The following is a 576,716-nucleotide window of genomic DNA, read 5'->3' on the forward strand; positions in this document are numbered from 1 at the left end:
TGGTGTCCTTTGGGTGATGTGCAGTGTTGTTTTTGCGCCAAACATACCTTTTAGAATTATGGGAGGGGTCAGCTGAGGTGGCTTGGGCATCTGTTCCGGATGCCTCCTGAACGCCTTCCCGGGAAGGTGATCCAGGCCCGTCCCACCGCCTCGGTGTCCCCCCGGAAGAGCTAGAGGAAGTGTCTAGGGAGAGGGAAGTCTGGGCATCTCTGCTTAGACTGCTGCCCCCGCGACCCGGCCCCGGATAAGCGGAAGAAAATGGATGAATGAATGAAAAGGTTTAACCTTGGTTTCATCAGACCATAACACATTTTCCCATGTGCTTTTGGGAGACTTGACGTTTTTGTTTTGCAAACTTCAGCCGGGCTTGGATGTTTTTCTTTGTAACAAAAGGCTTCTGTCTTGTGGCTGTAGGCCTCTTGGAAGCCTCCCTGACCAGTTCTCTTCTCGTCTTTTCATACATTTTGGAGGGATGTCCAGTTCTTGGTAATGTCTCTGTTGTGCCATATTTTCTCCACTTGATGATTGTTCCATGGTATATCTAATGCTTTGGAAATAATTTTGTACCTGTAATGAGATGCGGTGTGTTGCGGGAGCAAGGAATCAGGTGCAGGCAGAGGTAGTCGGTGTGGTTTCTTTTAATCAAACAAAAGTAACACCAAGCACAAACAAAACACTATGAAAGAAAACGGCTGACTAAAGCAGCAAAACAACTTTACAAATGGTTTCGAAAGACTTGTGTTTGCCGTTGTGCAACACACAACGGCAAACACGACAATAACAATGATCCACACTGTGGGGAGCAGAGGGGAAACATTTAAACACATACAAACGATATGAATTGGGACCTGGTGTGAATGATTGAAGACGTGATAGAACAAGTCCTGGATGTGTTCATATGTGTTGGGAAACTGAAGGTGCACGGAACAGTGGCGCTGCTGCTCACCTTACCGTGACGGTACCCTTCTCCTGACTGATATCTTTCAACAATGAGATCCCTCTGATGCTTAGGAAGCTTTTTGTGGACGATGGCTTTTGCTCTGAGATGCAACTAAGAAAATGTCAGGAAAATCCTACAAGAACAGATTAACTTTATTTGTGATTAATCAGAGTCATTTTAAATGATGGCTGGTGTGTAATGACTTCTATTCAACATGAGTTTGAATGTGATTGGTTAATTCCCAGTTATAAGAGGGTGTGCTCTCTTATGCAACCAGATTATGGTAAGGTTTCTATTTTTCATTTTTCCCCCTCGAAGATTTCAGTTTGTTTTTCAATTGAGTTGTTCACATTATAGGTCACATTAAAAGTGCAAAAAGTTCTGACATGATTTATCTTTCTCATTCTTTTACATTACAAAAACCTGGGATTTTAACAGGGGTGTGTAGACTTTTTATATGCACTGTATATAGTTCATATAATGTTTAGAGTTAAAATTTATTATTTATATTTAATTATGGTTTACTTTATTAGATGTATTGTTTACACATAATTTCCCTGTTTATAATATTTATTTTTAGACAGGTGTTCCTACCTTTGGATTTAATGGCTGATCATTGGGGAATCATGGTTAGTTTTAGGATGAAGGTAGCACATCATTTTTTACCTTTTCTCAACATACTACTTATGTGTTTTGCGTAATCCTAAAATTAGCAATCAATTGATGTTATTTTCTTCTTCTTTTTTTTAAGTATGTTTAAATTATGGTCATTATTAAATTTCTAATAAATCATCAATTTCACTGTATATCGGACAAGTTTGGAGTATTATTTAAAGAAAGAGAAGAGCGTCATTACCAGCTATGGCATCACACTTCGAAGCCAGAGGTAAAAGAACAAAAAGACCTCACAACTTGTCAAAAACCTATGGTAGAATGCCGGTGAAGGACTGATCAGCAATAGTTGGATTATACTGTATTACGTATTAATATGGACTAGAGCTGATTCAGAATTTAGGCTTGACATTTGGAGGGATCGCTATTTGGAATTTGATACACTGCCGATTTTGCAGGTTTTCCTGCTAACAAAGCATGTAAAGGTCTTACATTTTTATCAAAGGTACACTTCAACTGTGAGAGACAAAATCTAAAACAAAAATACAGAAAATCATATTGTATGATTTAAAAAAATAATAATTAGCATTTTATTGCATGACATAAGTATTTGATCACCTACCAACCAGTAAGAATTCCGGCTCTCACAGACTTGTTAGTTTTTCTTTAAGAAGCCCTTCTGTTCTCCACTCATTACCTGTATTAACTGCACCTGTTTGAACTCGTTACCTGTATAAAAGACACCTGTCCACACACTCAATCAAACAGACTCCAACCTCTCCACAATGGCCAAGACCAGAGAGCTGTGTAAGGACATCAGGGATAGATTTTGTAGACCTGCACAAGGTTGGGATGGGCTACAGGACAATAGGCAAGCAGCTTGGTGAGAAGCTCGGCAATTATTAGAAAATGGAAGCAGTTCAAGATGACGGTCAATCTCCCTCGGTCTGGGGTTCCATGCAAGATCTCACCTCGTGGGGCATCAATGATCATGTGGAAGGAGAGGAATCAGCCCAGAACTACACGGCAGGACTTGGTCAATGACCTGAAGAGTGCTGGGATCCCAGCCTGAAGAGTGCTGGGATCACATTCTCAAGAAAACCATTAGAGCACAAACAGTAAAGAGCCTTACAAGTAAATTATCTTCTGGTCGTACCAGTACTAAAATTCAAAGGTGCTTGTTCTACAATGGACAAAATTTACAAGTGGTGTTTGACTGTTGTGCTTCCTACCAAGGCACCTCCTTGAATGATCAACTACTGCAAGGGCCAGACCTGACGAAAAGCTTAATTTGTGTATTTACTAGATGTTGTAAGGAGCCTGTTGCTTTAATGGCTGACATTGAGGCCATGTTCTGTCAGGTGAAAGTTTCCATGGAAGATTCAGACTTGCTGCGTTTTCTCAGGTGGTCTAATGGAGATCTGGATAAGGATCTGGAAGAGTACAAAATGCTGGTACACATCTTTGGTGCAACGTCTTCACCAATGTTGCTCTCAGGCAGTGTGCAAAAGACAATGAGGGTGTATTTAAGCCAGCGACTGTAAACTTTTATGTGGATGATTGTTTGAAATCAGTATCGAATGTGGAGCATGCCTTAAACCTAACCCAAGAACTCAAAGCCCTCTGTTCTACAGGCTTTAGGCTGAATAAATGGATCAGCAATGACTGGGTGTTGCTTGCCTCAATTCCGGAGGAGGAGAGAGACAAGGAATTTAAGGAGCTAGATTTGGACAAGGATCTCTTGCCAAATGAACGAGCTCTTGGAGTGCAGTGGTGAACAGAAACTGACTCACTTCAGTTCCAGATAACCATCCAGGACCGACCACTCACCAGAAGTATTTTGTCTATGGTGAGTTTAGTTTATTACCCACTTGGACTCCTAGCATCGTACATTCTGTCTACGAAAAAAGTTTTGCAAGAATTATGCAGGCAAAGAATCAGATAGAATGAGGGTATTTCTGAATCATTTGCTCAAAGATGGTTGACTCGGTTGCAAGACTTGAAGCCACTAGCTGTCTTTGAGGTCAGGAGGTGCATTAAGCCTATGGGTTTTGGAGAGCTGTTGTCAGCCAAGCTACACCATTTTCTTCAGATGCCAGCGTGAATGGTTATGGTATTCTTACTTACTTATTACTTACCAACATTGGTAAGTAACATTGCACATTCATCATGAGTAAGGCCAGGGTGGCACCTATAAAACCGGTAACTATCACTCGGTTGGAACTCACAGCAGCATCGATAAGATGTTAAAAACTGAGTTCGAATTTTCTCTGGACAAATCAACATTTTGGGTTGACAGCACTTCACTGTTGAAATATCTTAGGAATGAAACATCCAGATTTCAAACCTTTGTTTCTAACAGAGTTAATACCATAAGAGAGGCATCTGATGTTTAAAAAGTATACACATGCCTGGTTAAAATGCCAGGTTCTTGTGATGTAAAATAATGACACAAAGACAAATCATGTTAGAACTTTTTCCACCTTTAATGTGACCTATAATGTGAATAATTCAATTGAAAAATAAATTGAAATCTTTGAGGACGAAAAAAATAAAATAAAAAACTTACAATAACCTGGTTGCATAAGTGTCTTTTTTTCAGTCTTTTTGGGTAGGAGTCTATCAGCATGGCACATTTTGACGTGGCAATATTTGGCCACTCTTCTTTGCAAAACTGCTCCAAATCTGTCAGATTGCGAGGACATCTCCTGTGCACAGCCCTCTTCAGATCACCCCACAGATGTTCATTTGGATTCAGGTCTGGGCTCTGGCTGGACCATTCCAAAACGTTAATCTTCTTCTGGTGAAGCCATGCTTTTTTGAACTTGGATGTGTGCTTTGGGTCATTGTCATGCTGGAAGGTGAACTTCCTCTTCATCTTCAACTTTCTAATGGACGCCTGAAGGTTTTATGCCAAAATTGCCTGGTATTTGGAACTGTTCATAATTCCTTCCACCCTGACTAAAGCCCAGGTGTCAGCTGAAGAAAAACAGCCCAAAAGCGTGATGCTGCCACCACCATTCTTCACTGTGGGTATGGTGTTCTTTGGGTGATATGCAGTGTTGTTTTTGCCAAAAATTCAACCTTGGTTTCATCAGACCATAACACATTTTCCCACATGCTTTTGGGGGACTTGATGTTTGTTTTTGCGAACTTCAGCCGAGCTAGGGTGTTTTTCTTTGTAAGAAAAGGCTTCTGTCTTGCCCCCATAGCCCATTCATATGAAGAATACGGGAGATTGTTGTCACATGTAGCACACAACCAGTACTTGCCAGAAATTCCTGTAGTTCCTTTAATGTTGCTGTAGGCCTCTTCGAAGCCTCCCTGACCAATTTCTTCTCGTCTTTTCATCAATTTTGGAGGGATGCCCAGTTCTTGGCAACGTCTCTGTTGTGACATATTTTCTTCACTTGAGGATGACTGTCTTCACTGTGTTCCATGGTAGATCTAATGCTTTGGAAATTATTTTGCACCCTTCTCCTGACTGATATCTTTCAACAACGAGATCTCTCTGATGCTTTGGAAGCTCTCTGCGGACCATGGCTTTTGCTCTGAGATGCAACTAAGAAGATGTCAGGAAAATCCTACTAGAATAGTTGAACTTTATTTGTGATTAATCAGAGTCCCTTTAAATGATGACAGGTGTGTAATGACTTCTATTTAACATGAGTATGAATGTGATTGGTTAATTCTGAACACAGCCACATCCCCAGTTATAAGAGGGTGTGCACACTTATGCAACCAGGTTATTGTAAGGTTTTTATTTTACATTTTTCCCCCACCAAGATTTCAGTTTGTTTTTCAATTGAATTTGTTAACATTAAAGGTCACATTAAAAGTGGAAAAAGTTCTGACATGATTTATTTTTGTCTCATTCTTTTACATCACAAAAGCCTGGCATTCTTACGGGGGGGTGTAGACTTTTTATATCCACTGTATGTTAATACCTTACTCAACGCTGCTGACTGTGCTTCCAGAGGGGCTACAGGTATAGCCCTTCCTGAAGAACAAGGAGTGGATTTTTGTACCAGCCAGAATCCAAACCTGACCACCTGGAGGTAATGGGAAAAGTTGGGGTTAAGCAACCACCTACTATGATTATTCCCTTATACAGAAATTGGGATAGTCTGTAAAGTCTACTTCACTTCTTTATTGCGGCTCAATTTGTCAGTGCAGCAATGTCTCCTGCAAACTCAATCCTCTGACAATGCCTGATGATTTCTTCCTCTGCTTTTGGCAGATCATCTGCTGAGAGGAACCTTTTTGTGATAACTGCCCTTACCTTCCTTCTTACATCATTGCCTCAGTGCATCTTTGATTTTGAGGATCCAAGCAATGGCTCTATTCAGACTATGCAACTGAGAATAGTGAGAGAACAGCACGTCCACTCTAATCACTCTTTACTGCTCTACGGACAGAGCATTACCCTGTTGGGTCTGAGTGTGAATTGAAGGAAGCTATTCAGGAGTTGGATGAGACAAAGCTACAGGGCACTATGGGTAGTAGAAGAATAACTTGGATGTTTAACCGCCCTGCAGGATCACACCATGGAGGTGTATGTGAGAGGCAAATATGAACAGTGCAGCACATCTTAAGCGCCTTATTAAGACAACAAACACTGGATGAAGAAGGCCTCCCGACTCTATTGTGTGAGGTGGAAGTCATTATAAATGATAGGCCTATCACCAAAGCATCCAGTGACACTCAGTATCTGGAACCAACCCGCACCATTTTCTACTCCGTCAAACCAAGCCAGATATACCTCCTGGGCTATTCAGTGGAAAGGACTGGTACAGTAGACGGAGGTGGCAACAGATCCAGTTTATGGTGGATGTATTCTGGAGGAGGTGGACTAAAGAGTACCTACCAGAATTGCAGGAGAGGCAAAAGTGGAATAGGCGAAGATGCAACTTTGTCCCAGGAGACGTGGTTCTCCTTGTAGATAACTCTGCTCTAAGGAACAGCTGGATAATGCGTTAAACACTGGCTCCTATTTTTGGTAATTCCCAGGAGGACAATTAGGGGCCGGAATGTAGGAGCCATATTGACTATATGCCCTAAGCACATTCAGAGACGCATTGTATTTTGTATTTCATATAATGTTTAGATTTATGCACTATTAATTAAGGGAGGAGACCCCGGGGAAGACCTAGGACACGCTGGAGGGACTATGTCTCCCGGCTGGCCTGGGAACGCCTCGGTGTCCCCCCGGAAGAGCTAGAGGAAGTGTCTAGGGAGAGGGAAGTCTGGGCATCTCTGCTTAGACTGCTGCCCCCGCGACCCGGCCCCGGATAAGCGGAAGAAGATGGATGGATGAATGAATAATTAAGAATTAAAAAGCATTATATTTGATTATGGTTTACTTTATTATATATATTATATATATTGTTTACACATAATTTGCCTGTTTGGCCACACCTTTATTTTTGGACAGGTATTCCTACCTTGGGATTTAATGGCTGATCATTGGGGAATCATAGTTGGTTTTAGGATGATGGTAGCACATAGTTTTTGACCTTTTCTCAACGTGTTTCGCCAAACCCTTAAATGAGCAATCAAATTGATTCATTTTTATTTATTTTTATTTTTAAGTATGTTTAAAATATGGTCATTATTTAATTTCTAAAATAATCATCGATTTCACTGTGTATTGGACATGTTTGGAGTATTATTGAAAGAAAGAGAAGAGCATCATTATCAGCAATGGCATAACACTCCGAAGCCAGAGGTAAAAGAACAATGCTATTTGTGGACTACAGCTCTGCATTCAACGCTATTGTGCCCACCAAGCTTGTTCCTAAGCTCAGGACCCTGGGACTTAATACCTCCCTCTGCAATTGGATCCTGAACTTCCTGACGGGCAGACCCCAGGTGGTGAGAATGGGCAACCTCACGTCTTCTGCACTGACCCTGAGCACTGGAACCCCACAGGGCTGCGTACACAATCCCCTCCTGTACTCTATGTTCATGCATGACTGCGTGGCCACACACAGCTCCAACTCCATCCTCAAATTTGCAAACAACACTACCATCCTGGGTCTCATCTCCAATAAGGATGGAACTGCAAGGCCCCTCAGAGGGTGGTGAAATCTGCGGAGCGCGTCATCGCCTGCAATCTCTCCTCAGTGAAAGGCATCTACCATTCACAATGCCTGAGGAAAGCACGGAACATCATCAAATGTCAGAGCCACCCAGGATACACACTACCAGAGCATCGGGGCACGCACTTCCAGTCTCACAGTTTTTCCCCTCAGGCCATAAGACTCCTCAACCAGCAACACTGATCAATCAATCAATCAAATTGATTTACAAAGCCCTTTTTACAACAGCAGTTGTCACAAAGTGCTTTTACAGAAAAACACCCGGCCTTAAACCCCAAGGAGCAAACAACAGTAGTGTTGAATTTCAGTGGCTAGGAAAAACTCCCTAAGAAGGCCGAAATTTTAGGAAGAAACCTAGAGAGGACTCAGACTCAGAGGGGTGACCAGTCCTCTTCTGGCTGTGCCGGGTGAGATATTAAAAGTCCAATTGGAATAATTAATAAATGTATCTGGGCTAAATCCAGAGTCTATTTAAAATTAGACTAGGTCAGAAGTATGACCAGAGAGACAAGGACAGGGACAGCAACGGGCCCCCCAAAACGGGAAAATTCTGAAAATGCATTCATCATATCAACAACGTTTATAGTGGAGAAGGAGAACTGAACCAATCCCCCAGCACAATAGTATAGCAGTGTAACACCTTGGAACTGAGAAGGGGGGGTCCGACGACACTGTGGCCCTACCCGGGGGAGGCCCCGGACAGGGCCCAACAGGCAGGAAATCAATCCACCCACATTACCAGGCGTCAAACAAAGGTACACCCACCAACAGCAACCCCCCTGAATGAGGGCCGAGTATTGCTAGCAGCGTACAGCCCAATTGCACAAGTGCGCAACAGAGAGTCAACAACAAGCCAGTGACTCTTCCCCCGAAAGGCATTGGAGGGAGGGCATCCCAGTGGCGACGAGAGCCCACCTGGCAAGACAGCAAGGGTGGACAGTATCAAGCCTACTGGTCACCTTCACGCCCCCGGGCCAGGCTACACCTAATTATAAACCGTGCTGTAGAGATGAGTTTTTAGTAGACACTTGAAAGTTTGCACTGAGTTTGCATTTCTTATCTTAATTGGCAGATCATTCCACAGTAGTGGAGCTCTATGAGAAAAGGCCCTGCCTCTGGCTGTTTGTTTAGAAATTCAAGGTACAATTAAAAGGCCTGCATCTTGCGATCTAAGGTTACGTGTAGGTATGTATGGCTGGATCATTTCAGCAAGGTAAGTAGGAGCAAGTCCATGTATTGATTTATAGGTTAACAGAAAAACCTTAAAATCAGCCCTAACCCTAACAGGCAGCCAGTGTAAGGATGCTAGGACAGGAGTAATGTGTTCAAAAAAAAATTCTAGTTAGGATTCTAGCAGCTGTGTGCAGCACTAATTAAAGTTTATTTATTGATTTGTCAGGGTAACCGGAAAGAAGAGCATTGCAGTAATCTAGTCTAGAAGTAACGAAAGCATGGATAAATTTTTCTGCATCAGTTTTTGACAGAAAGTTTCTGATTTTTGCAATGATCCATGATCATACTGATCAGGTACTTTTAATGGGTATTATATATATAATGGGTATTATATTCCTTATTAAGTACCATTAATAAGCATATTACACTCATATGTATCTATAATACTCAATACTTCGACCATACTGTTCATACTCCCCATCCTACTCTCCTAGTAATTTTTTTAATGTATATTACTGCCATACTTGCCATATCTAAATGTTCAATGATACTACCCAGATTGTTGCTTTTTTACAGTACACTTTTTAAACTGCTGCTAGTGTACAGTGTTATGTAGATTGTTTTATTTTATCATTATTTTCTATCTAGCTGTATTTTGCTTTTATACTCTTCTTAATTCTCACTACGTAGTTGTCGGGTGCCATGTCACAAGAATTTCATTGTGCAGGATGATGCTGTGTTGTTTGGTGCATTTGACAAATAAACCTTGAAAGGATATTCAAAACAGCAAAAAAGTTGTTCCCTTTAATCCAGAGAGTCTACACCTAATTGCAATCGGCAGCTGGTCGGTATACACTGTATGGACTGATTTTTCTTCTTAGTTTGTTTATAGAAAGTGTTTCACCTTTTGATGAGAGAGGTTTATGGTGACTTTTTCAAGAAAAAAAAGTTATTGCAGCAGAAGTCAAGTCGCCATCAAATCACATCGAAATTCTTTTCATCTTTAGATTCACCAATTCAGTGTTGTGTGTTTAAGTATAGCCTTTTCTCTAACCTAATCCCAAGGTATTTGCATCACCTTTGTTGTTGCTCGCTCTTTGGGTTTCAGACTGGGTATCTGTAAAAGTACTTTGTGACAACTGCTGATGTAAAAATGCATTTATAAAATACATTTAATTGACTGACTGTAGGAGGGCCCATATGAATGAATCAGCTTGGGCAAGACAGGAGACGGCGTGTGTACTACCTTCTCAGTATAAACATTTAAATGTCTGTTTCTGGTACTATCCTAACTTTTGCCCAATGAAAAGGCGAGTAGATTAGAGCCAGTATCATACAATGGAAAAAAGGACTTATGACAGTGGCTTTCCAATACAGTGAGATTACTGGTGTTAGTAATGAGATATGTAAGAGGCAGGTGAAAGGGGTTGCGAAAATGGAGGCAGCAACTCTAAAACATAGGGTTCTATATGATCCAGACCAGCAAATTTGTATTGGGTGAGTTAAAGCCACTCCTTTAGCACCTATTTTACCACTATTGTCAGCAAGGAGAAGCTTTACTTGGAGCAGAGGCAGCAGTGTTCTAAAGTAGAAACTTTACAGGGAGTACAGACAGCAGGGTTCTGAGGATAAAACTACAGGGGGTAAAGACAGCAGGGTTCTGAGGATAAAACTACAGGGGGTAAAGACAGCAGGGTTCTGAGGATAAAACTACAGGGGTAGAGACAGCAGGGTTCTGAGGATAAAACTACAGGGGTAGAGACAGCAGGGTTCTGAGGATAAAACTACAGGGGTAGAGACAGCAGGGTTCTGAGGATAAAACTACAGGGGGTAGAGACAGCAGGGTTCTGAGGATAAAACTACAGGGGTAGAGACAGCAGGTTTCTGAGGATAAAACTACAGGGGGTAAAGACAGCAAGGTTCTGAGGATAAAACTACAGGGGTAGAGACAGCAGGGTTCTGAGGATAAAACTACAGGGGTAGAGACAGCAGGGTTCTGAGGATAAAACTACAGGGGGTAAAGACAGCAGGGTTCTGAGGATAAAACTACAGGGGTAGAGACAGCAGGGTTCTGAGGATAAAACTACAGGGGTAGAGACAGCAGGGTTCTGAGGGAGAAACTCTACAGGTGGTAGAGGCAGCAGGTTTCTAAAAGAGAAACTCTCCAGGGGGTATAGGCAGCAGTGTTCTGAGGGAGAAACTCTGCAGGGGGTAGAAACAGCAGGTTTGTAAAGGAGAAACTCTAGAGGGGGTAGAGCCAGCAGAGTTCTGAGGGAGAAACTCTACAGAAGGTATAGGCAACAGGGTCTGAGGGAGAAAGCTTTGAAACGTTGTCTGGATCGTAAGTTTAGCCCAGCTTAATGGCTGGGGAACCTCGCTGTGTAGCGAGTTTCGAAGGGGCGAATGTAACAGAATTAACAATCTACTGTTAACTTACAGGTTTGAGCCTAGTGTGGGGCAGTGTGAACTGTCAGGGAGGAAGCTATACTGTTAGCAACAGCACGTTGGATGTCAGTTTCATGAGGGAGAACTCCACAGGGACTCAGCAGGGCAGTTAATAGTAGTAGGGAGGGCAGATGCAAAGTCATGGCAGATGCAATTTCTACCACCATCCTGATGAGATTTTACAAACCTACAGTGTGGAAAGCCGTTCCATGTGTGTTATTTCATAGTTTTGATGTCTTCACTATTATTCTAATGAGTGGAAAATCGTTTTTTAAAAGGTTGGTAGGTAACTCCAAACTTTTGACTGGTGCTGTATATTGTTTGGGCAAGCAAGGAGGTACTGTAGGCAGTCCCTCTATGTCCTGCCCTTAGTGCCAGGCCTATTGGCTTAGGTACTACGATCAATGTGTTTACATTAGGATCATGGTTATAAAGTTAAAGTTAAGGGTTAACAAATCTCTCTTGGAGGGTCGTACTCAGCAGGGTTAAGATATCTCTCTGGGAGGTCTGTACTCTCCAGGGTTAAGATATCTCTCTGGGAGGTTTGTACTCTCCAGGGTTAAGATATCTCTCTGGGAGGTCTGTACTCTCCAGGGTTAAGATATCTCTCTGGGAGGGTTCTACTCAGCAGGGTTAAGATATCTCTCTGGGAGGTCTGTACTCTCCAGGGTAAAGATATCTCTCTGTGATGGTTGTCCTCTAAAGGTTTAAGATATCTTTTGGGAGGACTGAACTCTCCAGGGTTAAGTTCTCTCTCTGGGAAGGTTGTACTCTCCAGGGTTAAGATATCTCGTTGGGAGGCCTGTAATCTCCAGGGATAAGATATCTCTCTGGGAGGTCTGTACTCTCCAGGGTTAAGATATCTCTCTGGGAGGTCTGCACTCTCCAGGGTTAAGATATCTCTCTGGGAGGTCTGTACACTCCAGGGTTAAGATATCTCTCTGGGAGGTCTGTACTCTCCAGGGTTAAGATATCTCTCTGGGAGGTCTGCACTCTCCAGGGTTAAGATATCTCTCTGGGAGGTCTGTACACTCCAGGGTTAAGATATCTCTCTGGGAGGTCTGCACTCTCCAGGGTTAAGATATCTCTCTGGGAGGTCTGCACTCTCCAGGGTTAAGATATCTCTCTGGGAGGATATCTTTTGGGAGGACTGAACTCTCCAGGGTTAAGTTCTCTCTCTGGGAAGGTTGTACTCTCCAGGGTTAAGATATCTCGTTGGGAGGCCTGTAATCTCCAGGGATAGGATATCTCTCTGTGAGGGCTGTACTCTCCAGGGATAAGATATCTCTCTGGGAGGGTATCTTTTAGGAGGACTGAACTCTCCAGGGTTAAGTTCTCTCTCTGGGAAGGTTGTACTCTCCAGGGTTAAGATATCTCTCTGGGAGGTCTGTACTCTCCAGGGTTAAGATATCTCTCTGGGAGGTCTGCACTCTCCAGGGTTAAGATATCTCTCTGGGAGGTCTGTACACTCCAGGGTTAAGATATCTCTCTGGGAGGTCTGTACTCTCCAGGGTTAAGATATCTCTCTGGGAGGTCTGTACTCTCCAGGGTTAAGATATCTCTCTGGGAGGGTTCTACTCAGCAGGGTTAAGATATCTCTCTGGGAGGTCTGTACTCTCCAGGGTAAAGATATCTCTCTGTGATGGTTGTCCTCTAAAGGTTTAAGATATCTTTTGGGAGGACTGAACTCTCCAGGGTTAAGTTCTCTCTCTGGGAAGGTTGTACTCTCCAGGGTTAAGATATCTCGTTGGGAGGCCTGTAATCTCCAGGGATAAGATATCTCTCTGGGAGGTCTGTACTCTCCAGGGTTAAGATATCTCTCTGGGAGGTCTGCACTCTCCAGGGTTAAGATATCTCTCTGGAAGGTCTGTACACTCCAGGGTTAAGATATCTCTCTGGGAGGTCTGTACTCTCCAGGGTTAAGATATCTCTCTGGGAGGTCTGTACACTCCAGGGTTAAGATATCTCTCTGGGAGGTCTGTACACTCCAGGGTTAAGATATCTCTCTGGGAGGTCTGCACTCTCCAGGGTTAAGATATCTCTCTGGGAGGATATCTTTTGGGAGGACTGAACTCTCCAGGGTTAAGTTCTCTCTCTGGGAAGGTTGTACTCTCCAGGGTTAAGATATCTCGTTGGGAGGCCTGTAATCTCCAGGGATAGGATATCTCTCTGTGAGGGCTGTACTCTCCAGGGATAAGATATCTCTCTGGGAGGTCTGTACTCTCCAGGGTTAAGATATCTCTCTGGGAGGTCTGCACTCTCCAGGGTTAAGATATCTCTCTGGGAGGTCTGTACACTCCAGGGTTAAGATATCTCTCTGGGAGGTCTGTACTCTCCAGGGTTAAGATATCTCTCTGGGAGGTCTGCACTCTCCAGGGTTAAGATATCTCTCTGGGAGGTCTGTACACTCCAGGGTTAAGATATCTCTCTGGGAGGTCTGCACTCTCCAGGGTTAAGATATCTCTCTGGGAGGGTATCTTTTAGGAGGACTGAACTCTCCAGGGTTAAGTTCTCTCTCTGGGAAGGTTGTACTCTCCAGGGTTAAGATATCTCTCTGGGAGGTCTGTACTCTCCAGGGTTAAGATATCTCTCTGGGAGGTCTGCACTCTCCAGGGTTAAGATATCTCTCTGGGAGGTCTGTACACTCCAGGGTTAAGATATCTCTCTGGGAGGTCTGCACTCTCCAGGGTTAAGATATCTCTCTGGGAGGGTATCTTTTGGGATGACTGAACTCTCCAGCACTTTTACCTCCATTGAGTTCACAGGTGCTCAAGCCACCACAAGGAGAAGCTCAAAGAGAGTGATGGGGCAAGGCAGAATTGTTCCATTATAATCCGCCAAACCCTTGAGCTAATCAGGCAAGCTGGACTTGAACCTTGATATCACTATGAAAGATAATGCATTAAGTTTAGGGATGAGAAAAGAGTATAAAAGATACCTTTAGGAACTCAAAACCTTATAGTTGTCTTATTATGGTTTCGAACTCCAAATCTTTGGAGTATAGCTTAGCCACTCATTCCCATTTCTGTTTACAACCTGCCAATCCATGTAATAGAGCTCACCACTGCCCATAAAGGATGTGGCAAAAATCACACTGTGTCTCAGATACACATATACTACGCTATTTCTTGTGTATAGTACAAAAGCTGTAGCTAGGAGAGACTGCGTAGAGGAATGAGGCTGAGTTTGAAAGAATGTTTGGAGATGAGAGGCTGTGTTGAGAGGAAAGTCGGTGTTGAGCAGAGTGTTGAAGTGAGGGGCTGCATGGAGAGAACAGACTGTTATGAGAGGCTGTGTCGAGACCGTATTGAGGTGAGGGACTGCTTTGTGCTGCAAATTATGGTATATGAAGCCTGCAGGGTGGTTGGCCCTATCCCTGGTTATTAAACAGAAGCATTCAACACTTTCCTCAGGGACCTCCTATTCCACGTACTTGATCTATTCCAGAGAAAGCTTAGGTCTTCAACACAATTGTGACGTCTGAGTGTTCCTTACAGGATTATAGTATAGAAAGTAATATCTAAAGACCAAGGATTGTAGAATAGAAAGTCATTCCTCATGACCAGGGATGTAGAATTGAAAGTAATATTTAAAGAGTGATCCCTGAACAACTAACCTAAAGAATAATGGACCAAGATGGTGGCGCGAGTACATCACAAGTCCCAGCATCTACCCAATTTTTGCAAACTAGCAGTAATTTACTTGATAGTTCTTTGTTGATTCACTCAGTTCTGCCTAGCACACTCTCTATACAGCTGACACGACCCCTGGACACTGGAGCACACTCTCTATACAGCTGACACGACCTGACACTGGAGCACTCTCTACAGCTGACACGACCCCTGGACACTGGAGCACACTCTCTATACAGTTGACAAGACCCCTGTACACTGGAGCACACTCTCTATAAAGGTGACACGACCCCTGGACACTGGAGCACACTCTATACAGCTGACATGACCCCTGGACACTGGAGCACACTCTCTATACAGCTGACATGACCCCTGGACACTGGAGCACACTCTCTATACAGCTGACATGACCCCTGGACACTGGAGCACACTCTCTATACAGCTGACATGACCCCTGGACACTGGAGCACACTCTCTATACAGCTGACACAACCCCTGGACACTGGAGCACACTCTCTATACAGCTGACACGACCCCTGGACACTGGAGCACACTCTCTATACAGCTGACACGACCCCTGGACACTGGAGCACACTCTCTATACAGCTGACACGACCCCTGGACACTGGAGCACACTCTCTATACAGCTGACATGACCCCTGGACACTGGAGCACACTCTCTATACAGCTGACACGACCCCTGGACACTGGAGCACACTCTCTATACAGCTGACACGACCCCTGGACACTGGAGCACAATGCACAGAAAGAGTTTTAGACAACTTTCAACTTCCACCGGAGATCGCGAAGAAGCCCCGGGAGATGGTACTTCACATCGCAGAGTGCTAGTGCCCAGAGGCTGCGTCGAGATCATAAACAAAGGCGTGGGAAGCATGGAGGCCATCAGGCCAGGCTAACGCTAGCCCCCCATTGGCCTTCACTATAGTCTTTTCCTATGGTCACGGGGGAACAAAATGAAATACGACGAAATACAACTGAGAATCATCTCACAGATATGGATAATGGTTTACATCATGATTTCCTCTTAACAACAACATAATTGAGCTGGAAGGGAGCGATGTCTACAGAGCTGGCCGAGGTCTTTACTGACATTTTCAACCTGTCACTGATCCAGGTGGTTGTTCCAACGTGCTTCAAGACCGCAACCATTGTGCCAGTGCCGATGCAGTCAACTGCATCAAGCCTGAATTACTTCCAACCTGTCGCACTCACCCCCACAATCAAAGTGCTTCAAAAGACTAGTTCTGGTACACCTTAAGTCCTGCCTCCCCCCAACTCTGGATCCCCACCAGTTTGCCTAACAGTTGAACAGGTCTACAGAGGACTCTCTCCACAGCGTTACACTCTGCCCTGACTCACCTGGACAAAAGCAAGACCACAGTGAGAATTCTATTCATAGACTTTAGCTCAGCATTCAACATGGTCATTCCCCTCTGGGCTGGTCAATAAACACGATGCCCTGGGGGATCAGCCCCTCTCTCTGTAACTGGACTTTGGACTTCCTAACAAACAGACCCCAGTCTGTCAGGTTAAACAACCTCATCCCCTCCACCCTGATCCTGAACAATGGTGTTCCACAAGGCTGCATGCTGAGCCCCCTCCTGTCCGATAAGGAAGTCTTCAGTTGTTACAGGTATGTGTCTACCTCAGGAACCTCACCACTGTTATCCCTGCATTTCAGCTGCACATGCCACTTTGCACCTTCAACTTGCCTGCTTTGCACATTTAGAATTGCCATCATACTTGCATTTTTCAGTTGTTACATTTACATGTCTACCTCAGGACTTCATCGCTGCTCTCTACACATGCTACTTTAGTCCTTCAACTTGCCTCGATTGCACATTATGAATGACATTTAGAATTGCCCTTTGTACCCACACAACTATTTATCCCACTAGTAACATACATTTTCTGCCCTCCTCTATTTTCCTTAACGGCACATTTAGTATTGCCATTTGTACAGCATATGCCTTCTTTGATGAATCCTACATGATCAAAATTATGAAACGTCTGTCAGATTGTGAGCATTACAAGGATTTAAGGAATAACAAATTATATTAATGCCAGATCATGTGTTGAATGAATGAAGGTAGTGTAAATAAAGTTTAAACTGCTGTAAAACATCTTTAATGGTTAATGCAGGCATTCTTGCAGACAACAATCTTTTTTCAACATCGCCACAGAACACAGAATGACTGAGTAATTCCATGTAAAAACGATGTCGCTTTCAGTAATTTACAAAATCCTCCAAATAGGCATTTATTTGTCACAGCACGTGACTGCATCTATGACACACTCAACAACCAATCAGACCATCATGTGACCCATCCATACAACACATCAGGACAAGGCTCAGATCAGCTTCTCATTCAGACACGATTCATCACTGCAAGATTCACCATTATTTGTTCAATTGATTAACAGAAACAGCTGAAGTCCTAAATGGTCAGAATGTGAAGCTGGACTGACCTCTGACCCTTATAACACCAAGGGGACAGACATTGATGCTCAGCATCCTATACAGCTCCAAGACCGCACCTGGACTGGACTCAATTCATTTAAATCCTTTACAGATACTTTTAGATAATTGCAGAAAGAAGAATACAAATTGTTAATGACAAATGTGAACCTGGACACTTCTCAACAATACAGGACCATGCATTAGTCGTTCCATTTCTCTTTTGTTAACCACAATATATTGAATATAAATATTTGCAAGTGGGTAGTAATATGGGAAGCTAAATCTCTGGAACTTGAATCTATAGGTTGCTCTTTGCATAAGTGTTCATCCAATGGGAGACTGGAGAAAGAGACTTTCCTATTGGTCCAATAGTTGTACTAGTTCAGGGGCAGAGAGTGTAGTAACAGCACCAAGCCTGGGTCTCTTAACGCCAGAACACAGAACAGCCCGTCTTCTGAAGATGCTTCAACTGTCATTTACATAGAAATGGTGCCATCAATATGGGGCATACTCTTCTTTTAAAAAGTGTAAATAATTGACCTTGCACTGAAAGTGTTCACGCTTTAATGTCTAGTCATAAAATGGGCTAAACATTACAAATATATAATATTTCCCATGAATCAAACCCTTAACACTTCCCTATAGAATTCCATATCAAAATGACTACATGACGGGAACTAGTGCAATCTGGAAGCAGCCCGGTCTGCATGGGCGAGGCCGCGCCTTCTGGGGGGCGCAACCGCTCCTTTTACGGGGCGAGGCCGCGCCTTCTGGGGGGGGCAAGGCAGGCACAGTCGAATAGAAGGAACAGACTACAACAGCTCCAGAGCAATGGCAGATAGAGTAAGGCCATTTGAAATGACAGAAAAATAGCAAACAAAACTTGAGGACCAAACCAAACGTTTCTTCAGTCGTTAAGCAGTTAGCCTCCCAGCCTTGTTCACACAGCCTGGCTCATTCTGTTGGTTTCTATGGGAGGGAACACAAAGTATGCTTGGTTTTTACGAAGGCAGAGGATGGGGGGGTCCAGTCAGATGATTTCTATGGAGGGAGAGGAAGGGGGGGTCCGGTCAGGTGGTTTCTATGACCGGAGAGGATGGGGGTGTCCGGTCAGGTGGTTTCTATGACGGGAGAGGATGGGGGGGGTCCGGTCAGGTGGTTTCTATGACAGGAGAGGATGGGGGGGGGTCCGGTCAGGTGGTTTCTATGATGGGAGAGGATGGGGGGGGTCCGGTCAGGTGGTTTCTATGATGGGAGAGGATGGGGGGGTCCGGTCAGATGATTTCTATGATGGGAGAGGATGGGGGGGTCCGGTCAGGTGGTTTCTATGATGGGAGAGGATGGGGGGGTCCGGTCAGGTGGTTTCTATGATGGGAGAGGATGGGGGGGTCCGGTCAGGTGGTTTCTATGATGGGAGAGGATGGGGGGGGTCCGGTCAGGTGGTTTCTATGATGGGAGAGGATGGGGGGGGTTCACTCCTCTTCATGTGTCTGTGTCCATGTGAGAGAGGAAGGGGGGGGGGCACTCTTCTTCATTGTTCTTTGTGTCTGTGTCCATGTGGCCTCGGCTCTCAGCTCCTAGAGTCTGGATGGGTGGGCTGCACCAGTCATGACTGTTTTAGGCGTTTGCGTGGCAAGCCAAAGGGTGGGCACTGTGCCGATGCCAGGGCCCGGAAGGCCTCGGCCACTAAGTGTGGATGGGACTGGATCATTGACTTCCAGCCGGCTGTTTCCATGATGTCCGTGGCATGACTGAAACAACCACACACAGGAAATTAACACACAGCAGACTGGAGACAAAAAAAAGACTGGATCTAGATAAAAAAAGGCTGCAATGATTCATCAAAAGCCCCATTCTTATTATTGTCTTATTCTGTTCAAATGACTAAACTAGTGAACTTCAGCCGATTCCCAGTAATACTGAGCTAAAGTAAATAGTTATAGTGATCGATAGTGAGCTGTTCAAGGTGTCTTCTACAACAGTAGCACTACATCACACAATGAAAGTGGTTTTACATTTAATATTCTAAAACTGTTCCATCATACACAACAAAACTGCTTTTCCATTTATTATTCTGAAGTGGTTCCATTCCCAAAGTTTTATCCTGATAGTCGATTAATAACATGATCCGAGATATGGAACCACTGGACAGCCCAAACCGGACCAGCGCTTTCCGACAATGGCCCCCCCTTGCTCTCTACCCCCACCACCCCTCAGCCTTGCTCTGTCTCTCTCCCCCCTCCCTCCCTCTCTCCCCCTATTTGGCTCTTTGGCTAAAACACTGAATTGTAATGCATCTCTTTGGGAGAGATAAGAGGTTGTTATTAATCTGGTGTCACATATATCAGCTAATTACATACTTGCTATTCCAGTTTTTCCCATCTTTACAGCCCAGCTGTCGGAGGACGCTGCACCTGTAGGAGATAAACACAGCAGCGTTGAGAGGATGCTGACACGGTTGGCAGCAGGGATTCATCACAGGGAATTTCGACAGATACTTGCCTGTTGATAAAATCTATGGCTTGTGCTTTGAGCTGCTCCGCGCTGTGCAAGTCAGCCAGGATGAGAGTATCAGCCACATTCTCCACTGAGAGGCTGTTGCACAGAGCCTCTTCACACATCACCTTTAAACGCTCCAATGCGTACTGGACAGAAGAGCAGAGGAAGAGGGCCGTTACACAGGAAGAGGGCCGTTACACAGGAAGAGGGCCGTTATACAGGAAGAGGGCCGTTACACAGGAAGAGGGCCGTTACACAGGAAGAGGGCCGTTACACAGGAAGAGGGCCGTTACACAGGAAGAGGGCCGTTACACAGGAAGAGGGCCGTCACACATTAGTGAGAGTAACATGTGTAATGCCAGCCTTACTTTGTCGGCAGCAGCAAGCAGATTGTCAGCCATCTTCTCCAGGTTGGGGGCTTTTCCTGTGTAGATGAAACCCATCATCTCCTTAAACACATCTGGGTCCACATCACTGATGTCCACACGGTTCTGGAGAGGAGACAATAAACCACATTGTCTACTATGAAGAGTTAGGCAGAACATGCTCCACAGGTCCCAAGTGTATTTATAAAATGAATCCATTAGAAACAAACCCATCAGAAGTTGCTAAAGTGTTTTACAGACACGCAGCCTATTACCACAAATCAGCCAAGCTTGTCAAGAAGCCGGGTGACCAGGAGAACCTCTTTCTATTAGACCCACCTTTTTACTTTCTTCCATCTCATGTTCAAACATGGCGTTAAAGACGGGGGATCTCGCTGTCCAAAGTGGAAACAGAATATTGGTTAAAGGGTCACATAGGGCAAAAAATAAATTGTTTAAAAGATCAATTCACATCTTGTTAGGGTCTACGGTTAAACACTAATGGTTAATTAGCTGTCATGACTACTGCCTAGTCTAAAGCAGTGAGTCAGGGAGTACAGGAACCTGTCTATCACTACTGCCTGGTCTAAAGCAGTGAGTCAGGGAGTACAGGAACCTGTCTATCACTACTGCCTGGTCTAAAGCAGTGAGTTAGGGAGTACAGGAACCTGTCTATCACTACTGCCTGGTCTAAAGCAGTGAGTCAGGGAGTACAGGAACCTGTCTATCACTACTGCCTGGTCTAAAGCAGTGAGTCAGGGAGTACAGGAACCTGTCTATCACTACTGCCTGGTCTAAAGCAGTGAGTCAGGTTTTTTCCACCTCAAACAAACCACCCAGTACGTTACTGTGGATTGAAGGGCGAGCAAGATCTGAATTTCTTTTTTTTAACTCTGTGGAGATGGTACTTCTGGCTTTGGCTAGTCCCTCCCCAACCTTTGTGAGGTTTTCTAAACATCATCTCGGTAGACTGACTGGGTAGTGGGTACAGCTGGCTAACTTTACAATACACAACACAATGCCTTGTCATCATGGATGTATTTTGGAAGTGATCTCACATGACGCTATTACTTGGTCTTACATGGCAGGACCAAGATGGCAAATAAGCTCATTATATTAACTGGTGCCTTTCTTCCTGCTAAACAAACAGTGTCTTGGGGAACTGATATACTGCTTACATGGGTACAGTATGTTTAAAAGCTACAGTAACTACTGAGATCTGCAACTAGCAGATACAGATAATGTAAAACACATAGCAATTTGGCTACTGTCATTAAAACTGCAACACTTGAGCCTAAACATGCTTGATGGGATCTGACTGGATGAATTATTCGGAAGTTATTCAGGCAGGTTCATTTAAATAGTAAGAGTAGAGTTTTTCTAAACTAACCACCAGATTTATTGGAAAGTTGAGAAAGCACAAATTCTGTGTCAAAATTGAAAAGTAATTGGAATAATGTATTTCACCTGGAAAACATGTTGTTTTTGCCAAATGTACAAGAGTGAACCCAGGTGTTTTGGACAGAGATGGGCAGTAGGGTGAAGGGAGGGTGGATGTCTGATGTACATGAGTGAACCCAGGTGTTTGGACAGAGATGGGCAGTAGGGTGAAGGGAGGGTGGATGTCTGATGTACATGAGTGAACCCAGGTGTTTTGGACAGAGATGGGCAGTAGGGTGAAGGGAGGGTGGATGTCTGATGTACATGAGTGAACCCAGGTGTTTTGGACAGAGATGGGCAGTAGGGTGAAGGGAGGGTGGATGTCTGATGTACATGAGTGAACCCAGGTGTTTGGACAGAGATGGGCAGTAGGGTGAAGGGAGGGTGGATGTCTGATGTACATGAGTGAACCCAGGTGTTTTGGACAGAGATGGGCAGTAGGGTAAATGGAGGGTGGATGTCTGATGTACATGAGTGAACCCAGATGTTTTGGACAGAGATGGGCAGTAGGGTGAAGGGAGGGTGGATGTCTGATGTACATGAGTGAACCCCAGGTGTTTTGGACAGAGATGGGCAGTAGGGTGAAGGGAGGGTGGATTTCTGATGTACATGAGTGAACCCAGGTGTTTTGGACAGAGATGGGCAGTAGGGTGAAGGGAGGGTGGATGTCTGCTTCTCACCTGCCAGAATAGATTTGTGTGCCTTGAACTCCTGCCCGCCCACATACAGGGAACAGTCAGTGAATCGAGAACACTCCCAGAGGTTCCCCAAGTCATCTGACAGCTGGCACTCTGGAACCTTCAACATGTTCATATTGGACTGGCCTGATATGTTTACAGAGTCCTGTACAACACTCACCTAGGATGACACACATGGACAAATCAATAAATGATCTGTAGTAAAACATAATTCAAGACCACAGATGTTATAAGTAGTAAAATATCATTAGTCCATAGATGTTATCAGCAGTAAAATATAATTAATGTCCATAGATGTTATCAGTAGTAAAACATAATTAATGTCCATAGATGTAGGGCAGCATGATCTCAACAAAATACTTCAATAATGTGACAAACATCACGTATAAGGCTGCTCGTATATTGCATGCATGATGTTCACGAGTGAAGTTGTTAGACATAGTGTTTGGCGTCATCGCCAGTGAAGACCACCGCTAGTTATCATGAGTCACATTGTGTATTAAATTTCTCTCAATAAAGGAGTCTGCTACATGACTAAAACACTTAAACTGTAGACAATGAAGACAGTAGCAGGCAACTCAATGTGATGAGTGAAGCCAATGACTGTTATAATCCAATATGTATTCAGACAGCTAAAGTAGCCAAGTGGGTTATTAGAATTTCGAGCCTGCAGCAGTCAGCGATGTTCTGTCAGAGTTGTTATAGCAGCATCATGTTAGTTTAGGAAAATAAGTGTTACTGCACACAGACAATGGCAATACTATACTTTCCATTTTGCATTCTTAGGATTTAAATCACTGACAGTTGATTTACATACTTGCTTGAGATTATATGTCCCATCAGCACCCATGACGTGTGTCTCATTTTGTTGTAGCCAAACACTGCTGACGTTGGTGATTTGGATAGTGCGTATGTCAATACTACAATTTCTATCATAAGATTAATTGTTCAGTCTTACAATGATGTTATAAGCAGTAAAAACATGATTGTGAAACCATTGTTCCTCTTGGGCAGGTGCTCGGTCATGGTACATTTAAAATTAATTACATAAAGTAGCTAGTTACATTACTTAGTTACTCGCTGTAGAAAGTAAGATTTTATGTTACTAAGTTACTTTAAGAGTAAGTCCTTTGATTCTATATTCATGTGTTGGTCACTTTTAATGGGTTACATAGTCAGGCAGTGTCAGTCACCAGCATATAATAACCTCAATCATTATAGAGCAAGAATGACCAATCCCATTATCATACATCAATTAGAAACAATATTTGCATTTAGTTCATTAATCAAGAATCTCTTAAAAATCTAGAAATGATTTTGTATTGCAAGGGCCTCCACATTTTCAGGCCAGGCCTATAAGTACAGACTTAAATACTGGTTAGATCCATTGCAGTGAAGAACGAAGAACTAAATAACAGCTGTAGTATTGTACACTGATAAACACACCTTCTCAAACAAGAAAACATAAGGCTCATTGCAATACAGCACATAATCCATCAATGTTTCAGGACTTTATTTGGAGGCGAATAATTACTAAATCTGTTTTGAAATGATTCTGAAAAATGTAGTTTAGAAACACAACATGTATTTAGATGTTAATTTACTATAAACTACATTTGGCAAAAGAAAATGTTTCTCTGCTTATTAAAACAATCACTATTAAACCACTATTAACACCTCCCATATACAAATACAGTGTTGGCTACATAATGTTTATTAACGGAATGAAAGTGTACCCTGGTGATTTCCTAAAGGGCAGCTGTGTGTTCATTCAGATAAAACATTAGTTTGCCTGGAGATAACGGAGGATGATTTAGGATTAACTTTGGTTGTCCAACAGAGGATGATTTCCGATCAAACTGTGGTTGTCTAACAGGCAAGACATCCCAGAAAAACATAACTGTGGTGATTGGTAATTGCGAGTGTAATGACGATCTAGTCGAAAAAGTTAACTGCTTCCCAAGCCAGAATCGTGAAGCTCACCCGAGCTGAGCCTTCCGCTGCATATATCGCTAGTCAAAGCTACATATTGTTTTGAAATGAATGGGACCTGGGTGAGTGGCTTCGGTAGGTGTATCATGACCTGGGAGAGCTGGTGCTGCCATCTTTGCCTCCTTTGTTGCCACTTCCTACTAGAGAAAAGTAATGCTACGTAAAGCTACATAGGTTGCACTGATGGAAATTAAGAAATTGAGTAACGTGTTGTTTTACTTGAAAAACTAACTAGTAAGGGACTAAAATAACTAACACATTACGTTACTTGTTACCTTTAAAAAGTCTGACTTGTCTACTATAACGCATTACCCCCGAACACTGTCTAAGTCCTATGATTACATCACAGTAATGTACCGCACTCAGCCAGAGTCTTACACATTATCAACCACAACATTACATAATGCCTGGAGTGCCTTCTTAGAACTTTGGATAATTACTTTTAATGACTATATGTTAAAGTTTCATCAGTTTCTTCTGGTAATGTCCTTTGTTGAGGCGTTCATCATTAGACTACAACAGGAAAATAAAGCACATTTGAATGAAATTTAAACAGCCAATTGTAACCGTATTAATTCATAAATTTTCCTGAAACACCTAATAAATAGAGAATATTCCAGATACAATTTAAATGTAATTTGTTTATGAAATTGCCAATTTTCCTGAAAATGTATGACTTTGCTGACAAGTAACACTGCTATTGTTTTTTTTAGCAGCATTAGGTTATTTACATATTCAATGGACAAAAGATTGTTTGAGACATTCCAATGTCAATTCTAATCAATTACTTGTTTTAAAACTGATCATTAAAACCAATCATTAGTGTTAGTAAGAAAGAATCACATATGCAATAGGTTTAAGGCTGGTTATCAGCTAATGTAAAACAGGCTTTGATAGAACACAACAATAGGCCGGGCCTTTCAGACCAACAGTATCTGCCAGAGCCGAACGCTGTTTTACGTCATTAGCATATGAATAGGCCCTATTAGCATAAGCATTCTCCTCCGCAGCATCACCTTCCAGCCAGAGCATCAGTTCATCTACTGTGTCTGTGTCAAACTATATAGAATAGTCCAAAAAATCTATTACAGAATTTTTTTAAATGGTTAATGAAAAATACAATAATGTTTTTGTATTGAAGGTCTTACCATATGGAAAAGAAAAAAAAAAGAATATATAGAATGATTATATCTAAGGAAACAGGCTAAAGTATTTTCATTAATTTATTAGGCCCTACAAACATACAAAATTAAAATGATAACCCCTCAATTATTCAAAACAAATCCATTTGAATTTAGTTTTCATTTTGATGATTTACAAGGTAAAATAAGAGACATTATCGACCATTTTGCGACAATCAAAGGATATTCGCATTCACAGAACTCTCCAATATTACAAACACCTGTTCCTCAACACATCACCCCAGACTTCCCATCCTTACACACAGCTGTTCCTCAACACATCACCCCCGACTTCCCATCCTTACACACAGCTGTTCCTCAACACATCACCCCAGACTTCCCATCCTTACACACAGCTGTTCCTCAACACATCACCCCAGACTTCCCATCCTTATACAGCTGTTCCTCAACACATCACCCCAGACTTCCCATCCTTACACACAGCTGTTCCTCAACACATCACCCCAGACTTCCCATCCTTATACAGCTGTTCCTCAACACATCACCCCAGACTTCCCATCCTTACACAGAGCTGTTCCTCAACACATCACCCCAGACTTCCCATCCTTACACAGCTGTTCCTCAACACATCACCCCAGACTTCCCATCCTTACACACAGCTGTTCCTCAACACATCACCCCAGACTTCCCATCCTTACACAGCTGTTCCTCAATACATCACCCCAGACTTCCCATCCTTACACAGCTGTTCCTCAACACATCACCCCAGACTTCTCATCCTTACACACAGCTGTTCCTCACCACTACAGCCTATAACTGCCCTTGTGTTTGTCAGGGTCTTTGTGGAGTATAGTCTGCTAGTTGTCCGTGTGTTCGTAGTTTTTCTCACCTAGTGCCCTTGTTCTTTTGTATCAGTTCTAGCCTTTTCAGCCTTCATTGACTGTATTACACTTATCAGCTTGGTAAACCCTTGTTTCACCGTTCATCCTGCGCCTGGTCTCCTTGCTTACCACATCGAGACATACAAAAAAAAATATTCGATCAGCAGAGTAAAAGGATGATTAAAGGATGACTTACAGTAATGAGTGGCAGTGGCATTTGTGGTCCCTGTTGGTTTGTTTCTTTTAGTTTTTTTGCGAGGAGGCTCAGGCATTGAAGATGGCGGCTCATTATCAGAATCAGATGAAGACCCGAAATTCGAGACATAGATTACGGGATCTATTTCTGATCCTTCATCTGACTCCATCTCATCTAAAATTTGCCAAATGTGTCGAATGGTTGCCATTGTGAACTAAATGTTGTACATTTTCTGAGTTGTGTCTGACTTGCTCAGAGTTCAGATTATATACAATTTCTACCCTCAGTAGCCTAAATGTAAATATAGAAAAGTAAATTGTCGATTGTATTGATGAAAAACAGTAAAGTGTAATACATTTGCTGAATTGATAATGTGATAATTGGTATTTCGTTTTGTGAATAATTATTTAGCCTAACACATATGTAGAATCTTAATCATCTGTAAAACAAACAGAAAATTCAAAGAGATGATAGAAAATCGTGTACACAGCCTTTCTCATTCTCTCCCAAGATAAACAGTAACGTGTACTACCTTTGTTGAATTGGTAGTTGGCCAGAATGTCTGGTATTTCGTTTCTTTAAATATTTAGATTTACATTTGATGAATTAGCCTATATCGTTTGTAATATGTTTAAATAACAGCCAAATTAAATTGTTGAATGGTCATATAAATCTTGTATTTGTATGTTCATTCAAATTCAACCAAGACAATCATTCATCTGGGAGTATCACACATTCATCCAGTGACGTCATGCATTCAGTGAGGGGTGATTAGTGCCTGGGTATCATTTGGTTAAGTGTCGTGGGCTGTTGTGGTGGATTAGGATGGAAAAGAGGGCATAAAAAAAACAAAAAATATTTATTAAAAAAACATTGATAAATGGTTTCTAAATAGTTTTCTGTTTGAGTTTAGAATTCCACCAACAGAACAATGTAATATACACCTATTTAGGAAAAGTAATGGAAGGAGGGTGTAGCTTTCAAAATGACAGTTTAATTTAAATTCTAAACACAAATGCCAATTCCCGTAGGCATTTGGCAGTCCCCGATCTCTGGACACGGAAACTGGCTCTAGGGACGTGGAATGTCACCTCGCTGGCGGGGAAGGAGCCTGAGTTAGTGCGTGAGGTTGAGAGGTTCCGATTAGAGGTAGTCGGGATCACCTCTACGCACGGCTTGGGCTCTGGAACCACACTCCTTGAGAGAGGATGGACTCTTCACCACTCTGGAGTTGCCCATGGTGAGAGGCGGCGGGCTGGTGTGGGTTTGCTCATAGCTCCCCAGCTCTGCCGCCATGTGTTGGAGTTTACCCCGGTGAACGAGAGGGTCGTTTCCCTGCGGCTACGGGTCGGGGATAGGTCTCACTGTTGTTTGTGCCTACGGGCCGAACGGCAGTGCAGAGTACCCGACCTTCTTGGAGTCTCTGGGAGGGGTGCTGGAAAGTGCTCCGACTGGGGACTCTATTGTTCTACTGGGGGACTTCAACGCCCACGTGGGCAACGACAGTGACACCTGGAGGGGCGTGATTGGGAGGAACGGCCCCCCTGATCTGAACCCGAGTGGTGTTCAGTTATTGGACTTCTGTGCTAGTCACAGTTTGTCCATAACGAACACCATGTTCAAGCATAAGGGTGTCCATCAGTGCACGTGGCACCAGGACACCCTAGGCCGCAGGTCGATGATCGACTTTGTTGTCGTCTCATCTGACCTGCGGCCGTATGTCTTGGACACTCGGGTGAAGAGAGGGGCGGAGCTGTCAACTGATCACCACCTGGTGGTGAGTTGGATCCGATGGCGGGGGAGGAAGCTGGACAGACTCGGCAGGCCCAAGCGTACTGTAAGGGTCTGCTGGGAACGTCTGGCCGAGTCTCCTGTCAGAGAGATCTTTAACTCCCACCTCCGACAGAGCTTCGACTGGATCCCGAGGGAGGTTGGAGATATTGAGTCCGAGTGGACCATGTTCTCCACCGCCATTGTCGAAGCGGCCGCTCGGAGCTGTGGCCGTAAGGTCTCCGGTGCCTGTCGAGGCGGCAATCCCCGAACCCGGTGGTGGACACCGGAAGTAAGGGATGCCGTCAAGCTGAAGAAGGAGTCCTATCAGGCCTGGTTGGCTTGTGGGACTCCTGAGGCAGCTGACGGGTACCGACAGGCAAGCGGGCTGCAGCCCGGGTGGTTGTGGAGGCAAAAAAAAAATCGGGCCTGGGAGGAGTTCGGTGAGGCCATGGAGAAGGACTATCGGCTGGCCTCGAAGAGATTCTGGCAAACCATCCGGCGCCTCAGGAGAGGGAAACAGTGCCCTACCAACGCTGTTTACAGTAGAGGTGGGCAGCTGTTGACCTCAACTGAGGATGTCGTCGGGCGGTGGAAGGAGTACTTCGAGGATCTCCTCAATCCCGCTGACATGTCTTCCATTGAGGAAGCAGAGGATGAGGGCTCAGAGGTGGACTCGTCCATCACCCGGGCTGAAGTCACAGAGGTGGTCAAGAAACTCCTCGGTGGCAAGGCACCGGGGGTGGATGAGATCCGCCCTGAGTACCTCAAGTCTCTGGATGTTGTGGGGCTGTCTTGGTTGACACGCCTGTGCAACATCGCGTGGCGGTCGGGGACAGTGCCTCTGGGATGGCAGACCGGGGTGGTGGTCCCTCTTTTTAAGAAGGGGGACCGGAGGGTGTGTTCCAACTATAGGGGGATCACACTTCTCAGCCTCCCCGGGAAAGTCTATGCCAGGGTTCTGGAGAGGAGAATACGGCCGATAGTAGAACCTCGGATTCAGGAGGAACAGTGTGGTTTTCGTCCGGGCCGTGGAACACTGGACCTGCTCTATACCCTCTACGGGGTGTTGGAGGGTTCATGGGAGTTTGCCCAACCAATCCACATGTGTTTTGTGGATTTGGAGAAGGCATTCGACTGTGTCCCTCGCGGCATCTTGTGGAGGGTGCTTGGGGAATATGGGGTCCTGGGTCCTTTGCTAAGGGCTGTCAGGTCCCTATACAACCGAAGCAGGAGCTTGGTCCGCATTGCCGGCAGTAAGTCAGACTTGTTCCCAGTGCATGTTGGACTCCGGCAGGGCTGCCCTTTGTCACCGGTTCTGTTTGTAATTTTTATGGACAGAATTTCTAGGCGCAGCCAGGGGCCGGAGGGTGTCAGGTTTGGGGACCACACGATTTCGTCTCTGCTCTTTGCAGATGATGTTGTCGTGTTGGCCCCTTCTAACCAGGACCTTCAGCATGCACTGGGACGGTTTGCAGCCGAGTGTGAAGCGGTGGGGATGAAAATCAGTACCTCCAAATCCGAGGCCATGGTCCTCAGTCGGAAAAGGGTGGCTTGCCCACTTCAGGTTGGTGGAGAGTGCCTGCCTCAAGTGGAGGAGTTTAAGTATCTAGGGGTCTTGTTCACGAGTGAGTGAGGGAAGGATGGAACGGGAGATTGACAGACGGATCGGTGCAGCTTCTGCAGTAATGCAGTCGATGTATCGGTCTGTCGTGGTGAAGAAAGAGCTGAGCCGCAAGGCGAAGCTCTCGATTTACCAGTCAATCTACGTTCCTACTCTCACCTATGGTCATGAGCTTTGGGTCATGACCGAAAGGACAAGATCCCGGATACAAGCGGCCGAAATGAGTTTTCTCCGCAGGGTGGCTGGGCGATCCCTTAGAGATAGGGTGAGAAGCTCGGTCACCCGGGAGGAGCTCAGAGTAGAGCCGCTGCTCCTCCACATCGAGAGGGGTCAGCTGAGGTGGCTTGGGCATCTTTTTCGGATGCCTCCGGAACGCCTTCCTGGGAAGGTGTTCCGGTCCCGTCCCACCGGGAGGAGACCCCGGGGAAGACCTAGGACACGCTGGAGGGACTATGTCTCCCGGCTGGCCTGGGAACGCCTCGGTGTCCCCCCGGAAGAGCTAGAGGAAGTGTCTGGGGAGAGGGAAGTCTGGGCATCCCTGCTTAGACTGCTGCCCCCGCGACCCGGCCCCGGATAAGCGGAAGAAGATGGATGGATGGCATTTGGCAGTCCTAGTGTTAAAGCTGCTTCATGACTTGACCAGCATAATGGAAGCCTGTGAAGACACTATCCTGTAGGCTGGCTGAAGCTGGGTGGAATCATCATCATAGAAACGAGAGGTAACAGCATCACAGCGCATATGTTTGTCTTGAGCAATTAACTGAAATGTTGCACTTTTTGATCTTTAACTGGGGCAAAATAGTTTCAAAGACGAAGGTGCTCTGTAAAAGTCTGTGGGCTAGTGCTCAGACTGTAAAGGAATACATGCATTTCTCCATCTGTATAAAACATTGAAATTAATTACCAATGTACCTCACAGAACAGAGTGAGCTAGTGTGACTGTGCAAGTGTGGTTACAATGATAGTGAGTTAATGTAGACTAATGTACCTCACAAAACAGAGTGAGCTTGTCATCAGGAAGTAGTCCATTGGCTTCATCAAGCAGGAAATCTCTTCTAATAAACTTTTTGAAGCCCCAGTCCTTCCCCTGGACAAACCTATAGGCTCTTTGGCTTTCTGCATGGAGAGGGGGGGAGAAACACTTAGTTTCTGAAGGGAGGGGGGGCAGTATCTGAAGGGAGGGGGGGCAGTTTCTGAAGGGGGGGGGGTGAACAGTTTCTGAAGGGAGAGGGGGGGGAACAGTTTCTGAAGGGAGAAGGGGGGGCTGTTTCTGAAGGGAGAAGGGGGGGCAGTCTCTGAAGGGAGAAGGGGGGGCAGTCTCTGAAGGGAGGAGGGGGCGCTCTCTGAAGGGAGGGGGGGGGCAGTCTCTGAAGGGAGGGGGGGGGGGGGGCAGTCTCTGAAGGGAGGGGGGGGGGGACAGTCTCTGAAGGGGGGGGGACAGTCTCTGAAGGGGGGGGGACAGTCTCTGAAGGGGGGGACAGTCTCTGAAGGGGGGGGGGACAGTCTCTGAAGGGGGGGGGACAGTCTCTGAAGGGAGGGGACAGTCTCTGAAGGGAGGGAGGGGACAGTCTCTGAAGGGAGGGAGGGGACAGTCTCTGAAGGGAGGGAGGGGACAGTCTCTGAAGGGAGGGAGGGGGCAGTCTCTGAAGGGGGGGGGGGGCAGTCTCTGAAGGGGGGGGGGGGCAGTCTCTGAAGGGAGGGGGGGGGACAGTCTCTGAAGGGAGGGGGGGGGACAGTCTCTGAAGGGAGGGGGGGGGACAGTCTCTGAAGGGAGGGGGGGGGGACAGTCTCTGAAGGGAGGGGGGGGGACAGTCTCTGAAGGGAGGGGGGGGGGGACAGTCTCTGAAGGGAGGGGACAGTCTCTGAAGGGAGGGGGGGGGGGCAGTCTCTGAAGGGAGGGGGGGGGGCAGTCTCTGAAGGGAGGGGGGGGAACAGTTTCTCAAGGGAGAGGGGGGGGAACAGTTTCTCAAGGGAGAGGGAACAGTTTCTCAAGGGAGAGGGGGGGGAACAGTTTCTCAAGGGGGGGGGGCAGTTTCTCAAGGGAGAGGGAACAGTTTCTCAAGGGAGAGGGAACAGTTTCTCAAGGGAGAGGGAACAGTTTCTCAAGGGAGAGGATGAAAACAAACAACTGTCTATATCTTCATGTTCATACAATAGAAATATCTAAATTGGGAGTTAATATGAGAAGTAGTTATGGACAATCAGAATAATTATTTTATTAGCAATAGAAGTTGTGGAGGATCTGGCTTGGAAACTTACCCATAGCTTTAGTCTCTTCTCTTTTAGCGTTCAATAAGGAAAACTTGAACTTCGCTCTGACTTCACTTTTTGGACAACTAACAAGAAGTAAATACAATGACAGATAATCTTTACTCTCATCATCCAGGCCTTTGGGGTTTACTCTCAGACACCTGGGCAGGAAACAGGAAACACAGAAATATAACTTCAGTTACAACGAGACAGAACTGAAGCTGGACTACCACACAAGTAGTCATTCACCAAGACGTTAATCTCTCCTGATTTAAATCAGTGATAATTTATTGAGGATTGGGTTGATACAGTAAATAGTGAGAGGAATAATTAACTTACCATTTCATCTTGTCATTAGGCCCTGAGGAGAATGTTGAACTCTTTAACACCTCCCCCATCTCCTCCCTGCAGAAACTGAAGTTGTTGATGGTCCACATGTAGGAAAACTTCACAACTTTTACCTGCAACAAATGTAAAGAATAAAAATGGTTATACTATATCCATTTTAAAAGTCACACTGCCATTGAGAAGCAAAAATCCAACACGTACCAATGATGCATGTCCACTGGTGCTTTACCCCGGTACCAGGACTTCACTGGTGATTTATGCTAATGTGGCTCTAGAGACTTTCCTGTTTCCACTATACATTTGGTACCAAGGACTTAAGGAGGGGTTCAGGTGGGGATGGAGGAGTAAACTATCAACGCAATTTGTTTTTCTGGTTATGAAAAATTAAGGAAAATATGTCTGGTAGTAAAAATAAAATAAAAATAACACCATGCTCAGTTTGTTTATAATACAGTGTTTGAACTTGAGTAATAAAACTAATTTCTTCCTAAAACTCCTGCAACTGGCACCTTCTCCACCTACACTGGTGACACTGCAACTGTATGCCAGTGTATTCATTATTTAGCATAATATGTATTTTGTCAAAACTATCTACCATTAACAGAAGGATTTGGGGTAATTCTGTATTGTTATAGGTTCTCAGCGCTATGTTTTTCTATTGAGTCAATGCTATCGTTCCAACTTCGATCCTTGCAACTCTTTCCGTTGTGAGTGTTTGCTTCCCGGTACTGTTGCTTTATTTTCTTTATTTTATCAGGGATCTGTATGTTACATTGGATGAAAACCATTTGTTTAGTCTTAGGCTTCTCATAATGATACACATCGCTATACGAATAGCACAACATGCAGCATTTTCAGAGCACGTAACGCGTCAACCCGCAAACTGCGCCCTAAATTCTAAAGTTCGGGACACCAAGTGAGAGCAGGCCTACTGGCACTGGCCCGTGTCAATGGAAACAGAACATAGTCTGGACTTTGGGGTAAAACACCAGTGTTTGGTACCTGTGGAAACGAGGCACAAACCATCAGTGGTGATAGAGCTAGTGACCTAATCTAACCCAGATTACTGTCATGCCAATGAAAAGATGATAGTGGGTACACACACACACCTGTGTGTAACACCAGCTCTCCGCCACAGGTCCAGCAGACATCTCCCCAGGTGGAGGAGGGGTGGGAACCCGTGACATCGCCAGCTTCCCCCTCAGCAGTGCTGATACCCCTTAACTTGACCACTTAACCTTTCCTACAGGAGAGCAGGGCAGTAGTTAGACTGTGGCTGGGCCATCAACACTCCATTCACCCATCTGATTACAATGTCAATGTTCCTCTGAGAGGTCACATCAGTCTCCTGAAGCTATGTTAAAGGTGAAGGAACAGGGTTTAAGGAGGGAAAGAAGTTAAATGTAGGGAGTGGGTGAGAGATGTAGATGGAAGGAGGGAGATAGAACTGGGAAATCAGAATCAGGTATATTCACCAACAAAGAAAAGTCTCCAACAACAGTAAAACCAAGACCAGCATGTTTTACTCTTATGACATGTTATTCCAAACCTTTACCATGTTATAAAATGTTAATGTACTGCAGCTATACGTCTAGCCTTCACTGTGTTATGACAGGTTACTGCAGCCATACGTCTAGCCTTCACTGTGTTATGACAGGTTACTGCAGCCATACGTCTAGCCTTCACTATGTTATGACAGGTTACCACAGCCATACGTCTAGCCTTCACTATGTTATGACAGGTTACTGCAGCCATACGTCTAGCATTCACTATGTTATGACAGGTTACTGCAGCCATACGTCTAGCATTCACTATGTTATGACAGGTTACTGCAGCCATACGTCTAGCCTTCACTGTGTTATGACGGGTTACTGCAGCCATATGTCTAGCCTTCACTATGTTATGACAGATTACTGCAGCCATACGTCTAGCCTTCACTATGTTATGACAGATTACTGCAGCCATATGTCTAGCCTTCACTGTGTTATGACGGGTTACTGCAGCCATATGTCCAGCCTTCACTATGTTATGACAGGATACTGCTAAATATGGTGGAAACACCCTGTAGCTCACATATACAGCAATCAGGTGCTTTTAGATTTGCAGGAAATAGTGCACAAGTGCTCACTTCAGGACATACATCTTCACAGACTCCTGAACAACTAGCTAGTTTTATTTAGTGCCCCGTCTACCAGCCTGGACATGTCTGGAGGACAAAACTAATTAATTAAGTTGCCTTGACACGTAATTGCCATCTGACAATTTTTCAAAGTTTCCTTCTCATCCGCCTGGAAATAAATTCTGAATAATGGCATACTACAAAAACAGAGTATTATTAATTAGATACGGATAGTGACATATAAAATGATGAACTGGGTAAGAAACTGCCATTTATCTAAAATAAGTTGGTAAGAAAGCAGACCTGTCTGGCTTGTACTCACCAGCAGACGTTGACAAGAAGGCTTATATTTCATGCTATTGATGGGAATCCCATGTACGCACCTCTCAGGAGGGGGTGATCAAATGAATAGGAATGGATGAGGTTTCTCCAGAACCTAGGTTATCACTGACAGCTTCATGGTCCAATCTGGAGGTCCCACTCTGAGGATAGAACAGATCACCCAATACTCAGGCACTTGTTGGGACCAAATCAACAATAATTTTGAAACAAAACCCTTTGTTGTCTGGACCTGAACTGAAGTGTTTCAGGTACTAGCAATGAACTGTATATAGCTACAAATAAAACAAAACGTACATATTACCCAACAGAGATAAAATCAGAACAAGAAAAATAATACCATGTATGTTAAGCACATCTCTTTGAAAAATGTGTGACTTACAGTCAAATGATTACAGGCCTAGTCTGTGATTTTCTTAAAGTTATCTAGCTCCTGTAAATTAGCTCTAAAAATGATAAATTTTTACCTGGATTATCATAATTAGCCTATTCAATAGTTTGACGGGTGTTATTCCATGGAACGTGAGTGTAAACAGTTAAGGCTATATATTTTAGGCAAACTTGGATAATGTCAACCGTCGTGGGTTAGCTAACTAATCGAGGAAAGTACCTATTCAGCTAACTAGTCGGATGTGTAATTCTTGTAAATCACAGATGATGGTGATTTAAGGAGATATTTTGTGGCCATCCAACGATTAATCTGACAAAATGCGTCCAGAAGATGTGTCATCCTTGATTTGGCTCATTCTCAGTCAGTGATGAGGTTGTTTTTGTTAGCTGGCTAGCCGGCTAAACTGTTACTAGCAGACTCATTGTTTTGAAGTTAACCAACTACTGTAACGCGTAGTTTTTAAATAATTAGACACTTCGTCAGTAAATAGACAGTAAGAAACAGAAACATTTAAGTGTTGATATGGCTGAACTGGTAACAAGTGTAGTTGTAAATAGCCGACTCGTCTAGCTTGTTGGCAGGCTTAGCTAGCTAACCTCTTACTAAGTTGTCCTTACAGTGAAAATAACTTCGAACTTGCAAATTATGAATAACTAACGTTGTTTCCAACGAAGCATGTTGACTAGTAAGCTAAATAACTAACAACACTATGCTGTCAGAACTCATGACTAACTTGTAAGTGGAAAGTGTAACATTCACTTAAATGCTATCTTTGCAGGCCTGGCTAGCCAAGTTAGCTATAGTAGCTATGCTAGCTAGCGTCGGCAGCCAAAATCACTGTTAATTGGTCAATATCAAACAGCTTACATTGCCGCTTCGGAACAAAGGCCCTTCACTAAGATTAAAAACTGGTATTTCCAACTGACATCGTACTGTACAATGTATATTTGTACAGTACGAGTTAAAACACATAATTAGTGGTAATTAGCTAGTTATCTGGCAACAAGTCCTCATTGCTGGTATTGTTTTAGAAATAAATTGTCGTCCAACAACATGCAGAAAACAAACCAGCTAGCTAACGTTAGCTACCATTACCTAGCTCAAAATGCTAGGGGAATTTGAAAAAATAAGACTTTCACTACGAACCTTTTATTTCCATGCTTCCACTAAATGCAACGAAGCTTATCTCAGCCGTTCATTTCACCATCAAGTATTTCGCTAAATAACAGAAACTGCGTTGTAAACATTCCCTGACTCTGCTACGTAGCTAAGATTTATATACGTTTTTCAGACTTTAGCATGCTAGGCTACTTTGCTAGCTAGTTGGAGCCTTGTGTAGTGGAGGCAGATCAGTTAGCAGCTTCTCCCCACAGACAACGCCTGCGCGGTAGCTGTAAATTACAAACTTCCTGGTCTCCTCGCCAGCTGATTTCGGTGCTATTTTTTCCCCCATGCTTAGACTCCGTTTGTGGTTGATAAATTCACAAACTTTCCCCAAATCACCCTCCTCCAAACACCCTCCTTCTTTTGTAGAAGAATCAGAAGCAGATTTACCCAGAATTTTCCTTGGTCTAATGGTGCTAATATGGTACATAACAACATATATAGACAGAATACCAAAAATCTACTTAAAGTGGAAAAACATTTATACAGAATACAGTACATGGTGAGCATATGTGATATGATCTTTAAGAGTATATATGAATTAAAAATGTATGCATGCATTTAACTAATCCATCTACAACTACTGGACTGACACTGCTTTCTTGTTACAGGCAGGTGTCTACCTCAGGAACTCTGCACATGCCACCTTGCACATTCAATTTGCCTGCACTGCACATTTAGAATTGCCATTGTACTTGCATTTTTTTTGCACAGTCAGAATTGCAATTGTACTTGCATTTTTTTGCACAGTCAGAATTGCCATTTGTACTTGCATTTGCCTCAATGCACATTAATTTCCCACTTGTACATACATATACTTAATACTTGTACATTTTCAGCCACTCTCCCTGCATTCATTGCTCATTTCGAATAGCCATTTGCACTGTCTTTGCCCTCATTGCACATTTATACATTCCACTTGTAACTTACACTATACCTAATACATGTACATTTCCTGCCCTCTTCTATTTGCACGTCTGGTTAGATGCTAACTGCATTTTGTTGTACTCTGCTCGTACTGTTCAATGACAATAAAGTTTAATCTAATCTATCTCATCTACAACCCTGTTTCCAAAAAAGTTGTGATGCTGCATACAATTAAAATACAAACAGAATGCAATGATATGCAAATCATTTACCTTTATATTTAATGGAAAGTAGTACAAAGACAAAATATCCAATGATGAAACTGAGAAATTGCATTGTTTTTGGAAAAGTACATGCCCATTTTGAATTTGATGCCAGCAACATGTTTCAAAAAAGTTGGGATTGGCATGTTTATCACTGTGTTTCATCAACTTTCCTTTTAACAAAAATAAGCATTTGGGAACTGAGACCAATTGCTGTATTTGAAATGTATTCCCATTCTTGCTTGATTTTGGATTTCAGCTGCTCAACAGCTCAGGGTTTCCTTTTTTGTTTCATAATGCGCCAAATATTTTCTGTGAGGCACAGGTCTGGACTGCAGGCAGGCCAGTTTTTGCACCAGACTCTTTTTCCTCAGAGCCATGCTGTTACAATTCATGCAGAATGTAGTTTGGCATTGTCTTGCTGAAATAAGCAAGGCCTTCCCTGAAGAAGATGTTGTCTCGATGGCAACCTCCAGTATGTTGCTCCAAATCCTGTAAATATTGGTCAGCATTAATGCTCCCTTCACCGAAGTGCATGTCACATGTGCACCCCCATAAGAATCCAGATGGTCCCTCTCCTCTTTAGTCCGGAGGATTCCCAAATATGAAATTTTGATTAGTCAGACCATAGGACTTGTCCAGTCCATTTTAAATGAGCTTGGGCCCATAGAAGGCAGTCTTTCTGGATTTTGTTTATACATGGTTTCTTCTTTGCATGGTACAGTTTTAAATTGTTTTTGTGGATGCAGCAACATACTATGTTGACAGACAATGGTTTTCAGAAGTGTTCCTGAGCCCTTGCGGGTATTTACAGTGGATATAAAAAGTCTACACACCCCTGTTAAAATGCCAGGTTTTTGTAATGTAAAAGAAAGAGACAAAGATAAACCATGTCAGAACTTTTTCAATCTTTAATGTGACCTATAACGTAAAAAATGTAATTGAAAAACTAACTGAAATCTTTGAGGGGGAAACATTTAAAACTCACAATAACCTGGTTGAATAAGTGTGCACACCCTTAAACGAATACTTTGTTGAAGCACCTTTTGATTTTATTACAGCATTCAGTCTTTTTGGGTAGGAGTCTATTATCATGGCACATCTTGACGTGGCAATATTTGCCCACTCTTCTTTGCAAATTGCAGTATGTGAGGACATCTCCTGTGCACAGCCCTCTTCTGATCACACCACAGATGTTCAATTGGATTCAGGTCCGGGCTCTGGCTGGGCCATTCCACAACTTTAATCTTCTTCTGGTGAAGCCATGCTTTTGTGGATTTGGATGTGTGCTTTGGGTCATTGTCGTGCTGAAAGGTGAACTTCATCTTCATCTTTCTAAGGTTTTGTGCCAAAATTGCCTGGTATTTGGGACTGTTCATAATTCCCTCAACCCTGACTAAAGCCCTGGTTCCAGCTGAAGAAAAACAGCCCCAAAGAATGATGCTGCCACCACCATGCTTCACTGTAAGTATGGTGTTCTTTGGGTGATGTGCAGTGTTGTTTTTGAGCCAAACATACGTTTTGGAATTCAACCTTGGTTTCATCAGACCATAATAACATTTTGCCACGTGCTTTTGGGGGACTTGATGTTAATTTTTGCAAACTTCAGCCGGGCTTGGATGTTTTTCTTTGTAAGAAAAGGCTTCTGTCTTGCCACCCTACCCCATCGCCCATTCATATGAAGAATACGGGAGATTGTTGTCACGTGTAACACACAGCCAGTACTTGCCAGAAATTCCTGGAGTTCCTTTAATGTTGCAGTAGGCCTCTAGGAAGCCTCCCTGTCCAGTTTCCTTCTCCCTTCTCCCTCTCTATCCAGTTTCCATACTTTCTCCACTTGACGATGACTCTCTTATACTGTGTTCCATGGTATATTTAATGCTTTGGAAATTATTTTGTGCCCTTCTCCTGACTGATGTCTTTCAACAATGAGATCCCTCTGATGCTTTGGAAGCTCTCTGCGGACCTTTTGCTCTGTGATTCAACTGAGAAAATGTCAGGAAAATGCAGCTGAACTCTATTTGTGATTAATCAGAGTCACTTTAAATTATGGCAGGTGTGTAATGAATTCTATTTAACATGAGTTTGAATGTGATCGGTTAATCCCAGGTATAAGAGGGTGTACACACTTATGCAACCAGGTTATTGTAAGTTTTTTTTAAATTCATTTTTCCCCCTCGAAGATTTCAGTTTGTTTTTCATTGAGTTGTTCACATTATAGGTCACATTGAAAGTGGAAAAATATCTGACATGACTTTGTCTCATTCTTTTGTATCACAAAAACATGGCATTTTAACAGGGGTGTGTAGACATTTTATATCCACTGTACATGACAGAATCGTATCTGTTTTTAATGCAGTGCTGTCTGAGGGCCCCAAGATCACAGCCATCCAATATTGCTTTTTGGCTTTGTCCCTTGCATACAGAGATTTCTACGGATTCTCTGAATCTTTTAATGATATTATGTACCATATATGATAAGATCCCCAAACTTGCAATTTTATGCTAAGAAACGTTATTCTTAAATTGTTGCACTATTTGCCCACGCACTATTTACCCCTCCATATCCTCACTTCGGACAGGGCCATCCTCTCTGGAATTATCTTTTAATACCCAATCATGTTACTGACCTATTGCCAATTGACATAATTTGTTGTGTGGTTAGTTTTTCAGTAATACAGGTGCTGGTCACATAATTAGAATATCATCAAAAAGTTTATTTATTTCAGTAATTCCATTCAAAAAGTGAAAATTTTATTATGAATACATTCATTCCACACAGACTGATGTATTTCAAGTGTTTATTTCTTTTAATTTTTATGATTATAACTGACAACTAATGAAAACCCCAAATTCAGTATCTCAGAAAATTTGGATATTGTGAAGGTTCAATATTGAAGACACCTGGTGCCACACTCTAATCAGCTAATTAACTCAAAACACCTGCAAAGGCCTTTAAATGTTCTCTCAGTCTAGTTCTGTAGGCTACACAATCATGGGGAAGACTATGACACCTTGCACAAGGAGGGCAAGACACAAAAGCTCATCGCTAAAGAGGCTGGCTGTTCACAGAGCTCTGTGTCCTAGCACATTAATAGAGAAGCGAAGGGAAGGAAAAAATGTGGTAGAAAAAAGTGTACAAGCAATAGGGATAACCACACCCTGGAGAGGATTGAACCCATTCAAAAATGTGGGGGAGATTCACAAAGAGTGGACTGCAGCTGGACTCAGTGCTTCAAGATCCACCACGCACAGACGTATGCAAGACATGGGTTTCAGCTGTCGCATTCCTTGTGTCAAGCCACTCTTGAACAAGACACAGCGTCAGAAGCGTCTCACCTGGGCTAAAGACAAAAAGGACTGGACTACTGCTGAGTTATGTTCTCTGATGAGTAAAGTACATTTTGCATTTCCTTTGGAAATCAAGTCTGGAGGAAGAGAGGAGAGGCACAGAATCCACGTTGCTTGAAGTCCAGTGTAAAGTTTCCATAGTCAGTGATGGTTTGGGGAGCCATGTCATCTGTTGGTGTTGGTCCACTGTGTTTTATGAGGTCCAAGGTCAACGCAGCCATCTACCAGAATGTTTTAGAGCACTTCATGCTTCCTGCTGCTGACCAACTTTATGGAGATGCAGATTTCATTTTCCAACAGGACTTGGCACCTGCACACAGTGCCAAAGCTACCAGTACCTGGTTTAAGGACCATGGTATCCCTGTTCTTAATTAGCCAGCAAACTCGCCTGACCTTAACCCTATAGAAAATCTATGGGGTGTTGTGAAGAGGAAGATGCGATACACCAGACCCAACAATGCAGAAGAGCTGAAGACCACTATCAGAGCAACCTGGGCTCTCATAACACCTGAGCAGTGCCACAGACTGCCATCGACTCCATGCCACGCCGCATTGCTGCAATAATTCAGGCAAAAGAAGCCCCAACTAAGTATTGAGTGCTGTACATGCTCATACCTTTTCATTTTCATAATTTTCAGTTGGCCAACATTTCTAAAAATATTTTTTTTGTATTGGTCTTAAGTAATATTCAAATTTTCTGAGATACTGAATTTGGGATTTTCATTAGTTGTCAGTAATAATCATCACAATTAAAATAAATAAACTTTTGAAATGTATCAGTCTGTGTGTAATGAACTAATATAATATACAAGTTTAACTTTTTGAATAGAATTACTGAAATAAATCAACTTTTATGACCAGTACCTGTACATAACTTTTCCAGTCTTTTGTTGCCACTGTCCCAACTTCTTTGAAAAGTTTTGCTGCCATCGGATTCAAAGTGGGTATATTTTTCAAGAAACAATAAAATGTCTCAATTTCAATATTATTTTCTATCGATTATTGAGTTTAAATGATTTGCACTTACAATTGCATTCTGTTTTTATTTACATTTTATGCAGTGTCTCAATTTTCTGGGAAAACCATAATGCATGCATCTATCTAGTTCTTGGGAGGGCAGTGGTGTTTTGGGAGTTATTGTTCAGCTGGTGAATTGTCAGTTAACAGGATGGAGGTGGGTTGGTGTGGTGAGCATAGTTTTGTTAGCTTCGATGGGACACAGCAGAGAAAAAACACTGTTCAGGTAGCATTTTTGAATGCTTGGCCTGTACTTCCTGCCTATCCTCTACTTCCTGCAGAGTTAGAGCAGGCCTGCTCAATCCTGTTCTTGGAGATCTATCATCTGGTAGGTTTTCTCTCCAATCATTTGAATCAGGAGTGCAACATTGGGGTTGGAGAGAAAACCTAAAGGGTGGTGGCTCTCCAGGAACATGATTGAGCAGCCCTGCTCTAGAGCCATGTAGGACCCCTGAAGGGCAGTGTTGTGATCTTATGATGTGTTTTGTAGAGTACATCCATAGCAGCAGAGAAAACCAAATCACACAGTGGGGAGGTTAGATGGGAGGAGTTAAGTATGGACTATGATTGATGGACTATGATTGTGAACTATGATTGATGGACTATGATTGTGGACTATGATTGTGGACTATGATTGATGGACTATGATTGTGAACTATGATTGATGGACTATGATTGTGGACTATGATTGTGGACTATGATTGATGGACTATGATTGTGGACTATGATTGTGGACTATGATTGATGGACTATGATTGTGGACTATGATTGATGGACTATGGACTGGGATATGTTTTCTCTTTTCAACCGCTGTAAGTGGTACATTATTAGAGGAAGAAGATTGATTTAGAAAATTAACCCAGAGGACAATGAGGTAGAGACTAAGGATGATTTGGTGCCGCAAAATAAATAATCCTCTGTTATTTAGGAATATTTCGGGTTCCAGAGAGAAGTCACAATGTAATGTAGCCTAATATATAAAAACATTAAGACGGTGGTTAGAACAACACACAGCATCACCACAAACCCATAAAAAACGCATGGCAAAGACGTCTCCCTACTGAAGCCAAGGAGGAGAGGCTTCATTTAGGGCAAAACATTAATCAGGCTTTAGCCAGGTTTCACACAGGCCAATTTGATCCAGTTTATGATCAGTGATGAATTAATTTACTGCGTTTTCCTTTGAAGCAAGACATCTAACATTAAGGAGTCCCATTTTGAGATGTGAGGTAATACAATAATTTTTATTAATGACTGAGGTGAAGCAAGGCTTTATCTCAATAAGGTTGCTATTGTTAGCACTACCTTGTTTAACTTTTCTCAGCCTGGATCGAGTCACAGTCTCAATAGGCAAAACTATGCTAATTACTCTGGCTATGCTATTGACAGACTCTACTATACTAGCAAGCTGGCAAACAGCCTGCAGCCTGACCTACACCCTATCTCAGGGTGAGGCTATGGGAGTGAGACTTCTGTCAATGTTCCTACTTCTGTCAATGTTCCAGCTAGGATGGAGTCCGTCACTCCTCAGCAGATCAGGCGTGGCCCTATTTCTGGGAGAGTCACAAAAGGACAGTCAGTTATCTACAAACACTACCTCCTGCGACGGGCAGAACTCCGTCGTTGGTGCCAACGTGAATAACAATATCTCTGTATTCCCTGTATTTGCCAGTTTTACACTTTAAAACCAACACCTGGTGGCACAGACATTGCTTTTTCCTTTTCTGCACTAACATAATCCTTGCCTGACATTTGCGTCTGAAGCCGAACCGTTTACTTTGCTATCTTTACCTAAAGACAATATCAATCAATCAATCACATTTATTTATAAAGCCCTTTTTACAACAGCTGTTGTCACAAAGTGCTTTACAGAGACACCCGGCCTTAAACCCCAAGGAGCAAACAACAGTAGTGCTTGTCTCTGGGTTGTGGCCGCTCCCGTGTGGACGTGTCTTCTCCACCTGGGGCTTGACCATGCCACTGCCAATCGTATATCCCAGGAGCTCAGCTTCATTAAGTAATACTCTCCCCATACTCTCCCTCTGAAAGTCCAACCTCATACTCTCCCTCTGAAAGTCCAACCTCATACTCTCCCTCTGAAAGTCCAACCTCATACTCTCCCTCTGAAAGTCCAACCCCATACTCTCACTCTGAACGTCCAACCTCATACTCTCCCTCTGAAGGTCCAACCCCATACTCTCACTTTGAACGTCCAACCTCATACTCTCACTCTGAAAGTCCAACCCCATACTCTCACTTTGAACGTCCAACCTCATACTCTCACTCTGAAAGTCCAACCTCATACTCTCACTCTGAAAGTCCAACCTCATACTCTCACTCTGAAGGTCCAACCTCATACTCTCACTCTGAAGGTCCAACCCCATACTCTCACTCTGAAAGTCCAACCCCATACTCTCCCTCTGAAAGTCCAACCCCATACTCTCACTCTGAAAGTCCAACCCCATACTCTCACTCTGAAAGTCCAACCCCATACTCTCACTCTGGAAGCCTTTCAAGTACTGGGGTTGTGGCCACTCCAGGGTGGACTGTCTTCTCCACCTGGGGCTTGACCATACTGCTGCCAATCATATATCCCAGGTGCATTAAGTAATACTAGTCCAACCCCAACTCACTCTGAAATTCCATCCCCATCTAACTCTGAACCCCCAACCCCATATACTCTCCTTCTGAAAGTCAAACCCCACACTTTCACTCTTAAAGTCCATTCAAGTATTTTCATGAAAGGATTTCGGCAACTAATAGTTTTAAAGTAGAAGTTGCTGTGTACATATTAATAATATCTCTGTAGTCTAAAATGGAAGTAAAAGAGGCTTGGACAATTTATTTTATAAAATATTATAATTATAGGCAATCTGTATTTCTGTTAAAAAAAAACTATTATAAAGTTGTGCTTTCATACTAACACCAAATACCAAGACAGTTACATGAAGGAACGCAATCAGATTGTGTTCCATTTAGGGTAATTTATGAACCGTAGAGAATAGCATCTCTATTAAATGTTTTGCATTCATCTCAAATGTTGTTTGTAGTAAAGCTTTTGTTATAAAGTCTTATAAATGTAATAATTATTAATAATTAATAATTGAATTGTCAGTTTTGTGCACCCTGAAGAAGTCCTGTGAGCCACAATGCATTGGTGCTTTTTCATTGCCATGATATCCTAATAAAGGCTTTTTTTATTATAATCGGAGAAGAGTGCCTTGGACATTTCTTAAGTATGGTCATATGGCTATGTCTACAGCTTCAAATGTCATCAAAGTTTTTGTTATGCTTGAAAATCTGTTTGTGGGCAATAAAAGTACAGTTCAATACTTTATCATCAGCATGAAAATGTATTTATTTTCTTATTTTTTTACAGTATTTCCAATATTAACATAATATAAACAAGAGAGGGTCCAGAATCTAATCTTGAGGGATGCCATCTTGAGCGCTAACTTTGTGATCTTTTTTTGGTTGTGTAAAATACATTTGATTGATTTTAATATTCCAGTTGGTGTTCTCAATGCAGTCTTGTAGCATAAGAGTCCGCTTTGTCTGTCAGCCATTTAATTGTCTAAAAACTAGATGGCGCATCTTTTAATTCCTGCTTGTATGCTGGGAAGAGGAATAGTGTCACATCATCCAATTGGCCAAATGTGGTGTCAATGATGGCTTAGTATGGATCCTTGAAATACACATCCAATGTATTTGTACCTCTAGCTGAGCATAATACGTGTTGGTAATATTTGGCAGTTTATTTTTCAGATTTGCTTGATTAAAATCTCCTGTGATGAAAAAACCTGAATCCGAGTAAGAGGATGGCAGCTGATAATCTTTCCACCTTGATATTAATAAACACAACTTTATTTTGTCACATAATAGTGCGGATGAAATTTTTGCATCTGAAACTGAAAATGGGTTGCCTAAAAGTCCACAAGAGTCTGAACCTTGGTACATCTGTATAAACAACTTCACTATTAACACAAAAATAACTGGAATGTTGTGTGCTACCCTACATGCCGCCCATCATTTATCAGGTTGGGGGGCAGTGTATAATTTGTGCAGCAATTACAGTAAATACCATGAAGTCGTTTTTTTTTTTTAACAAAATCAAGTTGAAATGTTCAGTGGGAATTCTTCTGAACACTTACGGAATCCCCAGCAGTACTTAGTTTGCACTTTAATTCTAATTTATCTCTCCCTACCTCCTACTGTCTCCCTTCCCCTCTTTCTGATGTCATGCTTGTGGTGAAAAGAAAGTAGACTTGTGTAAACCACAGAGAAAGAATGTGGTTTAATGACAATATAGGCCTGTGATAACTAAGTCCCATTCTCCTCTTTCTGGATGGATTGGTCTACTCTGTATTATCTTAAACGGCACATCTGCCCCAATCAGTTGGTATTCATGTAGTCTGGAGAACATTCTTGTATCTTTGGTGAGAAGAAACTCACAGTAAACAACAGGAACACAGTGTGTATGATAGATACATGTAATACGCTAAATACATGTAACATGCCTGATACATGTAATACGCTAGATACATGTTATATGATAGATACATGTAATATGAAAAATATATGTAATATGAAAGATACATGTAATATGATAGATACATGTAATACGCCTGATACTTGTAATGTGACAGATATACGTAATAAGACTGATAGATGTAATATGCCTGATACGTAATATGATAGATATATGTAATAGTAAACAACAGGAACACAGTGTGTATGATAGATACATGTAATATGCCTGATACATGTAATACAACTGATACATGTAATATGCCTGATGTATATGTACACCTTATATATGATGTCAGTTAATCTCACATTTAAGATCATGTGTCTGTACTTCAAATTGCAAAGTTATGAATATTAAAAATGTAATACAAAAATACAGATGTGAAAGATTCTGAGTCCATAATGAATATCCTAGACTGGAACAGAGAAGGATCAGTCACTGACAATAGAAACACGGATGCTTTCTATGAACAAAATCCTGCTAATTTATGAGTATCATCAAGCAACAGCCAATCCTGTGAACCAGCACAGACCAGGAGAATACAGCACTAATTGCAGTTACTGGCTATTCACTTGAGTGGACTAACAGTGTGTGCAGTGTTCAGATTCAGGCTTAGACATTGTTACAATTCAGCGGCACATAGTCTGAAATGGGAGCACAAATACTGCGCAATTTTAATTGAAGTTTCAAGGTTTGTGATATCAATTTGGGAATAACATTTTACTGATTTCATTTTTTATTTTTACAATGATCTGCATGCTGTAGTGGTCATAGTGTCTTCCCTTACAAATACTTTTGAAGCCATTGTTCACTGCAACTTCAATGCTATTGTATTAATGTATTGTCCCAGGAGTCATTTGATGAGAACCATGGCTTTATTGTGACATTATTCTGGCTCTCCTGGGTTCTTTCTGGGAACTCAAAGAAGCTGTTTGAAAATGAAGCCTGAGCAGTCTTGAGGTTAAAAACCAGACATATAACACTTGGATTTGGGACTGTAGAGATGTATTAGTTTGGTGATAACATACACTATATTACTCCAGTCAGGCAGCCAATGGGTTGAACGATGCAGAATGATACAGACAGAACTCATGAAAAGAGAGAATGAGGTATTGTGGCCCACTGACCCCTGAGGGACCTTATCCGAAAACTGATAGACAAGCTGACACAGACAGATGGGGAGACATTTCTGGCAAATGTCTGAGGAACTGGACCTCATAACATTTCACAAAGGGAATGAGGAAATAATTCAGTCTCCTATTCTATTTAATTAGATGCATGTTAATACAGAAGGAGAGGGAGAGTCCAGTGATGATCTAGTCTAGACACCAGTGGGGGGCTTTCATATGTCCTAGAGATGTTGCTGGTGCCTATTAAGTTAGCCTGATTGGCAATCTGAGCACTACATTTTGTAATGCTGATGCAGTGTCTCACCCATGATGCCCTGTGTCTCTGGGCTCCACTTAAGGTTCTGCTGCCATCCGTCCTAGTTTCTACTATTTCTGTTACCAACTGCACCCAGTTACACTTTGTAGGAACTACAAATGTTATAAGTTTTAGGTCTATCCTGATGACCTCTTCTGCCCCCTCAACTTTTCCTCCTCATTATTCCAGTCTTCTTGGACTTGTCTGCTGCAGGTTTACCAGACAAGCTTGTGACTGAGCTGTACAAAGTTCTACGTTCCACAGGCTCCTATGGAGGTCCTACAAGGACTTTGTGGTTCTGTTTGTAGTGTCTCTTATAGCAGGGAAAGATGGGAACAATCACAGGACAAGGTATAAAGGCCCTGGAGTGGATTTTATTAAAGAAAAGAGAAGTGTTTGGGAAGGAAATGAGGGAGTAATCAAGAAAAATGAAACTGTAGGTCGTTCTCCCAGTGGCAGTTTTGGGGATATGGACTCCCGGCAGCAGCTCAAACCTTCTTCCCTCTCACCCTCACCCTGCCCTCAGCTGCTGCCTCTTCAATGTCCAAAATGTCTCCCACTGCCGAGTCTACAACATCTAATCTAAATTCTAACTCTTTCCCCTACTGGCTCCCTGGGAGGCTCATTACACCTCCCTTGACAAGGTCCCGAAGAGATGCAGCTGGGGAGAAGTGGGGCTAGCCCTGCTGAACTTGACAGCCATTTTTGGGGGCACTGAGGTCATGCTGATGCAGCAGGTGGGTGCGTGTTTGCACCCCACTCAGTATATTGCGTCTGTATAGTGGTTATGTGGTGTTTCTGTAAAGTGCCTCTGTGTAGTTGTTATGTTGTGTCTCTGTAAAGTGCCTCTGTGTGGTGGGTATGTGGTGTATCTGTATAGTACCTCTGTGGAGTGGTTATGTGAAGTGTTACATGGTGTCTGTATAGTACCTCTGTGTAGTGGTTATGTAGTGTCTCTGTAAAGTGCCTCTGTGTAGTGGTTATGTGGTGTCTCTGTATAGTACCTCTGTGTAGTGGTTATGTGGGGTATCTGTATAGTACCTCTGTGGAGTGGTTATGTGGGGTATCTGTATAGTACCTCTGTGGAGTGGTTATGTGGGGTATCTGTAACGTGCCTCTGTGTAGTGGTTATGTGAAGTGTTACGTGGTATCTGTATAGTACCTCTGTGGAGTGGTTATGTGGGGTATCTGTATAGTACCTCTGTGGAGTGGTTATGTGGGGTATCTGTAACGTGCCTCTGTGTAGTGGTTATGTGAAGTGTTACGTGGTGTCTGTATAGTACTTCTGTGTAGTGGTTATGTAGTGTCTCTGTAAAGTGCCTCTGTGTAGTGGTTATGTGAAGTGTTATGTGCTGTCTGTATAGTACCTCTGTGGAGAGGTTATGTAGTGTCTCTGTAACGTGCCTCTGTGGAGTGGTTATGTAGTGTCTCTGTAACGTGCCTCTGTGTAGTGGTTATGTGAAGTGTTACGTGGTGTTTGTATAGTACCTCTGTGGAGAGGTTATATATTATTATTTTTTCATTCATCTTCTTCTGCTTCATCCGGGGCCGGGTCGCGGGGGCAGCAGTCTAAGCAGAGATGCCCAGACTTCCCTCTCCCCAGACACTTCCTCCAGCTCTTCCGGGGGGACACCGAGGCGTTCCCAGGCCAGCCGGGAGACATAGTCCCTCCAGCGTGTCCTAGGTCTTCCCCGGGGTCTCCTCCCGGTGGAACGGGACCGGAACACCTTCCCAGGAAGGCGTTCCGGAGGCATCCGAAACAGATGCCCAAGCCACCTCAGCTGACCCCTCTCGATGTGGAGGAGCAGCGGCTCTACTCCAAGCTCCTCCCGGGTGACCGAGCTTCTCACCCTATCTCTAAGGGATCGCCCAGCCACCCTGCGGAGAAAGCTCATTTCGGCCGCCTGTATCCAGGATCTTGTCCTTTCGGTCATGACCCAAAGCTCATGACCATAGGTGAGAGTAGGAACGTAGATTGACCGGTAAATCGAGAGCTTCGCCTTACGGCTCAGCTCTTTCTTCACCACGACAGACCGATACATCGACCGCATTACTGCAGAAGCTGCACCGATCCGTCTGTCAATCTCCCGTTCCATCCTTCCCTCACTCGTGAACAAGACCCCTAGATACTTAAACTCCTCCACTTGAGGCAAGCACTCTCCACCAACCTGAAGTGGGCAAGCCACCCTTTTCCGACTGAGGACCATGGCCTCGGATTTGGAGGTACTGATTCTCATCCCCACCGCTTCACACTCGGCTGCAAACATTCCCAGCGCATGCTGAAGGTCCTGGTTTGAAGGGGCCAACACGAAAACATCATCCGCAAAGAGCAAAGACGAAATCGTGTGGTCCCCAAACCTGACACCCTCCGGCCCCTGGCTGCGCCTAGAAATTCTGTCCATAAGAATTATGAACAGAACCGGTGACAAAGGGCAGCCCTGCCGGAGTCCAACATGCACTGGTTAATAAGTCTGACTTACTGCCGGCAATGCGGACCAAGCTCCTACTTCGGTCGTATAGGGACCTGACAGCCCTTAGCAAAGGACCCAGGACCCCATATTCCTGAAGCACCCTCCACAGGACGCCGCGAGGGACACAGTCGAATGCCTTCTCCAAATCCACAAAACACATGTGGACTGGTTGGGCAAACTCCTATGAACCCTCCAACACCCCGTAGAGGGTATAGAGCTGGTCCAGTGTTCCACGGCCCGGACGAAAACCACACTGTTCCTCCTGAATCCGAGGTTCTACTATCGGCCGTATTCTCCTCTCCAGAACCCTGGCATAGACTTTCCCGGGAAGGCTGAGAAGTGTGATCCCCCTATAGTTGGAACACTGCTCGATAAGGATGAAAATAGGTTATGCTAGCTAATGTTAGCTATGTAGACTAAGTTAGAGATAGCTAGCTACAGTAGCTACTGTCATGGTAGTTAGGTTAAAACACTTCACATGTAAACATGCAGTGAATGGGCTATTTTGAAAAGATTATCATATTAAATGAATGAACAAGTATGAGAATATTTATTTGTAGATTACCATTTTCATGGTTTGGCATTGTAATACGTAGTGTGTAAATATATTTAAACATTTTCATGGATAACATTAGTATAATATTTGTCTGTTAGAGAGTGGACAGGAAGGAGAGGAGGAAAACTAGATTGGAAGAAGACTGAAGGAGATAGAAGAATAAAAGTAAAGATATGATTACAGAGCCTGTTAATTTATTTTTCCTAACAATGTTTTTGAGATAAAATACAAAAATGAGGAAAGCAATGGGTATCTGTTAATCAAAGTATTTTATCTAATAGTGTACTAATCATTATTAAAGATTGGAGAGGAAGGAGAGTGAGAAGGAAGGAAAAATAAATGAAGGGAGTAAAGCGAGGACATTGTAGAAGAGTGAGGTGGAAAGGTAAAGAGAAGGAAAGAAAGAAAGAGAAGGAAGATGAGTGAAGAAAAGAGGAGAAACTATTTTGCTCCTGTTCTCATCTGCTCTTATTCTGTCCAAACTACCAGAATCACTGAATGGCTGTTTGGATCAGACAGTTCTGCCTTTTCTGTAGTGTTTCTGTAATATAGTTGTTTTGTCTGTCTATCACAGTGTGCCTGTTAGTCTAAATACATGAAACTGGAATTGCCACCCTTTTTTATTTCATAGATATTAAAATTGAATACTTTAATGATATATTGACCACCGAACTGGAAATGTCCCCAGTTTTCATTTCAGAAATCTGGTCACCTTAGCTCAGATTGATGTAGACTAGCCAAGTTACTGGAGAACAGCTCAAAGTGACGTGTGGAACCGCAGTTCCTCTTCCTCTCACGGTGCTCTTCTCAAAGTGTACTAACCACCGGTCGGAGTGTGGGTGTACTAACCGCCGGTCGGAATGTGGGTGTACTAACCACCGGTCGGAATGTGGGTGTACTAACCACCGGTCGGAGTGTGGGTGTACTAACCACCGGTCGGAGTGTGGGTGTACTAACCACCGGTCGGAGTGTGATGGCAGCAGTGCAAGCAGAAGATACACCTGTTGTCTTTTAGTCATTTGTTCAGTATATATTGGTTCTGTTTGTCACAGTTCAGCACGGATGATTGTTTCATGTAACCGAATGTGAGGTGCGTACTGCTGATATTGAAATACAGTGGGGCGAACAAGTATTTGATACGCTGCCAATTTTGCAAGTTTTCCCACTTACAAAGCATGTAGAAGTCTGTAATTTCTATCATAGGTACTCTTCAACTGTGAGTGACGGAATCCAGATCCAGAAAATCACATTGTATGATTTTTAAGTAATTAATTAGCATTTCATTGCATGACATAAGTATTTGATACATCAGAAAAGCAGAACTTAATATTTGGTACAGAAACATTTGTTTGCAATTACAGAGATCATACGTTTCCTGTAGTTCTTGACCAGGTTTGCACACACTGCAGCAGGGATTTTGGCCCACTCCTCCATACAGACCTTCTCCAGATCCTTTAGGTTTTGGGGCTGTCGCTGGGCAATACGGACTTTCAGCTCCCTTCAAAGATTTTCTATTGGGTTCAGGTCTGGAGACTAGCTAGGCCACTTCAGGACCTTGAGATGCTTCTTACGGAGCCAATCCTTAGTTGCCCTGGCTGTGTGTTTCGGGTCGTTGTCATGCTGGAAGACCCAGCCACGAACCATCTTCAATGCTCTTACTGAGGGAAAGAGGTTGTTGGCCAAGATCTCGCGATACATGGCCCCATCCATCCTCCCGTCAATACGGTGCAGTCGTCCTGTCCCCTTTGTAGAAAAGCATCGTCAAAGAATGATATTTCCACCTCCATGCTTCACGGTTGGGATGGTGTTCTTGGGGATGTACTCATCCTTCTTCTTCCTCCAAACACAGCGAGTAGAATTTCGACCAAAAAGCTCTATTTTTGTCTCATCAGACCACATGACCTTCTCCCATTCCTCCTCTGGATCATCCAGATGGTCATTGGCAAACTTCAGACGGGCCTGGACATGCGCTGGCTTGAGCAAGGGGACCTTGCATGCGCTGCAGGATTTTAATCCATGACGGCGTAGTGTCTTACTAATGGTTTTCTTAGAACAGGTGGGCTTCTTAAAAAAAATAAAACATGTCTGTGAGAGCCAGAATTCTTACTGGTTGGTAGGTGATCAAATACTTATGTCATGCATTAAAATGCAAATTCATTATTTAAAAAGCATACAATATGATTTTCTGGATTTTTTCTGTGTCTCTCACAGTTGAAGTGTACCTATGATAAAAATTACAGACCTCTACATGCTTTGTAAGTAGGAAAACTTGCAAAATTGGTAGTGTATCAAATACTTGTTCTCCCCATTGTAGAAAAAGTATTGAACCATCTTTGCTTGAGTTTTGTTTCTTTTTTGTTTGCTGGCTCATTTTTACGCACGCTTGGTACACGCACTGTCACAGCTCCAGCTCTGGCTAGTCTACATCACTCTGAGTTGTTTTCCAGTTGCTTGGCTAGTCTACATCACTCTGAGCTGTTTTCCAGTAGCTTGGCTAGTCTACATAACTCGGAGCTGTTTTCCAGTAGCTTGGCTAGTCTACATAACTCTGAGCTGTTTTCCAGTAGCTTGGCTAGTCTACATCACTCTGAGTTATTTTCCAGTAGCTTGGTTAGTCTACATAACTCTGTGTTGTTTTCCAGTAGCTTGGCTAGTCTACGTCACTCTGAGTTGTTTTCCAGTAGCTTGGCTAGTCTACGTCACTCTGTGTTGTTTTCCAGTAGCTTGGCTAGTGTAACAGGGTTGTAAATATATATTTACTTTTACAGTTTAAATTGTCACCAAATCCTGATGAATATTGTTTTTTGTATGTTTAAGATGTGCTTTATTGCTTATGTTTATGCCTGAATGTTGTATTCAGACCAAGGTGTTAATACCTGTACTGTCACTTGAGGTCGCAGTCCTTGTGCGGTCATTCAGGGGCTCCTCTCAGTTCGCGCAAGACTAGCTGAGAGGAGGAGCTTAGGACTTGTGTGCTGTGCGGAGGAGACTGCATGTTACAGAGCCTTAGGTGTTTTTCTGTTTATTTGTACAGCCAAATCCACCATTCTGCCTTCATTAAAAGAGTGACCAGCAGTTGGTCGTGGTCCGGGTCCTTCTTTCACTCAGCACATCATAGAACACAACGCAGAAAATACAGAGATTAATGGACGTGCATCCAGCCTAACATGAAACTGTTAACGACGAGGCATGCCCGTTACACTAGTCTACGTCACTCTGAGTTGTTTTCCAGTAGCTTGGCTAGTCTACGTCACTCTGAGTTGTTTTCCAGTAGCTTGGCTAGTCTACATCACTCAGAGCTGTTTTACAGTAGCTTGGCTAGTCTACATCACTCTGAGCTGTTTTCCAGTAGCTTGGCTAGTCTACATCACTCTGAGCTGTTTTCCAGTAGCTTGGCTAGTCTACATCACTCTGAGCTATTTTCCAGTAGCTTGGCTAGTCTACATCACTCTGAGCTGTTTTCCAGTAGCTTGGCTAGTCTACATAACTCTGAGTTGTTTTCCAGTAGCTTGGTTAGTCTCCATCTCTTCCAGCTTCCCCCGTCTTCCTTCTGCCTTCTCTTTTCTCTCCATCTCCTATCTCCCCATATGCCTACTGCTTCCCCTCTAAATCTCTTTCTCCTCCTACTTCCTTTCTGTCTCTTAATCTCCTCCTGCCTCCACATGTTTACCTCCTGCCCCATCTCTTTCTCCCCCAACTTCCCAGTTCCTCCTCCTGCTGCTGTCTCCTGACATCCCCAATTCCTCCTCTCTCTAAGATCTCCCTCTGTGACAGCAGAGTTTAGAGACAGTATTATGATGGTGTCTGAATTTCTGTTTTCACCCGAAGGGAAATAATTCCAAAGGCTCTTGCTCTGTGAGCCCTGTTTAGTTGCGTATATGAATCCTCACTTTTGAAGACGTGAGAATCTGCTTGGAATCTCTTTTCTTTATATAATGTTGCTTGTAGGAGATGGGACAAAGGTGCGGGGAGAACGGATTACTTTATATGAAATAACTAAAACAGCAAAATTAAAGCCAGACAAGAACAACATTACAAAAGGTACAAGATCCAAACAATGATGACAAGATACACTAGCGAAGGAGGAACTTAAATAGAGACAGTTAACAGGAACACAGATGAGGTCAATAACAACAAACAGATGTCAAACTATTTAAATAAGTCAGTAAACAGGAACACAGGTGAGGTCAATAACAACAAACAGTGTCAAACTATTTAAATAAGTCAGTAAACAGGAACACAGGTGAAGTCAATAACAACAAACAGGTGTCTGTAATTAAATAAGAACAATTAACAGGAACACAGGTGAGGTCAATAACTACAAACAGGTGTCTGTTATTAATTAGGGACAGTAATAAGGAACACAGGTGAGGTCAGTAACAACAAACAGGGGTCTGTAATTAAACAGGAACACAGGTGAGGTCATGATGAGTTGGTGGGGAATTAGATAAAAACGTGACAAAATACACAACTAGTAAATACTAAACAGACTTGTTGATCAAAAGAGCTCTGTAGCCTTTAACTGCAGTTGTTTTGTTTTGAAATAATGACATGGAGGTTTATAGACATATATTGTATTTAATTCCAAAGAGATATAGATTTAGAAAATGTTTTTTATTTATTTTATGCTTTGTTGATTAGTAATAACTCTATGATTTCCGTTTCAAAAGGCAGCAACTGTTAAAAACAAACACCATCCGAGATGACAATAAAACCTTTAATTAAAGACTGCTCATGTGATTTTATACATACATTTTATACATACATTTTAGTGTTGTGAAATAAATTAATGCATAATAATGGTGAAACTGATTATTCCATCAAAATCTGTAATCATCATATCCCTACGTGCAACATAACTGTTGTCAGATAAGGAATCTGTTGCATAATTCCTATTCATTCCATAACCTTCACCCCTGGAAAACAAAGAGTGAGGGTACCTGACCACAGAGCTCTCCACAATGATGCTAGCCTGTCGGTGGTCTTTCTGAGCTGGAGCCGTTTGCACATCCCTAGCTATTCCCCCAATTTAACCCCACCAAATTACCAGAATAAAAGAACCAACCATTGCTCCGGGCACAGACACCCTGGGTGAATGAAGAAGAACGGACCTGAAGTGGAGGCCCACAGGGTTGAAGGTGGAGACCCCCAGGTACATGAAGTGGAGGCCCCCAGGGTCATGAAGGTGGAATCCCCCTGGGTCATGAAATGGAGGCCCCAAGGGTCATAAAGATGGAAGCCCCAAGGGTTATGAAGTGGAAGCCCCCAGGGACATGAAGGAGGAAGCCTCCAGTGTTGAAGGTAGAAGCCCCAAGGGTTGAAGGTAGAAGCCTGGGTCCTTTGCTAAGGGCTGTCAGGTCCCTGTACAACCGAAGCAGGAGCTTGGTCCGCATTGCCGGCAGTAAGTCAGACTTGTTCCCAGTGCATGTTGGACTCCGGCAGGGCTGCCCTTTGTCACCGGTTCTGTTCGTAATTTTTATGGACAGAATTTCTAGGCGCAGCCAGGGGCCGGAGGGTGTCAGGTTTGGGGACCACACAATTTCGTCTCTGCTCTTTGCAGATGATGTTGTCGTGTTGGCCCCTTCTAACCAGGACCTTCAGCATGCGCTGGGACGGTTTGCAGCCGAGTGTGAAGCGGTGGGGATGAAAATCAGTACCTCCAAATCCGAGGCCATGGTCCTCAGTCGGAAAAGGGTGGCTTGCCCACTTCAGGTTGGTGGAGAGTGCCTGCCTCAAGTGGAGGAGTTTAAGTATCTAGGGGTCTTGTTCACGAGTGAGGGAAGGATGGAACGGGAGATTGACAGACGGATCGGTGCAGCTTCTGCAGTAATGCAGTAATGCAGTCTGTCGTGGTGAAGAAAGAGCTGAGCCGCAAGGCGAAGCTCTCGATTTACCAGTCAATCTACGTTCCTACTCTCACCTATGGTCATGAGCTTTGGGTCATGACCGAAAGGACAAGATCCCGGATACAGGCGGCCGAAATGAGCTTTCTCCGCAGGGTGGCCGGGCGATCCCTTAGAGATGTACTCGGTCACCCGGGAGGAGCTCAGAGTAGAGCCGCTGCTCCTCCACATCGAGAGGGGTCAGTTGAGGTGGCTTGGGCATCTTTTTCAGATGCCTCCAGAACGCCTTCCTGGGAAGGTGTTCCGGTCCCGTCCCACCGGGAGGAGACCCCGGGGAAGACCTAGGACACGCTGGAGGGACTATGTCTCCCGGCTGGCCTGGGAACGCCTCGGTGTCCCCCCGGAAGAGCTAGAGGAAGTGTCTGGGGAGAGGGAAGTCTGGGCATCCCTGCTTAGACTGCTGCCCCCGCGACCCGGCCCCGGATAAGCAGAAGAAGATGGTATGGTATGGTATAAAAGAGCATAAACAATAAAAATACCACTAATAAATCTTTTTAAACAAATATAAACAACAAAGCAATAGTATTCAGGGAGAAAAATCCATCAACTCTCAACTTCCTCTCATGACTTTGATATGAAGTATAATATAGCATTCAACTAATGGGGGTTGGAATTACTTCCAACTATAGTAAATTGGTTTTTGAACCTCACAGGCTGGTTTTGGACCATGGGCCATTGTTGCAGACTGCTGGTGTGTTGTATCCACAGAAACCAGGAAGCAGATATAGGAGCTGGCCAGACGGGATGCATTACTGTGGCGAGCAGTGAGCGATTGCTGATGTAGAGGAAGATAAGGAGTGGGTCCGTCTGAAAGGCTGAAAAACGAGGTTGGAGAGAGGCAGCAGCAGACAGGCCTGGAAGGTCATGCCGTCTGAAGAGAGCAAAACAACAGCAGAACAGACTCTAAAAAATCCTCACGTTCCTTTAAAACTACCCTTATCTTCCTAGTAAAAACACTTCTCTTTTCACGTGCCTATGACTGAGCATTTAAACTTAACCACACTGTTTAGTCCTACAGCTTCCTATGTTTTTATCCCATTTTTAATCTGTATATTTTTGTTGTATTTTTATGTTATTGTATTTTTATATATATCTTTTATTTTTCTTTGTAAAGCACAATGAATTGCTTCGATGTATGAATCATGCCATATAAACAAACTTGCCTGCTTGCATGCTAGTACACCCTACCATTCCCAGAAGACTCTCATTTAACTTGAAAACACCTTCATTTTTATTTAAAACAATGTCACATCCCATATAAACATCTTCATGTCTCTAAAACACAGCCGCCTTTCCAAAACAACCTCACCTCCCCACAACTCCCTCACGTCCTGAGAACGGCCTCACCTCCCCACAACTCCCTCACATCCTGAGAACGGCCTCACCTCCTCACAACTCCCTCACGTCCTGAGAACGGCCTCACCTCCCCACAACTCCCTCACGTCCTGAGAACGGCCTCACCTCCCCACAACTCCCTCACATCCTGAAAACGGCCTCACCTCCCCACAACTCCCTCAACGTCCTGAGAACGGCCTCAACTCCCCACAACTCCCTCAACGTCCTGAGAACAGCCTCACCTCCCCACAACTCCCTCAACGTCCTTAGAACGGCCTCACCTCCTCACAACTCCCTCAACGTCCTGAGAACGGCCTCACCTCCCCACAACTCCCTCAACGTCCTGAGAACGGCCTCATCTCCCAAGGTGTTTATTGAGAGTGGGAAAGACACAGGTATGGTAGGGAGATAACACGAGATAGGGTTTAACCTAAAAACATGCGTCATTGGACCACTTTTACTGTCATGTTTACATGAGAGAGAAGCTAAGCTGAAAATGAATGGGACATTTCCAGAGATTCTAAGGAGGCCAAACTCCCAACGTTGTATGGCACTATGACCAGAGGATGAACACTGATTAAGAACCATGACACACTGATACTATGAATCAGGCCATGGACGTGTGACACCAGTGAGAGGATTGATTTGTAGATATCCTAACAAGCTAATCCTCTGGACATCTCCACTATCTGTCTCTGCATAATGGTCACTTTAAGGACATGCTGCTTATCTTTGGCAGCAGAGGGGAAGCTTAAGAGTTAACATAGATTCATGGTCCACTATTAGCATCAGGGAAAACTATAGTTTCAGTTTTTATTTGCTTGTTGAATTTACAGGATACACAATGGTCTGGACCATTCAACCATACAGCGGTAGAACAGCACTACAACATACAACAATACAATATCACACCACCACCACAACATTCAAGACAACAACACCACAATTGTAAAAAAAATTAAACAATAGAGTCAATAAACTACACAGAAAGTTAATGTCATAATATAACAATACTAAAATAAAGTGTTCATTTTTTAACACTTTATTTTGAGAGTCCCAAAAGTGTGCTGTAGATGCTCTACAGATTGTCTACTGACTATCTGTAACATTTTAGCTATCTACTAACCCTAATCCGTATTCATATACTTACCCTAACCTTTATTCTATCCCTCACCTTAACCTTTACCCTAAACCTAATTCTAAACCAAGGAGTTGTTTATCAATAATTTAGTTTGAAAAAGTTTGTTAAAAGTTTGTTGATAGTATTACTATCTATGGAACATCTACAAATGAAAATTGGGACTCGCAAAATAAAGTGTAACTGTAAATAGTAACACAGTCTGAACATAATTGATGAGTTCAAAGGAGTCTGGTGGCAGCCATCAGTGAGTGCAGTTAGGCCAGTTTAAACTGTTTGCAGTCTAATGGCTTGCAATTAGAAGCCCTGAGCTTGTTGATATAGGATGTTGTGGTCCGCTACACACCCTGTCTAATGGAAATCATACAGGGATATATACTACAATTTATTTACAGGGTCTTGTTCTCCATTATAAATGTCAACTAATGCAGGGATGTATCCTATATTCTAAATATCCCCAAATACAGGGATGTGTCCTATATTCTAAATGTCCCCAAATACAGGGATGTGTCCTATATTCTAATTGCCCTTATGTACAGTGATGTGTCCTATATTCTAAATGTCCCCTAGTACAGGGATGTGTCCTATATACCAAATGTCCCCTAGTACAGGGATGTGTCCTATGTTCTAAATGTCCCCTAGTACAGGGATGTGTCCTATGTTCTAAATGTCTCCTAATACAGGGATGTGTCCTATATACCAAATGTCCCCTAGTACAGGGATGTATCCTATATAATAATTGTCCGCTAGTACAAGGATAGGTACTATATTGCAAATGTCACATATTTGAGGGAGTTTTCCTACATTCGAAAGATAAGCAGGTATGATTCTCCGTCTTCCTCTGTCACAGTCCAGGGTGGGCAGGTGCGTGACGGCCTTCCATAAATTACAGCCAGCATCATTTCCTGTTGATTAATGCAGATGCCTTCCACTTGGCTCTCAGAGGCTACCTGGAGTCTATTTAGGGTGAATTACTGATGCCATTTCACAGCTCACACTGGCCCTGTCCAATAAGGTATGGGCAGAGGCCCGGCACGAAGCAGGCTGGAGCCTCAAACCACTCCTCTGGCGGCAGGAACCACTAAAGCTTTTAATTACCTTCTGTGCAAATGGTCCTTCTGCTCTTGATCAAGTGTCAGAGACGTTGGGCATACCAGCCTACTAGGGGTTTTGTGTGTGTGTGATAGAGATAGAGACCAAAGTGAAAGAAAGATACAGAAAGAGAGAGCCCGAAGACAGTCTTAACGTATTATCAGCCCTCCAGTTGGACCTCCAAACTGTTTGTCACCATAGAAAGGGTGAAAGTAAATATATTTCTTACTTGTTTGAGAGCTCACATTACATTGATTACAAAAACTGTAAAAACAAAGTGCTTTGAAACTGAAAAATGTTGTACCAATATGTGTCCCATATAGTATGTAGTATGAGCGAATATGTGTCCCATGAAGTATGTTTTATGTGCCAATACGTTTCCCATATAGTATGTAGTATGTGCCAATACGTTTCCCATATAGTATGTAGTATGTGTCAATATGTGTCCCATATAGTATATTTCATGTGCCAATATGTGTCCAATATAGTATGTTTTATCTGCCAATATGTGTCTCATATAGTATGTTTTATGTGCAAATGTTTCCCATGTCGTATTTAGTATGTGTCAATATGTGTCCCATATAGTATGTAGTATGTGCCAATATGTGTCCCATATAGTGTTTTATGTGCCAATATGTTTCCCATATAGTATGTTTTATGTGCAAATGTTTCCCATGTAGTATTTAGTATGTGTCAATATGTGTCCCATATAGTATGTAGTATGTGTCAATATGTGTCCCATATAGTGTTTTATGTGCCAATATGTTTCCCATATAGTATGTTTTATTTGCCAATTTGTGTCCCATATAGTATTTTTTATGTGCCAATGTGTGTCCCATATAGTATGTTTTATGTGCCAATATGTGTCTCATATAGTATGTTTTATGTGCAAATGTTTCCCATGTAGTATTTAGTATGTGTCAATATGTGTCCCATATAGTATGTAGTATGTGCCAATATGTGTCCCATATAGTGTTTTATGTGCCAATATGTTTCCCATATAGTATGTTTTATTTGCCAATTTGTGTCCCATATAGTATTTTTTATGTGCCAATGTGTGTCCCATATAGTATGTTTTATGTGCCAATATGTGTCCCATATAGTATGTTTTATGTGTCAATATGTGTCCCATATAGAATGTTTTATGTGCCAATATGTGTCCCATATAGAATGTTTTATGTGCCAATATGTTTCCCATATAGTATGTTTTATGTGCCAAAATATGTCCCATATATCACTTTCAAAAATGGTATGTTTCATGTGCCAATGTGTCCTATATAGTATGTTTTATGTGCCAATATGTTTCCCATATAGTATGTAGAATGTGCCATTATGTGTCCCATATAGTATGTTTTATGTGCCAATGTTTCCCATATAGTATGTAGTATGTGCCAATATGTGTCCCATATAGTATGTGCCAATATGTGTCCCATATAGTGTTTTATGTGCCAATATATGACCCCATTATCACTTTCAAAAATTGTATGTTTTATGTGACAATGTGTCCCATACAATATGTTTTATGTGACAATGTGTCCCATATAGTATGTTTTATGTGTCAATATGTGTCCCATATAGAATGTTTTATGTGCCAATATGTGTCCCATATAGAATGTTTTATGTGCCAATATGTTTCCCATATAGTATGTTTTATGTGCCAAAATATGTCCCATATATCACTTTCAAAAATGGTATGTTTCATGTGCCAATGTGTCCTATATAGTATGTTTTATGTGCCAATATGTTTCCCATATAGTATGTAGAATGTGCCATTATGTGTCCCATATAGTATGTTTTATGTGCCAATGTTTCCCATATAGTATGTAGTATGTGCCAATATGTGTCCCATATAGTATGTGCCAATATGTGTCCCATATAGTGTTTTATGTGCCAATATATGACCCCATTATCACTTTCAAAAATTGTATGTTTTATGTGACAATGTGTCCCATACAATATGTTTTATGTGACAATGTGTCCCATACAATATGTTTTATGTGCCAATATGTGTCCCATATATCACTTTCAAAAATGTCATGGTTAACAGAGGATAGATAGTGATTCCACTTATAGTTTATAAAAGCGTGAGCACATGGTGACTGACAAGGCTGAAAGCCCATTTGTACATTTAAATTTAACTTACAATAAGTCCGTGGATCTCTTCCTGTATTTGTTATAGTCGTGTTCTGTATTTGTTACATTTCTGTGTTACAGTGGTGTCCAGTGTCTGTTACAGTTGTGTCCTTTGTCTGTTACAGTTGTGTCCTGTATTTGTTACAGTGGTGTCCTGTATTTTTTACATTTGTATCCAATGTATGTTACAGTTGTCTCCTGTGTTTGTTTCTGTGGTGTCTGTGTTTGTTACATTGGTTTCCTGTATTTGTAACAGTAGTTTCCTGTTTTTGTTACAGTAGTGTTTGATGACCCTGGGAGTGGGGAGTGTAAAAAATAACAGAGCTTCTTTAGTGGAAATAATTGGTTCTGTAGCCAGTGAGATGGGCCTTTACTAACCATGGTCAACCCTGACAATTCTATTCACTGGGAGGTAATTGCAGATTCAGATCTCTGAAAGAGAGGCTGACCGGCAGAGAGTGTCTGTGGTTGACTAGGAGTAAATGCCCGTTCTTTAATGATTGTCTCCTCTACTTCTCCTCTATAACACGTCAGATGTGTATCACTGCTTGGGTCCTGGGACCAGGGGAGGGAGAAAAAGAGGGGAAAGGCGAGGAGCAGAGGAGAAGGAGTGGAAAGAAGAGGAGAAGGGAGATGAGAGGTGAGGAGGAGAAGAGGGGGACTAATGGGAAGAGACCAGCCAGATTAGAACCGACAGGCAGTTAATTGACGGCAGCAGAATTCCCTGGAAAGAAGACTTGCGAAAAGTCACTTTGGAGGAACATAATTGAAGTGATTTGAGTCTGAAAAGGAATCAGTGGATAATCTCTCCTGATGTGGAGCTTTATGATACAGCAAGCCGCCGATTACCAGCCCACTAGCACAACACTTAGATTCCACAAACACGGACTGCCTGTTCTGGACAGCTCTGTGAAAGCCTTTTAGCTACTGGATAATGAACCAGGACATACGTAGGATTTCATATGCTATGATAATGTAGGCAAACAGCAAAACAAGTTATTCAGAGAAGACCTCAGCAATACATTAACTACTGTACATTGCCCACCACTAATATTGGCACCCTTGGTAAATCTGAGCAAAACAGATTAGATTTTTTTTTGGCATTCCTGAAGATTCTTAGGAGTAAAATCTGAGGTATATTCCAATACACATTTTACATTTTATGTTCACTTGAGTGATCAAGAACACTTACGTTGGACTTTCTGTGGTGAAATGTGAACAAAATAGAGCTTTTTGAAACAAACACCAGAGGAGAGTTTGGTGTCGACAGAAAGACAGGGTACAAGACAAGTACCTCATCCCCACTGAGATATATAGTGGTGGATCCTTGATGTTGTGGGACTGTTTTTCTTTCCAAAGGCTCTGGACAACTTGTTAGGATACATGATATGATGGACTCCAAGCATATAGCTGCAGATATTACATCAGAACCTGACTGCCTCTGTCAGGATGTTTCAACTGGGCAGTGTTTGAATGTTCCAGCAGGACAATGATCCAAAGCACACCTCAAAATCAACACAAAAATGGTTCACAGAATCAAGGTTTTGCCATGGCCATACCAGTCCCCTGACCTAAACCCCATAGAAAACTGTTTGTTTTTACTTTAATTAAAGGTTAGGTTTTCTATAATATCTTAATCTAACCTTTAATTAGATTAAGATATTACAGGGCCAAACAGGCAGAATGACTTCCTGCCTGTTAGGCCCTGTACGAAGCCTCCCCCAGATAGGGCCACAGTGTCACTGGACCCCCCGTCTCAGCCCCAAGGTTTTACGCTGCCATATTATTGTGCAGGGGATATGGTCAGTTCTCCTTCTCCATTGTAAATCCTTGTTAATCTAAGGAATGCACTCTCAAAATTGTCCTTGTCTCCTTCTTCTGTTCCTCAGTCAAAACTTTCCTTGAAAAAAAAAATGTGGAAAGGAAAGAAAAAGGTGCAGTGGTCTCTTAATTTTTTCTGGAGCTGTATATATTTGATGCACAGAAATCAGAGAACCCAGCTTTTGCCCCTGAAGGTCTTGGGATGCCATCTAAAACACAGATGATTCTATTCATAATGGATGGTTGAATTGATGAAGCATTTCATTGTTTCAGGAAACAATCAGACAGATTTCCCTCCATAATTGGCTGGACTACTTAATGACACAGAACTCATTAAAAACATCAAAGCACCTCTTTGTTCAACAGTCAATGCACTAGTTATTTTATATTTTAGCCATTTAACAGACACTCCAAAGCGACTTAAAGTAGCAATTAGGGTTGAGTGTCTTGCTCAACGGACAGATGCTCAACAGATTTGTCTGCTTTTTAGACTGAATATTGGTACCAGTGATCGGTTATTAGTCAAATGTGTATTACAGACTGTGAATCAGTTAGTCTAGCATGTTACAGTCTGGTGAAACAGTCAAGCGTGTTAAAGCCTGCCTGCCTGTCTTTCTGTTTGTATACAGCCTTGTGTCTGTCTTTAACTGCATTCTAGAATTCTAGAATCCATCAGGGCACAATGTCAGAAGTAACCAATCAGCTGCTCTTTCTGACTCTCCAGTCACTATTGGACATTCTGGACTGAACTCCTCGAAGTTCTATGCATTTTCAAATGACAAAGTAATGACATCATCTGTCTTGTGTCAGAGATATTGACGTAACATTCCAGGTTGTCGTGGAGATATCTCAAGCTGATGAATTATCAGGCTCCAGTGACTCTGGTTGATGGTTAACTTACAGCTCTACGATACTAGACTGATAGTTAGTATAGCACAGATCTTTTGTAATAGAAGTGACTGATGGTTAGTATAGCACAGATGTGCTGTAATAGAATCAACTACATGGAGAAAGATTTCTATTAAAATGTTGTAAACTTGTAAGTAGAGTCACAAATATATATATATAAATATATACAGGTGCTGGTCATGAAATTAGAATATCATCAAAAAGTTGATTTATTTCAGTAATACCATTCAAAAAGTGAAACTTGTATAATGTATACATTCATTCCACACAGACTGATATATTTTGAAGTGTTTATTTCTTTTAATTTTGATGATTATAACTGACAACTAATGAAAACCTCAAATTCAGTATCTCAGAAAATGTGAATATTGTGAAAAGGTTCAATATTGAAGACACCTGGTGCCACACTCTAATCAGCTAATTAACTCAAAACACCTGCAAAAACCTTTAAATGGTCTCTCAGTCTAGTTCTGTAGGCAACACAATCATGGGGAAGAAGTCCAGTGTAAAGTTTCCACAGTCAGTGATGGTTTGGGGTGCCATGTCATCACTGTGGTTTCTGAAGTCCAAGGTCAACGCAGCCTTCTACCAGGAAGTTTTTGAGCACTTCATGCTTCCTGCTGCTGACCAACTGTATGGAGATGCAGATTTGATTTTCCAACAGGACTTGGCACCTGCACACAATGCCAAAGCTACCAGTACCCGGCTTAAGGACCATGGTATCCCTGTTCTTAATTGGCCAGCAAACTCGCCTGACCTTAACCCTATAGAAAATATATGGGGTATAGTGAAGAGGACGATGCGATACACCAGACCCAACAATGCAGAAGAGTTGAAGACCACTACCAGAGCAACCTGGGCTCTCATAACACCTGAGCAGTGCCACAGACTGATCGACTCCATGCCACGCCGCATTGCTGCAGTAATTCAGGCAAAAGGAGCCCTCATACTTTTCATGTTCATACTTTTCAGTTGGCCAACATTTCTAAAAATATATTTTTTTAAGTAATATTCAAATTTTCAGAGATACTGAATTTGGGATTTTCATTAGTTGTCAGTTATAATCATCACAATTATAAGAAATAAACATTTGAAATATATCAGTCTGTGTGTAATGAACTAATATAATAAACAAGTTTCACTTTTTGAATGGAATTACTAAAATAAATCAACTTTTTGATGATATTCTATTTTTATGACCAGCACCTGTATATATATATATATGTATACAGCTCCAGAAAAAATTAAGAGACCACTGCACCTTTGTCTTTCCTTTCCAAAACAGTTGAAAATAAAAAAATTGTGTGAGGAACAGAAGCATTCAATTTGCAGTGGTCCCTTAATATTAATCCGTCTGTTCCTCTCTCAAAACCTTCCTTTTTTCTACTTTTTTGGAAATGAAAGAAAAGGGTGCAGTGGTCTCTTAATCTTTTCCAGAGCTGTATATATATATATAAATATAAGAACATGCCATTGTGGAAATAGTTATTGCTGATATTCCACAATGTGGAAAGCATTAGCCTGACCACCACTGCTCAGACACAGAGTTTGAATGAAACAGTTGTACACAGTCCCTTTTGAAACAAACAATGATCGGGTCAAGGAACACTGGTACCAATGCATTCAGGTACAGTATGTTGTCTATCCAATGTCCTGTTCTATAATGAGTTTGACAATTTGTTTCTCTACATGTAAACATGAGTTACAGTACTGATACTGTGTTGAATATCTCTCAGAAAGTCATGGAGTTGGAGGCTCATCAAAGCCCACGTGAATCCATTCATGTGGATGAGGCAGGGTTCAACCTGGACACGTCGGTGGGGAAGAAACATAATCGGGAACATGACAACATGATATTTTATGTGGATGAGAACGTGGCCAAATGCTGAAGATCACATGGATTAGAACAGGACTGTGGATTTATTATTTTTTGTTTCACCATGTGTATTTCACATTATTAGTACACATTTCGAAGCAAAAGCCACATAGGTTGGATTATACGTTGATCACTGGCTGCAATGCCCGGTTGCAAATAAAGCTTTTACTTCCGCAATTTTGTCACGTAGAACTGTACATTCTATAAAGTGAAGAGGACTCATTCACTTTCACATAGTTTGTTGCCAAAAACGCACACATTCGACCCTCAAGCCGAAGATATAAGATGGTTTAACATAAAAATGATCAGAATTGCAAAAAACTATTATTCGATAGATGGATTCCATATTCCATCTATCGTATGCAAGTAGAACTGAAACATGAAAAGTAATGCAGTTTTTGTAATGCCATCAACTGTTAGTATCTGGAAATACTAACAGTTGATGGGCATAGTCGTTGTACTATGATTGACTATCTGTTACTCTTGGGAAAGAAAACGTGATGGTGTTTTGACCCGAATTATTTGATTTTGAGGTTTGTCATGTTTAGATAGAGTTAGGGTGTGAAGAGAACGTTTTTTTGCATTTTGAAATGTAGAGTTGGTATTTAATGAACAAAATTTAGTTTTGAGCAGAACATGTACTATTTGGTTAATTGTGTGATGTAGGTGTGTTGCTGTGTTAAGAGTTTTGAAACTTAACATCTTAAGTATTGGTGAATGCTTGTTAGCAATTGAAAGAAACTGTAATAGAAGAGACTGATAGTTAGTATGGAGAGATACTCCATATAATAATAGAGCGGACTGATAGTTAGTATGGACAGATACTCCATATAATAATAGAGCGGACTGATAGTTAGTATGGACAGATACTCCATATAATAACAGAGGGGACTGATTGTTAGTATGGACAGATACTCCATATAATAACAGAGGGGACTGATTGTTAGTATGGACAGATACTCCATATAATAACAGAGGGGACTGATTGTTAGTATGGACAGATACTCCATATAATAATAGAGGGGACTGATGGTTAGTATGGACAGATACTCCATATAATAACAGAGGGGACTGATTGTTAGTATGGACAGATACTCCATATAATAACAGAGGGGACTGATGGTTAGTATGGACAGATACTCCATATAATAACAGAGGGGACTGATTGTTAGTATGGACAGATACTCCATATAATAACAGAGGGGACTGATGGTTAGTATGGACAGATACTCCATATAATAACAGAGGGGACTGATTGTTAGTATGGACAGATACTCCATATAATAATAGAGGGGACTGATGGTTAGTATGGACAGATACTCCATATAATAACAGAGGGGACTGATTGTTAGTATGGACAGATACTCCAGGGGACTGATGCTTTGTATAACACAGGTAAAGAGACTGATGTAAGAGAACAGACGCATTGTGCAGCAAGATATTTAAATATATGTATCTAAAATATTTGTGTTCATTTCCTCTTTCAAAGGTCAGAAATCAGCTTATATTCAATAAGTATTTAGTGACCTTGTCACCTGGTTTGTAAAATCTGTAGTAAAATGAATTAAAATGCAAGTCCACAGTAATGGAAAAGTGTTTTAATTTCCCCCTGACATTAAGATGTTATGCCTCTCAGGCATTTGGTGGCAGTTAGCGCTCCGCTGCACTCCTGTATTCAACCCCCACTACACCTCCTGTTCCTCCCCCATACTTCCCTCTACACCCTCTAAGCTTCCCCTCTATGTCCCCCCTCTTTCTCCATGTTTGGGTTAAACGCCTCCATCACAGGAAAGATCAAAGAGGCTGTTAAGCTGATCAAGTGGAGACATCAGAAATGAAAATGCCTTGTGTATTGGTTTATTATTGCTCCACCTTCTCTCTGTCGTATCCCCATTAGCACACTCTGGAAACTCACACAAGAGTAGCATTACATCTAACACACACTAAACCCACACTGGAGTAGCATTACATCTAACACACTCTGGAAACTCACACAAGAGTAGCATTACATCTAACACACTAAACCCACACTAGAGTAGCATTACATCTAACACACTCTGGAAACTCACACAAGAGTAGCATTACATCTAACACACTAAACCCACACTAGAGTAGCATTACATCTAACACACTCTGGAAACTCACACAAGAGTAGCATTACATCTAACACACTAAACCCACACTAGAGTAGCATTACATCTAACACACTCTGGAAACTCACACAAGAGTAGCATTACATCTAACACACTCTGGAAACTCACACAAGAGTAGCATTACATCTAACACACTAAACTCACACAAGAGTAGCATTACATCTAACACACTAAACTCACACAAGAGTAGCATTACATCTAACACACACTAAACTCACACAAGAGTAGCATTACATCTAACACACTAAACTCACACAAGAGTAGCATTACATCTAACACACACTAAACTCACACAAGAGTAGCATTACATCTAACACACTAAACTCACACAAGAGTAGCATTACATCTAACACACACTAAACTCACACAAGAGTAGCATTACATCTAACACACTAAACTCACACAAGAGTAGCATTACATCTAACACACACTAAACTCACACAAGAGTAGCATTACATCTAACACACTAAACTCACACAAGAGTAGCATTACATCTAACACACACTAAACTCACACAAGAGTAGCATTACATCTAACACACTAAACTCACACAAGAGTAACATTACATCTAACACACTAAACTCACACAAGAGTAGCTGTCAACGGTGTGTCAGGGTGTGTGAATAAAGGAGCCAAACGCAGGGAGGTAGTTAATCTTCTTTCTTACTTAAACGAAAAAATGGCACGCGTAACAACAAGAGCGCAAGAGCGCAAAAGCGTGCAATAGTCTTGCAATACAACACCAAACATGGAACAATACCACACAAAGACGCCCAGAAACAAGGGAACTAACATAGGCAACCTAATGAGGGAATGGACACCAGGTGTGTGCAATAACAAGACAGGACAGTGCCGTGGGAGGAGGAGTGGCTAGAAGGCCGGCGATGACGCGCACCGAACACCACGTCGGGAGGGGTGGCGCGCGTCCTCCATGCGCGTCCTCGTTACAGTAGCATTACATCTAACACACTAAACTCACACAAGAGTAGCATTACATCTAACACACTAAACTCAGACAAGAGTAGCATTACATCTAACACACACTAAACTCACACAAGAGTAGCATTACATCTAACACACTAAACTCAAACAAGAGTAGCATTACATGTAACACACATTGTAAACTCACAGAAGAGTAGCATTACATCTAACACACATTGTAAACTTACAGAAGACTAGCATTACATCTAACACACACACATTTAGACATTAAAGGGTCTACAAGTTAAACACACTTAACAATTACCCTCAGCAAATGGACTGTATATGTAAAAAAACTTTCTGGGATAATGATTTATTTAAAGTGGTTAAATAACCAACACACAAATGTTTGGGAGCAGGAGTATGACAGTAATGAAACACTACACTGAACAGCCAATTACTGTACATTCTAGATGTTTTAAAATTATATAAAACTAATATATAACATATAACACATCCTGTTTTATTCCATGCAAATAACTGGCAGATAAACAATAAACAGAACTGAACCTTCAGAATAATGTGAAATTCTATTTAGGAAACCATAATCTAACAGAGTCTACGAGAAACAGAAAGTTAATGAAGCCTAGAATGTAATAAAGAATAATTTCTAAGTACAATATATTTTGTACCTAGAAAAATAACCCAAGCCCTATTCTCTGCCACAAATAATGTACGATTCTGTTTCCAAAAACAACTACAAAATATAATTCCGTTTTTGCCGGACCGCATTAGGGGAGCCGGCCAAGAAAAGTGAGTGAGAGCGAGAGTGACTGATAGCGTAGTGGTTAGTGACATGGACCTCCAACCAATAAGTCCTGTGTTTGAGTCTCGTTGCACTCAAAGCAAATTATGCATTAGGATTTGTTCTGGATAAACAAATACTTTGCTGTCTACAACCTAAAGTAGCTGCGTTATAAGCCAAAACAAGAAACTTTTGCGACTATTTCTGATGGATTTTCGAAGTACCCATCCGTGCATGCTTTTTGGGTTAGGATAGACAAAAACTTTGCTGGCCACAACCTTCAGTAGCTATGTTATGGTTAGCCTAAAATAAAACTTTTTATATTGCAACTATTTCTGGTGGATTTTCGAAGTACGCATCCGTGCATTATTTTTGGGGTAATATAGGCTAGATCAAAACCCGTTGGGAAGTAAAAGAGCAGGGGTTTCCACAATTCTCTCATCTTTTTACTTGACAAAAAAGTCAGTTATCATCCCCTATATAGATAGTTATTGTATCAATGTAATTCACGAATGAACAAAAAACTTTGGCTGTGTAATGTTCATCTTCAGACTCGCTAGCAATAGCTCAATTCTTATGACTATTCCAAGTAGTAAGTTAGATACTAGTAAGCTTATCCTTGGCTAATAAGCTATTAAAACGGCCAGCAGCAAAAGTAATACATTTTATAGATACGATTTGTGGTGGAGGTTATCTTAATAAGGAACGTTAGTCAGTTCACAGTTTTTCTCCATGGCTTTGTCTCATTTTTCGAAACAGTCTTCACATTCTCTAAACTTTAAGTACAATCTTCACAACTGTTTCATGGGACATCACAAATCTATGGCATGTCTGCAAAATATAGTAACTCACCCAAAACATTTAACTTACTGACTTACTATAAAGTTTTTTGGTCAGTAAGTTGACCAATGCCACCAAAATGAAAAGTAATTTTGTCATCGTGTGAGCTGTACTGGTCAAAATGTCTATGTTTTTTTACCCTGGAAAAGTTTACATTGACTCCTTACTGTCTATACAAGAATGTCAGTTTTGACTAGCTGAATGATATTGTGTATCACACTGAGCTTTTTAGAAAACAATATCAACAGTAGGTAAAAGTCTACTGGGAAAAGTTGATACTGTACAATACTGTAGGACACAGAGAAAGGGTATGCATATTATTTTTGGAGCAATGTGTTACATGTAAACAGAAAATTCACATTTGTATGTGAATATTTACATAATTTTAGATACAAATATGTATTTTTACGTATTTCTTACATGTGAAGTTATATAGTGAGCTGAAAATTCACCACAAAATGACATCCATGAAAACAAAACTGCAACCTCATTGAAAAAACCTGCAGTAGTTCTGTAAAATACAATGAATTGCACCTCCTCATGTTATGTAACACTAGTTCCCATTATCTTGGTGAACATCGTGTCACGCTTTTTGGTCTGGAAAGTGATTTTCATCAACATCACATCTGATGTTTTCCTTGCGATGCACCGGGGGAAAAATCTCCTGGTGATTTCCATTTCATTATTATGTCACCTGGCAGATTATTTGCCAATTTAGCAGACATAACAAACATTTCATGTCATTGATATTTATGGAATATACATGTACAGTGGGGAGAACAAGTATTTGATACACTGCTGATTTTGCAGGTTTTCCTACTTACAAAGCATGTAGAGGTCTGTAATTTTTATCATAGGTACACTTCAACTGTGAGGGACGGAATAATTTTTTTTGTTGCATTTTATTGCATGACATAAGTATTTGATACATCAGAAAAGCAGAACTTAATATTTGGTACAGAAACCTTTGTTTGCAATTACAGAGATAATACGTTTCCTGTAGTTCTTGACCAGGTTTGCACACACTGCAGCAGGGATTTTGGCCCACTCCTCCATACAGACCTTCTCCAGATCCTTCAGGTTTCAGGGCTGTCGCTGAACAATACAGACTTTCAGCTCTCTCCAAAGATTTTCTATTGGGTTCAGGTCTGGAGACTGACTAGGCCACTCCAGGACCTTGAGATGCTTCTTACGGAGCCACTCCTTAGTTGCCCTGGCTGTGTGTTTTGGGTCGTTGTCATGCTGGAAGACCCAGCCATGACCCATCTTCAATGCTCTTACTGAAGGAAGGAGGGTGTTGGCCAAGATCTTGCGATACATGGCCCCACCCATCCTCCCCTCAGTACGGTGCAGTCGTCCTGTCCACTTTGCAGAAAAGCATCCCCAAAGAATGATTTTTCCACCTCCATGCTTCACGGTTGGGATGGTGTTCTTGGGGTTGTACTCATCCTTCTTCTTCTTACAAACACGGCGAGTGGAGTTTAGACCAAAAAGCTCTATTTTTGTCTCATCAGACCACATGACCTTCTCCCATTCCTCCTCTGGATCATCCAAATGGTCATTTGCAAACTTCAGACGGGCCTGGACATGAACAGGGGGACCTTGCGTGCGCTGCAGGATTTTAATCCATGACGGCGTAGTGTTTTCTTTGAGACTGTGGTCCCAGCTCTCATCAGGTCATTGACCAGGTCCTGCCGTGTAGTTCTGGGCTGATCCCTCACCTTCCTCATGATCATTGATGCCCCACGAGGTGAGATCTTGCATGGAGCCCCAGACCGAGGGAGACTGACCGTCATCTTGAACTTCTTCTATTTTCTAATAATTGCACCAACAGTTGTTGCCTTCTCACCAAGCTGCTTGCCTATTGTACTGTAGCCCTTCCCAACCTTGTGCAGGTCTACAATTTTATCCCTGATGTCCTTAAACAGCTCTCTGGTCTTGGCCATTGTGGAGAGGTTGGAGTCTGTTTGATTGAGTGTGTGGACAGGTGTCTTTTATACAGGTAATGAGTTCAAACAGGTGCAGTTTATACAGGTAATGCATGGAGAACAGGAGGGCTTCTTAAAGAAAAACTAACAGGTATGTGAGAGCCGGAATTTTTACTGGTTGGTAGGTGATCAAATACTTATGCCATGCAATAAAATGCAAATTAATAATAAAGAAATCATACGTGATTTTTGTTTTAGATTCCCTCTCTCACAGTTGAAATGTACCTATGATAAAAATGGCATACCTCTACATGCTTTGTAAGTAGAAAAACCTGCATAATCAGCAGTGTATCAAATACTTGTTCTACCCACTGTATATTGTTGTGTGAAGGCTGAAATACAATATTTGGAACATCTCAAAGTGGAATCAAACCAGGGTCAGAATATTAAAGAACAAGCATGTCACCACTACACCACAGGGTCCACAGGTGGTCCCTACAGCTCTCTATCCTCTCCAAATGTACATTTTAGCCCAGCCATTACAATTTTGATGAGAAAAACATTTGTAACGGAACTAAAGTGTACTGTTGTACAAAGATTATTATAGATGGCTAGCTAATAGCTATACAGCCTGCTTATAACTAAATCAATGACTCCAATCACTCCATGGCTGGTTCTTTCTTTGGAAAACAATAACAGTATAAAAGGGTCACGTAATACAATTATACTCGCAAATAAATTAAAAACATGGTATTTCAGATATGTATTGTTGTGTGAAGGCTGAAATGCACCTAGTGGATTTTTTTTTTTTGTTACAGAATTGGAAATGTCTGAGAAGGGAATTGAACTGGGCTCACTAGATTTAAGAACCAGGCTGTCCCCACTACACCACAGGGCCGGCAGGCAGTCTGAATATTCTATAATAGTTTATAATACGAAGTAGCACACAGATGCATATTTTGAAAATTCACCAGAAACATTTACAATAATATAACTTTTAAAGACAATGGTCTAGTCGTCATTCACCCCAATTGTCATCCAAATCCATTCAGCTGTTTCGGAGGAGATGTCATTTAAGTGTGTTTTTATCAACGGCAAAATTGTGAGAAACATTGGTGATGTTTATAGCGCCCCCAAGGTGGTATTTCTGCATGGGAGTTTTCCTGTCCATTCCTAGCAGACACATTTACGAGTATGTTTCGTTTCGTAGCTGTTTGATTTCCAGTTGGGTTTAATGGACGTCAAATTTCATTTGCTGATTTCGGCCGTATTGTTTGAGATATCAACTTTCCTTTTAAAGATAATGGTTCAAAGGTCCTTTACACCAAACGGCATGCAAATCCATTCAGCAGTCTCGGAGGAGATCTCGTTAACGTGTTTTTCACCAAATTCAAAATGAAGGAAAATCCAAGTGGCGAATTTAAAAGACCCCAGAGACTTTTTTGGTCAGCATGAGAAGGGGTATATCTGGAACTTGGTTGCATGTCTCTCAGACATTTGGTTCAAGAGATCTGAGCTTCACTTTTTCCATTTTCGACTGAGTGCTACAGCGTCACCATGAGGAGTATGGGTACCATGATGGCCAAGGTCCTTCGGAGCGTTATGAACCAGAGGGGACCGAGCTATGGACCTCTGAAAATGGCCCTGGAGAATAATAATAATAATAATAAAACATACAAACATAAAAGGGTTCCAGCAACTTTGTTGCTTGGCCCCCTAACAATAGGGTACCGTGCCTAAGGTGCTTGGTCCCCTAATAAAACCATGGTAGTGAAGTTTGTTACAAAAACAAAAACAATTACACACATATTTCTGAACAATGCATTACTGAGATAGAATTGTTAATTAAATGAAGAGTCTACCTAGTAGAACATCATCAATGCATTGAGTTTTAATATAGCAGCCTAATGTTCTGGAGCGAGGTTAATTTGGGTGGTCTGTACATCATTCTATCACCAATTAATGAGGGCGCTGATGAGGTGCTGATGGCCTCAATGATCATAACTGATGGAGATGAGGGGATAAGAACATATGTCAGGGCAAAATAACAGAAATAAACCAATTAATGTCCAAAGACAGACCCATTAGTTTAATGGAATAATCACAACAAGAATGAATGAACGTGTGTTAAATAGCATTTTAACATATTTAATATGCTTTCACAATCAAAATTATGGACATTTCTGGAATTAATTTGCAAGAACCACATTCTACATGGAGAAAGCCTAAACATGGAGAAACCTGAAAGAAAATATTTTTTGCTGTCAGATCTCACAATGAATTCTGGTGGTTGTATGATTATAACCCAAACAACGGAGAGACTTTGGGGTTACCCTCGAATCAGATATCTCTTTTGATGAACATATAAAATATAGATTTCAAGAGTGTCTTTTTTCCTCTTTGGAACATCCGAGACATTTTATTGAAAGATCGTGAAGAGAAGCTAATGAATTATTTTGTTAAGTCAAGATTATACTATTGCAGTGCTCTTTTTTCCAGTTACTCTGATAAGACAATAAATAAACTTCAATTAGTGCTAAATAAAGCTGCTGGAGTCTTAAAAAATATATATCACATTACTCCAGTAAAAGCCTCTCTACACTGGCTGATTTGAAGTGTCTACTGAAGACTCATCTCTTCAGTAAGATATTGTCTGGCCTAGTGGGTTTGAAGGTGAACGGAAAGGCACCGAATTTACAAACCATCCTCACTGTCTTTGCCAGGTGGGCTCTCATCTCCACTCTGATGTCTTCTCTCCAAGGCCATTCGAGGCTGGTCTTGGTCCACTTCGCCGTTCCCTCACACTAATGTGATGAGTGTGAACTCTGTGGGCTGTATTGAGCCCTCTCTCAGGGGGGTTGCGGTTGGCTGGTGTCCATTTGGTCTGATTCTTGACTAAGAGGGTGAAGTTACTTCCTGCCTGTGAGGGGTTGTCTTTGGATAGGGCCACAAGGTCTCCTGACCCCCGTCTCAGCCCCTAGTTGTCTCCTGACCCCCGTCTCAGCCCCTAGTTTTACGCTGCCATAATGTTGTGTCGGGGTCTAGATCTTCTAATGCAGGCATGGGATTTGTTCCAGCCATTGTTCCTTTGCATTTCACATACACAGTACCTCATTGACTGTTTTGAACCATATTTTTTTGTTAATGATAGAATGCACACAGTACATTAAAGTTATTATCGCTTTGTGATTTTAGCGATTCATATTATTATTTAGCATTTGTTTTTATACAAATTTTGCATCATTGCAACAACTCAACAGCAGTTTTGGGAGAGTTGAAAAACTAGTATGAAAACTGAGAGTATTAATACTGATGCATTTATCTGGCTGAGATGTTTAGCTTTTTATCGCAATGCTTGCTGAACTAGGAACTATTTGCCGGCTCATATACACTGAAGAGCTCATCCCATACCAGTAACCAGGATAAAGCATGCAGACGCCTGGCCTACCACATGGAGTTGCTAGGTAAATCTGTCCAACTTTCACTCAATCTTTGCTCCGGCACAGGGATGATTTGGCACACATAGCTGAAGAGCTGTAACCTATTGGAATAAACACCCCTAAAAGGTCAAAGTAAGAGAGAAAGGTTTCACAGTGGCAGCCCAATTCTGATCTTTCTGTTTGCCCGTCAGTCGGTCTCTCTGACTGCCCTTCACAGAGAGGGTAATGATCCAGGAAACAAGATGGATGACTAGCGACACTTAACAGAGCAGCTGTGGCACTGAGCTACAGTAGCAGACAGTCACCTGCATCATCAATAGACAGACTAATACTCTGTTCCCTGTAGTGGAACAGTGTCTGTACTCTCATATACACACTATTCGTTTCTTTAAGAAAAACAGTAAGAGATGTTCACAATACATTCAAATGTAGCAGGATAACACTGTTTGTTGCCTTGTGATGCTAATGGCATTCTGTGGAACAAAAGCTTTGGTACAATAACTTGTGTAATGATTATCAACACTGTGATAGTGCTTTGCTGATCACTGACCCCATCTTTTAGATGAACACTCAGCCCTGCCCTGAGAGAGACACTCAGCCCTGCCCTGGGGGAGAGAGACACTCAGCCCTGCCCTGGGGGAGAGAGACACTAAGCCCTGCCCTGGGGGAGAGAGACACTCAGCCCTGCCCTGGGGGAGAGAGACACTCAGCCCTGCCCTGGGGGAGAGAGACACTCAGCCCTGCCCTGAGAGACACCCGGCCTTGCCCTGAGAAAGACACTTAGCCCTGCCCTGAGAGACACTCAGCCTTACTCTGGGTGAAAGAGACACTCAGCCCTGCAATGGGGGAGAGATACTCAGCCCTCTGAAAGACACTCAGCCCTCTGAAAGACACTCAGCCCACTGAGAGACACTCAGCCCTGCCCCGAGAGACACTCAGCCCTGCTCTGGGAGAGAGAGACATGCAGCCCTACCCTGAGAGAGGGAGCGACACACAGCCCTGCCCTGAGTGCGACATACATTCTTGCCCTGAGAGACATGCAGCCCTGTCCTTGGAGAGATACTCAGCCCTGCCTTGGGAGAGACATGCAGCCCTGTCCTTGGAGAGATACTCAGTCCTGCCCTGGGATAGACATGCAGCCCTGTCCTTGGAGAGATACTCAGTCCTGCCCTGGGAGAGACATGCAGACCTGTCCTGGGAGAGATACTCAGTCCTTCCCTGGGATAGACATGCAGCCCTGTCCTTGGAGAGATACTCAGTCCTGCCCTGGGAGAGACATGCAGACCTGTCCTGGGAGAGATACTCAGTCCTGCCCTGGGAGAGACATGCAGACCTGTCCTTGGAGAGATACTCAGCCCTGCCTTGGGAGAGACATGCAGTCCTGTCCTTGGAGAGATACTCAGTATTGCCCTGGGATAGACATGCAGCCCTGTCCTTGGAGAGATACTCAGTCCTGCCCTGGGAGAGACATGCAGACCTGTCCTGGGAGAGATACTCAGTCCTGCCCTGGGAGAGACATGCAGCCCTGTCCTTGGAGAGATACTCAGTCCTGCCCTGGGAGAGACATGCAGACCTGTCCTGGGAGAGATACTCAGTCCTGCCCTGGGAGAGACATGCTGCCCTGCCTTTGGAGATATACTCAGCTCTGCCTTTGGAGAGACACGGAGCCCTGCCTTTGGAGAGACACTCAGCCCTGCCTTTGGAGAGACACTCAGCCCTGTCCTTGGAGAGATACGTAGCCCAGCCCTGGGAAAGACACTCAGCCCTGCCTTTGGAGAGACACGCAGCCCTGCCTTTGGAGAGACACTCAGCCTTGTCCTTGGAGAGATACGAAGCCCTGCCCTGGGAGAGACACTTAGCCCTGTCCTTGGAGAGACACGCAGCCCTGTCCTGGACAAAGGGAGCCTCTGATTTACGTGAGCCAGAGTACAGAGAGAATCAATGAAGCGCTGTAGATCTATCATCTGGCCTTGTATTACTGATGAGGTCATGATTCTGAGGGTCACAGCGGAATGTTCTACTTATAAAAGTGTTCTATCAGCTATTTATTATCCATCCCCTGACTGGTCATAACTCACAATGATAGGGAACATCATTTTACCCTCATTCCTATTATTATTTTTTTATCAAAGCCAGGGATGTTGCTTGTCGTGTTCTTATGTTCTTCTGCGTCTTACTATAACAGCACAGAGAACATACCCATGGGGTAAGTACAACAGCAATCAGAACATACCCATGTTCTTAGTATAACAGCACTCAGACCCATGGTCTTAGTATACCCATGGACCCATGGTCTTTGTATCATAGCATCAGAACATGCCCATGATCTTGGTTTACCCATGGACCCATGTTCTTAGTCTAACAGCACCCAGAACATACCCATGTTCTTAGTATAACAGCGCTCAAATCCTTCCCATGATCTTAGTATAACAGTACTCACAACATACCCATGGTCTTGGTTTACACATGGACCCATGTTCTTAGTCTAACAGCACTCAGAACATACCCATGTTCTTTGTATAACAGCAATCAGACCATACCCATGGTCTTAGTATACCCATGGACCCATGCTCTGAGTTTAACAGCACTCAGAACATACCCATGTTCTTAGTATAACAGCACTCAGAACATACCCATGTTCTTAGTATAACAGCACTCAAAACATACCCATATTCTTAGTTTAACAGCACTCAAAACATACCCATGTTCTTAATATAACAGCACTCAAAACATACCCATGTTCTTAGTATAACAGCACTCAAAACATACCCATGTTCTTAGTATAACAGCACTCAAAACATACCCATGTTCTTAGTATAACAGCACTCAAAACATACCCATGTTCTTAGTATAACATCACTCAAAACATACCCAGGTTTGTTGTATTTTAGTACCATGAACTTAAATCACAAACAGCACTAAGAACATACCAATAATTTTAGAATTACGGCACTGATAGTCTCACTAGGCCATAGCTGCAAATCTCGTCATGCCTCCTCGGAGATCTGGGATATTTTTATTTCAAAAACAGTGCTGCTAGAGCTAAGATTTATTTACATTTCATGAAACATCCCCCAACACATTAGTTGATGGTTAATGTGGTTAAACCCCAGTACACATATTTTCTAGAGGTCTGTTAGTCCGATATTCTTGTTTGGAACATAGCTGAAAGGAAACATGGCGGAAATTGAAAGTCTAATACAGTTTGGCATTCTATCATTGAAGATATTACTTCTCTCTTCTGCTTGAACGGGCATTTCCCCATAGCACTACTACATAATATACTAAGTACTAATGGTAGCAATGATACATTTGTGTCATAAAAACACAAAATCTCCTTAACACAGTCTAGTTTGAGCATATAGCAACTGTAATATAAGGAGTGTTTTTTACATGCCTTGTACTATAGCTTTGTGGTTATCCAAAAACACAAACACATTTACCAATAGAAATAACTTTTTCCAATATAAATTTCATTTGAACAGCAATTCATGCTTTCTTAACTTTCCATAAAATCCTGTCTTAAGTTCTTTTAATAATGCCAAAGTTTGTTCTACTACATTTTCATACAAGCTAGCCAAATTTCAAAAATAATTTAATTCAGGAAGACAGATCCCTAATAAGCAAGGTTATTCTTCAATGTTGTGGTTAACTTGCATTTTTAATTATGGGCATATCTAAAAAGAAAAGCTGTTTTAAATTAAGATTGCTAGCTACATATCTCAATAGATACTGTAGCTTCTAAACCTCATCCTAAAATTAGAATATCATCAAAAAGTAGATTTATTTCAGTAATTCCATTCAAAAAGTGAAACTTGTATAATGTATACATTCATTCCACACAGACTGGTATATTTCAAAATGTATTTCTTTTAATTTTGATAATTATAACTGACAACTAATGAAAACCCCAAATTCAGTATCTCAGAAAATTAGAATATTGTGAAAAGGTTCAATAATGAAGACACCTGGTGCCACACACTAATCAGCTAATTAACCCAAAACACCTGCAAAGGCCTTTAAATGGTCTCTCAGTCTAGTTCTGTAGGCAACACAATCATGGGGAAGACTGCTGACTTGACAGCTATCCAAAAGACGACCATTGACACAAGGAGGGCAAGACACAAAAGGTCATAGCTAAAGAGGCTGGCTGTTCACAGAGCTCTGTGTCCAAGCACATTAATAGAGAGGAGAAGGGAAGGAAAAGACGTGGTAGAAAAAAGTGTACAAGCAATAGGGATAACCGCACCCTGGAGAGGATTGTGAAACAAAACCCATTCAAAAATGTGGGGGAGATTCACAAAGAGTGGACTGCAGCTGGAGTCAGTGCTTCAAGAACCACTACGCACAGACGTATGCAAGACATGGGTTTCAGCTGTCGCATTCCTTGTGTCAAGCCACTCTTGAACAAAACACAGCGTCAGAAGCGTCTCACCTGGGCTAAAGACAAAAAGGACTGGACTGCTGCTGAGTTATGTTCTCTGATTAAAGTACATTTTGCATTTCCTTTGGAAATCAAGGTCCCAGAGTCTGGAGGAAGAGAGGAGAGGCACAGAATCCACGTTGCTTGTAGTACAGTGTAAAGTTTCCACAGTCAGTGATGGTTTGGGGTGCCATGTAATCGTCTGGTGTTGGTCCACTGTGTTTTCTGAAGTCCAAGGTCAACGCAGCCGTCTACCAGGAAGTTTTAGAGCACTTCATGCTTCCTGCTGCTGACCAACTTTATAGAGATGCAGATTTCATTTTGCAACAGGACTTGGCACCTGTAAACAGTGCCAAAGCTACCAGTACCCGGCTTAAGGACCATGGTATCCCTGTTCTTAATTGGCCAGCAAACTCGCCTGACCTTAACCCTATAGAAAATATATGGGGTATTGTGAAGAGGAAGATGCGATACGCCAGACCCAACAATGCAGAAGTGCTGAAGGCCACTATCAGAGCAACCTGGGCTCTCATAACACCTGAGCAGTGCCACAGACTGATCGACTCCAGACGTTTCTTGTAGTTGGCCACCATGTTTGCACACATCTCAGGATGGATTTTGCCCCACTCCTCTTTCCAGATCTTCTCCAAGTCATTAAGATTTCGAGGCTGACGTTTGACAACTCAAACCTTCAGCCTCCACCACAGATATTCTATGGGATTAACGTCTGGAGACTGGCTAGGCCACTCCAGGACCTTAATGTGCTTCTACTTGGGCCACTTCTTTGTTGCCTTGGCTGTGTGTTTTGGGTCATTGTCATGCTGGTTAAAGTACACAAGGATCTTGGAGGACAGACAGGTTTTCTTCAGCCTCTTCAAAAAGTACAGGCACTGCTGCACCTTTTTGACCTGGGTTGAGGTGTTGAGGGTCCAGGAGAGGTCCTCGGAGATGTGGACACCCAGAAATTTTAAGCTGGACACACACTCCACCTTTCAAGTTCATCTGTTTTGTTTCTTGTTCTTCTATTAGTTTGTTATTATTTTGTTTGTCTTGTTAGATTGACATCTTAAAGTTTTAGTTTCATCTGTTTCGTTTTCTCCATTAAAAAGTGGAAAATATTTTAGGAGCTCATCAAGCTGTGACCTTCCACTCTGCAGGTCACTATAGAACTCCTGTCTGTCCAACGGGGATGTCTGTCTGTCTTTGGGAGATGCCTGCCTGCCTGTCTGTCTTTGGGTGATGTCTGTCTGCCCTACAGAGATGACTCTCTGTCCTAGGGTGATGTCTGTGTGTCATGGAGAGATGTCTGTCTGACATCTTTGGGAGATGTCTGTATTTCCATAGACAGAAGTTACAGACATCTCTATTGACTGACATGATTGTGCCATTCGCAATAGAAAATGTTCATTGTGGCTGCCCTCTCGAGATTTGAAACCCGGGTCGCCCACGTTAAACGTTAACCACTACACCACAGAGCTGTACATTTGCCAGGTGTCAGTGTAGTCTCTTGACAATATAGAATTTTGTCACGCATTAACGGATATTTCGTTGAACACCATTAACCATTGTGTTAAACTGAATAACGTTTCTTATTGTCTTTACCTCCACCACAAATAGCCTCTATGAACTGTATGGCTTTTGCCATGTATGGCTTATAATGTAGATAAAGTATTTTTTTATTTAAAGCTTGTAGTGACTGATTTAACAACTCTTAGTGACAGAAAGCTGATCTGTTTAAAACAAAGGTTGAAATCAGGAGTTTAGCCTTTCCTTTTTCTTCTATTAGTTTGTTATTATTTTATTTGTTAGATTGACATTGTAAAGTTTTTCTTTCATCTTTCATTTTCTCCATCAAAAATATTTTAGGAGCTCATCAAGCTGTGACCTTCCAATCTGCAGGTCACTATAGAACTCCTGTCTGTCCTACACAGATGTCTGTCCTACGGATATTTCTGTCTGTCTGTCTTTGGGAGATGTCTGTCTTTCCTAGGGAGAAGTTTGTCTGTCTTTGGAAACTGTCTGTCTGTCTTTGGGAGATGTCTGTCTTTCTGTCTTTGGGAGATGTCTGTCTTTCCTAGGGAGATATTTGTCTGTCATTGGTAGATGTCTGCCTGCCTGTCTGTCTTTGAGAGATGTCTGTCTCTCAGTCTGTCTCTCTGCCGTTGGGAGATGTCTGTCTGTCTATCTTAGCGAGATGTCTGTCCTAAGGAGATGTCTGTCTGTCTTTGGGAGATGTATTTCCTAGGGAGATGTCTGTCTGTCTTTGGGAGATGTATTTCCTAGGGAGATGTCTGTCCCCAAGTATCATGTTCACATTAAGGTAACAGATGATTAGCATTTATCCAGGGACAGACTCTCCATCATTTAAATGATCTTATTAACATAGAGATGACTGTAGTCTGTGTCTCATGTCATTCCTAAACAGGTTAGTGACAGACAGGCAGACAAACAGTGAGCCAGGCAACTCCCTGGGACAGTGGCAGCAGACAGACAGATAGCCAACTCCCTGGGACAGTTGCAGACAGACAGATAGCCAACTCCCTGGGACAGTTGCAGACAGACAGATAGCCAACTCCCTGGGACAGTGGCAGCAGACAGACAGACAGCCAACTCCCTGGGACAGTTGCAGACAGACAGACAGCCAACTCCTGGGGACAGAGGCAGACAGACAGACATTTCCCTGGGACAGTGGCAGACAGACAGAGAGCCAACTCCCTGGGACAGTGGCAGCAGACAGACAGACAGCCAACTCCCTGGGACAGTGGCAGCAGACAGACAGACAGCCAACTCCCTGGGACAGTGGCAGCAGACAGACAGACAGCCAACTCCCTGGGACAGTGGCAGCAGACAGACAGACAGCCAACTCCCTGGGACAGTGGCAGCAGACAGACAGACAGCCAACTCCCTGGGACAGTGGCAGCAGACAGACAGACAGCCAACTCCCTGGGACAGTGGCAGCAGACAGACAGACAGCCAACTCCCTGGGACAGTGGAAGCAGACAGACAGACAGCCAACTCCCTGGGACAGTGGAAGCAGATAGATAGAGGGCTGGCCAGTGGGAGAGAACACCTGGCCTGCTTCTGTTATTCATTTGTTAAATGAGTTGGTATGAATTTATTTTGACAAACCAACAGTCGTTCTGGAGGTCAAGTAAATGTATTTACAGTCATATACATTTAAACCGATCTACTTTTTTTTATTCTTGAGTGTTTCCTAGATCATTATAGTTGGTTCCTTTAAGGCTTCTAGTTGATTCTTGAGAGCTTTCTAGATGGTGCCTAAATTATTCCTGCATGAATTCTCAATGGTTCTTTAATGATTCCTGGCTGGAGTGGGATTGTACTTATATATTTTCCGGTAGCACCTGAATGGTTTGTGGACGACTATTATGGGATGTCTGGAAAGGCGAGCCCTGTCCCTCCACACCCTCCTCTCATCGGTACTGACTGTGTGTCCTTGTGGACAGTGACGAGGAAGAGTGACAAACTCCTGGAGGAGACCAAGACCACCAGCATCTTTCAGCTGTTCTTTAGTTTTGATCATTGTACTAAATGCCTTCAGGCATGCCACCTCTCTCCATGGTCTGTGCCCTGCTGATGTAGATACAGCCATGGAAAAAATGAAGAGACCACTGCACCCAAGCGTCATGGACTGACCCTGATTATCATTTCTTAATGTGGTCTTGAGAAACACTCTAATCTGGCTACTCTGTCTGATGTAACCAGATACTATCTGGATAATAATCGGATGGTTGGTTTGCTGGAAAACACCCTGTCTCATATAACTCTTTTCATCCATGATTTGCTATATTGGTCATGTATTTACATACATATAAAAACATGCAAAAATACATACACATTTATGTTTTCTCTTTTCACTGTCCTGTCCTATGTTCTTCCAGTTCTTTTTTTTTTTTTTACCTCTTATTGCATTCTTCTCTTCTGACTGTCCTGTCCTCTATTCTTCCTGTTCTTTCTTCACCTCTCATTGCAGTCTTCTCTTCTCTTTGTCCTGTCCTCTCTTGTTGATGTTTTTTCTTCACCTCTCATTGCAGTCTTCTCTTCTCTCTGTCCTGTCCTCTCGTTCATGTTTTTTCTTCACCTCTCATTGCAGTCTTCTCTTCTCTCTGTCCTGTCCTCTCTTCTTTGTTCTTTCTTTACGTCTCATTGCTGTCTTCTCTTCTCACTGTCCTGTTCTCCTTGCAGTGTGCTCTTTTCTCCACTTTACACTTTCCTCATTGGAAGAGAAGAATGAAAATACAAGGAAAGAGGAGAGATAAGTGAGAAAGAGAGTGACATAGATAGATGCCGTGTGGAAGAGAAAAGGCCCCGTGCAATGAAGTGAGTGGATTGGGTTAAAACAGGAACAGTAATCAGGCACCTGGAGAAGATCAGCCTGTATGGTGTAATCAGGCACCTGGATTAGATCAGCCTGTATGGTGTAATCAGGCACCTGGATTAGATCAGCCTGTATGGTGTAATCAGGCACCTGGATTAGATCAGCCTGTATGGTGTAATCAGGCACCTGGAGTAGATCAGCCTGTATGGTGTAATCAGGCACCTGGATTAGATCAGCCTGTATGGTGTAATCAGGCACCTGGATTAGATCAGCCTGTATGGTGTAATCAGGCACATGGAGTAGATCAGCCTGTATGGTGTAATCAGGCACCTGGAGTAGATCAGCCTGTATGGTGTAATCAGGCACCTGGAGTAGATCAGCCTGTATGGTGTAATCAGGCACCTGGAGTAGATCAGCCTGTATGGTGTAATCAGGCACCTGGAGTAGATCAGCCTGAATGGTGTAATCAGGCACCTGGATTAGATCAGCCTGTATGGTGTAATCAGGCACCTGGATTTGATCAGCCTGTATGGTGTAATCAGGCACCTGGATTTGATCAGCCTGTATGGTGAAATCAGGCACCTGGATTAGATCAGCCTGTATGGTGTAATCAGGCACCTGGAGTAGATCAGCCTGTATGGTGTAATCAGGCACCTGGATTAGATCAGCCTGTATGGTGTAGTAGTCAGGATCGTTTTTCTGTGATCCTGCGTTCTCATTTACAGGCGAGTCACGCAGCGAGGAGACCCAGCAGAGTGTAACCTCTTAGAGGTCCACAGGGCCTGTCAGTGGGAAGAGAGAGAATGAAAATGAGAGGAGAGAGAGAGAGAAAGAGACAGAGAGAGAAAAAGGAGAGAAAGGAAGAAAGAAAAAAATACGGGAGGGATAGGTAGAGAGAGAAGAGAGGAATAGGAGTGGAGGGAGATGTAAAAAGAGAGGGGGACAGTGAGGGAGGGAAAGAAGGAGACAGAGAGTGACAGAGATGGATGGCAGGTAAAAGAGTCCAGACCTGTGTGATTAGTCTGTCTGCCAGTAGGGGGACTCTGTCTGTACTGAACATCAAATAGGAGATAATTCTTTAATTAACCTGAAGTGCATCTCTGGACGTGTCTGAGTTAAACAACTAACGTCTCTGCTGTCAGGAACTGCCACCTCTCTGCAAGTTAGTTTACAAAATGCCAATGCTTAGTTTCCAATCCAGGCAGAAGACTCTGCAGTGACTCTGGTGGATGGCCTCTTCTTTCCTGCTCTGAGAAATGTGACATGGGGGATATTATACCATGTTGATCAATGTGTCTGTGTTTATGTTTGTACAACATGGTTGCTTACTTGATCAGTACTAAAAATAGTAAGCTGTTTTCTTACATGATAATTAAGGAGAAATAATGGAGTAAATGTATTAGTCAATCAATTCAAATGTGGATTAATTATCCATCATGTATAATTTTTGTAAAATGTTATCATCCACTGTGGCCCCTGTTACCAGAACATTATCATTATGCATGCCTACTGTTAACAGAACATTATCATCCAGCATGCTTTTGTTAACATAACATTATCATCCAGTATGTCCTGTTAACAGAATCATTAAGTATGCCCCCTGTCACATAAATAAAAATGTCTGACCAGCTTCATCTATAAAGCTTGACCAGCTTCAGATAATGTCTGATCAGCTTTGTCTAAACATTGACCAGCTTCATCTCATGTATGACCAGCAACATCTAATATCTGACCAGCTTCATCAAATGTCAGACTGGCTTCAGATAATTTCTGACCAGCTACATTTCATGTCTAACATGCTTCAGATAGTGTTTGACCAGCGTCCTGTAATGTCTGACTGACTTCAGATAATGTCTGATGAGGTTCATTTAAAGTTTAACCAGCTTCATCTCATGTCTGACAAGTTTCATCTATAATGCCTGACCAGCTTCATCTAATGTCTGACCAGCTTCATCTATAAAGCTTGACCAGATTCAGATAATGTCTGATCAGCTTTGTCTAAAGTTTGACCAGCTTCATCTCATGTATGACCAGCAACATCTAATATCTGACCAGCTTTATCAAATGTCAGACTGGCTTCAAATAATTTCTGACCGGCTACATTTCATGTCTGACATGCTTCAGATAGTGTTTGACCAGCTTCATGTAATGTCTGACTGACTTCAGATAATGTCTGATGAGCTTTATCTAATGTATAACCAGCTTCATCTAATGTATGGCTAGCTTTATTTAATGTCTGACCAGCTTCATCTAATGTATGACCAGCTTCGTCTAATGTCTGACCAGCTTAATCTAATGCGTGACCAGCTACATCTAATATCTGACCAGATTCATGTCATGTCTGACTGATTTCAGATAATGTCTGACGAACTTCGTCTATAGTTTGACCAGCTTCATGTCATGTCTGACCAGCTTCATCCAATGCCTGACGAGCTTTATCTAATGTCTGACTGACTTCACCTAGTGTCTGACGAGTTTCATGTAATGTCTGACCAGCTTCCTCTAATGCCTGACCAGCTTCATGTATTGTCTGACTGACTTCAGATAATGTCTAACAAGTTTCGTCTATAGTTTGACTAGCTTCATCTCATGTCTGACTGACTTCAGATAACATCTAATGAGCTTCATCTAAAGTTTGACCAGCTTCATCTAATGTCTGACTGATTGAATCTATTGCCTGGCAGCTTCATGTAATGTCTGACCAGCTTCATGTAGTGTCTGACCAGCTTCATGTAATGTCTGACCAGCTTCATGTAATGTCTGACCAGCTTTATCTAATGCCTGACGAGCTTCATGTAATGTCTGACCAGCTTCATGTAATGTTTGACCAGCTTCATCTAATATGAGGGATGTACTACTAACTTTTCTCAGTTTCCTCCAGTTTTAAATTTAGAAGGAGATGAGGTCCTGGTCCACACCTGCGGATTACCTGGTTTGGGGGGCCCCGTTGCTGTCCCTGTCTTTGTCCACCTGGTCATACTTCTGACTTAGTCTAAAATCAAATAGACTCTGGATTTAGCCCAGAGAAATGTATTTATTATTCCAATTGGACTCTTAATATCTCACCCGGCACAGCCAGAAGAGGACTGGTCACCCCTCTGAGCCTGGGTCCTCTCTAGGTTTCTTCCTAAAATTCGACCTTCTTAGGGAGTTTTTCCTAGCCACTGAAATTCAACACTACTGTTGTTTGCTCCTTGGGGTTTAAGGCCGGGTGTCTCTGTAAAGCACTTTGAATGTTTTTACAACTGCTGTTGTAAAAAGGGCTTTATAAATACATTTGATTTAAATTTGATAATATCTGACCAGCTTTATCGAATTCCTGACGAGCTTCATGTAATGTCTGACCAGCTTCATGTAATATTTGACCAGCTTCATCTAATGCCTGACCAGCTTCATCTAATGTCTGACCAGCTTCATCTAATGCCTGACCAGCTTCATCTAATGTCTGACCAGCTTCATGTAATGTCTGACCAGCTTCATCTAATGCCTGACCAGCTTCAGCTAATGTCTGCCTTCATATTTACCAACATGTCTTCCTCAGGCCACAGCAGCAGCCTCTGCTCTCTAACATGGCTATCCCATCCTAAGATTTCCCTTAGCCTGAGGTTCAGCCCCCCTCATCTCAGATTTAAAATGTGTAATTCTGCTGCCATCTGGCTAGGGAGAAGGATTGCGAGGACTGTGATGCCAGCAGGACCAAGCTCTGCCACATCTTGGAACGGGCTATTGCTTTCTAAATGGCTTTGGGCTGTGTGTTCCCTCCTTACTGTATTGGTGAAATAGCATTAGCTTGTTTTCCATCCCCCCTTCTCTTCACAAAGTTTAAAAAGTAATCTTGACTCTCTTGCAGGCTGTTGTGATAAGGAATGTGAACTGGGTCAAGGACTGAGGAAGTCATCCAGTATAATTACAGTACTGTTCATTCTGCTGTGAGCTGCTGCTGGCCGACAGAGATACACATCCACTACGGGTTTAACAGTCATTGTTTCCCTTTCCTCATGAGTTGACTAATTTCCTGATATTTTGTTTCCATTCAGCAGAAGAATCTGTAATTAAGCTGTGCAGTTGTGTATGGAGCTGTCGGGGAAACCTAACTGTCCACTTACCCACCAAATAATATTTAAACACACAATAGCATCTTCAGCCCATCCACCAAAATAATACAGCTTTAACAAAACCACTGTATGATCAATAGCTTGAAAACAGAAAAGGTTCATAAATTGACACTAAATGCAATTTACACTTTTATTAAGAGCAGTATTAATTCACACAATACTTATGTACATGAAATAAAGTTTGCATTATGCTCTATGCTTATGATCGACTATTTCTTCCTACGTTAAATACTTTGTCGTCATAAAAGACTATTCAAATTCCAGAGACAGCATTGCCACCAGTATTAAAACCAGTATTACTACTAGAGATAACACCAGCATTAAAACCAGCATTAACACAAGTATTACCACTGGAGATAACACTAGTATTATAACCAGCATTAACACAAGTATTACCAGTAGAGAAAACACCAGTATTATAACCAGCATTAACACAAGTATTACCAGTAGAGAAAACACCAGTATTATAACCAGCATTAACACAAGTATTACCAGTAGAGAAAACACCAGTATTATAACCAGCATTAACACAAGTATTACCAGTAGAGAAAACACCAGTATTATAACCAGCATTAACACAAGTATTACCAGTAGAGAAAACACCAGTATTATAACCAGCATTAACACAAGTATTACCAGTAGAGAAAACACCAGTATTATAACCAGCATTAACAGAGAAAGCACCACTATTTGTATCAGTATAAAACCAGTATTTTCATGTTCTATCAATGGGAGCATGGTGGATGATTTTCAATATTATTAAAACTATTACTGCAATATTTAAATTTTCCTGTAGTGTTTTAGCTACAGAAAAACCTGCTGGACCCCACTATTCAGAAGATTACAGTCACCTCTTAGTGTTATGTCTGACCTTGTCTGAAATGGCACTGTATTCCTTAAAAGGTCCAGAATCTTTGGGGTGTACAGTACTATGTAGGGCGTAGTGTCACAATGTGAACATCACTACAAACCACTATTAAAGGGCCTTTTCATACAGGAATGGAGCGGTAGCGCTGAAATGGAACACAGTGACATTTTGAGTCCTGTCAGGCGCCTTTATGACCTGATATTAGTCTGTTCAGAAGAGGGATGGAGGGATGGAGGGATGGAGGGCTGGAGGTGTGGAGGGGTGGAGGATGTACTGCCCACGGCTCTTTCTGACACAAACTGATTTTCATATTGATGTTCAACGTAGAGTCTCTCTCTGCAGTCCACATATTGGCCCATGCATCAACTGACGGTGTGGCTGTCAGCCCACTGATAGGAGCGACTCAGACACACTGTTCCTCCTTAAGAAATAAACAAAGCTAGCTGCCCCTGGCCTGGAGTTAGGACTCCACACTGCTCCAGGCATCATGCATGTTATAACACACTGTTATTACCATTATCATTGTATGGACTTCCATAATACATCTTGTTCTGCACATGTGGTGATTATTACTTTTAACATTCAGATTTGTAATGGTAGATTAATACAGCGTTCTTGACTCATATTTGCCTTTATGTTGACCCTGACTTGGAATTAATTTTCTGTTTCTAACGAGGTCCTGGGTGACATTTGTAATGTTTCAATGTGATGTCTTCATTCAACACATTTTCCAGAATGTTCTCTTGGACAACATTTCTCACTATCACACAACCATGTTCACACACTTATAATATTCATTTAATTATACTTGATTGGTGAACATTTGATTCAGCATACAATAAGAGTCTGAGGGCTTTTCTGACATGTGTAGAGAGTAGATTTATTTTTTTCTGACATGTGTAGAGAGTAGAAGTGTGTTTCTGACATGTGTAGGGAGTAGAAGTGTGTTTCTGACATGTGTAGAGAGTAGAAGTGTGTTTCTGACATGTGTAGGGAGTAGAAGTGTGTTTCTGACATGTGTAGGGAATAGAAGTGTGTTTCTGACATGTGTAGAGAGTAGAAGTGTGTTTCTGACATGTGTAGGGAGTAGAAGTGTGTTTCTGACATGTGTAGGGAGTAGAAGTGTGTTTCTGACATGTGTAGAGAGTAGACGTGTGTTTCTGACATGTGTAGGGAGTAGAAGTGTGTTTCTGACGTGTGTAGAGTAGAAGTGTGTTTCTGTAATTCATTGGAAAGAGGAAAGCGCAGCCAGATAATTCCATGAGGCTGAGCGTTACGTGTGATCTACTGTTAGACTGGGGAGAGATTATCCCCGACTGTCCAGATGTGTCTTCCTTTGAGGGAGACGGGCTGACAGCTAAGAACAAGTCGTAAGAAGCCCTGCACAGAGAAGCAGACAGACAGGCACTGGAAAGAGAAGCAGACAGACAGGCCCAGCAAGAAGAAGCAGACAGACAGGCCCAGCATGGAGAAGAAGACAGAGTGGCCCTGCAAGGAGAAGCAGACAGACAGATAATGCAATGAGAAGCCGGCAGACAGGCCCAGCAAGGAGAAACAGGGTGACAGGCCCTTCAAGGAGAGGCAGACAGTCAGGGCCTGTCTGTCTGCTTCTCCTTGCAGGGCCTGTCTCTGCTCCACTATACAATGCCTGTCTTCCTGCCTCTTCCAACAAAGCATCTCTATTCCTCTCCCTGTGGGTCCTGTCTACAAACAGGAAGTGTATCCTAGAGCAGTTGTATCCCGAGGCAACAGAGGACAGTAGGGAGTCTGCAGTCACTCTGTCGTCTCTGTCTTTGACTTTACAAGATTTCAGGTTTAGGAGAATGTTTTGATGTTGTTTTGACATATCTATGTAAACTGACATTTAAAACACTTTTTTTAAATCTATTTCTTTAGTAATGCATTGGTGGTTTTAGACACTAGTACGATGACAACAGGAAAACGCTAACGGAAGTCCTCAACCCTCCATACAGCATGTCCATAATAACATGAAACATGAACAGGACCAGATCTGTATTTAATTATAAAAAGTGCTATTCCAAAAAACTAAATATTTGAACGTCCACAACAAACATATAAAGAGTTACGAATGAATATCGTACATTGATTGACATGATCTCACACAGCGGTACTATTTAAAAGGCTTTTATAAGGGCCAGGCTGTATGAGCAGAACTTTAACCGGACTTCAGTCGGGGACTCAACCTCAGTTATGCGTCCAGTTCTATGCGCTCCTTGAGCTATAGGTCTGAGCAGAACAGATACTGTGTTTCACTCTCAACAGATTGCACTTTATTGAACCAGAGCTTGTCAGCATTTTTGGAGAGCTGGTAAAGTATAATTGTGTGATCCTTTATAAAGCAGTGTGTGGATGACAGCAGCTTCATTACTCTGTGTTTTATTGGGCTGTGAAGACGGGACATTCTGCTGGTGATGAATATGGTCTCTCTGCTGGAAGTCAAGGTAAAACACACAGTGCCTCAGTTCAGCACCACATGTAACATGCATCATTTAAAATGAAATGTGTCCAGCTGGGGACCATAATGGCTTCTATTGGACACTCATCAATACCTTTATTGATCTTTAGAGCCAACATCGATGTATGTGAGAACCAAAAAGAGGATAAACACATGAATATTACACCACTGACCACATCAACAACAACAAAAACAACAGCAGAAAATAAAGAAATGCTAAACAGAGATATGCCTTCAACCTTGGTCTAATCTTCATTTTTGCAGGTAATGTACACTAAAGGAACAATTTGTTTTTATCTACTTTCCACTAGATAGATATTTAACATTTTTCTCTTTTTTTATTGGAACCACTGGATTTTTGTCATCCTTCATATTTGGGGAACTCTGCTTCTCAGTGATTTACAGGGAGATTACCTATGAGATGAACAGTGAGATGAACAGAGAGAGGAATAATCAGATTAATATTGGGATGAACAGAAAGATGAACAGTAAGATGATAAATAAGATGAACAGTGAGTTGAACGGTGGGACAAACAGGGTGATGAACAGTGTGATGACCAATGGGATGAACAGTGAGATGACCAATGGGATGAACAGTGAGATGACCAATGGGACGAACAGTGAGATGACCAATGGGACAAACAGTGAGATGACCAATGGGACGAACAGTGAGATGACCAATGGGATGAACTGTGAGATGACCAATGGGATGAACAGTGAGATGAACAGTGAGATGACCAATGGGACAAACAGTGAGATGAACAGTGAGATGACCAATGGGACAAACAGTGAGATGACCAATGGGACGAACAGTGAGATGACCAATGGGACGAACAGGGAGATGACCAATGGGATGAAGAGTGAGATGACCAATGGGACAAACAGTGAGATGACCAATGGGATGAACAGTGAGATGAACAGTGAGATGACCGATGGGACAAACAGTGAGATGAAAAGTGAGATGACCAATGGGATGAACTGTGAGATGACCAATGGGACGAACAGTGAGATGAACAGTAAGATGACCAATGGGACGAACAGTGTGATGACCAATGGGACAAACAGTGTGATGACCAATGGGACGAACAGTGTGATGACCAATGGGACGAACAGTGTGATGACCAATGGGACAAACAGTGTGATGACCAATGGGACGAACAGTGAGATGACCAATGGGACGAATAGTGTGATGACCAATGGGATGAACTGTGAGATGACCAATGGGACGAACAGTGAGATGACCAATGGGACAAACAGTGTGATGACCAATGGGACGAACAGTGTGATGACCAATGGGATGAACTGTGAGATGACCAATGGGATGAACTGTGAGATGACCAATGGGACGAACAGTGAGATGACCAATGGGACGAACAGTGTGATGACCAATGGGATGAACAGTGTGATGACCAATGGGATGAACAGTGTGATGACCAATGGGACGAACAGTGTGATGACCAATGGGATGAACAGTGTGATGACCAATGGGATGAACAGTGAGATGACCAATGGGATGAACAGTGAGAGGGAACAGTGAGACCCTCCAATCATAGTATCATATCATGGTATAGAATTTGCTGTATTTATGTGAACAGTGGGATAAACTGCAGAATAAAAGTGCAGATTAAATGCCACCACCTGTAATATCATGTCATGGTTAACAGCTTGTTTTATTTATGTTGTTCTCGGGCTTGAAAAATCCTCTTTATAATTTTTAGATGGGGTTGAGCTGTGAACGATAACACAACTCAGGCTATAACAGATCCTAGGCTATAACCAAAAGATTCTATTAAATAAAATAAAAATGAAAAGAACAAACATCACAACGACACAGACTATTAAACAACCCAGACTATAACAATCCCAGACAATAAAACAACATAATATAAAATAAGGTGTATAAAAAAGAACATCACAACAGAATCCCAGAACATTATAACACAACCACAGGCTATTGCCAAACGTAACAGAACACAAGGTATTACAGACACTCCATTAGTTGAGCTGTGAACTGCATGGTTCTTGAGAAAGAGTTGAATGCAGGGTTGTGATTAGATGTTAGTAAGGCAGAGGACTTCTGAGAATCGCCTCTTTAAATAGAGCATTACACGAGAAACGTAATTTCCTATGCACAATTGAGCTCATTCCCATAAGGGAGAAGCGATTTAAGATCCACAGAATTGATTGTTTAAACCGCATTTAAAAACAGTTAAGGCACCACTTGATAAATACAGTATAATGGAGTCAAAGGGGAAAAGCAAGGGAATTATTATATATGTAGGATATACAAGGTTTTGATTAAATAACCTTTAAAAAAGTATGTTGTTTATAAACCCTGAGGTAGTGGACAGACCACTGGTCTTTATATTTTTACGGAACCAATATGCAGAGATATTAGCAGCACAAACAACATCGACATACAACAGAGATACAGAGACATCACCAACAAATGCACACTTTGCCTTGGCCACAGTGAGGAAGTATGTTAGTTTCAAATTAAATCTGCTGCAATCTAATGAATCTTGCTATGGAATGGACACTTTATAACACTTTAAAATGTACAAGGTATACATACACACACTATTAATACTTTAATAAACATGAATTAAAAATCAAATGATGCATCTGTGCATGTGCATGTGTTATAAACATATTGATAGATGCATAGTTAACTCATGAAGTATACATAAAAGCAGGGGTGGGTAGTAATGGGCATTACAAGTAATGCAAATGAGTAAAAGAGTACAGATACAGAGGAACGAGTACCTTTCTAGTAACTTTCTGGGGGCTGTACTCTTTACTCTTACTTTTTTTTATAAATCGTACTCTTAACTCCGTTACATTTCATCTACTCTTTCGTAACAATTTTGCCCCCAGTCGTTTGTCGAAAAATATTGAGTGTTTTCTTTTCGTGATTTGATTTGAGTTTGGGTGTTCCCTCCCGCTCCTTTAAATCTGCATCGGAGTTCGAGCACAGACGGACACCAACACCGACATGGAAAGTTGTCAATTGGAGGACGTTGATGAGGGAAATTCCAATCCCTGGCCACAGTTGCACGACATGTTTCGATTTAAATATAAAATAGGCAACACAGTCATCATGACATTTTGTATTTTTATTCCCAAGGACGCAACCAATGCTTTCAAAAACTCATCATCAAAGCTCCGCAAGCACAAATGGGTAAGGTTAGCGAACCGGCTCGCGCTACTAGCCAGCAAAATCCTATTGTTATAGCAATGTATTTATTTTTTTCAACTTTTTTGTCATTGAACAAGTACAAGTACAATATAACGACATGTAATAAATCCTAATGATAATGTAATATTCTAGCTAACCCTACAATATATAATAACACTACAACTTGTTAGTGTATTTGTATTAGTGGTTCATTGGGTTTAACTTGAACTTTATTATTTAGTAATGCAACCAGGAGGCTTAGTTGCAATGCAGTCAGTAATTCCACCCAAGACCTGACTTACTAACAACAAATATTTGAATGACAAGATGTACTAAGCATTTCTACACAATAATATATATATATGTAACATGTATGATGGCCTTCATTTGCAAGAATCTTATTTGCAACATAGATTAATAATAGAAATACAGTATTATTTGCTTTGCAATTTATTTAGTTTTTCTATTCTGCATTGCTATGGGCTCTGGAAAACAAATGCCTATTCAAACATTAACAATGCAGTTAGTGTTTTTACTTTCTTAAATAATTTTTCTTTGTTGTCACTGGCGTTATAATGTCGTGAACAAAATATGTAACTAGTACTTAAGTACTTTTTGACCAATTACTCTTTTACTCTTACTTGAGTAGTTTTTTCAGGTGGTACTTCAACTTTTACTTTAGTACATTTTAGGACGAATAACAGTACTTTTACTTGAGTACAGATTTTCAACCCTAACCCTACACACCCCTGCATAAAAGATGCAACTTTAACGCCGGATTAACACCACCTATCGGCAGTGAGTTGAATATCGGTTCTACAACTCCATTAGGATCTATCATGACTAACTACGACCATACTGACCGGTCTGAAGCAGTGTCACCTCCAACAGTCGATGTTGGAGCGATGATCACAGAGTTTCGTTTCAAATGGTGTTAAAGTTGATGGCCCTTTCCATAAATACAGAACACAGAATAAACACAGTAATCAGCTAAACCAATCAAAAACTAATCTTGGCAGTCTATTGCGTTAGATGCATTGCCATATTTCAGAGACTCGTTGATAGCTATCTAGCGAACATGAAACCATAATCAAGCTAGCTAGTGCTATCTGGAACAATAATATGCACCCTTTGACCAATTTGCACAAGGCTAAATCTAGCTAAAAGGCTATTTAATTGCTTCTTCTGAGAAATATTCACTTATGCATTAGGTTTAGTCAAGCAACCCACAATGTGTACGGATTGGATTTGAACAGGACCCAAGTGCAGATAAGTGCAACAAAATACTTTTAATTAAGGAACGGGTGGCAAGTAAACACAAGAAAACGGCAGGCAGGCAAAACCATAGACTGGTAGCGGGGACAGGCATAAAAGAAGCATACAACACAATGACTGACAAAGGGCTAACAGAAGAGGGCAAACAATATAGGGATCTAACAAGAAATAAATGACAAACAGGTAAAAACAATTGGAACAAAAGGGACAGGGCACATTCTGAAAAAAAAGACAAAAACCAAACCAAACCAGCTACGTACAAAAACAGAAGCACAAAATGAAAAGGAACCAAACCAGGCGGTACGCAATGACAGGCTGGGGTTCCTGCCTCAGAGCTGAGTGTAAAATAACCCTAACCCCAGGGCAGCACCAGGGTCGCCGGGCAAGGTCGCCGGGCAGGGCCCGCGTGGCAGGGACACCGAGCGAAGCCAGCGAGGCAGGAACGCCGGGCGAACGCTGGGCTCCACCGGCTCAGGGTCTGGGACGCCGGACTCCACTGGCTCTGGCTTTGGGGCGCTGCCAGGCCTCTCCTCAGCTGGATTTTTGGGGAGGCCTCCGGGTGGAGGAACGACACGGCCAGCTGGCAACCCCCTGGTGGGAGGCTATGGCCCTCATAATGAGTGGAGCCAGGTCGTTAAAGTCACCTCTCCTGGTCCTCGAGTCGCCACCAAAGATCCGATGGGTCCAGTGTTTGGTCAGTCATTCTGTAAGAATTGGAATTGAGCAGGACCCATGCTGCATAGACCACCTTTAATAAACATGGATATTACCTAAATAACCATGGATTAAAGATTACATGATGCATTGAAGGAGCAGGATTTATTTGTGATTGTTTACTTTTTAAGTGCTCAGTTACATATGATTACAATTTACTACAATTCAAGGTTAAAAGAAATTATGAAAAGTCATACATATAACTTCAAACAAATGTGTTCAGTTACATAATTTTGCTACTACTGCAACCCTAACCCACTAACCCTAACCTAACCCAAACCACTAACCCTAACCCTAACCTAACCCAAACCACTAACCCTAACCTAACCCAAACCACTAACCCTAACCTAACCCAAACCACTAACCCTAACCTAACCCAAACCACTAACCCTAACCTAACCCAAACCACTAACCCTAACCTAACCCAAACCACTAACCCTAACCTAACCCAAACCACTAACCCTAACCTAACCCAAACCACTAACCCTAACCTAACCCAAACCACTAACCCTAACCTAACCCAAACCACTAACCCTAACCACTAACCCTAACCTAACCCAAACCACTAACCCTAACCTAACCCAAACCACTAACCCTAACCCTCTAACCCAAACCACTAACCCTAACCCTCTAACCCAAACCACTAACCCTCTAACCCTAACCTAACCCAAACCACTAACCCTAACCCCCTAACCCTCTAACCCTAACCCTCTAACCCTAACCCCCTAACCCTCTAACCCTAACCCTCTAACCTTAACCCCGTAACCCTAAACCAAACCACTAACCCTAACCCTCTAACCCTAACCTAACCCAAACCACTAACCCTCTAACCCAAACCACTAGCCCTAACCCTCTAACCTTAACCCCCTAACCCTAACCCAAACCACTAACCCAAACCCTCTAACCTTAACCCCCTAACCCTAACCCAAACCACTAACCCAAACCGCTAACCCTAACCACTAACCCAAACCACTAACCCTAACCACTAACCCAAACCACTAACCCTAACCTAACCCAAACCACAAACCCTAACCCTCTAACCCTAACCCTAACCCTCTAACCTTAATCCCCTAACCCTCTAACCCTAACCCTCTAACCTTAACCCACAGACATCAAAGGTGGGTGTTCCACTAAACACAACATGAGTTCGCGGTCAGAGAAAAGACAAACACCAAGTGATTGCAAGGACTATAAACACTGCAGTGTGATCCCACATTTGGAGATATAAACCTATTCTACCCGGAGTTTATTTATGGAGATATAAACATGTTCTACCCGGAGTTTCTTTATGGAGATATAAACCTGTTCTACCCAGAGTTTCTTTATGGAGATATAAACCTGTTCTACCCGGAGTTTCTTTATGGAGACATAAACCTGTTCTACCTGGAGTTTATTTATGGAGACATAAACCTGTTCTACCTGGAGTTTCTTTATGGAGACATAAACCTGTACTATCCAGTTTATTTATGGATATATAAACCTTTCTACCCAGAGTTTCTGTATGGAGATATAAAAATGTTCTACCCAGAGTATCTCAAAATGGAGAAAGCTATAACTCTAGAACACAATAGAACATGAATAAGAGGCCTATGATAAATATTATGATGATGAATGGACCGATGACTTTAGAGCTCATTTCCGTTTCTCTCTGTATCAAGACATGAACATCTGACTGTAGTTCCTACTTTAAATGATTAAATATAGTTCTGCTTTAGGAGGTTGTCTCAAATCCCAGTCACACAATTCTATCACTGTTTGAGATTCGTACCAAAAATGCCCCAAAATGATTTATGAAAATATATTACATTCTTTGTTATGGATATAGATATGATGTGGATCAATTAATAACATTAGTCACAGTTCATATTCCAGATTAAAAATGAGAGATACAGAAGATATATTAAGTATACTGGAGCACAATAACAGTTCATCACCATCAGCTGTTTCAGGTCCCCATATTCTTTCAAAGAATAATGAACCATCTGAAGTCCGAGACACAAAGATGTCTTTTTTGCTTTCTCTTTCTCCTGGACGAATGTGTTAGACTAGTACAGATATACCTATATCTTTTTAAATCATCCTTATCAAATGAACCATTTAGAAAATGCTATATGTGTTGTACAATATTCTATACATCATGTTTAACTTGATTCTTGTAGAACGCTTGCATTAACTACAGCCCCAGGAAAAAAGCAAGAGACCAAAGAAGTTGAAAAGGAAAGTTTTGAGTGTGGAACAGAAGCATTCAATTTGCAGTGGTCTCTTAATTTTAACTCCTCTGTTCCTCACTCAAAACCTTCCTTTTCGACTTTTGGAAAGGAAAGGCAAAGGTGCAGCGGACTCTTAATTATTTCCGGAGCTGTACATTTCCTGTCTTGAGTGATAACAAAGTACTAGGAACCCTTCTCTCTACCTCCACCAGCTACAACTATCTTCTACCTCCACCAGCTACAACTATCTTCTACCTCCACCAGCTACAACTATCTTCTATCTCCACCAACTACAACTATCTTCTATCTCCACCAACTACAACTATCTTCTACCTCCACCAGCTACAACTAGCTTCTACCTCCACCAGCTACAACTATCTTCTACCTCCACCAACTACTACTACCCTCTACCTCCACCAGCTACAACTATCTTCTACCTCCACCAGCTACAACTATCTTCTACCTCCACCAGCTACAACTATCTTCTACCTCCACCAACTACAACTACCATCTACCTCCACCAGCTACAACTCCCCTCTACCTCCACCAGCTACAACTCCCCTCTACCTCCACCAGCTATAACTACCCTCCATCTCTCCACCTCCCCCAGGTATGACAACCCTCCACCTCTCCACCTCCACTTTTTATAACAATCCACCACCTATCCACCTCCACCAGGTATAACCCTCCACCTCTCCACGTCCAATTGTCATAACAACCCTCCACCTCTCCACCTCCAGTTGTTATAACAACCATCCACCTCTCCACCCCCACCAGGTATAACAACCCTTCACTTCTCCAACTCCACCAGCTATAACAACCCTCCACCTCTCCACCTCCACCTGCTATAGCAACCCTCCACCTGCTATAACAACCCTCCACGCATCCACCTCCACCTGCTATTACAACCCTCCACCTGCTATAACAACCCTCCACCTCTCCACCTCCACCAGCTATAACAACCCTCCACCTCTCCACCTCCACCTGCTATAACAACCCTCCACCTGCTATAACAACCCTCAACGCATCCACCTCCACCTGCTATAACCACCCTCCACCTGCTATAACAACCATCCACTTCTCCAACTCCACCAGCTATAACAACCCTCCACCTCTCCACCTCCACCTGCTATAGTAACACTCCACCTGCTATAACAACCCTCAACGCATCCACCTCCACCTGCTATAACAACCCTCCACCTGCTATAACACCCTTCCACCTCTCCAACTCCACCAGCTATAACAACCCTCCACCTCTCCACCTCCACCTGCTATAGCAACCCTCCACCTGCTATAACAACCCTCCACGCATCCACCTCCACCTGCTATTACAACCCTCCACCTGCTATAACAACCCTCCACCTCTCCACCTCCACCAGCTATAACAACCCTCCACCTCTCCACCTCCACCTGCTATAACAACCCTCCACCTGCTATAACAACCCTCAACGCATCCACCTCCACCTGCTATAACCACCCTCCACCTGCTATAACAACCATCCACTTCTCCAACTCCACCAGCTATAACAACCCTCCACCTCTCCACCTCCACCTGCTATAGTAACACTCCACCTGCTATAACAACCCTCAACGCATCCACCTCCACCTGCTATAACAACCCTCCACCTGCTATAACACCCTTCCACCTCTCCAACTCCACCAGCTATAACAACCCTCCACCTCTCCACCTCCACCTGCTATAGCAACCCTCCACCTGCTATAACAACCCTCCACGCATCCACCTCCACCTGCTATAACAACCCTCCACCTGCTATAACAACCCTCCACGCATCCACCTCCACCTGCTATAACAACCCTCCACCTGCTATAACAACCCTCCACGCATCCACTTCCATCAGCTATGACAACCCTCCACCTGCTATAACAACCCTCCACGCATCCACTTCCATCAGCTATGACAACCCTCCACCTGCTATAACAACCCTCCACGCATCCACTTCCATCAGCTATGACAACCCTTCACCATCAATGCATTTTTAATCAATCAATCAAATGTATTTATAAAGCCCTTTTTACATCAGAAGTTGTCAAAAGTGCTTTTACAAAAACACCCGGTCTTAAAGCCCAAGGAGCAAACAACAGTAGTGTTAGTTTTGTTTTCATTCGCTGCTCAGTTATTCCTTAAACCTGCTGTAATAAAAACAATTGCACATGATTTCTTTTAAGCAGGCGGTGAATCATAACAACGTAATAACTCTTAAAAACCTGATCAGTGACAAATAGGCAACCTGAGCAATCCCACAAGTTGTTACATTAAATTATATACTTGCGTAGAGAAAACACCTGGATACTTCTCAAGAACATATCAACAACCTCCAGACCTGATGAGAGATACAGTGCAGAGTTTGGGATGTATCAGGGGACTACACATTGAATATTGATAGAAAGTACATAGGAGTTGGGTCTACAGACATTTTATTGTATTCAGAATGAAATGTGTCTAGCTGTGTCTATTTCAGGTGTCAGAACATTACCATGCCTCCTTGAGGTTTATTATCGGGTGACAAATGCTCTGTCACTTCCTGATAGTTTGCGCCCAGCAAGGACCCTGGGTAATGGACGTGAGCAGGTGCTGCTAGCCCGATGACATCACAGGGGACAACGCCAAGACAAGAATTATAATGAATTTTAATTAGTGGAGTATTAGAACTAATGAGCAGAAAGAGCAGCCAGAAGACATTTACTAGAGACTGGACGCCAGAAAGAGTGATGCTGTAAAACAGCAGCTACCTTGAACTGTTTAAATTGTAGATACTACAGTCCACAGGGTGGGTTAAGTTAGATTGTTGGTAACATTTTCAGTTAATGTTGATTCCCTGTGAATAAAGAAAATATGACACCAAACATTCAACCTTTGCCTCAAAAGTTTTAATGTGACCCAACAGTAAATCAACCGTGATATCCCAACAGTGAATACAAATTGTGTTTTATTTTATTTCATTTCCAAGTTGATGTAGAATATAAGACATTAAGTTGCATAAGAGATAGCAGAACCTCCATTGCCATCTCTTGGTGATAGTGATGTAAAAATGTAAAGGGACATGGCTGGTGTCTGGACATTTGGCTCCCTCTAGTGGCATGGAATGGTATAATCTTTCATAACAACAGAGAGCATGACAATTTCAAGAAAAATAATAACTAATTTAATTTAAAACAAATCTTAACAATATAGTTTGATGATATGCTGACCAGCTAAAAGATGAAACATAGTATAGCCTTTACAGAACATTTGTAAAATAGCTGTGGTAGAAATGTTCTTATTCTATAGTACATTAATATCATATTGCTTATTCTAAGTATAATCCAGTCATTTAGTAAGGCCATCGTGTGTTTCGACTCTGCTCACTTGTACAGGATGTGCCTACAACAGATAGCTCTAGTTTTGGTTAAACTTCTCAAGGGCTGTAAACATCTTGTTATCTTTCTAAGCCATAGACATGTAGACTAACCATGCAAAGGAGGGGGACACATTGGGCTGTACTGAATGTATATAGACCTGAGCTCCACCTTCAACAGAGAGCTTTTGACCTGACTCTGTTGAGTGTTGTTAACTGCTCCAGGTTTATAAATCTTGAATAAAGCTTTACTTGTGAAAAGAATCTACAGCCTCTGTGCCTTTCCCATTAGTGATTTCCACGACACAGACAATTAACAAGATTAAAATTACTTGAGGGCAGAAGGAGGGCAACAGGCACAGCACTTGCCTTTATATGGGACTTCCCATCCGACAACAGATATCTCAGGAATGAACCAACAGGCAGGTCAAGCTGTTGTCAAACAATATCCTGCCATCTATCTCTGTGCTGCATCTGTTCCGAAGCAGATCCAAGATCCCGGCCTGGAGTTCAGGGGTCAGAGACTGGTAGAAATGGTCCTGCTCTGTCATGAAGTCTAGAAGCAGTTCCCCCATATCATCTCCCTTAGTGAAACAGGCTGTAATGTCCAGGGTTCTTGGGATGAGGTGCTCATCATACTTCAGTCCCAGCTGGTCAAGGTGAACCTTGATGTCCCCTGCAGACTTGTAGTCAGAAATGGTTTTGGTGCATAGCTCATCCCTGTAAGTCTTCCACAGGGTGTCCCAACCACTGGTTTCTGGATATGGAATCAGAAAAAAAGAATAATACAGGATAATCTCACCACTATTTGTAGATATTGTAGAAGGGTTTTATTGATTAGTAACAGAGCTGACGTACTGTGTACTAACCTGCTTCATGAACTATGAGCAGTTTGCTGTTGTCCTTCAGAAGACTGTGGAAGAACTGGATGGTTCTTGGGTAGTCATTTACATAGTACAGCATCTATGGGAAGTATAATGTTCGCATTTCAAAGGTACATGTTAGTCATTAAGCAGACACTCCTATCTAAAGAAAATTCGTATTAGTGCAATTGTCTTAGGTGGAACCACTGAACTATGTAGTAACAATTATGTGCAACCTACTCGTTAAAATTGTTATCAGCAAAGTCAGCGTTAGAAGAAAGAATAGAAATGCAAGTATTATTTTACGAAAAGCATCAGTGGACTGTGCGGGGATGGGGGTAATAGAGACTGATTTAAGATACTCTTAAAAAATATATTAGGTACTCTTACATTTTTTTTGAAAACTGTGCTGTCTGAGCTGGTTCCACCATTAGGGTGCCTTGGTTATGTCCATAGCGTTTTGTCAAAAAGTTGTTGTCAATAGAGTTTTGTCCAATATGGTATTGTCAACAAGGTTTTGTCAATTGGGTGTTGACAATCAGGTTTTGTCAATAGGGTGTTGTCAACACAGTTTATTCAATAGAGTGTTGTCAATAGGGTGTCTTCATTTGGGTTTTGTCAATAGGGTGTTGTCAACACAGTTTATTCAATAGAGTGTTGTCAATAGGGTGTCTTCATTTGGGATTTGTCAATAGGGTTTTGCCAAAAGGGTTTTGTCAGCAGGGTGTTGTAAAAAGGGTGTTGTCAATAGGGGTTTGTCAATAGAGTGTTGTCAATTGGTTTTTGTCAATAGGGTGTTGTCATTGGGGTGTTGTCAATAGGGTGTTGTCGATTGGGTTTTGTCAATAGGGGTTTGTCAATAGGGTGTTGTACAAACTAAGGACTGCAGCCAACCGAACCTCAGCTTCATCCCCTATGCGCTCTAGTAGACAGTGCCGCTACATTCTACCCATGACCAGCAGGTTCAGGAACAGCTTCTTCCCACAGTGCTTTGCACTGTTCAACTCTCATCCCAAACTGTCACATATACAGCATGGCCCCACTTCCAGACTGTCCAGAGGCCCCCTCTCAAGTGACCATAACTCATTATATAGTGTTGTATGTGGGGTTACGAAATGTTGTGTGTAGGGTTATTTTGAGTTAACAGTGGGGTTGTTGCCAGTTGGACTATATAGTATTTTCAATGGGGTATTAAATAGTATCAGTGGGCTTGTATAGGGCTGTCAAGGCCATACACCAAAAACACCATACAGTGGGGAGAACAAGTATTTGATACACTGCCGATTTTGCAGGTTTTCCCACTTACAAAGCATGTAGAATTCAGTGATTTTTTTTAATGGTACTCTTCAACTGTGAGTGACTGAATCACATTGTATGATTTTTAAGTAATTCATTTGCTTTTTATTGTATGACATAAGTATTTGAAACATAAGAAAAGCAGAACTTAATATTTGGTACAGAAACGTTTGTTTGCAATTACAGAGATCATACGTTTCCTGTAGTTCTTGACCAGGTTTGCACACACTGCACCAGGGATTTTGGCCCACTCCTCCATACAGACCTTCTCCAGATCCTTCAGGTTTCAGGGCTGTCGCTGAACAATACAGACTTTCAGCTCCCTCCAAAGAGTTTCTATTGGGTTCAGGTCTGGAGACTGGCTAGGCCACTCCAGGACATTGAGATGCTTCTTACGGAGCCACTCCTTAGTTGCCCTGGCTGTGTGTCTGGGTCATTGTCATGCTGGAAGACCCAGCCACGACTCATCTTCAATGCTCTTACTGAGGGAAGGAGGTTGTTGGCCAAGATCTTGCGATACATTGCCCCATCCATTCTCCCCTCAATATGGTGCAGTCGTCCTGTCCCCTTTGCAGAAAAGCATCCCCAAAGAATGATGTTTCCACCTCCATGCTTCACGGTTGGGATGGTGTTCTTGGGGTTGTACTCATCCTCCTTCTTCCGCCAAACATGGCGAGTGGAGTTTTGGCCAAAAAGCTCTATTTTTGTCTCATCATACCACATGACCTTCTCCCATTCCTCCTCTGGATCATCCAGATGGTCATTGGCATGAACTTCTTCCGTTTTCCAATAATTGGGCCAACAGTTGTTGCCTTCTCACCAAGCTGCTTGCCTATTGTCCTGTAGCCCATCCCAACCTTGTGCAGGTCCACAATTTTATCCCTGATGTCCTTACACAGCTCTCTGGTCTTGGCCATTGTGGAGAGGTTGGAGTCTGTTTGATTGAGTGTGTGGACAGGTGTCTTTTATAAAGGTAACGAGTTCAAACAGGTGCAGTTAATACAGGTAATGAGTGGAGAAGAGGAGGGCTTCTTGAAGAAAAACTAACAGGTCTGTGAGAGCCGGAATTCTTACTGGTTGGTAGGTGATCAAATACTTATGTCATGCAATAAAATTCAAATTAATTATTTAAAAATCATACAATGTTATTTTCTGGATTTTAGTTTTAGATTCCTATGATAAAAATTACAGTTCTACATGCTTTGTAAGTAGGAAAACCTGCAAAATCGGCAGTGTATCAAATACTTGTTCTCCCCACTGTAGGTGTCTTTCACTTAATTATAAATTGGTGACCAACACAACTACAACAGTAAACAGTTACATCATTCCCATGGTATACTCTCTCACATATTGTCTCACACAACATTCAGCATTTTGGAATCTGCAATAGTAGCAATCCCAAAAAATCCAAGATGGCGGCATGTATGGTCTGATGTGTGTGTTTGTCCTCCTACCTATACTCATTTGATTGCCTTTATGCACATATATGGACATATATAAGGAGTACATTATTTTATTTTTTTGCAGATTCTATGATTGAGCTCTTTGGTTTTTTAGATGAAATAATTTTTATTGGATTATGGACTACTTTGCTGCAGAAAAGCTTCCATCTCCAGGCTCTACTTGGATCCTGAGGCCTTGTTAGCCTACAGGCCCTAGCAGTCTAGCTACCATCTCTAGGCTCCAGGCCCTAGCAGCCCAGCTACCATCTCCAGGCTCTGCCTGAATACTGATGCCCTCCTAGCCTCTCAAGACCCTTGCAGCCCAGCTTCCATCTTCAGGCTCTACTTGGATACTGAGGCTCTGTTAGCCTCTCCAGGCCTTAGCAGCCCAGCTACCATCTTTAGGCTCCAGGCCCTAGTAGCCTAGCTACCATCTTCCTTCTCTAACCCAGCTCCAGCCCAGCAATCATCTCTAGGCTCTAGGCCCTAGTAGCCCAGTTGCTATCTTCAGGCTTTATTTGGATCCAGAGGCTTTGTTAGCCTCTGCAGGCCCGAGCAGCCCAGCTACTATCTCTAGACTCTAGGCTCTAGCAGCCTAGCTACGTGGATACTGAGGCCCTGTCAGCTCCTCCTAACATCTTCTGCTAACATCTTCTGCTAACATGGCTCTTCTCCTAATGCTGCTTTGTTCATTGTTTGTGCAGAATCTAAGATCAAATGATTTATACTGGGTGAGTACATCTTGCAACATTTGTGGCTCTTTGGACATAGCAGACATTGGATATGGATTTAACTGCTCAGCCTTTGTGCATTTCCCTCAAATGCCAAAAGAGTTAGCAGAGGACATAAATTTAGCCTGGTTGCTACCCAGAGATATTCTTCAGCTTCAAAGTCTTTTGATTTTAAATGACTATTTTGCATTTGATGGCAGACATTACTGGGACTCTCATTTTAAAAACTCTACAGATTCTTCATATACTGATGGTAAACAGAGATGGTTAATATTTTTATTGCTGCTTTTATCCGGCAATGTACAGCCAAATCCAGGCCCTGAGTTGCAGTGTATTTCATTGCCATCTGATGTGAGATCCATGTCTGGTTTGAGTGTAATTCACCTTACTGTTCGCAGTTTGTTACCCAAAATGGATCTGCTTAGAATTTGGGTGAATTCAACAGATGCAGATATTGTTGTGCTATCTGAAACCTGGCTGACAAAATCAATCACTGACATGGATATTGGAATGGGTGGTTATAATGTGTTTCGTGCTGATAGACCAAGGAAGGGTGGTGGGGTTGCTATTTATGTTAAATCTAAATTAAATGTGAAGTTAGTCTATTCAGAATCAATTGGTAAGCAACTAGAATTTTTGGCAGTAAAGGTGGAGTTGGCCAAGGGCCTTTATGTTACTGTTGTTGGGTGTTATAGGCCTCCTTCTGCCCTGAGTACTGCATTGCAGACTCTTATTCAACTTTTATCCAAAATGGACTACTCTGAAATTATTTTAGTAGGTGATCTAAACTGGGATTGGCTGAAACCTTGTTCAGATGAATTTAAGTCATTTTGTGATTCTGTTAATTTTACACAGTTAATCAATTCTCCCACTCGTTTAAATCTTAAGTGCCATGAGAAATCCACCTTAATTGATTTAATTTTGACTAATGTCCCGCACAAATTTTCTGCTGTTGGTGTTTTTTGTAATGACCTAAGTGACCATTGTGTTGTTGCTGCTGTAAGGAATACCAAGATGCCTAAATGTAAACCTCGCGTAATATGTAAGAGGAATCTCAGAAAATTTAATGAACAGGGCTTTTGCCATGATTTGTTTAATTGTGATTGGAGTAGAATAGAGCTGATTCCCGATGTGGAGTCAGCCTGGATCTTTTTCCGGGATAGCTTTTTGCAAATAATAAATAGACACGCCCCACTACAGAGATTTAGAGTTAAGGGGCGGGACAATCCGTGGTTCTCTTCTGAGCTTGGAGATATTCTTCATGACCGCAATTTAGCTTGGGCTAAAGCAAGAAAAACGGGATCTTCGTCTGATTGGCTTATTTTTAGGCAGTTAAGAAATAAATGTTCTTCTTTTATTAAGAAAGCAAAATCTGACTTTTATCTGTCAGCCACTACTAACACCTTAAATGATCCCAGAAAATTTTGGAAGGCTATAAAATTACTTTCTCTAAACAAAGATAGTATTAATGTTCCTTCTTTTATTATGAAAGAGTCTGCAGTAGTTCATGACAAGCTGGAGATAGTGAACCATTTTAATGAGCATTTTATTCAGTCTGGTTCTTTGTTTGACACTGCTTGTCCTTATACTGTGACACCTTGTAGAGATGAACCAGTCTCTACAAGTGTCTTCAATCTCACTCCATTTTTAGTGGCTGATGTTCAAAAAGCCCTAAAAGGGCTGGCTCCTGAAAAACCTTTAGGACCTGATCTTATAGAGCCCTATTTCTTAAAAATAGCTGCAGACTGTGTAGCACAGCCTTTAACATACCTTTTTAATCTTACTTTAGAGAGCAATACTATTCCCAAAATATGGAAATCTGCATTTGTTTGTCCTTTATTGAAAGGGGGTGACCCGTCAAATTTAAATAATTACCGGCCAATTTCTAATTTGTCTGTTTTGGCCAAAACGCTTGAATCCCTGGTGAGTGATCAGATGAAAAACTTCTTGCATGTTCAGGACATTTTATCCCCAGTTCAGTCAGGTTTTAGGAAAAAACATAGTACCATCACAGCTGCAATGAAGGTGATAAATGATATCTCTGTTGCTCGTGACAAGAAGCAGCACTGTGCATCACTGTTTATTGATTTGTCAAAAGCCTTTGACACGGTCGATCATGATGTCTTAAAGATTAGGCTTCTTAATTCGGGGTTTTCAGAGAATACTGTCTCTTGGTTCTCAAACTATCTTACTGACAGAACCCAGTGCATTAAGTATGATGGTGTTCAGTCTGGTATTTTACCAATCCTTAAAGGGGTTCCACAAGGTTCTGTGTTAGGCCCTTTTTTATTTACTATTTATATAAATAACCTTAATCGGCATGTGTCTGATGCAAACTTTCATTTTTATGCAGATGACACAGTTATTTACTGTTGTGCACCCTCTCTTAAACAAGCCATTGCACATTTACAGAATGCCTTTACTGTGGTCCAAAACACGTTGCTACAGCTGAAACTTGTGCTCAATGCAGAAAAAAACAAATGTATGCTTTTCACGGGCCCCCGGAATAGACCGCTGAATTTTCCCTCAGTGACTACTCTTGACGGATGTGAAATACAGACTGTTTCAACTTATAAGTATCTTGGTATTGTGATTGATGATTGCCTATCATTTAAGCCTCATGTTCACTGTCTAGTGAGAAAGTTGAGGCTAAAATTGGGTTTTTATTTTCGAAATAAGCTGTGCTTTTCTTTTAATGTAAAAAAACGGCTAGTGGCATCCACTTTTTTATCTGTGTTGGACTATGGTGATATATTTTATATGCATTCATCTGTTAAATGCCTTCATATGATTGACGCATCCTATCATGCATCGCTGAGATTTATTACTAATTGTAAAGCTCGCACTCACCACTGTGAGCTGTACTCTCGTGTAGGGTGGCCTGCTCTGGCCACACGGAGGCTTTGTCATTGGTACACATTTATATATAAGGCTATTCTTGGTGTGCTTCCATCCTATTTATGTTCACTTCTTATGAAAAAAAGTGCTGGTCATTATTCTCTCCGTTCTCAGGCTGTTGTCTTGCTTTCTGTCCCACATGTAAGTACTGAGCTGGGTAAAAAGGCCTTTGTTTATTCTGCTCCCTTTACATGGAATTTGCTGCAGAATAACTTAAAACTCAGTAAATTGATTCCTTTGAGTGTTTTTAAGATAAGAATGAGGTGTTTTGAGTTGAACTCCCTCACATGTCAATGTTTTTAATTGTGATTTCCTTGTAAGTGCAAAATTGGCTTTCGAATTGTTTTTATTGGTTTGTTTGTCTTTATGTGTTTTGTTGTGTCTTTGTATGTATGTAATGATGTGATGTGGTTCAGCTGCCTATCTTGGCCAGGTCTCCCTTGCAAAAGAGATTTTTAATCTCAATGGGCTTTCCTGGTTAAATAAAGGATATATATATATTCAAGGTTTGAACATTGCAGTTTTTAATTAAAAAAACAATAGGTTTTTCTATTACTGATTGAGATAGAGAGCTGCCCCTGTAAGGTTTGAGCGTGACCATAATGTGGATGTGATGAGAGCTGCCCCCGTAAGGTTTGAGCGTGACCATAATGTGGATGTGATGAGAGCTGTCCCCTGTAAGGTTTGAGCGTGACCATAATGTGGATGTGATGAGAGCTGTCCCCTGTAAGGTTTGAGCGTGACCATATAGTGGATGTGATGAGAGCTGTCCCCTGTAAGGTTTGAGCGTGACCATAATGTGGATGTGATGAGAGCTGCCCCTGTAAGATTTGAGCGTGACCATAATGTGGATGTGATGAGAGCTGTCCCCTGTAAGGTTTGAGCGTGACCATATAGTGGATGTGATTAGAGCTGTCCCCTGTAAGGTTTGAGCGTGACCATAATGTGGATGTGATTAGAGCTGTCCCCTGTAAGGTTTGAGCGTGACCATAATGTGGATGTGATTAGAGCTGTCCCCTGTAAGGTTTGAGCGTGACCATATAGTGGATGTGATTAGAGCTGTCCCCTGTAAGGTTTGAGCGTGACCATATAGTGGATGTGATTAGAGCTGTCTCCTGTAAGGTTTGAGCGTGACCATATAGTGGATGTGATTAGAGCTGTCCCCTGTAAGGTTTGAGCGTGACCATATAGTGGATGTGATTAGAGCTGTCCCCTGTAAGGTTTGAGCGTGACCATATAGGGGATGTGAGCCTCCAGTACGACCTTGTGATAGGAAGCATTTATTTATTGAAAGTTGCACGCCCACCAGCATGAGGACACACATGCATACATACACACAAATGTTCCAACTACTGCTTCGTTTAAGAACATGATGGAGCCCTTTAGAGCCTTTTACCTGAATCATGTGTATGAAGTCAAATCTCTTCATGTTTCCTTTCTCTTTGACCTGCTTCTCATAGTCTTCACATGTCATAGTGTGCCATGAGAACGGTATCTTTTGAAGGCTTGGAGTCCTCCTCACCAATGCTATGAAACAGTTACAAGACAAACAGGCAAAACATCCAGTTTGAACATTTGATAATCAGTGATCAAATACAGTTTATGGCAGGGATGTCAAACCAGTTCCATGGAGGGCCGAGTGTCTGCAGGTTTTTGGTGTTTCCACTAAATTGGTTCCCAGTTCACACCTAAACAACCAGGTGAGGGTTAACCAATTAGTGACCTAATTAAGTACAATGTGAGAGCAGAAACCTGCAGACACTTGGCCCTCCGTGGAACCAGTTTGAGAATCTTGTACTCTATAGCTTGGTGCCATCAGGAATACTTTGTGAAACAGATGGAAGTCTTGTTGAAACTTCCTGGTACAAATAAAGTTTAAATAAATCAGTACCTTTGAAGTGGTCAGAGAGTTCAATGCTGGGTTCCACTATGTCTGCAGATAACGGGGTGGCTGGGAGTTTAGACTTCATTATAGACAGGATGTAGGCATCTATTTCCCCTGAAATAGACAATCATAATGTATCAACAATGCTATATGATTATAACCATTACCCATCCAATAGCCTAGCATAGGCTGAGATTCCCCTCCTCCCCAATTCTTTCAAAAAACAAAATGTCAGTTTCTTTTTTGCTGCTAACATACTTCAGAAAATTTTATATTTTGAGGCAAGTTGATGTAATGTTTTGTTATTTAGAAAAACATACTGATGTAGGAAATAATTAAAATAATGAATTCACTTGTTTAAAGAGAAATAAGTAGGCAGTAGGAGGATCTTGCTCCTTTATGGTTGATCATTTCTTTCTATATGTAGGCAATGGAACAATCTTGCTAATTTATGGTTGATCATTTGTTTCCATTATGTAGGCAATGGGGCAATATCTTTCCTTTATAGACCAAGATAGCGGCATGTGTACATCGCAAGGCTCAGCATTTACCCAGTTTTTGCAAATTAACAATAATCTACTTAATTGTTCTTAGCTAAGTTACTCAGTACAGCCTACCAGACACTCTATACAGCTGACAAGAACTCCTGGACATTGGAACTCCTGGACATTGGAGCACATTGCACTGAAACTCCACCCAGACAACCCCTCCCCCCATCCACAGCAGCCTTTTTGACCAGTACTTTTTGAGGAGGCTGAAGAAAGCCTGCCTGTCCTCCAAGATCCTTGTGAACATTTACCACTGCTGTATTGAGAGCATTCTGATAAACTCTGCCACAGTGTGGTTTAGCGGTTGCTCCGTGGCTGACCGGAAGGCCCTGCAACAGGTGGAGAAAACCGCCCAGCACATCACTGGTGCCCAGCTTTCTGCCATCGTAGACCTCCAGTGCAAGCAGTATCACTAACCATACCCCCCTGCCTCCCAGGGACCTTGTTGCACTACTCCCTTTGTACTACCAGACTCTGACACGTCTTGCGTAGTCTGAACGTTTTCAGTTGTTACATGTATGTGTCTACCTCAGGAACCTCACCGCTGCTATCCCTGCATTTCAGTTACATATGCACCTTGCACATTCAATTTGCCACTTTGCACATTAGAACTGCCATCATGCTTGTATTTTTACAGTTGTTACATATGTGTGTCTACCTTTGGAGACCTCATTGCTGCTATCTCTGCATCCCGGTTGCACATGCTACCTTACTCCTTCAATTTGCCTCGATTGCACATCTAGAATGACATTTAGAATTACCATCTGTAACCGCACAACTATTATAACAAACATTATACTTAATACTTAAATGTTCTGCCCTCCTCTATTTGCCCTAATTGCACATCTATACATTCCACTTGTAATATACGTAATACTTGTAAATACTTGTACATTTTCTGCCCTCTTATATTTGCACTTCTGGTTAGGTGCTAACTGCATTTCTTTGTACTGTACTTGTTCAATGACAATAAAGTTGAATCAAATCTAATCTTTATGGTCGATCATTTATTTCTATATGTAGGTAATGAGGCGATCTTCTTCTTCTCTCCAATGGGGTGATCTTCCTCTCTCCAATGGGGAGATCTTCTTCCTCTCTCCAATGGGGCGATCTTTCCCCTTTACAGTGGATAAATTGTTTCTAAAAATTTGTTTCTAGCAATCTAATAATTTAAAGACTGGTTGGCGCAGTTCCTCAATCCAAAATAGTATGCTAAATAGTAATAAGTACATTGATGTTTGTAAAACAGCACCACATATTTTGTACTTTAATATACTTACATCACATGACAGGAACCAGCATTTTTATAAGTATGTATTTGAAATGAATTAGGAGAATATGCGTTTTATGGCTTTATGAGTAAAAAAGTATATGTTGGTCCACATTTTACAAGCAAACAGTCTATCTCAATACAAAATTCCATATTTCCTTTCTGTCTATGTTGGCTGTAGCAGGGAAGTAAATATTTTTTTTAACTAGCCTACAGTCAAACAAAATTATTAAAACCATAGTGATAGCAACAATTTGAAGTTTAATATCCATAGTAAAGTGCCATTTAATCACTTACCTCCACCACTTCCAACACCTAGAATATCCACTTGGGATTTCCTCTGTGCAATTCTACCAAAAACAAAGAGAATGTTTTTAATGTATGACAGATTTTATGACAGTTTTAGTATTGGATCAGTCAGACAGAATTAATTGTACATTCATGATTACCTGTTGATCTCTCCAGGGAGAACCCGGTCAACAAACCCCTGGATTACCTTATGCTCTTCTGAGTGTTTCAGGTAGAACTGGAAACCCAGTAAATTTCGGCCCTCATACCCAGGTGGCTTTTCGCTCATTGCTGCAGACTGTAAAATCAAATCTTATTTTCAATGAATTATCAGATTAAGCAATTAAATAGAAAAAACTAGGAGAAACATTGATCACCTCGCTGTAATGCAGAGTGAAATGAGAGCCTTTGTCTAAATAGTTAGATCCCTTTATCTCACTCTCTTTCTTTCTCAACCTCTCCCTCCCCCAACAACCCCACCCACCCCCTCCCTCTCTCTGCCAACCTCTCCCTCCCCCTCCAACCCCCCCACCCCGTCCCTCTCTCAGATTTATTGACAGTATTAGTCTGTTCAGGGTCCATTCCCATTTAGTAAATTAGTAGATAAATGTCTTTCTATTTGAAGCTCAACAGGGATTTGTGTAAATTACAGATCCAGTGTTCAGATAGTTGGTTAATCTAAATACTACACATAAACTATAGTTGGTTAATCTAGACATTATACATAAACTGTAGTTATTTAATCTAGATACTGTACATATACTATAATTAGTTAATCTAGATACTATACATAAACTACAGTTGGTTAGTTTAGTTACTATACATAAAGTATAGTTGGTTAATCTAAATACTACACATAAACTATAGTTGGTTAATCTAGACATTATACATAAACTGTAGTTGGTTAATCTAGATACTATACATAAACTATAGTTGGTTAATCTAGATACTCTACATACTCTCTAGTTGGCATAGAGATTTACTATACATAAAATATAGTTGTTTAATCTAGATAATATACATAAACTATAGTTGGTATAGAGATCTGCTATACATACACTCTAGTTGGCATAGAGATTTACTATACATAAAATATAGTTGTTTAATCTAGATAATATACATAAACTATAGTTGGTATAGAGATCTGCTATACATACACTCTAGTTGGCATAGAAATTTACTATACATAAAATATAGTTGTTTAATCTAGATAATATACATAAACTATAGTTGGTATAGAGATCTGCTATACATACACCCTAGTTGGTATAGAGATTTACTATACATATACTCTAGTTGGTATAGAGATTTACTATAAATACTCTAGCTGGTATAGAGATTTACTATACATATACTCTAGCTGGTATAGAGATGTACTATACATATACTCTAGCAGGTATAGAGATTTACTATACATATACTCTAGCTGGTATAGCGAGTTACTATACTGTGTATAAACTATAGGTCGTCTAGCTAGTTACAGAATTTTGTATTACTTTACAGTTTACAGTGTAACAAGTAACATGGAAGAAATAAAGGGATGCAAAATGGCACCATTGACCTGTGGCTCAGACGATTATTGCCCAGGTGTACCATTAACCACTGTTCAAACTCAGACTTTGTACTCAGAATATAAATATATTCACTGTGAACCCCAAAAAATTTTTGACTGAAATATTTCAAGTAAGGTAATATATTTATTTATTTATTGCACAAAATCTACATACAAATGTTTATGCTTATCCATGAATTCATTCATAAACATGCGCATTCACACGCGCTGCATGAACGAAGAAAAGAAAACAACAACAAAAAGAAAGAACAGAAAGAAGAAAATATTATAATTCCTGTCACTTATTTGTGCACATCAATTTTTTTTTTTTAAGTGTGTTAGTCATCATTTTTCTTGTAACATTCCTGTATTGTTTTCTTATACAAATTCTTAAATGTACAAACACTTTTGCAACACATTAACTCATAGTCCAAGGTGTTCCACAGTTTAACTCCATAAATGGATAAACACATCTGTTTTTGTGTAGTTCATGCAAAGAGAGTTTTAAAATGATATTGCCTTCTATGGCCATCTTCCTCAGATACAAAAGTGAATAATTTTTGTAAAACCATAGGAAAAACTCTCTGCTTAACTTTCCACATAATAATCAAAATCTTCAAATCAACCAAATCTTTGAATTTTAGGAGTCCAGAATTTACAAATAAACTATTAGTGTGTTCTCTATAGCCTGTCTTGTTGATTATCCTTAATGCTTTTTTCTGTAACAAAACAGAGGTTTTGTGTTAGTAGGGTATGTATTACCCCATACTTCTGTGCAGTAACCAAAATATGGGAGTATTAAGGAATTGTACAACATATGCATCGTAGAATAATCTAAAACATCTTTAACTTTATATAAGACCCCAATACTTTTACAAACTTTACTTTTAATATAAGCTATATGATCTTTCCAATTCAATTTATTATCCAAAATATTTCTCATATATCCTGGGTTATAGATGCTGGGTTGTAGGGTAATATATCTGGGTTATAGGTACTGGGTTGTAAGATAATATATCCTGGGTTATAGGTACTGGGTTGTAGGGTAATATATCTGGGTTATAGGTACCGGGTTGTAGGGTAATATATCTGGGTTATGGGTACTGGGTTGTAGGGTAATATATCTGGGTTATAGGTACTGGGTTGTAGGGTAATATATCTGGGTTATAGGTACTGGGTTGTAGGGTAATATATCTGGGTTATAGGTACTGGGTTGTAGGGTAATATATCTGGGTTATAGGTACTGGGTTGTAGGGTAATATATATGGGTTATAGGTACTGGGTTGTAGGGTAATATATCTGGGTTATAGGTACTGGGTTGTAGGGTAATATATCTGGGTTATAGGTACTGGGTTGTAGGGTAATATATCTGGGTTATAGGTAGCGGGTTGTAGGGTAATATATCCTGGGATATAGGTACCGGGTTGTAGGGCAATATATCCTGGGTTGTAGGTACTAGGTTGTAAGGTAATATATCCTGGGTTATAGGTACTGGGTTGTAGAGTAATATATTCTGAGTTATAGGTTCTGAATGGTACTTAGTAAACTGCGCTGACCCAGAGACAGTATCCACATCTGCTGTAATAGTGGTGGACCTGAAGAGGGAGCCAACACAATGTTAATTTCAGATACCAGTTCTCCCATGGAAATTACACTCACCTAAAGGATTATTAGGAACACCTGTTCAATTTCTCATTAATGCAATTATTTAATCAACCAATCACATGGCAGTTGCTTCAATGCATTTAGGGGTGTGGTCCTGGTCAAGACAATCTCCTGAACTCCAAACTGAATGTCAGAATGGGAAAGAAAGGTGATTTAAGCAATTTTGAGCGTGGCATGGTTGTTGGTGCCAGACGGGCCGGTCTGAGTATTTCACAATCTGCTCAGTTACTGGGATTTTCACGCATTAACCATTTCTAGGGTTTACAAAGAATGGTGTGAAAAGGGAAAAACATCCAGTATGTGGCAGTCCTGTGGGCGAAAATGCCTTGTTGATGCTAGAGGTCAGAGGAGAATGGGCCGACTGATTCAAGCTGATAGAAGAGCAACTTTGACTGAAATAACCACTCGTTACAACCGAGGTATGCAGCAAAGCATTTGTGAAGCCACAACACGCACAACCTTGAGGCGGATAGGCTACAACAGCAGAAGACCCCACCGGGTACCACTCATCTCCACTACAAAATAGGAAAAAGAGGCTACAATTTGCACGAGCTCACCAAAATTGGACAGTTGAAGACTGGAAGAATGTTGCCTGGTCTGATGAGTCTCGATTTCTGTTGAGACATTCAGATGGTAGAGTCAAAATTTGGCGTAAACAGAATGAGAACATGGATCCATCATGCCTTGTTACCACTGTGCTGGCTGGTGGTGGTGGTGTAATGATGTGGGGGTTGGCACACTTTAGGCCCCTTAGTGCCAATTGGGCATCGTTTAAATGCCACGGCCTACCTGAGCATTGTTTCTGACCATGTCCATCCCTTTATGACCACTATGTACCCATCCTCTGATTGCTACTTCCAGCAGGATAATATACCATGTCACAAAGCTCGAATCATTTCAAATTGGTTTCTTGAACATGACAATGAGTTCACTGTACTGAAATGGCCCCCACAGTCACCAGATCTCAACCCAATAGAGCATCTTTGGGATGTGGTGGAACGGGAGCTTCGTGCCCTGGATGTGCATCCCACAAATCTCCATCAACTGCAAGATGCTATCCTATCAATATGGGCCAACATTTCTAAAGAATGCTTTCAGCACCTTGTTGAATCAATGCCACGTAGAATTAAGGCAGTTCTGAAGGCGAAAGGGGGTCAAACACAGTATTAGTATGGTGTTCCTCTGGAGATCTGCTTCTTGGATACAAACGTCTAATATATAAACCATTTTGTTAATAGATGGAAACAGACATTTTGGAATAGCCTATGCTTTATCAGTATGTAAGTCTTTTTTTACTTTAATTTTATCAGGTAAGTATGATAAGAGCACATTCTTATTTATAGAAACAACTTGGAGGAGATTAGTGTTCCTGAGCCTGCAGTTTCTTTCCCTCTACTGTGACCGTGCTGAACTCTGCCTTTCAGGGACCTTGTTACACTACTCCCTAGTACTACTGGACTCTGACACTGCCTTGCAAAGTCTGACACTGCCTTGCAAAGGACATTTTCAGTTATTACATGTCAACCTCGGGAATCTCATTGCTGCTATTCATTGCTGCTAATCTAATCTAATCTAATCTAATTAACTGTCTTGCTTAGGAACATAATGAAAATACAATAAAATGGGACTAGAACCAGTCTCCTTTAGTTTCCTGGCTCCACACACCCGACTGCCAGGGTACCCTGCTGCCCCGATAAACTGGCTCACATTAATAACAAGACATATTAATGTGTGGTCATTTATTGCACAACTTGTAGCTCAAACAAAATAAAATAAGAGTATCAGATTATATTGTGTATTGAACTAATTAAAAGGGTCCATTGCACATAATATTACAGAATCAAAGGCCAGACAGATACATTATTGTGGACAGTTAAAAATTGATGAGGAATTGCAAAAAACTGATTAGGTTATGGTTAACAATACATCCAACATTGCACAAACATCAGCTCTTCACAGAAACGGGGCTCTGTGAATATTTGAATGCTAAAAATACTTATCTTTGAAACCAATGATAATGCAGATATTTCACAATTTTTACTGTGGTAAAGCCTGAAGGCATATCTGAGGGGCTGTATCAAATAATTCCAGGCATGCAGAAGGATATGAAGTAGGCCAGAAGAAGCTGAACTGCCGGGACAAATTTACATACTCAACAGGATTGTCCAACTAAAGAGAAATACATCACATTTTTATTGGGTCACATTGGTGGGTCCTACAAAGTTCAAGGGTTCAAATGTTGGACCTGCAGAGTTCAAGGGTTCAAATGTTGCTTGGGGATTAGTGCAGGGGTCCCACAGAGGGTTTTAGATGGGTTAGTAAAATAATCTAGTTTCCTAGACACGTCACATTCTAGCACCTCTTTATGTCACCTTGGGCGCCTGCAAGCTCAATCCAGGTAGAACATCGGCGAGTGTATTACTTTCGACAATGAAGGATTCCAGTAAACTACCTGGTTGAGCAAGCAGTGTGAAAAGAACCAGAACAGCATTTCAGAAAACAAACTAAAACCAGACTTATATCTATTAGAAATGAAATAAGGAGTGCAACTGTAGGTTAACTAAAGACTCCAGAAGGCAAGACAGTTTAGATACAGAATGAAAACTATCTAGGTCATCAGTATCCCCACTCTTATGTGTCGGCGTCACATGGGCAGTATACCGACTTTAGAAACCACCCCCAAATGACAGTACAGTTGAAAATGAGTTGTAGAGCTCTGGAAATAAAGGGAGCGGAAACACCCAACAGACCTGGGTCTAGTTAATCTGCCCCAGTGGATTTCCTAATGTTTATACCAGCAAAGCATCTTCAATTTATTTGTCTGTGAACAGCCTCAGTCCAAAATGTTAGCAATTATCAACAAAGTGCTCCCAAAGGATGTCTTGATTGACAGTGAACTTGATGATTCAGGTGGTGTCAGAATTGACTAGGATATATATTGTTTGGAGAACTGAAATTGTTTCCTCCCCTGGTTTGCCTTCTTGGTGGTTGCTGTGATGTTGTCCTTCCATGGGAGGTGATGAGCCCTAGGAATTTGAATGTAGCAGCCAAACTAACAGCAGAGTCCTCCATCTCAAGGGAGGAGGTGGGGGAAATAAATGCCCACTTCCTATGTTTTCTCTGTGTTTAGTTTCAGGTTATCTCGTGTTGTGGAAATTCTGAAGCCTGATTCATTCTTACTGATTAAAGGACTGAGTCCCATTGTTTAGATAGGTAGAGGAGTGTGAGAGAGGGGATCTGGTATTTGTCTTAAGGGGGCATTCTTGACTGGTAACAGTAGATTATAGGGTTAATCGTAAATACCCGGGCTTAAATTTTGAACTCTGGAGGTACGTGCACATTACAGTCAGCGCTTAAAAGGAAACTGTTAACAGTACGGTGGTTGGACCACTGTGTTAAACACTGGTGTAGGGTGTATCTCGCGACTGGGCTTGAGGTACCGGGGTGACAGATGGCGGCTTGACGGCTGCTCCATTGTGTTCGCTCTGGATCCGTGTCTTCACCGCGCTTGGGTTTGCTGGGTTTAATTATGGGTAAATGCAGCGGTACATCTTTGACAGTCTTTCGTGTTTGCGCTGGACCGGCAAACATTGTTTCTGTCATTTATGGTGTTTGGACATGTGGAAAAATGTTTCTTTGAGTTTTATTGGGTTTCTCCGGCGCCTGGCATTTTTGTTCGGTGGTAGATGGACGTGGTAATGTATGGCAGTTGCTGAAGGCCTAATGTGAAGTTGTTTGGAAGGCGTAGGCTACGGTATGTAGGAAGTGGTGACTGATGGAAGCTTTGGGAAAGTTGTGTGGGGTGTATTGATCTGTGTTGTAGCCCTTTTTCATTCAGGTTGTCCCCTCTGACCGCCCCCACCCCCCGCTAGGACTTCTTGGAAGTTTGCGTGGTCCCAACATTTCCCTGCAATCGACGTAGCCAACCCCGTTGCGATTAGTGCTGGATCATAAGCAGTTGGACTGCGGCTGTTGGACTGTGGCAGTTGGACTGCAATATGGAGTATAGCGTGCTCCTGTATATAATGGTTTTGGATGTTGAGTGAATATGTCTGATTGTGGTCGACCTAGTGTGAATATGTTTGGTTGTGGTCGGCCTAGTAAATGCACTTGTCCATTTTGGTATTCCCTGTGCACGAGGAATCCGATTGGCTGCATTGAGTATTCCTTGAGAGAATATTTGATTTCGTAATGAGGGGTTAAAATAGTATTTTCTCTCTCCTTGTATTGAGCAGAATGGCCAAAGTCTTTTATTTTAACATGCTGCTTTCCATAAAGACTGGATTCGCAGCCAATATAGTTATAGCCTGCAAAAGAGGGTAAAATAGCTACAGCCTGTTCATTCCCCGAATGAATATACCTCTAATGTTTGACGTCCTATTTAAAATGTTCAATTGGGTTTGGTTAATTAATTATTTACTTTCGCTTACTTTGTTTTTACAATGATACCTGGGATAATGCTTGTGTTTTCAAACCTACGCCTGATGCTCGTTGCTGGTGTTTAAATTCTAGCCTGGTTAACTGACGAATGGGGTAGATTGATTGACTGTGTTTAGAGATCTAGGTTGGAGTATCCTGGGGATCACTCACTGATTGTTCCTTGATTTTGGTAACTTGTTTTCTGTCTGGATTGCCATTCTTAAGAGTTTCTTAATTTCCACCCTAATGTTGAGTTGTTGTATAGATAATGATAAGCACATTTTTACAAACTGCGAAAATATTAGATGGGTTGGACACAATCTAAAATCTCCAGTTAACAAAGGATGTCGGCTAAATTGATAGGATAGTCTGAGGACCATAAACAAACATTTGGCCTTTTTAATGGCTTACCATAAATGGGTGGAGCTCAGAGTAGCAACCTTTCCCATTACATCAGAGTAGCCTAATACTAAGGGTTAAATTCGAGTGTTCAGACTGTCCTCACCTGTGGTAATTTCCCCTAAATTAGTATGTTTAGTTTGGGATGATCAAACATTAAATGAAAGCGAAATAAATGTTCATCTCAATAGCTTTAATGTTTACATTTATGATTTCGAATCAAATTGTAGTAAGGGTGGAGACCTTAAGATATCCAACATTGTTAATTGCTTGAACAATCTTGATGTCTTTGCATGACATATACATGGAGCGGGCGATTTTTGACTGATCACCGCTATTTTGAATAACATAGATATTCATCTGAAGTTGAGATAATTCCCTAGACTTTAGGATGTAAATGGAGTCATGATGCTTGTTTTGTTTCACCTTGGTTTGGCCGTTGCCTGTGGAAAGGCTAATTTGGTTGTTGTTTCAATATACTTCCTTCATACAAGCGACCGTATGGAACATTAATTTTTTTACATTTTCTTTGTGTATGTTTCTATCATTTTCACATTTGAATTTGTTAGATGTTCGGTTTGCGACTTTTATTGACTGGCTGTTAGATTCTTCCCAACTGTCGATTTTCTTTTCATGTCCGTCCTGTAACGGTTCTGCTTTCACTTGGAGTCATTTTCCGTTGACTCTGTCGTGAAAGCAGGGGGGGATTGTATGAAATGAATATCTATGATGAAAAAGAGTTGAACTTAGAGTTCAAAGCGAATTAAATAGGTATTTAAAGAGTTACGTGAAGAATTTAGTTTTTCTGTTTCCAAATGTTATAGCAGAAAATTGGCATCTGTTAAAATCAACATCCCTTCACAGTGTTTGTCTAATTGGGTTTTTTGAGAAGTTTGTTTTATACAAAATCTAACATGGTTATGGTTGAGTAGAATACATCTTACCATTTTGAAATGGTTTAGCAAAAATAACTAATTTAATGGGATTGTTCAGTTTGTTTGATATTTGATTAGAAGTAATCATTTTAATCTCATGCATTATGGAATAAGTGGGTAAAACGTGCAGGGAGCACATTTTGTTATTCCTTACATGTTTACTAAATTTTTCCATGTTTTAATTGATACTGAGGAAGTAATTCTGCATCAGGTTATGTTTCTAGAAAACCAAGTTGAGAAGTCTTACATAGTCTAAATTGTATATAGAGGTACAGACCCCCTGGAGCGCTCAACTCACTGACGCAAAAATCAGTGTGTTGGGTGGGGGCGGGGGGACTGTTTGAGATAGGTTTTTAACTTTTAACTCTTTTAGAAGAGAAACAGACTTATTGGTGACATTATCAAAATTGGGTATTCTAATTAAATTTCTGTCCTAGTAGGCAATCATTGGAATGTTAATGTTTAACAGATGTTTCTGTGAGGTGTATGATGAGACAAAAATGTTTGTTTACTATTGTCTGGCCTCAAGATAACACTACTCTGTCCTATGAGATTGGACTTATCCTTAGGTTAAAAGAACACCCCCCACTCCAGGGAGAGCTCTGGAGAGATGGGGGGGTCATGATTTATGACAGGATTACAGAAGTGTCTTTTATGTGCTAGGATTATAGGGGACTTGGAGACATTCACACTGAGTTTCATCTTGTAGAGAAAGTAGGCTAAATAACAGTTATGTTAGCTGACCTTCAAGATGGTGTGAAATGTTTTGATTTGCAATAAGGTATTGGATCCTTTATGTGAAACTATGGTAAATTTGATTGTAGTTCCGATACAATACAATCAGATGTGAATTATATAGCAACTGTGATCTGGTTAGATGGTTAACTGAGAATTGTCCATGAACTACTCTTTGAGAGTGATAGTTTGCTAACATTGAAGTATCTGAACTGATGAGTAATTGGAACAGTAAAGGGAAATGTGAAATTGTGTTCTTCTGTTCTTTGTGTTGGTTGTTAAACCAACTATAGAAAAGAGTGGAATTGTTATTTTGCTACACTAGCAGAACAGAAGCACCAGAGATGTTAAATGTTTTAACGATACTGTTACTGATTACAACTGTTCTAATCTATTTGGACAAAAGAAGTAGAGAGATATTGGAAATATAGGATAGTGTGTGATTCTAATGTATCAGCGAGATGCAACAAGCTAATGTAATGGACATATTTGCGATGGTGTACTGTGCAGTGGCAACTAATCTTCTCAAGATTCACAGACAGGTACAGGACACTTGAAAGCGATTCGGCAATAGGGCACTTGTTGGAGCCCAGAGAGAGACTGAGTTTGTCTTAAAGGACAACTGTGAGGTGGGCTGAGATAAGATGGATCTCATATACACACGCACACACACACAGACTGTCCTGTCCTACAGGTACGAGTGGAGACTACTCTGGGGCGCCGCACGTCTACAGGATGCTGGGTTCCTGTGAGCTGGACTTATTCGAGTCCTGACGATTCTGCAATGAGATGGAGAAGGCAACCTCCAACCAAGAGGATGGAGGCAAAGGAAAGCTCCGGTTCTGGACAATGTTTATGGGGACGCGGAAAGATCTACTGCACGACATTAGGCTACGCTGATTGGGTCCATACCAGGTAACATCTCATCTGCTGTCCATGTAGCTGAGAGAGGAACCTGAGGTCGACGACACATGCTACAGGAAGGCTTCATTGTTTAAAGTTTAGGCACAGTGAATTGAAGTCACTGAGGGAAAAGTTAATTTTCTGGTGCTAGTAACCAGTCACTTTTTACCTGGCCTTTAGCTATAGAGCCTTGAGCTAAAACTGGTCATCTTGGCGTTCACAAAGGAGAACACACAGATTCTCCTGACCTGGCTGATAAAGCAGCTAGAATGAAGACAACTAGAGCTGTGTCTGCATTTGAGAAAGAAGGACAACACCTTGGAATATACATCTGACTTTTTACGTTCTGTTACACCGGCCTGCCAAAGAAATGGTTCATAACTGACTGTCTGATGTTTGGAGGAGCAGGACATTTGTGATGACTTTGGAAGTACATCTAATTGGCATGAGAGGACTTTGTAACAGTGATAAATTGAAGGATGTATTTAGTAATATGTGTTTACACACTCATGTGTTGATGCTGCATATCCCATACTGTCAATGTCACCTGAAATCATTTCCTTTGACCTATGATTTTAACATAAAAGGTTTTGCTGTACTATGTTATAATTCTGTATAATGAAAATATGTGATCTTGGAGTTACAACGAAGGTAATGATCTAGAAGAATGTAAAGGAGGATCCAGACATTTCAGATTTGTTCTGTTCTCTAATCATTAGGTTATCATTATTATGTTGTATAATAACGTTGTTAAAGAGTACTGTTTTGTTGCAGTCTACATCCTAATGAGTGAACAGTTTAAGGTTTGATACCAATGTTTGACATGTTATCAAGAGGATGGATTGTTGTGGAAATTCTGAAGCCTGATGCATTCTTACTGATTAAAGGACTAAGTCCCATTGTTTAGATAGGTAGAGGAGTGTGAGAGAGGGGATCTGGTATTTGTCTTAAGGGGGCATTCTTGACTGGTAACAGTAGATTATAGGGTTAATCGTAAATCTGACTATCTGTTGTTTGTCCAGGTGCTGTGAGTCTTCTAGAGTTGATGAGGTTACCCATGGGGCGGGGGGGGCAGCCCGCCCTTTGGGTAAATTCTCTTATGTGACAAGACAGATGGCTGCATCTTACCACACCCCTTTTATATGTGATTTATACAGTTGAATGAGCTATATTGAGTTAGAGACTCCTCGGATGATTATGTTTGTAAGCGTTTGACGAAATACTTTGTGCCAAGAGTATTTCGTCTCTGTACTTCCTTCTTAAAGAGTTCTGATTGATAAAATTACCATCACACTCGACCATGCAAAAGTAAATAGCTCGTCAACCTCTCCAAGATACAGACTCATCGCCGAGATGTCCGTTGATGCAGATTTGATTCTGCTCTGATTCATATCACCCTGCTCACTCAACCAGGAAATCTATACTGTAAAACACTTCTCCCTAACCTAGGGAAGCTTCTTCTCCCTAAAGTAGAATAGGACCCCCTCCTTCTCCCTAAGCTGAAGGACCTCTTTCTCCCAGACCTAGGAGACCTCCTAACCAAGGAGGCCTCCTACCTAACCAAAGCATTGCGTTTGATCACTAAAGAAGACTTCTAAAGAAGTCTTTCAAGGAAAGAAGTAGGACATATTACCTACCTCTGATGACAGTGATCTACCCTGTGGAAAGCTACTCACAGTTACAAAACTGGTGCTTTGGTCATTTCACTTCAATACAGTTAGCTAATTGGTATGTCACCCTGACATCCAGATAGAAATATTTCCAAGTTATAATTCACTCACACAAAATAAATGTAACACTCTTCAACATACTCCCAGGTTGTGTTGCCAGCAACAGCCTAAATCTAGTAGTTAGCCAGTTAGCTCATCTAGCAGGTGGAAAGTCCAGAGTGAAGATTAATTTACTTCAGCATGACCTATAACCTGTGTCCCAAAATACCTCCATGAAATTAATGTAGAGGAGAAACTTTACACTTGCCAGAATTCAACAATGCATTCGACAATGACTTTTCAAAGGCAAATATGAAAACTTGATGTCTATTAGTTACTTATTTCTTAATACTACATCAATGAAGCATGTATTTTATAAAATAAATTGTTTATTCATTCTGTGGCTTCTAATAAAACCTATATATTAAACATGAACATACCTTACCAAGCCCTTATAGACATTTTGTATGGCACACAGAATAAACATTGGCTTTCATAATTGCAGTTTCACAGGTTTTCATGAAATCACTGATATTCTATATCTCTACAGTATTTTAAGTGAGAGTTGAGGGTTGATCAACCTCTCCCGTCCCTCCACCTCCGACCACCAGCCCCTCAAGGGTGTTGTTAAAGATCACCCGTCCCTCCACCTCCTTGCTGCAGTCTGGATGTCTCAGTAGGTCCAGAACCCCAGCCTTCAACTCAGGAGGAGCTGAAGAGCTAAAGTCCACAACTTCAGTCAGGAAGTCCAGCAGCAGCTCTCCTTTCGCATCCCCTTCAATGAAACACTCGGTTATGTCCATTTGGGATGGCAGCTCAAAGCTCTGATAGCACACTGCTTTGGAGTCCAGATAGGTTTTAATGTCACCCGAGGTCACATATTGACTGATCTCTGTGTTACACAGCTCCATCCTGAATGTCCTCCACAGCTTCCCCCAGCCACTTTCACCTGAAGACATTACCAACAGTATATTGTGTACAGCATCCCACAGCCTCTTTCACACGAAGACATTCCATAAAGCCTTTGACCTTCAAATCTGTCGTACTGTGTCACCTCCCATAGTGACAGAATCTCAGAACTTGAAAGAACAGAACAGGCATGGAACCTCCGTCCTGATAATGTGACTGCTAAGCTCAGGGTTTCGCTCGTAATGGTTGCCTATTATTGTGAACTTCCATGGTAAGAGAACATTTATTTAAATGATTTAAAATAATTTAATTGCAAATGCACAAAATACCATCTCACTCAAATGCAATAGCTGTCCTACCATTTCAACAGAATTTTTCTCGCTGTCAGTTAACCTTTAAAAGCGAGCCCTGCCCACAGAAAACAGAAAAAACACAAAGCATAAAATTTAGTAATATACAGTCAGGTCCAGAAATAATAGGACACTGACACAGGTTTTGTTATCTTGGCTGTTTACCAAAATATATTGAAGTTAGAATAAAACAATTAATATTAAAGTGCAGTCTCTCAGCTTTAATTAGAGGGTGTTCACATCCAAATTGGAGGAAGGGTTTAGGAATTACAGCTCTTTTAATATGTAGCCCCTCTTTTTGACTCAAAAGCTGTTTCATGGACAGGTGTGGCCTATTCCTTCATTATTTCTTCATCAATTAAATAGGTAAATGGTCTGGAGTTGAATCCTGGTGTGGCATTCGCATTTGGAAGCTGTTGTTGCAAACCCACAACATGCAGTCAAATGATCTCCCAATGCAAGTGAAACAGGCCATCCCCTTAGGCAAAAAATTATAATTCCATCAGAGAGAAAAATGTAATAAAATAATGCACCAGAGAGGTCTGCTACACAAAAAGGCCTGGACGTCCACAGAAGACAACAGTGGTGGATGATCGCAGGATCCTTTCTATGGTGAAAAAACCTTCACAACATCTAGCCAAGTGAATAACACTCTCCAGGAGGTAGGCATATCATATTCCAAGTCTACCATGAAGAGAAGACTTCACCAGAGCAAATACAGAGGCTTCACCACAAGATGCATTCCATTCATAAGCCTCAAAAAATGAAAGGCCAGATTAACCTTTGCCAAAAAATATCTAGCCCAGTTCTGGAAGTTCTTTGGACAGATGAAACTAAGATCAACCAGTAGCAGAATGATGGGGGGGGGGGGGGGGGGGGGGGGGGGGGGGGGGGGGGGGGGGTATGGAGAAGGCTTTAAATGGCTCATGATCTGAAGCATACTACATAATCTGTAAAAACACGGTGGAGGCAGTGTGATGGTATGGGCATGCATCAAATGTATTTATAAAGCCATTTTTACATCAGCAGCTGTCACAAAGTGCTTTTACAAAATACCAAGTCTGAAACCCCAAGGATCAAACAACAGCAGGGTTGAATTTCAGTGGCTAGGAAAAACTCCCTAAGAATGCCAAAATGTAGGAAGAAACCTAGAGAGGACCCAGGCTCATAGGGGTGACCAGTCCTCTTCTGGCTGTGCCAGATGAACATATTAAGATTTCAATTGTAATAATTAATAAATGCGTGTGAGTCTAGAGTCTATTTAAACAGAAGCATGACCAGATGGACATGGAAAGGGACAACACGGGGGAGATGGGAGTTGTCAGCACAGTGGTAGCTCAAATAGTCAGGCATCGTCTCGATCTGCAACACAACCAGGAGGACTCTGGACAGGGACAGCAACGGGTCCCCCAAGCCAGGTACTCCACAGATGTGGGCCAGGACCTCAAGTTCAAAACGGGAGGAGACTGGGAAATATCTGAAAATGCATTCCTCATATCAACAAGGATTTATAGTGGAGAAGGAGAACTTAGTGGAGAAGGAGAACTGACCCTACTCCCCCAGCACAATAAAACAGCAGACCTTTGGACTGAGACACGGGGGTTCAGCGACACTTTGGCCCTATCTGGGGGAGGCCCTGGACAGGGCCCAACAGGCAGGAAATCAATCCACCCACATTGCCAAGCATCAACTGAAGGGACACCCACCAACTGCAACCACCCTGAATGAGAGCCGAGTATTGCCAGCAGAGTACAGCCCAATTGCACAACAGAGAGACAACAACAAGCCAGTGACTCTGCCCCAAGAGGCATTGGAGGGAGAGCATCCCAGTGGCGATAAGAGCCCACCTGGCAAGACAGCAAGGGTGGACCAGATCAAGAATGTATTTCACTTGCTGAAGACAAAACTTAAGGCAGAAAGACCCACGAACCAACAACAACTGAAGACCGTGCAGTAAAGGCCTGACAGCGTTGGGTGATGTCCATGCATTCCAAACTTCAAGCAGTCATTGCCTGCAAAGGATTCTCAACAAAGTATTAAAAAAAAAATATTACAAATAAGGGGCTCACAATAAACGTTTCATACAATGTATCTGTTCAACCACTTGAATTAAAGCGGGAAGACTGCACTTCAATTGTATCTCGGTTGTTTCATTTCAAATCCATTGAGGTCGCGTACAGAGCAAAAATTATGAAAATTGTGTTGGTGTCCAAATATTTCAGTACCTAATTGCATATAAATATAAATTACAATTATGTGGAATTACTTATTTCCAGTAATAACAGATTAATTTGTTCAAATATATAATAAGACAAAACTTACAGCATACTAGAAATACAGTATCTCACAAAAGTGAGTACACCTCACATTTTGGCTAATATTTGAATATTTGATATCTTTTAATGTTACAACACTGAAGAAATGACACTTGTACAATGTAAAGTAGTGAGTGTACAGCTTGTATAACATTGAAAATCTGCTGTCCCCCTCAAAATAACACAACACACAGCCATTGATGTCTAAACAGCTGGCAACAAGTGAGTACACCCCTAAGAGAAAATGTCCAAATTGGGCCCAATTAGCCATTTTCCCTCCCTGGTTAGTTAGTTAAGTTTTATTATCAGATAAATGAGAACGTAAGAATTGATTCAATAAAGCAGTAATAAAACATTTTCATAAAAGTAGTGTCCAAATAAAAATAAAAAGTTTCCGATAAAAATACATACGTTGATGTGCCTTCTTACAAACAGCATCTACCTGGGACTCAAAGCGCAACTTACTGTCAATGACCGTCCCCAGGTATTTATAGTTCTCTACCTGACCCACAGCCTGGCTGTTAATAAGCTGGAGAAAGAGACACAGGTGACCTGCCAAAGTTGATGTACATTTCTTTGCTTTTTTAAACATAAATGTAAACAAAACTAGTTTCCCACCACTCAACAAAATCTGATAAAACAGGACCATACCAGTCTTTCTGACTTAGAAGTGAAACAATAACAGAATCGTTTGCAAACTTAACAACGTGACATCCTGGAAAGTTGCTATGACAGTCATTAGTGTAGAGGACAAATAAAAGTGGTGAGAGTACACAGCCCTGCGGAGATCCAGGTCGATGACAAAAGAACCGATTGGATCCCATTCACCCTAACTCGCTGAGACCGCTCTGTTAAAAAGTCCAACAGCCAACTGATCAAGCCTGGATCAATGTTAACATTTTATTTCAGTTTATCAGCTAAAACTAGGCTGAATACAGTTAAATGTGGAAGAAAAATGCCCCTTCAAGGTGTTTAAAAACCAGATTTAAAAATGTTCCCATAGCATCATCCACACCTCGACCTGGTCTATAAGCAAACTGTAAAGGGTCCAGACTGTCCTGCACAGAGTCCATTAAATAGCTTTGGGGCTTTAATTTTAGCGACTGGAACAATTATAGAGTCCATCCAGAGACGAGGGACCATATGCAACTGCAGTGATAGTTGAAAGATGTATGTGAAAATGTCCGCCAGCTGTACTGAACAGTTTTTAAGAAGTCGTCCTCCAATATGATCAGGACCAGGGCTTTTCCGCTCTTTGACTGATCTAAAAGCTTTAATGACAGCACATTCATCAATGTGAACATTAGTGGTAGTACAAGCAGTATCCTTAAAGACAGACACCTCTTTGCTAAAATTATGGTTATCATAACGACAAAAAAAACCTTAAATTCATTTGAAAGTCATTTATCCCATTAAGGGAGACTACACTCTTCTTTGTTGGCATACCCATCATATACATCACACCTTCCCACGCAGGGCGTGCATTACCTACACGCATGTCATGTGACTTGTACGTTTTACAAGGTCACAGGTATGAATGGGGAGCAGGTGTGTTAAATTTGGTGTCATCACTCTCACACTCCCTCATACTGGTCAATGGAAGTTCAACATGGCACCTCATGGCAAAGAACTCTCTGAGGATCTGAAAAAAAAGGATTGTTGCTCTACATAAAAATGGCCCAGGCTATAAGAAGATTGCCAAGACCCTGAAACTGAGCAGCAGCACGGTGGCCAAGACCATACAGCGGTTTAACAGGACAGGTTCCACTCAATTGAGTGCATGTGCTCAGTGTCATATCCAGAGGTTGTCTTTTTGAAATAGACATATGAGTGCTGCCAGCATTGCTGCAGAGGTTGAAGGGGTGGGGGATCAGCCTGTCAGTGCTCAGACCATACGCTGCACACTGCATCAAATTGGTCTGCATGGCTGTCGTCCTTGAAGGAAGCCTCTTATAAAGATGATGCACAAGAAAGCCTGCAAACAGTTGGCTTAAGACAAGCAGACTAAGGACATGGATTACTGGAACCATGTCCTGTGGTCTGATGAGACCAAGATAAACTTATTTGGTTCAGATGGTGTCAAGCGTGTGTGGTGGCAACCAGGTGAGGAGTACAAAAACAAGTGCGTCTTGCCTACAGTGGAAGAGAACTCCAATGGCTACCTGTGAAGCTCTGTTGAACTCCATGCCCAAGAGGGTTAAGGCAGTGCTGGAAAATATTGACACCAATTTAGACATTTTCACTTAGTTGTGTACTCACTTTTGTGGCCAGCAATTTAGACATTAATGGCTGTGTGTTGTGTTATTTTGAGGGGACAGCAAATGTACACTGTTATACAAGCTGTACACTCACTATTTTACATTGTAGCAAAGTGTCATTACTTCAATGTTGTCACCTGAAAAGAAATAATGAAATGTTTACAAAAATGTGAGGGGTGTACTCACTTTTGTGAGGTACTGTATATTTAAAAAAACATCAACTAATGATTAAGTAGTGAAGTTAATCACTTACTACAGTTACAATAGATAGTAGGGTTGTTAACCATATTCAAAGTATACATTTACCTCAAAGTAAGACAGTAAACAAAAGTAGAATTACAATTCACTGGGTCTCATTGAGTGTGATTGGAACTGACTGGATCTGACACTGGTACTGGTAAGCCAGTATAACAGAGCTGTTGAATCAGGGTTCTTATTTAAACTGTATATCCAGTGTTTGCAGACATGGAAAGCATCGGACTCACCTGACACCAGAATGATCAGTAGTTTTCCGTTCTTGTCAAGCAGACTCTGGTAGAATGACACTGTAGCACCTGGATCCTTTACATAATACAACACCTGGATGGAAAACACAAACACCTTTGATTGCCATAGATACCATTTACCCTAACCAGCCTCTACACAGTCATAGAGGGTGGCTGTAACCATTCTCTACACAGTCAGAAAAGGGGGTATCATTGAACCTGTATCATGTGAATGAAGTCCATCTTCTCCTTACAGTTGTTCTGATTCCATTGCTTCTGAAACTCAGTGGCTGTCATCTTATTCCAGGTGAATTTAATGAAGTCTAAGTTTGCATTCTGTGACACCAAAACTAAGTAAGATAAAGACACAGCATAAGACCACAGAATGTCAGAGATGCTACGTCCGTGCATTCTTTCAAATCCTACCTAAAAACAAATTTTTATGACATGGCTTTTACAAATATTTCATTGTGATGTTATATTTTGTTTGTTCTTTTTACTACCTACTAACTTTTCATGTTTTATTTATATTGTTAGTAGAGAACAGTGCTGAACATACTGGTACACACTGAACTTTACTGAACATACTGAACACAGAACAATAATCCTAGTTTGTTGTGAAAACTACTTGCCAATAAAACTCTTTCTGAACTATGCTGAACAACACTGAAATATGCTGAACGACACTGAAATATGCTGAATTAGACTGAACAAATTAAACTAATAGCACTGAACTATACTGAACACACTGAACTATCATGAACATATTGGAACACACTTAATTTTTCTGTGTGTTCAGTATATTCAGTAAAGTAATCTTTTTTTTTTTTGTGAAACTTGCCAATTACACTTTATAAACTATACTGAACACACTGGAACACATGTTACTGAACATAAAGAACACACTGGACGATACTGAACACACCCTTGTACATGTGCAGCTGCTGGGCACTGGGCTCCACCACCTGGTTGTGGATGGTTACAGCAGGATGCTTCAGATGCAGTTCAGTCAACATCTGCAGGTCAATCTCCCCTAAGGACAGAACAGGTGATTTAGGAAAAACCAGAAACATGCAGATCCCAGCTGTCCTGACAGCAGGAAAGAACAGGTGATTTAAGAAAAAACTGAAACATGCAGATCCCAGCTGTCCTGACAGCAGGACAGAAGAGCTGAGTGAATCCTGCAGGTGCACGTATCTCTGCCCTTGAGGAGAGGACTGGTATTGCAACATTATTTTCTGTTTGCTATGCATACACTACTATTCAAAAGATTGGGGACACTTAGAAATCCACAATACATTAGTGTGTCTAGTTTGAGAAACAGATGCCTCACAGGTCTTCAACTGGCAGCTTAATTAAATAGCACAAACACCAGTCCCTACATCAAGAGGTGAAGAGGTGACTCTGGGATGCTGGCCTTCTAGGCAGAGTTACAAAAAAAGGTAAATCTCAGACTGGCCAAATGAAAAGATGCTCGTGAGACTCAGACCAAATGAAAAGATGCTTGAGGAGTGCTTGATGCCATCTGTCAAGCATGGTGGAGGCAATGTAATGGTCTGGGGGTGCTTTGTGGTAGTAAAGTGGGATATTTGTAGATGGTAAAAGGGATCTTGAAGAAGGAAGGCTAACACTCCATTCTGAAACACCTTCCATACCCTGTGGACGGCATTGTCCGGTTGTAGTACGGCTTGATTGGAGCCAATTTCCTCCTACAACTGGATAATGACCCACAGCAAAGCTTCAAACTGTGCAAAAACTATTTAGGAAAGAAGTTGTCAGCTGGTATTTGGTCTATAATGGCCAGCACACCGAATCTAAACCCTATTGAGTTGTTGTGGGAGCAGTTTGATCATATGGTAGGTAGGAAGTGCCCATCAAGCTAATCCAACTTGTGGGAGAGGCTTCAGGAAGCATGGGGAGAAATCTCTTCAGATTACCTCAACAAATTGACAACTAGAAGGCCAAAGGCCTGCAAGGCTGAAATTGCAGCAAATAGAGATTTATTTGATGAAATCAAAGTTTGAAGGACAATTATTATTCCAATTAAAAATAATTTCTAAACTTGTCAAAGACTATATTTCCTATTCAAACTCATTTCATGCATGTTTTACATGGAAAACAAGGACATTTTGTACAGAAGTGTACGGCCGGATTTTAACTCTCATTTGAGGGCATCAATATTTCTTGTTTTGGACAAGTATGTCTTTTTAATAATCTTTTTACATTTTATGCTATCACAATTGACATCATGTTATCTCAGCATACATTATTTCATCAAGTTGTCTTAACGGTGTCCTTGCACACATCCATATTCTGTCAGAACGGCCAGCATTAAAGAAAAGTTTGATATGTGCAAAATGAACACTGGTCAAAGATCAACATTGAGTTGAAGTCTATTATTTCACAAGTGTAATAAAAGTGTGGCACTGAAAGATTGAATGACTACAAAGGAAGAGATTAGTGTCTTGATAACAAGACTAAACCTTACTGTCTTGATAAGACTAAAGCAAACAGGTTTATTTATATAGCACAATTCATACATCGAAGCAGACACAATAACATACTCAAATGAAAACATCAAAACAACATCATAGAAAATAGAATAATAAAAAACGGGATAAAAACATAAAGAAAGCTATAAGGCTAAACAGTGTGGTCAAGTTTAAGTGCTCAGTCAGGCACATGAAAAGAGACGTGTTTTTAACCTGATTTGTAGTGGTTAGGGTTAATAATAAACAGAGTTTACTGGAACATTCGGGATAAGCGAAGACTTTAACCATGACAGAGGAAATTTCGAGACCTTTAGAGATAAACAGATCTAGAATGTGTCCTTGAGTGTGTGTACACTCTTCCACATGTTGAGTGAGATCAAAAGTAGTGCAAAAGGTTATTTGGCATTATTGTCTGTAGTATTATCCATGTGTATGTTAAAATCCCAAGTTATAATCAACTGGTATAACAGAGAGTAGTTCAGCAAAATCATCAATAAAACTTGCAGAATATCGTGGAGGTCTGTAAATGGTTAAAAACAAAATTCTGGGGGTACCATTCAATGTAAAACAGAGGTATTCAAAATAAATACAATGACCTAGTGTATTTTCTTTACACTGGAATGTATCTTTGAATAAGGAAGCCACTCCTCCTCCTTTCCTACCATTTCGACACACATTCAAATAACCAAATTTTTCAGGTGCTGTCTTGTTAAGAATATTAGCACTACAATCTTCTGTTACAAAATCTAGGTTGCAGGATATTATATTGTCATTTACGAAGAATGATTTGTTGGCGAGAGATCTGATATTAAGTAAAGCCAGCTTAGTAGATATAATAGGGGTTCCTGGACTAGTAGGTTGACGTGTTACAGTTAACAAATTAGACAAGTTTACTTTATGGGTTGCATGCACATGATTCCTTCTATTTCTAATCAACACAGGAATAGAGATACTGGGCCCTAGCAAAACAGTCAGCATTGCTATTTTCACAATAAAACTTCCTAGAGACACTCAGCAAGCATCTTTTAACCCAAGTGAGGTAGTACAACGCTTCATTTGCTACAACACAGGATGAGTGACTTGTGACATTTGTAAAATAAAGGGAAGCATGATAAACACATTCCAGTCTCAGTAACATAGACATCTGTATGCATATAAAGACACCATAATCATTTACACAGAGAAAGGTGTCTTGAGAATTTTTCAGTTTAAAACTTAATATTAAAATATAAACCCCCTTTTGATAAAAATTTTGTCCATACTTTGAAGAACAGCTTGTCATCTAACCACACCTATTGTATGATAAAGGGTCTGCCTAAGTGCCTCCAGGGAAGAAAATGCCCCCTTTTCCTGTCAGAGAGAGAACTCTGGTAAAGGTCATGAAAGCTTTCTTTGTCATCAACAACTGGTCATAACGGGAGGCCGGCTGTTTAATCAACCATTTCTTAGCAGATTTCTATTTCAAAGAGCTTCTTTTTACTAATTTGTATCAAGTGTTTTAATAATGTCACTGTGTTACAGGGCCCATTTGTATCAGTTATCCCAGTTTGTGATTAATTTACACCAACAATTCATATAAGATCAAACGACATCATGAAAGGAAACTGAGGAAATCTGCTGTTAGGAGGCTGGTAAACAAATCTGGTCCCATGCCATCCCCACATCAGGGCTATGAGAGATCTATACATCTCTGGTCGCTACATCTAGAGCTAACAGAACATTGCAGCTCTGTTTGTAGAAAATGTTGATTCTTTCTGAGGCAGGCCTGAGCGTTTTCTAAAATGTTTATGGCTTTTTTTAGTCTTTCAATACACATGATTAAAGAACACATTATATGATATATACACGTTTACAAGCCATTACTGTAAAAAAATAAATTCTAAAATGTATCAACTTGCCTGAATAAAGAAACAGCATACTATACAGTACATATAATTGAGATTTTACAAAGTAGTCCTACAGACACGCTCCCAATCAATCCTAGAATGACGTTTAATAGACCTGAGGTCAATAATGTACCTCTGGACTAACTGGCCTCACAACCTCAGGCTGTCCCAGTCTCCATTGCACCTGGTTGTTCTGCTGATCTAGTTCCAAGACACCTGCGGGCACCCCCATGGGTATCAAACCCACACACACACACCTACAAGCCACCCCCCCGTGGGCATCAGTCCCACACACCTACAGGATCCCCCCTGTGGGCATCAAACCCACACACCTACAGGATCCCCCCGTGGGCATCAAACCCACACACCTACTGTTCCAAATGCCATGCTCTACCAAATGAGCTACATGGGGCTTCAATAATGATCGTTCACCTATTCTGATCATTTCCACCCTGCACAACCAGAAGAGGACTAGCCACCCTTTGGAGTCCAACTTAAATGTGTGTTTCAAAATCTACATGTTTTCGTTTTGGGGTTTTATGGTGGGATCGAAGATCAATACACAAGAACAAAAAATAATTTCACAACTACCCAATAACAGTTAGTAATTGTCATAATGTTAATTTCTGTTATTAACACAGTTTGTAATATGTTGTACAGTTTCATTCTCACCTGCTCCACTTCCAACTCCCATCACATTAAGATAGTCTTTCCCCCTTCCAATGCTGCGGAAGAGACAGTCAGGATTTGTAACTTTGCTAGTATGTCAGACATGATATGGTGTCTCATAAGGATTACATAGTATGTGGAAACTTAACTACAGTACCTAGCATATCAGAATGGTTACACTGTGTGTCAGAACTGTTACATGGCTAATATCTGAACAAAACACTGATGTGGCCTAAAAAAGGTAATGTAGTTTTTAAACTTCACCCAGCACAAACCAGAAACTGCCTCCCTTCCTAAGTTCTGACCATGCTATGGTTTTATTCTGGTCATCCATTTCTTGTGGTTGCTTTCTCTTTGGTGTTTAAGTCTGGGTATCTGTATAGGCATTTTGTTACAACTCATGTTGAAAAAAGGGCATTATAAAATAAATTTCATTGATTATGTCTGATCTGTTATGGTACTGGACTATTACTGTAAAAACTCTTCCCTTGCGAGTACATCAGACTGGTTATATAGTATGTCTCAAAAATGTATTAATATTATCAGAACTGTTACCTATCATGGTAGCAACTCAAAACTGTTACCTGGTACCTAGTATCTCACAAAGGTGGCCTTGCTGGCATGTCACAAAGGTGGCCTTGCTGGCATGTCACAAAGGTGGCCTTGCTGGCATGTCACAAAGGTGGCCTTGCTGGCATGTCACAAAGGTGGCCTTGCTGGCATGTCACAAAGGTGGCCTTGCTGGCATGTCACAAAGGTGGCCTTGCTGGCATGTCACAAAGGTGGCCTTGCTGGCATGTCACAAAGGTGGCCTTGCTGGCATGTCACAAAGGTGGCCTTGCTGGCATGTCACAAAGGTGGCCTTGCTGGCATGTCACAAAGGTGGCCTTGCTGGCATGTCACAAAGGTGGCCTTGCTGGCATGTCACAAAGGTGGCCTTGCTGGCATGTCACAAAGGTGGCCTTGCAAGAATATCAGAAAGGTTGTGTTGTTAGTATGTCAGAACTATTACCTTGCTAGTATGTCAGGCAGGGCGATGTGGATGAAGTCCTGCATGCATTGGTGTTCAGATGAGCGCTCTAGGAACAACTGGAAGGACTTCAGGTATCTATTATCATCCTCCGTCAGACTTCTCATAGAACAGGACATGGCTAAATGGTCTGTCACAACAAACACAACGTATTGTCCTTTCACACATCAGAATGACACATAACTTCATGTCAACACGAACGCAATGCTAGTGAAGGAACATGGAGCGCCTATTCGTCATTCATGCTCTGTTACAGGTCTCATTCTGCATTCCCATACAGTTTTGCACTAAAGATTAGCCTTTGCGGGATGTAAAGGCAACCAATACAGTCCACAAAATATGTTTGCAATTTACTTCTGTCATTAATCGTTTTAATTTAGCGTGTTTTACAACTCATTGGTTGTTCTAACAACCAATATGACAATGTATACACTGCCTACTGTAAGTAACTATGGGAAAATGTCTGCTAAATGACTTGAATCTAAATCATATCCAATGTCGAATACTCACTTTATTTTCAAGAAAGCAACAAAATCCAGTGTGCACAATATGCGAAGACGGTGGCACCGCGACAGACCAGTGACTGGGTGGACACAGACCCACCCACTGCACTTCCCCCTTTGAGAAAATTGAGCAGAAGAATTCTTTAAAGCTGCAGTGTCCCAATTTCCATGATCATATGCACAAACAACAGTTAAAGAACCAATGCCATAGACTATGCTGTATACCAGAGGTAATCAACACTTACCTGCTGAGGTCCTCCTAGTTTTCTGTTCTACCTCTTCATTAATTGCACCTGCTTGGTGTCCCAGGTCTACATATGTTCATGATTAGAGGGTTGCAACTTACTCTGAGGTCAAGAGTTGAGTTTGTGTGCTCTATACTATACTAGTACCTTGAGTATGTAAATATCAGAATTTTTGTACAGCTTCTACCCACAAGCCTAAAGACTGTTGAACAAAGCTGTTGCCATTGCTGAATAATAGTTATTAAGGCTCTTCCTTTATAACTATTAAAACAGAAGAGATCATCACAAGGTCTGACCTGCCATCCCTGCAAGATCTCTACACAGAGAGGAGTAGGAGGAGGAGCAAACGGATCATTACAGATCCCAGTCACCCATGACACAGACTGTTTACCAAGCTGCCGTCAGGCAGAAGGTACAGGAGTATTTAGTCCAGAAATAACAGGCTACAGGACAGCTTCTTTCCACAGGCTGTAAGGCTGCTCAACTCAGGAACCCCTCTTCCCTTCCATCCATAGTCCATGCACACCTGTCACTTTATACCATGCACACCTGCCACTTTTACATTGCACTACGGTTGTATAGTTGTATAGTTATTATTTTTGATGTGTGTTTTTGTATAGTGTTATTACTGATTGATTATGATATATAAATTTTTTTAATTATAATTACTGTTACTTTTTAACTTTTAGCTGCACTGTCAGGAGTAGGAAAACCAAGCATTTCATTGTCGTAACTTGTCATTGCAAATGACAATGGGTGGTTAGCACATCAGATAATAGGTAAGCACAGTGAGTATGCAGTATGCTTGAATTCAGTTACACATTGACATATTTACAGTTACAGTGTATGCAATGCTATCTATATGCAGGGACAAAAGCAGAGATTTTAGTGCAGTTTAGTACATAGCTATTTAGTTAGCAATTATGTTTGGCAGCATCTTGATGTAGTGAATATAGTGGGACAGATGGTCATTAGCACAGAGAAATAAACTGTTCCCTGGGTGGATTATATTAGCCTGCACTGCCCACCAGCCCTTAGCAGGCCAGAGAATCGTTGTTTCAACCAGTGGGTGACCAGGTTGGGATGGGTCAGCGATGATCTGTCTGATGTCATTGGACAAATACAGAGGCAATCCAGATGGTGATGGGAGAGAGGATAGACTTCATGACACAGAGTCAGATCAGGATTTTCACTGTCATTTCTCAGCTGCAAAAAGTGATATATATTTCTTGGTGATGTCTGTTTTTAGTAACAATCTGATCACAGATAAAGACAATTGGATCATATCCGGACATAGCGAATTCCTCATATCTGTTAGCATATTCCTTTGTCCAAGTACTCCGCACACCCTTAGCGTCTGGGTCGGTATGTTTGGCAAAGAGAATGAGGAATGTAAATTGTCCTGAATCCTTCCTTTTTGGTAACCATCAAATCCATTAAAAGGGAACATTTTCAAAATGATATTGATAGGAAGGAGAATCCATAACAACATCTCTCTAAAATGAGTTCTGTTCTTGGTTTGTGCACAATATCTTAGTCTGTTCATTGTTTCATAGCTTGATATAACTTATTAGTATCCTCTGTAACTGATAAGTTACAGGAAGTCTAAAGGCCCCACCCTAGTTCACATTGAGGGTGGAGTGTGTCCAGCTCCACATTCCTGGGTTTCCACCTCTCCCGGGACCTCTCCTGGACCCTCAACACCTCAGCCCTGGTCAAAAAGGTGCAGCAGTGCCTGTACTTTTTGAGGAGGCTGAAGATGGGCCACCTGTCCTCCAAGATCCTTGTGAGCTTTTACCACTACATTCTGACTAACTGTGCCACAGTGTGGTTACAGGTCACAGGCGGTACATTCCTGCACCAGCAGGCTCAGGAACAGTTTCTTTCCATCTACTGTAACCCTGCTGAACTCTGTGACCAAGATAACTCTGTGAACTCTATGACCCATCACTTACCATACCCCACCCTGCCCCTCAAGGACCTTGTTACACTTATCCCTTTGTACAATTCCGACACTGCCTTGCAAAGTCTGATAATGGAAGTTTTCAGTTGTTACAGGTACATATCTACCTATGGAACCTCACTGCTGCTATCCCTGCATTTCAGTTACACATTCACCTTGCACATTCAATTTGCCATTTTGCACATTAGAATTGCCATCGTACTTGCATTTTTACAGATGTTACACACACATGTTTACTTTGGGGACCTTATTGCTGCGATCTCTGCATCCTGGTTGCACATGCTACCTTATCAATCATCAAATATATTTATAAAACTATTTTTGCATCAGCAGTTGTCACAAAGTGCTTTTACAAAACACCCAGACTGAAACCCCAAGAAGCAACAACAATGTTGAAACACAGTGGTTAAGAAAAACTCCCTAAGAGGGGCCAAAATGTAGGAAGAAACCTAGAGAGGAACCAGCTTCAGTGGGGTAACAAGTCCTCTTCTGGCTGTGCCAGGGGAACATTTTAAGAAAACAAGTTGTAATTATTAGTAAAGCATTTGAGTTGTGTCCAGAGAATATAAATCTTAAGCCAGGTCAGAAGCATGACCAGATGGACAAGGACTGAGACAACCGGATGGACGGGGGGGTTATCAGACTGGCAGCTGGAATCGTCAGGTATTGTCTTGATCTGCAACACAGCCAGGAGGACTTTGGACACGGGCAGCAATTCGTTTTTAGAACCAGGTACTCGGAAGGTGTGGCCCAGACCACATGTCCTCCTATGTTTGAACGAAGCAGGAGACAAGAACATTTAGAGAGGATTTCAAGGTTTTACAGTGGAGAAGGAGAACTGACCCTACTCCCTCAACACAATAATATAGTAGCTTAAAACCTTGGGGCTGAGACAGTGGGGTACAGTGACACTGTGGCCCTATCTTGCCAAGCATCAACCAAAGGGACCCCCACCAACCACAACCACCCTGAATGAGGGCGGAGTATTGCCAGCAGAGTTCAGCCCAATTACACAAATGCACAATGGAGAGACATTGGAATTGGAGGGAGGGCATCCCAGTGGTGATGAGAGCCCACCTGGCATGACAGCATGGGTGGACACTATCAAGCCTTTCTGGTCACCTTCATACCCTTGGGCCAGACCGCACTTAATCATAAACCGTGCTGAAGAGCTGAATCTTTAGTAGACACTTGAAAGTTTGCACTGAGTCTGCATTTTCTAACCTTAATTGGCAGATCATTCCACAGTAGTGCAGCTCTATGAGAGAAAGCCGTGCCTCCAGCTGTTTGTATAGAAATCTTGCGATCTTAGGTTACGTTTAGGTATGTATGGCTGAAACACTTAAGCGAAGTAAGTAGGAGCAAGTCCATGTATTGCTTTAAAGGTTAACAATTAAACCTTAAAATCAGCCCTAGCCTTAACAGATAGCCAGTGTAAAGAGGCTAGTTCTGGAGTAATGTGTTCTAATTTTTTAGTTCTAGTTAGGATTTTAGCAGCTGTATTCAGCATTTATTGATGTTTATTGATTCATCAGGGTAACCGGAGAGAAGAGCATAACAGTAATCTAATCTATCAATCAATCAATCAATCAAATTTATTTATAAAGCCCTTTTTACAACAGCAGTTGTCACAAAGTGCTTTACAGAGACACCCGGCCTTAAACCCCAAGGAGCAAACAACAGTAGTGTTGAATTTCAGTGGCTAGGAAAAACTCCCTAAGGTCGAATTTTAGGAAGAAACCTAGACCTTTTTTTTTTTGAAAGGAACAGGAGGTTCGATGTTGGCCTATAATTGTTTATTATATCTGGATCCAGATTAGATTTTTTCAGAAAAGGCTTTATTTCCAAAAATGTTAATGAGTATGGTACACATCTGGAGGATAGGGAGCAATTAATCACGTTCAACATTGGCTGACCTAGCACAGGAAGTAGCTCCTTAAGTAGGTTTGTTGGAATCGGGACTAGTTTACAATTTGTGGGTTTAGAACACATTACTAATTTAGTGAATGTGTTGAGCGATATAGGGTAAAAAAAATTCAAGTGTCCCAACTGACAGCATATCAGAGAAGTTCTGGGTATTCTCAGGACAAATTAGATTTTGAGGACTATATGTCACGGCTTCGGGGTTTGGATGGACAAGGAGGAGCAGGAGAAGGCGTGGTGGAAGGATCTTTTTAATGGTATCCTCACGAACCAATACAAGATATGTATATACAGTTGACGAAGCGTCGTACAGCTCTTTCAGTAGTCAGAGACAATCACACACAAAGACAGGGGGAGCAGAGGGAACATATATACCGGGGGGAAACAGCGATGATGAGGAACAGGTGCATTAAACGAGACACAGGTGAAATGTATAATGAGACGGTGGTGTCAGAAAGCCGGTGACGTCGACCGCTGGGGCCCGCCCGCTGCAGGGGGAGGTGAACCAGCAGAGGTCGCAGTTGTCACAGTACCCCCCCTCTGACGCGCGGCCCCAGCCGCGCGACGACACCGGCCTCGGGGCCGACCCGGGGGGCGCGGAGCAGGGCAATCCGGCCGACGCTGTTGGAAGTCGCGGATAAGGACGGGAGCCAGGACGTCCTTCACCGGAACCCAGCTCCGCTCCTCCGGGCCGTACCCCTCCCACTCCACGAGGTACTGGAGGCCCCCCGCCCGGCGCCTCGAGTCGATGATGGAGCGGACAGAGTACGCCGGGGCCCCCTCGATGTCCAGAGGGGGAGGGGGAACCTCCCGCACCTCACACCCCTGAAGGGGACCATCCACCACCGGCCTGAGGAGAGACACATGGAACGAGGGGTTAATACGGTAGTCGGGGGGAAGGCGTAACCGATATGTTACCTCGTTGACTCTCCTCAGGACTTTAAAGGGCCCCACAAACCGCGGGGCCAGCTTCCGGCAGGGCAGGCGGAGGGGCAGGTCCCTGGACGAGAGCCAGACCCGGTCGCCCGGCCGATACACCGGGGCCTCCCCGCGGTGGCGGTCCGCAGAGGTCTTTTGACGGCGGACAGCGAGCCGGAGGCGGGATTGTACTGCCTCCCATGTGCCCGCTGCCCGCCGGAACCAGTCGTCCACCGCAGGGGTACCGGTCTGGCTCGGCGTCCAGGGCGCCAGGACCGGCTGGTAGCCCAGGACGCACTGGAAAGGCGTCACGCCCGTGGAGGAGTGGTGCAGAGAATTCAGTGCATATTCTGCCCACGGCAGAAACTCTGCCCACTCCCCCGGCCGGTCCTGGCAGTAGGACCGGAGGAACCTACCCACTTCTTGGTTTACCCGTTCCACCTGCCCGTTGGACTGGGGATGGTAGCCCGAGGTCAGGCTGACCGAGATCCCCAGGTGCTGCATAAATGCTTTCCACACCCTAGACGTGAATTGGGGACCCCGGTCAGACACGATGTCCTCGGGCACCCCATAGTGCCGGAAGACGTGTGTAAACAGGGCCTCCGCGGTCTGTAGGGCAGTAGGAAGGCCGGGCAGAGGCAAGAGGCGGCAGGACTTCGAGAACCGATCCACAACGACCAGGATGGTGGTATGGCCCTGGGAAGGGGGGAGATCCGTCAAAAAATCAACAGAAATGTGGGACCATGGTCGTTGTGGAATGGGCAAGGGGTGCAACTTGCCCACAGGTAGGTGCCGGGGTGCCTTACTCTGGGCGCACACCGAGCAGGAAGAGACGTATACCCTCACGTCCTTGGCTAAAGTGGGCCACCAGTACTTACCGGCCAGGGCGCGCACTGTTGGCCCGATGCCAGGATGACCGGAGGAGGGAGATGTATGCGCCCAGTAGATGAGGCGGTCGCGGACAGACGCCGGCACATACGTACGGCCCTCAGGGCATGTGGGCGGAGAGGGCTCGTCGCGCTGCGCTTCGGCGATGTCCGCGTCCAGTTCCCATACCACCGGTGCCACGATGCATGACTCCGGGAGCACGGGAGCATCATCCACTGGCCTCTCCTCCGTGTCATGCTGGCGGGACAGCGCGTCGGCCCCGACGTTCTTACTCCCCGGCCTGTAGGTGAGAGTAAACACAAACCGGGTGAAGAACATAGCCCACCTTGCCTGGCGAGGGGTCAGCCTCCTCGCTGCCCGCATGTACTCCAGGTTCCGGTGGTCAGTCCAGACGAGGAAAGGGTGTTTAGCCCCCTCTAACCAGTGCCTCCACGCCGACAGAGCTCGAACCACGGCCAGCAGCTCACGATCACCTATGTCGTAGTTCCGCTCCGCCGCACTGAGCTTCTGTGAGAAGAAGGCACAGGGACGGAGCGTGTTACGACACCCCGTCCGTTGGGAGAGGATGGCACCGAGCCCACAATCGGACGCGTCCACCTCCACAATGAACTGGAGCGACGGGTCGGGATGGGCCAGGACCGGAGCGGTGGTGAAACGGTGTTTCAGTTCCACAAACGCCCGCTCCGCGTCCACGGTCCACCGCAACCGGGTCGCCCCCCCCTTCAGAAGGGAGGTGATCGGAGCCGCGACCTGGCTAAAGCCCCGGATAAACCTCCTGTAGTAATTAGAGAAGCCTAAGAAACGTTGCACGTCCTTAACCGTGGTTGGGGTCGGCCAATTACGCACGGCGTCAATGTGAGGCTCCTCCATAGCCACACCTGTGCTGGAAAAGCGATATCCCAGGAAGGACACAGACGACTGGAAAAACAGACACTTCTCGGCTTTCACGTACAGGTCATGCTCCAGCAGTCGAGCCAGCACTCTGCGCACTAACGAGACATGTTTGGCGCGGGTAGCAGTGAATATCAAGATGTCATCAATATACACTACCACTCCTTCGCACAACAAGTCCCGGAATACGTCGTTGACGAAGGACTGGAAGACTGAAGGAGCATTCATCAACCCGTACGGCATCACTAAATACTCGTAATGGCCAGATGTGGTACTAAAAGCGGTTTTCCACTCGTCTCCTTCCCGGATACGCACCAGGTTATAGGCACTCCTGAGGTCTAATTTAGTGAAAAAGCGGGCCCCGTGCATCCTCTCCACCTCCGCAGAGATCAAAGGGAGAGGGTAGCGGAACGGAATGGTGATCTTGTTCAGCGCCCGGTAATCGATGCACGGGCGCAAACCACCGTCCTTCTTTTTCACGAAAAAGAAACTCGAGGAGACCTGTGACTTGGAGGGCCTAATGTAGCCCTGTTCCAACGCTTCCGTAACGTAGGCGTTCATAGTCTCCGTTTCGGTGCGGGACAGTGGATACACGTGACCCTTCGGGAGTGCGGCTCCGTCAACGAGGTCTATCGCACAATCCCCCAGCCGGTGCGGTGGCAACACAGCAGCCTTGGCTTTGGAGAAAACTGTAGCCAAGTCCCTGTATTCAGGGGGAATGGGCACGGCGGGCGCACTGTCTGGACTCTCCACCGAGGTCGAGCCAACGGAAACACCCAAACACCTACCCTGGCACTTCCGCGACCACCCCGACAGACGTCGACTAGACCAGGAGATGACGGGGTCGTGTAGGGATAACCAGGGGAAACCTAAAACGACTGGGAACGTGGGTGAGTCGATTATGTGAAAAGATATGGTTTCACTGTGTCGGTTGTCGGTAACCAGGAGGAGGGGAATAGTGCAACTCGTGACCAGACCTGACCCTAGTGGCCGGCTGTCTAGAGCTCTCACGGGCAGGGGGGTGTCGAGGGCCTGAAGGGGTATGCGTGACCGCAGGGCAAAAGACCTATCCATGAAATTTCCGGCTGCGCCTGAGTCTACCAGCGCCTTATACCGGGAAAGCAGCGGAAAGCCGGGGAACCTAACAGGGACAGTGCACATAGAGAGGGAAGAGGTTAGTGGCGAATGTGCATGTGCTACCTGGGGTGATGCGGAAGTGCCCTGCCTGTCACCTCTTGACTCGGGGAGGGAGGTGCGGTGCGGCGTGGTTGTACGGCCTCGTTTCCTCTTGGAGGCACTCCGCACCTCTCCTCCCCTACACCTGCCCGACAGCGCAGCCGCCCCCAGGTCCATGGGGACGGCGGCGTCTGGTTGGCAGGGTGGAACGGGCGGGCCTCTTCCGGGACGTCCTCGGGCAGCTAGCAGGTTGTCGAGACGGATGGACATGTCCGCCAGTTGGTCAAAGGAGAGGGACACGTCTCGACAAGCCAGCTCCCTCCGGACGTCCTCGCGAAGGCTACACCGGTAGTGGTCGATCTGAGCCCGCTCGTTCCACCCCGATCCCGCTGCCAGGGTCCGGAACTCCAGAGCGAACTCCTGCGCCGATCTCGTCTCCTGCCGTAAGTGGAACAGTCGTTCACCCGCCTCTCTCCCTTCGTGAGGATGGTCAAACACGACTCGGAAGCGGCGGGTGAACTCGGCGTAGCTGCCCTGGGTGGGCTGCTCGATGTTCCAAACGGCGGTGGCCCACTCCAGGGCTTTCCCAGACAGGCAGGAGACGAGTGAAGAGATCTTCTGGGCTTCGGTCGGCGCAGGATGCATCGCCTGGAGCGCGATGTCCAGTTGTAGCAGGAAACCCTGGCAGCGGTCCGCCGCCCCGTCGTAGGCCCTGGGCAGCGGAATGGGCATCGCTCCCATGCTGGGCGATGCGGCTTGGGGAGGTGGAGAGACGGCCGGTGCTGCGGGGTTCCACTGGCTCAGCTCTAGGCGCTGCACCGCTTTCAACACAGTGTCCATCGCGGCGCCTAGGCTGGCCAGCAAGGTTGAGTGTACTTTTACCACCTCCGCAACACCGGCCTCGCCTGTGGCTCCTTGTTGCTCCATATCCTTGTTGTCGTCTTGGTGTGTGATTCTGTCACGGCTTCGGGGTTTGGATGGACAAGGAGGAGCAGGAGAAGGCGTGGTGGAAGGATCTTTTTAATGGTATCCTCACGAACCAATACAAGATATGTATATACAGTTGACGAAGCGTCGTACAGCTCTTTCAGTAGTCAGAGACAATCACACACAAAGACAGGGGGAGCAGAGGGAACATATATACCGGGGGGAAACAGCGATGATGAGGAACAGGTGCATTAAACGAGACACAGGTGAAATGTATAATGAGACGGTGGTGTCAGAAAGCCGGTGACGTCGACCGCTGGGGCCCGCCCGCTGCAGGGGGAGGTGAACCAGCAGAGGTCGCAGTTGTCACACTATACCTGTTTAAGGAGGAGTCAGTTATTTGTTTTCTAATGGTGATGATCTTTTAATCAAAGAAGTTCATGTTGTCATAAATGCTGAATGAAGACCCACTTCACTTGTTGAGCATTGCTTCTTTGTTAACATTGCAACTGTATCAAAGATACATTTTGGATTGCTTTTGTTCACCTTAATCAGGTTGGAGAAATAAGCTGATCAAACAGATGTGAGAGCATGCCCAGACATTGTCAGGAGGGGATACAGGTACATGGGGGCCATACACACTACTGAGAGACATTATGAGTTGCCATGATGAAATTCAAGTTGGGACAGCCCTCAATCGGTTGGTGATTGTGGATTCTATTGACCGTTGTTAAGTAATTTTGTTCTCAATGAATTACACAATGCACAGTAAAGACTTTGTATATATAGCTCTGGAAAAAATTAAGAGACCACTGCACCTTTTTCTCTCCTTTCCAAAAAAGTTGAAAAGGAAAGTTTTGAGTTAGGAACAGAAGTGCTAAATTTGCAGTGGTCTTTTAATTTGAACCCTACTGTTCCTCAGAGATGATCATGTACTTCAAGAAGCAGCAGAGGGGGGGTCATGCCCCCATACACATTGAGTGAGCTGAAGTGGAGGGTTTCTCAGTAGATTCATCGAAGATGACCTCACTTGGTCCAGACAAGCAAACTCGGCAGTGAAAACTGCCCAAAAAACAACTATACTTCCTGAGGAGACTCAAGAAGTTTGGTATGTCTGCAAAAACTCACCAACTTCTGCACCATTGAAATCATCCTCTCAGGCTGCATTACTGCCTGGTACGGCGGCTGTTCCACTGCAGATTGCAAGTCCCTCCAGAGGGTCAGTGGAGCGCACCACTGGCTGCCAAATCTCTCCTCCGTGCAAGGCATCGACCATACACTATGCCTGAGGAAAGCACAGAACATCAACAAAAACTACAGCCACCCAGACATGATCTGTTCACACTGCTGCCGTCTAGTAGATGCTACCGGAGCATCGGTGCACGCACTTCCAGACTCACAAACAGTTTTTTCACTTAGGCCATAAGACTCCTCAACCAGCAACACTGGTCCATGATCACACTGATCACACATGAACATTCCAAATGCTCTGATATCCTTTCAGTTACTTTTAATGGGCATTAGAATAATCCTTTATATGTAACATTAATAAGCATATTACACTCATATGTATCTGTAATACTCAATGCTTCTAACATACTGTCCATACTCCCCATCCTACTCTTTAAAAATTGATACTAGTTAAAAATATTGCCATGAGTGAGTGCCTGCCTGCCTGACTGAAACAGTTGAGGTAGATATTAGGATTTGTTCAGGATATACAAACACTTCATTGGCTACACGATTCTCTGGTCTTTTCACTTGACGAAAAAGTCTATATGGCAGTTGTTCTTTGTTGCCTCCAATTGGGGATCCTATTTAAGGTGCCTTTTCGTATAGTTTGTTGTCAGTTATTATATGTTGGAACCGTTATGTTTTGTTTTATGTTAGGGATTCTTTATATGTTTACTCGTCGTTTGTTTAACACAGCTAGTCCCTGTCTGGGCACGTTTTCTCTTTTGACTGGGTTTACTGTTGCCCATTGTTAATATGTGCCAGCTGAGGCATTTCCTTATGCTTGTTGTTTTCATTGAATAAACACAAGCAAGCAACTCCCTGTGCCTGACTACTACTTCCAGAAGACAGAACATGACACTCTACCAATTGCTGCTATTTCACACTAATGTGTATTACTGCCATACTTGCCATATCTAAATGTATTTTAAACTGCTGCTAGTCTACAGTGTTATGTATATTGTTTCTTTATTTTATTCTTTTCTGTCTAGCTACATTTTTGCTTATATACACTTCTTAACTCTCACTACATAGTTGTCGGGTGCCATTTCACAATAATTTAATTGTGCAGGATGATGTTGTGTGGTTGCCAAATAAATCTTGAAAATTGAAACTTTTATTGATGGCATGTGACTTGCTCCATTTTAATATTAACAGTTTCTTGTCAGTATTAACAATTTATAGAACCTTGCCTATGGTTCGCTCCATTGTAGCATTACCATGAGTTGAGAACTCTACATAATGTTTTCAATTATAATTTAAACCTTTCTATTATTCTGTTATTGCTTGTGCCTCTCACAGCATAGCATTTAAATTAGAAGGCAATTTAATAATAATAATAATAAATAAAGCTGCAAGCAGCAATTAAGGGGACCAAGTAATGACAAAAGGAAACTTTGAAGATCCTTGGAATGTATATGTTACTGTAACTGTAATGAACACCGAGACCTGGGGGGTGTGGTTCCAATTGCGGAGACGCAACTGTCGGTTTATTTCAGTACAGAGGAGTAGGCGGTTGACAAAACCGTAGAGTCGGGCCGGTAGGTTCGGTAACCAGGAAGTCAGTCCACGAAGGCAAAGGCACAGGCAGGAAGCGACGAAGCGGAGAAACCAAAAGCAGGCAGGCAGGTCAGGACACCGAGCGATCCGTCCGCGAAGGTGACAGTACCGACAAGGGTAGACGATAGAGGAATCCAGGGACAGGCAGGCAGGTCGGGATACCGGGTAATCAGTCCGTAAGGGCAACTGCACAGGCAGGTTTCAACAGGAGGAGAAACAAGGGAACAGACAGACGGGTAAGGATGCAGGTCTCTAAATCACACTGGAGGACGGGGACGGGAAGAGAGGGAATAGCAGGCTGGGAGTCAAACAGGTGAATGCTACGAGCGATAACGGCTTGGCACTACAAGTCCACTACAAACAATACCTCACGCGGGAGTGAAGACAGAGGACAGGTTAAATAGGGGAGGAAACTGGACACAGGTGTTTAGAATTCTGGAGATTGCGATCTGGATTGCTGGCTGCGTTCAAGTGTATCTGGGAGTGGGAGCGTAACGGTGGTAGGTGAGGAGTGTGGCGGGGAGGAGTTAGACCTTGACTGGTGCGAGGACCTCACAGGACCCCCCACCCTACGGCCGGGAACGCCGCGGCGGACGACCCCGCGGACGGGGAGCAGGACGATCCGGGCAGGCGGCGTGGAACTGCGCTGTGAGATCAGAGTCCAGTATGTCGTGCGCAGGTATCCAGGCCCTCTCCTCCGGACCATATCCTTCCCAATCCACAAGGTACTGCAGGCGACCGCCCCGACGACGGGAATCCAGTATTTCCCGCACGACGTATGCCGGCTCCCCATCGATGTCCAAAGGAGGTGGCGCAGGGTGTTGGGTAACCGGTGGGTGCAGGGGGCTATAATGAACAGGCTTGAGGAGGGACACGTGAAAAGTGGGGGAGATCCTGTACTGGCGGGGCAATTGGAGACGGTAAGTTACGGGGTTAATGCGATGTGTGATTTTGAAGGGACCTATATATCTGGGAGCAAGCTTACGGCATGGGAGGCGCAGACGGACGTTCCGGGTTGATAACCAAACCCGCTGACCTGGATGGTAGAGGGGAGACGGGCGCCGGCGGCGATCTGCGTGAGCCTTCTGTGCGCTGGAAGCCTGCTGGAGATGCCGGTGAGCTGTTTCCCAAACGCGCGCGCTGCGTCGGAACCAATCGTCCATGGCAGGAACTGGACCAGGTTCTGTATCCCACGGGAAGAGAGGGGGTTGATAACCAAAGACGCACTGAAAGGGGGTGAGCCGAAGGGAGGAGTGAATAAGAGAGTTCTGTGCGTATTCCACCCATGATAGATATCGGCTCCAGTCGTGTGGCTGCTTCTGGCACTGCTGCCTTAGATACTTCCCTATGTCTTGGTTGAGTCTCTCAGTCTGTCCATTGGTTTCCGGATGGTAGCCTGAGGATAGACTTACTGCCACCCCTAGTCGGTCGCAGAATGCTCGCCATACGCGGGAGATGAACTGGGGTCCTCGGTCGGATACAATGGCCTCAGGGATCCCGAACTGCCGGAACACCTGTTGGAAAACAATGTCTGCCAGCTCGGTGGCATTGGGCAGGTTAGGCAAGGGTATCAGACGGCACATTTTTGAAAAACGGTCTACTACGGTCAGTATAGTGGTGTACCCGTTGGATTCCGGTAGGTCGGTTACAAAGTCCATGGCGATGTGGGACCAGGGGCGATGAGGCGTAGGCAGAGGCTGGAGCAGCCCCTCGGGTAAATGACGGGGACTTTTGGATTGTGCGCAGATGGGGCACGATAGCACGTAATCACGCACATCATCAGAGAGAGAGGCCCACCAGTACCTATTGCCTAGAAGCTTCGTGGTGCGGGTGATGCCCGGATGGCCAGATCCCAACGACGTGTGACACCACTGCAATAACTGGGGCCTAACGGCCGACGGAACGTAAACCTTCCCCGGTGGGCAGCTAGGAGGAGCAGGGTCTGTAAGTAGTGCCTCTTGGATGGTGTCTTGAATATCCCATCTTATAGGTCCTACGAGGCAGGTGGGGGGTAGGATTGTCTCGTGCGTCGGGGTGCAGCTCGGTGGCTCGAACACACGAGAAAGGGAGTCTGCCTTGGCATTCTTTTTTCCTGGCACATAGGAGACGGAAAAACGAAAACGATTGAAAAACAGAGACCACCGAGCCTGACGGGGATTCAGACGCTTGGCTGTCTGTAAATACTCCAGGTTGCGGTGATCCGTCAGGACCAGGAAGGGGTGGAGGGCTCCCTCCAACCAGTGTCTCCACTCTTCCAGGGCTAGTTTTATGGCGAGGAGTTCACGATTCCCAACGTCGTAATTCCTCTGAGCGGGTGTGAGTCTCTTAGAATAAAAGGCGCAGGGGTGCAATTTGGGTGGTGTGCCCACACGCTGCGATAGGATCGCCCCTACTCCTGTTTCTGAAGCGTCCACTTCCACCACGAATGGTAGCGTGGGATCGGGCTGGCGGAGTATGGGAGCTGAGGTGAATAAGTTCTTCAGTCCGTCGAACGCGGCCTTGGCCGCGTCGGTCCAATGCAACGTTCTGGTCTTCTGACCGGTCAGGGTGGACAACGGGGCAGCGGTGGTGCTGAAGTTTCTAATAAAACGTCGGTAGTAGTTCGCAAAACCCAGAAACCGCTGCAACTCCTTGACGGTTCTTGGCTGCGGCCACTGACGGACCGCGGACACCTTACTCTCGTCCATTCGGACGCAGCCCGGTGATAGCACCGATCCCAGGAACGCCACCGTGGAGATGTGGAACAAGCTCTTCTCCAGTTTCACATACAGGTGGTGTTGCTGTAACCGTTGCAAGACCTGTTGGACGTGGCCGATGTGGTCTGTTAGGTTTTTTGAGTATATGAGGATGTCATCGATGTATACGATTACAAACCGGTCAATCATATCCCAGAATATGTCATTCATAAAAGTCTGGAAGACGGCAGGTGCGTTGGTGAGGCCGAAAGGCATGACACGATACTCATAGTGGCCGCGTTGAGTGATGAAGGCAGTTTTCCACTCATCCCCTTTTCGTATGCGCACCAGATGATAAGCGCTCCGCAGGTCCAGCTTGGTAAACACGGTAGCCTGGCCGACTTGTTCCAATGCGGCGGAGATGAGTGGCAAAGGATAGCGATTCTTGATGGTTATCGAGTTGAGCCCTCGATAATCTATACAGGGGCGTAAGCCGCCGTCCTTTTTTCCGATGAAGAAAAAGCTGGACGCAGCAGGGGACGTCGACGGGTGGATGGCTCCTTGACGCAGGGACTCGTCTATGTAAGTGTTCATGGCCTTAGTTTCAGGCAGGGACAATGGATACACACGACCTCTGGGGAGTGGGGCTCCTTGAATCAGGTCTATGGCGCAGTCCCACGGGCGGTGTGGTGGCAACTCGGCTGCTTTCTCCTCACTGAATACCTGCTTATACTGGAGGTACTCGGAGGGGAGCTCCGGCGTAGGTGATGACGTGGAGCTCTCCACCGAGGTGGCCCTGCAGGGGACGCTCAAACATCGAGACCTGCAGTTCGCGCTCCAGGCCGTCAGTTCTCCCTTACTCCAGGAAATGTCTGGATCGTGAAGGCACAGCCAGGGGTGTCCCAGCACCACCGGCTCATGGGGAGACGACACCACCAATAACTGAATACGTTCAGAGTGCAACGCGCCCACCTGCATGGTAATCAGTCCGTAAGGGCAACTGCACAGGCAGGTTTCAACAGGAGGAGAAACAAGGGAACAGACAGACGGGTAAGGATGCAGGTCTCTAAATCACACTGGAGGACGGGGACGGGAAGAGAGGGAATGGCAGGCTGGGAGTCAAACAGGTGAATGCTACGAGCGATAACGGCTTGGCAAGTCCACTACAAACAATACCTCACGCGGGAGTGAAGACAGAGGACAGGTTAAATAGGGGAGGAAACTGGACACAGGTGTTTAGAATTCTGGAGATTGCGATCTGGATTGCTGGCTGCGTTCAAGTGTATCTGGGAGTGGGAGCGTAACGGTGGTAGGTGAGGAGTGTGGCGGGGAGGAGTTAGACCTTGACTGGTGCGAGGACCTCACAGTAACTAAGCAATTGTCTTTACATTTGCAACTTCAATTAAAGCTGCAAGCAGCATTTAGTGGGTTTCAGCATTTAGTTAGCATGAAAATTATGCAATATGGTATGTAGGGTAAAAATAAACTGCACACATGTACAAACATTAACCCAATACTGGATGTTTTTCCTGTCCAATGGTGACCCCAAGTAGTTTTTTACATACCGGTCTGGTTTATACAACACTTGAAGATCTTCATACATAGATAACAAATGTCAAACTACAAGATTGGTCATTTGCTGCCCTTTGTGTAGTGTTTTAAGTGTTTTTCAAAATAACTAACATGGCTGAAAATCCATGATGGCAATATTTGGGCCTCAGTGGCAAAACATTTCATAGTGAGGAGATAGTGAGGACACCTATCGACTGAATCCCAAGACCAGGTCACAAGGGATGGGTGTGGAGAATTTTCAACTTCACAGCCTTGTGCTACCATGAGGCCACTGCACCAGAAGTTGTGTTTCTTGACGCTTTACTATATTAATTTGGGTACCTTTACACCATTTTAACAGTTTTTTGCCAGAAGAATAACAGTGCACTGGAACAAACATAATAGGATTTGGGCATACTGTTGAAACCCTGACAGACATTGTCAATTGACTGTTTGCAAAATAGCTTAGATTATTATAACAAAACATTCTCAGCATCAGTGTAATAAAAGATAGTAGATGAATGTCAGAGTCACAGAAAACTTATATAGTGAAATGCTTAATTTTTCTAAGCTACGCATTGAAAAGGGAAATTACCATTTGAAAGGTTAAGTTAAAAAGAATATTAAAACTAGCCAAGCTAGATAATGTAGGTAATAAATTAGATACGTTACTTCTGTACATTAATAACAATCACACTATTACCAGAATTGAGTAGTTTATTGCTAATTTAGCATGTTTCTAATAAAGGAATCAATTTCCATTTTTGTTTTACTCCACTTTGAAGATTGTAAATAAAAACAACAAGGTGTTTACATACAAATCAAATGCATTAATATAAAAAATATGTTGTATAACGAGGACGCGCGCCACCCCTCCCAACATGGTGTTCGGCGAGCGTCATCGCCAGCCTTCTAGCCACGCCGCTCCTCCTCCCACGGCACTGTCATGTCTTGTTATTGCACACACCTGGTGTCCATTCCCTCATTATGTTGCCTACATTAGTTCCTGTGTTTCTGGGTGTCTTTGTGTGGTATTGTTCTATGTCTTACATTACTGGAGATAGGCACGTTTGTTTTTGTGCTTGTGCGCAGTTTTATAGCGTGCCTTTGATTTTGTATATTGAAAATACAAGTTACGTTTATCGCCTCCCTGCATTTGACTCGAGTTTCTCTTCTACACACTCCACTACACCTGCATCGTGACATATGTACAAGTATACATTTTAGCCACTGTCACGGCCGTGGGGTGAGAAGGACACAGGCGCAGAGTAGAGTTGGTGAAGATAATCCATGTTTAATGCAAAATAAAGAAAGACTCCAACAAAACAAAAGGCAGCAACCAGTGACGTGGGTATTCCTTACACAGGATAAACAAAACCAAAATGAACCACGCCTTGGGGCCTACAAACTAAACTTAAATAGGGTCCCCAATTGGAGGCAATAACTAACACCTGCCTCCAATTGGGGAAACCAAAAAAAGGAGTAGAGGTGGCTTAAGGCCACCACCTGTCCTGTCCTGGCTATGCCCCGAGCCCAGCGCAGAGATGGCTAGGGGCACAGACAGGACGTGACAGTACCCTCCCCCAAAAGCGCGGGCTCCCGACTGCAAGACCGGGACGACCACACCCGGACCGGCGGAGGCTCAGCGCCTGGAGCCGCCGGCACAGGCCGGGGAGGCGGAGCCGCAGGGACAGGCCCGGGAGGCAGAGGGCCAGGAGACGGGAGAGCCGGCGGAGGGACTGGAGCCGGCAGGAGAGCCGGCGGCGGGTCGACAGCCGGCAGAGGAGCAGGAGCCGGGGGAGCCGGCAGAGGGTCGACAACCGGCGGAGGAGCAGGAGCCGGGGGAGCCGGCGGAGGGTCGACAGCCGGCGGAGGAGCAGGAGCCGGGGGAGCCGGCGGAGGGTCGACAGCCGGCGGAGGAGCAGGAGCCGGGGGAGCCGGCGGAGGAGTAGGAGACGGGGAAACCGGCAGAGGGTCAGGAGCCGGTGGAAGAGCCGGCGGAGGAGCAGAAGACGGGGGAGCCGGCGGGGGAATAGGAGCCGGTGGAGGAGCAGGAGCCGGGGGAGCCGGCGGAGGGTCCGGAAGCCGGCGGAAGAGCCGGCGGAGGAGTAGGAGCCGGGGGAGCCGGCGGAGGAATAGGAGCCGGCAGAGGAATAGGAGACGGGGGAGCCGGCGGAGGAATCGGAGCCGGCGGCAGGTCGGCAGCCGGCGGAGGAGCAGGAGCCGGGGGAGCCGGCGGAGGGTTGACGGCCGGCGGGGGAGCAGGAGCCGGCGGAGGAGCAGGAGACGGGGAAACCGGCGGAGGGTCAGGAGCTGGCGGAGGAGTAGGAGCCGGCGGAGGAGCAGGAGACGGGGGAGCCGGCGGAGGAATAGGAGCCGGCGGAGGAGCAGGAGCCGGGGGAGCCGGTGTAGGGTCACCAGCCGGCGGAGGAGCGGGAGCCGGCGGAGGGTCAGAACCCTGTGGGAGAGCCGGCGAAGGAGCCGGAGACGGGGAAGCCGGCGGAGGGTCAGGGAGAGCCGGCGGAGGGTCAGGGAGAGCCGGCGGAGGGTCAGGGAGAGCCGGCAGAGGGCCAGGGAGAGCCGGCAGAGGGCCAGGGAGAGCCGGGACAGACGAGGGCGCCGCTGAGGCCGGGACAGGCGAGGGCCTGTCCAGGGGTCCTTTACACTGATTGTCAACCAAATCTGTTCAGCGGTTTTGGAGGAGATGTCGTTTAAATGTGTTTTTGTTAACAGCAAAATCATGAGAAACATTGGTGATGTTTATAGCGCCCCCAAGAGATATTTCTGTATGGGACTTTATGTGTCCATTCCTGACAGACACATTTACGAGTATGTTTCATTTCATAGCTGTTTGATGTTCCATTTGGGATTAATGGACTTCTAAATTCCAATTTCTAAAGACCCGCCCAGCTCAATTTCATTCCATACTATTTGAGATATCAACTTTTCTTTTCAAGATAATGGTTCAAAGGACCTTCACAACAAACAGCATGCATTTCCGTTTAGGTATGCCACAACATCACTGGAGATAAGTACATTTAGTGGGTTGGGGAAGAGATTTTTCTTTGTAAAAACTCAACACTCATTCTGAGCCAGCTAGGTGTTTGTGTTTCAGGGGCTGCTGATGAATGGGTAGACCCACTTGCTGCAGCAGTCCTTCACAGAAGCAACATTGACTTGTTCAGGAAAACTCAATGTGTCAAAGAGGATGGCTTTCTCCCTGAGTGTGGGTTCACGTTGTCTCTATAGCTGCTCCCTGAGGTACACTGCCAACTCCTGTATGGGGTATGGAGTTGTACACTGAGTAGAGGCCATGCACCAAAGGGATCACCTCTAATATGGAGAAACTGTGCTTGGACTGACTCAATGTGACTCCAGAGGAGCGAGGACAGTGATCAGGCCCGAAGCCAAGTCCCATTCACCTGGGTAGTTGACAGTCCCCCCACCCTCACACATGTTGATTTCCTGGGTCATGAAACCACTTTATTTTGCTCTACCAGCCAGTGAAGTGTGTAAAAATTTATATAAAATTATAAATAAAGTGATGTGGTTGTGCCAAAGTAGATTGAGCTGGAGCAGTAGGTCACGAGGCCTGTGGTTAGACCTGTGGTTGATCAGTGGATGAATCCAGAGATGGTGCAGGCTTTAAAAAGCAGTTCTGTTATTTCATCATCCATCGCCAGGGACTGGGTAACCACAAGATGGAGGGGGATACATTTTATATGACTTGGATGCATTTTCTGACAGACTATATCCACTGTCTGCCACAGCCTTCACCGTGTTGGGTGCATTATCTGACAGACTATATCCACTGTCTGCCACAGCCTTCACCGTGATGGGTACATTATCTGACAGACTATATCCACCGTCTGCCACAGCCTTCACCGTGATGGGTACATTATCTGAGACTATATCCATCGTCTGCCACAGCCTTCACCGTGTTGGGTGCATTATCTGACAGACTATATCCACTGTCTGCCACAGCCTTCACCGTGATGGGTGCATTATCTGACAGACTATATCCACTGTCTGCCACAGCTTTCGCCATGTTGGGTGCATTATCTGACAGACTATATCCACTGTCTGCCACAGCCTTCACCGTGTTGGGTGCATTATCTGACAGACTATATCCACTGTCTGCCACAGCCTTCACCGTGATGGGTACATTATCTGACAGACTATATCCACTGTCTGCCACAGCCTTCACCGTGATGGGTACATTATCTGACAGACTATATCCCCTGTCTGCCACAACCTTCACCGTGTTGGGTGCATTATCTGACAGACTATATCCACCGTCTGCCACAGCCTTCACTGTGATGGGTGGATTATCTGACACCACTGCCAGATCCCTCCCAGTCTCTACTTTCCACTGAGTTATTTTGTAATTGAAGGACTCCAGGATGTTATTTGCTGTGTGAACAAAATCAAGAAAACTCAGCAGGGCTGAGCAAGGACTCAGAGGGAGTTTTTTCAGAAGCATTTCCACACCAGTGGCCAAGTATGCATGGCTGTTATATTTGCTTGTCCACAGATCAGTGGGGCAATGGATCAATGTTTTGATCAGCATCTTGTATTGCAGTTAGCACATAGTTCCTCACCATTTGGTGTATTTCAGGACCTTTGAGGGCATGGTGTGTGAGGGCATGGTGTACTTGGTCCCAATCTAATTAAGCTCTTTAAGCCATTCTTATCAATCACAGAGTAGGGCTCAAGGTAATATCATAAGTCCAATGAGCTCTGTGATTTTATAAGCTCTTGGACGACCTTTTAGGATGTTTTTTTTGTCTGCAGTGATGCTAAAATCGATGGTTGGGCACCAGAGCACAGTGACACAGGGCTGGTGGTGATGGGGTTACAGTGACACAGGGATAGTGTTGATGGGGTTACAGTGACACAAGGCTGGTGGTGATGGGGTTACAGTGACACAGGGCTGGTGGTGATGGGGTTACAGTGACACAGAGCTGGTGGTGATGGGGTTACAGTGACACAGAGCTGGTGGTGATAGGATTACAGTGACACAGGGCTGGTGGTGATGGGGTTACAGTGACACAGGGCTGGTGGTGATGGGATTACAGTGACACAGGGCTGGTGGTGATGGGGTGACAGTGACACAGGGCTGGTGGTGATGGGGTTACAGTGACACAGGGCTGGTGGTGATAGGATTACAGTGACACAGGGCTGGTGGTGATGGGGTTACAGTGACACAGGGCTGGTGGTGATAGGATTACAGTGACACAGGGCTGGTGGTGATGGGGTTACAGTGACACAGGGATAGTGTTGATGGGGTTACAGTGACACAAGGCTGGTGGTGATAGGGGTTACAGTGACACAAGGCTGGTGGTGATAGGGGTACAGTGACACAGGGCTGGTGGTGATGGGGGTACAGTGACACAGGGCTGGTGGTGATGGGGGTACAGTGACACAGGGCTGGTGGTGATAAGGTTACAGTGACACAGGGATAGTGGTGATGGGGTTACAGTGACACAAGGCTGGTGGTGATAGGGGTACAGTGACACAGGGCTGGTGGTGATGGGGGTACAGTGACACAGGGCTGGTGGTGATGGGGGTACAGTGACACAGGGCTGGTGGTGATAAGGTTACAGTGACACAGGGCTGGTGGTGATGGGGTTACAGTGACACAGGGCTGGTGGTGTTAGGGTTACAGTGACACAGGGCTGGTATCTTACTGATTTTATAACGAGACGTAACTACAACTTCACTACCGGTCTTTTGCTGCTTCTGGTGGCCTTTTGGTGTAATTACATGAAAAAAGAATGACATGAAATATGGTTTGATATAAAGAGTGGAGGACCCAAATATTTTTGGGCAACCCATATTTTTTACATTGTATTATAAATTGTACTCATTACTTTCAGCATTAAACACTGTAATATGACTGTAAAGGCATGAGGGTATCAGGAAAAGCCATTGAAACTAAACTTCATTATGGTTTCAAAAAAATATTATCAAACCATATCGCAGAAATGTCCCCAGTAGAACATTGTTTTTGCCTCTCCAAAACGTGATATTTCAGAAGTCTGTTTTTATGTGTTTATAATGTAGCTGAGAGTGTACTGATTACATAGATATACAATACTCCATGATTGCTGTTGCAGAAATGAATTTAGGACTCAAGTCATAACATCTGGCCGAAAATCACCCGAAACCATTATGGATTTTTTAAACCCAGTCAGGGACAAAGAAAACAAGCTCAATGGAGTTTTCTATTGACTTGATTTTTTTAGTTCTAGACTAGGCCTAATATTTCATACCCCTGGTAATTAACACACCTAGTATTTAACACTTTGTTTATTCAACACCCTGAATACTTAACACCCCAACTATTTAACAAACCAAGTATTTGACACACCGAATATTTGACACACCCAGTATTTATCACTCCTAGTATTTAACACCCCAAGTATTAAACACTCCTAGTATTAAAAACATCTGGTATGTAAAACCCCTTGTATTTCACAACCCAGTATTTACCAGACCTGGGGAGAACAAGTATTTGATACACTGCCGATTTTGCAGGTTTTCCTACTTACAAAGCATGTAGAAGTCTGTAATTTTTATCATAGGTACTCTTCAACAGTGAGTGACTGAATCTAAAAAATCCTGAAAATAAGTAATTAATTTGCTTTTTATTACATGACATAAGTATTTGATACATCAGAAAAGCAGAACTTAATATTTGGTACAGAAATCTTTCTTTGCAATTACAGAGATCATACCTTTCTTGTAGGTCTTGACCAGGTTTGCACACACTGCAACAGGGATTTTGGCCAACTCGTCCATACAGACCTTCTCCAGATCCTTCAGGTTTCGGGGCTGTCGCTGAACAATACAGACTTTCAGCTCCCTCCAAAGATTTTCTATTGGGTTCAGGTCTGGAGACTGGCTAGGCCACTCCAGGACCTTGAGATGCTTCTTACGGAGCCACTCCTTAGTTGCCCTGGCTGTGTGTTTCGGGTCGTTGTCATGCTGGAAGACCCAGCCACGATCCATCTTCAATGCTCTTACTGAGGGAAGGAGGTTGTTGGCCAAGATCTCGCGATACATGGCCCCATCCATCCTCCCGTCAATACGGTGCAGTCGTCCTGTCCCCTTTGCAGAAAAGCATCCCCAAAGAATGATATTTCCACCTCCATGCTTCACGGTTGGGATGGTGTTCTTGGGGTTGTACTCATCCTTCTTCCTCCAAACAAGGCGAGTGGAGTTTAGACCAAAAAGCTCTATTTTTGTCTCATCAGACCACATGACCTTCTCCCATTCCTCCTCTGGATCATCCAGATGGTCATTGGCAAACTTCAAACGGGCCTGGACATGAGCAGGGGGACCTTGTGTGCGCTGCAGGATTTTAATCCATGACGGCGTAGTGTGTTACTAATGGTTTTCTTTGAGACTGTGGTCCCAGTTCTCTTCAGGTCATTGACCAGGTCCTGCTGTGTAGTTCTGGGCTGATCCCTCACCTTCCTCCTGATAATTGATAATTGAGATCTTGCATGGAGCCCCAGACCGAGGGAGATTGACCATCATCTTGAACTTCTTCCATTTTCTAATAATTGCGCCAACAGTTATTGCCTTCTCACCAAGCTGCTTGCCTATTGTCCTGTAGCCCATCCCAACCTTGTGCAGGTCTACAATTTTATCCTTTTATCTTTACACAGCTCTCTGGTCTTGGCCATTGTGGAGAGGTTGTAGTCTGTTTGATTGAGTGTGTGGACAGGTGTCTTTTATAGAGGTAACGAGTTCAAACAGGTGCAGTTAATACAGGTAATGAGTGGAGAACAGGAAGGCTTCTAAAAGAAAAACTAACAGGTCTGTGAGAGCCGGAATTCTTACTGGTTGGTAGGTGATCAAATACTTATGTTTACTTATTTTTGGTACACTTCACAGTTGAAGTGTTGAAGTGTACCTATGATAAAAATTACACACCTCTACATGCTTTGTAAGTAGGAAATTGGCAGTGTATCAAATACTTGTTCTCCCCACTGTAACACCATTTAGAAAACTCAACTATTGGAAAGGCAAAATAATATTTTTCGGAAAACATTTCTGCCATTCAGCAAAATGATTTTTTTGAAAGCATTATAAAGTTTTGTGTCAATGGTATTCCCTCATATTTTCATGCCTTTACTATCAGGTAAAGGTAAAAAATATAGGCACCCCAAAAAAATTCGGTTCTTCTACCTAGAATTAAAACACATTAAAATAAAAAAGAATGATTTTATATCACTTATTTTGGGGTATAATGTCGCAGAACGGCCACCAGATGGCAGCACTAGATCAATAGTTACGTTTGGACTTACATAGTTTATAAACTCAGAAAAAATGACCAACTTCTTCCCACAAACTCAAGAACACCCCCATACTATGTTGACAAAAAATTTTTTTTATATCATATTTATTTATACAAATGATGTATTATGGTTCAAAACATCATATATAGTGATGTACACCCTTGTACAAATCTATTCGTGTCTACACATTAGCCTTTCTAAGATGCATGGTCAATGTCGTTGCCTGGTGAAAAGTTTTCTTCCTGCAGGCTGTGGTTCCCATAGCAACCCGAACTATACACAGACAACCCAAATTATACACGGAACGCTTCACGAAAGTGGCTACAAATAATATACCATTGAAACCGGACGATTATGGCGATTCTATTTTCATAAATATTTATGCAAATGAGCACTGTCCGTGATTCTGCGGATTTCGACCTGGGAGCAAACAAATTATGTAACACCCCTTGCATTTATTACCCATTGTATTTAACACACATATCATTTAACCCCTCAAGTATTTAACACAATTAATATTAAACACCCCTAGTCTTTAACACCCCTAGCATTTAACATCTCTAGTATTTAACCCCTATAGTCTTTAATACACCTAGTATTTAATCCCCCTAGTATTTAATCCCCCTAGTATTTAACACACCTAGTATTTAACATCTCTAGTATTTAACCCCTATAGTCTTTAATACACCTAGTATTTAATCCCCCTAGTATTTAACACACCTAGTATTTCATGCCCCTTGTATTTAATACATAATATTCAACACACCTAGTCCACTGAGGGTATTTAACACACCTAGTCCACTGAGGGTATTTAACACACCTAGTCCACTGAGGGTATTTAACACACCTAGTCCACTGAGGGTATTTAACACACCTAGTCCACTGAGGGTATTTAACATACCTAGTCCACTGAGGGTATTTAACACACCTAGTCCACTGAGGGTATTTAACACACCTAGTCCACTGAGGGTATTTAACACACCTAGTCCACTGAGGGTATTTAACACACCTAGTCCACTGAGGGTATTTAACACACCTAGTCCACTGAGGGTATTTAACACACCTAGTCCACTGAGGGTATTTAACACACCTAGTCCACTGAGGGTATTTAACATACCTAGTCCACTGAGGGTATTTAACATACCTAGTCCACTGAGGGTATTTAACACACCTAGTCCACTGAGGGTATTTAACACACCTAGTCCACTGAGGGTATTTAACACACCTAGTCCACTGAGGGTATTTAACACACCTAGTCCACTGAGGGTATTTAACACACCTAGTCCACTGAGGGTATTTAACACACCTAGTCCACTGAGGGTATTTAACACACCTAGTCCACTGAGGGTATTTAACACACCTAGTCCACTGAGGGTATTTAACACACCTAGTCCACTGAGGGTATTTAACACACCTAGTCCACTGAGGGTATTTAACACACCTAGTCCACTGAGGGTATTTAACACACCTAGTCCACTGAGGGTATTTAACACACCTAGTCCACTGAGGGTATTTAACCCACCTAGTCCACTGAGGGTATTTAACACACCTAGTCCACTGAGGGTATTTAACACACCTAGTCCACTGAGGGTATTTAACACACCTAGTCCACTGAGGGTATTTAACATACCTAGTCCACTGAGGGTATTTAACACACCTAGTCCACTGAGGGTATTTAACATACCTAGTCCACTGAGGGTATTTAACACACCTAGTCCACTGAGGGTATTTAACACACCTAGTCCACTGAGGGTATTTAACACACCTAGTCCACTGAGGGTATTTAACATACCTAGTCCACTGAGGGTATTTAACATACCTAGTCCACTGAGGGTATTTAACACACCTAGTCCACTGAGGGTATTTAACACACCTAGTCCACTGAGGGTATTTAACACACCTAGTCCACTGAGGGTATTTAACACACCTAGTCCACTGAGGGTATTTAACACACCTAGTCCACTGAGGGTATTTAACACACCTAGTCCACTGAGGGTATTTAACACACCTAGTCCACTGAGGGTATTTAACACACCTAGTCCACTGAGGGTATTTAACACACCTAGTCCACTGAGGGTATTTAACATACCTAGTCCACTGAGGGTATTTAACACACCTAGTCCACTGAGGGTATTTAACACACCTAGTCCACTGAGGGTATTTAACACACCTAGTCCACTGAGGGTATTTAACACACCTAGTCCACTGAGGGTATTTAACACACCTAGTCCACTGAGGGTATTTAACACACCTAGTCCACTGAGGGTATTTAACACACCTAGTCCACTGAGGGTATTTAACACACCTAGTCCACTGAGGGTATTTAACACACCTAGTCCACTGAGGGTATTTAACACACCTAGTCCACTGAGGGTATTTAACACACCTAGTCCACTGAGGGTATTTAACATACCTAGTCCACTGAGGGTATTTAACATACCTAGTCCACTGAGGGTATTTAACACACCTAGTCCACTGAGGGTATTTAACACACCTAGTCCACTGAGGGTATTTAACACACCTAGTCCACTGAGGGTATTTAACACACCTAGTCCACTGAGGGTATTTAACACACCTAGTCCACTGAGGGTATTTAACACACCTAGTCCACTGAGGGTATTTAACCCACCTAGTCCACTGAGGGTATTTAACACACCTAGTCCACTGAGGGTATTTAACACACCTAGTCCACTGAGGGTATTTAACACACCTAGTCCACTGAGGGTATTTAACCCACCTTGTCCCCTCAGGAGAGTCTTTAAAACATAGTCCATTGAATCTTTTTCCAAAAAAACAAAATGTGTTAAGATGCTCTTTTTTTTGCAACGTAAACAGTTACCTAAATGTGTGCTTATGCTGGGCAGGAACAAATTAATGTATACTATTGATCCCTAAGCAATCTGTCTCATTCTCTGAAAATTAATATGCAAATATTAATAATGCATTTTCTTTATTCTCAAGTCAGTCAATGCCAGTGAAAGGTAATAAAATTTGTCAATTAAAACCGACAAATCATGATTAAACTGATATGTACTGTAGACCTCCCAGCTGTTCAGAATGGGCTGATGTCTGAGAGGGACCGAACCATATTGAACTAGATTAATTGCTTGTGACAAGAAGCTGCGTCCAGTGAAAAGAGGCTGTGTCCAACGCTGCTCATCTGGGTGGCCATGACAGTGCCATTCTCATTCGAATCACCCTTAAATACAAGTGACAGTCTTAACAAAATGAATTAGATTGAACAAAAGATTTAAAGTCCATTTCCCATGAATATAATGTGATTAACTGAGAGGCTGTCTGGCAATCTAAGCGATGCTTATCCATCTGTTTCCATCTGCATGGCTAATCACCTTCAATCAATCATTACTGTTCCAATCCAATGCAGACATAAAGAATCTCCGTAAATCACATCAAGACAAACAAGAGGAATCTCTCAAACATCCTGGATATTACTGGAACTAGGTTCGTTGCAGAACAGTCAGATTTTACATATTGTGATTGAACATCTTATCAGTTACTTACAGTATTCAGTGAAAACTATGTCTTTACATACCTTTATGCACTAATCCCACATGGGAATTGAACCCCCAGCTTTAGATCTGCTGAGCGACATGTACGACCACACACACTCAGCTCTGCTCACAAGTAAAGAATAGGTTCATTATGTGCACAATTATTATCACAATTTATTATTATTATAATCATCATGTCACAGGAATGTCAGGAATTCATTATACAGGAATAACAGGTACTGTAAATAGAGGTGTTAAATTCTTCTCTACAGGATAATACTACAGTGTTGAGAGGCATTGTAAACCCAAGCAGTTCTGTTGTGAGGGCCAAGTAAAAACTGTAGGGCTGGGGTGACATTATACATTTTCAGCTCAATCTACGGGCTCACAAGCAGCTCAAAGTGCATTTTTCCAAATTAGGGGAATAGCCCATAGACTGGCAGCCTTAATCATCACTTACAGTATATAAAAACACACAGCATGGGAATCAAACCAAATCAATGCAAGGCCACTGAAAGACAAACCAGGACTTCTGTCGAAACTGATCAAACATGCATAAGTGCTCCAGGTTGTGTAGACTCACTGCTGGATGCCTTGTTAGCAAAAAACACAAAAGTCTCAACACCCATTATAGATTTATAACTGTTGAAAGAGACATTCAAAGTTAAAATAGTTCACAAATGCATGTGATGTTCATTCTCCATTCAAGACAACAGAGGCAAATAGAACCACACAGGTCAATGTCATAGTCAAGATGAGAGCTGGTACCACTGGTTCGAATCTGGTACCAAAACATCACCAGTTATCTGGAACCACAGGTTCTAATCTGGTACCTAAACTATAAGCAGTTATGTGGTACCACAGGTTCAAATCTGGTACCTAAACTATCAGTAGTTATCTGGTACCACAGGTTCTAATCTGGTACCTAAACTATCAGCAGTTATGTGGTACCACAGGTTCAAATCTGGTACCTAGACTATCAGCAGTTATTTGGTACCACAGGTTCTAATCTGGTACCTAAACTATCAGCAGTTATGTGGTACCACAGGTTCTAATCTGGTACCTAAACTATCAGCAGTTATGTGGTACCACAGGTTCTAATCTGGTACCTAAACTATCAGCAGTTATGTGGTACCACAGGTTCTCAGCTGGTACAAACAGTATCTGCATTGTCACATTTTGTGCTTTAGTCATACTTGCAGCTGCCCAAATGGGGCGGGTTGTATAAACGAAATACTAAAGGAATTTAATAACATTAAATGAATGGTTAAAAAAAATTACAAATGTAACCATTCATTAAATCGTTAAATACTATAATTTTTATTTAACTAAAGCCAAAAATGTTATCCGTACTCTTCATATTCCGCATTCTCACAACACATTCCACATTCTCACGTCACATTCCACATTCTCACGTCCTATTCCATATTCTCACGTCACATTTCACATTCTCACGTGACATTTCACATTCTCACATTACATTCCACATTCTCACGTCCTATTCCACATTCTCACGTCACATTCCACATTCTCATGTCACGTTCCACATTCTCACGTCACATTCCACATTCTCATGTCCTATTGCACATTCTCATGTCACATTCTCACGTTACATTCCACATTCTCAAGTAATTTTCCACATTCCCACGTCATATTCCACATTATCACATCATATTCCACATTATCACATCATATTCCACATTCTAATGACATATTCCACATCCTCAAGTGATATTCCACATTCTCACTTCACATTCCAAATTCTCACTTCACACTATATAGTTTCACGTCATATTCCACATTCACTCGTCATATTCCACATTCTCCTGTCATATTCCACATCCTCACATCATATTCCACATTCTCACGTTATATTTCACATCCTCATGTCACTTTCCACAGTCTCACGTCATATTCCATACTCACGTCATATTACACATTCTCACCTCATATTCCACATCCTCACATCATACTCCATGTTCTCATGTCATATTCCACATTCTCACGTCATATTCCATACTCACGTCATATTACACATTCTCACCTCATATTCCACATCCTCACATCATACTCCATGTTCTCATGTCATATTCCACATTCTCACGTCATATTCCATTCTCCCATCATATTTCACATTCTCACATCATATTCCACATTCTCACAACCTATTCCACATTATCATATCATATTCCACATTCTCACAACCTATTCCACATTATCACATCATATTCCATTCTCGTCATGTTCTGTCATACGCCAAACAGTAGGGGTACACTTTACCACAAACGATTACTTTCCAAATATCACACAATGTCTCAGTAAAACAATTTAGTAGAAAAGGGAAAACAATTATTAATGAGTTTGGGCACTATCAAGAAGGTTGAACCTCTCTCTGTCTTCTGAAAGTGATATGATAATTACCATACTGTCTATGCAATTATGTAATCATATGAATTTCTACTGTTTCAGCATTGTGTTGGTGTTAGACCAGCGCTCTGTCTCTTCTTCATTATGACAGAACTCTAGCGGTGTGGAATTGGTTTACTATTACAAATCAGAAAGTACACATCCTAAATATTACATCTTCAAATAAATGACTATTTCACAGCTGAAACTTGCAGTACAATGAAAACACTAAAAAAAACTATGGATCAGCACTAATATAGTGCATAGATAAGAGCTTCTGTTTCTCGCTTCAAAAAATTCACTGTGTTCCGTTCATCCCCACAGCAACCTAAAATCATCCGAATGTCACAGGCTGATGAAAGCTTTTCAGGTACAATGTCACATTTTATCAGTCCACATTCCATCACCTCTTTGAGTGCCATGATTCCGGTCTGTTCTCACATATAGATGCAGTATCTTAATTTTATTATCCTGTTGTTGAAGTACAGTAATTTTCCTGCATAGCAGGTAATGCAGACTTGCAGAGTATTCACGTTGAAAAACTTTGTTCAAAACTTTGCTCTTTTAATTAAAACCTTTTTTAATCAACCCCCACAGAAAATATCATGTAATTATAACACTCACAGCAATTTCCATTTCCTGTGGCTGCAGGATTATTTTCCTGCTATATGAATTAAGGTACAGCATATCAAGTTTCATTTTCAGATGCTGATGCTGATATGACCATGAGGAACACCCACCTGAAGTCTGCCTGGAGTACCTTAACCCTCACCCTGGTTTACTCTCACCCTAGTTTACCCTCACCCTGGTTTAACCTAACCCTGGTTGAACCTAACCCTCACCCTGGTTTAACCTAACCCTCACCCTGGTTTACCCTAACCCTGGTTTAACCTAACCCTAATGCTGGTTTACCCTAACCCTGGTTTAACCTAACCCTAATGCTGGTTTACCCTAACCCTGGTTTACTCTCACCCTAGTTTACCCTCACCCTGGTTTACTCTAACCCTAACCCTGGATTACCCTAACCCTAACACTGGGTTACACAAACCCTATCCCTCGGCATGCTTTTCTAACCGTGTCCCTCTGCCTTGTTTATTCTAACCGTGTCCCTCTGCCTTGTTTATTCTAACCGTGTCCCTCTGCCTTGTTTATTCTAACCGTGTCCCTCTGCCTTGTTTATTCTAACCGTGTCCCTCTGCCTTGTTTATTCTAACCGTGTCCCTCTGCCTTGTTTATTCTAACTGTGTCCCTCTGCCTTGTTTATTCTAACTGTGTCCCTCTGCCTTGTTTATTCTAACCGTGTCCCTCTGCCTTGTTTATTCTAACCGTGTCCTTCTGTCTGGTATACCACTGTGGTGCTACTCTGATAAGCAGAAGTTCTGGTTATTAGGGGAAATGGAAAGAGAGAGCCTGTGGACTAACTTCCACTTTTGGACGTTACCAAGGCGACACTCAATCTTAAATAATGCAGAAGAGAAACTCTCCTAAAGTTTGATTAATTCTTGTCAAGATAATGTCAGAGATCAATTTTCAGGTCCTACCCCTTTTGACTGATTGAGCCTTTAACTGGTTGACCCAAATCATTAACTAGCTGACCCTTTAACGGGTTGACCCTAAACCTTTTACTAGTTAACCCTACCCTTTAACTGGTTCCCCTAACCCTTTAACTGGTTGACCCAAATCATTAACTAGCTGACCCTTTAACCGGTTGACCCTAAACCTTTTTCTTGTTAACCCTACCCTTTAACTGAGTGACCCTTTAACTGGTTGAGGTATACCAAGAGACCATGTTGATGTAAGAGGGTTGGATACTGTTGAGGTACAAAGTTACATGCTCTTGTCCCCCGTCACCATAGTTACATGCCCATATCCCCCAGTAACTATGGTTACAAGTCCATGTCCTGTCATTGGCCAGGGTCATGGTGGTTACATGTCCATGTCCCCGGTCACCATGGTTACGTGTCCAAATCCCCAGTCATCAAGGTTACATGTCCATGTCTCCGTCATAAGCCAAAGTTAGAGGTTTCTGAGGTGGACAGGGGCTGCTGGTTGGTTTCGGAGCTTTGCTATAAAACAAATAACACACATTTTGTTACACATAATTGAATTAAATACTGCTACAGAATTAAAGTTGTAAAAACCCATACATTTCCTATGACAACAGTAACAAGCTACAAATAAATAATGTGATGTGAAAAAATTTCTACTACCAAAGTAAAGAGCTGTCATATACCTTCCAGTAAGGCTGCTGTAGAGAGTATCTAAATGGTGTAGCTGAGAACATTTAAGCAGAGAGAGTATCTGAAGGAAATCCCACTGCTCTAAAACCCGTCACAATAAATGCGTCTGTAAGGGGTTTTTCATTATCTAGGTTAGTGGGAATAAAAATGAATTATTTGGGAGGATTCAGTAGGAAATGTATCATAATGTACATACCAGAGCAGGAATGATAATGCAATGATGAACACTATGAGAAGGAATCCAGCCGCAGTCACCCCATAGGCCCACAGCTGGACTCTTCCATCTGGCCAATCAGGGAGAAGCAGGCTTAATGAATACCTTCCCCAACAGTCCACTGCCAAACGCATCATCAGTAACACAGGCTATTTTAATATGTAGAAAGGCTTGCAACATTAGCTCCTGTACGTTTCTAGAAGGCCAGAAAGCTCCTAAAGTTATTATCTATCAGAAACTGCCCAATGTTCAAATCTGAATACTTCTAGTTGTTTCAACATTATTTAACTGTTATCAAAACAGGTAATGTAGTTGAACATTTATTATCCTTTTTACTTCCCGAGATATTACATTTCAAAACAAAAAACAGAACCCATAAATAATATAAATAAATAATCACAAATGAACAAAGCAACACCATATTTGACAGAATAAACAACAAACATCAAATGACAATCCCTATAGTGAGAATTTTGTTAATATCTGGGTTTAATCTATTAAATGTGTCTAATAGTTTCAGATTAAATCGAAATAAATTGAATAGCTTCAGATTAGCCTAAATTCAGCAGCTATTGGGGATGTTATGGTGACCCTATGCTATGCAACATTCAGTCGACATGGTTTTTTATGTAGTTGTTGTAATGCATCACTGATTTAATTTGGTGTTAACCTAGTTTAAAATACCTGGTCCAATTGGCTGCAGGCTCCAATCACTGAAGAAGTCTTGTATATGAGAAGGTCCAGGTTTCAAGAGGCCAGAGTTGGTCTTAACATCTGCCTTCTTGTTGTGGATCCCAGGGGTCCTGGTGCAGTAGTCCAGGAAACCATGTGTGGTCATCACCTCAATGTAGCCTTTTTCACACCCACACACACCACTCTGTAGGAAACACACAACTGTTATACACACACACCACTCTGTAGGGAACACACAACTGCTACACACACACCACTCTGTAGGGAACACACAACTGCTACACACACACCACTCTGTAGGAAACACACAACTGTTATACACACACCACTCTGTAGGGAATACACAACTGTTATACACACACGCCACTCTGTAGGGAACACACAACTGCTACACACACACCACTCTGTAGGGAATACACAACTGTTATACACACACCACTCTGTAGGAAATACACAACTGTTATACACACACACCACTCTGTAGGGAACACACAACTGTTATACACACACACCACTCTGTAGGGAACACACAACTGTTATACACACACCACTCTGTAGGGAATACACAACTGTTATACACACACCACTCTGTAGGGAATACACAACTGTTATACACACCACTCTGTAAGGAACACACAACTGTTATACACACACACGCCACTCTGTAGGGAACACACAACTGTTATACACACACACACCACTCTGTAGGGAACACACAACTGTTATACACACACACCACTCTGTAGGAAATACACAACTGTGATACACACACCACTCTGTAGGAAATACACAACTGTTATACACACACACCACTCTGTAGGGAACACACAACTGTGATACACACACCACTCTGTAGGGAACACACAACTGTTATACACACACACCACTCGATAGGGAACACACAACTGTTATACACACACACCACTCTGTAGGGAATACACAACTGTTATACACACACACCACTCTGTAGGGAATACACAACTGTTATACACACACACCACTCGGTAGGGAATACACAACTGTTATACACACACACACTCTGTAGGGAATACACAACTGTTATACACACACCACTCTGTAGGGAACACACAACTGCTACACACACACCACTCTGTAGGGAACACACAACTGTGATACACACACACCACTCTGTAGGGAACACACAACTGTGATACACACACACCACTCTGTAGGGAACACACAACTGCAACACACACACCCACTCTGTAGGGAACACACAACTGTTATACACACACACCACTCTGTAGGGAACACACAACTGTTATACACACACACCACTCTGTAGGGAACACACAACTGTTATACACACACCACTCTGTAGGGAACACACAACTGCTACACACACACCACTCTGTAGGGAACACACAACTGTTATACACACACCACTCTGTAGGAAATACACAACTGTTATACACACACACCACTCTGTAGGGAACACACAACTGCTACACACACACACACTCTGTAGGGAACACACAACTGTTATACACACACCACTCTGTAGGGAATACACAACAGTTATACACACACACTACTCTGTAGGGAACCCACAACTGCTATACACACACCACTCTGTAGGGAACCCACAACTGTTATACACACACACCACTCTGCAAGGAATACACAACTGTTATATACACACACACCATTCTTCAGGGAATACACAACAGTTATACACACACACTACTCTGTAGGGAACCCACAACTGCTATACACACACCACTCTGTAGGGAACACACAACTGTTATACACACACACACCAATCTGTGGAGAACAAAGAACAGTTATACACACCACTCTGTCGGGAACACAGAACAGTTATACACACACACACACACACCACTCTGTAGAGAATACAGAACAGTTACACACACACACACCACTCTGTGGAGAATACAGAACAGTTACACACACACCACTCTGTGGAGAATACAGAACAGTTACACACACACCACTCTGTGGAGAATACAGAACAGTTACACACACACCACTCTGTGGAGAATACAGAACAGTTACACACACACCACTCTGTGGAGAATACAGAACAGTTACACACACACACCACTCTGTGGAGAATACAGAACAGTTACACACACACCACTCTGTGGAGAATACAGAACACTTACACACACACCACTCTGTGGAGAATACAGAACAGTTACACACACACCACTCTGTGGAGAATACAGAACAGTTACACACACACCACTCTGTGGAGAATACAGAACAGTTACACACACACCACTCTGTGGAGAATACAGAACAGTTACACACACACCACTCTGTGGAGAATACAGAACAGTTACACACACACCACTCTGTGGAGAATACAGAACAGTTACACACACACCACTCTGTGGAGAATACAGAACACTTACACACACACCACTCTGTGGAGAATACAGAACACTTACACACACACCACTCTGTGGAGAATACAGAACAGTTACACACACACCACTCTGTGGAGAATACAGAACAGTTACACACACACCACTCTGTGGAGAATACAGAACAGTTACACACACACCACTCTGTGGAGAATACAGAACAGTTACACACACACCACTCTGTGGAGAATACAGAACAGTTACACACACACCACTCTGTGGAGAATACAGAACAGTTACACACACACCACTCTGTGGAGAATACAGAACAGTTACACACACACCACTCTGTGGAGAATACAGAACAGTTACACACACACCACTCTGTGGAGAATACAGAACACTTACACACACACCACTCTGTGGAGAATACAGAACAGTTACACACACACCACTCTGTGGAGAATACAGAACAGTTACACACACACCACTCTGTGGAGAATACAGAACAGTTATAAACACACCACTCTGTGGAGAATACAGAACAGTTATAAACACACCACTCTGTGGAGAATACAGAACAGTTATAAACACACCACTCTGTGGAGAATACAGAACAGTTATAAACACACCACTCTGTGGAGAATACAGAACAGTTATAAACACACCACTCTGTGGAGAATACAGAACAGTTATAAACACATATCACTGCAGCAGTGCAGATCAATGGCTGTGGTCAGAACTTCCGAGAGATAAACAGCACACAGTGGGTGTGTGTGTGTGTGATGTCTGTCCACCTGTCAGGATTATCAAAAGACTTGCTAAATTATTCCATTTTAACTGTAGTATCACAGAAGAAACTGTAAGGGGCAGTAGAGATCCAACCAGGATATTTGTAGTGCAACACCAAATTTTTCATTATATAGGGAGATTTCTCAGTAAAAAGGTCATCAATCAGATTTTGAACTGCCTTATAGGCCCCAAGGCTTCTAACTAAGGTTACCATAAGTGCTGGGCAAGGTAGTAGAAAACACTGTTGCATAACTCTAAGACCTCTGTATGTCTAGTACTAGCCAGTCTTCTAAGCATATCCCATAACTACTGTTCTTCTGTGAATTTTTGAGAAGAGTTAGGAGCTAACCCATTTTGGAGTCAGTGAATCCCAGTCAAGCAAATACTACAAAGAACAATGATGTGCAGTGACATCAGTAATACAAAGGAGCGCTGCCTGGTCAAATGCAGATGCTTCAATAGTCATGCATAATCACCACGAGCCAGTAACAACATACTAACATGCATGTATTATACATCACCACAAACCAGTATCAACATAATAACATGCATGTGTAATACATCACTACAAACCAGTATCAACATACTAACATGCATGTGTAATACATCACTACAAACCAGTATCAACATACTAACATGCATGTATTATACATCACCACAAACCAGTATCAACATAATAACATGCATGTATAATACATCACTACAAACCAGTATCAACATACTAACATGCATGTGTAATACATCACTACAAACCAGTATCAACATACTAACATGCATGTATTATACATCACCACAAACCAGTATCAACATAATAACATGCATGTATTATACATCACCACAAACCAGTATCAACATAATAACATGCATGTATAATACATCACTACAAACCAGTATCAACATAACATGCATGTATAGTACATCACCACAAACCAGTAACAACACAATAACATGCATGTATAGTACATCACCATAAACCAGTAACAGCATCCTAATATGCATGTATAGTACATCACCACAAACAAGTAACAACACAATAACATGCATGTATAGTACATCACCATAAACCAGTAACAGCATACTAATATGCATGTATAGTACATCACCACAAACCATTATCAACAAAATAACATGCATGTATAGTACAACACCATAAACCACAATCAACATAATAGTGGCTTCTACTATTTAATTTCTATGGCTAAATGATTTGTTTCTATATTTTAACTGCTAACTTTGTAGAAACTGGACAGTGCTTGACCCAATGCTTGTGCAAGAGACAAAGCATTACAGTGCAGCACTGTGTCTTTGGCTTAAAAATGAAAATGACAGAGGAAACCATCCATATACAGAGGAAACCACATAGGAACTATGATTACTGCTGTTGTAAATGTGTGTTAGAGCTCTGGAGATGAAGGAAGCAGCACCAGCCTGCAGCTCTGGGTCTTAGGTGTGGGTGTCCTAATGACGATAGCTAGCAAAGCATCATTTACCCATTTTTCTGCAACCTGGCTCAGTAAAAAATGTTAGATCCTAAATCATTCTAAATATCTGTTAGCAATTCTAAGTATCATGATTAAAATGTAAATATCCCCTTTAGCTTGTGTAGTTTTTGGGAACTGGTGGTAAAACATACAGACTGTGGTAAATATCTTATTGCTATAAAACACAGTTCATGACTGTGCCTCAGGCATCTTCCCTGGGAGCAGTGATGAGGAGATTGGAACGGTGTGTGTGAGTCTTACTGGGGTTCAGTGGTGAGATTGGAACATGTGTGTGAGTCTTACTGGGGTTTAGTGGTGAGATTGGAACGGTGTGTGTGAGTCTTACTGGGGTTCAGTGGTGAGATTGGAACGGTGTGTGTGAGTCTTACTGGGGTTTAGTGGTGAGATTGGAACGGTGTGTGTGAGTCTTACTGGGGTTTAGTGGTGAGATTGGAACGGTGTGTGAGAGTCTTACTGGGGTTCAGTGGTGAGATTGGAATATGTGTGTGAGTCTTACTGGGGTTTAGTGGTGAGATTGGAACATGTGTGTGAGTCTTACTGGGGTACAGTGGTGAGATTGGAACATGTGTGTGAGTCTTACTGGGGTTCAGTGGTGAGATTGGAACATGTGTGTGAGTCTTACTGGGGTTCCGTGTTGAGATTGGAACATGTGTGTGAGTCTTACTGGGGTTCAGTGGTGAGATTGGAACGGTGTGTGTGAGTCTTACTGGGGTACAGTGGGAGAAGGGCTTGGAACAGGGAGGATGGCAGTGTCTGACGGTCGTAGGTCGATTCTGTAGGAAGCATCCCCCTGAAGGAAGAGAGATAGCAGAAAAGGTATTGCTGCTGTTTACTCATTGATAATCAAATGAATGTAGTGTCTCCGCTGATGAATTGTCGAGGCAGCCTATCACTGCCTCTGATCAATCTAGGAACATTGTAATTCTGGGATGTCAGAATATCTGAGAGAAATGTCTATGGCTGCTCTCTCTTCCCCCCACCTCTCTCTCTGTCTGCAGCAGCAGATCACTGTGGGGGACAGAGAAAGCTTTTCTACCAGACTGATAATATCACATACTAGTTAACAGTTAACCAGCTAGTAACATCAATACTCCATATCGGTCAAACCCTTTTATAATATCTTTGTAGTGCAACAGACTACTATATATATCTCTGTACAGATTAAATCTACTAGATATCTCTGTACAGATTTAATCTACTAGATATCTCTGTACAGATTTAATCTACTTGATATCTCTGTACAGATTTAATCTACTAGATATCTCTGTACAGATAAAATCTACTAGATGTCTCTGTACAGATTTAACCTACTAGATATCTCTGAATAGATTGAATTTACTAAATATCTCTGAATAGATTGAATTTACTAAATATCTCTGTACATATTTAATCTACTAGATATCTCTGCACAGATTGAATCTACTAGATATCTCTGTACAGGATTGAAACTACTATATATCCCTGTAAAGTATAAATCTACTAGATATCTCTGTACAGATTAAATCTACTAGATATCTCTGTACAGATTTAATCCAGTATATATCTCTGTACAGATTTAGTCTAGTATATCTCTGTACAAATTGAATCTGGTATATCTCTGTACAGTTTTAATCTGCTAAATAGCTCTATACTGCTATAGGCTACTAGCTCTGTAATACCAAAGACTTGCATATAGCTCCAGACTACTATTCAGGCGTCTGATCATATATCCAGCAATATACAGGAGATACGTTATAGCTGCTAATCATATAACCATGTGTTGCTACCTCAGGCTGCTGTTCATATAGGCTGCTCCATATCCTCTAATAAAAAGCTGTTTTATTACATTCCTATGGATTGAGAGTGAGGTCCCAGTGTAATTTGGTGTTTTATTGATGAACTGGGCTTTGGGAGGAAAGAGATCAATGCTTTAGAGCTGAACATCACTAAATCTAATATCAGGGTGGTCCTGTAAATTAAACCAAAACATTACCGGACAATTATTCAGTCCCTGAGTGTGTTTTTGCGTGTGTTTGACTGTGTGTGTGTATATATGGGTTTGTTCATGTTAGTGTATGTGTTGGTGCGCATTTGTTCATGTGTTCTCATGTGTATGTGTTTGTATGTGTATGTGTGTGTACGTGTTTGTATATGTATGTATGTGTACGCGTTTGTGCATGTATGTGTTTGTGTGTGTATGTGTGTTTGTATGCGTTTGTGCAGGTATGTGTTTGTGTGTATATGTGTATGTGTTAGTGCGTGAATGTGTTTGTTTGTGCGTGTATGTGTATGGCAGGTGAAAAGGGACTTTAATAAGCTATTGAAGCGACCTAATGTGCACACCACCGCGTATGCGACCGTGTATACGTCTATACGCGTATGCAACCGTGTATACGTGTATACGTGTATACGTGTATGCACCCATGTATACGCGTTCCTATACCCGTATATACACGACGCGTTCACTCGACTGTCATAGACGACCTACCCAGACGACTGAACACACGTGTATACGCGTGTAGTTATTATCCCGTAAAGTAGAGGGCGCAGAAACCCGGGGATCTCTCGTCTGTACGAACAGGAAGTTGTTAAACACCTCAGAAGAAATGAGGCATAGGTTCGTTTTTCTAAAGGTGAGTTAAGGTAGTCATTCATCTAGCGAAAACCACCAGGCATGTGGAGGTGCTTGGTTATGCAATATAGCTAGTTACCAGTGAGTTTTGTTGCCTCGGTTAGCTAGCGACATTGTAATTATTTTTTCACTCTCAAACATTTCATCAATGTGGCCGTAAACCATCGGACGTTGGCCGTTAGCTATAGCCTGTACGTCCTCCCTTCCCAAACCGTCCATTGCTCAATCAAGCATGTTGTTGCTTAATGTTGTGTAGCCCTATAACCGCAACATCTTTTTTAGGCAAAATTTTTGGTTGACCATTTTTTTGTATTATTGTCTTAGCTATGCTGTTTTCTCTGTATATGTTTTAACACAAGCAAGACTGGGTGGCTAGTTAAAACCACAGACAACGAATTCAAATCGCAGACATTAACGTTTTTTATTAGTATATTTACGATTTTGCATCTCTCTTACAGGTTTCCCATGAGGAATATATTTTATTTTTTAAGTTTTCTGTAAACAGGTCTTCTCTCTCTTACATTTTTCTTCACTGAAAACTGATAGGCCTACCTGTAATGTGTAGCCTATATACCTTATTTTTCAGTATTGTAGATATCATTTAAATGTACATTCTAAATATGGAAATAAATGCTTTAACGACTACTGCTTATTATTCAATAAATGTACTATATACATATTCTAATATTTCAGTTTTGCCTTGTCTTTAGAATTTACATTTTTTAGAATATTTAAGAATACTATATAGCTAAGTCAAATTCACTCAAAATAGTCTAAATTATTTGTGCTCTTTTTGTGCCGATAAAGGTTTGTTTTTGCGACTGCCTTTCTTATGGATAATGACAGAGCTATTTTGGAAAGAGAGTAAAGCCAGTGCGCTATCCAGTAGAAATGTCGGTTATGTACCAAAAACTGTCGAAGCACAAACAGAAGCAGCTGGGCAAAATGCTTCAATAACCAATTACACACTGTCGAAAAACATGGAGCAAAGAACAAGTTAACTCACTGACACATTTTCACTGACGGGTTTTTTATGAATCAGCGGTCTATTTCCTTGTTCAAAGATAAATAGGCTAGAATGAGTGCATATTATGCATGTAATAATATATGCATAATATGACCATACAGTAAAAAATATGTTTAATTTCAATAAGTGCTCCCTAAAGTCCAAGTTGACTCTCAAAAAGATCTATCCTTTCTATGGAGCACCCGCGGTCACACAGTTCACCGGTCCCAAAGCAGTTGTTTAATCTCTTGTTCCATGCTCGTTAATTGCAAACTAGCTAGCACTGGTTTTTCTACTCGCCTCTTATTGTTTTGTTAAGTTTAGCTATGTAGAAAGTAACGTGATCACAAACACACACATTCAAACACTCCAAACGTGCAATACTGATATGCTATGTACATTAAATATTCGTACTGCATGCACATGAAAACAATGAGCATGATAAAACGATGATCCCATCAATTTTTGCAATCAATTTAAAGGCAATAGAAGTTAATTTCGTTTCTCATTTTTATTTTAGAAAAAAAAACGGATTCAAAGTATGGCAGCTGCCCTACCTTGCCATACACAATTGACGTCTAGGCATGCACTGTACATTAATATTAAACATCTGTCATAGGGGCTACCAAGATTAATTTTTTGAAGAATAAAATATGTTTTTGAAAACACTGTAACGCCAATTGTATCATATTTACTACATGAGTTTCCGAGACCTCTACGTACAAGCAATCATTTGTGAAAAGGTTCCCTGGTGGAATGTGTTTAAAAATGTAAGCCATGTATTTACTGCTGTGATTGAAAATGTTTGCAAAATCTGTGTATAAGCCGCAGTTTATAAACGGCGGTATTTGGCAAATCTCTGTCCTACCATAAAAAACACACATATTACAAAATATATTTTAAAACATTAAATAATAAAATAAGATTTTCTTTACAAATAGCGATCGATTGTATTCATTGTCGCTAATTGGCTAGCCAGGTAATATTCATTATATAAATAAATGTTTTAAGGACTTCTGGTTATTATTGAATAAATGTACTATATACAAAAAACTTAGCATATAGAAATATATTTAAATAAATATTCTTACCAAGCTATGTTTTATGCCATTCCTAAACGAATGTCCAGTTTGTGTTTATGGCTATCTCAAATCGATTGAATAGACTAACAGTATGATAAGATACTCTGTCAAACATTACTCAGAATTGCTTAGGTATTGGTTTCAAAATCTAGCCTAACTTTGTGCTAGAATAATCACGGCTCCACAAATAGTAATTCCATAACCATTCGGTAACTATTAACACCCTCCCTATTCTTTTATTTTCCATTCAATTCTAACTGTTAAATATGCATTGACTCTGGTATGGACAAAAATGATTTGAACAATAAATGAAATAAAAATATATGCTAGCCTATATAACAAACTTTTGAAATATATTTCCTTCAAATAAAATCATGTTTTAGTTTAGCTTATATCACATCTCCTGCTCGACCAAATTCAGCAACATATTTTACTGTCAGAATTTGTCTAAATAGAACGGGAAACTACTTTTAGCCATCAAGTAGCTATTTGATCTAGAGTTCTTGTAGCAAGCGAATCGCTGAGCGATTTCTGACAAGACATCAGTCATCACATGCATATATTTCTCTGCCCTTGTCAACACAGGGTTGTTCCTTTGAAGTATATTAAAACAGAAAAAAACTGATTCGAATTCAATTATTTAAAACACAGATTTTCCTTAACTGTTGGCTACACTGAATAAAATACTGTATAAAAAACGCACTAAACTTGCAAAAAGCACCTTCCGGTGTATGGTTCAGCCTTCTTTAGAATAAAAATCCACGAGAGACCAGCGCCCTCTACACGATTAGTGAATAAGTACATACACGTATACACGTGCGTTCAGTCGTTTATGTCAGTCGACTGAAGCAGTCATCTGAGCGCGTATACTGACGCTACGTCTATAGGTGACTGAACAGTGCGACTGTGTTGGACGACTGAACGTGTTTACCACCGCGTATGCGACCGCGTGGTAAACACGTTCAGAAACGTCTATACGCGTATACAACGTATACAACCGTGTATACATGTATACGTCTATGTATACGTGTATATAGCGTCAGTATTCGCTCAGACGACCGCTTCTATGTGCGTGTAAGTGTGTGTGTGTGTGCACGTGTGCATACGTGTGTGTTTGTGCGTGTATGTGTGTGTGTATGCGTGTGTGTATGTGAGTGTTTGTGCGTGTAAGTGTGTGTGTATGTGTGCGTATGTACGTGTGTATTCGTATGTGCATGTGTTAGTGCGTGTATCTGTTTGTTTGTGCGTTTATGTGTGTTTGTATGTGTGTATGTGTTTGTGATAGTGTATTTGACTGTGTATACCTGTAACATTGACTCCGTCAGATCGCTGACACCACACCACTCTTTCATTGCCATTCCATCCGCTGGTCCTCCATTCGTAAGTGTGGCATGTCCCGCCTGCATAGACACAGCAAGACCATTACTGGACTGGTCAACCAGGCAAGACGGAGGGCTCCCTGGGTATTAGCACGCTAGACTATAGCCAGCATATTAAAACAACACACAGGAGCAGAACGAATGTACTAGTTATCCATTAAGTGGCCCTAATGCTATCTAATGCAATCTATACGATACTGTCCGGTACTGTTTGATACTGTACTGGTAGTGTCTGATACTGTACTGGTACTGTACTGGTACTGTCTGATACTGTACTGGTACTGTCTGATGTTGTCTGGTACTGTCTGATAATGTCTGGTAATGTCTGACACTGTATTGGTATTGTCCGATACTGTACTGGTATTGTCTGATACTGTACTGTTATTGTCTGATACTGTACTAGTACTGTCTAACACTATAAAATACTGTCTGGTACTGTCTGATACTGTACTGTTACTGTCTGATACTGTCTAATACTGTCTTATACTGTACTGGTACTGTCTGATACTGTACTGGTACCGTCTGATACTGTACTGGTATTGTCTGAAACTATCCAATACTGTCTGGTACTGTCCTATACTCTCTGGTACTGTCTGGTACTGTCCTGTACTGTATGATACTGTCCAATACGGTCTGGAACTATCTAATACAGTAATATACTATCTGATCCAGTCTGGTACTGTCTGGTACAGTCTGGCACTGTCCAATACAGTCTGGAAGTGTCTAACAGAGTCAGATACTGTCTGATCCAGGCTGGTACTGCCTGATACTGTACTGGTACTGTCTTACACTATATGATACTGTCTGGTACAGTCTGGCACTGTCCAATACAGTGTGATATGGTTTGGTACAGTCTGGTATGATCTGGTAAGGTCTGGTACAGTCTGGTGCACTCTGGTAAGGTATGGTATAGTCTGGTGCAGTCTGGTAAGGTCTGGTACGTTCTGCAACGGTCTGATACCGTCTGGTAAGTTCTAGTACAGTCTTGTAAGGTCTAGTAAGATCTGGTACAGTCTGGTAAGGTCTGGTACCATCTGGTATATTCTGTTACGGTCTGCAATGGTCTGCTACAGTCTGCAATGGTCTGATACAGTCTGGTATGGTCTGGTACAGTCTTGTACAGTTCTCTGGGTTCTAAACCTAACCCACCTTTACAGGGTCGTGTCTCAAACCCCTGCTGAGGGCAGTTCTCCTGGTTCTCCAGCACCTGAACCACCACAGCTCTGGAACGTGTCTGCCGGCCAATTGTCTCAAAGCTTCGCCTCTCCAGACAGGTCAGCTGACAGGAGCTCCATGACGACCACTCTGTCATGTGGCAATCTCCTAAAGATAAAGGATTCCCATTACATATCAACACTTCAATCTCCTGAAGACAAAGGATCCCCATTACACATCAACACTTCAATCTCCTGCAGACAAAGGATCCCCATTAGATATCAACACTTTCAATCTCGTGAAGACAAAGGACCCCCATTACACATCAACACTTCAATCCCCTGCAGACAAAGGATCCCCATTAGACATCAATACTTCAATCTCCTGAAGACAAAGGACCCCTATTACACATCAACACTTCAATCTCCTGAAGACAAAAGACCCCCATTACACATCAACACTAGTTACTAGTTACACAGTAAAGTTGACTATGACATTATTGCAAACTATTTGGACCTCATAACCTGTGTTTTGGACTTCAATTCAATAGATAGTTTTACATCAATTTACACACATTAACAAAACAATTCCCTATGCACCCCCCCCCCCCCCCCAAAACATCAGTGAGCCACCACCATGCTTCACAGTGAAGATGGTATTCTGTTCACTATAGGCCTTGTTGACCCCTCTCCAAACATAGTGCTTATGGTTGTGACCATATAGCTCTATTTTGGTATTGTTTCTCCAAATTACAGTGTGCCAGAGGCTGTGAGGCGTTTCAAGGTGTGGTCGAGCATATTGTACCCAGGCTTTTTTGTGGCATTGGTGCAGTAAAGGCTTCTTTCTGGCAACTCAACAATACAGCTCATTTGTGTTCAAGTATCATCGTATTGTGCTCCTTGACACAACCACAGTGTCTTTTTCAAGAGCAGCCTTTATTTCTCCTGAGGTTACCTGTGGGTTTTTCTTTGTATTCCGAAACAATTCTTCTAGGAGTTTTAGCTGAAATCTTTCTTGGTCCACCTGAAAGTGCCATTACCTTATTACGCAGAACTTGGGACAGTTATTTTCTGCTCCCCATGGCTCAGTATCTAGCCTGCTCAGTGCATCCACGTGAGAGCTAATAAACACATTGACTATTTATACACAGACACTAATTAAAATTTAAAAGCCACAGGTGTGGGAAATTCACCTTTAATTGCCATTTTCACCTGTGTTTGTCACCTTCTGTGTCTGTAACACGGCCAAACATTCAAGGGTATGTAAACTTTTGATCAGGGCCATTTGGGTGATTTCTGTTATCATTACGATTTAAAAAGGAGCCAAACAAGTATGTGATAATAAATGGCTTCATATGATCACTATCCTTAAATAAAAACACAGTTTTGTTGCATGATCAGTCATATTTTCTAAATCAATGCCAACATTTCACAATTTCTGCCAGTGTATGCAAACTTATGAGCACAACTGTATTTCTTCATCACATAAGCAGGTAAAAGGTCTGGAATTGATTCCAGGTGTGGCATTCACCTTTGAAAACGTACGACAAAGTATGAAAAATTAACATATTATTTATGATTGTGTTCATTTGTCCAATAACATTTGAGTCCATGAAGTAAGGGAACTGTGTATGAAAATGGTTGCAGTTCCTAAATGTTTCTTACAATATTTTCGTTGAAAGTCTGCACTTCAATTGCATATCAGTTGTTTCATTTCAAATCCACTGTGGTGGCTTATAGAGCCAAAATTATGAACATTGTGTCAGTGTCCAAATATTTCCGGACCTAACTGTACATAAGAGTGTAAACTAGCAGCAGTCAGTAGAATTATTGAATGTTAATGATACATGTGAGTTAGGGGTGTAACGATTCATTTTAACCACGATTCGATTCGTATCACGATTCGTGGTTGTCGATACGATTCAAGGCCGATAATGGTTCATTTAGAACGATACGATCCGAAACGATTCAGTGACTGGAAATCGATTCAGTATCTTTTCAGCCAAAAATTCAACCCGTTTGACTGAAATAAATACCTGGATACTGGACAGTGCAGGTGAAGTTTCCTAGATTCCTGTTGTTTCTTGTAAGGGAATCTGGTATCAATTAATTATGGATATAAACAAACAAGTAAACAACAATTAATGGCAAATGCATTCACATTTTATTTGAATAAAGTGCAACCAACACTTTAGGTTGAATTAACAGGAAGTTAAAATGTTCTGCTCTCATTTTCAATATTCAATAAAAGTACAGTAAGTGCAACCAACATTTCAACAGTAGGTGTACCTGCTACTTTTCAACATAAAAATACTACTATATTACTATCAAAAATAAAGTGCAACCAACATCTCTTCAGGTTGAATTAACAGTAGGTTTACCTGCTACTTTTGCTGTTGTTTTTCAACATAAAAATACTACTATATTAATATCAAAAATAAAGTGCAACCAACATTTCTTCAGGTTGAATTAACAGTAGGTTTACCTGCTACTTTTGCTGTTGTTTTTCAACATAGAAATAATACAAATACAGTATTAATATCAAAAAGGAAGTGCAACCAACACTTTCCACACACCGCAATGGAACGCAATGGTGGCTTGATAATTTCTCCCTCGTCGGCTTTTCCTCTGCCATCTGCCTCGCTATGTTTTGTTGTCTTTGCGCTGCTCCTTGCCCGGGGCGATGACGTCACGGATAGGCAGACTGAATCGAGTAACGTTTATCGCCTTTATCATTAAAAGTGCTAAGAAAAAACATTCCTATAAAGTCTGACGTGCTTAAATCCAATGGGTTATTTTCTAGTATCGATACAATCGATTGATTACATTTTAAAACGATGTTAGATCGATATATGTCGTCCGGAAGGCCAACTTGCTGAGCACAGATCTATGTAGTTGGATCATAGGAATATAAATCGATACATCGATGTAGTAGATGGATCGTTACACCCCTAATATGAGTGTAATAAGCTTATGAATGGTGGCATAGAACACTACAACTACGTTGTGAGAATTTAAGAAGAAAATTGGATACACAGCACAAATATAGCGAGAAGATAAAGCAATAAAAACTACAACACTCTACATAGCAGCAGTTTAAAAAGAGTACTGTAAACTAGTAGCAATATTGGTAGTAGTCTTGAGTAGTATAGATATGGCAAGTATGACAGTAATATACTTTTTTTTTTAACTAGCATACATTTTTGAAAGAGTATGATGGGGAGTATGAACAGTATGGTAGAAGTATTGAATATTATAGATACATATGAATGTAATATGTTTATGAATGGTACATGCAACTGAATATTCTAATGCCCATTAAAAGTACTTGAAAAGACATCAGAGCATCTGGAATGTTCATGTGTGATCAGTATGATCATGGATCAGTGTGGCTGGGTGAGGAGCCTTAAGGCCTGAGGGAAAAAAATAACTGTAAGTCTGGAAGTCACGATGCTCCGGTAGCATCTACTAAATGGCAGCAGTGTGAACAGACCAAAGCCTGGGTGGCTGTGATCTTTGATGATGTTCCATGCTTTCCTCAGGCATAGGGTATGGTAGATGCATTGCACGGGAGATGGCAGCCGATGATGTGCTAAGCAGACTTTACCACACTCGGGAAGGCCTTGCGGTCTACAGAGGAGCATCTGCCGTCCCTGGCAGTAATGCTGCCTGAGAGGTTGCTTTCTATGGTGCAACTAGAGAAATTGGTGAGAGTTTTTACAGACATGCCAAATTTCTTGAGTCCCCCCAGGAAGTATAGTAGTTTTTGGGCAGTTTTCACAGCTGAGTTTGCTTGTCTGGACCAAGTGAGGTCATCTTTGATGAAAACAGGGAAATTGGAATTTGGAGATTCTCTCCACTTCAGCTCCATCGAGGTGTATGGGGGCATGACCCCCCCTCTGCCGCTTCCTGAAGTCCGCAATCATCTCTTTAGTCTTGCATACCTTGAGAGAGGTTGTTGTTCTGGCACCATGTAGCCTGGATCTTTACCTCCTCTCTGTATTCGGTCTCATCATTGTTGGAGATGAGACCCAGGATGGTTGTGTTGTCTGCAGACTTAAAGATGATGTTGGAGCTGTGTGTGGTTTCCTGCAGTTATGGGTGAACAGTGAATACAGGAGAGGACTGAGTAAGCAGCCCTGAGGGGCTCCAGTGCTCAGGGTCAGTGTAGCGGAGGTGAGGTTGCCCATTCTCACCACCTGAGGTCTGATCAGGATCCATTTGTAAAGGGACGTGTTAAGGCCCAGGGTCCTGAGCTTGGGAACGAGCAATTGTGGGTTCGATTTCTGGCTCAATATGGCCAGAAACAAATTACATTCTTCTGAAACTTCTTCTGACACATCAGTCTATTCTTAGAGAAAGGCTATTCCATGCGAGACATTACCAAGAAACTGAAGATCTCGTACAATGCTGTGTACTACTCCCTGCACAAAACAGAACAAACTGTCTCTAAGCACAATAGAAAGAGGAGTGAGAGGCACTGGTGTACAACTCAGCAAGCAGACAAATACAGAGTGCCTAGAAACAGACACCTCACGGGTCCTCAGCTGGCAGTTTCATTAAATAGTACACCCAAAACACCAGTCACAATGTCAACTGTGCAAGGGCAACTCTGGAATGCAGGCATTCTAGGCAGTTACCAGAAAAAGCCCTATCTCAGACTGTTCTATAAAAAGCAAAGATTAAGATGGACAAATTAATAAAGACATTGGACTGAGGAAGATCGGAAAAAGTGTTATGGAGAGGCGAATCAAGGGTTTGAGTGTTTCGGATCAAAAGGAACAACATTTGTGAGACATAGACCAAATTAAAATATGCTGGACGGGTATTTGACACCATCTATCAAGCATGGTGAAGGCAATGTGATCTGGGTGTGCTTTGGTGGTGGTAAAGTGGAAGTTTTGTACAGGGTAAAAGGTAGCTTAAAGAAGGAAGACTATCACTCCCATTCTGCGTACTCTGTGGATGGCTCTTGATTGGAGACAATTTCCTCCTACAATAGGACAATGACCCAATGAAGAGCTCCAAACTATGCAAGAACTATTTAGGGAAGAAGCAGTCACAGAAGTGTTCACTCCATACATGCACTCTTGCAAAAGCATGCACACACAAATGTTACAGATATATTTTTTTCGAAATACAGTGCCTTGCGAAAGTATTCGGCCCCCTTGTACTTTTCGACCTTTTGCCACATTTCAGGCTTCAAACATAAAGATATAAAACTGTAATTTTTTGTGAAGAATCAACAACAAGTGGGACACAATCATGAAGTGGAACGAAATGTATTGGATATTTCAAACCTTTTTAACAAATAAAAAACTGAAAAATTGGGCGTGCATAATTATTCAGCCACCTTAAGTTAATACTTTGTAGCGCCACCTTTTGCTGCGATTACAGCTGTAAGGCGCTTGGGGTATGTCTCTATCAGTTTTGTACATCGAGAGACTGAAATCTTTGCCCATTCCTCCTTTCAAAACAGGTCGAGCTCAGTGAGGTTGGATGGAGAGCGTTTGTGAACAGCAGTTTTCAGTTCTTTCCACAGATTCTCGATTGGATTCAGGTCTGGACTTTGACTTGGCCATTCTAACACCTGGATATGTTTATTTGTGAACCATTCCATTGTAGATTTTGCTTTATGTTTTGGATCATTGTCTTGTTGCAAGACAAATCGCCGTCCCAGTCTCAGGTCTTTTGCAGACTCCATCAGGTTTTCTTCCAGAATGGTCCTATATTTGGCTCAATCCATCTTCCCATCAATTTTAACCATCTTCCCTGTCCCTGCTGAAGAAAAGCAGGCCCAAACTATGATGCTGCCACCACCATGTTTGACAGTGGGGATGGTGTGTTCAGGGTGATGAGCTGTGTTGCTTTTACGCCAAACATAACGTTTTGCATTGTTGCCAAAAAGTTCAATTTTTGTTTCATCTGACCAGAGCACCTTCTTCCACATGTTTGGTGTGTCTCCCAGGTGGCTTGTGGCAAACTTTAAACAACACTTTTTATGGATATCTTTAAGAAATGGCTTTCTTCTTACCACTCTTCCATAAAGGCCAGATTTGTGCAGTATACGACTGATTGTTGTCCTATGGACAGAGTCTCGCCCAATTTTGCACGCCCAATTTTTCAGTTTTTTATTTGTTAAAAAGGTTTGAAATATCCTATGCATTTCCTTCCACTTCATAATTGCGTCCCACTTGTTGTTGATTCTTCACAAAAAATTACAGTTTTATATCTTTATGTTTGAGGCCTGAAATGTAGCAAAAGGTCAAAAAGTTCAAGGGGGCCAAATACTTTCACAAGGCACTGTATAATGACCACTGTTTGTTTATTTGAAGGAAGTTGTGTGACATCCAGTTATTCTCACACATACAAGCACTCATTCCTGTTACTCAGTGCACACTCCTGTTACCCAATGCTCATTCCTGTTATTTAATTGTTTTTTATTAAAAAAGTACTTACTTATTTAGCAATTATGTTTGGTCCATCATTTAAACAATTGCATGATAAATCACATGATAGATTTTCATAAATATTCAGGTCTTCCTTAAAAATACATGTAACCTTTTATTTCTGTAAAATACCCCCTTATTTGAAGGAAAAACAAAAACTATTTGGCATGACTCTTAACTGATATGTAAAAACTGATATTGTTTTTCCGAATATATTATTTTATATTAGTATTTTGTATGTTTCGGAGTTAGAGTTACACACATCAACTACTTAGTATCACTGCACATTGATTACCTTGAAGTTGCGGACACCGACAACATTCTGCTCCTGCACTCTGACTACTTAATAACAATGCAGACTGACTACCTCGTACCCCTGCACTCTGACTACTTAATATCAATGCACACCGACTACCTCGTACCCCTGCACTCTGACTACTTAATATCAATGCACACCGACTACCTCGTACCCCTGCACTCTGACTACTTAATATCAATGCACACCGACTACCTCGTACTCCTGCACTCTGACTACTTAATATCAATGCACACTGACTACCTCGTACCCCTGCACTCTGACTACTTAATATCAATGCACACCGACTACCTCGTACCCCTGCACTCTGACTACTTAATATCAATGCACACCGACTACCTCGTACTCCTGCACTCTGACTACTTAATATCAATGCACACCGACTACCTCGTACCCCTGCACTCTGACTACTTAATATCAATGCACACCGACTACCTCGTACCCCTGCACTCTGACTACTTAGTTTCAATGCACACCGACAAACCCTACCTGTACAGGAGAAACCACAGAGGAACCCAAACCCTTCCTGGGCAGGATAAACCACAGAGGAACCCAAACCCTACCTGGACAGGAAAAAAACACAGAGGAACCCAAACCCTATCTGGACAGGAAGAACCCAAAATGTACCTGGACAGGATAAACCACAGAGGAACCCAAACCCTATCTGGACAGGAAGAACCCAAAATGTACCTGGACAGGATAAACCACAGAGGAACCCAAACCCTACCTGGACAGGATAAACCACAGAGGAACCCAAACCCTATTTGGATAGGAGAAACCACAGAGGAAACCAAACACTACCTGGATAGGAGAAACCACAGAGGAACACAAACTGTACCTGGATAGGAGAAACCACAGAGGAACCCAAACTGTACCTGGACTGGATAAACCACAGAGGAACCCAAACTGTACCTGGACAGGGTACTGAACATGGCAGCACCAGCTCCTGCTCACTCATCTTCCTCAGCTTATCTCCACAATGCCGGTCCTCCACAGGTCCAGGAAAATAGGAAGGTTGGGCTGAATAGGTATGAGTGGGATTAGCTGCCAAGGACGGCCGTGGTCTGGTTAAGGAGGACTCTTGTTGGGGCCAGTCCCCCCAGTGGACAATACAGGTCAGGTTTCTCTGTCGGACCCCTTCACCACAGTCTGCTCCCTGCACAAAACAGAATATTCATCATTAGAAACTGCAGTAGGATTACTCACAAAACAACACCTCAGAGATACCATAGTCAGGCAGAGAGATTAACTATAATTAACTATCATTTTGATGCTTTTTTCTATATTTCAAATACAGACAGTAGACAAATTAAAGGAAAAACCTGACTAAATGAGTGGAGGAACATAACGAATGCAGATGCTTCCATACAGATGTACTGATACAATTAAGCAACTAACATTCTATCATGGTCTGTGTCTTCTATGAAAATGCTGAATTAGGCTCAGCTGACCTCGATTTCAGATCAAGATGTCAAGAGGAAACAATCTAAGTGACTTTGAGGGTTCAGATGGCAGGAGCTTCAGTTCAATTGACCAGTGTTTCAGCAGGAACAGTGACTAAAGATCAATCGAAGATTCGATGAACGAGGTGCATGTGCATTACTGCAATACATACGGAAACAAAAAAGCGACTCTTTCCCAGGAGATGGAAAAAGTCAAATATAAGGGACAATTGAAACTGAAAAACCATAATATGATTTTATGCTATTATTATTATTATTTTATATGAAGTTGGCAATAATGTGTTCATATTCAAGTCTATAGGGATTTCATATAGTACGCTGTGACCTAGGTAAATGAGTAATTAACAGACCATAGGGTTCTCTGTTTATTTGTTGAAGAGATCTTAGCTTGACCAGAGAATGACCTGGCATCTGTTCTGTGTTCAATGTGTTAGCAATCTGAGTAGGGGGCGTGGTGTTGTGGAAATTCTTGAACTGATGTATACTTGGTCCTATACTTGTAAAATGGGTTACGAATTAAAGGTACTGAATCCTCATGTTTGGATGAAAAAAGGAATTTAGGAGAGAGGGATCTGGTATTTTCCTAGGGGGCATCATTGACTGGAATCAGCAGATTATAGGGTTACTCATAAATCTATATAACCCATCAGTGTCTATCTGTTGTTTGTCCAGACTCTGTGAGTCCTCCTCAAGAGTTGAGAAGGTTAACCATGTGGGGGAGGACAGCCTGTCCCTTTGTGTGAAGCCCAGGATATGTGATGGAACAAGGGGAATGTGTTTTATTAACATAAGACAGATGGGCAGCATCTTGCCACACCCCTTTTTCAACTGTAAGTACTGATGACTGTTCATGTATTAAGTTAGAGACTCCTCGGATGATTATGTTTGTAAGCATTTGACACGTCTCTCTATTTGCAAAGAAACTATTAAATTGTGCAAGAGGATTTTGTCTCTGTACTTCCTCCTTTAAGAGTTCTGATCGATGAAATTACCATCACAGTGGCCAGTGAAGAAGGTACAAAGACGCCTGTGGTACCAAGATTCTTTGATTACTCGGAATGCGGTCATACTAGGTGATCTGTCGTATCTAGATTCTTTGATTACTCTGAGTGCGGTCATACTAGGTCATCTGTCGTATCTAGATTCTTTGTTTACTCGGAGTGCGGTCATACTAGGTGATCTGTCGTATCTAGATTCTTTGATTACTCGGAATGCGGTCATACTAGGTGATCTGTCATATCTAGATTCTTTGATTACTCGGAGTGCGGTCATAATAGGTGATCTGTCGTATCTAGATTCTTTGATTACTCGGAATGCAGTCATACTAGGTGATCTGTCGTATCTAGATTCTTTATTTACTCGGAGTGCGGTCATAATAGGTGAACTGTCGTATCTAGATTCTTTGATTACTCGGAATGCGGTCATACTAGGTGATCTGTCGTATCTAGATTCTTTGATTACTCAGAGTGCGGTCATATTAGGTGACTGTATTTAGATCATCCCATGCACATGTAAACATTTTAAAAACCTTTTTAGAACTTTGGACTAATAGACCAATATAATTTTTGTTACACAATACTGGACAAGATTAGACAGTCAGCAGTAAATCTGTCGAGATTTACACCGACATTAAGATGCAACGTATAAATCCCTCATTATAAAGACACATGCATATTTTGAGAATTCAGTGGCTATTCTGAGTGATCATCTCTATCCTATCTTTATCCTTTATCCTGTTTATATCCTGATGGGAGTGGTCTCTTCCAGGATTCCACAGGGCATGAGGTCACTGAATGGTTTGATGGGTATGAAAATTATGTCTGAATCATATGTTATGGCCTTCACAGTCACCAGATATCAACTCAATTAAACACCCATGGGAGATTTTGGACCAAGGTGTTAGACAGCGCTCTCCACCCCATCATCAAAACACTGAATGAGGGTGTTCCTTCAGTGAATGAATGGTGTTCCATCCAGTTCCCCCAGTACAATTCCACAGACTCACAGAATCTATGCCAAGACTAATTGAAGCATTTTGGGGCGGCTCTTGGTAGCCCAACATTATACTATAGATTTTTTCTTTAATGTGTCACCTGCCCATATAAGGGCTTCTGTAATCCGTCTGTTGCAGGCAAAAAACATTATTGGCTGCCGGCCAAATTGTCTGGAAGAAAAAAATCACATTTTGAAGTTACCAAAACTTCCAAACTGCTTCTAAAGTCCTTATAAGTGACTTCAGTGAAGTGTAACTTGGCAAAACTGGCTGAGATTGTCTTAATAACCCTAATTTGTGCCCACAGAGAGAGGATTATCTCTCCAAACCTGACTAAAAATGACCTAAAGACTGTCTCTTCGGGAGGAAAATGTAACCAGCCCAAAGAGCCCAAACAACCCTACGCAATTTAAACAAAGTACGTGCCATGAAAACCAAGCACAAATTGCCTCCCACGCATTTTATAATAACAGCTGCATTAAATATCTGCTCGCAAGACGTTGGAGGCGAACCAGAAAACATAACCCTAACCCTAGTGTCCTAGACGCCCCTGGTCTGGTGACGCCCCTGATTTGGTGACGCCCCTTGTTTTCAAACATATGGGGTTCAGGTCCAGGAAGCCCGGGTCTGGTGACGCCCTGGGTCTGGTGACGCCCCTGGTCTGGTGACGCCCCTGGTCTGGTGACGCCCCTGGTTTGGTGACGCCCCTGGTCTGGTGACGCCCCTGGTGTTGAGCCAATATTAGCATTGATTTTTAATTGCAAAATGACAAGATCACCAGATCCGGACTAAATTAATTCCATTGGCCTACCAAAATACCTCTTGTGTCTGTTTAGTTATTTATCAGGTTGTTTTAAAATGTTTAAAGAGCCTGTATTTATTACTATACAGTTGGGTCCGGAAATATATGGACACAGACACAAGTTTTGTTATTTTGGCTGTTTACCAAAATAAATTCAAGTTACAGTTAAATAATGAATATGGGCTTAAAGTGCAGTCTCTCACCTTTAATTTGATGTCATTCCCATCCAAATTGGAGGAAGGCTTTAGGAATTATAGCTTTAATATGTAGTCCCCTCTTTTTCAAGGGAAAAAAGTAATTGGACAATTGACTCAAAAGCTGTTTGTACAGGTGTGGCCTATTCCTTCGTTATTTCTTCATCAATTAAACAGGTAAAAGGTTTGGAGTTAATTCCAGGTGTGGCATTCACATATGAAAGCTGTTGCTATGAACCCAAAACATGCGGTCAAAGAAGCTCTCAATGCAAGTGAAACAAACCATTCTTAGGCTGCAAAAAAAACTGGGTCACTAGTGTTTATTGATGATGTGACAGAAGACAGTGTATAAGGATATATTGTCTGCTAGATTCAGCCAAATTCAGTCAAGTTGATTGGACAGCGCTTCTCTTTACAGATGGACAATGACCCAAAACATACTGCGAAAGCAACCCAGGAGTTTTTAAGCCAAAGAAGTGGCATATTCTGCAATGGTTGAGTCAATCTCCTAATCTCAACCCGATCAAGCATGCATTTAACTCGCTGAAGACAAAACTTAAGGCAGAAAGACCCACAAACAAACAATTGAAGACAGCTGCAAAGCCCTGGCAAAGCATCACAAAAGAGGAAATCTAACGTTTGGTGTCCATGCATTCCAGACTTTAAGCAGTCATTACCTGCAAAAGATTCTTGACAAAGTTAAAAGTGAAAATTGTATTTATGATTGTGTTTATTTGTACAATAACATTTCAGCCCCTGAAATAAAGGGACTGCGTTTGAAAATGGTTGCAATTCATAAATGTTTTATACAATATTTGTGTTCAACCCCTTGAATTAATGCTGAATGTCTACACTTCAACTGCAGCTCGGTTGTTTCATTTCAAATCCACTGTGGTGGTGTACAGAGCAAAACTTGTGAAAATTGTGGACCAAACCATAGGTGTATTTCTCTATTGAAACATTATTTACCAGCGAAGACACAATGAGAAATGCTTTTCTCCAATAAAACATGTTATGTTATGAATATTGTTTTCTAATTTATAGTACTATATTAACATATTGGCTAACATTTGAAAATAATTACATATAATAGCATTTCTATTAGTTCAAAGTGAATGTGTCTGATACATTTCTCTGATGTCCAGGAAAATAAAATGCTGCTAGTCACATTTCTGAATTGAACACTTCTTAATTGAAGCCCTGGTCTGTGTGTATATATACAAGTTATTATATACATGTTATCTTCATATAGAATGATCTCATGAAGTGCATTTCATATAAAGACGTTTAAATGAAAGTAAACTTGAATGTGACTTTCACAATTAAGTTGGAAGCAGAAAGGAAGAGGCAGGCCGTCAGAGTAAGAGGGTGAGATCAGAGACTCCAGGGAAAAAGAGGACCTCCAGTCATTCAATTAAAAGCAGATTCAGGTGAGACCAAGAATAAAGACAGATGAAACCAAGAATAAAGACAGGAGAACAGATGAGATTCACAAGAACGTCTTTGCTGTACTTCAGTGTTGGCAGAATGGATCCAAAATACTGATTCATTACCAGTCTCCTCACGTTCCAACGACTCCTTCAGACAGACAGAATCTACATATAGATCCCTGCTCTCTGTTTCTCCTTTCCCTAGCCCATCAGTCAGTGAGTATACAAAGGGTAACTTTTAAGTTATCTGGGTATCCTAAAATGTGATCTGGGATTTGGGCAATAATCAAAACAATTTGAGCTGTTAAACAATTCAAATAATTTATAGCGATTATAATCTTTTGTAGACAACTGTGATTAATCGCAATTTTAGAATGTGTTAAATTTTTGCCCTTGATACACACTGTTGTGTTTAAAAAGCAGTGCATTATGGTAAAGACACACTGTTGTGTTTAAAAAGCAGTGCATTATGTTAAAGACACACTGTTGTGTTTCAAAAGCAGTGCATTATGTTAAAGACACAATGTTGTGTTTAAAAAACAGTGTATTATGATAGACACACTGTTTTGTTTCAAAAGCAGTGCATTATGGTAAATACAGACCTTTTTGTTTAAAAAGCAGTGCATTATGTTAAAGACACACTGTTGTGTTTCAAAAGCAGTGCATTATGTTAAAGACACAATGTTGTGTTTAAAAAACAGTGTATTATGATAGACACACTGTTTTGTTTCAAAAGCAGTGCATTATGGTAAATACAGACCTTTTTGTTTAAAAAGCAGTGCATTATGGTAAAGACACACTGTTTTGTTTAAAAAGAAGTGCATTATGATAAAGACAGACTGTTTTTTTTTGCAAACTATGGACAGTGCTTGACTTGGAATTAAATAGAGTTGTGCTCATAAACTTGCATACCATGGCAGAAATTGTGAAATATTGGCATTGATTTAGAAAATATGTCTTTTATTTAAGGATAGTGATAATTTGAAGCCATTTATTACCAGGCCGCGTAAGCGGAGCCGGCCTAGAATAGCGAATGTCTCTTACTGACTGACTGACTGAGTGCCTGACTGACTGACTACCCCTTGTTAAATAGCGTAGTGTTCGACTCCCATCACAGTCAAAACACTGAGGATTTGTTCAGGACAGACAAACACTTCGCTAGCTACACGATTCTCTCATCTATTCACTTGACGAAAAACTCAGTTATTGTCACCTATATGGATACTGTATCAATGATATTCACCAATGGCAAATTAGCTGTTGATTGTCGAATTATGCATTAGGATTTTTTTCAGGATAAACAACCACTTCGGTGGCTACACTGTAACGAGGACGCGCGTGGAGGACGCGCGCCACCCCTCCCGACGTGGTGTTCGGCGCACGTCATCGCCGGCCTTCTAGCCACGCCGCTCCTCCTCCCACGGCACTGTCCTGTCTTGTTATTGCACACACCTGGTGTCCATTCCCTCATTAGATCGCATATATAAGTTCCTGTGTTTCTGGCTGTCTTTGTGTGGTATTGTTCTATGTTTGGTGTTTGTAAATGCAAAGCTGTTGCACGCTTTTGCGCTCTTGTTGTGTTACGCGTGCCATATTTTGCTATTAAGAAAGAAAGAAGAGTAAACTACCTCCCTGCGTTTGGCTCCCTTATTCACGCACCTCGACACACCTGTGACAGAATACCACACCTCCAGAATGGAGCCAGCGGGGAGCAACCTTATCCACCAGCATGGGAGCATGATCGCGTCCCTGGGGGAGGCCGTGACAGAGATGGTCCAAGCTATGCGGCGGTTGGAGGCGAGGCTGCCATCTGAGCAGCAACCCCCGACACACAACCCGGCTGGAGTGCCCCTGCCATCGTCTCCACCGTCGTAGAGGAGGACCATTCAACTGAGCCTTCCTCAGGGATTCAGCGGAGACGCTGCCCAGTGCTCTGGGTTTTTGCTCCAGTTGGAGCTATATTTCGCCTCCTTCAGCCCTCACCCGGGGGATTGGGAGAAGGTCTTGGCTCTTGTCTCCTGCCTGAGGGGCAAGGCGTTGGACTGGGCCAACTCCGTTTGGTCCGCTAACGGGCCGGAGTTGGCCCATTACGGGGCGTTCGTCGGCCTCTTCCGGGCCGTGTTCGATCACCCGCCCGACGGCAGGGAGGTCGGCGAGCGTCTCGTGCACCTGAGGCAGGGGACAAGGAGCGTACAGGCCTTCGCCCTGGAGTTCAGGACCCTGGCGGCGGGGTCGGGCTGGAACGACAGGGCACTTATTGACCATTTCCAGTGCCACTTACAGCCTGACGTCCGTAGGGAGCTGGCATGCCGGGACGCCATGTTGACATTCGACCAGCTTGTCGACATGGCGATCCGGCTGGAAAATCTGCTAGCCACCCGCGGACGCACCGGGAATGATCAGCCCCCTCCGGTACACCCCGTCGCCAGACCTGAACCCATGGAAGTAGGAGGCGCCGCACGAAGGGAGACGGTGCGGTCTAGGGAGTGTTCCTTTTGTGGGAGGAAGGGACACTCTGCCTCCCACTGTTTCCAGCGAGAAAGGGTCGAGCGGAGGAAGCCTGACACCCCTACACTGAGTCAGGTGAGTAGACCACACACACTGTCAGGGCTCTCTGCGAAGCACATGACACTTTTGGTGGCCTTCCCTGATTTTCCTACTAACTCTCAGTGTAAGGCACTCGTAGACTCTGGTGCCATTGTCTCAACCTAGGTCCATTACGGGCTTAGACAGCAAACCACTAGGCACTGGTCTCGTTGAGCACGTCACGGTGCCCATCACGATGACCGTACAGCACGCCCATACTGAACAAATTTAATTCCATGTTATCCACTCACCTGCTTTCCCTGTGGTGCTGGGTCTTCCCTGGTTGTCGGGACACAACCCGACTATTTCCTGGTCGCAGAGAGTATTGACGGGGTGGTCTCAGGGGTGTCAGGAGAGGTGTCTAGGTGTTTCCGTAGGTGCGACCTCGGTGGAAAGTCCAGACAGTGTCTCCGCAGTGCGCATACCCCCGGAATATGCCGATTTAGCGCTGGTTTTTTCTAAGGCCATGGCAAGTCGTTTGCCACCACATCGGCCCGGGGATTGTGCTATAAATCTCAAGGGGGACGCTGTGCCGCCTGATTGTCATGTGTCTCCCCTGTCGCAGGCTGAAACGGCAGCGATGGAGATCTACGTGGCCGAATCCCTGCGGCAGGGGCAGATCCGCCGTTCCACCTCGCCCGCCTCCTTGAGTTTCTTTTTCGTGAAGAAGAAGGATGGGGGTTTGCGTCCATGCATTAACTACAGGGCGCTGAATAAACTGATGGTCCGTTATTCATATCCCATCCCCCTTATTTCCCAGTACATTGAGTCAATGCATGGGGCACGCTTCTTCACGAAACTGGACCTCAGGAGCGCGTACAACTTGGTGAGAATCCGAGAGGGAGACGAGTGGTTGACGGCCTTCAGCACCACCACGGGGCACTACGAATACCTGGTGATGCCGTATGGGTTGATGAATGCCCCGGCAGTGTTTCAGTCCTTTGTGAACGATGTGTTTAGGGACATGCTGGGGGGCGGAGTTGTGGTTTACATCGACGACATCCTTGTGTATTCCGCTACGCGTGCTGAGCATGTGTCTCTCGTTCGCAGGGTGCTGAGGCGGCTGTTGGAGCATGGCCTGTACGCTAAAGCAGAGAAGTGCGCATTCTTCCAGCGATGCCGTCTCCTTCCTCGGGTTTCGAATTTACGCCGATGGGGTGGAAATGGAAGTTGATCGTGTGTCAGCCGTGCGTAATTGGCCCGTTCCTACCACGGTTAAGGCGGTACAGCGGTTCATTGGGTTTGCCAATTTCTACCGTAGGTTTATACGGGGCTTCGGCAAGGTAGCAGCTCCTATCACTTCCTTATTGAAGGGTGGGCCGAGCCAGATCACCTGGACGGCCGAGGCATTTCGCACCCTTAAGAGAATGTTCACCTCTGCCCCGGTTTTGGTTCACCCTGACCCGTCACTGCTGTTCATAGTGGAGGTGGATGCCTCGGAGGTTCGGGATAGGTGCTGTATTATCCCAACTGTCGGGTACCACTCCTAAGCATCGCCCCTGCGCTTTTTACTCGCGAAAGCTCAGTGAGGCAGAGCGCAACTATGGCGTCGGTGATAGGGAGCTGTTGGCTGTGTTTAGTGCCTTGACTGTTTGGAGAGATTGGCTCAAAGGAGCGAAACACCCGTTTGTAGTCTGGACTGACCACCGAAACCTGGAGTATATCCGGGCGGCGAGGAGACTGAACCCTCGTCAGGCCAAGTGGGCGTTGTTTTTTGCCTGGTTTGATTTCACGCTGTCATACGTGCCGGGTACGAAAAACACCAAGGCAGACGCACTGTCTCGGTTGTGCGACGCGGGTGTGAGGCGGGTAGATGAGACACTGAATCTGCCCGCCTCGTGCATTGTGGCGTTAGGGTTAGGACCTGGGGAGGTTCCTGTGGTCCTATTGCCAGGACCGGCCGGGGGAGTGGTCGGAGTTCCTGCCCTGGGCAGAGTATGCCCAGAATTCGCTCTGCCACTCCTCCACTTCCTTGACCCCTTTCCAGTGCGTCCTGGGGTACCAGTCGGTCTTGGCACCCTGGCAGAGCCAGCCCGAGACCGGGGCTCCGGCGGTGTACAACTGGTTCCGGCGCGCCGAGGACACCTGGTCCGTAGCTCATCGGCAGCGCCAGAAGTCCGCTGCCAACCGCCGGCGCAGCGACGCCCCGGTCTACACAGTGGGCGACCGGGTCTGGCTCTCGACCCGGAACCTCCCTCTCCGCCTGCCCTGCCGGAAGCTGGGCCCACGGTTTGTGGGGCCGTTCAAAGTCCTGAGGAGAGTGAACGAGGTAACCTATAAGTTACAACTTCCCCCTGATTACAGGATTAATGCCTCGTTCCATGTGTCTCTCCTCAGGCCGGTGGTGGCTGGTCCCCTCCAGCAACCTGAGGTGCGGGAGGTCCCTCCGCCCCCTCTGGACATTGAGGGGGGCCCGGCGTATTCGGTCCGTTCTGTCCTCGACTCGAGGCGACAGGGGGCGCCTCGAGTCGGTATGTAGATTTACATGTAGATTTATGTAGATTTACATACCAGCCAATAGAAAGACAGACATTTCTCAAATGTACCTTAGTTCAAAATTTCCATAACAGTGGCAAGACTAAGAAAAACATCCAAGCCCGGCTGAAGTTTGCAAAAACAAACATTTAGTCCCCCAAAAGCACGTGGGAAAATGTGTTATGGTCTGATGAAACCACGGGTTGAACTTTTTGGCCATAATTCCAAAAGGTATGTTTGGCACAAAACAACACTGCACATCACCCAAAGAACACCATACCCACAGTGAAGCATGGTGGTGGCAGCATCATGCTTTGGGGCTGTTTTTTTTCAGCTGGAACCAGGGTCTTAGCCAGGGTGGAGGGAATTATGAACAGTTCCAAATACCAGGCAATGTTGGCACAAAACCTTCAGGCGTCCGTTGGAAATCAGCACGACAACGACCCAAAGCACACATCCAAATCCACAAAAGCATGGCTTCAGAAGAAGATGAACGTTTTGGAATGGCCCAGCCAGAGCCCAGACCTGAATCCAATTGAACATCTGTGGGGTGATCTGAAGAGGGCTGATCAGATCTGACAGATTTGGAGCAGTTTTGCAAAGAAGAGTGGCCAAATATTGCTACATCAAAATGTGCCAGATTTGGAGCAGTTTTGCAAAGAAGAGTGGCCAAATATTGCTACGTCAAAATGTGCCATGCTAATAGACTCTTACCCAAAAAGTGAGTGCTGTAATAAAATCAAAAGATGCTTCAACAAAGTATTAGTTTAAGGGTGTGCACACTTATGCAACCAGGTTACTGTGAGTTTTAAATTTAAAATGTTTCCCCCTCAAAGATTTCAGTTTGTTTTTTAATTGAATTGTTCACTTTATAGGTCACATTAAAGGTGGAAAAAGTTCTGACATTATTTATCTTTGTCTCATTCTTTTACATCACAAAAACCTGCCATTTTCACAGGGGTGTGTAGACTTTTTATATCCAGTGTACATGTTTAGGGTTGGGGTCTAGTACCTCGACGTGGCAGAGTGACCAGTCTCCCAGTAGCCAGCTGTAGCAGGGTCGAATGGGACAGGACCGAGTGTGGAGCAGCTGAGATGGACATGGACGTCCCTCCTTGTGGGCCGACTGCAGAATGCTGCGAGAACGCAACATTTGACCTTCAGGGTACAAAGACATAAAAAAGGAGAGATGAGACAGGGATGAGACAAGGGCTGGGAAGCATGAGACATGGAAAGGGGAAAGAGACAAAAAGAGTTGAGGCAGAGACATTGAGGAATGAAACAGGGAAAACACTGAGACAGACAGAAAGGGATGAGAGAGAGACATAAAGAGGGATGAGACAGGGACCAACAGCCATAGGGCAGAGAGGGATAAGACAAAGACAGTGGAAAAAGACAGAAATAGAGAGACGTGACATATTGAAAAAAGACACAAAAAGGGATGAGAAAGAGACAAAAAGGATGAAACAGAAACAAAGAAGCATGAGACAGGGATACAGGGATGAGATAGAACCATAGAGGAATAAAACAGAAAAAGATGGATGAGACAGAAGGATGAGACAGGGACAGAGGGATGAGACGGACAGAGGGATAAGAGAGAAACACAACTGAGACAGAAAAGGATTGATTAGACAGAGACATCTGAATGAGTGGGGAAGTGGGGAACTGTCAGGCCCTTCTACACCTTCAAAGAAAGCACATAGACAAATAAATATTATTTAATTATTTTGTATAATTTCTCATATTTTATTTAATCTGTATTTGCATTAAAAATATATTATTTATTTAATTATTTTTAATGTCATCTTGTCAATTATTTAAATAAAATCTGTAATTCAATTTCTTCAGTTTGGGTTGGAACCAAACAGAAGGGCTAATACAAAAAAGGGAATAATATCCAATCAGATTGTATACAAACTTTGATGGCTGTATACAAATCACCCAGCTAGTATTGGCAAGGGCTAAGCCTTCAGGCTCTGGGCAGAAGGACTCTGTTATTCAACTGTATTTGAGCAGCATGTTGTAATGACAGTAAAATCAACCAATCACAATTTGCAATCTGTGGGACTGTTTAGGAGGGGGCAAATAATTTGATTAGGACTTCTAGAAAGCTCACATTCACACCACTAACAGAGAGAATATCATGCAGTATCCTTGTTTGCATTGTGAGCAGACTGCCATTATCAACTATTTTATGTTGTCTAATTTGTTGTCTAACTATGCCTCACCCCTCTCTGGACCTTAGGGTTAGGCTTAACCCCTAAACCTAACCCTTTCCAGATCTTAGCGTTAGGCTTAACCTCTAAACCCTCTCCAGATGTTAGGTAATTCACATTAAACACATTACAGTCAGTGCAATTCACATTAAACATAAGGGTTTGGGTAATTCACATTAAACATATTAGGGTTTGGGTAATTCACATTTAACATATTAGGGTTTGGGTAATTCACATTAAACATATTAGGGTTTGGGTAATTCACATTAAACATATTAGGGTTTGGGTAATTCACATTTAACATAAGGGTTTGGGTAATTCACATTAAACATATTAGGGTTTGGGTAATTCACATTAAACATATTAGGGTTTGGGTAATTCACATTAAACATATTAGGGTTTGGGTAATTCACATTAAACATATTAGGGTTTGGGTAATTCACATTAAACATATTAGGGTTTGGGTAATTCACATTAAACATATTAGGGTTTGGGTAATTCACATTAAACATATTAGGGTTTGGGTAATTCACATTAAACATATTAGGGTTTGGGTAATTCACATTAAACATATTAGGGTTTGGGTAATTCACATTTAACATAAGGGTTTGGGTAATTCACATTAAACATATTAGGGTTTGGGTAATTCACATTAAACATATTAGGGTTTGGGTAATTCACATTAAACATATTAGGGTTTGGGTAATTCACATTAAACATATTAGGGTTTGGGTAATTCACATTAAACATATTAGGGTTTGGGTAATTCACATTAAACATATTAGGGTTTGGGTAATTCACATTAAACATATTAGGGTTTGGGTAATTCACATTAAACATATTAGGGTTTGGGTAATTCACATTAAACATATTAGGGTTTGGGTAATTCACATTTAACATAGTATGGTTTGGGTAATTCACATTTAACATAAGGGTTTGGGTAATTCACATTAAACATATTAGGGTTTGGGTAATTCACATTAAACATATTAGGGTTTGGGTAATTCACATTAAACATATTAGGGTTTGGGTAATTCACATTAAACATATTCTTCTCTGCTAATTGTAGTTAATCAAACAGATACAGCCTAATGTTTGCTGTTGAAATATCACTAATAAGCCCCAATGTCTCCTATACTCGTTCAGCTCTGACATTCATTTAGAAAATCAGGTTGAGCAGAAAGAGAAATCGTAAGAATGAACAGATCCATCCACAGCTTTGATTTGACAGAATACTTTTTCTGCATGAACCTACAGGGAGAGGGAAGACAGTGAGAAGAGACAAGACTGAACAGAGAAAGAAGAAAGAGAAAAATACTTCCTGTTACAGTTGGAGGTTGTGTTGTGTCACTGGGGACAACAGGCCTCCTGGGGACTCTGACTGACAGACTTAAATCTCAGTTCTATTCCGCCATCACTAAAACATCCCTCAGCTAACAGACTCCCTACAGACTCCCAGCACTCTATACATGCTGACTAAACTACATCTTAGTAACATCTGACACGAGAGACAGCACTTTCGCATTTCTTTATGTCTGCCAGATTCGTCTTAGACGATAGACTGATTTAATTTGTGTGATTGGAGTCCATACCCCCTTCACATGGTTGTTGCCAAAATACTGAAAAAAAATGAAATCAGATAGTGATAGAGTTTTGTGATGCAACGATTCTAACCCTAACCCAAAAAGATTAATTAATTAATTCAGTAGAACATAGTACTGGCCCCAAATGATTAATTAATTCAGTAGAACATGAATGGCCCAGAGTAATGATAGACAATGCAGACCAGTAGAGTGAATCTAGTGTGGTCAATGTCTAATTTGCATGACATTTTGGCCAGTGGTATAAGCTGCTGCTGATACCTCAGCACAGGTACAGCTGCAGCAATTGTTCAAATCCAGCTCCCCAAAAATATCCTCCCCCACTTTCCTGTCCTATAAAGTATAAAAAAATTCTTATCTGCGATATATTAACGATCTGCAAATATTAACGATTAACTACACCAGATTCACAATGCTGGTTCACTATGTCTGTCATTCTTAGTTTGCCCACAAAGTAGTAGGCTGTTTCACTTTGAGAAGGTCAAAACATTTTTCTTCTGACACCTAGCCTATGTGACAAAAGCAATGTAATCAGCATTTATTTGTATATTTGTTATTTTATCTCAAGAAAACATCTGGGATTAGTTATAACAGAACTCAAGCATTGGTATAATTAGCCCACATAGACACTTTGTTAGCGATGGACCCGCACACTAAACAACGTTAAATATACAAATAAAGGGAGGAGAGCGGCTTCAACCCTACGTTTGCTGATAAGACAATTACGTACATCATAGCTTACTAATGGGCAGTGGTGTCGGACTGAGGATAAAAAAAGGGGTACTAAGTATATAGGGCCCTAACATGTAGAGGGGCCCTTGAAAATATTTGCATCTTGAATAAAGAGGGGAGGGGCCCACAGAGACCGCCTATGTACAGAATTCTTTAGCAACACTAAAATGCAATTGTAGCAGCAGGCTTATCAACCAACCCTGCCTGGGTCTTTACTGACAGCAGAATCATCCAATTGAACGCTTAGCATTTTGTGCCGTTGTGAGTGACATTACAATGTCTGGTTTTCTGTGACGTTCTCCAATCACAGAAAAATACATTCTTTATATCCGTGACAATATCTTTTTTTCCCAAGAACCCTGCACACCCCTAGGAAATATTTCCCCTTTAAAAAGGTTTATAGGGCTCAATTGTTAATATATCCCTTAAATATGGGTCACAGGACTAAGTCATTAATATATCCCTGTAAAAAGGGTAGTAGGACTGAGTCGTTAATGTATCTCTTTAATATGGGTCAAAGTGCTCATTCTAATATTTCACTTTAATATAGGGACTCTGGACTGAATCATTAATATATCCCTTTAATAAGGATCACAGGACTGAGTCATTAATATATCCCTTTACTAAGGGTCACAGGACTGAGTCATTAATATATGCCTTTAATAAGGATCACAGGACTGAATCATTAATATATCCCTTTAATAAGGATCACAGGACTGAGTCATTAATATATCCCTTTAATAAGGATCACAGGACTGAATCATTAATATATCCCTTTAATAAGGATCACAGGACTGAGTCATTAATATATCCCTTTACTAAGGGTCACAGGACTGAGTTGTAAATACATCCCTTTAATAGGGGTCACAGGACAGAGTCGTTAACCCTTGTGTGGTGTTAATATTTCTGCTATTCAGACAGTATTCGTGGGTCTGGTGGACCCGCTACATTTTTGGGTTTTTAATTCAACACAATCCAACAATTTTATGTTAAAATACTCACCAGATGTTTACTTCATCCCAATTACAAGCAATATAAACAGCATATATTGTATATATATATGGTGAGTTCACATTTATGAATTAAAGTGCTCCTGGTTTTTTGTTAGTTTTTTAATAAAACTTAATAAAAAAATTAAATCATTTATAATCAAGATTTACAAATGAAGCAAGGTTTTTCATAACTAATGATTTTATTTATTTGTACTTTTCATTCAGTTTTAATTCAACCCATTCAGGTCAGTTTACACAACACAAGCTGAACACATACAGTAACCATGTCAGTCTAGACAACACATCAGCCCCACTGAACACATACAGTAACCATGTCAGTCTAGACAACACATCAGCCCCACTGAACACATACAGTAACCATGTCAGTCTATACAACACATGAGGGGCAGAGTTTTACTGTGTGTGTGTTGCATATGTACTTCTTGCACTTGTTTATTGTGTGTTTCTGTCCATCTTGGATCCACACACTGCATCACTTCTTTTTGTTGCTGCTGGCCGCAACCTAGAATAATGAAAAGATCAGGAATTTTATGAACATCTCTCTCTCTCGCAAGGCATGAGTGCTAGACATGTACTGCAACAGCATCACACACTTACTTCAGGGTCTGCAGATGGTGGTTCTGTAGGTCGGGTGGATGCGGCACCAGCATTCTCCTCCTGAATCCTCCTCATGATGGCTGCAGATGGTGGTTCTGTAGGTCGGGTGGATGCGGCACCAGCATTCTCCTCCTGAATCCTCCTCATGATGGCTGCAGAGGCTGGGGTTCTTGGAACATGTTGTCTTCTCAGGATTTGAGGTATCACCAGAGCCTTTCCCAGTTCCTAGAGAAAGAGGCGTCTCCTCTGGAGCTTCCCTCTGTTCCACCCTGAGTTCAGTGCCATCCAGATGACAAAGATGTCCAATATGTCAAAGAATATCACCAGTGGCCAGTGTAGGGTCCTCCTTTTGCAGCTGTAGGCAGTCACCAGCTTGTCCACCCCTCCTTTTGTGGAATTATAATCCATGAAGATCTCTGGTTTTTGATGCTCCTGCCCACAGATTCTCCCATCCCTGTGCAGTGTACTCATGAGTACCACAATCTCCCATCCATGTGCAGTGTACTCATGAGTACCACAATCTCCCATCCCTGTGCAGTGTACTCATTAGTACCAGATTCTTGCCTTTCTTTGGCACATAAGATACCAGGGACCTGTCAGCCGTGTAGACAATCTTGGAAGACTTGATAGGCCTGTTCTTTGTAGTCAGCAGTTGGGGTGGGAGCTCAGACTTGTTTTCCTGTATCGTTCCCACCATGGTCAGTTGGGGTGGGAGCTCAGACTTGTTTTCCTGTATTGTTCCCACCATGGTCAGTTGGGGTGGGAGCTCAGACTTGTTTTCCCGTATCGTTCCCACCATGGTCAGTTGGGGTGGGAGCTCAGACTTGTTTTCCTGTATCGTTCCCACCATGGTCAGTTGGGGTGGGAGCTCAGACTTGTTTTCCTGTATCGTTCCCACCATGGTCAGTTGGGGTGGGAGCTCAGACTTGTTTTCCTGTATCGTTCCCACCATGGTCAGTTGGGGTGGGAGCTCAGACTTGTTTTCCTGTATCGTTCCCACCATGGTCAGCTTTCTCTTTAGGAGCTCCTGTCCCAGCTTGTGCGAGGTAAAAATTTTTTGCATGTTATGTTGTGTCCATTGAGTAATGTCCAGGATAACTCATTCATTGATTTTTTTTCTCAGGGGCACCTCCATTAGGTTTCCCTGTATAGACTTGTAAGTTCCAAGCATATGAGGAAGTGGCATCACAGGTAGCCCAGATCTTTATACAATATTTTGCAGGTTTAGATGGTATATACTGCCTAAAGGGGCAAGGGCCCCTAAATTGCATCAGCTGTGTCAATGGTGACATTAGGCCCAGGGTTCTAAAACAGGGGGGAGGCGGTGCAACCACTTGTCCCACACTGTCCTGATGGCAGCTAGCTTGTCTCTCTGCCGTTGAGCTGGTCTATCGTCTTGATTATCAAAGCGGATAATCCTGGAAATTACGTGGAAGTTTGCCAGAGACATTGTTGCATGGAAAGGTTATCTGCCAGTTTCTGCTTCCCACAGGGATTCTGTAGATTCCTCTTTGTACCTGAAAACGCCAGCAAGGATAAGAAACCCAAAGTAGGCATGTAAATGGGTTTGGTCCATCTCCTTCCACCACTCTCCAAAAACATGCCTTCCTTCTAGTGCAATCCAGAATAATTTTCTGGATGGAATCTGGGATGAAAAGCTCAAAAGAAGAATTGAAGCCCTGCTTGTTCTGGTCCTGGGGCTGGCAGCTGGCGGGCTGGTCCTGGGACTGGCTGCTGACAGGCTTGTCCAGGGGCTCATCTTCCTTTTGGAACTTGCTGATGCTCAATCTCATCCTCATCCTAACATTCTGAAGCCTCTTCCTCAAAAGTTTCTATTTTTTCCTAGACAGAATATACAGCTGAAAATAAAATATATTTTGCAAAAACAAAATCACTAATATGAACACATAATTTTAACATTGAAAGAGTTTATGAATGTATCATTTTGTAAATAATACATATTTCTGTCGAATTGTATTAATTATTTTATTCCTGGATTCGTTATGACTATTTGCAACGGGATTGGTATCACACAACACCTGTCGCTCTTTAAAAACCTTTTATAGAGGTTAGAGTGATTGTCATTTAAATGCTTAGCGACGTTCCTAGTGTTGCCTCCCTTCGCTGAACATGATTTGAAGCACTGCGTGCACCGATAGGTGCTTCTAAGTATTGGGGGTCGCCTTTTCCATTGGCTAGGAAACCAAAGTAGTGCCATATCTCACTCCGAGCTCCTTGTTAATCAACAAGTTTTGAAGTCGCAAGTTCTCCACCTGTAGCCCCTTGGCTCCGGCTCAAACACACCTGCTGCACGTAGCACGGGCGTGACGTCACACGCAGGTCCACTTTTCTTAAACACACAGTACAGATTTCAACTGCCTGTTTCGGCGCATAAAAATAGTTATTTTTCTTAATGCCAGTATAGTACCATTCCTAAAAACCCAGTACCTCGGTACGGTACCAGTGTACCGTGCAACACTAGTTTCGCTCCTAAAATAATGTAGATTTACATTTTCAATTTACATTCGATGAATTAGCCTACACAATAAGACAAATCTCCTATTGAAAAGTGGTAACGTGTGATAGTAGCCTATATCATTTGTATTATATTTCAATAATAGCCTGATTAAGTTCTCATTCATCAGAGTATCGCACATTCATCCATTGACGTCAAGCATTCAGTGAGGGGTGATTAGCGCCTGGGTACCATTTGGGTGGCATGGGCTGTTGGCCGATTAAGTCGGAAAACAGGGTAGAAAAAAACAGGTAAATTGTCTCTAAATCGTTTTCTGTTCGTCAGTTTAGAATTCCGACAACAGAACAATGTAGACAACATGCCTATTTAGGAAAAGTAATGGAAGGAGGAGGGTGTACATACCTACACGCAACCTTAGATCACAAGATGCAGGCCTTTTAATTGTACCTAGAATTTGTAAACAAATAGCCGGAGGCAGAGCCTTTTCTCACAGAGCTCCACTACTGTAGAATGATCTGCCAATTAAGGTTAGAAATACAAACTCAGTGCAAACTTTCAAGTGTCTACTAAAAACTAATCTCTACTGCAGGGTTTTTAATTAGGTGTAGCCTGGCCCGGGCGTGTGAAGGTGACCAGTAGGCTTGATACTGTCCACCTTTGCTGTCTTGCCAGGTGGGCTCTCGTCGCCACTGGGATGCCCTCCCTCCAATGCCTTTCGGGGGAGGAGTCACTGGCTTGTTGTTGACACTCTGTTGCGCACTTGTGCAATTGGGCTGTACGCTGCTGGCAATACTCGGCCCTCATTCAGGGGGGTTGCGGTTGGTGGGTGTCCCTTTGGTTGATGCCTGGCAATGTGGGTGGATTGATTTCCTGCCTGTTGGTGCCCTGTCCGGGGCCTCCCCCGTGTAGGGCCACAGTGTCGTCGGACCGCCCGTCTCAGTTCCAAGATGTTATGCTGCTATATTATTGTGCTGAGGAATGCACTTTTAAATTTTTTTCAGTCTCCTCCAGTTTTACATTTTAGGAGGAGATGAGGTCCTGGTCCACACCTGCGGAGTACCTGGTTTGGGGGGCCCGTTGCTGTTCCTGTCCTTGTCCACCTGGTCATACTTCTGACCTAGTCTAAAATCAAATAGACTCTGGATTTAGCCCAGAGAAATGTATTTATTATTCCAATTGGATTCTTAATATCTCACCCAGCACAGCCAGAAGAGGACTGGTCACCCCTCTCTAGGACTGGGTCCTCTCTAGGTTTCTTCCTAAAATTTGGCCTTCTTAGGGAGTTTTTCCTAGCCACTGAAATTCAACACTACTGTTGTTTGCTCCTTGGGGTTTAAGGCCGGGTGTCTCTGTAAAGCACTTTGTGACAACTGCTGTTGTAAAAAGGGCTTTATAAATACATTTGATTGATTGATTGTAGCTTTCAAAATGGCAGGTTTTTTTTTACAAACTCAAATGCCAATTGGCGTAGGCATTTGGTGGTTCTAGTGTTAATAGGATCTTCCCATGTACAAGCATCTGGAGAAATGTCCAACAAGATCATGTATACAGAAATAATAAAGGGGCATATCATTCTGCCATCTATGCCAACCTGGGGAACTCAGACCATGGGTTACTTAATATAGTTCTTGTATGACACAAATGGTATGTATGAACATTTCTTGTATAAACACAACATAGATTAGAAAAATTGACTGACAAGGCCATTGGGGAGCTAACAGATTGTCACCACAGATCGGGATGTATTCCAGAACAACACTGCCAACTAACACAACTATACTGTCAGGTTCACATCCTATATCAACAAATGGGAAGACATTTACATGACATTAAAAACGTTCATATCACAGAGAAACTACAAGCCAACAACTCCCTTGACCTCAGACAACCAACCACAAGCCAACATCTCCCTTGACCTCAGACAACCAACCACAAGCCAACAACTCCCTTGACCTCAGACAACCAACCACAAGCCAACATCTCCCTTGACCTCAGACAACCAACCACAAGCCAACATCTCCCATCAGTCCAACTTCTGCCTCCGATAGACCTGTACTGAAGAGATGAATAACAGGCACGACTAACGTAACCGGCCAGTTGTGGAGTAAGACAGATATATACAGCAGATATAGTTGGCAGGCAACAACTAATTAAAAGGATGAAGACTGTTAACTGTGTCTACTTAACTGAATAACAGGCGACTCTCACTGGGAATCAACAAGTCTAGCAAACCTCAGAGAGCATTTTCATCCAGGTTCAATAACAATCTGTCAAATATTTAATCACAATAAAGTTTACTCCAAGAAACCCAGAAATTTTTAACAGCTAATTGCAATGTTGATATCATACAGGAGCAGGTCAAATATTTTATTCCAGGGATAGGTTAAATATTGTATTTAACTCGCTAAATCATTTAAATATGTTAAATCACAATTTCATTAACCCGTAATCTTGAAGGATGCTTCCCAACATTCCATTCATAATTAAAGGATCTACGTGCTGCATAGTAATTAAGGCAATCCATCCATAACAGCAGAACATTCTCCATGTGTCTGTTTCGTTGTGGATTACTCATAGCTCATACATATTTTGATGCAATAATGTATTCATGTATACAGTGCAACAGATGTATGCATGTCTTATGGGCATCTTATGACTTATGGGCATCGGACAGAATGGCCTAACATGTGGCCAGTGCAAGGGTCTGAGGCCATTAAAGCCATCCTCAGTAAGTCTCTTCTAACGTAGCTACGTCAGATTGTTTATTTATTATTTTCATATTGGATGACAAAATAAATCAATGGATTGGGTTTGTGTCAGTGGGAGGTTAACTTTGTTCTCATGACTACCTGTAAACCATATCTCACTCCTCTTTAGTAAGAGTCCAAGACCTGCTGCACCTACATCTAGAGCAGGTGTTATCGCAAATCAGTCTGTAAATAAACACATAGAATCTGCTATGCTTTCGATCAGTTGTTTACAGAAGTGACTGACACAGCAGTCTAAAGGGTTACATGAAAGTAGTTTTAGGTGATGGTTCTAATAGCCTAAAGATGGTGCCACAACACTGTGTCGTCCACCCACAGTGTTGAACAAATGACACTACACTGTGTCGTCCAACCACAGTGTTGAATAAATGACACTACACTGTGTCGTCCAACCACAGTGTTGAACAAATGACACTACACTGTGTCGTCCAACCACAGTGTTGAACAAATGTGTTTCACTGTGTCGTCCACCCACAATGTTGAACAAATGACACTACACTGTGTCATCCACCCACAGTGTTGAACAAATGACACTACACTGTGTCGTCCAACTACAGTGTTGAATAAATGACACTACATTGTGTCATCCAACCACAGTGTTGAACAAATGACACTACACTGTTTGTTAATGCATTTGTAAATCATTAATAAAGTAAGGGTTATCATTATTAACTGTTTGTTTATGTCTTTGTTCATCATTCATTCAGATTAAAGACTGCATTCCCTAATGGTAGTTCATCTACACTTATCGGAAAGTATTGCAAATGTCTACACTGTATTTCTGATCAATATGATGTTACTTTACTGGACAAAGAAATTGCTTTACTTTTGAAAAAAAAGTGCATTTCTAAGTGACCCCAAACAAGGACATTTTCTAAGTGATCCCCAAAATTGTATGTTTGCAAGGTGTACAGTTTACTGCTAGTTTAGGGTTTACTGCTAACTTAGGGTAACAACCTGTCCATTATAAACGTCATCACTCTGTTTAGCCAATAAATCACCTGAACAAAATTAACAAATGTTCATGTAAAAAGTTAAATCAGCTCCAAAATCTATACTACTGTTATCATTTTGTACATAGTAAGACTGGGCTCTAATGTCTCTGGGTAGCACCACCTTGTGTAGGATGAGTGTGTATGGTTACCTTGGTGACCACAGGTGTGGGAGCACTCTGACCAGGTGGACCAATCAGAGAGCACACAGTTGACTGGACACTCCACATCACAGCCTTCTGACAGCCTCCATGTGTTCACCTGACCAAACTGGAGAAGGACAATGGAGACAGTTAGGCGGTACTAGCGAGACTACAGTATGACAGAATGAAGAAGTGGGCTGGGATACAGTAGGAGAAACAGGAGTAGGGTTGTGATACAGTAGGAGAAACAGGAAGGGAGATGTGATGAAGTAGAAGAAACAGGAAGGGGGGTGTGATATAGTAGGAGAAACAGGAAGGGGGGTGTGATATAGTAGGAGAAACAGGAAGGGGGGTGTGATATAGTAGGAGAAACAGGAAGGAAGATGTGATGAAGTAGGAGAAACAGGAAGGGAGATGTGATGAAGTAGGAGAAACAGGAAGGGAGATGTGATGAAGTAGGAGAAACAGGAAGGGAGATGTGATGAAGTAGGAGAAACAGGAAGGGGGTCATAATCTAGTAGGAGACATTTACTTTGTTTTAAATGACTTAGTAAATTTCAATGCAATCTGCGAATGTTAGTGTGGGAACTCTGTCAAATAATTAGATGAACAGCAGTATCCAGGAGAGGTTAGGTTACCTGCTCACACACGCTGAGCTCCACCACCTTTCCATCACTCCGAACACAATCTAGGAGACGAGACCTGGTTCCTGGACCACACACAGCCATCTCGCTCAGCTGGCATGAGCTCCAATCTAGAAAAAAAAACAAAGATCACACGGACACAAAGAAATAAACAAAATATATATACCCATGGACATAAAGGAACAAACAAACACACGACAAACATCCTAATTTCTAACAGTATTTTAGTATAGTTAATGGAGGTATTGAGAGTAAAAATTGTTTATTGATTTAAGGACTGACTGTCCGGTTCTGGGGTAGCTAATGTTGCTAATGACAGGTCTATCTGAGACATTTTATTGGTGGGTAGCAGTAGGTCTACATGAGACATTGTATTGGTAGGGAGCAGTAGGTCTACATGAGACATTGTATTGGTAGGGAGCAGTAGGTCTACATGAGACAATGTATTGGTCGGGAGCAGTAGGTCTACATGATACATTGTATTGGTGGGTAGCAGTAGGTCTACATGAGACATTGTATTGGTAGGGAGCAGTAGGTCTACCTGAGACATTGTATTGGTAGGGAGCAGTAGGTCTACCTGAGACATTGTAGTGGTAGGGAGCAGAAGGCCTACCTGAGACATTGTAGTGGTAGATGAAACACGTTGAGTTGAGGACACAAGCCTCTGTCTGGATGTCTTCAGGACAAGTTCCCTCTGGGGACGGGAGACGCAAGACATGTCTTCTCCTTCTTCTTGACTCAGTTGGGTCACATGACTACAGAGAAACAGGAGGTTGAGATATTTCTATGGAGGACTAAGACATTGGAGAGCTATGATAATGAGGACACTAACTATGGAGGACAGTGATAATGGAGGGTTATAATAGTCATAGTGGACAATGGTAATTTAGAACAGTGATAATGGAGGGTTATAATAGTCGTAGTGGACAACGGTAATTTAGAACAGTGATAATGGAGGGTTATAATAGTCGTAGTGGACAACGGTAATTTAGAACAGTGATAATGGAGGGTTATAATAGTCGTAGTGGACAACGGTAATTTAGAACAGTGATAATGGAGGGTTATAATAGTCGTAGTGGACAACGGTAATTTAGAACAGTGATAATGGAGGGTTAAAATAGTCGTAGTGGACAACAGTAATTTAGAACAGTGATAATGGAGGGTTATAATAGTCGTAGTGGACAACGGTAATTTAGAACAGTGATAATGGAGGGTTATAATAGTCGTAGTGGACAACGGTAATTTAGAACAGAGGGTGATGGAGGATTATAATAGTCGTAGTGGACAACGGTAATTTAGAACAGTGATAATGGAGGGTTATAATAGTCGTAGTGGACAACGGTAATTTAGAACAGTGATAATGGAGGGTTATAATAGTCATAGTGGACAACGGTAATTTAGAACAGAGGGTGATGGAGGGTGATAATTGTAGTGGAGGACTGTGATAGTTGTGGACAATGGTAATTTAAAACTGTGATAATGGAGGGTGATAATAGTCATAGTGGAGGAATGTGATAGCAGTGGACAGCGGTAATTTAGAACAGTGTTAATGAAGGGTTATAATAGTCATGGGGGACAACGGCAATTTAGAACAGTGAAAATGGAGTGTTATAATAGTCATAGTGGACAATGGCAATTTAGAACAGTGATAATGGAGGGTGATAATAGTCGTAATGGAGGAGTATGGTAGCAGTGAACAATGGAAATTTTGAACAGTGATAATGAAGGGTTATAATAGTCATAGTGGACAATGGCAATTTAGAACAGTGATAATGGAGGGTGATAATAGTCGTAATGGAGGAGTATGGTAGCAGTGGACAATGGCAATTTAGAACAGTGAAAATGGAGTGTTATATTAGTCGATGTGGAAAACAATGATAGTATTGGACACTGCTCATTGAGCTCTATGATAATTAAGAAAAATAATAGCAGTTGACTCTAGTAACTGAAAACAGTAATAACCTGGTTAGCTGTGTTACATAGGATTTGTAAGATGCATTTTGATACAGTACAGGAGTACAGGAGATACAGTACAATTTTTTTTTTCTATAACTGTGTGCCAATGTACAAAGTGCATATTATTTGTGTGTTTTGTGTAAAATGTCTGTAAAGTGTGTGTAATATAACTAGCAGTTAGCTGGTGGTTAGTTAGTGTGTAAAATAACCAGCAGGACTGACGATAAGAACATACAACAGAGGATATTAAAACAAGAAGAGAGATTCAAGCAAAATGAAATTAACATATTCTACCAGCTCTGTTGGTGGTGCCACTGACAAGATATTTCTGTTTCACATTATAAAATCACGACCAGCAGCACACTGAGCATTTGTCATCTGAGAGTAAACTAACTGTTTGTTTTACAGGAAATTGCAACATGACTAAGTCTCATGGATATTCCTATTCTCAGCAGGGTGTTGTTTTACGACAGGAAATTCCTATTCTCAGCAGGGTGTTGTTTTACGACAGGAAATTCCTATTCTCAGCAGGGTGTTGTTTTACGACAGGAAATTCCTATTCTCAGCAGGGTGTTGTTTTACGACAGGAAATTCCTATTCTCAGCAGGGTGTTGTTTTACGACAGGAAATTCCTATTCTCAGCAGGGTGTTGTTTTACGACAGGAAATTCCTATTCTCAGCAGGGTGTTGTTTTACGACAGGAAATTCCTATTCTCAGCAGGGTGTTGTTTTACGACAGGAAATCCCTGTTTTCAGCAGGGTGTTGTTTTACGACAGGAAATCCCTGTTCTCAGCAGGGTGCCTTGCCATGCTGTCAGGGCTGCGGGGAATAAGACAAAACATACTCGAAAAATTAAGAGATATGTTGCACTAATTTAGCATTGTGATGTCTCTCGGTCTCTCTCGCTGTCTTTGTATCTAGTATCAAGGTTCAGTATCAGAGTTTAATACCAGGCTTCTGTATCAGAGTTTAGAATCAGGGATCATTAGAGTTACAGTTTTATATCAGGGTTCAGTATGAGAGTTCAGTATCTGGGTTTATTATCTGTGTTGAGCATTAGGGACCAGTTTTAGGGTTAATTAGCTGGGCTAATTTGTGTTAGGAAGAATTCTCACCAGAGGACACGAACTCCAGGAACCCCATTGTGACATCACACAGTCGCCCGGGCAGGGCAGGATGCAGGTCTGCGTTCTGACAGGCATTGGATCCTCCTGGTTACATAGGCTGTCATCCAGACTATTGACCTGACCCACAGTACCATTCCGACCTACAGTAACAACCTGACCATCACTGCTCACCTCCAGACTCTCATTGGTCTCCTGACCACTGGTGCTGCGCCGCGCACACCTGCCGGATAAACAATAGCACAGGTCAGTCAGACAGGGTGTCAGGCAGACAGGATTTCAGGCAGACAGGCTTTCAGGCGGTCAGCTGATCAGGCAGACAGGCTTTCAGTCAGACAGCTGGTCAGCTGATCAGGCAGACAGGCTTTCAGGCAGACAGGCTTTCAGTCAGACAGCTGGTCAGCTGATCAGGCAGACAGGTTTTCAGTCAGACAGCTAGTCAGCTGATCAGGCAGACAGGCTTTCAGTCAGACAGGCTGTCAGTCAGACAGCTGGTCAGCTGATCAGGCAGACAGGCTTTCAGTCAGACAGGCTGTCAGTCAGACAGCTGGTCAGCTGATCAGGCAGACAGGCTTTCAGTCAGACAGCTGGTCTGCTGATCTGTCAGACAGGCTTTCAGTCAGACAGGCTGTCAGTCAGACAGCTGGTCAGCTGATCAGTCAGACAGACAGCCAGTCAGTCTGTTTTCCATTTCATCCTATAGGTCCGGGACTAGATACATAGATCCCAGAGGTCCGGGACAAGATACATAGATCCCAGAGGTCCGGGACTAGATACATAGATCCCAGAGGTCCGGGACTAGATACATAGATCCCAGAGGTCCGGGACTAGATACATAGATCCCAGAGGTCCGGGACTAGATACATAGATCCCAGAGGTCCGGGACTAGATACATAGATCCCAGAGGTCCGGGACAAGATACATAGATCCCAGAAGTCCGGGACAAGATACATAGATCCCAGAGGTCCGGGACTAGATACATAGATCCCAGAGGTCCGGGACTAGATACATAGATCCCAGAGGTCCGGGACTAGATACATAGATCCCAGAGGTCCGGGACTAGATACATAGATCCCAGAGGTCCGGGACTAGATACATAGATCCCAGAGGTCCGGGACTAGATACATAGATCCCAGAGGTCCGGGACTAGATACATAGATCCCAGAGGTCCGGGACTATATATTGCAGGACTCACCTGACTGTGCGGCTCTGCAGCCCCTCCCCACAGGCAGATGCCTCAGTCACAGTGTTGATAGTACAGGTTGACCAGGCCTCTACCACCCACTCAAACTGCCTGCAGGCAGATTGACATGGAATCGCCTCATACACCTAAAGGAAAGACACAGACAGCTGTTCAGAAAAACAGAGACAGACAGGCAGATATATGGACAGAGAGACAGCTGTTCAGAGAGACACAGAGAACTGTTTAAAGAAAAAGACAGCCAGAAAGGTAGACAAAAAGCAGTTTACAGAGACAGGCAAGCAAACATATAGACAGACAGCAGTTCAAAGAGAAACATACAGGAAGACAAACAGAAAGACAGCGTTTAGAGTGTGACAGACAGGCACAAACTGACAAACTGACAAACCAACTCACAGACACCGAAAGAAAGGCAGACAGAAAGACATTATGGTAGATAAAAGGACACAACCACATAGAAAAATACTGCAGATGTCCATTAGTATCTGTGGCAGTAGGACTGTATGAGGCTGATCTCTGGAGACATGTAGGACTGTATGAGACTGATCTCTGGAGACATGTAGGACTGTATAGAACTGATCTCTGGAGACATGTAGGACTGTATAGAACTGATCTCTGGAGACATGTAGGACTGTATAGAACTGATCTCTGGAGACATGTAGGACTGTATGAGACTCATCTCTGGAGACATGTAGGACTGTATAGAACTGATCTCTGGAGACATGTAGGACTGTATAGAACTGATCTCTGGAGACATGTAGGACTGTATAGAACTGATCTCTGGAGACATGTATGACTGTATAGAACTGATCTCTGGAGACATGTAGGACTGTATGAGACTGATCTCTGGAGACATGTAGGACTGTATGAGGCTGATCTCTGGAGACATGTAGGACTGTATGAGACTGATCTCTGGAGACATGTAGGACTGTATGAGACTTATCTCTGGAGACATGTAGGACTGTATGAGACTGATCTCTGGAGACATGTAGGACTGTATAGAACTGATCTCTGGAGACATGTAGGACTGTATAGAACTGATCTCTGGAGACATGTAGGACTGTATAGAACTGATCTCTGGAGACATGTAGGACTGTATAGAACTGATCTCTGGAGACATGTAGGACTATGTGACTGATCTTTGGGGACAAATAGGACTTTACGGAACTGATCTCTGCAGACATTTATCATTTATCACTGTCCAAACATAATAAACCCTATGGTCATCTGACAATCCAAACATAAAAAACCCTATGGTCATCTGACAATCCAAACATAAAAAACCCTATGGTCATCTGACAATCCAGACATTAAAAACCCTATGGTCATCTGACAATCCAGACATTAAAAACCCTATGGCCATCTGACAATCCAAACATAAAAAACCCTATGGCCATCAGACAATCCAGACATTAAAAACCCTATGGCCATCTGACAATCCAGACATAAAAAACCCTATGGCCATCTGACAATCCAAACATAAAAAACCCTATGGTCATCTGACAATCCAAACTTAAAAAACCCTATGGCCATCTGACAATCCAAACATAAAAAACCCTATGGTCATCTGACAATCCAAACATAAAAAACCCTATGGTCATCTGACAATCCAGACATTAAAAACCCTATGGTCATCTGACAATCCAGACATTAAAAACCCTATGGCCATCTGACAATCCAAACATAAAAAACCCTATGGCCATCAGACAATCCAGACATTAAAAACCCTATGGCCATCAGACATTGTCCAACATTATCTAGGGTGTAAAACACATCAGCTAAAATTCAGGATCACTTAGAAAATTCCTGGTCCATTAAAATAACATCAGATTGATCAGAAATACAGAGAATATATTGATACATTTGTCAACGACTACTGTAGCTGGAAATTAATTAATGGAATATTTACATAACTGTACAGATGCCCATTATCAGCAACCATACCTCCTGTGTTCCAATGGCACTTTGTGTTTGCTAATTTAAGTTAATTGTTTTAAAAAAGTTATGTGATCATTAGAAAACCCCTTTCGCAATTGTGTTACTACAGCTGAAAACTGTTGTTCTGATTAAAAGAGCAATACAACTAGACTTCTTTAGACTAGTTGAGTGAGTATCTGGAGCATCAGCAATTGTGGGTTTCGATTACAGGCTCAAAATGACCAAAGAATTTTCTTCTGAAACTCGTCAGTGGAATATTGTTCTGAGAAATAAAGCCTAATCCATGTGAGAAATTGCCAAGAAACTGAAGATCTCGCACAACGTTGTGTACAACTCCTTTCACAGAACAGCTCAAACTGTCTCTAACCAGAATAGAAAGAGGAGTGGGAGGCCCCGATGCACAACTGAGAGAGGACAAATACATTAGAGTCTAGTTTGAGAAACAGACCCCTCACAGGTCATCAACTAGCAGCACCATTAAATAATCCCTGCAAAACATCAGTCAACATTGAAAAGGCGACTCCTGCCTAGGGGCGATCAAGTCGCTGCCTGATGATTCCCTGCTGCCACTTCCCGAACCCCACCTTGTCTCTGTCCTTGTCTAACTGGTTATGGAGGTGACTTGGATTCAGTTTAAGGATTCTGGTCACAGCCCACAGGCATTTAATGACCTGCTGGTCTTCCGATTATATAACCTTCACTCGGCACCGCCAGAAGAGGAACGAGCAGCCACCCCTCAGAGTCTGATTCCTCTCTAGGTTTCTTCGTAGGTAATATTTGCAGTGGCTGGAAAGTATATCCTTGCTTGCTGTTGTGGATTTCAGTCTGGGTGTCTGAAAAAGCACTTTGTGACAACTGCTGATAAAAAGGGTTTTATAAACTGCATTTGAGTGATTTGATTGATCAAGATATGCTTCGCAACTGAGTATTTAATTCTTGTTATGATATCTTTGGTTTTTCAGGAGCAGTAAGATCTTTCAGCAATCTTTTGAGTTACTTGCTATCTTCGGGTGGTTTTATAGATGGCAGACAACAAAACAACGTTGCTGGTCCCTGAAAACAGACACAGCAGACATTAGCCTCTCTTCCATGTCACAGGCCAACACTTATGGTGTTGCAGTGCAATAAAAGATGCATTTTGGAAATTCTGTGTAGGTGCCATGTTGTCTCAACACAATGGGAGATCTCGCAACAATGAGCCCTAATTTCACTCCTATGATCCCAATCCCAGATGTACAAGGTGAGATTGCAAAGTAGCCCTACCCATTCAGATAAACCAGGTTTTTTTTGCTTCAGTGCTGTACATGCTGTTTGTTACAGGTAACGTTCATTGTCAATTGCCAGTGTGTAACTATGTTATATATTGTAACATTATTACTAGATTGTAATATATTGTTTTACTTTGAGATATGGATTACTACGGTATTCCTTCTTCATCTTCTCCCCACCGTTTCACTTAGCTTAAGACTTCTCCCCTTTCCTTAGTAAAAGTTGGTCTCAGCAGCTTTGTGAATAGGTTAGGGTTAGGGTTAGGGTAACAGACAAAACAGAGCTGTCATCCTCCTGAAGACCAGGTTATGGACAAGAATTAACAGACAGAATGGGAGCTCACATCCTCCTGAGGATCTGTATCAACAGGCCACAATCATAGTTTCTCCCAGATCTGGTGACAAGCCAGGGTCATCTCTGAGATGCATTCTAAAGGTTTACTATCAGCCAGATAATGGGTTCCCCTGATCCTGAAAAAATGTCAAGCTGGAGCACAAGGCAAAGCAAACACAGATTGAGTTTCTGAACAAAACGCTACTTCATATCAAAAGTTTTCAGTACCTAGCAGTGTTTAATATCACTGCCCATCTGGACCTCTCGAATCAGATGAATGAAAGTTCTTCTAAATATAAGACCAGACTGACACATTGATTTTATTCATGATGTCCAACACTTTCTCAATGGCAGTCGCACATGGCTGGACAGCTGAGAGGACACGTCCCTCTATGGAAAAATATTTTCCTTTTTAACTGACAAAGGTACATGATTTAACAGTCTGATAGACAGTTAGTACATTTTACACATGCATGTGACCACTAACCAAAATGTGTGTATTTTAATTAGGTTTCATATTCAATGCCAAGAATATTTGGCAACGGCTCAATGGCCCTGGTCATTGTTTACTAGGGGGACTACAGGATCATATGGCAATAGTGGCATGCAGCGTGGCCAATCAGGACCAAACTAAAGAACCAATCTGATTACAGCACACAACTAAGGCACCAGTCAGATAGCAGCACAAACTTAAAGCGCTAATTAAAGAGCAGCACATCATAAAGCACCAATCAGATTGCAGCACACTACAGTAGAGCAGAAAGACAGAATTAACACTGACCTGAGCCTTTGTTGATTTCCACATTAGCAGTGTGACAAGCAACAGGGGAGAGAAGAACAGTGATGTACCCATTAGTTTGGATTTTGTTTCCAGACACAATAAACATCTAGACTTTGTGTCGTTCTGTGGTTGATTAGTTGCTTATACAATGTGTAACAGGGAGAGACACAGAAAACAGGCAAAGTACCAAGGGTCTGGGCCCTGGAAGGCATTTTATAAACAAAAATGGCATAGGGAAGAGTAAAAGAAAAAACATAGGGCAAGATACAGCATCACAGTCTCGCCTTGTTTCTGTTCTGTCCAGAGCTGCTTTTCTTGGCCCCTTTTATCCTCCTACTACAGGAGCTTGATTGGGGGCATATGGGCTTCGTCAAGGGGTGGCAGTAGAACTGCAGCCCAGGGAAGCAGCTGTTATTTCATCCCTGGGCCAGGTGGTTCTGCCCTGGGTCTGGCCTGATGTTGAGACAGGAGAGTGGTACAAATGGTATTGTTCAATTTTGTTTCAGACTGGCTTGAGGAGCATTCTAGATCATGAAATGATTTCGCAGTAATGTGTTGATTAAATCTAGTTTTGAAATTAGCAGAACATTTTAAACAGTATTATTGAATGCCATGTTTATGATTGCAAACTAGGATGGTTTGATAAAAGGAATGGACTATAAAACGAGGGTCTTTAAGCATTCTCCACACTGTGCATTATTTTACAGCGACGCATGGACTTTGTGCATGATCCCTTACTGCTCACAGCCGGTGTGGTTTATTAGAGACTGAACATGATTAATATCCCCTGCCTCACAAGGTGCTGGAGGTTTTGTCTTGTTCAATGATTCATGGGAAAGAACTATTGCAGTTGGCTGCAACATCTGTGCTGCTGACACACAGGCAGAGTCTGGTGGCTGCCTGAGAACACTATCTATCCACAGGACCTATGCACGGATGTAAAACAACAGAAATCAACAAATCGTTGTATTTATGGAGTTATGTGACTGAGGCCAGTTATTTTGGACATGAGAAAAATACCACTGTCTTTTTTCTAAACAATTATTTCAATACTGTTGAATGAAGGTAAGCACACACACACACACACACACACACACACTTGTCTTTCTATTCTTGTGGGGCCATGAGACCTTACCCAGCCTTACCCAGATATCCATTAAGCCCATTCCCTAAACTTAACCAGAATAACCTAACCAGCCCTGAACCAGAACCTAAACCGTTAATGACTAAACCTAAAGGTTTTCCCAAGTCCTAACCATGAAATCAAGCAGGGACATGCTAAAAACCTTATGGAGACTCATTTTGCATGTTATACTATCTTTGCGGGGACATGCACACAAACTGGACACACACATAACTACTCTAAAGTAGAGTTATAAATTAAAAGAGGGATGGGATGGTAGCCAAGCCCCCCAGCCTTCTAGTCTCCTAGCCCCTCAGCCTTCGTCTCCCAGCCTTCTAGTCTCCTAGCCCCTCAGCCTTTGTCGCCCAGCCTTCTAGCCTCCCAGCCTTACAGCCTCCCAACCATAAAGTCTCCCAGCCCCCCAGCCTTACAGTCTCCCAGAGGAGTGATAGAGGAGATACATATCTCCATGATGATTAGGGTGTTGACTGGACTTTATATATGAGACAAATATCATTATTATGAAGGTGTTTACAGCCCTATTACAGTTGACTCTGCAATTAGCTGACTGGGCTTCATATGTCACCCTGATGGCTAAATGAGTCTGGACAACCCTGTCTGTCAGAAGAAGACACGCAGAATAACATTAACACAAAAACAAGTACTGTCCTCGGGAAAACACAAAAATGGGGACTGTCCCTGCAAAAACATTAATACATTAACAAGGACTGCCCCTGTAAAAACATTTACACATAAACAAGCACAGTCCTTGTAAAAAAATTTATACATAAATGCAAACTGCCCTTGTAAAAACAGTAATACATAAACAAGGACTGTCCTTGTAGAAACATTAATACATTAACAGGGACTGTCCCTGTAAAAACAGTAATGAATAAACAAGGACTGTCCCTGCACAAACAATAATACACAAACAAGGACTGTCCTTGTAAAAACCGTAATACATAAACAAGGACTGTCCCTGCAAAAAGAGTAATATATAAACAAGGACTGTCCCTGCAAAAAGAGTAATATATAAACAAGGACTGTCCCTGTAAAAACAGTAATACACAAACAAGGACTGTCCCTGTAAAAACAGTAATACACAAACAAGGACTGTCCCTGTAAAAACAGTAATACACAAACAAGGACTGTCTTGTAAAAACAGTAATACATAAACAAGGACTGTCCTTGTAGAAACATTAATACATAAACAGGGACTGTCCCTGTAAAAACATTCACACATAAACAAGGACTGTCCCTGTAAAAACATTCACACATAAACAAGCACAGTCCTTGTAAAACAATTAATATATAAATGCCAACTGCCCTTGTAAAAACAGTAACACATAAACAAGGACTGTCCTTGTAGAAACAGTAATACACAAACAAGGACTGTCCTTGGAAAAAGCGGACTTCTGGTCATGTTACATCAAGGCATTTCAAAGTCTGCCCGCACATCTCATCTTGATGCATTAGACACACACAGATTCACAGCACTGTTGCATCATAGCCTTTGATGAATAATTTAAGTAATCCTTAGAGTAAGACTTTTAAGGTGCTTTTGGTTTTGATTTAGAGTGCAATTTATACTCTTTTTACACTGGCATCCTAATTCAGATAATGGACAGTTGTTCTGCTTTTACACTGACATCCTAATTCAGATATTGAACTGTTGTTCTGCTTTTACACTGGCATCTGGACTGTTCCGTTTTTTACAGTAGGGATGTCACGAGAACCGATACTTCGATACCAAGTCAATGGCAACATTTTGAAAACATGGTGGTACTGATTTTTGTACAGTACTGTAGATTATCGTAGGTACCGGGGATCCTAAACATGACAGATGACTTATTGTTTTGTATTTGTTTTTTACCGTGGTATCAAAGAGGGTATAGAGAATCGTGGAATTTCACTGGTATTGGTATCGACTTCTACATATCTGATATCGTGACATCCCTATTGTACAGTGGCATCCAAAGTCAATCCTTTTTTTCACATCAGATTTTTTTATATTAATGTCACCGTGATTAAGGGGTTCTGGGGGGGTACAGTGACTGAGGGGGTCTGGGGGGAAACCGTGATTGAGGGGGTCTTGGGACTACATTGACTGAGGTGGTCTCGGGGGTACCATGACTGAGGGGGTCTAGTGGGGGCACAGAGACTGAGGGGATCTAATGGGGTATTGTGATTGAGGGGGTCTCGGGGGGTACCGTGACTGAGGGGGTACCGTGGGGTACCGTGATTGAGGGGGTCTAGTCAAGGGTGTTTTCGTGAAGCAATTCAATTTCAAAGCATTGTTGACCTATTTTCTAACAAAAGGATTCCACCGTGGCCAAATGACAATAGATAATGTTTTATTCATAGTCCATCTCTATCCATTGTGTTACTGTAATTATCTGACAGGTGATGGCCGACCTTTAGACAGAAATAAATGCTTTGAACCGCCTGGACTAATGGGGAGCTGAAAGATGGAGAGAATCCAAAAAAACAACCAGTTTCATGTGCCAGTTTTTCAGATACTCACAGCCAGCCTTCCAGTCAGCCTCACAGCCAGCCTGACAGCCAGCCTTCCAGTCAGCCACTGGGGTAATGGTAATGACACCTGGGCAATGGTAATGACACCTGGGCAATGTTAATGACACCTGGGCAATGGTAATGAAACCAGGGCAATGGTAATGACACCAGGGCAATGGTTTTGACCCACTGGTAATAGTAATGTACATGTGGTAATAGTAATGGCATTGGGGCATTCAGGGCTGGCAACTATTCACTGTACTGATATCATCCCGAAATGCAATTTCAACATCCCAAACTGAACTTGACCTGTTACAAAAGTCCAATACCAGATTTTTAAAAACATTTTCAAATACCAACATGGGTTTGTCATTTGCAACACATTTTAAGTGATTTGTTTATTTCTGACCCAGACAGTTGACATTTGAAAAATGTGTTTAGCTATTAATTCTTTATTTTATTAATTGAATCTTAAACTACATAATATTCCATGGAGAGGATGTTGGTATATTCTATTCCACCACTAGCTGACCTGTTAAACAACATAACACCACCATATACTAAAAAGCATGTGTTCCCCAGACTTCACTTTCTCTGCTTCACCCACACATTCATCCTATAGTAACTGACATTGTCAACCAGCAAACTAGGTAGTTACCTGATCATGGCTCAAACCTGGCTACCATACACTTGGTCGGCAAATAAACCAATGTGTGTAGCTAGCTAGCGAAGTAAGTTCACATTTGCGAGCTATGCTCAGATTAAGGTTGGTCATTTAGATACAGATCAAAATTGTTAATGTCGTATGCCATTTAAAAAGGCAATGTTGCACATTTATATTACAGTGTGCTTTCCTTTCAGACCAGGTAGATCTTGTAAACATGTTCTCGAGACAATTCAAATGCCACAGCAACTCCCGGAACATGCAACCTCAGTCTGCGGACAACATTTTCATTCTAATATTCTTAAATTCCCAACGTTATAATGATTTTCTTTTTTATAATGATTCTGCATTTACATAACCTAAATAATTACATAACGATGACTAGCCACCCTTCCATGAACTGCCACCTTAACGTGGTGGAGGGGTTTGAGTACCCGAGTGACCCTAGGAGCTATGTTGTCTGGGGCTATATGCCCCTGGTAGGGTCTCCCAAGGCAACGGGTCAGACTAAGAGCGGTTCAAAACCCTTTAATGATGAATTACATTTCGAGCACCGTGACGTCGCCCGGTATATGCACGTTAAGGTGGCAGTTCATGGAGCCAGGCCCGGGGTCGGGGCTCGTATGCGAGCACCTGGTGGCCGGGGCTTTCCCCATGGGGCCCGGCTGGGCTCAGCCCGAACCAGCGACGTGGGGCAGCCTTCCCGTGGGCTCACCACCCACAGGAGGGACCATAAGGGGTCGGCGCGAAGAAGATCGGGCGGCAGTCGATCTAGACAGCCCGATCCCTGGACACGGAAAGTAGCTCTAGGGACGTGGAACGTCACCTCGCTGGCGGGGAAGGAGCCTGAGATTGTGCGTGAGGTTGAGAGGTTCTTACTAGAGATAGTCGGGATCACCTCTACGCACGGCTTGGGCTCTGGAACCACACTCCTTGAGAGAGGATGGACTCTTCACCACTCTGGAGTTGCCCATGGTGAGAGGCGGCGGGCTGGTGTGGGTTTGCTTATAGCTCCCCAGCTCTGCCACCATGTGTTGGAGTTTACCCCGGTGAACGAGAGGGTCGTTTCCCTGCGCCTACGGGTCGGGGATAGGTCTCTCACTGTTGTTTGTGCCTACGGCCCGAACGGCTGTGCAGAGTACCCAACCTTCTTGGAGTCTCTGGGAGGGGTGCCGGAAAGTGCTCAGACTGGGGACTCTATCGTTCTACGTGGGACTTCAACGCCCACGTGGGCAACGACAGTGACACCTGGAGGGGCGTGATTGGGAGGAACGGCCCCCCTGATCTGAACCCGAGCGGTGTTCAGTTATTGGACTTCTGTGCTAGTCACAGTTTGTCCATAACGAAAACCATGTTCAAGCATAAGGGTGTCCATCAGTGCACGTGACACCAGGACACCCTAGGCCGTAGGTCGATGATCGACTTTGTTGTCGTTTCATCTGACCTGCGGCCGTATGTCTTGGACACTCGAGTGAAGAGAGGGGCGGAGCTGTCAACTGATCACCACCTGGTGGTGAGTTGGATCCGATGGCGGGGGAGGAAGCTGGACAGACTCGGCAGACCCAAGTGTACTGTAAGGGTCTGCTGGGAACGTCTGGCCGAGTCTCCTGTCAGAGAGATCTTTAACCCCCACCTCCGGCAGAGTTTCGACTGGATCCCGAGGGAGGCTGGAATGGACCATGTTCTCCACCGCCATTGTCGAAGTGACCGCTCGGAGCTGTGGCCGTAAGGTCTCCGGTGCCTTTCGTGGCGGCATCCCGAACCCGTTGGTGGACACCGGAAGTAAGGGATGCCATCAAGCTGAAGAAGGAGTCCTACAATTTAACATTGTGTAAGAATTGGCTAGGTCCTTAGAATAGAGCGAGTGGAGATTCTCCACAAAACACAGTCAGTGAGAGTACACTACAGTCAGTGAGAGTACACTACAGTCAGTGAGAGTACACTACAGTCAGTGAGAGTGGGAAAGACGAGGGCTCGGTACGGCGCTGAGAAGGAGAGACGAGGGCTCGGTATGGTGGTGAGAAGGAGAGACGAGGGCTCGGTACGGTGGTGAGAAGGAGAGACGAGGGCTCGGTACGGTGGTGAGAAGGAGAGACGAGGTCTCGGTACGGTGCTGAGGGCAATTCACTAAAGAAGAGAGGGTTTAGCACATATTAAAACATTAACCTTACTATCGCCGTTCCACATCTACGTTAAACAATTTTGACAGAAAACATCAAGCAGAACGTTTTGTTCACCTGGACCTTGAAAGGCCTACCACAACTCAACTCAGTGCTGAATAATCTGAGGTCTAATGACTCTGTGCTCATGGAAACAGCATATAAGAACATGGAGAAATAAGGCTCGGGCTGCCGCTTCCTCCTACGGCCTCCTCTCCTACGTCCCGTCCTCTCCGCCTCCTGCGTCTCCTGTAGGAGTCCCTTAAACACCTCCTCTTCCTGCAGAGTGAGGGGCTTGACCACTCCCCATTGGTCTATGCCCCATAACACCCCCCCAAAATGTTCTTGGGGCAACTTCCAGTCTTGCTCCCCCAGGGGTCCTTCTTCCACACTCCCATAGTCCACCTCCTCATCGTCCGAGGAGAGGGTGTCAGAACCCCAATCGCCCTTCTAGGAATACTCCCCTCTCTTCGGATGAATTGGAGGGGAGTAGCCAGAATAAGCGCAGAGACGGTGAGCTTCCTCCTCCGGCATCTCTGGCTTCTCCCACGGCCACAGGGAGTTATCCCTGTGACCATGGCGGTTTTTCCTCGCACGCCTGTGGGTTCCTTTTTGGTCAATCATTCTGTAACGATGGTGGCAGTAATGGAGGAACCAGGCACAAGCGAATACACTCGATGCAGTCATGTTTAAGAGAAAAACAAACACCAAGCACACAAAAACAAACTCAAGAAAAACAAAGGAACTGACACCTTAAACAGCAAATTAAACACTTACCGGTTACAAGCAGACAGCAACAACAATGATCGACAAATGTGGGGAGCAGAGGGGAAACAATTAAACACATACTAATGAGATGATTGGGACCTGGTGTGAATAGTTGCAGACATGTGACATGAAGACAAGTCCGGGATGTGTTTGTGGAGTGATGGGAACTGGAGGTGTACGGGACGGTGGCACTGATCCTCACCGCACCATGACAAACCAGGAGCTTTTAGAAATGTGTGCCAATTTATTAAAAAAATACACTGAAATATCACATAAGTATTCATACCTCTCCAAATTTAGCATGGATGCATTATGTGTCCTTTGAGATCTATACTCTAGTCTCTAGAACTTGAATTAAGTAAATATGTATAAATGCATACAGAGATAATGGTGGACAATAGAGGTGCTAGATTTAGTGAATATTAGGTACATTTTAACAATGAAAAGTGTTTCAATCTGACGTGGAGCGGGAACAGGGAAAATAAGCATTACTAAATAAATATAGCATTACTAAAGGCCAGTACAACAGGGACACATAAAGTCATGTTAGTGGCCACTTAGCCATCTGTCTCCCCAGTGGGAGATGTAACACCAGGCTGTTTCATCTGCATACTGACCTCTAAATCACAGTGTCCTTTAAAGCCCACTGAATGGAACCCAGTGTTCCTGATATAATTATCCTCTTTAAGGCATGACCCATGGGACATCATGTGTCACACAGCACATCCTATTGGAAGGATAAAACCTGACAATGTAGTGTCACGCCAACTCATCTGGCCTTGCCAGGGTCTTTCTGGCTGTACACCTCTAAGAGATTACAGTTAACCAGATAGCAGGCTCTATCTGTTACCCGGTAAAATTGACATCCCAGATTCACACTCTGAGCAAGTAGCAAATGTTGTCAGGTAAAATGGACACCCCAGTTCCCCACTTTGAGCTAGTAGTAAATGTTGTCAGGTAAAATGGATACCCCAGATCTCCACTCTGAACTAGTAGTAAATGTTGTCAGGTAAAATGGACACCCCAGATCCCCACTCTGAGCTAGTAGTAAATGTTTTCAGGTAAAATGGATACCCCAGATCTCCACTCTGAGCTAGTAGTAAATGTTGTCAGGTAAAATGGACACCCCAGTTCCCCACTTTGAGCTAGTAGTAAATGTTGTCAGGTAAAATAGACACCCCGGATCCCAATCTGAGGACACACAGTTTCTCAATAACCACCAATGGGTGATGTCATGGTCCACTGGTTATGCTGTTGTTTAACACTAGAACCACCAATTGTCTACGCCATTTGGTGTTTCAGTTTGTAATTAAAATCGAACTGCCATTTTTAAAGCTATACCCTCCTCCATCCATGACTTTTCCTAAAAGGGGCGTATATTACATTGTTCCGTTGTCAGAATTGTAAACTCACAAACTATTTTGAGACTATTTACCTGTTTATTACCCTGTTTTCCGACTTAATCAGCCAAAAGCACATGCCACTTGGTGTTGGTACCCAGGCAGCCGCTCACTGATCACCCCTCACTGAATGAATGACATCAATGGATGAATGGGCAATACGCCCAGATGAATGATCAGAGCCTTGGTTGAATTTGAATGAACATACAAATGAAATACAAACAATAGCCTTGACAATTCAACAAACGTATTACATGTTACTGTTTTTCACTAAGAGAGAAACAATAAATCAAACAACCTATCTTCAGTCTATGAATTTGCGTTGATTATTTCACAGAAGATTCAGGTTCTTTTGTAATTCACCAAATGTATTACTCAAAATAATTATTAGCGAAATGCAATACAAATGAATGTCTTGACCAAGGATGTTACTAGAAAATCATGGATGGGGGGGGATAAGCCTCGTTTTGGCGGGTCTGGGCATACTCCCCAAAACAAATTTTCATCATGTATTTTTAGAGTAACAAGTGTAAAATCTATCAAAATAAGATTATTTTTGGTCATGGTTGGCTAAAAGTATACCTGTCTCATAGTTTGTGTTCGACACTTATCTAATATTACTTATATTCTATCCAAGTAAAGAAATTACAGTCCACTCTTTCCTCATCCATCCGACACCAACAAAAGGCACAAAAACGGCTGTACTATGTAGACAAAATACTTTTGTCAACTATAGTTTAGTAAATAAATATGTACATACAGTACATATTCTGTCCTAAGTGAGATTCCTCAGAATCATTCTGAATAAACAGATTTAGTCATTAGCCTAATCATCGCGGAATTAAGTCTTAAAAAAAGAAACATTTAACAACCGGATCTCCCTTCCTCTGAACAGAATATGTTGCAATATGTTAACTTCTAACCCAAACAAACATGAATCTGTGAAACAAGCACAGTTTTTTAAAAGAATACATAAGGACAGAGGGCACCAGGAGGGCATTTTCCACCACAGAGGAATCCCATGAGGGCACATTGACTTGCATGTAGGATCACACAGAGGCCAACAAATTCTCATATAGGGCAGCCTACATGGCACTGCATCACATTACTTACGTGGCACTGCATCACATTTTCTCCACTGGAAGGGCACACACTAGGACACAATCACATTTCCTCACACATAGGGGCACCCATGAGGACACTGCATCACAATCTTTCCACTAGAAGGGCACACATTAATGCACTGCATCACATTTTCTCCACTGGAATGGCACCCAGAGGGCACTTAATCACATTTCCTCACATATAGGGGCACCTATGTATACACAGCATCACATGTTCTCCTCTGGAAGGGCACCCACAGAGCACATACATTTTTTTTTGCATATAGGGCCACCTTGGAGGACAATTTACCACATTTCCTCACACATAGGGGCACCCATAAGAACACTGCATCACACTTTTTCCACTGGAAGGGCACACATTAGTGCACTGCATCACATTTTCTATACTGGAATGATACCCAGAGAGCACTTCATCATGTTTTCTCCACTGGAATGGCACCCTGAGGACACAATCACATTTCCTCACACATAGGGGCACCTATGTGTACACAGCATCATATTTTCTCCACTGAATATAGGGGCACCTTGGAGGAAACTTTACCACATTTCCTGACACATAGGGGCACCCTAGAGGGGACTGCATCATAATTTATCCATTGGAAGGGCGGCCATTAGGGCACTTCATTATGTTTCCTTGCACGTTGGGGCACCATAGAGGGCACTTTTTCACGTTTTCATGTCACGTTTCCATGCCCCTACCATAGGGGCATCCAAGAGGGCACTTTTGCGGCATTTTTTTTTTTACATGGAGCACCATGGGGGGAAATACCCCCCCTCCCCCGAGGTTCAGGTCTTATTTAGATGGCCGGAGTAATTTTGTCACCATTGACAATCAAGAATCTGATATGGTGGCTATGATGTGGAATTCCCCAGGGATCAATTTTTGGACCGCTTCTGTTCAATCTCTATATGATACCTCTGGGCTAAATTATACAGAACAACAACATTAACTACCATAGCTATGCAGAAGATACTCAAACATATATGGCTCTCAAACCATATGACAGCTCAAATGCTTTTATCTGTAGTAGGGTTGACTACTGTAATGGCCTCTTAACTGGACTCCCCAAAAAGACTGCAAAACAGCTGTAGCTCATTCAGAATGCTGCTGCAAGAATGTTAACCAGGACCAAGAGACCAGAGCACATCACTTCGGTTCTTAAATCTTTGCACTGGCTTCCAGTCAGTTACAGAATAGATTTCAAAGTGGTGCGTTTAGTCTATAAATCACAGAATGATTTAGGCCCTGAATACATTTCTGATATGTTTGAAGAGTATATACCGAGTAGGTCTCTTAGATCCATGGACTCGGGTCAGCTAGTAGAGCCCAGAGTCCAAACTAAACATGGAGAAGCTGGGTTTAGCACTTATGGTGTACATAACTGGAAACTAGACATGTCCCAATTGTATCATATAAAATTTGAAATTCTCTTTTCACATGCCTATGACTGAGTGCTAAAACTGAACTGTCATCATGGCATCTACTACAGAATCTACCAATTATGTTTTTATTTTTTGTTTTCATTCTATTTCTATTTTCTTATTCTATGTTTTATTATTAAAGTGGTTAGAGTCTCCCTTGTCTTATTTTTAAGGTGGTTAGAGTCTCCCTTGTTTTACTATTAAGGTGGTTAGAGTCTCCTTTGTTTTATTATCAGGTGGTTAGAGTCTCCCTTGTTTTATTATCAGGTGGTTAGAGTACCCCTTGTTTCATTATTAAGATGGTTAGAGTCTCCCTTGTTTTATTATTAAGTGGTTAGAGTCTCCCTTGTTTTATTTCAGGTGGTTAGAGTCTCCCTTGTTTTATTATTAGGTGGTTAGAGTCTCCCTTGTTTTATTTCAGGTGGTTAGAGTCTCCCTTGTTTTATTATCAGGTGGTTAGAGTCCCCCTTGTTTTATTATTAAGATGGTTAGAGTCTCCCTTGTTTTGTTATTAGGTGGTTAGAGTCTCCCTTGTTTTGTTATTAGGTGGTTAGAGTCCCCCTTGTTTTATTATTAAGGTGGTTAGAGTCTCCCTTGTTTTATTATTAAGGTGGTTAGAGTCCCCCTTGTTTTATTATTAAGGTGGTTAGAGTCTCCCTTGTTTTATTATTAAGGTGGTTAGAGTCCCCCTTGTTTTATTATCAGGTGGTTAGAGTCTCCCTTGTTTTATTATTAAGGTGTTAGAGTCTCCCTTGTTTTATTATTAGGTGGTTAGAGTTTCCCTTGTTTTATTTCAGGTGGTTAGAGTCTCCCTTGTTTTTTTATTAGGTGGTTAGAGTCTCCCTTGTTTTATTTCAGGTGGTTAGAGTCTCCCTAGATGTATTGGTTTTATTCTAGTATTTTTATGTACGAGCTTCTATGTACGAACTTTGCTATATAAATAAACTTGGTGCTTGCTAGTTGGGCCCTAATTCAAAAGGTCCAGTAGAAACAGGACTGGCCAGCAAGCTAGCTAGGCTATGCCACTAGTACACACTGTCCCTTGGTCTTGCCTGTTGATGCCTGCACACCACACCAACCTCACTGACAAGCCCCAGCTTATTTGGTCATTGATTCAGCTTAAGGGGACCAGTGAACCACCTGGCTCACTTGTACAGGAAATTCGAACTGTAGTCACATGTTCAAACGTCACTGGCAGCAAAGTGTTAAATGCAATCAACCAGACTACATTTCTGTATTGGACCTCATTGTTCAGGCTCCTTATGAGGTGCACAGTTATTACCAAAGAAAAAAATGTATCTGTCTGGCTTTGATTTTAGCATTGGAGTGTAGAATATTTATTTCACATGCTTTCCTTGTGACAAAACATACTCTACAACAAGTATAAATATATGCAAGTTATGATTTATAGCACAAGAAAAATCTACCTTCACTGTTTTCAAAGTATTTCATAAATTTAGTGTAATATCTGTAATACTGCAACAACGCATAGCAATGGTATTAAAATTGTGTGCGCTGACTTTACAGTAGCTGACTGGAGTTGAGTGTTAAAAAATTCACTCCCAGCTGAGCAAGATCATTTCTGGGGTACTATTAACATTGGTGGTTTTCAATACACTATTCCCCCTACTAATATTGGCACACTTGGCAAAAATGACCAAACAGGCTGTAGAAAAATGACTTTGCTGTTTGTCCTCTTGGTCTTTCATTCAAAATATTCAAAACTTTAATTGAACCTATAATTTAACTTTAAAAAAAAAGTGAAATACATTTTATAAATCTCTCCAAAACAAACTTGCCATAATAATGGAAAGGGTGCGAATAATATAATGGACTCCATAAGTAACAGATATTAAATCAGAACCTGACTTTCTTTGCCAGGAAGCTTGAACTGGGCCATGTTTGGATCTTTTAGCAGGACCAAAATATATCATGTACCAAATGTTCATCCCAGTCCGTGACTTGAACCCCATAGACAACCTGTGGGATGAGCTGAAGAGGGGAGTCCAGTGTGTACCTCAGAATCTGAAGTTTCTGGACAGATATCTTAGGGAGAAATTGTTTCAGATCCCTTTCCATGTGTTCTCCAACTTCATTATGCATTATAGGAGATGGTTCAAAGCTGTTATCTTGGCAGAGGGAGGTGGCACCAATGAAGGGTGCTAACACTCTTGTCACATACTGGAGTCAAATAAAATAGAAAATCAATTGTTTTAAATTTATTAAAGGTAGAAATGTTGAATGAAAGATCAAGAGGATAAACACTTTGCTCGTATATACTGATTGTGCCAAACTTATTGGAGGGCTAGGTAAGAATGGCTGCTAGCGAAAAGTGCCTGTAGAATTCCCATGTTTATCTCCCGACCTTACAGGGAAAACTGAAAATATTTCATCTTTGATGTTAGGCTTAGAATCAGATCAGAAGAATCTTTGGTAATCAATATACTTGTTACTTGAAATACATCTATTCTTTAGGAAACATTTCACAGCTTACCCCTAGCTGTTGTGTTTTATGGTACAACTGGGGTGGAGGAATTGGTTGCTAAAAAATCTGACTGGCTGGTAGATTTTTAATCTATCTATCTATCACAGTGGCTGGTGAACCAAAAAGTTATTATTAGGCTCTGATCATCACTTGCCCTTGCTTGGGCAACTGCACCTGCAAGTACAGTCAGCTGGTAAAACTAAAAACATCATTCAAGGGCTTAAGGTTTAGTGCTGAGAAGCTGTTTACAGTGAGTGCAGCCATTGTTTCAGTGTTACAGGTCTCAGGCAAAGCTAGCTAGCTGGCAAATTCTTCTGCTATTTTTCAACAAGGGGATGGCAAGACTCTGCTGTACTGCAACTCCATGAATTCTCATATCTCAATACTTCTGTAATTTGCATATTTCTTTTAAGAAAATAAAAGAAGAAAAATTGGCTGGAATGGGCTACAGTATAAGAAATTAGTCCTTAATAAACTGAAATGTTTTATGCCAAGACAAGATTTTGGAGATTATAAAGAAAAGTGAAATGAGCTTGACAAGATCCGCACAAGGAATTGTCTATGCTTATTAAGGTTTCTGTGATGACAAACTAGAGAGGTCAGTGAAGCTGCTCTCTCTATCACCACATGATTACCACAGGCCAGGAGTAATTGTGTCCTGTTATGATACAATAATGACATAATAATGACAGAGTGGTTTTCATCAGCATCTGGGCTGAGAACCATCAACAGCAGAGAAGTGCTTTGAGTACAAATTAGGAGAATGATGAAGACTGCTTTGTTAGCATAGAAATTGAAGTAGTCAGTATTTAATGGAGATTGGATTCAACATGTCCACCTTTAACAAACACCTCAATGTATGGAAAAGACCTCTCGCACTTTACTTGACTGACTCTTCACATACTGTGTGTAGTTCTGCAGTAATGTAATTATGTACTGCAGTAATGTTGGGCAGTTGTGTAGCAATGCTGAGCAGGAGTGATGTTGTTCTGTGCTAATGTAGTTCAGTGATAAAGTAGTTACGTAGTAATGTTTAGTGGTACTGTACTGGTACTGTAGGTCTGTACTGAAGTAACTGTGGCTACTGAATGTAAATGCTGGTCTTCGAATGGTGAGCCTGCGGCTATTGTATGTAATAATGTAGGTCTTCAAATGGTGGGCCTGTGGCTACTGTATGTAATAATGTAGGTCTTCAAATGATGGGCCTGTGGCTACTGCATGTAATAATGTAGGTATTCAAATGGTGGGCCTGTGGCTACTGATTGTATTAATGTACGACTCACCTGATTTTTTAGGTCCAGTTTGGGACAGGGTCGGCCTCCATTGAAAGATTTCTCTCTGAGCCACTTGGACCTGATCTTCAGTCCTCCGCCACAGGGAGTACTACAGGGGGACCAAGGGGACCAATCGCTGAGCTTACAGTCCAGTGGACATGGCACATGGCATGCCTCTTCCACATATCCTGGAGACAAACAGGTTTTTGAGTCAGTCAGAGCTGTTGCCTGGAATTAAACGCTCACACCCACACATAAAAAGGGGGCTTGAAAAGCTAATTTTTATGGGCCAATCTAGGTGCCCTAGTAGTCAGTATAAATGTTTTGGGTAATTACCATGACTACAACACAATAATAGCCAGGCATTTTATTGATATTGCAATGCCATACGGGCACATTTGAGCCACGGGTTATATTATATTCAAGCTTTGTGGGTGGAGGACTGTTACACATGCAGGTACCCTGTATGTGCGTTTGTGTTTTTACCCTCCTGCTGTTTCCCCAGGTGTGCTTTATGTTCCTGATTGTGCTCGTTGGTGTTTCCCACATGGCTGTCATGAGTGCATCGCCTGACTGCTGAGGTGGACCAATCAGTGGACACCCCTCTTAATTGCACCACCCGTTCCTTTTTCCATTACCCAATCGCATCACACATCCCTGGTAAACATGGGCGTACACCTTATCCTACAACACATTCATAATCCAGTAAACATGGCCTGCACTTCATCCAACAACATCTTGATGATGCAGAACGAAATATAATAGCTAAATAGCAACAATTTCTTAACCTTCTAATCTCGATTCAAATCCCAAGTGACAATGGTCAAGTCTCGTGTAAATCCTGAATTCCACAGCTCAACTTCAAGTCACAAGAACCTGAATTTGTGTTTCAAGTCTACAAGTCAATGATTAAGAATATTGTGTTACTTGACAGAGATGATTAAATATTTTTTTTTTGTAATTTAAGATTTCTGACTATTTCTAGTTTCACATTTGATTAATTGAATGTCTGCTGGCTTGCCATATCTCATTAAAAAGGTGAGGTTCTCCTGATTAAAATTATGCCACACTTTTCTTTTCTTTTTTATATACATTTTAAGATATCTGTCTATAAAGACTGGCATGCCCATCCATAGGAAATAAATGGAAAGAGCTCAGAGATCTAAAGATCAAAAAAATTTCTTGACTATTGTGAAAAGACATGAAAGCCCGCTGGCTTGTCATCTCATATAAAAGTGGAGGTCCCCCTGATTAAAATAGTGTTGGTCTTGAAAAATATATACAGATGTCATAAGTTTACATACCCTGGCAGAAATTGTGAATTTTTTATTTATGTGATCATATGAAGCCCTTTATTATCACATAGTTGTTTGGCTCCATTATAAATCATAATGATAACAAAAAATGGCCTTGATCAAAAGTTTACATACCCTTGAATGTTTTGCCTTGTTACAGACACACAAGGTGACACACACAGGTAAAAATGGCAATTAAAGGTGAATTTCCAAACACCTGTGGCTTTATAAATTGCAATTAGTGTCTGTGTATAAATAGTTAATTAGTGAATAATATCACTGAGCCACTCTGGGGAGATCTCATTCGTGTGGTTTATGCAACATGGCCAAAGACTTTGCATGACCTGGAGGCGTTCTGCCAAGATGAATGGGCAGTTAAAACACCTGCAAGAATTTGGGGCCTCATAGACAATTATTACAAAAGACTGCACACTGCCATTGATGCTAAAGGGGTTTTATACACAGAATTAAGAACTAAGGGTATGCAGACATTTGAACAGGGTTCAGTAAATGTTTTCTTTGTTGCCATGTTTTGTTTTTTGATTGTGCCATTCTGTTTTGACCTACAGCTGAATGTGAATCCCATAAGAAATAAAAGACATGTGTTTTGCCTGCTCACGAATGTTTTCTTCACAAATGGTACATAGAGTGGATATAAAAAGTCTACACACCCCTGTTAAAATGGCAGGTTGTTGTGATGTAAAAGAATGAGACTAAGATAAATCATTTCAGAACATTTTCCACTTTTAATGTGACCTACAATGTGAACAATTCAATTGGGCGTGGGAAGTAAAAACCTTACAATAACCTGGTTGCATACGTGTGCACATCCTCTTATCACTGGGGATGTGGCTGTGTTCAGAATTAACCAATCACATTAAAACTCATGTTAAAAAATAAGTAATTACACACCTCCCATCATTTAAAGTGACTGATTAATCACAAATAAAGTTCAGCTGTTCTAGTAGGATTTTCCTGACATTTTCTTAGTTGCATCTCAGAGCAAAAGCCATGGTCCGCAGAGAGCTTCCAAAGCATCAGAGAGATCTCATTGTTGAAAGATATCAGTCAGGAGAAGGGTACAAAATAATTTCCCAAGTATTAGATATATCATGGAACTCAGTGAAGACAGTGATCATTAAGTGGAGGAAATATGGGACAACAGAGACATTACCAAGAACTGGACGTCCCTCCAAAATTGATGAAAACACAAGAAGAGAACTGGTCAGGGAGGCTTCCAAGAGGCCTACAGCAACTTTAAAGGAACTGCAGGAATTTCTGGCAAATACTGGCTGTGTGCTACATGTGACAAAAATCTCCCGTATTCTTCATACATCAAATCCCACAAAAGCACATGGAAAATGTATTATCATGTGATGAACCAAGGTTGAACTTTTTGGCCATAATTCCAAAAGGTATGTTTGGTGCAAAAACAACACTGCACATCACCCAAAGAACACTATACCCACAGTGAAGCATGGTGGAGGCATCATCATGCTTTGGGGCTGTTTTTCTTCAGCTGGAACCGGGGCCTTAGTCAAGGGTGGAGGGAATTGTGAACAGTTCCAAATACCAGGCAATTTTGGCACAAAACCTTGAGGCGTCCGTAAGAAAGCTGAAGATGAATTTCACCTTTCAGCATGACAACCACCCAAAGCACACATCCAAATCCACAAAAGCATGGCATCACCAGAAGAAAATTAATGTTTTGGAATGGCCCAGCCAGAGCCCAGACCTGAATCCAATTGAACATATGTGGTGTGATCTGATGAGGACTGTGCACAGGAGATGTCCTCACAATCTGACAGATTTGGAGCGCTTTTGCAAAGAAGAGTGGATAAATATTGCCACGTCAAGATGTGCCTTGCTAATAGACTCCTACCCAAAAAGACTGAGTGCTGTAATAAAATCAAAAGGTACTTCAACAAGGTATTAGTTTAAGGGTGCGCACACTTATGCACTGTCCTGACATGATTTATCTTTGTCTCATTCCTTTACATCACAAGAACCTGGCATTTTAACAGGGGTGTGTAGACTTTTTATATCCACTGTATATTACCAATTCTCTAAGGGTATCAATCAATGAATCAAATAGATTTATAAAGCCATTTTAACATCAGCAGTTGTCACAAAGTGCATTTACAAAACACCCAGCCTAAAACCCCAAGGAGCAAACAACATGTATGCAAAGTTTTGAGCACAACTGCACATAAAGTAAAATGTTTTGGATTGAGGTACAGAGTATTATTAAGAAATAAAATGATATTACAGAGCTACATCGATGGTGGAGATGTACTGTTATGTTTTCAAGATGACAACATCACTGGGGGAGATGTACTGTTATGTTTTCAAGATGACAACATCACTGGGGTAGATGTACTGTTGCGTCTTCAAGATGACAACATCACTGGGGGAGATGTACTATTGCGTTTTCAAGAAGACAATATCACTGGGGGAGATGTATTGTTATGTTTTCAAGATGACAACATCACTGGGGGAGATGTACTATTGCGTTTTCAAGAAGACAATATCACTGGGGGAGATGTATTGTTATGTTTTCAAGATGACAACATCACTGGGGGAGATGTACTGTTGTGTTTTCAAGAAGACAATATCACTGGGGGAGATGTACTGTTATGTTTTCAAGATGACAACATCACAGGGGGAGATACTTTTTTTTGACTCTATTACTAATTGCACTGTGATTAATTCATATCCACAAAAAGAACCACTTTGAAAATGAAAACAAAAAAGCAATGAAAACATGTATTATTTTGTATAATATAATATTATATTTTAGATTCCACGGGAATGTACAAAGTTATAATGACTGTGACTATCCCTTTTGTTGTGACCAATCGGTAATATGAGGGGAGAGAGGATGCTGGGGAAATCTAAACAAGTCTCTCAAGTCACACAGCTAAGTCCAAGTTAAGTTAAAAGTCAAAGATGGTTAAGTCGAAGTCGGGATGCAAGTGTTTTCTCTTTTTACCAAGTCAAGTCTCAAGTTGCGAAATTATCTGACTCGTGATTTCATCGCTGCTTAACAACATAGTATATAAATTAGCTACCTTGTCAACTACACTTTTAAAATGAATTGGATGAAAAAATAAATTGTTAGATACAGATTCCATCTGGTACTTCATTCCAAATGCCATTTTTAAGAAACTTGGACGTTTCAGTTTTCTATAAAAATGCAATTACTTGCCCAACAGATTAACCATTAAACTTTTATGCTTTCACTAACAAGCTCTGTTATCCTGGAAACTATGCTTCCTGCACAACATTTCTCCCCACAGATCTATATTGTGGAACAACAGAGGTATAGTTTTTCTTTATTCTTTCCAAACAGGCATGACAAATATATAAATTTTCTTCTAGATATTCTGGATCCGATGGGCAATGTTCTAACTTATGAACAGTTCATGTCTCTGCATTGTTTTGCAATTCCTTTTAAAAGACTATAACTGTCTGATTAAAGCTATGCCAAACGATCTACTCCGGTTAATGAAATCCCACACAGCTTTGGAACTAACAGAACTTACTTTCCTGACCTCGCCTTACAAGGCGTTTCATTACTTGAGAAATCATGTAATAACAAATATATTAGATAGGTTTTCCACTCAAAAAATAAGATCTCTCCAAGATGAAAAATCTGAGATTTATTGGGCTAAAGCCTGGATGACACCTAATAGGTTCTGTCTCCCAAATATATTAAAAAGGGTACACTTTACTATATTACAAAATATATGCCTGTAATGCATTGTTTTCTAAGTATTCTGATATTCAAAATGTTTGTACATTCTGTGATAATAACAATGAAACTCGTACCTGTTTTTTGACTGTTATTACTTTATTCAATTCAGGAAAAATCTTGGTGACTTAATTATTTACATAATTAAGCAGCCCTACGCTTTTGCTATAAAAGGTATCATCTGCTAATACACCAATAAAATCAAATACTTAACTCTGTTCTATATATTTCCTCATCATTATTGCCATTATTTTGTAACAAATAGAAATTCCAAAAGAAAATTCCCAAACATATTGTAATCCTAGCTGATCATAAAGTTTTTATAAAATCCTTAAGACTTGTAAATAACAAGAAAAATGTAACCATATTATTTATATATTTTTTTTGAATATTCTAATTTGAACCAAGTTTCTAGTCTTCCTTACAAAAAAGGTATATATATATATATATATATATATAAAACATTATAATTACATATGCTATACATTTTATCATCATTATTGCCAAATGTTCTATCAACAAACAGAAATTTCTAAAGAAAATTCCCAAACATATTGTATTCCTAGGTGATCATAAAGTTTTTATAAAATACTTTTCCTTTCCTTAAGCTATTTTACCCCCTTGTTAAATAGCATAGTGGTTAAATAGCATAGTAGGTCCCGCGTTCAAATCTAATCACAGTCAAAGCAAATTATGCATTAGGATTTGTTCTGGATAGATAAAATGTTGCTGGCTACAACCTTAAGTAGCTGCATTATAGTAAGCCTAAAATAAAACTGTTCATGGTTATGTTGCCACTATTTTTGGTGGATCCGTGCATTAGGATCTGTTCTGGATAGATAAAATGTTGCCGCTACAACATTCAGTAGCTGCATTATAGTAAGCCTAAAATAAAACTTCGACTATTTCTGGTGGATTTTCAAAATACGCATCCGTGTATGATTTTTGGGGTAATATAGGCTATATAAAAAACCCTTGGGCAGTGAAAGAGTAGAGGTTTCCACGATTCTCCCATCTTTTCACTTGATGAAAAGGTCAGTTATCTATACCCATATGTTTATGCGCCTTGAAATAGCTTTGGCTGTGTTAAGTTCAAATAGTAAGTTAGATACTAGTAAGCCTATTACTGGCTTATAAGCTGTTAAAACAGCCAGCTGTAAAAGCCATACATTTCAGAGATGCTATTTGTGGTGGAGGTAAACTTAATAAGAAAAGTTAGTCATTTTAATACAATGCTTAATGATGTCTAGCGAAATATTCAAACTTGTTGTGATTTTAATGTGCGACAAAATGATTTAATGTCGAGATGCAATACGACACTGGGTAAACATATAGCACCGTGGTGTAGTGCCACTCATGTGGGAGAGCCGGGTTTGAATCCATTGAAGGCAACAACATGTACCCCTTTTAATTGTGGGTAGGCTGAACTAGGCCTGTCTGGTTCCTTTTCTGATTAAATTGTGTTTTTATATTTCTTTTATTATTCTTTTTATGTATTTCAAAAAAAAATATTTTAAAGCACTTTGTGTAATTGTACTAGAAAAGTGCTATACAAATAAAGTTATTATTGTTATTTTGATTCAAGTTTCTAGACTTCCTTACAAAATGTATTATATATATATTTTTGTAATGATTTTATTTTATTTATTTATCCTTATTCACAATGATATGACTCTCTATAAACTAATCTACGATTGTTCTGTATTACATTGACATTTTCATGTTTACTCTGTTTCCATTTATACCGCACATCTTACTGTTTAATGTTTTATTAACAATAAAAAATATATATAATAAATGAACTAGCTACCTTGAAGAAGGGAATGGGAATTATGTTCTTTCCCTTCTACCTACAACCGAAGTACTGCATTTTGAAACAACAGGTATGCAGTACAACTGTCCGGGCATCATTACATAAGTACTGATGAGTGTCTCATGTTTCTCATCCTGTTTGTGGTCATGTGTTAGGTGTCTCTGGTTCTAATCCTTGTGTTAGGCATCTCCGGTTCTCATCCTGCTCATAGCCTTGCGGTAGGTGTCTCTGGTTCTCATCCTGCTTGTGGTTTTGTGTTGGGCATCTCTGGTTCTCATCTTGCTTGTGGCCTTGTGTTAGGTGTCTCTGGTTCTCATCTTGCTTGATGACGTAGCCTTGCCGGCTGGATAATCTGTTAAATACGCTAAAATAGGCACTTTTGAGGTGACGCTTTTATGAGAATGTCTTTATAAAGACAGGGATAACTCAAAATAGGGACGGTTACTTCCTCTGAAATGGGCCTTTAAATATTCCAATACAGACAGCGTCTGAGTCAGAGCAAACTATCACACATAACGTCAGGGGAAACTCCCAGGACCTGACCTGAGACCTGTGTCTCATTTACATTCAAAACATGAGAGATCCCTCATTGACACAGAGAAAGAGAATTAGATATAAAAAAAACTGCTGTCACAGAGAGTGAGAGAAAGTAATACAATGATTAATGATAAAATTCAGACCACAAATTTAGTCATTCTTAAACTCTTCAATATTATAAGCTCTGCTATCTTCCCCAATATTTGCAACCAAGGTCAAATCAACCCAATCCACAAAAGCAGAGGCAAATGTGACGCCAGGGGAATCTGTGTGAACAGCAACCTTGGGAAAATCCGTTGCAGTATGTTCAACAGCAGGCAACAGCATTTCCACAGCAAAAACAATATCCTGAGCAAATGTCAAAATGTCTTCTTACCAAAACACTGTACAACAGTCAATGTGTACAGTCTCCACACCTTAACTGTCAAACAGAGAAAAATTCAAGAAGTTTTCACATTTTACTAATTTACAAAAAGCCTTTGACTGAATTTGGAATTAGGTTGAGGAGTAAACATTTACAGAAAGTGGAAAGTAGTTCAAACTGGCAGCAAACACATACATGTTCAACCTGGCCTCACCCTCTGGACTCTACACTATTAGCAGGTGATCTGATTTTCCGGTTTCCAACCAGGGTGGGACTACAACTCCTAGATCTCCTTTCTCCAACCAGGCGGGGCCCACAGCAGCATCTAGATCTCACATCTCCAACCATGGGGGGCCTGCAGCATCACTTAAATCTCCTGTCTCCAACCAGGGGGATCTACAGCAAGACCTAGAAATTCTGCAAACATTCTGTTAGACCTGGGCCCTTTTCAGTGAATGGACACACATTACCTTGACACTATTGCCCTGGAGCTAACCCATAACCACCTCCATAGGCCTAAACATCCACACCACAGGTAACTTAACAAGGCTGTGAATTACCTCAGAGGTAAGTCAAGAAGGGCTTTGAAAGGAACATAAAATCTGACAGCCAAAATACTTCCTCTACAGAAATCATCGTCCTCTTTTGGTTGTGACATGTCGGTTGCAACAACCAACAATTCACAAAATGGGATAAACACGTTCTTGATACTGCATGCAGATTTCTGAAGTATTTTCAGGGTACAACACAAAACCCCAAATAATGCTTACTGCAATAATACGGAATTAGGAAATGTTTTTGCTATTATGTCAAATGGTCCAAAAAAGTAAAAAAATAAAAGGTACTGTTAAATGTCACACAAATTTAAAGGTAAGACACCTCATACATTTCATAAAGTATATATATATATATATATATATCCACAAAGAGAGGAAGTATGAAAAACACCCTCAGATGGCTGATATTGGAATTATTTAAACATAAACAGACCCCACAATCAATCAATCAAATATATTTATGAAGCCCTTTTTACATTAACAGTTGTCACAAAGTGCTTTTACAAAACAAAACAGAGCACCAGAGGAGCCTCACAGTCACACCAAACCAAATAATGAGAAAACAAAAAGAGAACCATTTTACACGCTGGAATGAATGAATCTACCTTGCTTAAGCAAAGATACCTGACCTCTGTGAATCACCCACAATTAAGAAAAAAAAGTGACTATTTCTGACTATGTACTCATACTGCATGTACCATGCTATTGCTGCTGAGAGAACCCATAAGTAGACTTGTGTCAAGAGAAGAACCCACACGTAAACAATATTTACTTCATAAACTTCTGCTTTAAGGTATTAGCAAAAAGGCTATTAACTATATAAATATTGTTAATCACCTTGATCTTACACTCAAACTATAAAAGGATAGATAATTATAATTGTGTCACATTATTGTCACTACATAGGGGTACTATGTAGAATCCAGTCTCTAAGCAATAACACCTCGTCTTCCCTTAACGAATGAGATTGGTTTAGTACTAGCTAGTCCAGGGTTGGAAAGGTAGTACCGACCGGTATAGTACCAGCTAGTCCAGGGTTGGAAAGGAACTACTGACCGGTTTAGTTCCAGCTAGTCCAGGGTCAGAAGGATAGTACTGACCGGTATAGTACCAGCTGGTCCAGGTTTGGAAAGGTACTACTGACCGGTATAGTACCAGCTAGTCCAGGGTTTGAAGGATAGTACTGACCGGTATAGTACCAGCTAGTCCAGGGTTGGAAAGGTTGTACTGACCGGTATAGTACCAGCTAGTCCAGGGTTGGAAAGGTACTACTGACCGGTATAGTACCAGCTAGTCCAGGGTTGGAAAGGTAGTACTGACCGGTATAGTACCAGCTAATCCAGGGTTTGAAGGTAGTACTGACCGGTATAGTACCAGCTAGTCCAGGGTGGTTTAGGATGGGGAAAATATTTTTTCAAACATTAACTTAAAACATTAACTGTGGATGTCTACTGGTCATTTGTGTTTGTTTGTATGCTCATAGTTCAGTAACAAATATTGTCCCTTTAATCCTCTGTGCAACCTGTCCTTAACAAGAATATAGCACTTAGTTTTATTCTATTATGTTTGATGAGGTGGGAGAACACATAAGTCACCTGAGATCTTTCATCAAAGTAGAAATGTCAGAAATGAATCCTACAGATTCCTTTGACCTCTTCTTCCAATGACCTTCCCAGGTCCATGGAGGACACTATATCTGTTAGGCAATGTGTAATCACCTTCGTAGTAGGGTGGTTGGATGCTCACCCTTTAAAAGGTTACTGGGGGACAGCTGGGAAAATGTGTGCAAGTGAATATAACCTTTCTTATAAATGTTTATACTTCAATAATCTAACATCATATTGTTTGTTTAAATATACATGATAACAAGTGACCATACTTAGTAAAGGTAGCTAACCTTCCCGAGATGAGCCTAACATTAAAACAGCATGTGTTCCTGGGCTACCCAGACTGTTTAGAAATCCAGGATTCGGGGATGCAAAGTCTGGTGGCTTAGACTTCCTAATATGCATGTAATTATCAGTAGCCCTATGAACTTGAGTATGAAAATTAACGCGGAATGACGTTGTAATCTATATTTTAATGTAATACAATCTATTCCAATCACGCAAAAGCACTTTGTGACAACTGGTGTTGAAAAAAAGGGCTTTATAAATAAATTTTATTGATTGATTGACGTAGTAGTTACAATACAAAACTTTAAATATCAGCAATAATCAATGTCCTCCCAAAACGTATACAAGTTTACTAAGCATATCGTAAGCATCGAAAACACCCTATAGCACGAACGTGTGCTTAGAGCACCCATTTACATTAAACTCCTAACTAATTTAAACGACACAACGTGTCCTAAATTTCTACCCTGTTAAGGGAGAACTAACTCAAATCACTGTTTGAGGTATGGATATTTATCCAAATAGCAGGCATGTCCTAAACACACCCGCTAATAATGATTACATTACTTTAACTTGGCTAACATAATGAACATGAAGGACAGGAACTGTGTTCCAGATCTTTAGAGAAGCAAATGTTACCCAGGACAATGATTAACATCACCTAGGATCGTTTGGAGACTTTGTGTGGCCAGACGCTCCTCTTCATCAAATACACTCTTCCTCAACAGATATTTCTCATCACACTACACAGGAGCAACACTTGCATGAAAAATACTCAGACCACGCTCATACCCACGGTATCACACATACCCACGGTATCACTCATACCCACGGTATCACACATACCCACGGTATCACACATACCCACGGTATCACTCATACCCACGGTATCACTCATACCCACGGTATCACTCATACCCACGGTTTCACTCATACCCGCGGTAACGCTCATACCCACGGTATCACTCATACCCGCAGTAAAACTCATACCCACGGTATCACTCATACCCACGGTATCACTCATTCCCACGGTATCACTCTTACCTGCAGTAAAGCTCATACCCACGGTATCACTCATACCTGCAGTATCACTCATACCCACGGTATCACTCATACCTGCAGTATCACTCATACCTGCAGTATCACTCATACCCACGGTATCACTCATACCTGCAGTATCACTCATACCTGCAGTATCACTCATACCCACGGTATCACTCATACCCGCAGTATCACTCATACCCACGGTATCACTCATACCCACGGTAACACTCATACCCACGGTATCACTCATACCCACGGTATCACTCATACCTGCAGTATCACTCATACCCACGGTATCACTCATACCCACGGTATCACTCATACCCACGGTATCACTCATACCTGCAGTATCACTCATACCCACGGTATCACTCATACCTGCAGTAACGCTCATACCCACGGTATCACTCATACCCACGGTATCACTCATACCCACGGTATCACTCATACCCACGGTATCACTCATACCCATGGTATCACTCATACCTGCAGTTACGCTCATACCCACGGTATCACACATACCCACGGTATCACTCATACCTGCAGTTTCACTCATACCCACGGTATCACTCATACCTGCAGTATCACTCATACCCACGGTATCACTCATACCCACGGTATCACTCATACCTGCAGTAACGCTCATATGCAGGCCTTTTAATTGTACCTAGAATTTCTAAACAAACAGCTGGCGGCAGGCCCTTTTCTTATAGAGCTCCACTACTGTGGAATGCCAATTAAGGTTAGAAATGCAAACTCAGTGCAAACAAGTGTCCACTAAAAACTAATCTCTACAGCACGGTTTATAATTAGGTGCAGCCTGGCCCGGGGGTGTGAAGGTGACCAGTAGGCTTGATACTGTCCACCCTTGCTGTCTTGCCAGGTGGGCTCTCGTCACCACTGAGATGCCCTCCCTCCAATGCCTTTCAGGGGAAGAGTCACTGGCTTGTTGTTGACACCCTTGTGCTGGGGGATATGAGGAATGCACTTGTAACTTTTCTCAGTCTCCTCCAGTTTAAAATTTTAGGAGGAGATGAGGTTCTGGTCCACACCTGCGGAGTACCTGGTTTGGGGGGCCCGTTGCTGTCCCTGTCCTTGTCCACCTGGTCATACTTCTGACCTAGTCTAAAATCAAATAGCCTCTGGATTTAGCCCAGAGAAATGTATTAATTATTCCAATTGGACTCTTAATATCTCACCCGGCACAGCCAGAAGAGGACTGGTCACCCCTCTGAGCCTGGGTCCTCTCTAGGTTTCTTCCTAAAATTTGGCCTTCTTAGGGAGTTTTTCCTAGCCACTGAAATTCAACACTACTGTTGTTTGCTCCTTGGGGTTTAAGGCTGGGTGTCTCTGTAAAGCACTTTGTGACAACTGCTGTTGTAAAAAGGGCTTTATAAATAAATTTGATTGATACTCATACTCACGGTAATACTCATACCCATGGTAATATTCATACCCATGGTAATATTCATACCCACGGTAATGCTCATACCCGTCGTAACACTCATACCCAGGGTAACACTCATACCTAGGGTAACACTCATACCTAGGGTAACACTCATACCCACGGTAATACTCATACCCACGGTAATTCTCATACCCACGGTAATACTCATACCCACGGTAATACTCATACCCAGGGTAATTCTCATACCCACGGTAACACTCATACCCAGGGTAACACTCTAACCCACGGTAATACTCATACCCACGGTAATTCTCATACCTATGGTAATACTCATTCCAATGGTAACACTCCAACCCACGGTAAAACTCACAGTTGCAACACTATGTGACATCTGACAGTGATGATGGACAATATGTTAGAAATCGCTGGCTGGTTGTCAACTAATGGTGTCCATTGAGCCCGCAGCATAGTTAGGGATTTGAAAGAATAAAGACATATTTTCAAGTCAAAGGTGATAGAAACCCTCTGGTTGCCTACCTGACTCAGAACAGAGGGAGGGACTGACCGGACGACCTTGCCAGTCCAGGCAGGTCACAGCTCTATAGCGTCGTCCATGACCACACTCTCTTTGGTCCAGGTGTCCAGACTGCCTCACGCCCAGAGGGAAGCCCGGTGTAATGGATTCAGGCAGGATGCAGGAGGACCAGTTACCAAACGGCTGGGACAGGAAGTCATTGCACGAACATGCCTCTGTCTCCAGTAGGGGGTATAGCTCCGCCCTTAGACAGTGATCCCTCTTCTTACTGCGACCTGAAAGGAGGACAGACAGACAGATCAGCAGGGTCTACAATCTCTTCCCTTTCCTTCTCCACCTGGAAACCACTTCATACGTATTTTATTATAACTACATCTAATGTCTCCATATTTCAAATATTCTAACTAAATGTACTGTCTCTAATGAGGGGAGAAGTAAATGTGTTTCCACTATGAAGACTGTATTTAAGTGGCTATTAGCTCTTCTCAGCTCACTTCCCCTCATCACTGTTATAATTAGTCCTGTCTATTACATCTGATGAGTATCATTAGGTTACAAGTATAGGAACCTTTTAGCAGAGAACAATCTGTTCAGCTGTCACATTGCTATCGGAGGAATCCTTATACTCTGACTTGTCAGAATCTTTTCAACCTTCTAATCCTAACCCAACCGTACCCCATGTAATTCTGAATAACTGATCATGACTTGATTTACACAGAGTATGTCTGTCCAGATACTATGCATGTGGTGAGGTCAGAGGTATATATGGCTGAACAGGAGAGGATGAGTAGATTGAGTCTCTGAGGAGATTTTTCTGCCTGGGTGAACACCCCCTGGGGCTTGTACAGAAGGCTACACTCAGCCTTGTTTCAAGGTACATGGCAGTCTGTTGATATCCCTTTGGTGGTCTTCTAGCACTCTACTTGGCCAACTGCATGTAGCAATTTCCTGCCTGGTTGGCTCTGTCTGGGCGTATCTTTCGACAGGGGTCGTTTCCCTCAACACATCTCAGTCTACAGTATTTAGGCTGCTACAGTCTATGTGCTGACGGGCTCAGTTCAGTCTGTCCTGTTTTCTCTGTTGTCCTGTTGGATCTTACAGGCCTTTTCAATCAATGAGAGTTTACAATTGAGCGTCCTATTTTACATGACGATTAAGTTATCATGAGCATGTACTGACAGATAAGCCAAAAGATGGTTTTGAGCTGGAATTGAAGATACTTTTGAGAGCCAAACTAACAGCCTATTTTAAAGAGCCACAAGAATAGCCTCAACATAAATGCCCATCCCTACTCTCACATGCAACATCATGTAGATGTGTCAAGAGCTGAGAAACTCATCAATAAACAGATGTATGTTCTATTACCCTTCAGGCCATTTTGTTGAATAAACAGAAGTACAGTGGGGAGAACAAGTATTTGATACACTGATGATTTTTCAGGTTTTCCTACTTACAAAGCACATAGAGGTTTGTCATTTCTATCATACACTCACCTAAAGGATTATTAGGAACACCATACTAATACTGTGTTTGACCCCCTTTCGCCTTCAGAACTGCCTTAATTCGACGTGGAATTGATTAAACAAGGTGCTGAAAGCATTCTTTAGAAATGTTGGCCCATATTGATAGGATAGCATCTTGCAGTTGATGGAGATTTGTGGGATGCACATCCAGGGCATGAAGCTCCCATTCCACCACATCCCAAAGATGCTCTATTGGGTTAAGATCTGGTGACTGTGGGGGCCATTTCAGTACAGTGAACTCATTGTCATGTTCAAGAAACCAGTTTGAAATGATTCGAGCTTTGTGACAAGGTACATTATCCTGCTGGAAGTAGCCATCAGAGGATGGGTACATGGTGGTCATAAAGGGATGGACATGCTCAGAAACAATGCTCAGGTAGGCTGTGGCATTTAAACGATACCCAATTGGCACTAAGGGGCCTAAAGTGTGCCAAGAAAACATCCCCCACACCATTACACCACCACCACCAGCCTGCACAGTGGTAACAAGGCATGATGGATCCATGTTCTCCTGTTTACGCCAAATTCTGACTCTACCATCTGAATGTTTCAACAGAAATCGAGACTCATCAGACCAGGCAACATTCTTCCAGTCTTCAACTGTCCAATTTTGGAGAGCTCGTGCAAATTGTAGCCTCTTTCCTATTTGTAGTGATGAGTGGTACCCGGTGTGGTCTTCTGCTGTTGTAGCCCATCCGCCTCAAGGTTGTACGTGATGTGGCTTCACAAATGCTTTGCTGCATTCCTCGGTTGTAACGAGTGGTTATTTCAGTCAAAGTTGCTCTTCTATCAGCTTAAATCAGTCGGCCCATTCTCCTCTGACCTCTAGCATTAACAAGGCATTTTCGCCCACAGGACTGCCGCATACTGGATGTTTTTCCCATTTCACACCATTCTTTGTAAACCCTAGAAATGGTTGTGCTTAAAAATCCCAGTAACTGAGCAGATTGTGAAATACTCAGACCGGCCCATCTGGCACCAACCTCCATGCCACGCTCAAAATTGCTAAAATCACCTTTCTTTCCCATTCTGACATTCAGTTTGGAGTTCCGGAGATTGTCTTGACCAGGACCACACCCCTAAATGCATTGAAGCAACTGCCATGTGATTGGTTGATTAGATAATTGCATTAATGAGAAATTGAACAGGTGTTCCTAATAATCGTTAAGGTGAGTGTATGTACACTTCAACTGTGAGAGACGGAAACTAAAACAAAAATCCAGAAAATGACATTGTATAATTTTTAAATAATTAATTAGCATTTTATTGCATGACATAAGTATTTGATCACCTACCAACCAGTAAGAATTCCAGCTCTCACAGACCTGTTAGTTTTTCTTTAAGAAGCCTTCCTGTTCCCCACTCATTACCTGTTTTAACTGCACCTGTTTGAACTTGTGACCTGTATAAAAGACACCTGTCCACACACTCAATCAAACAGACTCCAACCTCTCCACAAAGCTGTGTAAGGGCATCAGGGATAAAATTGTAGACCTGCACAAGGCTGGGATGGGCTACAGGACAATAGGCAAGCAGCTTGATGAGAAGACAACAACTGTTGGGGCAATTATTAGAAAATGGAAGAAGTTCAAGATGACGGTCAATCTCCCTCGGTCTGGGGTTCCATGCAAGATCTCACCTCGTGGGGCATCAATGATCATGAGGAAGGTGAGGGATCAGCCCAGAACTACATGGCAGGTCCTGGTCAATGACCTGAAGAGAGCTGGGACCACAGTCTTAAAGTAAACCATTAGTAACACACTACACCGTCATGGATTAAAATTCTGCAGCGCACGCAAGGTAGCTTTTTGGTCTAAACTCCACTCGCCGTGTTTGGAGGAAGAAGGATGAGTACAACCCCAAGAACACCATCCCAGCCGTGAAGCATGAAGCATGGAACACGGCTTGAAACATCATTCTTTTGGGATGCTTTTCTGCAAAAGGGACAGGACGACTGCACCGTATTGAGGGGAGGATGGATGCGGCCATGTATCTTGGCCAACAACCTCCTTCCCTCAGTAAGAGCATTGAAGATGGGTTGTGGCTGGGTCTTCCAGCATGACAACGACCCGAAACACACAGCCAGGGCAACTAAGGAGTGGTTCCGTAAGAAGCATCTCAAGGTCCTGTAGTGGCCTAGCCAGTCTCCAGACCTGAACCCAATAGAAAATCTTTGGAGGGAGCTGAAAGTCTGTATTGCCCAGCGACAGCCCCGAAACCTGAAGGATCTGGAGAAGGTCTGTATGGAGGGGTGGGCCAAAATCCCTGCAGCAGTGAGTGCAAACCTGGTCAAGAACTACAGGAAATGTTTGACCTCTTTAATTGCAAACAAAGGTTTCTGTACCAAATATTAAGTTCTGCTTTTCTGATGTATTAAATACTTATGTCAGGCAATAAAATGGAAATGAATTACTTAAAAATCATACAATGTTATTTTCTGGATTGCCATGCTTACAAACGAGGAATTTGGGATAGTTAATGAATTATGCTTACTATAATAACCCAAACTGCTCATGTAATATTTATTGCCAAAGTTTATAACCTTATAACCTTATTATCAAATTTTATCCATGAATAGTCAAAAATAAGGTCAACAAAAAGAATGGGCATGTTCATGATGGAATTTAAAAAAATGAACATGAAACGAACCTTCTTTTACAAACTAATCAACAGATGGAAAGCTTCACAGAACACTGTAGAACTTTTGAAGATACTCAGTATAAGCTATGACGTTTTCAAATGCTGACATTAGCCAAAATGAATGTTGGAATTCCGAACCACTGCTGAGTCAACTCATCCGATGCAAGTATCTTAATGATATGGAACAGCGAACACGCTGTTATAATCATGTTGACATTGATTAAGCGCAGAAATGTTCTAAATTCTACACCTGATATGTAGAGATTTGCATCCTGCTAATCTGACATCTGTATACATTTTTTTTTTTAAATTGCTTTGTATTACTGATACTAATAACATAAATAATAATATGAATAGATATTTAGAATATTAAATTGTTCTGTTAATACTACTAATAATAGGAATATACTGTACATTTTGAGAATGCCGCTGTTGATTCAGTTATATGGGTCACAATGGCTTGTAATTTTGAAAAGTGGGTCGCTTGAGAAAAGTATCAACTAATCCCTGTTTTTCTGTGTTACTGGAATCAACCAATCACCTCTTTCTGCACAATGCTTTTTTCAACCCTCTCCCCTCTGTAATATCTGCTGAGTATTGTTTTCCATCATAATTTGACAGTAATTTCCATATTCAAACACGACCTGCTGTGAACAATTTGGGAAGCAGATTAAAAAGCTGTGATTCAGAGTGTGTCTGAGGGAGTGTTAGGCATTCCAGCAGGCGCTCTGTCTCCAAGGTAGAGCATAATGCAGAGCCTTTAGGGACCCTCACTGACGGGGATGGGGGCTGTATTTAGGGTGAGACATCTACACAAATTGTAGTTACGGGAGATCAGCAAAGAAGGGAGATGGGGAGGGACGTGTAGGGCCATCATTGTTTTAGTAAATAAAAACACAAAACAAGTGAGATAAAGAAAAACAAATAAACACAGTGGAAGCTCAGAAAAAAATTTGAACATAGTGGTGAGCGGCTGCTGGTGGTTTGTTGGGCGTGGGGCAAGGACGGTATCTGACTTAGCAGTCTGTTGGATAGAAAACCCATAGCAAACACCATGTTAACCTCCCCTCGCTTTTCACCCCACCACAATTGACAATAAATCATTCATAACAAATGTTTAATGTCTTATGTCCACTCCGCAAGTTGACGTTAGAGACCCATTTGACAGTGAAGAAGAACGGGAAGAAGTGAGAGACCCAAACGACAGGCAGACGTATCAAATATTTATGTCATGCAATAAAATGCTAATTAATTATTTAAAAATCATACAATGTGATTTTCTGGATTTTTGTTTTAGATTCCGTCTCTCACAGTTGAAGTGTACCTATGATAAAAATTACAAACCTCTATGTGCTTTGTAAGTAGGAAAACCTGCAAAATCGGCAGTGCATCAAATACTTGTTCTCCCCACTGTAGGTCTTCTCACAACTCCACCATGAAGAAGTGGAAAGCATCGCACCATGACTGCTGACAGACACCACTATGTTGATGGCCAAGACCAGACAAACTGGCCTGGCAGAGAATATCGCACCATGACTGCAGACAGACACCACTAAGTTGACGGCCATGACCAGACAAACTGGCCTGGCAGAGAGCATCGCACCATGACTGCTGTCAGGGAAATTTAAACTGATGCATTCTTACTGATTAAAGGACTGAGTCCCATTGTTTAGATAAGTAGAGGAATGTGGGAGAGGGGGATCTGGTATTTGTCTAAGGGGGCATTCTTGATTGGTATCAGCAGATTGTAGGGCTAATCGTAAATCTGCCTATCTGTAGATTGTCCAGATGCTTTAAGTCCTCCTCAAGGGTTGAGAAGGTTACTCAGGTGGGGGAGGACAACATGTGACTTGTGTGAAGCCTATGATATATGATTGAACAAAGGGAATGTGTTGTATTGACATAAGACAGATGGGCAGCATCTTACCACACCCATTTTCTTCACTTATATACTGACGATTGTCCTGTACTAATTTAGAGATTATTAATTGTTACTTTGTAACCTGTGTATTCTCTCCTTGCAAGAATAAACTGTTTATTGCGCATTTGAGTTTTCCTCTGTTTTACCCCTATTTCGTAAATCGTTTTGACTTGTCACACTGCTGACAGTCACCACTACGTTGACGGCCATGACCAGACAAACTGGCCCGGCGGAGAGCATCGCACCATGACCAGACACACTGGCCCGGCGGAAAGCATGAAAAATTAGAAAAAATAACAAGATACAGATTTAGGTTTAACATGTGATTATTAACATGATTATTATTTGGTGAAGATCTTATATAAGTAGCTTAAATGTCAGCTGCTCTTCCCTTTTAGCCATAGCTCCTAGTCATCCAATACCCAGGGTTAATAGCCCATGTCCTCATCCGTCCACTAAAGATGTCCACTATCCTATCTTTCACTATCCAGACCCCATATCCCACAACCTCATTATCCAATATCATCCACTATTTGGGCCCAGTAGCACATGTCCTCCTCTTCCATTATCATACACTATCCAGGTCAAGTAGCCCATGTCCTCATCACCCACTACCATCCAATATCCAGGCCCAGTGCATAATATAATACACAAGATTTTTTGAATTTGACAATTTATTAAAAGTGAATTATTATACATAATAAACAAATAGGCTAAACAGAAAATGGAAAAAAAGCTTTTAAAGTATCTCTTTAATTCCAATCAAACCCTTTATCAACATCTCAGATATATTAGAAAAATTGCATGGTTCAAGTTTCATATCAGCAAACTAAAAGTCTTTACAGACAATATGAAGAGACGATTGAGCCACACATTTCAAGTAAAACTGGTAAACAATCCCAAAAAACCATTGACCAATGTCAATGAGGAGAAGACATTTTTAGTCTTCAGGCTTCATGCCTCATTCATTCATTCATCTTCTTCCTCTTCATCCGGGGCCGGGTCGCGGGGGCAGCAGTCTAAGCAGAGATGCCCAGACTTCCCTCTCCCCAGACACTTCCTCCAGCTCTTCCGGGGGGACACCGAGGCGTTCCCAGGCCAGCCGGGAGACATAGTCCCTCCAGCGTGTCCTAGGTCTTCCCCGGGGTCTCCTCCCGGTGGGACGGGACCGGAACGCCTTCCCAGGAAGGCGTTCCGGATGCATCCGAAACAGATGCCCAAGCCACCTCAGCTGACCCCTCTCGATGTGGAGGAGCAGCGGCTCTACTCTGAGCTCCTCCCGGGTGACCGAGCTTCTCACCCTATCTCTAAGGGATCGCCCAGCCACCCTGTGGAGAAAGCTCATTTCGGCCGCCTGTATCCGGGATCTTGTCCTTTCGGTCATGACCCAAAGTTCATGACCATAGGTGAGAGTAGGAACGTAGATTGACCGGTAAATCGAGAGCTTCACCTTGCGGCTCAGCTCTTTCTTCACCTCGACAGACCGATACATCGACCGCATTACTGCAGAAGCTGCACCGATCCGTCTGTCAATCTCCCGTTCCATCCTTCCCTCACTCGTGAACAAGACCCGTAGATACTTAAACTCCTCCACTTGAGGCAAGCACTCTCCACCAACCTGAAGTGGGCAAGCCACCCTTTTCCGACTGAGGACCATGGCCTCGGATTTGGAGGTACTGATTCTCATCCCCACCGCTTCACACTCGGCTGCAAACCGTCCCAGCGCATGCTGAAGGTCCTGGTTTGAAGGGGCCAACACGACAACATCATCCGCAAAGAGCAAAGACGAAATCGTGTGGTCCCCAAACCTGACACCCTCCGGCCCCTGGCTGCGCCTAGAAATTCTGTCCATAAAGATTATGAACAGAACCGGCGACAAAGGGCAGCCCTGTCGGAGTCCAAGTCTGACTTACTGCCGGCAATGCGGACCAAGCTCCTGCTTCGGTCGTATAGGGACCAGACAGCCCTTAGCAAAGGACCCAGGACCCCATATTCCCGAAGCACCCTCCACAGGACGCCGCGAGGGACACAGTCGAATGCCTTCTCCAAATCCACAAAACACATGTGGACTGGTTGGGCAAACTCCCATGAACCCTCCAACACCCCGTAGAGGGTATAGAGCTGGTCCAGTGTTCCACGGCCCAGACGAAAACCACACTGTTCCTCCTGAATCTGAGGTTCTACTATTGGCCGTATTCTCCTCTCCAGAACCCTGGCATAGACTTTCCCGGGGAGGCTGAGAAGTGTGATCCCCCTATAGTTGGAACACACCCTCCGGTCCCCCTTCTTAAAAAGAGGGACCACCACCCCGGTCTGCCATCCCAAAGGCACTGTCCCCGACCGCCACGCGATGTTGCACAGGCGTGTCAACCAATACAGCCCCACAACATCCAGAGACTTGAGGTACTCAGGGCGGATCTCATCCACCCCCAGTGCCTTGCCACCGAGGAGTTTCTTGACCACCTCAGTGACTTCAGCCCGGGTGATGGACGAGTCCACCTCTGAGCCTCTGCTTCTTCAATGGAAGACGTGACGGCGGGATTGAGGAGATCCTCGAAGTACTCCTTCCACCGCCCGACGACATCCCCAGTTGAGGTCAACAGCTGCCCACCTCTACTGTAAACAGCGTTGGTAGGGCACTGTTTCCCTCTCCTGAGGTGCCGGACGGTTTGCCAGAATCTCTTCGAGGCCAGCCGATAGTCCTTCTCCATGGCCTCACAGAACTCCTCCCAGGCCCGAGTTTTGGCCTCCACAACCACCCGGGCTGCAGTCCGCTATCGGATCCAACTCACCACCAGGTGGTGATCAGTTGACAGCTCCGCCCCTCTCTTCACCCGAGTGTCCAAGACATACGGCCGCAGGTCAGATGAAACGACAAAGTCGATCATCGACCTGCGGCCTAGGGTGTCCTGGTGCCATGTGCACTGATGGACACCCTTATGCTTGAACATGGTGTTCGTTATGGACAAACTGTGACTAGCACAGAAGTCCAATAACTGAACACCGCTCAGGTTCAGATCAGGGGGGCCGTTCCTCCCAATCACACCCCTCCAGGTGTCACTGTCGTTGCCCACTGTTTCATTATCAGTATCCACATACAATGCAAAATGCAATGGTCGTTCAAGTGCATTTCCCATAAACAAGTCACTTACATGTTTGGCAGATATCATTAGTTTGCTTCCCTGCACATCTGCCAACTGGACATAATCTTTCACCTTACATATAATTGCTAATTATTTTTTATTTATTTTTTATGCAGTCTATTATTTCTATGCTCAGTCCACAGCTCTTATTTGTTTTTACTTCCCTTATTACTTTTGTATTGATTGTTGCACCAACGACCAGAGCAAATTAATTGTTTCTTATGAAACTAACTTGGCAATGAAACCCTTTCTGATTCTGATTTCTGATTCGCCTATGTGCATTGATGCCAGCCAGGTCTAATAAGTGGTAAAACATTACTTCAGGCCATTTCGAATCCCTCCCTTTACAGAATACAACCCTGCTGCCATCTGGTCCAGAACATCAATTCCACACTTAGCTGTTGTAGTGGGCAAACTGTCTGATGCATAGTGTTCAAAATGCATACATTTCACTTTGGTTTTGCTTGGTAAATTGTAAGTGTAGCGTTCCCAGCCTTCAGAACTGTTGTTGAATATTTTTCAGACTGAGTCTGTGTACAGGGTGGCATCGCTCCTCTGATTTTATTCATTGTACCAACAATCGTAATTTTATTTGCCCAAATATCACATGCAAGTGGCAGGGATGTGACAAAATTGTCTGTGGTTCCTTTCCACAAGATGCATAACGACATTGTCAAATAAACGCTGCCCAGCCGGCCGGCTATTGTCTTTTCCCAGATAGGGAAGTGCATTCAACATATATTTTGTTTCCACCTCAGCGGCAATTCAGAACTTTATCCCATATTTGTCTGGTCTATTAGACACATACTATGTGAATTGATAGCTGTTCATCAACTGTTATGTTCGCACTGGGCTTGTAAGAAGCAGCACTGTTTTTGACAAATGTATCGAAGATACAGAGGGCGAAAACAACTGTCCACAGACAGAGATGACCGTCAACTCATTCGAATGTCACTCAACAACCATAGGATGACATCAAAGTGACCTACAAAAAGAATGGCAAACAGCAGCTGGGGTGAAGTGGACAGCGAGGATGGTTCGAAACAGGCTCCTAGGGGCTGAAGTAATGCAAAGCTAGAAAAAAGCCCTTCATCAACGAGAAGCAAAGAAGAGCCAGAATGAAGTTTGCAAAAGACCATAAGGACTAGACCGTATAGGAATTGAGTATGGTCATCTTCTCTGATGAGTCACATTTTCAGCTTTGCCCAATACCTGGTCGTCTAATGGTTAGACGGAGACCTGGAGAGGCCTACAAGCCACAGTGTCTCACACCCACTGTGAAATTTGGTGGAGGATCAGTGATGATCTGAGGTTGCTTCAGCAAGGCTGGAATTGGGCAGATTTGTCTTTGTGAAGGATGCATGAATCAAGCCAAGTACAAGGTTATCCTGGAAGAACACCTGCTTCCTTCTGCTCTGACAATGTTCAACCAACTCAGCAGGACAATGCTCCATACCACACAGTCAGGTCAATCAAGGTGTGGATGGAGGACCACCAGATCAAGACCCTGTCATGGCCAGCCAAATCTCCAGACCTGAACCTCATTGAAAACCTGAATTTGATCAAGAGGAAGATGGATGGTCACTTTAATTCTTATGCCAGGAGTGGAATAAAGTCACCCAACAGCAACGTGACAGACTGGTGTAGAGCATGCCAAGACGCATGAAAGCTGTGATAAAAAAATCAGGGTTATTCCACCTAATATGGATTTCTGAACTCTTCCTAAGTTAAAACATTAGTATTTTGTTGTTGAAAAATTGATATGAATTTGTTTTCTTTGAATTATTTGAGGTCTGAAAACAATGCATATTTTTTGGTTATTTTGATCAGTTGTTATTTTCTACAAATAAATACACTAAATGACAATATCTTTATTTGGAATTTGGGAGTAATGTTGTCAGTAGTTCATAGAATAAAACAAAACTGTTCATTTTACTCAAACACATACCTATGAATAGTAAAACCAGAGGAACTGATCATTTTGCAGTGCTCTCTTAATTTGTTGCAGAGCATTATTATCAATTAAGGTTTTATCAAACGATGCAGATCAGTAGCCTACATTTCCCTACCCATAGCCTAAGCTGAGGTATAGATCAAACTCGATTGATAAAACCATTGAAAAACCAGGCAGCACAGTCTTTCAGAGACTTATAATTTTTGCCTAACAGCGTTACAGTTCCTTTTTAAATAGCCCTAACAAGCCTTACTGTAAGGCATAGGCTGTATTGATGAACATAGTCATATGTTATAAATTGCCATATAATGTCCTACATTTAATCAGCAATAAAACAGAAATGCTATGATCCAACTAAATTATTTTATTTAAATAAGTCAGGCGAATTTACTCTTCACAATCTTTGCAGGCTGTGCATAATAGGCTACACCTAAGGCTGTCGTAATTATTAATATAATTATAAATAATCATAATTATTTGAGCCAGATGGAAATTATTTTCTTCAATTTAAATTATTCTTGCACAATATTTTGATATTGAATAAGAGATTTTAGGCCGATGTTTGAAACAACTGAGGAAACAGTATGCCCATTTCCATAGGATACCCATGCGTGTAGAAGCATGTTTCACATACTTTGCAGAAAGTTATAGGTTAAGATAATTTACTGAAACTCATTTGCTTGTTAATTTATGTTTAAACCTAGTTTAGAATTGTTTTGCAATGCACCGTAATGTAGCTCGCAACATTATTATTAGACAAACATGTTTCAGTTGTCCCATCAACTCTGATCATCAAAAGAAAAACTGCCTAAAATTTTGTAGGTCCCTCTTTTGCCGCCAAAACAATCTTCACCTGTCAAGGCATGGACTCCACTAGACCTCTGAAGGTGTGCTGTGGTGTCTGGCACCAAGATTTTAGTAGCAGGTCCTTTAAGTCATGCAAGTTGCGAGGTGGGGCCTCCATGAATTGGACTTGGCTGTCCAGCACATCCCACAGATGCTCGATTGGATTGAGATCTGGGGAATTAAGTCAACTCATTCCTCAAACCATTCCTGAACCATTTTTGCTTTGAGACAGGGCGCATTATTCTGCTGAAAGATGCCAATGCCATCAGGGGATACCGTTGCAATGAAAGGGTACTCATGGTCTGCAACAATGAACAGGTAGGTGGTACGTGTCAAAGTAACATCCACATGAATGGCAGGACCCAAGGTTTCCCAGCAGAACATTGCCTTTTTCCCATAGTGCCATCCTGGTGCCGTGTGTTCTCCAGGTATGTGATGCACACGCACACGGCCATCCACGTGATGTAAAAGAAACGTGAGTCCTTCGTTCATTGCTCCGGGGTCAGTTCTGATGCTCACATCGGCAGTGGACAGTGGTCAGCATGGACACCCTGACTGGTCTGCGGCTACGCAGCCCCATACACAATAAACTGTGATGCACAGTGTGTTCTGACACCTTTCTATCAGTACCAGCATTAACTTTTTAAGGAGATTATCAGTGTTATTCACTTCATCTGTCAGTGGTCATAATGTTATGGCTGATCGATGTGTCTATTGTATAGGTCACACAAAATCAGGCTATTTAACATGCTTTTAATCTATTTATTTATTTATTTGGCATATCTCACACAAGGCATTTTGCCCTTTATTATTTTCATCTGCCAGACAACTAGTGACAGCGGCTAAAAGCCTGCATTTGGCGGCGAACGTAAACCCAGGCCTGGATAGCTTACGTTGGCACCCTAAGATTTGGCCCTGACAATTAGTCTTACCGCGATATTAGAAAATATTTTATAACGTTTATTTTAGTTTCAAATGGTTTTTTTTAGACCTAACTCTATCGTAAATAAATACACAATGGGGTGAACAATGTAATCTTTTAGACCATCTATATGCATTTGCAAGGTTATTATTTGCTTCACGATTTTCAGCTGTGGTTTGGTCCCTAACCTGACTGTACAAATGTGCCTCTTGGTCAAATGTCCTTCTTTTCCGGTACAAATAGTGTTATTGGCATTGGATACATGCGCAAGATGCGCCATCTACTGGTCATTATGTGTCAGCAACCCCCTCCCATTAAAAACACATAAGGGTCAAAATGACCCGTGACGGCGCTTCTAGTAGGTGTGATAGGTTTGGTGCTTCTAGTTTTAAAGGTGGACTATGCAACTATTGGCAGTGTGTTGTATATCGGTTCTATAACTATATTTATCGGTCTGTAATTAGGATTTGACATTGTCATTACTAACTACGAGTATACTGACTGATCTGAAGCAGTGTCACTTCCAACCGTTGATGCTGGAACAATGAACACAGACTGACAGAGGGTGCTTTAGACAGAGGGTGCTTTAGACAGAGGGTGCTTTAGACAGAGTGCTTTGGATAGGGGGTGCTTTGGATAGGGGGTGCTTTGGACAGGGGGTGCTTTAGACAGAGTGTGCTTTAGAAAGAGGGTGCTTTAGACAGAGAACGATTTAGACAGAGGGTGCTTTAGACAGAGAAAGCCTTAGACAGAGGGTGCTTTAGACAGAGAACGCTTTAGACAGAACGCTTTAGACAGAAAGCTTTAGACAGAACGCTTTAGACAGAACGCTTTAGACAGAGGGTGCTTTACAGAGAGAACGCTGTAGACAGAGAATGATTTAGACAGAGAACGATTTAGACAGAGGGTGCTTTAGACAGAGGGTGCTTTAGACAGAGGGTGCTTTAGACAGAGTGCTTTGGATAGGGGGTGCTTTGGATAGGGGGTGCTTTAGACAGAGGGTGCTTTAGACAGAGAACGCTTTAGACAGAGGATGCTTTAGACAGAGAACGCTTTAGACAGAGGGTGCTTTAGACAGAGAACGATTTAGACAGAAGGTACTTTAGACAGAGGGTGCTTTAGACAGAATGCTTTAGACAGAACGCTTTAGAAAGAGGGTGCTTTAGAGAGAGAACGCTTTAGTCAGAGGGTGCTTTAGACAGAGGGTGCTTTAGACAGAGGGTGCTTTAGACAGAAAACGCTTTAGACAGAACGCTTTAGACAGAGGGTGCTTTAGAGAGAGAACGCTTTAGACAGAGAATGCTTTAAACAGAGAAAGCCTTAGACAGAGGGTGCTTTAGACAGAGAACGCTTTAGACAGAAAGCTTTAGACAGAACGCTTTAGACAGAGGGTGCTTTACAGAGAGAATGCTTTAGACAGAGAACGATTTAGACAGAGAACGATTTAGACAGAGGGTGCTTTAGACAGAGGGTGCTTTAGACAGAAGGTGCTTTAGACAGAGTGCTTTGGATAGGGGGTGCTTTGGACAGGGGGTGCTTTGGACAGGGGGTGCTTTAGACAGAGGGTGCTTTAGACAGAGAACGCTTTAGACAGAGGGTGCTTTAGACAGCGAACGATTTAGACAGAAGGTGCTTTAGACAGAGGGTGCTTTAGACAGAGAACGCTTTAGACAGAGAACGCTTTAGATAGAACACTTTAGACAGAGGGTGCTTTACAGAGAGAACGCTTTAGACAGAGAATGCTTTAGACAGAGAACGATTTAGACAGAGGGTGCTTTAGACAGAGGGTGCTTTAGACAGAGGGCGCTTTACAAAGTGCTATCACTGGCCTGTGAGTGACACTGTGCATTACCTGTCAGGGATCTTTTTCTGCTTCTAAATGTTCCACAGCCGGAGCACTCCGAGAACTTAGACCACGTGGTGAAGGTGCAGTCATCCTTACAGGGGATCCTACAAGGTCTAGTCCTGGGGGGCATGGCGCCCCCCCACTGAAGACACAAATCCATGTCCACCTGCTCCTCATCCTCCCCAATGCAGCTTACACCTTGAGGAAGGTAAAGAAAAGGTTACCTGGAGGTACATAAAGGGTCACCTGTAGGGAGTGACATAAAGGTCACCTGTAGGGAGGGACATCAAGGGTCACCTGTAGGGAAGGACATCAAGGGTAACATGTAGGGAGGGACATCAAGGGTCATCTGTAGGGAGGGACATAAAGGGTCACCTGTAGGGAGGGACATAAAGATCACCTGTAGGGAGGGACATAAAGGGTCACCTGTAGGGAGGGACATAACGGGTCACCTGTAGTGAGGGACATAAAGGGTCACCTGTAGGGAGGGACATGAAGGGTCACCTTTAGGAAGGGACATCAAGGGTCACCTGTAGGGAGGGACATAAAAGGTCACCTGTAGGGAGGGACATAAAGATCACCTGTAGGGAGGGACATAAAGGGTCACCTGTAGGGAGGGACATAAAGGGTCACCTGTAGGGAGGGACATGAAGGGTCACCTTTAGGAAGGGACATCAAGGGTCACCTGTAGGGAGGGACATAAAGGGTCACCTGTAGGGAGGGACATGAAGGGTCACCTTTAGGAAGGGACATAAAGGGTCACCTGTAGGGAGGGACATAAAGGTTCACCTGTAGGGAGGGACATGAAGGGTCAGCTTAAGGAAGGTACATTAAGATCACCTGTAGGGAGGGACATAAAGGGTCACCTGTAGGGAGGGACATGAAGGGTCAGCTTTAAGAAGGGACATAAAGATCACCTGTAGGGAGGGACATAAAGGGTCACCTGTAGGAAGGGACATAAAGGGTCATCTGTAGGGAGGAACATAAAGGGTCACCTTTAGGAAGGGACATAAAGGGTCACCTGTAGGGAGGGACATAAAGGGTCACCTGTAGGGAGGGACATAAAGGGTCATCTGTAGGGAGGAACATAAAGGGTCACCCATAGGGAGGGTTGTGTAGGTTACTTATTAAATGTAATCTGTTACAGTTACCTGATAGCTTTTTAATCTGTAATCTGATTACTTTTTACTTTGCACCTGGGCCTCCCACTCCTCTTTCTATCCTGGTTAGAAACAGTTTGCGCTGCTCAGTTAAGGCTGTAGTACACAGCATTGTACGAGATCTTCTGTTCATTGACAATTTCTCGCATAGAGTGGTGATAGCTGATAATGCACCTCTGTACAGCTATGTAGATATTCCATTGAAAAGCAGCCGTTTCCAGATATAATAGTAATTTACAACATTAACAATGCCTACACTGTATTTCTGATCAATTTGGTGTTATTTTAATGGGCAAAAGTGTTGCTTTTCTTTCAAAAGCAAGGACATTTCTAAGTGATCCCAAACTTTTGATTAGTAGTATAAACAAAGTTTGATTGATTAATTCTCGATTCCAATAGTATTTACACATTACATTTGCTAGCATGAGGAAGAATGGACAATTTTACTGCAACCAGATTTGATGGGACTGTGAGTTTCAACAAAAAACAGCTGAGGTTAACTGAACATACAATGTTGATGTCTGTAACCGGCTATGACAGCAATGTTCAAAAGTAGAATCTGCAACTTTTACAGTGTAGATAAATACAAAATAATAAAATGTTCTAAAAGCAGGGTAGATATTTGACACTTTTTGTCAGAGAAAAGGAAGCTGCTCTGAAACAACCCTGATGACTCACAGTGATAAACAGTGGAATATGAGGTGAGCAGGAATCATTTCCTGCAATAATACACATGATGTTCTTCGTCTAAAACACAGGAGAGGATAATCTGTTTAGAACAATATCCCATCCCTCATCAGGAGATATTTTACTATTCCCATTACACCTGTGTTTGTTCTAGAAAAAGATAGCACTCAGACCGGCGAGGACAGGAACCATCTCCTTAACGTCTCCGTTGACATTTTCCTGCTCATAATGATGCAGTATTGAGGGAGAGAGAATGTCATGCAGATAGAGAGCCAGAGAGAAAGAAAGAAAAAGAGAAAAACAGGGGAAAAAACTATTTATTATTGGATGCTGTTTGTTTAGCTGCCAGTTGTAACCATTTGAATCAAATCTTCTTGTGTTTCATGGACACGACTTTCCCTGAGGGAGCCTGGTTCCGTTATCTCACCAGGTGACCCACTGATTTTCAAGAGCCATTGATCTACAAAAATGCCTTAAACACGTATTATTGATTCTCATTTGACTTTATAATCCTGCCCTCTGACAGAAACCAGTGGTTTCTACTCTGGCCCTGTGAGACTGTGTGAGGATAGTCGACAGACAGATGTAAAGAAGGATCAACAGAAGCAAAAAAGGACAGAGAGATGGAAAGGCAGATGGACAGAAAGACAAACAGATGGAAAGAACAGACATACTGTGCAGTGCTGTTCAAATTGCTATTCTTTAACATGTCTCAGTGTTACCAGCTATAGTCATAAAATTGCCAATTTTGACACCCACTGGCCAGTTAAATTCTCCATGACTCTGGGGGAATTCATTCTTTTAGTCTGATTTTAGAGATAAACATAATACCTTATCCATGTCAATGCTGATACAGAATGATAGTCAATGATTAGGAAAACATCAAACCCTCACTAAGTGAATGACATAATGGAAAATATCAAGTTCAGCACAAGGCTTTATCCTCCAATAAATCTCATGTTGAAACTTAAATATGACAACCTAGTATATTCTAACCATAAAACAACTGAACAGATCTATCACAAATCTTGTCTAACATCAATTCTAGTATAAAAATCCTTTCCTCTAGGAATGACCAGTGCTCATTTTGTCTGAATATAGGTACTCTTTTGGGAATGTGTAATATTGATGTAACATTTGTCTTTAATCGCCTATTGTGCCAAATCCCTCCCTCTACCCATTGAGACTCTCCCCCTGCCCCATCCCTCTACTTATTGAGACTCTCCCCCTGCCCCATCCCTCTACCCATTGAGACTCTCCCCCTGCCCCATCCCTCTACTTATTGAGACTCTCCCCCTGCCCCATCCCTCTACCCATTGAGACTCTCCCCCTGCCCCATCCCTCTACTTATTGAGACTCTCCCCCTGCCCCATCCCCCTACTTATTGAGACTCTCCACCTGCCCCATCCCCCTACTTATTGAGACTCTCCCCCTGACCCCTCCCCCTACTTATTGAGACTCTCCCCCTGCCCCATCCCCCTACTTATTGAGACTCTCCACCTGCCCCATCCCCCTACTTATTGAGACTCTCCCCCTGACCCCTCCCCCTACTTATTGAGACTCACCCCCTGCCCCTCTCCCCCTACATATTGAGACTCTCCCCCTGCCCCTCTCCCCCTACATATTGAGACTCTCCCCCTGCCCCCTCCCTCTACCTATTGAGACACTCCCGCTGCCGCTATCTATTGAGACTCTCCCCCTGCCCCCTTGCAGTGTTCCTTCCTATTCGTGGATAGTCCAGGCAGTGTGTACCCTGCGCTGTGCAGAACTTGTAGATAGACGAAGTAGGCTACTTGCTCTCCTTTGAATTTACGTATTGATTCTGAAGAACATTTTTCACTTCCATACAAGTGAAGTCAATTCTTCCTCTAGCTTCCAAATTACGCCCTCGTAGGCTAATCATAAAAGATGGACATGGCTTCAAGCCGTACAAGCAAACCCTTAACTGAGTCAGATGCAGATGTGGGGTATGTTGTAGGCTACAATGAAAAAACTTAACTGACCAATAAAAGAGGCTAACCAACCACCTCAGACTCCCCCTCTGCCACATAGTTCAGTCCGATGCTTCAGCCCATCTGAGCTGGAAATAAGAACATGATCCAGTTTTGCCTCCGAAGGCAATAATACAATTTGAATTTTTCAGTCGATAAACCAAAGTCCACAAACACGTCCTCAATTGTTTTGACAGAAAAATGATTGTAAATAGAAAATTCACTAAAAACTTTCCTTTTCAACTTTTTTGGAAAGTAAAGAAAAAGGTGCAGTGGACTACAATTTGAATATTACACAAAAAAAAAAAACTGGTGGAGTCATGTACATGTCTTGGTCAAAGAAAACACAGATTACACATTATTGTTTGCAAGCTATCCTATAAGAAATGTTGAACCTCTTCCCTTTCTCCCTTTCTTGTTGTATTTTGGATGCAAATAATACATTAATACATAAATATAAATACATGGCATAAAAAGTGCATTTTCTATCTACAAGCAGTACCCTAAAATGAAAAACCGTGACACTCCAAATTGAGCTCAGATGTATACGGAGTCCTTTTACTGTCCTTAAAATTCAGTCGATTTGACATGATTTAGAAAGGCTAAATAAATTGTAATTTCTGGGAAAAGGTATTCACAGCATTGTATATGAAGACAGTAGACTAATATTAACTTAGTCATACTCAGTTTTTACCAGCCAAAACACAAAATAATTAGACAACTGCTTCGTTCACTAAGCTAACTTATCTGATTATGCGCAGCAATTTTTCTGCGCATGCTGATTACACTCAACTTTTGGGTTAAAAAACTATATTTCTTAAGACAAAAAATACAAAAAATAAAACATGCAACGAGTCATAACTCTTTAGCGCATTTATCCTTTTTAAATTTTTTTATTAAAAAGTAATCCAAGTAGCATCTGTAATCCGATTACAATATTTTTGCTTGTAATGTAACAGATTAAAGTGTACTGTGTACTGTGTGTGTTACTCTATTGAGTCTACTGAGATTATTCATTGGTGTGTAGCTCTATTTGTTAGATCGTAGGATAACTTTTTGTGATGGAAAGTGCTGCTGAGGAGTTTCAACAAACACTACAAATACGTAACTCCTCAGTTTTCAATTTAGAAGATGTCACTTGCTTGAAGGTCAAACGGCTGGAGAATTACAGACCTTTTTGTGACACTTCTTGAAATGTTTTTCCGGAACTTTTGGGGCACTATGCGATGCGATGCATGACTTCCTTATATAGGCAAATTCACATCTGAAAAATACATAACGTTATACTGAATAACTTAATGGGATTATCTCAAGTTGTCTCACCCAAGAGACATATATAGTATATAAGGGTGATTGTGAATGTATGAATGTCACTTTCATGTTCATTTTTTGCATGCAAAGTTTTTCCTTGCTTGACTAGTAAAACAAAAAACATTACTTAAGAGAAAACTATTAAGAACATGCAAATACTTTTAGCATTCAGCAATATGCTGTTCTTCAAATAAGTACAATCAACAAAGAGCCTCCCCTCCTCTACAGTTCCCTCATATAGTCTAGATACAAATGCAATCATTGTTGTTTTGCAGAATGAACATGTCAGTCGTTCTACTCGCTTCCTTGCCACCACATTCAGCAATATCTATATAGACAGCAGTGTCTATATGCATCACATCTCAAATAAAATTAAGTGTGGAAGGCTGTTCACACAGTAGTCTTGGTGTTTTATCTTAATCTGGGTGCCAAGTGTTCCTTAGATACATTTCAGGAACATAGTTTATTTACTTCATATTTATATGTTCATTCCATCCTTTACAACAATGGTGTATTAAAAGTATATTCAACTATTAGTTTAGCAATAATTTATTAGTGTGTGTAGCGTGTGGTGGTGGGGGCAGCTTTTGTGAACACAAAAGCTACTCTAAGATGGCTTCAATAACGTGACTCCTACTCCCTGACCTCAATAACATGACTCCTACTCCCTTACCCCTACAACATGACTCCTACTCCCTGATCTCTATAACATGACTCCTACTCCCTGACCTCAATAACATGACTCCTACTCCCTTACCCCTACAACATGACTCCTGCTCCCTGATCTCTATAACATGACTCCTACTCCCTGACCTCAATAACATGACTCCTACTCCCTTACCTCTACAACATGACTCCTACTCCCTTACCTCAACACGACTCTTACTCCATAACCTCGACAAAATGATTCCTACTTCCTTATCTCAACAACATGACTCCTACTCCCTTACCTCAACAACATGACTCCTCCTCCATGACCTTCAACAACACGACTCTTACTCCATAACCTCGACAAAATGATTCCTACTTCCTTATCTCAACAACATGACTCCTCCTCCATGACCTTCAACAACACGACTCTTACTCCATAACCTCGACAAAATGATTCCTACTTCCTTATCTCAACAACATGACTCCTACTCCCTTACCTCAACAACATGACTCCTCCTCCATGACCTTCAACAACATGACTCCTAATCCCTGACCTCAACATGATTCCTACTTCCTTATCTCAACAACATGACTCCTACTCCCTTACCTCAACAACATGACTCCTCCTCCATGACCTTCAACAACATGACTCCTAATCCCTGACCTCAACATGATTCCTACTTCCTTATCTCAACAACATGACTCCTACTCCCTTACCTCAACAACATGACTCCTCCTCCATGACCTTCAACAACATGACTCCTAATCCCTGACCTCAACATGACTCCTACTCCCTGATCTCTACAACATGACTCCTACTCCCTTACCTCAACAACATGAGTCTTACTCACTTACCTCAACAACATGACTCCTAATCCCTGACCTCAACAACATGACTCCTCCTCCCTGACCTCAACAACATGATTCCTGCTCCATGACCTCTACAATCACCCAATCTGTCTGCTGGAAAATCATTCAAAGTGACTACTTTATGAAGCTGGCTGATAGAGAATGTTAATTGTGTGCAAAGCTGTCGTTAAGGCAAAGGGTGGCTACTTTGAAGAATCTAAAATATAAATGTATTTTAATTTAAAGAAAATGTTGGTTACAACATGATTACATATGTCATTTAATGGCTTTGATTTCTTCATTATTTTTCAAGAATATGCAAAATAGTAAAATAAAAAATGTACCCTTGAATGAATAGGTGTGTCCATACTTTTGACTGGTACTGAATATACTAGTTATGAGCCCGTGGTTACATATATCAGGAAAGCAACTGCTCCTCAGTATAAGTTAGAAAAGTTATAATAAGGTATCCTGCAGCTTTGCAGTACTCACTCTCCCCCTCTGTCCATTCCCCGTGCCCCCATGTTGGGATGCCTGACAGTGGTGACATCCGGATGTGCATCGATGAGCTGTCCAACTCTAACCCCAACTCTCCATTTATAGCACCTTCATGTCCTCTTACTGTTCCTTGGCTCAGTGCTCTAACTCCCTCTCATCTCTGTCTGCCTTCCTCTCCATCTTTCTATTATTCCTAACCCTCCTGTTCTCTCCTTTTACTTCCGCCTTTATCTATGTCTCTCTTTCTGCTTCCCTCTCTCCATCTCTCTCTGCTTCCTTCCCTCCTCAGTAGCTCATCCTTTTATATGATCTGCTCTCCAAATCATGTTATTTCTACCTTGGCTGGAGATTTAAAAGAAGACAGACCAGGATTTTGACAGCCTGTCTGAGGACAGGGAGACTGCATTCAGCCTGACTTTCTGAACTAAATAAAAAATAATCCTCACTGACCTCAATAACATGAGCCCTACTTATTGACCTCAGGAACATGACCCCTACTCCCTGACCTCAATAACATGACCCCTACTCCCTGACCTCAATAAAATGAACCCTACACCCTGACCTCAATAACATGACCCCTACTCCCTGACCTCAATAACATGAACTCTACACCCTGACCTCAATAACATGACCCCTACTCCCTGACCTCAATAACATGACCCCTACTCCCTGACCTCAATAACATGAACCCTACACCCTGACCTCAATTACATGACTCCTCCCTGATCTCAACAAAATGACCCCTATTCCATGACCTCAGTAACATGACTCCTACTCCCTGATCTCAATAACCTGACTCCACCATGATCTCAACAGCATGACTCCTACTCACTGATCTCAACAATGTGACTCCTATTTCCTGATCTCAACAACATGACTCCTCCCTGACCTCAATACCAATTGTTCAGATCAAACCATCTACAAAACAACTAGATTGTAAAATACAGGTTTCAAAAAAAAGGTTTTGTGTATTTTAGTTTTTTATTTCACAGGGTAAAAAGTGTTCCTAGATGTCAATGGCATTTCTCATTGCTTGTAATGTGATCCTGTAACGTGACCCACATTGTATTATCGTGTTGAAAAACTCTGTCCTTCCTGGTATTTAGATAACCCAGATCAGTCCCAATATTGCTGCTTCATTGTGTCTAATTGGCACCCTGTACCTGTGTGTCTGGGCTGTTATTTATTCAGAGATTATGCTGATGGAGCAGGCATGCTCACAGCAAAGCATTCTGGTTTACTAATCTCTCTCTCTGTCTCTCTCTCTTTCTCTCTGTTTGTCTCTCTCTGCCACTATCCTTTCTATAACTCTCTGCCTCTCTCCCTCTGCCTCTCTCCCTCTGCCTCTCTCCCTCTGCCTCTCTCCCTCTGCCTCTTCCACTCTGTCCTTCTCCATCTCTCTTATTTTCTCTCTGCCTCTCTATGTGTCTCCCCGCCTCTCTCGCACTTCCTCTGCCTCTCTCTATCTGCCTCTCTCTATCTGCCTCTCTCTATCTGCCTCTCTCTATCTGCCTCTCTCTATCTGCCTCTCTCTATCTGCCTCTCTCTGCCCTTCTACCTTTCTATCCCCATTTCACTCTGCCTCAGTCCAATTCTCTCTTTCCCTGCCTCTCTGTGACAGACAGATTGTAAAACTACTACAACTGCTGTTACACTTCACAGTACTTCTCTTCATAATCAGATTTAAGCAGAGTGTGGAGGGGGAGTCTCCCCAGGGTAAATACTGGGCCATATGTTATGCACATACAGCAGCATGTTACTGTTCTAAAAACTGCTGTGTATGTAAGGTACCAGTCAAACATTTGGACACACCTACTCCTTTAAGGGCATTTCTTTCCAGACTGACCAGCTCTCCACAATCACCCAAAGTAACCCAGTTGAGATGGTTTGGGATGAGTTGAGTGAAAGAAAAGTAGGAACATTTAAGTAAAGGAAAAGTAGCTAACAACAGCATAGCATGTGGGATCTTCTTCAAGACTGTTGAAAAAACATTCTTGGTGACTACTTTATGGTTTACTGGTTGAGAGAATTTCAAGAGTGTACAAAGCTCTCATGAAGGCAAAGGGTGGCTGCTTTGAAAAATTGTAAATATTGTTTTAACATAACAAAATAAACATATTTAGTTAAAAACTTTTTTGGTTACTACATTATTCCATGTACTATTTCATATTTGTTATGTCTTCAGTATCATTCTACAATGTGGAAAATAGTAAAATGAAAGAAATGCACTTTGAGTTAGTATGTCTAAACCTTTGACTGGTACTGCATGTTCGTCTGTCAAAAAATAAATATTATTGAGTGCAGCATGGTGACTACAGTATAACTACATGTGATCTAACTAAGTAACTATAGTATGACTTCATGTTGACAATAGCGTGACTCCATGTTGACAATAGCGTGACTCCATGTTGACAATAGCGTGCATGCTTCTCTCTCCGGGGACTTTTGTAGTGAGAAACCATTTTATGTGGCAGATCAACATATTAGCCCACGTTTCTGAATTGGAAATGCGATAAAATATGGAATATCAGCCAGGAGACCTGCTGTGTCTTGTCTCTCTTTCTCTCTCTGTTTTTCTATTTTCTCCCTCTCTTCCTCTTTCTTTCTCACTGACAATGTTTCCACAGTCATTATTTTTAATGACTGCATATTTACATTTATCATGAATTCTGACCAATAACTACGTTTTGTAAATGTCACAGGTATTTGACATAGCAATATTCTAATGATATTTAAATAGCACCTGTACTAAAGGTCAGTGAAGGTCAGTGTAAAGCTGGTAAAGCTACAAAAAACTCCATGTAATTACAGTACATATTCATGAATTAGTTATGAATGAGAAATGAAAATGATTTCCTGCCTGCTTGGCCCTGTTGGGTTATCTTCGTATGGGCCAGTGTCTCCAGACCGTCACGATGCATTTCTTTACGTGATGGGAGACTAGGATCACTATGAATTGTATGGGCCAGTGTCTCCAGACCCTCACCTTGGATTTCTTTATGTGAAGGAGGAACTGGGCCATTGGATCACCAGGTCTGATGACTTGACCCTGTCCTGCCCACAGCCCACCTGGTTGTCCCTGTCCTGCTCACAGCCCATCTGGTTGTCCCTGTCCTGCCCACAGCCCATCTGGTTGTACCTGTCCTGCCCACAGCCCATCTGGTTGTCCCTGTCCAAGGCCTTCCTGGTTGAGTTACAGATCTAGTTGCTGGCTGATGATCCCTGCTGTCACTGCCCACAGCCCATCTGGTTGTTCTTCTCCACCTGGGTGTACAGGTGACCAGGATTCTGCCTAAAGAATCTGGACAAAGCCCACAGCCCGGGTCACAGCCTTCCCATATTTACTGACCCGCTGGTCATCTGAACAAGATTTTGTTGTAGCGTAATAGTTTTAACCCGGCACAGGCAGTAGAGGACAGGTAAGCCCTCACAGGCAGTAGAGGACTGGTCAGCCCTCACAGTCAGTAGAGGACTGGTCAGCCCTCACAGTCAGTAGAGGACTGGTCAGCCCTCACAGTCAGTAGAGGACTGGTCAGCCCTCACAGTCAGTAGAGGACTGGTCAGCCCTCACAGTCAGTAGAGGACTGGTCAGCCCTCACAGTCAGTAGAGGACTGGTCAGCCCTCACAGTCAGTAGAGGACTGGTCAGCCCTCACAGTCAGTAGAGGACTGGTCAGCCCTCACAGTCAGTAGAGGACTGGTCAGCCCTCACAGTCAGTAGAGGACTGGCCAGCCCTCACAGTCAGTAGAGGACTGGTCAGCCCTCACAGTCAGTAGAGGACTGGTCAGCCCTCACAGTCAGTAGAGGACTGGTCAGCCCTCACAGTCAGTAGAGGACTGGTCAGCCCTCACAGTCAGTAGAGGACTGGTCAGCCCTCACAGTCAGTAGAGGACTGGTCAGCCCTCACAGTCAGTAGAGGACTGGTCAGCCCTCACAGTCAGTAGAGGACTGGTCAGCCCTCACAGTCAGTAGAGGACTGGTCAGCCCTCACAGTCAGTAGAGGACTGGTCAGCCCTCACAGTCAGTAGAGGACTGGTCAGCCCTCACAGTCAGTAGAGGACTGGTCAGCCCTCACAGTCAGTAGAGGACTGGTCAGCCCTCACAGTCAGTAGAGGACTGGTCAGCCCTCACAGTCAGTAGAGGACTGGTCAGCCCTCACAGTCAGTAGAGGACTGGTCAGCCCTCACAGTCAGTAGAGGACTGGTCAGCCCTCACAGTCCGGTTCCTCCCTACTGCAGGCAAACACGGAATTAGTGTCAACTGCTAAAGAAAAATGGTCTCTATTTAACACATTAGATTGACTGATTTAAAGTCATAGAATATCCTATTTTGAAGAACACTTTCATTTAGTATCCTAGATAGATAAGGGATTACATGCAAAGTTGCATTACAAAGAGAAACACAGTCACAATTGAATATACTTCACAAACAACATGTGCATCTTTTCATGAGGCATAAGCTGGATATGACAGTATAGTTCAGGGTTTGTGATTCAGGCTTCTCAACTTTGGAACTGCCCAATTAAAACTGTGTCTCTTTAATGAAGTGGAGGAATAGCAGTCAGACGGTTCCTCTGCAAACATCCTTGAGTACATATCAGCAGAGAGAATTACAATATTTAATGCAACACAATAAATATACAGATGGCAATATGCAGCAATCTAATTTGAAGGTTGGTATATATAATATGCACCATATAGATGTTTTATCCAATGTACTATCTAATATGCACCATATAAATGTTTTATCCAATGTACTATAAAGATGGCTTATCTAACATGTAATATATAGATAATACATGCTTTTATTTAATCTCGCATAAACTACTGTAATGCTTTGTTTATATGCCGTAACAATAAGTCCCTAGGTAAACTCCAAGTTGTACAGAACTCAGCTCTCAGACTTCTTATAAGGTCTAAATCAAAGTCTCATATAACCCCAGTGTTGGCAGCTCTACATTGGTTACCGGTGAAGTTAAGAGTAGATTTAAAAACTCTACTTATCAATTTTAAGGCACTACATGGTCTGGCACCTGATTACATTAGTGACATGCTAAACCCATACTGCAGCGTTAGGCATCTCAGAACAGCTGAAACAGGACTTCTGGCTGTTCCAGCATCTAGACTGAAAACTAAAGGGGAACCGGGCCTTTGCTGTATGGGCCCCTACAGCCTACCACAGAATGTCAGAGACGCTATGTCAAAGCATTCTTTTAAATCTTACCAAAACATTAATATTTATAAGAAAGCTTTCACTAATGTTTTATCATTGTGACTTTTTATTTTGTTAATTAATTTTAACTTTATTTTTTTTTTTAAATAATATATACACTGATCAGCTATAACATAACGACCACCTGCCTAATATTGTGTAAGTCCCCCTTTTCCTGCCAAAACAGCCCCATTACCCCTCGAGGCGTGGACTCCACTAGACCTCTGAAGGTGTGCTGTGGTATCTGGCACCAAGATGTTAGCAGCAGATCCTTTAAGCCCTCAGAGTTTCGAGATGGGGCCTCCATGGATTGGACCTGTTAATCCAGCGCATCCCACAGATGCTCAATTGAATTGAGATCTGGGGAATTGGAATGGCAAGACCCAAGATTTCCCAGCAGAACATTGCCTAAAGCATCACACTGCCTTCGCTGGCTTTCCTTCTTCCCATAATGCATCCTGGTGCCATGTTTTCTCCAGGTAACCTACGTTCACACACCCCACCATCCATGTGATGTAAAAGAAAATGTGATTGTGTCTGTGTATATATAGCTCTGGAATAAATTAAGAGACCACTGCAAAATTATCACTTTCTCTGGTTTTACTATTAATAGGTTTGTGTTTGAGTAAAATGAACAGTTTTATTTGATTCTATAAACTACTAACAACATTACACCCAAAATCCAAATAGAAATATAATTTTTTGGTTGAAAAAAGATGCATTGTTTTCAGACCTCAAATAATACAAATAAAAACAAATTCATATTAATTTTTCAACATCAAAATAATAATGTTTTAACTTAACTTAGAAATAAATATCTGGTGGAATAACACAGATTTTTTATCACAGCTTTCATGCATCTTGGCATGCTCTCTACCAGTCTGCCACATTGCTGTTGGTTGACTTTATGCCACTCCTGGCACAAAAATTCAAGTAGCTCGGCTTTGATTGATGGCTTGATCATCACAGATCCTCCACCAAATTTCACAGTGGGTGTGAGACACTGTGGCTTGTAGGCCTCTCCAGGTATCAGTCTAACCATTAGACGACCAAGTGTCGGGGCCAAGCTGAAAATTTGACTCGTCAGAGAAGATGACCTTACTCCATTCCTCTACGGTCTAGTCCTTATGGTCTTTTGCAACCTTCAGCCTGGCTCTTCTTTGCTTCTCATTGATGAAGGTTTTTTTTCTAGCTTTGAATGACTTCAGCCCCTAGAAGCCTGTTTCGAACCGTCCTCGCCGTGCAGCTCACCCCAGCTTCTGTTTGCCATTCTTTTTGTAGGTCACTTGATGCCGCTGAGTGACATTCAAATGAGTTGACAGTCATCTCGGTCAGTGGACAGTCGTTTTCGTCCTCTGCCAGTCTGTAGCTTTGTTGCCCCAATGTCTGTTGCTTGACCTTGTTCTTATGAACTGCCATCTTTTACATTTTCAGGATGGAAGCAACCTGACACTCACTGTAACCCTCTGCCAGGAAAGCCAGAATTTAACCCTTCTTTTCCTCACTCAAAGCTTTTCTTTTCAACTCTTTTGTCATGCTGAAGTTGTTTTTCTATTCAAATTATCTTTGAGGTACTACTTGCACAGTTTTTGCCATCCAGCTGGTCCTATTGCAAGAGAATAGTGATAGTGATACTGATTAAAGAAGCAATCAAACTGGCCATCTTTCGACTAGAGCATCAGCAATTGTGGGTTTGATTACAGGATCAAAATGACCAGAAACAAATAACTTTCTTCTGAAATTTGTCAGTCTATTCTTGAAATTACAGATATTCCATGCAAGAAATTGCCAAGAAACTGAAGATCTCGTACAATGCTGTGTACTACTCCCTTCACAAGACAGGGCAAACTGGCTCAAACCAGAATAGAAAAGGAGTGGGAGGCCCCAGTGCACAACTGAGCATATGGACAAATACATTAGAGTAAAGTTTGAGAAACAGATACCTCACAGGTCCTCAACTGGCAGCTTCATTAAATAGTACTCAGAAAACACCAGTCTCAACGTCAACAGTAAAGGGGCGACACTAGGATGCTGGCCTTCTAGGCAGCGTTGCAAAGAAAAAGGCATATCTCAGACCGGCCAATAAAAGTTTAAAAACACAGGACAGAGTACATCTGGAAAAGTGTTCTAGACAGAGAAATCTAAGTTTGAGTTGTTGAGATCACAAAGAACAACATTAGTGTGCGCTGACCAAATAGAAAGATGCTGGAAGGGTACTTGACACCATCTGTCAAGCATGGTGGAGGCAATGTGATGATCTGGGGGTGCTTTGGTGTTAGTAAAGTGGGAGATCTTTTACAGGGCAAAAGTTAGCTTAAAGAAGGTAGGCTATCACTCCATTTTGCAACACCATACCATACCCTGTGGATGGTGCTTGATTGGAGCCAATTTGCTCCTACAACAGGACAATCACCCAAAGCACAGGTCCAAACTATGCAAGAACAATTTATGGAACAAGCAGTCAGCTGGTATTCTGTTTATAATGGAGTGGTCAGCACAGTCACCAGATCTCAATCCTATTGAGCTGTTGTGGGAGTAGCTTGACAGTTCCCATCAAGACAATCCAACTTGTAGGAGGTGTTTCAGGAAACATAGGGTGAAATTCTCTTCAGATTACCAAACAATCTCTTCAGATTAAACAAATTAACAACTAGAATGTCCAAGTTTGAAGGACACAATTATTATTTCAATAAAAAATCATTGATTCTAACCTTGTCTATATTTTGCTATATTTCTATATTTGTTTTCATGGAAAACAAGGACCTTTACATGTTGCTCCAAGGTTTCATTTAACGGTAGTGTATAAAGTACATATATACAGTGGGGAGAACAAGTATTTGATACACTGACGATTTCGCAGGTTTTCCTACTTACAAAGCATGTAGATGTCTGAAATCTTTTATCATAGGTACATTTCAACTGTGAGAGACGGAATCTAAAACAAAAATCCCCATTTGCATTTTATTGCATGGCATAAGTATTTGATCACCTACCAACCAGTAAGATTTCCAGCTCTCACAGACCTGTTAGTTTTTCTTCAAGAAGCCCTCCTGTTCTCCACTCATTACCTGTATTAACTGCACCTGTTTGAACTTGTTACCTGTATAAAGACACCTGTCCACACACTCAATTAAACAGACTCCAACCTCTCCACAATGGCCAAGACCAGATAGCTGTATAAGGTCAAATTGTAGACCTGCACAAGGCTGGGATATGCTACAGGACAATAGGCAAGCAGCTTGGTGAGAAGGCAACAACTGTTGGCACAATTACTAGAAAATGGAAGTAGTTCAAGATGATGGTCAATTTTCCTCGGTCTGGGGCTCCATGCAAGATCTCACCTCGTGGGGCATCAATGATCATGAGAAAGGTGAGGGATCAGCCCAGAACTACATGGCAGGACCTGGTCAATGACCTGAAGAGAGCTGGGACCACAGACGCAAACAAAACCATTAGTAACACACTACGCCGTCATGGATTAAAATCCCCCAGCTCAAGCCAGAGCATGTCCAGGCCCATCTGAAGTTTGCCAATGACCATCTGGATGATCCTGAGGAGGAATGGGAGAAGGTCATGTGGTCTGATGAAACAAAAATTTAGCTTTTTGGTCCAAACGCCACTCGCCTTGTATGGAGGAAGAAGAAGGATGAGTACAACCCCAAGAACACCATCCCAACCGTGAATCATGGAGGTGGAAACATCATTCTTTGGGGATGCTTTTCTGCAAAGTGGACAGGACGACTGCACCGTATTGAGGGGAGGATGGATGGGGCCATGTATCACGAGATCTTGGCCAACAACCTCCTTCCCTCAGTAAGAGCATTGAAGATGGGTTGTGGCTGGGTCTTCCAGCATAACAACGACCTTAAACACACAGCCAGGGCAACTAAGGAGTGGCTCCGTAAGAAGCATCTCAAGGTCCTGGAGTGGCCTAGCCAGTCTCCAGACCTGAACCCAATAGAAAATCTTTGGAGGGATCTCAATGTCCGTATTGTCCAGCGACAGCCCCGAAACCTGAAGGATCTGGAGGTCTTTATGGAGGAGTGGGCCAAAATCCCTGCTGCAGTGTGTGCAAACCTGGTCAAGAACTACAGGAAACGTATGATCCCTGTAATTGCAAACAAAGGTTTCTGTACCAAATATTAAGTTCAGCTGTTCTGATGTATCAAATACTTATGTCATGCAATAAAATGAAAATTAATTACTTAAAAATCATACAATGTGATTTTCTGGATTTTTTATTCTGTCACTCACAATTGAAGAATACTTATGATACAAATTACAGATTTCTACATGCTTTGTAAGTGGGAAAACCTGCAAAATTGGCAGTGTATCAAATACTTGTTCTCTCCATGGGGTTGTATAGAAGATATAGTGTTTGCGCGGATTTCATGGTTTGCTGTCAATGATCTGGCAACCTTGCATACAGGACCTTACCGGTCCGAGATGAGTAACATCGGAAAAACAAGTGGAACCTAGTTTTCATTTACACCCAAGCATGTCAAAATATTTAAATAAAACTTCATAATTTCTAAACTACATCCAATCCGCATAATATTTGTTGACGTTTCAGATAACGTCTAGTAAAATTACAGATTTCTTTCAATAGAGTTTGACAGACACACAAAGATGACTGGTGAAAAGACGATTAGATAAGGGTATTTAGGCTACTGTCCCCAACAATATTTTATATGCAATATACAGTGTATAAATATACATATAACAAATTTAAGTCACTAACAATATAAATACATGAACATGAAGATGCTGGATGAGCGCAAGCAGCACAGCCAAGTAGCCTAAAGCTTTGATGCGTTTTTAATGCAAGTCAAATTAACAGGAATATAGTATAACAACGAAAATAGACAACAATAATATTGACTGTGATTAATTATAAAGCTTGATTAGTGATTTCATTTTTTTTATGTGATTCCAAGATCTTCTAATAAACATAGTTTTGATGCTCAATGACAAAATGTTTTCAGGTGGCTTAGACATAATGAAGAGGGAATGATATGCTCTGTATGCTAGAAGCATTGTGGGCCAATGTGAATGATAAATGAGGGCCAATGTGTTTGGGGGCTTAGGAAAATAGCCAAGCAGAAACTACAGACTGGACACACTTAAATTCAATAAAATGTCTACTAGTCCTGGACAGGCAGAGGAGAACAATCGATTTAAAATGTAACATGTTAATATGTAAAGAATAGATGTATTGCATGTTTTCTGGTTGCTATTGTATTAGGGAGGACATTGTAGTGTGCATTAACTGCTCAAGTGGACATGGACAGCAGGGGGGATTTAACATTGTCTTTTGTGGCCAGTTATTATATAGGTATATAGGTTATTATATAGGTAGGAGTGGAGCACTCAGCTGGCTCCACTCCTATCTATCCAACATATCCCACTTCATCTCTCTCCATAACCACACCTCTGCCACAGCCACAGTCACTCAAGGTGTTCCCCAAGGCTCTGTACTCGGCCCACTCCTCTTCATCATCTACATCCTCCCTCTTGGTCAGATACTCCGCCACTTTAACCTGGACTTCCACTGCTATGCCGATGACACCCAAATCTACCTCAGCACCAAATCCCCCCACAATCCTCCCCTCTCCCACATCAACTCCTGTCTGTCAGCTATTAAAACCTGGATGCAACACAACTTCCTCAAACTCAACAGCGACAAAACAGAATTTCTCCTCATAGGCTCCAAATCCACACTCAGCAAAACCAATAACCCCACTCTCCCCATCTCCCCAGGCCTGCAACCTTGGCGTTATCTTTGATTTTACCCTCTCCCTTGGGTCTCTGTCAAGTCATTAAAACCTCCTTTCACCTCCACAACATCGCCAAAATCAGACCCTCTCTCACACCCCCCGCTGCTGAAAGACTCATTCACGCCTTCATCTCCTCCCGACTGGACTACTGCAACTCACTTCTCCTCGGCATCAGCTCTACCAACATCAACCGACTCCAACTGGTCCAAAACGCAGCCACCTGACTCATCACCCGCTCCAAATCCTGGGACCACATCACTCCAGTCCTAAAACAACTCCACTGGCTTCCTATCTCCCACCGAATCACCTACAAAATCCTGGTCGTCACCTACAAAGCCCGATTTTTGTTTCTTATTAATTTTACCTCCACCACAAATAACATCTATGAAATGTATGGCTTTTGCCAGAGGCCATTTTATCAGCTTATTAGCCAGTAATAGGCTTACTAGTATCTAACTTACTAATTGAACTTAACACAGCCAAATCCGCCCTGAGTACCTCAAGTCTCTGGATGTTGTGGGGCTGTCTTGGTTGACACGCCTGTGCAACATCGCGTGGCAGTCGGGGACAGTGCCTCTGGGATGGCAGACCGGGGTGGTGGTCCCTCTTTTAAAGAAGGGGACAGGAGGGTGTGTTCCAACTATAGGGGGATCACACTTCTCAGCCTCCCCGGAAAAGTCTATGCCAGGGTTCTGGAGAGGAGAATACGGCCGATAGTAGAACCTCGGATTCAGGAGGAACAGTGTGGTTTTCGTCCAGGCCGTGGAACACTGGACCAGCTCTATACCCTCTACAGGGTGATGGAGGGTTCATGGGAGTTTGCCCAACCAATCCACATGTGTTTTGTGGATTTGGAGAAGGCATTCGACTGTGTCCCTCGTGGCATCCTGTGGAGGGTGCTTCGGGAATATGGGGTCCTGGGTCCTTTGCTAAAGGCTGTCAGGTCCCTGTACGACCAAAGCAGGAGCTTGGTCCGCATTGCAGGCAGTAAGTCAGACTTGTTCCCTGTGCATGTTGGACTCCGGCAGGGCTGCCCTTTGTCGCCAGTTCTGTTCGTAATTTTTATGGATAGAATTTCTAGGCGCAGCCAGGGGCCGGAGGGTGTCAAGTTTGGGGACCACATGAGTTCGTCTCTGCTCTTTGCGGATGATGTTGTCATGTTGGCCCCTTCAAGCCAGGACCTTCAGCATGCACTTGGACTGTTTGCAGCCGAGTGTGAAGCGGTGGGGATGAGAATCAGTACTTCCAAATCCGAGGCCATGGTCCTCAGTCGGAAAAGGGTGGTTTGCCCACTTCAGGTTGGTGGAGAGTGCCTGCCTCAAGTGGAGGAGTTTAAGTATCTAGGGGTCTTGTTCACGAGTGAGGGAAGGATGGAACGGGAGATTGACAGACGGATCGGTGCAGCTTCTGCAGTAATGCGGTCGATGTATCGGTCTGTCGCGGTGAAGAAAGAGCTGAGCCGCAAGGCGAAGCTCTCGATTTACCGGTCAATCTACGTTCCTACTCTCACCTATGGTCATGAACTTTGGGTCATGACCGAAAGGACAAGATCCCGGATACAGGCGGCCGAAATGAGCTTTCTCCGCAGGGTGGCTGGGCGATCCCTTAGAGATAGGGTGAGAAGCTCGGTCACCCGGGGGGAGCTCAGAGTAGAGCCGCTGCTCCTCCACATCAAGAGGGGTCAGCTGAGGTGGCTTGGGCATCTGTTTCGGATGCCTCCGGAACGCCTTCCTGGGAAGGTTTTCCGGTCCCGTCCCACCGGGAGGAGACCCCGGGGAAGACCTAGGACACGCTGGAGGAACAATGTCTCCCGGCTGGCCTGGGAACGCCTCGGTGTCCCCCCGGAAGAGCTGGAGGAAGTGTCTGGGGAGAGGGAAGTCTGGGCATCCCTGCTTAGACTGCTGCCCCCGTGACCCGGCCCCGAATAAGTGGAAGATGATGGATGGATGGACAGCCAAAGCTATTTCATGGCACTAAAGCGTTCATTGTTCATTTATTCCTGCCCCAAAAAGCATGCACAGATGCATACTTCGAAAATCTGAAAATAGTCGCAACATAACAACAAAACTTTTTATTTTAGGCTTACTATAACGCAGCTACTGAATGTTGTAGCCAGCAACATTTTTATTTAAAAGGAACATATCCTAATGCATTAATTGCTTTGAATGTGACGAGTTTGAACTTGGGACATACTAGTTGCATGTCTGTGTCTCTCACCACTACACTGTTTAACAAGGGACACTTGCTCAAATCAGTCATTCAGTAAGAGACACTCCCTCTTCTTGGCTGGTCCGTATACGTGGTCCGAGTAATACTGACTCATTCAGTATTACTGTTCAATTGAACGACTGGCAGCGGAGGTCCACCCAACCACGGAACACACTGTTAGTTTTACATTCATAAATAAAAAATAGATCAAGACAATAGCATTATAAAGACACATTATAATTGGACACATGGTAGGCCAAACAATATAATGTAATAGTTGATTTTTTTATTGTAATGCTAAACAAAGATGAAATCGTACAATGAGCCTTTGCCTAAGTAAAAAAGACTTGTGAACGACTGACGTTCAGTTCTATCTTTCAATTGAACGGTTATTTTGTTCATTTAAACAGCTGCCAACCGACCACGGAATACGCTGTTATTTTTACGTTCGCAGAGAAAAACCGATCAAGACAGTGCCATTATAAAGACATGATTGTAACAGGTAAGTATCTAGGCATTACTGACTCAAATGAACAAAATGACTCAAAAGATACACATTTTTTGCTGAACGACCCAAGATCCGAGTCAGTAGAAAAAGCCGAACATCCCATCATTAGTATTGCCCAGATTTATAACACAAACCCTCTCCAAAGCTAATAAGCAAAAGCAAAGTAACAACAATAACATCAAATATCTGTTTTTTAAATTAGAAAGGTTCTCAACATTAACTTACTTAAGCTCTAACAATTACTCAATGCGCTCCACCTTATAATATTATTTATATTATATAGTATTTTATAAGGTAATACTATTTAAATAGTAATTTGGTTAATTTAAATTTTACACCAAGTAGTTTATACTACTTTTCTCTTACCTCACTCACTAGCTTTAATACTATAACAACAACTATAACGTTGTTGCTCTGCTCTGATGCTCGTGCGATAGTAAACTGCGAAAATGGTAAGTAAAATTAAAAGCAAAATATGCTGTTGCTGCACCGCTCTCAGCTGCTCTGAGTACTAAAAGAAAACATTGGGTACAAACATTTACCCGCCACTGTGGTGGATAGCCTTCTGAGATTTAATCACCAAACATAAAATGTACCCGCATTTGGCCCATGGTGTGTGTTAAATTCGGACTCTGGCTGTCAAACATTAACAAAAAAAAGCCAACCCTTTGTGCTGAAATGCTAAAGCAAACGAAAAAACTGGTCGTCACTGCCATTGCGGTCGTTAAGGCTGGGCTTTCGGGGCTAATGAGCCCCGGGTCTTTTTGGAATAGCCGCGGATCTTTTGACACAATTCCAAAATAAAATGACAATGTCTGGTTGTTTTTGAGCTGACATTAAGGCAGATGGAATGAGTATAAAACATTTTCTCTAAGAGAGCAGACGTTTTTATAGGGCACGTTTTGGTTCAATTTCACAGGGTTGTTATTTGCTAAACAGTATCACACTTGCTTCAGCAACGAAGCACACCTGTTTTGGCAGTATGACTCGCGATGGAAGCAAATCGATGTTGCGTGTAGCAGAGAATAACAATAAAAATATTAAAGCTGCAAGCAGCATTTATCGGGGTTCAAGCTGTTAAGGCCTTTAAGCACCCAAACATCAAAAGACATTACGTTTTATTTAGCAAGCATTTAACCACTGAAATAATAAATGGAAAAGTCCATTCACAGCCAATACAGGCATTGTGGCATTGGAAATGTACGTTTTTCAAAGCTTTTTGACAGTTATAGTTGCACCTATTGTCTGATCTCCACAAAACTCTGCATGCTTCTTCACTATGTTATGACACATATGCTCATCTATTTTTGTGAAGTTTGGGGTTTTTCTATGGGATTTATTGGCTTTTGAGTGTATTTTGTCCTGCCACTTGAATAAATTATCCTGTTACAGCCAGGCAAATGGAAAAAATCGACCAAATTGGTTCCGAAAGGCCAAAAGTCCAGGTACTAGTTCGCGAAAGTAGGTTTTTAACATATTCGCGAATATTAAATGAACAGTTTGATTGACAGTAGTGGTTCTTGAGGCAAAGTTTTTCAGCATGAGGAGATCTATCAAGTGATATGCATTTTTTGACGAAATTTGTAACAACACGTGATTAGAGAGCCTTAAAACGCGTTAGCGCCAACTAGTGGCCGATTTCTTTCAAAATTCTTACAGACCTCTAGGACCTTGTGCCAAACATGCCCACCAAGTTTCGTTCTGATCAGAGTATGTCAACCTGGTTTAATAGGTGCTCAAATCTCATTGGCCAATGGCGGCCATGTTTTTTGAGATACGCCAATATCCTCTTAGGCATACATGGCCCTTGGGCAAAGACACTGCACACCAAATTTCAAGTAATTTGGACAAACGGTCAGGTGTCTATACGTTTTTCGTATTATTTTTCGTATTATAGCGCCACCATGTGGCCAATCGACGCAGTTTTTTTTACTGTGACCTCAGACTGACTTCTAACACATGTATACCAAGGTTGGTGAAGTTTACTTAACTACTTCTTGAGTTATAGCCTTTTTAGTAAAATAGGCTCCTCCCACAACTTTAATTTTGCGCCCCCTAGCGACCATGAATCGAAATTTAAACTTTTTTTTGATAATTATTGATTTTCAGACTCCATAGAACATTTCTACACTGGTTTGGTTCCAATCGTGCGAAAATCCAGGGACTAGTTTGCAAAAGTAGGTTTTTGACAAAATTCAAAATGGCGGAAAATCTATCATGGCGGAAATGAAATCGGAGATATACGTTTTGTTCGTCTTGAGCCAAGGATTACAGGGATATAAGACACTTGAGTCTACGACATACGGTCTAGGAGTTATGACCACTTTCGCGCTTTAGGTCGCTATAGCGCCACCTATGGGCCAATCGGGCTCATATTTTGATAACCTCTCCTCGATTTTTGTACTACCATATGCCAAAGTTTCAAAGCTCCAGCTCTTACGGTTTGGGCTGCACGATGCGTTTTACGGCAGAAGAATAATAATAAAAACTGTACAATAACAATAGGGTTTCAGCACTTCGTGCTTGAACCCCTAAAAATCTGTACAATAACAATAGGGTTTCAGCACTTCGTGCTTGAACCCCTAATTATACCCTGTGCTTTAGTTCGCTTGATATTCGCTACACTAACGTGTGGTGCTAACACAAGCAGAAGCAGAAGACAGACTCATCCAGAATTCCACATGGTTCCCACCATACTGTCTAATGTATTTATGTGTCCCTGGGGCATTCACGTTGGTGAATAGGAATGTCACTATTCGTAGTTACTCACCCATTGAAATAAACCTAACTTTCTCTACAGGTTTTGACAGGTGTTGCCAGGCAAACAACACTGTATACCTTTACACGCTAGTAGATAAATCAGGCACAACTACTAGAGCAAAATCCTGTTTGAATTCCCACAAACGAGCAACTGTTGGTGAAGCTAGTGTTGCTGGATGAGCCTACCAGCAGCTATAGATCACCCACTTACATTGATTGACATATCCCTTGGGATCATGAAATACGCATGGAAATACGGCATTAAATGTTGAAATAGGTCATTAAATGAGATATGTCATTAAATGTTGAAATGCGGCATTAAATTCTGATATACAGCTGGAAATTATGAAAAAGGTCACAGTATTATGAAAAAGGCCATGATATTATGAAATACTTCTCAATAATGAAAATAAATATTGGGAAATACAGTGTATTATAATGAAATATCATACCATTATTTTTAAAAGCAGCATTATAAAAAAGATGGCATATTAATGTGCCACTTAAAATTATAAATGTATTTAATTAATTACTTAATTATATATATATTTAATTATTTCATTTTGACCCCTTTGGTCCCCCATATTTTGGAGAGGGTTCAACATAGGATTCTTCAAATAAATCCCTGTATATGGTTCTAACTAGAACACTAAATTAATGGTTCTACAAAGAACCATTTTATAATCTAAAGATGCATCAAACTGCATAAACTGCTTTCAGATCAGGAGCATGCACTGTACCCACTTGAACCAATTTTAAATCATCCAGTTTTTCAAATCACGTAGGCTAGGTTCTCTGTTTCACAAAAAAAAGGTAACCTACATTGTATATATATAAAAAAATACAATTCTATAAAATGTGGAATTATACAAATTTCTCCAAAAAAGTTGGGACGCGTTAAATGCAAATAAAAACAGAATGCAATGATGTGCAAATCACTTATTCCTATATTTAAATATAAGTAGTACAAACACAACATGTCAGGCAGGCCAGTTTAGCAACCAGACTCTCACTATAGAGCCATGCGCTGAACAAAATGTAGTCTGGATGGCACCATATGTTGCTCCAAAACCTATATATATTGTTCTCTTTAGGGGAAGCGGCATCCATGATTCCCAAAAATTATTTCAAATTTTGATCTGTCTGACCACAGAACAGTTTTCCACTTCGCCTCAGTCCATCTAAAATGAGCTTGGGCACAAAAAAGTCAGTGGCGGTTCTGGATCTTGTTTAGATATGGTTTCTTCTTTGCATGGTAGAGTTTTTACTTGCATTTGTGGATGCAGCAATGTACTGTGTTCACAGACAATGGTTTTCGGAAGTGTTCCCGAGCCCATGCAGTGACATCCACTACAGAATTGTATCTGTTTTTAATGAAGTGCTGTCTGAGGGCCCAAAGATCACAGCCAACCAGTATTGTTTTTGGCCTGGTCCCTTGTATATAGAGATTTCTCTGGATTCTCTGAACCTTTAATCATATTATGTATCGTAGATGATGAGATCCCCAAAATCTTTTCAATTTTACGTTAAGAAACATTTTTCTAAATTGTTGCACTATTTGCCCACACAGTCTTTCACAGAGTCTTTCACCCCTCCCCATCCTCACTTCTGACAGACCCATCCTCTATGGGATGATCTTTTAATACCAAATCATGTTACTGATATGTTCCCAATTGATCTAAGTAGTTGTGTCATAACAGGTTTCACTTTTTAGCATTACACAACTTTTCTAGTCTTTTGTTGCCTCTGTCCCAAGTTTTTTTAAACATGTTGCAAGCATCAAATTCAAAGTGGGCATATATTTTCCAAGAAACAATAACATTTCTCAGTTTCAACATTTGATATGCTGTCTTTGTACTAGTTTCTGAATATAGGGTTTACATGATTCGCACATTATTGCATTCTGTTTTTCTTTACGTTTTACGCAGGGTCACAACTTTTTGGGAAACCGGGTTGCATTATATTAGTGATATTATATACTATAAATATATTTTTTTAATTAAAAGTATATACATTTTTATTCAAAAAACAAAATCAACTTTATATCTGGAAATCTAGAACCATGAAAGGTGTTCACGTTTTGCGATTGATCTCTGTTATTGATGGGTCCCAACCAGATATAGCAAAAGAAGCGGTCTGAATATTGGGAGTGGCATGTTAACATGTAATAGCATGTTAGCTATTTGTCACAGAAGAAGCATCAGTACTGTGATAGGCCTATCATGCAAACCATATAGGCCTATCATCTAGCTATATATGGCCTTATGTTGGTCATTAGTCACAAAGAGGATGTCCTGCTCCTGAAATCTACTGCTGCCATCCTAGTCATGAAAAACCTATTCATGCATAATCTTTATAAGAAGACTGGTGTTACAGAATGGTTTGTTATGTTTTGTAATAACAATAATGGTTTATCTATTTGGACATATGTAAAATTGTTTGTAATACTATTTGAAAGTATATCTGTCTCCATCTAGCCATGTGAAACATAAAATATATCTAAATGGTAAGAAAGGAGGTATCTGTTGGTGACATTGAACTCCAGTATTCAGAGTCCTAGCATAATGAACAATATAATTACATGGAACAGCGTCTATAAATCTTTGTCGCTGCTGTGGGACACCCTACTTGGAGTCAAAGGATTCAAAAAAAGCTTCAGTGTCTGGGTTAATACATCACGTATGTATGACAGATATTCGGCACAGCTTGGGTGTGTCAATTCAAAATAGAAGCTTTGTTCTCAAATCACTTTGTGTGTGTGTTAACCAATCAATTAAAAAGGGTTAGTCTGAGTGGACTGACGCTATTTCATATGATTCCATTGTATATGATTTGTTTGGTCTTAATAATACCTATTATTTGCCAACTAGTTATTCTCTGTACCAGTTGATGCTGCTGATTACACTCCAGCTTTGCACTGACTGCTGTTCTGACGGGTGTGGGGAATGAGAATCCAGTAGATGACCTAAAGTATTTAGGAAATTACTGTTCCCGGGAGTTGATCAGCGGGTAGAGACTCAGGAAATGGTAAATGCACCATGGATTCATAAAGAACTGAAACTCTGCACGGATTAAGTAAAGGGAGTGGCTAAAACATCTATTGGCATATTTGATGGGCAAACTGACCAAATGTCACTGATTAAACATGAAACCAAGAATGATTTACTAGTCAAGATATGTTCAGCTAATTGTCAGCCTCTTACAAGTCTGGCAGCTCATAAAGAAATGGGCGTCCATCTTTTTATGGTGCAATAATTTGTGCAATTATGTGTCCCATCTAGATCTAAGGCACCAACTACACCAGGTTGTCCAGCTATGGCCATGAAGTAGGCTTTGTTTCTTTGTAGTTGGCAAATGAAGAACCCAAATGTTTTGTCAGACGATATGGGGTCTGGAGAGCACATTTATTGTTTGATGTAATATTTTACTGACAGATGACTGAGATGTAGTAGTTTGTCTTTGCAGCATAGCTGCATTTTCCCTATGGCAAAGTAGAGTAGAGTCGTCAAAAACCTTGATCTCCGGTGTTATTGGGATGTTTCGGTTTGTTGGTGAAGTGACAGCATCGCAGACTTAATACCCTCGCGATTAAGGCAATACCTTGTTAAAAGCTTAGTATCAATAAATGTTTCTAAAATGTCGACCTGATTACAAGGCAGATTGCCGGCAACAGCCCTTTTAGGATAGTTTGTGACTTGGTTTTAGTGACTTAGGAGTCCTCTTGACTACCCATAACTATTCACAGATTTAGGAGCTGGTTTTAGCGTTAAACGCTTTATGAAATTACATTTTCTTTTAAGAATTACTCCTTTAACAGCAATTTAGGAGTTACTTTTAACCCTAAGATGTTTTGTGAATACGGCCCCAGATGTTTACTTCCTGTATCAGTTGTTACTTTTTAGTTTCGTCATGTAATGAGGTTAAAGTAGTAAAATAAAAGAGGGGACTTTTTTCGTGACATTTTGAGAACTTTTAATTTTAAGCTTCATTCAGGTCAGAAGAGGCTAAGCAAAGGATTGTTTCAATTCATTTGCTACGGAATCATGCTAGCAGTCCAGGTCTGCCAGCTATCTTAGAATGTTTTGCAGGCGTGGTAGAATTTTTAAGTGTTCTATGGTCAAGCTTAATAGAATTGTCTATATTGGTTACAAAATAAGCAATGCATAACATACTTCAAAAAAAGTAAATTGATAACTAGACAAATGAGCAGTTCAAACAAGCCCTACCATTGGCTGGCTGTCATTTTCCAGTAGGCTTAAATGTATAGGTCTAGATTTAGGGTTGGAAAGCAGGAAGGTATGGACAGTGGGGAAAGTAAGGATGGCAGAGACAGTAGGGATGGCAGGGAAGGCATGGAAAGTAGGGATGGCAGGGACAGTGGGGACAGTGGGGATGGCAGGGACAGTGGGAACAGTAAGGATGGCAGGGACAGTAGGGATTGCAGGGACGGCATGGACAGTAGGGATGGCAGGGACAGTGGGGATATTAGGGATGACAGGGACAGTGGGGAGAGTAGGGATGGCAGGGACAGTGGGGATGGCAGCGACAGTGGGGACATTAGGGATGGCAGGGACAGTGGGAACAGTAAGGATGGCAGGGACAGTAGGGATTGCAGGGACGGCATGGACAGTAGGGATGGCAGGGACAGTGGGGAGAGTAGGGATGGCAGGGACGGCATGGACAGTAGGGATGGCAGGGACAGTGGGGATATTAGGGATGACAGGGACAGTGGGGAGAGTAGGGATGGCAGGGACAGTGGGGAGAATAGGGATGGCAGGGACAGTGGAGACAGTAGGGATGGAAGGGACAGTGGAGACAGTAAGGATGGCAGGGACAGTGGAGACAGTAAGGATGGCAGGGACAGTGGGAACAGTAAGGATGGCAGGGACAGTAGGGATTGCAGGGAAGGCATGGACAGTAGGGATTGCAGGGAAGGCATGGACAGTAGGGATGGCAGGGACAGTGGGGATATTAGGGATGACAGGGACAGTGGGGACAGTAGGGATGGCAGGGACAGTAGGGATTGCAGGGACGGCATGGACAGTAGGGATGGCAGCGACAGTGGGGACATTAGGGATGGCAGGGACAGTGGGGAGAGTAGGGATGGCAGGGACGGCATGGACAGTAGGGATGGCAGGGACAGTGGGGAGAGTAGGGATGGCAGGGACAGTGGGGACATTAGGGATGGCAGCGACAGTGGGGACATTAGGGATGGCAGGGACAGTGGGGAGAGTAGGGATGGCAGGGACAGTGGGGAGAGTAGGGATGGCAGGGACAGTAGGGATGGCAGGGACAGTGGAGACAGTAGGGATGGCAGGGACAGTGGAGACAGTAGGGAGAGAGGGGACAGTAGGGAGAGAGGGGACAGTGGGGACAGTAGGGATGGCAGGGACAGTGGAGATATTAGGGATGACAGGGACAGTGGGAACAGTAAGGATGGCAGGGACAGTAGGGATTGCAGGGACAGTGGAGATATTAGGGATGACAGGGACAGTGGGAACAGTAAGGATGGCAGGGACAGTAGGGATTGCAGGGACGGCATGGACAGTAGGGATATTAGGGATGACAGGGACAGTAGGGACAGTAGGGATGGCAGGGACGGCATGGACAGTAGGGACGGCAGCGACAGTGGGGACATTAGGGATGGCAGGGACAGTGGGGAGAGTAGGGATGGCAGGGACGGCATGGACAGTAGGGATGGCAGGGACAGTGGGGAGAGTAGGGATGGCAGGGACAGTGGGGACATTAGGGATGGCAGCGACAGTGGGGAGAGTAGGGATGGCAGGGACGGCATGGACAGTAGGGATGGCAGGGACAGTGGGGAGAGTAGGGATGGCAGGGACAGTGGGGACATTAGGGATGGCAGCGACAGTGGGGACATTAGGGATGGCAGGGACAGTGGGGAGAGTAGGGATGGCAGGGACAGTGGGGAGAGTAGGGATGGCAGGGACAGTGGGGAGAGTAGGGATGGCAGGGACAGTAGGGATGGCAGGGACAGTGGAGACAGTAGGGATGGCAGGGACAGTGGAGACAGTAGGGAGAGAGGGGACAGTGGGGACAGTAGGGAGAGAGGGGACAGTGGGGACAGTAGGGATGGCAGGGACAGTGTAGACAGAAAAGATGGAAGGGAAAGTGGAGACAGTAAGGATGGCAGGGACAGTGGAGACAGTAAGGATGGAAGGGACAGTGGAGACAATAGGGAGAGAGGGGACAGTGGGGACAGCAGGGACAGTGGGGACAATAGGGATGGCAGGGACAGAGGAGACAGTAAGGATGGCAGGGACAGTGGAGACAGTAAGAATGGCAGGGACAGTGGGGATGGCAGGGACAGTGGAGACAGTAAGAATGGCAGGGACAGTGGAGACAGTAAGAATGGCAGGGACAGTGGAGACAGTAAGGATGTCAGGGACAGTAGAGACAATAGGGAGAGAGGGGAGAGTAGGGACAGCAGGGACAGTGGGGACAGTAAGGATGGCAGGGACAGTGGGGACAATAGGGATGGCAGGGACAGTGGAGACAGTAAGGATGGCAGGGACAGAGGAGACAGTAAGGATGGCAGGGACAGTGGGGACAGTAAGGATGGCAGGGACAGTGGGGACAGTAAGGATGGCAGGGACAGTGGGGATGGCAGGGACAGTGGAGACAGTGAGGATGGCAGGGACAGTGGGGACAATAGGGATGGCAGGGACAGTGGAGACAGTAAGGATGGCAGGGACAGTGGAGACAGTACGGAGAGAGGGGATAGTTGGGATGTGTCCCTAACAATAATTCTGATCAGTCTACACATTTACCAATTTTCCAGAAAAAGTTAATGCTTAAAATCCCTGTTGCTCCTCCTGATTAGGTATGCGGGAGGGAGCTGATCTTAATTGGTACCCAGCTGCTACCAGTTTTGCATGTTATTGAGCAAGCCGAGCTGCTGATGCAACATAGCATTGAGTCATAATGATAAACCCTGAAATCATATTATGATTTACACTCCTGGTTAGTATTGTTCAAAATGTACAGTTTTGCTAACAATAGCAACCCATTGCTAACTCTGTAAAACCTCATATCCTTGCGTGGTCACTGTGAGAATGGTTTGATAATATCATCACACCAACAGGCTAATATTAGCTTAGCCTTATCTAATTTCTTACTTCAATATGTATTTGACACAAGGATTGACACAAGGACATTCTTTACAAAATCCAAAATGTAGTAGTAGAATAATAATAATAATTTATTTAATTTGTAATGGCTTTTGATTATAGAGGAATAATCTCAAAGTGCATGAAAAAGAAAATAAAACAATAATATTAAGTAAAAGAACTATCAAATAAAAATGTAATAATATATATGTACAGAATATATACATTAAACTATAATGATAATAAAATAAACTAAAATAATAATACTTATTATTACATAATAATGTGCAGTGTATACAAATCAGCCATAACATTATGACCACCTGCCTAATATTGTGTTGGTCGACCTTTTGCCGCCAAAACAGCCCTGACCTGTCGAGGCATGGACTATCCACTAGACCTCTGAAAGTGTGCTGTGGTATCAAGACGTTAGCAGCAGATCCTTCAAGTTGCGAGGTGGGGCCTCCATGGATTGGTGTCTCCAGAGCGCTTAAAAAAGAAGCAGATATGGGTGGTTGGGAAGGAGCCTGAGGGGATCAGGGTTACAGGATAGAATGTTCTTTCTAATTAGGGTTACAGGATAGAATGTTCTCTCTAATTAGGGTTACAGGATAGAATGTTCTCTCTAATTAGGGTTACAGGATAGAATGTTCTTTCTAATTAGGGTTACAGGATAGAATGTTCTTTCTAATTAGGGTTACAGGATAGAATGTTCTCTCTAATTAGGGTTACAGGATAGAATGTTCTTTCTAATTAGGGTTACAGGATAGAATGTTCTCTCTAATTAGGGTTACAGGATAGAATGTTCTCTCTAATTAGGGTTACAGGATAGAATGTTCTTTCTAATTAGGGTTACAGGATAGAATGTTCTCTCTAATTAGGGTTACAGGATAGAATGTTCTTTCTAATTAGGGTTACAGGATAGAATGTTCTTTCTAATTAGGGTTACAGGATAGAATGTTCTCTCTAATTAGGGTTACAGGATAGAATGTTCTCTCTAATTAGGGTTACAGGATAGAATGTTCTTTCTAATTAGGGTTACAGGATAGAATGTTCTCTCTAATTAGGGTTACAGGATAGAATGTTCTCTCTAATTAGGGTTACAGGATAGAATGTTCTCTCTAATTAGGGTTACAGGATAGAATGTTCTTTCTAATTAGGGTTACAGGATAGAATGTTCTTTCTAATTAGGGTTACAGGATAGAATGTTCTCTCTAATTAGGGTTACAGGATAGAATGTTCTTTCTAATTAGGGTTACAGGATAGAATGTTCTTTCTAATGAGGGTTACAGGATTGAATGTTCTCTCTAATTAGGGTTACAGGATAGAATGTTCTTTCTAATTAGGGTTACAGGATAGAATGTTCTTTCTAATTAGGGTTACAGGATAGAATGTTCTCTCTAATTAGGGTTACAGGATAGAATGTTCTTTCTAATTAGGGTTACAGGATAGAATGTTCTTTCTAATGAGGGTTACAGGATTGAATGTTCTCTCTAATTAGGGTTACAGAACAGAATGTCCCCTCTAATGTTGTTGATTTTATTCTTGAAGAATTCAGCAAATGTATTGTACTGTTCAGTGGTTGCATTGGGAGGGCCAGAGTCTGTAGGTTGGAGGCAATGGGATCGTTAGGCCTGGGCGATTGAGGCTATAGCCCCGGATCTTTTATGAATAGCCACAGATCTCAAATTTACCAAATAAATGATAATAAAAAAATTGCCACTGACCTATGCATCTATAATTCCAATCGTGCATCATGACAATGCATACGTTTAGGCTGCTAGCATGTGCATCGAAATTTTCTTCTTACATGTACATTCAAAACCCTGTTGTTTTTGTCCTGGGGAGGGGGTGTGGGGTGCTAAGCCCCAATTGTATTTTGGATTATCTTTGCCATTCCCAATTAAAGAAGAGTAGAAATTAGAGCGGGCTGCTTTTAAAGCTTTAAAATAACAATTCTGGTGGTCTTTATAAGCCAGCAATGTTCCACCAATGTTCTATATTGTGGCCGTGTGTCTTCATGTTGCGCAGCTCCTCAGTTAACCATGGGGAAGACTGTTGGAATGATACTTGACAGGATTTTAGTGGCAAGAATATTTAAGGTGTTACTCAATGTGTTGTTATACAGGTCAACCCTCGCATCAGCGGTGGACAAGTCACTGTCAGATAACAGGGCAGGCGGTACTGACCCCTGGAAGACAGACGTGTCAAGAGACTCAATGTTTCTGAATGTAACAGTCCCCTTAGGGCCGAGCTGAAGTGAAGGACTGATTACAGACAATGTCACAACATGTACATCCAGGTCTGATGACAGGACTTCTCTATTGATGCTGAGGTCAAGTGTATGTCCATGATTGTGTGTGGGGACGTTGACATGCTGTATCAGGTTAAGACAGTCCATCAGATTCAGGAAGTCACTGCCAAAGGAACATTATGTTGAATCAATGTACATGGGCCTTTTCCAGATAGTTATATCCAGATGAACATATTTTATTTAGTGTGTAGGAATCACCATTTCTGTGCCACATATTTGTCATGCAAAAAAGTCCTAGGTCATTATCCTTGATAAACTCATGTAATAATAGAGTTTTGTTTGTTCGAGACTGCACATTAAACAGTGCCAGTCATAAAAGGGACTGATTTAGAGATGGAACCTGGACATGTTTAACTTGCTCAAGACCGTCATATTCCACATTGCGTAAAGCTGCTAGAGTTGAACAAGAAACCAGGCAAGCCTAGTTCAGCCAGCCCGCAATAGAACGTTTTGACCACTCAAGATTCGAACCCAGGTCGGCCACGTGAAAGGCTGTGTCATTAACCAGTACATCACCACTTCTAACTTTCTCAGTCTCCTCCAGTTTTACATTTTAGGAGGAGATGAGGTCCTGGTCCACACCTGCGGAGTACCTGGTTTGGGGGGCCTGTTGCTGTCCCTGTCCTTGTCCATCTGGTCATACTTTTGACCTAGTCTAGAATAAAATAGACTCTGGATTTAGACCAGAGAAATTTATTTATTATTCCAATTGGACTCTTAATATCTCACACGGCACAGCCAGAAGAGGACTAGTCACCCCTCTGAGCCTGGTTCCTCTCTAGGCTTCTTACAAAATATCAGTCTTCTTAGGGAGTTTTTCCTAGCCACTGAAATTCAACACTACTGTTGTTTGCTCCTTGGGGTTTAAGGCCGGGTGTCTCTGTAAAGCACTTTGTGACAACTGCTGTTGTAAAAAGGGCTTTATAAATACATTTGATTGATTGATCACAGAGCTGTACATTCGACAAGTCAGTATAGCTTCGTGTCTACCCTGAACAAATCCTCTTTTGCCACTGGCCGTTTTAACAGATAATTGGCCATTTGGGAATGATATTGATACAGTTAAAATTACTAATGTTTCTTACTAAGTTTACCTCCACCAAAAAGTGTCTATGAACTGTATGGCATTGTCCACTGACCGTTTTAACAGCGTATTAGCCAGTAAGAGGCTTTAACAGTATCTACTAACTTACTGGAATAGTCATAAGAATTGAGCAATTGCCATCAAGTCTGCCAAAGCTATTTCATTTCATGGCATAAGAACGTATTTTCTTCTTTCATGGCATAACAACGTACTTTTTACTTTCTTTTGTGACATTGATACAATAACTATCAATAAAGGTGATGATAACTAACTGCTTCATCAAGTGAAAAGACGAGAGAATCATGGAATCTACCAGAAATAGTCGCAATACTGTATAACCGTAAACCATTTTATTGCGTCTCTCAATAGATTCCAACATAGGTCATCCACGTGAGAGCCACTACGCCACAGTATTACACATTTCATCACTTGCTGGGCACCATTGAGCATTGTGTTAAACTGACTAGCGTTTTATATTATGTTTACAGTCTATAAACTCTATGGCTTTTGCCACTAGCCGTTTTAACAGCTTATTAGCCAGTAATAAGCTTACTAGTATCTTCTAACTTCCTAGGAATAATCAAGAATTGATCCAATTTCTAGCGAGAATGAACATTTCCATTTCAGAAAAAGTCGCAATATAACTGTACACAGTTTTAGTTAAGGCTTACTATAATGTAGATACTGGATTCTTTAGCCTGCAAAGTTTTCGTCTATACAGAACAATTCATAATGCATACTTTGCTTTGCCTGCCGAACACGGGACCTACAGTTTATGGGTCCGCTTCTCTAACCATTAGGCTATTTAACAAGGGGGTACTCAGTCAGTCAGTCAGAGACATTCGCTCTTCTTGGCTGGCTCCACTAACGCGGTCCGGCACAAACAGGGCAATATTAAAGAACATTGTAGACAGTTTTGTTTCTTGAATTATTTTCCTATGACTTTGTCTTCCTCAATGTTTGGACCTTTTCTGAAGGATTACAAGTAACAGAAGTCCTTTTTTAAGCTCTATACTAACCAATTGTTTAATTCTCTTAAAACTATGAAGAAATGATCTTGAGTAAATCTGAATGTCGTTCATTTCAGTCCTTTATAGATCTTCAGATTATTATACAACATTTATGATTGTTTTCTTACAAATATTTTTGAAAATATATCAGCTAGCTCTACTGAGTTGATTGCAGAAAAGTACAATAAAAAAATATGTTTTAGATATAGCTGATCAGTACTTGATTAGCAACTCATAAATGTAAAGTTATTCAAGAGCACATAAAAATAAATCAATGAAAAGCTATTAAAATAGCAGGGCAATCAGCTTAGCCTCATAAAGGCGCCATGGCAAACAGAAATAGAAGATATATATGTAGCTTTTCATTGTTAGCTAGCCAGAAGAGGTGGAAGAACAGGGCCAAAGATGAAGTCTATAATGGTGTAGCTGGCGATTATAACAGTAAGTGTTGGATTCAGTTTAACAGCCAATCAGTGTAGCTAGTAAGCTGATGTTAACTTTTTTATAGTTACATGACTCAAAAACAAGAATGTTATTATTACTACACACTGAATAAACCTAAATCTGTTTGAAACATCTGCCCTATACTATACAGTACATTGTGTATGTGAGCGTGTGTGCATGTCTAGGTAAAATAGCATCTGGTGTTGCTTTTTGCTAGAGATGTGAACTTGAGTCACATAATTTTGTGACTTGATACTTGACTTGGTAAAAAGAGAAAACACTTGCAACTTGACTTTGACTTGAGCATCTATGACTTGTGACTTAACTTGGAATTGAGCTGTATGACTTGAGAGACTTGTTTAGATTTTCTCAGCTCTTCCTCTTCTCCTTTCTCATCTCTGTCTGCTCACGTTGCCCGATGCTCACTAACGTTCAATGTCCTGCACACACATCCATTGGGTGGGGTTGGGTGGACAACACAACAATACTTGAATACTTACCTTTTTTCCATGTCAGTCAAACTAGGCCTAGTGTTCAGCTGTCAACATTATGTGGTCAATTCGGATGCGATTAAGAACTCGCTATCATGGTATCTGTTTGGGTTAAGAAAATAACTATATTTGGATTTGAGGATTACACCGTGGTGAGGTGGAAAATAACAGCAGTACGCAAAACATACAAAACAAAAATTACTGACGGGATAGACAGAAAGTTTAACTTTGTGAGCCACTTGAAATTCCACAAAGACAGGTAAGAATGACATTACGGCTGTGCTGTGTCTAGCGAGTTAGCGAACGTGACTTAATGTCAGAAGGAGATATTGTTAAAATAACATTAGTGAAATGGGGAGAAGGGAAACTAAATTCTGTTCAAGGAATTTCCTGGTTAGTTTTGCAACAGCCTGATTCTTATACAGTACGTTTCTCAATTCTCAATGAGATTCCCTTTGCCTCTCCTCATTTCTTTAGCTAAGTATTTCTGGTAACATCCTCAAATTTACTAGCATGCAATGGCTCTGCCTAGCATTTTTTTTCAAAGTAGTCAGCAGTTCTATGTTAAAACATGCATATATACTGTATAATTGAAGACAACCTACTTAATAATATTAGGTTCCTCTAAGCTCATTCAAGAATTCAACAACAAAAAAAGATTTGATCATCTCTGTCATAAAACAGTTTTCTTAACTGTTAACTAGAAGAAAATTAGGGACTTCATCTGAGCTGTGGAACCTGGGACTTACTTGAGACTTGCCCATTATTACTTAATATTATTGCCCATTATTATTATTACTTAATTGAGGTTCAGACGTGAATCTTACAAAAATGTGACTCGGTCCCATGTCTGCTTTTAGGGTTATTTATATTGCACAATTCATACATCGAAGCAATTCATTGTGCTTTACAAATAAAAATTACAAAAAATAAAATATACAATAGCAAAAACAAATACTCAAATGAAAACATCTAAACAAATGAAAACATCATAATAATACAAAAATACAATAAGTAAACATATAGAGATTAAAAATGGGATAAAAACATAGGAAGCTATAAGGCTAAACAGTGTGGTTCAGTTTAAGTGCTCAGTCATAGGCACGTGAAAAGAAAAGTGTTTTTAACCTGGATTTAAAAATGTATACGTTTAGGGCAAGTCTAAGATCTTCTGGTAGTTTATTCCAGTTGTGTACAGCATAAGTGCTAAACGCAGCTACTCCATGTTTAGTTTGGTCTCGCTAGTTGACCTGTGTTCATGGATCTAAGAGCCCTGCTCTGTTTATATTCTGCAAACATATCAGAAATGTATTCGGGTCCTAAACCTTTCAGAGATTTATAAACTAAAAGCACCACTTTGAAATCTATTCTGTAACTGACTGGAAGCCAATGCAAAGATTTAAGAACTAGAGTGCTCTGTTCTTTTGGTCCTGTTTAACATTCTAGCAGCAGCATTCTGAATGAGCTGCAGTTGTTTTACAGTCTTTTTTGGGAGCCCAGTTAAGAAGCCATTACAGTAGTCAACCCTACTAGAGATTAAAGCATGGATGAGCTTATCTTGGTCTTTTGGGGACACCAAGATTTTGATTCTGGCTATATTTTTTAGATGATAGAATGCAGAGACCTAATAGAACCAGAACTGTTATTTTATCAGAATCAGTATTGAGCCGTATATCATTTAAAACTTTAATCAGGGCAGAAATGTGTCTAAGAGACCGCTTAAGGTCACAAAATTACTGAGTTGATTGAAGACAACCTTCTCAATGATCTTGGCTATAAATGGGAGATTTGATACAGGTCTATAGTTGTTCATTATAGATACATCCAGTGTTCTAATTTTCAATAGGGGCATAATGGCAGCTGTTTTTAGAGACGTTGGGAAAATGCCTGATTGCAGAGAGCTATTAACTATTTGCTGTAGGTCCATTGTTATAGAGTTAAAATTGTTTTAAAAATATCTGATGGCGGTGTGTCGAGACAGCAAGTGGAAGCTTTAAGATGTCGAACTGTTTCTTCTAGGGATTTTTGATCAATTGTATTAAAATGCGACATAATGACCAAGTTATGTCTTGGTGGTCGTGGTGACGGTACAGAGTCCTTGTTAGACTGTGTAGTTCTGATAGTCTGTCTAATACTTATAATATTTTCACAAAAGAAACATGCAAATTCATTGCATTTCACAGTGGACATGATTTCTGATGCTATCTGCTTTATTGGGTTTGTAAGCTTGTCGACCATGTCAAATAGAGTGCAGGTATTGTTGATATTCTTGTTGATCATTCCTGATAAATGTTGCTGTTTGGCCCTGCGTAACTCATTGTTGAAGCTACCAAGGCTTTGTTTATAGATGTCATAGCGAATTTAAAGTTTAGTTTTCCTCCACTTACGTTCTGCTTTCCTACATTCTCTTTCCAGAGTGTTTACCATCATGGTGGTTCTCCATGGGGTTTTCTGTTTGCTCATAGTTTTCTTTACCTTTACCAGTGAAACATGATCCATGACATTCAATATTTTGGCATTAAAACTGACTCAGCACTTATTGTTGGAGAGATAGCTATGGCTTCCATAAACTGAGCATCGGTACTCTCATTAATGTACCTTTTCTTAACAGAAACAGAGTTTACTGGAACATTCGGGATAAGTTATTCAAAAAGAAAAATGATCAGACAGGATGAAGTCTTTAACCATGACAGAGGAAATATCTAGACCTTTAGAGACCAGATCTAGAATGTGGTCTTGAGTGTGTGTACGCTCTTTCACATGTTAAGTGAGATCAAGTAGTGTCAAGTAGTGCAAAAGGTTGTTTGACATTATTGTCTGTACTATTATCTATGTGGATGTTAAAATCTCCTTTAATAATAAACAATTTATAATCAACTGGTATAACAGAGTGTAGTCCAGCAAAATCATCAATAAAATTTGCTGAATATCGTGGAGGTCTGTAAATGGTTAAAAACTAAATGTTGAGGGTACCCTTCAATGTAAAACAGAGGTATTCAAAATAAATACAATTACCTAGTGTATTTTCTTTACACTGGAATGTATCTTTGAATAGGGCAGCCACTCCTCCTCCTTTCCTACCATTTCGACACACATTCAAATAACCACATTTTTCAGGTGCTGTCTTGTTAAGAATAGTAGCACTACAATCTTCTGTTAGTCACGTTTCAGTGAGAAACATACAATCTAGGTTGTAAGATTTTATAATGTCATTTACCAAGAATGATTTGTTGGCGAGGATCTGATATTAAGTAAAGCCAGCTTATTAGATATAATAGGGGTTCCTGGACTAGTAGGTTGACGTGTTGCAGTTAACAGATTAGACAAGTTTACCTTCTATTGCGAATCAACACAGGAATAGAGATACTGGGTCCTAGCTTGTACTCAAAACATTCGACATTGCTATTTTCACAATAGCAGGGATCTGAAGCACATCAGAGTATATTCTGTGCTCTGTGGAAATGAAGGACATGGTTGTTGACAATGTGGCAGTTGTCTAAGCAATCGTTTTACATGGGGGGGAGGAGTGGGACATAGGGAAAGATGAGCTCTGCTCTCTTTGGTTAGAACTAGCTTCCTGATTGGTGAGTGTGTTGGAGGGGGGAGGGTGAGTGTGGTAGAGGGGGAGAGGGGGAGTGTGGTAGAGGGAGGGTGGGAGTTGTTGTGTCTCTGTTTGGGACAAGGACAACTTCTGGAAGCATTGGGTGATTTTAGTTAGAGGGTCAGGAGAGGGGGGGTGGATACTCTGTCTATGAGTACTGGCCTTCATGCTTATCTTGTTTGGAAATGGCATTCCAAGAGAGTGATGTATGTTGGCACAAAGCAGCCGGCATTCCATGATGTTTGGATGAACCCTATCATGTCTAAAGCGGTCTTTACAGTTCCAAAAAATATTGAAATTGTAAATAAACCTTATCCCGTGGTTGAGGCATGCCGATGTCAGCCACGTATTGAGCCCAAGGAGTCTGCTAAAAGATTCACTTCCTTTCCCCAAGGTTGGAATGGGGCCTGAGATGAAAACATGTTGTTCTCCAGTAGCATAGAAAAATCCTTTTACAGGATCTCAGAGCCAGTTTTCCTTTGTAGAATGTCAAAAGACCCAGCGTGGATAATAATCTGTATGTTGCTTGAAAGTGTAAAGAGAATAACTGGCAACATTTCTGTTATCTCTCTGACCAATGTGTCAACCATTGTTAGGTTTTCAGTCTTTGCCATTCTGATATGCTTGGTTATGCTGTCCCCAATCAAGGTAGTATCTGGCTTATCAGATGAGGAGTTAGCAAAGTTTCTTCTTTCCCTCAGTGGTTTTAGGGCTATTTCTTGGATTTGGATGCTAGTGTTGTGGTTAGCTTCCCTAGGTTCATTTACACACATTTCTAGTCAGTGGATCGTACCTGTTTTGCAGTGAGTTCAGGTGGTTGGATTGAGGGTTGATGCTCTCTTATTTGATTTCTTGCTGAATTTGCCTCTGCGGCGCACAACATCAGACCAAGTCTCTGCTGGAGTTGATGCCTTCGGTCTAACCCTGGTGCTGTGCCAGTAAGATTTGTCATTGGGGAAGGCTGGTTTGAAAGCCTCTGTGGTTAATCCAGTGGCATTAGCACATGTCCAGGGGAGAGTGTCAGCCAGATCTGTGACAGAGTGGTCTAGATTTGAAGTAATCCCTTGCATACCAATCTGTGTCTGTCCGTTAGCATTTGGTAGCTCAACCCCTAAAGTAGCTGCTACAGAGTCAATGAATTGTTCACTCTCATGTATTTCATGCTGTGTTATAGTCTCATTCAGACTTTCGCTCTAAAATTGCTGTGATCTGTTTACCAGTTTTGATTGCGTTCTATCAAGTATAGGCTCATCTTTAGAGCTCTCTAGCCTTAGGTTAGCCTGTTGTGCTATATTAGCCTTAGCATTTGTTGGTTCACCTACCGGACAGGACCCACAGTCCAACCAGAGATGCGCTCTGGTGACTAAATCTTCCAAGCAGTGGATCTGTTCCTCCAACAGCTGTCTTAGCACATCCATAATAAAAAAATCACTCAAAAATACAAAATAACTATGCTGAGGTCCTCTTTAAAAAATTACATCACATTTTTTTAAAAGTGACTAAAACAAATTTTAAAGAAGATTAAAAGAAAATTAAAAAGTAAGAAAAGAAAGGCTGGCTAAAGGCAGATAGAAGGAGAGTTGCTTTGTGCGACTAACAGGCATGAAAGCAGGAAGCATGGAGGGTATTGATGTTGATTGGATTGTCCCCACCAATTCAAATCAAACCTATGCCCTTGCATACATTTGTTGAATACTCAATACGTATTCAATCAAAGATATCCCTGAAATCTTCATAGACAGATCAGGTTGAAAAGTGAAGCTGACCTCGTGCCTCCAGTCCATCACCACAGGGTTCTGTTGGTCCAGCCTTCCCCTGACGTATTGAGTCAGGCACTAAGCTACAAAGCTGCCATCTGTGGGTCTGCCACCTAGATGGACAATAGATACAGACAAACACTCAGGTAAACAGACAGAAAAGGAAATGGACATTCAGTACATATTTGGAAAGTCATTCATATAGATGTATAAATAAATATATTAGAAAACAGAAAGCCAGCTGTTTTCAGGATTGAGCTGGGGCCTAGAAAATGTTACCTGTAGCTTACTGGGACAGTAATGTGGTTACCTGTAGCTTACTGGGACAGTGACGTGGTTACCTGTAGCTTATTGGGACAGTGACATGGTTATCTGTAGCTAGCTGGGACAGTGATGTGGTTACCTGTAGTTAGCCGGGACAGTAATATGGCTACCTGTAGTTAGCTGGGACAGTAATGTGGTTACAAGTAGCTAGCTGGGAAAGTAATGTTGTTACCTGTAGTTAGCTGGGACAGTGATGTGGTTATCTATAGTTAGCTGGGACAGTGATGTGGTTACATGTAGCTCGCTGGGACAGTGATGTGGTTACATGTAGCTCGCTGGGACAGTGATGTGGTTACCTGTAGCTCGCTGGGACAGTGATGTGGCTACCTGTAGCTAACTGGGAAAGGGATTTGGTTACCTGCAGATGTTTAAATATGTACCTGTAGCTTGGGCATTGGGGCAGGGCTTCACAGTCTCTCTCCTCATACAGTGTGTCTGGACATTCCTGGCCTCCATTAGCTGATCTATGGATGATGGTCCTGTAGCGAGACTGTGTGGGAATCGTGGAGTTGGCTGAAAGGGAGATCCCACCAGTTACATACCATTGCAGTTAAATACACTACAAGCAAACAGTTCCGTTTTAAGGGTTAACAAAAGTGGTTTTACACCCTTGTCTCAGAGACACAAAGAGATGGCCAGTTTTAGTTTTGCGGTAGTTTTGTTTTAGTTACGCCATAGCATCATTTGTGCACTGCTACTCAACATCACCATCATTTGTGCAGTGCTATGGCTACTCAACATCACCATCGTTTGTGCAGTGCTATGGCTACTCAACATCACCATCGTTTGTGCAGTGCTATGGCTACTCAACATCACCATCGTTTGTGCAGTGCTATGGCTACTCAACATCACCATCGTTGTGCAGTGCTATGGGTAAAGCTCTACAATTCTTGACCCTTTGCGTCTCCAGGACCAAGACTGAAAAGCTAAATTATTTGAGTTAATGTGATTCACTCTTTTGTGATTCACATCTCCATTCACTGTCTGTAGTCTGATGTGCAAACATCCAGACTGACAGATGGATTTAATGTCTTTCCAGCTGTAAGGTCCATTAAACAACACTAATTACTATTCATAACTGTTCATAATAGGACAATTAACAGAGTGACATCATCCTCACCAGACTCAATGGGGTAAAACATATTGACACTTTCTCCAAAAGAATTAAATACTTTTGATTTCATAACTGCTTTCAAAGATTTCAGTCAGATTCATTTAACGTACAGTTTACTTTAATAACTTATTATGGACAAATGTAAAAAGAATCAGCTTCATTTATGGAAAATGCAATAATCACAAACCATTTGATTATGAAACTGCAAATTGTAATTTCCTTACTTAAATAAGCCCAAATGTAATTAATAACTATTTTCCCTACTGTTGAAATCCCCTGCTGGAGAGGAACATCAGACTGTTAGGAGGTTAGGGTGCCTTCAGACTCCACTACTCTGCAGCCCTACCTGGCAGACAGCTACCAGGACAGGTGGTCCATTCACTGAAGGGCGTCACTTTGCAGTCTCTCCTGCAGGGTAGCAGGCAGGGCCGGACACCATCTGGTCTGGCAGAGTCTAAACACCTAGATCAGGGTACAAGACAGGGGAGTGAAAGGGAGAAAGAATAGACATGGGTGAGACGGGGAGAGTGGGAAGAGGAAACATTTGAAACAGGGGAGACAGAGGGGAGAGAGAGGAGAGAGCAAAAGGAAGGGGCGTGGGCAGGGAAGAAAAAGGAAAACAGAATAGAGGGAGGAAGAGAGGTCCTAAATATATTTCCCCAGAACAATGGAATCTAGTAGAACAGATGTACAATGACCCACACACACACATACAGACACACACCCAGAGACACACACAAAGACAGACACAGACACACAAACACTAAGACATACACACATAGTAGACAGTTAAGGTTAACCCTAACCCCATAGGAGACAGTTAGGGTTAGCCCTAACCCATAGGAGACAGTTAGGGTTAGCCCTAACCCATAGGAGACAGTTAGGGTTAGCCCTAACCCATAGGAGACAGTTAGGGTTAGCCCTAACCCCTAGGAGACAGTTAGGGTTAGCCCTAACCCCTAGGAGACAGTTAGGGTTAGCCCTAACCCATAGGAGACAGTTAGGGTTAGCCCTAACCCATAGGAGACAGTTAGGGTTAGCCCTAACCCATAGGAGACAGTTAGGGTTAGCCCTAACCCATAGGAGACAGTTAGAGTTAGCCATAACCCCATAGAGGGAGGTAAACACATTTATTGGGATCATGAATATTACACTATTTATTGGTTCAGCGGTTTCACAGGTGTGTAGTTAAAAAGTGATTATATTTCCATCACCATAGAGACTATGTCCTTGTAGAGGACAAAACAAAAAGAACAGAAGCCTGTATCAATCGAAATAAGAGAACAGAAGCCTGTATCAACCAGAATTCTGAGAACAGATGCCTGTATCACCCAGAATACAGAGAACAGAAACCATGTATTAAACAGAATACAGAGAACAGAAGCCTGTGTCAACCAGAATATAGAGTGCAGAGGCCTGTATCAACCAGAACACAGAGAACAGAGTTTTGTATCACCCAGAATATGGAGAACCAAAGCCTTAATTAATCAGAATATAGAGAACAGAAGCCTGAATCAATCAGAATATAGAGCACAGAAACCTGTATCACCCAGAATACAGAGAACAGGAACCTGTATCAATCAGAAGAACAGAGAACAGAGGCCTAACGCACATCCACAATCATACCTTAGACTTAGTTCAGTCACAAGAAATAGATATTGTAGATCTAATCATTTTCCCCATTATCCTGGAATATCCAATCACTGTCTTATTACATTTATCGAACCTGCCATTCCTCTCAAAAATCTTAGAAAAATTTACTGAATGCCTTCCTGAAGACAAATAAAATGTATGAAATGCTCCAGTCCAGTTTCAGACCCCATAATAGTACTGAGACTGCACTCGTGAAGGTAACGAATGACCTTCTAATGGCCTCAGACAAAGGTTCCGCATCCGTCCTGTTGCTTCTTGATCTCAGTGCTGCTTTTGACATTATTAATCCCTCCCTTCTCTTAGAGAGACTGGAAACCCATATTGGGCTACGTGGACATGTTCTAGACTGGTTTAAATCTTATTCATCTGAAAGATGTCAGTTCGTATGTGTGGATGGCATGTCCTCTGACAAATCAAAGGTATGTTATGGTGTTCTTCAAGGCTCGGATTTGGGCCCATTATTATTTTCACAATATTTTCTCTGGGTGATGTCATCCGGAATCACAATGTCAATTTTCACTGTTATGCTGATGACACACAGTTCTACATTTCAAAGAAACATGGAGATGCCCCAAAATGTGCTACTTTGGAAGCATGCGTTTCAGATATTAGGATATAAGTGGATGACAGTGAACTTCTTGCTTTTAAACTCAAGAAAAACAGAAATGCTTGTTTTTAGGACCCTGTTGGCAGATCTTACATTGAACCTCGACGGTTGTATTGTTGTATCCTAAAAGACTGTGAGAAACCTCAGCATTACCCTCAACCCTGACCTTTCCCTTGATGAACATATGAAATATATCTCAAGAGCTGCTTTTTTCCATCTTCGGAACGTTACAAAAATCCGAATTTTCTATCAAAAACGGATGCAGAAAAACGAATCCATGATTTTCTATCAAAAACGGATGCAGATAAACAAATCCATGATTTTGTTAATTCTAGATAAGATTACTGCAATGCTCTTCTCTCCGGTTACCCTGATAAATCAATAAACTTTACACTAGCTGCCTGTCAGGGTTACGGCTAATTTTAAGGTTTTATTGTTAACCTATAAAGCAATACATGGACTTGCTCCCACATACCTCGCTGAAATGATCCAGCCACGTAACCTAAGTATGTATGTACCGAACACGCCAAAGTTGATTAAAGTTTATAACCCAGTGGGGTGAAACAGTAAGAAGAGTGTACCCTTTTTGTGATTAAGTAACCAACTTTAACATGGTGGCAGCGGAAGAGGACTCGGTCTAAGTACATGCAAGTTTTCTCCGATCAGACGAGAGTTAACTGATGCTAGTTTGAGCCGCTAGTGTACGATTGCCGCGTGATTCCATGGAGGGACTTAAGCCGTCACCAACGCTGTGTTTGGACTCCAGCTTCCTTTCTAAAACATGGAAGAATTGGATAAATGAGTTTGCTCTTTATGTGGATCTGGCAATGGCGGAAGCTGACGATAAACAGAAGGTAAAACTGTTCAGCTATCTGGTCGGCGAAAGTGGCAGGGAACTTTTGGATACCCTGATGGGCGACACAGCTAAGGATGCATGGAAGATAGAGGACATAATCATAAAGTTTGATGATAACTGCAACCCCAGCGTGAACAAGATTGTCGAACGCTATCATTTCTTCACGAGAAATCAGGGCGCCAGTGAAAATATAGACAGTTATGTCACTGAACTGAGACTGCTGGCCAAAACATGCAACTTTGGGACTTTGAGGGACTCGCTCATTCGTGATAGGATTGTGTGTGGTGGTAACAACACGATCATGAGGGAAAGACTGCTGCAGGAGAAAAACTTGACAAGAAAAGCTCTCCAAGGAGAACGTTAAAACCATCACCGGTCGATGGTTGAAGAGGTGCATGCTGTTCAAGGAGCACAGTACTAGTGGAAAGGTAACAACATAGTGGAGTGTAAATTCTGCGGAAGATCACATGAAAAAATAAACAGAAATGTCCGGCATTCGGAAAGAAATACGCAAAATGTGGCAGAGAGAATCACTTTGCAGCCAAATGTAAAGCTAAACCAGACCAAAGGAGGAAGAAAAATGTGAGTACAATAGCAACAGAATATGTGAGTGATGAATATGAAGATATAACATGTATCACTGTGACAGACACTAAGATAGTGTATGCAGTGGAGACAGACTCAGGCAAAGATGCAGATCCAGAGAGAGTACAGGATGTGAAAGACAACGACACTCAGCTTCTCTATGCTGCCATGCTACTAGGCAAAGACATGGTCAAATTCCAAATAGACTGTGTTGCTAGTTGCAACGTCATCCCCATTAACCTGCTGAATCCAGACACCAAGCTGGAACACACTAAAAGTATACTAGTTATGTACAATAAAAGCAAGCTGAGGCCAATGGGGAAATGTAACACTAAAATGAGAATTCCAAGAAATCACAAGCAATATCGCTTAGAGTTCCAAGTGGTAGATACAGATGGTTCAGTGCCTCTGCTGGGCAGGAAAGCCAGTGAGGCAATGAAACTGATTAAAGTACACCATGAGAATATCATGACAATAGACAGTATAGTCACAGAAGGAAAACCTGCAACAGGGCAGTGGACAATGTAACAAATCAAGACAAGTTATGAGATGGCTGTCTTGGAGGAAAATACAAAATGGAGGTGGACAGCACAGTGAAGCCGGGGCAGCTGCCAAAGAGACGGGTTCCAGTGGCCCTGATGAAACCTCTGAAGGCAGAGCTCAGAGACCTGCAACACAGAGGGATAATCACTCCTGTAGAATGCAGCACAGACTGGATCAGTGCTATGGTTGTAGTACAGAAACAGAATGGCAAGCCAAGAGTCTGTATTGACCCCAAACCCTTGAACAAAGCACTAAAGCATAGTCACTTCCCACTTCCAACCATCGAGGACATCTTACCAGACTTGTCAAAAGCTAAAGTGTTCACAGTTTGTGATGTCAAGAGTGGATTCTGGCATGTACAGCTGGAGGAGGAGTCCAGCTATTTGACGACATCTGCCACTCCATTCGGATGGTACAGATGGCTGAGGATGCCGATGGGGATAAGTCCGGCCCCTGAAATATTCCTCAACCTGAGGCATTCCTCAACCTGAAAGAGACAATAGCGAATGCTCCAGTATTGAAATATTATAACCCTGATGAGGAGCTGACAGTACAGAGTGACGCTTCAGACACAGGTTTGGGTGCAGCACTGATGCAACTGGGGATGCCAGTCGCTTTCGCAAGCAGGGCACTGATACAAACTGAGGGGCGCTATACCATAGTACGAAAACCCCTACTGAGTGCACCCAAAAGGCTGCAGGGCATGATGCTGCACATACAAAAATATGACTTGGACGTTGTTTATGTGCCTGAAAGAGACATGTTACTGGCCGAAACTCTCAGCAGAGCTTCCTGAGAGTACACCTGTGGAAGCTGATCTAGAGACAGTCAACATGTTGCAACACTTACCGATCTCCTCAGACAGACTACATGACATAAGGTCTGCCACAGAACAAGACAATACATTGCAGCTTCTCATTAAAACAATGAGCCAGAGATGGCCCAAGGACAAGTAACAGGTACCGAGTGAAATCAGGCCTTACTTCTCAATACAAGGAGAACTAAGCCACCAAGATGGAGTAGTCTTCAGGGGTGAGCGTGCCGTCATTCCTGACACACTGAGATCAGACATCACTAGCCGATTACACTCATCACATCTGGGTGTTGAAGGATGCTTATGTAGAGCTAGAGAGTGTGTCTACTGGCTGGGCATGAACGACCAGATCAAGAAGTATATAGCCAAGTGTGATATCTGCAGATCAATGAACAATAAACCACAAAAAGAAACACTGATGTCACATGATGTTCCGAGCAGGCCATGGACAAAGGTGGGCACAGATCTGTTTGTGTTTGACAACAAGGACTCTCTCATCACGGTGGATTATTTTTCAAACTTTTGGGAAATAGACTACCTGGCAGATACCAAATCTACCACAGTGATAAACTGAAAGTTAATTTTGTCCGCCAAGGCATTCCGGATTCAGTGAACTTAGACAATGGCCCGCAATACGCGTCCCAGGACTTCAAAAAATTCAGCAAACACTGGGGATTTCAGCATGTGACCTCATCACCCGGCTACCCACAGAGCAATGGCAAAGCCGAATCAGATGTCAAGACGGCAAAAATACTTATTTTCAAAGCTAAAGCGGCTGGACAGGATCCTTATCTTGCACTTCTGGACCACCGCAACACACCGTCACAGGGCCTGGATAGTAGTCCAGCACAGCGACTACTCAGTCGCCGTGCCAAAACACTGCTGCCAATGAAAGCAACCTTGCTAATGCCAGAAGTTGTTCAGGTCAGCCAGAATCTGAAGAACAGGCAGCAATGTCAGAGTACATACTACAACAGATCAGCTAGAGACTTGGACATACTTGCCCGGGTAAATGTGTGAGGATACAACCACTCCCACCCCACACTCTCTGGAGATTAGGCAGGGTGCTGAAACCAGTTGATGGGAGGTCCTATGAGGTTCAGTTGCACTCTGGAAGTGTCATTAGGAGAAATCGCAGACACCTCAGGCGTGCACCTGGTGTGACCTTCAGTGACCCTCTTGATATCGAGATCAGCGTCCCCAGGCTGTGGGATATGACCGTGCAGAGACTATTCCTGTCCCTCACAGTGTCGCAGCAGAACATGCACCCAGAGACACTGGTAACAGAGACACTGGTGACAGAGACACCCCTGTCACGACCAGAGCTGGTCGCACAGTGGTGCAGCCACAGCGATATAAGGACTGTGTGGTATCGTGCAGATAAATAAATTGATATGCTAATGTGTACATGCACCTGGCATTTGAAAAGTAAACAAGCACAAAAGTTATGGTTTACATATGTTGATATTGATTTTATCATTTGCACATTTCAAGTTCGTAGTGAATGGTTGAGTGCTATCAAACTGTGAAATAGGTGATGTATACAGTGTTTTCAGTTTTATTAGTTTCTAAATTCTGCAGTTGCTGAGAGTAGATTTGGATTGATGAACATATTGTGGCAAGCCCGGGGGTGTGGGCTTCCACGTCACCAGCACAATAACACAAGCCGGCACTAGGAGTACAGTTGAACACAGTTGGAAAGTTTATTAAGGGCAATTCACAGCGTAAGAGGGGATTTTGCCACTACTTCACCATCCACTGCTTCATGGTCCACCCTCCGTTCTCATCGTCTTCTATCCACAGGAAGTCCACCAACAGGTCCTCATCCAAAGCAGTTCGGTACACAGGGGGTTAGTCAGCCAGTCCAGGTCACACCAAGTAGTCACACAGTTCTATATTCTCGTCACTTCTCCCCACACGCTGTCCCACCTTCTTCTATCCTCTCTCTCCTTCTAAAACCAGCTGCTTCCCTTTTACCCTCCAATGCCTAATTACCCAATTAATCCCAGCCTGTCCGGGTTGGAAGAGGAAGTCCGTATAAGGCTCAGGGGTGGAGCCAACGATACCTTCCTTCAATTACCACTCCCCTCACCTCTCCTTGTAATCCGCCACAATATGGAATTGTTGATGATTAAGCAATAAGCATTGTTAGGCTTAGACTTTTGTTTGTTGGCTAAAGTCAACTTTTGAGATAACAGCTCTAACTCTCAAAAGAGAAAGGATGTAACAATAGGAACTATAGTTAGGAACCAATGTTTAGTTCCGTGGGCCTCACGGACATGTAGGGTTAAGTGACACCGCCTGTGTAACCAGACCGTGCAGTATGTACCGCACACGCCAACGTTGATTAAAGTTTATAACCCAGTGGGGTGGACACTTGGTCTTACAAACTCGATCTCATCTCAAAGAAACTTCCAGTTGTCCACTATAGACATCGCAGTCCAATTTACACAACACAGTACTGTAAGCCCATTGGCTGATTACTGTACCGATAAACAGATGCTCTTTTGTAATCTAAACATAACAAGCACACATTCATACACGTTGGCACTGGTCTATGATTAAGTGCAGTCTGGCCCAGGGATGTGAAGTTGAATGGAAAGGCTTGATACTGTCACACTTGCGGTCTTGCCAAGTGGGCTCACATCGCCACTGGGATGCCTTCTCTCCAAAGCCATTTGGAGCGGAGTCACTGGCTGGTTGTTGTCTCTCCACCCATTGGATGAACCCTGCGGGCAATTCTCAGCCCTCATTTTAAAGTGGTTGCGGTTGATTGGTGTCCCTTGGTTGATGCTTGGCAATGTGGGTGGATTGCTATGGGTGGATTACTGTTGCGCCCTGCCCGGGGCCTCCCCTGGATAGGGCCACAGTGTCACTGTTCCCCCCCCCATGCTGCTATATTATTGTATTAGAGAAGTAGTGTCAGTTCTCCTTCTACACTGTAAATCCATGTAAACCTAAGGAATGTACTCTTTAATGTTCCCTGTCTTCTGCTCCATTTAAACCTAGGAGGACATGAGGTCTTGGCCTGGAGTACCAGGCTTGAAACACTCACTGCTGCCCATGTCCAAAATCCTGCAGGTTGTGTTGCGGTTCAAGACGATACCTGATGATTCCAGCTGCCATCTCTGCTGAACAACCCCCATCCCCGTCTACAGTCCCTGACAAAAGTCTTGTCGCTTGTGTACAAATTGACCTGAAGTGCAGCTGAAATATATTTCTAATCAAGTCTTTACAAGAAAAGGCTCATTTTAATCCCAACATGTTTCAGTGCAAAACAAAACTGTCTCAATGGGCTTGGTAAAGCCCATTGAGTCAATTTTTGCAAAGACATAAGTGTTGTCGCCTTGTCATATGAGCTTCACCTGTGACTAATAATGGATCAATTAGGTCTCAGGTGTGTATAAAAACAACCCCAGTACACTAGACCTTCACATCAACTGCAACTAGACCTCTGCAAACATGCCTAAGAGTCACCCTGAGACCAAAGTTTTGATTATCAAGAGGCTGAAGATCAGATCCACTGCTGATGTGGCAGACACCTTCAATGTGTCTCAGCGTCAAGTACAGAGGATAAAAAAAAACATTTGAAGACACTGGAGACGTTTTTGACAAGCCCAGGTCAGGCAGACCCCGCAAGACAACTGCTCGAGAGGACCGTTTGTTGGCTTGAAAATCCAAGGCCAGCCCCTTTTCCACTGCAGCAGAGCTCCACGAGACCTGGTCACCTGAAGTCCCTGTGTCAACCAGAACAGTTTGTCGGATTCTGTCTTGAAATGGCCTCCATGGTCGAATCAGTGCCCAGAAGCCAGCACTAAACAAAAGACAGAATCCAGGATTGGCCAGCCCAGTCACCAGACATGAACATCATTGAGCATATGTAGGGTAGGATGAAAGAGGAAGCATGGAAGACGAAACCAAAGAATATTGATGAACTCTGGGAGGCATGCAAGACTGCTTTCTTTGCTATTCCTGATGACTTCATCAATAAATTGTATGAATCCTTGCCATACCGCAGTCCTTCAAGCTCATGGAAGTCATACAAGATATTACATTTGGATCTCACAGCACCACTACTTAATTTGCTGATATATTTTTGTATTTGCAGTAAATTTGTTCAATTTCTGTATAGGCGACAAAACTTTTGTCTTGCCAAAATCTGACCTTTGTCTTGATTAAATGATAAATATTTTTTCAGTGAAACTAATTTATTTCAGTGCATTAAACATCATTTGGGAGGGTTTTAGCTTTTCATATGAGCTATTTCTAACACCAATTGATTAATTAAAAGTCAGGTTAATAGCAGATGTTTCTACAAAATAGATAAGCAACAAGACTTTTGTCAGGGACTGTATGTCCATTTGGTCATGCTTCTGACCTGGATTAGGTTTTATAGCCTCTGGACACAGCCCACATGCCTTTATTACAACTTCTACTCTTAAAATTTTGACCCAGCACAGCCAGAAGAGAACTGGTCACCCTTCCGAGCCTGGTTCCTGTCTAGGTTTCTTCCTAAATGTAGGCCCCTTTTAGGGAGTTTTTCTTAGCCACTGTGCTTCAACACTGTTGAACAACATTGTTGCTTGCTCCTTGAGGTTTCAGGCTGGGTGATTTGTAAAAGCCCTTTGTAACATCTGCTGATAAATGTGATTGAATTTGATTGATATAAGAGATTCTGGCATACATTTCTCCTCAACAATTGCTGCCTTACCATTAAAGGTGGTAATGGGAGCACAGTAGACACCAGACGGGAGACAGGGACCATAGGCCCACTGGCATTGTATTAACAGCAACTCAAACCTCCAGAGCCAGGGGACGCAAGCCGAGCCTGGACCGTGACACCACAAGGTCAGATTGAACATTGATATAGCACATTCTAGATTTTTCCATCACACTTGAGATGTATTTTTGTATATTAAAATGTCATTTAAGGTTGTTGCTGTAATTTAAAATGTGTTCTTTGTCAATAAAATGAGGTGCATACATAATTATATAATTATAATGTCCAGTGTGTCAACATTCCATTCAAACAGTACCAGCAATCCATAACTGTCTGAAAGCAGGTGATTTTGGGGCTTAAACAAGTTATTATTTTTGCCAGTGCATAGCTCTTAGCTTCAGGCTACCTTAGCTCCAGGCAATGAATGGACTTTGACAAAATGATCATATGTTCAAACAATCATCTGTTAACTATAGGCAAAGGATTCATACTGCTGTTCTAAAGCCTTGGGCTAAACTTGACCTGACATATCGGAAGCATTGCACAGTAAATGTACACATTCATGCTGTTTAATAATGTTATCTAAACTCCTGGAACATCTTCAACAATTGCTTGGTCCATTGAAACATTAGGATTGGTTTTGTCAACAAAGATTAAGCGTACTCCTGGACATAAAAATAAATAAATAAATAAATAAATAAATAAATAAAAATCGACCAAGCATACTCTTGGACTAAAAAAATAAAATCAACCTGTAACTCAATGGTGATTCTTTAGCCCCAGGACTGAGCCTAATCTGTGTCTGTGAAAGGTGCCATACCCCCACAACATTGAGAATCTACAACTATAACATCCTTGCAAGTCATAGTTTTTTTTAAATAACGGTCTAGTAATGCAGACCACTAATTTCTACCTATCTTTCTAACCATTGTAGACATTTGAAAGAACAACAAGGAGGGATTATTCAAACAAATTTACCAAAACATACCACCTTGTTCTCCCTATGGATTAATGCTCAGAGTAGAAAAACATGATTTTGTTTGACTGACTCAACATTCTACAAAGATCCAGAGAGTGACTGAGTTAGAAGGGAGAGTATCGGTCCTCTGTGTAACGCTTGTAGTTGTGGTGTGGTGTTGGCAAGGGAACCAGGCAGTTATCTTGTTCATGGGTTTTAATGAAAACAAACAACAAACCCAACACGAACGGAAAACTATACTGAATGAAAGGACTGAATTAAAATAAAGTGCGTGACAACACGACTTAACAACTAACATTCAAACAGTAGCTCAAACAACACTCACCAGCATACAAACAGAGGCAACAGCAACAATGATCCACAGTGTGGGTAGCAGAGGGGAAACATTTAAACACATACAACGATACAAATTGGGACCTGGTGTGAAAGATTGGAGACATGTGACAGTCCGGGATGTGTTCGTGTGATATGGGAACTTGAGAATATATGGCACGGTGGTGCTGCTGCTCACCATGACACTCTGGCAGAAAAGGGAGGATGACAAACTTCTGGATTCTATGGTCGATAGTGTTACCACATCCAGAATTGGGGAGGATGATATTACCTGCCCATGGCCTGGTAAACCTACCTCCAGTGGTGCACCAACCTCCAATTCCAGTGGACCCCTGGAGGATTCCTGGCCCAGGTTGGGAACAAAACCCAAGCACCATGTCTGCTTAACTCCAGCTCTGCCCTTGGGTTACAAGTTTTCCGGGAGGTGAGAAACCATCATGGTCTCAGAGGTGCTACAACTGGATAGCAGATTCCAGGTCCTGGAAGACCTGGACGTGCTCATTACCCCCAGCAAGATGTAGAATTCGCAAAAATGCTCCCTGTTCTTTGCTAGGCCTGGCAGTGGTTGCTGCTACACCTCGACAATATGCCAGGAGGCAGATAACAAGGGAGAGACCCTAGCACTCAAGTCAACCCACAAATCCAGGGTTCAAAATGTAGCTGTTAGGCAAGCTAAGACTTTCTGTTATCTGGGTACCCAGATCCTGGATCTAAATACACGGCTTCCGAGTCTACTGAACAAGCATTCCACCACCGCAGCTGTTGTGGTTCACGTTGGATCTAATGATATAAAGCTGCAGTTGTTGGAGACATTCAAATAAGATTTTATATCCAGACCTTTTCCATCTCCGCGTTTTAACTATTTTAATTTCACCCGGATTAGGCAGTTACATAGCTGGCTCAAAGGATACTGTTGCACATTTAGGAATCCGTTTGTGGATCATAAAATTTTTTTCCTTGATTGGCAAAATGTATTCTTATGGGACAAGCTACACCCAAACAGGTATGGCTCCAGCATTCTTTCCTCCAATCTGTCTCTCACTCTGTCTTTGTGTAGAATCTATGATGCTTGCTGCTTTGGAATATTGGAGGCTAATCCTCAGGACTTATGGCTCCCACATAAGGATCACTGTTTACAAAAGGTCACATTTCATATTACTAGTCATGGCAGAAAGACTGGGCCAGCCTCCCATTAGATGTAACCTCAGGCCTAGGGGTGTAAGTTAAGCATAAGCTTACTACAGTTCCCATACAATTTCCTGACCTATGAATCTGTTAGCAAAACTCCTGTTTTGAACACCCCCTTGATTTTAGATATCGCAAGGGGCTTGGTTTCTTTCACCTAAATATTATGATCTTATCGCCTAAAATAGATTTTGTAAAAATGCTGATAGATCAGAATAACAGTGATATCCTCATTTGTTCGGAAACCTGGATACTGGAAAAAACAATGGACTTGTTGGTTATAATGTCTTCAGATTAGATACAATGAGCAAGGGAGGAGGGGTTGTGATTTATCTTTCTGTTTCCTTGTTGAAATCCTGCTCAGTTTCAAAATAATTTGTGATTTTTAGCTTGAAGCCTTAAATTAGGGAACGACTGTAATATTAGATCAGCTAACAGATCTTTTATCATCTTTTATGTCATCTGAAGTGGTCATATTAGGCGATTTGAAAATCGATTGGATAATGTGTGACTCAGATCATATGAAGGAGTTGTGTGTTGGTTTAAACCTGACCCAACTCATCACAAAGCCAACATGGCCTAATCTAAAGGAGTTTTCTAAATCCATTGACTGTTTTACCAAATGTACCAGATAACTACAGTGGGGAGAACAAGTATTTGATACACTGCCGATTTGGCAGGTTTTCCCACTTACAAAGCATGTAGAGGTCTGTAATTTTTATCATAGGTACAATTCAAATGTGAGAGACGGAATCTAAAACCAAAATCCAGAAAATCTGACCTGAAGAGAGCTGGGACCACAGTCTCAAAGAAAACCATTAGTAACACACCACGCCGTCATGGATTAAAATCCTTCAGCGCAGGCAAGGTCCCCCTGCTCAAGTCAGCGCATGTCCAGGCCCATCTGAAGTTTGCCAGTGACCATCTGGAATTTTTAAGTTTAAAATTTTAGGAGGAGATGAGGTCCTGGTCCACACCTGCGGAGTACCTGGTTTGGGGGGCTAAAATCAAATAGACTCTGGATTTAGCCCAGAGAAATGTATTTATTATTCTAATTGGACTCTTAATATCTCACCCGGCACAACCAGAAGAGGACTGGTCACCCCTCTGAGCCTGGGTCCTCTCTAGGTTTCTTCCTAAAATTCGGCCTTCTTAGGGAGTTTTTCCTAGCCAAGAAATTCAACACTACTGTTGTTTGCTCCTTGACAACTGCTGTTGTAAAAAGGGCTTTATAAATACATTTGATTGATTGATTGGATGATCCAGAGGAGGAATGGGAGAAGGTCATGTGGTCTGATGAGACAAAAATAGAGCTTTTTGGTCTAAACTCCCCTCGCCGTGTTTGGAGGAGGATGAAGGATGAGTACAACCCCAAGAACACCATCCCAACCGTGAAGCATGGAGGTGGAAACATCATTCTTTGGGGATGCTTTTCTGAAAAGGGGACAGGACGACTGCACCTTATTGAGGGGAGGATGGGTGGGGCCATGTATCGCTTGATCTTGGCCAACAACCTCCTTCCCTCTCAGTAAGAGCATTAAAGATGGGTCGTGGCTGGGTCTTCCAGCATGACAACTACCCGAAACACACAGCCAGGGCAACGAAGGAGTGGCTCCTTAAGAAGCATCTCAAAGTCCTGGAGTGGCCGAACTAGTCTCCAGACCTGAAGCCAATAGAAAATCTTTGGAGGGAGCTGAAAGTCTGTACTGCTCAGCGACAGTCCCGAAACCTGAAGGATCTGGAGAAGGTCTGTATGGAGGAGTGAGCCAAAATTCCTGCTGCAGTGTGTGCAAATCTGGTCAAAAACTACAGGAAACGTATGATCTCTGTAATTGCAAACAAAGGTTTCTGTACCAAATATTAAGTTCTGTTTTCTGATGTATCAAATACAAATACATGCAATAAAATGCAAATTAATTACTTAAAAATCATACAATGCGATTTTCTGGATTTTTGTTTTACATTCCGTCACTCACAGTTGAAGAGTACCTATGATAAAAATGACAGACTTCTACATGCTTTGTAAGTGGGAAAACATGCAAAATCGGCAGTGTATCAAATACTTGTTCTCCCCACTGTATCTGTTAAAACATGTTCAGTTTCATGTTATTTTTCAGACTTTTTGGTAACATGACATCTGTTAAAATATGTTAAGTATCATGGAATCTGTTAGAAACTGCATTAAATGCAGACCATTAAAGGTGTGTTGTAGAAAACCTGTGTGCTCTATGTTAGGTGGTCCCCAGGGATGTTGTGTTAAATCAGCCTCCAGCAGTATGGATCTGTGTCTGGACTGGTTCAACATATCAGCAAATAGAACCCATCTACCTTGCCTATCACAGGAAACACATCATCCTTGCTTATCACAGAGAAACCATCCACCAAGCCTATCACAGAGAACCCATCCACCTTGTCTATCACAGAGAACCCATCTACCTGGGTGCGTTCTGCAGGCTGACAGTCCTACACTCTAAATGACAGCTTTCAATAAAATGTCCTCTACAGGCACAGGATAAATATTGTAATGAAATAGACCCTTCTATGAAGCACTTTACGGCCTAGTCAATAATACATCAGACAGAGCAGGACAAACTAGTTCAATTATTTATTCATCTGGCTTCCTGATGTGTGACAATATATCCCACTATGCCATTAAAAAGAGAATGTTCCCTTTCCAAAATCCATTACTCTATTTAAGTGAAAGGGAGAGATAACTACAGCAGACAAAAGGTGGCACATAGCCCAGTGGTTAGAGAATTGGGTCAGCATCCAAAAGGTCACTAGACTTAATCCTAGAGCCAACAAAGTAAAAAAAAAATCTGGTTTTGTGCCATTGAGCTAGACTAACCTTTCATGCTGATCACATTTGCACTGGCTATGTTAGGTAAAAAATAAAATATTTCTGGTAAATCTTATTGAGAACCAATTCTCATTTTCAACGATGACCTAGCCAAAAGCACTCAAAATCTATATGAAACAGGAAATTTGCTTTCAAACTTCAACATTTTCTCTCAGCCTCAAAGGGGTTCCATAATATTTGGTAGCCCATCAAAACATTTGAAAACCTCTAGACTACAGCTTGGCATTAACAGATCTCTCCAGGGTGAGAAAGACCTATGGTTTTATAAAGTAGATTGTGTTTCTTGGATTTATGATCGCATTCACAGTTCACTTTAATATAGGTAGAAGCTGTCAATAACATGCATTTTATGAAGCCCTTTTCCACAGCATTTGTCACAAAGTGCTTATACAGATACCTAGACTACAACTTCAAAGAGAAAGAAACAAAAATAAATGGATCCACAGGGGCTAGTGAAATCTCCCTAGAGGGGTCTGAACCTAGAAAGAAATTACCCAAAGGGGCTTGACTCTGAGGGGGGGCCAGTCCTCTTTTGGTTGTGCCGGATGAAGATTGTAAGAGTACATTACTTTTGAAGGCCTCATTGTTTATCACTATATTTTATTTATATTTACCTTTAGAATCTATAACCTGTAATGGGCAGTGCCTTTTGCTGATAACTACCTTTTGCTGATAACTACCTTTTGCTGATAACCTGTCCAACGTTCATCTTGATGCAGGTCACTTTACGGTTCTGGACTCCCACAGCACAGGTGACAGTTCCGTTCTCCAGGAAGGTTCTATTTAGACTCATACTGGAGTTCTCTATGCAGGGTCCCCATGAGGTGGCCTCCCAGTGGAAAACAACACAGGGGTGGTTGTTACACTCTCTCCACTCTTTCAGAGCAGAAGACGCTGGACAATCTTTACCACCTGGGGAGCACAGGTACATAATGACCAACACAGGTTAATAGCAATCAACACATACAATGATCAAAACAGGTAGATAATGATAAACAAAGAACACAGGTAGATAGTGACCAACACAGATGAGGAATACAGACAATGACCAAAACAATTATAAAAAGTTGAAAAGGAAAGTTTTGAGTGAGGAACAGAAGCGTTCAATTTGCAGGGGTCTCTTAATTTTAACCCTTCTGTTCCTCACACAAAACCTTCCTTATCAACTTTTTTGGAAAGGAAAGAAAAAGGTGTGGTGGTCTACATTTTACACCAAATGTTAGCTAGCTATTGTGGAGTTAGTAAACATGAATCCTGAATTCTACCGCCAGCTGCAGCAATGGTATTGTTAAGAAAATGGCAGGCAGACTGATTTTCAATAATTACCACACTAACACTAACTGACCAGATAATGACCAGATAAATAATTTCTCAGATCGCCTAAGATGTTTGCCCTGTTTAGTTATAATTAATTGTCTTGAGTTTTCGCTCTAAAACATAGATCAATAACAGGCACCATACGGGCCCACCTTTTGCAAGGGTGAGCCTGCAAAGTAATATTATTACATTCCCCAGGATGAACCAGCATCGTAACAGTATTACCTTCTCCAGGGAGACCCAGTAAAGTAACCTTTTTACTATCTCCAGGGAGAGCCAGCAAAGTAACATTATAACCTTCTCCAGGGAAACCCAGCAAAGTAACATTATTACTTTCTCCAGGGAGAACCAGCCAAGTAACATTATTACTATATTACTATACATTATTATTATTATGTTCCTGTCCTTGTCCACCTGGTCATACTTCTGACCTAGTCTAAAATCAAATATACTCTGGATTTAGCCAAGAGAAATTTATTTATTATTCCAATTGGACTCTTAATATCTCACCCGGCACAGCCAGAAGAGGACTGGTCACCCCTCTGAGCCTGGGTCCTCTCTAGGTTTCTTCCTAAAATTCGACCTTCTTAGGGAGTTTTTCCTAGCCACTGAAATTCAACACTACTGTTGTTTGCTCCTTGGGGTTTAAGGCCGGGTGTCTCTGTAAAGCACTTTGTGACAACTGCTGTTGTAAAAAGCGCTTTATAAATACATTTTGATTGATTGATTTGATTACCTTCTCCAGGGAGAGCCAGCCAAGTAACATTATTACCTTATCCAGGGAGAGCCAGCCAAGTAACATTATTACTTGCTTCAGGGGAGACCCAGCAAAGTAAAAGTTTTACTATCTCCAGGGAGAGCCAGCAAAGTAACATTATTACCTTCTCCAGGGGGACCCAGCAAAGTAACATTATTACCCTCTCCAGGGAGAGCCAGAAAAGTAGAGGGAGACCCAGCAAAGTAACATTATTATCTTCTCCAGGGAGAACCAGCCAAGTAACATTATTACCTTCTCCAGGGGGACCCAGCAAAGTAACATTATTACCTTCTCCAGGGAGAGCCAGCCAAGTAACATTATTACCTTCTCCAGGGAGAGCCAGCCAAGTAACATTATTACTTTCTTCAGGGGAGACCCAGCAAAGTAAAAGTTTTACTATCTCCAGGGAGAGCCAGCAAAGTAACATTATTACCTTCTCCAGGGGGACCAAGCAAAGTAACATTATTACCCTCTCCAGGAAGAGCCAGAAAAGTAGAGGGAGACCCAGCAAAGTAACATTATTACCTTCTCCAGGGAGACCCAACAAAGTAACATTATTACCTTCTCCAGGGAGAGCCAGCATGGTGCGGGAACGTCTCTGTCTGCCCTCAGAATTTTTGCTGGAACAGGAGGTGGAGCAGGAGGACCAGGAGGACCAGGAGCTAATAACACAGTCTCCAGGACAAGACACCTCACAGGGAACCGTAGGGGAGGGAGCGGGATCTGGACACTGGCCATTGGACACATCCACACCTGGACCGCAGTTAATAACAATGTTAAATAGAGCTGATTTACATCACCAAAATATTCTGTCTCATAGATTACATGTACAGATGATCCTAGAGACTGTGTGTGTATATATATACATATATATATACACACACACAAATATATATACATATATATACACACAGTGGGGAGAACGGTGATAATGGTTTGGATCTTTGATTTCTTACATCTCTAATATATAAAATAGGGCAGGGGTCACTAATACACCGCTTGACACGTACAGTGGGGAGAACAAGTATTTGATACACTGCCGATTTTGCAGGTTTTCCCCTTACAAAGCATGTAGAGGTCTGTAATTTTTATCATAGGTACTCTTCAACTGTAAGAACTGTAACAGAAATCTAGAAAATAACATTGTATGATTTTTAAGTAATTAAATAGCATTTTATTGCATGACATAAGTATTTGATACATCAGAAAAGCAGAACTTAATATTTGGTACAGAAACCTTTCTATGCAATTACAGAGATCATATGTTTCCTGTAATTCTTGATCAGGTTTGCACACACTGCAGCAGGGATTTTGGCCCACTCCTCCATACAGACCTTCTCCAGATCCTTCAGGTTTCGGGGCTGTCGCTGTGCACTACGGACTTTCAGCTGCCTCCAAAGATTTTCTATGATGGGTTCAGGTCTGGAGACTGGCTAGGCCACTCCAGGACCTTGAGATGCTTCTTACGGAGCCACTCCTTAGTTGCCCTGGCTGTGTGTTTCGGGTCGTTGTCATGCTGGAAGACCCAGCCACGACCCATCTTCAATGTTCTTACTGAGGGAAGGAGGTTGTTGGCCAAGATCAAGCGATACATGGCCCCATCCATCCTCCCCTCAATAAGGTGCAGTCGTCCTGTCCCCTTTGCAGAAAAGCATCCCCAAAGAATGATGTTTCCACCTCCATGCTTCACGGTTGGGATGGTGTTCTTGGGGTTGTACTCATCCTTCTTCCTCCAAACACGGCGAGTGGAGTTTAGACCAAAAAGCTCTATTTTTGTCTCATCATACCACATGACCTTCTCCCATTCCTCCTCTGGATTATCCAAATGGTCATTGGCAAACTTCAGACGGGCTTGGACATGCGCTGGCTTGAGCAGGGCGACCTTGTGTGCGCTGCAGGATTTTTATCCATGAGGGCGTAGTGTGTTACTAATGGTTTACTTTAAGACTGTGGTCCCAGCTCTCTTCAGGTCATTGACCAGGTCCTGCCGTGTAGTTCTTGGCTGATCCCTCACCTTCCTCATGATCACTGATGCCCCACGAGGTGAGATCTTGCATGGAGCCCCAGACCGAGGGAGATTGACCGTCATCTTGAACTTCTTCCATTTTCTAATAATTGCGCCAACAGTTGTTGTCTTCTCACCAAGTCGCTTGCCTATTGTCCTGTAGCCAATCCCAGCCTTGTGCGGGTCTACAATTTTATCCTTTTATCTTTACACAGCTCTCTGGTCTTGGCCATTGTGGAGAGGTTGGAGTCTGTTTGATTGAGTGTGTGGACAGGTGTCTTTTATACAGGTAATGAGTTTAAACAGGTGCATCAAATATTTAGGTCATGCAATAAAATGCAAATTAATTATTTAAAAATCATAGTGTGATTTTCAGTTTTTTTTATATTCCGTCTCTCAGTTGAAGTGTACCTATGATAAAAATTACAGAACTCTACATGCTTTGTAGGAAAAGCTGCAAAATCGGCAGTGTATCAAATACTTGTTCTCCCCACTATATATAATGTTTATATAAAATGTGTATGTGTATGTATAAAATATAGTATTTAACAATTATTATATTGGACCTCATTAGAAAGTTGTTTGAATTAACTGTACTTCCAAAATGAATTGTTATTGACAGCAACCCTCTATCAGAATTACGACGATAAGGTCTTAACATTACTAGCAACGTGAAACCTGCGATAGGAGTGTCCCTTCCTGACAGATTTGTTTCCATCATGTCAGACTGCTGTAGGCATCAGATTCACACAGACTGGTCTCTGCTGTCTTTCAAGGTTGCATCATTATCTCTGCTGAACTCTGCCACTCAATCTGAAATGTCTCGCTACACAAAAACATCCTCTGGGCATGAGGACAGGGAGGACAAGCAGAAGAGGACAGGGGAAGAAGAGGACAGGGAGGACAAGCACAAGAGAACAGGGGAAGAAGAGGACAGGGAGGACAAGCAGAAGAGGACAGGGGAAGAAGAGGACAAGCAGAAGAGGACAGTGGGAGAAGAGGACAGGGAGGACAAGCAGAAGAGGACAGTGGGAGAAGAGGACAGGGAGGACAAGCAGAAGAGGACAGGGGAAGAAGAGGACAGGGAGGACAAGCAGAAGAGGGCAGGGGCAGAAGAGGACAGGGAGGACAAGCAGAAGAGGACAGGGGAAGAAGAGGACAGGGAGGACAAGCAGAAGAGGGCAGGGGCAGAAGAGGACAGGGAGGACAAGCAGAAGAGGACAGGGGAAGAACAGGACAGGGAGGACAAGCAGAAGAGGGCAGGGGCAGAAGAGGACAGGGAGGACAAGCAGAAGAGGGCAGGGGCAGAAGAGGACAGGGAGGACAAGCAGAAGAGGACAGGGGAAGAACAGGACAGGGAGGACATGCAGAAGAGGACATGGGAAGAGGAGGACAGAGAGAACACTAGTGTTTCTAGCCTTCAGAGTCTAAGGGCCTTGGTAAGCTGTCGGAAACCCCCAGGATACCACGTCCCAGGCCTTCATGACTTGGGAGGAATGGGAGGTGTGGACTAGCTGTACTGGGCCTGGAGCACCAGTTAACAAACTGATAACCACACTGAGCATCATTCATTCTTCCTCCAGCTTTGACAGAAGACCGTTTAACAGAAGTGTAACTTCATCCAATACAAATAAAGGAAAATGGACAATTTAAAGCTGCAATTTCTCACAACAAGCAGCATGGAATCTGGAACAGAGAAAGCCCTGATTACCTAGGAACAGCGCAGGCAGGAATACACCTACATGTATTTACATCAGATGTGTCCATACAGAAGTAATTCTTGGGTTCAGTACAGTGCTCCATTTGTATGATTACACTTGCTGTAAATTCCCCATTGTAGGGTACATAGTGAGTTGAAATGGAAACTTTCCAGTGTTTCATATAATGGTTTTGGACTGTAAGCCATTTAATAAGCAGTGTGGGACTTCAATCTTCCTGCTTAATGCAGATTTTCCATTTAACTGAGCTAAAGTGGTGAATGTAAAAATGTTTGATAGATGTACAAATGCCCACTGAGAACAGTTGAAAACTGTAGATTTCCGTACCCAACCTGCATACAAAAGAAGGGACAAAAACAGCCTTCAGCATGTCCTTACCCTCTGTGATAATAGTAAAATAGTTTTCTTCCTTTGTTCAAGAAAAACAGCATAAAAAAGTTTCAAGTCTTTACCTTATCTTCAAAACATAATACAGCAGTATATATCAGCTACTAGCATTGTAACCTTCAGCATATTGTATCTAACCCAATATATTTTTGTTCTTCATGTCTTGCACCCACCATAATACACTTATAGACACTGGCTCATAATGTGATCTGCATATATCTGTAATGAACCTGGAGGTGCATAGAGTGTATGTAGGTCATTTCCTTGGATGACTGAATGCCTAACGGGGGCATCTCTACAGCTTTCACTGGAAGCTATGAAACAGACCCCGAAGGGAAGCTGGTCTATGCAAGCATGGCGTGAACAGGACGACAACCAACTTTAATAAAAGCGAGTATATGCAAATGTATGCACATTCTCCACTGCAGGTATAAACAGCAAGTGTTGCTAATGACCAATGGAAGATCGTTATACCTGTCAGCACCTTCTGGATGGCTGTTTAAAGTTGTGCTTAAAAGTTTGCATACCCTTGGAGAAATAATATATGCAGCATTTGTAAAGAAAACATGAGTGAGCAGGCAAAACACATGTCATTAGTTTCTTATGGGATTCACATTCAACTGTAAGTCATAACGGAATGGCACAATCATAAAACAAAACATGGCAACAAAGAAACCAGGCAAGCCTAGTTCGGCCCGCCCGATATAGAGAGTGTTGCCATCTCGAGATTCTAACCCAGGTCACCCACATCATTAACCACTACACCACAGAGCTGTACATTTGCTGGGTGTCAGCATAGCCTCTTGTGTCTATCCTGAAAAGATCCTCTTTTGCCACTGGTCGTTTTAATAATTAATTGGCCATTTATGAATTAAACTGATAGTTAAACTGACTAATGTTTCTTACTAAGTTTACCTCCACCACAAATAGCGTCTATGTATGGTGTTTGCCACTGGCTGTTTTAACAGCGTATTAGCAAGTAATAAGCTTTACCGGTATCTACTAACTTAGTCATAAGAATTGAGCAATTGCTAGCGAGTCTGCCAAAGCTATTTTCTTTCATGGCAAAACAACATACTTTTTTCTTCAATCAATCAATCAAATGAATTTATAAAGCCCTTTTTACAACAGAAGTTGTCACAAAGTGCTTTTACAGAGACACCCGGTCTTAAACCCCAAGGAGCAAACAACAGTAGTATCGAATTTCAGTTGCTAGGAAAAAATCCCTAAGAAGGCCAAATTTTAGGAAGAAACCTAGAGAGGACCCAGGCTCAGAGTGATGACCAGTCCTCTTCTGGCTGTGCCGGGTGAGTCCAATTGGAATAATTAATAAATGTATCTGGGCTAAATCCAGAGTCTATTTAAATTTAGACTAGGTCAGAAGTATGACCAGATGGACAAGGACAGCGACGGGCCACCCAAACCAGGTACTCCGCAGCTGTGGACCAGTACCTCATGTCCTCCTAAAGTTTAAAACGGGAGGAAACTGAGAAAATTCAGAAAATGCATTCCTCATATCAACAACGATTTATAGTGGAGAAGGAGAACTGACCCAATCCCCCAGCACAATAGTATAGCAGCAGACCTTGGAACAGCGTAAGACCTTTCTTTCATTCGTGAATGTCATTTTATACAATAACTATCAATAAAGGCAACGATAACTAACTTTTCCATCAAGCGAAAAGATGAGAATCGTGGAATCTACCAGAAATAATTAACAAATGTTGTTCCTCTCAATAGATTTGAACGTAAGTATTTTATATGAGAGACACTGTCGTTAACCACTACACCACGGCATTACAAGTTGATTGAGGATTGTGTTAAATAGGCTTACTAGTATCTACTAACTTCCTAGGAATAATCATAAGAATTGAGCAATTGCTAGCGAGAACTATTCCATGCCAGAAACAGCCGCAATATAACTGGATACAGTTTTAGTTAAGGCTTAAGATATCGTAACTACGTTGTTAAGGCAGCAAATGTGTTTGTCTATCCTGACCCAAAACCATGCACAGATTCGTACTTCGAAAATCCACAAGAAAAAGGTCACAATATACGCATCGCCTGCGAGGAGATACAAACTTATAGTTCCAAGTCCGGTTCTCTAACCACTACACTATTTAACAAAGGGTAGTCAATTGCTCAGTCAGTCAGTCACTCAGTCAGTAAGAGACATTCGCTCTTCTTAGCCAGCTCCGTTTACGTGGTCCGGATTTTTTTTTACTGACCCTGTTCAAAAAAGTCTGCATACCCTGAGTTCTTAATACTGTGATTTGCCCCCTTAAGCGTGCAGTCTTCTGTAATATTAGTCTATGAGACCCCAAATTCTTGCAGGAGGAATTGAACAGTACTGACTGGCATTTGCAAGGCTTTGGATATCTTCTTATATCCTTTTCCATCTTTATAAAGTTCCCTTACCTTGTTACGCAGGTCTTTTGACAGTTCTTTTTTGCTCCTCATGGCTCAGTATCTAGCCTTCTCAGTGCATCCACGTGAGAGCTAAAAAACTAATTGACTATTTATACACAGACACTAATTGCAATTTAAAAACCCACAGAAATTCACCTTGTATTGCCATGTTCACCTGTGTGTGTCACCTTGTGTATCTGTAACAAGGCCAAACATTCAAGGGTATATATACTTTTAATCAGGGCCATTTGGGTGAATTCTGTCATCATTATGATTTAAAAAGGAGCCAAATAACTATGTGATAATACATGGCTTTGTATGATCACTATTCTAAAATAAAACAGTTGGTCATATTTTCAAAATCAATGGCAAAATTACACAATTTCTGCCAGGGTATGAGCACAACTTTATACCAGGAACTAGCTGCTGCGGCATGTAGCATGCTTGCTTGTTTGCTATAGCCCACATGAGGGCAATTCTATCAACATATATTAGCAAAGGGAGAGATTGTAATTTAACATGATGAAACACAAAAAGAAATAGGGGAGGGTTTACAGTAAATCTGAAGTAAGTCCAAGGGAGGGTCATTTATTTCTATAATTGATAACATTTCAGTAATCTATCGGTCAGACTTGGAATTTACGCATTGACTGCCACTGATACTATATAAGAGTGGGGATACTATTTATCTTGATAATTATCGTCCTGCATCTAGTAGACTATTACCTTAATAAAGTAATACTCTCTCTACGCTAAACAGTCTTGACTTCAGGACTGTTTAATCCAGGAGTCTTTAGTAAACATACAGTTGTGCTCCTTATTATCAGAAAATTGCATTTAGAAAAGGTATATGTCTGGTTTTAAATCAGGGCATATTAGTAGTAAATGTAGGTTATAATGTGTTAGAATGGTGATTTATGTGACAGGTGGGGTGGACCTGTATGATGTGTGTTTGGGCGGGACCTCTGGAGTGACATATGCATGTCTGGTGACTTTGTAATTTATGATTACTTTGATGTTTTACAATGCCCAATGAGCAAACCAGACTAGTGTTATAACCGGTGGGTTATGTTTGATGATTAACAAATGGGCCTTAAGGTTCCGGAACGTTAAATTCCCAGGCAATAAATAAGTGTTATGTGAAAATATTTGAAGTCAGATTTCACCAGGACCTCAGATGATCACATGAGAACATTCCTGAAGCACAAGAAGGAAGCTAGCAGCTTCCCGCCATCTGTGGTTGACGAGGCTAAAGACCAGTATATCTGTGAATATCATACAAAGGAGGGTGTGCAGCTTGACAAGGAAAACATTGTTGTAAACAGTGCTTGGCGATCTTTGGCTAAATTGGCAATGAATAGTCATTGGGGTATGAAGGGTGAGCGGACTAACCTTATGAACACAATGCAAATTACAGATCTGGAGGAGTTTAGCCAGTACCTTTTTTCCAGTGAAATAGAAGTTGGTTATTTCTCTTTCATCTCAGACACAGTTACGATGGTACAGTGGCGTTACACAAAACAGACACCAATCAAACCATGTAAAGGCAAACATTTTATTGCAGCGTTCACAACCGCTTATGCTAGACTTGAGTTGTATTCACTCCTGGAGAAGTTGTATAGACGTGTACTCTACACAGACACTGATTCAGTGATCTTTGTCACATGCCATGGGGATTGGGTGCCCCCACTGGGGCCATTCTTGGGTGACTTGACCAATGAGTTACCGGATGGTGACAGCATCGCTCAATTTGTTAGTGGCGGGCCAAAGACATACGGTCACAAAACCGTTAAAGGTCTGACTTGTCTCAAAGCAAAAGGCATTACGCTCAACAGCTACAACACAATCATTGTTAACTTGGAGACGCTAACACGACTGGTTGACAACTTTGTATGGGGCGAGGGTGGTGATGATGATCACGTCCTTGCTAATGCAGACACAATTGCTAGAGATAAAAGAACATTCACATTGAAAAACCGAGTAGTGTCTAAGCATTTCAGAGTTGTGTACAACAAGCGTGTACTGCTCCCTGATTACAGCACAAGGCCTTACGGGTACTAAACCGCATTCTAGGATGGATAGCGGTTTTGACCCGCGAATTCAACACCCGTTCAGCTGTGTCATTAGTGGCCCCAGTAACTCGGGTAAAACATTTTTGTGAAGATGTTGTTTGATAATGCTGACGTTGTTTTCTCCAAAGAAATTCAAAATATCGTCTGGGTTTATGCATGTTGGCAACCGCTGTATGATGAAATGTTGAAGGTGAGGGATATTACTTTTATAGAAGGTCTACCAACATCGCTGTGTGATGACAGTCTGCTACCGATTCAGAAAAATAACCTTTTAATTATTGAAAAATGAAAAGAGCATATGGAGAGTTTTCACACAATATTCACACCACCGTAACCTGAGTGCAATTTACCTTGTCCAAAACATGTTTGTTAAAGGCAAATCTAGTAGAACTATTAACTTGAACACAAACTACCTCATCTTGTTTAAAAAACCCCAGCGACAATCAGCAGATTAGTATTTTAGGCAGACAGATATACTCGGGTCTTTCTCAATTCTTCATGGTGAGTTTTAAAGATGCAACACATCCGCCTTTTGGTTATTTACTTGTTGACTTTAAAGCTACAACACCAGAAGACTACCGCCTGAGAACAGGGTTATTTTCAGGGGATTGGCCTGTCGCGTACATCCCTAAGAAAATGTGATAGTCTAAAAGCATTCGTAGAAATGTACCACTTTTTAAGATGATATTTAAGGCACCGGCAAGTCAACGAAAAGTTATTTTAGAATCAGCCTCCACCGACCTCATTCTATCACTCTGTGAAATAGCGCTTAATCTAAGGTGCGGAAATATACCCTTAACAGAATCGCAGCTCCGAAAAGTAAAGAGACAAAAAGCCAAAATTACATACGTTTAGAAAGAACACTTCAGTCGCAAGGAAAATAAAAACCATTAACCAATCTGGAGGTTTTCTACTGCCATTACTAAGCGTTGCAGTTCCATTCTTAACCAGTCTAATTGCATCGAGACAGGGTTAAACATGGATCATGCTCAGACATTTTTTCTGGTGCCACAACATCAGTTAGAAAAACTGCGAGAAAATGATTTGGACTCATCGATTTGCAATATACTGTTGAAGCCTGATATGGATTTACATGAGAAAGCTAAAAGATACAGTTGAGAGACGCATGATTTTGCTTTTCTATTTCTTCAACAACCATGACACAAATTAAACGATTCACAAGATTGAGCATGTTGTATGCAATTAAACATTTGCTTATCATGCTTACTCTGGTACATTTTAGCCACAAACTTTGAGACTAGGGCATCATTTTCTTGTAAATCATCAACATAAAAAGACAGAGCATCTTTATAACTCAGACCTTTTGCCATTAGATAAAGAACACACACTATTGTCCACACATGGTTGAAACCATGTCCTGTACTTGTTTTGAACTGTATTCCACATTCTCACAGGTTTGCAGAAAGGCATTGATTGACTTGGGAAAATATGCAAAATCCGGGGGGTTTCCAAAACTGTCATAAAACCTTCTAATGCCTTCCAAAACCTTCTCAGAACTGGTTAAGAAGTTTCAGCTTAAAATTAGTTTCTTTTATAGAAACACATTAGGCCTGTAATGTCAACAAAAAAATGGTTGTGCAAGACCCTTTCATGTGTGTTGGATTATGGTGATGTGATATTTACATCCATTCACTTCAGTATCAAAACCTTCAGATTCAGTCTATCATGAAGCTCTGTTGTTTATTGTTGGGAGACACTAGTGAATGTTTGTATATAGGGCTGTCTTGAAGAAAGTTCCTTGTTAGTTCATAAGGCAAGAAGACGAACTTGCTGTTAGTTATGGCCTACTCATGTCCAACTTGATGTAGTTTTTTTTTATTTTATCCACTCAAAGTCTGTTGTAAAGTTCGTAAAAACAATACAATATATTTATTCCCTATGCATGTTTAAATCCTCAGAAAGTCCTTGATGGATAACGAAATTAAACATACTGTAGCAGGACAAGATGAGAAAATCGTGACTCCACGGCTAGACTAGCTTCTACAATTGGCACAATACCAACATGCACATGGCTTGTTGATCAAAACTGATGAGTTGATTCTCAGTGAAATTGTCATACTCTTCACACCTTCTAAACTTTCTTTCATCGTTTGAGCCATCACATGCTAAATGATCCATTCAATTATCAAAATCTGTCAGACATCATGTATATTCCATAAATGTATATGATATTAAATGTTTGAGATCTGCAATATTTGCAAAAATGTACTACAGAATTGTAGAGTATTCACTTTTCCCAGTAAACCTTTACCACTGTTGAAACCGGTATCTAAAAAGCTCAGTGTGATACACACCAGCATTCAGCTAGACAAAAAAGTAGAACAAAATTGAAATTTACATATAACAAATATTTCCAGGGTTGACTGCCATGGTGAAAAAACATCTAAACATTTGATCAGTATGGCTCACACGATGTGAAAAAACATTTATTTTGTTGGCACTGGCCAATTGACTGACACAATCACTAGGTTTGGAAGCATGAATTAAAGGTTTTGGGTGAGTTACTACATTTTGCAGACATGCCATAGAATTTTGATGTCCCATGAAAAAGTTGTGACAATTGTACTTAGAGTTTAGAGAACGTGAAGACTGTTTCTTAAAATGAGCCAAAATGATTGAGAAAAACTGTAATAGACTCTGGACACATGCCTCATTAATCATTACAACTTGTACTCTTAAAATGCTCACCCGGCACAGCCAGAAGAGGACTGGTCACCCCTCTGAGCCTGGTTCCTCTCTAGGCTTCTTACAAAATGTCAGTCTTCTTAGGGAGTTTTTCCTAGCCACTGAAATTCAACACTACTGATGTTTGCTCCTTGGGGTTTATGGCCGGGTGTTTCTGTAAAGCACTTTGTGACAACTGCTGTTGTAAAAAGGGCTTTATACATAAATTTGATTGATTGATCTTGTGTCCTACCACCCCATCCTCAGATATGGCTACACACAGGAATATATTTCCCCCATGATGCTCAGGCACATGAACAGGTGCTCATTGGCTAATGATATTTTGTCGACACTGTCAAGTTTTGGCTCGGTAGAAGCCTGCTTTATCAACAAAGATGTACTTGTGATGGTTCACAGCCAGTCAGTTTGTAGGTTTGACCCTGTTCAAGGGCTCTCTGATTTATTACTTTGCTTTGCTTTCTATCCTGCTTCATGATGAAAGACATTGCCAGGGTTCACATGGTTTATATGGTTATATGGTTACCAGTTGTGGTACTATTGTGGATGGCAATCATGTCCTGTTTATGACAGTATTGTATTGTACAGTCATAAACAGCCTTATGGTGGTGATTCTGTACTTTTTAATCTGAACATAACAGACAAACAATGTGAAATACGTACAGAATATTCACCAAATGGTTGAGTGATGGTCAATAAGGAACAATGAGCACAGTGATAGTAAAAGGTATAGTACCAAAGCGTCTGAAAAAACTACAAACAGAAATCCAAGAAAGGAACAAAATAACAAAACAGCAGACAGGATCTAACTTAGGCAGGCTACCAGACTGAAAGCCTACACATAAGAAACATGGGAAGGTAGCAAACAGGCTACAGCAGTTAACTTGTAGACTACGACCATAAACACACAACAGATTAACAATTGCTTCCACAAGGACTGAAGGGAATACACTGACATATAAAAGGTAGGACTAAATAGGTGCAGGTGCAAACACTCAGGACTAACATGTGTGACTAATAACGAACCCGGACACAAGTCATATTCAAGACACAAAGATAGACCGACTAGGAAACAAAAGGTGGGACTAGGAACATAGAGGTGGCTAGTAGTGAACAACAACCAACAGGCAGGACTAGGAAACATAAGGTGGGACCAGAAACATAGAGGTGGCTAGTAGTGAACCAAAACCAACCGGCAGGACTAGGAAACAGAAGGTGGGACCAGGAACATAGAGGTGGCTAGGGGTGAACACAAATTTATAGACAGGACTAGTAAGAGAACCTCACAGTCAAGGAGTGACTGATATTGGGGGGGTGGACACATTTTACTACAGTGTGAATGTTAATGTATTCACCAAAATGTCTATTTAATATGTAGTTCTATATGTTTGTCCACTTCTAGAATCCACTTCTAGTTCGATTCTCTTTGTCCATGACTATGTTAGATAAAGACATGCTCTGGTTAAAAAAGGCATTATTACATTATTGACCAATGAAGTGTGAATAGGACGACCAAGTGCGACCAACAGTTTCGCTCAGAGGTAGTCTGGTTGAAAATACTAGGGGTGATTTTTGTTTACACAATGCTGGCTTGCAATGCGCATTATGTCTGGAAAGGTTGTAGCAAATAGACAGTTACTCCAAACAATGTTGTCATTCAGTGTGAAAATTCCAGTTTGACTTTAAGCAAGTAGTAATTTCTGAACATGCAATAGTCCTAACAACTTTTCAGTAGGATAAGGGCATTTCAGATAGCTGATAATGTAACCAGAGTGCATCTTTTAAAATGACTAATACTACAATGATGTTGGTAATATCTCAGTCAGGCATGTTAGTCCAGCTTTAAGTTTTCCAATCTGCTCCTATAGACCGCCTTGTATTAATACTTCTCACTATCTTACCTGTTGGTTTGTGGCCTCTCTCTTCCACGCTCTGCCTACTTTTCTGACCAATGTTATTGTTATGACTGTGTCTCTCTTGAATGACGTAAACACATACAGTACAATCCTAAATTCAGCTTCTGTCCTTTTATCAGAGATCCTATTCAATGACTCTGATTGATTTACATGATGACAGATCAACAGTATATCTTGGCATTGCACTTATCAATGATTTACCTGTTGACTTGTGGTCCCTTTCCCTCCCTCCTTGCTCCTTTGTTCAAGTCTATCACTTTGCTGCCATGATCATACACAACATAAACCAAATTCTTAAAATATTGAACACACTTTAACTTTATCTAGATGATCCAAAACATCTAAACTGAAGAAAAAATAATCACCAGCTGGTGTGTGGAGATTTTTACCAAGAACCCTAGCTACTTACACTCAATTCTTGACTGGTTGTGGCTCATCCATTACTTAGCTAGCTACTTGCAGAGCCTATGGTGAAGACTGAGATTGTGCAAAACATTTTAGCAGGAATTATTCCTTTCAAACTATTCACTATCAATTTTTCACGCTGCCAAAGGAACTACTCCATGTAATCCAGCAAGCCAGCTACTGTAACGTTTGTTGGATTAAATTTGAAAATTATTGAAAGATTAAGATAGCTAGCTAACTACATCTTAACTATTTTAAGCTTATATTTTTAACGTTTGTTTCGTTCTATAGCTATGAAAATGTATTGATGTTTATACAGGTTGTACTTACTGTGAAAACAAAACTTACAGCTACAGTAATCCACTTAGCCAGCCTACACACACTGCTCGTCATGAAAGAATGAATGGGAATGTTGGATTTGGTCACGACGGGAATGTGACAAGTTCCAAAGCGTCATTTGTTCAAAATAGAAGTATTATGCAAAACAACATTATTGAAGGGGACACTTTAACCCATTTCTAATATTAGGGGGGACATGTCCCCCCCGGCTCCTACACCTTTGCTCACAGTTGTACACAGGGCATATCCTGTTTAGTAAACTAGAGGTAGTACACAGGGCATATCCTGTTTACTAAACTAGAGGTAGTACACAGGGCATATCTTGTATACTAAACAAAATATAGTACACAGGACATATCCTGTTTACTAAACTAGATATACTACAGAGGAGAAATCATATTTGCTAAACTAGATAAACAATAACAAATGCTATTCAATATGGTTGATGTCAATTTTTCAGTGCATTTTAATATTGCCTATATCTATTAATGTAATGTCATTTAAGCTGAGAGACTGTCATAGCGAGACAGTTTAAATCAGACCGAGAAGTAGATATTGAGTCTTGGTACCTAGACAGAGCAGATTGTCCTGCTACCACAAAGGTCATTGAGCAGATTAATGTCAGTTCCATTGATTGGACCGTCTGAAAATGGACATGTTGACAGCAGCTAAACTAAGAGGTATAAAGTTATTCTGCTTTGTTTATATTGACCCATTGCATCATGAGCTGTAGTTTACTTTGAACAAGTAGAATTAATAAAGGTATAAAAAACATTGTATTGTACTCTATACATACTAGTGGTTTAGCATTATCATTTCTGCACGTCATACACAGTGGCTCAAGCTATTACAATGTAGCTTCCTTGCAAAGCAGCAAGCCAGTCCAGCTATACATGACAAGCATGCCTGAGGTAAACAGCCACCTGCAGAAAACACATGCTTGATCATCTAGTGCAGTGATTTCCATAGAGGGCTGGAGGGCAGATAACCTGATCTGCATTCTGAGCCTAGTGAGTCAATATGGAGCTGGTAGCCTGGTAGCTGTTACACTACTTCATCTAAATACAGTATCACCACAGAGAACAGTGGTGCTGTAAGGATTAGAATGGGAAATGATTTAGTACTAATGCTCAGTTGGTGAAGCCATGTGTAGCTCATTTGACACTTGTTGCTCAGGGTTGTGGGTTAGATTACTACAGGGGGTGTGATGGCAATTTCTAAATTCCAAATAGTTCTATGAAAATGGTAGGTAAGACAGGAGAAATCAATTGCGCAATAAACGGTTTTAATCTTGCTTGCAAGGAGAAAGTATACACATTCCTGTACCTATCTTAACAGTGGGACTCACTCCTTTATACAATCAGAATACATTGTATAAGAAATTTCCACAACAGGGGCCAATATGAAAAAACTATTGAAACGCATACACTCACTACTGTAATATCTGACAGATGCCTATGAATACTTGAGACAGTGGTTTATTTAAATGTATTGTCTGAAAGGTGTCTGCAAATAATTGATACTACATTGACAGATCTATTTCGGGAACCTCATTGCTGTTATCCCTGCATTTCAGTTGCAAATGCCACCATGTACCTTCAGTTTGCCTTCTTTGCACATTTAGAACTGTAATTTGTACTTGCATTTGCCTTTATTGCACATCTATACATGTCACCTGTACATACATTACACTTAATACTTGTACATTTTCTGCTCTCTTTTATCTGCACTTCTAGTTAAATGCTAACTGCATTTCGTTGCACTGTATTTATACTGTTCAATGACAATGAAGTTGAATCTAATCTAATCTAATCTTGAGATAGTGGTTGCCAGTCAAGAATAAAGTAATGCCTTGTCCAGCTACTGTGTTGCTGCCTCAGTTCAAGTCTTCACTTGGAAGACTATCTGAATGGATTGATTGTACAAAAAGGGAACACAATCACTACATTATAACACCAAGTCAATGAAACTTCAGGGATATCAATCTGTCCAGTTAGGAAGCATAAGCGATTGTGAATCAATGTCACTTGTTTTGGTTCAAATGAAAGTGACAACAGGTGTACTGGAGAGGAAACAGCAAGACAACCCCCAAAAATGGAATGTTTTGCTGGTGGTGGCCACAGACAGTCTCTCTCTGCTTATCCTTCATGACTGATTCTTCTCTAGTTTAGGGTTTTGCTGGTGTCCTTGTCACTACTGGCCCATTCAGGTTACACAGGTAGTCCAGCTCCTCCAGGATTGTACATCCATACATGCTGTTACAAGAAGGTTTGCGGTGTCTCCCAGTACAGTCTCAAGAGCATATAAGAGATAGCAGTAGATGAGTCGTTACACAAGGAGAGCTGCACAGGGCTGCAGAAGGGCATCAATCCAGTAGCAGGATCGGCATCTGCTCCTTTGTGCAAGGAGGAACAGAGGAGCACTGCCAGAGCCCTACAAAATGACCTCCAGCAGGCTACTGGTGTGCATGTTTCTGACCAAACTGAGGGTAGCATGAAGGCCCAACATCCTCTTGTAGGACCTGGGTTCACAGCCCAGCACCGTGCAACACCAGAATTGGCAGGTCTGCCATTGGCACCCACTGTTCTCTTTACAGATGAGAGCAGGTTCACACTGAGCACATGTAACAGGACGGGAGGAGTGAGGCCGATCTTGGATTTGCGCAATCTGTATTCCGCAATCGGACTCAACAGCCACACACAAACTTGGCTGGACTCGAACCGGACCCAGTACACTGCACACACTTGTTATAACATTTACTATGAGCTCTTTTCAAGATTGCATTTGTTATTTTACAATGTGTCAAAACATATTCAAAGCACAACTCTAAATTCAATCTATAAATAAAATTCACTTACATCAAACAGGTGTCTCACAAAATAATTTTGAATAATGCCAATATGCAGAACTTTAGTTTTTCAACAATAGGTGTCTGCTTACCTTGTCCTTGACCGGTCTTGGATTTGTGAGGCACACTGTCCAACGCCAGTGATGGTCAATCGTACGGAAAATATTCCAGCGGGATCCTTTTACCAAATCACATCGGGGTCACCAATTGTTAGAGCGTGATTCAAATTTGGTGTTAAGGATCAAATATATCTTAGGCTAATTTACTAAGTCTTTAATAAGTATAACAAGTGCAATCTTCATGTACATGGGTTCACCACAACACCACACAGGGTCAGTAGAGAACTAATTATTGTTTACAAAGGTCATCTTATATACATTCTGACAGTGGTAGTTCCTGCTCACTGCCGGCCTATCAGAAAGGCTGAACAAGTCTAAACTGCGTTCAGCCCCAATCTCTGACGCACAGGGTTGGTCCCAGCCTCTAGGCGCGTTCCATCAGTCCGGCGTGTCCGACAAGTCTGTTTACTTGAAGATTATCTATTCTTACACCCTTGTACCTTGTTATCTTAACTCAGGCCTGAGCAGTTCCCCATACTCATGGCTAATATTAAAAAGAACATAACACTCTTAATGGGTTCGTTCGACAGTTTAATACCATCCACGCAAGCTTAACCACAGCTTGCCTGTTTTTTTTCCACTACTTGCAATATAGTTTCAGCTTAAGCACAAATTAATGTAAGGCACATGTTATGGGTACAATGCTTCAATACACAACTCTCAATGGTAAAAAGTATACTAACATCTAATAGTAAAAAGTAAATTCCCACAAAACCGAGCAGGGCTCTTAGATCCATGAACACAGGTCAGCTAGTAGAGCCCAGAGTCCAAACTGAATATGGAGAAGCTGCGTTTAGCATTTATGCTGTACAAAACTGGAATAAACTACCAGAAGATCTTAGACGTGCCCCAAACGTATCCATTTTTAAATCCAGGTTAAAAACCCTTTTCTTTTCACGTGCCTATGACTGAGCACTTAAACTGAACCACACTGTTTAGCCTTATAGCTTCCCACTTTTAATCTTTATATGTTTTATTATTATGATGTATTCATTTGCTTTGATATTTTCATTTGAGTATTTAGGGGTTCAAGCACAAAGTGCTGAAACCCTATTGTTATTGTACAGATTTTTTAGGGGTTCAAGCACGAAGTGCTGAAACCCTATTGTTATTGTACAGATTTTTATTAGGGGTTCAAGCACGAAGTGCTGAAACCCTATTGTTATTGTACAGATTTTTATTATTATTATTCTGCCGTAAAACGCATCGTGCAGCCCAAACCGTAAGAGCTGGAGCTTTGAAACTTTGGCATATGGTAGTACCAAAATCGAGGAGAGGTTATCAAAATATGAGCCCGATTGGCCCATAGGTGGCGCTATAGTGACCTAAAGCGCGAAAGTGGTCATAACTCCTAGACCGTATGTCGTAGACTCAAGTGTCTTATATCCCTGTAATCCTTGGCTCAAGACGAACAAAACGTATATCTCCGATTTCATTTCCGCCATGATAGATTTTCCGCCATTTAGAATTTTGTTGCAAACTAGTCCCTGGATTTTTGCCCGATCGGAACCAAACCAGTGTAGAAATGTTCTATGGAGTCTGAAAATCAATAATTATCAAAAAAAAGTTTAAATTTCGATTCATGGTCGCTAGGGGGCGCAAAATTAAAGTTATGGGAGGAGCCTATTTTACTAAAAAGGCTATAACTCAAGAAGTAGTTAAGCAAACTTCACCAACCTTGGTATACATGTGTTAGAAGTCAGTCTGAGGTCACAGTAAAAAAAACTGCGTCGATTGGCCACATGGTGGCGCTATAATACGAAAAATAATACAAAAAACGTATAGACACCTGACCGTTTGTCCAAATTACTTGAAATTTGGTATGCAGTGTCTTTGCCCAAGGGGCCATGTATGCCTAAGAGGATATTGGCGTATCTCAAAAAACATGGCCGCCATTGGCCAATGAGATTTGAGCACCTATTAAACCAGGTTGACATACTCTGATCAGAACGAAACTTGGTGGGCATGTTTGGCACAAGGTCCTAGAGGTCTGTAAGAATTTTGAAAGAAATCGGCCACTAGTTGGCGCTAACGAGTTTTAAGGCTCTCTAATCACGTGTTGTTAAAAATTTCGTCAAAAAATGCATATCACTTGATAGATCTCCTCATGCTGAAAAACTTTGCCTCAAGAACCACTACTGTCAATCAAACTGTTCATTTAATATTCGCGAATATGTTAAAAACCTACTTTCGCGAACTAGTAACTGGACTTTCGGCCTTTCGGAACCAATTCGGTCTACGATGATTCTCTGGACTCTCTAGATCGATTTTTTCCATTTGCCTGGCTGTAACAGGATAATTTATTCAAGTGGCAGGACAAAATACACTCAAAAGCCAATAAATCCCATAGAAAAACCCCAAACTTCACAAAAATAGATGAGCATATGTGTCATAACATAGTGAAGAAGCATGCAGAGTTTTGTGGAGATCAGACAATAGGTGCAACTATAACTGTCAAAAAGCTTTGAAAAACGTACATTTCCAATGCCACAATGCCTGTATTGGCTGTGAATGGACTTTTCCATTTTTTATTTCAGTGGTTAAATGCTTGCTAAATAAAACGTAATGTCTTTTGATGTTTGGGTGCTTAAAGGCCTTAACAGCTTGAACCCCGATAAATGCTGCTTGCAGCTTTAATTGTTTTTGTTATTGTACTTTCATATATTTTTTTTTGTAAAACTGCTTCGATGTATGAATTGTGCTATTTAAATAAACTTGCTTGCTATATAAATGTGCTATGCAACAGTAATGTAATGTCTGAAAGGTGCTTATAGATTCCACAACAGATAGTGTTGCACTTGTTACCTGTTACTGATCACTGACATAACAGATAGTGTTGGACTCTTTACCTGTTATTATTCAAAATATCTTTGAACTCTCTGATTTTAAGAGGCATAGGTTTAAGCTGATTCACTGAAAAAGATGTCCTTGATTATTTGCTAGCTATAGATACTAAGAAGACCATATAGTCTGATACACTAGATCTTGGCTTGATGGTAAGAATTGCATAAAAAATAAATAAAAGTATAAGCTATTTTCTAGGTCACAGAACCTAGTTTTGGATTACCCTAAAATTACTATCTTAAACAGTTATTTTATGGAACATGTTGCATTCTTACAAATACCTTGGGCTTTGGTTAGAAGAAAATCTGTCTGTTGAAACATTGCTGAGTTGGTGAAGAAGCTGAAGATTTAAATTGCCAGTTCATGCCTGTCACAACAGGGCAGAAAATATATTGTGTAAGCAACTGTAATGTCCCTGGTGACATTACAGTTGCTCATGCCTCAGATTCTGTACTGAAATTCTCTGACTGAATTCAATCATTTAGCCTTGTGTTTTTATCATTGGTGCATATTTTTTACACACATCACTGTATTTATTATATTTCAGTTGGGAGTCCCTGACCCTGTCTCTTACATGATTAAGTGATCATTTATAAGACAGTTTAAATGTCCTATAAATATTATTTTAACTGTCAATTGTGACAGTTTTTTTTTCTTACATTTTGTATTTTTCTATTTTTGTAATACATGGCTCAGCTTTGAAAGAGTCATTGATCCCAGTTTATTTCTCTATAAAATAAATGAATAAATAATGTCTACTCCATGAGATGTACTGTTTATGTCCTTATTATTGAACTGCCATTTCTGTAAATGTGGTGCTAACTGGTGTGGGCCACCATGAGGCCTTGTGGTTAGAGCATTGGACCAGGAAACAAAAGCTTGTTTTTCCAAAGTGATTTGGATAAGACCATGTGGTAAATGTAAACATAACCCAGCCAACTGATGGTCATCTCACAAAATGATCCCATATAGCTACAGTATCTTTGCTCGAGCCAAGATTCATGGTTGAACATCTCAAGAATAAATAATGTAAATAATAAACAACTACATACTTCCCCTATTTCCAAGTGAATAGTTTTAAAAACATGGTATTAATAAATGCCATAGCAGTGCACATTTCATTCTAGTAAGTGTAACATTGTCTGGTGTTATAAAGCACTCATTGGAAAACACTGAAATATATATATACTTATCTGAAGATTACATTACCTCCATACTCAAACACAGATTGGCCAAATCAACATCTACTGTACATGAACTGCATATTATAGATTTATTTCTGTACTTCATAAGTTTCAGGGTTTTTCTTAGCCACTGTACTTGTTTGCTCCTTGGGGTTTCAGGCTGTGTTTTGAAAAGCACTTTGTGACAACTGCTGATGAATGGGCTTCATTAAATACATTTGATTGATTGATTGACTGTAGTTATTTGGGGGAAATGTACCGAATTTGGTATCTTCCAATCTGCCACTTTGAAAAAAAATATGATGACATCTGCACCAGATTCACTCATCCTATCGAGTCTCCTTTCCACTCATACATTAATCTTGGTTCTCATCTCGCCAGATTAAGTCATGTAACTACTGATGTCCTGTGGCTCATCATCATGCCCCCCCATCATCTCTAGAACATGACCCCCCCGTCTCCCTCCATCCGGTTCTCCAGTTCATCTCTAGATCACAGAGACGCCCCGGGAGATGATATTCACATCGCTGACTGGTGGTGCCTGGAGGAGATTTTCGAGAACATTAACACTAGAAGCACCAGGAGGGGTCAATTTGACACAGAGGTACCAAAAAAAATTTGCAGCACTCAGTAAGCTTACAGGAAGCTCCTTTTAGAAATACTTTATCCTCCAGCATTTTTGTATGTAAAAATAATCACTGGAAAAGTGAATTTAAAGCTATTCTGCTCGAATTTCTGCCAGACTTGCTATCCACCATTTCAATTTAATTTTTGAAAGCTGTGGTTCTCTTTCTCTGTCACCAGGTGGCACATAAAAGATGGCGCAACTTTTTGGTAATACTGATTAGTCTGAATGCGCGTGTGCGTGCATGTCAAGTTTTACGTTAGCTGGAAAATACAGCCAGTAATCAGGTGTAGTTGTCTGGCAGATGAAAACATCAAAGGCCAACATCTCTGGTGGGAACTATGCCAAATAAATACATTTGTATGTTAAATAGCCTAATATTGTGTGACCTTCAGTTTGGTCGGGACATATTTGGACACGGACAATTCTCATAATTTTGCGCTGTACACCACCACAATGGATTTTAAATGAAGCAACAGAGAGGCAATTGAGGTCCAGACGTTCAGCTTTAATTCAAGGGGTTTGTCACGTCCTGGCTGTGCCCCTAGCCATCTCTGCGCTGGGCTCGGGGCATAGCCAGGACAGGACAGGAGGTGGCCTTTAGCCACCTCTAATCCTTTTTTTGGTTTCCCCAATTGGAGGCAGGTGTTAGTTATTGCCTCCAACTGGGGACCCTATTTAAGTTCAGTTTGTAGGCCCAGAGGTGTGGTTCATTTTGGTTTTGTTTATCCTGTGTAAGGAATACCCACGTCACTGGTTGCTGCATTTTTTTGTTGGAGTCCTTCTTTTATTAAACATGGATTATCTTCACTACCTATACTCTGCGCCTGTATCCTTCTCATCCCACGACCGTGACAGGGTTAAAAAAAATATGAAATGTTTAGGAATTACAACCATTTTCATACACCGTCCCCTTATTTCAGGGGCTCAAACATAATTGGACAAATTAATGCAATCATAAATAAAATAAAAATGTTTTTATACTTTGTCAAGAATCCTTTGCAGGCAATGACTGCTTGATGTCTGGAACACATGGATATCACCAAACGCTGGGTTTCCTCCTTTGTGATGCTTTGTCAGGCCTTTACTGCAGCGGTCTTCAGTTGTTGTTTGTTCATGGATCTTTTTGCCTTCAATTTTGTCTTCAGCTAGTGAAATGTATGCTTGATCGGGTTGACATCAGGTGATTGACTCTGCCATTTCAGAATATTCCACTTCTTTTCAATAAAAAAAACGCCTGGGTTGCTTTGGTCATTGCCCATCTGTAAAGTGAAGCGCCGTCAAATCAACTTAATGTTTCAGTGGCTAATTTGTCGCACAACTCTGATCGACAAAAGAAAAACACCCAAGCATGCGTATAAAATATTTTGTGTTTAAGCCGAATTTCTCGTTTCCAAATTGGATAATGGCCATTAAAACGTATGGATATAATTATATGTTGTCTCATTTCATATTAAATGAAGAAACACGTTTTGCTTAGACACAGGACCAAACAATCAGTAATGTCTTACTGTGAGTGAGCTTGGCAACATGTCACACAATATTAGGCTATTCAATATACTTTTAATCAATGTATTTATTTGGCATATTTCCTACTGTACATTTTGGCTATTTTCATTTGCAGGACAACTACACTTGATACCAGCTAAAAGCCACCATTTGCCAGCTAATGTAAACCCTGGCCAAGATGGCTTATGTTGGCACCCAGACTTTTGGCGCTTGGTATTAGGCTTACAGAGGTATTCAAAAATATTTTAGGTTTAGCCATACATTTTACTTTCAAATAACCTTTTAGATCTAACTCTACTGTTGATAAATACACAATGGTGTGAATGGCTTGGTGCTTCTAGTGTTAAAAACAAAATACCCAACAACGTAGTTGAGCTGGAAGGGCGCGATGTCTACAGAGTTGATTGGATGGTAGAGGACTCAGGCAAGACCAGAGGTGGTGGACTGTAAATTTCTGTAAACAAAACATGGTGTACAAACACTACCCGGAGTCACTGCTCAACCAATCTGGAGTACCATTGATTAGGTGCAGGCCTTTTTACTTGCCTCAGCACATCACTGGTGCCCAACACTCAGCCATTGTAGACCCACCATGAGGCAGACGGTACAGATCTCTTCGTTTCCACACCCGCAGGCTCAGGAACAGCTTCTTCCCATCCTCTGTAACCCTGCTGAACTTTGTTCATCACTAACCATACCCACCTCTCAAGGACCTTGTTGCAATATTCCCTTTGTAATACTGGACTCTGACACTGCCTTGCAAAGTCTGATAATGGAAGTCTTCAGTTGTTACAAGTACAAGTCTACCTCAGGAACCTCATAGCTGCTATCCCTGCATTTCAGTTGCACCTTGCACCTTCAATTTTCCTTCACTGCACATTTAGAATTGCCATCATGCTTGCATTTTTCAGTTGTTACATATACATGTCTACCTCGGGGACCTCATTGCTGCCATCTCTGCAAATGTAACCAAATTCCTTCAACTTGCCTCGATTGCACATCCAGAATGCCATTTGTACCTTAAAACTATTTATCACACTTGCAACATTCACCATACTTAGTACTTGTAAAGGTTTTGCCCTCCTCTATTGGCCTTAATTGCACATTTAGTAATGCCATTTGTAAAGCATTTGCCTTTTCACATCCTATAAATACATTTGATATACACATTTACTTAATACTTTCTGCCCTCTTCTATTTGCCCTTGTGGATGGATGCTAACTGCATTTCATTGTACTGTACTAGTACTTGTTCAATGACAATCAAGTTGAATCTAATCAAATCTCTGGAGATCTGCCATTCATTTCCCTCATCAACACATCCCTAACCACATAAATACCCTCTGACTTCATACCCTCTGAGTCCACTGTTGTCTAGAAATGCAGACTCACCTATTTGTTTCATTTGAGATCTGATGGATTATCTAACAGTACACCTTGTGAATAATGGGTCAAAAGCAGTTCCAGAAGATGACAAGAAGAACATTTTCATGTAGTTAATATTTTCTGGTATGAGATTGGTGAAGCTTTGTGAGAAGATAGTTGTACTTTGATGTTAGCAGTAGTGGTGAATATATTCTAGTGTGTAATTGGTGAAGGTGGTGGTTATATATATTCTAGTGTGTAATTGGTTATGCAGTTCCAACAGCCAAGAGATCGGGACTCTGTAAATAGATGGCTGCCCTGGGGGCCGCTAGATCATAAATGATGGATATACAGTATCTGCAGGAGCTCTTTACTCTCTGTTACACCGCTGCTTGCAGCTGTGTGCCACTTAATGTTGATTTGTGTCATGACTCCCACACACCGTTTAACTCTTTCCACTGTCACCACAAACCCAACTACGACTAGCCTCTCAGGTAACTATAGTCACACACTATCTACAACTACACTCATATAATTATATTTACACACCAACTACAACTACTGTCTCACAAATACAATCACACACCAACTACAACTACTGTCTCACATACAGTGGGGAGAACAAGTATTTGATACACTGCCGATTTTGCAGGTTTTCCTAATTTACAAAGCATGTAGAGGTCTGTAATTTTTATCATAGGTATACTTCAACTGTTAGAGATGGAAATCCAGAAAATCACATTGTATGATTTTTAAATAATTAATTTGCATTTTATTTCATGACATAAGTATTTGATCACCTACCAACCAGTAAGAATTCCAGCTCTCACAGACCTGTTAGTTTTTCTTCAAGAAGCCCTCCTGTTCTCCACTCATTACCTGTATTAACTGCACCTGTTTGAACTCGTTACCTGTATAAAAGACACCTGTTCACACACCCAATCAAACAGACTCCAACCTCTCCACAATGGCCAAGACCAGAGAGCTGTGTAAGGACATCAGGGATAAAACTGTAGACCTGCACAAGGCTGGGATGGGCTACAGGACAATAGGCAAGCAGCTTGGTGAGAAGGCAACTGTTGACGCAATTATTCGAAAATTGACAGGACGACTGCACCGTATTGAGGGGAGGATGGATGGGGCCATGTATCGCGAGATCTTGGCCAACAACCTCCTTCCCTCAGTAAGAACAATGAAGATGGGTCGTGGCTGGGTCTTCCAGCATGACAACAACCTGAAACACACAGCCAGGGCAACTAAGGAGTGGCTCCGTAAGAAGCATCTCAAGGTCCTGGAGTGGCATAGCCAGTCTTCAGACCTGAACACAATAGAAAATCTTTGGAGGGAGCTGAAAGTCTGTATTGCCCAGCGACAGCCCCAAAACCTGAAGGATCTGGAGAAGGTCTGTATGGAGGAGTGGGCCAAAATCCCTGCTGCAGTGTGTGCAAACCTGGTCAAGAACTATAGGAAATGTATGATCTCATTAATTGCAAGCAAAGGTTTCTGTACTAAATATTGAGTTCTGCTTTTCTGATGTATCAAATACTTATGTCATGCAATAAAATGCAAATTAATTACTTAAAAATCATACAATGTGATTTTCTGGATTTTTGTTTTAGATTCCGTCACTCACAGTTGAAGAATACCTATGATAAAAATTACAGACTTTGTAAGTGGGAAAACCTGCAAAATCGGCAATGTATCAAATACTTGTTCTCCCCACTGTAACTATAATCACACACAAACTACAACCACCCTCTCACATAATTATAATCACACACCAACTACAACTACGGTCTCACATAACTATAATTACACACCAACTACGACTACTGTCTCACAAAACTATAATCACACACCAACTACAACTACCATTTCACTATAATACACCAACTACAACTACCTTCTCGCATAACTATCACCAACTACGATTCGTTTTTTAGATGTATAGCTTGAGCCTTGCACAATCACATTTATTTTATAAAGCCCTGTCACAAAGATATTTTTAAAGAGCTGTCACAGTCATTTTAGAGATACCCAGCCTAAAACCCAAAAGAGCAGACGAACAACAGGACATTGGGGATAAGAGTTGAAAAGGACGAACACCAGGTTTAAAGTATCACAGACTTATGTCTGTAGGACACTGATTTGTGGGTTCCTGCAGTGCAATCACACAGTATGTTTAATCATATCCATTGCCATAAGACACATTATTTATTGCTTGGAGTATTGGCTTGCCATATTATTCAATACAAGACATCAGAGCATCCCTACCAGAGAGACATGGTGTGTGCAGTTAAAGCATCCTGTAGAAGAGCCCCAAAGCCTGGCTCAAGAGACTCTTACCCCTAGAAAAGCCCTAATGCCTGGCTAAAGGGGCTCTTACAGGTTAAAAGGTTCAACTTGTGGTTCCATATGGTTTCTTGTTTTCACATTGTTCAAAACAAATAAATAAAAATTGTTTATGTGGAACAAATTTTTTCCAGACAGATTCTTATTTGCTCTTATGTGATTTGCACGGAGCTGACGACATAAGGAATTGTTTTAAGATGGACATTCTATGAAGGAATTCTGAGGGGTGGCGAGTCCTATTCTGGCTGCACAAATACATTGCACTGCAAATCCACAAATATCCTTCTATTCCAGTGACTATGAGTCTACAGAATGTAGTTCTGAGTGTGTAGCTCTAACTGTTAAACTAAGCCAGCCCCATGCAATGCCATAAGTATTGAGACAGTCAAAATTTCTCTTTTTGCTGTAAACTCAAAGCACATCAAACACCACATTGCTGTTGGTTTCAACACTTTTACCAACTAAGAATACCACAACCTATGTGAGCATTAGTGTTGGAAAATCTGGCTCATGGGCAGTTCCAATTGATCCGGGTTTCTTTTTGCATACATTTAAGAGCTGTAAATGTGTATTCTCAGTTCTAACCTTTGCTTTCGCCTTTGGAATCTGTATTGTCAGTAGACATAGAGCAAAAGAAATGAAAAGCAAGAGATTTTGATGCTAAAGAAAGAGGAACTCAATTTAAACCATACAGTAGCACCACCAAATAAACAGTTTTGTATGTCCTGAAAATGAAACTACTGGTGTCACGGGTGGCAACAACCATGTCGGCCAAGGAAAACCACAGCAGTTGATGATGAAAAAAATTACCAGAGCTGTGAAAATGAAAAAAATAAGGGCCAGCAAAATCACCTGTCAAAATGCTGGGGTGAAAATGTCACAATAAGGTTGTTCGCAGAAGAAGAGCTACAGAGTCTATGCTACAAGATACAAGAATTTGATCCGGACCAGAAACAGAAAGGACAGATTAGAATTCAACCAATAGAACAGAAAAGGGACATTTTTATCAAACTAATGGAAAGCAGATGATCAAAAGAATCCCAATTACATTTAACAGAAGCTCTCACAGAGAAAGATGAAGAGTAATTGCATGTATTTTAGATTTAGGTAAAACAACGACACAATTTAGTACTATGTGCATTCTAATCAATGAATGCAAAGGTCAGCGCTGGAAAGACCATATAAATAATAAACATAACACATAAAAAGCTAACAAATACAACAGACAGTGAATGAGTGTTACAGCGGCATCATTCAGTGGAGGGTTAGAGTTGGGGGGGGCCAGACAGTGTAGCGGTGGAGGGTTAGAGTTGGGGGGGGCAGACAGTGTAGCGGTGGAGGGTTAGACGGGGGCAGACAGTGTAGCGGTGGAGGGTTAGACGGGGGCAGACAGTGTAGCGGTGGAGGGTTGGAGTTGGGGGGGGGGCAGACAGTGTAGCGGTGGAGGGTTAGACGGGGGCAGACAGTGTAGTGGTGGAGGGTTAGACGGGGGCAGACAGTGTAGTGGTGGAGGGTTAGACGGGGGCAGACAGTGTAGTGGTGGAGGGTTAGACGGGGGCAGACAGTGTAGTGGTGGAGGGTTAGACGGGGGCAGACAGTGTAGTGGTGGAGGGTTAGACGGGGGCAGACAGTGTAGCGGTGGAGGGTTAGACGGGGGCAGACAGTGTAGCGGTGGAGGGTTAGACGGGGGCAGACAGTGTAGCGGTGGAGGGTTGGAGTTGGGGGGGGGGGCAGACAGTGTAGTGGTGGAGGGTTAGAGTTGGGGGGGGCAGACAGTGTAGTGGTGGAGGGTTAGAGTTGGGGGGGGCAGACAGTGTAGCGGTGGAGGGTTAGACGGGGGCAGACAGTGTAGCGGTGGAGGGTTAGACGGGGGCAGACAGTGTAGCGGTGGAGGGTTAGACGGGGGCAGACAGTGTAGCGGTGGAGGGTTAGACGGGGGCAGACAGTGTAGCGGTGGAGGGTTAGACGGGGGCAGACAGTGTAGTGGTGGAGGGTTAGACGGGGGCAGACAGTGTAGCGGTGGAGGGTTAGACGGGGGCAGACAGTGTAGCGGTGGAGGGTTGGAGTTGGGGGGGGCAGACAGTGTAGTGGTGGAGGGTTAGAGTTGGGGGGGCAGACAGTGTAGTGGTGGAGGGTTAGAGTTGGGGGGGGCAGACAGTGTAGCGGTGGAGGGTTAGACGGGGGCAGACAGTGTAGTGGTGGAGGGTTAGACGGGGGCAGACAGTGTAGTGGTGGAGGGTTAGACGGGGGCAGACAGTGTAGTGGTGGAGGGTTAGACGGGGGCAGACAGTGTAGTGGTGGAGGGTTAGAGTTGGGGGGGGCAGACAGTGTAGCGGTGGAGGGTTAGACGGGGGCAGACAGTGTAGTGGTGGAGGGTTAGAGTTGGGGGGGGCAGACAGTGTAGTGGTGGAGGGTTAGACGGGGGCAGACAGTGTAGCGGTGGAGGGTTGGAGTTGGGGGGGGCAGACAGTGTAGCGGTGGAGGGTTAGACGGGGGCAGACAGTGTAGCGGTGGAGGGTTAGACGGGGGCAGACAGTGTAGTGGTGGAGGGTTAGACGGGGGCAGACAGTGTAGTGGTGGAGGGTTAGACGGGGGCAGACAGTGTAGTGGTGGAGGGTTAGACGGGGGCAGACTGTGTAGTGGTGAGATTGGTTGACAGACAGCATATAGTAAAGATTAGACGGAGTGCATTGCCTACTTCGTAAGTGTTGACAGGGAACGGGTGAGGTCAAAAGAGGAAAGGAATGGAAAAATAGAAGGGGAAAGAAATCATTCAAAGGCCTAAGTTGGAAAGTTGAAGTCATCCATAAATATGCTGTGCTGTGAATTTTTTTTCCGCCCCTTCCTGATTTCCTCTATTATTGCATATTTATCACACTGAATGGTGGCAGATCTTACACATTGTAAGACAAAGCAAACCCAAGTAACACAAACCTCATGTTACAACAATCATAAAACTTGTTTTGAGGGTAGTGGTGATTGTCCTATTTTTAACAATCATACTGCAACTGGTTTTGTGTGTAGTTGGGGTTGTCCTATTTGGATGTTCCAGATATATTGACACATGTACACAAGGTGTGAACATAATCTAAAAGACAACAACTCTAGAGAATTGGTGCTTCCTGCTCTGGCCAAATCCTTCCCTGAAGGTGATGTGGCATAGTCAAATTTGCTATTTTTTGTTGATTTGTTTTTAGGCAGATGGGTATCCACTTACTTACTAACCAAAACAATGACTTCTCATCAAAACTGATAGAATTAATATTTTTTCATAAGTGATTTGACTAACAAAGAAGAATCGAGAGAGTGGGAACTCTGCATATTCTAACTAATCAGCAGATATCCTGGTGAAACCCGTTTCAAATATCAGCAGTTTTATTGGGACTAAAAAGACAAATAAGTGAGTTCTATTGATTTCTCTTGCAAAAACAGACAGTGGCTGTAGATATTTATTGTTTTGGCTAGGTAAGACATTATTGAGAGCTGTAGACAGTGTTGACGTATATGAATGTATGATTTTCTATGTTTAGATAACAAAAGACCATCTGTTTATCTATACCCAGGATGTCACGTTCATTCAAAGCACAACAGTAATTGGCCAATGGGCTTACAGGACTGGGATGTGTATTCTGTTTGGTTGTCTATAAAGCTGAGGTACGACCGTTTCTTTGGGATTGAGTGAGATGAGCTCAAGTTTGTAAGACTGAGTATCGAGTCTGTAACATCATGAACAAAACACTATGTAATGCTGCAATAAATAATTGAATTACTCCCTCCCTTGATGACCAGGAATGGCATCATTATTTCAGCCAATATTTGAAACGGCAATCTTAACAACAGCTGTTTTTACATAAAGGTTAACTGACGTTGAAATGGAAAATTATTTTACACTTGCTTATTGAAAACAGTGCATGTGGGAATTAACTATTATCAATTTCTCTCTTTAGGTACGGCTACTGTTTTTAATATAGTAAAGTTACTACTTGCTAACTATTATTGCAATTTTTTTCTGGACTGTGTTAGTGGAGCCGGCCAAGAAGAGCGAATGTCTCTGACTGACTAACTGACTGCCCCTTGTTAAATAGCGTAGTGGTTAGAGAAGCAGACCTGTAAACTATACTGTAGGCCCCGCGTTCTTATCTCCTCGCAGTCAAAGCGAAATATGCATTATGAATTATTCCGTATAGACGAAAACTTCACTGGCTATAACCTTCAGTATCTACATTATAGTAAGCCTGAAATAAAACTGTTTATGGTTATATTGGGACTGTTTCTGGTGAATTTTTGAAGTATGTGTCCTTGCATGTGTTTTGGGTCAGGATAGACAAAAACGTAGCTGTCTAAAACATTAAGTAGTTACATTATAATAAGCCATAACTAAAACTGTATATTGCGACTGTTTCTGGCATGGAAAAGTTCATCTTCAGTCTCGCTAGCAATTGCTCAATTCTTATGACTATTCATAGGAAGTTAGTAGATTCTAGTAAGCTCATTACTGGCTAATAAGCTGTTAAAACGGCCTGTGGCAAAAACCATACTGTTCATAGATGCTATTTGTGGTGGAAGTAAACTTAATAAGAAATGTCAGTTTACCACAATCCTCAATGGTGTCTAGAGACTAAAACGTGTAATGCCGTGGTGTAGTGGTTAAAGACAGTGTCTCTCATATGGAAGACATAAATTTGAATTTAGTGAGAATAACAACATTTATACATTTTATTTGCGGGACACAATAAAACTGTTTACGGTTATATTGGGACTATTGCTTGTGGATTTTCGAAGTATACACCCGCGCATGCTTTTTGGGTCAGGATAGACAAAACCTTAGCTGGCTACAACATTCATTAGCTACGTTGATGTAAGCCTAAACTAAAACTGTTCATGGTTATCAAATTTATTTATAAAGCACTTTTTACATTAGCAGATGTCACAAAGTGCTTTTACAAAACACCTGGCCTTAAACCCCAAGGAGCAAACATCATTAGTGTTGAACAGGTTATACAGTATTGCAACTATTTCTGATAGAATTGTGGAATCTTTCTTTTCACCTAATGAAAAAGTTAGTTATCGTCATCTTTATTGATAGTTATTGTAACAATATCATTCATGCCATTAAATGAAATAGCTTTGGCAGTGTAAAGTTCAGACTTGCCAGCAATTGCTCAATTCTTATGACTATTCCAGTAAGTAAGTAGATACCGGGAAAGCCTATTACTGGTTAATACGCTGTTAATGGCCAGTGGCAAATGCCCTACATGGTAAGAAACGTTAGTTAGTTTAACTGTATCATTGTCATTCTCGAATTGCCGATTAGCTGTTAAAACGGCCAGTAGCAATAGAGGATTTCTTCAGGATAGACAAACACTTCGCTGTCTACACGATTCTCTCGTCTTTTCATTTGACAGAAAAGTCTGTTATCGTCACCTATATTGATACAGTAGATATTGTATCAATGTAAATCACGAATGGCTGTAACAGTTGATGAAGTAGGACACAAGCACAGGGAAAACAGAGGACATTTAACTATAGAACTTGAACTATAACCAAAGGAAACACTACAAATGAGAGGACAGAACAACTGAAACATAAGGCAAACGCCAAATAAAGACTGACAAGATACAATGGGTAAGGAGGAACAATGATTAGGAAAACAGGTGAGGGCAATAAACAACAAAACGAGTGACCATGATCCAAGCAAGGGAGAGAGGGCGCTGGGTCTCATTGGCCCGGCAAACCAGCCATGCCAGGATGTGGCATCAAGTACTCCTGACTGCTGTGTGCAATTTGGGGCGGGGATCAATGTGGGCAGAGTCATACGTTTGAACCCGCCCATCGTTTTTTTTTCCATCTAAGGTTTGACAGTAACACACACGTTTGTGCATGGCACATGTTGAATACAAACATAGTTCATTTTTGATGATAGTAAGAAATATTACATTGTGATACCGGCCAGAGTATGTGACCTCTGGAGCGAAGGTTACGCTCTGCTATACCGCTCCATGTCTTTCCCATGGCTCTGCTCTAAACCGCTATTCACTCACAGGAAAAATAACTACCACTCCAAATTCGCTCCATTCATTTTGTTTAGTCATTATTCAAACAAAATCAGTAAATTCTGTGATTATGTAGAGTGAGGAGAACAAGTATTTGATACACTGCCGATTTTGCAGGTTTTCCTACTTACAAAGCATTGTAGAGGTCTGTACTTTTTATCATAATACCAGAAAATCCAGAAATTCACATTGTATGATTTTTTTATAATTAATTTGCATTTTATTGCATGACATAAGTATTTGATCACCTAGCAACCAGTAAAAATTCTCTCACAGACCTGTTAGTTTTTCTTTAAGAAGCCCTCCTGTTCTCCACTTATTACCTGTAATAACTGCACCTGTTTGAACTCATTACCTGTATAAAATAATAATAATAATAATAATAATAATAATAATAATAATAATAATAATAATAATAATAATAATACATTTATTTTGTATAGCGCCTTTAAAAGTAGCTTTCTCAAAGCGCTTTACAGACAAGCATAGCAGAAACAGTACAATTTAAATACAAGGATAAACACAGAGGAATTTAAATCAAGTAAAAGCAATCCTGAAATAAAATGTTTTAAGAAGAGATTTAAAAGTCGCTAGTGTATTTGCTTCTCTGATGTCAGCCGGGAGGGAATTCCAAAGCTTAGGAGCATAGACAGAGAAAGCGCGATCACCCCTAGTATGAAGCCGTGTCTTAGGAACGACTAAGAGACCGCTTCGTGAGGAACGCAGGTTCCGACAAGGTGTGTAAGGCATTAATAAATCAGTCAAGTACTGAGGTGCCAGGTGGTGCAAAGATTTATAAGCCAACATAAGGATTTTAAAATCAATGCGGTATCTAACAGGTAGCCAGTGCAGGTACTCCAAGACAGGGGTTATATGGTCCCTAGTCCTGGCCCCAGACAGTACTCTAGCAGCTGAATTTTGAAGATATTGTAGTTTATCCAGTGTTGATTTTGATACCCCAGCTAGAAGACCATTACAGTAATCTATGCGTGAAAAAACAAAAGAGTTTATCAACATCTCAGCAACTGGGAAGGACAGCATAGGACGTAGTCGAGCTATATTTCTGAGATGATAAAACGATGTCTTAACTGTATTCTTCACAAATGGCTCAAATGACAAAGTGGCATCAAATATGACACCAAGATTTTTTTGTTTGCTCTTAAACTCCAAGGCACCACCATCAACAGACAGAGTAGGAGACCCAACCTTTCGCAGTTGATGAGGAGAACCAAGGAGCATAACTTCTGTTTTTGAGCCGTTTAGAGACAGAAAATTATTGGACATCCAAGTCTTTATCTCAGTAATACAGTTAGAAAGATGTACAACATTCGCTTGCTGACCGGGTCTGGTGTGGATATAAATCTGTGTATCATCAGCATAAAAGTGGTAATTAAGGTTGAGAGATTGTAGTAGTTGACCGAGTGGATAGATATACATATTAAACAGCAGGGGACCCAAAACCGACCCTTGCGGAACACCAGTGTGGACAGAACCAGTTTTGGACCTAAAACCACCCATAAAAACAAATTGACTGCGGTCTTTAAAATAGGACGTGAACCAGTCAAGAATGCTCTCTGACAAACCAAATACATGTTCGAGACGATTGAGTAATAAAGTATGGTCAATAGTGTCGAAGGCTGAACTAAGATCCAAAAGGATAAGAATGGACGTGGAGCCGGAGTCAGAAGCAATAAGTAAATCGTTAGTGACTTTCACCAGCGCAGTCTCAGTGCTGTGTAATTTTCGAAAACCAGATTGATGAGGCTCAAATAATTTATATTTCAATTAAGTGTTTGTTTAATTGAAGTGCGACCACACCTTCCAAGATTTTAGCCAAAAATGAGAGATTCGAGATTGGGCGGTAGTTTGACAGATTTTTCACATCAGAGTTTTGCTTTTTTAAAACGGGAGTAACCGCAGCAGTTTTTAGTGTTGCTGGCACCTCCCCAAGTGACAAAGAGTCATTTATTATAGCGAGAACTGAGGGACATAAGGGACCAAAGCAGGATTTAAACAGACTGCTAGGCATAGGATCAAGTATGCAAGTGGTAGCTTTCATACTAGAAACCTGCTTGCAGAGCATCTCAGGTTGTAATAAAGTAAATTTGGAGAAAGGAGTGCCAGAGAAACTCAGAGTACTAACTGCAAGATCAGCAGGGTGCAAAGTGTGAATATTTGTGCGAATATTGTAAATTTTTTCGCTGAAAGATTTCAGAAACTCGTTACACAACCAGTCAGATGAAGTCAGAGAACGGACATTATCTACTTTAAGTAGACTGTTAATTGTGCGAAAGAGATGTCTAGGATTATTTTGATTGTTATCAATAATATCTGAGAAATAAGCAGATCTTGCAGTTTCAATGGCTCCTCTGTAGTTTGACAAACAGTCTTTCCAAGCTTGGTGAAACACATTTAAACCATGGTGACGCCATTTCCGCTCTAGTTTCCGACACGCAGCTTTCTGTATACGCAAATCATCATTATACCATGGGGCTGGCTGTACGAATGAAACAGTACGTGTTTTTATGGGTGCAAAAATGTCCAAACTGGTTGTAAGAACATTATTAAATCCAGAGATGGTGTCTTCAAGAGATGCGGAAGACATAGCATCTAAAGAAGAGACAATCGAGTTTGCGAAGGTGGCATGATCAATTGATTGCCATTTACGGAAAGAAATAGAACGCAAAGTATCTCTACTAGAGTTAAATATCTCAATATTAAAAAAGATAGCTAGATGGTCAGAAAGCCCAGCATCAACAACGGAGAGATTGGAGAGAAAAGAGTCGTTTGCAATAATTAAATCTAGTGTATGTCCTTTACAGTGAGTAGGGACATTTACAAACTGAGAAAAATTAAAACAGTCCAAAAGTGATAGAAAATCCTTGGCCAAGACACAAGCTTTCTGATCTACATGTATGTTAAAATCACCCAGAATAAAAATTCTCTTAAATCTGACGGACAATATGGAAAGAAGATCAGCAAACTCAGACAAGAAGTCCTTATTTGTTTTAGGAGGTCGATAGATAGTGACGACAGCAGAATGGAGAGCAGAGTGAGAATCAGATACATTTAAAACAAGACATTCAAATGTTTTAAAAGAAGGTACAGACACAGGGTGGATCTTGTATTGTAGTTTGTAGACAACTATGATACCCCCACCTCTACCTGTAGTCCGCGAGACGTCAAGGAGACCAAAGCCCGTTGGAGTCAGCTGATTAAAAAGAAGACCATCGTCCTGTTTGTGCCAAGTTTCCGTAAGGAAAAACAAGTCTAGCTTCTTGTCCATGATAAAATCCGATAGCAGAAAGGCTTTGTTGTTCACAGAGCGCACGTTAAGCAACGCTGCTTTTAATGGGCTTGCAGACACCGCATCATCACACGGTTGTCGCTGATACGGCAGAGCTGATAAGTTAGTAAAATCAGGCCCATGGGAAGACAGTCTTTTAATCCTTCATCGGCAGTTCAAAACTGGAATGGAAGAAGACGAGGAAGAGATGTAGCTTCGTCCTGTGCTACGATGAATATACCGCTTTGGTCTCAGTAATCCAGCCCTGTCACAATGGTCGTGGATGTCCCCAAACAGATAGTAATTCCGCTTCAGGGATAAGAGCTGGCGAGAGGTGTATTGTAAGGCCATATTCATTGAAGCCTCGTCAGCACCAGCACCCAAATAGTCCTATCTGTGAGTCCACAAAGCCAGAAGATGACCACCAGGCAAGCACCCAGAGAAGCAATCTCCCGGCGTACATGAAGAAAGCACGCTGCATCACAATGTCAGTTCGGAGAGCGGAGAGGCAGCCAGTGTGCGCCAGCGTACCCGCAGGAGTTTAGCAATTGAAAAAAAATAGCTCCACCCCCATCAATCCCAGGATGCACCAGTCGGGAAAAAGACATTTTTCATTACCTGTCCACACACTCAAACAGACTCCAACCTCTCCACAATGGCCAAGACCAGAGAGCTGTATAAGGACATCAGGGATAAAATTGTAGACCTGCACAAGGCTGGGATGGGCTACAGGACAAGCAGTTTGGTGAGAAGGCAACAACTGTTGGTGCAATTATTAGAAAATGGAAGAAGTTCAAGATGGTCAATCTCCCTCGGTCTGGAGCTCAATGCAAGATCTTACCTCGTGGGGCATCATGAGGAAGGTGAGGGATCAGCCCAGAACTACACGGCAGGACCTGGTCAATGACCTGAAGAGAGCTGGGACCACAGTCTCAAAAAAAAAAAACATTAGTAACACACTACACCATCATGGATTAAAATCCTGCAGCGCCTGCAAGGTCCCCCCTGCTCAAGCCAGAGCATGTCCAGGCCCATCTGAAGTTTGCCAATGACCATCTGGATGATCCAGAGGAGGAATGGGAGAAGGTCATGTGGTCTGATGAGACAAAAATAGAGCTTTTTGGTCTAAAATCCACTCGCCGTGTTTGGAGGAAGATGAAGGATGAGTACAACGCCAAGAACACCATCCCAACCGTGAAGCATGGAGGTGGAAACATCTTTCTTTGGGGATGCTTTTCTGCAAAGGGGACAGGACAACTACAACATATTGAGGGGAGGATAGATGGGGCCATGTATCACGAGATCTTGGCCAACAACCTCCTTCCCTCAGTAAGAACAATGAAGATGGGTCGTGGCTGGGTCTTCCAGCATGACAACGACCCGAAACACACAGCCAGGGAAACTAAGGAGTGGCTCCGTAAGAAGCATCTCAAGGTCCTGGAGTGGCATAGCCAGTCTCCAGACCTGAACACAATAGAACATCTTTGGAGGGAGCTGAAAGTCTGTATTGCCCAGCGACAGCCCCAAAACCTGAAGGATCTGGAGAAGGTCTGTATGGAGGAGTGGGCCAAAATCCCTGCTGCAGTGTGTGCAAACCTGGTCAAGAACTACAGGAAATGTATGATCTCTAATTGCAAACAAAGGTTTCTGTACTAAAGTTCTGTTTTTCTGATGTATCAAATACTAATGTCATGCAATAAAATTAAAATTAATTACTTAAAAATCATACAATGTGAGTTTCTGGATTTTTGTTTTAGATTCCGTCACTCACAGTTGAAGAATACCTATGATAAAAATTACAGACTTCTACATGCTTTGTAAGTGAGAAAACCTGCAAAATCGGCAATGTATCAAATACTTGTTCTCCCCACTGTAACTATAATCACACACAAACTACAACCACCCTCTCAAATAATTATAATCACACAACTACAGTCTCACATAACTACAATCACACACCAACTACGACTACGGTCTCACAAAACTTTAATCATACACCAACTACAGGGCCAAAATCCCTGCTGCAGTGTGTGCAAACCTGGGCAAGAACTACAGGAAACATATGATCTCTGTAATTGCAAACAAAGGTTTCTGTACCAAATATTAAGTTCTGCTTTTCTGATGTATCATATACTTATGTCATGCGATAAAATGCAAATTAATTACTTACTTCTGGATTTTTGTTTTAGATTCCGTCACTCACAGTTGAAGAGTACCTATGATAAAAATTACAGACTTCTACATGCTTCTACACACTGTATGTCAAGTATTCAATTTTATATAACCAAGCCGTACAGAATTTTTATGAAGTATAGCTGTTTTTTTAACAACATGAAAGGATGAGAATACAGTATAAATAATCATAATCTCAAATTGTCTACAGATCTGTCTATCAGTCTTTTAGCCAAAAAAGTATACATCCAAACAAGTACCACTATATGATTCATTTTATTATAAATTTTATATGACAACAAAATAGCAAAGCATTTCCATTACACTATCGGCTGGCAAGAACATCTGCATTTTTAAACAACATTACACCTATAGAATGTATAAAATAAAATACAATTTACTTGCTTTGAATTAAATTGAAACGTAAAAGCCGTATGAGCACACAGCCAAAAAGGAACAAAAATATATATTCCATCAGTGGGCTACATGTCAAGAAATTGCTAATTGCATTCTTTCAAATATTAAGCGCTCAGCATTTAACTAGCATATACATTGTGTATATTGGCTGTAAAAACTAAACTCTAAAACTGACTTGAAATTAAATAGAAATGTTTAGCTAAATGTCTGTCTATAGTAACTTGGAAAACACTTTTAGAAAGACGAGTTTGGCCAGAGTCTGTGGGTTCTGGATGATTTATTGGCTCATGATACATTTCTTTTCATTACTATACTTCTCTACCATTGCAACCACTGCACTTTTGTCCAACGAGGACCGTTGCAGCTGTGTAAAGTATGAGCAGTCGCGTTTGTCTCTAAACTGGCTACATACCTGATCATCCCTTATCACCCACTCGGTTTTAAAACTACGATCCAAGACAGCTGCTGCATGGGACAAGATGCTTATCTTAAAAGAACTGCATGTAATGTGTGGAAACAGTCTCTTATAGTGTAGTTTTTCAATAATATTGTAGCTTATTAAACAGATAATACAACTAGTACCACATTAAATGTGTTATATACAGCTCCGAAAAAATTAAGAGACCACTGCACTATTTCTTTCCTTTCCAAAACAGTCGAAAAGGAAGGTTTGAGTGAGGAACAGAAGGGTTCCTCACGCTTCTGTTCCTCACTCAATTTTCTTTTCTTTTTTTCCGGAGCTGTATATACAGTGGATATAAAAAGTCTACACACCCATGTTAAAATGCCAGGTTCTTGTGATGTAAAAGAATGAGACAAAGATAAGTAATGTCAGAACTTTTTCCACCTTTAATGTGACCTATAACATGAACAATTCAATTGAAAAACCAACTGAAATCTTTGAGGGGGAAAAATACAAAATAAAAAAGTGTACACCCTGTAATTCCGAATTCACTGGGCTAGATTGTTATCTTTTAGATTAGATTCTTAAGGCCATAGAGAGCAAGACTTCTGGTAAACACTACAGTATTTCCCCTTAGATTGTATATTCCTTAAGATGTCCCCTTGAGTGGCAATGGATTGAGATTGAATAGTGAACTGGAGGAAATTCCCTTTTCTGGCAGCATCAGAAGAGGTTTATAATTAGCCTCCTTACACGGGCTAGCAAAGTTTGTCTCGGGCAAGCAGAGTTAAAGGTCCCATGACATGCTACTTTTTGTAGGCTTTAATATAGGCCATAGTGGTCCCTAGTACTGTATCTGAAATCTTTTTTCAAAAATTCAGCCTTGCTGCAGAATTATAGCCACTACAATAGTCACAGAATGAGCTTCCTTCAAACGGCCCGTATTGGTGTCTGTGACTTTAAATTTTAATGAGGATGAAAAAGGCGGGGCAAGGTGGTGGGTGGGCGGGGCATGGTGGTGGGTGGGCGTGGCCTTTACCATCTTGCGGCAAAGGTAACGTGCATGTTTACCGGTATGTCTGGATCATATTGCAATGGCACAAAGACACATTGAAGCATTTCAGTTTGACCAAGAATCCGATCCAGATGGAGAAGCAACGGATGAAGAAGTTGCAACTCAGCGCCTCCAGAAGGATGTTTCCGAATGGTTAGTTAAAAATATTATGTCTATATGATACTTTGTTAGGATGTCTGATTATCATGTAAGTTAAAGCTAAAGCTAATCTGCTTTTGCCTTTTCATGTTTCTCTGATTTGTGATGATTTTAAAGCTGTGTTAGCATCTATATCAGTAAATATTCTAGTTTAGAGAAGAGGGTTTTTTTAAATGTAAAAATTCTCCCTTCATATCATGAAGTCACGTTACACAAGATATATAAAGCCTATATATTTATGTGCGCGCAGGAGTAAATAATTTTGTTGTGTAACATTATGTACATAGTCGGTGAAATGTTTGCCACAGACATGCAAAACTTTGGGAAGCTGTGTCGGTGCTTTTCCGGAGAAAATGAAATCATTCCACTGGTTCTTCTGTGGCATGTACGAAGGAAGTAAAAAACGGCTTCGTTGCTCATCTCTACATCCTATTACTGAGCAATTATTGTGTTTCCTTCGCTCAAAAGCGATGATGCCCCTCCTCGTCGCGTAGACAAATTGAAGTCGCGCTCACACACATGTGTGCCTCACACCTGGCTCTATTTAAATTATTTCGCTGGGCGGGCAAAGCAGAAAAAGGGGAGTTACCATGGGAGTTAACAATTTCTCCTTGCGACGTCACAAAGAGACGGGTCCAGATCAACCTGTTTGATTCTCCGTTTTCTCCAAGTCAGAGAAAGATAGAAAATGCTCAATTTACACCGAATGGAATTTTTAGAAAATTTGGGACCATATATAGGCTAGGTGAACTCATATTAATGTTAAAAAACCTCACAAAATGAAAATTTCATGTCAGGGGACCTTTAAACTGTTGCATTATATGCCAGCGCAGTATTTCACAGAGTGGTGAAACCCTCCCCATCTCTACTTCTGAAAGGTTCTTTTTATTCCCAGTCATGTTACTGACCTGTTTCCAATCAACCTAATTAGTTGTGTGATGTTTCCCTTCAAACACTTTTTTTAGCATTACACAAAATGTCCAGTCTTTTTTCGCCTCTGTTCCAGCTTTTTAGAAATGTGTTGCTGGTATCAAATTCAAAGTGGGCATATATTTTTAAAGAAACAATAACATTTCTCAGTTTCAAAATATTATGTCATCTTTGTACTATTTTCTATTGAATATAGGGTCCCCTAACCCTTCTCCCTTCCACACCTCCTCCCCTCCACCCCTCCTCCCTTCCACACCTCCTCCCTTCCACACCTCCTCCCCTCCACCCCTCCTCCCCTCCACCCCTCCTCCCTTCCACACGTCCTCCCTTCCACACGTCCTCCCCTCCACCCCTCCTCCACTGCTCCGCACCTCCACACCTCCACCCCTCCCCTCCTCCCTTCCTCCCTTCCACCCCTTCTCCCTTCCACACGTCCACCCCTCCACCCCTTCTCCCCTCCACCCCTTCTCCCTTCCACACGTCCTCCCCTCCACATCTCCTCCCCTCTACTGCTCCGCACCTCCCCCCATATGCAGGTGGATCACAGCCTTCCTGTCCAACAGGAGGCAGCACGTGCGGCTGAGGAAGTACTTGTCTGACCCCCTGACCATCAGCACCGGCTCCCCTCAAGGCGGTGTCATGTCAATCCTATTATTCTCCCTGAACACCAACAGCTGCACCTCCAGTCATCACTCTGTCAAGCTTTGCGGAAGACACCACTCAGACTTATTTCTGATGGAGATGAGTCAGCCTACAGGTGGGATTAACCATTTGGTGTCCGGGTGGAGTCAGAGCAACTTGGAAATCAACACCCTAAAGACAGTGGAGATGATAGTGGACTTCAGGAGAAGCCCAGCTGCCCTTCCCCCCCATCGCCATGTATGGCTCCCAGTCAACTCTGTGGAGTCCTTTCGCTCTCTGGGCACCACCATCGCCCAGAACCTCAAGGTGGAGCTGAACATCACCTCTCTTACAAAGAAAGCACAGCAGAGGATGTACTTCCTGCAGGAGCTGAAAAAGTTCAACCCGCCAAAACTATGATGGTGCATTTCTACAATGCCATCATAGAGTCAACCTGACTCCACCCTCCATCACGGTCTGGGACGCTGCAGCCACAGCCAAAGACAAGGGCAGGCTGCAACACATCATCCACTCTGCAGAGAGGGTGATTGGCTGCAACCTGCTGTCTCTACATGACCTACACACCTCCAGGATGCGGAGGCAAGTGGCAAAGATCGGGGCTGATCCCTCTCACCCCAGAAATGGCTATTCAGTGCTCTCCTCACTGGCAGATGGCTAATGTCTATCAGGACCATAACCACCTGCCACAAGAACAGTTTCTTAAGCCTCATGAACATTCTCCAGGAACCAAATTGACTATAGCCCGCACCCGATATGTACATACTACCTATAACCCCCCCCCCCCCCCCCCATGTCTCTCTAACACCCCGTTTCCTGCCTCTTTAACAGCTCTCTTTTAAAATGATGTCCCTCCAACACCTCTGTAAGGGCAGTTGATTTAACTCCCTGTCCCTCTCTCAGAACGGGTAAAGTCTGATATACGAGTATGTCAGATGAAGCAGTCCCTGGCTGAGAAACAAACAACCCAACTAGTAGAGCCAGTCCTTTAGTGGCAATGGAAGGTAGCTGTAATGAGACTGCAGACTGGCTTTTTATTCACCAGTTTAAATGACACAGATCAGCACATATCCCCTTAGACTCCTTAGCCGTGATGCCATTATCATGTTCTCTCTCCGTCTCTTTACCCCAGTCCTTGTCCTTCTCTCCTCTCTTTACCCCAGTCCTTGTCCTTCCCTCCGTCTCTTTACCCCAGTCCTTGTCCTTCCCTCCGTCTCTTTACCCCAGTCCTTGTCCTTCTCTCCGTCTCTTTACCCCAGTCCTTGTCCTTCTCTCCGTCTCTTTACCCCAGTCCTTGTCCTTCTCTCCGTCTCTTTACCCCAGTCCTTGTCCTTCTCTCCGTCTCTTTACCCCAGTCCTTGTCCTTCTCTCCGTCTCTTTACCCCAGTCCTTGTCCTTCTCTCCGTCTCTTTACCCCAGTCCTTGTCCTTCTCTCCGTCTCTTTACCCCAGTCCTTGTCCTTCTCTCCGTCTCTTTACCCCCGTCCTTGTCCTTCTCTCCGTCTCTTTACCCCCGTCCTTGTCCTTCTCTCCTCTCTTTACCCCCGTCCTTGTCCTTCTCTCCTCTCTTTACCCCCGTCCTTGTCCTTCTCTCCTCTCTTTACCCCCGTCCTTGTCCTTCTCTCCTCTCTTTACCCCAGTCCTTGTCCTTCTCTCCTCTCTTTACCCCAGTCCTTGTCCTTCTCTCCTCTCTTTACCCCAGTCCTTGTCCTTCTCTCCTCTCTTTACCCCAGTCCTTGTCCTTCTCTCCTCTCTTTACCCCAGTCCTTGTCCTTCTCTCCTCTCTTTACCCCAGTCCTTGTCCTTCTCTCCTCTCTTTACCCCCGTCCTTGTCCTTCTCTCCTCTCTTTACCCCAGTCCTTGTCCTTCTCTCCTCTCTTTACCCCAGTCCTTGTCCTTCTCTCCTCTCTTTACCCCAGTCCTTGTCCTTCTCTCCTCTCTTTACCCCAGTCCTTGTCCTTCTCTCCTCTCTTTACCCCAGTCCTTGTCCTTCTCTCCTCTCTTTACCCCAGTCCTTGTCCTTCTCTCCTCTCTATCTCACTTTCTCCATCCCAAGTGATTGAATTGTACATTAGAATTTTGTAGAATATACAGAGACATTCAGGAACCACAGACAAACTGGGAATTTGGCAGAAATGTTGCTAAAGCTTTCCTCTCCTGAGCTCAATTATCTGTGACACCATACCATCTTTGCTGAGAGTCTGAGACACTGAATCCATCACAGTGAAATGGCATCAAACGTGCCATTATACCTCTTAGCCTGAAGTGGATCCATTCAGAACTCAATAACAATGTGTCTGAAACATTCAGAATCCAATTAGATAGCTGGTTACATCGGTATAATTAAAATAATCAAAAGGGTAATTTCCTAGTAATGCCTGCAGTGCCATTATCGGGTTTTCATAGCCACATTAGCTGATATTTAAATATTAAATTAAATGGATTATCTAACTGACATGTTAAATGAGGCCTTTATTCATTTCCTGTACCTGCAAAGATCAGCCGTCCTCTAACTGTCTAATGTAGTTTAGATTTCCTTTTGTTATACTAAAGCTAATCCTTTATCAAAATCCTATTCGTACCCCAAGTATGCCATTTATAGACACATTTTAGTACTAAACCTCTGAAAAAAGTCCAGAAAACAGCCACTGTTGTGAATAACACAACAGTGCTTTTTCTGACACATTCAGGCAAGTTGTGACATGTCTGAATCCTTTAGGATCTTCCAATGAACATCTCTGGAACATCACTTTTTCGCTCATCAACACACACATAATATATTGTGACAGAATAATAAAACATGCTTAAAGAGATGCAATTATTTTCACAGAGTGTAGAGATGAGCAATTATAAACTGTCTGCTTCAGAACCCCAAAGATGGCAGTCTGCTAGAACTGGAGTACTTCAGAACCCCAAAGATGGTAGTCTGCTAGAACTGTCTGCTTCAGAACACCAAAGATGGCAGTCTGGTATAACGGTCTGCTTCAGAACCCCAAAGATGGTAGTCTGCTAGAACTGTCTGCTTCAGAACACCAAAGATGGCAGTCTGGTATAACGGTCTGCTTCAGAACCCCAAAGATGGTAGTCTGGTAGAACTGTCTGCTTCAGAACCCATACACCAGCACAACCCTCATGAATAATGCAATACTTTTCAGGGATGCAATGTGATGGTTGACCACAGTGAATATCTTACAGAATTACATGGTTTAAAGTAAATCTAGATGTCATGAATGTACTAACATATCACACTGGCATAAATCTAATTAAACATTTAGAAAGAAAAAGGTGGAGATGGAGATGTGAACAGCTAGAGAGGAGAGGCTGAGAGGAGGTAATGATCTATACTGGAGAGTTGGACAGGGAAAGAGCTAGAGAGGAGAGGAGGTGAAGAGCTAGAGGAAAGGTGGAGAGGAGGTGAAGAGCTAGAGAGCGTAACATATGGAGATGAGGAGCAGAATGTATAATAGGAGTAACTACCTTGATCATTGACACAAACCCGTCTCTGAGCCACGCTGCCAGGACCACAGGTTCCTGAGCTAGGGATGCACCTGCCCCCCGTCTCCACCCGCCACATGTAACAGATGGGATCCTCACAGGGAATGGACTCCAACAGGTGGGGACATGACTCTGGAACGCCAAGTGGCTCCCACAACACCTGTCTTCTCCTCTGTCTGAAACCTGCAGGTGGAGATTCAAATATCTCAGACTCACACAGGACAATAAACTTAGCTTCAACCAGCATACAAAGGACATATCTATAAACTCAAAAGGACTGTCCTCTGGGTGCAGGTACCGGTCCCTGAGGTACAGAAGGGCTTGCTTTGGCAAAAGCCTGGTTCCCGCAGCCATAACAGCCCTCAACAAGGCGTTGCGCTGAGGGAAGAGTCTTGCTATCACCTGTCCTGTCTGTTGTCATTGTGTGCTGTTCATGTTGTATTCCATGTATTCCTGGCTGTCATTTGTTGGGTAATGAGGGTAATGTGTGGAGTATAATATTGATTGTGATGTACAGTGCCGTGAAAAATAATTTCCCTCTGAAGACAATAGAGTGTCTGGAATGCCATTTGAGTATACATTTTTCTTAACCTTTAATGCGTTAAATTAGAAACCGATTACTGTAGATAGCTAGCTAATAGCTATAAAGTACCAATCATGAGAACAATGACTGTCATCTAGTTAATGAACATTTTCATAATGATTTCGTTTATGTTCAACTGTTCTATTAAACCAGTTGAACAAAAAAAAGAGAAGAGGGACAGAAATAAAAATACTAATTGTATGAATACAGTGTAGAGTGGTGTAACAATGGATACAACTCTGGGAACATCAATTGGTGGGAAAAATCTCCATCCAGCCATCATCTTCCGCTTATCCGGGGCCGGGTCACGGGGGCAGCAGTCTAAGCAGGGATGCCCAGACTTCCCTCTCCCCAGACACTTCCTCCAGCTCTTCCGGGGGGACACCGAGGCGTTCCCAGGCCAGCCGGGAGACATAGTCCCTCCAGCGTGTCCTAGGTCTTCCCCGGGGTCTCCTCCCGGTGGGACGGGACCGAAACTGATGCCAAGCCACCTCAGCCGACCCCTCTTCATGTGGAGGAGCAGCGGCTCTACTCGGAGCTCCTCCCGGGTGACCGAGCTTCTCACCCTAAGGGATCGCCCAGCCACCCTGCGGAGAAAGCTCATTTCGGCCGCCTGTATCTGGGATCTTGTCCTTTCGGTCATGACTCTGCTCTTTCTTCACCACGAAAGACCGATACATCGACCGCATTACTGCAGAAGCTGCACCGATCCGTCTGTCTGTTCCATCCTTCCCTCACTCGTGAACAAGACCCCTAGATACTTAAACTCCTCCACTTGAGGCAGGGACTCTCCACCAACCTGAAGTGGGCAAGCCACCCTTTTCCGACTGAGGACCATGGCCTCGGATTTGGAGGTACTGATTTTCATCCCCACCGTTTCACACTCTGCTGCAAACCGTCCCAGTGCATGCTGAAGGTCCTGGTTTGAAGGGGCCAACACGACAACATCATCCGCAAAGAGCAGAGACGAAATAGTGTGGTCCCCAAACCTGACACCCTCCGGCCCCTGGCTGCGCCTAGAAATTCTGTCCATAAAAATTACAAACAGAACAAAGGGCAGCCCTGCCGGAGTCCAACATGCACAGGGAACAAGTCTGACTTACTGCCGGCAATGCGGACCAAGCTCCTGCTTCGGTCGTACAGGGACCTGACAGCCCCTAGCAAAGGACCCAGGACCCCATATTCCCGAAGCACTATCCACAGGATGCCGCGAGGGACACAGTCGAATGCCTTCTCCAAATCCACAAAACACATGTGGATTGGTTGGGCAAACTCCCATGAACCCTCAATCACCCTGTAGAGGGTATAGAGCTGGTCCAGTGTTCCACGGCCTGGACGAAAACCACACTGTTCCTCCTGAATCCGAGGTTCTACTATCAGCCGTATTCTCCTCTCCAGAACCCTGGCATAAACTTTCCCGGGGAGGCTGAGAAGTGTGATCCCCCTATAGTTGGAACACACCCTCCGGTCCCCCTTCTTAAAAAGAGGGACCACCATCCCGGTCTGTCACGCAATGTTGCACAGGCGTGTCAACCAAGACAGCCCCACAACATCCAGAGACTTGAGGTACTCAGGGCGGATCTCATCCACCCCCGGTGCCTTGCCACCGAGGAGTTTCTTGACCACCTCTGAGCCCTCATCCTCTGCTTCCTCAATGGAAGACATGACGGCGGGATTGGGGAGATCCTCGAGGTACTCCTTCCACCGCCCGACGACATCCCCAGTTGAGGTCAACAGCTGCTTACCTCTACTGTAAACAGCGTTGGTAGGGCACTGTTTCCCTCTCCTGAGGCGCCGGATGGTTTGCCAGAATCTCTTCGAGGCCAGCCGATAGTCCTTCTCCATGGCCTCACAGAACTCCTCCCAGGCCTGAGTTTTTGCCTCCACAACCACCCAGGCTGCAGTCCGCTTGGCCTGTCGGTACCAGTCAGCTGCCTCAGGAGTCCCACAAGCCAACCAGGCCTGATAGGACTCCTTCAGCTTGACGGCATCCCTTACTTCCGGTGTCCACCACCGGGTTCGGGGATTGCCGCCTCGACAGGCACCGGAGACCTTACAGCCACAGCTCAGAGCAGCCGCTTCGACAATGGCGGTGGAGAACATGGTCCACTCGGACTCAATATCTCCAGCCTCCCTCAGGATCCAGTCGAAGCTCTGCCGGAGGTGGGAGTTAAAGCTCTCTCGGACAGGAGACTCGGCCAGACGTTCCCAGCAGACCCTTACAGTACGCTTGGGCCTGCCGAGTCTGTCCAGCTTCCTCCCCCGCCATCGGATCCAACTCACCACCAGGTAAAAATATCTATTTTACTTATATATGTCACTTAACATAATATATTTTTGTTGTTAGTTTTTTTGCGTCATTAACTTATTCCTTCACAGAGAAATATGTTTTGTTCCCATTCTAACCTGCTCTTCCTAGCTTACTACTATAGAGTTGTGCTCAACAGTTTGCATACCCTTGGAGAATTGGTACGATATGAACCATTTGTAAAGAAAACATGATTGAGCAGGTAAAACATGTCTTTTATTTCTTATGGGATTCACATTCAACTGTAGGTCATAACAGAATGGCACAATTATAAAAGAAATTTTTTTTTTTTTACTGACCCCTGTTCCAAAGTCTGCATACCCTTAGTTCTTAATTCTGTGTATTTCCCCCTTTAGCATCAATGACAGCGTGCAGTCTTTTGTAATAGTAGTCTATGGGGCCCCAAATTCTTGCAGGTGGTATAGCTGCCCATTCGTCTTAGTAAAATGCCTCCAGGTCATGCAAAGTCTTTGGTCATCTCACATGAACCGCAGGTTTTAGATCTCCCCAGAGTGGCTCGATGATCAGGAGACTGTGAGACTGTGATGGCCACTCCAGAACCTTCACCTTTTCTGCTGTATCCACTGGAGGGTCATCTTGGCCTTGTGCTTAGGGTCATTGTCATGCTGGAGAGTCCAAGAACGTCCTATGCACAGGTTTCGTGCAGAAGAATGCAAATTGACAGTATTTTCTGATAACATGCTGCATTCATCTTGCCATCAATTTTCACAAGATTCCCCATGCCTTTAAGGGCTCACACACTCCCAAACATCAGTGAGCCACCACCATGTTTCACAGTGGGGATGGTATTCAGTTCAATATAGGCCTTGTTCACCTCTCTCCGAACATAGCACTTATGGTTGTGACCATTTCTCCAAATTACTGTGTGCCAGAAGTTGTGAGGCGTGTCAAGTTGTTGACAGATATTATAACCAGGCTTTTTTGTGTTATTGGTGCAGTAAAGGCTTCTTTCTGGCAACTCAACCATACAGCTCTTTTTTGTTCAAGTATAGTCGTATTGTGCTCCTTGACACAACCACAGCGTCTTTTTCCAGAGCAACCTGTTTTTCTCCTGAGGTTACCTTTGGGTTTTTCTTTGTATCCTGAACAATTCTTCTGGCAGTTTTTGCTGAAAATCTTTCTTGGTCTATAAATCTGGCTTGGTATCAAGAGATCCCTGAATTTTCCACTTCTTCATTAAGTGACTGAACAGTACTGATTGGCATTTGCAAGGCTTTGGATCTCTTTTTATATCCTTTTCCATCTTTATAAAGTTCCATTCACTTGTTACACCGGCCTTTTGACAGTTCTTTCTGCTCCCAATGGCTCAGTATAGCCTCTTGAATGTGAATGAAGAAATTGAGATTTCCGCCTATACTGCCATTGCCCATTATAACTGCAATATACACTCACCTAAAGGATTATTAGGAACACCTGTTCAATTTCTCATTAATGCAATTATCTGATCAACCAATCACATGGCAGTTGTTTAGTGCCAATTGGGCATCGTTTAAATGCCACGGCCTACCTGAGCATTGTTTCTGACCATATCCATCCCTTTATGACCACCATATACCCATCCTCTGATGGCTACTTCCAGCAGAATAATGCACCATGTCATAAAGCTCGAATCATTTCAAATTGGTTTCTTGAACATGACAATGAGTTCACTGTACTGAAATGGCCCCCACAGTCACCAGATCTCAACCCAATAGAGCAGGGGTGTCAAACCGGTTCCACGGAGGGCCGAGTGTCTGCAGGTCTTTGGGTTTTCCTTTAAATTGGTTCCCAGGTCAGACCTGAACAACCAGGTGGGGGTAGAAATTAACCAATTAGTGAACTAATTAATCAATCAGGTACAAGGTGAGAGCGAAAACCTGCAGACACTCGGCCCTCCGTGGAACCGGTTTGACACCTGTGCAATAGAGCATCTTTGGGATGTGGTGGAACGGGAGCTTCGTGCCCTGGATGTGCATCCCACAAATCTCCATCAACTGCAAGATGCTATCCTATCAATATGGGCCAACATTTCTAAAGAATGCTTTCAGCACCTTGTTGAATCAATGCCACGTAGAATTAAGGCAGTTCTGAAGGCGAAAGGGGGTCAAACATAGTATTAGTATGGTGTTCCTAATAATCCTTTAGGTGAGTGTATGTTGTCAGTACATGCTCATTGAAGGTATTCTGTATAAAATACACATGGGAGATTGAGGAATTAATCAGAGCATAGATTGGAAGAAAGAAAAATTATGCACAAGCTAAAACACACACAAACAAAATATGTTTTTACTTTCTCTTCTTTCATGGACAGGCTAAAATTCTAATATTGATATTTTCAGCTATACACACATCCTATGATTACCCAAACATGTCAACATTATCAGTGGTGTCCAGAGCCGTATTCAAGTGGCCATCCACGTCAAATCTGTAAATTACATCATTCCACTGTTTGATTTACATCTGTAATGTTTTAATACTATTTGTTTAGTTTAGAAAAAACATTTTCTACAATAAAACCACAAACATTCGTATCCCATTGAGTTTCCATGGGATCTTCGACCTATTGCGCCCTGCCTTGAAAATCTGCATACCACGGAAGGGAGAATATAATTGGCTACTAGACTTGTCTCTCCAACCTATTTCTAGGCTAAGGAAGTGCTAACAGAAATGCTAACAGGAACAATTCACCAATATACCACATCCAAAGTGTAAATACGCATCCCCAATTCCCCGGACAATCTATGTCTTTTCAGTCATACATGATCGGATAATGTAGCCAATAGGCTGGTTAAGGTCCTAAGAACCTAACAATTCATTTGGTACCAAACTTGATGCTTTAGCTTATGCACAAATCAAACCAGAGCTTACCTTGTAAAAGGAAAGTGTTCGACGAAAACAGATTTTCCAATAAAGATGTCAACTCTAGGATGTCTGGATCGATAAAGGTAAGTCCCAGGCATCCAAAGTATATGTCCTTATGATCGATGGAGTGTCTGGCTTCATTGTAAATCAAACTTTCGACTCTGTTCGTTGGTATGATCTTTTGGTTACTCCAGGAAGTGGTGCTGGGAGGAGCACAAATCCCCGTAAAAGTCTGTATGCCCATAAAAGGTAGTAAGACCAAGGCCAGTGATGTTGTACTAGACCGGAAAGGGGAGATTCGCCACTTTCAGAAACTACCGCAGCTTTTATGATAGGTGGAACCGTTCTAATGTTCTAAGCAATTGAATGAATCCCTTGATTAAAATACCCCAGATCTGGGGTACTTACATTCAAGAGCCTAGCTTGCTCAGTGCATCCACGTGAGAGCTAACAAACTCCTTGACTATTTATACACACACACTAAATTTGATTTAAAAAGCCACAGGTGTGGGAAATTCACCTTAAATTGCCATTTTAACCTGTGTGTGTCACTTTGATTGTCTGTAACAAGGCCAAACATTCAAGGCTATGTAAACTTTTAAACAGGACCATTTGGGTTTAAAAAGGAGCCAAACAACTATGTGATAATAAATGGCTTCATATGATCACTATCCTTAAATAAAAGGGACTGTTTATTTTGCATGATCAGTCATATTTTCAAAATCAATGCCTACATTTCACAATTTCTGCCAGGGTATGCAAACTTATGAGCACAACTGTACATGTTCTTGTACTTGTAAATTTTTTTGCACTCCTCTACTTGTACTTCTGGTTAGATGCTAACTGCATTACATTGTAATGTACTTGTACTGTTCAATGACAATAAAGTTGAATCCGATCTAATCTAAATATCTAGTCTCCAACCTAAACCACCTGGACTAGCTGGTACTATTCTGGTCTCATTTGGTGAGTGAAGGTCAGAGGAAGTTGTGTTATTGTTTTCTCACACAGACATATAGGTGGATGAGAGAGTTAGTGGCAGGTTCCACACCACAAATACATATAGAGATTAGGGTTGGCCCATGACATTAACCTTAAGGACTCCTATACTGTAGATGCCACCAGATGTGCAGACAGCAGACTCATATTTGATGCATTACACACAGTCAGACCTGAATTGTTTTCAGACAGTTTAGACAGCCTTTGGTCAATGAGTATCATATTATATGGTTAAGTGCCTTTAAGGCAAAGGCGCACTGAGGCAATTGTATACTTGCGACCACTTGAGGCTCATCATACCACCGATTGCTAAATCACCTCATCCTGTGTTTTGATGACCACCCATGCTTAGCATCTATGCTTGGGGTTTCGGGTTGTTGAATTGCACTGAGTTTTTTAGTTGAACCAATTGCATTGTGGGATCGTTGACGTGCTGTACGCTGCCTGCTGTATGCTGCCTACCTGCCAAACTTTTTTTGAATTTACTCTATACAAACTAATTGGTCAAATTCTACTTTAAGAGTTTATAAACGCCATATTTTTCATCTGTTGACCTCTTACCCAGCTTTGCTCCACCGGGACTCTTTTTGGACATAATTAACAGAACTACTCACCCCTGAAAACCCACGCTAAGTATCATTATTATGCCTTATCACTGTAATTGTTGTAGCTACAACACGGAGGAGAACTATCGTCTTAAAGATAGCAGAGTTAGAGGCTCGGCTTCTGACGCAAATTTCAGGCAATGATTGTGTTAGTGTAGAAATAGAAAAAACTTTGTCTGTGCCACCAGGAAGAAACGACAGTGTTGTTAGCCCCCCAGCACAGCTCCTGCAGCCGGGCAAGAACTTTCTCTTGGTCACTGAGAAGAAATGCCGTCTACCAGTTAAACCTGAGTCGTTGCCAAATCCAACTGAGCTTTCAACAGGTTTTCCCCACTGGAGTTGGAGTCAAGGTCTGAGCAGTCTTTGGAGGGGAATGATCGTCATGCATGTTCTACCGGTGGCCTTTAGTCAAAACTTAAGTCATCGGCGATTCCATTACCCGCAGTATTACACTAAAGGTTCAGCCGGCAATCGTACACTGTTTACTGGGGGGCAGAGCCATCGACGTAGCGGCAAATCTGGGGTTGGTGCTAGCGAAGTCTAAAACTGGCAAGTATAGAGAGTACAGAGATATTGTTATTCATGTTGGCACCAACGATGTTAGGATGAAACAGTTAGGATGTTCGGTTCTTTAAGAATCTCCCCACCGAACGGGGCATCAGGAGAGGACACGTTGTTATGACTCGTTGTGGTTTTTTATTTAAACTGATTGATTTTCCACAAACAGCTAATTAGTCCACAAATAGCAGGTTATAAACCTGTAGAAATACAAAGGCTATAGTATAAACAACAATATTAGCCACATACATAATATACCATACATTCTGAACATACTAATATGAATAGAATATAAATTTCAATATAGTCAGTATTTAGTATTATAATATACTTAGTGTTTAAAACTGAATGACTAAACAAAGCACATTGCTCTAAACACAGAAATGCACATCAATGTAAAACACATCAAATGTACAGCAATGTCAATGTTACACATTAAACTAATATCCCAAAACCACAAAGGTGTATATTGGTCTAAAGTGAATACAGAGTGTAGTTTGAAATAGCGATGCTATGTATAGCAATCCATTACCAAAGTAAAGCGATTGACTACATTACCCATTCAGCACCGCAACCAGGAAGTAGCTCATGTGACAGTGAAACGCTCCAATTTCAAACATTTACTAGAATATAGTCACGGATATATCGAGCCGACAGCGTTGAACATCAGACCTCAAATAAGGTTTTATCAGCGTGACCAACGTAACAGTTATCAAGCACATACATAGCCGCAGCACATACATAGCCGCAGAACATACATAGCCGCAGCACAGCAGTAGCGCAACAGACAAACAAACTTAAACCGCAGCTCAATGTAGAGAAACAACAGCTTACCGGTGGCGCAAAGACAACATGTCAAAACTAATACTCGCTCCCGCTTATAGCCAACACACTGATTTTACTGGTCCACGTTTCAACTCTTGACTGGCCCGTGCTCTAATCAGGTAAGTGAACCTCCCACCTAGGTACCTGCGTTACATTGCTGTTGAACACCCGTGACGTAGTAAACGCTACACAGAGGTTACGAAGCAGAACATAGCATCAGCGTGTAAACTAGCTAGCAAGATGTGTCGGCATAATTGTCTCTGGCCCCCTCCCAGCTAGGGGTGGTGACGAGCTCTACAGCAGACTAGCGCAACTCAATCGCTGAGTTCTGCCCGTCGCAGGAGATAGAGTTTGTAGATAACTGGCTCTCTTTTAGGGACTCTCCCAGAAATAGGGCCAGGCCTGATCTGCTGAGGAGCGACGGACTCCATCCTAGCTGGAGTGGTGCTCTTCTTTTATCAAGGAACCATGAGATAGGGTGCCGGTCAGCCTAACCTTGTTAACCAGCCTGCTAGCATAGTGGAGTCTGTCGATAGCATAGCCAGAGTAGTTCTTGTCTAACCTTGTAGTCATGGCAGATAGTATTCAAATTTTTGGCGATTTCCATATTCATAAAGCCTTTGAAGCCATAATTGACTCAGTGGGTTTTATGCAACATGTCTCAGGTCCAACACATTGCCACAATCACACCTTAGATTTAGTCCTGTCACGAGAAATAGATATTGTAGATCTAATAATTTCACCCCACAATCCTGGATTATCGGATCACTGTCTTATTACATTTACCGTTAAAACAAGAAATCTGCTCGCTCCGCAAACAATGAGTTTCAAAAGCTGTATTATAAATTTTCGGACTACCAATAAATTCCTTGATATAGTTCGCTCATTAACGACTCGATCTGTAAACGATCAAATCGAGGATCTAAACTCAACACTGCGGTAGATACGGTTGCACCACTAAAAACTAAAGAAATACGCAACAAGAATCTTGCTCCCTGGTACACAGACAATACTACAGCAATTAAGCAAACCTGCAGACATTTTTTGCAAAAGTGGCGCTCCACCAATTTGGAAGTATTCAGACTAGCCTGGATAGGCAGTAGACTACAATACCGAAAATCACTCACATCTGCTCGATCAACTTATTTCTCCAACCTGATTGAGGTGAACAAAAACAATCCAAAGTTTCTCTTTGATACAGTTGCAAAGTTAACAAAAAAGCTAAGCTCAACAAGTGAAGTGGGTCTTCACTTTAGTTGTAATGAATTCATTAACTACTTTGATGAAAAGATCATCACCATTAGAAAACAAATAACTGACTCCTCCTTAAATAGTTATGGTAATCTGGATCACGACATATTATACAAATATAGGCCAATATCGAACCTCCCGTTCTTCTCAAAAATCTTAGAAACATTTGTTTCCCAACAACTGAATGCATTCCTGAAGACAAATAACATTGATGAAATTCTCCAGTCCGTTTTCAGATCCCATCATAGTACTGAGACTGCACTCGTGAAGGTAACAAATTACCTTCTAATGGCCTCAGACAAAGGTTCTGCATCCGTCCTGTTGCTTCTTGATCTTAGTGCTGCTTTTGACACTATTGATCACTCACTTCTCTTAGAGAGACTGGAAACCCATATTGGGCTACGTGGACATGTTCTAGCCTGGTTTAAATCTTATTTTTCTGAAAGACATCAGTTTGTTAGTGTGGATGGCATATCCTCTGACAAGTCAAAGTTATGCTTTGGTGTTCCTCAAGACTCGGTTCTGGGCCCATTATTGTTCTCACTATATGTATGCTGCCTCTGGGCAATGTAAGCCGAAATCACAATGTAAATTTTCACTGTTATGCTGATGACACACAGTTATATATTTCAATGAAGCATGGAGAAGCCCCAAAATTAGCTACTTTGGAAGCATGCCTTTCAGATATTAGGAAGTGGATGACAGAGAATTTCTTGCTCTTAAACTCAAGAAAAACAGAAATGCTCGTTTTAGGACCCAAGAAACAAAAAGCGTTGTTAGCAGATCTCCCTGTGAACCTCGACGGCTGCATGCTCGTATCCCAAAAAACTGTAAGAAACCTTGGCTTTACCCTTGACCCTGACCTCTCCTTTGATGAACATATAAAATATGTCTCAATAGTTGCTTATTTTAATCTTCGAAACATTGCAAAAATGTGAAACTTTCTATCAAAAACTGATGCAGAAAAACGAATCCATGCTTTCGTTACTTTTAGACTAGATTATGGCAATGCTCTTCTTTCCGGTTACCCTGACAAATCAATACATTTTACACTAGCTGCCTTAACTCATTACTCCTGTCCTAGCGTCCTTACACTGGCTGCCTGTTAGGGTTAGGGCTGATTTTAAGGTTTTACTGTTAACCTATAAATCAATACATGGACTTGCTCCTACTTACCTTGCTGAAATGATCCAGCCATACATACCTACACGTAACCTACGATCGCAAGATGCAGGCCTTTTAATTGTACCTAGAATTTCTAAACAAACAGCTGGAGGCAGGGCCTTTTCTCATAGAGCTCCACTACTGTGGAATGATCTGCCAATTAAGGTTAGAAATGCAAACTCAGTGCAAACTTTCAAGTGTCTACTAAAAACTCATCTCTACAGCACAGTTTACGATTAGGTGTAATCTGGGGGCGTGAAGGTGACCAGAAGGCTTGATACTGTCCACCCTTGCTGTCTTGCCAGGTGGGCTCTCGTCGCCACTGGGGATGCCCTCCCTCCAAAGGCTTTCGTGGGAAGAGTCACTGGCTGGTTATTGTCTCTCTACTGCGCACTTGTGCAATTGGGCTGTACGCTGCTGGCAATACTCAACCCTCATTCTGGGTGTCCCTTTTGTTGATGCCTGGCAATGTGGGTGGATTGATTTCCTGCCTGTTGGGCCCTGTCCACCAGGTAGGGCCACAGTGTTGCCGGACCCCCCCGTCTCAGTCCCAAGGTCTTACGCTGCTATACTATTGTGCTGGGGGATTGGGTCAGTTCTCCTTCTCCACTCTAAATCGTTGTTGATATGATGAATGCATTTTCTGAATTTTCCCAGTCTCCTCCCGTTTTAAACTTTAGGAGGACATGAGGTCCTGGTCCACACCTGCGGAGTTCCTGGTTTCAGGGCCCGTTGCTGCCCCTGTCCTTGTCCATCTGGTCATGCTTCTGACCTAGTCTAAGTGTAAATAGACTCTGGATTTAGCCACATGCATTTATTAATTATTCCAATTGGAATCTTAATATCTCACTCGGCACAGCCAGAAGAGGACTGGTCACCCCCCTGAGCCTGGGTCCTCCTTAGGTTTCTTCCTACATTTTGTGACAACTACTGTTGTAAAAAGGGCTTTATAAATACATTTGATTGATTGATTAATTGAATTGCAAGTCTCTAGATGCCAGCTCTGATCCTATCAGAAAACGAGAGATGAAATCCCCAGTAAATGTCAAAAAGGGCAAGAAAAAGAGGGTGTCTTGAGAATTTGTCTACTCAGCGTTCTCTGCTGAAACATTTTCCATATGATCGATGCTAATTGCTTTCAGATCGATTTGTAAGGTTTCAGTTAAAGCAACTCCTTACACACATGTTTGGCCAGTATTGGATGAAAGGAGAACCAGACTGTAATCTGAGGGAGAGCTACATGGAGTAGAAGCAGTAATGTTCTGAGGGAGAAACTCTACAGGAGATAGAGGCAGCAGTGTTCTGAGCGAGAAACTCTACAGGAGGTGGAGGCAGCAGTGTTCTAAGGGAGAAAATATCCAGGGGTAGAGGCAGTAGTGTTCTAAGAGAGAACTCTACAGGAGGTAGAGGCAGCAGTGTTCTGAGGGAGAAACTCTTCATGGGTTAGAGGCAGCAGTGTTCTGAAGGAAGAAACTCTACAGGGTTTAGAGGCAGCAGTGTTCTGAAGGAAGAAACTCTACAGGGTTTAGAGGCAGCAGTGTTCTGAGGGAGAAACTCTACAGGGCTTTGAGGCAGCAGTGATCTGAGGGAAAACTCTGCTTGAGAGGTTGGCTAAAGTCAATGATGACGAGATGTTATTGCTAATCCTCACAGTCTGAGGTCTTCCCATCAGAAAATCCAATATCCAATCACAGCATGGAGTCCAGACCGAGTGCTCTGAGGGAAAAATAGCTGGTTATGAGAGCAGCACTTTCTCTGCTTTGTCTGATGTCAGCTCGTTGTAGGTTGCTGTCTAAATAGTGGCTAACACTGTCCTTGGCATGTGACCGCAAACAGCAAGGGTGGCCTATCAGCAGGGATGTTGTGGTATCTTCGGCACCTTTTGAGGATTGACTGTTGTAGATGTTTGCTGAGATGAAGTGGGAATTGCCTCACAATTTGGTTTATTTGGAAAACAAGGGTGAATAAAAACATTCATGCAGACTACAAGTGTAGTCTGCATGTTCCATGTCCTTTAGGGGCCGCATGCTGTAGTTGGTTTCCTTGGAAAAGCTGCTATGGTTCAGCGTCCACTTGGCAAGCTTGGTGCATATCCACATAAGTGTTACACAAAATGACCAGCTAATAAAAAAAGGTTCCATGAATAAAACCCTGCTCTTCTTTTGCAGTATGATGGTTGATGTTAGAAAAGTCTGGCATATGCCTTAAATTACATCTAACGGTATAGAGGTCAGCCTCCTCCTAGGCATTTTCTTATTCTTTTTTTATAAATGTGTAAATACTATACATTTTTAATAATTTTGTTACTGTGGGCCTGGATTTCAACTCTAAATAAAAGTGTCTCTCTACTTTAGATTTTGCCTGCCTCATGTATAAGGTCTCCCTTACAGCTGCTACACAGTCCCTCTGAAGTAATTCCAAAATAGTTTGTGACACCTGGCAGAGAAGTGTGTCACTAGCTAGTTCCAGGATAGCCAATGGAAAAATTACATCTACAAGGCATGTTGAAACCGGCTGCCCAGTAGAGGAACCACCTCCTTAGAGAGGAACCACCTCCTTAGAGAGGAGCCATCTCCTTAGAGAGGAGCCATCTCCTTAGAGAGGAGCCATCTCCTTAGAGAAAAGACACCTCCTTAGAGAAAAGACACCCTCCTTAGAGAAAAGCACCCTCCTTAGAGGAGCCATCTCCTTAGAGAGGAGCCATCTCCTTACAGAAGAGCCACTTCCTTACAGAAGAGCCACCTCCTTAGAGAGAAGCCACCTCTGTAGAGAGGAGCCATCTCCTTAGAGAGGAGCCATTTCTTTAGAGCCCATTGAGAGAAATGTGACACAGCTAGACCCCAGCAGCCCCACAGAGAGCAGGGACTAATTCCAGCACCTCCTGACTGCTGGCTCCTGCCCATATTTAAACTGAGAAAAACAATTTGCTCCACACATCCCTATGGATATTAACAATCATCCCTATGAATATTAATAATCGTCCCTATGGATATTAACAATCATCCCTATGGATATGAATAATAATCCCTATGGGTATTAACAATCATCCCTATGGATATAAACAATCATCCCTATGGATATTAATAATGGAAAGGTTCTTCGGTCAAATCAGATTCCAGGAAGAAGAGGAAGAGAAGGCTGATCCAAGTGTTTATCTGTCCTACTCCATTGGGGTCCTTCTAAAAGCAGTCATTACCAGTCCCTCAGTAAAAGACATCCTCACGTTATTCCATGTTTACATCTAAATGAATGATCTACCGTGTGCTGTATTAGAGGGCACATCAAACCAAAAGACTTGTCGCAGTAATCCTAACATTAACATTAGAACACTACTATAAGATATTAGTTCTATGACTTGACTTCTATAACATTACTTATTTAATGTGAATACTAAAACATGACTTGTATAAAATATGTCTGTGTTCAATAATGTGACTTCTGTAACATTCATGAGTTTAATGACATGCTTTTTACTATCCTCACCTTTCCTCCCCTGAGGCTCAAGGCAGTTGTCGTGGAGACAGGTTCCCCAAGAGGACCAGGAGGAGAGCAGACAGGGCTGAGGACACAGGATGGAGCAGCGCTGCACAGATGATGGGATATCAGAACCTGCACACAGACGACCATTCACAGGCCTGGACACTGCAGACAGACAGACAGACAAAAAGAAAGACAGGAGGGCAGACAGACAGAAAGACAGTTAACATAAAGAAAGGCAGACAGAAAGACAGGCAAATAGGAAGACAGGCAGACAATCTCTGTTATTTTTTATATAAATATACAAACCAACATCCACCTGCAGTAAAACCAATCATCTAATAAATGACAGTTCATAGTCTCTCCCAACAACCTTCCCTGTATCCTCTATATCTCCACCTAACCAGACCGACAAATACGCATCCTTTGTGCTGATGAACCCCTTTCACCCTCACCAATAAACAACAATAACAAAATGTAAAGGCATACAAATGACAGTGTGTATATGTGTATGTTTGTGGGGGATCTTAGCTAGGTCTGAGTTGTAGAAAAGACCCCTCTAATCACATTCCAAGTGATGAACTGTGCAGCTGGTCTCACAGAGACAGGGAACAGGGGCTGTTTTCTCCAATCCTCAGGAAAATCATTTAAAAAATGATTTTTGATGCACCTCCTCACATCATTGAGCAACAAATTTCCATTTAAATGAAATCCCAAAGAGAAATGTAGTAACAGCCTGTGCATTGTCTAAAGTAATTTACAAGGCTGTGATTCTCTGTGTAAAAAGATATGGTTGTAATGTACCGCACAAATAAAGTACATAATGCAGTCCCTTTTCACTTGCTCAACCAATTTCTTGAGATGGACAATTCCTTTAATAAATTTGACATAGAACCCTAGCAGAATACAATGTTTGAAAAATTATCAAAATTAAACTCTACATCTGAGAACAACATGCTTAACACACAGATCCTGTCTCAATCATTTATATTATTAGCTGGACATAAAGGTGTTGTCTAAATACATCATATTAGTTAAATAAATACAGGTCCAGTGTTAATCCTTTCTGTAAGGTAAATAAATACAGGTCCTGTCTCAACCCAAACGGAAAATAAATGTATTTTAAATATATTTTTGAATACATTTGGAAAATATATTCCTGAATACATTTCGTAAATATATGTCAAAATGTTTGAAATTGGCCGCTTAAATATATTTATATAAAATGTATTTAATACATTTTGAAAATGCATGTCTAAATATATTGGAGCATCGGCCAGGTGGGTTGACACTATTTTGAATAAAGTTTAAATGTATGTATACATTTTTAAATAAATTTCAGAATAAAAGGTGGAATACATTTTGATCCCTGAAATGTATTTTGAATTAAGTTAAATGTATTCGACATACAGGTGCTGGTCATAAAATTAGAATATCATCAAATAGTGTATTTATTTCAGTAATTCCATTCAAAAAGTTAAACTTGTATTATGTATACATTCATTTCACACAGACTAATATATTTCAAGTGTTTATTTCTTTTAATTTTTATGATTATAACTGCCAACTAATGAAAACCCCAAATTCATTATCTCAGAAAATTAGAATATTGTGAAAAGGTTCAATATTGAAGACACCTGGTGCCACACTCTAATCAGCTAATTAACCCAAAACACCTGCAAAGGCCTTTAAATGGTCTCTCAGTCTAGTTCTGTAGGCAACACAAACATGGGTAAGACTGCTGACTTGACACCTTGCACAAGGAGAGCAAGACACAAAAGGTCATTGCTAAAGAGGCTGGCTGTTCACAGAGCTCTGTGTCCAAGCACATTAATAGAGAGGCGAAGGGAAGGAAAAGATGTGGTAGAAAAAAGTGTACAAGCAATAGGGATAACTGCACACTGGAGAGGATTGTGAAACAAAACCCATTCAAAAATGTGGGGGAGGTTCACAAAGAGTGGAGCTGGAATTAGTGCCTCAAGAACCACCACGCACAGACGTATGCAAGACATGGGTTTCAGCTGTCGCATTTCTTGTGTCAAGCCACTCTTGAACAAGACACAGCGTCAGAAGCGTCTCGCCTGGGCTAAAGACAAAAAAGACTGGACTGCTGCTGAGTTATGTTCTCTGATGAAAGTACATTTTGCATTTCCTTTGGAAATCAAGGTCCCAGAGTCTGGAGGAAGAGAGGAGAGGCACAGCATCCACGTTGCTTGAGGTCCAGGGTAGAGTTTCCATAGTCAGTGATGGTTTGGGGTGCCATGTCATCTGCTGGTGTTGGTCAACTGTGTTTTCTGAGGTCCAAGGTCAACGCAGCCGTCTACCAGGAAGTTTTAGAGCACTTCATGCTTCCTGCTGCTGACCAACTTTATGGAGATGCACACTGTGCCAAAGCTACCAGTACCTGGTTTAAGGACCATGGTATCCCTGTTCTTAATTGGCCAGCAAACTCGCCTGACCTTAACCCTATGGAAAATCTATGGGATATTGTGTTAGAGGAAGATGCGATATGCCAGACCCAACAATGCAGAAGAGCTGAAGGCCACTATCAGAGCAACCTGGACTCTCATAACACCTGAGCAGTGCCACAGACTGATCGACTCCATGCCACGCCGCATTGCTGCAGTAATTCAGGCAAAAGGAGCCCCAACTAAGTATTGATTTCTGTACATGCTCATACTTTTCATATTCATACTTTTCAGTTGGCCAACATTTCTAAAATAAAATGTTTTGTATTGGTCTTAAGTAATATTCAAATTTTCTGAGATACTGAATTTGGGATTTTCAATAGTTATCAGTAATAATCATCACAATTAAAGAAATAAACATTTGAAATACAACTTCATTTTCAGATGACAACATAACTATTACAAGGACGTTTGTTTAATACATCTATGATATATAAAATACTACTTTTACACAGTGTGACATCCACAACAGAGAATGTCACATCCATAACAATATACACTCACCTAAAGGATTATTAGGAACACCATACTAATACTGTGTCTGACCCCCTTTCGCCTTCAGAACTGCCTTAATTCTACGTGGCATTGATTCAACAAGGTGCTGAAAGCATTCTTTAGAAATGTTGACCCATATTTATAGGATAGCATCTTGCAGTTGATGGAGATTTGTGGGATGCACATCCAGGGCACAAAGCTCCCGTTCCACCACATCCCAAAGATGCTCTATTGGGTTGAGATCTGGTGACTGTGGGGGCCATTTCAGTACAGTGAACTCATTGTCATGTTCAAGAAACCAATTTGAAATGAATTAATATAATAAACAAGTTTCACGTTTTGAATGGAATTACTAAAATAAATCAACTTTTTGATGATATTCTAATTTTATGACCAGCACCTGTATATTCATCATACATTCTACATACATTTTGCATTGCAAAAATATATTTATTTTCTATATGAGAACCCTTTCTATTGGCAAAAGATATATTGATAATGTCTCCGGAAAACATGATGCTGATTTCATTGATCTATATCTCAGAACAACAAGATTCATATTCCGTCAAGTGTGTTTATTCATAGTCTTCAGTTGTCTATATGATGAGAGAGCAACATCCCTTTGACTTTCCTTAATTTAACTCTTCCTGACTACAGACTATTTACAATAGAATGAGGTCTCCAAGGACTTATACAGCAAAAGCCATTACATAAATTAAGAGATTTAATCAGTTGACAAGATACATTCAATGGCCATTATATTTTGTCTAATGGTAGCTGTATAAGTACATCACTAGTTATATAATTATTAGACATGCTTTATTGTGTTAAATATTCCCCAGAGTATGTTTATGTATTTATACAGTGAGTAACGCTAATAACATAAACACCTAACATTAAATGAATATCAAAGACCTAATTTGCCTTCACAACAGATTCAGTCTTGGAATGCTTTCATCAGAGTTGGGGAGTAATGGATTACAAAACAACAGTAACAGTATTCTTTTCCGTTGCCAACAAAAATATTGTAATCGGATTTACAGATACTTTTGAAAAAATGTATGATTACTTTTGGATTACTTCAATTGAAAAAGAATAGATGCGCGAAATAATTATGACACGTTACACATTTTATTTTATTATTTAATGTTTTAAAAACAAAATAAGAATTGCGCGCCTTAGATGTGTGTGATCATCGCAAAGGTGGGCTCACATAACCAGAATGGTGGCGGATGAGGCGGACTTTAATTTTCTCCAGTTTTGGGGTTTTGGATGGCTGGTAAAAACAGAGTATATTTACGATAATATTAGACAAGCCATATAAAATGTTATTCAGTTATCTACTCTACGCATCTTTCTCAGAACAACGGATATAGTCCTACCTGGTGTTATATCTTTTTCAAGTTTCAAGTTTTTTTGTCAAATGCACCAGAACAACACAGCCAGAAGGAGTTGCACCGAAGGCATTGTTTAATAGATTAGGAAACTATTTGTAAGATATGTAACATGGCGCTGCCTTCAAGAAAAAACATTATATGGAATTTACCACGACATTTAAGGAGAAAAGGTGTGTTGGGAAGCTCTCTGCCAAAGGATGATTATTTGCATTTGAGGCAGCCACATCAACTCCGTCCATCCAGGTAGGCCATGTGATTCTTCTGGCTTTGCATCTCTGAAAATTGTGTTCATTGGTAATCATTGGCTGCTGACTGCATTTACTTTAAGTTAAGAGTGCAGGTTTATAATCACAGTTTTTTTCTTTCATTTGCCTTTAGAAAATCCATCACTGGTGGCTGAATGAACCATTATCACCATCACTGTTTTAGAGTGAGCCATTATCACTTTCACTGTTTTAGTGTGCCATTATCACTATCACTGTTTTAATGTGAATGAACCATTACCACCATCGCTGTTTAATGTGAATGAACCATTATCACTTTCACTGTTTTAGTGTGAATGAACCATTATCACTTTCACTGTTTTAGTGTAAATTAACCATTATCATCATCACTGTTTTAATGTTAACAAACCGTTATCACTATGACAGTTTCAGTGTCAGTGTGCCATTATTACTGTCACTGTCAGGGTTCCATTATCACTATCACTGTCAGTGTGCCATTATCACTGTAACTACCCATTGTGTTACCTTCTTTCCTGTGATGTGGAGCTGTTTGGTCTGATATGTGTTGAGCTGGGTGCGATTTGTCTTGGAAGTGTTGAGTTGCTTGTTCCAGGAGGTGTTGAGCTCCATGTTTCAAGAGGTGTTGGACTGGATGGTCTATGATGAGTTGAGTTGGGTTGTCTAGGAGGTGTTGAGCTGGGATGTCTGGGAGATGTTGAGCTGGGTGGTTTGGGAGTTGTTGAGCTGGGTGGTCAAGAAGGTGTTGAGCTGGGAGGTCTGGGAGGTGTTGAGCTGGGATGTCTGGGAGATGTTGAGCTGGGTGGTTTGGGAGTTGTTGAGCTGGGTGGTCAAGAAGGTGTTGAGCTGGGAGGTCTGAGAGGTTAAATGAGTCTGTGTCATCTTTCTGGCGTGATTGGTGTTCCGGGACCTGGACACAGTAGATCTCCCTAGTTTGGACTCCTCCTCCACAGAGTCCAGAAACATTACCGAGCCGTCTGTCCTGTTGGCTCAGCAGAGGGGCAACACGACAATCTCCCCAGGCAGTACTCTTCCACACATATCTGAAGACCCACAATACAAAGATTTTTTTCTATCAATACCAAGACCATTCTCCTATGTTGTTCTTTAACTAGAGAGATCAATTTCTTACCATTTTACAGTAGACCATTTCAATGTCCTGCTGCACAGAAATGTGAAATCTGGTTTATGACTGTCTCTCATGGTAGCCTCACCTGTCTATGAATGTGTTTCATGGTAGCCTCACCTGACTATGAATGTGTTTCATAGTAGCCTCACCTGACTATGAATGTGTTTCATAGTAGCCTCACCTGACTATGAATGTGTTTCATAGTAGCCTCACCTGACTATGAATGTGTCTCATGGTAGCCTCACCTGACTATGAATGTGTCTCATAGTAGCCTCACCTGACTATGAATGTGTTTCATAGTAGCCTCACCTGACTATGACTGTGTCACATGGTAGCCTCACCTGACTATGAATGTGTCTCATAGTAGCCTCACCTGACTATGAATGTGTTTCATAGTAGCCTCACCTGACTATGACTGTGTCACATGGTAGCCTCACCTGACTATGAATGTGTCTCATGGTAGCCTCACCTGACTATGAATGTGTCTCATGGTAGCCTCACCTGACTATGACTGTGTCACATGGTAGTCACACCTGACTATCTAATCTAAATCAACTCAAATCAATCTGGACAACAGGTTCTCAAAAATTATTAGAATGTAAAATATTGAGACTGTGAAACAGGTCTGCTGTCAAATATGGTGGCCAACAGAGCATAATTTAACTGGTCTATGATTTCATATTACATGATAAAACAACATACAGCGCAAGAGCAGAACACATAAGTAAGAGTTTGTTTGATAGATGAGTTTAGACTGTCCTTTTATTAACACCTTAATGCATTAGTCTGCAAAACATTTGTTTGCTGGAAACACCACTGGTGATACATGCAGATTTTAAAATGTATTGCCAATTGGATAGAAACCTAGTAATTGACCTCTCGCGGCCCCTCCCCCAAAATGGCCATTGTCCAATCACATATCATAGCAACCGTTACTATGTGAGCAGGTCCGACAAACATTGACTCCAAGCAAGATGGTGAAGCGGTGCGCCCACAGCGTTTGTAAATCGGACACTAGATACCCCGAGAGATTGTCTGGAGGAGTTGTGTTCTTTCCATTCCCAAAGCCGAAAACACAACATGAGCTGTGCCTACAATGGATAAAACAGTGTGGACGGCCCCACTCCCAGTTAAATGTGTCGAACATTACGAAGCATAAATACGTCTGCTCAAAGGTAAGGCTAACAGCTAACTAGTTACTGTGTTGTCTAGATCTACTAACAAGAGGTAAGAACACAAATTGGACCAAAGTTAGGATTACCATGGATATCATTGCCAGAATGTTAACCTACTCACTAAGCTAAGTTCAACGAGCCCTTTAGCTTTAGCCAACATTAGTTAACATGTTAGCTAACGCTAGCTACATTAGCTGCTGTTGTGTTGGGTCTTTGAGCTCCCCAACTAAATTTTTTGTCAGTTTACAACAAAGTCGAACCAAGCGCCCCAACAAGCAACTTTAAATAATTTTGGTTTTATCTTTCATGTAGCATTTTATGAACGGAGAACCTACCCCTGAGTTCCCCAATCCCGAAATGTTAGTTAGCTTTGACGCACATGTAGGTTTAGCTAGCTAACATATCCCCTTGTATTTTAACAGAATAGCTACTTGCAATAGACAATAATAGACCATAACATATGAAAGAGAACTTACCCGGCAGTGCAAGAGCATGACTGGTCCACAAGGCTGTGCTGGTTGCATTTGAGTTACAGGTCATGGGGTTTCTCAGATTTCGCTTGAGACTGGTAAGCATTAGCCTCGATAGTAGTCGTGTCTCCTTCATTGCATATTTTTATATTTTGAATATATCCTTCCACTGCATACTGTAACCCCTTTTGCCTCGATCTGGAGGATATCGCAGAGGTATTGCTCAAAAAAAGGTCACTGACACGCACGGGTATACCTCTTCCTGTCATGGCAATCTGTCCTGCTGGTCGTGTTTGACCATTTGTTTGTCGGACGTAGCAACAGTAACTAAGGGGGGTGGGATCCGCGAAAGGCTAATTGCATTCATTGTTTTCTCAATGCAGTTATCATCAGTGCAATGTACAATTGTAACAATGACATATTATTATTATTATTATTATTATAATTATAAGTATTTTTAATTGCTAAATGACTCCATGTTAAATAGATTATATCACCTCGGACAATGTGGAAGCAGATCTCCGATGATGTTGCAAGCCTCTTTCTCCTCCAGGGCAGGACATTGCTTCCCTCCCCCAATAGGGATCTGCTTCATGTGTCTGGTCCTTATCCTGTAGCCAGGCAACAGGTCCTGACAACGGCAGGTCTTGGAACATGGACTCCACGAGGACCAATCAGATATCTCACAGTGTTTGGGCATGATGCAGGTCTGATAGTTCACTGGGGTGTGGTCCTGGGTGCAGAGGCTGCAGAGATGGGAGAACAATTAGACAATAGACAAAAAAAGACACAGGGAGACCTTTTATAACAGACACAGATCCCTATAAAAACAGACACAAACAGGTGCTGGTCATAGAATTAGAATATCATCAAAAAGTTGATTTATGACAGTAATTCCATTCAAAAAGTGAAACGTGTATATTACATTCATTCATTACACATAGACTGATATACACTCACCTAAAGGATTATTAGGAACACCTGTTCAATTTCTCATTAATGCAATTATCTAATAAACCAATCACATGGCAGTTGCTTCAATGCATTTAGGGGTGTGGTCCTGGTCAAGACAATCTCCTAAACTCCAAACTGAATGTCAGAATGGGAAAGAAAGGTGATTTAATTCAACACATTCAACACTACTGTTGTTTGCTTCTTGGGGTTTAAGGCCGGGTGTCTCTGTAAAGCACTTTGTGACAACTGCTGTTGTAAAAAGGGCTTTATAAATACATTTGATTGATTGATTGATTTAAGCAATTTTGAGCGTGGCATGGTTGTTGGTGCCAGACAGCTGGTCTGAGTATTTCACAATCTGCTCAGTTACTGGGATTTTCACGCACACCATTTCTAGGGTTTACAAAGAATGGTGTGAATAGGGAAAAACATCCTGTATGCGGCAGTCCTGTGGGCGAAAATGCCTTGTTGATGCTAGAGGTCAGAGGAGAATGGGCAGACCGATTCAAGCTGATAGAAAAACAACTTTGACTGAAATAACCACTCGTTACAACCGAGGTATGCAGCAAAGCATTTGTGAAGCCACAACACGCACAACCTTGAGGCGGATGGGCTCCAACAGCAGAAGACCCCACCGGGTACCACTCATCTCTACTACAAATATGAAAATGAGGCTACAATTTGCACGAGTTCACCAAAATTGGACAGTTGAAGACTGGAAGAATGTTGCCTGGTCTGATGAGTCTCGATTTCACTGAGTTCGCTGTACTGAAATGGCCCCTACAGTCACCAGATCTCAACCCAATAGAGCATCTTTGGGATGTGGTGGAACGGGAGCTTCGTGCCCTGGATGTGCATCCCACAAATCTCCATCAACTGCAAGATGCTATCCTATCAATATGGGCCAACATTTCTAAAGAATGCTTTCAGCACCTTTTTGAATCAAAGCCATGTAGAATTAAGGCACTTCTGAAGTCGAAAGGCGGTCAAACACAGTATTAGTATGATGTTCCTAATTAATCCTTTAGGTGAGTGTATATTGTTGTGGATGTCACGCTGTGTAAAAGTAGTATTTTATATATCATAGATGTATTAAACAAACGTCCTTGTAATAGTTATGTTGTCATCTGAAAATTAAGTTGACCTCCAAGAGCCTTTTTTGGCTCTTGTTGACAAATGAGCAAAATCAATCTACTGAAAGTTATTTATCGGACATTATCTTTACGAATGAATAATGCAGCTGAATAGCTAAATAAATATTTACATATTCAATTGGTCAAAAGTTTTAGAAGACTTATGTTTTCAAGGTTTCATTGAAATTATAAGATCCAGAAATGCCACTGCCTTGTCTGGGTCCAAGCTCATTTAAGATGGGCTGAGACTGGTGGTGCTTCTTGGCCCAGGCAAGCCTCTTTTTCTAATTTCGCCATCTTAGTGATGGCTTTCTTACTATCACTAAACCTGTCAAACCTGCAGCTCGAAGTCTTCTCCACAGTTGAAACTAAGACTTGCTTACTTCAACCAGTGTTAAGCTGTGCTTGAAGCTAGTTTCCTGCGAGCTGTCTATCACGCAAGCTGTTGACTCTCAGAAATCTGTATTCTGATTCTGTTTTGGCTTTGGGTCTTCCAGACCTGTTTCTGTCCAGTTTCAAAGTGCCTTTTAATTGTGTAGGAAACTGTACTGACTGAAACCTTAGCTTTCTTTACAATTTCTCAAAAGGAAAGACCAACACTGTAATGATTTGTCTGTCTTCCTCTGTTAATTTCCTTCCTTTCATTATTATGATAGCAATATACAACTTCCTGCAGTACAGTACTGTAAAAAAAAATTTTTAAACAGTGTATTAACACCGTCTGTTCCAACACTCTTATACAGACAGGGTTTGTAAATATTTAACAAAATTTGGGTCACCTGTAGTAATGGTTAACCCAACTTCCAAGATGTAATTTACTTTCATTGCTGCCGAACAGCGATAAGTTGTTAACCTATAACAGGTCTGTCTGTAATGTACAAAAAAAAAGCTGTTTTTGGTAACCTACAAATTTTTTTAAAACCCTTCATCTTGGATGGGAAAGAGACTTTCACACTGTGTTTGGGTCTTTATTTGGTATACCTATCTAATGTTAGATAGGACCCCCTACTGACTCTTTCTAAGGTTCCACACATCCACAGGACATCCAGAGATGCCCTTCTGCACACCACTGTTGTAAAGACAAAATCTCAGCCTTTCTGTCAGCTTGAAAAACTCTGCCCATTCTCATCTGATCTCTACTTCACAAGGTCTTTTTGCCCACACAGCTTCCACTCATTGGATATTTTTTATCATACCAATCTGTGTAAACTCTATAGTATGTAAGATGAGCTTCCCACAAGATCAGCTGTTTCTGAGATGCTGGAACCATCACGTCTGGAACCAACAATTATACCACAGTTATAGTCACTTAGATCATGCATCTTCCCTATTGTAATTTTTGGTTGAAAAACTAAACCTTGACCTGCATGCTTTATATATTGAATTGCTACCACATGATTTGCTGTGTTAAAGAGAGAAAGTAAACCAATTGTACATCACATAAACCCTTGATAAAAACTAGCTTTGCATGGGAAGTCTGCATAGTCATACTCAAAACGAGTCTGCAGTAAACATTTTCTGGATGTTAAACCTGCATGTCCAGATAATTTTTTTTATTTTTAGGATATTCTATAATTTGATAATAGCATTCCATGGTTACTAACCATGAGTACTAACCACGATTGCCTAAAGTAATGAAATCTGGTGCATTGCACACTTAAAAAAAAAAATTTGTAGAGAATTTGTGTCCTGTACTGCTGTACCATTATTGGGATTTATTTTTTTACATTATTGGGATATTCATTTTATTGTTTGTTTTTTATTGGTATATCCAGCACCAATAGCCGGCTGTACCAATAAAAAACAAACAATAAAATGAATATCCCAATAATGTAAAAAAATACAATAACATGACTAACTCAATAACATAAGCAACACAATAACATGAACAACATTAACAACACAATAAAATGAATAACGCAAAAACATAAACAACACAATAACCTAAACAACTCAATAACATGAACAACCCAATAACAGTAACCAATCCAATTAAGGCAATTTCTTCACCCAGAACATCAGAACATAGTCTGTAATCCATCTATGCTAGTAAAAGATAAAAGTACAATCATGAATTTATTATACATATTCTCAGAGGTCCGTTTGATTGGTTCTGCCCTAAACAGTATCCAGAAGAACTCTAATTTAGAAACATGAATAAATGCATTGCCTAATGAAACACATAATTAGAATTTAATCTGTTTAATTCAAACAATTTAATTAGTTAGCTGTGTGTATTCTGATTATTATAATGAGTGTAGTGTGTGTGGGGGGGTATTAAAATGTGTATGATGTTCGTTTTGGTGTGATTTTACTTGGTAATTAGAGTTAATTATGAAAATCAAATCAAACTGAACTCAGGTGGGAAATATAAATTCAGCACCTTATTGAGTGCTCTGATTCATTAATGAATATGTTAATCATATGGTACTGTCATCAATATTTATATAATTCTCTACCGCTATAAGCAACATTAAAATTATTTCTGATGTACAATAAACAAATACAACAATTTCAAACATCTCTGCAAGTAGCCTAGGTTTTGTATTTTGTGGACATTAAATCCAGACAAATACTGTAACTTAGAAAATGGCCCTTCAGATGCAACTCCTGCATAGAAGGAAGATCAAACATGATCATCCACAGAAATCCTTCTACTGGAAATTCTATTGAACAGAGATCCATCAACTGGATTATACTGGAGTTGAGTGCATGTGGCCACAATCAAACACTGAACCATAACACAACTAAAGCCCAATACATGCAAATCAAATCAGTTTTACCAGCTGTTTAAAAACACCATGGAAACCCATGGGTATTTGTAGATGAGGATATTTATTCATATATTCAAATATTTAACAACATCACTTCAACCAAACAGATCAAACTCTGTCACTGTCAGTATTGTGGAAATGCAATACTTCACAGGCTGCATAGGTGAAATGCTTGACTGCATATTTCATGCCCCATGACAAGATAAGTGGTGTGCCTGTGTGTGCATGTGTGTGTGCATGTGTGTGTGGGTGTGCATTTGTGTATTCAAGCTGTACTGTGTGTGCAGGGTATATAGCATTTCAACCAATTAACAATAAGATTCAGTACTACGAAAACATTCTACAGTACAGTGAATTCCCAACTGACAGCTCAAACTACATGTCAGCTGTGTCACAGGATAGAGGGACAAGATATTACAAGAAATAACATTGAATAAAATCTGTGACAACATTGGTTGGCCTCTGCCTCTGATGATAATAAAACTGATTGTCATCTATGTTGTGATCCAAAAACCTGAAACTTTGGTCCGGCCATTACCACTTTTTTCCAATCTTCCTCTGTCCAGTCATGTGTGTTCTTTTGCCCATCTTAAACAGAGAATTTTATTGACCAGTCTGAGATATGTATTTTTCTTTGCAACTCTGCCTAGAAGGCGGGCATCCCGGACTGGTATTTTGTGGGTCCTATTTAATGAAGATGCCAGTTGAGGACCTGTGATGAGTCTGTTTCTCAAACTAGACACTGATGTATTTATCCTTTTCCTTGGTTGTGCAACAGGGCCTCCCAGTCCTGCTTCTATTCAGTTTAGAAAAAACTGAATGCTGTTCTGTAAAGGGCGTAACACACAACCACATTTACAAAAAAGTTCAGACGGTGCGTAAAATGTAATTAAAAACAGAATGAAATGATGTGCAAATCATTTGAAGCCCATATTCAATAGAAAATGGTATTAAGACAACATATCAAATGTTTACTTCTCAAAAATTATTTGCCCACTTTGAATGACGCCAGCAACATGTTTCAAAAAAGTTGTAACAGAGGCAACAAGAGACTGGAACATTTTTGTAATTCTAAAAAACTAAACCTGGTGGAAAATCACACAACTTATTAGGTCAATTGGTAACAGGTCAGTGACATGATTGGGTATTAAAAGATCATTCCAGAGAGGATGGATCTTTCAGAAGTGAAGATGGGGAGGGGTTCACCACTCTGTGAAAGACAAATAGTGCAAAAATTTAAGAATAACTTTTCTCAATGTTACATTGCAAAGTGTTTGGGGATCTCATCATCTACGGTACATAATATAATTAAAAGATTAATCAAATCCAATATTGGATGACCGTAATCTTTGGGCCCTCAGACGGCACTGAATAAAAAAATGATACGATTCTGTAGAGGAAATCATTGCATGGGCTCAGGAACACTTCCAAAAACAAATGCAACTCTACCAAGCAAAGAAGAAACCATATATAAACAAGATCCAAAATTAAACTTGCTCTGCGCAAGAGAGAAAGGTTGCACTGACTGCATTACTACGTAGATTTTGCTGAACTGTCGCTCATACAGTATGATCGACAAGCACTTATGGTTATTCGTTCATCATTGAACAAATACCTTTTCACTACTCACCGGATCAATTGCTGCAATTCTTCTGTTCTGCCACTGATTTGTTTACCAATACGCTGATGGAAGAGAGAGAGGGGCAAACGTGCCGGTGTCATGTACAGATCTCAGACGAGATACTGCTATCTGCCATTACAGACCTACTCTACTCACAAATGTTCAATCCATGGACAAAACAATGGACGAACTACACGCATAGATTAACTTTCAACAGGATATTGCAAACTGCTATGTGCTAGCGTTTGTGGAATAATGGTTGAATCCCTTGGTGCCAGACTCGTGCGTCACCCCTGTTGGCTTTTCTATTTACCGGCAGGACAGAACATCGGAGTCAGATAAAAGTAGGGGTGGAGAAGTCTGCATTATGGTTAACTCTCGCTGGGGAACGGATGTTGTAGTGCTCTCAACACACTGTTCTCCAGACCTGGAGCTACTGACTGTAAAGAAGGCCCTTCTACCTTCCACGGGAAGTCAGCTCAGCTATTATCACAGCAGTCTACACACCCCCGAAGGTGGATAAAACCTGCACACTGGAAGATCTATATGGAATAATAAATGGACTAGAGGACGCCCACCTTGAGGCAGCTGCTATTGTTGTTGGTGATTTCCATAGAGCAGATATCAGGAAAGTTTTACCAAAATGCCAACAGCACATTAACTTTCCTACCAGGGGTGATTAGATCATATTCAACCTCTAACTTTCCTACCAGGGTTTTCACCTCCATATTCAACCTCTTCAGGTCTCTGTCTGTAGTCCCCGCCTCCTTCAAACAGACCACCATAGTCCCTGTACCAAAGAAACCTTCCATGAATGACTACCGTCCTGTAGCAATGACCTTATCATCATGAAGTGCTTTGAGTGGCTGGTCAGAACTCACATCTGCTCCACCCTTCCTGACACCTTTGACCCCTTTCAATTTGCATACTGCCCCAATACATCTACGGATGATGCCATCACCCTGACGACACACACCGCCCTCTCCCACCTGGAAAAGGCAACACATACGTGAGGATGCTGTTTGTGGACTACAGCTCTACATTATTGTGCCCTCCAAGCTTGTTCCTAAGCTCAGGACCCTGGGACTTAATACCTCCTTCTGCAACTGGATCCTGGACTTCCTGACAGGCAGACCCCATGTGGTGAGAATGGCAACGTCATGTCCTCTGCACTGACCCTGAGCATGGAGCCCCACAGGGCTGCGTAAGTATATATATTGCCCCAAACTTTTGAATGATAAATGTACAGTATCTCTCAAAAGTGAGTACACCCCTCACATTGTTGCAAATATTGGATTATATCTTTTCATGTGACAACACTGAAGAAATGACACTTTGCTACAATGTAAAGTAGTGAGTGTACAGCTTGTATAACAGTGTACATGTGCTGTCCCCTCAAAATAACAACACACAGCCATTAATGTCTAAACCGCTGGCAATAAAAGTGAGTACACCCCTAAGTGAAAATGTCCAAATTGGGCCCAATTAGCCATTTTCCCTCCCCAGTGTGATTTGATTTGTAAGTGTTACAAGGTCTCAGGTGTGAATTGGGAGCAGGGGTGTTAAATTTGGTGGGATCGCTCTCACACTCCCTCAAACTTGTCACTGGAAGTTCAACATGGCACCTCATGGCAAAAAACTCTCTGAGGATCTGAAAAAAATAATTGTTGCTCTACATAAAGATGTAGAAGCCTAGGCTATAAGAAGATTGCCAAGACCCTGAAACTGAGCTGCAACACAGTTACCAAGACCATACAGCGGTTTAACAGGACAGGTTCCACTCAGAAGTGGCCTCGTCCTTGGTCAACCAAAGAAGTTGAGTGCACGTGCTCAGCATCATATCCAGAGATTGTCTTTGGGAAACAGACATATGAGTGCTGCCAGCATTGCTGCAGAGGTTCAAGGGGTGGGGGGACAGCCTGTCAGTGCTCAGAACATACGCCGCACACTGCATCAAATTGGTCTGCATGGCTGTCGTCCCAGAAGAGAGCCTCTTCTAAAGATGATGCACAAGAAAGGCCACAAACAGTTTGTGAAGACAAGCAGACTAAGGACATGGATTACTGGAACCATGTCCTGTGGTCTGATGAGACCAAGATCAACTTATTTGGTTCAGATGGTGTCAAATGTGTGTGGCGGCAACCAGGTGAGGATTACAAAGACAAGTGTGTCTTGCCTACAGTCAAGCATGGTGGTGGGAGTGTGATGGTCTGGGGCGGCATGAGTGCTGCCGGCACTGGGGAGCTACAGTTCATTGAGGGAACCATGAATGCCAACATTTACTGTGACATACCGAAGCAGAGCATGATCTCCTCCCTTTGGAGACTGGGCCGCAGGGCAGTATTCCAACATGATAATGACCCCAAACACACCTCCAAAGACGACCCCTGTTTTGCTAAAGAAGCTGAGGGTAAAGGTGTTGGACTGGCTAAGCATGTCTCCAGACCCTATTGAGCATCTGTGGGGTATCCTCAAATGAAAGGTGGACGAGGGCAAGGTCTCTAACATCCACTAGCTCTGTGATTTCTTCATGGAAGAGTGGAAAAGGACTACAGTGGCATCCTGTGAAGCTCTGGTGAACTCCATGCCCAAGAGGGTTAAGGCAGTGCTGGAAAATGATGGTGGCAACACAAAATATTGACACTTTGGGCCCAATTTGGACATTTTCACTTAGGGGTGTACTTACTTTTGTTGACAACGGTTTAGACGTTAATGGCTGTGTGTTGAGTTATTGTAAGGGGACAGTAAATTTACACTGTTGTACAAGCTGTACACTTTACATTGTAGCAACCTGTCATTTCTTCAGTGTTGTCACACGAAAAGATATAATCAAATATTTGCACAAATGTGAGGGGTGTACTAATTTATGTGAGATACTGTATATATCTGATTATATTAAATGTATATATATGATAATAAATGTATATTTCTGATGATATGAAATGTATATACAGCTCCAGAAAAAATTAAAAGACCACTGCACATTTTTCTTTCCTTTACAAAAAAGTCGGAACGGAAGGTTTTGAGTGAGGAACAGAGGGATTCAAATTAAGAGACCACTGCAAATTGAATGCTTCTGTTCCTCACTCAAATCTTTTCAGCTTTTTTGGAAAGGAAAGAAAAAGGTGCAGTGGACCCTTGTTTTTTTCCAGAGCTGTATATGACATTGTATATGACGTATACAAACCCGATTCCAAAAAAGTTGGGACACTATACAAATTGTGAGTAAAAATGTACTTCATTTCTCATAAAATCTCATTAAACTTTATTCTATTGTGAATTAAATATTAGATAACATATTGAATGTTGAAAGTGAGACAATTGGTAATGTCTTGCCAAATATTGGCTCATTTTGGATTTCATGAGAGCTACACATTCCAAAAAAGTTGGGACAGGTAGCAATAAGAGGCCGGAAAAGTTAAATGTACTGGTAAGGAACAGCTGGAGGACCAATTTGCAACTTATTATGTCAATTGGCAACATGATTGGGTATAAAAAGAGCCTCTCAGAGTGGCAGTGTCTCTCAAAATTCAAGATGGGCAGAGGATCACCATTTCCCCCAATGCTGGGGCGAAAAATAGTGGAGCAATATCAGAAAGGAGTTTCTCAGAGAAAATTTTTGAAGTTATCATCATCTACAGTGCATAATATCATCCAAAGATTCAGAGAATCAGGAACAATCTCTGCGTAAGGGTCAAGGCTGGAAAACTATACTGGATGCCCGTGATCTTCGGGCCCTCAGATGGCACTGCATCACATACAGGAATGATACTGTAATGGAAATCACAACATGGGCTCAGGAATACTTCCAGGAAACATTGTCGGTGAACACAATCCACCGTGCCATTCGCCGTTGCCGGCTAAAACTCTATAGGTCAAAAAAGAAGCCGTATCTAAACAGGATCCGGAAGCACAGGCATTTTTTCTGGGCCAAGGATAATTTAAAATGGACTGTGGCAAAGTGGAAAAGTGTTCTGTGGTCAGACTAATCAAAATTTGAAGTTCATTTTGGAAAACTGGGACGCCAAGTCATCCGGACTAAAGAGGACAAGGACAACCCAAGTTGTTATCAGCGCTCAGTTCAGAAGCCTGCATCTCTGATGGTATGGGGTTGCATGAGTGCGTGTGGCATGGGCAGCCTACACATCTGGAAAGGCACCATCAATGCTGACAGTTATATCCAAGTTCTAGAACAACATATGCTCCCATCCAGACGTCGTCTCTTTCAGGGAAGTGTGATGGCAATTCTAAAGTCCAAATAGTTCTATGAAAATGGTAGGTAAGACAGGAGAAATCAATTGCGCAATAAACGGTTTTAATATACTTGCAAGGAGAGAGTACGCAGGTTATAAAGTAACAGTGAATAGTCTCTAAATAAAACATCATTTCGACAGTATTTATTACATAGAAAAAGGGGTGTGGTAAGATGCTGCCATCTGTCTCATGTCAATCAAACACATTCCCTTTGTTCTATCACACAAGTCAAATGCTATCTTCCCCCACCTTGTGCTTACTGCCATAATGTTTACTGTTGTGTTTACCAAAGGGGCCAACTGACCTTACTCCCTGTTGTGTATCTTCTCCTATCCTGTCCTAAAACCCATTGATCTGCATCTACCCCCATCCTGCTGGAGCTTCATGTTTACCTCAACACCTCATACTTCCTTTCCCACAGCACAACCAACATTCCTTTTTTCATTTAAACAGTTGGTCAGTCGTCTAATCAGTTAGAATACATTATTAAAGACATTTCCACAACAGAAGACCTTGGATTTTCCAACATGACAATGCCAGACCACATACTGCATCAATTACAATGTCATGGCTGCATAGAAGAAGGATCCGGGTACTGAAAGGGCGAGCCTGCAGTCCAGATCTTTCACCCATAGAAAACATTTGGCGCATCATAAAGAGGAAGGTGCGACAAAGAAGACCTAAGACAGTTGAGCAACTAGTAGCCTTTATTAGACAAGAATGGGACAGTATTCCTATTCATAAACTTGAGCAACTTGTCTCCTCAGTCCCCAGACGTTTGCAGTCTGTTATAAAAAGAAGAGGGGATGCCACACAGTGGTAAACATGGCCTTGTCCCAACTTTTTTGAGATGTGTTGATGCCATGACATTTTTAATATACTTATTTTTCCCTTAAAGTGATAAATTTTCTCAGTTTAAACATTTTATATGTCATCTGTTGTATTCTGAATAATATATAAAAATTTGAAACTTCCACATCATTGCATTCTGTCTTTATTCACAATTGTACAGTGTCCCAACTTTTTTGGAATCGGGTTTGTACATCTGATGATAGTAAATGCATATAGCAGATTCCACTAAATGTGTATATATATGATGATATTAAATGTATATATATGATAATATTATGGGGAGCAGCTACCTCTATATCAGTAGAGAGAAACTCACCGATTTAGATGTTTCTTAACACCACTCCATACCCCTGCTGTCACAGCGCCAGAACATTGCTGCAAAGCTGTTCTCCTCAGACACAGCTGCTGCACCTTTCCTCACAGTCATCTGGGATTTACATCTAATTTTTACAGCAAGTTTATCCCTCTTCATGTATCTGATCACTGATTATAGAGCACCTCGCATTACAGGAAGTAAGAAACAGTTGTAAAGCTGAAACACAGAAGATTCATAGCATACACACACGACTGAAGAAATAATCAAAATGCTAGGAAATTTGAATTAGGGAGCTTTCCGGTAGGGCTTACATTAGAAGGTTTCATTTTAGGGCTGATATAAGGGAACTTTGTTGTGGGGCTGATATAAGGGAACTTCATGGAAGAGCTGGAATAAGGGAGCTTTGTGGCATGGCTGATATAAAGGAGCTTTATAGAAGGGCTGAAATAAGTTAGCTTCATGGCAGGGCTGCTACAAGGAATATTCATGGCAGGGGTCATATAAGGGAGCTTCAGAGCAGGGCTGATATATAGGTGCTGGTCATAAAATTTTAATATCATACATTTTTTTATTTATTTCAGTAATTCCATTCAAAAAGTGAAACTGGTATATTATATTAATTTATTACACACAGACTGATATTTTCAAATGTTTATTTCTTTTAATTGTGATAATAATAACTGACAACTAAAGAAAATCCCAAATTCAGCATCTCTGAAAATAAGAATATTACTTAAGACCAATACAAAAAAAATATTGTTAGAAATGTTGGCCAACTGAAAAGTATGAACATGTACAGCACTCAATACTTAGTTGGGGCTCCTTTTTCCTGAATTACTGCAGCAATGCGGCGTGGCATGGAGTCGATCAGTCTGTGGCACTGCTCAGGTGTTATGAGAGCCCAGGTTGCTCTGATAGTGGTCTTCAACTCTTCTGCATTGTTGGGTCTGGTGTATCGCATCTTCCTCTTCACAATACCACATAGATTTTCCATAGGGTTAACGTCAGGCGAGTTTGCTGGCCAATTAAGAACAGGGATACCATGGTCCTTAAACCAGGTACTGGTAGCTTTGGCACTGTGTGCAGGTGCCAAGTCCTGTTGGAAAATGAAATCTGCATCTCCATAAAGTTGGTCAGCAGCAGGAAGCATGAAGTGCTCTAAAACTTCCTGGTAGATGGCTGCATTGACCTTGGACCTCAGAAAACACAGTGGACCAACACCAACAGATGACATGGCACCCCAAACCATCACTGACTGTGGAAACTTTACACTGGACTTCCCCATGATTGTGTTGCCTACAGAACTAGACTGAGAGACCATTTAAAGGCCTTTGCAGGTGTTTTGAGTTAATTAGCTGATTAGAGTGTGGCACCAGGTGTCTTCAATATTGAACCTTTTCACAATATTCTAATTTTCTGAGATACTGAATTTGGGGTTTTCATTAGTTGTCAGTTATAATCATAAAAATTTAAAGAAATAAACACTTGAAATATATCAGTCTGTGTGGAATGAATGTATAAATTATACAAGTTTCAGTATTTGAATGGAATTACTGAAATAAATAAACGTTTTGATGATATTCTAATTTTATGACCAGCACCTGTAAGAGAGTTTCATGGCTGGGGTCATATAAGCGAGCTTCAGAGCAGGGATGATACAAGAGAGTTTCATGGCCTGGATCATAGAATGGAAGCTTCCGATCAGGGCTTATAAAAGGGAGCTTTAGAGCAGGACTGATAAAAGAGAGCCTAATACAAGGAATTTTCATAGCTGGTAGGGTTTCCTACCTTAGCATGGCGCTCCTCCCGTCACTCCTGGTGCATCGGACCTGCCGTGTTTGGTAACCCAGCTCCATGTCCCAGGACTTTGGGTGGTGAGGTACGTGGTGCAAGCTTTGGGTGTGTTGCTTCACTAAGTTATCCTTAGAACTGGAGCTAAAATCCAGCATGGTCCTGCCACTTTGCCAGACCACCTTATCCTGTGGTTGCCAACAGTCACTCCAAGGCCCCACTTTCAGGCTGTACTGATGCTGTTCTCCTGGAGGGCAGGGCAGCGGGTTGGAACAGGGCCTGGTATGTGTCAAGTTGGGGCAGTCTGCACCCCCATACATGGGCGTGGCCAGGACATCTCTAGTCCGATGCTGAAGCCCTGTCCCACAAGTCTTACTGCAGGAGGACCAATAGGAGAAGTCAGACACCACACAGTCCTGTGGACATGGGATGAGACACGCCTGTTCCATCTCGGGCTTATGAGAAAAGAACTCACAGATGCGCGACATTACCGAAGTGCGGTTGGATGTTCTAACACACTGTACTGAACGTCTCTGAATGCCGTGTTGAGCTGTAATGCACTCTCCCGTCCTCAGTTTCACCTGGTTGTGGGGAAATGGGATCAGGACACAGGTGGCCCAATCAGACACCTCCCACTCAAACAGGTCCTGGTGCCACTCACACACCTTGAAGCAGGGTCGCTGGCTTTCTGGCTGCTCTGCATGGGGGCAGTTGGAGTGGTGGCTGGTCCAGCCTTCTGAGTGAACACACCATAATGTCCTGGTCTGGACCCCTCCAGAACCACACTCTTCCCCCAGGCACCTTCCCCACTGACCTGCAAGAAACACAACACATGATTTAATTCCTGATTCATTTCTTGATGTCAATGATTAATTTTATTTTCCAGCCTTTCAAATTAATGATGAGAAATTATTTAAAAACAAAGTGGTCAATGGAACTCAACCCAAACAATCAAAATCAGTGTTGGTGATTAACTAAGGAACTGAATGAAATGCAGGCCTAACTATCACAGGGACTGAATATCATACATGCCTAACAACCACAGAAACTGAATGAAATACAGGCCTAACTACGTATAGATTAATGAAATACAGGCCTAACTACATATAGATTAATGAAATACAGATCGAATACGGTACAGACTTAATACGGGAAGCTACAGACTGTGGGCTCTGTTTGGAAACACGATGGATTGATCTTGTATAAAAATGGGATGGTCACAAACAACACAGATTGGCCTCATCTTCACTGTTTCATAACTATTAAGTCCCTGGCCAGCCAAGAGCCATTACCCTGCTGTTCTAATCAGCCGGTATTCAGGCATTCATTACTATGTTAAGCTGCCACATAATGAAAGAAAACAGTTTTGAAAAAGTATTGATCAGTAACATGTCTAACTGTAACACTTTATTTTGAGAGTCCCAAAAGTGTGCTGTAGATGCTCAACAGATAGTCAGCAGACAATCTGCAACAATTGAACTATTTACTAACCTTATTCTATCCCTAAACTTAACCCTTACCCTTAACCTAATTCTAAACATAACCCTAACCAGTTGTTCGTCAATCTATAGATTGTTGAAAGTTTGTTGATACTATGACTATCTATAGAACATCTACAGGTGGAAATTGAGACTCACAAAATAAAGTGAAACCTGTCTAACCAGGTTAAACATTTCCATATTTGTTTTTTCCATCTTACTAGCCAGAGAAGTATATCTTCCTTGGCATATATTTAAGGTCATTTGATGATATTTACAGATGCATTGTTATTAAGATTGTTTTATGTAGAATTACTATAGTCATCCTGAAATGATCTTTGATACTCCTAATAGAAGTTCATTAAGAGAAAGAATATTTTGACACCAATAGATGCTGACTGTAAACTAACAGATGGATCAAACTGATGGAACCGTGGTCTACAGATATATAGTGGTAAGATGATATTCCTAATGCACTGATCAACATGGAAACATGGATTCCAAACTGCTGTTTTCTGCTTGAGGCGACAATATTTCAAAGTGCTGAATTGTTTCATAGTTCATCAGAGCATATAATTGACTTTATTCTCCCAGCATTGCCATACCAATGGAGATTTTCGCTGTGGCTCATTTAGTTAGAATTATTGTATCCTTCACACACTTCATTTTCAGAACAGATGCAGCCCAACACAACAGTAGAACAAGGCTCTACATGAAAGTCCAGTACTGTCCATACAGTATAGTCACCAGCAGGAAGTCCTATTATCTATGAAGTAGGCCTACATTCAAAAGCAAGAAGTAATATCTTTAATATACAATCAAAAGCAGGAAGTACTGTTGTCTATAGAGGCACCAGCAGGAAGTCTGATCTGATGTGCATATTTATCTGGTGGCATCTACAGATCAGAGTCAGAGTAGCCTTTCAACCAAAGCTCTCCTGCTGGTGACAGAAAGGGAAGGAGTGAAAGTAAATATGTGCATATTTTTACAACACTGGAATATAACATTCACAATAACGTTATCCTCTTAAAAAAATGGTGTATGACGTTTACATGGAATTGCATGCATCGGTCCTCCTTTCTCTCTCCGTCCTCCTCTTTCTCTCTGAGCCTGTAAATAGTCAAGATCATGATCTCTGAGTCTGTACATAGTCAAGGCCTTGATCACTGAGTCTGTACATAGTCAAGGCCTTGATCACTGAGCCTGTACATAGTCAAGATCCTGATCACTGTGTCTGAACAGTCAAGGCCATGATCACTGAACCTATACATAGTCAAGGCCCTCATCACTGGCTCTGTACATAGGAAAGGCCATGATTACTGAGTCTGTACATAGTCAAGACCCTCATCACTGAGTCTGTACATAGTCAAGAACATGATCACTGAGTCTGAGCATAGTCAAGACCATGATAATTAAGTCTGTACATAGTCAAGACCATAATCACTGAGTCTGTACATAGTAAAGGCCGTGATCACTGAGTTTGTACAGTCAAGACCATGATCACTGAATCTACAGTGGGAAGAACAAGTATTTGATTCACTGCCAATTTTGAAGGTTTTCCCACTTACAAAGCATGTAGAAGTCATAGGTACTCTTCAACTGTGAGTGGCGGAATCTAAAACAAAAATCCAGAAAATCTGATTTTATGATTTTTAAGTAATTAATTTGCATTTTATTGCATGACATTAGTATTTGATACATCAGAAAAGCAGAACTTAATATTTGGTACAGAAACTTTTTTTTGCAATTACAGAGATCCTACGTTTCCTGTAGTTCTTGACCAGGTTTACACACACTGCAGCAGGGATTTTGGCCTACTCCTTGGCCCACTCCTCCAGCTGTCGCTGGGCAACAAGAATTTTCAGCTCCCTCCAAAGATTTTCTATTGGATTCAGGTCTGGAGACTGGTTAGGCCACTCCAGGACCTTGAGATGCTTCTTATGGAGCCACTCCTTAGTTGCCCTGGCTGTGTGTTTCGGGTCGTTGTCATGCTGGAAGACCCAGCCACGACCAATCTTCAATGCTCTTATTGAGGGAAGGAGGTTGAAGAGGACTGGCCACCCTTCAGAGCCTGGTTCCTCTCAAGGTTTCTTCCTTATGATTGACCCTTTTAGGAAATGTATCCTAGCCACTTTGCCTCAACAATGTTGTTGCATTCTCCTTGGGGTTTCAGGCTGGGTGTTTTGTAACAGCACTTAGTGACAACTGCTGATGTAAAAAGGGCATCATAAAATAAATGTGATTGATTGATTTGATTGATTAATAATGTTAGGTGATTCAGGAATGGTTTTGTGCCATTCCCTGATTCCTGACCCTTGACCTGGCCCATAATATCCATAATATATAATTACATAATATCCAGCCAGAAGAGGACTGGTCACCTCTCCGAGCCAGGATCCTCTCTAGGTTTCTTCCTAAATTTTGTCCCTTTTAGGGATTTTCATTATGAAGGCAGAAGGTCAATGACCGCCATCCCTATGAGCATGTTGTCCCTCCTACAGCTCATGGACAAGCCATGTCATGACATCACTAGTGACCAATGTCAGGGTTGGATTTGCCATGCCAAAATTTTCTTCCTGCAGTGCACGAAAAATTACGATAGCCACTGTGTCGTGGACAAGATATCATGACCAAATGCTCAAGATGCAAATTAGTGTAGTGTATGCTAAACATTGCCGTTTCTTTTCTTTCTTTCTGATAGTATTACTTACAATTGATTAGACAAAAAACATGTTGCAATTAAAGTTACTTTTTATCAAGGATTGTAGAAGATGTTTTCACTGATCACATTTTGGATCGTGGGATAGAAATTATGGAAATTGTTTTCTGTCAGTTGTGGTGGGTAATGTACAGTTAGGTGTTTTGCAAAAACTGTGAAATAAACTGACAGATTACCTTTTGCCCTTCAAGGAGGCATTTTGGATCATGTCTTACATTATTTGGTCTTGGACAGTCTTGGGACGCTGTGTAAAATGCTAATATTAACAGAATGCAATAATGTGCAAATCACTTATCCCTATATTTAATTGAAAATAGTACAAAGACAACATATCAAATGTTGAAACTGCGAAATGTTATTGGTTTTGGAAAAATACATGACCATTTTGAGTTTGATGCCAGCAACATGTTTAAACATTTTTGGGACAGGGTCATGTTTATCATTGTGTTGCATCACCTCTTTATTTAATAATACTCTGTAAGCATTTGCAAACTGAGGAGACCAATTGCTGTAGTTTTTAAAGTTAAATGTATTCCAATTTCTTTTGATACAGGATTTCAGCTGCTAAACAGTTCAGGGTCTCTTTTGTCGTATATTTTCGTTTCATAATGCCCAATGTTTTCAATGGGTGACAGGTCTGGCCAGTTTAGCAGCCAGACTTTTTTACTATGGAGTCAAGCTGTTGTGACACGTGCAGAATGTGGTTTGGCATTGTCTTGCTGAAATAAGCAAGGCCTTCCCTATAAAGATGTTGTCTATACAGGTTTTGGAGCATATGTTGCTCCATAACCTGTATATATTGTTCAGCATTAATGGTTCCTTCACAGATGTGCAAGTCACCCATGCCATGTGCACAAATGCACCCCCATACCATCATGGATGCTCGCTTTGAACTGTGTGCTGATTACAAGCTGGATGGTCCCTCTCCTCTTTTGTCCTGGAAGATGTGACATCCATGATTCCCAAAAATAATTTCAAATTTGTCATACCACAGGTCAGTATTAAACATTTCCTCAGTCCATTTTAAACAAGCTCAGGTTCAGAGAAGGCAGCAGCGGTTCTGGATAATTTTTGTTTTTTTGCATGATAGAGATTTAACTTTTAATTTGTGGATGCAGCGACGTACTGTGTTCACAGACAATGGTTTTCCTCAAACCAGGCAGTGATTTCCACTACAGAATCGTGTTCCGCCTGAGGGAAGACTTCTCTACAGAGAGTTTACCACAAAGTGCAAACCATTCATAAGCCTCAAGAATAGAAAGGCCAGATTAGACATTGCCAAAAAACATCTAAAAAAGCCAGCCCAGTTCTGGAACAGCATTCTTTGGACAGACTAAGATCAACCTGTATCAGATTGATGGGAAGAAAAAAGTATGGAGAAGGCTTGGAACGGCTCATGATCCGAAGCATACCAGATCATATATAAAACACGGTGGAGGCAATGTGATGGCATGGGCATGCATGGCTTCCAATGACACTTGGTCACTAGTGTTTATTGATGATGTGAAAGAACACAGAAGTAGCCGGATGAATTCTGAAGTGTATAGGGATATATTGTCTGCTCAGATTCAGCCAAATTCATCTACAAACCCGATTCCAAAAAAGTTGGGACACTGTACAAATTGTGAGTAAAAAAGGAATGGAATAATTTACAAATCTCCAACTTATATTTAATTCACAATAGAATATAGATAACATATTGAATGTTGAAAGTGAGACATTTTGTAATGTCATGCCAAATATTGGCTCATTTTGGATTTCATGAGAGCTACACATTCCAAAAAAGTTGGGACAGGTAGCAAAAGGTTAAATGTACAGGTAAGGAACAGCTGGAGGACCAATTTGTAACATATTATGTCAATTGGCAACATGATTGGGTATAAAAAGAGCCTCTCAGAGTGGCAGTGTCTCTAAGAAGTCAAGATGGGCAGAGGATCACCAATTCCCCCAATGCTGCGGCGAAAAATAGTGGAGCAATATCAGAAAGGAGTTTCTCAGAAAAATTGCAAAGAGTTTGAAGTTATCATCATCTACAATGCATAATATCATCCAAAGATTCAGAGAATCTGGAACAATCTCTGTACGTAAGGGTCAAGGCCGGAAAACCATACTGGATGCCCGTGATCTTCGGGCCCTCAGACGGCACTGGATCACATACAGGAATGATACTGTAATGGAAATCACAACATGGGCTCAAGAATACTTCCAGGAAACATTGTTGGTGAACACAATCCACCGTGCCATTCGCCGTTGCCGGCTAAAACTCTATAGGTCAAAAAAGAAGCCGTATCTAAACAGGATCCGGAAGCGCAGGCGTTTTCTATGGGCCAAGGATCATTTAAAATGGACTGTGGCAAAGTGGAAAAGTGTTCTGTAGTCAGACGAATCAAAATTTGAAGTTCATTTTGGAAAATGAAGACCCCGGGGAAGACCTAGGACATGCTGGAGGGACTATATCTCCCGGCTGGCCTGGGAACGCCTCTGTGTCTGGGGAGAGGGAAGTCTGGGCATCCCTGCTTAGACTGCTGCCCCCGCGACCCGGCCCCGGATAAGCGGAAGATGATGGAAAACTGGGACGCCATGTCATCCAGACTAAAGAGGACAAGGACAACCCAAGTTGTTATCAGCGCTCAGTTCAGAAGCCTGAATCTGTTGGTATGGGGTTGCATGAGTACATGTGGCATGGGCAGCCTACACATCTGGAAAGTCACCATTAATGCTGACAGTTATATCCAAGTTCTAGAACAACATATGCTCCCATCCAGACATAGTCTCTTTCAGGGAAGACCTTGCATTTTCCAACATGACAATGCCAGACTACATACTGCATCAATTACAATGTCATGGCTGCATAGAAGAAGGATCCGGGTACTGAAATGGCCAGCCTGCAGTCCAGATCTTTCACCCATAGAAAACATTTGGCGCATCATAAAGAGGAAGGTGCGACAAAGAAGACCTAAGACAGTTGAGCAACTAGAAGCCTGTATTAGACAAGAATGGGACAACATTCCTATTCATAAACTTGAGCAACTTGTCTCATCAGTCCCAAGACGTTTGCAGTCTGTTATAAAAAGAAGAGGTGATGCCACACAGTGGTAAACATGGCCTTGTCCCACTTTTTTGAGATGTGTTGATACCATGAAATTTAAAATCAACTTACATTTTCTCAGTTTAAACATTTGATATGTCATCTATATTCTGAATAATATATAAAAATTTGAAACTTCCACATCATTGCATTCTGTGTTTATTCACAATTGTACAGTGTCAACTTTTTTGGAATCGGGTTTGTAATTTGATTGGATGGCGCTTCACTTTACAGATAGACAATGACCCAAAACACACAAAGCAATCCAGGAGTTGCAAAGAAGTGGAATATTCTGCAATGGCCGAGTCAACCAACCTTTCAATTTGATCGAGCATGCATTTTACTTGCTGAATACTAAACTTAAGGCATAAAAACCCAAGAACAAACAACTATTGAAGACCGCTGCCGTAAAGGCAAGCATCACAAAGGAGGAAACCCAGCATGTGGTAATGCCCATGCATTCTGTCCTTCAAGCAGTCACTGCCTGAAAAGGATTCCCAACTAAGTATTAAAAATCTACTTTTTATTTATGATTGTGTTAATTTGTCCAATTACATTTGAGCCCCTTTAAATACGGGGACTGTATATAAAAATGGTTGTAATTCCTAAACATTTCATATAATATTTTTGATTAACCCCTTGAATAAAAGCTGAAAGTCTGCACTTGAATTGCATCTTGGTTGTTTCATTTGAAATCCATTGTGGTGGTGTACAGAGCCAAAATTATTAAAATTGTGTCAGTGTCCAAATATTTCCAAACTTGTATATAGAGACTATTTACCTTTTATTTTACCGTTTTCCGTCATAATCCACCAAAAGCACACACCACTTGGCGTTGGTACCCAGGCAACCACTAATGGTGCCTAGGCGCTAATCACCCCTCACTGAATGAATGACGTCAATGGATGAATGGGTGATACTCCCAGATAAAAGGTCATTTTGGTCTAATCAATATGGAGTGAGACCATGCCACGCAACCGCTTTGGAGAAATTTTGTGACACGATTATGCTTGGATGTTTTCTGCAATCTCAGATATCTCGCAAAGTTTTGTGACGAATTGTATTGCTTGTTACAAGCCAGGAGAGTACATTACTGTTGATGAGCAACTGTCCCCAACAATAGCTTGGTGCCATTTTCCCATTACATGGCCAACAAACCTGACAAGTTTGGTATCAAATTTTGGTTAGCTGCTGATGTCATGAAGTACATGCCCAATGGCTTTCATACTTGGGGAAAGATGAAACCAGGTCAGCGGGTGAGTGAATCCATTTTAATTCTATAAATAGGCTGTACCCTATGTGTTATTCATCTTTTGATATTTATCATGTTTATCAGGCAACTGTGCTTTAGGCCTATGTTCGGCTATTTATGAGTATATCCCTTGATCGTCGTAAACCTTTTTGATAATGTCTCTTATTTTACATTATCCAAACCCAATTCAAATAGATTTATCTTTGAATAATTTGAGTATTGTTTAATTTTAATTTTGTACATTTGTAGGGCCAAATAAACAAATGAAAATAAAATGTCTTGGTTCTTCATATAGTTTTCTAAATCATTTTTGTTTGTTTTGATAAGACCTTCAGTACTAACTTTATTTCATTCTTCAAACTGATTTAACATTTAAAAGCAAACAAATTGTGTATTTCTTATTTTTTTATGTATTCTACATAGTTTGATAACCACTCAGTAGATGAAATGATGCTCTGCGGAGGAGAATGTCCATGCTAATAAGAACAATTTGTATGCTAATGATGCCAAACAGCGTTGGCTTTAGTGGATACTGGGGGTCTGAAAGGCCTGAAAGGTTGTAGGGTTAATGCCCAATTGTGATATTGACATGTTGCCAATTAACCTAATAAGTTGTGTGATATTCCGCCAGGTTTAGTTTTTTAGCGATACACAACTTTTCAATTTTTTTGGTGCCTCTATCCCAACTTTTTTGAAACATGTCGCTGGCATCTAATTCAAAGTGGGCATATATTTTTCAAGAAACAATATAATGTCTCAGTTATATTTTGATATGTTGTCTTTGTACTATATTCTATTGAATATTGGGTTTAAATTATTTGCACCACAATTGCATTGTTTTTATTTACACTGTACCCAGTGTCCCAATTTTTTGGAAAGTTGTGATGTACATTTTAAGTTGTACATTTGGGTCTGCTTCTTTTAACAAAGCTACCTACAGTACCAGTCCAAAGTTGGGATACACCTACTCATTCAAGGTTTATTCATTTTTACTATTTTCCATAATAATAATTTCCATAATAATAATGAAGACAGTTCCTCCCAATCACGCCCCTCCAGGTGTCACTGTCGTTGCCCACGTGGGCGTTGAAGTCCCCCAGTAGAACAATAGAGTCCCCAGTCGGAGCACTTTCCAGCACCCCTCCCAGAGACTCCAAGAAGGTCGGGTACTCTGCACTGCCGTTCGGCCCGTAGGCACAAACAACAGTGAGAGACCTATCCCCGACCCGTAGGCGCAGGGAAACGACCCTCTCGTTCACCGGGGTAAACTCCAACACATGGCGCCAGCCCGCCGCCTCTCACCATGGGCAACTCCAGAGTGGTAAAGAGTCCATCCTCTCTCAAGGAGTGTGGTTCCAGAGCCCAAGCCGTGCGTAGAGGTGATCCCGACTACCTCTAATCGGAACCTCTCAACCTCACGCACTAACTCAGGCTCCTTCCCCGCCAGCGAGGTGACATTCCACGTCCCTAGAGCTAGTTTCCGTGTCCAGAGATCGGGTTGTCTAGGCCCCTGCCTTCGACTGCCGCCCAATCCTCTTTGCACCGGCCCCTTATGGTCCCTCCTGTGGGTGGTGAGCCCACGGGAGGGCGGCCCCACGTCGCCCGTTCGGGCTGAGCCCGGCCGGGCCCCATGGGGGAAGGCCCGGCCACCAGGCGCTCGCATACGAGCCCCAACCCCGGGCCTGGCTCCAGGGTGGGGCCCCGGCTGCGCCATACCGGGCGACGTCACGGTACTCATAATTTTATTCATCATTAAGGGGGTTTTGAACCGCTCTTAGTCTGACCCGTCGCCTAAGACCTGTTTGCCTTGGGAGACCCTACCAGGGGCATATAGCCCCAGACAACATAGCTCCTAGGGTCACTCGGGTACTCAAACCCCTCCACCATGTTAAGGTGGCAGTTCTTCCTGGCTGTGCCGGGTGATATCTTTTTCGGATGCCTCCGGGATGCCTTCCTGGGAAGGTGTTCCGGTCCCGTCCCACCGGGAGGAGACCCCGGGGAAGACCTAGGACACGCTGGAGGGACTATGTCTCCCGGCTGGCCTGGGAACGCCTCGGTGTCCCCCCGGAAGAGCTGGAGGAAGTGTCTGGGGAGAGGGAAGTCTGGAACTATGAAATAACATATGAAATCATGTAGCAAACAAAAAAGTGTTAAAAACTATCAAAATAAATGTATATTTTAGATTCCTCAAAGTTTTTGCCTTGATGACACCTCTGCAAGCTCCTGGCATTCTCTGAACCAGCTTCCTCCTCAACATCACTTGCATAATCAACATATTTTTATATTGTATTTATATTTGGACTTGTAGATGTAATATGCCCGGCAAAACAAACTTCCCTAAACATTTTATAATTTATTACAGTAATTTCCCTGCTGGGGAGAGGGAAGTCTGGGCATCCCTGCTTAGACTGCTGCCCCCGCGACCCGGCCCCGGATAAGCGGAAGAAGATGGATGGACAGTCATTTCAACAATGACAAATTAATATCTCTACATTTTTGTTTGAACATAGTGTAAAGTACATTTTTAAAATGCCATGGACTTCAAAGAGTGCAAATTCTGGCCATATCCATGACCAGTCTTTCTGGTTAGGGAAGAATGGGCTATACTGGAACACAATACAGTACCAATAGCATATTTAACTGCTGCTTTGTTTAAACATTCCTTTAAAGTTTTGTATTCCTATATTTTCATTAAATACATCTGCTATTTGTTTGTTTGTGTGTTGTGAATATGTAATGTGTGGTCACAGAACCATATCGTTTCCCTAGAGGGAAGCTTCGATGCAGCTTCTACATCTTACGTTAATGAATCAGCTTTAGGGTGCTCCAATCTAACAGGCTAAATTAGCATTAGGAAGCAATAGTACTAATATCCCAAGTAAAATTCCATCTTATATTTGTATTCAACCTCCCAGGCTAAACTACGCACAGCTTCCAATGCCTGATTTCCTCTAGTGTGTCTATCAACTGAGAACTATTTCCATATGTTTCTGAACACTTGAAAACCTCACATGTTTTGCTTTGAATGTCTGCTATGCAATCAATGTACTTCCTTTCACTTCCTTGTTGACTGAAATAAAGATCCAGTAAGGTGGATAATAATTGAGACTGCATAAATATGGATGCTAATTAATGTAGATGAAAAAACTGTTAACTTGTTTTTTCTGCCCTGATGCTAAATATTTAGTACATTTTGTAAGTTAATTTAAAGGATGTTAGAAGTCCTCACTCCATAACCGTAATACAGAGAAAACAGAGGGATTGGTAAACCGTTACTATCCTAGTGCTCTGGTTCTGGAGTACTGCATCTGTCTGTCTGTCAGTCTGTTACTATCCCACTGCTCTGGTTCTGGAGGACTACATCTGTCTGTCTGTTACTATCCCAGTGCTCTGGTTCTGGAGTACTGCATCTGTCTGTCTGTTACTATCCCAGTGCTCTGGTTCTGGAGGACTACATCTGTCTGTCTGTTACTATCCCAGTGCTCTGGTTCTGGAGTACTGCATCTGTCTGTCTGTCAGTCTGTTACTATCCCAGTGCTCTGGTTCTGGAGGACTACATCTGTCTGTCTGTTACTATCCCAGTGCTCTGGTTCTGGAGTACTGCATCTGTCTGTCTGTCAGTCTGTTACTATCCCACTGCTGTGGTTCCAGAGTACTACATCTGTCTGTCTGTTACCATCCCAGTGCTCTGGTTCTGGAGTACTGCATCTGTCTGTCTGTCAGTCTGTTACTATCCCACTGCTCTGGTTCTGGAGTACTGCATCTGTCTGTCTGTTACTATCCCAGTGCTCTGGTTCTGGAGTACTGCATCTGTCTGTCTGTTACTATCCCAGTGCTCTGGTTCTGGAGTACTGCATCTGTCTGTCTGTCAGTCTGTTACTATCCCACTGCTCTGGTTCTGGAGGACTACATCTGTCTGTCTGTTACTATCCCACTGCTCTGGTTCCGGAGTACTGCATCTGTCTGTCTGTCAGTCTGTTACTATCCCACTGCTCTGGTTCCGGAGGACTGCATCTGTCTGTCTGTTACTATCCCACTGCTCTGGTTCTGGAGTACTGCATCTGTCTGTCTGTCAGTCTGTTACTATCCCACTGCTCTGGTTCTGGAGTACTGCATCTGTCTGTCTGTTACTATCCCAGTGCTCTGGTTCTGGAGTACTGCATCTGTCTGTCTGTTACTATCCCAGTGCTCTGGTTCTGGAGTACTGCATCTGTCTGTCTGTCAGTCTGTTACTATCCCAGTGCTCTGGTTCTGGAGGACTACATCTGTCTGTCTGTTACTATCCCACTGCTCTGGTTCCGGAGTACTGCATCTGTCTGTCTGTCAGTCTGTTACTATCCCACTGCTCTGGTTCCGGAGGACTGCATCTGTCTGTCTGTTACTATCCCACTGCTCTGGTTCCGGAGTACTGCATCTGTCTGTCTGTCTGTCTGTTACTATCCCACTGCTGTGGTTCCAGAGTACTGCATCTGTCTGTCTGTTACTATCTCAATGCTGTGGTTCCGGAGTACTGTGTCTGTCTGTCTGTCTGTTACTATCCCACTGCTCTGTTTCCAAAGTACTGCGTCTGTCTGTCTGTCTGTTACTATCCCACTGCTCTGGTTCTGGAGTACTGCATCTATCTGTCTGTCTGTCAATCAATCAATCAATCACATTTATTTATAAAGCCCTTTTAACAACAGCAGTTGTCACAAAGTGCTTTTACAGAGACACCCGGCCTTAGACACCCAGAACAAACAACAGTGGCTAGGAAAAACTCCCTAAGAAGGCCGAATTTTGGAAGAAACCTAGAGAGGACCCAGAGTGGTGACCAGTCCTCTTCTGGCTGTGCCGGGTGATATATTAAGAGTTCAAGCGGAAACATTTATAAAATAATCTGGGCTAAATCCAGAGTCTATTTTAATTTAGACTAGGTCAGAAGTATGACCAGATGGACAAGGACAGGGACAGCAACGGGCCCCCAAAACGAGGTACTCCGCAGGTGTGGACCAGGACCTCATCTCCTCCTAAAGTTTAAAACAGAAAATGAATTCCTCATATCAACAACAAGTTATAGTGGAGAAGGAGAACTAAGTGGGGAAGTAGAACTGACCCAATCCCCCAGCACAATAGTATAGCAGCGTAAAACCTTGGAACTGAGACGGGGGGGTCCGGTGACACTGTGGCCCTACCCGGGGGAGGCCCCGGACAGGGCCCAACAGGCAGGAAATCAATCCACCCACATTGCCAGGCATCAACCAAAGGGACACCCACCAACCGCAACCACCCTGAATGAGGGCCGAGTATTGCCCGCAGAGTACAGCCCAATTGAACAAGTGCACAACTGACAGACAACAACAAGCCAGTGACTCTTCCCCCGAAAGGCATTGGAGGGAGGGCATCCAAATGGCGACGAGAGCCCACCTGGCAAGACAGCAAGGGTGGACAGTATCAAGATTACTGGACACCTTCACGCCCCCGGGTCAGGCTACACCTAATTATAAACCGTGCTGTAGAGATGAGTAGACACTTGAAAGTTTGCACTGAGTTTGCATTTCTAACCTTAATTGTCAGATCATTCCACAGTAGTAGAGCTCTATGAGAAAAGGCCCTGCCTCCGGCTATTTGTTTAGAAATTCTATGTACAATTAAAAGGCCTGCATCTTGCGATCGTAGGTTACGTGTAGGTATGTATGGCTGGATCATTTCAGCGAGGTAAATAGGAGCAAGTCCATGTATTGATTTATAGGTTAACAGTAAAACCTTAAAATCAGCCCTAACCCTAACAGGCAGCCAGTGTAAGGACGCTAGGACAGGAGTAATGTGTTAAAATTGTTTTGTTGTTAGGATTCTAGCAGCCATTGTGAGGGAATTTTCTATAAACTACATATATAATCACATGTTTTATGAATATATCAATATGCATGCGTAATCACACGTTTTAGGGAATATATTAACGAGTGATCCAACAACACTATGAGTTCTTAGATGATGCAGACCACACACACAGACAGAAAGGCCTCAGAAAACATATGGCCTTGAGATTGGGGCAGTTGGTCTTGACGTTCCATAGGGGTTTACCAGTAACTGTGCAACTCAGCAGAACAGCATCTTGTGTCCAGATATTCATGGCCCTGAAATGTTTGACTTTCTGAGTTCAATGAAAGTGTGACCCCAACATGAACCATGAGATCTTCAAGTTAAGTTAAGGACACTCAGGAAGTGATGAGGGGCAAAAAGTAAACTCTGCCCTAAAGGGAACTTCCAAAGAAGGATGGTCAGATGGTGTGATGGTTGGTCAGATGGTGTGATGGTTGGTCAGATGGCGTGATATTTGAAGATTTGGTATAAAGATACAGGGGCAAGAGATAAACCCTGCCTTAAAAGGGACTTCCAAAGGTGATGATCATATGGCGTGATGTTTGAAGATTTTGTATAAAAGCCATGGTCCCGGACTTAGAATTTGGGTGTATCTGCAGAAGGGCTTTAATGTCTGTCATTGTTCTATGAAAGTCTTTTGGATTCACAAGTTCCTGAGTTGAAGTGCTTTTTGTTTTAGTTGTTGTGGACATGGTTTTCCACGACATAATGTGCAGCACTAATTGAAGTTTATTTATTGATTTGTCAGGGTAACCGGAAAGAAGAGCTAGTCTAGAAGTAATCTAGTCTAGAAGTAACGAAAGCATGGATACATTTTTCTGCATCAGTTCTTGATAGAAAGTTTAGAATTTTTGAAATGTTTTGAAGATGAAAATAAATATGTTCTTCAAAGGAGAGGTCAGGGTCAAGGGTAACGGCAGGGTTTTTTACAGTTTTTTGGGATACGACCACACAGCCGTCGAGGTTCACAGTGAGATCTGCTTACAACGCTCTTTGTTTCTTGGGTCCTAAAACAAGCATTTCTGTTTTTCTTGAGTTTAAGAGCAAGAAGTTCTCTGTCATCCACTTCCTAATATCTGAAACGCATGCTTCCAAAGTAGCTAATTTTGGGGCTTCTCCATGCTTCATTGAAATATATAATTGTGTGTCATCAGCATAACAGTGAAAATTTACATTGTGATTTCAGATTACATCGCACAGAGGGAGCATATATATAGTGAGAACAATAATGGGCCCAGAACCGAGCCTTGGGGAACACCAAAGCATACCTTTGACTTGTCAAAGGATATGCCATCCACACTAACAAACTGATATCTTTCAGATAAATAAGATTTTAACCAGGCTAGGACATGTCCACGTAGCCCAATATGGGTTTCCAGTCTCTCTAAGGGAAGGGAGTGATCAATAGTGTCAAAAGCAGCACTAAGATCAAGAAGCAACAGGACGGATGCAGAACCTTTGTCTGAGACCATTAGAAGGTCATTTGTTACCTTCACGAGTGCAGTCTCAGTACTATGATGTCATCTGAAACTGGAGTGCAGCATTTCATAAATGTTATTTGTCTTCAAGAAGGCATTCAGTTGTTGAGAAACACATTTTTCTAAGATTTTTGAGAGGAACGGGAGGTTCGATATTGGTCTATGTTTGTTTAATATGTCGTGATCCAGATTCAATTTTTTTAGAAGTCTTAATTTCCGCTATTTTTAGTGAGTTTGGTACACATCCGGAGGAAAGGGAGCAATTTATTATGTTCAGCATTGGCTGACCTAGCACAGGAAATAGTTCCTTAAGTAATTTTGTTGGAATTGGGTCTAGCTGACAGTTTGTGGGTTTAGTGAATGTGTCGAGCGATACGGTATCAAAAAATTCAAGTGTCCCCATTGACACCTGGTCAGGGAGGTTCAGGACATTTTTAGGACAACTACAATTTTGAGGAACATAACTATTTAAGGAGGAATCAGATATTTGTTTTCTAATGGTGATGATCTTTTCATCAAAGTAGTTAATGTATTCATTACAACTAAAGTGAAGACCCACTTCACTTGTTGAGCTATGCTTTTTTGTTAACTTTGCAACTGTATCAAAGAGACATTTTTGATTGTTTTTGTTCACCTCAATCAGGTTTGAGAAATAAGCTGATCGAGCAGACGTGAGTGATTTTCGGTATTGTAGTGTACTGTCTATCTTGGCTAGTCTGAATACTTCCAACTTGGTGGGTGGAGGCTTGCTTAATTGCTCTAGTATTGTCTGTGTACCAGGGAGCAAGTTTCTTGTTGCATATTTCTTTTATTTTTAGTGGTACAACTGTTTCTAATCAATCAACAACTTTATTCAAGACACAAAGGTCCATAGAGACAACACAATACAAATATATATATAAATATAAAACAATACAAAACATTTAAGAATGGTGCTGATAAGGCATCATTTATAAAACATATACAGGCTTCGAGTCCAGTGTTTCCAAAAGCAAGATGTATACCTTGTGTCACTCTTAGAAACATCAACTATGGACACAATAATCATATTCTTAGACCCTGTCAGTCTGCACATGAATCTATACATAAAATGTCTTAAAACAGCGTTAAAAGTGGGCACATTGTTAGACACAAACATTTCTCTAGCACTACTCCCCCTAGGAATTTTAAGCACAATTCTCAGTGCATCATTGTAAGCCACTTGAAGTTTTTTCATTTTCGATTCTCTAATGTATTTCGCAGTGTTGAGTTTAAATCCTTGATCTAGAATATCTATTTCTAGTGACAGGACTAAATCTAAGGTGTGATTGTGTCAATGTGTTAGACCTGAGACATGTTGGATAAAACCCATTGAGTCAATTATGGCTTCAAAGGCTTTTTGAAGAGGATCATTGGACTTTTCCATATGAATATTGAAATCACCAAAAATTTGAATACTATCTGTCATGACTACAAGGTTAGGGGGGCCTATAAATAGTAGCTATGTAAAACGATTTATCGGCCAGGTTAACTTTCATGAGTAAAACTTCAAAAGAATGAAAATCAGTGATATGTTTGAGAGTAAATATATATTTACTGTCATAAATATTAACAACACCCCCTCCTTTTCGGCATGCACGAGGGATATGATCACTAGTATAGCCAGGAGGAGAGGCCTTATTTGAAGCAATTAATTTATGTTTCACATAAACCAATAACATTTAGTTTATGATCAGAGATTAATTAATTTACGGCAACTGCCTTTGGAGCAAGGGATCTAACATTTAGGAGTCCTATTTTGAGATGCGAGGTGATACAGTCATTTTTATTTTTATTTGTGAACGAGGTAGAGGAAGGCTTTATCTTAATAAGGTTGTTTTTGTTAGCACTACCTTGTTTAACTTTTCTCAGCCTGGAACGAGTCACAGTGGCAATAGGTAAAGCTGTACTACTACTTTGGCTATACTACCGACAGACTCTACTATGCTAGCAGGCTGACTAACAGCCTGCGGCCTGACCTGCACCCTCTCTCATGTTGAGGCTATAGGAGTGAGACTCCTGTCAATGTTCCTAGATAAAAGAAGGGCACCACTCCAGCTAGGATGGAGTCCGTCGCTCCTCAGCAGATCAGGCCTGGCCATATTTCTGGGAGAGTCCCAAAAAGAAAGCCAGTTATCTACAAACTCTACCTCCTGTGATGGCCAGAACTCCGTTTTCAGCCAGCGATTGAGTTGCGCAGGTCTGCTGTAGAGGTCATCACTACCCCTAGGTTGGAGCGGGCCAGAGACAATTACTCGATGCCGACACATCTTTCTAGCTAGTTTACACGCTGATGCAATGTTCTGTTTCATAACCTCTGACTGTTTCATCCTAACGTCGTTGGTGCCAACGTGAATAATAATATCTCTGTACTCTCTATACTTGCCAGTTTTAGACTTCGCTAGCACCAACCCCAGATTTGCGGCTACGTCGGTGGCTCTGTCCCCCGGTAAACAGTGTATGATCGCGGGCTGATTCTTTAGTCTAATACTGCGGGTAATGTAATCACAGATGACTGAAGTTTTTAGTTTTTCAAGGCCACCGGTAGAACATGCCTGCCGATCATTCCCCTCCGAAGACTGCTCGGGCCTTGACTCCGACTCCAGTGGGGAAAACCTGTTGAAAGTCTCAGTTGGATTTAGCAACGATTCAGGTTTAACTGGTCGACGGCATTTCTTCTCAGTGACCAAGAGAAAGTTCTTGCCCAGCTGCAGGAGCTGTGCCAGGGAGCTAACTAGACTATTGTTTCTTCCTGGTGGCACTGACGCAGTTTTTTCTATTTCTAAACTAACAAAATCCTTGCCTGACATTTGCGTCAAAGGCCGAGCCTCTAACTCTGCTATCTTTAAGACAATAGTTCTCCTCCGTGTTGTTGCTACAACAATTTAAGTGATAAGGCATTTTAATGATACTTTGCGTCAGGTGTTCATGGGTGAATAGTTCTGTTAATTATGTCCAAAAAGAGTCCCGGTGTAGTAAAGTTGGGTAAGAGGTCAACAGATAAAAAATATTGTGTTGGTAAAACTCTTAAAGTAGATTTCTGACCAATTAGTTTATATAGAGTAAATTCGAAAAAGTTTGGCAGGTGGCCAGGTCAGTGCTACAGGGCGGGAGTCATTCAGCCAGGTGATGGAGGTCAGTGCTACAGGGCGGGAGTCGTTAAGCCAGGTGATTGAGGTCATTGCTATAGTGAGTCGTTCTGCCAGGTGATGGAGGTCTGCTGTGGCTTTGTACACTTGTCTGGATGTGGTTCTGTCCATCTGTCTGTCAATTGGTCTGCTTCGGCTTAGTACTTGTGTCTGTCTGTGGTTCTATCTGTCTGTCAGTCTGTCAGTCAGTCGGTCAGTTGGTCTGCTTTCCGAATACTCTAAGGTCTCATGATATGAGGGGAGAGAAAGGCTCGCTAGCAGGCAAGTTCAGTGTTTGACTTTATTTCCCAGAGGTGATGTTGAAGGTTTCTCATTAACCATGTTTAGGGACATGGCATGTTATCGCCTCTCATTCCTAATTACAGTTTCCTCTGGTATAGGCAGCAGAAGCAGAGTCTCGTCTGGTTCACCTGGTTCTTTAACTATGCAGCTAACATGTTGTGTGAGAGAAATACACTTAATAAAAATTCCTGGATAACTGTGAAATTGTGTGGATGCAGAAGTAGATGCATAAAAAGTGAAAAGGTCTGATCCAGGAACAAGAGAGGATCAAGAGAGATCTTTTTTATATTGGTTTCTGATCAGGGGCCACTCCATTTCCAATTAGAAGCTAAACCCGTTTCTGATCAGAAACAAATCTCTTTTCTCCAGATTCGTACTGACCTTAACAGAGAGCAAACATTTTGAAATAACTTTTAAGTTATAATAAGATTCTCCACACTAGGTCAAGTACACAGGGTGAGCACACATGTTGATCAACTGTCACATAAGCTAAGTGATCAATGTATTAAGATTGCTATGATATTATTATCTAGTAGAACAAAATACAACTTAAATTGCAACACAGCTACCCTGCTCTTCCCTGCATCAGTCAATTAAACAAAGACACCAGCTAGCTGGTATGAATGCAGTCCTTAACACTGTAAGGTTATCAGCAGAGTAGTTAGGCCTGTATCCCTGTCATCAGCAGAGTAATTAGGCCTGTATCCCTGTAATCAGCAGAGTAGTTAGGCCTGTATCCCTGTCATCAGCAGAGTAGTTAGACCTGTATCCCTGTTATCCCTGTTGTAGTTAGGCCAGTATTCCTGTCATCAACAGAGTAGTTAGGCTAGTATCCCTGTAATCCCTGTTGTAATTAGGCCAGTATCCCTGTTATCAACAGAGTAGTTAGGCCAGTATCCCTGTTATCAGCAGAGTAGTTAGGCCAGTATCCCTGTTATCAGCATAGTAGTTAGGCCTGTATCACCAGAGTCATAACAGGAATGCAAACTGCTGATGGATGACCTTCCTGGTAAAGTGACAGAAGATATGCTTATGCTTAAGTTTTCATGCAACCTGACACTATAAAACAGTTTTGTTTTCAGGTAACCTAACACTATAAAACATAGTTGTGTTTTCAGATAACCTAACACTGTAAAACAGTTGTTTTCAGATAACCTAACACTATAAAACATAGTACAAGCAAATTGTACTATGGTGGGGTTCCAAAAGGCAGTGACAACAGAGAAGATAAAATACTTTCCAGCTACTTATTTAGCAAATGTTGTTATCCTTTATTGCTGCTACCGCATGCAGTTTAAACACAGACAGAGCTGCAACAAAATTTTCTGAAAATCTATTATTTTCTTTTTTTATCCAACTGCTATACAGGGTGAATACAGTGGGAATGTGGTGCGAAATTGGTGGTTTAAGGTAAATCCAACTGCCATACATGGAGAATACAGTGGGAATGTGGTGGGAGATTGGTGGGTTAAGGTAAATCCAACTGTTATACATGGGGAATACAGTGGGAATGTGGTGGGAGATTGGTGGGTTAAGGTAAATCCATCTGTCATACAGGGGGAATACAATGGGAAAGTGGTGGGAGATTGTTGATTTTAGTAAATCCAACTGCCATACAGGGGGAATACAGTGAGAATGTGGTGGGAGATTGATGGTTTTAGCAAATCCATCTGCCATACAGGGGGAATACAGTGGGAATGTGGTGGGAGATTGGTGGTTTTAGTAAATCCAACTGTCATACATGGGGAATACAGTGGGAATGTGGTGGGAGATTGGTGGTTTTAGTAAATCCAACTGTCATACAGGGGGAATACAGTGGGAATGTGGTGGGAGATTGGTGGTTTTAGTAAATCCAACTGTCATACAGGGGGAATACAGTGGGAATGTGGTGGGAGATTGGTGGTTTTAGTAAATCCAACTGTCATACAGGGGGAATACAGTGGGAATGTGGTGGGAGATTGGTGGTTTTAGTAAATCCAACTGCCATACAGGGGGAATACAGTGGGAATGAGGTAGTAGAACTGGAACACATACACATCCTCTCACTTTCACACACCAAGACACCAATCAGAATGTGAACCCACCAGTAACAACAGGGTTAGGGTTAAAGTTATTACATTGATTAGATTAGCATTATTCCCTACATTTATTATGAAACTTCTGACATTTACTGTACATGAAGCCACAGAAGGTCATTGCTGAAAGGGCTGGGTGTTCGCAGAGTGCTGTATAAAAGCATATTCATGGAAAGTTGGAAGTAAAAGAGTGGTAGGAAAAGGTGCAAAAGGGATGACCGCAGCCTTGAGAGGATTGTCCAGCAAAGCTGATTCAAGAACTTGGGGGAGCTTCACAAGGAGTGGACTGAGGCTGGAGTCAGTGCATCAAGAGCCACCACGCACAGACGTGTCCAGGAAATGGGCTACAAGAGTCGCATTCCTAGTGTCAAGCCACTCCTAAACCAGAGACGCATCTTACCTGAGTGATGGAGAAAAATAACTGGACAGTTGCTGAGTGATCCAAAGTCCTCTCTTCAGATTAAATGTTGCATTTCTTTTGGAAATCAAGGTCCCAGAGTCTGGAGGAAGAGTGGAGAGGCACAGAATCCAAGTTGCTTGAAGTCCAGTGTGAAGTTTCCACAGTCAGTGATAATTTGGGGTGCCATGTCATCTGCTTGTGTTGATCCACTGTGTTTTATCAAGTCCAGAATCAATGCAGCCGTCTACCAGGAGATTTTATAGCACTTCATGCATCCATTTGCTCACAAGCTTTATAGAGATGCTGATTTCCTTTTCCAGCAGGTCTTGGCACCTCCCCTCAGTGCCAAAACGACTGGTAACTGGTTTGCTGCCCATGGAATTACTGTGCTTGATTGGCCAGCCAACTTCCCTGACAGTGGATATCACCTGGATCCCACAGTATTGTCAAGAGGAAAATAAGATACATCAGACCAAACAACACAGACGAGCTGAAGGCCACCATCAAAGCATCCTGGGCTTCCATAACACCTCAGCTGTGCCACAGGCTGATTGCCCCCATGCCACGTCGCATTGATGCAGTAATTTGTGCAAAAGGAGCCCTAACCAAATATTGAGTGCATAAATGAACATAGTTAGGAAACCTTTGCAGGTGTTTTGAGTTAATTAGCTGATTAGAGCGCTTTTCAGATCAACTTTTCTATATTATAAATGTTTTATACTAATATTTTGAGATACTGGATTTTAATTTCCATGAGCTGTATGCCATAATCATCAAGATTGAAACATAAAAGTGTTAGGGTTTCACTTTATGGGTAATGAATCTAGAATATATGACACATTCTGATTTGAAATATGGAAAGAAAATGAACTTTTCCATGATATTCAAATTTTTTAGATGCATCTGTATAAATAAAATTGATTATTTACAAAAAGCTTTAAATTATTTTCTTTGCATCTCATTAGTCAAAAATGTTTAAGAATAAATCATATCTTTTTCTCTTATATTTATCATTTACTGGCTCTTTATTTTTCATCACCTGAGTTTTACCATTTCCCCAGTCCTAAACATTTTGTCTGTTTTTCATTCAGCTTTTCCCATTTTCCTCATTACAGTTGTAATAAAAGTTTAATCATTTATGTACCTGCCATATTCATTGTAGCTTATATGATAATGGGAAGGATGTTTCTAAAAGGCCCGGCCGGTATCTGATACACCATTGGCTACTCTTGGTGCATAACAAGCACTACTGGTCTAAGTATTACATTTCACCAATATTCAAATATGACAAATTCTAACATAAATATTAGCTGTCTCAATACCAAAAACGTGTTTTATTTTGACATTATTGGTTGCAGTATTCTCACCACAGCGTTCACTCATTGCAGGCAACTCCCAGGGAAGGTTGAAGGATTCAGAATCAGATGTATATTGGTACATTTATTTCTTACACACTGAAGTTTTGATGAATATAAATGGCTAACTCAATAAATGTCTAAAAGGTAAACAGTCTATGCAATACCACTAATACTCAAAGACACATGGTATCACAACTTCATGAATTCAAGAACTTATTCACATCCTGAAAGCTGTACAGCCCAATAACCTCATAGTGTTGCAAGATATGTTTCATGAATAAAAATAAGATTCTACAAATATTCATATCAATTTGTAATTGAGCAGGTAATTGACAGCTTGAAGGGGGCATCCTCATCTAGTTGGACATGACACTGTGGGATCCAGGTGAAATCCACCGTCATTGATGAAATCCTCATGTAGTTGGACATGACACTGTGGAATCTAGGTGAAATCCACTGTCACTGGGGTGCTACCAGGGTGGTTCTATATTTTGCATGCTGTATAACCTCCTAAAATAAAAAATAAATTGGGCAAAAATAATTTAGTCCAGAATTATTTTTTGTTGTTGAATTGACGTAAGATAAACTCACTGAGAGAATCGTTTAACCAAATAAATAGCCAACAGCCCAATGTCAAAGACAACACCCATTCAAACTAGCTAGCTAATGTTATAGCATTTCGAGTCAGGACTGCTATAATTATAATTATACTGATTAATATTGTTTTTGAATATCATGAAACCATATGTGGGCATATTAAAGTTATATCTAACTTACCTGGATTTTCTATCAAGTAGTATAAGTCTGGACAAGGGTTCCATGGCTGTTGTGTGGGCTTGTTCGAATGGTTCTCTAAGTGACATCGTTGTTCCAGGGCTTTCTTGGCTATTGCATTGGCTGCTTGTTCCAAGGGTTCCCTGGCTATTGGGTGGTAATTGTTCCAGGGGTTCTCTGGGTATTGTGTGGTTATTATTCTGGGGGTTCTCTGGGTATTTTGAGCTCATTGTTCCAGGTTTTCTCTGGGTATTGTGAGGTCATTATTCCAGGGGTTCTCTGGATATTGTGAGGTTATTGTTCCAGGGGTTCTCTGGGTATTGTGTGGTCATAGTGAAGAGCAATTTTGTATTACTTGAAAATCATTATTATGACAAACAGATGACTAGTCAGTGCTATCTTTGTTATGGATGTTTATAGTGTTTATTGCACATGTTGCTATAGTATACAAAAAGCCTTTTGGTTACTATGTGGAAATTAATGAAAAGTTGGTCTTTCATAAGTATTTATTCAGAGTTGGGTCACTGAATCCAAAAGTAATTATCTGAAATGCAGGGATGCCGCCTGGGTCCCCTGAAAATATATCACATCGAGCCCCACCCAATTTACAATCAGTATATAATAAATATTATAATTCACTGCTAGCTAGTACCATTCACGCCTGGTTTGGAGATAGGACCAAGTGCCATTCACGCCTGGTTTGGAGACAGGACCAAGTACCATTCACGCCTGGTTTGGAGACAGGACCAAGTACCATTCACGCCTGGTTTGGAGACAGGACTGAACCATTTCATGTGGAGGGAGGGGTGCGGAATGCACAGAGGCTCTCTGGATGTAAACATTTTGCCAAAAACAAAAAAATAGGATCGGTGGATAGGTTAATCATTTTTGAAAAATGATTAACCTAATGTTCTAATATTATTTTAGGGCCCCTGTCACTCAACGGGCCCTTAGAATCATCCAAACTTTCCCCCCATACAGCGTCAACATAATCATCGTTGTCGATACACTCTACATGTTATATCAAATAATTTCAGTTGTAATGATGATGATTAACAAAGAGAAGAATAGGAATGCCCAGGCGCTGTGACCGATATGGGATGGTGTTGGCCAAAAATTATTTAAATATTTGGGACCATTTAAAACAGCCAAACAATATTGAACAGATTATCAGAGATCACAGATTTTCTTATAAACTCCATCAGACCTTACTACAACACAGCAATGTGTAAAGAAATTATCGAATTCTGAAAAATTATTTATTTCTGATATATTGGTAGTTGATCAAGGTCCTTTTTCCAACATTTGAAAAATGATTTAAATATGAATCCACATAGGACCAGGATTAACATTATCCCAGGCTAAGGACCACTAACCCAGGATAAAGACCACTAACACAGGATAAAGACCACTAACCCAGGATAAGGAACATAAATCCACTGACAAATAACATAAACCTAGGGATAAAGAACATAAACCCAGGGCTAAGGAACATAAACCCATGGATAAAGAACATAAACCCATGGACAAAGAACATAGACCCAGGGCTAAGGAAGATAAACCCATGGATAAAGAACATAGACCCAGGGCTAAGGAACATAAACCCAGGGCTAAGGAACATTAACCCAGACTAAAGATAATATAGAAGAGCTGATCATGTCTTTTTTGTCTCGGACTGAAACAATTAGCCTTTTTAGAAGATGAAACCTTTGCATGCATGTGAGTGTAATAGATTAAAGTCTTCAGGTTGTAGAGGTTTTCCTCACTCTGTTTATCTTGTGATATAAAGAAAACCTGTTAAGACAATAGAACACAGGGTAAACATGTCACGGGATGCCATGAACATTATTTTAGCACTTACTGCATTGTCCTGTTCATCCATGAGTTAACAAGCTATTCAAGAGGTAATCATATAAGCATAGCTGCACATTGGAGAGTGGGTTGTGTGATCTACAGGTTTTAACTACATTAAGAGGCTTGCTCCGTCCTTAGAGGCAGCACATTTAGTTTCTGAAGCATGACAGAACAGACAAGGTTTATGGAAGTTGCTCTGTAATTTGGGACTGATGGAGGCTCCCTACACCAACTGTGGGTTACAAACAATTGCCATAATGAAGGCAATCCAGGAAGAAAGAAAAAATTCAAGAAACAAGGCCTTTACTGCATGGAAACCATTGTACACATAAATGCATAGCGTCCCATATCTATTTTAATACCTAATTTAATATTTCTTATCTGCACTGAAGAAAGACATTTGTATGAAGGACATTAATTTTTCAGACATCCCCTCAAGGAAAGAAATGTATGTAATACATTTCTGGTTAAGATTAGGATTTGGAAAGGTTTAAGCTAAAGAGTTATAAGCTAATATTAAGGCTAACACAAGAGAGAGAAAGTATATACAGTGAGGGAAAAAAGTATTTGATCCCCTGCTGATTTTGTACATTTGCCCATTGACAAAGAAATGATCAGTCTATGATTTTAATGGTAGGTTTATTTGAACAGTGAGAAACAGAATAACAAAAAAATACATCCAGAAAAACGCATGTCAAAAATTTTATAAATAGATTTGCATTTTAATGAGTGAAATAAGTCAATCAATCAATCAAAATGTATTTATAAAGCGCTTTACAACAGCAGTTGTCACAAAGTGCTTTACAGAGACACCCGGCCTTAAACCCCAAGGAGCAAACAACAGTAGTGTTCAGTGGCTAGGAAAAACTCCCTAAGAAGGTCGAATTTTAGGAAGAAACCTAGAGAGGACCCAGGCTCAGAGGGGTGACCAGTCCTCTTCTGGCTGTGCCAGGTGAGATATTAAGAGTCCAATTGGAATAATAAATAAATATCTCTTGGCTAAATCCAGAGTATATTTGATTTTAGACTAGGTCAGAAGTATGACCAGGTGGACAAGGACAGGAACAGCAACGGTCCCCCCAAACCAGGTAATCCGCAGGTGTGGACCAGGACCTCATCTCCTCCTAAAATTTAAAATTGGAGGAAACTGAGAAAAGTTAGTAGTACATCCCTCATGTCCCCCAGCACAATAATATAGCAGCGTAACACCTTGGAAACTGAGACGGGGGGGTCCGGTGACACTGTGGCCCTACCCGGGGGAGGCCCCGGACAGGTTCCAACAGGCAGGAAATCAATCCAACCACATTGCCAGGCATCAACCAAAGGGACACCCACCAACCGCAACCCCCCTGAATGAGGGCCGAGTATTGCTAGCAGCGTACAGCCCAACTGCACAAGTGCGCAATAGAGAGTCAACAACAAGCCAGTGACTCTTCCCCCGAAGGGCATTGGAGGGAGGGCATCCCAGTGGCGACGAGAGCCCACCTGGCAAGACAGCAAGGGTGGACAGTATCAAGATTACTGGTCACCTTCACGCCCCCGGGCCAGGCTACACCTAATTATAAACCGTGCTGTAGAGATTAGTTTTTAGTAGACACTTGAAAGTTTGCACTGAGTTTGCATTTCTAACCTTAATTGGCAGATCATTCCACAGGAGTGGAGCTCTATGAGAAAATAAGTATTTGATCCCCTCTCAATGAGAAAGATTTCTGTCTCCCAGGTGTCTTTTATACAGGTAACGAGCTGAGATTAAGAGCACACTCTTAAAGGGAGTGCTCAAAATCTCAGTTTGTTACCAGTAAAAAAGACACCTGTCCACAGGAGCAATCAATCAATCAGATTCCAAACTCTCCACCATGGCCAAGACCAAAGAGCAAAGCAAGCAAGCAGCAAGGAAGTTTATTTATATTGCACAATTCATACATAGAAGCAATTCAATGTGCTTTACAAAGAAAAATAAAAAATATAAAATTACAATAGCATAAAAACACATTCAAATTAAAACATCAAAACAACATAACAATTAAACATAGAATAAGAGAATAGAAATTGAATAAAAATGGGATACAAACATAGTAAGCTATAATAGCTGTAAGGCTAAACAGTGCGGTTAAGTTAAAGTGCTCAGTCACAGGCGCATGAAAACAGAAGTGTTCTTAACCTGGATTCAAAAAATATTATATGCACGTCTAAGATCTTCTGGTAGTTTATTCCAGTTGTGTGCAGCATAACTGCTAAACACAGCTTGACCATGTTTAGTTGGGACTCTGGGCTTTAAATACACCCTCATCCTCTCTGGTGAGTACATTTTGTGAAATACTATCGTTCCACTGTTAGGACAAACATATTTTGGACATCACCTGATATTTCAATGCAAACAATTATGGCTGAAATCAACCAGTCATATACTTATATTTTATAATGGGATTGTGTGTTGTCCAATAGACCTGATGTATTGTCTGAGGTTTTTATTTTATTTTCTGTAAAAGACATTCTAAAATACATTATTTGCCATTGAGTTCTATTGGGCGGCATGGTGGTTAGACATTTTAAACTGTAACCAGGTGCATGTTTTTCAAGTATTGGCCCAGTAAACAAATGGTTGATGGATCTAATCCCACAGGTGAAAAAAAGTTGTATTTTTCCCAGGTAGTTGCTGTAGATAAGAATGTGTTCTTAGCAAAATAACGGTAAAATAAATCTCCTGGGTGGCTCCCCAGTCAACTCTATGGAGTCCAGTCACTTCCTGGGCACCACCATCGCCCAGGACCTCAAGTGGGACCTGAACATCACCTCACTTACAATGAAAGCTCAGCAGAGGATGTACTTCCTGCAGCAGCTGAAAATTCAACCTGCCATAGACTAAAATGTGCCAAATCTGTCATGTGACTTTGAGCAATATATTTCACCCTAATTACTCCTTTTCTGAATACAACATGTATTTGCCACAGCCTACTCCAAAGCAAGTAAAATAACGTATCCAAGAAATACATACACACCATAAAAGAAGGGTTACTCACAAGTTCCATGGGGGAAATGATTCAATGCAATGGTTCCTTGAAGTTCATTTTCTCTTTTAAAGGTACAGTTCACCCTAGGGGGACCTTAAGTAGTCTGTATTATGTCTTAGAGATTTCTAGGGCGGTGAGATTAGTTTTTCTTAACACGTAACACCAGATTAGCACAGTATTATGTAACGGTGTTGATTGAAGGGCAATCAAGATCTTAAAAATGAAAGTTATTATCATTTGTTTTTTCAGGCTGGGTGTTTTGTAAAAGCACTTTGTGACATCACTTTGTGATTTTATAAATAAATCTAATTTAATTTCTTTAAGACTATGTTGTACTGACCATGCACAAAATTCCCTTAATTATTAGTCACAGTTGACCTTTATTGATAAAGGTCAACTGTGATAGGATAGGCTCTCTGAGCAATGTTCATATCAGCAGATATACTGATGGAAGTACAAGGTGTCAACAAGTTTCCTCTTTCTAAAAGACTACACAAGTCTTTCCTGCTCTTCCATTGAAGAGAGAACTTAAGATCTGGGGCTGTTCATCAAAGACACCAATGCCTAACGACGCCACGGTGGGAGAGTAAGATGGAGAGGACAGACAGGAAGGGGGGAAATGCAGCAGTTTCAACCGGCCACACCCTTTTCTTTAAAACTGCCATGAGAGGCCACTCCAATGAAAGCGACACCTCGCCTCCACAGCGTTTTGTCGTTTCGTTCTACGTTTTTCCTCACATACTCATCTTTTCTACTGTTAACAAAATACGTTATAGGACCCTAAACACCTGTTCTGTGCCTCTCCCAAATACAAACAAAATGCACTGTATCACCACACTCCATTTCCGATGACTAATAAACAGTATAACAGCAAGGCCTTCTACAGTTCTTGGAAATCAACCCAGAATGAAACAGGTTGGATTTTAATCTATTTCTCATAAAGTATCAGTACTATACATTTTTCATCCTCATAAACAACTTCTTCAAAGACTCTTTCTGTGGTGACTTTTCTTCATCTTATTCAAATTCCACAGTGAAGATAGCTGTGGAATTAGAACATTTTCCATGTGGCTGACGTGAAAGCCCTTCAAGTTAAAAGGAGTAGTGAGACAGTAGTAGCTGTGTTACACTTCCAGGGAATATTCCCAGGGGATTGTCTATCTGGTGCTTGGAGATTTCTCCTGGAGAGGAGAACCGATAGCAGCTTCTATGACAACCTTCATCAGTTTCCATAGCAATAGATAGCGGAGATCTCCATCGGAGGATCAATGTTCTGAAGGCTTTTAAGTTCTGTCTGCGAAATCCTCCAAAGTTGCTTTTGATAACGGTCACACAGATGACCAAGACAGTGAGGATTTAGATGGACTAAATACATCACTTGAAAAAACAAAATAATTTTACCTCTGAATTAATTTTCATCACGTTATCTTTTTTTTTCATTGCAAAGAGCCATATGTCCAGGAGCATTTCAAATGTGATCTAATTGGCTCGACATCTTACAGCTTTAGATCAATAGTCAACTTAGAATTTTCTACCTTGATCACAATTAGGCAGACTTGGCTCCTGGAAAGCAGATCTATGGGAGCCTGTACCATTATTTTGACTGCTTTTGTGCTCATTTTTAAGAAAACAATGAATTATTATGCGGTAGGAATTGGCATTCATAACTATAATCCTTTCACAACAGTGACATTCTAAAAGGGGTCCTTGAGATCTGTGAAACTGATAGCATTACAGTTTAAACCCTTAAATACAAGTACTATAGTTAGAGCACCATGGAATGTTCTGTACAGCTTCGGAAAAAATTAAGAGACCACTGCACCTTTTTCTTTCCTTTCCAAAAAACTTGAAAAGGAAGGTTTTGAGTGAGGAACAAAAGGGTTCAAATTAAGAGACCTATTTGTTAATTAAAAAAACTCTTATTTATTTGTATTATTAACATCAAACTAATATTTCATTCATACCACGAATCAGAACAAATAAACAGCTTAAAAAACATATTCCAGCATAATTACAATAGAGTTATGAGTTTCTGTAGAGAGTACACCATCTGACATAAACTCACTTCTTACTGAGTGATGAAACTTTACCTCAATGTTTACAGGGCTAAACCTACAAAATCGTCTTAAAATGAGTCCCCATATTAAAATCAACCATCTGGAAAAAGATGAGAGGTTTTCAAAGATGACAAATACAGACCCAGTAATATTAAAGTCCATGTAGAGTCTTAAGCTGACACTAACTGAACAGGGTGTCTTTCCCTTTAGTTGGAAAGCAGCAATCACAGGAGAAAATGTAATCCAATTGAAATGCTCTCTCCTACACAAACTAACTTAAAGGGTTAGTTCATTCAAAATGTATAGTTTTCTAAAAGTCCACTCACCAAAAGATATTCCTGAAGACCCAGTACATTTTTCAAAAAATCCATTATTCAGCTCTGTCCCAGTCTGTAGTTAGTGTTATTAGTATCATCCAAATTCATTAATGGAAACGGTTTGTACCTTTATTGCAAAGTATAAATTGAATATCTACTGTAGTTAAACAGTATAAATGAAATATCTACTTTAATAAACAGTATAAATGAAATATGTACTGTTAATAAACAGTTGTCTACAGTCATTCTACAACAAACTCTTCAACAAATAAACTGCACTCATAACTGCCTACATTACTTATGTAAAACAGTAGAAATGCTACACAAACAGTCAAAAATACTTGTAATACTTTGTTTTAGTCTTTGAAAAGATCTCATTATAAAGAAAATGTAACGTTTAATACAACTACAATTAACATAATCAAAATACTTTCTAATAATGCATGTTTCTCAGAGACCTTGTTGCACTACTCCCTTGTACTACGAGACTAGATTCTGCCTTGCAAAGTCTGAAGTTTTCAGCTGCACACGCCACCTTGCATCTTCAATGTGCCTGCACTTCACATTTTGAATTGCCATTTGCACTTGCCTCATTGCACAATCTTTTTTCCCCCGCTTATACACATACATTATAGTTAATACTTGTAAATTTTCTGTCATCTATTTGCCTTCATTGCACATCAATAAATTCCACTTGTAACACTCTATACTTTATACTTGTAAATGTCTTGCCCTCCTCTATTGCACTTTGGGTTAGATGGTAACTGAATTTCATAATCTAAAGTTTAACAGATACATGATCTGTGTGAACAATTTCAACAAATAATTTCCTTTTGATGTGTTAGATTATACTTCAAAGCACTGTGGCACCTTTTGTTATGCATCTGGAATGCTTCCATGTGTCGGCTTGAAATTAGAATGCATTATTGGTGGTGTGGAGATTTTGTTTCATAAAGTGAATTCTCCTTTCCAGTTAAGCATCAACGAACATAAGCTGTCTTAGTGCAGTAAGGATGTCAAATCCTCACACCTGGTGTTCCCACCATCGTTTCTCAACCTATGCTATTTCAAGTGAAATTAATCAATCTTTTTATCATTTGGGCAGTATCATTACCCAACCACTGAGAGAGAGATGAGTGTGCTAATCGCACAGCAAGACACCAGGGCTTTATCTATGAAGGGAAACTTTCACAGCTAGCTGCTGAAAGAAAATAAATAGAGGCCCTACTTGGAGAGGAAGGGACTATTGGGGTTTAACAATTCTGCTATGACTATCAATCACTAATTAAAATTAATGACTAGCAGAATAATTATTTATTCAATGTATTTAAGGCTACTGAATAACTTATATCAGTTCACTTCTTAAATATAAAGGTTTGTGTACAGTAAATACAATAATGTATAAGAGTAACATTTAAGATAATAAAATATAGAAATATATTTTGCACGTGATATTTTATATTTTGCACTCTCATTCTCAGGAAGATGCCATGCCAAAATGTGGACAGCAGCGAGAGGCTGATGCAGTACATTGTTGGGAAAAAATTATCCAGGGATAAGAAACAGTGTACTTACAAGGTCTTTATGTTCTGGCAGCTTATGATGTTTTGGTCATGAAGTGATTAAGGTGCAAATTGTTCTGAAAGAGGTGAGATTGGAACCAATGCTGCAGCAGTACATGTGACCAGAGGCAGTGGCTTACACCACTAGACCACCCTAGACCACCCACCTTACAACCCTAGACCACCCTAGAACACCCACCTAGACCAACTTACACTACTAGACCAACCTAGACCACCCACCTAGACCTTCCTAGACCCTTACACCACTAGACCACCCTAGACCCTTACACCACTAGACCTCCCTAGACCACCTTAAACCACTAAAACAACCACCTAGACCACCTTACACTACTAAACCAACTTAGACCACCCACCTAAACCTCCCTAGATCACTAGACCACCCACCTAGACCTCCCTAGACCATCGGACACCACTAGACCTCCCTAGACCACCCACCTAGACCTCCCTAGACCACCTTACACAATGAGACCACCCTAGAAACCCACCTAGACCACCTTACACCATTAGACCACCCTAGACCACCTTACACAATTAGACCACCCACCTAGACCACCATAGACCACCTTACACCATTAGAACACCCTAGAACACCCACCTAGACCACCGTACACCATTAGACCACCATAGAACACCCACCTAGACCTTCCTAGACCATCTCACAAAATTAGACCACCCTAAAACACCCATCTAGACCACCCTATGCCATTAGACCACCCTAGAACACCCACCTAGACCACCCTAGAAAACCCACCAGGACCCTAGACCACTAGACTACCCTAGAACACCTTAGACATCTGGACCTCTCTAGACTACTGGACCCTTTAGAACACCTTAGACATCTGGACCTCTCTAGACTACTGGACCCTCTAGAACACCTTAGACCACTAGACCACCCTCAACCCCCTTAAATTACTGGACAACATTAGACCCTTAGACCAATAAACTACCTAAGATCACTGGACCACCAGACTACCCTAAATTACTCTACCACCCCAGACCTCCGTAGACCACTCTAGACCACCTTGTGTGCCGATTGGCTGACACTACCATTCCAAAATGGTTCCAGTTCAAATATTTTTAGCTCCTTTGGTGTCTGATACAGAAGAAAGCATTTATTTATTTGATGAAAGCATGCTGTCTAGCAATCGCAGGAAGTTTTGAGCAGCAACAATATCTAAATCCATACTTAATGTCACGTGACAAATATCTGTTGCATTGAATACTATTATGTAAACTTGAAAGTGTGTTAATGTAACAGCTGATATTGAATACAATAATAGAATTGTTTATTTTCCTTGAACAGAAGGAACAGAAGGGTTAAAATTAAGAAATCACTGCAAATTGAATGCTTCTGTTCTTCATTCAGAACTTTCCTTTTCGACTTTTTGGAAAGGAAAGAAAAAGGTGCAGTGGTTTCTTTATTTTTTCCGGAGCTGTATGTATATTTTACTGTCAATGGAGAGATTTATATTGAACCTGCACTGTTAATAGAGAGATTGATATACATAATTGACTGTTAATGGAGAGATTGACATTGATACGTAACTGTCATTGATGAGTTTGATATTGAAACTGCACTGGTAATAAATAATCTGGTATTGATATTTCACTGTCCATGGAGTGTTTAATATTGAGACGGCACTGGAAATAAATCATTTGGTATTGATATTTCACTGTCTATGGAGAGTTTGATATTGAAACTGTACTGGTAATGAATAATTTGGTATTGATATTTCACTGTCCATGGAGTGTTTGATATTCAAACTGCACTGGTAATATATAATTTGGAATTGATACTTCACGGTTAAACCATCATTTGATAATGTTACTGCACTTCAAATGAAAGGTTTATCCACTATATAAAGTACCTTTTTAACCTGATTATGTTCCTTATTGAAAGCTACCACAAACAACTGAGTTTTGGAATATATGGTTGGTACACAATTTTATGCTGTTAGGTATATAACTGCATATTGAGGAAATGGCACAGAATCTCTCAGAAAACCAGGTAATTTTGTTTTGTTTTTGCTAATTTACAGAAACTTTCTACAGATACATAGAATGCCATGTATCTGCAGGCCGACAAACTGGAGTCAGGTTTTTGAAACACATTTTGTTGCTGGCTTAGCTGCCTTTTTTTTTTTAATCAATCTCTAATGGTATGGAAAATCAAAACACTTGTGAGAAATTAGTCTATTGAAAGGGAAAAATCAAGCACTAAAAGGGACATGACAGGGTTAAATTCTGGGTCATCTCTTATTCTCTCTAAATCTGAAGGAAGTTGGAGATACTGTGAAATGTGTAACAGTTTCTTTTTTGCTGATAATACAGCTCTGTATTCCTCTTCACCTGCTGTGAATCAAGCCCTAACCTATTTTAAGTTTGACTTCTAGTTATTACAGAATCCTAGATCTTATATTACTGCTAAATACAAAAAGGTACTTTTTAAAGGCCTCACAACCCTTCAAGAAATGTCAATGCAAAATAAAAGAATGTTTTATGACAGACACACCATAGTATTTTCGATCAAAAAGTGTTTTGGGACTCTATGTACAACCCCGTTTCCAAAAAAGTTGTGACACTGCGTAAAATGCAAATAACAACTGAATTCAATGATGTGCAAATCATTTATCCCTAAATGTAATTGAAAATAGTACAAAGACAATATAGTAAATGTTGAAACTGAAAATGTTATTGTTTTTGGAAAAATACATACATACATTTTGAATTGGATGCCAACAAAGTAGAAAAAAGTTGGGACAGGGTTATGTTTACCAATGTGTTGCACCAACTCTTCTTTTAACAATACTCTGTAAGTGTTGGGGAACTGAGGAGACCAATTGCTGTCTTTTTGAAATTGAAATGTTGTCCCATTCTTGCTTGATATAGGATTGCAGCTGCAGCAGAGATGGACAGTATTTCTGTTACTTGTATTTTAAATAAATACTTTCTTATAATAACTTTTGAGTTATGAGTTTGAGTTTAATAACTTGAGTGTTTTGTAAATGTAAATGTAATTTGTAACAAGATACTTTAGAGGGGAGTAATTTTGAAACAAACAAAATGTTTTAACTACATTATCCACACTACTCACAGTATTTCCAATCAAGTTCATCTGTGAAGTTCGCCCCCTCCCCCCTCAAGCAAGCCAGCACATGCTTCCTGCCTTAACCAGTGCATTGGACTCTCCGTCAAGGTAAACATTATATCTGAACTGCATTAACTATATAAAATCCATTGTATATTTTTAGATTTTACAAATTTTGAATGCCATAGGTAAGATAAAGATAAAAAAAAATCGATAGATTGGAGTTTGAGCCAGCAAGCTAGCTAGCTAGCAATTAATTTGTGCTTCAAGTTGGCTTGGATAGTTAACATGAAACAGCTCAACGAGCATATAAGACTTATTTGCCATGGGTAGCTAACAAGTGTTAGCTAAATGTATAATTTATGTCTGGCTACATATTGCATGGTACATGGTGGTTAACATATAATACTGTATATCAAGCTATCAGTGCTAACAAGCTAGTGAAGCTAGCAAGTAGTCTAGGCTGATGCATTGCTAGGAGTTAGCAAGTTAGCTTGTCAGTTGGATAGCTGTGGGAAGAGGGAGATCGGGAGCACATTTTATGCTACACATTTTATGCTCATGATTACCTTCACCATTACTGGCAGACAATATAGTTCCCAGTTATGACAGTAAATGGTGTCCATTTGTAAAAAAAATATATATATTATTATTATTTCTACTACATTAAATATACAGTTACATTTACTTTTAAAGGCCTATTATGCAAGTATGCTAAGTATACTTTTTGTCATCTACAGCAGTGGTTCCCAAACCTCTCCTGGGGCACCCCCAGCCATTCCATCTATTAGATGTATGCCAGAGCTAGCACACACATAATTCAACTGAACGTGAATCAGTCGCTCTTGCATGCAGACATTTCCCAAGTCCAAACACATACAAACTTATTGAGATATAAGAGGAAATCCACTCAGAATTTGGCCTTTCAAATGAAAACATTATTGCAGTGGTGACTGACAATGGGTCCAATTTCATTAAGGCCTTTAAGGAGTTCTATATATCTATTGTTGCAGATGAAGAGAATGATTATACAGAGGAGGATGGACTGTCCTTCATAATCATAAATTCTTCAGGGGAAGAAGCGTCTGAAGGTGAAATCACCCTACCACCTCATGTGAGATGTGCCACTCATACTCTCAGCTTAGTGGGTACCACTGATGCAAAGCAGGTGATGAACGACTCTCCCACACACTCATGCCTGAACAACTCAGCCATGGGAAAGTGCTCAGCTTTGTGGAATGCATCAAAAACACCCAAGCAGAGCAGAGCTCCTATTAGAAGTTACAAAGGGACATTTGAAAACACCTTTCCCAATACGTTGGAATTTACTGTATCATAGTTTGAATCATTTAAGAGACAAACTACCTCAAATGATGGAAAAACGTAAGCTCCCTACATTCAAAGAGGTGGAGCTTGACTACCTGGGAGAGTACTGCAAAATCCTGAGAACGAATGCAATAGCCATAGATCGGCTACAGGGTCGGATCTCTTGCTTCTATGGTGACTCACCCATACTTCAAAATGCGCTGGCTACATGCACAATTGTCAGGAGAAAAAAGGCGTACCTTCAAGATGATTAAGAAGAAGTCTTCTTTATTTTCTCAGCTGAAGAAAATTAAGTCTGGGTAAGACCAGAGATCACACGCCATAGCAAAACTGTGTTAGAGATTTTTTTTTTTCTGGAGGACACCAGAAAGGACCTGCTTTCTCTGGAACTGTACCCACTGATCAAGCTCCTTTTTGCTTGATTTAATACATCCCTCCCCTCTTCAAACTGTTCTTATTTGGAGGAATGATATTCCATCCGCACAGGAGGCAGTTAACACCAGAAATATTAGAAAAGTTAGTTGTTCTTAAAGGCAACTAAATACGCTACTATTCACTATTCTTAAGTAATATTCAAATTTTCTGAGATACTGAATTTGGGGTTTTCATTAGTTGTCAGTTATAATCATCACAATAAAAAGAAATAAACATTTGAAATATATCAGTCTGTGTGTAATGAATGAATATAATATACAAGTTTTACTTTTTCGATGATATTCTAATTTTATGACCAGCACCTGTATATTGTTGCCATGTGCACTAATGCACCCCCATACCATCATGAATGCTGGCTTTTGAACTGTGCGCTGATGACAAAACAGATGTTCCCTCATCCCTTTCACCCAGAGGATGCAGCATCCATGATTCCCAAAAATAAAATTTGTCAGACCACAGGACAGTTTTCCATCTAAAATTAGCTAGGGCCCAGAGAAGGCGGTGGCGTTTCTGGATGTTGTTTATGTATAGTTTCTTCTATGCATGGTAGAATTTTAACTTGCATGTGGATGCAGTGACAAATTGTGTTCACAGACAATGGTTTTCGGGAGTGTTCCAGAGCCCATGCAGTGATTTCCACTAAAGAACTTTGTCTGTTTTTAATGCAGTGCCGCTTAAGGGCCCGCAGACTACGGCCATCCAATATTGGTTTTCGGCCTTGTCCCTTGTGTTCAGAGATTCTTCCAGATTCTCTGAATCTTTTAATTATGTTGTGTACCGTAGATGATGACATCCCCAAACTCTTTGCAATATTATGTTGTGTTAGGCTATTCTTAAATTGTTGCATGCACATTTTTTCACAGAGTGGTGAACCCGTCCCCATCTTTACTTCTGAAATACTCTTTTTATACCCAATCATGACCTGTTGTCAATTTACCTAATTAGTTGTGTGATATTCCACCAGGTTTAGTTTTTTAGATTTACACAACATATATATTTTTTTAAATATAGGCTTTAACATCATTACATTCTGTTTTTCTGTATATTTTACACAACATTTTTGGAAATGGGGTTGTGAAAAAAAAATCAGTTTTGCTCAGTTGTAGTCCTAACACAAGCAGTCCTAACACAAGTAGGAAAGGCTCTAAGAGGAACATTGCCCAGCCAGCCAGCTGTTTGGCTAGTAAGCCTTTGCAGCTACCTGGCAAACACCAAGCTATCCGGAGTCTACCTGGATAACACCAAGCTATCCGGAGTCTACCTGGATAACACCAAGCTATACGGAGTCTACCTGGATAACACCAAGCTATATAGAGTCTACCTGGATAACACCAAGCTATCTGGAATCATGTAAAAACAAAAATCTGTTCTACTCCTTGTAAAAGCTAGAGATCTGAACATACAAACATCATCTTTAACTGTTCCATCATCCTTTCCTGACTGAAAGTAAAGAGCAGCAGCCCAGGAAAACACCATAATAGAGCTATCCATATCCAGGAAATCCAGTTCTGACGAAGTGTGCAAACTATCAGGATTGAGATTATCCCTGAGACAATACATGTTGTCGAGAACTATATTCAAAAACACAGAGATTGAGTAGATTATTTAAATGCTCCATTAACACTGTGCTATAATAGTAGTGATGACATCCCCAGTATCTTGTTGCAAATGTCTCAAACATGGATCAACTTTTTGCAGAAATCCCCAAAATGAGTACCACGCTACAGGAGGTGGCCGCAGATATATTAACTATCAAACAAACAACCTCTGAACTGAAGTTCACGGTGAACGGGATACAGGAAAAGATGGAAGAAGTGGAGGGGTGTATCCACCACCTGGAGGACACGACAGAGTGGCTCATAAATAACAGGGAACATGATGAAAAAAGGAGGGATGCTATGTGGAACCGTATGCAGAGGCTTGGCTATCACAATAAGAGAAATAACGTGCGACTGGTGGGGCTGAGAGAAACCTACCGGACGAACGGCACAATGGAGAGCTGTGAGAAGAGAGTGTTGGGCAAGGGGCTCGGAATCAACGTGAACGGTGAATTTGAAATCGAAAGAGCGCATCGCCCACTTGCCCAATGACCGTCAGCCGCCCAGGCCAGTGCTGATTAGATTCCTACGACAGTTAGGGATAAAGTAGTGAAAGGGGCCAGAGAAAAGCGCGGGATCGAATGGGAAGGCATCCAACTGTCCATGTTCCCAGATATGACACAGGACCTTGCTGAGAAAAGAAAAACTTTCACAACCACGAAGAGAGTGCTGCAGCGGCTCAACATGATATATACGCTGGCTCATCCAGCATCCCTGTGATTCACGTGGAAGGGGAAGAGCCAAAGTTTCACAAGCGCCAAAGAGGCAGAGAAGTTCATCAGGATTAACTTCAATACAGATGGGTGAGCTGAAAGGCTATGTCTAATTTGAGAAGTGTCGCACTGCAAAGATGGACTTGGACTATAATATGGGCTATAAAGAAGAAAAGTGGCTGATCCAAGAGTGGACAATGTTTTGAGTATTGATTGTGTGCTGCCTGAGCAACAGAGCCAGAGAGTGAGCTTCTTCTGGTTGAGTGTACCGTCCCTCACGGATCCAAACGCTAGGTTTCTCTTTTTTTTTTTTGTGGGTTTCTTTTGATTATTTTTTTTTTTTCTGTTTCTTTTCTAATATGTTTCCTTCTCTGGAAGTGTTATGGTTTGCACTGTTAAGATGTTTGTTAAGCTGCGTTTGGTGATGACAGATAAAAGAGCGAGTGACGCAAACGAGACATGGCAATTACAAGAAGCGCTTATTGGGGATATAACTAATATTGATATAAAACTTAGCCTTACAGGCATAGACTACTATTCACACGTAAAATATGTCTAGATACCATGTTCAATGCATAAGGTGGAATATAAATGGATTTGGGAACCCTATTAAGAGGGAATGTGTTGCCTTATCTGAAGCCTAATAAGATGGACATAGCTTTTCTACAGGAAATGCACTGAAATTGAAATGGAGCTGTTTTCCAGCAAGCAGAATGGAGTAATAATAAACAAAAATGTAAGTTTTTCTTAAGTTAAGGATAAAGAAGGTAGAATGGTGTTTATACAAGCACTGATTAAAGGGTCCAAGATGATACTGTGCATTATCTATGCAATATGATGGACAGAAGTTTAAATGGTGAATATCTCAGGCATATTTGAAACATTAAACTAAAACATTACCTACAGATGTCTTCTGGTCATTTATGCTTGTATTTATGCTTGTAGATCAGTAACAATTGTACGTATGGCCGCTTAACAGTAAAATATAAACACATTTTCCACAGTTTTATGACAATTTGAACCCTGAACCAACTGTATGACAGAGCTAACAGGACTGAAATGAACCCTGAACCAACTCTGTGACAGCTAACATGACTGACATGAATCCTAAACCAACAGTATTTACAGAGCTAACATGATTGACCTGAACCCTAAACCAACAGCATGACAGAGCTAACATGACATGATGAACCCTGAACCAACTGTATTTACAGAGCTAACATGACATGATGAACCCTCAACCAACTGTATTTACAGAGCTAACATGACATGATGAACCCTGAACCAACTGTATTTACAGAGCTAACATGACATGATGAACCCTGAACCAACTGTATTTATAGAGCTAACATGACATGATGAACCCTGAACCAACTGTATTTACAGAACTAACATGACATGATGAACCCTGAACCAACTGTATGACAGAGCTAACAGGACTGAAATGAACCCTGAACCAACTCTGTGACAGCTAACATGACTGACATGAATCCTAAACCAACAGTATTTACAGAGCTAACATGATTGACCTGAACCCTAAACCAACAGCATGACAGAGCTAACATGACATGATGAACCCTGAACCAACTGTATTTACAGAGCTAACATGACATGATGAACCCTCAACCAACTGTATTTACAGAGCTAACATGACATGATGAACCCTGAACCAACTGTATTTACAGAGCTAACATGACATGATGAACCCTGAACCAACTGTATTTATAGAGCTAACATGACATGATGAACCCTGAACCAACTGTATTTACAGAACTAACATGACATGATGAACCCTGAACCAACTGTATGACAGAGCTAACATGACTGACATGAACCCTAAACCAACAGTATGACAAAGCTAACATGACTGAGATTAATCCTGAACCAACAGTATTGTCAGAGCTAACATGACCAACATGAACCCTGAACCAACAGTAGTGACAGAGCTAACATGACTGAGATGAACCCTGAACCAACAGTATTGTCAGAGCTAACATGACCAACATGAACCCTGAACCAACAGTAGTGACAGAGCTAACATGACTGAGATGAACCCTGAACCAACAGTATTTACATCAAATTTTGTACCTGTTTTCCAGGAAAAGTGTTTGTCCTTGGTAAACTCGATGTCTGACTGGACATGAGACGCGATAAGCGAAAGGAAGAGGATGCAGTAGTTCCTGTATCGCCATATCCAGGCAAGGATATCACAGCCATCTTTAACCATCATAGTCCAGCCAGTTGACTGCTTTCTCTTACTCCTGAGGAGACAAACAGAGTTAGAGTAAGTTAAGGAGTTAGAGTAACAGGGAAAAAGTTACAGGAACAGGGTTAGTAAGTTAACTGGTTGTTAGTTAGAAAGTTTTTTGTCCGTTAGTTTGTTATTTAGAGGAACTGTGATAAAGTGATTTAGCAGGAAATGGTTATTGTTAGAAGAAAATGAATAGAATTATAGGAATAAAGTTAGTGTTGAGGAGAAAGAATAGAGTTAGAACAACAAGGTAAGAGTTAGGGACAGATTGGAATTTAACATGATGAGACACAAAGCAATAGGAGAGGGTCATGCTTTTTTAATTTCAGTCTTGGGGAGGGTTTACAGTTTTTTTGAAGTCCAAGGGATGGTCATTTTATTTTAAAATTGATTACATTTCAGTAGCTTGTCTGTCAGACTTGGAATTTACGCATTGACTGGCGGAACATACCATATTTCTATGTCAGATTTCTATTGGCTGTTTGATCTGTCCCTCTTTGTGCTTGACATATCCAGATCATGGATATAGCACAATATATAGTGGAAAAAAGGCTAGAAAAAGCATGAAAACAACAACCTTCGTGTCATTGCAAAATTATGAAAGGACCACAATAAAGCACTAAGCTCTCTATTCAGGAATGTAAGAGTATCTTTGCAGTCTCTGTTCGCTGTACATTATCTTGAAATATTCAATAGACTTTCAGAGTTGAAAGGCTAATGTTCTGTTGCAGAAAAGAGTGGAACGAATTGTGTGTTGGAGGAGTTGCTGCCACCAAATGTAGAGAACAGTCCATGTGGATGGTTGGACTATTAGCATTAATGCAGAGAACAGTCCATGTGGATGGTTAGACCATCAGTATGAATGTAGAGAACAGTCCATGTGGATGGTTAGACCATCAGTATGATAGTAGAGAACAGTCCATGTGGATGGTTAGATTATCAGTATGAATGTAGAGAACAGTCCATGCGGATGGTTAGACTATTAGCATTAATATAGAGAACAGTCCATGTGGATGGTTAGACCATCAGTATGAATGTAGAGAACAGTCCATGTGGATGGTTAGACCATCAGTATGATAGTAGAGAACAGTCCATGTGGATGGTTAGATTATCAGTATGAATATAGAGAACAGTCCATGCGGATGGTTAGACTATTAGCATTAATATAGAGAACAGTCCATGTGGATGGTTAGACCATCAGTATGAATGTAGAGAACAGTCCATGTGGATGGTTAGACCATCAGTATGATAGTAGAGAACAGTCCATGTGGATGGTTAGACCATCAGTATGATTGTAGAGAACAGACCCTCTGTATTATCACAATCATCATGCCAGGAGAAACCCTCTATAATATCACAGTCACCATGACAGGAGAAACCCTCTGTAATATCACTATCATGAAAGGAGAAACCCTCTGTAATATCACTACCATCATGACAGTAGAAACCCTCTAATATCACACTCATCATGACAGGAGAAACACTCTGTAATAGCACTATCATGAAAGGAGAAACACTCCGGCCAATAATTAGGGACAGTGGCCAATAATAGGGGTCATATTTTTTTGCGACAAACATTAACCAACTTACGTAAAATATACTTTTCCCATTAATGACACGCTAGCTAACATTTGTAAGTGCCTAATAGCTAATAAACATCAGAAACACAGCTGAAAAACTGTGCACGTTTCACAGACTAATGTTTGTTTGGGTTTGAAGTTAACGTATTGTAACGTAATCTGTTCAGAGGAAGGGAGATCCGGTTGTTAAATTAATTATCCATTTTTTAATGACTTTATTCCGAGATGAGTGGGCTAATCACTAAATCTGTTTTGAAATTACTCAGAATGATTCAGAGAACTCGCTTAGAAACAGAATAGTACTGCATGTAGATGTTAATTTACTATAAACTATAATTGACAAAATTATTTTGGATACATAGTACAGCAGTTTTTGTGACTTTTATTGGTGTTGGATGGATGAAGACAGAATGGACTTTAATTTCTTAATTTAGATCCATGATCCATCCATCCATGATTTTCCAGTGATGTCCCTGGCCTGCATTTTTTGAGCAGGACAGATCATCTTTGAGGCCAAAATGTGCTAAATTGAAGACTAATAACAGTCTACCTTAAGCTTCTACAGTCACTAAACTTATTAAGGGCAAAACACTCTGTGATATCATTATCATAAATACAGTAAAAACCCTCTGTAATAACATCATAAATACAGTAGAAATCCTCTGGAATATCACTATCATCATGACAGGAGAAATCCTCTGTAATATCACTACCATCATGACAGGAGAAATCCTCTGTAATATCACTACCATCATGACATGAGAAACCCTCTGTAATATCACTATGATCATGACAGAAGAAACCCTCTGTAATATCACTATCATGAAAGGAGAAACCCTCTGCAATATCACTATGATCATGACAGGAGAAATCCTCTGTAATATCACTACCATCATGACAGGAGAAATCCTCTGTAATATCACTACCATCATGACAGTAGAAACCCTCTGTAATATCACTATGATCCTGACAAGATAAACCCTCTGTAATATCACTATCATCATGGCACGAGGAACCCTCTGTAATATCACTATGATCATGCCAGGAGAAAACCTCTGTAATATCACAATTATCATGATAGGAGAAAGCCTTTGTCATATTATGAACAGGTTGGCAAGAAAGAAGTTGTTAATCAATGTTAATGCACCATTTGTAATTTATTAAAATAAAAGAATTGGTCAGGGTGTTGAATAGCATCGCAAAGGAACCATTTCTGCTGTACAGGTGCTGGTCATAAAATTTGAATATCATCAAAAAGTTGATTTATTTCAGTAATTCCATTCAAAAAGTGAAACTGGTATATTATATTCATTCATTACACACACTGATATATTTCAAATGTTTATTTCTTGTAATTGTGATGATTATAACTGACAACTAATGAAAATCCAAAACTCAGTATCTCCGAAAATTTTGATATTACTTAAGACCAATACAAAAAAAAGATTTTTAGAAATGTTGGCCAACTGAAAAGTATGAACATGAAAAATATGAGCATGTACAGCACTCAATACTTAGTTGGGGCTCCTTTTGCCTGAATTACTGGAGCAATGCGGCGTGGCATGGAGTCGATCAGTCTGTGGCACTGCTCAGGTGTTATGAGAGCCCAGTTTGCTCTGATAGTGGCCTTCAGCTCTCCTGCATTGTTGGGTCTAGCGTATCGCATCTTCCTCTTTACAATTCCCCATAGATTTTCTATAGGGTTAAGATCAGGCGAGTTTGCTGGCCAATTAAGAACAGGGATACCATGGTCCTTAAACCAGGTACTGGTAGCTTTGGCACTGTGTGCATCTCCATAAAGTTGGTCAGCAGCAGGAAGCATGAAGTGCTCTAAAACTTCCTGGTAGACGGCTGCGTTGACCTTGGACCTCAGAAAACACAGTGGACCAACATCAGCAGATGACATGGCACCCCAAACCATCACTGACTTTGGAAACTTTACACTGGACTTCAAGCAACGTGGATGCTGTGCCTCTCCTATCTTCCTCTAGACTCTGGGACCTTGATTTCCAAAGGAAATGCAAAATGTACTTTCATCAGAGAACATAACTCAGCAGCAGTCCAGTCCTTTTTGTCTTTAGCCCAGGCGAGACGCTTCTGACGCTGTGTCTTGTTCAAGAGTGGCTTGACACAAGGAATGCGACAGCTGAAACCCATGTCTTGCATACGTCTGTGCGTGGTGGTTCTTGAGGCACTAATTCCAGCTGCAGTCCACTCTTTGTGAACCTCCCCCACATTTTTGAATGGGTTTTGTTTCACAATCCTCTCCAGGGTGTGGTTATCCCTATTGCTTGTACACTTTTTTCTACCACATCTTTTCCTTCCCTTCGCCTCTCTATTAATGTGCTTGGACACAGAGCTCTGTGAACAGCCAGCCTCTTTAGCAGTGACATTTTGTGTCTTGCCCTCCTTGTGCAAGGTGTCAATGGTCGTCTTTTGGATAGCTGTCAAGTCAGCAGTCTTCCCCATGATTGTGTTGCCTACAGAACTAGACTGAGAGACCATTTAAAGGCCTTTGCAGGTGTTTTGGGTTAATTACAAGTTTCACTTTTTGAATGGAATTACTGAACTAAATACACTTTTTGATGATATTCTAATTTTATGACCAGCACCTGTATATAATTAACAGTGCAATTCCTTTGAATCTTAAAAATGGAAAAGAAAAAGAGTTTCATTTAGTTAAATTACTACAGTACTACAGTATTACTTTAAAGTTCAAGTTGGTTTTAATAATCACTATATTGCAGTTTACTGCAGTTTACAGTGCCCTGTACATCGGCTCCCATGGATTCCTCTAGTGGCCTAGCCTTTTTCTAGAACTCATCATCAGCCTGGGTATTCTAGAATGCACTTCTATATAGCTCCCTGTTTTTTTTTTTTATTGTGTGTTTCTCTAATAGCAACAAGCATCAGGGCATCAGGGGACAGAGTTTCTGAGATAGACTCTACAGAGCACAGGCCTCTGACTACACAGCTAAGGTGGTCTGAACAATGACAACGGCTTGATTAGGCTTCCTCTAAACTATTGCCAGAGCTCAGTCTGACTCCATCTTGCTTCCTCCTTGCCAAAAATGGAGCAGCATCAGCTGGTGAGGAAACAAAGGCTTTTAATCCCACAACGTTTAACAGATGCCTCCACGTTCCCCTAGATACCGTTCAATTCAATTATACTGCAGCCATCCATTCCCCACCATCAGCCAGCACACCTGATCTTCCTGCATCCTCCCACTTCACATCCGGCCAACACTTTTCACCCGCCCAAGAACTTTCTTTAATGGTCAAATTTAATTTACCCCACAAGTATTACCAGAGCAGCCCTGTTTAGAGATAAGTTGGGGAAATGGTAACAAAGATCAAGACAGTAGTTTACCCACCATAATAATTGATCACACTTATTATTCTGAACAGTGACATACTTATGGGGGGGGTTTCCTTGGTTGTATGTGAAAATGGACAACACTTTCATAGTCCACTTAGCCAAAACAGTCAGTAAACACTGCCAACATAGTCAAAACAATCAGTAAACACATTCAGTCAGTACAGATTAGATTACTTAAAATTCAACTGTATTGTCATTGAACAGTACGTATACAATACAATGAAATACAATTAGCATCTAACCAGGAGTGCAAATAGAAGAGGGCAGGAAATGTACATCTATTAAGTACAGTGTATGTTAGTTGAGTGTATATGCAATGAAGGCAAATACAGTGCAAATGAGCAATGAAGGCAGTTCGGGGGGGCAGAAAATGTACAAGTATTAAGTATATGTATGAACTGGAAATGAATAGTTATGCAATGAGGCAAATGCAAGTGCAAATGGCAATTCTGACTATGCTATCGAGCAAGTTGGAGGTGTAAGGTAGACTGGGCAACTGAAATGCTGGGATAGCAGTAATGAGGTTCCCGAGGGTAGACATGTACATGTAACAACTGAAAAATAGAAGTACAATGGCAATTCTAAATGTGCAGAGCAGGCAAACTGAACGTGCAAGGTGGCATGTGCAACTGAAATGCAGGGATAACAGCACTGAGGTTCCCGAGGTAAACATGTACAGATAACAACTGAGAACTTATACTTTGCAAGGCAGTGTCAGAGTTTGTGATGGGTCACAGAGTTCAGTCAGTTAACACAAAGAAAACAGTCCACTTAGTCAACTCAATCAGTCCACAGTCAGTCAACAGTCAAGTCCATTCAGTCGACAAAGGGTCAGGATCTGCCTGGGGGCCTCTAGGCATCTCTATGTGCCTGGGGGGCCACCGTCAGAGCCTGACTGCAGAGGTGCCTCTAGGCATTTTCTAGTTTGGCCCCAATTAGTGGCTGCTGCTCCATGTTCCCTCTAATTGGGGGACATATTACATTGGCCTTTTGGACCTTCAGTTTGCGGATCATTGTTTGGAGGGCTTCAGTTCTTGGTTTTGCATCTCCTTTTGTTGTTTTGTGGTTACAATTAAAAGGATATATTCCAACTCTGCGCCTCGTGTCCTGCCTCTCAACCGTGACACAAGGTGCAAAGCTGGACTGTGACACAAGTCAATGAACAGTCAGGCAACGCAGTCCACCAAACCAACTACCAGTCACACTCAGTAAACAATAAGTCTATACAGTAAATACATTATGTCAACAAAATCAGTCAACACTGTAAACACAGTCAACAAAATCGGTCAACACAGGGAAGACAGTCAACACAATCATTCAACGCTGTAAAACGGTCAACACAGTGAACAAAGTCAACACAATCATTCAAAGCTGTGAACACGGTCAACACAGTCCCAGTCCACACAATCATTCAACACCTTGAACACAGTCAACAGGGTCACAGACCATTCAGCCAACAAAGACAGTCAACCCAGTCAATGTCTGTACAATCTGTCAACACCTTTTACACATTCCACACAGTCAGTCAACACCTTTTACACATTCCACACAGTCAGTCAACACCTTTTACACATTCCACACAGTCAGCCAACACCTTTTACACATTCCACACAGTCAGTCAACACTGTCACAGTCTGCACTATTTTTCACAGCTACACTTAAATATTTTTCTCCTTTCCCCTTCATCTCTGCTTGTGTGTTAGCTCACCACCTTGACAAAAAGACTGAACTTCTCTTAATACAAGAAAGGACAGATTGCTTTAAGACATACAGTGGGGACATGCAGCAGGTTTTCCCACTTACAAAGCATGTAGAAGTCTAATTTTTATCATAGGTACTCTTCAACTGTGAGTGACGGAATCTAAAACAAAAATCCAGAAAATCACATTATGATTTTTAAGTAATTAATTAGCATTTTATTGCATGACATAAGTATTTGATACATCAGAAAAGCAGAACTTAATATTTGGTACAGAAACCTCTGTTTGCAATTACTGAGATCATACGTTTCCTGTAGTTCTTGACCAGGTTTGCACACACTGCAGCAGGGATTTTGGCCCACTCCTCCATACAGACTTTCTCCAGATCCTTCAGTTTTCGGGGCTGTCACTGGGCAATACAGACTTTCAGCTCCCTCCAAAGATTTTCTATTGGGTTCTAGCTAGGCCTAGCTTGGCTTCTAACAGAGTCACTCCTTAGTTGCCCTGGCTGTGTGTTTCGGGTCATGCTGGAAGACCCAGCCATGACCCATCTTCAATGCTCTTACTGAGGGAAGGAGGTTGTTGGCTAAGATCTCACGATACATGGCCCCATCCATCCTCCCCTCATTACGGTGCGGTCGTCCTGTCCCCTTTGCAGAAAAGCATCCCCAAAGAAAGATGTTTCCACCTCCATGCTTCACGGTTGGGATGGTGTTCTTGGAGTTGTACTCATCCTTCTTCTTCCTCCAAACACGGCGAGTGGAGTTTAGACCAAAAAGCTCTATTTTTGTCTCATAAGACCACATGACCTTCTCCCATTCCTCCTCTAGATCATCCAGATGGTCATTGGCAAACTTCAGACGGGCCTGGACATGCGCTGGTTTGAGCAGGGGGACCTTGCGTGCGCTGCAGGATTTTAATCCATGATGGTGTAGTGTTTTACTAATGGTTTTCTTTGAGACTGTGGTCCCAGCTCTCTTCAGGTCATTGACCAGGTCCTGCCGTGTAGTTCTGGGCTGATCCCTCACCTTCCTCATGATGCCCCACGAGGTGAGATCTTGCATGGAGCCCCAGACTTAGGGAGATTGACCATCATCTTGAACTTCTTCCATTCTAATAATTGTGCCAACAGTTGTTGCCTTCTCACCAAGCTGCTTGCCTATTGTCCTGTAGCCCATCCCAGCCTTGTGCATGTCTACAATTTTATTCCTGATGTCTTTACACAGCTCTCTGGTCTTGACCATTGTGGAGAGGTTGGTGTCTGTTTGATTGAGTGTGTGTACAGGTGTCTTTTATTCAGGTAATGAGTTCAAACAGGTGCAGTTAATACAGGTATTTTTTAAGGAAAAACTAACAGGTTTGTGAGAGCCGGAATTCTTACTAGTTGGTAGGTGATGAAATACTTATGTCATGCAATAAAATGCAAATTAATTATTTAAAAATCATACAATGTGATTTTCTGGATTTTTTTAGATTCAGTCTCTCACAGTTGAAGTGTACCTATGATATAAATTACAGACCTCTACATGCTTTGTAAGTAGGAAAACCTGCAAATTCGGCAGTGTATCAAATACTTGTTCTCCCCACTGTACCTCTTCATCTTGAATGATAACTTGGTGTTCCCTTTCTAGAGTTTCAGAACTTTTGGTATGACATCAAAGCAGTGACAACATCAATGCAGTCACTTGGTTGTGCAGGTTCATGCAGTTACCTACACAGGATGCGGTGAAGGCACTAATCCATGTTCTTGTCCTCTCAGACCTTCACTACCTCAGCTACCTGTTTGTGCCATTAAGCTTATGTCACTTATCCAGAATGGTAAAGGTGCTCAACCTTCCAAAATTATTTTTGACACCTGCTGTATCTTCTCCACACATTCCAGTCTTCCGGTTATAGCTCGCATCCTTTACAAGATCATAGTATTTGCTTAAATTGACATTTGAGTCATCTAGCAGATGCTCTAATTCAGAGCTTTTATAAACATTGTAATACTTCTTTGGACTGGTCCCCGGTGGGAATCAAACACAACACTGGTGATACAAGGTAAATGCTTTTACCAAACTCTTAACCCCTCCCTACCTTCAGACAGCAGACAATACTAAAACTCTACCTCCAGACAACACTCAAACCCTACCACCCTACCTTCAGACTATTCAAACCCTACCTCTCTACCTTCAGACAATACTCAAACCCTACTTCCCTACCTTCAGACTATTCAAACCCTACCTCCCTACCTTCAGACTATTCAAACCCTACGTCCCTACCTTCAGAATATTCAAACCCTACTTCCCTACCTTCAGACTATTCAAACCCTACTTCCCTACCTTCAGACTATTCAAACCCTACTTCCCTACCTTCAGAATATTCAAACCCTACTTCCCTACCTTCAGACTATTCAAACCCTACGTCCCTACCTTCAGACAATACTCAAACCCTACCTCCCTATCCTCAGCAGCCCTCCTCCCTCCTCAGTTTGCTTTAGGGGCAGCATGTAGTCATATTAATAAAATATCAAAAGAGAGTCAGTCAACACAGTCATTAGGCAACTACAATACCTGAACTGAAGGCCAGACTGTGATCGCTATCTGTTAGCAGCCAGATGATCCAGATGATGGTTAATTCCTCAAAGAGATTACTGAGGAAAGGACTAACTCTGATGTTAGGACTAATCTCTGATGTTAGGACTAAACTCTAATATTTGGGACTCCTAATATTCACTCAGCTTTCTGATGATAGGACTAACTGTGATGTTAGAACTCATTCATGTTGCTGGGTCTTCTCCTAATGATAGGACCAACTCTGATGTTAGGTTAAACTCCAGATGAAAGGACTAACTCTGATGTACGGACTTATTCCTGATGATTGAACTTATTCCAGGTGAAAGGACAAACTGATGTCAAGACTTATTTCTGATGACATGACTAATGCTGATTCTAGGACTAAATCTGATACTAGGTCTACACTTGTTAGATTCAGGTGAAAATAAAAAACGTCCTGATAGATCATTCAGCAGACAAACCTCAGGCAGGCTGGTCTGTGAAAGTGAGTGACTATAACTCCCCCATCAGAGAGTTCAGATAATTCCACGATGATCACCCTGTCTACTGACTGGCTTGCCCCTCGGGCTGGATCCAGAAGCCGGCAAGCCTGGGAGGAAGAGAAGATGAGATACAGGGAAAGATGAAGACAGGATACAGGCAGAGCGAAAAAGAAAGAGGGAGTGAGAGAGGGAGGTAGAGAGAAAAATAGGGATGTGGGAGAGAAATGCAGAGAAAGTTCAGAAAGGTAAAAGGACTTACAGTAAATTATTTCCATTAGAATTGCAACATACAGCACATCTTTATGTGGCTGGACTGATTGCCATAATTCATACAAGAGCCTGACTAACATGTATTGTTTGTCCATTATTAGACTTTCACCAATATATTTGCATCTGTCTTTAATACATCAGTAGTCACCAACATTATGTATTTGGAAATATGCATGTACAGGGGTTTATTTGCATATTCTGACAGCTGGCTAAAGATCTTGCTTTATGAGCTGCTCAGAGAAATAGTGCCCTTCATAAGTAATGGGACAGTGAAGTCAAAATGTATATTTTTGCAGTTGTAGTGAGATCCTCATTTGAATCACAGACACCTTTTTGTGTTAATTTCCCTCTCCAAAGTTCTTACTCACTGTCCCTATTTATGTCCCTATTTATGTTGTTGGTCTTTATTTCAATTTTGTTCCTTTGTAACGTTGTTTTGTGTCCATGTCTTAGTTTCTGTTTTGTTACAACTACATTTCCAAAGAAGTTGGGACGCGGCGTAAAATGTAAATAAAAACATAATGCAAATATACACTCACCTAAAGGATTATTAGGAACACCTGTTCAATTTCTCATTAATGCAATTATCTAATCAACCAATCACATGGCAGTTGCTTCAATGCATTTAGGGGTGTGGTCCTGGTCAAGACAATCTCCTGAACTCCAAACTGAATGTCAGAATGGGAAAGAAAGGTGATTTAAGCAATTTTGAGCATGGCATGGTTGTTGGTGCCAGACGGGCCGGTCTGATTATTTCACAATCTGCTCAGTTACTGGGATTTTCACGCACAACCATTTCTAGGGTTACAAAGAATGGTGTGAAAAGGGAAAAACCTCCAGTATGCGGCAGTCCTGTGGGCGAAAATGCCTTGTTGATGCTAGAGGTCAGAGGAGAATGGGCCGACTGATTCAAGCTGATAGAAGAGCAACTTTGACTGAAATAACCACTCGTTACAACTGAGGTATGCAGCAAAGCATTTGTGAAGCCACAACACGCACAACCTTGAGGCGGATGGGCTCCAACAGCAGAAGACCCCACCGGGTACCACTCATCTCCACTACAAATAGGAAAAAGAGGCTACTATTTGCACAAGCTCACCAAAATTGGACTGTTGAAGACTAGAAGAATGTTGCCTGGTCTGATGAGTCTCGATTTCTGTTGAGACATTCAGATGGTAGAGTCAGAATTTGGCGTAAACAGAATGAGAACATGGATCCATCATGCCTTGTTACCACTGTGCAGGCTGGTGGTGGTGTAATGGTGTGGGGGATGTTTCCACACTTTAGGCCCCTTAGTGCCAATTGGGCATCGTTTAAATGCCACGGCCTACCTGAGCATTGTTTCTGACCATGTCCATCCCTATATAGAGCTCCACTCCTGTGGAATGATCTGCCAATTAAGGTTAGAAATGCAAACTCAGTGCAAACTTTCAAGTGTCTACTAAAAACTAATCTCTACAGCACGGTTTATAATTAGGTGTAGCCTGGCCCGAGGGCGTGAAGGTGACCAGTAGGCTTGATACTGTCCACCCTTGCTGTCTTGCCAGGTGGGATCTCATCACCACTGGGATGCCCTCCCTCCAATGCCTTTCGGGGGAACTGGCTTGTTGTTGACTCTCTGTTGCGCACTTGTTCAATTGGGCTGTACGCTGCTGGCAATACTCGGCCCTCATTCAGGGGGGTTGCGGTTGGTGGGTGTCCCTTTGGTTGATACCTGGCAATGTGGGTGGATTGATTTCCTCCCCCGGGTAGGGCCACTGTGTCACCGGACCCCCCCGTCTCAGTTCCAAGGTGTTACGCTGCTATATTATTGTGCTGGGGGATAATGCACTAATAACTTTTTTTCAGTCTACTCCAGTTTTAAATTTTAGGGTTAGGGTTAGGGTAAAGGGGAATCATGTACCTATTTTTTATGTGAGCAAATGAATGTCACTTTTATAATAGTTTAAAAATAGAGACTTTTGTGTTATTATATCAGAACCCCTGACATACAATCCAAATAGTCTACAAGTAACATCAGAGTTTTACCTTTCATTAGATTTCATTTCATTATGCTTCTACACGAAGAGGTTGCCACACAGTAAGCCTTTTTTTGTCAGCATTTTGTCTAACCAAAGGTCCTATGGGGAGTTTCCATAGGGCATTATATAATACGCATGACCATACCTTGGCAAATAATGGTCTAAAGTAATCAATTTCATTCTATATTGATCTGCTTTTGCACACAGCTTCACATAACCTGGTGCTAGGGCTCAGTTGTGTTTCTAAAGTCATATCAAGTGACCTAGAGGGCTGAAATGTGGTCAGTTCAGAGATGCTTGTTATCCGGCAGAAAGAAAAAAATATATTTTATTATAATAGTGCAAAGTGTATATATATGTCATGTTGCCATTCTGTACACTGAGTTTTAGTAGCCTATTTATTGATTTAACATAAATACCTTGTGTTTGTATATTCATTACACCTATCTGGTTCTGTTCAAGGGTATTTTCATATGGAAGTCCATGGTTTAAATGGTTCATACGTATGCAGTGTCATAACTACATCTCTGACGTTTATAACAAACCAAACCGTTTGAAAATTGGTAGAAAATGTAGCAAGTTATGGTTATTTAAAAAGTACATGCACCATAAAACACCATGTTACGAGTGAGCAAAATGGCCGCCAAAAAAAATCTACGTCTACTTGACATCTTGCTGATGAGCAGCCAAGCTCTATACTGCATTTCGCCGACATCTCGTGTGTATGTCGGCCGACATCGGTAAGACGTATATGTGCTGGGTTGTATAACTTATATTAAAATAAACAATTTAAAAAAGCCTAATACACAGTCCACTCTCCTGCCATAGATTTAACTTTCTGGACACTGTCCAGGAAATCAGAGGTACATAAAATATTCCCAGAGAACCCCATGCTTCCTGTTACTGGAGTATCCCACACAGTCTTTAAAAAATGCAATCAGCAAATGGGACAAATGTCTTCCCTTACAGCCCAGGGCATATAGTTGAGTTTCACCACACCTAAATCAAGAACAGAGGATTGGAATGAGTATGCTTACATTTACAGGACTACCCAACACATACACAAAACAGGTGAAACAGACAGCTTACTATCATATCAATCAACTGTGGTCTAACATCCCATATGGAAAATAAATACATTTTTGCAATGCAAAACGTATGTAGAATATATGATGAATATATGTTAAATACATTTCAGGTATCAACATGTATTTCACCTTTTATTCTGAAATGTATTTAAAAATGTATACATACATTTAACTTTATTCAAAATACATTTCAGCTATCAAAATATATTTCAGCTATTATTCCAAAATGTATTGAGAGCATTGTTGACAGTGAAATACATGTATTATAGAAAATACATTACAAAATGTATTTTTCAGATCCTGTGAAAGTAAAAAGATGAAATGTAATTACCGACGTATTGATTATATCACATTTAGGTGAAACATTTTATAGATATACATTATCAAAATACATTTAATCTTATAGTCATAAATATAGTCTAACGTACTGAGGCAAACTTGGTAAGATCACTACTTGCCTCTTTCAAAGCTTTAATCCTTTTTGGAGTAGTGGTTAGTCCGCTTGACTTTGGAACATAAGGTTGTATGTTCGAAACACCGCCTGGACGATTCTGGATTATATTTAGACATGCATTAAATACATTTTTTATAATTATATTTAAGCGGCTAATTTCAAACATTTTGACATATATTTACCAAATGTATTCAGGAATATATTTTCCAAATGTATTCAGAAATATATGTAAAAGACATTTATTTTCCATATGGGATATTATAGTGCTGTACCTCTGCAATTTTTTGTCCTTACATTTAAAATGTTCGAAAACATTTAATAATACTTAACAATGTAGTATGATAAGTCTTGATTGGTACCTGAAACTATTTAGAAAATACTTACTCTCCAGCCACCCAAAGTGGGACAGCTGTCTAAACTCCTGTTTTGCAAGTAACCAGGTGGTGAACTGAACATAATGTGGATCAAATTTAGTAAAATAAGTTATGCACTACTTTTGTTTGTTTATAATAAACTGGTTAATATCTGTAGTAACTCATTTAGAGTCTATAGACTATGAGCACACTATGAGCACACCAGAGTTGTCCATGGAGACTCTTTAAGTATGTTTATACATTCTAAAAACACATGACACAGACAGTTTAATTCACAAACATCCTGATTTTTTTCAGAATAACTGTAAGGCCTCAATTAAGTAATGACGCCATTAATAGTTCCCTAGTGACAATGCCATGATTGAATATTCTGAACAGAGTATTTTTTAGATAAGCACTGCTGTCTGACTATTTTAAGTGTGAAATCACTACAGCAATTTGCTCAAAGCTGTAACTACCTACATAACTTTTGTTATAAACGATGTGTAGATACAGTACTATAGGTAGCTACATTAGCTACTGTATATAGCTACAGTAGCAAACTTGAAACAATGGCCAGTTTTACAAGTGACCTCACACAGTACCTTGAAAACAAACAGTGCTACTAACTTGCTAGCGATTTCGACAGATTGAAAATGTGTTGTATTTGTAATGTAATCTATAAAAGAAAATGTTCATGCCGGTGTCATCTGCGAGGTTTCTGCATATGTCACTTCTGAAATGATATGTGACTGAAAATGAAATGATGAAACAGAAGTGACGAAACGGATGTATGAGTTTTGGACAGTCAAGTTTTAGCCAGCTGGGTCTGCAGGGCTGCTGCTTAATGCATCTCACTGATATAGCTTTTTTTGTTTCAATTTAATTGAATTCAAAGAAAGTAAATGTAGCCTGCTATTTTATTTTCTACATTTTATAGGCAAAATGTTGTTTAAAATGCTGAGCATCAGATTTTCTTGGCAGCTGATAGTGTTTTGAAAATACTTTACTATTTTGTTGTCATATAAATCAGTAATAAACAATAAACAAATAGTGCTTGGGATGTATACTTTTTGGCTAAAAGACTGATAGACAGATATGTAGACAATTTGAGATGATGATTACTTACTGTATCCTCATCCATTCATGTTGTTAAAAAACAAGCTTGAATTCATTTAAATACTATATGGCTTTATTTTATAAGAAAAACTAATACTTGACATACATAATCACATAATTGACCGATTTTGTTTGAATTATGAGCAAAATAAATTAATGGCGCGAATTTGGAGTGCCAATTATTTTTCCTGTGAGCGAATAGCGGTTTTGAGCAGAGTAATGGGAAAGACATGTAGTGGTGGAGAAGAGAATAACCTTCGCTCGAGAGCGATGAGTGGGATTTCCATCAGCTCTCCACTCATAATCTGGCAGGTATCACTTAATATAATATTTCTTACGATCTTCAAAAATGAACTACGTTTGTATTCAACATGTGCCATCCACAAACATGTTTGTTTGTATTCAGTGTGTAATTCTCAAACCTTAGATGAACAAAAAAACATTTGACTCCACTCACATTGATCCTTGCCCAAACTGCAACACTGCAGTCAGGGGTCATTGGTTTGTAACTCACTGTGGTGAATGATACAACAGATGATAAGCGATTTTTACACGATACACACTTCAGCACTCAGTGTCCCCGCTCTGTTAGTTTGCGTGGTCTTCGTGACCAGGCTGTTGTTGCTTATAGACACTTTTACTTCACACTTATATCACATACAGTTGACCGGGTAGGGCAGAAATTTCACAAACTGACTGGTGGCAAAAGTGGCATCCCATGACAGTGCCATGTTTAAAGTCACTGAACTCTTCACAGTGTTCACAGACTTTTGGCCATATATGGGTCTTCTGTGACTGGTCTTCTTCAGAACTGGAACTTTTAATTTGTAGTCATAAAGTATACATTGCATACCAAACATCTAAGATGTCTATAAGTCCATGGAAAATTTAAGTGAAGGGAAGAAATTGATAAATGAGTTAAGTGAGCATATGGATTTCTGGATGAATTTTAAAGTGGAATGATTAATTAGTGTGAATGTGTTTAAACAGGTAAATGTTAGAGACAAAGCAGCAGCTGGCAATGTTTAAATATGGATGAACAACAATAGTTCCCAGAACACATTAATCACACAGTAGGGGAAATTTGTTTAGGTATACTTTTCTCTAAACGGTTAATGTGTACTGATTTTGACCAGCAATACAGACTAGCACTAGTCAGGCTCCCCCTACATATATCATACGAAGCTGTTTCTCTGTCATTTCATCATTATGCCCTGTGTCTAAAGAAGTATCTCATTCACAGGTTTTATTCACAGGTTTTATCTAAAAAAAAGATTCACATGTTGTACATAACAAGAATATTATTTACATAGAACAAAATCAGATTCAGATGTATCTATAAGAGAATATGAATCATGTGGTACCTACAAAATAATCAGATTCAAATGTCTTATTTAAAAGAGAATATAAATCACATGTTGCATCTGAAGAAAAAAGAGTCTCTGTATCTAAAAAAAAGAGCCTCTGCGTCTAAAAAAAAAGAGTCTCTGCATAAAAAAAAAAAGAGTCTCTGCATCTAAAAAAAAGAGTTTCTGCATCTAGAAGATGTTTTGTCACTATCAAAGCAGAATATTCCAGAACCTGTGAGAAATTCAACATGTTCATCAATGATAGCTGTTGTAATCTGGGAAAATGAGCAGGGTCAGTGAACACGAAAGCTAGTCATTTAAACAGTCATATGGAAAGGCCACATTCAGTCTCAGTTTAGTTAACACCATTTCAATTTACAGCTCAATGTTCAAAGTAAACTAATACTTGTTGTATCAAGTATTATCAAGTATTCCTCAAGTATTATTGTATTAAATACTGTTGACCAACCAAATAAAATATTCTGAACTAAATAGACATTTTGTGATCATGAGGGTTGGCCTTTGAGTCCAGACACCATGGGGGTTGGTTTGAGTCCATAGGCCATTGGGGTTGGTTTGAGTCTAGAGATCATGTGTGTTGGTGTTGTGAGTCTAAAGACCATGGGGGTTGGTGGTGTGAGTCTAGAGACTATGGGGGTTGGTGGTGTGAGTCTAGAGACTATGGGGGTTGGTAGAGTGAGTCTAGAGACTATGGGGGTTGGTGGTGTGAGTCTAGAGACCATGGGGGTTGGTGGTGTGAGTCTAGAGACCATGGGGGTTGGTGGTGTGAGTCTAGAGACTATGGGGGTTGGTGGTGTGAGTCTAGAGACCATGGGGGTTGGTGGTGTGAGTCTAGAGACCATGGGGTTGTTTTGAGACCATAGGCCACAGGGGTTGGTTTCAGTCTAGAGATCATGGGGGTTGGTGGTGGGAATCTAGAGACTATGGGAGTTGGTCATTTGAATCTAGAGCAAGGTTATAATCGTTAACGAAAACGAACAAAAAATGAAAACTAGTTGGGAAAAAACATTGTCGTTAACTGAAATAAAAATAAAAACGAGGCAATTCCAAAAAACAATAACTAACTAAAACTGTAATGTGTGGTTGACAAAGCTAACTAAAATAATATTATAGAGTAAATGTTCTTAGTTTTCGTCTTTGTCAATGTCTTTCCTTTTTTAACGCTATTTAAAACACGCAGAGTATTCGCTCAGCTGTGTTTCCTTTCCCTGCTCTCCCTCCGTCTCTCTGTCACTCACACACACACACACACACACACACACACACACCCCTCCGTGCACACTGCATCTCCATGAGAACGAGTGTTCGACGTTGAAGCAAGTTCGCGAAAGGTTGGTATCTCGTGAACACCTTTACACAATCACACATTAAAAAGTGGTATAAAAATATTTTTAATTCTGAATATAATTTTGTCAGTGTGTTAATGTGAAACCGAGAAGCGATTGCGCCTTCTTTAGAAAGTTAACTAGTTGCAAGTTTGAGGTAAAATGCACTTGGATTGTCGATGTCAAAACACTATAAGCTGTGATTCAAATATTAAATAATGTTATGTCATTTTTACTTTTACACTGAATGTTTGCTGCTTCAATCCAGATGGGTAGGCAGAAGGCTATTGTATAAATTTAGAATAGGGTGTGAAAATTGTGGTGGTATTTGTATAGAGTGTGAATTCTGTTTAGAAGATGTGTAACGTTAGATTTTTGGTACGGCGTGTGAATTTTGTAAGAGGTAACGTTAACGTTAAAGGAATTTCCATGGGGTGTGAATTTGGTAGGACTCTAGGGTGTTATTAAATGTGTATATTTTGTGAAGGCGTGAACCATATTTAATATAATAAAGTTCTGTGTAACATTATTAACGAAGGAATTATTTTTACTATCCCTTTCAGATACTTTTTTCAAAACATTAAAGCAAATCTACTAAATAGCGATCAGATGGCTAAAAACTTCATCTGCATTTTGAGTTCTATCTATTTATGCTCTTGGCAAAGGTCATAACAAAACTAGTGCTAGACATATAAATGTAATATGATTCATGGTTATCACAGGGTTTGAGTGCTAACATCTGTGAATCTGTGTCTTGCTCCAAATATACATATCATAACACTTTGCCCCTAAACAACATCGTTTTTGTTGAGTTATTATTACACAATACCTTTTCTGACCTTTTTGAATCTTGCCCCTGACAAATAGCCCATATTACAAAAGAATGCTAAAACTTACACTAAAACTAATAAAAACTAAACTAAAACTAAGCATTTTCAAAAAATAAACTAAACTAGCAAACCCACTTTAAAAACAAATTAAAACTAAACTGAATTTGAAAACAAAAAGTCAAAAAGAAATAAAAACTAACAAAAAATGCAAAACTATAATAACCTTAATCTAGAGACCATGGGGTTTGGTGATGTGAATGTAGAGACCATTGAGGTTTGTGTGAATCTAGAGACCATGGGTGTTGTTGTGAGTGTAGAGACCAAGGGGGTTGGTGGTGTGGGTCTAGAGACTATGGGGGTTGGTGGTGTGAGTCTAGAGACTATGGGGGTTGGTGGTGTGAGTCTAGAGACTATGGAGGTTGGTGGTGTGAGTCTAGAGACTATGGAGATTGGTGGTGTGAGTCTAGAGACTATGGAGGTTGGTAGAGTGAGTCTAGAGACTATGGGGGTTGGTGGTGTGAGTCTAGAGACTATGGGGGTTGGTGGTGTGAGTCTAGAGACTATGGGGGTTGGTGGTGTGAGTGTAGAGACTATAGGGGTTGGTGGTGTGAGTCTAGAGACTATGGAGGTTGGTGGTGTGAGTCTAGAGACTATGGAGGTTGGTGGTGTGAGTCTAGAGACTATGGGGGTTGGTGTGAATCTAGAGACCATGGGTGTTGTTGTGAGTGTAGAGACCAAGGGGGTTGGTGGTGTGGGTCTAGAGACTATGGGGGTTGGTGGTGTGAGTCTAGAGACTATGGGGGTTGGTGGTGTGAGTCTAGAGACTATGGAGGTTGGTGGTGTGAGTCTAGAGACTATGGAGATTGGTGGTGTGAGTCTAGAGACTATGGAGATTGGTGATGTGAATGTAGAGACCATTGAGGTTTGTGTGAATCTAGAGACCATGGGTGTTGTTGTGAGTGTAGAGACCAAGGGGGTTGGTGGTGTGGGTCTAGAGACTATGGGGGTTGGTGGTGTGAGTCTAGAGACTATGGGGGTTGGTGTTGTGAGTCTAGAGACTATGGAGGTTGGTGGTGTGAGTCTAGAGACTATGGAGATTGGTGGTGTGAGTCTAGAGACTATGGAGATTGGTGGTGTGAGTCTAGAGACTATGGAGGTTGGTGGTGTGAGTCTAGAGACTATGGAGGTTGGTAGAGTGAGTCTAGAGACTATGGGGGTTGGTGGTGTGAGTCTAGAGACTATGGGGGTTGGTGGTGTGAGTCTAGAGACTATGGGGGTTGGTGGTGTGAGTGTAGAGACTATAGGGGTTGGTGGTGTGAGTCTAGAGACTATGGAGGTTGGTGGTGTGAGTCTAGAGACTATGGGGGTTGGTGGTGTGAGTCTAGAGACTATGGAGGTTGGTGGTGTGAGTCTAGAGACTATGGGGGTTGGTGTGAATCTAGAGACCACAGTGGTTGTTCTGCTAGTGATTAATTTGTTTTTTGCGAGCCCTATATTTTGCAAGGGAATCAGATGTGCAGGGGAGACAGTATTAAAAACACCACATATGTCATGAGCAAAATACAGCTCAAAAAGGAAAGTTTTGAGTGAGGAACAGAATCATTCAATTTGCAGTCAGTGTCTATTGTGAATTTATAAATGTGTCAAAATCTCCAAACTGTGACCATAGATTGGAGAACACGATTGTGTGCAAAATACTGCCTGTTGTATCTAGCGCTGCACATTGGAAGTGCCAGAGCTCAACTCCGCCTAGTTCTCATTCTGACCTTAAGTACTGGGTTATCACCATGGCTTAACCCTGGCTCTGGCCCAGTTTAATCCCTGGAGTCTACTGACAATTACTAGACCAGCCAAATAAAACATAAAATAAATTAATTAATATGCACAAAAGCCTGAAAATAATGAATTTCTTTCCAGTGTGCAAAAGCATAAAGACAATCTGAACTGAGGTGGTGATAATAAGGATGGTCTTTCACAAGGCTGGAGATGACAGCAGCAACACCTGGATCTGAATTTAATTGGCTATTTCTGAACTAGTTCATCGTCTCTGAGATGAAGAATCTTTTCCCCTTCAAAATGATGACAGCAGTGTGGGGGAAGAAGTGCAAGGAGCATTTGGAGTGGAAATAAAAATGACCAACAAAATCCTCTCACAACAGGGAAGGACAGATATTCTGCAGCATCATGTTGACTCTGGTCTGAAGCAGAGCAAGACAGAGAGAGGGATAGTGATGAAAGTACTGGAAGCATTTAGAAAGATATTCTAAAGATTAAATTGATGCAGTCCACTCTGAAATGGAGAACAGAAGATTGGTGTATTATTATTATTATTCAAGATTATTCAAGTCTCTGTGGAATTAAAGATTACTTCAAGCCTGAATGCAATTCAGGTTTGAAGTATAAAATGAAATCTTAAAATTCTGAAATGAAAAGTCAGTCCTATAAAATGCATTCAAAAACAAAAATAACTAAATTCCCAAATGGCACATGCTGAAGTCTGTAACAAAAAAAAAACTACAAAGCTTTAAATCTTCAAAGTCATGTGACCCCGACAACAGGAAAGAAATGCATCAACACAGCACTCCTGGGCTGCAGGATGTCTAATTAAAGCTATTTGACCTGGTTTTGGAGAATGGCTTCTCCTCTGATATTTGGAAATTAGAACCTAATAACTATAGGGGAATGTGTGACCAGTAACAAAGGGAAAACTGTTCTGCTGTACTCTCCTTGAAACAACATAACGTTATCAGCAAAAAGCTAAATGGCTTTTTACTCAAACACACAACAACTGACCACATATACAGTGCCCTCCATAAGTATTGGGACAGTAAAGTCAAAATTGTTATTATTTCTGTACACTCAAGGAATATGAAAAAATATGATTAAAATATTTGGCAAAAAGTACAGACATTTTATTTCTGGTCGTTTCAACACGTTTTACCAACTAAGATTAACAGCACTTTCAGTGTTTCACCCCCCCATTTTATACTAGCATATGTATAGGGACAATTCAGCTTAAAGCTAATTGGAGTATAAAAGCTAATATTTAGTCACAAATCCCTTGCGTGCAATAACACCAGTGAGTCTGTGACTCATTGACATTTCCATTCTCTAGCTTGAGCTGTTGCTTAATTTCAGACTACAGTCTCCTCTTCAACAAGTTAAATGCAGGTTCAATCAAATTTTAATAAGGACTCTGATTCAGCCAATCTAAACCTTTGGTTGCATTGGCAGTGTGTTTTGGGTTACTGTCCTGTTGCACTGTGTAGTGCCGCCCAATGAGCCTAGTGGCATTGTCTTGTACATTAGTAGCCAAGATGCGTCTTTAGACTTCTGAATTAATTCTACGTCTGTAGACTTCTGAATTAATTCTGCTGCTGCCACCATTCATTACATCTTCAAAAAGGATGAGTGAGCCCATTCCAGATGTAGACATGCATGCCCATGATACTACCTCCACACTGACAACCTCCACCCTGAAATTACATTCACCTTGTCACACTACCTCCACCCTGATACTACTTCCACCTTGATACTACATTCACCTTGTCACACTACCTCCACCTTGATACTACATCCACCTTGATATTACATTCACCTTGTCACACTACCTCCACCCTGATACTACCTCCACCCTGATACTACATTCACCTTGTCACACTACCTCCACCCTGATACTACATTCACCTTGTCACACTACCTCCACCCTTGATACTACCTCCACCCTGATACTACATTCACCCTGTCACATTACCTCCACCCTGATACTACCTCCACCCTGATACTACATTCACCTTGTCACACAACCTCCACCCTGATACTACTTCCACCTTGATATTACATTCACCTTGTCACACTACCTCCACCCTGATACTACATTCACCTTGTCACATTACCTCCACCCTGATACTACATTCACCCTATCACATTACCTCCACCCTGATACTACTTCCACTTGAATATTACATTCAACCTGTCACATTACCTCCACCCTGATACTACTTCCACTTGAATATTACATTCAACCTGTCACATTACCTAGACTGTGACACTTTGACTTAAGATTTCTGAAGGTTGTTGGTGATTTCACTTATTTATTTTAGGGTTGTATTTTACAGCTTTGGTAATTTTTCTGTCATCAACTGCTGTTGTTTTCCTTGGCTGACTTGGTCATTGTAGATTGCTGAAGACATCAGTGGCGTCTTTTCTTTTCAGGACATTCTGAACTCTTGATTTGGCTATGACCTACTTCTGTGGTATGTTTCTAATTGAGTTCCTCTTTTCTTTTAGCATCCAAATCACCTACTTGAATGCTAAATCCAACATGAAGACTTCATATTTCATAGACAGCTACTTAGTCTTCATGCTGGATTATTCCTAGTGACACCAATCTTAGTCTCCAAAAGTAAAAGCAAAGGATAGAAAAGTATGAACAATAAATGCAACTGGAGACACATGATCAATGAGAAACACCTGTGAACCAAATTTAACAAAACATATGCTCTCATAAAATGGAGTGATGGAACTCTATCAGTGCGGTTATTCTTAATTGGTAAAAAAAAGTATGTGTTGAAATGGACAATCCTCATTCATGTATTTTTATTTTATTTTTTTCTCGAATGCAGCAAGAAAAGCATTGACATTATTTGGGAACATAGAATTGACTGGGCAAAATTCCATGGTGCTTTATCTCAATTTCTCTACTGGCTTTTGTCTGGCAGAGAAGGAAAGCTCTGTTGGCTGTGGTCTAGCAGTGAACTAAAGCTTTTTTTAGGTATGTTCTGGCAATCAACTAAAGCTCTGTTGGTTGTGGTCTGTCTGTCAACTAAAGCTCTGTTGGGTGTGGTCTGTCAGTCAACTAAAGCTCTGTTGGGTGTGGTCTGGCAGTGAACAAAAGCTCTGTTGGGTGTGATCTGGCAGTGAACGAAAGCTCTGGTGGGTGTGATCTGGCAGTGAACTAAAGTAAACTCTGGTGTGTGTGGTCTGGCAGTAAGCTAAAGTTCTATTGTGGGTGTGGTCTGGTAGTATGCTAAAGCTCTATTTTGTATAATTTGCAGTTTATAGAATTTAGGTTTTACCTAACTTTAGTTACGATTATGGACAATACAGTGAATAAATTATTGTAAATATCCAAAGGAAAATACAAATGCATGAAGAGTGAAACTCAAAACATTGACTCTATTTGAAGATATTAATATTTTGCCACCATTCAAGTCCTTACAACATCCCAGGATTTCAAAGCATTTAAAATGCAAGAGCTGAACCGTCAAAGTCCTTGAAGTCATGTACTAACCCTGTGATCCAAGCACACAGGGAAGTCAATCATATTGTTACAGAGATTATATGAATGAAATTGAGAAAATCATATGAACAGAGAGCACTGTAAATGGCTGTTTCAACATAATACTGTACTACAAATATATTAAAACTCTCAGAGATACGGACCAGACAGAAACTGATCCAATTACAGAATCTATGACCAGAAATCGTTTGTGAAAAATAAATACCCAAAATATAATTCCTGTGTCTGGTCTTTACATAGCATGTGAGGTAGAAACAACCAAATTAAATTAGAATAATTAAATATATTTTGAATAATCTATATTTAAAAACATGGAAATACTTTAATGTCAACTTCATGAATTTCATATTAGTATGTTAGTATATTAAATTGCCATCTTTTTTGTATATTGCATTCTATATACTGTCACCTGCCCCCGTACACATTTGGCCCAATTAACATTATCTACAATAAATTTACACATTTTCAAATCATTTGCCTGGAATCTGCAAACTATAGACATTACCAAATATAGAGAGACAGACATGCAGAGGGGTACAGATAGAGACAGATATGTGAGAAGAGACAGAGAGACAGACAGGAAGTGTGAGTATAAAGCAGGGTAGGACAGAAGGTGAACATGGTTCCAGAATAATTATACTCTGAGCATTAGAGTTCCACCTGGCTGGCACTACTCATTAAACGTTTAAAATGAATGCAACAGCTGCTGTAATACTGTCCAGTGGTGTGATAAGATGCCTGGGGGGGGGGGGGCCTGCAGTCTATACCGATGGCTGTCCAAGAAGAGGGGATGGGAAGAATGTAGGAGGGGATTGGGAGAGTTTAGTGAAGGGAAATGGATTATTTTTCAGAAGCTCTGGTTGCTGAGGCTGGCTGATAACAGTGGCCCCCAGTGGCTCTAGACACCTGGACCTAGAGAATCAACCACCATGCCTCTGGAATATAGGAACTAATGGGCTGCTGAGACACCAAGAGCACAGAGAAGAGGGACAGAGAAGAATGCAGAAAGAGCGAGAGCAGAGACGTGGTTGAATACTGCACCACTGTGACACAATATTTAGAAAAACCTTGACTGTGTACAGTTCCTGTAAGTGAGGCCTTGCTCTCGAGTGTGACCTGGCTTTCAAGAGAAGACAGGCGGCACACTCTGTCAACCATATTCTGAGGTGGAAATGGAGCTGCACTTTCTAAGGTCTTGCTGTATGTACCACATCAGACACACATTTGCCTCAGATTATAGAATTTTTTTTTTTAAATCAGTCACATGCCATCACAGCAGAAAGATTTATTACTGGAGAACAACAAATATTGTGAACACAATGAAAATTATTTGTAGAAAATAAAAATAATGAAATACTTTTATAACCCCATTTCCCAAAAAAGTTGTGACGCTGTGTAAAATGCGAATAAAAACAGAATGTGTAACGATACCAGATGGAGGCTGGTATTTTGGCTCCAGTTGCGGTATGGTCTGCTTTTATTGATAACGGGGAACAGTTGAAGCGTGGTTTGACGTACAGGCTGGGGTCATACACAGGAAGGCACAGGTACACACAGAGGCACAAGAGGGCTAGGCAGGTCTCCAGGTCACAGGCAGGGAGAAGGTCAAAGCACAGTAATCCAACAGACAAGCAAAAGTACAGATAGGGACTAGACTGGGAACCGGAGTCAAAAGGTAGATCGGGCAGAAGCGGGTCGGTATACAAAAATCCAAAACTGTAGCAAATCCGAAAAAGGGTTTAGTAATGATGCAGCAAATCAACAATCAATACCTCACAGTCAGAAGGCTGGGAGTGGAAGAACTAAATACTGGGAGAAAACAAAGAAACAGGTAAGTGACACAGGTGATCAGTATTCTGGTGATTGTGAGGCGGGAAGAGTGATGCGTTCAGGTGGAGTGGAAGGTTGAGGTCGAAGAGGTGCGCCAGTTCCCGGTGAGGAGCAACGTGAACACGGCACAGACCTTACAGAATGCAATGATATGCAAATTATTTAATCCCTATATTTAATTGTAAATAGTACAAAGACAACATTTCAAATATTGAACCAAAGAAATGAAAAAAAAAGCCCAGTTTGAACTAGATGCCAACAATACCTTTCAAAAAGTTGTGACTGGGACATATTTACCACTGTGTTGCATCTCCTTATCTTTTAACAACTGTCAACATATTTTATTTGTCAAGTGCACTGAATAACAATTAATTATTGTGACATAGCACACAACATCTAATTAAGAAATAATAATAATAATAACTGAAAATACAAAATACACATAACAATAGTGACTAGAAGCAATTTCAAATAATGTAGAAACGGGAATATGGACAATATGTATAGAAATCTTAAATATTATAAATATGTGTTGTATTGCCTATAGATGGCTACATTAAAATGTGCTAATGTACATGAATGTACATAGAAAGTGACCAGAGCATATGAAGTGTACATGTGATCAATAGATCAGTGTTGCTGGTTGAGGAGCCTTATGGTCTGGGGGAAATACTAACGTCTACCAGATGGGAGCAGTGTGAACAGACCATAGCTTGGGTGGGTGTAGTGTTTTATGATGTTCCGTGGTTTCTTAAGGTATCATGTGTGGTGGATGCCTTGCATGGAATTGAGATGGCAGCCAATGACGCACTCCGCAGACTTTACCACCCTCTGGAGGGACTTGAGGTCTGCAGAGGAGCAGCTGCCACACCAGGCAGTAATGCCACCTGAGAGGATGCTTTTAGTGGTGTACCTGTAGAATTTGTTAACAATAATTACAGACATGCCAAATGTCTTGAGTCTCCTCAGGAAGTATAACTGTTTTGGGGCAATTTTCACATCTGAGTTCGCTGGCTTCAAGCAGACCTTGGTCTTGCAGACGTTAAAAGAGATGTTATTGTCTTGGCACCTTGTAGCCAAGTCAATTACCTCTTTTCTGTATTTGGTCTCAGTGATGGATGGTGGTGTCATCCACAAACATATGCTGAGGAACAAGTATGACGTTGGAGCTGTATGTGGCCACACAGTCATGTCTGAACAAGGAGTACAGGAAGGGACTGGGTACGCAGCCCTGAGGGGCTTTGATGCTCAAGGTCAGTGCAGAGAAGGTGAGGTTGCCCATTCTCACCACCTGGGGTCTACTCATCAGGAAGTCCACGATCCAGGTGCAAAGGGAGGTGTTAAGCCCCAGGGTCCTGAGCTTGGGAACGAGCTTAGTGGGGAAAATAGTGTTGAATGCAGGGCATTAGTTCACAAACAGCATCCTCACATATGGGAGAGGGTTTCTTCGGTACGAGGACCATGGTGGTCTGCTTGAAGCAGGTGGGGACTACTGACTGAATCAGGGAGAGGTTGAATATGGAGGTGAAAACCTGGTCAGTGCCACCCCCTGAGGACGACCTTGAATGCCATCTGGCCCTGGTGAGTTCCAAGGGTACACTCTTTTAAAAGCTCTCCTCACATCAGCCGTGGTTAGGGACAGATTGCAGTCGTCCTGGTCCTCAGCAAGCCTCACCAAAAGAATTGTGTTGATCGTAATTCTAAACTGACAAACTGAAAACTATTTAGAGAATGTTTATCAGCTTTTTTTACCCTGTTTTCCGACTTAATCCGCCAAAAGCCCACTCCACTTAGCATTGGTACCCAAATGGTACCCAGGCGCTAATCACCCCTCACTGAATGCATGATGTCAATGGATGAATGTGCGATACTCCCAGATGAATGAAAACTTAATTAAGCTATGTTTAAAACATTATACAAATTATATAGGCTACTATCACACGGGTTACTGTTTTTCAATAGGATATTCAGCATATTGTGTAGGCTAATTCATCAAATGTAAATCGAAAATGTAAATCGACATTATTTTAATTAAGAGGGAAAGAGAAACTAAATCGCACACTTATCCTCTGCGCCGTTCACAGCCTATTCCTTTCGGACCTCGTCTTTTTCTAAGAAATCCTCTTGGTTTTTTCAATAGCTTATGTCACCTATAGAACAGTCTTATATGCCAGTAATCTAGGAGTCTAGAGTTATGCATTGGCTTTGGGATCAACTGGATAGCCCCACTACAACCCGCGAGAGAGATGTGCAAAGATGCGCTGTTCAAAGCCTATTCATCACCTCCTCTTTTTCTATGTATTCTTTTATTTTTTTCGTATGATCAGACCTTCAATACAAACACATTGTTGTATTATTCAAATTCATTAACCATTTAAAACAAACTAATTATTTAATTCCTTATTTATTAGACTTCTATATAGTTTGATGATGACCAAGTAGATGCTCTGGCTGGATGGTGATGCTACAGAGGAGAATATCCATGCTAATAGAGACGATATTTATGCTAATGACGCCAAACGCCGTTTGGCTCTGGCGGTTACTAGGGGTCAAAAAGGCCTTGTGGTTCTAGCATTAACCCAGGGCTTTTGGTTGGGGAAAGTCCTGACACTGACCCATGGGACGACATCATCTATTTATTCATCAATGTTCCCATCAGCTGCAAAACAAAACATCTGCACCATCAAACAACAGTCTGTGGTCTCAAAGCATTCATAGAGAGTGGTAATGGATTCCTCATTCCAGTGCTAAACTGCCTGAATTTTTTTTTTCTATTAAAATCACCAACATCAATAGCAGCTGCCTCAGGGTGGATGTCCTCTAGTCCTTTTTTTTACTCCATATTGGTCTTCCTGTTTGCAGGTTCTATCCACCTGCCGGGGGATGTAGACTGCTGTGATTATGGTGGAGCTGAATTCCCATGGACGGTAGAAGGGCTGTACTTTACCAGTAAGGAGTTCTAGGTCTGGTGAACAGAGTGCTGAAAGAACTGCAACATCCGAACCCCAGCAAGAATTAACAATAATGTAGACCCCTCCGCTTTTACGTTTACCTGATTCCAAAGTTCTAGATGGAAAAACCAGGTGGAGTAATGGCCGAGTCAGGCACCATAGGGTTTAACCTAGTCTCAGAAAAATACAACAGTTCACAATGTCCCCCTAGAAGTTTATCCATGCGTGTAGTTTGTCAATTTTCTTGTCCAGGTATTGAACATTTGAATGTAAAATGCTTGGTAACGCCAGATTACAGCATCTCGTCTAAGATCTACTTAGGGTTAGGGTTAGCTGTTTTCATTGCCTTAACATATGGCCAGACAAGTAGTAGAAAAGTAGAAACCTCAGACATCAGGATCCAGTACAGCATCATTTAGTAGACATTCAGTAGAAGTTCCATGTCAGGGATTAATTGGGATGTCTAATTGTGTGCACAAGGTATATACTGCAGTGGTTGGACTCAAAAAGGGTTCTAAACCGTCTCTAACTAAAAAAGCAGGTAACACTTTCCCTTAACTTAACACTCATTGTCAATCAATCAATCAATCAAATGTATTTATAAAGCCCTTTTTACAACAGCAGTTGTCACAAAGTGCTTTACATAGACACCCGGCCTTAAACCCCAAGGAGCAAACCACAGTAGTGTTGGATTTCAGTGGCTAGGAAAAACTCCCTAAGAAGGCCGAATTTTAGGAAGAAACCTAGAAAAAAGTGCATTCCTCATATACCCCAGCACAATAATATAGCAGCATAACACCTTGGAACTGAGACGGGGGGGTCCGGCGACACTGTGGCCCTACCCGGGGGAGGCCCCGGACAGGGCACCAACATGCAGGAAATCAATCCACCCACATTGCCAAGCATCAACCAAAGGGACACCCACCAACCGCAACCCCCCTGAATGAGGGCCGAGTATTGCCAGCAGCGTACAGCCCAAGTGCGCAACAGAGAGTCAACAACAAGCCAGTGACTCTTCCCCCGAAAGGCATTGGAGGGAGGGCATCCCAGTGGCGACAAGAGTCCACCTGGCAAGACAGCGAGGGTGGACAATATCAAGCCTACTGGACACCTTCACGCCCCCGGGCCATGTATTGATTTATAGGTTAAGAGTAAAACCTTAAAATCAGCCCTAACCCTAACAGGCAGCCAGTGTAAGGATGCTAGGACAGGAGTAATGTGTTCTAGTTAGGATTCTAGCAGCCGTGTGCAGCACTAATTGAAGTTTATTTATTAATTTGTCTGGATAACCAGAGAGAAGAGCATTGCAGTAATCTAGTCTAGAAGTAACGAAAGCATGGATTCATTTTTCTGCATCAATTTTTGATAGACATTTTTTGCAATGTTTCGAAGATGAAAATAAGCAACTCTTGAGACATATTTTATATGTTCTTCAAAGGAGAGGTCAGGGTCAAGGGTAACGCCAAGGTTTTTTACATTTTTTTGGGATACGACCATGCAGCCGTCGAGGTTCACAGTGTGCTCTGCTAACAACGCTCTTTGTTTCTTGGGTCCTAAAATGAGCATTTCTGTTTTCCTTGAGTTTAAGAGCAAGATATTCTCTGTCATCCACTTCCTAATATCTGAAACGCATGCTTCCAAAGTGGCTTCTCCATGCTTCATTGAAATATATAACTGTGTGTCATCAGCGTAACAGTGAAAGTTTACATTGTGATTTCGGATTACATCGCCCAGAGGGAGCATATACAGTACCTCATATAGCATGTAAAGACATAGTAACAGCTGTATTTACCACAGGTATTAAATTATAATTACAATAGAGTAATTATTTATGGGTATATGTTATTACAATTGTGACAAAACAAGAGGTAATTATAAAACATCTTTAGGAAGTTATTCCAAGTGTGTAATTACATGTGATTTCATGTGATGTTTTGTAATTACCTCGTTTTCCCACAAGTGTAATAAGGTATACCCATAAATAATTACTCTATTGTAATTACAATGTAATACCGTTAATACAGTTGTTAATATATTTTCTTAGCAGTTGTATTAACATAACATAGTAATAAGTGTCAACTTAAGGGAAAGTGGTACCAAAAAGCATAATATAGAATGAGTCCAGAGGTTTCAAAACTTACTCTGAAGTATGAATATACAGTGGATATAAAATGTCTACACACACCTGTTAAAATGCCAGGTTCTTGTGATGTAAAAGAATAAGACAAAGATAAATCATGTCAGAACTTTTTTCACCTTTTATGTTACCTATAATGTGAACAATTCAATTGAAAAACAAACTGAGATCTTTGAGGAGAAAAGAACTCACAATAACCTGGTTGCATAAGTGTGCACACCTTCTGTTAGATTCTGTCCAGTTTTGATCCATGAACAAAATGTATGCAACTGGAAGACAGGGGAGAGACATCTTTATTCAGCATGAGTCTATGATGTTGACCTTCCATAGTTTTTACACATTCTCTCCTTTTTCTCTCCAATGATTATAAAGTGAACACAGTATTTTATGCCCCAGCACATCCCCTCCAATATCTGGCTGTCTTCCAATCACATACGTGTATTCTATATCCTAACTTTACATGGCCTTTTAGTGTCCCCTCTTAAGATTATGGGCTCCACAGCTTATCAGGTTGTGTGGGGCCCCTAGATAACAACTGCTTGCGATACAGTACCTCATATAGCACAAGATAATTGAACCACTCTTCTAACATGAGAATAGAACTAAAATAGAACTACATGCGTATCATCAGGTAAAGAAAGGCTTCCTCACAATGGTATGTGCCAATCTATGGGTCCATGGGTCTATGACAGTCAGATGGAAAACTCCTATCAGTAGGTATGGACAGGATGTGTGGAACCCATCAGAAATGGGGCATCACATTTCCTAACTAGTGTCCTTCGTATAGAGATAGTTAGTACTCTCATACATTATGTCCAGCTTAATTCAGTTACTTTTCATGCCCAGTATCTATCACCTCTTATAACTGGGGATGTGGCTGTGTTCAGAATTAACCAATCACATTCAAACTCACATTAAATAAGTCATTTAACACCTGCCATCATTTAAAATGACTCTAATTAATCACAAATAAAGTTCAGCTGTTCTAGTAGGATTTTCCTGACATTTTCTTTGTTGCATCTCAGACTTTTTATATCCACTGTATAGCATATCACCATACTGTGGCACTGACAATAGTGCTTACACAATTTTATTTCTATGCTGAGAAAACAGACATGAATTGTTTATATTAAAAAACTGGTTTAGTCTCTGTACATTTCAGAATGCATCTTACTCCTGCCATCAGTTCCAGTTCCATTCCAAAACATAACACTACCTCATTTCACAGACACAGTAAGTGGGTATGCCAGTTCCATTCCAAAACATAACACTACCTCATTTCATAGACACGGTAAGTGGGTAGGCCAGTTCCATTCCAAAACATAACACCACCTAATTTCACAGACACAGTAAATGGGTATGCCAGTTTATTTTTTCTCTCTACACATTCATTGTGTCACCATCATCAACATCTCTGTACACTCTTTGTCTTATATTATACCTTTCTCCAGAACTCTGCCAGGTCTTTTTGGTATTTTTTAGGCCATCCATTGTTTGTGGCTAACTAGTGTTTTTGCTATTTTGCAGTTCAGCCTGTGTACTGTAGGTTGACTGGTGCAGTCTTCTGTAAATGTTAATGTCTGACAGACCCATGCCTCCCTCCTGGAGTGTTCCTGACCTATCAGAAATCTCTTTGTTGTTTTGTTCTTCATTATGGTAAGCAATCTTTGGTCATGGATTCTAGAAGTCTTCCTTGGTCCAGTTTATCTGGGGAAGTGATGGCACCAGGATGCACTGTGGGAAGACCAGCCGGTGTAAGGAGTGTGATGCTCTGGACAATGTTCTGCTGGGAAACCCTGTGTCAGTGCATTCTTGTGCACTACCTAAACATTGTTGCAGACCAGGTACACTGCCTCATGACTATGGCATTCCCTGATGACCGTGGCCTATTTCAGCAAGATCATATGCCCTGCCACACTGCACACATTGTTTGGGAATGGTTTGAGGAACACAATGAAGAGATCATGATGAAGGTGTTGCCCTGGCTTCCACAAATGACAGATCTCAAAATGATTGAGGGTTACCAACAAGTGTGATCCACAGTGGCTCCACCACTCAACTTACAGGACTTAAAGGATCTGCTGCTAATTTCTTGGTGCCTGATACCAGAGGACACCTTCAGGGGTCTTGGTGCCAGATACCACAGGACACCTTCAGGGGTCTTGGTGCCAGATTACACAGGACACCTTGTGGTCATATAATACCATAGCCAGGGGTTGGTAGTAACGCGTTACATGTAACGCAAATGAGTAAATTAGTACAGTTTCAGAGGAACGAATACTTTTCTAGTTACTCTGGGGGCTTTAATCTTTACTCTTACTCAAGTTTTTTGTATTTTTATAAATCGTACTCTTAACTCGTTGCATTTCACCTACTCTTTCATAACAATTTGGTCTGTAGTCGTTGGTCAAAAAATATAGATTTTTTTTTTTCGTGATTTGAGGTTGTGGTGATGTGTTCCCTCCTGCTCCTTTAAATCTGCATCAGAGTTCGAGCACAGATGTACCTAATTAAATGACAGACACCAACACTGACATGGAAAGTTGTCAATTGGAGGACGTTGACAAGGGAAATTCCAATCCCACAGTTGCACGACATGTTTCGCTTTAAATTTAAAATAGGCAACACAGTCATCATAACTATGTTTTTTTTTATTAAACTTTTTTTGTCATTGAACAAGTACAATTACAGTACAACGAAATGCAGTAAAATATCTTAATTATAATGTAATATTCTAGCTAACTTACAACATATAATAACACTACAGCTTGTTAGTATATTTGTATTAGTGGTTCATTGGGCTTGACTAGTGGTTCATTGAAAGCAATTGCTGTTAACCAAGTGGCTTAGTTGCAATGCAGTCAGTCATTCCACCCAAGACCTGACTTACTAATAACAAATATTTTATTGACAAGATGTACTGAGCATTACTACACAAGATACATGTTACTGGTAATTTATGATGGCCTTAATTCGCAAGAATCTATTTTGCAACACAGATTAATAGAGATACAGTATTATTTATTTTTGCAATATATTTTGTTTTCTATTCTGCATGACTATAAAACAAATGCCTATTCAAACATTAAAAATGTAGTTTGCGTTTTTATTTCTTAAATCATTTTTCCTTGTTGTTACTATGGCACTAAGGTCTTGAACAAAATATTTAACTAGTGCTCAAGTACTTTTTTGACCAAGTACTCTTTTACTCTTATTTTAGTAGTTTTTTAGGTGGTACTTCAACTTTTACTTGAGTAAATTTTAGGACGAGTACAGATTTTCAGAACTCTACTACGTTCTACTACGATTGTGTAGTTCTGATGGTCCATCTAATACTAATAATTTTTTCACACGCAGAAACACGCAAATTAATTACATTTCACAGTGGACATGAGTTCTGCTTTATTGGGTTTTTAAGCTTGTCAACCAGACAAATAGAGTGCGGGTATTGTTGATATTCTTGTTGATCAATGACCCAAAACATACAGTGAAAGCAACCCAGGAGTTTTTTAAGGCAAAGAAGTGGAATATTCTGCAATGGCCAAGTCAATCACCTGATCTCAACCCGATTGAGAATGCATTGCACTTGCTGAAGACAAAACTTAAGGCAGAAACAAACAACAACTGAAGACAGCTGCAGTAAAGGCCTAGCAAAGCATCACAAAGGTTGGAAACCCAATGTTTGGTGATCCATGCATTCCAGACTTCAAGCAGTCATTGCCTACAAAGGATTCTCATGAAAGTAAAAAAAAAATCACATTTAATTTATGATTGTGTTAATTTGTCCAATTAACATTTGAGCCCCTGAAATAAGGGGACTTGTTGCAATTCCTAAACATTTCATACAATATTTTTGTTCAACCCCTTGAATTACAGCTGAAAGTCTGCGTTTCAATTGCATCTCGGTTATTTCATTTCAAATCCATTGTGGTGTAATACAGAGCCAAAATTATGAAAATGGTGCCAGTGTCCAAATATTTCCGGACCTAAATGTACATACCATTATATCATCATTACAACAATTTTCAAATATCCCAAATAAGATCACAGTATTTGTGAGAAAATGTTTAAGTAAAATAAATAAAATAAATTGTAAGTATTTTTCCTTTTAGTTTTATTCTGTTGTAATTTACTAACAACGTACATACTGTTAACACTGTACACAGCTAATAACATAATATTTAAAAAAAAAATCGAAACCATTTGTCTGTGTAATGTTTACTTAGATTTTTTATTTTCTTTTTCCTCTTTGGCAATGTACACATGTAACCCATGCCAGTGAAGGCATTTAAATTGAATATAACCTGAAATTGAGAGCAGAGAGAGAGAGAGAGAACAGAAATAGAGCAAAGAGAAAAAGAGCAAAGATAGAGAGATACCATATAGAGAAATAAACAGAGATAGCAGAGATGGCTGCAGAGAAACCAGTGTTGTCTGTAGAAAGACAGCCATGGCTGCAGTTGGAAAGATCCCAGCTAAAGTCAATTACACAGGAGAATAGTCTGAGGAGTGGGGAACTGAGGGTGAAATTAAAGCTTGGGCTGGGCCCTGTCCATAGTAGTAGGAATTCAAGTTTTCTACCAATAATTGTTTTTCTATCAATTGTTGTTATGAAGTACAACAGGCCTATGCTAGTGTATAATAAAGTGATTACTAATAACAGTTGAGAGTGGCCAGTAATAACAGTTTAGAGCAATGACAGTTTATTGTGGAGTACTACAACGTTTAAAAAAGTGACTAATAACAGTTGAGAGTGGGGAGCAATAAAAGTTTAGAGTGGTCTAATAGTCCAGAGTGGGGACTAATAACAGATTGAAATGGGCACTACCTAGACAGTGTAAGGCTTAAATCACATTATTTATATTAATACATGCAACAACCAACACAATGAGAATGTATTGTACAGGAGGGAAACTGTGCAACTGTCAACCCCACTGCCATGCTTATGTTTTTGTTTGATGTGATGGGATCCATTTTCTAACATATAAATGTCTGATTAGTTTTCCTAATCTGACATTTATATGGCAATACCCATGTCTTTCAAAAGTTCATTATTTAACATTTAATCTATTCCTCATGTCTGTGATTTGAAAGACAAAGTCAGACATAATTAGAACGGACAGATAGGGCAATGTCTGGTGACATGTCGTCATCTAACGCATTGATGAGTCTCTAACGCATTGATGAGATAAAAATCTCTAACAAGGTTCAGGTCAAATTAGCATTGTAGTTTCAGTTGCGAATCCCAACTCTGCAGGACTTGTATGTATTTAAGATCAACTTGCACATTTAATGAGCAGAGGACAAAAACAAAGTGCTCTGTTCCTTAAAAGTATACTGCAGAGAAGGACAATAGAGATCCTGGTCTTGAATTATCAGTGTACAAACTTCCATGGAAGCAGCTGGGGACAAGAACTTATACTAGGGCCAGAGAATGTGACAGAGGATGTGAACTGGGACAGGGGACAAGGGCTTATACTAGGGCCAGGGAATGTGACAGAGGATGTGAATTGTGACAGGGGACAAGAGCTTATACTAAGGCCAGGGAATGTGACAGAGGATGTGAACTGGGACAGGGGACAAGAGCTTATACTAGGGCCAGAGAATGTGACAGAGGATGTGAACGTGGACAGGGGACAAGAGCTTATACTATACCCAGGGAATGGGACATGGGACCAGAGCTTATACTAGGGCCAGGGAATGTGACAGAGGATGTGAACTGGGACAGGGGACAAGGGCTTATACTATGCCCAGAGAATGGGACAGGGGACAAGAGCTTATACTAGGGCCAGGGAATGTGACAGAGGATGTGAATTGGGACAGGGGACAAGAGCTTATACTAAGGCCAGGGAATGTGACAGAGGATGTGAACTTGGACAGGGAACAAGAGGTTATACTAGCACCAGGGAATGTGACAGAGAATGTGAATTGGGACAGGGGACAAGAGCTTATACTAGGGCCAGGGAATGTGACAGAGGATGTGAACTCGGACAGGGAACAAGAGGTTATACTAGCGCCAGGGAATGTGACAGAGGATGTGAACTGGGACAGGGGACAAGAGCTTATACTAGGGTCAGGGAATGTGACAGAGGATATGAACTGGGACAGGGGACATGCATGCAAGCAAGTTTATTTATAAAGCACAATTCATACATAGAAGCAATTCAATGTGCTTTACAAAAAAAAAGAAAAAATATAAGAATTCAATAACATAAAAACAAATATTCAAATGAAAACATGAAAACAACATCAAAATAAGAAAACAGAGTAAGAAAATAGAAATAGAATAAAATGGAATAAAATATAGGAAGCTATAAAAGCTGTAAGGCTAAACAGTGTGGTTAAGTTTAAGTGCTCAGTCATAGGCACATGAAAAGAGAAGTGTTTTTGACCTGGATTTAAAAATGTATACGTTTGGGGCACGTCTAAGATCTTCTGGTAGTTTATTCCAGTTGTGTGCAGTATACTGCTAAACACAGCTTGGCCATGTTTTGTTTGGACTTGGGCTCTACTAGCTGACCTGAGTTCACAGATCAAAGAACTCGGTTTATACTCATCAAACATATCCGAAATGTATTCAGGGCCTAAACCATTGAGTTATTTATCTATTCTGTAACTGACTGGAAGTCAATGCAAAGATTTAAGAACCAGAGTGATGTGCTCTGTTCTCTTGGTCCTGGTTAACATTCTAGCAGCAGCATTCTGAATGAGCTGCAGCTGTTTTACAGTCTTTTTGGGGAGTCCAGTTAAGAGGCCATTATAGCAGTCAACCCTACTAGAGATAAAAACATGGATGACCTTCTCTTGGTCTTTTTGGGACACCAAGCCTTTGATTCTGACTATATTTTTAAGATGATAGAATGCTGTTTTGGTGACCGCTTTGATATGACTGTTAAATGTGAGTCAATCAGAACACCAAGATTTCGCTCTTGATCCCTGGTTTTAAGGGCCAGAGAATCCAGGTCTAGTTCTTAGATTGCTGTTGCCAAACACATAATCTCTGTTTTATCTTGGTTTAATTCTAGACAATTTTGTTCATCCAGGTATTTATGTGTTCTATACAGTGACACAAAGAATCTATTGAGCTGTTGTCATATGGTTCGAGAGCCATATATATGTGAGTATCGTCTGCATAGCTGTGGTAGTTAATGTTGTTGTTCTATAGAATTTGGCCCAAAGGTAGCATATAGAGATTGAACAGAAGCAGTCCGAGAACTGATCCCTGTGGAACACCGCATGTAATAGCCCCCCAATAGATTCATCATTACCAATGGTGACAAAGTAAATCTGGCCATCTAGATAAGATCTGACCCATTTAAGGACTGTCCTGGAGATTCCTACCTAATTTTCCAACCTGTCTAGAAGCATTCTATGATCTGCAGTGTCAAATGCTGCACTGAGATCTAATAGAACCAGAACTGTTATTTTATCAGAATCAGTATTCAGCCGTATATCATTTAAAACATTTATCAGGGCTGTTTCAGTACTGTGGTGAGGATGGAAGCCTGACTGAAATGTGTCTAAGTTGATTGAAGACAATCTTCTCAATGATCTTGGCTATAAAAGGGCTTATACTAAGTACAGGGAATGAGAGATGACATGACCTGGGACAGGGGACAATTGCTGGGAAGGGATAAGGAGCTGATACTAGGGGCTGATACTCAATAATTTTTCATATCTACTAAGACACTATCTACAGACCCCCTAGGCCATACTCAGTATTTCTTAATGAGTTCCCAGAACTCTTATTAAACCTTCTCATGGCAGATATAAAAAAAATTTTAAATCTTCAATTGATTCAGGGGGTTGTGTCCAACACAATCATACCTTCCCATGAAATAGATATTGGAGTTATATCTTTTTTCCTAATAATGCTGGATTATAGGTACACCATTTTATGTTTACCGTCACATCAACCAACCTACTTGCACCCAGTTATAGGTTTCTATATTGTCACCAGATATTACTGTATACTAAGACTAGTTGTCACATACGAGGTTGTAGTAGTGGAAGGACACAGGCGCAGAGTCGATGTTGTCCCAATAATCCATGTTTTAATAAAGGAAAAACCAAACACAACAAACAAAAAGCAGCAACCAGTGCCGTGGGCTTAAATGAAAACAGGCAAACCAAAATGAACCACATTGGCATGGCCAACACAATGAACTTAAATATGGTCCCCAATTGGAGGCAATGATCAACACCTGCCTCCAATTTGGGAGACCAAAGAGGATTAGAGGTGGCTAGATGCCACCTCCTGTCCTGTCCTGGCTATGCCCCGAGCCCAGCGCAGAGATGGCTAGGGGCACAGCCAGGACGTGACAGTAGTTTGTAATTTCATGTGAAGGAATAGGAGAAAGGGGAGTGGACTGGGAGTAGAGTATGCATGCCCCATATGCAAATGTATGGACAAAGGGGAGTAGCCCGTCCCCCACAAAACCAGCTTGTTGTACCTACTGTAGGTTGTTTAAGCAACTAGTTTCAGCTATTCCTGTATGCCTGTTATTTTGACTTTCTCCTGTGCATTTAAAAATGTAAATACCTTGACAGAACTTTGGTCTCAAAATATTTGGTCTCAAGGACTTTTAAAAGTCATAATATAAAAGTCACAATTTTTTTGGGATGTTCATCCAGTCTCCCTCCACAAATCCAAGGATGAGAGTAAATAAATCAGCTAACAACGTGACAGTACCCCCCCCCAAAGGCGCGGGCTCCCGACCGCAAGACCGGGACGACAATATCCAGGCAGGCGGAGGCCCAGCACCCGGAGCTGCCGGCACAGGCGGAGCCACAGGAGACGGGAGAGCCAGCGGAGAGACAGGAGCCGGCGGGACAGCCGGTGGCGGGGCAAGAGCCAGCGGAGGAGCAGGAGACCGGGGAGCCGGTGGAGGGTCACGAGCCGGCGGAGGAGCAGGAGCTGGCGGAGGAGCAGGAGCCGGGGGAGCCAGCGGAGGGTCAGCAGCCGGCGGAGGGTCAGGATCCGGTCGGAGGAGCAGGAGCCGGGGGAGCCGGGGGAGCCGGCAGAGCGGCCGGGACCGGCGAGGGCGACACAGGGGCCGGGACCGGCGAGGGCGCCGCTGAGGCTGGGACAGGCGGGGGCGCCGCTGAGGCCGGGACAGGCGAGGGCGCCGCTTAGGCCGGGACAGGCCAGGGCTCCGCTGAGGCCGGGACAGGCGAGGGCTCTGCTGAGGCCGGGGAGAGGCGAGGGCTCCGCTGAGGCCGGGACAGGCGAGGGCTCATGGGCAGGAGAAGGCCAGTCCACGGCGGGCGCGGGCGGCCAGTCCATGGCGGGCTCGGACGGCGGCGGCCAGTCCACGGCGGGCTCGATTTCACACACGGAGGCTCGATTTCGTCGCCTCTGTCGACGTCTCCTCCTGTGTTGGGTTAGGGTTAGTTCAGCGACTTGATGTTCAACAACCTGGGATAACCTTTGTTGTGCTTACCTGAGCAAGTACCTGGAAAATGACGCCGACGGAGAAAGCGTGGGAAGCAGCGTGGAGTTTTGGTCCGACTGTGGCTGTGGGGAAACCGTGGTCCTCTCCCAAGTATTCATCCAGTCACTAGACAGCAAGCTGGATGAACTTAGGAGCAGGCTAGCTTTCCAGCGGGACATTAAGAACTGTAACATAGTGGTTTTCACTGAAAAATGGCTGGAGCCCTCAATCCCAGATGCGGCCATTGTTCCAAAAGGGCTATCCATTCATCGGCAGGATCGAACATCAGAGTCAGGTAAAAGCGGGGGGGAGTTTCTGCTTCATGGTCAACAATCTTTGGTGTCTGGATGTGTACTGTATCTCTTCTGCATTCTCTCCTGATATGGAGCATCATACAATTAAATGTCGCCCTTACTATCTAGTAATTTTAACAGCTGTGTATATCCCCCCCTAAGCAAATGGTGGGGCTGTGCTCAACAAACTTTTTCGAGTTATCAATAGGCTTGAATGGTTACATCTGGAGGCTGCCTTTATTGTTGCTGCTGATTTTAACGGCGTCAATCCGAAGAAAAAAACACAAACTTCCTGATATACAGAAAAAACACTCTGAACAATGTCTGCTCTCCATTTCTTCCCCTGTCCAGCTTTCGTCAAATCAGACCATGCATCAATACTGTAGCCCTTTCAAGAGTTGAAAAGAAAATCTTTGAGTGAGGAAAAGAAGGGTTCAATTCTGGCTTTACTGGCAGAGGGATACAGTGAGCGTCATGTTGCTTCCATCCTGAACATTTTAAAGATGGCGGTTCATAAGAAAAAGGTCAGGCAACAGACATTGGGGACAACAAAGCTACAGACTGGCAACGGTAGAAAACAACTGTCCACTGACCGAGATGACCGTCAAATCATTCGAATGTCACTTAACAACCACAGGAAGACATCAACTGACCTACAAAAAGTATGGCAAACAATATTTTTATTTGGAATTTGGGAGTTTTCCACTCATCGCCTTCTTTTATTACTCTCAAACATATCACTGAGTTTCATTCTTTTGAAGTTTTACTAATGAAAGTTAACCAGGCCGATAAATCGTTTTACATAGCTACTATTTATAGGCCCCCCGGGCCATACACATTGTTCCTCAATGAGTTTCCAGAATTCTTGTCTAACCTTGTAGTCATGGCATATAGTATTCTAATTTTTGGCGATTTCAATATTCATATGGCAAAGTCCAATGATCCTTTTCAAAAAGCCATTGAAGCCATAATTGACTCAATGGGTTTCATCCAACATGTCTCAGGTCCAACACATTGCCACAATCACACCTTAGATATAGTCCTGTCACGAGAAATAGATATTGTAGATCTAATAATTTCCCCCCAAAATCCTGGATTATCGGATCACTGTCTTATTACATTTACCGTTAAAACAAGAAATCCACTTGCTCCGCAAACAATGAGTTTCAAAAGCTGTACTATAAATTCTCGGACTACAAATAAATTCCTTGATATTATTACAAGTTCGCTCATTAACGACAAAGTAAATAAATCTGTAAACGATCAAATCGAGGATCTGAACTCTGAATACATTAGACACAGTTGCACCACTAAAAACTAAAGAAATACGCAAGAAGAACTTCTGCTCGCACAGCTTATTTTTCAAACCTGATTGAGGTGAACAAAAACAATCAAAAATGTTTCTTTGATACTGTTGCAAAGTTAACAATAAGCAAAGCTTAGCAAGTGAAGTGGGTCTTCACTTTAGTTGTAATGAATACATTAACTACTTGGATGAAAAGATCATCACCATTAGAAAACAAATAACTGACTCCTCCTTAAATAGTTATGGTCCTCAAAATCTCAGTTGTCCTAATTGTCCTGAACCTCCCTGACCAGGTGTCAATGGGGACACTTGAATTTTTTGATACCGTATCACTCGACACATTTACTACATTTGTAATGAGTTCTAAACCCAAAAACTCTCAGCTAGACCCGATTCCAACAAAATCACTTAAGGAGCTATTTCCTGTGCTAGGTCAGCCAATGCTGAACATAATAAATTGATCCCTTTCCTCCGGATGTGTACCAAACTCACTAAAAATAGGGGAAATTAAGCCTCTTCTAAAAAAATCTAATCTGGATCCCGACAATTATAGGCCAATATCGAACCTCCCGTTCCTCTGAACAGGGGCGTTGGACTGGGGGGAAAAGGGGTACTAAGTATATAGGGCCCTAATGTGTAGAGGGGCCCTCAAAAATGTTTGAATCTTGAATAAAGTGGGGAGGGGCCCTCAGAGACCGCCTATGTACAGGGCCCAGAATGTTGTGCTACATCCATGCCTCTGAATAATCTTAGAAAAATGTGATTCCCAACAACTGAATGCCTTCCTAAAGACAAATAACATTTATGAAATATTCCAGTCTGGTTTCAGATCCCATCATAGTACTGAGACTGCACTTGTGAAGGTAACAAATGACGTGCTAATGGCCTCGGACAAAGGTTCCGCATCCGTCCTGTTGTTTCTTGATCTTAGTGCTGCTTTTGACACTATTGATCACTCCCTTCTCTTAGAGAGACTGGAAACCCATATTGGGCTACGTGGACATGTTCTAGCCTGGTTTAAATCTTATTTATCTGAAAGATATCAGTTTGTTAGTGTGGATGGCATATCCTCTGAGAAGTCAAAGGTATGCTTTGATGTTCCTCAAGGCTCGGTTCTGGGCCCATTATTGTTCTCACTATATATGCTCCCTCTGGGCGATGTAATCCGAAATCACAATGTTAACTTTCACTGTTACACTGATGACACACAGTTATATATTTCAATTAAGCATGGAGAAGCCCTTAATTAGCTACTTTGGAAGCATGTGTTTCAGATATTAGGAAGTGGATGACAGAGAATTTCTTGCTCTTAAACTCAAGAAAAACAGAAATGCTCATTTTAAGACCCAAGAAACAAATAGCGTTGTTAGCAGATCTCACTGTGAACCTCGACGGCTGCATGGTCGTATCCCAAAGAACTGTAAAAAACCTTGGCGTTACCCTTGACCCTGACCTTTCCTTTGAAGAACATATAAAATACGTCTCAAGAGTTGCTTATTTTCATCTTCGAAACATTGCAAAAAATGTCTATCAAAAATTGATGCAGAAAAATGAATCCATGCTTTCGTTACTTCTAGAATAGATTACTGCAATGCTCTTCTCTCTGGTTATCCAGACAAACTAATAAATAAACTTCAATTAGTGCTGCACATGGCTGCTAGAATCCTAACTAGAACAAAAAAAATTGAACACATTACTCCTGTCCTAGCGTCCTTACACTGCCTGCCTGTTAGGGTTAGGGCTGATTTTAAGGTTTTACTCTTTACCTATAAATCAATACATAGACTTGCTCCTACTTACCTTGCTGAGATGATCCAGCCATACATACCTACACGTAACCTACCATCGCAAGATGCAGGCCTTTTAATTGTACCTAGAATTTCTAAACAAACAGCTGGCGGCAGGGCTTTTTCTCATGGAGCTCCACTACTGTGGAATGATCTGCCAATTAAGGTTAGAAATGCAAACTCAGTGCAAACTTTCAAGTGTCTACTAAAAACTCATCTCTACAGCATGGTTTATGATTAAGTGCGGTCTGGCCCGGGGTCGTGAAGGTGTCCAGTAGGCTTGATACTGTCCACGCTTGCTGTCTTGCCAGGTGGGCTCTCGTTGCCACTGGGATGCCCTCCCTCCAATGCCTTTCGGGGGAAGAGTCACTGGCTTGTTGTTGTCTCTCTGTTGCGCACTTGTGCAATTGGGTATGTACGCTGCTGGCAATACTCGGCCCTCTTTCAGGAGGGTTGCTGTTGGTGGGTGTCCCTTTGGTTGATGCCTGGCAATGTGGGTGGATTGATTTCCTGCCTGTTGGCCACAGTGTCGCCGGGCCCCCCCGTCTCAGTTCCAAGGTGTTACGCTGCTATATTATTGTGCTGGGGGATATGAGGAATGCACTTTCTACCTTTTCTCAGTCTCCTCCAGTTTATAATATTAGGAGGAGGGGGGCATGTTGCTGTCCCTGTCCTTGTCCACCTGGTCATACTTTTGACCTAGTCTAAAATCAAATAGAATCTGGATTTAGCCCAGAGAAATGTATTTATTATCCTAATTGGACTCTTAATATCTCACCCGGGCACAGCCAGAAGAGGACTGGTCACCCCTCTGAGCCTGGGTCTTCTCTAGGTTTCTTCCTAAAATTTGGCCTTCTTAGGGAGTTTTTCCTAGCCACTGAAATCCAACACTACTGTTGTTTGCTCCTTGGGGTTTAAGGCTGGGTGTCTCTGTAAAGCACTTTGTGACAACTGCTGTTGTAAAAAGGGCTTTATAAATACATTTGATTGATTGATTTGATTTTATCCGGACCAAGTGGTAAGCATTGCGTAGGTCGAGTTTGGTGAACACCACTGCCCCCTGGAGGGGCTCAAAGGCCAATGAGAGGAGGGGAAGAGGGGAACGGTTCTTGACCATAATGTCATTGAGCCCCCGATAGTCAATGCAAGGGTGCAATGTCTAATCTTTCTTCTCCAGAAAGAAGAAACCAGCGCCAGCACAAGAGGATGACATATAAATCCCGGCCACATAATCCTGGCCCGAAGCAAAGACGCCAAGTATTCCTCCATGGCCTTTGTCTCTGGTCCAGACAGGGAGTAAAGTTCACCTCCCCCTGCAGCGGGCGGGCTCCAGCGGTCGACGTCACCGGCCTTCTGACACCACCGTCTCGTCATACATTTCACCTGTGTCCTGTTTAGTGCACCTGTTCCTCATCATCGCTATTACCCCCGGTATATATGTTCCCTCTGCTCCCCCTGTCTTTGTGTGTCAAAGAGCTGTGTGACGCTTCGTGAAGCATATACTGTATATTTCGTTTGGATACTATTAAATATCCTTCCACCACGCCTTCTCCTGCTCCTCCTTGTTCCTCTAACCCCGAAGCCGTGACAAGAAGTTACATTACCCGTTGTGGGCGCCGCAATGCTTTTTATATAGTTTATTCATTTTCACTGCACTGAATTACAGGTCATGCTTTGTTAGCTAGCGGTTAGCTGACGTTTACTAGCTAGCTACAGTTACACATCAACCAGCTTTTGCTCCTCTTTGAATTCGAGTCAATGAGAGAAGCTTGCAATGCAATGTATGTATTGTTCCTTACCTGGCAAGGGGATTGTTCAAATTCTGGAACAATCTGAGTGAGTACTGAACTCACGCGCAAAAAAACTCTCGTTTGGGGGCCGTTAAGGAATATTTGAAACTCATGCGTGAAAAGGTTAATATCAGATCTCTCGCCAACAAATCATTGTTTGATTGTTGGCGAGAGACAAAACAGAACAAAACAGAAGATTGTAGTGCTGCAATTCTTAACAAGACAGCACCCAAAAAATCTGGCTATATGAATGAGTGTTGAAATGGTATGAAAGGAGGAGGAGTGGCTTCCCTATTCAAACATATATTCCAGTGCAAAGAAAATACAGTAGGTACTTATTCTTTTTTGAATACCTCTGTTTTACATTAAAGGGTACCCTAAAAATAACCATTTAAAGACCTCCACGATATTCTGCAAATTGTATTGAAAATTTTGCTGAAACACTCTGCTACAGTGAGGAGAACAAGTATTTGATTTTGCAGGTTTTCCCACTTACAAAGCATGTAGAAGTCTGTCATTTGTATCATAAGTACTCTTCAACTGTGAGTGACGGAATCTAAAACACAAATCCAGAAAATCACATTGTATTGCATTTTCATTTTATTGGATGACATAAGTATTTGATACATCAGAAAAGCAGAACTTAATATTTGGTACAGAAACCTTTGTTTGTAATTACACATATCATACGTTTCCTGTAGTTCTTGACCAGGTTTGCACACACTGCAGCAGGGATTTTGGCCCACTCCTCCATACAGACCTTCTCCAGATCCTTCAGGTTTCGGGGCTGTCGCTGGACAATACGGACTTTCAGCTTCCTCCAAATATTTTCTTTTGGATTCAGGTCTGGAGACTGGTTAGGCCACTCCAGGACCTTGAGATGCTTCTTACGGAGCCACTCCTTAGTTGCCCTGGCAGTGTGTTTCGGGTCGTTGTCATGCTGGAAGACCCAGCAACGACTAATCTTAAATGGTCTTACTGAGGGAAGGAGGTTGTTGGCCAAGATCTCGCAATACATGGCCCCACCCATCCTCCCCTCAATACGGTGCAGTCATCCTGTCCCCTTTTTAGAAAAGCATCCCCAAAGAATGAAGTTTCCACCTCCACGCTTCACGGTTGGGATGGTGTTCTTGGGGTTGTACTCATTCTTCTTCTTCCTCCAAACATGGCAAGTGGAGTTTCGACCAAAAAGCTCTATTTTTGTCTCATCAGACCACATGACCTTCTCCCATTCCTCCTCTGGATCATCCACATGGTCATTGGCAAACTTCAGACGTGCCTGGACATGCGCTGGCTTGAGCAGGGGAACCTTGCATGCGCTGCAGGATTTTAATCCATGATGGTGTAGTGTTTTACTAATGGTTTTCTTTGAGACTGTAGTCCCAGCTCTCTCCAGGTCATTGACCAGGTCCTGCCGTGTATTTCTGGGCTGATCCCTCACCTTCCTCATGATGCCCCATGAGGTGAGATCTTGCATGGAGCCCCAGACCGAGGGAGATTGACCGTCATCTTGAACTTCTTCCATTTTCTAATAATTGTGCCAACAGTTGTTGCCTTCTCACCAAGCTGCTTGCCTATTGTCCTGTAGCCCATCCCAGCCTTGTGCAGGTCTACAATTTTATCCTTGATGTCCTTCCACAGCTCTCTGGTCTTGGCCATTGTGGAGAGGTTGGAGTCTGTTTGATTGAGTGTGTGGACAGGGGTCTTTTATACAGGTAACGATTTCAAACAGGAGCAGTTAATACAGGTAATGAGTGGAAAACAGGAGGGCTTCTTAAAAAAAACCTAACAGTTCTGTGAGAGCCGGAATTCTTACTGGTTGGTAGGTGATCAAATACTTATGTAATGCAATAAAATGCAAATTAATTATAAAAAAAATCATACAATGTGATTTTGTGGATTTTTGTTTTATATTCCATCTCTCACAGCTGAAGTGTACCTATGATAAAAATTACAGACCTCTACATGCTTTGTATGTAGGAAGACCTGCAGTGTATCAAATACTTGTTTTCCCCACTGTATATCAGTTGATTATAACTTGTTTATTATTACTGGGGATTTTGACATCCACATAGAATATAGTACAGACAATAATGCCAAATAACTTTTTGCACTACTTGACACTTTTGATCTCACTCAACATGTGAAAGAGCATACACACACTCAAAGCCACATTCTAGATCTGGTTATCTCTGAAGCTCTCGATATTTCCTCTGTCATGGTTAAAGACTTGGCCCTGTCTGATCATTTCGATCTTTTTGGATTCACTTATCACCCCGAATGTTCCAGTAAACACTTTCTGTTAAGAAAAGGTACATTAATGATATTACCAATTTTCCATTTATAGAAGCCATAGCTATCTCTCCAACAATAAGTGTTGAATCAGTTGATGTACTCCTGGATAATTTTAATGCCTATATATTGAATGTTATGGATCATGTTGCACCGGTAAAGGTAAAGAAAACTATGAGCAAACAGAAAACACCATGGAGAACCACCATGATGGTAAGTGCCCTGAAAAGAGAATGTAGGAAAGCTGAACGTAAGTGGAGGAAAACTAAACTTCAAATTCACTATGACATCTATAAACAAAGCCTTGATAGCTTCAACAATGAGTTACGCAGGGCCAGAGAGCAACATTTATCGGGAATGATCAACAAGAATATCAACAATACCCGCACTCTATTTGTAATGGTCGATAAGCTTACAAACCCAATAAAGCAGATAGCATCAGAATGAATGTCCTTAGATGCACCATCAGAACTACACAATCAAACAATTACACTGTACCGTCACTACGAACACCAAGACATAACTTGGTTATTATGTCGCATTTTAATACAATTGATCAATAATCCCTAAAAGTAGTAGTTCAACTTCTTAAAGCTTCCACATGTTGTCTCGACACACTGCCATCTGACTTTTTTTAAACTATTTTTAACTCTATAACAATGGACCTACGGCAAATAGTTAATGGCTCTCTGCAATCAGGCATTTTCCCAACGTCTCTACAAACAGCAGCCATTAAGCCTCTTTTAAAAAAGAGAACACTGGATGCATCTATATTGAACAACTATAGACCTGTATAAAATCTCCCTTTTATAGCCAAGATCATTGAAAATGTTGTCTTCAATCAACTCAGTGATTTTGTGAACTCATGCAGTCTCTTAGACACATTTCAGTCAGGCTTCCAACCTCATCATAGTACTGAAATAGCTCTGATAAAAGTTTTTAATGGTATACATCTGAATACTGAATCAGATACAATAATAGTTCTGGTTCCATTAAATCTCAGTGCTGCATTTGACAATGTAAATCATACAACAATTCTAGACAGGCTGGAAAATTGGGTAGGACTCTCTGGGACAGTCCTTAATTGGTTCAGGTCTTATTTAGATGGCCATTGTTATTTAACCACCACTGGCAATCATGAATCTCATAGGGTGGCTATGACATGCGTTCCCCAGGGATCAGTTCTTGGACCACTTCTGTTCAGTATGTATATGCTACCTCTGGCAAAAGTCTACAGAACAACAACATTAACTACCATAACTATGCAGATGATACTCAAATATATATGGTTCTCGAACTGCATGACAACAGTTCAATAGACTCACTGTGTCACTGTATAGAGCTCATAAATACCTGGATGAACCAAAAGTGTCTGCAATGAAACCAAGATAAAACAGATTGTGTTTGGCAACAAAAATATAAGAACTATTGTTAGTAAAGAGCTAGATTCTCTGGCCCTAAACACTAGGGACCAAGTGCAAAATCTTGGTGTTCTGATGAAGAGAAGGTCTGAGTCTAACAGTCACATCAAGGCAATCACCAAAACAGCATTCTATCGTCTTAAAATGTAGCCAGAATCAAGGGCATGGTGTCCCAAAAAGACCAAGATTAGCTCATCCATGCTTTTATCTCTAGTAGGGTTGACTACTGTAAAGGCCTCTTAACTGGACTCCCAAATAAAACTGTAAAACAGCTGCAGCTCATTCAGAATGCTGCTGCTAGAATGTTGATCAGGACTAAGAGAACAGAGCACATCACTCCGGTTCTTAAATCCTTGCACTGGCTTGCAGTCAGTTATAGAATAGATTGTGGTGCTTTTAGTCTATAAATCACAATGTTTTAGGCCCCGAATACATTTCTGATATATTTGAAGATTACAAGTATCAAGTTTCAAGTTTTATTAGTCAAATGCACCAAACAACACTGCGTCTTCCTGTTCAATTAAATTCTTATGGCCGAGCAGGTCTCTTAGATCCATGAACACAGGTCAGCTAGCAGAGCCCAGAGTCCAAACTAAATATGACAAAGTTGGAATAAACTACCAGAAGATCTTCGACGTGCCCCAAACTTATCTATTTTTAAATCCAGGTTAAAAACACTTCTCTTCTCACGTGCCTATGTCTTAGAGATTAAACTTAACAAAACTGTTTAGCCTCATGGAATATTTCAATTTTCTTATTCAATATTTTATTATGCATTGTTTTTATATTTCTCTTTATTTGATTCAACATTTTATTATTTTGTTGTTATTCTATTTCTATTTTGCTATGTTTTACTCAATCATTTTCCATGGATATGAAATGAATGTACAGACATGGCATAAATGTCCCCCTGGAAACAGCCGGGTAAGACATTGATGCAGATATATCTCACAAAGGGACTGACAGGTTCATCCTAGTGCTGGAGTGCAAGCATTGAGATACCGGGGTGGAGAGACCCCCTGGAGGGTGGTTAGAGAACTGTAACAATCTGACTGTTCTTATTCTGTTGTATTTTTATATTTTTCTTTTCATTGTAAAACACACTGAATTGCTTCTATGTATGCTTGCTTGCTTGCTTACAGAGAGATCATTCATTTATCTATTAATGGTTAAACCACCATTTAAAACCCTACTGCTCACATTACTAAAATAAAATGGGAAATGGTCAGTCATACCATTTGTAAATAAATAATAAAAACACTGGTCAACAAACTAACACTAAGACTTTCAGCTGGAGAAAAAGTAACATTTTTGTTTCAAAATCGATGGCATGCCAGCTTTAATGTGAATATTGTAGTTCAATCTCTGGTTTATAAGGTATTTAACTTAGACAGAAATATTCAATATTAATTCCATAGATGTTTCATGATCTCATGGCATCCAGTTATATTTTACTATACCTCCACCAACAGAGTTGGGTGCTAGGTGCCAAGATGTGATTGATGGAGATATAGTCTGTTAGGCTGTTACACCCACTACTTCCAAGAAAGTAGTTGAGTTAGAGGGGTGGGGGGGGGGTTGCAATACCTGATACAAAAATGAATATGGAATGTACTTGGAATAAACATTTAAAAATGGATAACCTTTTTTTTTAAACTGGCTTTCTAATTGTTCACAATGTAAAACAAACATTTTGAGTTACAACCCATGTGATGTTTCTGGAGATGTAGAAACAGCATTTTCAAATCTTTAACTCATAGTCTTTATTTAATTGAATATTTTAGCTAAATAATCTTCACCAATTTGAGATTATTTGATTGGATATTTTAGCAAAATAATCTCAAATTCAGGTGAGGCTGTTATCTGATTGGGTATCTTGGATAACCCAAAAAGATAGAGGGAGTGGGACTTTATTTAACATTCAATCTCTAATGGACTCAGGGCTTTACCAGGAAGCAGAGACCTCTGTGACCAAATCCAATCATATGTTTCTGGGCTGACAGCTTCAATCTGTCACCACCTGATTGTGCCTCTCATGCTGAGCTCCAAAATAACACATTGTTTGTTTCTTACTTTCCTAGGCACACATGAGAAACAATCTGGATGAAACCACCATGAAACAACTGCTTTAAAAATAAAAACCTGATGTTAAGATAGTAAAATGATCTCAGGATATTAATTACATGACAGATAATCCCACCAGAATATATTGATAATGTGGTAAAAAATGACATGGGCTAGAACATTGTTAATTAACAGGGCCTGTAGACTAATTAGGGACCGCTAACAATGCATTATCTGGACAGAACATTTGAAAAATTGATTTGTGGACAGGACAACTGAAAACAGAATATCAGAATGGAACAGGCTGTGTGAACAGAACTACTGACAAGAGACTATTTGGCCAGGATGACTAACAAGAAACTATCTGGACAGGATGACTGACAACAAAATATATGAACAGAACATTTGACAACAGGCTGTATGGACAGGACTGCTGATGACACTATCTGGACAGGACTACTGACAACTGACTGTTTTTGAAAGAAAATATGACAAAATATGATAGAATAGATCTCTTCTACCTTAACATATCATACCTTTATTTGCATCTCAAACAAGACCGTTCTCCTATGTTTTCATCTACCTACACAAATGAATGCCATTGAGGAACCGATTTTGGATCATTAAAAAACAAATTTTTTGGAGGACCTATAAATAACCATTTCAGCCAAGTGTTTATGGAACGATATTTGGGACCAACAAAAACGTATTTTACAAATAACTGTTTATGGTTCTTCATAGCAGTTTTAAAAAATAGAATGGGATTTATAGAAATAAAAAAATAAATTATTTCTTTACAGATTCTGCTTTGCTCTTAAAAGGACAAAAATAATTAGCTTCTATTCAGATCTCCTACAGAGTCTAGGAAGACCATAATTGTTATTGATTCTTCCAGGATCCAACTTTGGTTCCTAGAAGAACCTTTAAACCATTAAGGGTTCTCAATAGATCCTATAATCGCGAATAGTAGATCATTACTTTAAAGCTTCTAGTGAGATCCAAAATGTATTTCTTAACAGAACCTTTCATATATGGTTCTCATGAGTTCTGATATTGGTTCTTGGAAGATGTCATATATACTAATCCAAGGTAAAGAATAAAAATTACATAATAACCAAAATGTTGTTCTTGAACGTTGTTCTTAAAATAGCAATGTGTTTCTGGTGCTGTCTGTCGGTTTAGAAACATTTTAAGGATTTGTTCAATTTACTATTCATTGTCACTTTTGTTTTCAGTAATATTTTACATTTCAGATTGTTAGTGATGTGGTAGTTCTACCACATTTGTCTTGTGATCTTAATATGATTTTACCCTGGAACATTGTCTAAGAAACTAATGTACTGTATTCCACAGGTGACATAGACATTTCAAGAAACAATTATATGTGCTTCAATAGCTTCTGGTGGCTGAACTTCTTTATTTCAGTGTGGACACCTCTGGACAAATCTGACCTTTTCTTTTCTGTACATTGACTGACATGGTGAAATCCAACTGAAGATAATTATTCACAAGTTAACTCCAATCAGTTCAGGTGTTAGGAAAGAGATGTAGTGGGAGAGTAATTTTATATGTATTTGAAACTTATTTGCCTATAAACTAATTTCAATAGACCAAATGTGCAGCTAAACATAAATGGAAGCAACACCTTCTATAATCAAAGTAGTCTAAGTGAATGTTTTATTATATGTTTGCCTTAAAACAATTATGGTGAGCCACATTCTGAGATTCCTAGCTGTGTTTTTTTCAACTTACCCACAATGAAAGGTGAAGATTATTTTAATTGCATCTTGCACAAAATGTCTGCTAACTAGTGCAAAGATCTTTCACTTTCTTGTTAGCATGAGGGCCATAGCATGAGGGATAAGCAATGGAAGTGAGGGGCGAGTGACAAATTACACAATCTTGATTGGTCCCATGAGAAGAAAACTTACAACCTAAGAAAGAATTAGCGGCCAGATGCACCAAAAGATTTTCACCTAACAAACGAAACGACAGTCCCAGTATCATTGACTTAAATGTCCATTAATTGTAAACTGTCGGCCATGCTTGATACATTAAACTTTTACCATAGCCTGTAGAAAGGCATGCCAAAACATTATTTTTCAGAACAGCATTTAAGCTGAGAAGTTGTACTGGCTTTTGTCACAATGAAGGGTTGGCAGTACATGAGGTGTAGAGTAGGAGAAGGTAGTTATTGCTTTTATGATTTACTCACAAAAACAACAAAAGGAGAGGTACACTGTGAACTAACACAAACAATGAACCACAAAGCAAAAGACCAAACAGGCAACTTAAATAGGGTCTCCATTTAGAGGCAATGTGGGGTAGCGATTATATACAATAATGATGTTTGGATTTTATTTTTATTTTTTATTAATAATAATTAGTGCTGTCAAACAATTAAAATAAGAAATCGCTATTGAACGCAATTTTAGAATGTGTTCACATTTTGACCCTAAATAAACACATTTCTGTTCAAAAAGCAGTGCAATATCTTAAAGACATTATGTTTTATTGAAAACTGCTTGATTTGAAATTAAGTGAAGTAGCTGTCTTTTTCCAAATTGGTCCATTAGAACATATGTCATGGCCAATAAATGTCTCTCCTCAAATTAACACAATGACTGGCAGAAAATATTTGTCACCCATTTAAATCTAAATAGAAAGTTGCTGGTCACATAGCTCTACAATCAACTACTGTACTATTGTCGAGGAAATTTCAACAAATTGAACTTTTATGATTAGAGCATAAACACAGGGAGCAATATTCCTCCAGTACCACTCCTGTACGGCTCCAATATTGCTCCAGTACCACTCCTGTACGGCTCCAATATTCCTTTAGTACCACTCCTGTACTGCTCCAATATTCCTCCAGTACCACTCCTGTACTGCTCCAATATTCCTCCAGTACCACTCCTGTACTGCTCCAATATTCCTCCAGTACCACTCCTTTACTGCTCCAATATTCCTCTAGTACCACTCCTTTACTGCTCCAATATTCCTCTAGTACCACTACTGTACTGCTCCAATATTGCTCCAGTAGCACTCCTTTACTGCTCCAGTACCACTCCTGTACCACTCTCATCGCCACTGGGAGGGCCCGTACAGGGCCCAACGGGCAGGAAGTCAATCCACCCACATTGCCAAGTATCAACCAAAGGGACACCAACCAACCGCAACCACCCTGTAATGAGGACAGAGAATTGCCAGCACAGTTCACCACAATTGCACAATGGGTACAATCAGCCAGTGACTCTGACCCGAAATGGCATTTGAGAGAGGGCATCCCAGTGGAGAAGAGAGCCCACCTGGCAAGACAGCAAGGGTGGTGTTATGGAACTTTTTGACTAAGGTGCATTTGAGAAATGTCTGTCTTTCCATTTGGCTGATATGTAGATCTTTACTTTGATTGTAACACACGTTTGTATAATATCAGAGGATTAACAGGTATTTGGGCCATGTCCTCCTGCCTAGACAAAGAAGGGTGTCAGTCTTTTGATCCTCAGGAATGTGGTCCTTGGGGGGATCTTCAGGTAAACACAACAGTAAACATTATGGCAGGAAGGATAACGTGGGGGGACAGCCCGCCCTTTGGGTAAAACCTATGTGACACAAGACAGATGGCTAACAACTTACCACACCCCTTTATGTATGTGATATATACTGTTGAATGAGCTGTATTGAGTTAGAGACTCCTCAGACGATTATGTTGGTAAGCGGTTGACGCGTCTCTCATATTTGCATAATAGTTAATAAAACTGTTAGAATGTGCCAAGAGAACTTTGTCTGTTTCTTACTCCTTTAAGAGTGTCGATACATGGAATTACCATCACAGTGGACAGTATCAAACCTTTCCGTTCACCTTCACACCCCTGGGCCAGACTGCACTTAATCATAGACCATGCTGAAGAGATGAGTCAATTTAGCATAGTTCTGAGTCTGCGTTTCTAACCTAAATTGGCAGATCATTCCACAGTAGTGGAGCTATATGAGAAAAGGCCCTGCCTCCAGCTGTTACTTTATTTCAGTGAGGTAAATAGGAGAGTAGTTAATGTAGGGTATAATGTGTCAGAATGGTGATTTATGGCCCTGGAGGGCGGGGCTTCCATATTGATGTGACAGGTGGGCGGGACACCCGGTTTGTAGGGTGGGACTTCCTGTATAATGTATGTTAGGGTGGGACTTCCTGTATGACGTGTGTACGGGTGGGACTTCAGGAGTGACGTATGCATGTACGGTGACTTTGTAATTTATGATTACATTGATGTGTCCTAACCCTAACCCTGATGTTTTACAACGTCTGATGAGCAAAACAGACTAGTGTTATAACAGGTGGTTATGTTTGATGATTAACAAATGGCCCTCAGGGTTTCGAAATGTTAAATTCCCAGGCAATAAATAATTGTTGTGTCAGCGGTAAGTTGTTCAACAAATGGTGTTCGTCAGATCTAAAACCCCCGGTGTTTAATCTTCTGAGAAGTGGTGCAACAGATGGCCTACAACCGGTGGTTGTTAACCTTTCATGTTTTATGGGTTGATTGGCGTGGTCTGCGTATTTAAATCACGCAGACATCGGTGATGGTCATTCAGTCTTGCCTGAGCAAACTTGCAAAACATAGCAAACATGGAGGATTGTGCTGTGATCAATGTTTTGGGTGAAACACCAGTGAAAGCTAACATCTTAAACACCGCTCAGTGATTTGTTAAGAAATTACAAATGGGCCGCAGAGATGCAATCAACATGCCAGCCCCAAAGAAACTGATGCAGAGTTTAACCCAAATCCATCAACTACACCAGGATATGTTGGCACAGGAATGGGTATTGGCCAATGGTCGGATCGGTGGATACATTTTACCGGAGGTGGCATTTTATGAATTACCTGAAGGCCATGTGTTTAAGGCCGGTGTGACTGATCAAATTTTTTTAATGCCGGATTATGGGCAACCTTTCAAAAAGTGTTTTATTTGGGGCCGAAACAAGGCCCACATAATACAGTAGATGTACTGTTTAAAGTTGTCGAGGGGCTGAAAGAGTATGACTCTGTTAGATTGGAACTATTTCCGGAAAATGTCAGCGGGGTCGATTGTGACCGCAGACAGTTTGACTGACGTAAGACCATGAAGCCCCGCCTTACGTTAACACCATCCTCAACACAGCATAAAAACAGACAGACCGCCAGTGACTATCAAGCAGTCGGAAGAATTTACGAAACATGTCTCAAGATGACAACCAAGCAGTGATTGAAGAACCCAAGGCAGAGGACTGGCTGTGTGACACCTGGGATGACAACGCTGAAGCCTTCTACGGAACCCCTGACCCTGACAGCTCGATTCCACCGGCATACCCCGCAAGAAACTACCACTGGATTGACCGGATTGGTGATCAGCTAGGTCCTCTTAATCTGTCATACATTTCAAATGCTAACAAGAGTTATCACAAAATGGACAAGATCATCAAAGCAACAATGGGTATGATTCTGGAAAACGTTGTTGGGGCTATTCTACACAAAGCATGCATCGGATGTGAAGTGGACCACCGGAGCCAGACAAGACATTCTTGTCTCAAACCACCTGATTATTTTTTTGAGACCCATTATGATGACATTGTGGAGACAGTTTTAACACCATGACTGAAACATGTGTTGGTCAAGGCTTAGAACGCATCAGGTTTTCACGCACCGATGACTGCTGTTCACGAGGCCGCTGAGAACTTTCTGCAGCGGCTCAAGTTGGAGCCGAACATCACACAGAGACTGAGTGAGAACAGGGATGAATACATGGACAAAATTAATGAGGATGCTGTATGCGACGCAGCAGCGTCATGGTGCGACGAAAGCAAAGAGTCTGTTGTCTAAGACCAGGGTAACTTCAGTTCTCATGTTAACATGTATATAAAAAAAGACTATGAGAAATCTGAATGTTTGTGTAACGTTTCTGAATATCTTGGTTGTGTAATTTCAAAAACTCAAATAAAACAATGTTAAACATGTATTAATTCTCATTATTGCTCGAACACTCTACGATGTCTGAACAGGTTATGAAAAGTATTTACTATGACCCGGCAAACCCTGGTGCTTATGTGGGTAGAGAGGGTTTGAAAAGAGCATACTTGGAGAAAACCGGGGAGATCCTCAAAAATGGCAAGGCCGATGACTGGCTGCTCGCACAGGATGCATACACGCTACACAGGCCTGTAGATATACATTTTAAAAGAAATTGTTCATGATATAAATTCACAATTTCAGCTGGATTTGGTTGACATGAGTGCATACAGTGTGGAAAACGATAACATGACATTTACGTTAACATGCATAGATGTATTAAGCAAATACGCATGGATTCGCGTGCTGAGAAATAAAACTGCTATCGAGGTAAAGCAAGCATTTGAAGACATTAAAAGAAGGAAGAACACCGCAAAAACATTTCGAAATGTTAATGAAGAAGTACCACATAAAACATTTTGCTACAGGAAATGATGTCAAAACGAGTATCGTTGAGTGATTTAATAAAACATTTAAATCACAAATGTGGAGGTATCTCACAGCTGCCAACACTCATCGCTATGTTGAGGTTATTAAAGATTTAGTTCACGGATACAACCATAGCTACCATCGGTCTATTAAGATGAAGCCGGCTAATGTTTGTGAAGGTTGGGGATACTGTGAGACTCTCAAAGCTGAGTAGTGCGTTTACAAAAGGCTATGAAAAAGGGTACACAGATGAATATTTTACAATAACAGAATGCATTCCACGGGTACCTCCTGTATATAGAATAAAAGATTATGATGGTGATGTGATAGTTGGGACCTTTTATGAACAGGAATTGCTGAAAATAATCATGGCTAAGGATAAAACTTTTAAAGTGGAAGCAGTTTTGGATGAGAAAGTACAGAAAGGGAAGGAAATGTGTCTTGGGAAATGGCTTGGTTGGCCTGAGAAATTCAACAGCTGGATACCATCGAGACATGTCTATCCAAGCAAAATGAGTTTGTGCTATACCACAAAATTTGCCAAAGGTATAGATTTGAAAGGTGACTGGGAAGTATCTATGATAGAATTCCAATGCCCGCATACGTGGAAGACTTTTACATGTGGTGAAAACCCATTTGAACTACATGACTCGAATAACGACAAAACTTGGAAATATATACTCAACACTGGTTATTGCATCAGCATATTAAAACTAGTGACAGAGCTCAGGCTCCTTCCTGAGGAGGGAAGGAGCCTGAAATCGTGCGTAAGGTTGAAAGGCCTGGTTGGCTTGTGGGACTCCTGAGGCAGCTGATGGGTACCGACAGGCCAAGCGGACTGCAGCCCGGGTGGTTGTGGAGGCAAAAACTCGGGCCTGGGAGGAGTTCGGTGAGGCCATGGAGAAGGACTATCGGCTGGCCTCGAAGAGATTCTGGCAAACCGTCCGGCGCCTCAGGAGAGGGAAACAGTGCCCTACCAACGCTGTTTACAGTAGAGGTGGGCAGCTGTTGACCTCAACTGGGGATGTCGTCGGGCAGTGGAAGGAGTACTTCAAGGATCTCCTCAATCCCGTTGTCATGACTTCCATTGAGGAAGCAGAGGATGAGGGCTCAGAGGTGGACTCGTCCATCACCCGGGCTGAAGTCACAGAGGTAGTCAAGAAACTCCTTGGTGGCAAGGCACCGGGGGTGGATGAGATCCGCCCTGAGTACCTCAAGTCTCTGGATATTGTGGGGCTATCTTGGTCGACACGCCTGTGCAACATCGCGTGGCGGTCAGGGACAGTGCCTCTGGGATGGCAGACCGGGGTGGTGTTCCCTCTTTTTAAGAAGGGGGACCGGAGGGTGTGTTCCAACTACAGGGGGATCACACTTCTCAGCCTCCCCGGGAAAGTCTATGCCAGGGTACTGGAGAGGAGAATATGGTCGATAGTAGAACCTCGGATTCAGGAGGAACAGTGTGGTTTTCGTCCGGGCCGTGGAACACTGGACCAGATCTATACCCTCTACGGGGTGCTGGAGGGTTCATGGGAGTTTGCCCAACCAATCCACATGTGTTTTGTGGATTTGGAGAAGGCATTCAACTGTGTCCCTCGCGGCATCCTGTGGAGGGTGCTTCGGGAATATGGGGTCCTGGGCCCTTTGCTAAGGGCTGTCAGGTCCCTGTACGACCGAAGCAGGAGCTTGGTCCGCATTGCCGGCAGTAAGTCAGACTTATTCCCAGAGCATGTTGGACTCCGGCAGGGCTGCCCTTTGTTGCCGGTTCTGTTCGTAATTTTTATGGACAGAATTTTCTAGGCGCAGCCAGGGGCCGGAGGGTGTCAGGTTTGGGGATCACACGATTTCATCTCTGCTCTTTGTGGATGATGTTGTCGTGTTGGCCCCTTCAAACCAGGACCTTCAGCATGCACTGGGACGGTTTGCAGCCGAGTGTGAAGCGGTGGGGATGAAAATCAGTACCTCCAAATCCGAGGCCATGGTCCTCAGTCGGAAAAGGGTGGCTTGCCCACTTCAGGTTGGTGGAGAGTGCCTGCCTCAAGTGGAGGAGTTTAAGTATCTAGGGGTCTTGTTCACGAGTGAGGGAAGGATGGAACGGGAGATTGACAGACGGATCGGTGCAGCTTCTGCAGTAATGCGGTTGTTGTATCGGTCTGTCGTGGTGAAGAAAGAGCTGAGTCGCAAGGCAATCTACTCTCACCTATGGTCATGAGCTTTGGGTCATGACCGAAAGGACAAGATCCCGGATACAGGCGGCCGAAATGAGCTTTCTCCGCAGGGTGGCTGGGCGATCCCATAGAGATAGGGTGAAAAGCTCTGTCACCCGGGAGGAGCTCAGAGTAGAGCCACTGCTCCTCCACATCGAGAGGGGTCAGTTGAGGTGGCTTGGGCATCTGTTCCGGATGCCTCCTGAACACCTTCCTGGGAAGGTGTTCCGGGCCCGTCCTACCTTGAGGAGACCTCGGGGAAGACCTAGGACACGCTGGAGGGACTATGTCTCCCAGCTGGCCTGGGAATGCCTCGGTGTCCCCCCGGAAGAGCTAGAGGAAGTGTCTAGGGAGAGGGAAGTCTGGGCATCTCTGCTTAGACTGCTGCCCCCGCGACCCGGCCCCGGATAAGCGGAAGAAGATGGATGGATGGACAGAGCTCAACAGTTATGTAAAACCACACGGTGTATGGGCGGGGTACGATTAATTTATAAAAAGAATGTTTCTAAAAGGTGAGCCCCAGTTTAGTTTGAAATTTAGTGCAAAACTGGAACAGATATTGGGCTTAAAACCAGGCGAGCAGTGGTACGCCCTATGGTACGGGACATTTCCCACAGATATTCTGGCTGGGTTTAACACCCTATACATTTACACAGATATAATTGATTATCAACATGTTGGTGACAGTCATGTCCCACTGCTGCGAACTGTACATATTGCTGGGAAAAAGAACGAAGTTGTCACAGTGACGTACGACAAGCCACACTACGAACCTCTTAGTAAGAGTCAATTTGATGAGATCTGTATTGAAGTCAAATCTGATCAAACCAGGTGGTTTCATTTGTAGTGGGGAAGGTGATTGCAAAATTACACTTCAGACCCGTCAAACAATCTTTTAGAATTTACGATGCAGCCCCAGGAACTCTACGATGAACCTCAAAGGTATGTTGAATACTACACAACACAGACCGGTAACAGTTTACCGGGGTATCATGGTAGCGCTGCAATGTATGGGACTGGTCTAGGGGGCCTTTTCAGAGGGCTTTTCCAGATGGCAATACCTTTGTTAAAGTGAGGGTTCTCAATAGCAAAACCACATCTGAAGAATGCGGCTAGGAATATAGTTGGCGATGTTGTCAACAGTGTTATGTCACGACAAACAAAACAGCAGGACGGTTCTGGATTGATGGTTATGACTCGAGGTGTTAGAAAGAGACCACCAGGTAGGAGGAGCCTACCCAAGAGTAAAAAATGCAAGAATGAGACAAAAACAAGAGCCGCTGTTAAAAGAAGACATACACCTCGGAGGACACTCACAGGGAACACAACAAAGCTGATTAAGAATATATTTTAGAAAGATGGCACTCCTACACCGTATGTCTGGTGAATGTATGAAAACAGAGTTGGATTTATTCACAGTTCCCTTCACACTGACATCTGTTGAGAAAAATACATACATTGAAATACCGACCCTATCAGCAATATCAGACGCAACCCCTCTGGAGTTCTTTATTGCCTGGAATGGTGAAGACTACGTTGATCTAAACAATACTTTGTTGTACCTACGTGTAAAAGTCACTAAACCGGAAGGAACTAATATTGATGCCGGAGCACGTGTTGGGGTTATCAACTATCAGATAACCACCCTATTTTCACAAGTAGATGTCTCCTTGGGTGATCGTTTAATTAGTCAGAGTAGCAACACATACCCCTACAGAGCCGTTATAGAGAGCATTCTAAATTATGGATGTGATACATCAAAGACACAGTTTTCAGCTGGTTTGTTTTACAAGGATGCCGCAGGTCACATTTATGTTATGAACCGTGCAGGCGAGAAAGAGGGACTTACACAAAGTTCAGCGGATAGTACAACATTTGAAATGCTTGGCCCTGTTCACAGCAATATCTTCTTTCAAGAGAAACTGTTAAACAGCGTTGATATAAAGGTTAGGATGGTACGTGGTAAAGATGAGTTCTGCCTTATGGGGGTCTGGGATGTGTGTTATCGTTTGCATATATTATCAGCGTAGAGTCTGTTTCGCCAGCCGTGAAATAATTAATTTGGAGTTTATGGCTATGTATTATGGATATTCAGCAATTTCCTAGCAAACCATTCCAAACAAATTACACAGCAGGGTCAGCAGTGCGTGAATTATACCAATTGACCTTAGCTTCAGGAAAACACCTAAAGGACCAAGCCTTGGCTATTGACAGGTCGGACTTCTTACACGGCTATGCCCTTTATGCATTCAACTGAGCACCCAACGAAGGTTGGTGGGTGTCCCTTTGGTTGATGCTTAGCAATGTGGGTGGATTGAGTTCCTGCCTGTGTAGGGCCACAGTGTCGCCGGACCCCCCCGTCTCAGTTCCAAGGTGTTACGCTGCTATATTATTGTGCTGGGGGATATGAGGATTGCACTTTCTAACTTTTCTCAGTCTCCTCCAGTTTTACATTTTAGGAGGAGATGAGGTCCTGGTCCACACCTGCGGAGTACCTGTCCTTGTCCACCTGGTCATACTTTTGACCTAGTCTAGAATCAAATAGCCTCTGGATTTAGCCCAGAGAAATGTATTTATTATTCTAATTGGACTCTTAATATCTCACCCGGCACAGCCAGAAGAGGACTCGTCACCCCTCTGAGCCTGGGTCCTCTCTAGGTTTCTTCCTAAAATTCGGCCTTCTTAGGGAGTTTATCCTAGCCACTGAAATCCAACGCTACTGTTGTTTGCTCCTTAGGGTTTAAGGCCGGGTGTCTCTGTAAAGCACTTTGTGACAACTGCTGTTGTCACAAAGTACATACATTTGATTGATTTGATTAAGCTTCAACAGTATATCGATGAGTCCAAATTGTTTTCAATAGATTGTCTTACATCGGTGCTAGTCATTTTGGAATCTCGCAGTTTTTCTAACTGGTGTTGTGGCACCAAAAACATTTTCTGAGCATGATCCATGTTTAACCCTGTCTCGATGCAATTAGACTGGTTAAGAATGGAACTGCAACGCTTAGTAACGGCAATAGAAAACCTCCAGATTGGTTGATGGTTTTTCTTTTACTTGCGACTGAAATGTTCTTTCTAGACATGTATATAATTTTGTCTTTTTGTCTCTTTACTTTTTGGAGCTGCGATTCTGTTAAGGGTATATTTCCGCGCCTTAGATTAAGCGCTATTTCACAGAGTGATAGAATGAGGTCGGTGGAGGCTGATTCTAAAACAACTTTTCTTTGACTTGCCGGTGCATTAATAGTTCTACTACATTTGCCTTTAACAAACATGTTTTGGACAAGGTCAATTGCACTCAGGTTATGGTGGTGTGAATATTGTGTGAAAACTCTCTCCATCTCCAAACACTCTGATGCACTTTTCATTAAATCGTCAATAATTAAAAGGTTGTTTTTCTGAATCAGTAGCAGATTGTCATCACACAGTGATGTTGGTAGACCTTCTATAAAAGTAATATCCCTCACCTTCAACATTTCGTCATACAGCGGTTGCCAACATGAATAAACCCAGACGATATTTTGAATTTCTTTGGAGAAAACAATGTCAGCATTATCCAGCAACATCTTCACAAAATATGTTTTACCAGAGTTACTGGGGCCACTAATGACACAGCTGAACGGGTGTTGTAGTCGTGGGTCAAAACCGCTATCCATCCTAGACTGTGGTTTAGTACCCATATGGCCTTGTGCTGTAATCAGGGAGCAGTACACGCTTGTTGTACACAACTCTGAAACGCTTAGACAGTACTCGGTTTTTCAATGTGAATGTTCTTTTATCTCTAGCAATTGTGTCTGCATTAGCTAGGACGTGATCATCATCACCACCCTCGCCCCATACAAAGTTATCAACCAGTCGTGTTAGCATCTCCAAGTTAGCAATGGTTTTGTTGTAGCTGTTGAGCGTAATGCCTTTTGCTTTGAGACAAGTCAGACCTTTAACGGGTTTGTAACCGTATGTCTTTGGCCCGCCACTAACAAGTTGAGCGATGCTGTCACCATCCGGTAACTTATCGGTCAAGTCACCCAAGAATGGCCCCAGTGGGGGCACCCAATCCCCAAGGCGTGTGACAAAGATCACAGAATCAGTGTCTGTGTAGAGTACACGTCTATCCAACTTTTCCAAGAGTGAATACAACTTGAGTCTAGCATAAGCGGTTGTGAACGCTGCAATAAAAATGTTGCCGTTACGTGGTTTGATTGGTGTCTGTTTTGTGTAATGCCACTGTACCATCGCAACAGTGTCTGAGATGAACGAGAAATAACCAACATCTATTTCACTGGAAAAAAGGTAGTGGTTCATAAGGTTAGTCCACTCACCCATCTTACCCCAAAGACTATTCATTGCCAATTTAGCTAAAGATAGCCTAACACTGTTAACAACAATGTTTTCCTTGTCAAGCTGCACACCCTCCTTTTCATGATATTCACGGATATACCGGTCTTTAGCCTCATCGTCAACCACAGATGGTGGGAAGCCGCTAGCTTCCTGCTTGTGCTTCAGGAATGTTCTCATGTAATCTGCAAAAAGATCATCTGATGTCCTAGTGAAATCCCAGACTTCAAATATTTTCAGAATGTGATAACCTTTCTCAACAGCCTTAACCAGCTCAATAGAAACCCAGGTACCCGGTTAAAGATCTTTCTGAATCAGTATGTGAACAATCAGTTACCTGGTTTTCAGACTCTGCACATAATCTGCACAAGGGAAAGAACAGCTTACCGCCGACCCTGTGCGGTAAAATGGGGTGATAAAGGCCTTTCGGTGGACACTCGAAAGGTTATGTCTGGATGCCCAATCGGATAAGTCTTTGTCTTGTTGCAGAATGGGAATACTGAATAGTCTCCCCTTCTCGAGTTGTAAACTTCAGATGAATCGCATTAGTACGACCGCCAAAAAGTGCATCCCGAGGGTCAAGGCCCTCTGGAGCATCAAAGGTCTTCAAGAAAGCTTTGACATCTGCGGATGTGTTTTTAAGCTGATTCCACTAACACTCCCAAATGTATTGAACATGCATGTGGTGTTGTTCTTTTCAAGCCTCAAGCTTTGTCAACCATTGCTGGTGCATCAACCCGTACTGAATCTTTGTCACTGGATTGATGCTTGTTGAACAATGACACTTTGGGTGACCGTGCCAGAAACAACATAGAAATTCATAGACCGTGCTCAACCCATCGCGTTCAGCATATCCATCAACGCAGTAGGCACCGACTTTCACTTCACCCTTGTTCAGGGCGTGCTGTATTGATATATTCTCATCGGAGGCCACATATTCAAGCCACTGGATTAAGCTGTTTGAGAATGTCTTCTGACAACGGTTGTAGTTGTCTGAGGGGACCAATGCAATGGTGTCCTTGGTGAGGAATCTGTTGCAAAAGACTTTCATGCAAGCCGAAGCAATCATAATTGACCGGAATGGGTCAACACCACCACACTACAGGAACTTGAGTCTGTAGTGCATACAACCCTCTCTCAAGATGACCACACAGTATTTCATCCTGCATGACAAAGGGGTCTGCAGAAACAGTTGCATACCAATACAAAAACTCATCTTTTATTCACACCATAGGAATGCGGTTCCGGATGGGGGCCAACATAGTTCTCATTCTCCTTGATGTTAAACTTGTAAGGAAAGTAGCCTTTTTTCGAATCCTAAAAACCCATAGCAAGTGGCAAGGCCGACAGCTTCATAGGTAGGAAGCAATGACTATCAATGTATCTCTGATTGAATGTGCTGTCTGTAAAAATCAAGAACTATACAGGCTGCAATGAATTTTTTTTTGGATAAAACCTAACTATTTAGTTCTGTTGATTGTTGATGTTTGACAACCAAATATATTGATACTTCCTGTCTGGTAGAAACGCCATTTTCATTCATTTTCGCGGCTCAGTCATGACATCGCATCATATAATTTTATATATTAACGATAAACTAATCTGCTTAGATATAAACGCTGGCTATTGTCACCATATCGCCATTAATCTGTTCAACATTTAACAACCACAAGACCGTAATACAGCAATCAAAAATCTGATTTCAAGAGTTGGTCATCACGAGAATGCAGATACTACAGTATTTTTTTTTAACCAACGTTGCCTATTATTAAACATTTATACCAATGTGTGGAAAACAATCTTGTGTTGATCCCTGTTGTACAATTTCAAAAGACGCCTTACGAATGTTTTAATTACCTGAAATAACATATCCTGACCTGTCAACGATTCGCCGTTGTTCATGCAAATTTATACGCTACCTGGCGGGTAACTTTGTAACTTTTTGCCATATAATGCAACTTCAAAGTTAATGCTTACTTAAAACCACAATTTTTATTACAAAACTCAGCATTGCTCATACATACACATGTGCCTAAATCCATGTTTTTATTTATAACAAGATTTTAAAACCCAAACCGCAACACAATCCACCTTTGCATTATGTAGTGGTTGGCCCTGGCCATGACTATTCCTTCAAAATAATAGCATTGCTCGTGCGATATTAGTTTCCTGTAGTGCTGTGTTGGACTACAAACCGTGAAACACAGGATGATTTTCGACCTGCATATACTACAGTTTGTAATAGTGGTTATTAAGGGACCATTACTACAGGGAAGATATCATCTTAAGGCCCATCTCTTGTTAAAATGAATAATGGGCTGAAACTCTCCAAATCGTAAGTCCCTACCCCCCCTTCTTTATATCTTACACAAAAAGAATGTCTCTCATGTGTAACTCTGTGCTTGTGGAAAAACACCATGTTACATGCACATTGTGAAACATGGAAGTTTACATCTGTTGTATGGCACATGGCAGTGGAACCCTGGCACCCTTTTGTTGAACACCAAACAACTTACCGCTGACACAACACTTATTTATTGCCTGGGAATTTAACATTCCGGAACCCTAAGCCCCATTTGTTAATCATCATACATAACCCACCTGTTATAACACTAGTCTGTTTTGCTCATCAGGCGTTGTAAAACATCAAACAAGGACACATCAATGTAATCATGAATCACAAAGTCACCGGACATGCATACATCACTCCTGAAGTCCTGCCCGTACACACGTCATACAGGAAGTCCCACTCTACAAACCAGATGTCCCGCCTACCTGTCACATCAATATGGAAGCCCTGCCCTCCAGGGCCATAAATCACCATTCTGACACATTATACCCTACATTAAAACTACTTAGGAGCAATTCCATGTATTGCTTTATGGGTTAACAATAAAACCTTAAAATCAGCCACTGGAGCACCACTTTTGCTCCAATTTTCTGGAGACTTGAGTTGTCTAGAATTGTCTGTGTACAGGGGAGTGAGTTTTTTGTTGCGTAATTCTTTAGTTTTTTAATGGTGCAGTGTTGAGTTTAGATCCTTGATTAGATCGTGTGCAGATTTATTTACTCTTATCAATGAGGTTATTCTTATTCTTAGCACTACTTTGTTTAACTTTTCACAGCCTGGAACAAGTCAGTCTTAATAGGCAAAACTATGCTAATTGCCCTGGCTATGCTATCGACAGACTCCACTATGCTAGCAGGCTGGCTAACAGCCTGCAGCCTGTCCTGCACCCTATCTCATGGTGAGGCTATAGGAGTGAGACTCCTGTCTATGTTCCTAGATAAAAGAAGAGCACCACTCCAGCTAGGATGGAGTCCGTCGCTCTTCAGCAGATCAGGCTTGGCCCTTTTTCTGTGAGAGTCCCAAAAAGAGGGCCAGTTATCTACAAACTCTACCTCCTGCGATGGGCAGAACAAAATTTTCACCCAGTGATTGAGTTGCGCAAGTCTGCTGTGGAGCTGGTCATTATTTCTAGCTAGGAGGGGGCCAGAGACAATTACTCAGAGCCGACACATCTTTATAGCTAAATTACACGCTGATGCTATGTTCTGCTTTGTAACCTCTGTTTCATCCTAACGTCGTTGGTGCCAACGTAAATAACAATATCTCTGTACTCTCTATACTTGCCAGTTTTAGACTTCACTAGCACCAGTCCAAGATTTGCGGCTACTTCGGTGGCTCTGCCCCCCGGTAAACAGTGTTCGATTGCCAGCTGATTCATTAGTCTATTACTTCAGGTAATGGAATTGCCGATGACTAGAGTTTTCAGTTTTTTCGGGCCACCGGTAGAAAATGCCTGCTGATACCCCATTCCCCTCCGAAGACAACTCAGGCCTTGATTCTGACTCCAGTGGGGAAAATCTTTGTCGCCTTTAGTAGCGACCCAGGTTTAACTGGTTGGCGGCATTTCTTTCCAGTGACCAAGAGAAAGTACTTGCCCGGCAGGGCCTGTGCTTGGGGGCCACACTATTGTTTCTTCCTGGTTTCTTCCTGGTGGCACAGACACTAACTTTGCTATCTTTTCCTGAAGACGCTAGTTCTCCTTCAAGTTAAGATTACAGCAACCACAATGAGAGGGAATAATGGTACTTAGCCTCAGGTGTTCAGGGGCGAGTAGCTCAGTTTGCTATGTCCAAATAAAGTCCTATGTAGAAAATGTGGGTACAAAATCATAAAAATTATATGTTGGTAAACTTGTAAAGAAGAATTTAACCACTAAGTTTGTAAGCAAGCAGAGTACAGCACGTTAACAATCCTCAGTGGAGTCATGTGAAGGTGACACAATTCAGCTCTGTATTTTCTCCAAATGTAACTTTAGTAACATTTCTGTACTGTTCCAATATTCTTCCAGGACCACTCCTGTACTGCTCCAATATTCCTCCAGTGCTGTGACTTCTTATCACGTGATCTGGACATTTTATTTGCACTTGAAACTTAATATTGGCAATCTTTCTGAACTCTCCTCGAGTGACTGTGACTTTTGTAGTTCTCCCAGAACTACGGGCAAGGGATGGGGCATAGCGACTGTTTTAAAGAATCGCTTTGAATGCCACTATTGTCGGTTGAAAAGTATTCAAGCTTTGAGGTGCAGGTAAAGTACAATAAGGACTTTATCCATTAATTATCTTATTTCCTATTACAGACCTTCTTGATACTGTTGCCCCACTCAAACTCAAGCAACCCAAAGTCAAAGCTCAACCTGGCTTAACAGTGAGACTTGTGCCCTTAGACAAGAGTGTAGGAAAGCAGAGAGGAAATTGAAAAAAGATAAACTGTAAGTGTCCTATGGAAAACAGTGAGATTGCCTAGCATCCTACCAACGTCTTGTCAAAGGCCTCAAAAACCTTGTTTAGTGCAATAAACACTGCACTAAACCATGTTACTGTACTCTCTGATGTTTTTTTTTTATTTCTTTATCAACAAGGTTGACATTACCTACCCATCATGACACTTCTGATTTAGTCCTTTGCCCTGCTTCTCTCAATTGCTTTGAGCCTGTGGCCCTCTCAACATTGATGGATATAGTCTCACACATGAAGCTTTTCCCCTACAGACATAGTTCCCTCATGTCTTTTGAAAGGGCTGTTAGATACTATTGGTCCAAGCCTTTTGTCTGTAATAAATAGCTCTCTTGCACTTCAGTCCATCCAGTTTTTTTGGCCTACGCCAATTGGTGTTTGAGTTTGTAATTAAAATAAAACTGCTATTTTGAAAGCTACATCCTCCTCATTCCATGACTTTTCCTAAATAGGCGTATATTACATTGTTCCGTTGTTGGAATTCTAAAGTGACTAGAGAATATACATGTTTTATTTACCGTTTTCTGACTTAATTCACCAACAGCCCACGCCACATAGCATTGGTACCCAAATGGTACCCATGCTCTAATCACCCCTCACTGAATGCATGACATCAATGGATGAATATGCTATACTCCCAGATGAATGAAAACTTAATTAAGCTATTATTGAAACATAATACTAATTATATAGGCTACTTATCACACAGGTTACCGTTTTTTCCATACGAGATTCAACTTTTTGTTTAGGCTAATTCATCAAATGTAGCCTCTTATTAAAAAACACAATTTAGACACTACAGATTGTAACAATTTTAAGCCCATTTCTAAATGATAATTGATGTTCAAAATACTGGAAAAGTATATTTTTAAAGTGAAAATAATGTGTTGGAATATTTTGTCAGGTTTCAGTGTACCCCATAGCACAGAAACTGCACTTGTTAAGGTACTGAATGATATGTTGCTGTTCAGTGATTCTGGAAATTGTGCTATTTTACTCTTGCTAGACCTTAATACTGCTTTCGATACTGTTGATCATGTCATCCCCCTGGATCGCCTCCAGCAAGAGGTTGGTATCCTGGGTGTTGCTGTACACTGGTTAATTTCTTATTTGAAAGATATAACCTTTTCTGTTAATATTGAAAATATTTCCTCCTCTTTGGCAGCGATCACATGCGGAGTGCCTCAAGGTTTGATCCTGGGGCCAATTTTATTCCTTTGGGATTCATTCTCTGTAGACATAATATACCATATCACTGTTGTGCTGATGATACACAGCTATACTTACCTCTAAAACCAAGTGATAGCAACTCCTTCAAGTCTCTTTTTGTCTGCCTTAAAGACATTTAGTGCTGGAAGGCTAAAAACTTAATGAGAGTAAGATGGAAGTTATACTCTTCGGCACCCCCAAATCAATTGAGGAACTATCTATAGTTTTGGGCCTTTGTCCACAAAAGTGCAAGAATTGTAGGTGTTATCATTGACTACATGATGGTGCACTGTCTCCAGTGATATTCTACATGATGGTGCATTGTCTCTTCTGTCTCCAATTATATTCTACATGATGGTGCACTGTCTCTTCAGTCTCCAGTGATCTTTTACATGATGGTGCACTGTCTCCTCTGACTCTGGTGATGTTCTACATGATGGTGCACTGTCTCTTCAGTCTCCAGTGATCTTTTACATGATGGTGCACTGTCTCCTCTGACTCTGGTGATATTCAACATGATGGTGCACTGTCTCTTCAGTCTCCAGTGATCTTTTACATGATGGTGCACTGTCTCCTCTGACTCTGGTGATATTCTACATGATGGTGCACTGTCTGCGGCAGTGATAGTCCCTCTGTTTACTGTGATTGTCTGCAATGAATGAACATGTAAATCTACAGTAAATATTTTGCCTTATTTTCCTTACAATGTCAAGATCAGTGATTAAATCAGTCCATCCCGGAAGACACAATGTAAGAGATTCAATCGGTCGATCCCAGAAGAAATAATCACATAGCACTTTATTGATTTTCTTCTTTCATTTAGCCTCAGTGCATTTAAAGAAAAAAGTAACTGTTTAGATGGTTACATTATGTCAGACACATAAATGTTTGCAAAGTAGTCACTTCAGATCACCAACCACTCATCTGTGCCAAGCCCTAGGCCTGGCATAATGGCAAGAACACTATGACACTGATTAAATTAAATAATGAGTTATTTGTCATTTATGTCATTCAACATAATCAATTCAGAATCATTTGGTTATAAATAATGCATTGATGTGAGATTAGAAAAAGTAAAAAATACAGATACATTTATTTGCCACTTACCATATAAGTGGCATGTTAATTAACACACAATGCTGAAATGGCTTACATACAGTTCTGGAAAAAATTAAGAGACCACTGCACCTTTTTCTTTCCTTTTCAAAAAAGTGAAAAAGGAAAGTTTTCAGTAGGGAACAGAAGGGTTAAAATTAAGAGACAATTGCAATTTGAACGCTTCTGTTCCTCACTTTCCTTTTCTACTTTTTTGTAGAAATTTTTGCTCTATACAGTGACACAGAGAGTCTATTGAGCTGTTGTCAAACGGTTCGAGAGCCATATATACAGGTGCTGGTCATAAAATTAGAATATCATCAAAAAGTTGATTTATTTCAGTAATTGAAGTGAAACGTATATTATATTCATTCATTACACACAGACTGATATTTTTCAAATGTTTATTTCTTTTAATTGTGATGATTATAACTGATAACTAATGAAAATCCCAAATTCCGTATCTCTGAAAATTAGAATATTACTTAAAACCAATACAAAAAAAGGATTTTTAGAAATGTTGGCCAACTGAAAAGTATGAACATGAAAAGTATGAGCATGTACAGCACTCAATACTTAGTTGGGGCTCCTTTTGCCTGAAGTACTGCAGCAATGCGGCATGGCATGGAGTCGATCAGTCTGTGGCACTGCTCAGGTGTTATGAGAGCCCAGGTTGCTCTGATAGCGGCCTTCAGCTCTTTTGCATTGTTGGGTCTGGCGTATCGCATCTTCCTCTTCACAATACCCCATAGATTTTCTATACGGTTAAGGTCAGGCGAGTTTGCAGGCGAATTAAGAACAGGGATACCATGGTCTTTAAACCAGGTACTGGTAGCTTTGGCACTGTGTGCAGGTGCCAAGTCCTGTTGGAAAATGAAATCTGCATCTCCATATAGTTGGTTAGCAGCAGGAAGCATGAAGTGCTCTAAAACTTCCTGGTAGATGGCTGTGTTGACCTTGGACCTCAGAAAACACAGTGGACCAACACCAACAGAGGACATGGCACCCCAAACCATCACTGACTGTGGAAACTTTACACTGGACTTCAAGCAACGTGGATTCTGTGCCTCTCCTCTCTTCCTCCAGACTCTGGGACCTTGATTTCCAAAGCAAATGCAAAATGTACTTTCATCAGAGAACATAACTCAGCAGCAGTCCAGTCCTTTTTGTCTTTAGCCCAGGCGAGACGCTTCTGACGCTGTGTCTTGTTCAAGAGTGGCTTGACACAAGGAATGCGACAGCTGAAACCCTTGCATACGTCTGTGCGTGGTGGTTCTTGAAGCACTGACTCCATCTGCAGTCCACTCTTTTTGAATCTCCCCCACATTTTTGAAAGGGTTTTGTTTCACAATCCTCTCCAGGGTGCGGTTATCCCTAATGCTTGTACACTTTTTTCTACCACATTTTTTCCTTCCCTTCGCCTCTCTATTAATGTGCTTGGACACAGAGCTCTGTGAACAGCCAGCCTCTTTAGCAGTGACATTTTGTTTCTTGCCCTCCTTGTGCAAGGTGTCAATGGTCGTCTTTTGGATAGCTGTCAAGTCAGCAGTCTTCCCCATGATTGTGTTGCCTACAGAACTAGACTGAGAGACCATTTAAAGGCCTTTGCAGGTGTTTTGGGTTAATTAGCTGATTAGAGTGTGGCACCAGGTGTCTTCAATATTGAACCTTTTCACAATATTCAAATTTTCTGAGATACTGAATTTGGGATTTTTATTGGTTGTCAGTTATAATCATCAAAATTAAAAGAAATAAACACTCAAAATATCAGTCTTTGTGGAATGAATGTATACATTATACAAGTTTCACTTTTTGAATGGAATTACTGAAATAAATCAACTTTTTGATGATATTCCAATTTTATGACCAGCACCTGTATTTGAGTATCATCTGCATAGCTGTGGTAGTTAATGTTGTTGTTCTGTAGAATTTGGCCCAGAGTTAGCATATAGAAATTGAACAGAAGCCATCAGAGAACTGATCCTTGTGGAACTCTGCATGTCATACCCACCCCTATCAGAGTCATGATTACCAATGGTGACAAAGTAATTCTGGCCATCTAGATAAGATCTGAACAAATCAAGGACTGTCCCAGAGACCTACCCAATTTTCCAGCCTATCTAGAAGTGTTCTATGATCTACAGTGCCAAATGCTGCACTGAGATCTAATAGAACCAGAACTGTTATTTTATCTGAATCAGTATTCAGCCGTATATTATTTAAAACTTTAATCAGGGCCGTTTCAGTACTGTGATGAAGTGGGAAACCTGACATAAAGAGACCGCTTGAGGTCACAAACTTGCTGAGTTGATTGAAGACAACCAATGATCTTGGCTATAAAAGGGAGATTTGATACAGGTCTATAGATGTTCATTATAGATGCAGCCAGTGTTCTCTTTTTTTAATAGGGGCTTATCAGACTGTTGTTTGTGCATATGCCCTGAACAGCAGTTCGGGGTATTTGGCCTTCTTGGAGACCCTGAATGGAGTCCTGTATGGGGCTCCAGTAGGGGACTCCATAATTTTGCTGGGGGAGTTTAACGCACACGTGGGCAATGATGGAGACATCTGGAGAGGTGTGATAGGGAGGAACGGCCTCCCTGATCTCAACTCGAGTGGTCGTTTGGTATTAGAGTTCTGTGCTAGTCATGGATTATCTATATTGAACACCATAAGGCCCCCCTGGAGGGGGCCTGAGAATATGCCCATCCAGTCTTCATGTGTTTTGTGGATTTGGAGAAGGCATATGACCGGGTCCCCCGGGAGATACTGTGGGAGGTGCTGCGGGAGTATGGGGTGAGGAGGTCCCTTCTGAGGGCTATCCAATCCCTGTACGTCCAAAATGAGAGCTGTGTTCGGGTTCTCGGTAGTAAGTCGGACTCGTTCCAGGTGGGGGTTGGCCTCCGCCAGGGCTGCGCGTTGTCACCAATCCTGTTTGTAACTTTTATGGACAGGATATCAAGGCGTAGTTGGGGTGGGGAGGGGTTGCAGTTCGGTGTCCTGGGGATCTCATCGCTGCTTTTTGCGGATAATGTGGTCCTGATGGCATCAACGGTCTGTGACCTTCAGCACTCACTGGACCGGTTCGCAGCCGAGTGCGAAGCGGTTGGGATGAGGATTAGCACCTCTAAATCTCAGGCCATGGTTCTCAGCAGGAAACCGATGGAGTGCCTTCTCCGGGTAGGGAATGAGGCGTTACCCCAAGTAAAGGAGTTCAAGTATCTCTGGGTCTTGTTCACGAGTGAGGGGACAATGGAGCGGGAGATTGGCCAGAGAATTGGAGCAGCAGGGGCAGTATTGCATTCGTTTTACCACACCGTTGTGACGAAAAGAGAGCTGAGCCGGAATGGCAAAGCTCTCAATAAACTGGTCAATTTTCCTTCCTACCCTATGGTCATGAAGGCTGGGTCATGACCGAAAGAACAAGATTGCAAGTACAAGCGGCTGAAATGGGTTTTCTCAGAAGGGTGGCAGGCTTCTCCCTTAGGGATAGGGTGAGAAGCTCAGCCATCCGTGAGGAACTCGCAGTAGAGCCGCTGCTCCTTTGCGTCGAAAGGAGCCAGTTGAGGTGGTTCGGGCATCTGGTAAGGATGCCCCCAGGACGTCTCCCTAGGGAGGTGTTCCAGGCATGTCCAGCTGGGAGGAGACCTCGGGGTAGGCCCAGGACTAGGTGGAGAGATTATATTTCGACATTGGCCTGGGAACGCCTCAGGATCCCCCTGTCAGAGCTGGCAAATGTGGCTCGAGAAAGGGAAGTTTGGGGTCCCCTGCTGGAGCTGCTGCCGATACCGGATAAGCGGATGAAGATGAGATGAATTAGCCTACACAAGAAGGTGAATCTCTTATGTTATGGAAATTTGGAACTAAGGTGCATTTGAGAAATGTCTGTCTTTCCATTGGTTGGCATGTAAAGTTTTACTTTGATTGTGACACACGTCTGTATAATATCAGAGCATTATTAGGTATTTGGGCCATATCCTCCTGCCTAGACAAAGAAGGGTGTCAGTCCTTTCTGTTCCTTAGGAATGTAGGAGAGGGAGATCTGGTATTTGTTTAGGGGGACATCCTTGACCGACACCAGCGGATTAGAGGGTTACTCGTAAATTTGTATAACCCATAAGTGTCTATCTGTTGATTATCCAGACATTGTGTCTCCTCAGGAGTTGAGAAGGATAAGGTGGGGGGACAGCCCGCCCTTTGGGTAAATGTTACACAAGACAGATGGGCAACAACTTACCACACCCCTTTCTGTATGTGATATATACTGTTGAATGAGCTGTATTGAGTTAGAGACTCCTCGGATGATTATGTTGGTAAGTGTTTGACGCGTCTCTCTTATTTGCAAATGATTAATAAAACTGTTAATTGTGCCAAGAGTATTTCGTCTCTGTACTTCCTTCTTAAAGAGTTCTGATTGATAAAATTACCATCACACCTATTGTAAAATGGTAGCTATATCTTTTGTACTGTGTTTCAATAATAGCCGAATTAAATTGTTGAATGGTCATGGAAATCTTGTGTTTCATTTGTAAGTTCATGCAAATTCAACCAAGACTGTAATTCATCTGGGAGTATCGCACATTCATCCATTGACATCATGCATTCAGTGAGGGGTGATTAGCATCTGGGTACCATCTGGATACAAGCATTAAGTGCCTTGGGTTGAGTCGGAAAATACGGGAAAAACAGGTAAATAGTCTCTAAATAGTTTTCCATTTGTGAGTTTAGAATTCTGACAACGGAACAATGTAATATACACCCATTTAGGAAAAAGAGGAGGGTGTAGCTTTCAAAATGACAGTTTTATTATCATTACAAACTCATGCCAATTCCCGTAAGCATTTGGCGGTCCTACTTTTAAAAAGAGTGACGTTCGTGGTGGTTTGGGAAACATGCGTAAGTCTGTTGTAACAAAGTCCATCAAAGTCCATCTTAAGGGTACGTGCATTATTAAACCATTGTAAGTTCCATGTTATTGGGAAACTGAGGCCAGGTATGTACAATCTTGTTTCCAAAAAAGTTGGGACGTTGGGTAAAATACTAATTAAAACAAAATGTAATGATGTGCAAATCTTTTCATCCATATGATAAAGACAACATATGAAATGTTGAACCAAAGAAATGTTATTGTTTTTGTGAAAATATATGGCACATTTTTTATTTGATGCCAGCAACACATTTGAAAAAATTTGGGACAGAACCATGTTTATTACTGTCATGTATCTCCTAAACATTAACAAGACACAGAAACCGACATTGAAAAATGTCTAACTGTACCCATCCCTAATTAAGCCAGATTCCGTAATTGATCTATCATTTCAATCGTTTACATTTTCCATGGCTACCTCTGGGCCAAATTCTACAGAACAACAACATTAACTACCATAGCTATGCCGATGATACTCAAATATATATGGCTCTTGAACCATATGACAACAGTTCAATAGACTCACTGTGTGACTGTACAGAGCACATAAATACCTGGATGAACCAAAATAAACCAAGATAAAACTGAGCTTATTGGCCCTCATTTATCATTCTTGCGTAGAAATGGGTGTATATGTTGGCCTAAGATTTTGCTTACACTCCTCTCACCACCAGATTTATGAAGCTGTGCGTACCTTTAAAATCCAGGTGTACGCAATACCTGCCCTTGATAAATGCCGCTGCTGAAAACGACCGTCATTAGAACAACACGCCCCTATATATTCAAGTCTCCACTTCCCCCACGCCCTCATTTTACGCCATGGACACACAGAAGACGGCAAAAAAGAGAAACTTCTCTGAAGTGGAGATTGAGACGATCACCAGGGAGGTAGAAATAAATAAAATTGTTTCATTTGGCAGTTTAAAAAGCGAAATAAAAAATGATGATGTGATGTGGAGTACCATTCGTTCACATTAATAATTGCATGACAATTTGTAATATTCGTCTTATTATTTTATGATATTTATTGTTAATGAGGTTTATTGTTATTTAGAAGAAGAATGTCGTTATTATTATTATTTCTATTATTATTATTATTATTTAAAAGAAGAAGAATGTCATTTTTATAATTTTGTCAGTCTGAATTATATTTTGGTCATTAAAAGCCTTTTATTACTGAACCCAGTCCGTGCGCAACTGCCGGGCCTAACCCTGAAACGTCATGTAAAGCGCACAGGCTCACATCTGAAGGAATACATATAAATCAAATGCTTTGGTAAAGTCACACAAATTAAACATTGAAGTCCATGTTGCACAAAACTAAACATTGAAGTTTTTTTTTCTGCGCATTTCCGCACTAACTCAGCACTTAAATTTAACATTGCTTAACCTTACAGCTTTTATAGCTTCCTATGTTCCTATGTCTCATTCTACGTTTTATTAATAAACAATTCACTTGGCAACACAAGTGGTAGCATATTCACTTAGCCCAGGTGACTCCCTATCTATTTTTCTTTTTTACATGGTACATACTTAATTTCAATGTGATTCAAATAGGGTCTTTGACGATGTCTATATCTAATGCAGAAACAACCCCTTTCATGGACTCCGTACTCAGTGTGCAATTTAAATATATCAGGATGGTAGATTATCCCGCTTGCAATGTCAGTGTTGTTTTCTTTTACCATAAGGGACAGTACAAACATTTGTCTTGTTGCTATGCTGTATTTGTCTGCTAAATTATGAAAAAGGTGGCAGTGATTAGCTGCTCTCAAGACCTGCAGCTGCTTTAGACCAGTGTGAGCCAGGATATGAACTCTAGATAGATTTGTAAGTTTGCTCAAAGTCTCTTTCATTTACCCTTTAACTTGGATGGGAAAGAGACATTCAGCTTTCACCTTGTTGTTGGGTCTTTATTTGGTATACACCATCTAGTGTTGGGTAGGACCCCCTACTGCCCTACTGACTCCTTGTTCACTAACCATCTAATCTACCCAGACCTTGACATGTGCCCTTATTAGGAGATGATCAATGTTATTCGCTTCACCTGTGAGTGGTCATAATATTTTGACTCTTCAGTTCATATATATATATATATATATATTAGGGGTGTAACGATCCATCTACTACATCGATGTATCGATTTATATTCCTATGATCCAACTACATCGATCTGTGCTCAGCAAGTTGGCCTTCCGGACGACATATATCGATCTAACATTGTTTTAAAATGTAATCAATCGATTTTATCGATACTAGGAAATAACCCATTGGATTTAAGCACATCAGACTTCATATGAATGTTTTTCTTAGCACTTTTAATGATAAAGGCGATAAACGTTACTCGATTCAGTCTGCCTATCCGTGACGTCATCACCCCGCACCAGCAGCAGCACAAAGACAACAAAAGAGCATGGCAGATGGCAGAGGAGAAGCCGACAAGCGAGAGATTATCATGCCACAATTGCGGTCCAGTGTGTGGAAACATTTTGGCTTTTGCAAAGACGGGCATGTTCTAAATAAGTCGCTCTCTGTTTGTAGGATATGTAGAGGTCAAGTAAAGTACAACGGCAACACGACAAATCTCTCCAACCACCTACTAAGGCGCCATGGGATTTCACACAACACCGACCGTCCAGGCACCTCTTGCCGCGTTCCCGCTGCTACAGCAGCGCAAGGTAAAGTCAACTCTGCCGAAGCCTCAGGCCTCGCCTGCATGTTTGGTCAGAGACTAGGCCAAAACTCAGCTCGGGCGAACAACATCACGGCAACAATTGCCAAGTTTATCTGCAAAGACATGCAACCCTACAAATGTGGTTGAAAATCCGGGGTTCCGTGAAATGATTCAAACATTGGAGCCAAGGTACACAATACCAAGCAGACCACACTTCTCAGAAAAGGTTATTCCTGCATTGTACGAAAGTACTAAAAATGATGTGAAGCTGTCGCTTTCTCAAGCTGAACGAGTAGCGATAACGACGGATGGCTGGACGTCATGCTCAAATCAAGGGTATGTGACAATTACCTATCATCACATTGATCTGGAGTGGAAAATGAAGACCTTTGTTCTGCAAACCAGAGTTTTAAGTGAAGCCCATACTGGTAAAAATATTGGTGCGTTACTGCGTGAAGCCTGCATGGAGTGGAAAATCTCTGACAAGAATCCTGCCATCGTCACAGATAACGCCAGGAACATGATTGTGGCAGAAGCCCAGTTCAGTCCACACATTACCTGCTTCGCACATACACTCAACCTTGCCTCGCAGAAGGGTTTGGGGGTGGACCGTGCTTCCAGGTTGTTGGGGAAAGTGCGAATTTTTTTTGGATATTTTCACCGCAGCCCGATTGCATGTCACGTCCTACAGGAAAAACAAACTCTGATGGATTTACCAAAACATAAACTGATCCAAGACATAATCACCAGGTCGAACAGTTCATTCGAAATGCTTGAAAGTTTTTTGGAACAACAGCCAGCTATAATGGCAACTCTGATGTCCAAGGACCTACGAAAGGGGGTCACAGATGTAGGAATGCTGAGTGCGAGTGATATTGCCAACATGGATGACATTGTTCAGTTGATGGGTCCTGTCAAAATGGCAACCACTGTGATGTGTGAAGAAGACCAGCCAACTCTCTCTGTAATTGCTCCTCTTCAAGCCAAACTTCTGAAACACCTACAGCCATGCGAAGACGACTCAACCCTGGTTGCAGAGATTAAGAGTGTGATGGCCGATGACCTCTCCACACACTACAGAGGCATTTAAGATGCTCTCAACATAGGTAATTCATTTGGAGTCTTAATTAAAATCAACTTGGTTAATATTTTAGGTTATTAGACTGTATTAATTTGTAAACTGCCACATATTTGCGTTTTCAAGTTTGAATTTGAGTTGAGTTTTTCTCATATGGAAAAGTAAACAAGATATCTGCAATACAATTCTTAGTTCATGGTGGCTTTACATCATCAATGTGCCACATTTCTTTTAAACGTACTGAAGTTTAATCTTCTGATTATTTTGTGTATGAGGAGGTGGTCATCACTTGCAATGTCAGGTCAACTTAATTTAATAATGCAATGAATGCAATATTCTTGTTCTTTAAACAGCATCAGCGTTGGACCCTCGATTTAAAGAACTGCCCTACCTGGAAAAAGAGGACAGAGAACAGGTTTACACAAAACTGGTTTTTGAGGCAGAAGTGTCCCACCAGGTAACTCTTCTCTCCTCTTTCTTCTGCTCTTTTCTCTTCTCCCCTTTCATTTATCCTCTCTCAAATCTCATCTGTTCTTTATCTTCCTCTAAATTTCTGTGTGGAGTCTTAAAGAGCAGAAATTTGAACAGTTCACACATTCTTACATCAATAGATGCAAGCAATGGGAAATCAGGAGGAAGACGAGAGAAGCTCAAGCACAAAGCTGTTTTTAATTTAATGAAGAGACCACAGCTGTGGTTCATGTCATACCAACAAAAGATTGTTGTTGTTTTGTATTAATGACAAACATGACTATATTTTGAAATACATTTCTTATATTGTAGCTCCAAATGAGTCACCTCCTTGTAAGAAGAAAGCCTTAGATGCACTGTTTGGCAATTCCTTCACCCAAAGAGAAAGAAAATCCACAAGCGAGACAGCCAGAGTAGAGGTGTTAAGGTACCGAGCAAAAGATGTGTTGCCTTTGACTGAAAATGCCATGAAGTGGTGGAGATCTCAGGAGAAAGAGCTACCTGTACTTTCAACCCTTGCTAAATGGTACCTGTGCATTCCAGGCACCAGTGTGCCAGCAGAGCGAGTTTTTAGTACTGTTGGTGACATAGTGAACGCACAGAGAAGTGTTCTGCGCCCAGATCATGTTGATCAGTTGATATTTTTGAAAAGAAATCTGTAGAGTCATTGAAGAGTAGTTGGTTACACTTGATCTTTTGTTGAATATTGTTTGTTTATTAAAATGAGAGTAGTAGCAGGTTCAGCCAAGGCTCATTCAACCTGAAGAAATGTTGGTTGCACTTTATTTTTGATATACTGTATTTGTATTATATTTATGTTGAAAAACAACAGCAAAAGGAGCAGGAAGAGATGTTGGTTGCACTTTATTTTTGGTATTTATATAGTAGTATTTTTATGTTGAAAAACAAAAGCAGAAGTAGCTGGTAAACCTACTGTTGAAATGTTGGTTGCACTTACTGTACTTTTATTGAAAATGTATTGAAAATGAGAGCAGAACATGTTGTTGGTGTGTTGGTTGCACTTTATTCAAATAAAATGTGAATGCATTTGCCATTAATTGTTTACTTGTTTGTTTATATCCATAATTAATTGATACCTGATTCCCTTACAAGAAACAACAGGAATCTAGGAAACTTCACCTGCACTGTCCAGTATTCAGGTATTTATTTCAGTCACACTGGTTGAATTTTTACCTAAAAAGTTACTGAATCGATTTCAAGTCACTGAATCGTTTCGGATCGTATCGTTCTAAATGAACCAATATCGGCCTTGAATCGTATCGACAACCACGAATCGTGATACGAATCGAATCGTTGTTAAAATGTATCGTTACACCCCTAATATATATATATATATATATATATATATATATATGTATGTATATGCATATATACAGGGACATCGCTAGGCCTATTTTAGGGGAGCTTTGGCCCACCTCAGCGCCCCACTTCACTTTTAAATAGTAGGTAACGTTTCTAGTGGTTGGAGAAGTAAATCCTCTCAAGTTCAAAATGTAATAGCACCTGAAAGTAACAGTAAGTTTTGCTAATCAATATAACCTTTCAGCTAGCCCACCACCATTTTCTATAGAAATGTATGGAGTAAAAAAAATAATTGATAGTAAAAATGTCATGTATGGAAATGGTTTTGACAAGTAGCAGTTTGTGAAATTATATTTGCGTGACAGACCAGATGTTATGTCATTTCTTTTGTTTATTATTTAAAAAAAATGTATGACTTTATTCCAAGATGAATGACTTAATGACTAAATCTGAGAAATGCTTAGAAACAGAATAAACTCTATATGTTCATTTACTATAAACTATAGTAAACGAAAGTATTTTGGCTACTTACAGTACAGCCGTTTATGTAACTGTGTTGGATGGATGAAGATAGAGTGGACTTTAATTTCTTAATTTAGATAGGTCTCCAGATTTAAGTCATATTACATCTATGAATCTAACACAAACAATGAGACAGGTACAAAAAATAACCTTATTTTGATAAATCTTACACCATTGTTACTCTAAAAATACATGATGAAAATATGTTTTGGGGAGTATGCCCAGACCCCCCAATACGAGGCTTAGCCCCCCAATCCATGTCCATGTGTATATATATATATGTGTATATATATACACTCACCTAAAGGATTATTAGGAACACCTGTTCAATTTCTCATTAATACAATTATCTAATCAACCAATCACATGGCAGTTGCTTCAATGCATTTAGGGGTGTGGTCCTGGTCAAGACAATCTCCTGAACTCCAAACTGAATGTCAGAATGGGAAAGAAAGGTGATTTAGGCAATTTTGAGCATGGCATGGTTGTTGGTGCCAGACGGGCCAGTCTGAGTATTTCACAGTCTGCTCAGTTACTGGGATTTTCATGCACAACCATTTCTAGGGTTTACAAAGAATGATGTGAAAAGGGAAAAACCTCCAGTATGCGGCAGTCCTGTGGGCGAAAATGCCTTGTTGATGCTAGAGGTCAGAGGAGAATGGGCCGACTGATTCAAGCTGATAGAAGAGCAACTTTGACTGAAATAACCACTCGTTCCAACCGAGGTATGCAGCAAAGCATTTGTGAAGCCACAACACGCACAACCTTGAGGCGAATGGGCTACAGCAGAAGACCCCACCGGGTACCACTCATCTCCACTACAAATAGGAAAAAGAGGCTACAATTTGCACGAGCTCACCAAAATTGGACTGTTGAAGACTGGAAGAATGTTGCCTGGTCTGATGAGTCTCGATTTCTGTTGAGACATTCAGATGGTAGAGTCAGATTTGGTGTAAACAGAATGAGAACATGGATCCATCATGCCTTGTTACCACTGTGCAGGCTGGTGGTGGTGGTGTAATGGTGTGGGGGATGTTTTCTTGGCACACTTTAGGCCCCTTAGTGCCAATTGGGCATTGTTTAAATGCCACGGCCTACCTGAGCATTGTTTCTGAACATGTCCATCCCTTTATGACCACCATGTACCCATCCTCAGATGGCTACTTCCAGCAGGATAGGTTACTGTCACGGTATGTTGAGCAGCAGTGCCACCGTTCCGTGCACCCTCAGTTCCCGTCACTTATGAACACATCCCGGACTTGTTTTGTGTCACATGTCTTTAATCATGCACACCAGGTCCCTATCATATCGTTTGTAAGTGTTGAAATGTTTCCCCTCTGCTCCCCTCATTCATGAGTCATTGTTGTGTTTGCTGTCGTCGTGTGTTGACACTAAATGGACGTTTCTATATGACCATTGTGTACAGTCGTTTTTGCTGCTTGAGTCAGCCCCTTTCTTTGTTGTTTGGTCGTGCGTAATATTTGTTTATTAAAAGTCAAAACCGACCGCATTACGCCTGCGCCTGGTTCCTTACTCCCGCAACCCATTACATTGAGGCTATATGGTAGATGTGTATTGTTCACTCTTATTAATAACAACTGACTTGGATGTATAGAGTAAAATATAGACACACTTTATTCCATAGGTCGATAATTCACAGATCTTCAGGTGAAATCAGGTAAGCATTGATAATGTTTTACTTAACGAATTGAAGACATGACATGGTCAGAAAACTGTATAACTCCGCAGCTAAATATTAACTCACTAAAGGTGCCAGTTATAGGTGAAATCAGCTCACTGTGTGATCTCTTATAGAGACAGTATCTAATTCATCCAAAATATGAAATATACAAATTTTAAACAGTAAACATCTCTATGTAGGTAATTCTGAAATTGGCTCCCACATTACCGGCACTTAATTATTATTTAAATCATGAAAAAAAATATCAAAACTACATACAGAACCAAGTTACCCAAAACACTTCTTTCAGTCTTTTGTCTTGCCAAGTATCTTATTACCTGGGTTCGTAGGTAACTAGTACATAACCCACTGTAGGAGATCAATCTTTACCACTGTCTCATTCAGCCTCTTGCAAAAGACAGACCTTAGAAATGGGCTTATCTAACTCATTGTTCTTAGTCTTGATGTGAACCTGGCATTTAAACCAATGTCTGTCTGGAACCACCTGAATGATCTTGGCCATAACCCAAGAGTTGCATGATGCTGTGTCTCCCACCATCAACACAAGGTCTCCAGTGGCAAAGTTGTGTGAGGCCCATGTACAATGCTTCCAGAACAAATCTGACATATATTGGACTTGTTTCCATCTTTTACGAGAGTAGATATTCTCCTTTTGAAAGAGCCCTGGAGACAGGGATGGCTTGGTCTTGAGGAGCAAAATGGGATTAGGTTTAGACATTTCCAAGTCATTTCGATCGCTGGATGCCTTGACAAGAGGACGACCGTTGGTGGCTTCTGCCTCACACAGAACAGTATGAAGGCCCATCCAGGGTTTGCACTCTTAAAGTGGCGTTGAGAATCTTCCTTATCAATCTTATCAACCTCTCCTAGACTCCACCATGATGAGATCCGGTATTGGTGTTGAACATCTATTTGATTCCTCTTTCACAAAAAGAGTCTTCAATCTTCAAGAAATGTCAAGCTTTCATAGCTTTCTTAAGCTCAGGTTCAGCTCCTACAAAGTGTGTTCCATTATCTGAGCAAAGCACTGACATGTGTCCCATTCTGGCTATGGAGCAGCAAAGCGCATTGATGAATGGGTCAGTATCCAGGGATAAGCCAACCTCAATATGGACTGCAAGTAAAGATAACTGCATTTCTCTTGACAACACTTCTTCTGCGGTTAATCTCAAATGTACCGAAGTAGTCTACATCAGAATACTGTATGTGAATGGTGGTTCATCCTGACTACATAAGTAGTCTACACTTGACATCAGGGTCTTCTGTGGTTAAATCCCTTGAATGAAATGGGTACTTCTCTTCAGACTTATTGAGAATGTCTGGCCCCAAGATCCATATTTCATTCTGTAAAAGGAACCCACCCTCTGTCCTCTCAAAGTGTGATCGGCTGGGTTTTTGATTGTATTGACATATCTCCATTGCGATGGTTCTGACACCTTCTGAATTGCAGCCACTCTGTTGCCCACTAATGTAAGAAATGTTGTGGTCTCGTTATCGATGTACTTCAGTACGGCAGTACTATCAGCCCAGAACATGGAATCTTTGAGCTGCAGCTACAGCTCCCTTTTCAGCATAAATGTTTTGCCCATGCATCCTGCCATGGTGGTTGTCGTGAGCAGGGAATCTGAACTTGAATGTGTCAGACTGGATACATCACTGTACACTTTGTGTGTTCCACAGGGAGTGTGTCTTGTTCCAGGTTCAAGTGATTGATCTCCTTTGCTTTCTCTTCTTAAGGAATAGCAGACAGTACATCACAACTGTTGCTAACCCACTTTGTCAATCTGAATTTTCCTGTCTCTCAGGTTGTGGTAGAGCGATATGATTTCCTCTTCTGAGCTGACTGATTCCAGAAAGTCATCAACGTAGATGTTGTGAAGCATCATATATATATATTTTTTTTTTTTTACCTTTATATTAGTCTGAGACCAAGGCCTTTTTTACAGCAGAGCCCTGTGTACAGCAAATACAAATACACAATTACAGATAACAATTACATTTGAAAGTGAAATGTATATCATCGATTTAAAATGGTTAATAGAAACCAAATCAGCAAGCTTTGAATTGTTCTGCAATTCATTCCATGAATGAGGAGCATGGTACACACAAGCAGTTTTCCCCAGTTCTGAATGAGCCCGAGGAATCTCCTAGACTAACCAATCTTGGGAACGTGTCCCAGTTCTCAAAGTTATTTTAGAGGTAAGATAGCCTAGCAGTTTTTATATTACAGCCCTATATATAAACAACAACCAGTGTCTGATCGTCCTGGAAATCAGCGAGTCCTATTTGACTAGAGTGTACAAAAGCCAATGATGAGTGTGGAAATCTGCACCAGTAATAAAACATAAGGTAGCATGATAGACGGCATCTAGAGGTTTCAACACTGAGGTTGATGCATGCATATACAGCAGATCATCATAATCAAGCACTGACATAAAAGTAGGTTTGACAATATCAATTATACTTTTGATTTCTGGACTTGGAGGAGAATAATATATATTTTGATTTACATGTATTCAGCACCAATTTAAAATCTGTAATGGATTTCTGTAGGAGTATAAAATCCGACTGAAGATTGGCAAAAGCTTGAGAAAGAGAGCAGTAGCATAAAGAACTATGTCATCAGCATAAAAATGATATTTGCAGGACCTCACAGAGTTTGTTATGGAAATTTTGAACTAAGGTGCATTTTTCTATTGCCTGGTATGTAACAATTTTCTTTGATTGTGATACACACGTCTATATAAATATCAGAGCATCACTCGGTACTCTGACCATGTTCCTCTGCTTAAACAAAGAAGGGCATCTGTCCTTTTGTTCCTAAGGAATGTAGGAGAGGGGGATCTGGTATTTGCCTAGGGGGCATCATTGTCTGGTATCAACAGATTATAAGGTTACTCATTAATCTGTCCATCTGTATAACTCATCAGGGCGTCTGTCCGGGTGCTGTAAGAGCTCTTTAGAGTTCAAGAGGTTACCCATGTGGGTGTGACAGCTTGCCCCTTGTGTGAAGCCTAGGTATTGACAGATCAAAGGGAATGTGATTTATTGACAAGACAGATGGGCAGCATCTTACCACACCCCTTTAAACTGTAATAAATACAGACTGTTCATGTATTTACTTCAGAGACTCTTCGAAATATTATTTTGTAAGCGTTTGACGCGTCTCTCTATTTGCAAATAAACTATCAATTGTGCCAAGTGAATTTTCTCTGTACTTACTTCTTTAAATGTTCTGATCGATGAAATTGACATGGAAGTAGCGACCCTAACCCATCGGTAGGTCCATGTTCTTCACATGGAACCTTAATTTGATAGCACTTTTCAATGATGTTGCACATCATTGCAGCATAATCTGTATGAAACAAAGGATTCTTAGTGAACATCCTTCTCAAGTTAAGAGCACACTGTTCAGCTACCTTGAGGTTATTCGCCATATTGACAACTCTTTTTTAAAGGTAGGCCTTAAGTGTAGTGTCCATCTATGAGTCTGACTGACTCTGAGACCTTGTTCATTAATTCACGATTTTCTCTTGACTCTTGTCTACACTAGGAAGTCCTTTTTGAATTGCTGCTTCCACAGTTCATCCAATATAGCCACTGATGTATGGTTTGTCATAACCTGGATCAGCCTGTTTCTTCTTTTATTGCCATTGTCTTCTCTAAGCGATCCATTCACTGTCCACCCCAGCATGGTTCTCACGGCATATGGTCTGTCATCGACATTGTTGACACATTGACGTTGTTGACACATTCATCCCAATGAGCAGACCTATTTCTGCGTCAATCAGAGGTAGTCAAACCTCTTCCAGATAATAAAGGGGAATTCCAGTGGAATGTGCTCTTTATTAACTGGAATAGTCTTCTGAGAGAAAACATCTAGAAGTTGAAGAAAGTTATCTTACTAGCTGCTCACCTCAAATTCTGACACAAGCTGACTGCTAACTATCGACTCATGTCACGTAGTTTTCAACAATATGTTTATTTTCCTTCCATTGACATTGAGCTCATTTATCAGCTCCTCGTGCAATAGGAAATCCTTTCAATCTTCAAAACGTGGGTGCAAAGCAATCCTATTAATACCATGACAGATGTGGAGTACATGGAGATTGACAATATGGCAAATATGAGAGCTATCATCACCAAGCTTCTGTAAAAGTTACGAGAGACGCAGAGAGTCGTCCAGAAAAGGAAAGAACTTAGAGCATAGTTCCAAGACCATGTAAGCTTTTTCAACAAGCTACCTGTGAGGAAGAGTGTGTAAGCATGAAGAGCCTCTCCGTCATCAAACGTAATATTAGACTAACTCAGATCCTTTTCTATGTAAGCTACACCATGGTCAGGCTCCATGTGTAAACAGCTGCAGATTAAATCTCTAGGTTGTCCACTGGTGTGGACTTGATACAAAATATTGACAAATTGGAATCAGAGGGCGAACAACGTGTGTACGGTGGGGAGAACAAGTATTTGATACACTGCCGATTTTGCAGGTTTTCCCACTTACAAAGCATGTAGAAGTCTGTAATTTTTATCATAGGTACTCTTCAACTGTGAGTGACGGAATCACATTGTATGATTTTTTAGTAATTAATTTTAATTTTATTGCATGACATAAGTATTTGATACATTAGAAAAGCAGAACTCAATATTTAGTACAGAAACCTTTGTTTGCAATTACAGAGATCATACATTTCCTGTAGTTCTTTACCAGGTTTGCACACACTGCACCAGGGATTTTGGCCCACTCCTCCATATAGACCTTCTCCATATCCTTCAGGTTTCAGGGCTGTCGCTGGGCAGTACGGACTTTCAGGTTCCTCCAAAGATTTTCTATTGGGTTCAGGTCTGGAGACTGGCTAGGCCACTTCAGGACCTTGAGATGCTTCTTACGGAGCCACTCCTTAGTTGCCCTGGCTGTGTGTTTCGGGTAGTTGTCATGCTGGAAGACCCAGCCACGACCCATCTTCAATGCTCTTACTGAGGGAAGGAGGTTGTTGGCCAAGATCTTGCGATACATGGCCCCACCCATCCTCCCCTCAGTACGGTGCAGTCGTCCTGTCCCCTTTGCAGAAAAGCATCCCCAAAGAATGATGTTTCCACCTCCATGCTTCACGGTTGGGATGGTGTTCTTGGGGTTGTACTTATCCTTCTTCTTCCTCCAAACACGGCGAGTGGAGTTTACACCAAATAGCTCTATTTTTGTCTCATCAGACAACATGACCTTCTCCTATTCCTCCTTTGGATCAGCCAGATGGTCATTGGCAAACTTCAGACAGGCCTGGACATGCGCTGGCTTGAGCAGGGGGACCTTGCGTGCGCTGCAGGATTTTAATCCATGACGGCGTAGTGTGTTACTAATGGTTTTCTTTGAGACTGTGGTCCCAGCTCTCTTCAAGTCATTGACCAGGTCCTGCCGTGTAGTTCTAGGCTGAACCTTCCTCATGATCATGGATGCCCCACAAGGTGAGATCTTGCATGGAGCCCCAGACTGAGGGAGATTGAACGTCATCTTGAACTTCTTCCATTTTCAAAAATTTTTGCCAACAATTGTTGCCTTCAAACCAAGCTGCTTGCCTATTGTCCTGTAGCCCATCCCAGCCTTGTGCAGGTCTACAAATGTATCCCTGATACAAAGCTCTCTGGTCTTTGCCATTGTGGAGAGGTTTGAGTCTGTTTCATTGAGTGTGTGGACAGGTGTCTTTTATACAGGTAACAAGTTCAAACAGGTGCAGTTAATACAGGTAATGAGTGGAAAACAGAAGGGCTTCTTAAAGAGAAACTAATAGGTCTGTGAGGACCGGAATTCTTACTGGTTGCTAGGTGATCAAATACTTATGTCATACAATAAAATGCAAATTAATTATTTAAAAATCATACAATGTGATTGTCTGGATTTTTGGTCTGTATTGCCCAGCGACAGCCCCGAAACTTGAAGGATCTGTAGAAGGTGGAGGAGTGGGCCAAAATCCCGGCTGCAGTGTGTGCAAACCTGGTCAAGAACTTCTGGAAATATATGATCTTTGTAATTGCAAATAAAGGTTCCTGTGCCAAATATTAAGTTCTGCTTTTCTGATGTATCAAATACTTATGTAAACAACCATATGTATATTTTGTTACAAAAATATAGTGATCTCCACCAGAGCTTTTTCCTGAGACGAACTGCATTGTGGGATTGTTGACGTGCTGTACCCTGCCTGCTGTTACCTACCTGGCTACCTGCCAAACTTTTTCGAATTTACTCGATATAAACTAATTGGTCAAAATTCTATTTTAGAGTTTTACCAACGCAATATTTATCTGTTGACCTCTTACACAACTTTTCTACACCGGGACTCTTTTTGGACATAATTAACAGAACTACTCACCCCTGAACACCCGAGGCTAAGTATCATTACAATGCCTTTTCACTGTAATTGTTGTAGCAACAACACGGAGGAGAATGTTCGTCTTAAGTTAAAGATAGCAGAGTTAGAGGCTCGGCTTCTGACGCAAATGCCAGGCAAGGATTATGCTAGTGTAGAAATAGAAAAATCTGCGTCAGTGCCACCAGGTAGAAACGATAGTTTTGTTAGCCCCCCGGCACAGCTCCTGCAGCCGGGCAATAACTTTCTCTTGGTCACTGGGAAGAAATGCCGTCGACCAGTTAAACCTGAATCGTTGCTAAAACCAACTGAGACTTTGAACAGGTTTTCCCCACTGGAGTCGGAGTCAAGACCCGAGCCGTCTTCGGAGGGGAATGGTCGGCAGGCATGTTCTACCGGTGGACTTGAAAAACTGAAAACTTTAGTCATTGGCGATTCCATCACACGCAGTATTAGACTAAAGAATCAGCCGGCGATCGTACATTGTTTACCGGGGGGCAGAGCCACCGACGTAGCCGCAAATCTGGGGTTGGTGCTAGCGAAGTCTAAAACTGGCAAGTATAGAGAGTACAGAGATATTGTTATCCACGTTGGCACCAACGATGTTAGGATGAAACAGTCAGAGGTTACGAAGCAGAACATAGCATCAGCGTGTAAATTAGCTAGAAAGATGTGTCGGCATCGAGTAATTGTCTCTGGCCCCCTCCCAGCTAGGGGTGGTGACGAGCTCTACAGCAGACTTGCGCAACTCAATCGCTGGCTGAAAACGGAGTTCTGCCCGTCGCAGGAGGTAGAGTTTGTAGATAACTGGCCTTCTTTTTGGGACTCTCCCAGAAATAGGGCCAGGCCTGATCTGCTGAGGAGCGACGGACTCCATCCTAGCTGGAGTGGTGCTCTTCTTTTGTCTAGGAACATTGACAGGAGTCTCACTCCTATAGCTTTAACATGAGATAGGGTGCAGGTCAGGCTGCAGGCTGTTAGCCAGCCTGCTAGCATAGTGGAGTCTGTCAATAGCATAGCCAGAGTAGTTAGTACAGCTTTACCTATTGCCACTGTGACTCGTTCCAGGCTGAGAAAAGTTAAACAAGGTAGTGCTAACAAAAACAACCTTATTAAGATAAAGCCTTCCTCCACCTCGGTCAAAAATAAAAATAATTGTATCACTTCGCATCTCAAAATGGGACTCCTAAATATTAGATCTCTTGCTCCAAAGGCAGTTGCGGTAAATGAATTAATCTCTGATCATAAACTAGATGCTATTGGTTTATGTGAAACGTGGCTAAAGCCTAAAGAATTCACTGCCTTAAATGAGGCCTCTCCTCCTGGCTATACTAGTGATCATATCCCCCGTGCATCCCGAAAAGGAGGGGGTGTCGCTAATATTTATGACAGTAAATATAAACTTACTCTCAAACATATCACAGAGTTTCATTCCTTCGAAGTTTTACTCATGAAAGTTAACCAGGCCGATGAATCATTTTACATAGCTACTATTTATAGGCCCCCCGGGCCATACACATTGTTCCTCAATGAGTTTCCAGAATTCTTGTCTAACCTTGTAGTCATGGCAGATAGTATTCTAATTTTTGGCGATTTCAATATCCATATGGAAAACCCCCATGATCCTCTTCAAAAAGCCTTTCAAGCCATAATCGACTCAATGGGTTTCATCCAACATGTCTCAGGTCCAACACATTGCCACAATCATACCTTAGATTTAGTCCTGTCACGAGAAATAGATATTGTAGATCTAATAATTTACCCCCAAAATCCTGGATTATCGGATCACTGTCTTATTACATTTACCGTTAAAACAAGAAATTCACTTGCCCCCCAAACAAGGAGTTTCAAAAGCCGTACTATAAATTCTCGGATTACAAATAAATTCCTTGATATTCTTACTAGTTCGCTCTTAAATGACAGAGTAAATAAATCTGTAAACGATCAAATCGAGGATCTAAACTCAATACTGCGAAATACATTAGACATAGTTGCACCACTAAAAACTAAAGAAATACGCAACAAGAAACTTGCTCCTTGGTACACCGACAATACTAGAGCACTTAAGCAAGCCTCCAGAAAATTGGAGCGAAAGTGGCGCTCCACCAAGTTGGAAGTATTTAGACTAGCCTGGATAGACAGTACAGTACAATACCGAAAATCACTCACGTCTGCTCGATCAGCTTATTTCTCCAACCTGATTGAGGCGAACAAAAACAATCCAAAATTTCTCTTTGATACAGTTGCAAAGTTAACAAAAAAGCAAAGCTTAGCATGTGAAGTGGGTCTTCACTTTAGTTGTAATGAATACATGAACTACTTTGATGAAAAGATCGTCACCATTAGAAAACAAATAACTGAATCCCTAAATAGTTATGGTCCTAAAAATCTCGGTTGTCCGGAAAATTTCCGGAGCCTCCCTGATCAGGTGTCAATGGGGACACTTGAGTTTTTTGATACCGTATCGCTCGACACATTTACAAAATTTGTAATGAGTTCTAAACCCACAAACTCTCAGCTAGACCCGATTCCTACAAAATTACTTAAGGAGTTATTTCCTGTGCTAGGTCAGCCAATGCTGAACATAATAAATTGCTCCCTTTCCTCCGGATGCGTACCAAACTCACTAAAAATTGCGGAAATTAAGCCTCTTCTAAAAAAATCTAATCTAGATCCCGACATATTAAATAATTATAGGCCAATATCGAACCTCCCGTTCCTCTCAAAAATCTTAGAAAAATGTGTTTCCCAACAACTGAATGCCTTCCTAAAGACAAAAAACATTTATGAAATATTCCAGTCTGGTTTTAGATCCCATCATAGTACTGAGACTGCACTCGTGAAGGTAACAAATGACCTTCTAATGGCCTCAGACAAAGGTTCCGCATCCGTCCTGTTGCTTCTTGATCTTAGTGCTGCTTTTGACACTATTGATCACTCCCTTCTCTTAGAGAGACTGGAAACCAATATTGGGCTACGTGGACATGTTCTAGCCTGGTTTAAATCTTATTTATCTGAAAGATATCAGTTCGTTAGTGTGGATGGCATATCCTCTGACAAGTCAAAGGTATGCTTTGGAGTTCCTCAAGGCTCGGTTCTGGGCCCATTACTTTTCTCACTATACATGCTCCCTCTGGGCGATGTAATCCGAAATCACAATATTAACTTTCACTGTTATGCTGATGACACACAGTTATATATTTCAATGAAGCATGGAGAAGCCCCTAAATTAGCTATTTTGGAAGCATGCGTTTCAGATATTAGGAAGTGGATGACAGAGAATTTCTTGCTCTTAAACTCAAATAAAACAGAAATGCTCCTTTTAGGACCCAAAAAACAAATAGCGTTGTTAGCAGATCTCACTGTGAACCTCGACGGCTGCATGGTCGTATCCCAAAAAACTGTAAAAAACCTTGGCGTTACCCTTGACCCTGACCTCTCCTTTGAAGAACATATAAAATATGTCTCAAGAGTTGCTTATTTTCATCTTCGAAACATCGCAAAAATTAGAAACTTCCTATCAAAAACTGATGCAGAAAAATTAATCCATGCTTTCGTTACTTCTAGATTAGATTACTGCAATGCTCTTATCTCTGGTTATCCAGACAAATTAATAAATAAACTTCAATTAGTGCTGCACACAGCTGCTAGAATCCTAACTAGAACAAAAAAATTTGAACACATTACTCCTGTCCTGGCATCCTTACATTGGCTGCCTGTTAGGGTTAGGGCTGATTTTAAGGTTTTACTCTTAACCTATAAATCAATACATGGACTTGCTCCTACTTACCTTGCTGAAATGATCCAGCCATATATACCTACACGTAACCTTAGATCGCAAGACGCAGGCCTTTTAATTGTACCTAGAATTTCTAAACAAACAATTGGCGGCAGGGCCTTTTCTCATAGAGCTCCACTCCTGTGGAATGATCTGCCAATTAAGGTTAGAAATGCAAACTCACTGCAAACTTTCAAGTGTCTACTAAAAACTCATCTCTACAGCACGGTTTATAATTAGGTGTAGCCTGGCCCGGGGGCGTGAAGGTGACCAGTAGGCTTGATACTGTCCACCCTTGCTGTCTTGCCAGGTGGGCTCTCGTCGCCACTGGGATGCCCTCCCTCCAATGCCCTTCGGGGGAAGAGTCACTGGCTTGTTGTTGACTCTCTATTGCGCACTTGTGCAGTTGGGCTGTACGCTACTAGCAATACTCGGTCCTCATTCAGGGGGGTTGCGGTTGGTGGGTGTCCCTTTGGTTGATGCCTGGCAATGTGGTTGGATTGATTTCCTGCCTGTTGGGCCCTGTCCGGGGCCTCCCCCGGGTAGGGCCACAGTGTCACCGGACCCCCCCGTCTCAGTTTCCAAGGTGTTACGCTGCTATATTATTGTGCTGGGGGACATGAGGGATGTACTACTAACTTTTCTCAGTTTCCTCCAATTTTAAATTTTAGAAGGAGATGAGGTCCTGGTCCACACCTGCGGATTACCTGGTTTGGGGGGACCGTTGCTGTTCCTGTCCTTGTCCACCTGGTCATACTTCTGACCTAGTCTAAAATCAAATACACTCTGGATTTAGCCAAGAGAAATTTATTTATTATTCCAATTGGACTCTTAATATCTCACCCGGCACAGCCAGAAGAGGACTGGTCACCCCTCTGAGCCTGGGTCCTCTCTAGGTTTCTTCCTAAAATTCGACCTTCTTAGGGAGTTTTTCCTAGCCACTGAAATTCAACACTACTGTTGTTTGCTCCTTGGGGTTTAAGGCCGGGTGTCTCTGTAAAGCACTTTGTGACAACTGCTGTTGTAAAAAGCGCTTTATAAATAAATTTTGATTGATTGATTGATTGATTGTCTTTTAATTTGAAACCTTTGAATTGAAACGGACTTCCGGTCTAGTAAAAGTCTCATCCTTGTTCGGGGGGCATGCTAAAGTAAGAGCTTCACCTCAGTGTGCTAACGTTACATCGAGCTGCCCGTGAATGTTAAGGACAACGGCAACAGCACAGACAGCGAGCTACAACAACACGACAAATGGACGGCATCGAAGAGCAAACACGTAAGCTACAAACGAAATCAATGAAATACAAAGAACATGTCAAGGCAGGAGTTAAAGGACGATATTGAACGCAAAGAAAAACAATTAGCTGAATTGCATATAATGGAGGCTGTGACCGAGTTATCATTACCCAGGTGTTCAGAGCGGCCTAGTGTGTTAACGGAGAAAATGCTAGCCTACCAAAAAGACAAACTGATTAAAAAAGACCAAAAAGTATTTATGAACAATGGAAAGGGCTAATCAGAACATCCAGAGAAAGTCTAAAGACTGACTTATCAGAGCACAAGTTGTGTGAAATGGCCAACGATATTGAAAAGGGTTTGAACAACATGATGAAGGTGTACAGTGAAATAAGGGAGCGTACTATGCCATCCCCTGACACAAGACGCAAAATTGACTCTTGTGAAGCAGTAACTAAGGACATTATGAAAATCCTTAACGAACGTATAACAGCAATCAATGGTGATTTTGAAGCAGATCGAGAAAAGCAACGCCTTCATCAGCTACTGTCACACCAGTATGCCCACTCCATCTATGGTACTGCCTCTCAGTCTAGCGTCGGTAAGCAGTCTGAAACGTCAAGCATCGTAGCCAAAAGGATTGATGCAGCTGGCTGCAAAGGAAGCAGAATATAAAATTGTGCAGGAGGAAATTAAACAAAGGGTAAAAATGAAAGATATAGAATCTGAACTTGAGCGTTTAAAGGCAGAAAGGGAAATGCAAGCTGCTCGCACAAAACTTGAGATTTACGACAGAGAAATAAACATGGATATGGACCATCAGCAAATAAATCAGAACAATATGACTTTCTCTGTTGACCACCAATCTGTTCATGAAGCACTAGCTCCCTTTAGTGGGTTACCTCCATTAATGCCACAAAACAATGTGTCTATCCATATGTCAAATCACACTGTGAACAATCCAAACCCTCAAATTGTCACTCCAGCACCTCCCACAGACATTTCCCTATTGGCCCGAGCAATTCAAAACAGTATAGCCATAAACAGAATCCCAGTGCAAATTCCCACGGTGTTCAGCAGAGATCCAATTAACTATATTGAATGGAAAGCTTCATTCTCTTCACTTGTAGACTGCAAAGAGATCTCATCTGCTGATAAGCTTCACTTGCTCAAAAGGTACATCACAGGTCCAGCACAAAAAATTTTGAGGGCACATTCTATCGCAGTGACGAAGAGGCATACAGGGTTGCATGGCAAAAGCTTGAGCAACGTTATGGACCGCCTTTTGTTGTGCAAAGAGCTTTCAGAGACAAACTGGCAAAATGGCCTAAAATAAGCTCAAAGGATGCAGAAGGATAAAGGACCTTTCTAAATGCATGTCTCCAAGCCACACCATATGTAAAAGGCCTAGAGATACTAAGTGACTGTGAGGAAAATCAAAAATTGCTGCAGGAAGTTCCCGATTGGCTGGCAGCCCGTTGGAATCGCCATGTCACAGTTACACTTATGGACGGCAAGGATTTTCCCTCGTTTAAGGACTTTGCACAATTCGTGGCAGTTGAGGCAGAGATCGCATGCAACCCGGTCACTTCTTCATATGCTCTTCACTCATGCAGCTCATCCTACGAGAAAAGGACCACGAAGGATTTTAAACCTAACAGATCCACACAAGTCTTCACAACACAAACCACAGTACAAAACAACAAGGCAAGGACGAGTAACACAAAATTAAAGGTACCCTGCATGTTTTGCAAAGATGAAAAACACCAGTGGTCAAAGTGTCCTAACTTTTCAGATCTGCACTTAGAAGAGAAGCGCACATATGTTAAGGACTATAAACTGTGCTATGGATGCCTAAAGGTGGGCCATAACCCCAAAGATTGTTGTCATCGCCACACTTGCAAAGGAAGGCATCCCACTTGTCTGCACAATGACAATCACAAGGCATATGAAAGGTCACAAAGCTCTGATAACACTGCTCCAAGCACTCCAAATGAAACCACGTCAGTCACAGCTCTCATCTATGATTGTTCCTGTATGGGTGTCCACAGTTCAGAGCCCGTCTAAAGAGCAATTAGTGTACGCACTATTAGACACCCAAAGTGACAGCACATTTGTCTGTGAAGAAGTAAGCAACCAGCTACAAGCGGACACTCACCCTGTAAAGTTAAAACTAACTACCATGCTGGGTGTTCACTCCATTGTTAAGAGTAACAGAGTATCTGGATTACGTGTGAGAGGATATGACTCAGACATTCGCATCGACTTACCCCCTTCATATACCAGGGACTTTATTCCAGTTAACTATGACAACATACCCACTAGTGACACAGCGAAACAATGGCCCCACTTGACAGAAATTGCTGATAATATACCACCTCTTGAGTTATGATGTTGGACTCTGGATTTAACTGTCCCAGAACTTTAGCTCCAAGACAAGTTCTACTAGAAGAAGGTGAGGAACCATATGCCATCCGCACAGACCTAGGGTGGAATATCGTTGGATCCTCCACACCAGCGCTCAATGAAACTCAGTCAAGTTTGTGTCATAGAGTCACAATAAAGGAATTACCCCCTGTAACTCCCATGGACGTGATTAATGTACTAGAGTCAGATTTTAAGGACACAAAGGCAAGTGACAAAACAGTCTCACAAGAGGATCTCATCTTTTTGGAGAAGCTTAAGGAGGGAAAAAGGAAAAATGAACAAGGACACTGTGAGATGCCTCTGCCATTCAGACAAAGGCCACACTTACCCAATAACAGAAAGCTTGCTGAAATCAGACTCGAACACTTAAAGCGAAAGCTCAACAAAGATGAAAAGTACAAAGGAGACTATATAACTTACATGAAAGACATTATTGAGAGGGGTGACGTCGAAGAAATACACAGTGAAGGAAAACAAGGTAAACAATGGTACATTCCCCATCACTGGATTTATCACCCCAAAAAGCCCACTAAACTTTGTGTTGTCTTCGATTGTTCAGCCAAACACAAGGGTACGAGTCTAAACGAACATCTTCTCCAAGGGCCAGACCTGATTAACAATCTAGCAGGCATCCTTCTACGGTTCAGACAACATTCTATTGCTCTAATGTGTGATATATAGAAGATGTTCCACCAGTTCCACGTCCAGTGGTGCGACAGAGATTACCTGAGTTTTCTGTGGTGGAAAAACGGCAACACAGATACACAGCCACAAGTATATAGAATGAAGGTACATCTTTTCGGTGCGACATCATCCCCAGGCTGTGCGAATTACGGACTAAAGTATTTGGCTAAAGAATACTGTCACACACACCCTGTAGGATCTAAGTTCATGGAAAAGGACTTTTATGTGGATGATGGAGTTACAAGCACAGACAGTTGAAAAGGCAATACAGCTCGCAAAAGAGGCCACAGAGATATGCAAGCAAGGAGGGCGCCATCTGCACAAATTTATCTCAAATAGCCCTGCTGTTCTACAAAGCATCCCACCGTCTGAATGTGCAGTGGAGACAAAAACAAAGGACTTAACGTTCAAAGAAATGCCCCAAGAAAGGGCCTTAGGCATCCAATGGAACATTGAGAGGGACTGTTTCAGATTTGTCAACACTTTAAAAGACCAACATGTCGAGGTATCTTATCCACTGTTGCATCCATCTACGACCCCCTTGGCTTCCTGGCGCCATCTGCTTCATGGAAAAAGGATTCTGCAGGAAATGTGTCACCAAGGCATCAACTGGGATGACTCCCTGCCAGAAGCACTGAGGCCGAGGTGGGAGAGCTGGCAACGTGACTTTGTCAACTTAGAAAAGGTAAACATAGGTCGTTGTTACTTTCCTGCTAGTTTTGGAGAGCTTAAAGAAATAGAGTTGCACCACTTTTCGGACGCAAGCACGAGTGGTTATGGACAGTGCACCTATTTAAGAGCCAAAAACTTTAAAGAAGAAATTCACTGTTCACTGGTAATAGCCAAAGCCTGTGTTTCTCCTACCAAGCTTACTACAATCCCCAGACTCGAGCTAACTGCAGCTGTAGTTTCAGTCTCAATTAGTAACATGTTGAGAGATGTATTTCTGGACTGATTCAAAGGTGGTTCTGGGCTACGTAAACAATGAGGCACGTCGTTTCCATACCTCTGTAGCGAATAGAGTCCAAAAGATTCGCCTAAGTACAAACCCTCAGCAATGGTTTTATGTGCCATCTGAGAGAACCCAGCCGATAGTGCATCTAGGGGTAAATCGGTCACTGAGCTTCTCTCATCCAACTGGTTCATTGGCCCCTCCTTTCTCTGGGAGAGAGACCTGCCCACAACACAAAGTGTAGAACTGGAACCTTCTCTTGGAGATCCAGAAGTCAGAAAAACACGGACAATGTTAACCAAAGTTACAGAGACATTCAGCCTTGCAGAACGCTTATCCAAGTTCTCGTCATGGTCCAAAGCAGTCAAAGCTGTCGCACGTCTCATAAGAAGGGTCAAGAAAGTCAAATCAGATGCACCGGCTACAGTGAGTGAACAAGAAAGTGCAGTACACGTCATCATTCAGGATGTACAAAAACAAACATATGGAAAATAGATAAAACTGTTAAGCAAAGGCAACCAGCTCCCACATCACAACAAACTGTTCCACTTAGACATTTTCAGGGACAAGGACGGTCTCATCAAGGTCGGAGGGAGACTTTCATCTATCAAAGACTCTTTCAAACACCCCATTGTGATTCCAAAGGAACATCATGTGACCAAACTCACAATAGCTCACTGTCACGACAAAGTGAAACACAATGGAAAAGGTTCACCAAGGAACACCAAGGAAAAGCTTCACCATAAATGAAATTAGATCCAGTGGCTACTGGATCCCAGGGATGAGCAGAACCGTTGCTTCCTTCATCCGCCAGTGTGTCATCTGCCGCAGACTCCGCAAAGCTCCGGAGGGTCAGAGAATGAGCGACTTACCTGCAGAACGCTTGGAGCCCTCTCCGCCCTTCACCTACTGCGGTATGGACGGTATGGATTGGCCCTTTTATAACTACAGAAGGCCGAAAACAACATAAACGGTATTGACTTTTATTCAGTTGCTTTTGCTCCCGCGCCATTCACATTGAGCTATTAGAGGACCAATCCACTGACACATTCATTAATATATTAAGGTGTTTCATTTCTATCAGAGGTGCAGTTTGCCAAATCCAGTGTGACCAGGGAACAAACTTTGTTGGCGTGAAAAATGAGTTTAATGCTGCTCTATGTGAATTGGACACCCAAAGACTAATTATCTGTCCCACAAAGTAATTATCTGTCCCAAAAACAATGTGACTTTGTGTTGAATGCACCTCACTCCAGTCACGCAGGTGGAGTGTGGGAACGCCAGATAAGGATGGTCAGAAGTATATTGAATACTACTCTGTCACTTGCGCATGGTAGACTTAATGATGCTTCATTAAGGACTTTGTTCTACGAAGTCGCCCATTGACTGTAGACAACCTTAACAACCCTGACAGCTTGGAACCAATTACCCTTAACCACTTGCTCCACATGAAATCCAGCACTACACTGCCCCCACCTGGTGCCTTCCCAAAGGAGGACCTCTGTGGAGCAAAGTGATGGTGTCGTGTGCAGTTTTTGACTGAGCAGTTCTGGTGTAGGTGGAGGCATAAGTATCTGCACAACATTATGGCCAGGCAACGCTGGCACTCACCAAATAGGAATCTAAAAGTAGGTGATGTTGTGTTGGACATGGATGAACTGTCACCCAGAGGTGAATGGAAACTTGCCAGAGTCCTGGAGACTGTTAGCGGCAAGGATGGACTTGTGAGAAGAGTGAAAATCTCCTTTGGAGATAAGAGACTGAATAACAAAGGTCAACGCAGTAATAAGCTCTCTAGTGTAGAGCGTCCTGTGCAAAAGTTAATTCTAATATTAGAATGTTCATAAGCAAATTACGAGGAATGGTTAATTCATGTTGAAAATTCTTCGTTGTTGTTACACTGATATAACAAACACTCATTATTTGGTGGGAGTGTAAATAACCATATGTATATTTTGTTTCAAAAATATAGTGATTGTCTTTTAATTTGAAACCTTTGAATTGAAACGGACTTCCAGTCTAAAGCTACGCGCTTTTGTTTTCGGTTTGGAAGCACGCGCGTCTGCGAGCGCATTTCATAGCAGGTAGCTTATTCCAAAAGAAACGGCAATAACTTCGGTACGGAGTGTCGACGAATTCATACTTGCAGTAAACAACAAATTCATACTTGCAGCCCTTCAGAAAAGGCAAAAGGTTTGTTTATTCAGTTGAGAATTAGCATTTTGTCTGTTAATGTTAGTTTTGCACAAATGTAAGACAGCATGTGATTGTGAACAATGTTAACTGATGGGGCACATGTTTTGTATACATTTCAGCTCTTACCTTGGTGACATGGTGAACGGATTATGGTTCATAAGGAATTAAACATCATAAAACCATCAGTAAAAGTCTCATCCTTGTTCCGGGGGCATGCTAGAATTATGTCATGCAATAAAATGAAAATTAATTACTTAAAAATCATACAATGTGATGTACTGGATTTTTGTTTTAGATTCCGTCCCTCACAGTTGAAGTGTACCTATGATAAAAATTACAGACCTCTAAAGGCTTTGTAAGTAGGAAAACCTGCAAAATTGGCAGTGTATCAAATACTCCCCACTGTGTGTATATATATATATATATAAAATATTTAATTGGCCTATAAGATAAATAATGATATCAAAATGGAAACATACTGTAAAAGTCAGATTACAGTAGTACCTTTGGGCATGAAACAAAAATACCCAATACAAATAGACAAATAAAACTAATTAATAAAATTAACTACACATTATAATCCTTAGGTAAAAAGTAGCTACCCACTTTGTTCCTTTCTGATAGCATGTGCACGTTTTCCATAATGATTCGTTAGTTGTGGTTACATCACCGCACTCCCTCTCCAGCATGTTCTTGGTTCTCCTCATTTCTGTAAGTTACCTTTATTATCAGTTTCTTTATTAAATTATTGAGTAAACATCATGAAGGTTTAAGCAACAAGGTTTATATTTGTATCTATGTAGGATAGCTTTGATTAAGATTCGCTTTGGTTGATGTTAATACCTTCGTGAACCTCCGCTTGAGTGACCTTGAAGGAGACAGCGTAGGGGTCGGGTTAAACGTGTTTGACTCCGCCCACATTGAGCCCAACTCCGAACTGCACACTGCAGTCAGGGGCTTTTCATCCTGACTGCTCCATTGCTTAAGGGTCATTTGATCCCAAAATATAGATAGTACAGATAATATATGTCTCGTTTATGAATATTAATTCTAGTGTCAATAGGTTGTACCCATTTCATCAAAGACTAGAACTGCAACTCTGCAAACAACACTCTGCAGAAAAGTAGCCAAATTCTCCAGCTCTACAGCTACTTTTGACTGTGCAGCTATGCAATGTACATACGCGTTGTGCAAACACAGCGCGCCGAGGCACGCGCCCTGACTAATGGCACCAACCGCCAATCCGAGATACAGATCTACTTTCATTGGATGCATAAATGCCATGGCTGAATGAAGGAGGAACATAATGTGGAGATATTTTGCAGCTGTACATGAAAACATTGCGAACTGCAATGTATGTAGGAAGGTTGTTCGCTATGGTGGCAACCACATCAATTTGTTTAAACATGAAAACCTGAGCTGAGAGAACTGAGCTGCAACAGAAAAGAAGGGAGGAGGGCAATGCCTCAGACAGATCCCCGACACAGAGACAGAGTTCACTAGCAGAGTCTTTTCAGAGAGGAAAGGATTATCCAGGTAAATATAGTAGTGAAATTAATGTTCTAGTCAAAGGGGGTTTTGTTCAGCATTGGTTAATGACTTTATTTGGCTATCATTAGCTGTTTCTTTAGCAGACTGATTAAATAAAGGCCTAGATTATATTCAGACACTCAAATAATATTTTTAGCCCATTTAAACTTCTGAATTACTCATTTTAATAGAACTTAAAAAATAAAACAATAAAACCTGAAATATCCCCACTCAAATTACAATAATAAAAATATATATTTTTGTTATTTGCCTTTAAAAACGGTCATGTGTTTTAACATGCATGTGATTACAGTAGAAAGCAAAGAAAACAAATTCCTTTATGTAGCACTTTCTTACAAAGCCCCACAGGTGGCTTTTAAAAGTAACTAATTACAGTGAGTAGTCCCAGTTACCATAAAGTAACTAGTCACATTACTTAGTTGCTTGCTGTAGAAAGTAAGGCTTTAAATTACTTAGTTACTTGAAGATAATTCCATTGATTCTATAGAAGGCACACATTTAATGGGTTATCATATAATTACACAGTCGGATATTGAATGGCCAGTGTCAGCCACCATCATATAACATTATCTTCACGAACAGGTCGTTGCCCGGAACAAACAATAAAACTCAGAATCATGCATATCTGAATAATCTTTCAAAGTTTTAATAGCACTTTAAATACATGCAAAATACAGCAAATCACACAGAGGTGAGCCCAGCCCTTCTCATAGCCATCACCCCAACTATATACACATTGATCTCTGATAGTCACAGATGGAGATCCTCTACAGCCAAGACAAGGAGGAGACATACGAGCATTATCGAATAATACATTGACATCACCTATGCATAAACGAAAACAAACACTCAGAATAATGGACTTGAAATGTTGATATTATGCATATAACTGTAAATTGAAGGGAAATATGGAACATCATATTGGCCAGTAGAATAACACTAATCTTAATACATCTATGCTCACATAATTGCTCCTTCCTTCTTAAAGGGATCTAGAAGGTTGGCTATGAAGGCCTCCCTTCACAATTATTAATCACTATTCATTATACAGCAAGAGTGACCAATCCTGATATCTCAAGTAATCATATACCATAATGAGAAACAATATTTAGTTCTTTAATCAAGAGTCTCATAAATCAATTAATTATTTTGTATTGCAAGTGCCTCCACATTTTCAGACCAGACTTATTCAACAGCCTACAAGCCTGTTTCCAAAGAAATTGGGACACTGTGTAAAGTAAAGAAAAATAAGATGCAATGATGTGCAAATCATTTAACCTTATTTTACAAAAAAAGAGTACAAAGACTAAGATGATTTAAGATGAACTGCGGAAAAAGATAAAGTGGAAAAATGTTTTAATTATTTTTGAGAATCATGGACGACGCGTCCTCTGGGCTAAAGAGGAGAGGGACCATCCGGCTTGTTATTAGCACACAGTTCAAAAGCCAGCATCCGTGATGGTATGGGGGTGCATTAGTGCACATGTGACAGGTGACTTGCACATCTGTGAAGGCACCATTAATGCTGAACAATATATACAGGTTTTGGAGCAACATATGCTGCCATCCGGACAATGTATATTTCAGGGGAGGCCTTGATTTTATCAGGAAGACAATGCCAAACCACATTCTGCACATATTACAACAGCATGGCTCCATAGTCAAAGAGTCCAGGCGCTAAACTGGCCTGTCTGCAGTCCAGAACTGTCACCCATTGAAAACATTTGGCGAAAAATATGCCAAAGGAGACCCCGAACTGTTGAGCATCTGAATTCCTATATCAAGCAATAACGGGGAGAAAAATGTCATTTTCAAAACTACAGCAATTGGTCTACTCAGTTCTTAAACACTTATAAGAGTTTTGTTAAAAGAAGAGGTGATATAACACAGTGGTAAACATGCCCCTTTCCCAAATTTTTTGGAATGTGTTCAAGGCATTAAATTAAAAATGGGCAAATTTCTCAGTTAAAACACCTCATATGTTGTCTTTGTACTATTTACCATTAAGAATAGGGATAAATGTAATATACTAAATCTGTGTATACAGAACTACAAACTACTTATTAATGGGTACGCTAAAATAAAGTGTTACCAAATCTTGAATATCCCTTTACTAAATTTGGCTGCTCCCAAATACCTTTTATGAGCAAGTAAGTTAATGCTGTTAAATTCAACTGGAAAAATTCTTGTACTTTTTAAGTATATGTGAACGAAAACCTGGTATTAAATTAGACTATCATAAGGCCTGAAACCATTTGAAAAAGCTCTGTTGAGTTGTAAGGGACATATTCTCTTTAAGCGAACAACTTTCGTTAAGATGTAATCGTCCTTGACACCTCAAAGACATTGAAGCACAATGGAAACAAAAGCCTGTCATTGAGTAGGGAAAACTCATTGAACCGTATGAGAGGCCTCTCCTTACATTAACTCTATTATGTGAAGAGCAGATAACTGAATACCTCCAATGATCCACATGTAATTGAGAAAATGGAAACAGGAGCTCAGAGCTCATGTGTCTATAACTAGTTTGAACGTGTCATTTGTCTAGATCTTGTCCCCCTTTTGACAAGTGTAGACAAATTAAGAAACACTGTGTATATGTGTCTGTTTGAGTACAGTATATATGGCTCTTAGATGTTGCTATATGTGTCTTTTAGAGGACAGTATATGTGTCTAATAGAGGACAATATACACCAATCAGCCATAACATTATGACCACTGACAGGTGAAGTGAATAACACTGATACACCAATCAGCCATAACATTATGACCACTGACAGGTGAAGTGAATAACACTGATACACCCATCAGCCATAACATTATGACCACTGACAGGTGAAGTGAATAACACTGATACACCCATCAGCCATAACATTATGACCACTGACAGGAGAAGTGAATAACACTGATACACCCATCAGCCATAACATTATGACCACTGACAGGAGAAGTGAATAACACTGATACACCCATCAGCCATAACATTATGACCACTGACAGGTGAAGTGAATAACACTGATACACCCATCAGCCATAACATTATGACCACTGACAGGTGAAGTGAATAACGCTGATAATCTCTATATCATGGCACCTGTCAGTGGGTGGGATATATTAGGCAGCATGTGAACATTCTGACCTCAAAGTTGATATGTTAAAATGGGTAAGCGTAAGGGCGAATTGGACAAGGGCCAAATTGTGATGGCTAGACGACTGGGTCAGAGCAACCCAGTCTGCAGTGGTCAGTACCTATCAAAAGTGGTCCAAGGAAGGAAAAGCAGTGAACAGGCGACAGGGTCATGGGCGACCAAGGCTCATTGATGCACGTGGGGAGCATAGGCTGGGCCGTGTGGTCTGATCCAACAGATGCTGTAAATTTCCTGAAAAAGTTAATAATGGTACTGATGGAAAGGTGTCAGACCACAATGCATCGCAGTTTGTTGCGTATGGGGCTGCGTAGCCACACACCAGTCAAGGTGCCCATGCTGAACCCTGTCGAAAGTACCTACAATGGGCACAGGAACATCAGAACTGGAAGATGGCCCAATGGGAGAAGGTGACCTGCTCTGATGAATCACATTTTCTTTTACATCACGTGGATGGCCAGGTGCGTGTGCGTCGCTTACCTGGAGAACACATGGCAGCAGGATGCAAGCCGTCTATTAGAGGACATTAAACGTGTCTACTAGAGGACATTAAATGTGTCTATTAGAGGACATTAAACATGTCTATTAGAGGACATTAAACATGTCTATTAGAGGACATTAAACGTGTCTATTAGAGGACATTAAACATGTCTATTAGAGGACATTAAACGTGTCTATTAGAGGACATTAAACGTGTCTATTAGAGGACATTAAACGTGTCTATTAGAGGAAATTAAACATGTCTATTAGAGGACGTTAAACATGTCTATTAGAGGACAGAATGTGTCTATTAGAGGACATTAAACATGTCTATTAGAGGACATTAAACGTGTCTATTAGAGGATGTTAAACGTGTCTATTAGAGGACGTTAAACGTGTCTATTAGAGGACATTAAACGTGTCTATTAGAGGACATTAAACGTGTCTATTAGAGGATGTTAAACATGTCTATTAGAGGACGTTAAACATGTCTATTAGAGGATGTTAAACGTGTCTATTAGAGGACATTAAACATGTCTATTAGAGGACATTAAACGTGTCTATTAGAGGACATTAATTGTGTCTATTAGAGGACGTTAAACATGTCTATTAGAGGATGTTAAACGTGTCTATTAGAGGACATTAAACATGTCTATTAGAGGAAATTAAATGTGTCTATTAGAGGACAGAATGTGTCTATTAGAGGACATTAAACATGTCTATTAGAGGACATTAAACATGTCTATTAGAGGATGTTAAACGTGTCTATTAGAGGACATTAAACGTGTCTATTAGAGGACGTTAAACGTGTCTATTAGAGGACATTAAACGTGTCTATTAGAGGACAGAATGTGTCTATTAGAGGACATTAAACGTGTCTAATAGAGGATGTTAAACATGTCTATTAGAGGACATTAAACGTGTCTATTAGAGGACAGAATGTGTCTGTTTGAGAACATTTGCTCATTGTTGCTGGAGGTATTCATTACCTTTCAAAAGTTTGGGGTCACTTAGAAATTTGTTTTTGAAATCTTTGTCCATTAAAATAACATCAAATTGATCAGAAATACAGTGTAGACATTGTTAATATTGTAGCTCAAAATGGCTCACATTTTTACTGTGAATGCCTATGCAAATTTTGTTAATTAGCAGAATCTACATAGGCATTTTCTAATCATTTAAAAACCCTTTTTTAATTATGTTAGCACAGCTGAAATCACAGCAGAGATACAGTAGTTGAGTATTTGAAGCATCAACAATTGTGGGTTCAATTAAAGGTTCAAAATGTCCAGAAACAAAACTTTCTTCTGAAACTCATCAGTCTATTCTTGTTCTGAGAAATGAAAGCTATTCCATGCGGGGAATTGTCAGTAACTTAGCCATTCATAGCTATTTCATAAAAAATGTAAGGCACAGTATAAACTAGTACCACACATACGAAGCAAAATATCTTCTACAAAAGATTGCTAGCTATTTTCTTCATGTAGCTACTAGCTAAAATATGAGATATCACAAAGCAGCTGAGTGTTGATGTGGTGCCACCTAGAGTCACGTGATGTGATGATGCCTGTGGTCATGTGACGCCTACAGTCATGTGATGATGCCTGTGGTCGTGTGATGCCTACAGTTACATAATGTGGTGAGTCATGTGGTCACGTGATGCCTACAGTTACATGATGTGGTGACACCTGCGTCTGTGGTCGTGTGATGTGGTGACACCTACAGTGACATGATGTGGTGATGCCTGTGGTCCTGTGATATGGTGATGCCTGTGGTCCTGTGATGTGGTGATGCCTGTGTTCCTGTGGTGTGGTGACATCTACAGTCACATGATGTGGTGATGCCTGTGGTCCTGTGATGCGGTGACACCTACAGTCACATGATGTGGTGATGCCTGTGGTCCTGTGATGCGGTGACACCTACAGTCACATGATGTGGTGATGCCTGTGGTCCTGTGATGTGGTGACATCTACAGTCACATGATGTGGTGATGCCTGTGGTCCTGTGATGCGGTGACACCTACAGTCACATGATGTGGTGATGCCTGTGGTCCTGTGATGCGGTGACATCTAGAGTCACATGATATGGTGATGCCTGTGGTCCTGTGATACGGTGATGCCTGTGGTCCTGTGATGTGGTGATGCCTGTGGTCCCGTGGTGTGGTGACATCTACAGTCACATGATGTGGTGATGCCTGTGGTATGCCAGATTAGTATGCAAGACAATTAGTATGTGTCAAACCATAGAATGCTGAAAATAGTAAGCCAGAAGCAGAACTGGTAGATGTCTGGAAGACAGGGACAGTGGAGGGATGAGAGGTACAGGGAGACCTGGTAGATGTATGGAAGACAGGGACAGTGGAGGGATGAGAGGTTCAGGCAGACCTGGTAGATGTATGGAAGACAGGGACAGTGGAGGGATGAGAGGTTCAGGCAGACCTGGTAGATGTATGGAAGACAGGGACAGTGGAGGGATGAGGGGTACTGGGTGGTGCTGTCAGGGAGGGATGAGGGGTACTGGGTGGTGCTGTCAGGGAGGGATGAGGGGTACTGGGTGGTGCTGTCAGGGAGGGATGAGGGGTACTGGGTAGGGAAGAGAGCAGGAGACACTTCTCTGTCTATCGCTTGGGACGCCACTTGACATCCCAAGCGATAGACAGACAAAAGCTTCCGCCATTAGTATTCAGACAGGGATGTAATGTAATAGAAAGAGTAAGGGATCAGCAAATCCAATAGACTCACCCAAGTGTTTTTTTTGTTACTGGGAGACCCTGACACCTGCCAAACTGTCACTCTTTCACACACAAACAAACACACACACTGACAAGACACACTGACAACACACAGTGACAACATACACTGACAAGACACACTGACAACACACAGTGACAACCCACAGTGACAAATACAGACAACACAGAGTGACAACACACACAGACAACACACAAACTGACAACACACACTGACAAATACACTGACAAGACACAGTGACAACACACACACTGACAAATACATTGACAACACACTGACAACACACATAAACACACACTGACAACACACACCGACATTGGTCCAGAGAGGACTAAGAGGTTGTGGCTGGTATCATTGGGCAAGGGCACCATCTCTCAGGCAAGGGCACTGTGAGGCCTGGGGCACTGTGAGGCCTGGGGCACTGTGAGGCCTGGGGCCCTGGGAGGCCTGGGGCCCTGGGAGTCCTGGGGCAATGTGAGGCCTGGGATACTGTGAGGCCTGGGGCCCTGGGAGGCCTGGGGCCCTGGGAGTCCTGGGGCAATGTGAGGCCTGGGATACTGTGAGGCCTCACAGGGCCCCAGGCCTCCCAATGTGCCTGAGAGTGTCCATCTGCAGCCAGATCCTATAGTCTTTCTTTCCTTCCCCATTTCTCTCTCTTCCTATTCTTCTTCTGCTCTCTCTCTAACCCATCTCTCCTGTCTTCTATCTCTTACTCTCTGTATTCATTAGATCTATGATAGCAGTGTGGCAATGGCAATGATATGAGGCTCAGAGACAGCAGCATGCAGCTCTATGACAATTATATGAGACTCAGAGACAGCAATATGCAGCTCTATGACAGTGATATGAGGCTCAGAGACAGCAGTATGCAGCTCTATGACAGTGATATGAGGCTCAGAGACAGCAGTATGCAGCTCTATGATAGTGATATGAGGCTCAGAAACAGCAGTATGCTGCTCTATGACAGCACTAAGTTCAAAGTGTGGCCAAGGTTTTGAATGCTCTGAAAATAAAAGTAGTTGATGATAAATGGCTTTGCTGTGGCTTTGTCCTCTCACTGTGTGTAGTGTCTGAGACAGATATGTAGCCAAGTGCCAACAGTGCTAAATATGCATGTAGTTCACTCCGGTCCCTCTTTCATCTTTTAGTAACAAGCAATGCTTGAACCAAGGAGAAGACAGACTTGTATAGAGCTTTTTACTGGGAACAAAGGAGATCCATCCTGGTTCAAAGGAATATTCAGATCTCTTTTATTGATCAACAATATGGTCTCAGTCTGCTCTCAATCAATAGTCTGAGCCTTAGAGCCATTCCCACTGAATATCTTAACAAACCTTTTAAACAAGAGCAAACAACAAGTCAGGCATGAATGACAATTTTTCACCAGTCTACTCTGACCAAACCTAACAGTTACAAAAACGAAACCTTTAAAAAGGGCAGAAAAGGTGACAGAAGTGGGCTCTTTAATGATCATTTCCAGTTGACATTCAGTGCAGTTAATGCATTAATGTGTTCTGAAACAGAAATACAGTGTAATCTACTGCAGTCAGTAAGTGTAGGGACCATAAACACGGTTTGAATTCATACAAATCCACTGTTCCAGTTAGATAGTATATGCATCCACTCCAGTTATACATTATACAAATCCACCTTTACAATTAGATAGTATATGCATCCACTATTCCAGTTAGATAGTATATGCATCCACTCAATGTTATACATTATACAAATCCACCTTCACAATTAGATAGTATATGCATTCACTATTCCAGTTAGATTGTATATGCATTCACTCCAGTTATATATTATACAAATCCACCTTTACAATTAGATAGTATATGCATCCACTATTCCAGTTAGATGGTATATGCATCCACTCCAGTTATACATTATACAAATCCACCTTTACAATTAGATAGTATATGCATCCACTATTCCAGTTAGATGGTATATCCATCCACTCCAGTTATACATTATACAAATCCACCTTTACAATTTGATAGTATATGCATCCATTATTCCAGTTAGATAGTATATGCATCCATTATTCCAGTTAGATAGTATATGCATCCACTCCAGTTAGATAGTATACATATCCACTATTCCAGTTAGATAATATGAATCCACTCTAGTTATATATAATACAAATCCACTATTCCAGTTAGATATTATACATCCACTATTTAATTTAGATATTAAATACATCCACTATTCTAGTTAGATATTAAAAACATTTGCTTTTCCAGTTAGATTTATATATAAATCCACCTTTCCAGTTAGATATTACACACATCCACCTTGCCAGTTAGACATTATGTACATTCACTATTCCAGTTAAACCATGTTTACCAGTCAGCATGATACATATTGAATACTATACATATTTCTCCATAGTTGTCCAATTAAAATGTCAAATATTTTCAATTTATTCATATTTGATCATCACTTTCAAATGTATCCTGGTAGGAAATGTGCATTATAAATGTACTTTGACATCCACAGAGTACCTTGTAGCTTTTAGTCTGAGATGACTGATGAGTTCAGATGCACAGGGAAGAGCATGAGGTGTGTGGGGGGATCAAATAGCCTTAAGAGTGCTGTTAAATGGATAAAGCCACTAGAAATCGGGGCTCTATCACCAATAGCAGCAGATGGATGTCTAAAGTTAAACCTCATCTGAGATTAAATCATGCAAAAACCCCAGGGGACACAACTTGGCAGGAACAGGGACTAGGCACTCTCCCCACATCTGACTAGAGGAGATGTTTGCCAAGAAACAGTTTGATGCTGGTGTAAAACATTGTTCGTGTTCTCAGTAAATCGCCTACACTGCTAATGAATTGAAAAGTAATCCTGTTCATTACGCGTCGTCCCACTCCTTGATAACACTGGCTTATATTTCTTAGTACATTGTGGGCTGAAGCCAGTTAACCCTAACTGCTTGGACCCCTAAATAAATACATACAGGTCCCTAAAATATTCTGATCCCTAACGGGTTTCCAGCAATCAATCAAATGTATTTTATAAAGCCATTTTTATATCTGCAGTTGTCACAAAGTGCTTTTACAAAACACCCAGCCTGAAACCCCAAGGAGCAAGCAATAACAATGTTGAAGCACAGTTTTCATTAGTCAAGAAGCTCTAAATTACTATTTTTGAATCATCACAAAAATATTGTTTTACTCTATCTGGTACTGTCTACACTGACTCTACTTGACTTAGTCTAAACTAACTCTACCTTACTCTATCTGCAGAAACTGAATCTGTCTACACTGACTTGACTACATGCACTAACTTTACCTGACTGTCTGCTCTGACTCTGTGTCTCACACTTTTCTATCTACACTGACTGGATCACAGGACTGTTTTCTTGAGGTGCAACGTTAAAGAGTGGGAATATGCATCAATCAAAACTCTGCTGCTTGTCAAACTTGAGCCAGGGCACAGCCAGTTGGAAGAAAAGACGGAGTGGCTCTGTCAAATAAACCTTCTGTAGAGGATTATGCTCTACACGCACATTTTTAGCTACCAATTCCTAGCTAGACATCACTATCAACATATTCATGGCAAGGAATTCCTAGGAAAATCCCTATCCAAGCATCTGTAATAACACATCCCTAATAACACATCCCTAGCAACACATCCCTAATAACACATCCCTAATAACACATCCCTAGCAACACATCCCTAATAACACATCCCTAGCAACACATCCCTAATAACACATCCCTAATAACACATCCCTAATAACACATTCCTAGCAACACATCCCTAGCAACACATCCCTAGCAACACATTCCTTATAACCCATTTATATCAACATATTTTTATCTCCACATCCCGAACAACAAATGTATATAAACACATCTCTATTCACAACTCCCAAACAACACATCTCTAATAAAACATTCCAATCAACACAATCCTATTTAGTTATCACAAACAACACATCCTTTTCTACACATCACTAACAACACACCACTATCCACACTTTCTAAACAACAACAACAACAAAACTCATCTCTAGAAAAAAAAATCTAAAAATGTATCCCTATCAATGTATCCCAATCAATGCTTCACTATCTACTCATCACTACAAACACATGCATATCTGCACATCACTAACAAACAAGAATAAAACACATACAGAATCCTTACAAACACATTGCTACTAACATCCCTATAACAACATACAGAATCCTAACAAACACATTGCTACTAACATTCCTATAACAACATACGGAATCCTTACAAACACATTGCTACTAACACATCCCTATAACAACATACAGAATCCTTACAAACACATTGCTACTAACATATCCCTGTAACAAAAATACTGTGTCCCTATTATTATTATCATTGAGGCAAGAAAACAATGTTGATACTATGATTACAGTATTTACCATAAGAGGCAAGTAAACATAATGTTGATACTATGATTAAAGTATGTACCATGGAGGTGAGTAAACATATTGTTGATACTATGATTACAGTATGTACCATAATCAATCAATCACATTTATTTATAAAGCCCTTTTTACAACAGCAGTTGTCACAAACTGCTTTACAGAGACACCCCAAGGAGCAAACAACAGTAGTGTTGGATTTCAGTGGCTAGGAAAAACTCCCTAGGAAGGCCGAATTTTAGGAAGAAACCTAGAGAGGACCCAGGCTCAGAGGGGTGATCAGTCCTCTTCTGGCTGTGCCGGGTGAGATATTAAGAGTCCAATAAGAGGTGAGTAAACATATTGTTGATACCATGATTAAAGTATGTACCATAGAGGCAAGTAAACAATGTTGATACTATGACTACAGTATGTACCATAGAAGCAAGTAAACATAATGTTGATACTACTGTATGATTGTAGTATGTACCATTGAGGCAAGTAAAAATAATGTTGATACTATGATTACAGTATGCACCACAGTGGCAAGTAAACACAATTTATTTTACAATTTTAAATTTTGTCCTTTAGAAATGTAATTATGCTGCATGTACAGTAGGGAAAAATATGTATAAAAAAATCTTACTGTTTCAGTCATATTTTTATCATTTGAATAATGTTTAGTCTAGTTATTGTCAAAATGTTCTTGTCAACAAAATGCTCTTATGTTTTAGTCACATTTTTGTCAAATCATAAGTACTGCCTCATTAACCTATAGTAAACATATCACTGACTGTCATGTACACAGACATACAGTCTTGTTCGATCAACACATTTTTCTGCATAAACATTATTGGATGATTCTAGTCTCAAATCGGTGGAAGAACCATTAATCTGTAGCAGATAAAGGGCAATAATTAATGCAAAACCATTCACTGATTCTGTAAGGTGATTTTCTTTTACCACTCTAAAACACAAACAAATGAATGTATTTGTCCAATGAAATCAGTTACAACAGCAAGGAACAGTCAGGAAATTTTGTGAGTATAACAACTCTCAGAATATACTGCAGCAAGCTAGTTATCCTGTAGTGGGGCTACACACAATTTTAAGTATGGTGTAAATTGTTAAGTAAGTATGGTGTTAATCTTTAAGTAAGAATGGTATATATTTTTAAGTATGGTGTATATACTCCTTAATTCCATACTGGAACATACACTGCTCAAACAAATGAAGGGAACACGTAGTCATCACAGTATAACACCAAGTCAGTTAAACTTCAGGGACATCAATCTGTCCAGTTTGGAAGCATAATGGATTGTGAATCAATGTCACCTGTTTTGGTGCAAATGAAAGTGACAACAGGTGCACTGGAGAGGCAACAGCAAAACACCCCCAAAAAGGGAGGGTTATCCTTCCAGACTGATTCTACTCTAATTTTGCTAGTGTCCTTGTCACTACTGGTAGCAAGAGGTGGTATCTGCATAGGTAGTCCAGCTCCTCCGGGATGGCACATCCATACGTGCCGTCGCAAGAAGGTTTGCTATGTCTCCCAGTAAAGTCTCAAGAGCATGGAGGAGATACCAGGAGATGGGCCCGTTACACGAGGAGAGCTGGACAGGGCTGTAAGAAGGGCATCAACTCAGCAGCAGGACCAATATCTGCTCCTTTGTGTGAGGACTAACAGGAGGAGTACTGACAGATTCCTACAAAATTACCTCTAGGGAGCTACTGGTGTGCATGTTTCTGACCAAACTGTCAGAAACAGACTCCATGAGGGTGGCACGAGGGCCCGACTTCCTCTAGTGGGTCCTTTGCTCACAGCCCATTACCATGCAGCTCGATTGGCATTCACCAGAGAACACCAGAATTGGCAGGTTCACCATTGGCGCCTCATTCTCTTCACAGATGAGCGCAGGTTCACACTGATCACGTGACAGATGTGAAAGAGTCTGGAGATGATGTGGTGAGCGTTATGCTGCCTGCAACATCATCCAGCATGACCAGTTTAGTGGATCAATGATGGGCTGAGGAGGCATATCCTTGGAGACCTCCACGTGCTAGCCAACAGTACCCTGACTGCTGTTAGGTACCGGGATGAAATCCTCAGAACTTACGCTGGTACAGTGGGCCCTGGGTTCCTCCTGGTGCAGGACAATACCTGGCCTCAAGTGGTCAGAGTGGGTAGGACGTTCCTGGATGATGAAGGCATTGATGCCATTAACTGGCACTCACGTTCCCCAGACCTGAATCCAAACAACATTATGTATCGGTGCATCCAACACTGCAGAGTAGCACCACAGACAGTCTGGGAGCTCACTGATGCCCTGATCCAGGTCTGGGAGGAGATATCCCAGGACACCATCCATCATCTCATCAGGAGCATGCCCAGATGTTTTCGGGATTGCATACAGGCACATGGGGGCCATACACACTACTGAGTCACATTATGAGTTGCCTTGATGAAATTCACACAAGTAGGAACAGCAAGAGATTTCAATTGTTTACTTAGATTTTTATTGTGACTTTGAATCCAGCCTTCAATCGGTTGGTGATTTTGCTTTCCATTGACCGTTGTAAAATTTCCAAAATGTAATTAGCCAGTACGAAACGTGTACTGCACACACGTTATCGTTCAGGTAGTTTAATTGACATAGATGGAAATATCAGTTGGAAATGTAAGAACGAGGGGAACAGAAGATTCAAAAACATTTAGATACTGTAGTTGACAAGTTAGGGTATACCCACTTCTCCAGTCACCACACCACTGGTTTTACCTGTGTGTAGGCTGTATATTGGGATAATGTGCTTTCAGATGTGTTTTGATTTTTGTATTTCTGGTCAACCTGTGGTTTCAAATGCTGTGTTCGCCAGTGGAAATGTTTCAGTCTACAGTATGTGACTGCAACAGTCTACAGTATGTGATATTTAAAATGCCTCCAAATGTCTGACCTTTTCTTCTACCAGTAATTTGTACTGGGGGAATAGCTATAAGGAACGCTGTCAATCCATTGCCGCCAGATTAGAGAAAAATCTGAGGTGATTCTGGAATGACCTGGACATGACATTTCTTTTCCACCACTAACAGCAGTGCAAAGTCGGAACGAGAAAGACAAACAATTCTGCTAAAGATTATGTATGCTTTTGTCTTGTCTCGTTTTTTCTGGATCTATTTAGTCAGTTATTGTCTCATCGACTGCCATTGAAAAAGAGTTGTTTAAAAAATATTTATGTCACTATTGTAGTTAGTTCAATACGATGAAAAGGGTAAGAAGATATAAACAATGTACAGTCTGCAAGCATTGCTTTGCCACTGTCGGCTACTCTAGTGGAAACACTTCTAACATGATGACGTCATTCACACCGAAACCTAGGAAATATGTTTAGATTTTGAAGACAAAGTTTAAACATTGTTTGCACTAATTGTTTGTCAATGAATAACTGCATCAGTGAAGAACTGTCAGTACAACCAGTGATTGTTGCGTCACTTGTAATAAAACAATCTAATCAGACGTATGTGATCGAAATGCGGCAGGGACCATTCTAGCCTGATCACAAATTTGATTGTACATGCCAAATGGTTAGGAACGTTGTGTTTGGAAATCCAAGTTTATCTTTTTAAAAGGCTAAATAATCATTAGAAAACCCTTTTGCAGGTGTGTTAGCAACTGGGCTGATTAAAGAAGCAATAAAACTGTCCTTCTTTAGATTAGTTTTGTATCTTCAGCATCAGCATTTATGGGTTTATTTTCAGACTCAAAATGGCTTGAAACAAATAACTTTCTTCTGAAACTTGTCAGTCTATTGGGGCTTTTCCACTGCATGGTACCGGCTTGACTCTACTCGCCTCGACTCTACCCGCTTTGGGAGCTTTTCCACTGCATGCTACCAGCTCAACTCAGCTCAACTCGGCTCGCCTTTTTTGCTTTTCCATTGGCCAAAAGTTGGCATAGTACCTGATACCAGGTACTGTATTTACTACCATCTTCGTCAAGGTTCCAAGCGAGCTGAGGTGATACCAAAAGGTGATGTGAAAACATGGAATTCTTCTGATTGGACAAGAGTGACTCAATGCGTGTTAGCCGTCCAGTGTCAAAGAATCGTTTTCTAAGACGAGAACGGCGCCTCTTCTGTGCTAGGAGTCCTTGCATTGAAATTGGTTAATTTCAGTGCCAATGCATATGACCAGACTCGAAATTTAAGCGATCGTATTTTCCCAAAACTCCTCCCGGTTTGGACCAACGCACTGGTGTTGAAATCAACTCGTTATCCCTGGGAGAGACCCACAAAGATGCGCTGTTTTTGTAACCTACAAAAGGACCTCGTCTTTTTCCTCCTCTACGTTTTTCAATAGGCTAACTGGCATACATTTCACTGGTCAAAGTAGTAATGTCAAGCCAAACAGAAGCAAGCTTTCTAACCATTTTTGTAGTCTGAAATGTATTAAGACCAAAGTTACTGCTCAAGCATGCTTCCTCGCTACTACCAGTATAAACGCTGACTTGTGTACAGTAGGCTACTCTTGAGTCAGTCGGTGGTATTAAAGCCAGCAATTAATAAGGCAATTAATGTATTACTTTTAATCGAGACAGAGGGATTATGTAGGTTGTTTTAAATGTGTTTGTGTTTGAGTTGTTAGGTATATACACTTAAATCTAACAGAACATTGCTGTTACGTCATCTTTTATACTGCTGCGGGATAATTATATTCTACTTTTTCACTGTTTTTCAAACCAGATTTAGTTGATTGATTTGCCACTTTACATTCAAAGCTTGTCAATTTAAAAGAAAATTGATGGAGTTAATTTAATAGATTTTTCTGGTCACTGCAGGATATATGTTATTTGGCAAATGCTGGCTTTTCGCCGGTATTAGGTGTACGATATCTCCATTGTTGTTCCCGTGTGTGTCGCATTGTAGGTAGAGTCATCAAAGTTTTCCAGGGATGTCACTATGGGCGGGTACAGGGTACTATCTGCAATGGAAAACCAACCGAGGTGAGCTGAGTTGTGCTGAGTCGAGCTGGTACCATGCAATGGAAAAGCTCCCTAAAGTGGGTAGAGGCGAGGCGAGTAGAGTTGAGCCGGTACCATGCAGTGGAAAAGCGCCATATTATTGATCTGATGAATGAAGGCTATTCCATACAAGAAATTGCAGAGAAACAGAAGGTCAAGGTTTTTTTATGTGATGCTTTGTGAACATGTTCCAGATCGGAGCTGTGAAACAAGTTCTCTTTCTATGTCATTGACTCAGAGTTCATTAAATTATTTTATTTTTTAAATATAATTCAACGCTAGACACAAGTCTTCTGCTCATAACCCCTAATCCATCTCATCAACACTGACTATCCTGAACACTGTTCTTAACATTGACTCTGTCCTCAAGGCACTGACTCTGTTATCTCAGTCTTCAATATTTGTACTTTATCGTCAACAATCGTCGTCAACATTTGTAGGTTGTTTTCAACAATCTGTTCTGAACACTGTACTCAGTCCTGAACATGGTTTTAACACTGTCATCAACACAGTCCTCAACACAGTCCTCAACACTGTTTCCCATTGTCTGTCCTCAATATTTTTTACTCCACAATCTGTTCTCAACACTGTACTCTGTCCTCAAAACTCTGACTCTGTCTTCAACACTATGCTCAACCTCAGTACTAAGCCCTCTAAAATATTACCCTAACCCTAACCCTGAACAATGTCCTCAATACTGCACTGTCCTTACACTGTCCTCAACATTCTTTGTTCAATACTCCCCTGTCAATACTGTTACTGTCCTCAACATTCTTACACTGTCCTCAACTCTTTCCTCAACACTGCCCCCAACACAGTCCTCTACATTCTTACTCAGTCCTCAACACAGTCTTTTACATTCTTACACTGTCCTCAACATTCTTACACTGCCCTCAACACTGTGCTCAACCCTGTCCTTAACAATCTGTCCTCAGCATTCCTACACTCTCCTCAACACTGTCCTCAACAGTCTTCAACATTCTTACACAGTCCCCAACACTGTCCTTAACAATCTGTTGTCCTTAACAATATTTGTACACTGTCCTCAACACAGTCCTCAACCTTCTTACACTGTCCTCAACATTATTACACTGTGCTCAACATTCTTACACTGTGCTCAACATTCTTACACTGCCCTCTACACTGTCCTCAGCCCTGCCCTTAACAATTTGTTCTCAACATTCTGGCACTGTCCTCAAGACAGCCCTCAACATTCTTACACTGCCCTCAACGCTGTCCCCAGCACTGTCCTCAACATTCTTACTGTTGCCTCAACACTTTCCTAATCACTTCATCCTCAATAATCATTAGCTCTCTGTTCTCAAAATGTTCATCAACCTTCTGTCCTCAACACTGCCTCTATCCTCAACAGTTTGTCCTCAACACATTGACTCATTGTCTTTAAAACAATGTCCTCAAGTCTACACATTTAAACAGTATCCTCATTGAATAATCTGAGTTTTTGGTTACTATGAAAAGCAACACAGGAGGTCTAACAGCATTCTTTCAGCACTTATATCACCATCTGAGGTCTAACAGCATTATGTCAGGTCAGCCACAACTTAGCACCTACAGTCTCTCAAAGACAGATCATTAAGCAGCATTCCACTCCAGTCACATGTATTCATCAGAGAACATGCTCATCTCTACATTGTCAATATCCTCTTGTTTACTGAATTAAAAGGCTCTTACCTGGGTTGCTGCTGTCTCTAGTCCTGCTGCTACTGTAACGAGGATAAATGTGTCCAAGAAAGAGAGAGCGAAAGGAGAAGAGGGAGCAGAAAGCAGTGGCTGCTCTCATTGCTCTCTTTTCACTGAAAGGATGCTGTGGCTCTGGAGGTGGGACTACTCAGTCAAATGACATCTGCTTCTCTCTTTAAAATCATTGGCTAAGAGGGATGATTCTTATTAAGCCGGCCCCCCTGTCTCCAAGTCAACCCCCCTCCTCCTATCTGAGCAAACACACATTTCCCTCTCTCTCCCCTTCTCTAGCTACATATTCTGTATCCTGTTCTCTCTCCTTACTCCTTTTGTTTCATTCCGTCTCTCTCTCCCTCTGTCTGTCTGCACACGTACAGACCCTTCATTCTTGAACGGTTTAAGCTCCCTGGCTATTGTCTCTTTACAATAGTACTCAGTGCTCTTTTCCGTAGGATTCTCAATTGCTCAGCTTTGTCATTTGTACTCATTTTAAATAGAAATGCAAACCCTTTAGAAAAAACCTTAAAGGAAATTACAGAAAATGGTGGGATTTCACATTGACTCTATAATTGCTGTCCCACTGGAACGGAGACGTTAGGAAGAGAGACGTTTTCTTTACTTTCTCATATGTTACTTTTTCAAAATGCATTGAATTAAACTTGTGCATTTCTCATCTGTTGATGAGAAAAGCACACTCAGTAGAGTGTCTGGTATTGCTGTATGATGCTTTACTGTTAATCAAAAGGTCAGCTAAGTATCTTTGTTATAAACATTTGTGAAAGTTGTTATGGAAGCCAATTATTTTAAAGAAAAAATTAAGAAATTAAGCAAAGAAATGTGTTTCTCACTTTAGTATAACAGATAAGGACTATGGACTCTCATCATGTGCACAACCTGAACCCTAGGGTTACAGTTAACAAACATTAACCCTAACCTGAACCCTAGGGATACAGTTAACTAGCCCAAACCCTAACCTGAACCCTGTGGTTACACTAAACCTAACCTTAACCCTAGGCTTTTTCCCGAAAGCAGTCAAGGTGAAGTTTTCCTTGACCTTAACATTTTACCTGTAAGGTGAGTCCTAGCAGTGAGTGAAGACTCCACCCAGAACAAGGTTCTATTCTAGACCATCCACTTTCCACCGATTGCTCACATGATTTACCAACAGTGGATATAAAAAGTCAACACGCCCCTGTTAAAATGCCAGGTTCTTGTGATGTAAAAGAATGAGACAAAGATAAATCCTGTCAGAACATTTTACACCTTTAATGTGACCTATAATGTGAACAATTCAATATAAAATCAAACTGAAATCTTTGAGGGGGAAAAACAAAAAATAAAAAACTCACAATAACCTGGTTGCATAAGTGTGCACACCCTTAAACTAATACTTTGTTGAAGCACCTTTTGATTTTATTACAGCACTCAGTCTTTCTGTGTAGGAGTCTATTAGCATGGCACATCTTGACGTTGCAATATTTGCCCACTCTTCTTTGCAAAAGGGCTCAAAATCTGTCAGATTGCGAAGATATCTCCTATGCACAGCCCTATTCAGATCACCCCACAGATGTTCAATTGGATTCAGGTCTGGGCTTTGGCTGGGCCATTCCAAAACGTTTATCTTCTTCTGGTGAAGCCATGCTTTTGTGGATTTGGATGAGTGCTTTGGTTTCTTGTCGTGCTAAAAGGTGAACTTCCTCTTCATCTTCAGCATTCTAATGGACGCCTGAAGGTTCTGTGCCAAAATTGCCTGGTATTTGTTCTTTGGTATGGTATGGTGTTCTTTGGACAATGTGCAGTGTTGATTTTGTGCCAAACATTCCTTTTGGAATAATGGCCAAAAAGATAAACCTTGGTTTCATCAGACCATAACACATTTTCCCATGTGCTTTTAGGGGACTTGATGTTTGTTTTTGCAAACTTCAACCAGACTTTTTTTTCTTTGTACGAAAAGGCTTCAGTCTTGCCACCCTACCCCATAGCCCATTCATATGAAGAATATGGGAGATTGTTGTCACATGTAGCACACAGCCAGTACTTGCCAGAAATTCCTGCAGTTCCTTTAATGTTGCTGTAGGCCTCTTGGAAGCCTCCCTGACCAGTTCTCTTCTCATCTTTTCATAAATTTTGGAGGGACGTCCAGTTCTTGGTAATGTCTCTGTTGTGCCATATTTTCTCCACTTGATGATGACTGTCTTCACTGTGTTCCATGGTATATTTAATGCTTTGGAAAGTATTTTGTACCCTTCTCCTGACTGATATCTTTTAGCAATGAGATCCCTCTGATGCTTTGGAAGCTCTCTGCAGACCATGGCTTTTGCTCTGAGATGCAACTGAGAAAATGTAAGGAAAATCCTACTAGCTGAACATTATTTGTGATTAATCAGAGTCACTTCATGGTTAATTCTGAACACAGCCACATCCCTAGTTATAAGAGGGTGTGCACACTTATGCAACCAGGTTATTGTAAGGTTTTTCTTTTTCTTTTGTCCCCCTTGAAAGTTTGTTTTTCAATTGAATTGTTTCACATAATAGGTCACTTTAAACGTGGAAAATGTTCTGACATGATTTATCTTTGTCTCATTCTTCTACATCACAAAAACATGGAATTTTAACAGGGGTATGTAGACTTTTATATCCATTGTAGTTATTTCAGCTGAAATCATAATTTGTTTGACATCCACATTATTCACACTGAATTTCCAAGGGGACAGTACTATTGGAAATGGAATCAAAGCCTGCTACCTGACAGGTTTTTGCTGAGTGAGTGAGTGACTGACTGACTGACTGACTGACTACCCCTTGTTAAATAGCGTAGTGGTTAAAGAAGCGGACCTGTGAACTATAGGAATGCCTAGTTTGTATCTCCTTGCAGGGAAGAGAAGTAGATGAAAACTTTGCTGGATAAAACCGTTCTACATATCTACAGTATCTACATTATAGTAAGCCTATAATAAAACTTTTATGGTTATATTGCAACTGTTTCTGGTGGATTTTCAAAGCAGGCATCCATGCATGAAATTTGGGTCAGGATAGACAAACACATTTGCTAGTTTACCATACAGTATTTATGTTATAGTAAGCCTTAACTGAAACTGTATACGGTTATATTGCGACTGTTTCTGGCTTGAAAATGTTATCTTCAGTCTCGCTAGCAATTTCTCAATTCTAATGATTATTTCTAGCAAGTTAGTAGTTATTAGTACGCCTATTAGAGGTTAATAAACTGTTAAAACATCCAGTGGCAAAAGCAATACAGTTCATAGACACTATGGTGGAGGTTAACTTAATAAGAAACTTTAGTCAGTATAACACAATCCTCAATGGAGTCTAGTGACTGCTGAAACGTGTAATGCCGTGGTGTAGTGGTTAAAGACAGGATAGAGAAAAGAGGCTATACTGACACATGGCAAATGTACAGCTCTGTGGTGTCGTGGTTAACGATACAGCCTTTTCACATGGAATCTCAAGCACTTTTTATTGCGGGCCGGCTGAACTAAGCTTGCATGGTTTCTTGTTAACCAAGACAAGGGAATTCTATAACCAACTTCTTTCTAGATAGTATAGGTACAGACGATCCTTATATGGTATGAGACACTTTCAAAATTACTTTTAGAGACTACACAATTCAATACTCAGCTGTAATGAATGTAAACAATATCAGGCAAGACTAAAATAAGAAATCAGATAGTAGAATTAATAGTACAGATGTATAACAATGAAAACGGTAGAGTACACTATACACTATAACACTAGGACTGCCAAGCCTTTCAAACAAACATTAAAGGTCCCATGACATGCTACTTTTTGTAGGCTTTAATATAGGCCATAGTGGTTCCTGAAATCTTTTTTCAAAAATTCAGCCTTGCTGCAGAATTATAGTCACTACAATACAGTCACAGAATGAGCTTCCTTCAAACAGCCCGTATTGGTGTCTGTGACTTTAAATTTTAATGAGGATGAAAAAGGCGGGGCAAGGTGGTGGGTGAGCGTGGCCTTTACTATCTTGCGGCAAAGGTAACGTGCATGTTTACCGGTATGTCTGGATCATATTGCAATGGCACAAAGACACATTGAAGCATTTCAGTTTGACCCAGAATCCGATCCAGATGGAGAAGCAACGGATGAAGAAGTTGCAACTCAGCGCCTCCAGAAGGATGTTTCCGAATGGTTAGTTAAAAATATTATGTCTATATGATACTTTGTTAGGATGTCTGATTATCATGTAAGTTAAAGCTAAAGCTAATCTGCTTTTGCCTTTTCATGTTTCTCTGATATGTGATGATTTTAAAGCTGTGTTAGCATCTATATCAGTAAATATTCTAGTTTAGAGAAGAGGGTTTTTTTAA

The 576,716-nt window shown here is 41.7% G+C and overlaps 4 protein-coding genes and 1 long non-coding RNA gene across 10 annotated transcripts; 1 reads left to right on the forward strand and 4 right to left on the reverse strand.

Annotated features, from left to right (window-relative positions):
• Nucleotides 1-17,034: 17,034 nt before the first annotated feature.
• On the reverse strand, nt 17,035-36,837 carry spopla (speckle type BTB/POZ protein like a). Of its 2 annotated transcripts, none has more exons than XM_029115762.2 (12): nt 36,586-36,837; nt 35,093-35,191; nt 33,700-33,833; nt 32,582-32,703; nt 32,252-32,403; nt 30,981-31,108; nt 22,370-22,547; nt 20,589-20,644; nt 20,253-20,375; nt 19,888-20,030; nt 19,746-19,799; nt 17,035-19,136 (listed from the first exon to the last, which is right to left on the reverse strand). In XM_029115762.2, the coding sequence occupies exons 3-12, from the start codon at nt 33,775-33,777 to the stop codon at nt 18,992-18,994; spliced, it is 1,179 nt and encodes a 392-aa protein (XP_028971595.1). In that variant the 5' UTR covers nt 33,778-33,833; nt 35,093-35,191; nt 36,586-36,837; the 3' UTR covers nt 17,035-18,991. The 2 variants fall into 2 exon arrangements, with proteins under 2 accessions (XP_028971595.1, XP_028971594.1); XM_029115761.2 differs by having other exon boundaries at nt 35,032-35,191.
• A 67,579-nt stretch (nt 36,838-104,416) lies between these two features.
• On the reverse strand, nt 104,417-116,013 carry LOC105009038 (histamine N-methyltransferase). 2 transcript variants are annotated; one of them, XM_020041011.3, is made up of 7 exons: nt 115,928-116,013; nt 115,712-115,848; nt 115,560-115,612; nt 113,451-113,558; nt 112,956-113,086; nt 105,199-105,292; nt 104,417-105,086 (listed from the first exon to the last, which is right to left on the reverse strand). In XM_020041011.3, the coding sequence occupies exons 2-7, from the start codon at nt 115,837-115,839 to the stop codon at nt 104,734-104,736; spliced, it is 867 nt and encodes a 288-aa protein (XP_019896570.1). In that variant the 5' UTR covers nt 115,840-115,848; nt 115,928-116,013; the 3' UTR covers nt 104,417-104,733. The 2 variants fall into 2 exon arrangements, with proteins under 2 accessions (XP_019896570.1, XP_012994564.1); XM_013139110.4 differs by having other exon boundaries at nt 115,712-115,956.
• Nucleotides 116,014-128,237: 12,224 nt separating this feature from the next.
• LOC105009037 (histamine N-methyltransferase) lies at nt 128,238-140,881 on the reverse strand. Its single transcript, XM_020041010.2, has 7 exons — nt 140,772-140,881; nt 140,244-140,391; nt 139,235-139,287; nt 135,110-135,217; nt 134,404-134,534; nt 134,185-134,278; nt 128,238-128,816 (listed from the first exon to the last, which is right to left on the reverse strand). Exons 2-7 carry the CDS (start codon nt 140,378-140,380, stop codon nt 128,422-128,424), a joined length of 918 nt encoding a protein of 305 aa, XP_019896569.1. The 5' UTR covers nt 140,381-140,391; nt 140,772-140,881; the 3' UTR covers nt 128,238-128,421.
• Nucleotides 140,882-169,070: 28,189 nt separating this feature from the next.
• Nucleotides 169,071-461,525, reverse strand: thsd7ba (thrombospondin, type I, domain containing 7Ba). Of its 4 annotated transcripts, none has more exons than XM_029115860.2 (29): nt 461,428-461,525; nt 451,587-451,759; nt 409,584-410,400; nt 396,389-396,637; nt 393,625-394,160; nt 388,522-388,680; nt 373,866-374,066; nt 329,039-329,230; nt 327,084-327,315; nt 311,615-311,730; nt 310,535-310,667; nt 309,840-309,943; nt 268,395-268,586; nt 253,596-253,868; nt 240,401-240,579; nt 225,459-225,464; nt 221,132-221,265; nt 220,111-220,159; nt 217,469-217,610; nt 216,850-216,965; nt 216,221-216,338; nt 204,686-204,831; nt 193,643-193,886; nt 185,961-186,134; nt 184,737-184,832; nt 179,441-179,523; nt 174,080-174,272; nt 173,378-173,465; nt 169,071-173,007 (listed from the first exon to the last, which is right to left on the reverse strand). In XM_029115860.2, the coding sequence occupies exons 2-29, from the start codon at nt 451,726-451,728 to the stop codon at nt 172,926-172,928; spliced, it is 5,196 nt and encodes a 1,731-aa protein (XP_028971693.2). In that variant the 5' UTR covers nt 451,729-451,759; nt 461,428-461,525; the 3' UTR covers nt 169,071-172,925. The 4 variants fall into 4 exon arrangements, with proteins under 4 accessions (XP_028971693.2, XP_028971692.2, XP_034144945.1 ...); XM_029115859.2 differs by having other exon boundaries at nt 219,928-220,159; XM_034289054.1 differs by lacking the exon at nt 225,459-225,464 and having other exon boundaries at nt 219,928-220,159.
• Nucleotides 220,114-224,220, forward strand: LOC114829772. The gene is made up of 2 exons (XR_003777611.2): nt 220,114-220,182; nt 224,038-224,220. It is a non-coding gene; the product is annotated as an uncharacterized LOC114829772 (long non-coding RNA).
• Nucleotides 461,526-576,716: the final 115,191 nt, after the last annotated feature.

Source organism: Esox lucius, chromosome 20 (genome assembly GCF_011004845.1).
Source record: "Esox lucius isolate fEsoLuc1 chromosome 20, fEsoLuc1.pri, whole genome shotgun sequence".
NCBI lineage: Eukaryota > Metazoa > Chordata > Actinopteri > Esociformes > Esocidae > Esox > Esox lucius.

Coding starts and splice junctions, on each gene's coding strand:
- spopla (XM_029115762.2), bottom strand. CDS start 33,777: ATGTCACGGGTTCCCACCCCTCCTCCACCTGGGGAGATGTCTGCTGGA. Junction 22,548..30,980: donor AGCTCACTCTGTTTTGTGAG/GTACATTAGTCT, acceptor GTGTCATCCTAG/GTGAGTGTTGTACAGGACTC. Junction 20,376..20,588: donor AGATGGAAGAAAGTAAAAAG/GTGGGTCTAATA, acceptor TCTCCTCTCCAG/AACCGTGTGGACATCAGTGA.
- LOC105009038 (XM_020041011.3), bottom strand. CDS start 115,839: ATGAGCGAAAAGCCACCTGGGTATGAGGGCCGAAATTTACTGGGTTTC. Junction 115,613..115,711: donor CTCCCTGGAGAGATCAACAG/GTAATCATGAAT, acceptor TGTTTTTGGTAG/AATTGCACAGAGGAAATCCC. Junction 113,087..113,450: donor ACTCTCTGACCACTTCAAAG/GTACTGATTTAT, acceptor ACTGTTTCATAG/CATTGGTGAGGAGGACTCCA.
- LOC105009037 (XM_020041010.2), bottom strand. CDS start 140,380: ATGTCCTGTTCTATGAGAAGTCTGACGGAGGATGATAATAGATACCTG. Junction 139,288..140,243: donor CTGCCTGACATACTAGCAAG/GTAATAGTTCTG, acceptor TCTCTTCCGCAG/CATTGGAAGGGGGAAAGACT. Junction 128,817..134,184: donor ACTGATCATTCTGGTGTCAG/GTGAGTCCGATG, acceptor TAATGTCTTCAG/GTGAAAGTGGCTGGGGGAAG.
- thsd7ba (XM_029115859.2), bottom strand. CDS start 451,728: ATGATGGTTAAAGATGGCTGTGATATCCTTGCCTGGATATGGCGATAC. Junction 327,316..329,038: donor GCTGGCTCTCCCTGGAGAAG/GTAATAATGTTA, acceptor TGTGCTCCCCAG/GTGGTAAAGATTGTCCAGCG. Junction 311,731..327,083: donor GGACAGGTTATCAGCAAAAG/GTAGTTATCAGC, acceptor ACCCTGATCTAG/GTGTTTAGACTCTGCCAGAC.